General features: G+C 43.9%; 1 protein-coding gene across 1 annotated transcript; it reads left to right on the forward strand.

Moving 5' to 3' along the window:
• Positions 1–81766: 81766 nt before the first annotated feature.
• Positions 81767–474684, forward strand: LOC147692627 (galactosylgalactosylxylosylprotein 3-beta-glucuronosyltransferase 1-like). The gene is made up of 4 exons (XM_086936807.1): positions 81767–81898; positions 323241–323608; positions 391686–391979; positions 474163–474684. Exons 1-4 carry the CDS (start codon positions 81796–81798, stop codon positions 474241–474243), a joined length of 846 nt encoding a protein of 281 aa, XP_086792933.1. The 5' UTR covers positions 81767–81795; the 3' UTR covers positions 474244–474684.
• Positions 474685–525920: the final 51236 nt, after the last annotated feature.

Below are 525920 nucleotides of genomic sequence, written 5' to 3' on the forward strand. Positions count from 1 at the left end.
ATCAACACCAAACATACAGCTGAAGAAATACAATGGGTCATCCTGGAGACATTAATTACAAAGAACAAAAATGCAGAACGTATTCATTTTGAAAAACAACAACAGTGGGTGCACCCTTTCAAGACACACAACGTCGGGCTGAATGACAATATACCCTGGAATACCTTCGCTCAATGAACAATCAATGTCAAAATAACTTCTAAGAAGAATACAGTAGACAATTGAGAACAAGCAGCAACCCCCGGATTGACTTGAAAACCACAGCATCTAGACCTGATAAACAATACTCTTAAAATGATGGCAATTCCAATGTGAACAAGACACCAAGTAAGAGCAAACATGAAATAGGTACCATAACTGGAGGCAGAACACTCACAACACCCCCTTACTCAGGAAGTAATGGACACTACTATACCTCGAGAAAACAGGACTTAAAAAATCCAGCTCTATACCTTATGACTGTAACAGCACAACCCTGAAACTATCCTTCCACACATTCTAAATTAGATATCTGCATACATATAATCTAATCCTTTTTGTTTTTATTATTTAGAATAAAATTTCTAACTCAATATTTTTCACCCTGACTGCTCATGTAGAGCAAGTCTCTCTACTATGCCCATAAGCAAATCAGGATAATTAAAACCTCCACTACCGGCCGGCGCCACTGGAGCATGGCAGATGGTGATAGCAGAAGCAGCCACAAAGACTTCTCATTGGTCCCATTCAATTGTATCTCTCGTAATGTAAAAGTGAATGATTAGGTGAATGTATGGGTGAGTGACTAGTTGTGTGAACTTCTGTATCTGTCTGTCTGGTTTTGTACAAATGAAACCTGAGTCCCTGTAACCTTTTGATTTTTTAGTGAATATATATATATATATATATATATATATATATATATTCCTCCAAGAAAGCCCCCAAGCTTTTGGAGACGCACTCCACGAGGAAGAGTTCATCTGAACTTTTTATTCACAGAGGCAGCAATTACAACCTGATTAGTTACAGTCCCTGACGCGTTTCGATGCCACCGGCATCTTAATCATAGGGCGGGTCCTTTGGAAAGTCAGATACGGACTGGTACTCATTTTCACATAACTTGCATTCTCCAGTGAATTGCATGCTAGTCGCAGTAGTCCCAATTCCTCCCCTTCGGTGGGGTCCGTTTTTTCCAATAATGTTTTTACTCCCAATTTCAAATTTTTTTTTCAATATCCTCCAGTGGGTCTCAAGTTAGCAATTCTGCCTCACACTTACTGGCTTCCTCGTACTGGAAATAGGCTGCCACAGTCTGCAGCCCCACAGACCTTCAACTAATGCCAGCGGCGGTGCATCTCCCACGGCCGGAGTTGCCAAGTCAATATTCCTCCAAGAAAGCCCCCAAGCTTTTGGAGACGCACTCCACGAGGAAGAGTTCATCTGAACTTTTTATTCACAGAGGCAGCAATTACAACCTGATTAGTTACAGTCCCTGACGCGTTTCGATGCCACCGGCATCTTAATCATAGGGCGGGTCCTTTGGAAAGTCAGATACGGACTTGGGGGCTTTCTTGGAGGAAGACAAGGGTGGTAATATAGTACTGTGGCCTCGCCGGATGTATATTGAGGAAGCTGAAAAACAATTGCAAGACCATTCGTGTTACAGAAGGAGCAATTTGGGAGCTGTAAGGCTGGCATGGGAAGATCAGAGGGCCAAACTAATTGCATGGAAATGCAGCAATCTGATCACAAAGGAGGAGCTGGGGTTTTTAAAGAAGGACTTCCCGGTCATCCCCTCCTTTTATCTACTCCCAAAGGTCCATAAGAACACTGAAATCCCTCCTGGCAGACCCATAATCTCAGCGATTAACAGCTCCACCGAAAAGATGTCAGTTTACATCGATTATTTTTTACAGGACAGTGTAAAAAATTTGGACTCTTACATACAGGACTCCTCAGATTTTGTCAGAAAATTGGGCAATTTTGTTTGGGAGCAGAACTGTGTACTCATGAGTTTAGATGTTACATCCCTATATACGTCTATACGTCATCTAGACGGTATTAGGGCAGTGAATTATTTTTTGAACAGAAGATCCATTAGCTTTTCAGCCCACAATTCCATGTTAACTGCTATGATAAAGATCTGTCTAGAGCAAAATTATTTTTTGTTCAATAGTCAAGTTTATCAGCAGGTTAGAGGGGTAGCTATGGGGGCCTGTTTTTCTCCCAGCCTAGCGTGCTTGCACATGGGCTGGTGGGAGGAACAGGTCCTCATGGTACAGCATCAGGCCATTTTGAGGGAGCATGTGCCGTTCTATGTAAGGTACATAGACGATCTTTTCTTCATATGGCGAGGCACTCTGCTTGAAGCCCAGGAATTTGTGAAAGCTTTAAACTGTAATGATCTGAATTTAGAGTTCACTGCAACCATGAGTAAATCACAGCTTTGTTTTCTCGACATAGAGGTTTATATACATGAGGGCAGCTTAGCGACACGATTATACAGAAAGCCCACTGCGGGTAATACCATACTACACGCAGCAAGCCAACACCCGCATCACTTAATACAAAGCATCCCCTTTGGGGAGATGCTACGTATAAAAAGAATTTGTAGTGATGACGGGGAGTGCCTTAGAGCCATGGAATCCAGCAGATCACGTTTCTTGGCTAGAGGGTATTCACCCAGAGTCATAGCCAGGGCCATTGAGCGTGCGAACAACATGACTAGGGCCCAGATTCTGGCACCTAAATCAAAATGTGAAGCTGAACAGGAAAAAACTTCCAAAGATAGCTCAAGGGTAGTGGTTACATATAACCAACAACACAACGAGATTAGGCGAATCTTTAGCCGTAACTGGAACCTGGTGACGGGGGATCCCGTCATTGGTGGGACAGTGGGCAAAAGACCTGAGTTTTCTTTCAGAAAGTCGCCCTCTATGTCAGACAGGCTAGTAAAGAACCACTTGGAACTTCCAATATCTAAAACCTTTATGGATTTGAGGAAAGGTTTTGTAAAATGTTCAAGTTGTAAGGCCTGCAAGAATGGATGCAATACTATACGTTATAGCATCCCATTTAAAGAGGAACCTGTTTTAATAACCAAACAGTTGTCTTGTAAAACGGAGTTTGCCGTTTATGTGCTGCAGTGCCCCTGTGAACTTAGGTATGTAGGGAGTACCCGGCTGCCGGTTCACAGGAGAATACTGCAGCACCTGAGGGCAATCTCTAATAATGAGCAATCATATCCGGTGGCACGTCATTTTCAAGCAGTGCATGGGAGTGATCCCAAGCACCTTACCTATTTTGTAATAGATTGTGTGCCACCCCTTAAGAGAGGAGGAAATAGGGATGGGCTATTGAGGGTCCTTGAGACTCGGTATATTTTAGAACTTAACAGCCGTACTCCTGGAGGTCTTAACGCCAGTGAGGATTTATACACTTGTCTGTAGTTCATATCATTTATAGCTCTGCCTTAACCCCGATAAGAATAAGTATACTGTTTTGGTAAAGAAAAGGAAAAAATACTGTCATATGTAAACTGTAGAGATAATGAAAAATAATAATATGTCAGTGGTACGTTTCTTATAGATTTGCATTTAAGGATGATACTGTGTGGCAACATCTGTCAGCTTAATGAAATCTAAAGGGAGGGGCTCTTCCCTTTTTTAAAAAAAGTTTTGAACAATTTCCGTTAGCACTATACACTTTAACATTTTCTCTTATTTTGCACTTTAGCATTGATGGCTGCTCCTTGTTACATTATGGGAATTGAATGATAGATATTGCCAATGTTTACAGTGAATTTTGTTTACATATAGCACTCGACACTCTAGTGAAAATCCCACTTGGGATAAATTATCTAATAGATGTCTTTTTAGAAGGGTCAGACAATATGAACTTACATTTGAATTTTATGATCTATGTATTTATACGTTCGCATTTGTATATTTATATGTATATATTCATGAAGTTTTTTACAAATACTTATTTATTTGCAAATTTGCACAAATATGTATATACTTCTGTTTGTTCACCCACCATGGGTTTTATCTTACAAACAAGGAGGGCTAAATACTTATGGTTCAGTCCTTTCTTTGTCTTCAATATACCCTTTTGAAAAAAGACGTTGTTGAAATGCGGTGGTCGCTATGTAGTCCACCTTTTGTGTCAATGAAAAGGCAAATAAATTCCCATGTAACTTTGCGATCACATCATGTGATCAAGACAGTGGATACTGTCGAAACGCGTAATGGCGGGCATGCTGGGCAAGATTGAGCACAAATAAACGCACTTGTTTGGCACCATTTCTGGGTTCCTCTCTTCGTTTTCCTTGGCTGTTTGAGACTTGGCAGCACTTTGGATTTTCGAGACGAGTTTTCCTTGATATATATATATATATATATATATATATATATATATATATTATTACCTACTGGCGGTCACCAGTAGGTAGTTATAGTTAGGACCTACTTTCCATAGGAAATCCACAACATTCTATTTGGAATAACTTTGGTGCTGGTGGACGATTCTTTGCGAATTTCTCCAAGAAAATTACCTGCTCGGTTCTGCTCCTTTCCTGAAAGTTTGGCGGCGATTTGTCAAGTGGGGACTGAGAAAAAAGGGGGGTCCCAAAACGTGTTTTCCCCATGCAATTTTCCATAGGGACCTTTAGCCAGGGCTACAGCCCGAACAGCTGAACCTAAAGAAATAGAGAGTATTGCCGAGCTCTCCATTATCAATTTGACCAAACACCAGGTATCCAAAGATCAGGAAAGTGTGCTGAAGAAAGGACTGACATTCTGTCCTTCGAAAAAATTGGAATATACCCAAACTCGTATAGACATGTACCTAGGTGAGGTCGCCCCCACACCACTGCTCCTGCCCGCTGCCTGCCAGCACCTTGCCCTGCTGACTGCACTCTTCCTTCTGCTGCCCTCCCTTGCCCTGCAGCCCGCCGTCTGTTCTCCTGTGTGTCCCCTGTTGCCGTTCGCCTGCTGACTTTACTTTTGTCTCCCCCTCTGCACTCCGCCGTTATTTGGTGCCTTCTACTGTTTGCCCAGTGTTATTGACTCGTGTTCCCCTGTGTTCCCCTCTCCCCTTTTGCCTTCTGTACCACCCCTCTGCACTTCGCCGTTATTTGGTGCCTTCTACTGTTTGCCCAGTGTTCTTGACTCGTGTTCCCCTGTGTTCCCCTCTCCCCTTTTGCCTTCTGTACCACCCCTCCTGCGCGCTCCCTGCCCAGCCGCCGGACGACCCAGCCACCGCTGAGCCGCCCTCGGCCCTCCTTTCCCGCCACTGCCTCCGGCATCTCTGCCCCCCTCCTGCCCATTGGCCGCCCCGCTCCCGCTACCCAGCTGACCCGCCCTCCCGGCTCCTCACTTATGACGCCCCCAGAGCGACCGCGCAGCGGACGCGCGCAGCGGGAGCACCGATTGAGCTCCGAAGGTGCGCCAAAGGTAAGCCCGTCTACGCCCGTCCGCGCCCGGCCCGCGCCCAGCGTCAGGACCCCTGGCCCCCGCAGACCTCAGCCCACCCGCCGGACTTACGCCGCCGCCACCCTCAGCGCACTCAACACCGGCCGAATCCCGGGATACTACCGCGCCACCCCGAGACGCACCCACGGACCCTTCAGCTGCCACTCCTGCAAGTTCACCTGCATCCGGACCTGCACTGCACCCGCACCCACCAAGCCGAACACCAGCAGCAACCACCTCAAGTGCACCCTGCTCAACACTTGCTCCGTCCACAGACACGCCGTCGAACTCTGGAACCTCCAAGACACCACATCTCCAGACGTTGCCTTCCTCACGGAAACATGGATGAACGCCTCATCAGCGCCCAACATCGCCATCGCCATCCCGGACGGATACAAGATCACCTGGAGAGACCGCACCAACCAGACGGGAGGAGGCCTCGCCATCATCCACAGGAACACCATCCGCATCACGACCAACACCGATGACAACCTGTCAACCACCGAACACCTACACTTCCAGATCCACACCGACCCCAACACCACCCTCAGAGGCACCCTCATCTACAGACCCCCGGGACCACGCACACAATTCAGCGAAGACATCGCCGACTTCATCAGCCCGCACGCACTCCCCTCCGCTGACTACATCCTTCTCGGGGACTTCAACTTCCACCTGAAGAACAACAACGACCGCAACACCACCACCCTGCTGGACAACCTCGCCAACCTCGGTCTCAAGCAGCTGGTGACCACCCCCACCCACTACGCCGGACACACACTCGACCCCGTCTTCTCGTCCAGCAAGGACATCGTCTTCAGCCACGCCACCCGACTCCACTGGACGGACCACAGCTGCGTCCACTTCAGCTTCAGAAGAACCACGATCCACCACCACCAGCAACAGGTTGCACGAAGAAGCTGGAACAAGATCACAGCCGACCAACTCACCGCATCCCTGAGCCAGCACCCTCCCGCCAGTTCAGCGAACCCCAACCAGGCCGCCGACAACCTCTCAAAGTGGATCAGCAACTGCGCAGACAACCTCGCTCCACTGAGGACCCCGCCCAGCAGACCCGGCAGCAAGAAGGCCCCATGGTTCACCGACGAACTCAAGAGCTCCAAGAAGAACTGCCGAGCCCTCGAGAGAGCCTGGCGAAGAGACCCAACACCAGACAACCTGGCCACCCTCAAGCTCGCCACCCGAAAGCACCATCAACTGATCCACGCCACCAAGAAAACAGCATTCAAGGAACGGCTGGACAACAACGCACACAACAGCAAGGAACTCTTCACCATCGTCAAAGAGCTCTCCAACCCCAACGCCGGAAACAACGACATCACCCCATCGCAAGACCTCTGCAACTCCCTCGCCTCTTACTTCCACAACAAGATCGCTGATATACACAACAGCTTCAGCACACAACCAACGCTCCCCAGGTCCACACCAACGCCCCCCACCACCACCCTCAGCGCCTGGACCCCGATCAGCACCGAAGACACCATCCGCACGATGAACTCCATCCACTCCGGATCTCCAACCGATCCCTGCCCTCACCACGTCTTCAACAAGGCCGACGCTATCATCGCACCCCACCTGCGGGACACCATTAACACCTCCTTCGACACCGCCACCTTCCCGGAGAGCTGGAAGCACGCCGAACTCAGCGCTCTATTGAAGAAACCAACAGCGGACCCCACCGAACTCAAAAACTACCGCCCAATCTCGCTCCTCCCGTTTCCAGCCAAAGTCATCGAGAAGACCGTCAACAAGCAACTGGCCGCCTTCCTCGAGACGAATGGATCCCTCGACCCCTCACAGTCTGGCTTCCGGGCCAACCACAGCACCGAGACCGCCCTCATCGTAGCCAACGACGACATCCGAGCCCTGCTCGACAACGGAGAAACTGCGGCCCTCATCCTCCTAGACCTCTCCGCGGCCTTCGACACTGTCTGCCACCGCACCCTAGTGCAGTGCCTCAGCAACGTCGGGATCCAGGAGAAGGCACTGGAGTGGATCATCTCCTTCCTCGCTGGACGGACACAGAGAGTCCGCCTACCCCCGTTCAGATCAGAAGCCACCGAAGTCATCTGCGGCGTCCCTCAAGGCTCCTCGCTCAGCCCCACCCTCTTCAATGTCTACATGAGCCCGCTCGCAGCCATCGCACGCCAACACAACCTCAACATCATCTCCTACGCCGACGACACCCAGCTGATCCTCTCCCTTACCAACGACCCCGCCACCGCCAGAGCCAACCTAAACGAAGGGATGAAAGACGTAGCCGAGTGGATGATGACCAGCCGCCTGAACCTGAACTCAGACAAGACGGAAGTCCTCATCCTGGGCTCCTCGCCCTCCGCCTGGGACGACTCCTGGTGGCCCAGCGCCCTGGGCACAGCACCCAAACCGACAGACCACGCACGCAACCTGGGCTTCATCCTGGATTCCTCCCTCTCCCTGACCAGACAAGTCAACGCCGTTTCTCGTCCTGTTTCAACATCCTGCGCATGCTGCGCAAGATCTTCCGGTGGATCCCCACTGAGACCAGGAAGACGGTCACCCAGGCCCTCGTCACCAGCCGTCTGGACTACGGCAACGCCCTCTACGCCGAAACACCCGCCAAGCTCCAGAAGAGACTCCAGCGAATCCAGAACGCCTCAGCCAGACTCATCCTCGACATCCCCCGACACAGCCACATCTCCAGACACCTGAGAGACCTGCACTGGCTCCCGGTCAACAAGAGAATCACCTTCCGGCTCCTCACCCACGCACACAAAGCCCTACACAACCAAGGCCCGTTACCTCAACAGCCGCCTCAACCTCTACGCTCCCACACGCCAGCTCCGATCGACCAGCCACGCCCTCGCCGCCGTCCCCCACATCCGAAGAGCCACAACAGGAGGAAGGTCCTTCTCCTACCTGGCCGCCAAGACCTGGAACTCCCTCCCGACCCACCTCCGCCTGACCCAAGACCACTTCACCTTCAGGAAGCAGCTCAAGACCTGGCTGTTCGAGCAGTAGCGGACCCCCCCCTCCCAAAGCGCCTTGAGACCCTCCGGGTGAGTAGTGCGCTATATAAATGCGATGATTGATTGATTTACTCGCAAACTGAAGCTGCGGAAATACTTCAGACTAAGAGGACAAAATCAATCATTGACCCCAGCAGTATTAAGTGCGAGTACAGAATCTCTCACACTGACAGGCCCGGATCTCAGAACTTTGCAACTGATCTCAAGTCAAGTACCAACTGACTCTCAAGATCCTGATTCAAACGTAACGGAAACAACAAGATTTGGCATCAAACAAAGATCAGCACCAACAAATTTCAAACCAAAATCAACATTTACACAAACATTACCCTATGACGCTATTGACGTGTTCGAAGAAGCAGTAAATCAAGACCTCTTGAAAGTGAGAACTACTGCAGTGCCCAATCTTGAATACAACCTGACTAGAGGAGACCAAAGGGCATTAAAAGAACTACAAGACAACAAGGAGTTAATATACAAGCCTTCAGATAAAGGCGGCAATGTTGTCTTGATGACAAAAGAATTCTTTACTCAGGAGGCGATGCGTCAATTATCAGATGGAAATTGCTATTTAAAAATTAATAAAGAAGATTATATCAGAAGTATTGAACAACATCATCAACTGATCATGAAATGGGTAGAGAGGAGCATGATTAACGATAACGAACCTAAATTTCTTTCATGCCCCTATCCTGTAACGTCTACCTTTTATCATCTACTTAAAATACATAAGGACACATAACCGCGACCAGGTATACCTATCGTCTCCTCAATTGGTTGCTTTACAGAATCTATGTCCCAATACATCGACTATTTCCTTTCAGACTTTGTCAGAACACTGCCTTCTTACATAAAAGATTCCACACATTTCATTAAAAGCATTATGGACATACCATGGGAGCAAGACATGTGGATGATTGTACTGGACATAGCTAGTCTGTACACAGTGATTGACCATCAAAAGGGACTACAGGCTGTACGGTACTTTCTAAAAGGAAGATCACTTGAATTTTCAGAACATAATGAAACGTTACTGGAATTTGTAGAATTTGTTCTTCATAACAATATCTTTCTCTTTGACAAACAACACTACCGCCAAGTAAGGGGGACGGCGATGGGCACCTGCTTCGCCCCCAGCTACGCAAATTTATTCGTAGGCTGATGGGAGAAGCAGGTGGCCTGGGCGGATCAGTACAGTACATGGGTGAACTGCACCATATCTTGGCACAGGTACATAGATGACCTGTTCATCCTATGGAAAGATCCTAAATTGCAAGCAGAGGCATATATTGACGAATTGAACAGGAATTCCCTGAGTCTCCACTTCAGTTTACAGATGAGCCAATCTATGGTATCCTTCCTAGACCTACAAGTGTTTATTAACGATGGCAAGATCTGCACAAAGCTGTTTAGAAAATCGACAGCAGGTAATTCGACTCTTGAGGCTAGTAGTAGTCATCAACAAACCTTACAGAATAGTATTCCATATGGAGAACTACTACGCCTCAAGAGAAATTGCTCAAATAACAAAGATTTTGAACAGGCAGCAAAAGAAGCCATTGAACGGTTTAGGGTTAGAGGATACAGGATTGATCTATTAACCCAAACGTTTGAGAAGGTGAATAAAATCCCACGTAAAAGTCTGTTGAAAGAAAGACGCCAACCCACTGAATGTGAAACTGAATCTTGTAGATTTATCACAACATTCTCTGGTGAAGCTGGGGTACTGAGACAAACACTATATCGTAATTGTCATATATTAAATGCTGATCTGGTAATTGGTAAAGAACTACCTGAACAACCCCAAGTTACCTTTAGACGCAGTAGCTCACTTAAAGATCTCCTAGTAAAGAGCCATTATGAATCAGTCCCCTTCGTTCCAAGAGTGTCGTGAGTACCAAATGTTGCCACAGGAGTATCCTGGATCCGAAGCCAGACCCACCGCTTCCCCTCCCAGGTCCACCCTACACCAGATAGTAATATTACAACTGGTAGGATAGAGCGGTGCCCGAAAAGGAAAACATGGGAACAAAACAAGGATAGGTGGGGGATTGAGAGATACAGCAGATAATTCGTCTTCTTATCCGACACGTTTATTTAGGAGGTCAAAAGGTCTGGATATCAGGTTACAAGGTGCTGCAGTGGAAATAAATAACATAGATTACTACGTTCTGCACAATCATGCCTCTCTACTAATCTGAAGTAAATCTCACGTTTACTACCTAGAATGGAAGCAGGGTTGGCTTTACTCTTTATCATCCATGTATTTTTCACGCATCTACCATCAACCCTAGGATATTGTATCTGAACACAAAAATGGTCATGCAAAGACTGTTTACTGAACAAACAATAAATCTTTGTATGATAACAGGTAATCTCTTTACCTAATATTGTCGTAGAACACATATACCGGGACTTGGCAGGAATGTGTCTTACTGTGCTCCTGCTAAAGCCAAAAAAGCGGTACTTGTTATATTCACTACTTCCAAGAAATGTGGGCTTGGTAATATCGATACCTTATTTTAATCACCTTATTGTGCAAAACACTTCCCCATCATATAGCCACAACATTGTATCCAGAAGGAAGGATTCAATGCTATTCTACCTGTAAAGCACTGATATGCGCTAGAACACCAGAACTCTGAGATTACAAAACACGGAAGGAAAAGTTACTGCACGACTTTTCCTTTCCGACTGCCGGTTACAATGTGAACCGCCGGTCAGCGTATTTAATATACAACACACGAGCACACAATGTACCAAATTCTTTCCGACCTCGTAGTCTCTCCAAACAAAAAATAAGGAATCCTGAAGTCGTAGTGATTCTGACTCTGAATAATGCCCACAAACAAATAAACGTAGAGGGAAGGTAAACTGCTTACAAGACTAGGCAAAAAGAAATACAATCTGAACTGAGGAAACTGAGGAATTCACTTTTTGCCATGTAACGTACCGTAGACGCCGAAACCTGACGAACCCGCTAACGCCACCACCGTGACCCGGCCGCAAACAGCTAAGCCCCGGAAACAGAAACGAACACGAAGCATTGAGGAAACATTAAGGAGGGACTAAATACAAAACTACTCCATTGCACATGCGCCCTTCTCCGTAGGGGCCGTTTTGACAACCATTATGCGCGATGTTTTCCAATCATTGCTACAGGCATGACAGTACACCCCTTCTATAGTACCCCCAACAGGTTTAGGTTTGGCCGGATAGCGTCTATGAAAAGCTCGTACTAACTGGGGTGCATGTACTTGGCTGGCAGGTTCCCAATTCCTTTCTTCAATCCCAAAACCCTTCCAATGTATGAGATACTGCAATCTCCCTCTGGATCTTCGAGAGTCAAGTATATGTTCCACTTCATACTCTTCCTCAGAATCAACATCAACAGAGGGAGGAGTCGAGGGGGGCGTGGTTTGGCGCCGACCGGGATGACCGTGTGAGCGTGCAGCTCCGCGCCGAGTCCCGTAATTTATCCTGGTATTGCCACCTGCGGGACCCCTGGAGGCACAAATTCACCATCTGAGGTGAATATTAATCGGTGCAGAGAGTCTGGCTGCTAGCGGGGCCTCGGGGGACGAGCGGAGACCGAGACCCGGAACAAGGAGGAGCCCGGCCGTGAACAAAGGCAAGATGGCGGCATAAGGCTCCGGAGTGAATCGAAGACGGAGGGCGCTTGCAGCTGGTGTCCTGGTGGCTGCCGAGTGGAGCGAAGGGAGCGGAGAAGCGCCTGAGGGCACCTTCGGTACCGAGCGAGGGGCTGAAGACGCCGTCCCCCGGATAGCGGTGAGTGCGGCTCCCTCGCGCCCTCCCCCTCCCGCTCCCCGTCCTGGAAGCTGGTGCGGGACGGGTGGACCAGGGGCTGCGGCGCCTGCAGCGGGCGGCGGGTGCGCACACAGAGCGCTGGCCTGGGACGCCTGGAGGGGGCCGCGCAAGCGGGCAGACCCGGCCGCCTAAGGAACAGCTGGTGCAGGCGGGCGGCGGACTCTGAAGCCGCAGAGGCAGAGGGGCCGGAGCACGCACAGTTGGGGACCCTGACCTTCGGGAGGCGATGCAACGCCCGTGAGCTCCTGGGAACGGGAGGCACCCTGCATTCAGATAAGGACCACAGGGGCTTGCTGTTTTGGCGGGGACCGCCCGCCTGGATTACTGCGATTGCGGAGGTGGGGCACACGTGGAGCGAGGACTGAGGCTGTACTACTGGCCTGCTGCAGTGTCCTGGGTCGGGCAGCCGGCACGATCGGCCCCAGGGGGTGCCCGCCTCCTTGCCTGGGGGGACGCTGCTGACCCGGGCGGCTGGATTTGAGAGGTGGCCCGAGGCCCTGATGGTGGCATAAGACTGTGTACTGCTGGTAGTGGTCGGAGCCTGAAGGTGTGTTCTGGGGACACGGACGACATAGGGAAGGAGCAGGAACTAACTTTGCCGAGGTGTGGGGAGCCCTGTTACACATAGCCGCTATCTTCCCCGGAAAGGGGCAGCAGGTGGTGTGACTGAAAGGAGGGCTGTGGATAGCGTGGCCATAGGTAATGGCCTAGGGGGAGCATCTACCGTGCTCAAGATGGCCGCTACGGGCGGGGTTCTGAACACGCCACCTTGTTTCAAAATGGCGGTACCCGGGCCCCACAGGAAGACACTACGCCGGAACAGAGGCTGAACTTGCGTCTCGATGCTATCCTGGCTGCGATTACCACGACAAAGGAGACGCTGCACCACGATATTGCGCAGGTTGCCACGGGGCTGGGCCTACTGAGAGCTGACCATGCCAAGCTCTCGGATAGGGTGAAGGAACATGAACAATTACTCCTGGACCTGAAACCTGCTGTGGTGACGGCGGAACACAAACTGACAGATATTCTTGGTCGTTTGGCGACTCTGGAACGACGGGCGGAGGATGCGGAAAGTCGTAACAGGAGGAACAACGTGAGGGTGGTGGGCCTTCCGGAAAAGATCGAGAAAGACGACGCAGTGGCATACATGGAGGACTGGTTCAAAACGGTCATGGTGCCGGAGGGACTTTCTCCTTTCTTCTCCCTGGAAAGAGCACACAGGGTCCCGGCTAAGCCGCCCTTGGAGGGCCGACCTCCCCGACCGATAGTAGTGAAACTGCTGCAATACAAGGACCGCGACCTTTTGATACAGAGGGCACGGTCACAGGGTCCCTTTCAAGTGGACAATAGCAAGGTCACGATCTTTCCGGATTACAAGCAGGAAGTGCAGAAAAACAGGGCATCCTTTCTATCAGTTAAAAAAGAGCTGAGGGAAGAGGGGATTCAGTATTCCTTACTCTTCCCTGCCAAACTAAGGGTTATCCTCGATGGCAGGACACACTTCTTCCAAACTCCGGACGAGGCTTGGTCGTGGCTGGAATTATACCGTGCTGGAACGGACCACACGAATAAAAGCGGAAGGGAAAGACCAAAACCGATCCGGATCAGGAAATCGCAGCGCATTCGCTCACGGAACAAACTCCAGCGGGCCATGCGAGATGCCCAGATGGCGGATGACAGGAAAGGGGCTGTGGCTGCAACGGCAAGCATTACAGGATCACAGCAGGAAAGAACGTCGGAGGGGTCGGCCTCGGAGAAGGAGGGAGGGAAATCTGGAGGCGATGAATCAGAAACGGGGAGTGCCGGGGGACCAGTGGTTACCCCACAGACTTCGGATGGATTGTTTAATGAGTGACGTTTCGATGAATCCAGTAACTCCTGGGTACCTGTTGGGACTGACTCTCCAGACTTTTCGTTTGCTATCAGATATGGGGCTGAGAAAGCAGCGTGGGACTGAGGGCTAGGGGTGGGAGCTCTGCCTATCCTGGTTCGGTGCTCTATCACCCTCTTGTGGCCCTTAAGGCCTTCTGTGGTGGCGACCACAGATTAGTGTAAGGGTGTGGTTTTGATGGTTTGGAACGGGGCTGAAGCTGGGCTATTAGGTCCTGTCCTGGGGAGTGAGGTTTGGGGTGTTTTGTGGGGGGGTTGGGAAGGGGGATGCAACTGCTGCAATGCGGGGTACAACTGTTTGATGGTGATACTGCACAGAAATATCTATTATGGGGTCGTTACCTAATGTGAAATGTATTACATGGAATGTCCGCGGACTTCAGACAATGGTGAAACGCCATAAGGTGCATGCATACCTGGTGAGGTGGGGAGTGCAGATAGCAATGCTTCAAGAGACTCATTTAACTAAGAAAGAATGCGGAGCTTTGCAAAGGAGGTGGCGGGGTCAAGTGTTCGGCACAACCTATTCAGCATTTGCCAGATGGGCCCTAATCTGGGTGAGAGCGGGGACTCCGTTCCAAGTCACGACACAGCGGGTTGATCCCGAGGGTAGATATGTGGCGGTGGAGGGACGACTTTACGGTAGGGAGGTGGTCCTGTGTAGTGTGTATGCCCCCAATTCGGATCAGGCCCGCTTTTTTGACGGCTTAACGAGTTCGCTGGCCCACTTTTTGGCTGGCCCGGTCTTATTAGGGGGCGACTTTAACTCGATCACTGATTTAGTACTGGATAGGTCGCATCCGCCGTTAGTCGACTCCCCAGTGCGCAGGCTGGCGGCTCATAGGAAGGATTGGCAGGAGAAGTGGGGACTGCTTGATGTGTGGAGGGAGCAGCATCCGGAGATAAGGGATTATTCCTACTTTTCTACAATACACGACCTGCATGTTAGATTAGACGCAGTGCTGTGTAGTGGCACTTTGGCGACGATGGTGACCCATACTGAGTACCTGGCTAGGACCATATCGGATCATAACCTCTTATTGGTGTCAGTGCAGTGGCAACGGGCTAGGTCGGCGGTCCCATCGTGGCGGCTGAGGCCTGAGGCACTGGAAGATTTGGTGTTCAGTGACATGGTTCAACAGGGCATTGACCGCTACTTTGCGGAGAATGAGGGCTCCGCAATGTCACGATCAGTAGAGTGGGATGCGATGAAAGTGGTGGTGAGAGGCGTGTGCATGGGTAGATTCTCGAATGCGCGGACGGCTGTCCTGAATGATTTGGCGAAAGCGGAAGTGGAGTTGCGAGGCCTGGAACGATAGACGCCTGAACGGCCGGATCTGCAGGAGAGATTGGTGGAGGCTAAGGAGGTTGTGGCGACTGAGACTGAACGGCTGCGGTGCTATGACTATAAGTTGTACAACATCAAGGTGCATGAGGAACGTGATAAAGTGGGTGCACTCCTTGCCATGCTTGCAGATCCGGAGCCTAGGGGGTGCCTGATCATGAGTATAAGAACAGAGGGAGGGGAGGTAGTCTACTCGCAATCAGCTGTGCTGGCGTGCTTTCAGTCCTATTACACGGGACTATATGAATGCCACCTGGAGGCGGAGAGGGACGAGATAGGCGACCACTTGGCCTTGCTCCCACTGCCAGTGCTGGACAGTGAGGATGCTAAGGAACTGGGAGGTCCCATAACGCTAGCAGAGGTGAGAGTAGCTATTAAACAGATGGCTCGAAATAAAACCCCAGGGGTAGACGGCTTGCCAATAGAGTTCTATGCCAAATTTGTTGACACCCTAGCACCAAAACTATTGGTGGTGTATTCGGAGGCCAAGCAACGGGGTTGCCTGCCTGAGTCAATGAGGGAGGCACTAGTGGTGCCACTGCTGAAGCCAGGCAAAGATGCGTTGAGTGTGACATCTTACAGGCCCTTATCGATGCTGACAGTGGACTATAAGATCTTGAGTCGCATCCTGGCCACCAGGTTACTGCCGCACATGACAACACTAGTGCATAGGGACCAAGCGGGGTTTATCCCGACTAGGAATACCTCCATGAATATACGACGGCTGGTCCGAATTTTGGATAGTGCCGGGTCTTCGGCTCTTGACTCCGTGGTGTTAGCAGTTGATGTCGAAAAGGCTTTTGATAGCCTTGAATGGAAGTATTTAGATGAGGTACTGCTGAAGTTCGGAGTTGGGGAGGGATTCCGGAGATGGACGAGGGTCCTTTACACGTCGGCTAGGGCAAGGGTGCGCCTGGGCCCGCTGATATCTTCGGCCTACCCTGTTTGTAGAGGGACGAGACAGGGCTGCTCATTGTCCCCCCTGCTGTTCGCATTGGCGATGGAACCGCTAGCGGCGCAGGCGAGGACGGGTACCATGTATGGAGGGATCGCGCAAGGGCCGGAGTCGCATTATATATCGTTATACGCTGATGATTTGCTTCTGTATTAAGCGGACGCTGAACGGTCTCTGGAGAGAGCGGTGGATATGCTGGTTGGATTCGGTCGGCTGTCAGGCCTTATGGTGAATTGGACTAAGACCTGTATATTCCCATTGCGGGCAGGTACACCCTGTCCCCCGTTAGCGAGGGAGGTAGTATGGGAGCCTTCTGGCTTCACCTACCTCGGGGTGCACATTTATCACGAGGCGGCTGACCTCCTGGAGGGGAACGTAGGGTGATGCATACGTGCACTGAAGGGCAGCATGGCATTTTGGGCCTCTCTCCCTCTGTCGGTACTAGGCCGAGTAGCGCTGTTGAAGATGGTGGCGCTTCCACGGCTGCTTTATTACTTTCGAACACTGCCGGTGTGGATTCCGCAGCGGGTCTTTAAGGAACTGAAGATGCTGGTGACTAGCTTCCTTTGGGGCCAAGGCCGGCGGAGGGTGGCGTTGGAAACTCTGATCAGGCCTAAGATTGAAGGGGGACTGGCAGTCCCCGATTTTGAACTATACTACTTGGCGGCGCAACTGCAGATCCTAACACAGAATGTGGCTAGAGAATTCAGGGGTCCTGAGAGTGACCGTGGTGCTGGTATTCCAAAGTGCATCCTTTCTTATATAGTTATGCAACAGAAACTGGATTCGAGGTAGCTTACGGTGGAGGAAAGGACGCTTAGAATGTGCTGGCAAAGGAGTCTGAAAAGAGTGAGGAAAGTCCGGCCGTATGCACCGGAGATACCTCTGGGGATGTTGACCGCGCTGCCGCATGGGGGTGACTGGTCCAGGCTTCTGGAATGGGAGGAGTTGGGTCTACAGATGGTGGGGGACCTGTACTTTGATGGAGCATTGGTTCCCTATCAAGTGCTTCAGGAGCAGTTTGGCTTGCCAGACGGTACCTTTCTATTGCACGCGGCAGTGGTGGCGGCGCTGCAAAAACATTGGGGGGTAGGGCTCACCGAGCCGGAAGTGACCATGGCATGCCAATATGTGGTGATGGCCGCGGGCACTGTTAAAGCAGTGACGTGTCTCCACATGAGAATGTTGAACGAGGGGCTAGCACCAATGCTAGCTTTGAAGTCGCGATGGGAGGATAGCATAGGCAAGCCCATTCCGGACACGGTCTGGAGTCAGATCCTGCGGCGGACGTGGAAGGGCACGAGGAACGCACGGTTTCAGCAGGTGCATTTCTTTATAATACACAGGGCGTACCTGACTCCGGAGAGGATAAAGCGATACTTCCAAGTGCTTGACGCAGTGTGCCCACGATGCTTGGCGCCCGAGGTTGACTTGGATCACCTGTTGTGGGGGTGTCCGAAACTAGGGACGTACTGGCCGGAAGTGGGGGCGCTCTTGAATGCGGTAACGGATAGGGAGGTGGACTTTGATATGGCGGCATGTCTCCTGCTCTGGTTACCGCATACTAAAAAAACGAGAATTACAAGTAAATTTATTGATTTGGGACTTATGTTAGCACAAAGAGAGATAACCTGGCACTGGAAGTCTAGAGAAGGCCCTTCAGTGAGGAGGTGGATGAATGAGCTGTTGAAATGGGCGGGCTGTGAAAGCATTATTAGAATGCGGCAGGCTACTAGACTTGGCAAGGAGAGCTGTTTGGACATGGCGAGAGCTTGGGAGATGGTGGTGCAAGCGTTGCGTGATTACATGGTAGGGGACGACGAGGAGGAGTAATAGTCCATGCGGATTCCATGTACTCTTAGCGATTGCGAACGACCCCTGGTATGTGGCGAGCCCCTGAGATGGTACGGATTTGGACAGCCCGCATTAGCAGCAGCAGCAGTAGTTGGGGGGGTGGGGGGTGGGGGAAAGGGCATTTTGAGGGAGGTTGCTCGACATAGCGGCCCGGATTAGAATTGGAGGATAGTACGTAGGTTTGACCCAGGTGACGGGGGGCTCCCGGGATGGCAGGTAGGCACTCTGGCAGCAATACTGGGGGGACCCGGGAGGGGGACTCTGGAGCGATATGGTCGGAACAGTGTTGGACGGGGTATGAGCTGTTGACGGTGTTCCCTGGAGAATTCTGAGTTCGCTTGTTGATGCATGGGGGGGAGTTTTAGGGGGGTAAAAGCAGATACTAAAAAGTGATGCTGGTCGAATACCTGGGAAAGGAGTACATGGAAGCATCTTCCTGAGAAGGGTAGTCCTGAAGCGCCGCCCAGCCTCCGGGATGTGGGCTAAATGGCTGTGTACAATATATCTGTCACTTTTAAGATTGTGAGGCTGCAAGTGTACTGATTGGCCTATGATGTGGTCTTGTTCCTTATTCTGCAATAAAAACAAATTTAAAAAAAAAAAAACAGAGGGAGGAGTCAAGGGCAATCTTGTGTCAGGATCCACGGGTTTTAACAGAGATACGTGAAAAACAGGATGTACTTTCATGGAAGGGGGCAGATCTAATTTCATAGCCACTGGGTTGATTACTTTAAGCACAGGAAATGGGCCTATGTATTTAGGTTTAAACTTACAGGACCCTCTCAAATTGATGTGTCGTGTAGATAACCATACCTTATCATTAGGTTGATAAACTGGTTCTTGAGTGCGGCGTACATCCGCACCCTTCTTATAGGCGGATTTAGCTACGTCCAGATTGACCTGAATGTTATCATGTGTCTGATGTAAATGTTGTACCAGATCCATCACTGCAGGGAGGTCGCTTGTTTTAACAGGAGGAATAGGTAAGACCTTAGGGTGAAAGCAATGAGACCCGTAAAAGGGGGAAAATAACGTAGAGAAATGGTGACTGTTATTGTAAGACAACTCTGCCAACCAAATTACATCATCCCATTCCTGCTGGCACTGTAATGAATGGCATCTCATGAACTGTTCAAAACTTTGGTTAACCCGTTCAGTCTGTCCATCCGTCTGTAGATGGTGACTAGAAGACAGACAGATCTCTACCTGAGTGAGGCACACAACTGCCTCCAAAATTTAGATATAAATTGTGAACCCCTATCAGTGATTAAAACTGACGGAAATCCATGCAAACGGACTATGTTCCGCAAAAAGACTGTAGCCAATTTGTTAGAGGAAGGGAGACTTGTCAAGGGTATGAAATGTTTAGTTTTAGTTCCCTTTAGTTGTGCAGGGCAGTTCTACAATAAAATCCATAGACACTGTGTGCCATGGACCTTGAGGAGTGGGAATGGGAGACAACAGCCCTACGGGTTTCACATGCGAGGATTTCCCCTGGGCACAAATATGACAAGTTTTAGCATAGTCTTTCACATCCTGACTAAGTGTAGGCCACCAACAGTAGCGTTTAACCAGTTCTATGTTTTTTTTATATCCCGGATGCCCAGCCACCCCTTGAGTATGACACCACAATAGGATTTTCTGTTGTAATTGTTTGTTTGGGATATACAACCCCCCCTGTACGTAATGCAACCCCTCTTTAACTTGAGGTGCATGACTGCGCAGGACGCTAATAGAATCAGGTTGTTTTTGAGCCTCCGCTACTTGTTGCATGTATTGTTCTTCTAAAGTGATTGCCCCTATGATCTTCTCAGGAGAGATAATAGCTGGAGGATCATCTTCCACCAATGGAGTGTCAAATTCTATACGAGACAGAGCGTCTGCCTTTCCATTTTTCTTTCCTGCTCTGAAATGTATTTGGAAGTCATAACCGCTAAAAAACTGGGTCCATCGCAATTGTCTCATGGACAGAGCTTTAGTGGTTTGAAGGTACTGCAAGTTTCTGTGATCTGTTATAATAGTGACTGTGTAATGGGTACCCAATAAATATTGTCTCCACTCTTCCAGAACCTTTTTGATGGCCAATAACTCCCTCTCTCCTATCGCATAATTGACTTCAGCAGGAGACAATTTATGCGAATAGTACGCGATGGGATGTAATTTGCCTGTCTTCGGATGTACTTGGGACAATACACCCCCAACTGCCACTTGGGATGCATCAACCTCAACTATGAAAGGACTATGTGGATCTGGATGCATCAATATGGGTGCCTGAGTGAATTTGATCTTTAGTAGAAGAAAGGCGTCATCAGCTTCGGGAGACCAGATAAACGGTGTATCTTTTCTGAGGAGTTTGGTAATAGGCGCAACTATGGTGGAGAATTGGTCTATAAAGTGCCTATAAAAATTAGCAAAACCTATGAACCGTTGAATGTCTTTGATGTTTTTCGGTATAGGCCACTGGGTTACTGCTTCGACTTTGTGCGGGTCCATTTGTAGTCCTTCTGTAGAGAGTATAAAACCTAAAAAGGCCACCTCTGATCTATGAAAGAAACATTTATCGAGTTTGCAATACAAGAAATTTGCTCTTAATCTGGCCAAAACTAAACTGACATGATTAATATGGTAATTTAAGGTGTCAGAATAAATGAGTAGGTCGTCAATGTATGCAATGACGCAGGTATCCAACAGGTCTTTTAGAACATCATTGATAAAATATTGGAATGCTGAGGGGGCATTGCATAATCCGAATGGCATAACCATGTATTCGAATAGTCCGTATTTTGTGCAGAATGCCGTTTTCCACTCATCTCCCTCTCTTACTCGTACCAAATGGTAAGCTCCCCTTAGATCGAGTTTTGTAAAATATTTAGAGTTCTTCACCTGGTCGAGAAGAGAGGAGATGAGCGGCAATGGGTAGCGATTCTTTATTGTCACGGCATTCAAGGATCGGTAGTCAATACAGCACCTCAGGCCCTCTTCGGTATAAAAAAAAGAGCTGATGAGGCTGGAGATCTGGACACCCGCATAAATCCTAAGTCCAACATTTTATCCAAATATTCCCTTAAGTATATATTTTCCTTTTCAGTTAAAGCATAGACTCTGCTAGTGGGAATATGAGCCCCTGCCTGTAGGTCTATTCTGCAATCATATACCCTATGTGGGGGTAAAGTGGATGCTTTTTCTTCATTGAAAATGTCCTGGAAACTTTCATATTCCGTGGGTAAGGATGCATCAGGTTCATCCACTGCATAATGAGTATTAGATGCAGAGATTATTACTCTGCATTGAAGTGAATCGTCCTGCAGTGTTTCCTGATGTATGGGTTCCTCCATACCTTTATGAACAATAGGTCCTTCAGATTTAACATGACTTTTACATATGTTCTCATTAAATGTCATGTGGCCCTTACTCCAATCTATAGAGGGATTGTGTTTTCTTAGCCAAGGAAGACCCAACACAACTGGGAACTGGGGGGACTGTATTAAATCAAAGGACATGATTTCCCAATGATCAATAGATAAGGTGACATTTAATGGTTTGGTAGCTTGTGTAATAGGTCCTGATTGTAAAACACTTCCGTCTATAGTATAGACTACATCCCTGGTTGTTTTATCACGCCTAGGGATAGAATGTTCTGAGGCCCAATGATCATCTATGAAATTTCCGGATGCCCCGGAGTCAATCATAATTTTTTCTTTTGTACTACCATTGACCCATTGTATGATGGAATTAAGAAAGAAATGGCCTTGAGTATGGTAAATAGAGGAGACCATAAAATCAGAACGACCCGATGCCTCGGTCTCTGGCGGCTTCGGGTCCTTTAGTTTTCCGACCGTCGAACAGCTTTGGGTTTAATAGGACAATCCTTTCGGAAATGCCCTGCTTTACCACAATATAGGCAAAGTTTGTTATCTCTTCTTCTTTGTCTTTCGGCTGCACTGAGAGGACCTCTCACACTGCCTATTTGCATAGGCTCAGGAGTCTCCCCTTTGGTTTCTGGTTCACTTCTTTTTTCTCGATAAGGAGTCTTTGAATATTCGTACTTGCTTCTGTCTTTTTTCCTCTCGCCTAATCTATGATCAAGTTTTACTACTAGATCCATAAGTTCTGTACATGTATCAGGAGGGTCTACCACATGCGCTAAAGCATCCTTTAAATCGTTATGTAACCCTTTATAAAACAAAGCACAGCGCTTCTCCATTGGCCATTCTGCTTCTGCCACTAAACGATTAAACGCAGAAATATAGGTAGGTAAATCTTTAGTCCCTTGTTTAAGGCTTAATAATTCGGTGTCTGCAGCATGGGTGAAAGTGTGTCTATCAAATAGTTTACGTAACTCACTCTTGAAATTGGTGTAGTTCAAGAGCAATGGGTCATCCCTTTCAATAAGAGGCATTGCCCAATTGGCAGCAGCTCCACCTAAGTATGATATCATGAAGGCTTCTTTTGCCTGATCTGAGGAAAAATGTGCAGTCTTCCACATATAATGCAGTTGGCATTGGCTGATGAATGCAGCGCATTTCAATTGATCTCCATGGAACCTCTCAGGGGGTGCCAAAGGTAAAGTAGGGGGGTGGTGTAACAACCTGTACTACAGGATTCTGTGTCCCCGAACCGCCAGGGTCTCCTATTCTATTTGTCAGGGCATCTACCCGATTAGATAGTGCTTGGGTTTCTATCTGTAAATTCCCCAACATATTGGCCAGGTCTCCTAGGTTCAAATCCATGATACCCGGGTGGCAAAGTATTTAAGAGGGCTTTGCGTTCTGTCGTGAGTACCAAATGTTGCCACAGGAGTATTCTGGATCCGAAGCCAGACCCACCGCTTCCCCTCCCAGGTCCACCCTACACCAGATAGTAATATTACAACTGGTAAGATAGAGCGGTGCCCGAAAGGGAAAACAGGGGAACAAAACAAAGATAGGTGGGGGATTGAGAGATACAGCAGATAATTCGTCTTCTTATCTAACACGTTTATTCAGGAGGTCAAAAGGTCTGGATATCAGGTTACAAGGTGCTGCAGTGGAAATAAATAACATAGATTACTTCTGTCGTGAGTACCAAATGTTGCCACAGGAGTATCCTGGATCCGAAGCCAGACCCACCGCTTCCCCTCCCAGGTCCACCCTACACCAGATAGTAATATTACAACTGGTAAGATAGAGCGGTGCCCGAAAGGGAAAACAGGGGAACAAAACAAGGATAGGTGGGGGATTGAGAGATACAGCAGATTATTCGTCTTCTTATCCGACACGTTTATTCAGGAGGTCAAAAGGTCTGGATATCAGGTTACAAGGTGCTGCAGTGGAAATAAATAACATAGATTACTACGTTCTGCACAATCATGCCTCTCTACTAATCTGAAGTAAATCTCACTTTTACTACCTGGAATGGAAGCAGGGTTGGCTTTACTCTTTATCATCCATGTATTGTTCACGCATCTACCATCAACCCTAGGATATTGTATCTGAACACAAAAATGGTCATGTAAAGACTGTTTACTGAACAAACAATAAATCTTTGTATGATAACAGGTAATCTCTTTACCTAATATTGTCGTCGAACACATATACCGGGACTTGGTAGGAATGTGTCTTACTGTGCTCCTGCTAAAGCCAAAGAAGCGGTACTTGTTATATTCACTACTTCCAAGAAATGTGGGCTTGGTAATATCGATACCTTATTTTAATCACCTTATTGTGCAAAACACTTCCCCATCATATAGCCACAACCTTGTATCCAGAAGGAAGGATTCAATGCTATTCTACCTGAAAAGCACTGATATGCGCTAGAACACCAGAACTCTGAGATTACAAAACACGGAAGGAAAAGTTACTGCACGACTTTTCCTTTCCGACTGCCGGTTACAATGTGAACCGTAGGCCAGCGTATTTAATATACAACACACGAGCACACAATGTGCCAAATTCTTTCCGACCTCGTAGTCTCTCCAAACAAAAAATAAGGAATCCTGAAGTCGTAGTGATTCCGACTCTGAATTATGCCCACAAACAAATAAACGTAGAGGGAAGGTAAACTGCTTACAAGACTAGGCAAAAAGAAATACAATCTGAACTGAGGAAACTGAGGAATTCACTTTTTGCCATGTAACGTACCGTAGACGCCGAAACCCGACGAACCCGCTAACGCCACCACCGTGACCCGGCCGCAAACAGCTAAGCCCCGGAAACAGAAACGAACGCGAAGCATTGAGGAAACACTAAGGAGGGACTAAATACAAAACTACTCCATTGCACATGCGCCCTTCTCCGTAGCGGCCGTTTTGCCAACCATTATGCGCGATGTTTTCCAATCATTGCTACAGGCATGACAAAGAGTTAGTGCCATGACAGGATTCTTCCCGTGATCAAAATGCAAGGCATGTAAAAGTAGTACCAAAGTTCTAACCTATCAGGTCCCAGGCAGGAAAGATACGAAGAAGATGAATCAATTCTTAACATGCACCACACCTTTTTGTGTATACTGTCCGGTATGTCCTTGCATGAAAATTTATGTTGGTAGCAACAAACATCCGGTGAAGAGGAGGATCTTAGAGCACGCACGTAAAATTGAAAATAGAGACCCGACATACCCAGTGGCAAGGCACTTTTCTGAAAGTCACAATAGTGACCGTTCACTTCTCAAATTCTTCTGTATTGACCACGTTGCTGCAAGTGAAGTAGGTGGCAATAGGGTGCAAAGATTACGTAGACTCAAATCGAGATACATAATTAATTTGCGCACTATTATTCCCTTTGGCCTTAATTCTGAAGAAGAATTAGCAATACATTTGGGATAAGATGGTTCTGACTTAAATGAATGTGTAATATATTGCTGACTCTGCTTGTATATAATATGCTCTTGAAACTGTGTGGATATAGTAGACTGCTTTTTCAATTCGATATGAAATGATGGATGATGAGTACGAATCTCTTTTAGTATTATTTTTTTGATGACACATCCGCTGCAGCGAAATACAAAATATATTGAATTGTAATTTGTAGATATGCCAATCCAGGGCTCTATTATGTTTTCGATTTAACACTAGTGGTATGAATTAGATGCCCATCCAGGGCTCAATTATGCGTTATGCATTCAAAATTAAAATGATGGATATAATTGTACATATGAATAATAGGACTGAGAGCTGGTATATTATTTTGAAATCATGAGGCAATGAAATTCTATTCATTTGATTTAAAAGTGACTTTAGAGATAGATGCTCCATGTAAATATTGTATATAGACAAACTCTAAGATGGCCCCCAGAGTGGGATTGATGTTTTTGTCTGCTCTCTATGTCTATGAACTAAATCCTCGCGAACGGAAGGGGAAACTAACGAGGCAAATGAAAAAAATGTTACCCTTGTTTGAATGCTTTAATAGGCGGGAGCCTCTTTGTTTGTGTCGACACAGGGGAAAAACGCACGTTTGCAGAAACGAGTCCTGTTTGTGGGTAAATAAACTGCTGAATTACACCACGAGAGTGCGGCCACTTCCGCCGCCAGTAGGTATATATAGTTAGGATTTTTTCTCTATGGAACTTTTGAAAATTCTATGTCTAATAACTTTGGCGTTTGTAGACGGAATCGGCTGAAATTTTCAGGAAAATGGCACATTTTGTTTCTGAGCAGCCCCTGAAAATTTGGGTGGGTTCCGTCAAGGGGGGCCGACAAAAAAGGGGGGTCCCAAAACACGTTTTTCCCATTCATTTTTCCATAGGGCGTTTGGCCTCACTTTTAGCTCGAACGGCTGAATGGATTTACACGAAACTTGGCAAAATTGTAGGAACTGTTAGCCCGATGTGCCTTTGCTGGGTCTCAATATATGTGCTCCAGTGGATTTTGAGAAATTAACGTTTAAAAAAACAGATATATCTGTGACAGCGTCCCAGATAGCGCTCCAGATCGCGTACTTTTCGCGTAACGGAGCTTTGCGAAGCGAAGCTGATTGACTCTCCGGTGTCTGTCAACATTCTAAACAGTCTGGTGCGGCCGCCATCTTGTCTCTCGGTAGGATCGAGAGACAAGAGGAGGAGAAAAACTAAGGGGGAATTTAATGAAAGGGGGCAAGGTAGACTCCTCTTGACCCCCTAGGAATGATGTTGGGGTTATTAAAGGGTCCCGTGGGGCAAATAAAAAAAATTTGATTTTTCGCGGTAGAAGCGCTTCTCGGTTCGCGAACCGGGTCGCAAACTAGTAGCGAAACAGGAATTTTGCCATTTTGTGTTTCGATTTAATTAAATTACAAGATGGAGGAAAAGCAAAGTGAGTATTGGGTATAAGGGGGTATGGGAGACGTATCCTGACCCCCTATGTTTTCTGAGGGTGGTTGAGGAGGCTCATATATGTTGATACTTGTCTTCCAGCGGCTGCGCGTGAGCGTTTTTTTTTTTTTTTGCCGCTTGACTTCTGTTAACGTTCGATTCGAAGGAAATCAGGAAGTGTTGACCGCCATTTTGACACTGCGAGTAAATGTATTGTTAAAAATAATTGTTATAAATTAATTCGTATTGATAAACATTGTCTGCGCCATCTTGCTTTTTTTCCAATGCCACACTTTTGTCGTGCACAGCAGCCATTTTAGATGCCTTGACCAGACCCACTCTCTGCACGCCGCCGATCCTCAGCATGGCTTCCCACCCTCGCAAGCATCTCCCCCACGCACTGGTCACCCCTGCTCTCTCTCTCATGCATAGGCCATAAACCTCCCCCCATCTGCGCTGCTCTTCCCTGAGTATCACACCCTGTGCCCGCCCGAAACCTCCCTTTCACCCTATTCACTACCGCACCCTCTGACACTCCTCTTCCTCTGTGTCTGATTGTCCAGGCCGGTCCCAGGCTATCACCTAGCTCTGCGGATGTAGTTTATGGCCCCAACTGTAAAGAATCACCCCTGTTCAAAGGAGTTACAGTAGATCAAGGCCCCCACCTCATGAGATCCGTCACACCACACGCGTTCCTACTATCTGATAACGATCCTGTATTGTGATTGGGGAGGGGATTCTCACTGTAAGGGTGTGTGGGACCGAGCCTGAAGCGGAAGATTCCAGGGATGCCTTTTTGTACTTCAAAGTCTTCACAATTATGTGTCACATTAAAAATATATAGCACTCCAACAAAGTAGTAGGATTATAACACTTTAATAACTTATAAATATATACAACGCTCCAACAAAGTAAACACGTTAAAAAAAAACTTTTTAAACAACTATTTACATGACATTGCTTTAACCAGGATAGACAAAGAAATGACACAGTGATGTAAAAGTTTCTGAAAGAAATGCCAAGAACGTCCCATGTGAAAGTGAATTTTATCTGGCAATTTTTTTCTTTTCCTTCTCATGAAAAGAAAGTTAAAGCCAGGTTTGTTACCTGCCTCATCTGCAAAAAAAAAACTCTCGAGGGGGACCGAAAAAAAATATAGCTATGGTAATCATACCATGCATCGGCACATGGAGAGGTGGCACCCTCTTAATTATTCTAAAGCACAACTTCGAGATTTGGTGGATAACCCCCGACCGGCAAAAACATCCACCAATGACTTAGCAATAAGTGAGTCAGAGGCAAGGGAAACGGTCCCAAATCTGCAAAAGAACTTTGGGCAGATGAGATTGACTTGTGTAGCATGTGGAAAATTAATTTCATGCGGAGAGATGAGTATTACTTTAATAAATAGATCATATGAAAATCATCAATGTCCAAAACGTCCTAGAAAGTAATTTTTGTCATTTTTGAGGAAGAGAGATAACCTACAGTGGTACGGGGTCGTTTTCGTTCGTACTAGGGGGGCCAGGTGACATTCCTTCGGGGTGGCTTAGGGGCATTTAAAACAACTTTCCTGATACAGGTAGCATATAAAGTAGAGGCTAAATACCAGGATCTTTATCGATTGCTTTATGCCGTACAAAAATGAAAAACACATACAACAACTCTGGACCATTCATATTTTCAATTTTTCTGCGTACTATACTTTTTAACCCTTAACTGATTGAGCTGCTTCATTTCACCTGCTTTTTAAAAAAAAAAATAATAAAATCGGAAACAGTGGCCATTTATTCGAAACTTTCCAATCTACGCGTTACAACTACGTTTGCTTTTTCAAAAACCTTTAATAAAAATGTTGGTGCCTAAATACGGGCCTACAACCCCGTGGGCCGGCCACGGAGCAAGCTGGAAATCTAAATGGGGGGGGGGGGGTATTTATTTGAGGAAAACATAACAGAGAGTCAGTGGTCGTTGATTTCATAGTAAAAAGTGCGACAAGTGCAACAAAATCATATCGATAATTCATTGTGAGCAAGTACCAAAAGTGTCGACAATTCGAACCTTCAACAATAAATACAGTAATCAATGATGCATTAGAACTTAATATCAATTCATTGTTCGAACGTGTAATCAGTACCCGTCCCATGTCAATTCATTGTTCGAACGTATAATCAATACCCATCCTGGATCAATTCATTGTCCGAACATATAATCAGTCTTATCCCATATCAATTCATGTGCTAAAAACTGCATACATATCTCATGATATCAAGGCTGAGCACTCAGGGCACAACAAGGAGTTGAGAGTTTCATTTGTACCGGCGCCATTTTGGGTGAGGTCAGGAAGGTCCAAGTATAGTCAAAATGTCTCCACCAACTCGTGGTTAGACCGGGACCTCTTTCGGCAGTCCAAAAGTTTTCGTTGAAGGGTAGCAGAGGGGACTGCCGACATGAACCATCTATCAAAGTGGGGTGGGAGGCAACAATCTCTCCTACCGGGTCATACTGGTGTCCCACCGGAACTGATCAAGTTGGTAGTCTTGCAGGATTTTGGTCATTTCAAGACTGAGGCCGGCGCCGGCATAATCGCGCCGACGTCCCGCGGCTACGTCGTGGTCGTTCCGTGGGTGATCATGGCAGTCATTCCCCATCGGGGGTGTCTGCGGGGGTCGGGGGCCCCCGTGGCTCTTATAGAATCTTCAAAGTTGAGGAGAACGTTTCTGGACGCAGGACTCATTTTCTAGTTGAACTCAGAAGTGCCGTTGCACCGCAACAGTGGACGAGACCCCCGCTGGGTGAGCGGAGCATCATTGCCTCGCAATAGTGGACGAGACCTTTTGTCGGGTGAGTGCAGCACCGCTGCATCGCAAAAGTGGAGGAACCCTTGTCGGGTGAGTGGAGCGTTGGGGGTGCAGCTGAGGGGCCCCCACCTGTGGGGGTGGGAGAGGCTCGTTCGCGCTGCCTCTCCCTCCCAGCGCACCCCACGCCGACATCTGGCGTTGATATCCGTGATGTCCGGACCAGGCGATAAGAGGGGGGGGGTCGGAGGCAGAGGCAAGACATCCCCCCCGTGGCCTGCAAGGCGGCAGAAGAAGGGAATCGGGAGACCAGTACATTTCGGGCCATCCACCCCACGGCTGATGGCGGTTAGCTGGGCCCCGCCCTGCACATGCCGAGGCCTCAGCTTCCGGATGGGCGTAACCGTGGCCGTGTTGCACTTCGGGAGTTTCCGGAATGGGGTTAGGTATCTGCTGATTTGTATCTATTTCATGTTACCGTTAATGGGCGTGGCGGGCGGTGGGACAGATATGCTTGGAGCAGTGGGGGGGTGGCTGAGCCTAGCTACCTCGTGGCTGCCGTAATGTCAAGCTTGGCTTCTTTCACAACTTCCATGTTTCTTATTTCTAGCAAAGTCAAAAACTCATCAGTGGCCTACTGATTTTGTTCGATTTCTTTCCCTTCCTTTTCAAGTGTGTTTCATGCTAAAGTTTCTGTTTAACAGAATACAGTGATTACTTCGTATTTTACATATGTCTTCTTTATTAGGGGTACTCTCCGGTTGAGCCAGATGATGTACCTCTAATAAATGGTCCGGGTGGAACTAGTTTCTCAATCAGTGGGGAGTAGATGGGCATGACAGATTACAACGGGGGACAAAGGTCCGCATTACCCACCCTTCGCTACTTGCAAAAACTAGACAGAATATTTCTATTCCACGTTATTTGTAAACAGAGAATACCTCGAAAGAACTATTCCTTGAACAATAAATGTCCAGCCAATCAATCAATCAGTGGGGAGAAAAACAGGCATGACGGATTACATCGGGGGACAAAAGTCCGCATTACCTATCCTTCACTATCTGCAAAGGGAGACAGAATATTCCTATTCTTCTCTGTTTGTAGACAGGGAATATCTCAAAGAGCAATAATCGATAAAAAATTAGTAGGATTATAACACTTTAATTACTTATAAATATATACATCGCAACAAAAACAGTAAACACCTTAAAACATTTTTTATTAAAACAGAAGCAACAATGACAACTAACAGTAGTGATATCCTGGGCGGGTGATGGAACTGGGATTGTTAGTGGAAAAAGATCTACAGAGAAAGCTATTGGTGAATTATACTTCTCCGGAAATTTAAAACTCACAAATGTTTTATTTGTGTAATCGTTTCAGGTCAAACGGATTGTTGAAAAATGTTCAGAATGGAAGAGTCACCAAAAGGCAAAAAGTACACTCATGTATGAAAATCTTACTATTAATGCTTGACTGAGGCCAAGGAGATCAGAGTGCATGAGTCTCATGCTCGATCGATTGAGCTAGCCGGATCGGGCAACAAAAAGTATAAAATAGTTATGTAAATAGTTATTTAATAAAATGTTTTACCCTGTTACTTTGCTGGTGTGTTGTATATATTTATAATATTTGCATAGGGTTTGTCGTTATTTTGGGTGGGGTGGGTGGTGGAGCCGAGCTGTCTTGCAGCCATCATGGTGTGGAGCTCAGTTCATCTCACTAGTTTCGTATTTCTCATGAGGGGTTGTTCTTAATGTTTCTATTTTAGCGAGGTCAAAAAGAGATCCCATTAGTGGCCTACTGATTTTGCTCGATTCCTTTTGTTTTTTAAAACGATTTTTCACTATCTGCAAAGACTAAACAGAGTATTGCGACTCTGTGCTTGTTTGTAAATAGAGAATGAACCAAAGAGAACCAATTCTAAAACAGTAAATGCTTGGATAACATTCAATCAAATAGAGAGAGAAGCAGGCACGACGGATTACAACGGGGGCAAAGGCCTGCGTTAACTACCCTTCACTATCTGCAAAGAGAGAGTACTCCTAAGAGAAAAGAGGGGGGGCGAGGGGGGGGCAGCGTTCAAAGCACATCAGCGTGCATAAACACGAAAATGTTTTTACCTATCACGTACTTGACATTTGACAGCTTTTGATATTTGCTATTAAAAAACCATTGAAATTCACTGAAAAAACCATAGGTTATAGACCATATATAGTTAGGAATTAGCATTTACAAAACCTTGAAAATTCACTGAAAAAACCATAGGTTATAGACCACATATAGTTAGGGATTAGCATTTTCAAAACCTTATTTTACTCGCACAAAACCATTGAAATTCGCATATATGCACTAACTATATATCGCGCACCCGCAATCCACTGCTGATGATGTCACATATTACATCATTCATGACATGCTCAGTGACATCACTGATGACATCACAGATGACATCTCAAATGACATCACTGATGATATCACTGATGACATCTCAAATGACATCACTGATGACATCACTGATGACATCACTGAAGACATCTCAAATGACATCACTGATGACATCTCATTTGACATCTCATTTGACATTACTGAGCACATCACTGATGACATCATTCATGTGATAATACGATGAACCTCTTCAGACTCTAATATAACCTTAGATACACTCAGTGTAAACAGACACTCACAGACTGTCACTCATCCAAGGAGTTAATCACACACCTAGTCAGTCATGCAAAGAATCAATCACACCTCCATTTCCTCAACTATACAGTTATACACACCTTACTTATTCAAACATATACTAACACATATTTACTCTCTTATACAATCCCTGATACAAGTTTACAATGATCCATACAGCTACTCACACATTCACTGGCTCTTATGCACAGTTATTTATATATGTCAACTCTCACATGTACTGTGTTTTACATATGTACTTACTTTGACATGTAGCACTAAGATATCCATTCACTCACCAATACACTCATGCACACAGTCAACCGCCCATACAGCTGTTTCCACATGCACTTTTGAACCCATACATCTAGTGAATCAACTGCTCACACATCTATGCACAGAGTCATACACCTCCCAGCCACCCACACACACTCAGTCTCCCATACAAATACTTGGGCAACCAATCAATAACCCATATAGTTACTCATATAGCTACTGATCAACACATGCAGCAGTTTACAGAACAACAGACATAATGATGCACAAATTAAGACAGTTTAGTCACTAACCCATTCACTCAGTGAGACACATTTAATCACTCACTCATACAGTCAGTCATGCACCTACTAAATCCTTCATCCAGACACTTATACATCCACTCATTCTTCAATATGTAAGACATATTTTAACTTTACAGAAACATACAGTCACTGGATGTTGTCATCAGCGATGTCATCAGTTATGTCACTGAGCATGTCATGAATGATGTAATATGTGACATCATCAGCAGTGGATTGCGGGTACGCGATATATAGTTAGTGCATCTAACTATATATGCGAATTTCAATGGTTTTGTGCGAGTAAAATAAGGTTTTGAAAATGCTAATCCCTAACTATATATGGTCTATAACCTATGGTTTTTTCAGTGAATTTTCAAGGTTTTGTAAATGCTAATTCCTAACTATATATGGTCTATAACCTATGGTTTTTTCAGTGAATATATATATATATATATATATATATATATATATATATATATATATATATATATATATATATATATATATATATATATATATATATATATATTATTACCTACTGGCGTTCACCAGTAGGTAGTTATAGTTAGGACCTACTTTCCATAGGAAATCCACAACATTCTATTTGGAATAACTTTGGCGCTGATGGACGAATCTTTGCAAATTCCTCCAAGAAAATGGCCTGCTCGGTTCAGCTCCTTCCCTGACAGTTTGGGGGTGATTCCTCAAGTGGGGGCTGAGAAAAAAGGGGGGTCCCAAAACGTGTTTTCCCCATGCAATTTTCCATAGGGACCTTTAGCCAGGGCTACAGCCCGAACGGCTGAACGGAATTACACCAAATTTGGCAGAGAGGTAGAGTTCGGTTTGCAGATTGTGCTTTTTTATTAAATGGTGTAAATCCGTTCAGTAGTTTCTGAGAAAATTACAAGTAAAATCATAGCGATATCTAGAGACGGAGTACGGCAAGCGTACGGAAATCCGTACAATTACGAGCACGAGCTGCATGCTGATTGGTTGTCAACTGTTTGTCAACACTCCAAAGCAGGAAGTGTTGGCAGCCATCTTGTTCGTCGCTAGAACCAAGTCACAAGAAAACAGTAAAACAAAGTTGAGAAATAAGGAAAGGGGGCAGGGTAGAAACATCCTGACCCTCTAGGCTGGCTCAGGGGGTCGTTCATGAATTTTTAGGCTATATATTTAAAAAAATAAAATAAAAAATCGCGGGGTACGCGTACGGAAATCCGTACAATTATGAGCACGATCTGCATGCTGATTGACTGTCAACTGTCTGTCAACACTGCAAACCAGGAAGTGTTGGCAGCCATGTTGTTGGTCGCAAGAACCGAGTCATAAGAAAATAGGAAAACAAAGTTGAGAAATAAGGAAAGGGGGCAGGATAGAAACATCCTGAACCTCTTGGGTTGCTCAGGGGGTCCTTCATGGATTTTTAGGCTATTTATTCTAATTTTGTTTTAAAAATAGAAAAATCGCGTCATATGCGTACGGAAATCCATACAATTACGAGCACGAGCTGCATGCTGATTGGCTGTCAACGCTCCAAACTAGGAAGTGTTGGCAGCCATCTTTAAATGAAGTATGCAGGGGGCTCATGGCCCTCGTACATGCCCCGGGGACCGCCACCTTCCTGGGGCAGTAATATTTAAAAAAGGGGGGTCCGTGACGGCACGGACCTCCCAGCCCCAGGGATTACCAATTTTCGGGGATTTTAAATGCTGGGAAGGGGGTCGTGGGTCTCTGTCCTTGAGCTCTTGATGGCTCTGGGGACCACCATCTGACTACTGCAGTGTCCCGGGGTGTCTACCCCCGGGACACTGCTGTTTGTTATGGTAGGGCAGGAGCGTTGCAGCTCCCACTTTAGCACCGGAAAACGGTTCCCTATTTGAAAGAGAGAGCAAGTTAAGTTGCTGTGTCTTTCAAGTAGGAAAGCAGATTGCTTTTCGTTAGAGAGAGCAGCATATAAACTGCTCTCTCTGACAAAGCAATGCCGGCTCTCGAAGGACGCGGAGAGCCGGCTGATATTTTTTGAGTCCAGGGAAATTGGTTCCTTTGCAGCTCATTAAACATTCGTACATTTAATTTCTGTAAAATCCTTTTTTTATGTTGGGGAACAGAGTATTCCTCTAGTGACTTTATCATCCATGTATGTGTTTTACTTTTTCTTTATTTGAATTCCGTTTTATTTACAGTATGTTTCTACCTCCTTTAAGAATGAGTTCCACAGCGTAGCGTCCGCTGCAGTGTTTTTAGCTTTTTCGTTCTTTTGCTTACTTACCAGTTTGTGTTCAAGATTCGGTGTCTTATTTGTGTAGCTTTCCTTTGTGTATCTTTTGTGCAGCCTTCTTTTGTGTATGTTTTTTTTAATCTGAGTTTTTTTATTTAGTGCTTCATCCAGTGTTCTGAATATAGCAGTACATGTGTAGACATGTACTTTACGCCTTTTCTTTGCTTCCCTCCACCCTAATTGACAACGTAATCGGGTGAGTCAAAGCATGGCACTGGTGTCGTCACTGTTTTAAGTTTGCAACACAGTAGGTAGGATAAATAAATAAAGCACTTGGCACAATTCAGAGTGACACTATTTATTGTATTTAATATTCAAATGTTTTCAAAATAAAATACACTCATGTACAAAATCTTGTTGCTTTATTTGCAAGATAAAGATCTAATATAATTCAAATGAATCACCACATATGCTGATATTACAGTAAAGATAAAATGAAGTGTTTATGTTTTTGTACGAGGAGCTACAACTTGAGAAATTCAGTATGGAAAATCAACAAAACAATTTGGAAGACAGTTACTGTTATGTACAAAATATTGTTGCTTTATTTGTAAGATAAATATTTAATATAATTCATATGAATCACCACATATGCTGTTATTACAGTAAAGATAAAATGAAGTGTTTATGTTTTTGTACAAGGACCTACAACATAAGAAATGGAAAATCAACAAAACAATTTGGAAGACAGTTTCGAAATTAGTAACAGTGTCATAGAAGAGCTGAACATACTTTTTACAAGTAGCGAGAATGAAGAGGAAGATATAAATGCTGCAAATATTAGCTGTGATTTCATAGACTAAACCTTAGATGTTGATTTTCTGGAAGCATTAGATGACATCGAGTATGATCATATGATTTTTGAAATTGATAATCAGGAATATGAAATACATGATGACATTATTTTAGAAGCTCTATTAAGTTATGAGATGTTATAAGAATACATTTATCAAAATGGTTTGAGACATTCTTTTTGCAGAATTGTAATCATTCAGCTTGTACTGAAGTACTCATGTTGCAAAGTGGGCCTTAGGGCACGGACTGCTTGTAACCCCTATAGACTAAGCATGGGCGAATTTTGCGAATCTCGCGTTCGCGAATTTTGCGGATTTGCGAACTCGCAATCCGCAAAATCCGCGAATTCTCGCGAATTTGCGGATTTTTTTTTGTGTTCGCGCGGGTTTCTGCCAGTTCGCGAGGGTTTTGTACAATTTCGCAAACGCGAACTTACCTGTCGGGTCGCAAGTTTTGCGAACTTGTTGTTTCTACGTGTCCAGCCTGTTTGGGACACTCTTCTTCATCACTGCCATTCTCTGTCACCACTGCCACTCTCTGACTACTCATGCCACCCTCTGGCCCACCCATGCCACCCTCTGTTTCATCACAGCACCCTCTGGTGTACATTATTGTGGCAAAGCAAAGCACACCTTCCCTGCCTCAAGTGACCTGAATTAATTTGGGGCTGATTAATGTGTCACAGAATATTTTTTTAGCTGGCACCTGCTTCCTTAGTGCTTCCTGATTAGTGATCTTTTGCACTTGCTAAGTGCTTTCATTGTTGCAAAATTAGTTACAACACCTGCCCTGCCCCAACTGACAATAATGAATTAGGGGCTGATTAATGTGTCACTGGATTTGAACTTCCAGCCTGGCTCCTGCTTGTCTGCCTTAGCTGTAATTCAGGACCTTTGTGTAACTATTCTGAGGGTCAGAGCAGGGTCACATAATAGTTGCAAGTAGGCAACTGAACTCTGGAGGGGCCCCTCAGGAAACATTACAGGAAATGGCTACTAATGATGAGCTTGAACTTTTGAACCTGGTAAGTAGTTTCAGTTTTGCTAAGATCGTATTTCTGCAATTTAGCGCTTATTCGCGGGGCGCGAAGTTGAACTGGGAAGCCGCGAACTCACGCGAACAGTGCGAGCAAGCCATAAAATCCGCTGCTCGCAGATTTGCGGATTTTGCGGGAAATTCGCGAATCTCGCGGATGGCGAATTTACCGAAAATCCGCAAAATCCGCAAGCGTAACGGATTTTCCGCCCATGCTTACTATAGACTATGTAGGCAGTTTTTTGTGCACCAGCAAATTTGTCTTTTATACCTTTAATTGCCCAGTCTATTTCGTTACACTTCCAGGAAATAATAATATACTTCTAGAAAGGCAGTAAGTGTGCAAATGTCTTACTGCCTTCGGCTGGGGTAGTTGTTACATCAAAAAGGCTCGATAAAGGGCCTGCAGTTTGAATACGAATATGAAATAAAATAGTTGATAAACTGTAACGGTTGGTCAGGGAGAGACTTGAGACGTTGTTTGGGTAAAGAGGGTTTTATTTTCCACACAGGATTTCGCTGCCTGAAAGTAAGTCTTTCCCGGGCAAAGTCTGACGGATCCGTGATGGCGTTTTATCCCGTCGTCCTGCTCCTGTCTGGATCACTCTTGGGGCTGCTGGTACCCTCTCGTCAAGTGGCAGTGTGAAGGGGACACAAAAACAAAAGGACCGTTAAGTCTCACGTCCTCTTTATACTTGCACCAGGGACCCGGGGTAGTGAGGAGTTCACCACTGTTTAGTGCCCTACACACGCTATACACTGTGAGGTATTCGAAGTGAAGGGAAGAAGGGAAGGGGAAAGGGAGGTAGACGAGGGTAGAGGGTAGGGGATAGGCTCTGTACAACTATATACACGAGGGAGGGGGTGTTCCCTTGGACCGTGCAGCACCCTTCTTCCCAGCCCAACTCGCAATCTTTTGCCGTACCTGTCGAAGCCACACTCTTCCCTCTGGAGTGTGGCACGGCGAATCGGGGACTGTTGGCCTCCTGGCTCGTCTACTTCTCTTCCTCGTTCAATCAGCTTTCTGTTCTCCTCTCCGTTCGTACCTCTCCTCGTGCCGTCTTCCTCCTCGGTGTAGTCACACCACGTTTGTTGCTCTTCAGGTCCTGTGTTCGAGGCGTCTGTGGCCAGAATAAAAGGCTTCTCGAAATTGGGGGGTATTAGGACTGGGCTGGTTGTTATGGCGTTCTTGAGATCTTCGAATGCCATCTTTGCTTCATCAGATGGGTGAGCCAGTTGGGAGGGCTTTGTGCCCTTTTTCAATAGATTGGTCAAAGGACTGGCTACCGCCGCAAAGTTGTCAATGAACCGTCTGTAGTAGCCGATTAGGCCAAGGAATGACCTTAAGTCCCTTTTGGTTGTGGGGAAAGGTGTCTGTACAATAGCCTTCACTTTTTCTTTTTGGGGTGCTATTACGCCCTCACCTAACACAAACCTGAGATACTTGACTCAGGAATATGCTGCTCGTGATTTCTTAGCGTTTGTGTGTAGACCCGCTGCCTGTAGTGCAACTAGGACTTGTTTGATATGGTGTAGGTGTTCTTCCCAAGTTCTACTGAATATGACGATTTCGTCCAGATATACCGAACAATATTCCTTATGGGTGCCCAGTACATCATTCATTAGCCTCTGAAATGTGGCAGGTGCCCCATGTAATCCGAAAGGAAGGACATTAAACTCAAACAGCCCTTCCTCTGTGGCGAAGGCTGTTTTTCGCCTGTCCTCCTCTCTTAAGGGCACCTGCCAGTAGCCCTTTGTCAGGTCTAGGGTGGTTATGTGTCGTGACTCCCCTATTCTTTCTACGAGTTCATCCACCCTGGGAATAGCATAGGTATCAAATGCAGATATGGCGTTCAGGGCCCTGAAGTCCATGCAGAACCTTGTTGTTCCATCTGGCTTTGGTACCATCACAATGGGTGAGGACCAGTTACTGCGTGAGGGCCTGATTACCCCTAGCTTTAACATGTCGCGTACTTCCCTACGGTCGTCTTGTCTGGGTCTAGGAGGTGGTTTCATCTCATAACATATTTTACTCAAATTTTCAATAATTCTCAAGTTAAATGTACCATAGTGTAGAAGAGCCAGTGCACCTTCTATCTCAGTGAATTTATGCCATTGGTTAAGCCACATACTTGTGTGAAGCCCAATATTTATTGTCATATAAAGCCCCGGTGTATCTTTGGGTGGTTCCTCTTCTTCATCTTTAACAGGTATTGTCACATTTACTCTACACAAATCTCAATACATTTTAAAGCATTTTATTTTTCAACAATAATGTCAATAATCACAGCAGGAATCTCATTTTTGGACCAGGAATTACTCACATTCCTCGTTCGGCGTCTACAACCAATACCAGTGCAGTATGCTATAACATAACAACCAATAGCAATGTGGCTCCACACCAACCAACCTATCTCAATGCGGCACACTGTGGCATCAATCTCACTCCTTGCAGCAGTTCACTATCCATTAAAATTGTACACAGACGCTCTCTTCTCAGTACTAAGTATGCAAAGCAAGACCTGAAAGCAATTTCAACAAACGACTTTTCTTCTCCACCAAACAACCAATAGCAATCAATCACTTAAAAAACAATGCATGCCACTCACATTTCAAATGAAACCTCGCCCTGAGGGATCTGACCCAGATTAGTGTAGCTTCACCCATGTGCAAAAGGACCCACTATACCAACCACACCTTACTCTCACACAAAGATAGATTTCCCTATTTCAATTGTGCTGTTGACAATGTCTCTCGAAAAGCACCTCAAAACACAGCAGACAATTACAATATAGTGTCTTTTACACTTTTTAATATCATCCTGGGATGTTGAGCCATTTCAGACCCAATAACAACTTAAACTTCTCCACATTAAGCATCATATTCATACACTATTCAAAACATCTCCGCAAAACACCACAACTTCTCCACAAAGCACTGCAAGCTGAGAGTAAGCCATTACAATGTGCAACCCTATTAAAATCTGACGAGGCTCGCGGTGGATGGTACAGTGCTAACATAGCGTTCTAACATAGTTATGTGATTTGCTTTGTCACAAGCAGTGGTACTCTTGGTAAGTTAAATCCTATCGACCAGCCGGCTTGAAAACTAGAGGAAAAGCACTCAAAGTGGGCCCAGGAATAAATGGAGTCTGACAGAGGCCTATCAGATGAGGTTGTGCCCAGAGGCTTACCTGCTTGCTGCATCCATCTAGGGAGAAGCCATGCCTGAAGAAGGGAGTCCTGCCCCAGCGGTCGGGGTAGCCGCCTTGCCATGCTTGCCGTATCCATCTGGGGAGAAGCTGTGCCTTGAACAGGCACTTGCTCAATTGTTGCAACTTCTCATTGAGCGATTAACTAAAATAGAAAAATATTTAGCTTCTCTCATTACGCAAGGGAGGAGGGTCTGCTGTGCATGATTCCTCCTCAAATTTGGTTAACGATCTAACTCCACTCCTGTGCCCTGTTGTATTTAAGTCGCATAAGCTACCGATACAGAGGGGGGATGGTCAAGGGGCTTTTTTACAGGGGCCGAAGGCTTTTATAATCCTAATTTGCAGCTCCTGCTAAGGAACTCTTCAAGTTCAATACAACCTACACACATATATAGCCCAGCAGGAAATTCCATTGACCGAAAGTTTGAGGGTTCCTAAATCATTTACTCTGCCTCAAGGCCTGAAGGTGGGCATAATAATTTACAGGAAGGTCGGGACAGAGCAATTGGGCTAAACCCCTATACGAGATAAAATCTCCAGCCTGCAGCTTGCCCCAATGTTATCATCTTGGCCAATACCCCTGAGCACACAAACAGAGTCTCCTGAACAAGTAATGCTTAAAGCTTGCCACTGGATGGATAAGCAAACCAATGTTATGTCAGAATGTTTCACCAGTATCATTATGGCCAGAAGAGTGTGTCAGGTGGGCAACTCTGAGAAAACATTAAGAGGGTACTGCATAGTGGTAAATCTTAAAACCCACTCTATGGCACGAAAACTTCTGAATATCCTCCTTTTTTTTTTTAAATTTGTTTTTATTTCAGAATTAGGAACAAGACCACATCATAAGCCAATCAGTACACTTGCAGCATCACAATCTTAAAAGTGACAGATATATCGTACACAGCCATTTAGCCCACATCCCGGAGGCTGGGCGGCGCTTCAGGACTACCCTTCTCAGGAAGATGCTTCTGTGTACTCCTTTCCCAGGTATTCGACCAGCATCACTTTTTAGTATCTGCTTTTACCCCCTAAACCCCCCCCCCATGCATCAACAAGCGAACTCAGAATTCTCCAGGGAACACCGTCAACAGCTCACACCCCGTCCAACACAGTTCCGACCATATCGCTCCAGAGTCCCCCTCCCGGGTCCCCCCAGTATTGCTGCCAGAGTGCCTGCCTGCCATCCCGGGAGCCCCCGTCACCTGGGTCAAACCTACGTACTATCCTCCAATTCTAATCCAGGCCGCTATGTCGAGCAACCTCCCTCAAAACGCCCTTCCCCCCCACCCCCCAACTACTGCTGCTGCTGCTAATGCGGGCTGTCCAAATCCGTACCATCTCAGGGGCTCGCCACATACCAGGGGTCGTTCGCAATCGCTAAGAGTACATGGAATCCGCATGGACTATTACTCCTCCTCGTCATCCTCTACCATGTAATCACGCAACGCTTGCACCACCATCTCCCAAGCTCTCGCCATGTCCAAACAGCTCTCCTTGCCAAGTCTAGTAGCCTGCCGCATTCTAATAATGCTTTCACAGCCCGCCCATTTCAACAGCTCATTCATCCACCTCCTCACTGAAGGGCCTTCTCTAGACTTCCAGTGCCAGGTTATCTCTATTTGTGCTAACATAAGTCCCAAATCAATAAATTTACTTGTAATTCTCGTTTTTTTAGTATGCGGGAACCAGAGCAGGAGACATGCCGCCATATCAAAGTCCACCTCCCTATCCGTTACCGCATTCAAGAGCACCCCCACTTCCGGCCAGTACGTCCCTAGTTTCAGACACCCCCACAACAGGTGATCCAAGTCAACCTCGGGCGCCAAGCATCGTGGGCACACTGCGTCAAGCACTTGGAAGTACCGCTTTATCCTCTCCGGAGTCAGGTACGCCCTGTGTATTATAAAGAAATGCACCTGCTGAAACCGTGCGTTCCTCGTGCCCTTCCACGTCCGCCGCAGGATCTGACTCCAGACCGTGTCCAGAATGGGTTTGCCTATGCTATCCTCACATCGCGACTTCAAAGCCAGCATTGGTGCTAGCCCCTCGTTCAACATTCTCATGTGGAGACACGTCACCGCTTTAACAGTGCCCGCGGCCATCACCACATATTGGCATGCAATGGTCACTTCGGGCTCGGCGAGCCCTACCCCCCAATGTTTTTGCTGCGCCGCCACCACTGCCGCGTGCAATAGAAAGGTACCGTCTGGCAAGCCAAACTGCTCCTGAAGCACTTGATAGGGAACCAATGCTCCATCAATGTACAGGTCCCCCACCATCTGTAGACCCAACTCCTCCCATTCCAGAAGCCTGGACCAGTCACCCCCATGCGGCAGCGCAGTCAACATCCCCAGCGGTATCTCCGGTGCATACGGCCGGACTTTCCTCGCTCTTTTCAGACTCCTTTGCCAGCACATTCTAAGCGTCCTTTCCTCCTCCGTAAGCTCCCTCGAATCCAGTTTCTGTTGCATAACTATATAAGAAAGGGTGCACTTTGGAATACCAGCACCACGGTCACTCTCAGGACCCCTGAATTCTCTAGCCACATTCTGTGTTAGGATCTGCAGTTGCGCCGCCAAGTAGTATAGTTCAAAATCGGGGACTGCCATTCCCCCTTCAATCTTAGGCCTGATCAGAGTTTCCAACGCCACCCTCCGCCGGCCTTGGCCCCAAAGGAAGCCAGTCACCAGCATCTTCAGTTCCTTAAAGACCCGCTGCGGAATCCACACCGGCAGTGTTCGAAAGTAATAAAGCAGCCGTGGAAGCGCCACCATCTTCAACAGTGCTACTCGGCCCAGTACCGACAGAGGGAGAGAGGCCCAAAATGCCATGCTGCCCTTCAGTGCACGTATGCATCGCCCTACGTTCCCCTCCAGGAGGTCAGCCGCCTCGTGATAAATGCGCACCCCGAGGTAGGTGAAGCCAGAAGGCTCCCATACTACCTCCCTCGCTAACGGGGGACAGGGTGTACCTGCCCGCAATGGGAATATACAGGTCTTAGTCCAATTCACCTTAAGGCCTGACAGCCGACCGAATCCAACCAGCATATCCACCGATCCCTCCAGAGACCGTTCAGCGTCCGCTAAGTACAGAAGCAAATCATCAGCGTATAACGATATATAATGCGACTCCGGCCCTTGCGCGATCCCTCCATACATGGTACCCATCCTCGCCTGCGCCGCTAGCGGTTCCCTCGCCAATGCAAACAGCAGGGGGGACAATGAGCAGCCCTGTCTCATCCCTCTACAAACAGGGTAGGCCGAAGATATCAGCGGGCCCAGGCGCACCCTTGCCCTAGCCGACGTGTAAAGGACCCTCGTCCATCTCCGGAATCCCTCCCCAACTCCGAACTTCAGCAGTACCTCATCTAAATACTTCCATTCAAGGCTATCAAAAGCCTTTTCGACATCGACTGCTAACACCACGGAGTCAAGAGCCGAAGACCCGGCACTATCCAAAATTCGGACCAGCCGTCGTATATTCACGGAGGTATTCCTAGTCGGGATAAACCCCGCTTGGTCCCTATGCACTAGTGTTGTTATGTGCGGCAGTAACCTGGTGGCCAGGATGCGACTCAAGATCTTATAGTCCACTGTCAGCATCGATAAGGGCCTGTAAGATGTCACACTCAACGCATCTTTGCCTGGCTTCAGCAGTGGCACCACTAGTGCCTCCCTCATTGACTCAGGCAGGTAACCCCGTTGCTTGGCCTCCGAATACACCACCAATATTTTTGGCGCTAGGGTGTCAACAAATTTGGCATGGAACTCTATTGGCAAGCCGTCTACCCCTGGGGTTTTATTTCGAGCCATCTGTTTAATAGCTACTCTCACCTCTGCTAGCGTTATGGGACCTCCCAGTTCCTTAGCATCCTCACTGTCCAGCACTGGCAGTGGGAGCAAGGCCAAGTGGTCGCCTATCTCATCCCTCTCCGCCTCCAGGTGGCATTCATATAGTCCTGTGTAATAGGACTGAAAGCACACCAGCACAGCTGATTGCGAGTAGACTACCTCCCCTCCCTCTGTTCTTATACTCATGATCGGGCACCCCCTAGGCTCCGGATCTGCAAGCTTGGCAAGGAGCGCACCCACTTTATCACGTTCCTCATGCACCTTGATGTTGTACAACTTATAGTCATAGCACCGCAGCCGTTCAGTCTAAGTCGCCACCACCTCCTTAGCCTCCACCAATCTCTCCTGCAGATCCGGCCGTTCAGGCCTCTGTCGTTCCAGGCCTCGCAACTCCACTTCCGCTTTCGCCAAATCATTCAGGACAGCCGTCAGCGCATTCGAGAATCTACCCATGCACACGCCTCTCACCACCACTTTCATCGCATCCCACTCTACTGATCGTGACGTTGCGGAGCCCTCATTCTCCGCAAAGTAGCGGTCAATGCCCTGTTGAACCATGTCACTGAACACCAGATCTTCCAGTGCCTCAGGCCTCAGCCACCACGATGGGACCGCCGACCTAGCCCGTTGCCACTGCACTGACACCAATAAGGGGTTATGATCCGATATGGTCCTAGCCAGGTACTCAGTATGGGTCACCATCGTCGCCAAAGTGCCACTACACAGCACTGCGTCTAATCTAACATGCAGGTTGTGTATTGTAGAAAAGTAGGAGTAATCCCTTATCTCCGGATGCTGCTCCCTCCACACATCAAGCAGTCCCCACTTCTCCTGCCAATCCTTCCTATGAGTCGCCAGCCTGCGCACTGGGGAGTCGACTAACGGCGGATGCGACCTATCCAGTACTACATCAGTGATCGAGTTAAAGTCGCCCCCTAATAAGACTGGGCCAGCAAAAAAGTGGGCCAGTGAACTCGTTAAGCCGTCAAAAAAGCGGGCCTGGTCCGAATTGGGGGCATACACACTACACAGGACCTCCTCCCTACCGTAAAGTCGTCCCTCCACCGCCACATATCTACCCTCAGGATCAACCCGCTGTGTCGTGACTTGGAACGGAGTCCCCGCTCTCACCCAGATTAGGGCCCCTCTGGCAAATGCTGAATAGGTTGTGCCAAACACTTGACCCCGCCACCTCCTTTGCAAAGCTCCGCATTCTTTCTTAGTTAAATGAGTCTCTTGAAGCATTGTTATCTGCACTCCCCGCCTCACCAGGTATGCATGCACCTTATGGCGTTTCACCATTGTCTGAAGTCCGCGGACATTCCATGTAATACATTTCACATTAGGTAACGACCCCATAATAGACATTTCTGTGCAGTATCACCATCAAACAGTTGTACCCCGCATTGCAGCAGTTGCATCCCCCTTCCCAACCCCCCCACAAAACACCCCAAACCCCACTCCCCAGGACAGGACCTAATAACCCAGCTTCAGCCCCGTTCCAAACCATCAAAACCACACACTTACACTAATCTGTGGTCGCCACCACAGAAGGCCTTAAGGGCCACAAGAGGGTGATAGAGCACCGAACCAGGATAGGCAGAGCTCCCACCCCGCGCCCCCAGTCCCACGCTGCTTTCTCAGCCCCATAACTGATGGCAAACCAAAAGTCTGGAGAGTCAGTCCCAACAGGTACCCCGGAGTTACTGGATTCATCGAAACTCGTCAGTCATTAAACAATCCATCCGAAGTCTGTGAGGTAACCACTGGTCCCCCGGCACTCCCAGTTTCCGATTCATCGCCTCCAGATTTCCCTCCCTCCTCCTCCGAGGCCGACCCCTCCGACGTTCTTTCCTGCTGTGATCCTGTAATGCTTGCCGTTGCAGCCACAGCCCCTTTCCTGTCATCCGCCATCTGGGCATCTCGCATGGCCCGCTGGAGTTTGTTCCGTGAGCGAATGCGCTGCGATTTCCTGATCCGGATCGGTTTTGGTCTTTCCTTTCCGCTTTTATTTGTGCGGTCCGTACCAGCACGGTATAATTCCAGCCACGACCAAGCCTCGTCCGGAGTTTGGAAGAAGTGTGTCCTGCCATCGAGGATAACCCTTAGTTTGGCAGGGAAGAGTAAGGAATACTGAATCCCCTCTTCCTTCAGCTCTTTTTTAACTGATAGAAAGGATGCCCTGTTTTTCTGCACTTCCTTCGTGTAATCCGGAAAGATCGTGACCTTGCTATTGTCCACTTGAAAGGGACCCTGTGACTGTGCCCTCTGTATCAAAAGGTCGCGGTCCTTGTAGTGCAGCAGTTTCACTACCATCGGTCGGGGAGGCCGGCCCTCCAAGGGTGGCTTAGCCGGGACCCTGTGTGCTCTTTCCAGGGAGAAGAAAGGAGAAAGCCCCTCGGGCGCCATGACCGTTTTGAACCAGTCCTCCATGTATGCCACTGCGTCGTCTGTCTCGATCTTTTAGGGAAGGCCCACCACCCTCACGTTGTTCCTCCTGTTACGACTTTCCGCATCCTCTGCCCGTCGTTCCAGAGACGCCAAACAACCAAGAATATCTGTCAGTTTGTGTTCCGCCGTCACCACAGCAGGTTTCAGGTCCAGGAGTAATTGTTCATGTTCCTTCACCCTATCCGAGAGCTTGGCATGGTCAGCTCTCAGTAGGCCCAGCCCCGTGCCAACCTGCGGAATATCGTGGTGCAGCGTCTCCTTTGTCGTGGTAATCGCAGCCAGGATAGCATCGAGACGCAAGTTCAGCCTCTGTTCCGGCGTAGTGTCTTCCTGTGGGGCCCGGGTGTGAGAAGTTGGCCCGATATGCAACGTTCGCTATTCTAGCGACCGCTATGTATCGTTCCAACGACCCTTATGGTGTTTGGTTGTAAGTCAACCTATAGACCAGCTATCCTAGTAGCGTGGATACGAGCAGTCTAAGGCTAAAGACTCGAGAGGGCGCGTTAAGCTAGCTGTTTACCACACATGTACCCCTTGAACACCCAGTGAAAGGACACCACACAAGTGTTATGAAAATAAACAATATATTTATTAAGAATCACAACAGCCCTGTACTCTTTATGAGGACAGGGTACTAAGCACAAACCAAATCTCTTTAGCAAATACTTCAAGTGCACAGTTTAAAACAAGTGTCCGAGGACACGGTAAGGTTTAAGGCAAGTCGGAAGCGAGGGACTCGGGACCCTAGAGTAAGGAGGCTATGCAGGCACCGAAATGCCGAGTTACCTAGCCACGAGGGCTGCGGCTGCAAGTCTTTACAGGCCTCGGGGTCTTCGCTGACGAGCCAGGAGCCGGAAGAAAAAGGAGTTGCTGGCCGGCGACCAGTGATGAATAGTTCGTAGAGATCCAAGCCTGGATCGGAGATTGATGAAACCTGAAAGCAGAGGGGACCAAGTTCGTACTACTAGCCAGTAGTCAGAGGGTACCAGGAAGGCACCGGTTGGCCGTCACCTCGACCAGGTGAGTGGGCGACGCTAGGCTCTGCAGTCTCACGGACCAGGAGGCGTTGTCGGCGACCACGGTGGAGGTGCGAGCTGTCCCACGACGGATGTCGCTGTCGGCGTCTTGAGTGGACCGGGAGGGTCCGGGGTGCTTCTCGAAAAGATGGAAGCAAGGGCCAGTCTGGAGCAACCAGACCGGCAGTGTTGATTCTCGGATGTCGTCACAGAAGGACACAAGCCAGCGGCTAGTGACCAGACAACGTGCTGAGCAGCGAGCAGAAGGGCCCCACGCAGATCGTGGAGATGCTGGGAGGCTGCACTTCGGTGCTGGAGCGGCTCAGGGTCGGGGCTTCTCGGACCCCAGAGCACTCACCAGAGAGTTACCTCGATGGTCGTGCTGATTTTTAAGAGCGTGCAGGTTCTGATGATGGCCGGTCCCTCGAGGTCTCGTCGCACCCACAGATCACAGCTGAGCTGATGACGTGGGTAGAGGTCAGAGGTGCCAGGGAAGCCGGTTCTCGTCGAGCTGGGCCGTCGGATTCCTTGAGGAAGGACTTACAGCAAACCGCAGAGTTCTTAGATGGTGCCCGCTGATGCAGGGTGACTACTCCTTAGCCACAAGGGAGAAATCTTGAGAAGAGTCTTGAAGTCCTTTCGTAGAAAGTATTCTTGATTCAAAGATGATCTAATTTGGAAGGGTCCCCGCTCCGGCCTTTATCCTAAAGAAAGGGGTGGGTACATGACTAGGTCCTGCCCTAAGGGTGGGACCAGGAAGGGGGGTAGTTACACCCCTCTCCCCTGCCGGACTTTCCCCAGGCCAGGGCTGTCGCCCCTGGAACTGGTTCTAACCGGCAGATGCGTAGTGAGCACCGGGGTGCCACTCCGCAGTCACCTTCTCGCAAAAGCCCTACCTACCCAGAATACACAAACCCTGTCTGGGACGGTGCGAACACCGCCCTCGACAGGAAACCCTTTGTCCAAGTGCTCCTCGCTGGAAGGACTCCCAGCAGCAGGAGGTCAGACTTGTGTCTGTGGTGGCAGCATCCATTTTGTGGAGCTGAGGCTTTCGTTAACTTTAACCGGGGTTCACAGTTACGTACATGTCGTGTCCCTCTAGAAGGGCGGGATGCTAACCTCGTCGCCAGGGTTGGTGAGAGGGCAGCACCCCGATTCGTATGACACCTTACTCGACATGTCTTGATAACGCGACACCGAAGTTACCGATGTGGTACGCGTTATCATGGAACAGCCATTGGGTCTTTTCTCCGCAAGCTGCAACCGGCTCGGCTCGGGCCAGAACACAGTTCACGCGAGCCCATGCACTCTGCCTTCAGGATTGTCAAGGCCTGCCATAGGAGTGACTGATAGGGACTCGGGTGTCCATTGGAGGGTTAGATATAGAGCTACTATATCTAAAGCAAAGGGTGATTACACAACTTCGCCCCAGCTGTCATGCAGCCAGTTGTGTCAAATTTAGGAGGCCAGCCAGGGGTGGCGTAATACATGCTGCAGCCCCTGGCGGCCCTGGGTACACCTATGCCCTGAGTTACAGGGTCTGATAGGGTGGCCCAGTACCAATTGGTAAATGCACCTAGGGTACATCTCGTAATTTAGAAAGAGAACAGCCAGGCTGTGGGTCTGATTGGCAGGCCCGCAGCCAGAGAAAGTCGTAAACCAGTGAAACAAAAGCAAAAAAATCTGGGTGATCATAGGATTGCAGACCCTACTCTCCTACATGACCCCCCCCCAAACGTCGGAACAACTAGCTAACCTTGACCAGGTGAGTCTTCTTGTTCTAAGTGGAAATATCTGGAGAGCCCATCGGCATTGCCATGATCAGTACCAGGTCTATGTTCCACTGTGAAGTCCATCCCCTGTAGGGAAATGGACCACCTAAGCAGTTTGGGGTTTTCACCCTTCATCTGATTTAGCCACAAGAGGGGCTTATGGTCGGTCTGAATCTTGAAGTGAGTGCCAAACAAGTATGGCCTCAGCTTCTTCAGGGCCCAAACCACAGCAAAGGCCTCCCTCTCAATAGCTGACCAATTCTTCTCTCTAGGGGTCAGCCGTCTGCTTATAAAAGCAATGGGCTGGTCTTGACCATCAAAATTCAGTTGAGAAAGAACAGCTCCCACACCCAACTCAGAAGCATCTGTTTGGACAATGAATGGTTTGGAGTAGTCCGGACTCTTGAGGATAGGCGCCGTGCACATGGCCTGCTTTAGGTCATCGAATGCTTTTTGACAGCTCGCTGTCCACTGAACCTTTTTTGGCATTTTCTTACTTGTCAGCTCATTTAATGGTGTCACGATGGAACCATAGTTCCTGACAAACTTCCTGTAGTAACCAGTCAGGCCCAAGAAAGCTCGAACCTGAGTCTGGGTGGTTGGAGGAGCCCAGTCCCTGATTGACTGTATCTTGCTCTCCAGTGGCTGAACCTGACCTCCACCGACAAGGTGGCCCAGGTATACAACCTGTGTCTGCCCTATCTGGCACTTGGCGGCCTTGATAGTGAGACCTGCTGCTTGCAGTGCCTCTAACGTCTTCCGCAGGTGGACCAGGTGATCCTCCCAGGTGGAGCTAAAGACAGCAATATCGTCAAGATACGCCGCACAGAAGTCATCCAGCCCAGTAAGGACGTGATTCACCAACCGTTGGAAGGTGGCAGGTGCATTTTTCAGACCAAAGGGCATCACCACGAACTGATAATGCCCACCAGGGGTTGAAAATGCGGTTTTAGGCTTGGCATCCTCAGCTAACCTGATTTGCCAATACCCAGCTGTCAGGTCAAACGTACTTAAGTAGTTGGCCGAAGCCAGCCTATCAATAAGCTCGTCTGCCCTTGGTATTGGGTGGGCGTCAGTCTTAGTGACTGCATTGAGACCCCTGTAGTCTACGCAGAACCTCATCTCTCTCTTACCACCCTGGGTGTGAGGTTTCGGCACTAGAACTACGGGACTAGCCCAAGGGCTATCCGAGGGTTCAATGACTCCCAGCTCCAACATTTTCTGCACTTCACTTTTGATGCAGTCTCTAACGTGATCAGGCTGCCTGTAGATTTTACTCTTTACGGGCAGGCTGTCACCAGTGTCGACCTCATGGGTGCACCAATCGGTCTGACTGGGTGTCAGAGAAAACAGATGTCGGAACGACTGAAGAACCTGTTTACAGTCGCTCTGTTGATGTTCGGAGAGGCTGCCACAAAAGACAACACCATCTACCGAGCCATCGTCAGGATTCTGAGAGAGCAGGTCCGGGAGAGGGTCACTCTCCTCTTCCTGTCCCTCATCTAGGGCCATGAGCAAGCTCATGTCCTTCCTGTCGACATATGCTTTTAGCCTGTTGACATGAAGCACCCTGTGGGGGCTCCGGGGAGTTCCCAGGTCGACCAGGTAGGTGACCTCTCCCTTTTTCTCCAGGATGGTGTGGGGCCCGGACCATTTGTCCTTGAGTGCTGCTGGGGCCACTGGCTCCAACACCCACACCTTCTGTCCGGGCTGGTAAACAGTCAAGACAGCCTTTTGGTCATGCCAAGCTTTTTGGAGTTCTTGGCTGGCCTTAAGGTTTTCGGATGCCTTCTCCATGTATTCAGCCATCCGCGAGCGGAGGCCGAGCACATAGTCCACTATGTTGGTTGCAGGCTTTTTGAGAGGTCTCTCCCATCCTTCCTTCACCAAACACAGGGGTCCTCTTACAGGATGCCCGTACAAAAGTTCAAAAGGGCTGTAGCCAACCCCCTTCTGTGGGACTTCTCTGTAGGCGAACAAGAGGCAGGGGATCAGGACGTCCCATCTACGCCGAAGCTTTTCCGGTAGTCCATGAATCATCCCTTTTAGGGTCCTGTTGAATCTCTCAACAAGCCCATTGCATTGTGGATGATAGGGTGTAGTGAACTTGTAGTTGACACCACATTCCTTCCACATAGCAGTTAAGTAGCTCGACATAAAGTTTGCACCTCTGTCGGAGACGACCTCCTTAGGGAAGCCCACTCTGGAGAATACTCCAACTAGGGCTCTTGCCACAACAGGTGCTGTAGTGGTCCTAAGGGGAATAGCTTCAGGATACCTGGTGGCATGATCCACTACCACCAGTATAAACTTGTGCCCTGATGCTGTCGGTGGTTCCATGGGACCGACGATGTCGATCCCCACCCGTTCAAAGGGCACCCCCACCACAGGCATTGGTATAAGGGGGGCCTTTGTCGTGCCACCTGACTTACCACTGGCTTGGCAAGTGACACAGGAGCGGCAAAACTCCTTGGTATCTTCGTTCATGTGAGGCCAGTGAAAGTGCGAGACAAGCCTGTCCCACGTTTTCGTCTGGCCTAAGTGACCTGCTAAGGGAATCTCGTGGGCCAAGGTAAGTAGGAAACCACGCTGAGACAAGGGGACGACCAGCCTCCTGGTCATGCCAGGCTTGGGGTCTCTTGACTCAGTGTACAGGAGTCCATCTTCCCAGTATACCTTGTGGGTACCTGTGGCGTTCCCAGCAGCCTCAGCAGCAGCCTGCTGTCTGAGGGGTTCAAGAGAAGGGCAGTCTAACTGGTCCTTCCCCAGATCTTCCCTTGAGGGTCCCCCTGAGCCCAAGAATTCAACTTGATCAAGTTCGAACTCTCTCGGCTCAGTTTCCCTCAATTCCTGTAGGTCAGCCTCCTCTGAGACTTGATCCTCGACCTGGGGCAAGGGGGAAGGCGCAGCCTTAACCCTACTGCTCTTTTTCTTGGGAGGTGTCTGGTCCGTTGTTCCAGGATCCAGCACCTGTTCAGTGGGGCATTTCCTGACCTGTGACCTGGTCGAACACATGTGCTGGCAAACCTAACATTTCCATGTGAGTCCGGTGCTCCACTTCTGACCATTGTGACGACTCCAAATCATTGCCCAACAAACAATCCACTGGGAGGTCTGGACTAACTACAACCTTCTTTTGGCCAGTTACCCCTCCCCAGGAGAAAGCTACAATTGCCATACTGTGATTGGTAGTGACATTGCTTGCATTGGTCACCAGGAATTCTGTACCTGGCATGATCTGTCCAGGGTCCACAAAGTTAGGCGTCACCATGGTGACGCTGGCACAAGTGTCCCTATAGGCCTGAGCCATCTTTCCATTTATGAAAGGCGTCTGTCGGTATTTGCCCAAAGTATTGGGGCTTACGTCAGGGGATACGTCCGCGTCCCCTGTACTGACAAGGACGGCCTGAGTGAGTGTGCCAACTAAGTTGTCACGCCCCTCAGAACCCAGGGTTAACCCTACTAAACCCTTGGGAGGTGCACTACCACTGCTGGTTGTACTAGGGGGCACAGGTGCCTTAGGGGCTGCAGTGGCAGGAGGCTGCCCTCCTCCTTTCTTGGTGCACTCACTAAACCAGTGAGATTTACTTTTACAGTACTGGCACCATCGTTTGGATTGGCCTTCTTTCTTCTTTTGGGGAGCCTGACCCCCACCCTCTTTGGGTTGTTGGGGACCTGTCGAAGACTTCTGGTCATTTTGTTCCCCCTTAGAATCTTTACCCTTCTGGTCTGCTTTCTTCTGACCACCTTGATTCTGGCCCTGGTTCTGTTTAACTCTCGTACGAACCCATTTGTCTGCCTTCTGTCCCAATTCTTGGGGAGAGGTCAGATCCGAGTCGACAAGATGCTGATGCAACAACTGGTTCTGACAATTGTTTAAAATTTGTTCTCTCATCATCAAATTGTACAATCCTTTGTAATCAGTAACCTTACTGCCCAGCAACCAGCCCTCAAAAGCCTTAGTGGCACAATCGACAAAATCAGACCAGTCTTGAGCCTGCGTTTTCTGGGTATCCCTGAACAGCACCCTGTACTGCTCAGTGGTTAGGCCGAACCCTTCAACGAGTGTATTCTTCAAGACTTGGTAATTGTTAGCGTCCTCCACCCTTGTGGTGAGGAGCTTGTCTCTTCCTTTACCTTCAAAGGAGAGCCACAAGATAGCTGCCCACTGACTCTGGGGAACACCTTGCACAGTGCAGGCCCTCTCCAAAGCAGTAATCCATTTGTGGATGTCGTCCCCTTGTTTAAAGGGGGGCACTATCTTCCCAAGGTGTTTCGTATCGAAACTCTTTTCCCTATTACTAGGTACATTGCTGCCACCAGTGGGGACTGCCCCACTTAACTGTTGCTCTCTAGCAAAAGCAAGCTTTTCCTTGGCCAGGGCAAGTTCTTCCCTTTCGATCCTCAGATTAGCTGCCCTTTCTTTAGCTTCGTACACTCTCCTCTGAGGGGACGTCATCCCTCTTTGAGAAGAGTTGCGAGAGCCATTGGTTCGAACGGATCTGTTAGAGCCTCTTGACAGAGACCTAACTCGTCCATTCCCAATGTTAAGCGCACCTGACAGTAGCGCCGGGGGTCCCCCAGTACCACTATCATGTCTGCTTAAGTTGGACCGTGTCAGTCTGACGACTTCTACCTGTCCCTTATCTGCCTCGTCCCCAGAGAGATCCTCATCCTCATCCTCCTCGCCATCTTCGTTCTCAGTTGCGAGGTGAATGAGGTCAGGATCGTCCCGGGTTCCCTCGAGGGGAGGCATGCCTCCTTCTGGATTAGAAGGGCTAAGAAGCTTCTCAGCCTTTCTGGCATCATAAGTCTCTAGGAGACCAATCAGAAAGGAGGTGGTGGGGTTAGCCCCTTGCTTAATCTTCCTAGAGGTACATACTTGTCGTAACTCATGGAAGTTAAGCGCAGTATATCTTGACGGGATGACCTGTGGAGGGTCAACTGACACAAGGGGAGACTCAGAGTTTCCTCCTTTGTCCGACATACTGTTTCTAGTGTGGTGTAAGTGATGCACCTACCTACACTATGTGTTTACCTACTTTTCCCTTGCTAAGAGTTGTAGCCAAGGTGTGCTAAGCCTTGAGGAGCTACAACAGCTGGTTCAGTAGAACTCAGAGTATTCTAAGCTTCAGTTATATGTACTACCAGTACTTGTGCGATCTTTCAACAAGATATTCTTAGGATACGGGTGGTAAAACAACAGCAAGCTCAAATCCCAACCGCTGCTCACCAATGTGAGAAGTTGGCCCGATATGCAACGTTCGCTATTCTAGCGACCGCTATGTATCGTTCCAACGACCCTTATGGTGTTTGGTTGTAAGTCAACCTATAGACCAGCTATCCTAGTAGCGTGGATACGAGCAGTCTAAGGCTAAAGACTCGAGAGGGCGCGTTAAGCTAGCTGTTTACCACACATGTACCCCTTGAACACCCAGTGAAAGGACACCACACAAGTGTTATGAAAATAAACAATATATTTATTAAGAATCACAACAGCCCTGTACTCTTTATGAGGACAGGGTACTAAGCACAAACCAAATCTCTTTAGCAAATACTTCAAGTGCACAGTTTAAAACAAGTGTCCGAGGACACGGTAAGGTTTAAGGCAAGTCGGAAGCGAGGGACTCGGGACCCTAGAGTAAGGAGGCTATGCAGGCACCGAAATGCCGAGTTACCTAGCCACGAGGGCTGCGGCTGCAAGTCTTTACAGGCGTCGGGGTCTTCGCTGACGAGCCAGGAGCCGGAAGAAAAAGGAGTTGCTGGCCGGCGACCAGTGATGAATAGTTCGTAGAGATCCAAGCCTGGATCGGAGATTGATGAAACCTGAAAGCAGAGGGGACCAAGTTCGTACTACTAGCCAGTAGTCAGAGGGTACCAGGAAGGCACCGGTTGGCCGTCACCTCGACCAGGTGAGTGGGCGACGCTAGGCTCTGCAGTCTCACGGACCAGGAGGCGTTGTCGGCGACCACGGTGGAGGTGCGAGCTGTCCCACGACGGATGTCGCTGTCGGCGTCTTGAGTGGACCGGGAGGGTCCGGGGTGCTTCTCGAAAAGATGGAAGCAAGGGCCAGTCTGGAGCAACCAGACCGGCAGTGTTGATTCTCGGATGTCGTCACAGAAGGACACAAGCCAGCGGCTAGTGACCAGACAACGTGCTGAGCAGCGAGCAGAAGGGCCCCACGCAGATCGTGGAGATGCTGGGAGACTGCACTTCGGTGCTGGAGCGGCTCAGGGTCGGGGCTTCTCGGACCCCAGAGCACTCACCAGAGAGTTACCTCGATGGTCGTGCTGATTTTTAAGAGCGTGCAGGTTCTGATGATGGCCGGTCCCTCGAGGTCTCGTCGCACCCACAGATCACAGCTGAGCTGATGACGTGGGTAGAGGTCAGAGGTGCCAGGGAAGCCGGTTCTCGTCGAGCTGGGCCGTCGGATTCCTTGAGGAAGGACTTACAGCAAACCGCAGAGTTCTTAGATGGTGCCCGCTGATGCAGGGTGACTACTCCTTAGCCACAAGGGAGAAATCTTGAGAAGAGTCTTGAAGTCCTTTCGTAGAAAGTATTCTTGATTCAAAGATGATCTAATTTGGAAGGGTCCCCGCTCCGGCCTTTATCCTAAAGAAAGGGGTGGGTACATGACTAGGTCCTGCCCTAAGGGTGGGACCAGGAAGGGGGGTAGTTACACCCCTCTCCCCTGCCGGACTTTCCCCAGGCCAGGGCTGTCGCCCCTGGAACTGGTTCTAACCGGCAGATGCGTAGTGAGCACCGGGGTGCCACTCCGCAGTCACCTTCTCGCAAAAGCCCTACCTACCCAGAATACACAAACCCTGTCTGGGACGGTGCGAACACCGCCCTCGACAGGAAACCCTTTGTCCAAGTGCTCCTCGCTGGAAGGACTCCCAGCAGCAGGAGGTCAGACTTGTGTCTGTGGTGGCAGCATCCATTTTGTGGAGCTGAGGCTTTCGTTAACTTTAACCGGGGTTCACAGTTACGTACATGTCGTGTCCCTCTAGAAGGGCGGGATGCTAACCTCGTCGCCAGGGTTGGTGAGAGGGCAGCACCCCGATTCGTATGACACCTTACTCGACATGTCTTGATAACGCGACACCGAAGTTACCGATGTGGTACGCGTTATCATGGAACAGCCATTGGGTCTTTTCTCCGCAAGCTGCAACCGGCTCGGCTCGGGCCAGAACACAGTTCACGCGAGCCCATGCACTCTGCCTTCAGGATTGTCAAGGCCTGCCATAGGAGTGACTGATAGGGACTCGGGTGTCCATTGGAGGGTTAGATATAGAGCTACTATATCTAAAGCAAAGGGTGATTACAAGACTTCGCCCCAGCTGTCATGCAGCCAGTTGTGTCAAATTTAGGAGGCCAGCCAGGGGTGGCGTAATACATGCTGCAGCCCCTGGCGGCCCTGGGTACACCTATGCCCTGAGTTACAGGGTCTGATAGGGTGGCCCAGTACCAATTGGTAAATGCACCTAGGGTACATCTCGTAATTTAGAAAGAGAACAGCCAGGCTGTGGGTCTGATTGGCAGGCCCGCAGCCAGAGAAAGTCGTAAACCAGTGAAACAAAAGCAAAAAAATCTGGGTGATCATAGGATTGCAGACCCTACTCTCCTACACCGGGTACCGCCATTTTGAATCAAGGTGGATGCGTATTTTGTCCTGGTGGCGTGTTCAGAACCCCGCCCGTAGCGGCCATCTTGAGCACGGTAGATGCTCCCCCTAGGCCACTACCTATGGCCACGCTATCCACAGCTCTCTTTTCAGTCACACCACCTGCTGGCCCTTTCCGGGGAAGATAGCGGCTATGTGTAACAGGGCTCCCCACACCTCGGCAAAGTTAGTTCCTGCTCCTTCCCTATGTCGTCCGTGTCCCCAGAACACACCTTCAGGCTCCGACCACTACCAGCAGTACACAGTCTTATGCCACCATCAGGGCCTCGGGCCACCTCTCAAATCCAGCCGCCCGGGGTCAGCAGCGTCCCCCCAGGCAAGGAGGCGGGCACCCCCCGGGGCCGATCGTGCCGGCTGCCCGACCCAGGACACTGCAGCAGGCCAGTAGTACAGCCTCAGTCCTCGCTCCACGTGCGCCCCACCTCCGCAATCGCAGTAATCCAGGCGGGCGGTCCCCGCCAAAACAGCAAGCCCCTGTGGTCCTTATCTGAATGCAGGGCGCCTCCCGTTCCCAGGAGCTCACGGGCGTTGCATCGCCACCCGAAGGTCAGGGTCCCCAACTGTGTGTGCTCCGGCCCCTGTGCCTCTGCGGCTTCAGAGTCCGTCGCCCGCCTGCACCAGCTGTTCCTTAGGCGGCCGGGTCCGCCCGCTTGCGCTGCCCCCTCCAGGCATCCCAGGCCAGCGCTCTGTGTGCGCGCCCGCCGCCCGCTGCAGGCGCCGCAGCCCCTGGTCCACCCGTCCCGCGCCAGCTTCCAGTACGGGGAGGGGGAGGGGGAAGGGCGCAAGGGAGCAGCACTCACCGCTATCCGGGGGACGGCGTCTTCAGCCCCTCGCTCGGTACCGAAGGTGCCCTCAGGCGCTTCCCTGCTCCCTTCGCCCCACTCGTCAGCCACCAGGACACCAGCTGCAAGCGCCCTCCGTCTTTGATTCACTCCGGAGCCTTATGCCGCCATCTTGCCTTTGTTCACGGCCGGGCTCCTCCGTGTTCCGGGTCTCGGTCTCCGCTCATCCCCCGAGGCCCCGCTAGCAGCCAGACTCCCTGCACCGATTAATATTCACCTCAGATGGTGAATTTGTGCCTCCAGGGGTCCCGCAGGCGGCAATACCAGGATAAATTACGGGACTCGGCGCGGAGCTGCACGCTCACACGGCCATCCCGGTCGGCGCCAAACCACGCCCCTACTTCTGAATATACTCCTAACCGTCCTACTCTTGACACACAGATGTTTGTAATGACATTAGATTTCTTTTACAGACCACCAACCCAACACTCAAGGCGAAACGGATTTAGAAACACCACTACCCTCCCCCTTTCTTTTACCCATCAGCCATATAAGGTGCAAGCAATCTCCTCTCTACTTTCCAGTAATCAATGTGCTGCTTTGGAAGGCCTTGAGGCCTGTGATTGACAGAGGATGATTCAGAAAAGGGGGTGGTGATGAACAGAGTGTCTGAATTAAGCAGACCACTCTTACCCAGTCCAAAGATCAGGGCTTGATCCATCACCGTTATTTATCTCACTGCACCATCCCAGCTCAGAACTTGGCTATATGCAAATCAGTCTGTCCCTGGCCCAGTGCATCATGGGAACAGGGCAGACTAAACTACCAAGCCAATTCTTCACCAGAAAGGAGACAAGCTACCGGGGACCGGTTTCTGGCATTTCAGCCGTCTTCGGCCCGGCTTGCTTGAATCCTGATGGTGCAGTGAGAAAGGGACTCATGTCTGAGTATACCTTGCCACACCTTTAGTGGCCAAAAATGATTCAGAATAGGGGGTGGTGATGAACAGAGTGTCTGAATTAAGCAGACCACTCTTACCCAGTCCAAAGATCAGGGCTTGATCCATCACCGTTATTTATCTCACCGCAACAGACTAATTTGCATATAGCCAGGTTCTGAGCTGGGATGGTGCAGTGAGCTAAAAAACGGTGTTGGATCTAGCCCTGATCTCTTGACTGGGTAAGAGTATTCTGCTTAATTCAGAAACTCTGTCCATCACCACCCCTTGTTGTTTAATTATTTTGTCCACCATAGCGTGGAAGGGTATACTCAGATGTGAGTCCCTTGCTCATTGCACCATCAGGATTCAAGCAAGCCGGGCCGAAGACGGCTGTAATGCCAGAAACCGGTCCCCGGAAGCTTGTTTCCTTCCCAGTGAAAGAATTGGCTTTGTAGTTTGGTTTGCCCTGTTCCCATCATGCACTGGGACAGGAACAGACTAATTTGCATATAGCCAGGTTCTGAGCTGGGATGGTGCAGTGAGCTAAAAAACGGTGTTGGATCTAGCCCTGATCTCTTGACTGGGTAAGAGTATTCTGCTTAATTCAGAAACTCTGTCCATCACCACCCCTTGTTGTTTAATTATTTTGTCCACCATAAGCGTGGAAGGGTATACTCAGATGTGAGTCCCTTGCTCATTGCACCATCAGGATTCAAGCAAGCCGGGCCGAAGACGACTGTAATGCCAGAAACCGGTCCCCGGAAGCTTGTTTCCTTCCCAGTGAAAGAATTGGCTTTGTAGTTTGGTTTGCCCTGTTCCCATCATGCACTGGGACAGGAACAGACTAATTTGCATATAGCCAGGTTCTGAGCTGGGGTGGTGCAGTGAGCTAAAAAACGGTGTTGGATCTAGCCCTGATCTCTTGACTGGGTAAGAGTATTCTGCTTAATTCAGAAACTCTGTCCATCACCACCCCTTGTTGTTTAATTGTGATTGACAGAGGGCTACAGGATGGCTTCTAATTCTCTCCCGAGCTGTGGTAAAATCCAACCAAAGTACCTTCTGCTAAATATTGTAGATAGGGACCGAATACAAATAATTACTCAGAATATTGCAAGGTTAGGCCCCAAATTGAGTGTTGAGGAATGGGTCAAAAATATAACTTATGATTCAATATGTTTGTTAGAGACCTGGGGAACATGACCTATTCACTGAGATACTCCTGCGCTTCCTTCAAGAGCTGGTCAGGTGAGAGGGGTCATCCTGACACTGGTGAAAAACATTAAAAGTTCTTGTCTCCCACAATGGCTCCCCATATTATAATCTACCGTTGTTCAAAGGCGCAGGAGGTGGTACTATGCTTCTAACTAACTATTATAACTATAATATCAATCGTCGCCTGTTCACTCAATGAAACAATCGAAGGACACATTAGAGATTTTAATAACACCCCTAACATATTATGGATGGGGGATTTTAACATGCATAGTTGTGGTAGCTTGGCAAAACCGGTATGTGGCCTAACCAACGAGGAAGGAGAATCAATTTCTCACTTTACCCATAATGCTTATGGCAATACTCTTAATAGACTTCTTATTATTAACCCCGGGCGGGTAACTTTGCTCTACAAGCAGAGTTTTGCCTACTCCGCGCTCCGTTGCGAATGCAGAGTTTAGGCAAAACCCCTACTCCGAAGCGGAGCGGAGTTAGCCGGCCCCTTCTCCCTCCCTAATAATTATAATTTTTTTAAAAGGCACTTACCTGCTGTGGCTGCCTCCTTGTCACCATGGCTGCTCTCCTGCCTCGAAAAAATTATAATAAATTAGGGAGTGGGCAGGGAGTGGAGCGGAGTTCCACTGAGTTTTTTTCCAATTCCGTAGAACCCCGCATAGAGGCACTACGCCAGCTCCACTGAGTCGGGCTCCCTTATTATAAAGGATCTAGAAATCATGAATCCAATTGATACGAGTACATGCTTGTTAGATAAAACATTTGGCATCAATTCCCAGGGCTCTACAATTGATTATTTGGCTGTTTTAGTACCTTATAAATAACTCTTTTGTGATATTAAAAAACATTTTTCAAATTTTAGTGACCTCGCGGCCATAGGAGGTTACGACTTGCCTCGATATGAACAACAACCTTGTTTCTGTGGTGACAGCCATTGAGATAATTGTGGATGAAGTGAAGAGCAACTTAGTAAAACAAGCGCCTGCTCGCAACCTCCCAGCTCCCTGGTGGTTTGATCAAGCTTGTACCAAGTCATTAACTAATCTACAAAAGGCCCTTAGTACGAACCCATGAGATATGGATCTAGTCAGGCTTTTTCAAAAGTTATTTAAAGATGCCAGGAAACCTGGGCAAACAACTCTGAAGGAGGAAGCATGGGAACTACTTCATCAGTCAGCTATTACAAACAATTCTGAACTGGAATTAATGTCCCCTTTTTGAAAGACTATACAGACCCAAACTTAAACACTCATGTAAAGGAAGACACCTAGGTGGAACATTTTCTTAAAACATTTGACCTTACAACTGAAGGTAGGCACTCTCCCTCGTGAGGTGCCACGTTGATTTCTAAGCCTTTATTTATATATTTAACCACCCCAAGGTCAGAGATGCTCTGCTGCAGTGCAGCAGTAATAAGGCCCCCGGCCCTGATGGTGCCTCAATGTTTTTTTTTTATTTGGGAATCCGGACCTTTGGGGACCCCTTTTAACCTAATGTTTTTAATGCAATTGCCAGTGTGGGGCCGCCATATTCATGGCAAAGACTATCATGATGCCTATCCATATAAAAGGTGACAAATCAGTTGCAAGAAATTATAGGCCCATGTACTTATTGGATAGCACTGCCAAACCTATGCCGAGTGAAACTGAACAGATTACAGGAATGGGCCACTCAAAATAACATCATGATACCTGCACAGTATGGTTTTAAGAAAACCAAAAGGACACTGTACCAGTGGCTCAACTTGAGCTTGCTCATTGCTAAATACACTCTAGCCAAAAAAGGAAAGGTCTATGAGGCTTTTGTGGACCTATCCGCAGCTTGTGATTGTGTTGCCCACCACCATCTATTGAGAATCATGGAGGAGATGGGCATCGACAAAGCAATTATCTTAGTCATAAGACAGACGTATTCATAAGCTATGGCTTGCGTTCATTATGGAAATCAGGGAGAGTGTATAAGGTTGTTCCAGATTAATAGGGGACCAGATAGAGATGCTTATTTTGATCTTTACGAACGACGTGGAGGCACCCCTGTTAGACCCTGCCTTAGACATCCCTATGGTGAGTCAGGTGAATATTCCCATGATCCTCCATGCAGACGATGCAGTGCTACTTGCCTGTCCTGGCATGGTGCTTCAGAAATCCATGGAAGAGTGTGTGAAATGTATACAAAACCTAAATTTACAAGTAAATGGAGCAAAATCTTTTATCTTGGTAACTGGTCACAGGACTAAGAAATTACCGTCTTTTCGTATAGTAGGGCGAAAGGTGGCATAGATGGACACTTTCTCCTACTTAGGGGTTTTGTTTCATAGAATGGCAACCTGGATCTATATGGTAGCTAATAGAGGTTTACTGTTGGAAAAGAGTATTAATGCCATATGTACCTTTATCAAAAAATAGGGCTCGAAACCATTGGACGTTATTAAAAAAGTCTATACGGCCAAGTCTACTTCTGTAGCTCCTTATGGGGCAAGGGTGTGGGGGAATAGTGGACAGCATATGGAAAACAATAGTAGCCCTCCATATAATCTGCTCTAATTTCAATTGTCACCTTGAGCTGGCTGTCCCTTACATATTTGACCAGGTTCGTTTAGCCCCAATTCTTCTTTGGCACTCTATATGGAGAAGTGAATCTGTTAATCTCACACAACATATTATTAAAGATTGCCTACCTTTAGCACACAGGACTCCCTGGATGTCAAAAATACCCTTACTTTCCTGGGATTACAATCATTATTTGAAACCCCAGCCAAATGTCTGACTATTTCTAAAAACTTAATTAAAAGTCGATTCGTAAATAACATGGACAAAGAAAGATACAAAAACAATACAAAAAATGTATGGTGCTAACCTACCTAAAGGAACCTGTTATTCCTGAGGGGTTAGTCACCTACTCAACGTTTGTGACAAATCCCAGCCACATATTTGTACTTCTAAGGTTTTATTTAAACCGCATTCCAGTATGCTGGGTTATCCGACGGGAACCCTTTCCCCTAAAGCTTTGCCGATCTGTTTGTGTGATTGTGTGTCCCCTCAATCAATCAAAACTTTTTTATTCAGCAAATTTTATACGGAGCACCACAAATTTATTTTTCCCATCATGCGAAAACATAAATTTAGACAATGTTGCCCAGTCTGTTACTGTTTAGTGTCCTTTTTATGCCTTTCACTAAACTCTGGGAGATGGTATTAATAGCTAGGAAAGGCAGATTTTATCTTGCTATGATTGAGTGTCATTTTATGGATGTTAATATTTTGAATATCTTTCTCTTTCCTTTCTAATATCTCATATTTATGATATTTAGTTATCTGATGATTTTTATATATCTGTACTTTATGATCGATTCGTACTTAGATCAAATAAAGTGATTGACTCACTGAGTTTATTCAAGAAGGCTACTGAGCTTTGAGCATGTATACATATATCACTTATAACAAGAGTAACTTGAAGCTGGAATTGTATTCTTGTTTACTTTTATCTCTTCTCTTCTTGTCTTTTCAGAATTCCTGATTCAGCCAGAAGCTGCTGAGTGTAGTTTGATGCAGGAGAAACTGGAGCAGAGTTCTGGAGATGCGCTGAAGAGGAACCAGTCACAGGAAACAGGTGAGTGAATAGCAGGGAGACCAAGCAAAACTAATGGGCTAAGGCGGTATATTTATAGAAACTACCAGCTGCCTCTTAGAGCATGTAACCAGTAAAATACTCCAGTTTGCTAGCAGCCGAGTCATTCTTGTAAGTGGTGATTTTAATTGGCAGGAAACACTGTCAGGGTCATGGAACGTTTAGAAACAACTCCAGGCTATGTTTGAATCTAATTGACAGGAATTTCCAGCAACTGCCATAATGGCAAAAGCAAGTAACTTTAATTGAAAATAGGTGCACCCAATGGGTCAATGGAAGGTTGGAGCCTTCTAGAGGGTTCTGCTGCCCACTAAGGGGCATAATTACAAGGATGGAGTTAAAATTATCGCTGTGTTAGCGACATAAAACTGCTGCAAAAGCGGCGATAATGGGCTTGATAATAGGCTTTTGAGAATTCGAGAGAATTCCAATAGAAGCCCAAGTTTACACCAGAACATGGACTTCTATTGGAATTCTTAAGAGGTCATTATCAACCCCATTATCACCGCTTTAGCGGCAGTTTGCTGCCGTTAAAGCAGCGATAATTTTAACTCAGTCCTTGTAAATATGCCCCTAAGTTCCAGACAGTTAAGCATCAATTTTGAGGAGGCAAATGATTGTGACTATATCACCCGATTGAAAAGAACACACAGCAACCCATATTTGAGAACAAATATACCTATAAGGAAGGAGGGAAACTATCACATAGAAGGTCTGGCTGTTGCTAGGACTGTGACAGACGCCCCCCCCAAAGGCCGCCCTATAGGGCGAGGTTTTGTGGGCTGAAGAGCATGGAAGCGCTGCACTAGATAGGGAGCATGAACCAAAGATGCTGGTTCCCATGAACGCTCTGAAGGGTCATAGCCCTTCCAATCAATTAGATAATATAATTTGTTAGGATGATAAGGTTTAACGAGGGAATCATGGAACACAGGGTGAATGGTGTATTCTGGAGGTATCCACAATGTCACAGTAACTGGATTGATTACCTTAATGATATCATAAGGCCCAATGAATCGAGGTTGTCGTTTTTGTGGATTTTCTAATTGTAGGTGTCGTGTGGATAACCAAACCAAATCCCTTCTTTGTATATGGGAGCTGGGTTTCTATGCTTGTCCGCAGATGCCATCATGGTGGACTTAGCCTTAGCAAAGATATTCCTATTGTGTTCCCGAATTTTTCTTAATCGCTGTAGATGTTCAGTTACAGAGGGTACTGGGCTATAAAGGCTCGGAGTCTCTACAGGTCGGGTTCTAGGGTTATAGCAAGTGAGAAAGAAAAAGGGTGTAAGTCCAGTGACAGAGTGTGCATGATTATTATAAGCAAATTCTACCAATGATAAGGCTTAATCTCATTGCCCGCTGAAGGTAGATAGAAGACATAGAAATGTGGTCTCTAGGGACTGATTGACTTGTTCTGTCTGGCCATCAATTTGGGGGTGGAAGGTAGAGGACAGGGCCATTTCTATGCCCCCTTTGTTGCAAAGGGCCTTCCAGAATTTCAAGGTAAATTGGGGTGGTCAGAGATAATTTTGGATGGTAGGCCATGCAATTTTACTATAATATTTATGAATACCTGACTTGAGGGGTATAAAGTGTGCCATTTTGGATAGCATGTCCACACCCACCAGAATTGTGGTAAGGTTATTACTGACTGGGAGATTTGTAATAAAATCCATACTTATGGTATACCAGTATGCAGGTGGTATGGGCAGAGGTAGAAGAAATCCTGAAAGGGCGGTATGAGTGGGCTTGTTGGGAGCACAGACTAAGCAGGTACTAACATATGGCTTAATGTCCCTACCTATATTTTCTTACCAAAAGTCTAAACTCTAATTTACAGAGTCTTGACAATTCCTGGATGTCCCATGATTCCACTGGATGATTTTGTGTTGTAAACTGTCTGTGGGGATAAAGAGTTTTTTTGTCATGAAAACTGAAGTTATCTTTTATAGCATGTTTTGGATTTTGAACCCAGACATAAGGATCACATTATTGGTATTCATTCTGCATGTCCTTTTAGAAGGTCTCAACCTCTGTGACGGCGACTTCTTTTTTTCGGTAGGAATTTTAATGGGAGGGTCGGGTGGAGGATCCGGAGCTTTAGTAGGACCTAGTCAAGAGAGAGTGTCTGACTGAATTTGTTTGGCACCTGGGTGATATTTGATAGTAAAATCAAAATTACTAAACAACTGGAGCCACTGCATTTGGTGTGGGGTCAATGCCTTGACAGAGCTCAGGAATTGCAGGTTTTTATGGTCAGAAAAAATTGTGAACATGTGTTTAGCTCCTTGGAGATAATGTCTCAGTACGGTGAAGACTATTTGCTTGCTAGAAGTTCTCTTTCTGCCACAGTATAGTTATGCTCTGCCAGGAGGAGTTTCTTGGAATAAAAGGTTATAGGGTGTTAATGACTCATGTTTGGATCCTGTTGTGATAGAACTCCTCTTACAGCTTACCTGCGAGGTGTGGCCTCCACATAGAAGGGCTGGTCTTGGTCTGCATTATGGAGAATCAGTACTGTAATGAATTCATCCTTCAGGATGGCCAACGTCTGGTCAGCTGCTGAAAACCAATTCAAAATGTGGCCTTTTTATAATAGACGTGTAATGGGTGTCACTATTTTTGAAAAATGTGAAGTAGACAATAAAATGAGCAAACCCAAGTATTTGCTGGACTTCCTTTACCAAATTGGGGGCTGGCCAAGCCTTGAACACCTCCACCTTCTTGGGATCCGTAGTGATTCCAGAAGGAGATAGGTGGTAAGTCTACTGATGAGACATGAATGGAACATATCTGACTTTAACAAACAGATTGTTTTCTTTGAGGCGTTGTAAGATAGCACACACGTATTGCATATGGTTTTCTTCAGAGTTAGAATAAATCAGTATATCGTCAATATAAACAATAGTGCACACATCCTAAAATTCTCTGAGAACCACATTGAGAAAATATTGAAATGCTGCTGGGGCATTACAAAGGCCAAAGGGCATCATCATATACTTGAATAATCCAAACTTAGTTCTAAAGGGGGTTTTCCATTCCTCACCTTCCTTAATATGGATTAAATTGTTGGGTCTGTGCAAGTCGGATATTGTGTAGATAAGAGAGTTTCTAATTTGGTCAAGTAAGACCGGAATTAAAGGAAGGGGTTATTGGTATTTCATAGTGACTTTATGATTGCCCTGTAGTCCACACACACCTGCAAATACCCATTCTTTTCGGGGCTGAAGAACAATGGTGAAGAGACGAAGAGGTGGAATGACGAATAAACCCTATCTTCAATAATTCCTCCAAATATCGTTTTAAGTACTAAGGGGCTCATTATGATGGTGGCAGGACCACCACCTTTCGGTCTTTCCGCCATCATGCAGAAAATTCCCACTGCCAAATTAGGATGGCGGTGGGAATCCCAATGGTTCCGCGGCGGAGGGAAAGTCAGTCCACCATGGTTCAGCAAGGCGGTACTTTTCTGCCAGTCTTGCGGAACCCGGAACCAGGGCAACATTGCAGCGATGCGGTGCAGGCACCGCCGTAGGGATTACGGTATCCCTTTCCGCCTTTTTGTGGCAGATATCCAGCTGCAAAAAGACAGGTGGAGACTGGCTTTTGGGGCCCGTTGTGGCCCCCCTCTGTATGTGGGGTGGGTGGGTGCACTGCGGGCCTGCATTTCCTTGCACTGCGTGGCAGGCACCGCGTGGTACTGTCTGTCTGATGACTGAGTCTTCTTAACTCTCTCTTGGCTGCAGATTGTAATCTTACCAGGGTTCACGGAGAACAGTACAGTAAGAACACTTAAGATTTCCTAACACAGCATTCTAAAATAGTTCTGTGATTTACTGTGTCATAAGTAGTAGTATTCTTGGCAACTTAAATTCCTGAGAACAGCTGGCTTAAAAACTAGAGGAAAAACAGTTGAAGAGGTCTCAGGAATAACTGGAGTCTGACAGAGCCCAGTCAGATGAGGTTAAGGAGTGCTTACAAAATGTTGTCTCAAGAAAATAATTTATTTAAGACGACTAGTGAGCTCAGAGCATATAAGTACATATCAATTATTACAAGAGTACAAGGAAGCTGGAACTGTATTCTTGTTTTCTTTAATCTCTACTCTTCTTGTCATTTCAGAGTCCTCAATTCAGCCAAAAGCTGCTGAGTGCAGTGGGACACAGGAGAAGCTGGAGCAGTGTTTTGGAGAAGCACTGAAGAGGTAACAGGAAACAGGTGAGGGAATAGAAGGGAGACCAAGCAAAATGAATGGGCTAAGGTGGTCTATTCATAGAAACTTCTAGATGTCTATTAGAGCAGCTGAGACATGTATGTAAGTGGTGGTTTTAATTGGAAGGAAACACTGTTGGTGTCATGGAATGTTCAGAAGAGCTCCAGGCAATGTTTGAAGCTAATTGACAGGAACATCCAGCAACTGCCATAGTGGCAAAAGCAATTACCTTTAATTGAAAACAGGTGCACCCACTGGGTTAAGCAAAGGTAGGAGCCTTCTAGAGGGTTCTGCTACACACTAAGTTTCCAGATAGTTAAGCATCAATTTTGAGAAGGCAAATGATTGTCAGTATATCACCCGATTAAAAAGAACACACAACAACCCATAAATATACCTATCAGAAAGGAGGGTGATTTTCACATAAAAGGTCTCACTGTTGCTATGACTGTGACTCTTACACTTACAAAATCTCTTGTGATCCGCTGAACTCTTCCGATCCTCGAACTGAACCATGGGCTCAATGAGTTGGGGCTGAACAAATCAAGAATAAGTTATTCTAACTTCCCCTACTTCAAGATCTAGCCATCCTTGCTTTTCTACCACCTGCTGTAGCATTGAGCTTACCCCTTACCCTGCAATGAAACTTTCTAGATGCCTGAGAGATAAGAGGAGTTAACGACAAATTCAACAAATTAAATTTACAGTGTATCCCATTTGGCCCCACATTAAGAACCAGGAATTGGGGGCATGGCCAAGAGGGTCAAGATGGCGGTCGCACCTTAGGTATGCTCCAGACCCCTCCATCATCCGCTCGGCAATCCGCTGCCATTGGGACCCCCTTGAACCCCGCATCTGGTACCTTGCTGCCTGGGGGCCCCTGGAGCTACTTCTGAGACGACGTGAGGTGATTCTGGGTGATGCGGGCTGCCTTGGTTTTCCGAACCTGCCGTGCGTCATCCCCAAGATGGCAGCCGCCGCTGGAGAGATCCATAAATCTTTGCCGGCCGTGTGATCCTGGCAGGTCTCGTCTGCGGAGTGTAGGCTCCTGATGCGACTGCCGCCCACCGGCTGTTTGTATGAGCTTGTTCCCACTTGCAACGCCTGACTGCCCTGGACCCCAGCATTTTGGGTGGCCGGGAGGCATCTGCCGTCGGTCGGGCGGCGGAGGACTAAGGCAATGCCTCTCCCCCTGGTGCTCCACTGCACTTTTCTCCAGGACTTGCCTGCTGTGCAGCGGGGGGGGCTGGGCCTGCTCCCCTGCTCTGTCGCGGCTGCGCTGTGGGGTGTCCTTCTACCCAAAGACCCCGAATAGTGACCCTGCGGAGGTCGAGAGAGAGGCCTGGAGCTAACTGAACCAACCCTGCTGCCCCGCGGACCTATTCTGAAGCCGCAGACGCTGCGGGGCCCCATCTGGTGAGAGGCCTCCTGTCCGTAGTGACGTCCAAGGGAACACGGAAGACCTGCTTGGCGGTGAGGAGCGGGGGTGCTCCTGCGCCTGGGTCTGGGGCGAGGATTCGGCCGTCGATCGGGTGGCAAGAGGGGACCCGCTGGCTGGCACAGCTTCTCTCCCCTCTCCTCCCCCTCTCCGGCTCCCCACGCTTCTCATGAGACCCTGCAGTTGGAGAGGCCCTACCCCCCGCGCCTCGCTCGGCTGGTCCTGGATGGCGGGGTCTGACAGCCCGGCCTGCTGTACTTCTCTTTCCAGGGTCTAATGGGGTGTCGGGAATGCCTCAACCGCCATTTCGGGTGGTGGTGACCCTCTAAAGGGCAATTCCATGCCGGGTGCAGCGAACTGATGGCTCCCTAGGGGTTTCGGCCACAATTTTGAGTGGCAGAGCACAAGTGGTCCGCTAGCCTTTTCCTCCGGACCCTCCCTAGGTCCTGGGTCATCCGCTGGTGCTGTGTCTTGGGGGCACATCTGCCCACACTGGCCCTTTGGCCCCGGGCTCACCGTTAACCCGGACCTCTGCTGCTGCCCTACATGCTTACAACTTCCCCCACGGATGCTTGTGGGCCGCTGCCCGGGGACGCCGGAGGTGGATCGGACAGTGTGGTGTGGCCGAGCCCGGCCCCCTCCCGTTTCGGCCACCTCTTCATTCCCCAGCTTCCCACCAGACACCTGGGGGCCGAGCTGCATCCCTTCCTTCTGCTGGAGAGTGACCATGGGTCGAGACAGAGTACCTAAGACTCCTGCTACCCAAACAAAAATTGACTGGTTGACCACTTATTTCACCAACAATCAAGGGTCGGTGTCCTCCTTTCATACCCTATGGGAGGCTGGGAAGGGCACCATTCGAGGCTTTGCCAAAGGCCAACTTAAACTTAACCGTGCAGCGCAAGACTCCCGACTCACACTTCTGGAGGCTCAAGCCACCCAGCTTGAGACCTTGCCCTAAGAAGATAGAACCGAGTCTCAAGACAGGAGACTCGCGTTTCTGAGGGATGAGATCAGACAGACCTCCCTTGAGGCTGCCAAGCTGCTCTCGAGATCTTCTGTGGCCCGAGTCTACAGATGGGAAGATAAAAATGGGAAGCTCCTCCATCGCTTGGCCCCCTACCCTATGGCCAACCGTTTCATCCCGGAGGTGATTGATCTGAGCCGGAAAGCCCATCACGCCCCGGGGGCGGTGGCCCAATGCTTTGCCACCTACTACGCCACTCTCTACTCGTCTCGGGCTCCTAGGCTCACTCTTCCGGAGCTCCTCCGGCACGAACTGTTCCCTCTCCCGTGCCTTAGTGACTCAGAGGCCGAGGCACTTGACCTTCTGATCTCCCCATAGGAGGTTCATGACGCCATATCGAGCATAGCGGCAGGTAAGACACCAGGAACGGATGGGCTTCCCCAAGAGTTCTATGTGTCCTACGGGCACACCCTGGTCCCACCTCTCCTGGAAGTGTACAAAGAGGTGGTGAACTGCGGCTCTTCCCGTCCAGAGACGGATCTGGCCACCATCGTGATGATCCCTAAGTCTCAGCCCCCCTCGAACCGTTTCTCCGACTATAGCCCCATTTCTCTATTCAACTCAGAGCTGAAAATCTTCGCCTCCATCTTGGCCAACCGTATACGACCACACCTGGCCAAACTGGTCCACCTGGACCAGTGCGGTTTTATGCTCTCCAGAGGGACCAGTCACTGCCTCTGAGGCATCCTCCTTGCCTTAGCGAATCAGCACCTCCTGACTCCCTACTTTTCTCCTTCTTGTGGACGTTGAGAAGACACTCGATTTGGTGATCTGGGGTTACCTGGAAGCAGTGTTAGAAGAAATGGGTTTTGGGCTCCCCTTCCTTAATCTAGTTGGGAGGTTGTACTGTCATCCTCTGGCTCAGGTTTTAGTAAACGGGACTCTGTCCCCTCCCTTTTCTATCAGGAGGGGCCGAGACAAGTGTGCTCCCACTTACCGCTTCTTTTCGCGCTGATCATGGAACCCTTTGCTTGTCTTGTCCGCTCCCGGTTTTGTAGAGGACAAGATCGCGCTCTAAGCGGAAGACGTGTTGTTATTTTTACCAGACCCTGCTCAGTCAGGGCCCCGATGCCTCCGGGCCTTGACTCTCTTCGATCGCACCTCTGGCCTTCGGTTGAACCCGGCCACGTCCATCCTGGTCCCCTGCCACCTCTCACAGGAGTGCTTCGACTGGCAGTCGACGATACCTCTTCGGCGGCAGTCCTTCAAGTACTTGGGGATCTGGGTGGCCATTCTCCCCAACCTTACTTGGTCGCTTAATGTTACCCCATTGTTTAAGCGGGTCCGTGCCGACATCCTCAAATGACAAAAGCTACAGCTAAACTCTCTTAGTAGGATAGCCTTGTTTAAAATGACGATCTTACCCAGATTCCTCTACCTACTCCAGAATATGCCCCCCTCCTTCCCTAGATCCTGGTTTCGGGAGATGAACAGCTTGGCCTTTACGTTTTTATGGGGAGGGCAGAGATCCAGGCTGGCCCTGGTCCAATGCCTGATCCGACCTTTTGATGGTGGCCTTGGAATGACGAGTCTGTATCTTTATTATCTAGCGACTAGACTCCTTACCGTGCATGATTGGTTTAATGGTGTCTGGTACGGCACAGCATATCGTCTGGAGCTACACACCCTGGGTATGTCTAATATTCAGGGGATGCTATACAGGGACACCGTCTCCCAAGCTCTTCCGGAGTTCACACGTGGTGTATTCTTGACCTGGCGGGCCTCTCTGTGTCACACACATTTGTCAGGTAAGCTGACCCAGTATACTCCTCTGTGGTAAGGGACCAGTCTCCAAGAGACTGCCAATCTTTCAGTATTCTTACTGTGGGATCTCATTGGAATCTCTCTGCTGGGCGACATCTGGAGTGGGACTCACTTACACTCCTTCCAGGACTTGCAGACCCAATACTCCCTTCACTCACCCCAGTTCTTTCACTATCTTCAATTACACCATACCCTTAGCTCCCATGTTTCGGAGGGTACCGCCTTACCTAAATACAGCCCACAGGAAGCCCAGGTCATGACCGGTAATCTGGGGAAGGGGGTAATCTCCAGTATCTACCGATCCCTCACAAATAATAGCCTAAATTCCCTATCTCACCTCCGATCTACATGGGAGGGTTGGATTGGGGTTCTAGAGAACGCTGACTGGAGAGATGCTTTGATAGCCCCAAAAACAATTACAGTCTCTGCGAGGCTTCGCCTAGTCCAAGTATATTACCTTCACACTGCTTACCTCACGCCAATGCGCCTCCACTTTGGGGGGCTCCAGCCCGATGCTTCCTGCCCCCGCTGTTCTCACCCCCAGGTGGATTTCTACCACATGGTATGGCTCTGATCTGCGATCACAAGGTATTGGTAATTAGTAACGAGGGAAAGTGCTGAGGTCTTGGGCTGGGACGTCCTTCTTGCTCCATTGACTGTGATCCTGGGCATCTCCGAGGGGCTGGATGGTACCAGGGCAGAGAAGCTCTTCCTCAACACTGCCCTGATGGTGGCCAAGAGGGACATAGCGGCTCAGTGGCTGAACTCAGACCCACCTACAATGGCGCGCTGGCATATGGGAGTGGACTGGTGCTTGGCACAGGAACGGCCCCTATACGCAGCCAGAGGGTTCCCCCAAAAGTTTTGATGAATGTGGGACAAATGGGTGGGGTGGTGGAGGACTAACGGGAGGTGGCTTCTATCATGCGAATATGGACTGGAGCTGGACTGTCATTACCTTCTTTATGTTTGTCAGCTGTACATGCAGATGTGATGTGTTTTCGTCTATATTTTGTCTTACATTTTGTGACCTTGATTGGTGGTGCTATTTTTGCTGCGATTTCATAAAATCAATAAAACAGGTTAGAAAAAAAAAAGAAACAGGAATCCGCCAACATCGTTAAATAAGGTTTATTACAAATTACGAGTCAGACTGATGTATCTGACTCTCAAAGGTATATTGCAAACGTACAAAATCACCACAGGAGCATCTAATTAAATTTAGTCGATACAGCATAAAAACCTCAGTTACAGCAATATAGAGAATAAGGAATAAAAGCTGGTGATCTGTATATACATTTTAATCCTCCAGTCTATTCATTAGTAAATCTAAAATCACCTAAGCTAATCCTAAACTTAAAGTTGGAAAGTTGGGGATGGTGCCAGTATTGAGGAGACTTCTGTAGAAGTTCTCTAAATCAGTAAAATTGTTTAGAATGAAGTCACACAATACCAACATTGCAGAGAGGTATGTACCCCTCAGAGTCTCTAGCGAGCCTATGGTCTAACGACTAAAGTGTGAACACCAGTTAAACCCACAGGACTTTCGAGAGTTTCACATGATCAATCCCAGTAATTTTCCACCTACAAACAGTAGGAATTGGCATCCTCACTTGATAGTCCTTGTCCAACAGTTCAAACATCAGGACCTCCTTTAATGTCCCCCATCTCTAGGTAAGATGTGATTAGGTATCCTCCCTTAAAGTTCATTAGCACCTCTCGTCCTTGCCAAATGTTCCCCCGAGCCTTACTATCTCTAATACACAGTGGGCCAGATGTACAAAGGATTTTTGCAGGCGCAAATGAGTTTTGACCCATTTGCTTCTCCAAAATTCCAGTGGCCATGTACTTATCCTAATTTGCGAGTAGCAAATGAATTTGCGACTCGCAAAATAGGATTAGCAACTCGCTATTAGGAAAGGGCATTCCAAGGGTTTCCTTTCTTAATAGCGACTCCTTAAGCTATGTGAGGATGTTTTGCGACCACAATTGCGGTTGCAAAATACTCACATTTTCCCACCCTTCTCAGAAGGGTGGTAAAGCACTCGCAAACAGGAAGGGGTCTCCAGAGGATTCCTTCCACTTTGTGAATGCATGCACACATTTTTTTTCAGGGCAGCCCCAAGGGACCACTGCCTGCCCTTAAAAAATGAAACCGCCAAGTTTCCTTTTGTATTGTTAAATGCATCCCGTTTTCCTTTAGGGAAAACAGGCTGCATAAAAAAAACTGTATTACTTAAAAGCAGTCTCAGACTTGGAGGTCTGCTGACCCAAGCAGGCCACCAAGCCATGGAGTGCAGCCATTCCCAATGGGGTCACAAATTGTGGCAGCCTCATTAATATGCATGAGGCATGCAATTTGTGACCCCATTTCGATTCCCATCATAATAAAATGTAAAACGGTCATGAATACATGATTTCACAGACAGTATACTTCAGGTAAGTAAGCTACAACTCAAAATGCCTGAGAACTATAAATTGCCACACTATAATGAAGGTATTAGAACAAACACATATGATTGACTACTGTCTACCGTGAATAAACTCCAGTAATAGGTTTCATGTTTCATTCTACATTCATAGGATTTAGACACCCAAAATATATTATGCTAAAGCATGTAAATATTGCACTTTTGTGACTTATAGTTGGTGGTCTCCACTCTGATTGGCCACCTCTGTGGCTCTATTGTGTATGAGATGGCACATTGTCTTTTTGGTGTGTGACTTGTGCAGAATCAGTGCTTTGTATTTCTTTGCCTTTTCTGTCGTTCCACATTGTCGAATGTTTGCCAACTCCCCTGCAGTCCTGGTCCTGTTGTAAGGAGACATCATGTTGTGAATTATGTCTGCATTGTTATTCTATGTGAGTAAGAATGCATGTGTTTGAATGGACAGTCCAAAATCAAATGTTGATTTGGTGTTGTACTAGAGAGTGGGTACCTGTAGGCAGCAAGCTGTATTGTTGAGGAGCATAGTTTTATAATAATCACAAACTGGTACTTTTCAGTCATGTTCAGGAGTCACAGACCAGCCTCTTTCAATGATGTCTAGCAGTCTCAGGCCGGAGTGTGTGAAAGATGATAATCACACACCAGCAAGTGTTAAAGATTTAGAAGAAGTACCTAAAGTGGCATTCCCGGCAGGCCCGGTTCTGGCAGGTGGGACAGGCCCACCCAAACATGAGCCTTAGGCGTCAGATTAGCAAGTTGGATATTCGGCCGGTACCTGAGGCCCAGGGCCAGAGGCTTGATGTGAGCCTCCCACCCCCATCAGTGTTCGGGCTGGCTCTCCTGATCCGAATTCAAGATGCAGCTGCAGCCTCTGAACAGTCCAGCACAGATTTTCGCGGCCCATTGGCACATATGGAATGACATTGGGCCAAACTCAGCAGTCACAGCATGTGGTGGGAGCTCCTGCCCTGGCCTTAGTGAGGAGGTCTTCAAACTGTGGGTCTGTGGCGGCAGTCCCAGGAGGGCGGAAATGCCTCTTTAAGTACTTAAGAATGAAGATGGCCTGGAAGAGCAGCTTTGCCTGTTTTTCACCTTCCAGGCCGTCTTCATTTACATGACAGCTGAAGTGTCGAGAAAGGTAAGGCAGCTGTGATCCTGAACCTTGGGGACGCAAAGTCAACAGCTTGGCTAAAAACAACACAATATTTTATAAGAATTTTTTTTGTATTTACACGTTCAGCAACTGCCCTTAAAATAATGCTCACACCTACAAGTGAGTAATGAGGTGTTAAATAAATGCACATTATTCTAATTGATGGGACACACACATCTTCACATTATGAAACTTGGTTAATGTGATCCCCAAAGATGTCTGCATGAGAACAGAGTCACAAAATTGAATACCGGATGATGCAGTGCATAATAGTGACATGTGTATTTATATAGTTTTACGGTCCCAGCATGTAACAGAAAGCAATGTGAATATGTAGGGCATTATTCGAAATTCGGATTAAACACTGTATAACATAAGTTGCCACACAATGATTTTGTGTATGTGATCAAGGCCAATGGAATTATGTGGCAGGGGATCACCATAGACAAATTATGCAGTTTAATGCGGCACATTTTTACTAGTATTAGTTAATTATTTTGACTTTTTTTTTTACTTGGTAGTACTGTCTGGGCAAAGATTTCACTTCATTTGTACCAATTTAACAGCCAAATACAGAAATAAGCCACTGAAAGTTGACCACTTACCCTTTGCAAAGTGCTTCCAATGCGCGCAAACACGTCACCATGTTTTTAGTAACTTTTGATCCATTTGAGCTTCAAACAATTTTGTTTTAAATGTGTATGTTATACTGCAGGTGGTGGAATTTTGTGTCAAATACATAATTATGTGAAAAATGTCACGCCTGCAGAATTGCATAATTCCAGCAGCCCTGTATAAGATAAAGCAAGTGCTTTCAAAGAATACATAGTAGTAATAGCCAACCAGACTGCACCTATTGCAGATTTTTTTTTTATAGGACCATTAAAAGTACACTTTTTAAAACTCAAAAACCTTATATTGCCTCTAAAAAAGAATTATTTTTTTGTTATCATGATGCGACAAGTTGTTCCATAAATTAAATCACATTAGACCCCCTCCTTGAACTCTCACACAGAGGCACCTCCAGGTACCCATTAACACACCTGGGATGGTTGTTTTTAACAAATTGTATGGGAAGTCTTTTCAAAATGAGCACCTTAGTCCTCATACCCCTGCCAATTTGGTATCTGTTTACATGCAAATGTCCTTTCAGGTGAGTTGAGAGGGAACAAGGGAGGAGACCCTGCGTTCAGCCCTAACCCTCACAATTACTCAAGACTTTGCATAAAGTTTTGGAGGGGGGCCAGACTTCTAAATATTACGGGTAAGGGGGGCTCATAGCAAAATACTTTGAAGACCTCTGCTTTAGGGTATGACAGTGAGGCCTCACCATGGGAGAGGCTGCTACTGCGGGCCAGTGTTTTCACTCCCCTTGGAACAGGAAGTGATCAGGGCAATACACAGGGTTCTGCTTCCTCCCTCCTCGCCGTGGATGGCTGGACTGACTCCAATTCATGCTGGCCAGGCAAGGCATCCTCACTGCTCTACCAACCTCCCATCTCAAACTCAGAATTTAACCAGAAACCAACCCCTGCCATACCTGTCTCTTTGAGATGTGGCACTTAATTTAGAGGCTTTGTCAGTAGATGCCCTTGGCAGTGAGTTTCCTGGGCCCTAGTGCCACCACAGTGCAGCTTTTAAATTACCTCAGTCAAAGGAGGGCTACCACAGAAACTGTTATGGTTTTTCTGAGAGACCAAATGTTTGATCATGTACTCCTTCCTTGGGAAAAAAAGATAGCCCTTTTAATCAAAACCAGCAAAACTGAAAATGTTTACGCAGTAGTTTATATGTTCAGACAGCACAATCATTAACTGCTTCCTGCTGGGGTGTATTGATATAACCAGGGCCACTGGAATTATGCAGCATTGGAGGGCCAAGTTATGTACCCGGGTTGCGTAAATTATACTGTAAGAAAAGGAAAATTATGCAGTGTAATGCTGCAAATTTAATGATAGTATTACTTCAATATTTCCTCCATTTTACACTTGTTAATGGTGTCTGGGCATTGGTTGCACATCATTAGTACCAGTTTAACACTCAAATATGGAAATAAGCAACAGAAAGGTGACCAGTGCAGCTTTGCAAACGGCCTTCTACTACGCAGTCACACTTACAGTTGCAGTTTAGATAACTTTTGAACCGTTTGAGCTGGGAACAAACTTGTTTTGTTAAAACTGCAGATTATGTGGCAGATGAGGGATTACGTGGCAAATGCGACAAATCTATATGCAAAAGATGCTGCAGCCACACAATCCTACAATTCCAGTAGGCATTTATATAACCTGAAGCCTTCATTCTGGATAATTCTAACCCAACTATTCCTCTTTCTGAGAAAAATGGATCATTGTATTAAAAACACCTGTTGAGTAGAGTGCTACAGAATGGCAGGAAATTCAGTGGAATGCACTAAGTAACAACTCAAATTGTATGCACTTTTCCCTTTCTGCCTCTTTCGGCAACGCTCTGCCTTTTGACTCTGTTCCACCATTGTCTGTAGCTCACTTTATTTGTCCTCACTAAACACATCACTGTTCTTTTATCATAACATCAACACACTGTGCTTCATTTGTGCAGATCGTTGGTAGCGGTTGGCACAAGCACTCATTTTACCACGAGATTTTGATCAGCGTAAGAGAGAGAAAGGCAGAAAATGAGGGGAACACAGTCTAGGGAAACTACTGACAAAGGAAGAAAGGAGAGGAAAATGAATCTGAAAGAGTGAAATAAAGAGACAGGAAGAGTAGGAAGGTGGAAGGAAGTGGGATAAGGTGAAACCAAATTTTGGTTAGGTGCCTTGGTACTGAGCAGTCTGCATTCAACAACTCCAAGAGCTCCTTAAAGAAAATCTGAGCCCCTACACACATATAAAGTGTGTGTGTGCATGTGTGCATAAAACAACACATTCTTTTTGTGTTAGAGATTTGCCTCTTCTACTACAGAGCTAATGGTGTGTGCCTACTTCCATCCTTTTGTCCATGATGTCTCTTCCACAGATCACTCACAATGAGAATCACTCTCTTGCATTCCAAAGGCGTGAGCAGAGATTGCCTTTTCTTTTTTTTGTCCATGGTAAGAGTCTTTGCTCTTTTTACATTAAAATTGGGCAAGTCTTTGCATCTAGAGAGTATCTAGTCACTTTTCCTCAAATCAAATTTCAATATTGATAACACTCTCATCATTCCTTCTCAGCTGATGATTTCATGCCCACAATTTCAGCTATATAAATATCTACATTTCCCCCATTATTAAATGGAAGAGAATCATTGATATCACTGCATCTTTATTGCCCTATAATAACAAATATATCCCATACAAATGTTAAATAGTCACTGGCTATTTACATTTTCATCATCTTTTTCTATCAAATACCATTTAGTCCACAGAATATCTATGAAAATATTTAAATAAGTAAAATACTATTCCAGGCACCTCTTCTCATTCATACATATCTACGGAATAAGTCTGATAAGGAACAAAAACACCAAGCAATATGAATTTCATCCAGTAGTTCTCTCTCCTTTCCAGACACTTTTTAAACAATTATTAACTTGTACACAACGTTTTGTATCATCATCTGTTGCCTTCATCAGGGTGTATACGGATAATGGCCTAATAGACAGGGGGGTCTCAGAGATATGAAGGGGAGCATGGGATACGGGTGATTCATGGACCACAAGATGAGCGTCAGGAGAAGAGTGAGTGAGTTTCAGTGGAATAATGGACTTTTCAGTCCTGACCAATGTCACTGGCCACATAAGCAATAGAAGGCTTTCTTTGCCATAACATTCCCATAAAATGAGCCCCCTCATACTAAAAAGTCAATTCTTCTCAAAAAGTTGTAATTCACAAATGTGGGCCACTTTTTTATTGGGTGCCCAGGCCTTTATCTGGTCCTAATCTGACTCTTGGCCCGCACAGTGAAGACCAATAGGAAATGGCCAAGTTAATTTCTTCTTGTTCTGGAAGTTGTGTGATTGGGCCTGGGCTCTTTCTCACAGGCACCCCCAATCACCCATCTCCATTTAGTAAGGTGGGCTGTGTTGTGCAGGTACAATAGGGGCATGGTGAAGGGGACACATTCTTTCTTTGACACTGGCTGCCTGGATATTTCCTTTTCTATTCTGTGCTGTAGAAAATAAGTTTGTTTATCCTAATTCACCTTTCGTGACCCCTGCAGCTGCTTATCAGATGGACCATGAGGCAGAGTTCCATGTACCAAGTAGAAAGGAAAATGTGTGACTATTTGTTCTTATTTTTAAACTCTGCAAAGGCCCAGCAATGCACATATTTTTTGTATGCTTCATTTAAATCGTTTATATCATTATAAAGACCATGGATGCAAGACAATAATAAAAATGTCTAGATAACTGGTGATGAATGATCCTGCTGTGGAGCAATCCTTTGTTGGTAGTTTTTATAAACTGCATTTTATGTAGATAGGTCAGTGGGTTATTGTCTTTGGCACAGTGATTCTGGTGTTACTTGCAGTTCAGAAGTTACAATCCTAATGTAGGACAGTGACTTATGAACTGTCAGCAAAGAGCTGCATACAAACCTGAATGGTTTAGTTAGAACTTCACATTTTTTTTGTGTTGCGATATAGTTCGAACTTCCTCAGTCTTTCATTATTCTAATGTTGCTAAAGAGAGCAAGCTTGGGCAGATATAAATTTTTATTAGTAAAGCCAACCCACCTACCATTGGTGCATGCGTTAAATCCTGAGTTTGTGCTTCTCCAGACCACACCTTCTTAAAATATACTGCCCACCAGTATGGATGACGTGAGTCCTACTTCTTATAATCCTCATTGGCTTATGTGACATTCCCTATAGAGTGATTTACCTACTTGTATGATTCAGTATCTCTGAATAATGTGTGCATGATGTAAAGTACTGTGACACCCTACAGTGATATGAGTAGCGCTAAACAACAAATGAAATGCATATGAGAGAGGGGCTATAGTGAGATGAAGGGCACTGTTGGAGGGTGGTAGTAATGGTATCTACAGAGAAAGAGGTAATTGGTATGGTGCAAAACAAGACTTTTGCACTAGTGCTAAAGCCGGCCCTGTCATGCCCTTTCTGTTTTTTGTTCATTTAATTAGCAGTCAGGTCTTGAGTGCACAAAGACTGTTTGGTCAGCCCTCTGGGGCCGCCCAAACTGGTAATGCCCACTCTGCCCTTCTCCATGCAGGCTGCTATGCAGCTTGCATGGAGACCATGGCCTCCAAATAAGCCCCTTGCTGGGCGGCATCACGACCAATCACAACACTGCGTGTAGCATTGTGATTGGCTTTGGGGAGGGAGCCTGGCTGCCTGCATCCTGTTACTGCCAGAAGCAGGAGTGCAGGAGCCAAGAAGACTTGGGACCTGGCGGGCGGAAAGGTAAGCTACATTTTTTAAAAATTATTATTATTAAATTAACCCCCCGCGTGACCCCACCCCACGTGAACCCCCTACCCCCTCTCCCTTCCCCTGCGAGTCATGCCAGCAGCGACTGCCGCCGTGGCCTACCCGAATGCACCATTGGCCCACCCAAATACAAATTCCTGGAGCCGGGCCTGACGCGAGGGAACATGATAGAATGTGGAAGGGATCTTATAGATCCAGTGGCTTTCCCCAAGATCCTCAATGGCGGATTGTGTCTAATGCCTCTGGTAAAGAGGGACCCATTAGTTTGAAGGTACCCTATAGGCTCAGGGATGACAGTAAGGCTATCCCTCAGTTTCCACACATCTAACAAGATTGGCCATGTGACTAGGAAGGTATCACTCCGGAGACTGGATACCGCTAATAATCATAGACATCTAACAGCAAAACTATCCATCAGGGCTTAGCGCCTTTTAAGTAAATACATTCTCTTACGTTACGTTCTCACTATGATTTTTACTACTGGCAGAGGATAAGGGTTTACTTTTGTATATATGTTATACACTGTTATATAGCTTAATATTTTTTGCAATCTGTGTTTTATGTTTACATGATTGCATATTTCTCTTTTCTCGTGAAACTCGTGTTCTGTTTTACCGTCTGGTATGTGCTTGATGCAACTTGAAATAAATAAATAAATGTTCATTCTGGAATCCAAACCATTTTAAAGTATGTTCACTGGTACACTCTGTGTATTTTCACTGTAGTGGTATAATTATCATTGCATTTAACTCATGCATCAGATTATAATTATAACCTGGACATGAGGCCGGTAAAAGGGCCTGCTCATTGTTTACATACGGTATTTCCAAAACCAACAGCTTAAAAGTCAATTATTTTGTTTTAAAGACACCCGGCAGAGTATACTCTTTCTTTTTATCAACTAGTATTACATCTCATTGGTCTGCTTTAACCCTGTCTCCCTGATATTAAAATAGGGTTCGAGGGGTGCTTTGGCACTTTGGATTGCAATGAACAGCTCGCAGCGTTCAGTGCTCTTGACCATCACAGGATGCACTTTTCTTTCTACTGTTCTGTTCCTCGTGGGAGTGAGAGTGCCATCACGTCAAAAATGTGAGTATATCATCTCCCTATATTTGGAAACATTTCTCAAGTACAATCTATCTTCAGTGACACTCACGTGCAGCAAGATTTTGCGTTAACCTGCTTTCTTTTTATTAATTGGATGTGTAAGGGAAGAGCAAGTTTAGTGGGAACTGTAACTGTTGGTAAAATGGCTGGAGTCATCATCAAGACTTAAGGAAGATAATGCAGTTTAACCATTATAATGGGAAACAGTAATATACAGGCTTCTGAAATTATGTTTTAATTATGTTTAGATCGGCTACATAATACCGTTTTTTTTCATAGCTGTGCTGGTTCTCTTAAGGAGGCCAAACAGAGGAGACTTTAAAAATGTTATGTTTTTTAACTTTATGGCATGGGTCATCACTAGCAATAAGCATTGTGCAATTCTAGAATGTAGCTCTGTTTGATGATGTTTGCTTTGGGGTTTGAGATCAGTTGTGACTTCATTCACATGGTGGACCAGCAGCTCCAGGCTATGCTAGGTAAAGTCTAATTGTACGGGTTCAAGTGTGACTTTTAATTAATCAATCGTTTGGACAATCTGCAGATACTTGTCTTCCAACAAGCTGATATGAGTTGTCTGCAATTATATATAATTTCAATCTTTGAAACTTTATTGCATGCACAGTTTGAACACTGAGGGCCTGATTCACAAAGGTACGTTTTGATTAAGTTTACACTTTAGAGTAAGTTTACTCTTTTTTGATATTCACAAACTGCACCTTTGTAGTAACCTCTCATACCTTACACTTTCTTTCTTATTTAGACTGTTGTAGTAAGTACAGGTTTACACAAGGCCAGCCACTGATACAGCAACACACTCCCATACAAATTAATGGAATTAGAGACTTACTACAAAAGAGTAAGGGGCAGATTTATGTTGTGTATGCGCCACGTTTGCGTCACGCAACTGTGGCGTAAACGTGGCGCATCCTTACGACCGATTTACAACGTGACGCATCTAGGCAGATGCGTCACGTTGTAAAGCCCTGCGCCGCTGGTGGGCGTTCCGGCGCAGGGTGGGCGTTCCGGGGCAGGTGCGCCTCGCAAAAGTGGCTGAGTGAAATCTATAAGATTTCACTCAGTCACTTTTAGCCCAATGCTGCATCAAAACCCTGCGCCTGCTTGAAGCAGGCGTAAGGCTTGACGCAGCATTGGTCAGATAGGGCACCCCCGAGCCTTGCTGGAGCTGCGTCGCGCTTGCGACACAACTCCAGCAATGAGTCACTTTTACGGCACAGATGCGTGACGCATCTGTGCCGTTTTTGCCCCATGGTGCGCCGCATCATAAATGCGGCGCACCATGGGTGGCGCAGCTGTGGCGCACCGTGGCGCATGTTAACTGGCGCATCCCTCGGGATGCGCCAGTTAACATAAATCTGCCCCTAAGTATTACAAAAGTGCAGTTTGTGAATAGCACTTTCTGGTAAGTTTTCGTTGTAGTAGTAGGGCTTACTCTTGTAGGGTATAAAACCTACTAAAAAGTGCAGTTTGTGAATCAGGCCCTGAGTTTTTGGATTAAGTTGCATTCAGTCAGAGTCATTATTTATTGTCTCAAATAATGAACAGGAAACTGTGGCATAGCAGCTGTATGGCAGGACCAGCTAACGGCCTTTGCCTTCCAAAGGGGAACACTGATTCAAAACCTTAAGCCTATAAAATCAAGCATCCTTACGAAGGATAGTAACATGTTCCTGCCCCCTCTCTCCACGATCAGCTGTCACCTATTTTGACACTCAAGTAATAAAGTTATATGAATTTCCTTCCCCATCTACCTACTCCTTGATTCCCTGTTTTCTCCTAGTATCAAGTGCTATTTTTGTTACCTGATATTATGTTATCATGTTATTTTAGTTGTTGCATTTTGAAACTGATGTGCTTGTGCCAAATTTAGCATACTCGCCTTGGGTTTTATGCTGATGTATCTCTAATCTGTTTAGATGCATGTTGTATTGGATTCCACCTTTTTATCTCTGTAAATATTGTGAAAATGTCTGCATATATGCCAAAATGTATCTGCTAAGCTACCACAGTCAAGGCATGCTTCTCTTTTCCACTATTAACACATGCACTGCGCCACAATGGCTGTTTAGATGGAGTTAGCACTATATAAAACAAAATACACAATGGCAATTTGATTGACCACTTAAGTGCGGAAGTTATCCACTAAATGTGCTTTGGTTATGTAATGTATATCGATTGATTGTTATGTTTCTCTGGGTAACGAAACAGATGAATATATGAAGCATGAACTACATTAAATATGTAATAAAGTCCTTGTACCTATTCATGCTTATCATGGAATTCTGTGCAAATAATCAGACAACTTTAACTCAAAACTCCCTCTAGATAAAGTTGTAGCAAGGGAGAAGTCTCAAGGTGCACAATTCATAACAGTAAAAGCCGTGTAGTTCTACTTCACACAGTCAAAAAAGCAAATAACACATTTATAAACAATGTGCGGATATCATCACTACAAGTGAGAAGAGGTATGCATACATAGATCTATAATTTAAGTGTAAATGGAGATGTGGAAATTGGAGACTATCACTACAAAGGGGGAGGAGTAAAGGTAAAACAAAAGAGGAGACAGGGAGGGTCAAGCAAATAGAAAAACACATTTCCAAATGTGCAAGCTAGATGTAATCGGTCACACACCACACATGGCCATTCAAAAGTTCTGCGTTGGAGTTATGAAGAAATTTGTTAAGCCAGGAAAAAACACTAACATCAGAAAGGCAAAGATAAAAAAAGTACGGATTTCAAAAAAAAAATCGCATTGCAAACAACCAAACCAAGGACTTACAAAGCACATTGCCAAAACTTAGAACATTGCAATTTAGAACATTGCTCATGTGAATATTAGTAATGAATTATAAAATCACACATGACTCTTCTCTTTTACACATCACATTTCACAAAAAAACACACCCACACAGGTACAAACACAACCAGCACACATGGAAGTAATATGTCCCTCTCCTATACTAAATAAACATATCCTAACAATGAAACCCCCAAAAGCCACATTCTAAAAATGTTCCATCTTTATACACAACTAGCGGCCTGTCCTGACATTGTCTGGGTATGGTAGACATGTGTGCAATTAGAATGCGCCCCAGCGATATGTGCCTCTTGCCGTCCTGTCTGCAATCAGAATGCACCCCAGCGATATGTGCAGGCGCCGACTCGTGTGTACCTGCTCTGAAGTTCTGGCCTCACAGTCTGCCCCAGCGATATGTGCCTCTTGCCGTCCTGCCGTGCACATCGTGCCCTGGCTCTGCATCCACAACACGGCGTGATGCACTGAGACGCCACACGCCGCGTCTATGTCACCCGACGGCGTACTCAGCCACCGCAATAAAACGCTGTTCACACGCTCCAAACGTCACCCGAGGGCGTACTCAGCTGCCGCGATAGAACGCAATTCACATGCTCCAAATGTACACACAAGCCCACCTCAGAGCCAGTGCTAATTCCAACGGACTACTTTGTCACACAACGTGCTTTGTCCCCTCCAACGTATATGTTGCGCCGGTGTATAGCCTATGTTCATCTGCTTTGCCTCACCTTTCCAACGCTGCATGTGGTGCTCCGGTTGGCGCTGTCGTTCGGGAGCTTACCCGCCTCAAAGGTTTGGTCTCTCTCTTTATTATATTATAGTATGGATATAACCCCCATTATGCGTGTTCAGAGAAATACACTTCATTTGCATACATATACACCAACATGCCTTTGGAATACAATTCTCATGAAAACAGTGTTTTCCAATGGCACCACTCATCACTCTGGGTATGTTCTTTCGTCACCCTCCCTATTTTTCATGTTTTTAAGCCTAAGGCAAGGAGATGTAGTAGCTGGAGTGGCGCTCTCTGCCAGCCGTTTAAAACTGGAAGTTATATACTGGAAGACCATAAATGACAATTCCTAAGCCACCTTCAACGGTACAGGAATCCACCTCTATTGTGCTGCTGACAAATGATCCCCATTTCGTTCTAGAGGAGATGCAGCAGATCTGGCAGAGAGTCTCCAATATTTCTCTTAGATGTATGGGAGGGAAGGTAGCCAGCTGGCACAAAAATGTATGTCTTGCTCATACTCATCCAGTCCTCCATTACCAGCTGAAAGAGCTGCAGCAGCACCACAGCAAATTTGGCCTGTTAAAATAACCAGTTTTGACAGTCCTAAGCCTTCCTTTTAAATATGTATAAGTCACCCCTATGTATTCCTTATTGCCCCTAGGCTAGGGTGCATAGAATTTAAAAGTAGAACATTTAAAAGTTTAATGTTAGATATGTCCTTACAGTGAAAATGCCCTCAACACTATTTCAAGTGTAGCACGGTTGGCAGTTACATAGGCATTGGGATACAATATTAAGTTTAATATATGTTACCTCCCCCTAAGAAACAGATGCAAATTTATTTTTCGGAGTTTTTGAAAAATTTATACAAGAACAATTCACAAGTAAAGTCAGATATGTAATACATATTTTGAAAAGATGACTTTTAGAAAGTTACCTTTGTCCTGTGTGAAATCCCTGGAAGCTAAACCTGCATTTTGCACTCTCCCTTCTGCCAACCAGCAATTAGCATGTAAGTGGGCATGAATGAGGTGCGAACTTCCAACCAAGACAGGGAAAAAAGGCCTTGGGAGAAGGGGATGGTGTTTTTCCTAGGTCATCTTGATTTCGGTACTGTACTAGACTTTGTTTGTGGTGTTGAACGGTTTTATTATTTGACATTTTGAATTAATTGTACGGATGAATTTATAAAACTTTCTTGATGGATTTCAATAAAAAATAAAAAGGATAGTCTGTGGTCTAGGTCCAAGGACTTTGGCCATATGTACAAACTATCTTTGCGGTCGGAAATGACCCAATCAGGCAGTTTCCAAATGCAAAAAATGCTTTTACAAATGTACAAATGCCAAAATACGATTCTGTAACTTGCTATCAAATGGCAAATTGGTTTAGCGATTCTGTATACGGAATTGTAGTGCTATGTATGAATGTTTTGAGAAAAAATTACAGTTGCAAAACATTCACTTTTTACTCACCACTAAAAGGCAGTAACAACCATTCACAAATGAGAAGGGGTCCCCAAGGGATCTCTTCCCCTTTGAAAATGTACAATAAAACATTTTTAAAAGCAAGCAATGGTCCCACTGACCACTGCCTATGCTTAAAAAATGAAACTTCAAAGGTTAATTTTTCTTTTAAACGCAATCCGTTTTCCTTTATAGAAAACGGGTTGCATTTAAAAAAATGCTCTATTAAAAAGAAGTCAGAGCCCTAGTGGTCTGCTGACCCCAGCAAGCCAGCACCCCTTTGATGGCTGCTAGTCCTAATGGGTCTTAATTTGTGACCTACTCCATTAATATGCATGAGATTTGCAACCCACTAGGAATTGCTAAATGAAGCAAAAAGAGTTTCATACATTAGGGATTGTGATTGAGATTCGCAGAAAAAAGCAATTAGGAAATTTATATCCCTAAAATATGTACATATTTATTTTAAATAACTTAAAAGAGGCCTACCTCCTCACAGGCAGATGTAGCTAACTCCTGCACCCTTCTTCTGTACCGCCTGCCAAACTGGTCTCCATCATACAGGTCTCTTGTTGACTTCACAGTTTCAGATCCTGCTGGATCTTTTCAGATGAAATTGAGGGCACACTTCAAAGGAGGAAAACAGAATGCCAAAACAGTTTGTCTGGTTGCTGAAACCTCAGCCTTGTCTCACTAGAATCCTGTCTCTGTGTTTGTTGGGGTACAGTGACTGCCGGAAACTTGATTTTTGTGTTAGACGTCGATGGACACTCGGATTACCACAGTACACTACCCTTACTCCCAAGTCCTTGGAACCCAGGTTTACTGTAGTTGAAGTCTATGGCCATCTTCAAACTGAACAAAGTAAGCAGGATTAGGACCTGGAACCTTTACTCTATTGATTAGGTTGTCCACACAGGCCATTCCCACCCACTAGTTTGTGTCATCTCCAGGCACCTGCTTCAGAACTCTCCTAGACATGTGGAAGATCAGAAGAGGACTCACCTTACTGTCTGAGACATGAGAAAAGCCTAAAAGAATGGACCTGCTCAAACTCTTGTTCTTAGGACAAATACATAGACTTGAAAGGTAAAAAGGCTGATCTTCTGTTAAAGCTAAAGGGAAATGACAAGATATCTTTTGCTACAACTGCTAGTCTACCAGTGGCAACTGGACCTGGACCATCCTGTTGATCTCTGCCAGATACCCTGAGTCTCTAAATGCCTCCCCTCCATTCCTTGGGAGATTTAGAAGTATACTTCTGTGGTGGGCTGGGACATAAAGGACCATGGTCAAAAGGTAAAGTCTGTGACCTGGACAAACCTAGTTAGTGCAGCTGATTTGTGCTCTATCATGGTCAGCATCACATATCTCCTTTGTCCTGTTCTACTGCTACCATTGACTATCATTGGCACTTTGTGCTTCTTGTTGCTATGTCTACTTAAATCTCTAAAAATTCATATCTGCGGTACCCCTTACCGATTTTTGTCATTTTAGTGTATTTTGTTCAATTAATTTTACTCTATGTCTATAATAATGTTTGGGGTTTTTATTGTTTTTCATTTTGACTTTACTACTGGTTTAGTACTGTATAAATATTGCATGCATTGCCTGTAAGTTAAGCCTGTCTACTCTGTGCCAAAGCTACCAGGAGGCTGAGCTCAGGTTACTTTAGTGACTTTAATGACTCTGACAAGGATTGTGCTTATTTCTTGAGTTGTTTGTTTTCCTCCTCAACTAATAACCCAATATCTCACAGTAATGCAGACCCTAATTTTCCTGGATATTTGTGTTGCATGTTATCCACACATATTGACACCCACAAGACTAGTTTTAGCGGAGTATGGGTCTGATTTTAAGTTTGGAGGACAGAGTAGAGCACTCCGTCACCCTGCCAGACGTCTTGTTGCCCAATTCTGGAGATGTCCGCTGGCCGCAAAGATATCTCTTGGCATTAGCAGGAACCGACCTCATGGCCATTTCGACTAGAGTTGGAAAAATATGGATCCCTCCAAGAGGACATCCAACCGTAAAGATTTTACACAGTGGGAGTTTGTTTCTGAAAAATGAAAAACGAATTACTCCACCACCAGAGACGTTTTTCTCCCATGGCCTGGAGATCATTATTATTATTATTATTTTTACTGTCTCCTCCCCACTGCCAGGTGATGGACGGCAAAATTAGTCATTTGATTGCCCACTCTGGATGAATGGCCAACCGAGTACATTAGCGACAAAGACAAGGTAGGCTTCATCATCAACATACTGTCTGCCTACCTCTAAATCAGATGGCAGATCATGAGTTTGGCAGACACCATCACAGTTGCAATGGAGTACCACCTCTAAAACTCTAGCCCCTGTGTCTTGATTATAACAAAGTGAACATGTCATCACGAAAAATAGTCCTTATGACAGCTCTTCACCGATATGTGGTCCAAATATCAGATGAGAAGTATGCGCCTGTTATAAGTAGTGAGCCTAAAAACTGATATGTAATTTTACATAACACATAAATCACCGTATACTGTTAATCTAATACAATTATCATGTTTAGGCTGTCCTGTTTTAGGTTTAAGCATATAATAACGGGTAAAACTCAACAGAGAGGGATAAAGCCCTCACCAGTGTAAACACTAAACAAACACCTGCACAACCCCAAACTAAATGCCATTCAAATGAGGGAAAAAGAGTTTGAAAGAGTAATTTTCATTTCTTCCTGAAATGGCCAATACAATGTAACTTTGTTATACAAGGTAGCAGGAAGAAGGACTGGGCTAACATTATTCTGGTTGAGTTTTGTTCAGGCCTTGGCGTAGTTCATGGAGTTTTGCTACGCGGAACTCCGCGAAATGACAAAAAACTCTGCAGAGTTCCCCAAGTGGTGGAGTGCAGTGCAAACTGCCATTTGCACTGATCTTCCTGCCGCTTGAGTAGAAATTCTACCCAAGTGGCAGCTTGCGCTCGCCAACTTACCGCTCGCGAACGCGAGCAGGGAATCAACTTCGCTGCACTACGTGGAGCAGAGTTTTCTGCACACTGCGAGCTCCGTGGAGTGCAGAAAACTCAGCAAATGGAGCAGAATTCACTGCACAGGCCTAGTTTTGTTGTTCAGGGATGTCACTAAAACATTGTTACTTCTTTCTTTCACTTTTTTCAGTTTTGAAGTCTTTGATCTAAAGATGCAGGGTTTAGAAGCACGTTTTAGGTTGTGTTTAATTATTTTATAAATTGTAGAGAAACAGGAAATATCAAAATCGTATTTGATATTTTGGCTACATTTGATTCTTTCACTGATGGGTAAAATGGCTGGTTTCATAAGACTCTTTCAAAAAGTTCTTATTTTTAGGAGTCTTTTCAGAAAGTTGAATTTTCTTTGGACTTTCAAAAGTGCTGCCTTATTTTTCACCACTTGCACCCAGTTCGACACATTTGTTGCAGAACCTGTCCCAGAGAATCATAATCTTCATGTGCTCCGGTATTGGCATAGAAAGCTCTCAGTGGCCAGAGTTAGCAAATGTGTACTGGCTGTTTTTCAGTTGCCCGTCTCAAGTATCAATGTTGAGAGGGTCTTTTCACAGATAAAAGTTTATATGGGAAGGAAAGTACGAGCGTGCATGACCAAAGAGTCACCAAAGAAGTATTGTATGGTGTACTACAGTACGTTTGATTTGTAAAAAATTAATTTTGACCTCATATACACTGTACATACACTGTCTATATACCATGTACTATCAGTGTGGAAAACAAGCAATAATAAAAGCAAAACGTTCCATAAACACCGGAAAAACACAGTTTCAGTTGTTTTTAATGGCATGAAAATGTGTGACAACTGTTTTTTAAGGTATTGAATTCACTTTAAAACACTGAAAAAACCCCAGCAGAATTTACAAAAAAATAAAACTGAAAACAGGAAAGCCTAATCATGTTATTAGCGTATTCAAACTGCATAAATCTCTACTTAGCAACTGTTAAATGTCATCCAAAAAGTTAGGCATACAATCCTAATTGGTTGCATCATGTGGACATAAACTTACTGGCACATGCATCAACAATGCAATTTGCGATTCCTTATTAACGAAAAATAAGGATTCGCTAATAAGGTATAGCATAAGGCTATGCATGTAGAAATTGCTAAAAACAATATCGATTTCTAAACATTCCTTAATTGCGACTCGCAAATTGTGAGTCAGAATTAAGGAATACCTCACCATTCATTTCTATGGGCCTAGAGGCCCATAAGAATGAATGGGAAGACATTCTCAATTTGCGATTCTCAATTAGAGAATCGCAAATTGAGAATGCAATTTCAAGGGTGCCAGGGTGTCAAAATGCCACCTTGTTCCACCCATGAAATCTGCATATGAGTACATCTTGCACACACACATGCCCCAAGGGCATGTGTGTGTAAAATGGAACTTTGAAAAATGCATGTAAGTTTTTGCTAATTACCATGAAGTTCAACTTCATGGTAATTTGCTCCCCTAGTAGCGAAATTGCTAGTTTTTTTACTTTAATGCATTGCATTTAAGGAATGTCAATTTGCAATTCCTCAAATGCAATGGCAATTTAAGTAATCACAATTTAGAGATTACTTAAATTGCGATTTTTGCAATCGGGATGATGTATCCCAAATGCAAAAATACCTGTCACAAAGGGGCAGATTCTGAGAATCTGCCCGTTTGCGACCAGTTTTTTCTTTGCTGCATGTGGGCCTTAGGGACTTTATTTCTATGCGCCTTCATAAGGGTAAGTCAGTGTGATATGACGTGTGTGAATAGACCTTGCTTTACTGCAACAAGGGCCTTCTGTGACCTCACCAAGGGAATTTATACAAAAAATGGCAGCAGCAGATGATAGCTTTACTGTCTCTCTCTTTCCAAGGGAGAGGTGTTTTCAAGTTTGTGCCCCCTTTTTCAACAGATCATCTCAGTAATGACAGGACTGGGAGGAAAATGTGCTCTGCATCCTCCTCTTCCTACAGCAAAGAAAGATAACAATTGCACCCTATTGTCTGCCTCCATCATGCCCAAGGGGAGAAGGGTATTTTCTTTCTTTCTACCATGCTCTAGGGTGCGATGGTGTGTCAGCTAAAGCATCCCTCCTCTTTGCCTTGCCCAAGGGCAAGGGAGGAATTGTAAAACCAAAAATAACAAATGCAAAAGCATACCTGGGCAGCTGACAACTGATTCAGATGGCTGTGCCCTGCCAGGTACTGTGGACCATAGAGAATAGGGAACTGCACCGCCCCCATTTAGAACACCAAACAGAATGCCAGGAAAGCTCTGCACTCCCAGTCGTCTGTGGCCCACATCATTTGCCAAGCCACAGAGAATGGGGCCTGATGAAATGTGTCTGTACTTTCTTTGCAATTCTGTAACTGCACTGCAGCAGCTGGGAGCTACCTACCCTTTTTCATTTTTTTAAAGTACCCCTCCCCTGGCAAGGGGGTGTTGTTGGGAAAAAATTACATTTTCCACCCTTGGACTAGAATGGTGGGGGTAAAGGATACAAACTCCTTCCCACCCATGGGCACAAGTGGAGGTACACAAGTATACCTGCTTACTCTTTACCCCTGAACAAGGCAGGGGTCATACAATGTTCTTGTCGTGGTTGGTTGGGTACTGAAAAATATACTCAACCTCTCTCAGCCACAGCAGGGATAAGGTGGAGTTGGGCCTTCTCCAGCCTTTGGACAAGGCGGGGGAAAAAATATACCCCCTGCTCTTGTGCAAGGTAGTAGGGAGGTCACCAAATATGACCAGTGCTTCTGGATTAGGAAGGTGAAAATAAGCAATGCTTTTCTTTAAATGTAGATATTTAAATAAAGGGAGTATTGCTGCTTTCCTAGCCCTTCTTCATCCTAATTTGCTTGAGGTAAGAGGAGGCAATGGCATGCATGGCACCATCACAGCTATCACCGTATCACTGAAACAATATCGATGGCAAAAATATAGAACTACAAAAATATCGAGTAAAGAATATAGAATGCCAAAATATCGACTTCCTATCTCCAAACAGGTAAGTACAAAAAATCGAATCGAAAATGTTGTTGTAAAAAATATAGATAGTCAAAATATCGAATTTTTTAAATAGTTAAAAGTAATTTAAAATTAATGAAATAATAAATATAACTACCTTAAACATACTTAAAATACTTAAATACCATTAAAATTATTAAATAATTATTATAAATACAAATAAAAATGTTTTAATACATATATATATATATATATACGTATATATATATATATATATACGTATATATATATATATATATATATATATATATATATATATATATATATATATATATATATATATATATATATCCAGAGAAAACCAAAGTTTGTTTGCGCTCTCAGGTAATCAGACAACAGAATCCGAGGTGTAATCTCAGCAGTTTATTACACAACGCGTTTCAGCATAAAAGCCTTGTATAGTATTAATGAAAAATATACAATATATTTACCATAGGATAGCGAGAGGATTAAATTTACTATTACCACTTCAGTGACTGCAACAGTAGAAAGAACATTGGATAGTGTAGCAGTAAAAATTACTATTCCCACTCCAGTGTGTGCAACCGTAGGGAAAGATTTGGATAGCAGGAGGGTAAATATTACTATTCCCACTCCAGAGAGTGCAACAGTAGGGAAAGCGTTGGATAGCGTAGGGGTAAAAATTACTATTCCCACTCCAGTGAGTGCAACAGTAAGGAAAGCGTTGGATAGCGTAGGGGTAAAAATTACTATTCCCACTCCAGAGAGTGCAACAGTAGGGAAAGCGTTGGATAGCATAGGGGTAAAAATTACTATTCCCACTCCAGTGAGTGCAACAGTAGGGAAAGCGTTGGATAGCGTAGGGGTAAAAATGACTTTTACCACTCCAGTGAGTGCAACAGTAGGGAAAGCATTGGATAGCGGGATGGTAAAAATTACTATTTCCACTCCAGAAAGTGCAACAGTAGGGAAAGCGTTGGATAGCGTAGGGGTAAAAATTACTATTCCAACACCAGTGAGTGCAACAGTAGGGAAAGCATTGGATACCGGGGAGGGAAAAATTACTATTCCCACTCCAAAGAGTGCAACAGTAGGGAAGGCGTTGGATAGCGTAGAGGTAAAAATTACTATTCCCACTCCAGAGAGTGCAACAGTAAGGCAAGCGTTGGATAGCGTAGGGGTAAAAATTACTATTCCCACTCCAGTGAGTGCAACAGTAGGGAAAGCGTTGGATAGCGTAGGGGTAAAAATTACTATTCCCACTCCAGAGAGTGCAACAGTAGGGAAAGCGTTGGATAGCGTAGGGGTAAAAATTACTATTCCCACTCCAGTGAGTGCAACAGTAAGGAAAGCGTTGAATAGCGTAGGGGTAAAAATTACTATTCCCACTCCAGAGAGTGCAACAGTAGGGAAAGCGTTGGATAGCGTAGGGGTAAAAATTACTATTCACACTCCAGTGAGTGCAACAGTAGGGAAAGCGTTGGATAGCGTAGGGGTACAAATTACTATTCCAACACCAGTGAGTGCAACAGTAGGGAAAGCATTGGATACCGGGGAGGGAAAAATTACTATTCCCACTCCAAAGAGTGCAACAGTAGGGAAGGCGTTGGATAGCGTAGAGGTAAAAATTACTATTCCCACTCCAGCGAGTGCAACAGTAAGGCAAGTGTTGGATAGCGTAGGGGTAAAAATTACTATTCCCACTCCAGTGAGTGCAACAGTAGGGAAAGCGTTGGATAGCGTAGGGGTAAAAATTACTATTCCCACTCCAGAGAGTGCAACAGTAGGGAAAGCGTTGGATAGCGTAGGGGTAAAAATTACTATTCCCACTCCAGTGAGTGCAACAGTAAGGAAAGCGTTGAATAGCGTAGGGGTAAAAATTACTATTCCCACTCCAGAGAGTGCAACAGTAGGGAAAGCGTTGGATAGCGTAGGGGTAAAAATTACTATTCACACTCCAGTGAGTGCAACAGTAGGGAAAGCGTTGGATAGCGTAGGGGTACAAATGACTTTTACCATTCCAGTGAGTGCAACAGTATGGAAAGCATTGGATAGCGGGAGGGTAAAAATTACTATTTCCACTCCAGAAAGTGCAACAGTAGGGAAAGCGTTGGATAGCGTAGGATTAAAAATTACTATTCCAACACCAGTGAGTGCAACAGTAGGGAAAGCATTGGATACGGGGGAGGTAAAAATTACTATTCCCACTCCAAAGAGTGCAACAGTAGGGAAGGCGTTGGATAGCGTAGAGGTAAAAATTACTATTCCCACTCCAGAGAGTGCAACAGTAAGGAAAGCGTTGGATAGCGTAGGGGTAAAAATTACTATTCCCACTCCAGTGAGTGCAACAGTAGGGAAAGCGTTGGATAGCGTAGGGGTAAAAATTACTATTCCCACTCCAGTGAGTGCAACAGTAAGGAAAGCGTTGAATAGCGTAGGGGTAAAAATGACTATTCCCACTCCAGAGAGTGCAACAGTAGGGAAAGCGTTGGATAGCGTAGGGGTAAAAATTACTATTCCCACTCCAGTGAGTGCAACAGTAGGGAAAGCGTTGGATAGCGTAGGGGTACAAATGACTTTTACCATTCCAGTGAGTGCAACAGTAGGGAAAGCATTGGATAGCGGGAGGGTAAAAATTACTATTTCCACTCCAGAAAGTGCAACAGTAGGGAAAGCGTTGGATAGCATAGGGTTAAAAATTACTATTCCAACACCAGTGAGTGCAACAGTAGGGAAAGCATTGGATACCGGGGAGGTAAAAAATTACTATTCCCACTCCAAAGAGTGCAACAGTAGGGAAGGCGTTGAATAGCGTAGAGGTAAAAATTACTATTCCCACTCCAGAGAGTGCAACAGTAAGGAAAGTGTTGGATAGTGTAGGTGTAAAAATTACTATTCCCACTCCAGTGAGTGCAACAGTAGGGAAAGCGTTGGATAGCGCAGGGGTAAAAATTACTATTCCCACTCCAGTGAGTGCAACAGTAAGGAAAGCGTTGAATAGCGTAGGGGTAAAAATTACTATTCCCACTCCAGAGAGTGCAACAGTAGGGAAAGCGTTGGATAGCGTAGGGGTAAAAATTACTATTCCCACTCCAGTGAGTGCAACAGTAGGGAAAGCGTTGGATAGCGTAGGGGTACAAATGACTTTTACCATTCCAGTGAGTGCAACAGTATGGAAAGCATTGGATAGCGGGAGGGTAAAAATTACTATTTCCACTCCAGAAAGTGCAACAGTAGGGAAAGCGTTGGATAGCGTAGGGTTAAAAATTACTATTCCAACACCAGTGAGTGCAACAGTAGGGAAAGCATTGGATACCGGGGAGGTAAAAATTACTATTCCCACTCCAAAGAGTGCAACAGTAGGGAAGGCGTTGGATAGCGTAGAGGTAAAAATTACTATTCCCACTCCAGAGAGTGCAACAGTAAGGAAAGCGTTGGATAGCGTAGGGGTAAAAATTACTATTCCCACTCCAGTGAGTGCAACAGTAGGGAAAGCGCTGGATAGCGTAGGGGTAAAAATAACTATTCCCACTCCAGTGAGTGCAACAGTAGGGAAAGCGTTGGTTAGCGGGAGGAAAAATATTACTATTCCCACTCCAGAAAGTGCAACAGTAGGGAAAGCGTTGGATAGCGGGAGGGTAAAAATTACTATTCACACTCCAGAGAGTGCGACAGTAGGGAAAGCGTTGGATAGCGTAGGGGTAAAAATTACTATTCCCACTCCAGAGAGTGCAACAGTAGGGAAACTATGGATAGCGGGAGGGTAAAAATTACTATTCACACTCTTGTGAGTGCAACAGTAGAGAAAGCGTTGGATAGCGTAGGGATAAAAATTACTATTTCCACTCCAGAGAGTGCAACAGTAGGGAAAGCGTAGGATAGCGTAGGGGTAAAAATTTACTATTCCCACTCCAAAGAGTGCAACAGTAGGGAAAGTGTTGGATAGCGTAGGGGTAAAAATTACTATTCCCACTCCAGTGAGTGCAACAGTAGGGAAAGCATTGGATAGCGGGAGGGTAAAAATGACTATTTCCACTCCAGAAAGTGCAACAGTAGGGTAGGCGTTGGATAGCGTAGGGGTAAAAATGACTATTCCCACTCCAGTGAGTGCAACAGTAGGGAAAGCGTTGGATACCGGGAAGGTAAAAATTACTATTCCCACTCCAGAGTGTGCAACAGTGGGGAAACGTTGGATAGCGTAGAGATAAAAATTGCTATTCCCACTCCAGAGAGTGCAACAGTAGGGAAAGCGTTGGATAGCGTAGGGGTAAAAATTACTATTCCCACTCCAAAGAGTGCAACAGTAGGGAAAGCGTTGGATAGCGTAGGGGTATAAATTACTATTCCCACTCCAGTGAGTGCAACAGTAGGGAAAGCGTTGGATAGTGTAGGGGTAAAAATGACTTTTACCACTCCAGTGAGTGCAACAGTAGGGAAAGCATTGGATAGCGGGAGGGTAAAAATTACTATTTCCACTCCAGAAAGTGCAACAGTAGGGAAAGCGTTGGATAGCGTAGGGGTAAAAATTACTATTCCAACACCAGTGAGTGCAACAGTAGGGAAAGCATTGGATACCGGGGAGGGAAAAATTACTATTCCCACTCCAAAGAGTGCAACAGTAGGGAAGGCGTTGGATAGCGTAGAGGTAAAAATTACTATTCCCACTCCAGAGAGTGCAACAGTAAGGCAAGCGTTGGATAGCGTAGGGGTAAAAATTACTATTCCCACTCCAGTGAGTGCAACAGTAGGGAAAGCGTTGGATAGCGTAGGGGTAAAAATTACTATTCCCACTCCAGAGAGTGCAACAGTAGGGAAAGCGTTGGATAGCGTAGGGGTAAAAATTACTATTCCCACTCCAGTGAGTGCAACAGTAAGGAAAGCGTTGAATAGCGTAGGGGTAAAAATTACTATTCCCACTCCAGAGAGTGCAACAGTAGGGAAAGCGTTGGATAGCGTAGGGGTAAAAATTACTATTCCCACTCCAGTGAGTGCAACAGTAGGGAAAGCGTTGGATAGCGTAGGGGTACAAATGACTTTTACCATTCCAGTGAGTGCAACAGTAGGGAAAGCATTGGATAGCGGGAGGGTAAAAATTACTATTTCCACTCCAGAAAGTGCAACAGTAGGGAAAGCGTTGGATAGCATAGGGTTAAAAATTACTATTCCAACACCAGTGAGTGCAACAGTAGGGAAAGCATTGGATACCGGGGAGGTAAAAATTACTATTCCCACTCCAAAGAGTGCAACAGTAGGGAAGGCGTTGGATAGCGCAGAGGTACAAATTACTATTCCCACTCCAGAGAGTGCAACAGTAAGGAAAGCGTTGGATAGCGTAGGGGTAAAAATTACTATTCCCACTCCAGTGAGTGCAACAGTAGGGAAAGCGTTGGATAGCGCAGGGGTAAAAATTACTATTCCCACTCCAGTGAGTGCAACAGTAAGGAAAGCGTTGAATAGCGTAGGGGTAAAAATTACTATTCCCACTCCAGAGAGTGCAACAGTAGGGAAAGCGTTGGATAGCGTAGGGGTAAAAATTACTATTCCCACTCCAGTGAGTGCAACAGTAGGGAAAGCGTTGGATAGCGTAGGGGTACAAATGACTTTTACCATTCCAGTGAGTGCAACAGTAGGGAAAGCATTGGATAGCGGGAGGGTAAAAATTACTATTTCCACTCCAGAAAGTGCAACAGTAGGGAAAGCGTTGGATAGCGTAGGGTTAAAAATTACTATTCCAACACCAGTGAGTGCAACAGTAGGGAAAGCATTGGATACCGGGGAGGTAAAAATTACTATTCCCACTCCAAAGAGTGCAACAGTAGGGAAGGCGTTGGATAGCGTAGAGGTAAAAATTACTATTCCCACTCCAGAGAGTGCAACAGTAAGGAAAGCGTTGGATAGCGTAGGGGTAAAAATTACTATTCCCACTCCAGTGAGTGCAACAGTAGGGAAAGCGTTGGATAGCGTAGGGGTAAAAATTACTATTCCCACTCCAGTGAGTGCAACAGTAGGGAAAGCGTTGGTTAGCGGGAGGAAAAAAATTACTATTCCCACTCCAGAAAGTGCAACAGTAGGGAAAGCGTTGGATAGCGGGAGGGTAAAAATTACTATTCACACTCCAGAGAGTGCGACAGTAGGGAAAGCGTTGGATAGCGTAGGGGTAAAAATTACTATTCCCACTCCAGAGAGTGCAACAGTAGGGAAACAATGGATAGCGGGAGGGTAAAAATTACTATTCACACTCCAGTGAGTGCAACAGTAGAGAAAGCGTTGGATAGCGTAGGGATAAAAATTACTATTTCCACTCCAGAGAGTGCAACAGTAGGGAAAGCGTAGGATAGCGTAGGGGTAAAAATTTACTATTCCCACTCCAAAGAGTGCAACAGTAGGGAAAGTGTTGGATAGCGTAGGGGTAAAAATTACTATTCCCACTCCAGTGAGTGCAACAGTAGGGAAAGCATTGGATAGCGGGAGGGTAAAAATGACTATTTCCACTCCAGAAAGTGCAACAGTAGGGTAGGCGTTGGATAGTGTAGGGGTAAAAATTACTATTCCCACTCCAGTGAGTGCAACAGTAGGGAAAGCGTTGGATACCGGGAAGGTAAAAATTACTATTCCCACTCCAGAGTGTGCAACAGTGGGGAAACGTTGGATAGCGTAGAGATAAAAATTGCTATTCCCACTCCAGAGAGTGCAACAGTAGGGAAAGCGTTGGATAGCGTAGGGGTAAAAATTACTATTCCCACTCCAAAGAGAGCAACAGTAGGGAAAGTGTTGGATAGCGTAGGGGTAAAAATCACTATTCCCACTCCAGTGAGTGCAACAGTAGGGAAAGCTTTGGGTAGCAGGAGGGTAAAAACTACTATTTCCACTCCAGTGAGTGCAACAATTGGGAAAGTAAATACTTCATATATAAATAGAAATAAAATAAATATTAATACCAATTAGAAAGTAATTAAAATAATTTACACTTTTATATAATATATTAATTAATCAATTAAAAATACAAATACAAATTAATTATTAAAAATATTTACCTACTAATACAAATTATTTACCAATTAACAATACATTAATTAACAATTAAAAAATAATTAAAAATTAGATTAAAAAAAATTATTTAAAAATTGAATTACTTTCAATTAAATTGCTTCCCACCCTCTTCCTCTATAAACCCACAACCCACTACAGAAAATAAATTAATAAAATTAACATAATTATCAATTAATAAATTAATTAAAATTCATTACCTATTATATTTTAATTAATTACCAATTAATAATTAATTAACAATGAATTAAAAAAAAATACAAATAAATAAATTAACATATGTATTATTCATAATTAAACAACTCCCCTCCCTATTCCCTGATAAACCCACACTCAGCTACATAAAATAAATTACTAAAATTAACATATTTATCACATAATCAATTAATTAAAATTAATTACAATTATATTTTAATGAATTACCAATTAATAATTAATTAACAATTAATTCAAAATAAATGCCAATAAATAAATTAACATATTTAATTAATTATAATTAAATTACTTCCCACCCTATTCCCCTATAAAGCCACAACATGCTACAGAAAATAAATTATTAAAATTACCATATTTATCAATTAATCAATTATTAAAATTACCAATTATATTTTAATTAATTAACAATTAATAATAATTAACAATTAATTCAAAATAAATACCAATACAAAAACATATTTTGTTAATTATAATTAAATTACTTCCCACCCTATTGCCCTATAAACCCACAACCCGCTACAGAATTATATTACGCAAAAATTAAATACCATAAAAAAAATTAATTACTATAAATAATAAAATAAATATACACTTTTCAAACATATACTAACATAAAAAACATTTTAAAAATTGATATTAACTTACTTACCTCAAATTCGATATTTTTGTAGTCTATATTCTCTCCATTCTATATTTTTGTAGTCTATATTCTGTCCATTCTATATTTTTGTTGTCTATATTCTGTCCATTCTATATTTTTGTTGTCTATATTCTGTCCATTCGATTTTATGTCCATTCTATATTTTTGATTCGATATTAATGCTATCCTATTCGATATTTTTGTAGTCTATATTCTGTCCAGTGATATTGTGTCCATTCTATATTTTTTTATCGATATTATTACAAATCGATATTAAAAACTCGATATTTTGAGTGTATACCCTATCACCTGCATCGAGCCTCAATCGAACTTGACAAAATGAGGATGAAGGGTGCCCAGGCAGGTCTCTACTGCAAACACTTTGGGGCTACTGTTTGCCTCAGGAATTTTTACTTACACTGTTGTTTTCATTTTTAGAATCATTCCCCACCGAAGGCCTGGTAAAGGTCAGGAACCATGAGTCTGTGCAAAACATTCCCACTGACCGTTTTGAATTTCACAAAATATAAGTTTACATTTGCCAACAAATATGCTCACAAATAGCAATGCACTATTTGCATTTAATATTACACGATCGCATTTCTGCTCCTGGGGCAGGGAGTTGGTACTCTAGACTCTGGATGCCATTGAAAGTTTGTGAACTCAGTTTTGTTTAATCACAAACATTTACCAAGTGCATTGTCATACTGGATATGGTCAGAGATTGACTCCTGTAATTTGTTATTGCAATTTAGAACTTGTAAAGCGCATAACATCAAAAGTCATCAAAGCCCTAGAACGGGCAAGAGCGTACAGGGGGACCAACAGAGAAAGTTATATCTGTGAAAAAGCCAGATGTTCACATTGTTGCGAAACACTGAATAAGAAGTGGTGCTTGCAATGTGTGCCGGGGGAGTTTTCCACAACTTAGCAACTGCCACAGAGAATGCATGTTCACCCCATCTCGCCTTCCTAAAATAAAGAACCGTCACTTTCTTCTGCCCAGCCGATCTCAATTGTCTAATAGGAATATACCAGTTAAAAACGGTCCTGAAATAGTAAGAGCCCTGCTGTTTAAGAGTCTTAAAAACCAGACTCAGAGCTTGAAAATCAGCCAATTCCTCACCGAAAGTCAGTGAAGAGATCTCAACACCTCCTTCACTGACAGATGTTTAGGAACGCCCAACACTAGGGGGCCGATTCCGATCCTCGAAATAAACGTCCGTACGATTTTCATCTGGAGCCATCGCCGTACGAATCGTACCCGTCCGTCCGAGTCTCATAGTACGATCCGTATTCTGTCAATCCGTCTGAATCGTCGCGATCCGTACGTATTGCAAGGCTGAAACAGTGAACCATACACACGCCGTACGACCCGACGAGTACGATCTGGACCGGGGTATGAGGACGCGATTTGTATGGTCCACGTCAGGTAAGGGGGATTCGTACGGAAAAGCACACAATCACTTACACATCGTACGGTGCGTACACCCCATGATTGCAGGGGTACAGTGCGTACCCCTGCGAACATGGGGTGTACGCACCGTACCCCGCTATCGCAGGGTGTATGCACCGTACACACAGCGAACATGGGGTACGGTGCGTACACCCAAAGATCGTGGGGTACGGTGCCTACACACCAAGATCGCAGGGGTACGCACTGTAGCCCCTGCGATCATGGGGTGTACGCACCATACCCGGGGGGGGGCGTTCCGTACCTGTTTCGGGGCGAACTCTGCTTTTACGGCTGTTTTCAGCTCCCATAGAAAAAGGGTCATACGGTGCGTACCCGACATGAATCATACTTGCCTGGTCGGAAAAAGCATCCACGAACCGTACAGATGTCGCGTACAGCAGGTTCCGAGGAAGATTCGTGCGGAGATTCGAGTTGTACGGTCTTTGTACGATTCGTACGGAGTCCTGCTCCTGGTACGATTCGTACTTCGTCGTACGTACGGGGGACGTTGCAGGGTAAGATTCGTACAGGAAAAACGCTCTGAACGGCTATTGAGAGTGTTTTTTCCCAAATCGGAATCGACCCCTAGTTGTGCGGCCACATTTTGAATAAGGTGAAGTATATTCAGTGAATACTGGTTGGCGTTTAAATATAGAGTGTTACTGTAGTCAAGGTTAGATGTTATTTGCACAATGACCACCACTCTTAATGCTTCGGGAAGTAAGGGAAAGATCTTCCTTAGGCTCTTGATGATCCAAAAACAGGAAGTCACTGTCCTATTAACCTTGCTGTTATCAAAGATCACCCCCAGGTTTTTAGCGGAGGTATACTAGGAGCAGATAGTGTGCCACAAGTCTCCGACCACTAAAGGTCAGACGAAACTGAATTCTCTGCACCGAAGATCACAATCTCTGTGGCATTCATTTTGAGCCAGTTCCCTCACATCCAGGTGCTGATTTGCACCATGCACAGCTTAAACATGTCAGCTACTCCTGGGTCCCATGTACTGTACCCCTCTCTATTCCCCATATGGCAATATTCCAGGAGATCAGAGCGGGAGTAAAATAAACATTCACTAGACATGTTAAAATGAGCAGCATACCTTGTCCCTGGTGCCCTCCAGGTGTGGACGGGTGCAGATGGGCTTAACTTAGGCGCACCAGTGGCGCGTTCGCGCACCAGCCCTCTTTAATGTTGTGGCGCTGCACATGTGATCCTCACTAGAGTGCTGACCAAGCCCTCACTGTGGCAACCAACAATGGCAGCCTATAGGAACACCCGGGCTCTAACAGTACCCTCCCACAGAAAATAACTGCAATTCCCCCAACAGATCACACAGTAGGTAAGTAAAAATCCGCTCCTAAAATGGTTTCTTTTAAAAGATTAAAAATACGAACTCAACTAGAATGGAAAAGATAAAATCACAAGGTTGCTCTAACAAAAACAGCCCCCGCAGCTACTCACCACAAGGGCCGTCCAGGCATCGGCCCCCTGTAATGTCAAGGAGGTGCTCATATGATCAGCTGTAGAGCACTGACCAAGCCCTTACTGTGGCAACCAACAATGGCTGCCTATCGGAAACACCTGGGCTTTAATAGGCCCTTCCCACAGAAAATAACAGCAATTCCCCCAACAAAACACACAGTATGTAAGTAAAAATCCCCTCCTGAAACTCTTTTAAAAGAATAAAAATACGAACTCCACTGGATTGGAAAAAGTAAAAACCATCAAGGCTGCTCTAACAAAAACAGCCCCCGTCGTCCGCTCATCGGCCCTCTTTAATGATGTGACGGTGCACATGTGATCAACGCTGTAGCACTGAACAACTCCTCAGCATGGCAACCAACAATGGTCACTGATCAAAAACCCTCGGGCTCTAACAGGCCCTACCTACAGAAAATAACAGCCATTCCCCCAACATAACACACAGTATGTAAGTAAAAATCCCCTCCTAAACAATTTTATTTAAAAGATTAAAAATGTGAACTCCATTAGATTGAAAAAGGTAAAACTATCAAGGCTGCTCTAACAAACACAGCCTCCGCAGCTACTCACCGCCTCATATTACACCTTAATATTAGTCTGGAATTTCATATCTGAAGTCATCTACCCTTCTATTGCACTAGTTCTGATTAATGTGTATTGTGTCATTTGCCCTTAGTCCACTTTAAAATAATGCACACTATAGACTTTTTAGGTCTCGCCTTTTCCATTCCGAAGGAATGGGAAATGGCGAGAATTCAAGTGCTCAAAATACTCGTGAAACCACAGGTTTTTTCGTGCGGTTTTCTTCGAGTTCACGTGGCCACAGGCACGCGCTTTTGGGCCATAAACTTTCATGGCCATCTGTTCCCCAGCTCCAGCACCTCCCCTCTCTCTCCCCGCACACAGCCTTACTTGCATTTCTCCTCCCCCTCCCCAGCCAGCTTCCCCCAGGCCGTGTTCCCTCCCACCTTTCCTCCTCTCTGTCCCTTCTTTTTTCGTGCACTGCATTTGATCTTTGTCAGGAAAACCCTTCTTTGTCAGGAAAACCCTTCGTTCAATCAGATTTTGGTTGCAATTAGGATTCGAGTAAATTCAAATAAACTTTTAAGTGTTACAAAATAAATCGACTTAATTACTGTAAATCGGTTTCCTCGCTTTCCACTTTGCCTATAAATATGCTGCGTATTTAACTTGCAGACAAAATATAAATACCTCTGTGTAAATATATGCTACGGGTCTTTAGCTTCAGGCACACGACATATACATATGTCTTTCATAAGGAAGTCAGAAAGCTGACTTGGGCTGCCAGCTGCATGCACCATTAACTGCAACACCAGCGACGCAACAGGAAAACTGCACATTTGTTTTTCTCTGTCACCAGTTAAGGCATCGTGGTCGATCTTAAAATATAGAGGTTAAGCACCCAAACGCTTAGCAGCCGTTTCTACTGTTGTCTGTGCAGAATCTCATGTCGAAAACCAAAATTCCTGTGCAACAAAAACTTAATAGAAAAGATTCGATAAGTTCTTCGCGGCTACTAATGAACACTCGCTTGCACTGTATGCCTTTTTTTAAATGCCTTTAGTACCTGACAATTCGCTTCGTGGCTTTGTCGGTGTTATGAGGCGCTATGCAAATGCTATAATACAATAAAAGTGTACATTTCAGCCGTTGTTTTTGAGAATGGTTTTCGAACGTGTATTTTATTGTGCACAGGGTGTGCTATGGTTTGAAAAGCATTAAAATGAAGATGTTCTGTGCGATAATAGTTAAGCGGCTGTTATTACCCAAAAAAAGGAGTGACAGGGACTGAGTTCCTCCTTCCAAAGACGGGGTGAACTAGTATCTTTTTTTTAAGACTTGACCAACTCCTTTTCAAATTCCCTGCACTATCATTTTATGTCTTTGCTCCATTTCTTGCTACCTTTGCCCATTTTCTTTCTCCTCTCTTTTTCCTTTCCCTTCTAATAAAATGTAATCTTTTTATGTATTATTGCACTGTCCTTGCTGGCTAACAACAAGCATTCCCATAGCCAATAGGACTCGTATTAGGAAAGTGTAAGCTATTGGCTTTGTAAATAACAATGCTATTAATTTATATATTTTCAGTGCCAACTCATATTAACAAAATAATTGTCATTTACAATACCAATAGCCCACACTTTCCTAATGCAAGACCTATTGGCAACGCCAGTGCTTGTTTCTGAAGGTGGAAAGTGTCCAACAAAATAGCTAATTCTGAAACATCCATTTACTATGTAGAGTGTTAAACTGACAGCTAAGTATTTGAAAGCCATGCATGCAGGCTTTCTAAGTCCTTGGTAGTTTGGCGTCCTAAAAGAACAACTCCCCCAAAGCTAGCTTCTGTCATATACGAGTCCAGTTATTTCTGCAACATTCACTTAGATTCCCCACGATCTTGGACAAAACTAGGATCAGATTAACTTTAATAATAGGTAAGTCCCTAATACCTCTAAAAACAATCTTCCAGTCCACACCATGGTAGACCACCTGAAAAAGAAAATTAGGTCACACATATCAAATCCTAAGAGATTTTGTCTGGCTTTCCTGAGCGGTTTCAAAACATTTCAAGATCTCGTAACTCATTTACAAAGTCTTTCTTACAGGCTGGCCAAGCTACTTAACTGACCTACCAAAAATCACAGGTGACTCAAGAAAAACCCATAGGAAAGACCATTTCATACTCAAACGCCTATAATTCGGAAACAGCACAAGCACAAAGCCATACTTTTTCGGGACCAGTGCCTACCACCTAGAACATCCATCTTGCTTAAATAAGGACGCCTCCAGACATATTAGACTCAATTAGGATGGCTGGCGTACTCACATCGGCCCGCTACCCAATCGGGAATTGGGACCGCCCAACAGGCTGTCAGCGGTCCCGACATAGGTATTATGATACGACCCCCACCACGGCTGCAATGCCAACAGTTTGCATTGCGGCGGTTGCTGCTGGCTGCATCATCCGCCGCAATGCAAAATAGGGACACCATGTGGTGCCTGGCACATGGTGCAGGGACATGTAGGGGGGCTCCATAGTTGCCCCGTGCCCATTTTGTTGGGACTGGAGGAAGTAGGGCCTGCTATGGACCTCCAAAGTCCCTTTCCGCCTGCCTTTTCATGGCTGGTTTCCCACCATGAAAGGGCCGGTGGAAATGAACATCATAATAACTACGGCGGTGCCTGGTAGGCACCACCACCATTGTAGGCATTACTCTGCCTCTAATGGACCGACAGGCTCCTTGAGCCCGCCGGATCTGTGGCTGTTGGTTTTTTCTACCGCCACACAGCTGCCCGTCATCCAAATGTGGCGGACAGAAAACTTGTTTACGATGGTGGTTCGACCGCAACCGATGGCCTACCGTCATCATAATCAGGCCCATTGTTCTTCACAATGGGCCTGATTATGATGACGGTAGGCCATCTACCTATTTATAAGATATGTAAGTGAAGGAATCGCGGATCTATCAACCCCTTGTTTCAGGACCAAACCTCAGTAGAATATGGGTCATGCATTATTCACCTCAACTCCATGGACTGTTTATACCTAGGCACTGTTTCCAAAAATAAGATGTTCTGCTATTTGCACCCTAAACAGGCCATCGTCTTCCTTCCTTCATCTCCTTCCCATTGCCTCCCTTTCCTTTCTCTGCTCCCTCTCCTGGTTGACTTCTTCACTGGGTACCTTTGTAAACGTCTTGCACAGATAGTTCCAATTCTCTGTAAAGCACAATAATACTGCCTGGTGCAGCGGCACTATAGAAAATTCTGTATATAAATAAATCAATAAATAAATAGAGATTGTTATGTTTTTTCAGAAGTTTGTCTGTTGCGTTTATATTATTTGCTAATGTGGAGAAGTGCTAGGTTTTTGATGATTTAGAGATGATATTTCAAATTTGATCCACCCATTCTCCTCAATTCTGTTGTAGCTGGTTATACGTAAAATTAATTAATTTGTTTTAAATAAAGTTACATTTATTTTTAAACTATCAGATGTTATCAAAATATTTTATAACAAAATAATATTTTTTATTGGAATATAACTCTTTAAACATTAAATTAAATATAAATATATATTTTTTAAAAGTCAAAATAAATACATTTATTTAGCATTAACTCCAATTGGGTGGCATTTTAAGTCCTCCATTGTTTTCTATGGGAGAATGTTGCACTACCTGTGGTTGGCCATGTGTGGTACAAGTATGAGAAGGAGTAGATTTACAACTATTTTGCAGTTTGTATGAATGGGAGTACTGTTTTGTGAGTGAGTGTGTTTCTTCCCAAAAAACCCTGCTTATCTCTCCCCAAACCCTCCTCCCTTCTGTCCAACCCCCACCCATTCAGGGACTGAATATGAGTCTGTGACTCCCAGTGGCGCGATGGTGGCAATCCAGCCACCGCCTCCCTGGTGGTCCAACCGCCCCATTTCAAGTTCAGAGATCCCTGCCAGTGACACAGCAGTCTTGAGGCTGCAACATGCTTCGCAGTACTGCCACTGTCCCGCCAAGCATAATACGAGTTTCCTCTCTGCCACAGCTTTTATGGTTGTTCCTCCTCCATGAAAACAGTGGTGGAGAGAAAACAAATGGTTTTCTACAAGGCTACAAGGTCCTCTGTTGACTCCGGGCCAAGGGGTGCATTCATCGAGGCACATGTTGTGCCCCCTGTGTGCATCCTCTTCAGTACATGCACGGCATGGACTGCACTAGTCCATGCCTTGCAGGTATTGCCTTTGAGTTCCCATACAGGGGCTATTTTATAGGCACAGCAGTGGGGGCACTAAAGAACCACCTGCCAGTGACTAAAATGTCATAAGCTGGCAGGTGGTGTGCACACAGATTTGGCAGTATGGGAGCGTGTTGGCAGCCTGGTAATCCTGCACCACTAAACTTGTAAGTAGTAAGTGTTCCCCATTTTCCAGTCACTACTTTTGCACCTCTCAGATTTACCCAAAAAATCTGAATGCATGTTTAAGTTTTAGGATAACTTATATGTGCAGAGGTATTTGCACAGATATGATAGGTGAGGCTGAGGTGAAGTCCTATGCATTTAGGTTCATGAATAGCATTGTGTAGTAAATGAGTAGTACTATTGTAGTACTAGTAAACCTACTACATAATGCAGTTTGTCAAAATGTTCCTTAGTTACAGACAGTCTGGACTCTTGTTAAACATAGAATATATGTCAGCACAATTCTAGATGATTTATTTTCCCATAGAATGACTACAATTATTATTTTCAGTTATCCTGCCATGCTTTTGTCAAAAATGTAATTTAGGAATTTGTAGAATACATTTGATGAGGTATTCACTTGAATGATGCTAAATCTTTTTGAACACAATACTTTCTTATCCACATTGTGGTTAATAGGCACAATATATTTAAGCAGATATCAATATTTAACTTATGAAGTTTATATTGATGAACAGCAATTTTTATCTCACATTCTTTCTTTAATGAGGAATTGTGTAACACAGTCAGAGCTTAGATTCAGATCGAATTGCATAGTGAGGCTATGGAATTGATCATTGTAAGTCATAGTGTTGGAATATTAACAACCCCTGTCAACATGTCCATAAAGAATCAAAAGTAATTTTTTACATCTTCTCAAACAAAAAGTACTCATGGACATTTAAAAAAATCTTTTGCCCTAAATTATCACAAAAAAACACCTTTTCAACTTCCAAAGTGCTTAACATGGACTGGCAATGACTCAATCCTTCGTGGAAAACTAAATGTTGAGCTACCCATGTCGGATTTTCCAGAGTAGCCCAAAAAAGGTGGACAATTAAATATTGGTAGAAGCTTTAGTAGTTTTATTATTTTGTAGCAGTAAACCCAATTTGGAGAGACAAAAGCTTTGGCTATGTCGATTGTTATTACTGTTAGGTTCTCATCTCCTTGGTTCTAAGAAAACCTTTCAAAGATACTGCTGAGTTTATTTTTGGTTGAACGCCTGGTCATGAACCCATTTTGAACATTAGGAACCAGTATCTATATAAGGGGTAACATATGGTTGCCGATAATAATTGAACAGATCATAATATCAATGTTGTTTAGAATGAGGGCTCTGTTGGATGAGCATTTCAATGAATCATAGCACATTTTTCTTCCAGAATGACAGATGACCGCATTGTTGAGGATAGAACCTGCATTACTGTCATAGCTTCTGCATTCAATTTTTTCAAGGTAGAGCATAATAGACCTTTCTTTATCACATAAAAATAGTGACTCAATTCATTCCTAATGTTTTAACATGTTTATGGTATAATTATTTCATTTTGGGAAATCCACCGTTAGAGTTTTGACCTGGATATTTGTATCCAGTTCTTTGTCAGTGCTTTCTTCCAAGTGCTTGTTAAGATGTGATAGTCCTACCCAGGATGTGAGCACATTGTGTCACAGAAGTATGCAAAAACTGTAATATTTTCTCAGGAATTACAGTGGGCCCTTAGTTTCAAGTATTTTTTTTGCTCCAAAATATTCCTTAAATAGAAGGCTAGTAGCTCACGATTCACAGCTAGCCACTCTCTCTCTCTCTCAGCCCGTTCCTGTACTCATGGGGGTCCACCAAGGGTCCGCTCTATCTTCCATTCGCTTCAACTTTTTCTTTGAACCTCTTGCAAACTCACTAACCTCCATGAACATTCTTTTTCACATGTATGCAGATGACACTCAACTCTATCTGTAAATATCATCCCCGGAAAACTTCATCTCACTCAACACTACCCTAATATCTACTCACAACTGGTTAACTGAGAACCACCTGATGCTCAATACTTCCAAAACAGAATTCATGCTCATCTCCCCTCCATACCAGATCCTGAATCAAGACCTCTGGCTGACTCACCTCACTGCTTTCAACTGCACTCTTCTCATCACTCAGAAATATCAAACCTTTTCTTAAATGATGTCAAGGAGGTTGTCCAAGCGCTTGTCTTGCTGAGGCTAGACTAAGGCAGTGCTGCCCTCTGTGGCCTTCCCAAATATGCCCTGGCTTCACTAAGGGCACCCCTAAATGCTGCGGCGAGACTGGTTACAGATACCAAACGAAACAAGCATATATCTCCAGTACTAAAATCTCTCAAATGGCTGCCCTATGAAGCATGAATTCAGTTGAAGATTGCTTTTCTGACGTACAAAGACCTTCACTTCAATACTCCCATGTATCCGGCACAAAAACTTGAACTATCCTGTGGGGTAAGAGCCCCAAGAAGCACCTCTATTTTTCTCTTGAAACTACTCATTCTTAACAAAAAGAGAACTTGTCACAGAGCTTTGTCTGGCGCTGCTCCAAAGATATGGAACTCCCTTCCACCGGAAGAACGCAGAATCTCCTCAGTGACAGTGTTCAAATTGGAAGCCAAAAGATTACTAATGAACAAATTCTTACCCTAAGAGAGATAGGCTTCACTTGCCCATTGTCATTTCACCTACTACCATTGTGCCCTCATTTGTTACGGATATTCTTTACTGCATACTGTTGACCCCCACTCATCCCCGCCTAACCTGTTGATTGTGTTACCCTCCTGGGTAATTTTGTCCTGTAATCTGTGACTACTTTTGTGTTTTTTAATTTTTCTTACTCGATGTGGATATTGCATTTATGTCCTTCCTTTCTTCATATTGTTAAGCACTCTGATATCCCTTGGGATCTTGCTCGATCTAGATAAAACTTTATAAATACATACACATAAATAGTTAATAGCTTATCATTATTGGCCAGCACTCTGTTAATGAATATTCAAGTTGAGAAGAAACCAGTTCAGTGGTAACCTTCTTCCTCCAAGTGCAGAAAGGAAGCATCAGGCACAAAGTGGACAATCAGAATAAATGAGCCTTGCACAAAGAACACTATGCTGCGTCTAAACAATTGTCTGGGCATTTTCAATGTGGATACAACAGTAGGGCCTCAGTCCCAGCTTTTGACCCCATATGTGACCTCTCCAGAGCATTTTTTCCTGGTGCCACTGAAAAGGGCTTGCTAATGGGTGCCTCACAACGCAGCAACTGTTTGAGCCTGAAAGGGCATTGGCCAGAAATTATGACCTGACTGTTGATTTTTCTGACATTAACACAAACATTGTCTGCAGCAAGAATAAATGCATGCAGTTTCCCATACTTTGCAAAATACATATACAATATGTCCTAAGGAGTTCCAAGCTGCCCTACTTTGAAAATGTTGGTCACTTTTTCAGCTATTTGATTTTCTAATGGAGGGTACTTTTGTTTGGAGCCGGGTCTATTTCCAGTCCCAGTCTGACCTACTAGTCAATCCTTTAGCTGGGAGCAGTAAAAAAAAAATATTTAGATGAATAATTGAATAAAGAAAAATGTATCCATTACCAGTTCTGTGTACTTACAGTTTTGTTCTATTTTGGCTTATCATCACATATTCTCTGTGGAATGATACATGAAACCTAATGTTTAATCCTGTTTGTCTGACAATATGTCACAGGATCATTAACTTGATGAATAGATGACAAAGGCTCCCTTTTTAAGTCTGGCCTTGGGTGACCATTAGCTAGTTTGCCAGCACTGCATAATGCAAAAAATCATACATGTATCCCATGGGGAACTTTGTGTTAGTCCTCTTCATGCATTTATCTGTTCATCTATTATTCTCCTTTTGCTTATGCCCACCACAGCATTGAGCATGGATCAGCCTACTTCAATCACCTGTGGTAGGTCTCTGCCACAATTCTTATCCGATACTACTAAAACTGCGGCGCTAATATTGTTTATTTAAAAACTTTCCTGCTATCTCCAGACATCCGTAAGCCTATAGACGCTCTTTTATGATTAGTGTTTCCCCCACCGGCATGTGACACTTATCCAGAGCTCGTTTGCACCAATACTACTTTTCTAACTCGTGTTTCAATATATGTTTTTAATTTAAATAGCGTCTTTCCCACAAATTAGAAAGTGAAAGATACTTACTCAGCAAATTTCGGGCTCTAATTATTCACCCCTGCCTGGTTCCACCCGTGGCTGGTGTTGTTTGTTGTGGAGGGCGTGGGGACTGGATACATTCGGATTGATTTCCGTTTCAGGGAACAGCTGGTGCGCATGCAGGACTCCGACTCACGGCTATAAACTCGACATGCCGAAGCGGATGCGCAAACACCTGCAGTAGGTCTCTGCCACAATTCTTATCAAATACTGCTAAAACTGCGGCTCTATTATTGTTTATTTAAAAACTTTCCTGCTATATCCAGACATCCGTGAACCTAAAGATGCTCGTTTATGATTAGAGATTCCCCCCTTGCTCGTGACACTTATCCAGAACTCCTTTGCACCAATACTACTTTTTTAACTTGTGTTTCAATATATGTTTTTAATTTAAATAGAAGCTTTCCTACAAATTAGAAGTTGAAAGATACTTACTCAGCAAATTTCGGGCTCTAATTATTCACCCCTGCCACGTTCCACTGCGGCTGGTGCCGTTTGTTGTGGAGGGCGTGGGGACCGGATACATTTGGATTGATTTCCGGTTCAGGGAACAGCTGGTGCACCTGCGGGATTCCGACTCATGGCTATAAACTCAACATGCAGGAGCAGACGCGGGCGCACCGAAGGCGCGCCAAAGGCAGGCCCGTCTCTGCCCAATCGCTCCTGGACCAGGCCCAGGCCTAGGGCCATAATCCTTGCTCGTTTTCCTCCTTTTTTTGGAACCTAGATTGACCTATAGTAAAGATACAGGAATTTGATTTCCCGTGGAGAGAACAGTGATGCTGCAATCATGCAATCTTCTCGGTAAATGCAGCAGCAGGTTGGTAACAAACCACCATACCGAGCATGATAATTAGTCTGGGACGTCCCTTAACCCCTTGCGTGCGGGGCGTATTCCCCGCCTGTGCTGACTCCGCCTTGCGCGGGCGGAGTCATGACGGAACGGTTCCATCATCAGCACAGCTCAACCGATGCTGATGACAGAACCGTTCTGTCATCAGCACGCAAGGGGTTAAGCACACCCCTATACCATGCCGGCACTCTAACATTGCCGCAAGCAGTTCGAAGGCCTTGCGACCGCAGCACTTTGCTGAGATATGTACTAACTTGCTAATAACATTTGTGGCTATGCTCCTAGCAGCCCCCCTGCCTTGCGTCCCACTATTCCTTATGCTCAACAAGTAATGCCCGGCGGGAACATGCTGCGCCAATGGCGGACTTTGAACCTTCTTGCGAAGCGAAAATGGCTGTGTGGCCCCCGCCATTGATACTGACGTCATTAGCTCCAATGCGCATTCGACACGACAGTCATCAGCCCCCTTGGGGGACACGAACCCCCAATCCCTATGCAACACAGTGTACATGGGGCCAAAGACCCGAGAAAGACTGAATCCACCAGCAGTTAGTGACCAAGAAAGCATGCCGTCGCCATGACTTATCTATTACTCAAATATTCAAACGATGCTAAAATATAGACAGGTTTGAAGCAAGCTCAGACCGCCAAATACGTCCGCTGTCTTGGGCTCCCCCATCAACAGCGCTCAGGAAGTGCCCTGCGCGATGTAGCGTTGCCAAAACATGTGCCTCCTATACAATGAGAGCAAAGGACGGCATTTCATTGTAGCTCCTACGGTAAAATCCTGCAAAATATTATTTGTAAACAGCCAGGTAACGTACATAGTTATTAACAGCTAAGTGGCTGTGTCCAGCAAAACCAACAAGCACAGAGTAATCAGACTTTTGCGTGCAAAATAAAGCGGCGGAAACATGTCTGGCTAAATTGAATTACAGGCGCTGATTCAAACACAAAGCCCTCGGCGAATTGAAATCCTGCCACCGTCTTACATGCAGCAACGAGGCGACATGGATACTTCTATCATCCGATTCAGCAGATGATATGTGGGCATGCAGAATCTGTGGGCAGCCCGCAGCGCACCCGATCATGGTCCGATCTTTCCCACAATTGGACACCCCCATAACAAACACTGCTCGGGATTCACACCGGAAGAGAGAAGGGCTGCCCGGTGCTGGCTGCTAGCCCAAGCTTGGCATCTGTTAACAAAAACCCAACACGAGACAAGATCAACGTGGCCCATTTCACACGACCCTGAAAAATCATCCAGACATTCAAACCGACGCTAGCAGTGCTAGGTGGCTGCAGCCCCACCTGTTCGACCAATCACAATCCCCAGTTCCGTGATGCTAGCCGTGTCGAGTCTGCAGTACAACAACAGCGCATAGACGCTCCACACTGTAAAATCGTGCGTCGCCAAGGCGGGAGTTGGACATATCCAAGTTAACAACAGCAGAGCCTCCCGAGCCACGACCAAGCACTTCAACGACCCAGGCATATCCAAACATGCAGCACCCGGGACGAACACTGCCTGCCTATGTCATCCCGGGCACGCTCTCCCTCGGCGCCCCAGGCCACACAAACCGCCGCACATCGGGGACAACTAACGTCCCCAAAATTTCCGCTCTTTGTCCCTTCTCGAGCCCCGCCAGGGTGAACGTGCCCATCCACTGTAAAACGCCCGCAGGCGGGCTCAGGAACAACCAGCACTTACCGCAAACCCGTCGAGGGAAAAAACCTGACGCAAGACCAGCGAGGCAGGCAGGCGCAGGACAACCAGTACTGAGGCCGGACAGGGGCAGCCGGGAGGGCAGATGACCGGCAAAGAGGTTGAATGCAGGGCTACAGGGGCCTAAGTACCCGGCCGCCCCCAACGTGCCCTCCCCCGGATGCACGTCACTGGTGCACCCAGCCGGGGGAGGGGCAGGTGCCCTGCCCGAGCCTCCCCCTCCACGAGGACTGACGGGGGGGCTCAGACTAGTGGGACTAAGGGGGCTGCCCTGCTGATGTCCCCCTGTGGGGGACGCGGGCAGCGGCAAAGATACACTTTTGAGCCTCAATATACCTAAGAAAGATTTGTGCCAACAGTTAAATCCATCAAGGAGACAAAGTTTTGCCCACATTGCAATATAGATTTCTCTTTTACTAAATTCAAAGGTTGTACACGCTCAGAACAGGATCCACACTGCAAACTTTGTATCAGACATTATTTCTAGGACTACTTCTTAATACACGCTCTCTTATAAAACACAATATTGAATTTGCAGAGCTGCTCTCAGCACACAACATAGACATGGCCTTTGTGACTGAAACATGGGCAGACAGCACTTCTGGCCCTGAGCTATCCTTAGGCATTCCTCAAGGCTATATACTAATCAGAAATGACAGACTGGATAAGCGGGTGGTGGATTAGCAATAGTTATAAAGGACACAATGCTGATAAAGAGCTCCCCAACAGGAAGCTGTTCCCGCTGTGAAGTGCTCTCATTCAGAATCTCGCTAAGTGAAAATTATACCTTTAATGGTTCATTACTGTACAGACCTCCGGGAGCAGAAAATAAATTCTTAGAAATAATAAGTTATATCATTGAATCTAGTATTGATTCACAGGATTTCTCCATCTTGGGTGACTTCAACTACCATCTTGAAAATGAAAATGACCAATACACTGTCTCTCTTTTAGAGTTGATGACCAGTGCATCGATGCAACAGTTGGTAGAGAAGTAGTAGAGAAGTGTGGCTCAATGGTTAGAGCGGCAGACCCTGATGCAGAAGTCTGGCCGGGACCAGGTTTCAATTCCTGCCTCGGCGGGTCTTGGGCTCAATTTCCTCGGATCTGATAATTCTCGCCTCTGTGCCTATTCTGATCATGAGCCCCACTCTACACCTCTGGGCAATAGCTTGCTTAGGTGTGTTACTGCTACAACGCATCTTTTACAACGTAATGCTGTTACAACGCAGCTATTACATCGCAAATACCATTACAATGCATGCCATTACAACGCATGGCATTACATAGCAGATGCTATTACAACGCATACCATTACATCGTAAGTATTGGTAAGTATTTAATTTTTTTTTATTTTATTTAATATTTTATAATTGATTTAATTATTATTAATTATAAAAAAATATTTATTTCGTTTTTAAATATTATAAATTAAATATATTAATTTAAGTATTTTTTTAATAAGTATGAGTATAGGAGTATATGTTTTGGGGTACTGATGTATATGTTTTGGGGTGTTTGGGTATTTTTAGGTTTTAGGGCAGTGTTTGAGTTTTGGGGTACAGGGGTGTTTTTAGGTTTTAGGGCATGGTTTGGGTTTTGGGGTACAGGGGTGTTTTTAGGTTTTAGGGCATGGTTTGGGTTTTGGGGTACAGGGGTGTTTTTAGGTTTTAGGGCAGGGTTTGGGTTTTGGGGTACAGGGGTGTTTTTAGGTTTTAGGGTAGGGTTTGGGTTTTGGGGTACAGGGGTGTTTTTAGGTTTTAGGGCAGTGTTTGGGTTTTGGGGTACAGGGGTGTTTTTAGGTTTTAGGGCAGGGTTTGGGTTTTGGGGTACAGGGGTGTTTTTAGGTTTTAGGGCAGGGTTTGGGTTTTGGGGTACAGGGGTGTTTTTAGGTTTTAGGGTAGGGTTTGGGTTTTGGGGTACAGGGGTGTTTTTAGGTTTTAGGGTAGGGTTTGGGTTTTGGGGTACAGGGGTGTTTTTAGGTTTTAGGGCAGGGTTTGTGTTTAGGGATAATTAAATTATATTTACCATTTTAAAATTGATTAAAATATATTTAGGAAATTAAATTAATTATTTTACACTAATTACATTTTTAAATTAAATTAATTAAATTAAATTAATTATTTTACACTAATTACATTTTTAAATTAAATTAATTAAATTACATAAATAATTATTATTAATTTAATTTAATTTCTTTATAAATAATATGTACTTTAAACTAATTACTTTTTTTATAAAATTAAATTAATTACTATTTTTAATAAAATTACATTTATTAAATAGATATTATTTATTAAATAGATATTATTTAACTAAATTAATTTTATGACAATTTTAAAATGTCTTTTAATTAAATTATTTTAAATAAATTAATTACAATAAACTAAATAACATTTTAAAAAAAAGCTATACTTACCTATACTTACGATGTAATGCCATGCGTTGTAATAGCATTTGCGATGTAATGCCATGCATTGTAATGACATCCGTTGTAATGTATCCCGCGTTGTAAAATCTGCGTTGTAACGGAACGCGTTGTAATACATCGCGTTGTACTGACACCAATCCTTTTGCTTATTCTCTACAACAACCCCAACAACGCTGAGGATGCCTGACTTCACCTTGGGGGTGCCCAGGAGTGGGCTCCTCACAGGGAAAGGCCAGGAAGGGTTCCTCTGCGGTATTCGTACAAGCGCCGAGATGCCTCCGGGTAGTTGTGAGCTATATAAGTGCGTTATTATCATTTATCATTTACACTCTGGATGGAATCTTCACATCCAATTCCCAACTGGAAGTACAGGAAGTTCTGCCAATCTCATGGTCAGATCATAAGGCAATTTTATTCGTACTTACCTCTTCCCACCACGTACCACACCCTCACTCCACCCACAGGACATTTAAAGGGAGAAATTGGAAAAACATTTGCCCTCTGCAATGCACCTAGTATTAGCCTCCTCTAAACAGAATCTAAAGTTTGAAATAAACACTGCAACTAATAAATGTACGAATTGGGTAAAAGCAGCAGTAAATACTTTAGCTCCAGAAAAAAACTATTATTAGTAAAAGCATGAAAAAGTCGGAACCCTGGTTCGGCGACACGGTACGTAACCAGAAGCAACTCTGCAGAAAAGCAGAGAGACGCTAGAAAAAACTATACGGAGGCTGAAAAAATGTTATATACACTTTCTCTGAGCATATACAAAACATTGATCCTTGATAAGAAAAACCTCTACTTCACGGAGAAAATCAGGCAGGCTGGGAACTCAAGTAAAATACTTTTCAGAACCCTAAAGGAGTTAGTCATGCTACCTGCTCCTTCAATAGAGGATACCATTGTAGTGTTCTGCAACTCACTTGCAGGTTTCTTTAGGGAAAAAGTACAGGCTATTTTCGATTCCTTTTCAGGAAAGGATAGTGACTTCTTAGTGGATTCCCCCCCACTATCTCCCCAATACATCCAGGTCACGGTCTGGACTCCTTTGTGCCACCCAATGCAGAACAAATTTCTCTCATAGAAAAACAGTTAAATCCAGAGCACCGTCAGATCCATGCCTCCCAAAAGTATACCAAATGGCATCTGATGATATTAGTGAGCAATTTAGCCTACTGTTTAAAGAGATCATCAGTGCTGGTATCTTTCCAGAGCCATGGAAAAAGGTTTTGATTCTTCCTCTACTAAAAAAACCAAATTTGGATGCTAGCAACCATAACAGTTATAGACCTATTGCGCGGATTCCTTTTCCAGCTAAGGTTCTGGAGAGGATCATAAATTCCCAACGTACTGCATATGTGTCCTCCGAAGACCTTCTGGGTCCTACACAATGCGGTTTCCGTCAAGGACATGGTACGGAGACTGCCCTGGTAATGGCAGCAGAGGAACTTTGTACCATATTGGATTCAGGTGCAAGGGCTGCCTTGATCCTGTTGGATCTATCTGCGGCCTTTGACACAGTGAACCACAATATTCTTATCAAAAAGCTACAAAAGGTGGGAGTCAAGGATTCAGCCTTAAGCCTCATTAAATCCTATTTAAACAACAGGCTACAATCTGTTCAAACTGGAGACTCTTGCTTAGAACAGTTTATACTTCCATGGGGGGTGCCGCAGGGCTCATCGTTGAGTCCTACTTTGTTCAATCCATATGTGACTACCTTAGCTGATATCATCAGGCAGTTTGGCTTTTCATTGGTCTCTTACGCAGACGATACCCAGACTGTGGTGTCCATCTAAAGTAATCTGGAGGATACTGCTGCTCGCTTTAATCAATGTATGTCTCACATAGACCACTGGATGAGCCCCATACTGATTAAAGCTCAATGGAAGCAAAACAGAGGTTCTGCTGATGGTAACCAATACCTCTTTCTGGTCACAGAACTGGTGGCCTCTAGCAATGGGAACTCTTCCTACTCCAGTGCATAATGTTAAGAACATGGGCATCATTTTTGATGGCAGACTCATCTTTCATCACCAAATTAATAAAGTTGCCTCTCAGGTAATTTTAAAACTGAAATTAATCCGGAAACTAAGACCATGTATTCCCCCAGATGCAGTAATAATACTGGTGACAAGCTTAGCAATGTCCAGACTGAACTATGGAAATGCCCTTTATTTGGGCATTCAGAAACAGCACTAGCTGAAACTTCAGCGGGTACAAAATGCTGCTGCTAGGCTACTATTGAACATTCCTTAGTACCAGTCTGTTTCTCAAGGCCTGAAAAGTCTTCATTGGCTCCCGGTTCAAAGAAGGACAGAGTTTAAACCGCTATGCCTAGCATATAAAGCTGTGCATGGAACATGACCTGTGTACCTGAAACAGCATTTCTCATGGTACCTTCCTTGCAGAACACTATGCAAAGCACACAGTAAACTTCTTCAGATACCCAAATTTAGGAAGGCTCTCTGGGGAGGAAGCAGTTTCATTTTGAACACTGCAAAACTGTGGAACTTTCTCCCTCTAGCCATTAAAAACTGTTCAACATTGCTTTCCTTTAGATAAGAACTGAAAACCTGGCTTTTCTCAAACTAAATCCTTTCCTTCATTTAGTATTGGCAGATTCCTCTGTTGCAGCGCCTAGATGCCCTTGGGCATTCGAGCGCTATATAAATTTCAAAATCAATCATTAGCTTTGTTGATAATGGCCAAAGTAGGCTACAATTAAAACCATTTTGTCCGATCACATGTATACATCCATCTAAAAAAAAAAGTGTATTTCATCGCCATGGCTAATGAGCCAATACTTTACTTTGCCAATGCTTTTTAAAAAAAATCATCATTGTGTTTTTGAACTATATCTTTCAGTAATTCAAAGCCAAAAGTATACTTGTGCCACTAGGAATAAAATGTTCCTGTGATTTCTACACCTGTTTAAAGTATTTCTGCCTGCTGGCAAGCACTAGCCCTGTTATATAAATATAGTTTGCTATGTTTTTTTATAATTTAAAATTCTGACTGCAAGCATAGGGACTCATATTTAGGGTACAGCACATTTTAATCGTATCTACTGGCTTTTCTAAAGCTTGTTAACTTGTGATATTGGGTTCAGATCTTTTTTAGTGAGATTTGGATGCTGAATCCAGCATTTGGTCTGGTTTAGATGATGAAGGCGGTATGTTAAAGCAGCACTGTTATTTTTCTGCTCCCTCCCAAGGGCTCCATTTATACTGTGAGAGGTGGCATGTCATCCACCAGGATGGTGGAAGTCATAACATTTTCCCACCCCTGGCAGTTTACCGCCTAACATTTATAGATCTCTACTTACCTGGCAGAGGCAGGGCTGGCTTTAGGACAGGGCGACCGGTGCGGCTGCACTGGGCACTGCCTGTGGAGGAGGCTCTGACCTCAGTGGGGGGTGCCGTGTTTAGCAATAACTTATGATTGGAGAGATGAGGGGCTCTTTTGCCCGGTGTCAGTGAGAGAATCGGAGGTGGAGGTCATGGCGGAGGGAAGCTCCAAAAATTATTGTCGCAGCGGGCGACACCAGGGCTAAAGTCGGACCTGGGCAGCGGTCTCTAAGCATTCAGAGGAATTGCAGTCAAGGTTAACCCTTTGAAGGCACTTAATGTTTGCTTAGTGGCTGCCATATTTCATGCAGCCACTTAGTTAAAATGTTGGTGTTACATAGACAAACCAATAAAGAGGAAGTTTGCTTTCGGAACACCAACACCAGTGAAATAACCAACCCCTTGTAATACTGTCAGAGAGATTTGGCAAGTTGCATCATTTATAGTACCTAAATGTTATGTGGCTGCACAATTTATATTACTTAACTGAGAATGTATGCTTTTCTTAACAGAGAAAATCTATTCTCGAAATGAAGTATCTAGAGAATCTGAATATCATTAAAGACACAAAGGCAAGCATTATGTATTGATTTATTAATTCTACTCCATGCAGCACTTTAAAGAAAATATTACATTATAAATATTAACAATCCAGAACAAGAACGTTCCTCCACATATAAATAGTCCCTTCACAGAATTATCTTTCCCCCCTCTGCCCAAAATCAATGCTGGCTCCCCTAGGAGGTGAGGGGCCGGCAGGGAGGCTCCCCCTACGGTCCCCAATGATGTGGCCAGGCCCCGTGAGATGGGGTCCCTGGGGCAATATTGGCCCGGGTAGGGGGGCCCACTAAAACTCTGAGTGACCTTGGGGCCAAGTAGCCCACCTGGTACCTCCTGAAAGTCCTATGCAATGGAATTCCTGCAAATACAACTACTACCTCAGAAAACTAAGAAATTCACAGAAATAAATGAAGGTTACAGGGACGTTATAGTTGGGAATTAGCATTAGAAAAAACTTAGAAATTCATAGAAAAATCCACAGGTCACATGAACATTATAGAAAGGCTGACATTTCACTCGCACGAAACCAGAGAAATTCAGCAATTATAGTTAGCTGAGCTATCTATAACGTGTGCCCTCGCAAGGCATTACTGATGACATCACTTTTACATCACTCATGACATGGACAGTGACATCACTCATAACATCACTGATGACATTTCAAATGCCATCACTGATGATATCACTGATGACAAGAATTGGCAGGATCAAAGTCTACTGCTGATCCCCCCTCTTTGAATAATGCTCAATGTGACGAACTGGCTCAGTTTTTTACAAACAAAATTGAAAGAATCTATGATGATATTTCTAAGCAGCAACCGAAAGAAACAAATAACAATACTGCCAATAATAATCAGCAAACACAATCTGCGCTAACATATCACCCTCTAATTTGCTGGCCTGAGATTACTATCCAAAATCTACAAGAAATTGTTAGAAAACTAAAATCGGGCTCCCCGGTAGATCCTCTCCCTGTGTCAATACTCAAGAAACTTGACACCAGACATTTGTCATTGATCTGTAAAATCTTAAACCAGTCCCTCGTCTCTGCCACTGTCCCTATACCATGGAAACATGCTAAGGTCACACCATTGTTAAAGAAACCTACGGCTGACCCCAAAGTTCTGGGTAACTTTCGCCCGATCTCCTTGTTACCCGCATTTTCCAAACTTTTGGAAAAACACGTTCATAAGCATCTGGCCCACTACTTAGAGATAAATGACATCTTCCACTCCTCTCAGTCTGGCTTCCGACCCGGTTACTCAACCGAGACTACCCTTCTGGGGGTCGTAGAACATCTGCGGAGCCTAGTTGACAAGGGACTTTCTGCTGCACTGATATTACTTGATCTCAGTGCAGCATTCAACACCATCTCTCACAGTATCCTGCTCGACTCCCTTTCTGATGTTGGCATAAGGGGAATTGCTCTTGACTGGCTAACCTCTTTCTTAGATCAGCGCTCTTTCCAAATTAATTCCAACACAGGCACCTCCGATGTCTATCAGTCCTCTTATGGTGTCCCCCAGGGCTCGGTGCTCAGCCCCCTGGTTTTTAACTTATAAGTGGCCCCTCTTGCCCGTATCGCGGAAAATGAAGGCCTGACCATGTTTAGTTACGATGACGATTCTCAAATAATCTTCTCACTGTCTAGTACAAACAAGGACTCACCTCCGCCCCTGAAATCTGGCCTTGCCAAAATCGTAACCTGGATGCGGACCAATCTGTTGAAACTTAACGGAGAAAAAACAGAGGTTCTAATCTTTGGTCCCAGCCCTGATCTATGGAATGCCTCCCACTGGCCATCCATCATGGGCCCTCTTCCCATCCCATGTGACCAAGTCCGTAACCTAGGTATAACTATCGACAAAGGACTTACCATGCAGCCTCAAGTCGGGAAACTCACTGCCATGTGTTTTATAATCCTGAGATGGCTCCGTAAGATAATATGGATGCTCCCGGAAGACACCAAGAAATCTGTAGTCAATGCCCTAATCACTTCAAGGCTTGACTACGGGAATGTCCTTTACCTAGGGGCAACCCAAGCTGTAATGAAACGACTGCAGTGTGTACAATATGCTGCAGCCCGTCTGTTGCGCAAGTGCCACAGAAGAGAACACATGTCGGAACACTTAAAAATTTTGCATTGGCTTAAAATTGAGAGCAGAGTAAAATTTAAGACTCTTTGCTTTATGCATAAGATCAAATTTGGTTCTGCCCCAAGATACCTCAAATCCCTGGCTCATGCCTATCTTCCCACTCGGCATCTTAGATCCTTTTCCCAGGGCCTTTTTAGTGTGCCAAAAGTCCGGCTTTCCAGAATGGGAGGCAGGTCTTTTTCCTACCTAGGTCCTAAGTTATGGAATTCCCTCCCCCTAAAAATGCGCACTGAAACCAATCTTGTCACTTTCCGTAGATCCCTGAAAACCTGGCTGTTCAACCAGTAGACGTGGCCTGGCTAACATCTCCCTCCCTTCCTTTCCCGCACTCAATCTTTCTACCAGCGCCGGGAAACCCTTTTTGGGTAGCTGTAGCGCTTTACAAATTAAATATATAAATAAATCCACATAATCTCTGATGCACCTACTCACATCCCAATATAATCTTTTATACACCCACTCCAGATTTTAGACTATCATTCTTGAAACCATAGACACACCAATACCAGTATGTACATACCCACTTACTGATTCATAGGTCTACACACACATCTACTCACTCACTGATACAGCCACTTGTACACCCAGTCTCTCACCATAGAGATACTCACACTCTTATTCAGTCAACCAAAGAGTCAATCACACAGCCATTTACTCACCTATACAGTTATACACATACCACCTCACTTATTCATAGAGATTCTAACATACACGTACTCTCTTATATAATCACACACTCATCCGTACAGCCACTCTCACAATGACTCACTCTCACATTCAGTCACATATTCTCCAACACTCACATATACTGCCATTCATATATGCAGTTACTCACCCATATACCACTGAGACATCCATCCACTCACCGAAAAAGCCATACGCACACTCACACACTCACTCACTCACCCATACAGCCCCTCCCAGACACACTCATGAACCCAAACATCCAGTGAACCACCCACTCACACATCCATGCAGAGAGTCACACACACACCTACCCACACAGACTCTCAGACACCCATACATGTACTCGGACAACCAATCAACCCATATAGACACTCATAAAGCTAATCACCAACCCATGCAGCCACTTACACAGCAACTGACAGACTGATACAGACCATCCCACAGGTTAGTCACTCACCCATACATTCACTAAAACAAGTATAATCACCCACTTATAGAGTCAGTCAAACACCCACTGAATCATCCGTACAGACACTCATACACCCATTTATTCCTCAATACACCTGGGTATATATATATATATATATATATATATATATATATATATATATATATATATATATATATATATATATATATATATATATATATATATACATATATCTAGAACTAAGGGAACTCTTTCTCAAGCATGGCAAATTCTCGAAGAAACATCACTATCGTGATTTTGAATACCACCAACTAATTAGAAAATTGAAAAGCAACACGAATATTATCGTGAGGGAATCCGATAAAGGAGGAAACGTGGTGCTCTGGCCTCGCCAGATGTCCATGATGAAGCACTTGGACAATTAAATGACCGTGACTGCTACCGACGGACCGATGCCAAGGAGGTACAATTGGCCAAGAACAACATTTATTCCAAACTTATGGCATGGAGAAGTACCAGTGTTATAAGTATGGATGAGTTTAAATTCATGAAAAATGACAATCCTGTAACACCTGTAATCTACTTTATACCGAAGATCCACAAGAACTCGCAGTTACCACCAGGGCGTCCCATTATATCTGCCTGTAATGGTATACTTGAGAATATCAGTAAATATGTGGACTTCTTCCTCCAAGATTTTGTCAGGGCATTACCCTCATTTGTGCTCGACACTGGTGACTTTCTTAAAAAGGTGTATGATGTGGAGTGGAAATCTAGCTATTTGTTAATATCCTAGATGTTTCTGCATCATACACTAGCATCTATCACAAAGATGGGCTGAGAGCAGTCCATCACTTCTTGGGGTCCAGACCTATGGTGTTCAACGATCATACCCGCATGATAGTAGATATGATTGAGTTATGTCTTGAAAACAACTTTTTCATGTTCGGGAAGCAGCTATTCCAACAGATAAGGGGTGTGGGAATGGGGACCTGCTTCTCTCCCAGTTATGCCTGTTTACACATGGGATACTGGGAGGAGCAGGTCCTCTTGCCTTACTTAGCGGACACTATGAATACCAAAAATGTTAAATGGTTAAGGTACATAGACAACCTTTTTATCATATGGGGTGGCTTGGAAAATGAGGCAGTTGAATTTATTCACAAACTGAACACCAATACTCTTAATCTTCGGTTTACTAGCCATATTAGTGACAAATCTGTTTGCTTTTTGGATGTGGAAATCTACATCAGAGAGGGGAAACTTGAAACCAAACTTTACCGAAAACCAACTGCCGGTAACAGTGTCCTCCATGCGGACAGTCACCATCCAGCGCATCTCATAAGGAGTATTCCTTATGGTGAAATGCTCCGCATCAAACGGATTTGTAGTTTAGAGGTTGACTGTGGAGAGGCTCAACTTTTATGTAAAAGTAGATTCAGGGAAAGGGGATACTCTAATGAGGTAATTGAGAAAGCTATGGCAAGAGCTAACTCACATGACAGAGTATCCCTATTGCCAAGCACTATCCACAATACAGGAACTCCACTTTCTGGTACAGGACAGAGCAAGAAAGGCACAGGTAGTACTGCCCGTAGTGAAACTAGGCTTGTCTTCACATTTAGCAATCAACATCGGACTATCAGAAATATAGTCAAGCGTAACTGGGCACTTATTACAAGTGACCCGGTTCTGAGTAATCAGGTCTCTAGTGTGCCCAGCATAGCCTACAAGCGAGCCAGAACTATGAGTAACTGCTTGGTGTCTAGCAGCCCTGAGATCAGGACCACAGGCGTCTGGTTAGACTCTAGCAAGGGTTTTCTTAAATGCTCGTCTTGCAAAGTATGTAGAAATGGAGTTAGTTGGACAGAATACTCTATCCCTTTTAGTGTGACTCCAACCTCCATCAAACATAAACTGACGTGTCGCACCGAGTACGCAGTGTATGTGCTGGAGTGTCCCTGTGGTCTACGTTATGTGGGCAGCACAAGACCACAGGTACACAAATTTATTCTCCAGCACCTCAGGGCCATTACCAACGGTGACACTGTGTACCCGGTTGCGAGACACTTTGAAGAGGCACACAACAAAAATTCGGCTGACTTGCGGTACTTTGTAATCGACACAGTTCCTCCTCAAAGGAGGGGAGGTGACCGTGAACAGCTGCTACGGAGATTGGAAACCCGACATATAATTCTTTTAGACACCAAGACACCCAATGGTCTAAATGCGGGGGAGGACTGTCATACGTATCTATAAGTATCATCAATGATAATCTTAACGGTCAACATGGGAATACAGTAGCTGCCTCAACCTATGATAATGTTTACAGTAATTTTTAAATTCACTTTTATGAAACTCACATTTATATAGGGTAGCACTCACTTTTAACTTATGCCAATATTTATCTTGTTGTGTTTTTACTCAAGCGTTTTTTGCACATTTGTAAGGAGTAAGTCTTTTAGGGCCCACTAACAAGCTGGTGCGCAAATTCTTGGTTCAGTCTTAATTAGGGGTGTCAGCCATATACTATGGTGTTTTTGCTGCATATGTGGAAAGTATCAATAATTTTAAACATATTTATTGATTTATTTATTTATATGTTTTGTATACTACTTTTCCTCTTGCTGCTTTATTTATGCTATGTGTCTTTATATATCTATATTAATATTTATGTATTTATATATTCACATGTTATTGTTGCAAAAAGCACCTATTCTGGACTACCAGTGTCTGAACCAGATCTAACACAAAGTTACTCTTACAATTGTACTTACCTGCATTTATGCAGTCATTGAATTTTGACAGTATGTCTTCTATGTCTTTTGCAAAACACAACTTACTATTGGCACTTGTCACTTTAAAAGGAGCACTCCCGCCCCATAACGTTGTCATGTGATCAAGGTCTTGTTTGACCGAAACGCGTAGTGGCGGTGTGGTGAAGAGCGAAATAAATCACTGAGCTCTATTACCTGGGTTTGCCTCGTCCTTTGATGCTGCGTGACTGCTGCATGACGTCCTTCTGCCGAATATATATATATATATATATATATATATATATATATATATATATATATATATATCCAGTCTTGCCAAACTTTATCCGATAAGAAGAAGGCGCTGACACCATGAATCTGAATCCAAACTCGATTTATTCACTCAATGTCTGCTTATATATATATATATATTACCTACTGGCGATAGCCAGTAGGTATATATAGTTAGGATTTTTTCTCTATGGAACTTTTGAAAATTCTATGCCTAATAACTTTGGCGTTTGTGGACGGAATTGGCTGAAATTTTCAGGAAAATGGCACATTTTGTTTCTGAGCAGCTCCTGGAAATTTGGGGGGGGGGGTTCGTCAAGGGGGGGCCGAGAAAAAAGGGGGGTCCCAAAACGCGTTTTTCCCATGTTAATTTCCATAGGGCGGTTGGCCTCACTTTTAGCCCGACCGGCTGAATGGATTTCCACGAAACTTGGCAAAATTGTAGGGACTGTTAGCCCGATGTGCCTTTGCTAGGTCTCAATATATGTGCTTCAGTGAATTTTGAGAAATTAACGTTTAAAACAAGATATATATCTGTAACAGCGCTCCGGGCAGCGCTCCGGTTCGCGAACTTTTCGCGTATCGGAACTTTGCGAAGCGAAGCTGATTGGCTCTCCGGTGTCTGTCAACATTCTAAACAGTCCGGAGCGGCCGCCATCTTGTCTCTCGGTAGGATCGAGAGACAAGAGGAGGCCAAAACAAAGGGGGAAATGAAGGAAAGGGGGCAAGGTAGACCCCTTCTGACCCCCTAGGATTGATGAGGGGGATATTATAGAGCCACACCGGGCCCAAAAATAAAAAAATAAAAAATCCGATTTTTTCACCGTAGAGTCGCGTCTTGGTACGCGAACCGGGCAGCTAACCGGGCAGCTAACCGGGAAGCTAACCGGGAAGCTAACCGGCAGTGTAACGGGAGTCTGAGGAGTAGCTGATTGGCTGTCAACATTGTAAACAGTCCGGAGCGGCCGCCATCTTGTCTCTCGGTAGGATCGAGAGACAAGAGGAGGCCAAAACAAAGGGGGAAATGAAGGAAAGAGGGCAAGGTAGACCCCCTCTGACCCCCTAGGATTGATGAGGGGGATATTATAAAGCCACACGGGCCAAAAAAAAAAAAAAGAAAAAAACGATTTTTTTCGCCGTAGAGACGCGTCTTGGTACGCGAACCGGGCAGCTAACCGGGCAGCTAACTGGGAAGCTAACCGGCTGTGTAACAGGAGTCTGAGGAGAAGCTGATTGGCTGTTATCATTGTAAACAGTCTGGAGCGGCCGCCATCTTGTCTCTCTGTGGGATCGAGAGACAAGAGGTGGAAAAATAAAAGGTGTAAATGAATGAAAGGGGTAAGGCAGACCCCTCCTGAACCCCTAGGATTGATGAGGGGGCTATTAAAGTTCCCTGGGCGGTGAAAAAAAAAAATTTGCGATTTTTCGCGGTAAAGGTGCTTCCTGGTACGTTAACCGGGCAGCTAACCGGCAGCCTAACGGGAGTCCGACATATTGTGTTTTTTGAACGTTTGTGATATGTGCACGTGTGGATTTTGTCTAATTAAGGTTAAAAAAATATATATATCTTTAAGCGTGTTCTGGCGCGCTTACGTTTTGGGTTTGGTTTGCGCTGCAGAGACGATACGTCACGGTTATGCGATGCATCATGAGGCGTCTCACGGGCTACGTGATACGTCACTTAATAAAGAATATATTTTACAGCTATAGATATTAGCTTTTAAAAAACCAATGAAATTCATTGAAAAAACCATAGGTTATAGACCATATATAGTTAGGAATTTGCATTTACAAAACCTTGAAAATTCACTGAAAAAACCATAGGTTATAGACCATATATAGTTAGGGATTAGCATTTAAAAAACCTTATTTTATTTGCACAAAACCATTGAAATTCCATATATAGTTAGTTGCACTAACTATATATCGCGGACCCGCAATCCACTGCTAATGATGTCACATATTACATCATTCATGACATGGTCAGTGACATCACTGATGACATCACTGATGACATCTCAAATGACATCACTGATGACATCACTGATGACATCTCAAATGACATCACTGATGACATCACTGACATCTCATTTGACATTACTGATTACATCACTGATGATATCATTTATGTGATAATACATCTTCAGACTCTAATATAACCTTAGATACACTCAGTGTAAACAGGCACTCACAGACTGTCACACATCCATGGAGTTACTCACACACCTAGTCAGTCATGCAAAGAATCAATCACACCTCCATTTCCTCAACTATACAGTTATACACACCTTACTTATTCAAACATATAGTAACACATATTTACTCTCTTATACAATCCTTGATACAAGTTCACAATGATTCATACAGCCACTCTCACATTCACTGGCTCTTATGTTCAGTTATTTATATATGTCAACTCTCACATGGAGTGTGTTTTACATATGTACTTACTTTGACATGTAGAACTGAGATATCCATTCACTCACCAATATACTCATGCATACAGTCAACTGTCCATACAGCTGTTTCTACATGCACTTTTGAACCCATACACCTAGGGAATCAACTGCTCACACATCTATGCACAGAGTTATACACCTCCTAGCCACCCACACACATACTCAGTCTCCCATACAAATACTTGGGCAACCATTCAATAACCCATATAGTTACTGATATAGCTACTGATTTAAACATGCAGCAGTTTACAGAAGAACATAAATAATGATTGCCAAATTAAGACACTTTAATCACTAACCCATGCACTCAGTGAGACACATTTAATCATTCTCTCATACAGTCAGTCATGCACCTACTAAATCCTTCATCCAGACACTTATACATCCACTCATTCTTCAATATGTAAGACATATTTTAACTTTACAGAAACATACAGTCACTGGGTGTTGTCATCAGTGATGTCATCAGTGATGTCATTTGAGATGTCATCAGTGATGTCATCAGTGATGTCACTGACCATGTCATGAATGATGTAATATGTGACATCATTAGCAGTGGATTGCGGGTCCGCGATATATAGTTAGTGCAACTAACTATATATGGAATTTCAATGGTTTTGTGCAAATAAAATAAGGTTTTTTAAATGCTAATCCCTAACTATATATGGTCTATAACCTATGGTTTTTTCAGTGAATATATATATATATATAAATATGTATATGTATATAAATATGTATATGTATTACCTACTGGCGGTCGCCAGTAGGTAGTTATAGTTAGGATTTTTTTCAATGTTAAATCTCAAAATTCTATTTGGAATAACTTTGGCACCGGTTGACGAATCTGCCTGAAAATTTCCTGAAAATGGCCTCGTCGAGCTCCGGTCCTTCCTTGAAAGTTTGGGGGGGATTCGTCGAGCGGGGGCCGAGATAAAAGGGGGGTCCCAAAACGCGTTTTCCCCATGTTAATTTCCATAGGGCGGTCGATTTCAGTTTTAGCCCGAACGGCTGAATGGATTTCCACCAAACTTGGCAAAATTGTAGGGACTGGTAGCCCGATGTGCCTTTGCTATGTCTCAAGATATGTGCTCCAGTGGATTTTGAGTAATTTAGGTTAAAAAAAATATATATATCTATAGGCGCTCTCCGGTGCGCGCACCGGAGAGCGCTCCTGGCGCGACACGCGACTTGCGCGCAGGAAGCTGATTGGCTCTCAGTTGTCTGTAAACATTCTAAACAGTCCGGAGCGGCCGCCATCTTGTGTCTCGGTAGGATCGAGACACGAGAGGTGGCCAAAACAAAGGGGGAAATGACCATAAGGGGGCAGAGTAGACACCCCCTGTACCCCTAGGTTTGATGTGGGGGCCATTAAAGGGCCCCGCGGGGTCTCACCTTTTTTTTTTTTTTTTTCGATTTTCGCGGGGGAAGCGCCTGGTACGCGCACGGGGGAGCGTATCGAGGAGGGTACTATGGAAAAATAATCACTTCAAAAAATTGTATGTTTATTAATTGTTTTTTTTTAATTTTTTTATTTTATGTAAGTACCTACATGTAGGTACTAATGAAGAGACTTAAATTTAATGTTCACCATCTTCTTTGTAGACATCTTGCATGTTGTTATTGTATTTTTTGTGGTATATGGAATTCATAACATAGTCTGTCTGGAAAGGAGAAACAGATCTTTTAAGCACTCCCTGAGAATTTCTAGGGGATCATGAGTAGTCTATCCTGCTCCCTTATGAAAATGAGGTGTAAAATATTCATATTAGATAATATAGTGGGAGAAAGGTAGTAACTATGAGTAAACTTACTATGTAACAGAAAAATAGTTGAACAGTATACTATAAGTCTCACTTTATATTTTAAACATTTTTGGTAATACTTTATGAATTACATATAAAAATGAATATTGTCTGAAACAATTTGAAATTATTAAAGATAAATTTATTCCTCTGATTCTTTTTCATAATTTAATAAAATTTCTAACATAATATTGTCCGGAATTTCCTCATAATTATAAGTACATGATTCCATTTCTTCCAAACATTCTATTAACTGTTCATCCAAAGAGTCATCCATGAAATCTAGTTCATCTTTTTGGTCTTCTTGTTTTTCCTCCTTTATTTTGATAGAAGTAACATTTCCTTGATTTTCTCCTTCCATTTTCTTTCTGAAAATTGCATACAAATTAACTATATTAGTAGAGTTAGGGTACTGTATACCAGAGAAGCCTAACTCAATTCATAACTATTACAGAGAAGTCTATCTCTATCTATAATTTTTACAGAGGGATAGTATATAACTAACAGAATATTTTTTCTGAAATTAACTTAAAGTGTACAATATACTTCCATAATAACAATTTACCTTGGAGAAATCAGGTGAAGTTGTCAGTGTAATTTGTTCTCAAATGTACTTCTGGAAGCAGTAGTCAAAATGGCTGTGTTTCCCTCTCTTCTTTTATATATATTCTTGTACTTAACCAATGAAACGTCAGGAAATAGTCGTAGAAAATGAAAGAAAGTTTTTAATTGGTTGTAAATTCTAACATTTCATATGTGTTTTTGTCATGTAATTTACCTCAGGATATTTAGTCAGGCCTACAGCATAATTTTCTCAATGGAATTCCTTCAAATTTGGGTAAATGGTAGGGACTGCTATGTAGTAGGGCCTATTCTATATTTGATGAAAGTGTCTCTAGTGGTTTTTTTGTAAATTGCTTTCCCACCTTTTTTTATCGAGCGCTTACTGGTGCGCGCTCCTTTACGCGCACTGGCAGCGTTACGGGAGTCCTCCATTTTGTGTTTCGGTACAATCGAGACACAAGATGGAGGGTAAACAATGTTCGGTATGGGTAGAAGGGGGCACGGTAGAGACTTTTTGACCATCTAGGTTTTCTGAGGGGGGCTTAGGAGGCCTATAAAGGTTAAAAAAAAAAAAAATCTTTCATTTTCCACGGGGGGAGCGCCTGGTGCGCGCACCTTTAAGCGTACCGGAAAGCGTAATTTGGTGAAAAATAGTGAAAAAAGTTAGAAAAAGATAAATGTTTTGAATGATCAGAGGTAGGGTAGCTCTGAAAAGAGCTTTTGGGTTTTGTGGTTGATTTAGGTACCTACAAGTAGGTTCCAATGCACATTCTTAAATTCAGGAGGAATATTCTATTCCCTTCATCTGAGAAGTGCACACCATCTCCTCTGTAGATGTCTTGCATGTTGTAACGCAAGTTATTATTGTATATTGAACCCATTCCATAGTCTCTCATGTAAGCAGAAACAGATTTATTCACATGTTTCCGTGCTTTCTCAAATTGTGGACAAAATTGGTTGGACCAGTTCCATTTCTGTCTTTGGCATATATTAGAAAATACCAAGGCAGTTTGTGGAAAGAGTGTCATTAATTGATCAAAGGTGTCCTTTAAAAGCATTTCCAGACCAACCCCAGTCATAGTGCCTAAATCATTTCCTCCACAGTGCACTATTAAGAGGTCTGGTTTTGGCAAATGCATAAAGGTTTTCACCAATGGTATCAATTGGTGACATTTTAATCCTCTCTGGCCAATCCACTTGATTTCCACATTTGATAAATCAAGGTTGTGAAAATGTCTGCTATCTGCATACCTTTGAGCCCAGTGGATGTAGCTGTGTCCAAGGATCCAGACAGAAAACATGATGAGAGATGGTTCTGATGCAGTCAGATGATGTGTGGGAATGAAATGGCAGTTGGAACAGTAGGAGTTTACAAAAAAATAATTGTGGAGTTTCACTGCTTTTGAATCAGAAGCAATGATTGGTGGATTCAGATAGTTGAAAACTTAAAGTTAGGGTGCATGGTTGTGTTGTGTTAAAGAAGCAATTTGAATGGTTAAAAAAAAGTCACTAAAAGCTAAAATACTCTGGATAGGCTGGTGTATTGAGAGGTCAAACAGCCTTGCTGAGTTAATTTGCAACATTGTACAATAAACTTTTGAACCTGAGAGTTCAGTTAGGAGGGAGTTGCTATGGAAACAGATAGAAAGATCTGAGAGGGGGAAGGGTGTTGGTTTCAAAATAGTGAGGGAAAACTTTTGATTGGTTGAATTAAGGCATATGTGTACAAAGTTAGAGATTTTCTATGCCAGTCTGTGGTTTCAGTGTATTGAGTGCACACTTTTTGCTCTGTTAAAGAGAAATTGGTGTGTGTGTCTGACACTGTTTTCAATCTTCCAAAGCTTTTGTAAAGGTAAGTAATGATTTATTTAATTTACATAGAGACTTGTTTACTCTATGGAGAATATTTATAAGCAGATAGTTATGTTTTAGAAGTCAAATGGTATGCTAGTATATAAGTTCTGTCTTGTGTTTCTTATATGTTATTGAAAAATCGATTTTTGGGTGCAATTGATTGGTATTTGCATTTGGCCCTTTTTTATGATTGCCTTGTGCAGCTCATGCATCACTTTAAACATGGGTAATAAGTGATGCACTGGTGGCGCAAGGCCTTCATAAATAAGGCTCTGACTTTGTTTGCTGTTGATTTGATTTTGGATTTTTGATAATGCTTGATATCAACATTTGAAAGATAAAGGATTTGTTTTTGGGGAAACAGTGATGTTTCAAAAGTGATATTCTGTGCTTGTACATAGGTTGTGCGCAGTAATTTTTAAATGTTATTCAAAAATCGATTTTTGGGTGCAATTGATTGGTATTTGCATTTGGCCCTTTTTTATGATTGCTTTGTGCAGCTGATGCATCACTTTAAATATGGGTAATAAGTGACTCACTGGTGGCGCAAGGCTTTTATAAATAAGGCCCTGACTTTGTTTGCTGATATTGAGTGGTTGTACATAGGTTCTGCGCAGTGTTTCTTACATGTTATTCAAAAATCGATTTTTGGGTGCAATTGATTGCTATTTGCATTTGGCCCTTTTTTATGATTGCCTTGTGCAGCTGATGCATCACTTTAAACATGGGTAATAAGTGACGCAGTGGTGGCGCAAGACCTTCATAAATAAGGCCCTGACTTTGTTTGCTGATATTGAGTGGTTGTAGATAGGTTCTGCGCAGTGTTTCTTTCATGTTATTCAAAAATCGATTTTTGGGTGCAATTGATTGGTATTTGCATTTGGCCCTTTTTTATGATTGCCTTGTGCAACTGGTGCATCATTTTATACATGGGTAATAAGTGACGCACTGGTGGCGCAAGGCCTTTATAAATAAGGCCCTGACTTTGTTTGCTGATATTGAGTGGTTGTACATAGGTTCTGCACAGTGATTCTTACATGTTATTCAAAAATCGATTTTTGGGTGCAATTGATTAGAATTTGCATTTGGTCCTTTTTTATGATTGCCTTGTGCAGCTGATGCATCACTTTAAACATGGGTAATAAGTGACGCACTGGTGGTGCAAGGCCTTTATAAATAAGGCCCTGACTTTGTTTGCTCATATTGAGTGGTTGTAGATAGGTTCTGCGCAGTGTTTCTTTCATGTTATTCAAAAATCGATTTTTGGGTGCAATTGATTGGTATTTGCATTTGGCCCTTTTTTATGATTGCCTTGTGCAGCTGATGCATCACTTTAAACATGGGTAATAAGTGACGCACTGGTGGCGCAAGGCCTTTATAAATAAGGCCCTGACTTTGTTTGATGATATTGAGTGGTTGTACATAGGTTCTGCGCAGTGTTTCTTTCATGTTATTCAAAAATCGATTTTTGGGTGCAATTGATTGGTATTTGCATTTGGTCCTTTTTTATGATTGCCTTGTGCAACTGGTGCATCATTTTATACATGGGTAATAAGTGACGCACTGGTGGCGCAAGGCCTTTATAAATAAGGCCCTGACTTTGTTTGCTGATATTGAGTGGTTGTACATAGGTTCTGCTCAGTGATTCTTACATGTTATTCAAAAATCGATTGTTGGGTGCAATTGATTGGAATTTGCATTTGGCCCTTTTTTATGATTGCCTTGTGCAGCTGATGCATCACTTTAAACATGGGTAATAAGTGACGCACTGGTGGCGCAAGGCCTTTATAAATAAGGCCCTGACTTTGTTTGCTGATATTGAGTGGTTGTACATAGGTTCTGCGCAGTGATTCTTACATGTTATTCAAAAATCGATTTTTGGGTGCAATTGATTGGAATTTGCATTTGGCCCTTTTTTATAATTGCCTTGTGCAGCTGATGCATCACTTTAAACATGGGTAATAAGTGACGCACTGGTGGCGCAAGGCCTTTATAAATAAGGCCCTGACTTTGTTTGCTGATATTGAGTGGTTGTAGATAGGTTCTGCGCAGTGTTTCTTTCATGTTATTCAAAAATCGATTTTTGGGTGCAATTGATTGGTATTTTTTATTTGGCCCTTTTTTATGATTGCCTTGTGCTACTGGTGCATCATTTTATATATGGGTAAAAAGTGACGCACTGGTGGCGCAAGGCCTTTATAAATTAGGCCCTGACTTTGTTTGCTGATATTGAGTGGTTGTACATAGGTTCTACGCAGTGTTTCTTTCATGTTATTCAAAAATCGATTTTTGGGTGCAATTGATTGGTATTTGCATTTGGCCCTTTTTTATGATTGCCTTGTGCAACTGGTGCATCATTTTATACATGGGTAATAAGTGACGCACTGGTGGCGCAAGGCCTTTTTAAATAAGGCCCTGACTTTGTTTGCTGATATTGAGTGGTTGTACATAGGTTCTGCGCAGTGATTCTTACATGTTATTCAAAAATCGATTTTTGGGTGCAATTGATTGGAATTTGCATTTGGCCCTTTTTTATGATTGCCTTGTGCAGCTGATGCATCACTTTAAACATGGGTAATAAGTGACGCACTGGTGGCGCAAGGCCTTTATAAATAAGGCCCTGACTTTGTTTGCTGATATTGAGTGGTTGTAGATAGGTTCTGCGCAGTGTTTCTTTCATGTTATTCAAAAATCGATTTTTGGGTGCAATTGTTTGGTATTTGCATTTGGCCCTTTTTTATGATTGCCTTGTGCAGCTGATGCATCACTTTAAACATGGGTAATAAGTGACGCACTGGTGGCGCAAGGCCTTTATAAATAAGGCCTTGACTTTGTTTGCTGATATTGAGTGGTTGTACATAGGTTCTGCACAGTGTATCTTTCATGTTATTCAAAAATCGATTTTTGGGTGCAATTGATTGGTATTTGCATTTGGCCCTTTTCTATGATTGCCTTGTGCAACTGGTGCATCATTTTATATATGGGTAATAAGTGACGCACTGGTGGCGCAAGGCCTTTATAAATAAGGCCCTGACTTTGTTTGCTGATATTGAGTGGTTGTACATAGGTTCTGCGCAGTGATTCTTACATGTTATTCAAAAATCGATTTTGGGGTGCAATTGATTGGAATTTGCATTTGGCCCTTTTTTATGATTGCCTTGTGCAGCTGATGCATCACTTTAAACATGGGTAATAAGTGACGCACTGGTGGCGCAAGGCCTTTATAAATAAGGCCCTGACTTTGTTTGCTGATATTGAGTGGTTGTAGATAGGTTCTACGCAGTGTTTCTTTCATGTTATTCAAAAATCGATTTTTGGGTGCAATTGATTGGTATTTGCATTTGGCCCTTTTTTATGATTGCCTTGTGCAACTGGTGCATCATTTTATACATGGGTAATAAGTGACGCACTGGTGGCGCAAGGCCTTTTTAAATAAGGCCCTGACTTTGTTTGCTGATATTGAGTGGTTGTACATAGGTTCTGCGCAGTGATTCTTACATGTTATTCAAAAATCGATTTTTGGGTGCAATTGATTGGAATTTGCATTTGGCCCTTTTTTATGATTGCCTTGTGCAGCTGATGCATCACTTTAAACATGGGTAATAAGTGACGCACTGGTGGCGCAAGGCCTTTATAAATAAGGCCCTGACTTTGTTTGCTGATATTGAGTGGTTGTAGATAGGTTCTGCGCAGTGTTTCTTTCATGTTATTCAAAAATCGATTTTTGGGTGCAATTGTTTGGTATTTGCATTTGGCCCTTTTTTATGATTGCCTTGTGCAGCTGATGCATCACTTTAAACATGGGTAATAAGTGACGCACTGGTGGCGCAAGGCCTTTATAAATAAGGCCTTGACTTTGTTTGCTGATATTGAGTGGTTGTACATAGGTTCTGCACAGTGTATCTTTCATGTTATTCAAAAATCGATTTTTGGGTGCAATTGATTGGTATTTGCATTTGGCCCTTTTCTATGATTGCCTTGTGCAACTGGTGCATCATTTTATATATGGGTAATAAGTGACGCACTGGTGGCGCAAGGCCTTTATAAATAAGGCCCTGACTTTGTTTGCTGATATTGAGTGGTTGTACATAGGTTCTGCGCAGTGATTCTTACATGTTATTCAAAAATCGATTTTGGGGTGCAATTGATTGGTATTTGCATTTGGCCCTTTTTTATGATTGCCTTGTGCAGCTGATGCATCACTTTAAACATGGGTAATAAGTGACGCACTGGTGGTGCAAGGACTTTATAAATGAGGCCTTGACTTTGTTTGCTGATATTGAGTGGTTGTAGATAGGTTCTGCGCAGTGTTTCTTTCATGTTATTTAAAATCGATTTTGGGGTTCAATTGATTGATATTTGCATTTGGCCCTTTTTTATGATTGCCTTGTGCAGCTGATGCATCACTTTAAACATGGGTAATAAGTGACGCATTGGTGGCGCAAGGCCTTTATAAATAAGGCCCTGAGTTGCTATTGTATAAACTTAAATATGTTGCAATTTATTGTTTATATTGTTTGCTTTTTAACATTACTTTGTTGTTTACTAATAGTGGTCTTTCATGTGTTTTTTTAACAGAACAACAGATTCAAATCAACTTCTGAAAAGCAAGCAAAAATGCCTTCAAGGCAAAGAATTATCAAAAATACCATACGGAAAAGGAGAACATCAACAACAGAGTTTATGGAATCCTCTTCAACAACTACTTCAAAAAACACCAGAAAAGTTTCTGGTAAGCCAATTAAGTCTTTTCTTCGCAACATATGTCGTAGAAAAAAAAATGATATTGCTAATGTGAATATACAGAAAAAGTCAACAAATCTAAAAAGGAGAGGCCCACAAAAAATGTCTCGATTGGAGCAGGAGAGAAGAGAATGGATAGCAATAGAAGGGTAAATCTTTTTAGGGACATTCGTAGGCGAATGTTTCGCAATAGGGTAGTTTTAAATTTGCTAAAAAATGATAGGAAAAGTAAACTGAGAGCTGCTTTTTACAAGAAAAAGAAAAGTGTAGAAAAGATTGTTGATCAGGCTTTTGAAGTTAAGAAAAAATTATTTATTTTAATAATCAATAGAATTAGGATACTTAATAAGGCCATTGATGTTTTCAAATCGAACAGTAGATGGAAAAGAATTATTAATCGGAGTAATTTTTGTGAAGTATTTTCTGGTGAATGGATACATAGTTCAAGTTCTGAGCCTTTTTTCAATGAGGAGAGTTACTTTCAGGAAAATGATTTGGTGCATGCAGTTGACACCAGTGGTCGAGGATATGAAGTGAAAGACGGTTGTGTGATGGAAAAAGAGAAACTTGTATCTAGAGATGCAGAAGAGGTGTTAGCTGATGAAGTTTTAGGGAGACGTACTAAGGGTCCAGTGTACACATGGAAATGCAGTAGTATTTGTAGTGTGCGACAGGAATCAATCGATTTGCTTAGAAATTTCTTACGTACATATAGTAAGAAAAGTCTCAAACAAAAAATGAAGATCCTGCAAGAGTTAGATCCTTGTAGAGTGAGAGAAAGCACAGGTTTGCATGGGCATTCACTAGCTTGTCTTTCTAGAAAAGTTTGTCGGAGTGTTTTTCATCATTTTAGGATGTTAGCAGTGCATCATAATAACGTGAGGAAATTAGTGAGAAAGTTGTATTATGCAAAAAGTCCCGCACTTAAGCTTAAACAGTTAAACAGTGCTCTTTTGCATGGATCTGAAGTGGATGTGAAGACTATTTGTGAAGAAATTGAGTTTTGTTATTTTGGGAACAAAGAGGACAGTGTAGAAATAGATATAGTAATGGATGGTAATGCAGAAGATAATGGACAGATTTCAAGTATTGAAAAGTTTGATGAGGAAATTATCAAGTTTAAGGTGAAAGCAAGTGAAAGGCCTAATTTAACTTGTGTGTGTTGTCGACGGACTCATTATAAAATTCAGACTAGGTTAGTTGATTTATATGCAAAAAGTGAATTGGAAAATAATAGTGAATGGAAGGATTTTGTAAGTTATTTGTTGGTGGAGAATACATTTGATTTGAGTTTGGATCAGCGTATTTGTAATTATTGTTTAAATAAATTAAATGAAAATAAAATGCCTGCTAGAGCAGTTTATAATAATCTTCAGTTGATAGATATTCCTTCTGAATTGATGGATCTAAATACTTATGAATCTATTTTGATTCAATGTGTCCATCCTTTTCAGGCTATTGTACGCATGGAGCCTAAGACAGGGAAATTGCCTCCATCAGATTTAGTGAGAGGATTAAAGGGAAGAGTTGTTTATTTGCCTCTAGATGTAAAGAAAAATATTGATACAATTGGTGTAGAAAGAGTAGAAGAGGATCCTCTAGTTATTCTAGTTAATGGAGTTCCAACAAAGAGTAAGAAAATTTGGCAAGATTTAGTGGATGTTAAAAAAGTCAAAAAGGCAACGTTGTATTTGGTCAAAAATAATGAGTACTACAAAGATGTAAGTGTTGGAGCAGAGGAAACAGTTATAGAAGAAGATAGTGATTCTTCAGTTGGTCAAATTGAAAAAGTTGATGTGTCTAGAACTGAAGAAATATATGAACATTATACTGTTCATCCTTTGCATTCAAAAGAAGTAATGGGAAATGCAATTGACTTGTTTCAAATGAAAGCAGCAAAAGGAAGTCCCATTAGTGTATGGGAAGAAAATTTGGAAGCTCGTTGTTTTCCACAATTATTTCCAACAGGTTGTGGTGGACGATATGATGATCGACCAGTTCAAATTCCTGCAGCTGAATACCGGACTCTAAGATTATATGCTGAAGATCCAAGGTTTCGTCAATGTATTCCATATTTATTTCATCTTCTGTTTGACAGTGATTTGTCTGGGCTTTCTTATGCAGTTAATCATATATTGAAAAGTGGAGCTCATTTTCAAAATGTTTGTGCAAGGGACTTTATGGAGAAAGTTAATCTGCAAGACAGTATTTTGGAATCTCAGCTAATCAATCTCATGGCATGTCAACGTGGAACCAACGAGTATTGGTTTCGTCGTCATGGAGAATTGAAATGTATGCTAAGAAACTTAGGAACTCCTACATGGTTCCTCACTCTTAGCTGTGCTGAGTATGCATGGGACGATTTACTTCAATTTCTACGGGAGGCAAATGAAAACATACGAAATATAGAATTGAAAACACCAGGAGAACTGTGTTCTTTAGATCCAGTGAATGTTTGCAGATATTTTAATCATAGATTTGAAGCTATGATGTCTTTTATTACCAACAAAAAAAATCCTCCCCTTGGAGAGGTTTTGGATTTCTTTTGGAGGAAGGAATATCAAGCAAGAGGTGCTCCTCATATACATATGTTGTTGTGGATTAAAGATGCACCCAAATTTGGATCAGATTCAGATGAAACAGTGATGAGTTTCATTGAAGAGTATTCAACATGTGCTGTTCCAAAATCTACTGAAGAAAACAATTTAAGGCAACAAGTTTTACGTTTTCAATCTCATCGTTGTGGAAAGTATTGTCGTCGAAAATTTAAAAACAAGGAAAAGTACTACACGAAATGTCGTTTTGCATTTCCTCGACCAGTGATTTCTAAGGGAAGAGTAAATAATTTAATGTCATCTCTACGACATACTGTGACGAGGAAATCTCCCAAAAATACATATAATTTGAAAAGAAATGAAGAATCTAAGTACATCAACGATTACAACCCAGTGATTTTGTCCATGTGGAATGCTAACATGGATATTCAGTTCGTTGCTGACAATTCTATTGCTGTGGCTCGATATGTGACATCTTACATCACAAAAAAAGAAAAGACAGAACTAAAGGAAATGTGGGAGGACATTTCACATGAAAAGAGTCTAAGCAAGAAATTATACAGTTTCAGTCTGAAGATGTTGTCGCATCGAGAAATTGGAGCATATGAATGTTCTGATCGGTTATCATCAGCAAGTCTCTATGCCAAATCAAGAACAATCATTTGGGTGAGTCTTGGTCTTGCTGCAACACGAAACCGAGTTTTGAAATCTGTACAAGAAATTGAATATTTGGCGGAGAAAGAACCAAACAGTACAGATATTTTGAAGACAAATATGTTGGATACATACTATCCAAATAGAAGTACTCACCTTGAGAACACTTGTTTGTATGAAGTTCTTCAAAACTACAGTTATAAGAGGAACATCACAGAAGATATCAATAATGGAAAATATGCACTCATTGGCTATGAAGGATGTCTAGTAAAGCAGAAAAAAGGCCATTTGATTAATCATCGAAAATTGAGTTGTGAAGTTCCAGACAAAAGAGAATTTTACTATTTAGCTCTTTTGCAACTCTTTAAGCCATGGCGTACAGAAGAGGAACTACTTGGAGATTTTCTCTGTTATGAAGACTCTTTTAATGCAACTAAGGATACCATAGAATGTCCTATTTTTCTAAATTATCTGCAAATGTTGAATGCAGAAATGGAGCAAGAAACCACAATTGCTGAAGAGATAGCTAGAAACAGTTCTCAAGATAGTCAGAGTTCTACTTCATTGAGCCAGGATCCACTAGGAGGACCAATTATCCAAAATGAAGCTGCCACTGCCATGGATGAGGTGGAAAGAGCTATGGAACAAGCTCAAGAGGATGGAGTTAACTTAGAAGATTTGGTAAAGCAACTAAACATTGAGCAGAAAAAGATATATGATGAAGTCATAGAGCAGATTGAACATGGATTCAGACATGAGGAAAAAGAGTGCTCATGTATATCGTTTGACCCTGTCCGACTGTACGTAAGTGGAGAAGCGGGGACAGGAAAAAGTTTTCTAATTAAAGCCATTGCAAGTTATCTGCAGAAAAGGACAGATTCACCACTGTCTTGTGTTGTAACTGCTCCAACTGGTCTGGCAGCACATAACATTAAAGGGATTACTCTACATCATTTATTGATGCTGCCAGTTGAACATGATAATAAATTGCATTACAACAAGTTATCTGGAGATGCGTGTTCTGAAGTTTCAAGAGTCTTGAAGAAAATGAAACTTCTTATCATTGATGAAGTAAGCATGGTCTCAAATCTAATGCTTGCTTTTGTGCATTTGAGAATGCAAGAAATTCTTAAAACAGAGTATGATGTGTTATTTGGAGGAAAACACATTATTGTTTTTGGAGATCTATTGCAGTTGACTCCAGTAAAAGGACAACCAGTGTTTAAAATGCTTACACATGAAGATACCAGGAAGTCCCTTGGAAGCATTGGAAATGTTAATATATGGCTAAATTTTAAATATGCTGAACTGGTTCAAAATATGCGACAGGCCAAGGATGAAGATTATAAAAATATTCTACAAGATGTAAGAATTGGAAAAGTGACTGAGCTTGGGAAAAAAGCTTTGCATAGTCGATTAATTTCAAATTTGTATCCAAATGAAAACATTGTTCCAGAGAATATTTTTTAAAAAACTGACTGAGAAGAAATCTGGGATATGTTTGATGCCAACTCTGCAAGAATGTTCCATCTTCAACAAGAAAATGTTAGAGTTAGAAAATGAAGAGATTGTGAAACTGGAAGCAATAGATAAAATAGAGCATATGGGTGCAACAATTGTTTTGTCTGAAAATTTGAAAACTAAATTGGATTCATTGGAGAAAAGTATTTCAAAAACAGCTGGTTTTGAAAAGACTCTGAATGTGTGTTTAAATTGTCGTATCATTTTGAGAAGGAATTTAAATGTTGAAAGAGGTCTGGTAAATGGAGCAATGGGTTATGTTGTTGATTTTGTGAATTACAGAAATAGAGATGGAATTGAATTTTTAAAAATAAAATTTGATGGCATTGAACAAGTACAACAAATAAGTCGTTGTTCTGCTAGATTTTTACTTGTAAAAGACTTATATGTTCGCCGAAAACAGTTTCCTGTTTGTTTGGCGTATGCAGTGACAATTCATAAATCTCAAGGTTTAAGTGTAGATGGTGCTTTAGTGAACATTGGAAGATCTGTGTTTAAAGAAGGTATGGCATATGTGGCATTATCACGAGTCAGAACTTTATCAGGATTGTACTTGATTGCGTGTGATGAGACAAAGATTTCTGCAGATCTAGATTGTGTTAAAGAATACAATAGATTAAGAAGAGAATATGCTCCACATTTGCCTCAATATCCTCTGTTTGAAAAACGTGTGGTAGGCCGAAAAAGAAGAAATGAGGATAATTGTAGTGAGGTAGTTGCAAAAAGACAAAAAGTAGAGAAAACTGTAATTGAAAACAGGAAGAAAAAGAATTGTGGAGAAAATGTTGTTGGATTTCAGTTTGAAAATAGTTCTGGTGTCAACTGCTATGCTAATGTAGTGATTAATGTTGTTTTTTTTCTTAAAAGTTTACAAGAACAGATTGTTGAAAATCGGGATCAAAGATTGTGTGGTTTATTGAATTCTGTGTTTGAGAAATGTAGCAGTGGTACAGCACAAATAGAAAGTGTAACAGAAATTCGAAATATTTTAGATATGTGTTCTGGTCAAGATAAATTTTCACAGAACATTCAGCAGGATTGTCAGGAATTTTTAATGTATATGTTTGGTGTTTTGGAAGATGAAGGTGTAGATGTAGATAATCTTTTCAGTCTTTCTTATCAATGGCAGCATGACTGCCACAATTGTAGTTCATCAAGTACTACTAGAATAGACACTGAAAGATTTATATATTTGACTTTACCAGACTGTAAATCAGTGTCATTTAAAAATCTAGTTAAAGCAGCAGATCATGTGTACCCAATGTAACTATCCAATGGTATCCACATTATTTATACAAAGTTATGGTCAGTATATCATTTTAGTTTTCCAACGATGTAGACCTGATGGAACTAAATTGACAACTTCTATTAAAAATTTTGTAGCTTCTCAGTTATCAATTTCAGGAAGAACCTTTACAACTGAAGCTATTATTTATCATGATGGATCTTCGACAACCTCAGGACATTATACATGCTACTTAAAATCTGAAAATGGATGGAGTTACTGCAATGATTCTCATTTAACTTATAAACAACGTTTGCCTTATGACTCTACAAATTCTTATCTAGTGTTTTTAAAACCAAAGTTTTAGTAAAGGGAATTGGCCTTTGAAGACGGGAATAGATAATAAAAGTTAGTTAGTTAGTTAGTTAATCTAATATTTTAAATTATTAATCTCATGTAGATACTTTAAGTGGATCTCAAAGTAAAAAATACTGATATATCTGACACAAATTGGCCGTGAGGAAAGTGTAAGATATGATGTTGTTAGATCTTTTTTCATAGGAAGTCCATGAAATCGAAGTTATAGAGCACAGCAGACTTTTTTTCCACCAAAAGGACCTTCACTATCTGCAATCTCATGTAGATACTTTAAGTGGATCTCAAAGTAAAAAATACTGATATATCTGACACAAATTGGCCGTGAGGAAAGTGTAAGATATGATGTTGTTAGATCTTTTTTCATAGGAAGTCGATGAAATGGAAGTTATAGAGCACAGCAGACTTTTTTTCCACCAAAAGGACCTTCACTATCTGCAATTTGGTCTCACGGAAAAGTAAGTGAATCAAAGATTAGTGTACATATATGAGATGTATGTTTGAATGGGTTTTTTTAAACACAATCTTTTAGATTGTGTTTTTTTTCCCGCTGTTATATGATGAAGACTTTGATCTCACTAATTTAAGTGAAATTCAATATATTCTGAGAACAGCAAAAATAAATAATGTAACATATTGTAGAAGTTATTGTGTAGTTTGCATTGTGTAATTTATATTGTGTTCACATTGTCTTACACTCATTTTCTTTTTCACCCTTATTTACCTCTCTTTACTAATTTACACTCTTTTTTCATCGCTGTTTCTTTAGTGCACTTCATTCACAACTTCTCAATCTAATAGGAACTGTCTGCATTTCCTCTGTTCCTTCCACCACTTTTTATCTTTTTCATATTCTCACAGTACCACTGCTTTAGTTTCCTAACCCTCTCTTTCTTTTTCTCCATTTTTTTTCTTTCGCACTCATTGTACTGTAGTTCACTTAGTTCTTCCTTCTGTCTTTCTGTGTACTTACTCTCTCACTCCTGTTTTATCCATCGTTCTATACTAACTTCATTCCTTTCATCCATTCAGTCTGTGACTTCACTTCACTCACTCTCAATCATCTTCTATTCCTCTTTTTTATTTATAGTTTCTCAATCAGACTTCTCTCCTTTTCACTCATTTTTCTTTTATTTTCTTATCTTTACTGATTTTGATTTGATATCTTACATTCTTTTAGTATCTTATTTATCTTTAGGAATTTGTTTTCTTTCTATTTCTTTTTCCTTTTTTTTTCTCTTTCTACAGTACTTTCTTTCTGTTTTTGTATCCTTCACTATTGCTTCATTTCTTAGTAAACTTTTGTAGATTTTTAAACCTCATGAACTGTTGCTTCTATTTTATTATATATTTTTAAGTAATTATAACGTGTTTTTTCTTTTATCTTTCACAGATACAAGTTTGCATTGATTATATGGTAAGTGTGTTTACAAAATCTTTTTTGTTATCACCTTTGGTTTTATTTTCACTATTTTTCTCTCACCCTACCTCACCCCTGTTTCCTTACTTTGCTTTTCTCACTTATTCTTTTCTTCCATGTTTACTTCCTACCACATTCAACTTCTTTCAGTACCTCTGTCTATGCACACTCCTTCACTTACCTTTTTTACTGGTTCACTTAGTTCCTTTGTGACACTCCTTCTTTTACTCTCTTTCTTCTTTCGCTCTATTATTCCCCATGTTTTACCCTTATTCACTTACATGTACCCTGTTTCACCCCTCTTTGCTTATATTCACTGCTATTTACTTTCCCTCCATCACTACTATTCCTTTTCTCTCATTCCGTCACTACCTGTCATTGACATGCTTAACTGTCCTTCCTTTTACTTTCATCATCCATTTACATTCTCCCAGAACCTCTGCTTTAGTCTTCTTCCTATTTCTTCTTTTCTTTTGCTCCCTTATTCATTTTTTTTTCTCAGTTATTTCCTCTTACACTTTTTATCTGTATTACTATCTATTACACAGTCCCTCTGTGTTCCTCCCTTTAGCTCTCTTTCTCTTAACACCACTCTCTCTGTCCCCATTCCTTATGGTCACTCCTTCATTATTTTTTTTTTCTTTTTTTTTGTTGGTGCGCTGACGGTGCGCGCACCGGGGCGTTGATCGGTATGCGCACCGGGAGCGCTCCAGAGTCAAATATAAAAAAAAAAGGAAAAAACTATTTTAAAATAAAAATAGTATCTTAATATACATTATAGGGTTCATTTTTAGAAAAACATACCTTTCTCAGCTAAAGACATTTGCGAAAAAATAAGCTTAGAAATTCAATAAAACGTACATAGGTATGAAGCCCTACAAAAAGTTAAAAATTAGTATTAAAAAAACCTATGAAATTCACTGAAAAAACCATAGGTTTCACACCAGTTATAGTTAGGAATTAGCATTTAAAAAAACCTATGAAATTCACTGAAAAAACCATAGGTTTCACACCAGTTATAGTTAGGAATTAGCATTTAAAAAACCTAATTCCTAACTATAACTGGTGTGAAACCTATGTTTTTTTCAGTGAATATATATATATATAAAAAAGATTGATTAGTCCTATCATGACCAACATAATGGGATCGTTCAATTGTAAGACGGAATTCGCAGTTTACGTTCTGACATGCACCTGTGGTTTGAGATACGTTGGCAGTACTCGACTGCAGGTGCATGTCAGGATTCTCCAGCATTTACGTGCCATCGTTAACAATGATGGCACGTATCCAGTGGCAAGCCATTTTAAAGCCATACATAACAACAACTTGCAGTGCCTGACCTATTATGTCATTGCCTCCCCAAGCCACGAAGAGGAGAGGACAGGGATAAGATCTTGAGGAGGCTGGAGTCACACTTTATCTTAGAATTGGACAGTAATTTCCCTAATGGACTTAATACCACTGATGATCTTTATGTGTTTCTTTAAATTGATAATATTCGCTTTCTAGTTGGGTAGGTTGAATGAAGTGCTTTGCCTTCCGTTTCTGTATATATGAATAATTTTTTTCTGAATCTCTATAAACAAATCTGTTGTTATTTCAATTTTGTTTCATGGTGACTGGTTTTTCTCTTTACAAATCCCATTATTTTCTATTTTGGGAATCACTTTTTTCTTATATATTGTTTTATGAGGACAAAGACACAAACAGTGTGTACATTTGGTTTTCTTCCATCAATTTTCCTGTTGTGTATTATGCGAACTTATGTGTTTGTGAGCAATTAGCATTACAGTTGACCATTATTGCATTCATGCAGATATTCAAAACTAAATTGCTTTTTTAACTACTTTTATCGATTGGAATATATTTATTTATATATTTATATATTTATTCCTTAGTCCATATACCTTGCTTATTTTGCACAATTAGGTCTATGTAAACGTAAATATAGACCTTCATTTCATCTAATTGTTTACATATTGCGATGTTTGCACTTATTTGCTAAGCATATTTTGCACAAAATTGTCCTCTAATGGCACTTTTTGAGGGACGCTTTGCACACTATAATATGATGCGTTATTTGTACATCTGGTTAATATGCTTATGTTGCACAGGTAACAATTAATATGGACTACAACTAATATTCTAAGTACAAGTTTGTTTGGTCAAATGAATTTATGCTGCTATATGAAAACGGTCTCTTTTTTATACATTGTTTTAATATTTTCAATGTATATCTATTTGCTCTATTTATTGCATATCAGAATTTAAATAATATTGATTTTTATTCTGCCTGTGCACCATGCACTTTGAAATGTTTGGAAGAGGTACTCAATATAGTTTTTACTGAGTAGTGTGTCCTCACTTTCCATTTACACGTGGTTGAAATGAAAGAAAAAAATGCCTTTGTGAAAAAAACTGTGGAACAAGTACTATTTAAGTGATGGATATTTCATTTACTGACTGTCTGTGAGAAAGGGCGGATGCCCGAAACGCGTCAGATTTTGGAAACTCTTACCTAAATGAACTTCGTGCCAAAAGGAACGTTGGACTTGCGCGGTTTTCTCTGTCGTGGTAATCGGCGTGTTTAGAGACTGCAGCTGTTGGATGGATATATATATATATATATATAAACGGTCTGAGCGACGACGACGCCACAAAGAAAAGTGGCGCAACAAAGAAAAACCAACGGAAGTGGTCGAGCAAGAAGCGGGGCAAACAGCAGGGACCCCCTCAATAATAAACTTAACTAGCACCGTCTTGAGCCCTAAAGAAACGAAAATTCTGGGTTTAGGACTCTCCTTCTGTCCGCCACGATCTTTTGACTATGCAGGCACACGCATGGATGCTTACAGATTTGTGAGAAAACTCAAACTAACCAAATTCCACTGCCTTCGACCACACAAAAAGGACGCTGAAAAGACACCACTGAGTCCTACTTTATTAACGGCAGGAGATGCTCCATCCTTCGAAGATATCTGGGAGCTACAAAATGAACAACAAAGGACGGCTACTGTTACCTTGCCTAATACCACTACTGGGATAAGCACGGCCCGAACACCTTTCAAGCCCAAATCCACCTTTAACCCCATCTCTGTTCATGACAATTTGGACATTTATCAGGATCTAATGGTGGAGGACCTTAAAAAACTATATATCAGTACCAATAAAAGGAGCCAAGCCATTGCAAGACAGAACCAGTGCTATAATCTCCTGATTAAGAAATTAAGATTGGATGATAATTTGGTAGTGAAGCAGGCGGACAAGGGGGGCAACATTGTCCTATGGGGACGTGATCAATATATGGCGGAAGCTGAAAAACAGCTGAGCGACACGGCCTGTTACCGTAAAACGAACATCACTACAATTAAAATGGCCTGGAATGATCTCAATTCCAAACTCATGGGCTGGCGCAGCGGTGGACTAATCACATTGGATGAGTTTATATTTCTCAAAAAAGAATTCCCAGTGATACTCACGTTTTACCTTTTGCCAAAGGTCCACAAAGACTCATTTGTCCCACCTGGGAGGCCAATAATATCGGCGATTGACAGCGCGACCGAGAGTATATAAAGGTACATTGATTTCTTTTTACAGGAGTGGGTCAAAGGATTGAACTCCTATACAAAAGACACAACTGACTTTTTGTGTAAACTATCTCAGCTATGTTGGAATGAAGACTATCTGCTGATGACATTGGACATATGTTCTTTGTATACATCTATCAGGCACACGGATGGCTTAAAGGCGGTGCAGTTTTTCCTAGACAAACGTCCCATACACAACAAACAGCACAACAGAATGCTTATGGGAATGTTGAAAATATGTCTACAACAGAATTTTTTTACATTCGGGGGCCAGGCCTAACAGCAACTAAGGGGGGTGGCCATGGGGCCCTGCTTCTCCCCCAGCTTCGCGTGCCTACACATGGGGCTGTGGGAGGAGCAGACCCTTATGGGACAGCACAGAACAACCGTCGAACAACATGTAATACTGTACCTCAGGTACATAGACGACTTGTTCTTTATCTGGAGGGGTTCGATGGAAAGTGCTGTCGACTTTGTTGCAAAACTGAATGTGAATGATTTAAATCTGCAGTTCACCTCGACTATGAGTAATCACTCAGTACATTTTCTGGATGTGGAAGTTTATGTTGAAAAGAATAAAATAGAGACTAAACTACACAGAAAGGCAACCGCTGGTAACACTCTGTTACATGCCTCCAGCCACCATACTCGCCATCTTATTCGTAGCATCCCCTATGGGGAGATGTTGCGAATAAAGCGCATTTGCAGCACAGAAAATGAATGTAAGCTGGCCCAGAATCTATGCAAAGTGCGCTTCTTAGAAAGAGGATATAGCCATAAAATGATAGATGATGCCATAAGAAAAACAACTAAATTGACACGAGAACAGATATTGGGAATTTGTCCTGACACTACTATTGCAGTTGAAACTACAGCTGAAACCAATGAGAAAATGCAGTGCAGGGCGATTGTTACATATAGTCAGCAACATGCTGAGATTCGCAGGATTTTTTCTAAAAACTGGAACCTTGTACAAGGGGATCCAGTGATTGATGACCTAGTGAATAATAGACCAGAGATCACCTTTAGGAAGTCACCCTCACTAGGAAGTGCGATTGTCAGTAATACTCTGGACAAACAAAAGCTGGGGTGTAAAACCGAATTCGTGGTGTATATACTACTGTGCCCATGTGGCTTACAGTATGTTGGGAGTACTCGTCTTCCTGCCCACAAGCGCATCCTACAGCATTTGCGTGCAATCTCAGGAAAGGATCAGTCCTATCCAGTAGCGAGACATTTCGAGAAATGCCATCAGAGTAACCCAGACTTGCTGCAATATTACTTGGTGGACTCTGTTTTACCATTGAGGAGGGGGGGAGACAGAGATGGCAAACTGCGTCTCTTGGAAACCCGATATATCCTCGAGCTTAATAGCAAGCAGCCGAGTTGACTAAATAGCAGTGAAGACCTATACAGATGTTTATGATTCTGTGAGGAGATTTTCAATGTACTTTGCTGGCGAAAGTGTATTCGATGAACTGTCATAAGATCTATATTAACTCATTCAGCAGCCTGCACATTAATGAAATTTTATGAATAATATTTAAATTTTTGTTGCACGGTCACTTTAATTTACGTTTATATTAACGACCCCTAAGGAAGTAGCATGTAGCAAGTGTACATGATATAGATTTTTCTGTTGATGGTAGATATTGCCGTTACCCACTGGGGTATGATTCTTATTAAACTATCACATATATTCAATTCTCAACTACTGCATTAATATTTGTGAATAGTAGAATCCTAGTTTTATGAAAAACTCAAATGCATGAAAGTTTTTACTGGGATTCATGAGGCTCGCTTCATGGTTTTTTATAAACAATATTTATTGAAAACAACATCTAATTATTTATTTATTGTAAATATATGAATTAAGGATTTTTTCTTAAAAAACTACTTTTTTTAGAACTGTTCCGAGATTTTATAGATGCTTGCCTCTTTTGCACATAATATTATAACAACGGCAGTAAATATATACATGTAATGTTGATATGAAATGATTCGAGCTGAGAGCTCGGGATATGAACAATGTGATGGTAGGGCACTGTGCCCTTTATTATGAATTGGTGAATATCACTTTAATTTGAGAAGGATGTACTACTGATCATGTGATCACTTGCACTATTTATGTCACTTCCTTTCTTCTCTGCATGACATGTGATCAAGCCTCGGCTGAGGTGAAACGCGTCATGGCGACTGGTGGGCTGTTATTCTTCACGAATAAAAAGCACTGAAACGAGAGCACGAAGTTTGTGGCTTTACTAATTTTTCGTCTTCAGAGCGAGCTTTGCTGGGTTGATTTCGGACTTTTGGAAAATATATGTATATATATATATATATATATATTCACTGAAAAAACCATAGGTTATAGACCATATATAGTTAGGAATTAGCATTTACAAAACCTTAATTTACTCGCACAAAACCATAGAAATTCGCATATATAGTTAGTTGAAATAACTATATATCGCGCACCCGCAATCCACTGCTGATGATGTCACATATTACATCATTCATGACATGGTCAGTGACATCACTGATGACATCACTGATGACATCTCAAATGACATCACTGATGACATCACTGATGACGACTCAAATTACATCACAGACAACATCACTGATGACATCAATCATGTGATAAGACGATCAACCTCTTCAGACTCTAATATAACCTTAGATACACTCAGAGTAAACAGACACTCACAGACTGTCACTCATCCATGGAGTTACTCACACACCTAGTCAGTCATGCAAAGAATCAATCACACCTCCATTTCAACTATACAGTTATACACACCTTACTTATTCAAACATATACTAACACATATTTACTCTCTTATACAATCCCTGATACAAGTTCACAATTATCCATACAGCCACTCTCACATTCACTGGCTCTTATGCTCAGTTATTTATATATGTCAACTCTCACATGTACTGTGTTTTGCATATGTACTTACTTTGACATGTAGCACTGAGATATCCATTCATTCACCAATACACTCATGCACACAGTCAACCGCCCATACAGCTGTTTCCACATGCACTTTTGAACCCATACATCTAGTGAATCAACTGCTCACACATCTATGCACAGAGTCATACACCTCCCAGCCACCCACACACACACTCAGTCTCCCATACAAATACATGGGCAACCAATCAATAACCCATATAGTTACTTATATAGGTACTGATCAACACATGCAGCATCTTACACAACAGACATACTGATGCACAAATTAAGACAGTTTAGTCACTAACCCATGCACTCAGTGAAATACATTTAATCACTCTCTCATACAGTCAGTCATGCACCTACTAAATCCTTCATCCAGACACTTATACATCCACTCATTCTTCAATATGTAAGACATATTTTAACTTTACAAAAACATACAATACTGGATGATGTCATCAGTGATGTCATCAGTGATGTCACTGACCATGTCATGAATGATGTAATATGTGACATCATCAGCAGTGGATTGCGGGTGCGCGATATATAGTTATTGCAACTAACTATATATGCGAATTTCTATGGTTTTGTGCGAGTAAATTAAGGTTTTGTAAATGCTAATTCCTAACTATATATGGTCTATAACCTATGGTTTTTTCAGTGAATTTCAATGGTTTTTTAATAGCAAATATCAAATGCTGTAAAATGTCAAGTACGTGGTAGGTAAAAACATTTTACGTTGTCGCGTAATGCGTCATATGACGCGCCGCGATAGCGCACCCGGAAGTGCTCCGGTGCGCAAGGCGCAGCTTCCCGGAAACGATCCAGAGCGCGGCGCGCAGCGCATAACGTAAGCATAACAGGTCATGTGACTTGTTAATAAAACTTTTCATTGGTTCATTTTACTTTTGTTATTCTAATGATGAAAGGCTTGGTTATATGACCTAAAAATAACGCTTTTCATTGCTTTCGAACATTTTTTTTTCTCAAATGATGAAAGCCCCACCTTTTTTTTCTCACTCTGACTTGTAAAGCAAAGGACCCAGATGCATTTACAACTGTCCTGCAAGTAAAATATTCCTTTTTCGAGAAAAAGGGCGTTTCTTCGTCCCATGAGGGAGCCGTTGAGCAAAAGAGGCTCAGCCTGCTGTCTTAGTCGCTGATAGGCATGAATATCAGATTCTTATCGATCACTTTATGTTGCAGGACTAGAAAACACAACAGCCCTTGACCATTTTTCTTTACTGCGTTCCTGCGTATTATACATTTTAACAGTCATGTAATTGGACTGCTTTATTTCACTTGCCTTTTACTGATTCGAAAACAGTGACTAATATTCAAAACTTTACCAATGTAGGTACTACTACCATGTTTTTTTTTAAAAACCTTTATTGTGAAAATGTCAGTATACAAATACGGGCCTATAACCACGTGGGCCGGCCACGGAGCAAACTGGAATCGTATATGATGAGGGCACATTTACACTGTAGAAGAACGTAACGGGCGACCCATTAGATTGCAAGAACTAAGGTGTCTACCATTTACGGAATCGGTGGACGTACATTTTATAATTAAAGTACGACAGGGCCAGTTACAATAAAATTATCTAGATATACATTTGCGGGCAAGTACCATGGGTGACGTTAATTCGAACTTTCAATAGTACAGTAATCAATAACACATCAGAACTTAATATCAATAGGGATGTCAAAATGTTCAATCAATTCTCGTCCCTGCTCGCCATGTGTTTCAAAACTGCATACGTATCTCATGATATCAAGGTTGGGCAACCAGTACACAACAAGGAGTTACGAGTCCCATTTATACAGGCGCCATTTTGGGCGCGGCCGGGCAGGTCCAGGATATAGTCAAACATAACAAATGAGGCTGACGTCTCTGAAGCAGTTGACGCACAGCAGGACATAGCAAATAAACATGAAGTCTCTGAAGCTGTTAACTCACTGCAGGACAAAACAAGTGAACCTGAAACCTCTGGAATAATTGTCGCTCAGAAGAACAACACACAAAACTCTGTAGTGTCTGAGGAAAGTAAAACAGAAGGGCACTGTAGTTTCAGACACACTTAACACTAATGATTTACAAAAGGGGGTGGTGATGAACAGAGTGTCTGAGTTAAACAGACCACTCTTACCCAGTCCAAAGATCAGGGCTTGATCCATCACCGTTATTTATCTCACTGCCCCATCCCAGCTCAGAACCTGGCTATATGCAAATCAGTCTGTCCCTGGCCCAGTGCATCATGGGAACAGGGCAGACTAAACTACCAAGCCAATTCTTCACCAGAAAGGAGACAAGCTACCGGGGACCGGTTTCTGGCATTTCAGCCTTCTTCGGCCCGGCTTGCTTGAATCCTGATGGAGCAGTGAGAAAGGGACTCATGTCTGAGTATACCCTGCCACACCTATAGTGGCCAAAAATGATTTACAAAAGGGGGTGGTGATGAACAGAGTGTCTGAGTTAAACAGACCACTCTTACCCAGTCCAAAGATCAGGGCTTGATCCATCACCGTTATTTATCTCACTGCCCCATCCCAGCTCAGAACCTGGCTATATGCAAATCAGTCTGTCCCTGGCCCAGTGCATCATGGGAACAGGGCAGACTAAACTACCAAGCCAATTCTTCACCAGAAAGGAGACAAGCTACCGGGGACCGGTTTCTGGCATTTCAGCCTTCTTCGGCCCGGCTTGCTTGAATCCTGATGGAGCAGTGAGAAAGGGACTCATGTCAGAGTATACCCTGCCACACCTATAGTGGCCAAAAACGATTTACAAAAGGGGGTGGTGATGAACAGAGTGTCTGAGTTAAACAGACCACTCTTACCCAGTCCAAAGATCAGGGCTTGATCCATCACCGTTATTTATCTCACTGCCCCATCCCAGCTCAGAACCTGGCTATATGCAAATCAGTCTGTCCCTGGCCCAGTGCATCATGGGAACAGGGCAGACTAAACTACCAAGCCAATTCTTCACCAGAAAGGAGACAAGCTACCGGGGACCGGTTTCTGGCATTTCAGCCTTCTTCGGCCCGGCTTGCTTGAATCCTGATGGAGCAGTGAGAAAGGGACTCATGTCTGAGTATACCCTGCCACACCTATAGTGGCCAAAAACGATTTACAAAAGGGGGTGGTGATGAACAGAGTGTCTGAGTTAAACAGACCACTCTTACCCAGTCCAAAGATCAGGGCTTGATCCATCACCGTTATTTATCTCACTGCCCCATCCCAGCTCAGAACCTGGCTATATGCAAATCAGTCTGTCCCTGGCCCAGTGCATCATGGGAACAGGGCAGACTAAACTACCAAGCCAATTCTTCACCAGAAAGGAGACAAGCTACCGGGGACCGGTTTCTGGCATTTCAGCCTTCTTCGGCCCGGCTTGCTTGAATCCTGATGGAGCAGTGAGAAAGGGACTCATGTCTGAGTATACCCTGCCACACCTATAGTGGCCAAAAACGATTTACAAAAGGGGGTGGTGATGAACAGAGTGTCTGAGTTAAACAGACCACTCTTACCCAGTCCAAAGATCAGGGCTTGATCCATCACCGTTATTTATCTCACTGCCCCATCCCAGCTCAGAATCTGGCTATATGCAAATCAGTCTGTCCCTGGCCCAGTGCATCATGGGAACAGGGCAGACTAAACTACCAAGCCAATTCTTCACCAGAAAGGAGACAAGCTACCGGGGACCGGTTTCTGGCATTTCAGCCTTCTTCGGCCCGGCTTGCTTGAATCCTGATGGAGCAGTGAGAAAGGGACTCATGTCTGAGTATACCCTGCCACACCTATAGTGGCCAAAAACGATTTAAAAAAGGGGGTGGTGATGAACAGAGTGTCTGAGTTAAACAGACCACTCTTACCCAGTCCAAAGATCAGGGCTTGATCCATCACCGTTATTTATCTCACTGCCCCATCCCAGCTCAGAACCTGGCTATATGCAAATCAGTCTGTCCCTGGCCCAGTGCATCATGGGAACAGGGCAGACTAAACTACCAAGCCAATTCTTCACCAGAAAGGAGACAAGCTACCGGGGACCGGTTTCTGGCATTGCAGCCTTCTTCGGCCCGGCTTGCTTGAATTCTGATGGAGCAGTGAGAAAGGGACTCATGTCTGAGTATACCCTGCCACACCTATAGTGGCCAAAAACGATTTACAAAAGGGGGTGGTGATGAACAGAGTGTCTGAGTTAAACAGACCACTCTTACCCAGTCCAAAGATCAGGGCTTGATCCATCACCGTTATTTATCTCACTGCCCCATCCCAGCTCAGAACCTGGCTATATGCAAATCAGTCTGTCCCTGGCCCAGTGCATCATGGGAACAGGGCAGACTAAACTACCAAGCCAATTCTTCACCAGAAAGGAGACAAGCTACCGGGGACCGGTTTCTGGCATTTCAGCCTTCTTCGGCCCGGCTTGCTTGAATCCTGATGGAGCAGTGAGAAAGGGACTCATGTCTGAGTATACCCTGCCACACCTATAGTGGCCAAAAACGATTTACAAAAGGGGGTGGTGATGAACAGAGTGTCTGAGTTAAACAGACCACTCTTACCCAGTCCAAAGATCAGGGCTTGATCCATCACCGTTATTTATCTCACTGCCCCATCCCAGCTCAGAACCTGGCTATATGCAAATCAGTCTGTCCCTGGCCCAGTGCATCATGGGAACAGGGCAGACTAAACTACCAAGCCAATTCTTCACCAGAAAGGAGACAAGCTACCGGGGACCGGTTTCTGGCATTTCAGCCTTCTTCGGCCCGGCTTGCTTGAATCCTGATGGAGCAGTGAGAAAGGGACTCATGTCTGAGTATACCCTGCCACACCTATAGTGGCCAAAAACGATTTACAAAAGGGGGTGGTGATGAACAGAGTGTCTGAGTTAAACAGACCACTCTTACCCAGTCCAAAGATCAGGGCTTGATCCATCACCGTTATTTATCTCACTGCCCCATCCCAGCTCAGAATCTGGCTATATGCAAATCAGTCTGTCCCTGGCCCAGTGCATCATGGGAACAGGGCAGACTAAACTACCAAGCCAATTCTTCACCAGAAAGGAGACAAGCTACCGGGGACCGGTTTCTGGCATTTCAGCCTTCTTCGGCCCGGCTTGCTTGAATCCTGATGGAGCAGTGAGAAAGGGACTCATGTCTGAGTATACCCTGCCACACCTATAGTGGCCAAAAACGATTTAAAAAAGGGGGTGGTGATGAACAGAGTGTCTGAGTTAAACAGACCACTCTTACCCAGTCCAAAGATCAGGGCTTGATCCATCACCGTTATTTATCTCACTGCCCCATCCCAGCTCAGAACCTGGCTATATGCAAATCAGTCTGTCCCTGGCCCAGTGCATCATGGGAACAGGGCAGACTAAACTACCAAGCCAATTCTTCACCAGAAAGGAGACAAGCTACCGGGGACCGGTTTCTGGCATTGCAGCCTTCTTCGGCCCGGCTTGCTTGAATTCTGATGGAGCAGTGAGAAAGGGACTCATGTCTGAGTATACCCTGCCACACCTATAGTGGCCAAAAACGATTTACAAAAGGGGGTGGTGATGAACAGAGTGTCTGAGTTAAACAGACCACTCTTACCCAGTCCAAAGATCAGGGCTTGATCCATCACCGTTATTTATCTCACTGCCCCATCCCAGCTCAGAACCTGGCTATATGCAAATCAGTCTGTCCCTGGCCTAGTGCATCATGGGAACAGGGCAGACTAAACTACCAAGCCAATTCTTCACCAGAAAGGAGACAAACTACCGGGGACCGGTTTCTGGCATTTCAGCCTTCTTCGGCCCGGCTTGCTTGAATCCTGATGGAGCAGTGAGAAAGGGACTCATGTCTGAGTATACCCTGCCACACCTATAGTGGCCAAAAACGATTTACAAAAGGGGGTGGTGATGAACAGAGTGTCTGAGTTAAACAGACCACTCTTACCCAGTCCAAAGATCAGGGCTTGATCCATCACCGTTATTTATCTCACTGCCCCATCCCAGCTCAGAACCTGGCTATATGCAAATCAGTCTGTCCCTGGCCCAGTGCATCATGGGAACAGGGCAGACTAAACTACCAAGCCAATTCTTCACCAGAAAGGAGACAAGCTACCGGGGACCGGTTTCTGGCATTTCAGCCTTCTTCGGCCCGGCTTGCTTGAATCCTGATGGAGCAGTGAGAAAGGGACTCATGTCTGAGTATACCCTGCCACACCTATAGTGGCCAAAAACGATTTACAAAAGGGGGTGGTGATGAACAGAGTGTCTGAGTTAAACAGACCACTCTTACCCAGTCCAAAGATCAGGGCTTGATCCATCACCGTTATTTATCTCACTGCCCCATCCCAGCTCAGAACCTGGCTATATGCAAATCAGTCTGTCCCTGGCCCAGTGCATCATGGGAACAGGGCAGACTAAACTACCAAGCCAATTCTTCACCAGAAAGGAGACAAGCTACCGGGGACCGGTTTCTGGCATTTCAGCCTTCTTCGGCCCGGCTTGCTTGAATCCTGATGGAGCAGTGAGAAAGGGACTCATGTCTGAGTATACCCTGCCATACCTATAGTGGCCAAAAACGATTTACAAAAGGGGGTGGTGATGAACAGAGTGTCTGAGTTAAACAGACCACTCTTACCCAGTCCAAAGATCAGGGCTTGATCCATCACCGTTATTTATCTCACTGCCCCATCCCAGCTCAGAACCTGGCTATATGCAAATCAGTCTGTCCCTGGCCCAGTGCATCATGGGAACAGGGCAGACTAAACTACCAAGCCAATTCTTCACCAGAAAGGAGACAAGCTACCGGGGACCGGTTTCTGGCATTTCAGCCTTCTTCGGCCCGGCTTGCTTGAATCCTGATGGAGCAGTGAGAAAGGGACTCATGTCTGAGTATACCCTGCCACACCTATAGTGGCCAAAAACGATTTACAAAAGGGGGTGGTGATGAACAGAGTGTCTGAGTTAAACAGACCACTCTTACCCAGTCCAAAGATCAGGGCTTGATCCATCACCGTTATTTATCTCACTGCCCCATCCCAGCTCAGAACCTGGCTATATGCAAATCAGTCTGTCCCTGGCCCAGTGCATCATGGGAACAGGGCAGACTAAACTACCAAGCCAATTCTTCACCAGAAAGGAGACAAGCTACCGGGGACCGGTTTCTGGCATTTCAGCCTTCTTCGGCCCGGCTTGCTTGAATCCTGATGGAGCAGTGAGAAAGGGACTCATGTCTGAGTATACCCTGCCACACCTATAGTGGCCAAAAACGATTTACAAAAGGGGGTGGTGATGAACAGAGTGTCTGAGTTAAACAGACCACTCTTACCCAGTCCAAAGATCAGGGCTTGATCCATCACCGTTATTTATCTCACTGCCCCATCCCAGCTCAGAATCTGGCTATATGCAAATCAGTCTGTCCCTGGCCCAGTGCATCATGGGAACAGGGCAGACTAAACTACCAAGCCAATTCTTCACCAGAAAGGAGACAAGCTACCGGGGACCGATTTCTGGCATTTCAGCCTTCTTCGGCCCGGCTTGCTTGAATCCTGATGGAGCAGTGAGAAAGGGACTCATGTCTGAGTATACCCTGCCACACCTATAGTGGCCAAAAACGATTTACAAAAGGGGGTGGTGATGAACAGAGTGTCTGAGTTAAACAGACCACTCTTACCCAGTCCAAAGATCAGGGCTTGATCCATCACCGTTATTTATCTCACTGCCCAATCCCAGCTCAGAACCTGGCTATATGCAAATCAGTCTGTCCCTGGCCAGTGCATCATGGGAACAGGGCAGACTAAACTACCAAGCCAATTCTTCACCAGAAAGGAGACAAGCTACCGGGGACCGGTTTCTGGCATTGCAGCCTTCTTCGGCCCGGCTTGCTTGAATCCTGATGGAGCAGTGAGAAAGGGACTCATGTCTGAGTATACCCTGCCACACCTATAGTGGCCAAAAACGATTTACAAAAGGGGGTGGTGATGAACAGAGTGTCTGAGTTAAACAGACCACTCTTACCCAGTCCAAAGATCAGGGCTTGATCCATCACCGTTATTTATCTCACTGCCCCATCCCAGCTCAGAACCTGGCTATATGCAAATCAGTCTGTCCCTGGCCTAGTGCATCATGGGAACAGGGCAGACTAAACTACCAAGCCAATTCTTCACCAGAAAGGAGACAAACTACCGGGGACCGGTTTCTGGCATTTCAGCCTTCTTCGGCCCGGCTTGCTTGAATCCTGATGGAGCAGTGAGAAAGGGACTCATGTCTGAGTATACCCTGCCACACCTATAGTGGCCAAAAACGATTTACAAAAGGGGGTGGTGATGAACAGAGTGTCTGAGTTAAACAGACCACTCTTACCCAGTCCAAAGATCAGGGCTTGATCCATCACCGTTATTTATCTCACTGCCCCATCCCAGCTCAGAACCTGGCTATATGCAAATCAGTCTGTCCCTGGCCCAGTGCATCATGGGAACAGGGGAGACTAAACTACCAAGCCAATTCTTCACCAGAAAGGAGACAAGCTACCGGGGACCGGTTTCTGGCATTTCAGCCTTCTTCGGCCCGGCTTGCTTGAATCCTTATGGAGCAGTGAGAAAGGGACTCATGTCTGAGTATACCCTGCCACACCTATAGTGGCCAAAAACGATTTACAAAAGGGGGTGGTGATGAACAGAGTGTCTGAGTTAAACAGACCACTCTTACCCAGTCCAAAGATCAGGGCTTGATCCATCACCGTTATTTATCTCACTGCCCTATCCCAGCTCAGAACCTGGCTATATGCAAATCAGTCTGTCCCTGGCCCAGTGCATCATGGGAACAGGGCAGACTAAACTACCAAGCCAATTCTTCACCAGAAAGGAGACAAACTACCGGGGACCGGTTTCTGGCATTTCAGCCTTCTTCGGCCCGGCTTGCTTGAATCCTGATGGAGCAGTGAGAAAGGGACTCATGTCTGAGTATACCCTGCCACACCTATAGTGGCCAAAAACGATTTACAAAAGGGGGTGGTGATGAACAGAGTGTCTGAGTTAAACAGACCACTCTTACCCAGTCCAAAGATCAGGGCTTGATCCATCACAGTTATTTATCTCACTGCCCCATCCCAGCTCAGAACCTGGCTATATGCAAATCAGTCTGTCCCTGGCCCAGTGCATCATGGGAACAGGGCAGACTAAACTACCAAGCCAATTCTTCACCAGAAAGGAGACAAGCTACCGGGGACCGGTTTCTGGCATTTCAGCCTTCTTCGGCCCGGCTTGCTTGAATCCTGATGGAGCAGTGAGAAAGGGACTCATGTCTGAGTATACCCTGCCACACCTATAGTGGCCAAAAACGATTTACAAAAGGGGGTGGTGATGAACAGAGTGTCTGAGTTAAACAGACCACTCTTACCCAGTCCAAAGATCAGGGCTTGATCCATCACCGTTATTTATCTCACTGCCCCATCCCAGCTCAGAACCTGGCTATATGCAAATTAGTCTGTCCCTGGCCCAGTGCATCATGGGAACAGGGCAGACCAAACTACCAAGCCAATTCTTTTACTGGAAAGGAAACAAGCTTCTGGGGACCGGCTGTAATGCCAGAAACCGGTCCCCGGGAGCTTGTTTCCTTCCCAGTGTAAGGATTGGCTTTTGTAGTTTGGTTTGCCCTGTTCCCATCATGCACTGGGACAGGAACAGACTAATTTGCATACAGCCAGGTTCTGAAACTGGGATGGTGCAGTGAGCTAAAAAACGGTGTTGGATCTAGCCCTGATCTCTTGACTGGGTGAGAGCTTTCTGCTTAATTCAGAGACTCTGTCCCTCACCACCCCTTGTTGTAAATAATTTTGTCCACCCTAAGCGTGGAAGGGTATTCTCAGATGTGAGACCCTTGCTCATTGCACCATCAGGATTCAAGCAAACCGGGCCGAAGACGGCTGTAATGCCAGAAACCGGTCCCCGGGAGCTTGTTTCCTTCCCAGTGTAAGAATTGGCTTTTGTAGTTTGGTTTGCCCTGTTCCCATCATGCACTGGGACAGGAACAGACTAATTTGCATACAGCCAGGTTCTGAAACTGGGATGGTGCAGTGAGCTAAAAAACGGTGTTGGATCTAGCCCTGATCTCTTGACTGGGTGAGAGCTTTCTGCTTAATTCAGAGACTCTGTCCCTCACCACCCCTTGTTGTAAATATACACTTAACACTAATGACTTAACAAAGATATCGTCTGTCTATGAAGCAGCTGTCATGTTCACAGAATTGACAAAGAAGTGTGCAGACACCAATGCTATTAAGAAACACAAGGAAATCCCTAACGCATCAGCATTCTCGGAAGAAGTTGACACAGATGACATCTTAAGAAACAAAGAAAGACAAATTAAGGATAAGGAAGTTGTCACTTTAGTTTTTTCATCAGCTAGCGACAGCAACAAACACATTGTAATGGAGATTAGAGAGGCTACGGATGGGTGAATAAATTATCAAAAGAAAAAGCGACTCCCCCTTTAGCAGATTAGCTAAATCTTTGCGTAATTTGGGCATAAAAGTTCGCTACTGACGCCGCCTCATGGGCCAACGGGTTTTGTATGCTTTTTATAGCCCAAAGCCGCATAACAGGTCATGTGACTTGTTTATAAAACTTTTCATTGGTTCATTTTACTTTTGGTTTCCTAATGATGGAAGGCTTGATCATATGACCTAAAAATAACACTTTTCATTGGATTAAAACAATTTTTTTTTCCCAAACGATGAAAGACCCACCTTTTTTTTTCTCACTCAGCAATCAAAAAAGGTTCCGTTAGATGACAACAGAGGGGACAGGCAACAAGAACCATCACTCAAAAAAGGGGAGCGCAAGTTCTTCCCTACCGGGTCACGTTGGGGCTCCACCGGAACTCATCGAATTGATAGTCTACAGTGTTTCTGGATGTTTCAGACTGAAGCTGGTGTCAGCATGAGAGCACCACCATCTCGTTGCTCCGTCGTGGCCATTCCGCAAGCAATCATGGCAGCCACTCCCCACCGGAAGCCTGCGGGAGTCGGGGGCCCCCAAGACTTTTGTAGAATCTTCAAGGCTGAGGGGACGCTTTTGAGAATGGAGCCCAAGCCCTAGCAGACAAGCGTCCGAGTTCCAAGGTGTCCCAGAACCATTTTAGTGGACCAGGCCCAAATCCGAAGAGCGGGCCGCCATTTTAAGAGTCCTGTGGCAGCCGCCTATCGCTGCACCGCAAGAGTGGGAGCAACTCAACTACATGGTGAGCGAGACGCTGTAGCCGCAAGAGCGAGCGGAAAACCTCTGAATGGCAAGTGAAACGCTAAAGGGGCGCCCCACTACAACAGACGAGCCTCCACCTGGGGAGGCCCGTTCACGCCGCCTCCCCCCCCACCCCCCCCCCCCCCGGGGCGCCCTACGCCGTTTTTCGGAGCAGCATTGTAGGATACCAAAACCAGTGCAGCACCCAGGGGCGCATACGGTGCATACGTATCTCGTGATATCAAGGTTGGGCAACCAGTACACAACAAGGAGTTACGAGTCCCATTTATACCGGCGCCATTTTGGGCGCGGCCAGGCAGGTCCAGGATATAGTCAAACATAACAAATGAGGCTGACGTCTCTGAAGCAGTTGACGCACAGCAGGACATAGCAAATAAACATGAAGTCTCTGAAGCTGTTAACTCACTGCAGGACAAAACAAGTGAACCTGAAACCTCTGGAATAATTGTCGCTCAGAAGAACAACACACAAAACTCTGTAGTGTCTGAGGAAAGTAAAACAGAAGGGCACTGTAGTTTCAGACACACTTAACCCTAATGACTTAACAAAGATATTGTCTGTCTATGAAGCAGCTGTCATGTTCACAGAATTGACAAAGAAGTGTGCAGACACCAATGCTATTAAGAAACACAAGGAAACCCAAGACTTTTATTTTGATATGGCAAGGGAACGAAATAGAGAATAAACTATAGTTGGTCACCATGGGGTTTAAAGAAGGGATGGTTCTTCACCTGGGTGCAGTCCAGAACTCAGCACGTTGTGCTGCCTTGGAACTATTCGCACAACAGACCGCTACTGACAGAAGGGCACTGTAGTTTCAGACACACTTAACACTAATGACTTAACAAAGATATCGTCTGTCTATGAAGCAGCTGTCATGTTCACAGAATTGACAAATAAGTGTGCAGACACCAATGCTATTAAGAAACACAAGGAAACCCAAGACTTTTATTTTGTTATGGCAAGAGAACGAAATAGAGAATAACCTAGTTGGTCACCATGGGGTTTAAAGAAGGGATGGTTCTTCACCTGGGTGCCGTCATGAACTCAGCACGTTGTGCTGCCTTGGAACTATTCGCACAACAGACCGCTACTGACCATTGTTGCTTCTGTTTTAATAAAAAAATGTTATGGTGTTTACTGTTTTTGTTGCAATGTATATATTTATAAGTTAATAAAGTGTTATAATCCTACTACTTTGTTGGAGTGCTATATATTTTTAATGTGACACATAATTGTGAAGACTTTGATGTACAAAATGGCATCCCTGGAATCTTCCGCTTCAGGCTCGGTCCCACACACCCTTACAGTGAGAATACCCTCCCCAATCACAATACAGGATCGTTATCAGATAGTAGGAACGCGTGTGGTGTGACGGATCTCATGGGGTGGGGGCCTTGATCTACTGTAACTCCTTTGAAGAGGGGTGATTCTTTACAGTTGGGCCCATAAACTACATCCGCAGGGCTAGGTGATAGCCTGGGACCCGCCTGGACAACCGGACACAGAGAAAGAGGAGTGTCAGAGGGTGCGGTAGTGAATAGGGTGAAAGGGTGGTGTCGGGCGGGCACAGGGTGTGATTCTCAGGGAAGAGCAGCGCAGATGGGGGGAGGTTTATGGCCCATGCATAAGACAGAGAGCGGGGGTGACCAGTGCGTGGGGGTGATGCTTGCGAAGGTGGGGAGCCATGCTGAGGATCGGCGGCGTTCAGAGAGTGGGTCTGGTCAAGGCATCTAAAATGGCTGCCGTGCACGACAAAAGTGTGGCATTGGAAAAAAAGCAAAATGGCGCAGACAATGTTTATCAATACGAATTAATTTATAACAATTATTTTTAACAATATATTTACTCGCAGTGTCAAAATGGCGGTCAACACTTCCTGATTTCCTTCGAATCGAACGTTAACAGACGTCACGATCGGCGTCGTGCAGAGAGTGGGTCTGGTCAAGGCATCTAAAATGGCTGCCGTGCACGACAAAAGTGTGGCATTGGAAAAAAAGCAAGATGGCGCAGACAATGTTTATCAATACGGATTAATTTATAACAATTATTTTTAACAATATATTTACTCGCAGTGTCAAAATGGCAGTCAACACTTCCTGATTTCCTTCGAATCGAACGTTAACAGACGTCACGCAGCAAAAAAAAAAAAAACGCTCACACGCAGCCGCTGGAAGACAAGTATCAACATATATGAGCCTCCTCAGCCACCCTCAGAAAACATAGGGGGTCAGGATACGTCTCCTGTACTCCCTTATACCCATTTCACACATAGTTTTTCCTCCATCTTGTAATTTAAATAAAACTAAACACAAAATGGCGAATTCCCGTTTCGCTACCTGTTCGCAACCCGGTTCGCGAACCGGAAAGCGCTTCTACCGCAAAAAAATCAATATTTTTTTATTTGCCCCACGGGACCCTTTAATAACCCCAACATCATTCCTAGGGGGTCAAGAAGGGTCTACCTTGCCCCCTTTCATTAAATTCCCCCTTCGTTTTTCTCCTCCTCTTGTCTCTCGATCCTACCGAGAGACAAGATGGCGGCCGCTCCGGACAGTTTAGAATGTTGACAGACACCGGAAAGCCAATCAGCTTCGCTACGCAAAGTTCCGTATCGCGAAAAGTACGCGAACTGGAGCGCTATCCGGGACGCTGTCACAGATATATAATTTTTTTTAAACGTTAATTTCTCAAAATCCACTGGAGCACATATATTGAGACCCAGCAAAGGCACATCGGGCTACCAGTCCCTACAATTTTGCCAAGTTTCGTGCAAATCCATTCAGCCGTTCGAGCTAAAAGTGAGGCCAAACGCCCTATGGAAAACTCAATGTTAAAAACGCGTTTTGGGACCCCCCTTTTTTCTCGGACCCCCTTGACGAAACCCCCCCAAATTTTCAGGGGCTGCTCAGAAACAAAATGTGCCATTTTCCTGAAAATTTCAGCCAATTCCGTCCACAAACGCCAAAGTTATTAGACATAGAATTTTCAAAAGTTACATAGAAAAAAAATCCTAACTATATATACCTACTGGCGACCGCCAGTAGGTTATATATATATATATATATATATATATATATATATATATATATATATATATATATATATATATATATATTACCTACTGGCGATAGCCAGTAGGTATATATAGTTAGGATTTTTTCCCTATGGCATTTGACAGCTTTTGATATTTGCTATTAAAAAACCATTGAAATTCACAGAAAAAAACATAGGTTTTAGGCCATATATAGTTAGGAATTTGCATTTACAAAACCTTGAAAATTCACTGAAAATACCATTGGTTATAGACCATATATAGTTAGGGATTAGCCTTTTCAAAACCTTATTTTACTCACACAAAACCATTGAAATTTCATATATAGTTAGTTGCACTAACTATATATCGCGCACCCGCAATCCACTGCTGATGATGTCACATATTACATCATTCATGACATGGTTAGTGACATCACTCAGTTTCCAAATCCGCTTTACGAGCAAGAAAGGATGCAGACCCAAAATAGCGCCAAAGCAGTTTTTATTTCGCCCGCACCTCCGCCATTATATATATATATATATATATTGTTTGTTTGTAAAACAAGTATTGCTATTTGACTTAAATACAAAAAATTGTAGGTGTGGAGTCGTTAAAAAATACGTACTCTTCACAGCTTGAATTTACTTGTACAATGAGTGGTTTGATGTATGTTTAAATTATAATATACATAAAAGGTGATTACTCCTTTGTGAACAATATACCACTCTAAGATGGCGCTGGTTAATGTCAGCAAGCCAGTAGTCCTTCCTTGATTGTACGGATACTGTTTAAAAACATGCCGATGTCTGGTGGATACCGACATCGAGAAAGGCTGTGTGCCAAAATGCGAGGGCGTCTGTCTTGTCTGTTAAAATAAAAGCAACCTTGGAAACAGCAACCTCGTGAGTGTGGATAATTCTTTGACATCATGAAAGATCTGAGCGCAATATATATATATATATATATATATATATATATATATATATATATATATATATATATATATATATTACCTACCGGCGATAGCCAGTAGGTAGTATATATAGTTAGGATTTTTTTCCTATGGGACTTTTGAAAATTCTATGTCTAATAACTTTGGCGTTTGTGGACGGAATCGGCTGAAATTTTCAGGAAAATGGCACATTTTGTTTCAGAGCAGCCCTTGAAAATTTGGGGGGGTTTCGTCAAGGGGGGGCCGAGAAAAAAGGGGGGTCCCAAAACGCGTTTTTCCCATGTTAATTTCCATAGGGCGTTTGGCCTCACTTTTAGCTCGAACGGCTGAATGGATTTGCACGAAACTTGGCAAAATTGTAGGGACTGTTAGCCCGATGTGCCTTTGCTGGGTCTCAATATATGTGCTCCAGTGGATTTTGAGAAATTAACGTTTTTAAAAATTTATATATCTGTGACAGCGTCCCGGGTAGCGCTCCAGATCGCGTACTTTTCGCGTCACGGAGCTTTGCGAAGCGATGCTGATTGGCTCTCCGGTGTCTGTCAACATTCTAAACAGTCCGGAGCGGCCGCCATCTTGTCACTCGGTAGGATCGAGAGACAAGAAGAGGTGAAAAACGAAGGGGGAATTTAATGAAAGGGGGCAAGTTAGAACCCTCTTGACCCCCTAGGAATGATGTTGGGGTTATTAAAGGGTCCCGTGGGGAAAATTAAAAAAATTTGATTTTTCACGGTAGAAGCGCTTCTCGGTTCGCAAACTAACGGCTGAATGGATTTGCACGAAACTTGGCAAAATTATAGGGACTGTTAGTCCGATGTGCCTTTGCTGGGTCTCAATATATGTGCTCCAGTGGATTTTGAGAAATTAACGTTTTAAAAAACAGATATAGCTGTGACAGCGTCCCAGATAGCGCTCCAGATCGCGTACTTTTCGCGTACGGAGCTTTGCGTAGCGAAGCTGATTGGCTGTCCGGTGTCTGTCAACATTCTAAACAGTCCGGTGCGGCCGCCATCTTGTCTGCCGGTAGGATCGAGAGACAAGAGGAGGAGAAAAACGAAGGGGGAATTTAATGAAAGAGGGCTAGGTAGACCCCTCTTGACCCCCTAGGAATGATGTTGGGGTTATTAAAGGGTCCCGTGGGGCAAATAAAAAAAAAATGATTTTTCGCGGTAGAAGCGCTTCTCGGTTCGCAAACTGGTAGCGAAACGTGAATTCGCCATTTTGTGTTTTGATTTCAATAAATTACTAGGTATAAGGGGGTACGGGAGACGTATCCTGACCCCTTTTGTTTTCTGAGGGTGGCTGAGGAGGCTCATATATGTTGATACATGTCTTCCAGCGGCTGTGCGTGAGCGTTTTTTTTTTTTGCTGCGTGACGTCTGTTAACGTTCGATTCGATGGAAATCAGGAAGTGTTGACCGCCATTTTGTCACTGCGAGTAAATATTTTATTTGTTATAAATAAATCATTATTGATAAACATTGTCTGCGCCATCTTGCCTTTTTTGCAATGCCACACTTTTGTCGAGCACAGCAGCCATTTTAGATGCCTTGACCAGACCCACTGTTTGCACCCTCGCAAGCATCTCCCACACGCACTGGTCACTCCCGCTCTCTTTCTCATGTATGGGCTAGAAACCTCCTCCCATCTGCGCTGTTCTTCTCTGAGAATGACACCCTGTGCCCGCCCGACACCTGCCTTTCACCCTATTCACTACCGCACCCTCTGACACTCCTCTTCCTCTGTGTCCGATTGTCCAGGCCCGTCCCAGGCTATCACCTAGCCCTGCAGATGTAGTTTATGGCCTCAACTGTAAAGAATCACCCCTCTTCAAAGAAGTTACAGTAGATCAAGGCCCCCACCCGATGAGATCCGTCACACTACATGCGTTCCTACAATCTGATAACCATCCTGTATTGTGATTGGGGAGGGGATTCTCACTGTGAGGGTGTGTGGGACCGAGCCTGAAGCGGAAGATTCCAGGGATGCCTTTTTGTACATCAAAGTCTTCACAATTATGTGTCACATTAAAAATATATAGCACTCCAACAAAGTAGTAGGTTTATAACACTTTAATAACTTATAAATATATACATCGCACCAAAAACAGTAAACACCTTAACATTTTTTTATTAAAACAGAAGCAACAATGGTCAGTAGCGGTCTGTTGTGCGAATAGTTCCAAGGCAGCACAACGTGCTGAGTTGTGGACGGCACCCAGGTGAAGAACCATCCCTTCTTTAAACGCCATGAAAAAACTAAAGTGACAACTTCCTCATCCTTAATTTGTCTTTCTTTGTTCCTTAAGATGTCATCTGTGTCAACCTCTTTCGAGAATGCTGATGCGTTAGGGATTTCCTTGTGTTTCTTAATAGCATTGGTGTCTGCACACTTCTTTGTCAATTCTGTGAACATGACAGCTGCTTCATAGACAGACGATATCTTTGTTAAGTCATTAGTGTTAAGTGTGTCTGAAACTACAGTGCCCTTCTGTTTTACTTTCCTCAGACACTACAGAGTTTTGTGTGTTGTTCTTCTGAGCGACAATTATTCCAGAGGTTTCAGGTTCACTTGTTTTGTCCTGCAGTGAGTTAACAGCTTCAGAGACTTCATGTTTATTTGCTATGTCCTGCTGTGCGTCAACTGCTTCAGAGACGTCAGCCTCATTTGTTATGTTTGACTATAGCCTGGACCTGCCCGGCCGCGCCAAAAATGGAGCCGGTATAAATGGGACTCGTAACTCCTTGTTGTGTACTGGTTGCCCAACCTTGATATCACTAGATACGTATGCAGTTTTGAAGCACATGGCGAGCAGGGACGAGAATTGATTGAACATTTTGACATCCCTATTGATATTAAGTTCTGATGTGTTATTGATTACTGTACTATTGAAAGATCGAATTAATGTCACTCATGGTACTTGCCCGCTTTAGCTGCACTGTGCCTCGTCAGTAGTGGTCTGTTGTGCGAATAGTCCCAAGGCAGCAGAACGCGCTGTGATCTGGACGGCACCCAGGTGATGTCCAGTAAGTTGCCGCACTGGTTTTGGTATCCTACAATGCTGCTCCGAAAAACGGTGTGGGGCTCCCCGGGGGGGGAGGCGGCGTGAACGGGCCTCCCCAGGTGGAGGCTCGTCTGCTGTAGTGGGGCGCCCCTTTACCGTTTCAGTTGCCATTCCGCCCGCTTTTGCTACACTGTGCCTCATCCGCCATTCAGCTGTTTACCGCCCGCTCTTGCGGCTACAGCGTCTCGCTCACCATGTAGTTGAGTTGCTCCCACTCTTGCGGTGCAGCGATAGGCGGCTGCCACAGGAGTCTTAAAATGGCAGACGGCTCTTCGGATTTGGGCCTGGTCCACTAACATGGCCCTGGGACACCTTGGAACTCGGACGTCCCCTGAGCCTTGAAGATTTTACAAAAGTCTTGGGGGCTCCCGACTCCTGCAGGCTTCCAGCGGGGAGCGGCTGCCATGATTGCTTGCGAAATGACCACGACGGAGCCACGAGATGGTGGTGCTCTCAGGCTGACGCTAGCTTTAGTCTGAAACATCTAGAAACAAGGTGGGGCTTTCATCGTTTGGGAAAAAAAAATGTTTTAATCCAATGAAAAGTGATATTTTTAGGTCATATGATCAAGCCTTCCATCATTAGGAAACCAAAAGTAAAATTAACCAATGAAAAGTTTTATTAACAAGTCACATGACCTGTTATGCTTACGTTACGCGCTGCGCGCCGCGCTCTGGATCGTTTCCAGGAAGCTGCGCCTTGCGCACCGGAGCACTTTCGGGTGCGCTAACGCGGCGCGTCATATGACGCATTACGCGACAACGCAGGTCCAGAATATAGTCAAAATGTCTCCACCAACCAGCGGTCGGAATACAACCCCTTTCAGCAGTCCAAAAAGTTCTGTTAAATGACAACAGAAAGGACAGGCAACAAGAACAATCAGTCAAAGAGGGGAGGGCAAGTTCTTCTCTACCGGGTCACGTTGGGGCTCCACCGGAACTGATTGAATTGGTAGTCTACAATTGAAGCTGGCATCAGCATGAGAGCACCCAATTCGAAAACAGTAAATGCTTCGATAACAATCAATCAAATGTAGAGGGAAGCAGGCACGACGGGTTACAAATGGGGCAAAGGCTTACGTTCCCTACCCTTCACTATCTGCAAAGAGAGAATACTCCTAAAAGAAAAGAGAAGGGGGGGGCAGCGTTCAAAGCACATCAGCGTGCATAAATACGAAAATGTTTTTACCTACCACGTACTTGACATTTTACAGCTTTTGATATTTGCTATTAAAAAATATATTCACTGAAAAAACCATAGGTTATAGACCATATATAGTTAGGAATTCGCATTTACAAAACCTTATTTTACTCACACAAAACCATTGAAATTCCATATATAGTTAGTTGCACTAACTATATATCGCGCACCCGCAATCCACTGCTGATGATGTCACATATTACATCATTCATGACATGGTCAGTGACATCACTGATGACATCACTGATGACATCTCAAATGACATCACTGATGACATCACTGATGACATCTCATTTGACATTACTGATCACATCACTGATGATATCATTCATGTGATAATACGATGAACCTCTTCAGACTCTAATATAACCTTAGATACAATCAGTGTAAACAGACACTCACAGACTGTCACTCATCCATGGAGTTACTCACACACCTAGTCAGTCATGCAAAGAATCAATCACACCTCCATTTCCTCAACTATACAGTTATACAAACTTTACTTATTCAAACATATACTAACACATATTTACTCTCTTATACAATCCCTGATACAAGTTCACAATGATCCATACAGCCACTCACACATTCACTGGCTCTTATGCACAGTTATTTATATATGTCAACTCTCACATGTACTGTGTTTTACATATGTACTTACTTTGACATGTAGCACTGAGATATCCATTCACTCACCAATACACTCATGCACACAGTCAACCGCCCATACAGCTGTTTCCACATGCACTTTTGAAACCATACATCTAGTGAATCAACTGCTCACACATCTATGCACAGAGTCATACACCTCCCAGCCACCCACACACACACTCAGTCTCCCATACAAATACTTGGGCAACCAATCAATAACCCATATAGTTACTCATATAGCTACTTATCAACACATGCAACAGTTTACAGAACAACAGACATAATGATGCAAAAATTAAGACAGTTTAGTCACTAACCCATGCACTCAGTGAGACACATTTAATCACTCACTCATACAGTCAGTCATGCACCTACTAAATTCTTCATCCAGACACTTATACATCCACTCATTCTTCAATATGTAAGACATATTTTAACTTTACAGAAACATACAGTCACTGGATGTTGTCATCAGTGATGTCATCAGTGATGTCATTTGAGATGTCATCAGTGATGTCATCAGTGATGTCACTGACCATGTCATGAATGATGTAATATGTGACATCATCAGCAGTGGATTGCGGGTGCGCGATATATAGTTAGTGCAACTAACTATATATGGAATTTCAATGGTTTTGTGTGAGTAAAATAAGGTTTTGTAAATGTGAATTCCTAACTATATATGGTCTATAACCTATGGTTTTTTCAGTGAATTTTCAAGGTTTTGTAAATGCTAATTCCTAACTATATATGGTCTATAACCTATGGTTTTTTCAGTGGATTTTCAAGGTTTTGTAAATGCTAATTCCTAACTATATATGGTCTATAACCTATGGTTTTTTCAGTGAATATATATATATATACATACATATATAAACATATATCATCTGTATATCTATATAAATACAAACATAAATGCATGCATACATATACTTATATGCATACAGATGCATGTTATTTACATGAAAGTTGAAAAAACACTAATAAAAGCAAAGCTAAAAAGCCACCTCATTACAAACAGAATGGCTTTAACTTAAATGAGGGCGAGATCTATTGCATTTTCAATGCTTGTTTACTTTGGTTCCATCAAGAAGGCATTCAGATGTGTCACACATTTGCCATAAATTCTGAATGTTAGCACTCTAGTTGCACATTAGATCACTGTAGTAAAGCTACTGCTCACCAGGGACGTCTGCTGCTGGTATTCAAAGTGCATGTTTCAGTCTGCATGTCAGAATTTTTTTAATGAAATAGAAGAGGATTTGAGAAGTCACTCAAAATGATCCCTAATTTTTCTTTCTGAAGCACTAATCATACTTTCTATGGCAAAATTAACCCCCTCATGTTGTTCCTTTTTAAATTGAGTGTTTTCAGACTTACCACTTCATTCCAATCAAGATGGCTTCTGGTGTGCCATACTTTTGTCATAAGTAAGACTGTTAACGCTCTAGTTGTTCTTTAGAACACTCTGGGACATTCTGTCATTGGGCTATACTTGGGGTACATCTGGGTGATATTTGGGCTACATTTAGGCTCTTTTGTCTCTGGTGGCCATCTTGGGAGACTGTATGTCAGAATTTTTTAATGAAATTGAAGAGGGTTTGAGAAGTCACTCAAAATGTGCCCTAATTTTTCTTTCTGCAGCACTAATCATAATTCATATGGCAAAATATACCCCCTCATTTTGTTCCTTTTTAAATTAAATGTTTTAAGAGTTACCACTTTATTCCAATCAAGATGGCTTCAGGTGTGCCATACCTTTGTAATAAGTAGGACTGTTAGCGCTCTAGTTGTTCTTTAGAACACTCTGGGACATTCTGTCATTGGGCTATACTTGGGCTACATCTGGGTGATACTTGGGCTACATTTGGGCTCTTTTGTCTCTGGTGGCCATTTTGGGAGACTGCATGTCAGAATTTTTTAATGAAATAGAAGAGGATTTGAAAAGTCACTCAAAATGTGCCCTAATTTTTCTTTCTGCAGCACTAATAATACCTTCTATTGCATAATATACCCCCTCATTTTGTTCCTTTTTAAATTAAATGTTTTAAGAGTTACCACTTTATTCCCATCACGATGGCTCCAGGTGTGCTATACCTTTGTAATACGTAGGACTGTTAGCGCTCTAGTTGTTCTTTAGAACACTTTAGGAGGCTGCAGTAGAGCACAAAGGAATCAACTGACAGTCTGTCCTTGTTGGATGTACATGTTTTACTGAGAATGTCAGACTTCATTTTCACATGACTGAGAAAGATAATGTGAATTTACAGAAAATATGCTTTCAGTTTAGCTTATAGATCCCCTTCCAAACCACTGTGGGAAAATCATGAGATATTAGTTTTCTTTCAAACAATATTCATGATATCACAGCAGAAGTTTTTTTCACATGGTAAAATCACCTTAGAACCCACCACAATTCCTAAAACGAGTATGGTACCATCAACAAATGATTTATAATGTAAATAAAGTCCTAAAACCCTCTATTAACTACAATGCTTTTTAATGAGGTGCTATCATGTATATTGGTCCCAAGATGGCTGCCAACACTTCTTGGATGAAGTGCTGACAGCCAATCAGATCAGATGTGTGGTTAGGCTCCGCCCAGATATATATCTTTTTTTGAACCTAAATTACTCAAGATCCACTGGAGCACATATATTGAGACCTAGCAAAGGCACATCGGGCTAACAGTCCCTACAATTTTGCCAAGTTTCGTGCAAATCCATTCAGCCGTTCGAGCTAAAAGTGAGGCCAACCGCCCTATGGAAATTAACATGGGAAAAACGTGTTTTGGGACCCCCCTTTTTTCTCGGCCCCCCCTTGATGAAACCCCCCCAAATTGTCAGGGGCTGCTCAGAAACAAAATGTTCCATTTTCCTGAAAATTTCAGCCAATTCCGTCCACAAACGCCAAAGTTATTAGACATAGAATTTTCAAAAATCCCATAGAGAAAAAATCCTAACTATATATACCTACTGGCGACCGCCAGTAGGTAATATATATATATATATATAATACACCAAAGTTTGGCTCCAAACAAAGACGCCAAACACGGAGGGTTACGGCACTCCACACCGCAGGTAGCAATGCTCGCAAAGAGACGCTGCATTCCCAGTTGCCATACACGTTTCGAGCATAACGCTCTTGATCACTCGCTAGCTTGAAAACAGGAGGCGAACTGATAAGAACATGTGATTTAGCAAAAAGACTGGCATCGCTAAGGCCCCGCCCCCTCCCAGATAATTCACCTTCCATTCTGGGGGTATCTGGGGCCAACTATCCTACCAGATACCTCCAGTAAGCCCCACAGGGCTGCGTTGCGGAGAGGTGGTCCAGGACATGCCCCTTTTTACTCCTCTCTGCAACTCAGCTCTGAGGCGCTTACTGGAGGTACCTCGTGGGCTTGTTGGACCCCAGGGACCCTCAGGATTTAAGGGAACTTTATCCCCAACTTCAAACGCGCCACAGGCGTGTTTGCACAGTGGTGAATGGAGGGGGGGCCTGAGATGACATGTGTGCAAACACGCCCTGTGGCGCGTTTAAAGTTGGGTAATTAAGTCCCTTTCAATCCTGAGGGCCGCTGGGGGTCAAATAACCCACCATGTGCTTCCAGTATGCGCCACTGCGCTGCGTTGCAGAGAGGTGGTCCAGGCCATGCCCATTTTTACACCTCTCTGCAACGCAGCTCTGTGGCGGTTACTGGAGGTACCTGGTGGGCTAGTTGGACCCCAGGAACCCTCAGGATTCAAGAGGACTTAAGCCCCGAACTTAAAATGCACCACAGGCATGTTGCATAGTGGTGGAGCGAAGGGGCAGGGCCTAAGGTAACATGTGTGCAAGCACCCTTGTGCCGCATTTCCTCTTCAATCCTGAGGGCCCCTGGGGGCCAAGTAGCCCACCAGGTGCTTCCAGTAACGCCACTGCACTGCGTTGCAGAGAAGTGGTCCAGGCCATGCCCTTTTTACATCTCTCTGCAACGCAGCTCTCTGGCGCTTACTGGAGGTACCTGGTGGGCTAATTGGACCCCTTGGACCCTCGGGATTCAAAGGGACTTAATCCCCCAAACTTAAAATGCGCCACGGGGTGCGTTTGCACAGTGGTGAAGGGAGGGGGAAGGACCTGAGGTGACATGTGTGCAAACACGCCCTGTGGTGCATTTTAAGTTGGGGAATTAATTCCTCTTCAATTCTAAGGGTCCCAGGGGGCCAATAACCCCACCAGGTGCATCCAGTAAGCGCCCCTGCGCTGTGTTGCAGAGAGGTGGGCCAGGCCATGCCCCTTTTTACACCTCTCTGCAACGCAGCTCTCTGGCGTTTACTGGAAGGACCTGGTGGGCTAGCAGGACCCCAGGGACCCTCAGGATTCAAGGGGACCTAATCCCCCAACTTCCAATGCGCCAGGGGGTGCATTTGCAGAGGGGTGGAGAAAGGGGGCATGGCCTTTGTCTACCTCTCACCAATCCCACTGCGTGGGGCTTACTGGAGGTAAAAGGTAGGCTAGTTGGCCCCTAATGGACCCCCAGCAGTGAAGGGGACTACAATCCCCATCCAAGAGCATGCCAGGGAGCTCGTTTGTAGAGTGGTGGGCAAAGTGGGTGTGGCCTGGTATGAGTACTTACCAGTGCTGCTGTGTGGGACTGACTGGAGGTAATAGTTTGGAAAATTGGCCACCAAAGATGTCCTTGGGGGCCAACTATCCCTCTTGTTACCTCCAGTAAGTCCCACTTGCTAAGACGTCTTCAGAGGCATTGGCCCCCTTTCTCTACCACTCTGCAAATGTGCCTCGTGGCAGACTACGGGATGGGGGATGAAGTCCAATTTAGTCCTGTGGGAGTTTGGGGGCCAAGAATCGCTCCTAGTACCTCCTGTAAGTCCTACGTGGCGGAATTCCTGAGCGTTGGTTGGATACACAGCACCCTTTCTCTACCATTCTGCAAACGTGACTACTAGTTAAAGTAGCATATTTCTGCACCTCTGACTTAGAGGTAGTTTTAAACCCCCTGCCCTATTATGTACTAGGGCCTTACAGAGGAGGTCATGCTAATCACAGAGTTCCCTAGTGTATGTAGGTGTTTTCACTGTATTCTAAGTGTCTTTTAGCATAGCACTGGCTCTAGGCCTGGTTAGTCAGAATCAGTTACCACCAGTACCCCCTGAAAAAGTTGTGGGCACAGGATGATTTTGCAACAAAGTCTCTTGCTGCTCCTCTGTTGGTTCTTTTGGCACATATCTTGCTTCTTCCTGCACATTTCTACGTCTTTGTGGACTTCTGTTGCTTCTTTCTGCATTTCATTTGTTTCTTTCTGTGTGTTTTTTCTTCTTTCTTCACATGTCCTACCTCTGTAAACTGGCATTTAAAAAAACCTTTGAAATTCACTTAACAAAACATAGGTTTCAGGCACGTTATAGTTAGAAATTAGCATTTAAAAAGCCTTAGAAATTCACTGAAAAAACCATAGGTTTTAGGGAAAGTTATAGTTAGTTGGACATTTAACTCGTACAAAACCAGAGAAATTCCCCCATTATAGTTAGTTCAGCTAACTATAACTCATGCCCCTGCAAAGCACTGCTGATGACATCACATAATGCATCACTCATGACATGATCAGTTACATCACTGATGACATCTCAAATGACATCACCAATGATATCACTGATGACATCATCCATGTGATAATTTGATGCATCTTCACACACCCTAATATAACATTTGATACACCCACTCTAAATTACAGAGTGCCATTCTCAAAACCATAGACACTCCAACACCAATAACTAAATACCCACTCACCGATTCTTAGGTTCACACACACATCCACTCACTCACCTGTACAGTCACTCATACCTATGGTCACTCAGTATAGGACCATCAAATGCACTCATACACCTATATAGACACTCACACACCGCCACTCCATAGAGGTACTCACACACCTAGTCAGTCATGCAAATAAATAATCACACTGCCATTTACTCACCTATACAGTTATACACACACCAGGTCAATTACTCATACAAATACTAGCACATTCGTACGCTCTTATACAATCACTGACACAAGCACACACTCACCCATACAGCAGCTCTCACAATCACACACTCTCACTTATAGCCATTTATATACTCCAACACACACATATACTGCCTTTCACATATGTAGTTACTTACACATGTACCACTGAGTTATACATTCACTCCCTAACACACCCATACACACACTCACCCACCCATACAGTCCATCACAGATGCACTCTTTAAACCATGCACCCAGTGAATCACCCACTCACACATCTATGCACAAAGTCACACACACCCCACCCACACAAACACTCAGGCACCCATACAGATACTCAGACAACCAATCAATAACCCATATAGATACTCATGTAGCTATTCGCAAACCCATGCAGCCGCTTACACACCAACAGACAGACGGATACAGGCATTCACACAGTTTAGTCACTAACCCATGCATTCAGTAAGATATGTTTAATCACTCACTTATAGAGTCAATCATGCACCTACTAAATCATCCATTCAGACACTTGTACACCCACTAATTCTTCAATACGCCTTTCCCTATATATTTTAAACATATTTAAACTTTACAGAAACACACAGTCAATGGATGATGTCATCAGTGATGTCAACTAACTGTCCAACTAACTATAACTTTCCCTAAAACCTATGTTTTTTTCAGTGAATATATATATATATATATATCGACACCACCTCGTACTTCGCAGTACAAATGCACTCTTGACAATTATCTCCGCCACACGATATTGTGGTTTAGGAAGACTTTATTCCATATCCAGCCAAACTTTTAGACAAAAAACCCAACGCGTTTCGGCGACACACTCGCCTTGGTCACGGGCTAATTAGTTTGTTTTCAGCCGACATTAAATAAAGAAAAAAGTGCAACACAGTTTCAAAATGTGAACATAAACATAGGACTCTACACATCAACAGAATCCTTTTCGGCCATCTTAGCACGGTAAAATATTAACCTATTTACCTTGTTTGCCTTGTCATTGCAGAGTATTTTAAGAAAAAAGTTCATTGAGTTTCTAGAACTTACTATACAAATATAATGCATAATTTCATGGCCAGTGTATACATCTTTGATTTCTAAGTTTGATGTCATATTTATTTACATATGGCATCGGGTGGGCCAACATCACTACACGTCACGTGCTGGAAAGGGACATCACATGGTGTATAAACCCAAGTGGGTTTACGACATATTTTCACAAAACGTGCAATCCCAAAAGAATGCGTATTCAATCCCGAGTGGGTATTTAAGTTATGTCACATATCAAACATTGTAGTTTCCATGAATACCGACCATTCAAAATCATTAGTATATAAAGTATATATACCCAAGTGGGTTTAAACATATTACCAGCAAATGGACTTAGTGTGAACGTATATGTCTTATCAAATACATATTCAATCCCAAGTGGGTAACAGTCATTTCAAAATCTCAATGGGTGACGAAAATTCCAATGGAACCAAAATTTGCTTAGTAGTTGTATAACAGTTCATCAAAAGTTATTCATTAAGGGAGGCAGGGTTACCTTGTGCCCTGATTTTTTGCACCGACGCGGAGAGAGTCCCGGTAATTTAACAAGGAAAGTGAAACAGAATATATATATATATATATATATATATATATATATATATATATATATATATATATATATATATATATATATATATATATATATATATATATATATATATATACCTACTACCTGCTGGCGGTCGCCAGTAGGTAGTTATAGTTAGGACCTATTTTCCATAGGAAATCCGCAACATTCTATTTGGAATAACGTTGGCGCCGGTTGATGAATCTTTGCGAAATTTTCAAAACTAGTGGGGCACTCCGGTCCGCTCCTATCCTGAAAGTCTTGGAGTGATTCATAAAGTAGAGGCTGAGGAAAAAGGGGGTCCCAAAACGTGTTTTCCCCATGCAATTTTCCATAGGAACCGTTCATCGCGGCTACAGCCCGAACTGCTGAAAGGAATTACACCAAATTTGGCAAAGAGGTAGTCCTTAGTTCAGCCTCATGGCTTTTGCTTAAATGGTGTAAATCCGTTCAGTAGTTCCTGAGAAAATCACAATTAAATGTATATATATCTATGTCTAAATAATGGTTGCAATGCACTAGCACTTTAAATATCGTGAGAAAATGCCATTGAGTTGTCATGTGATCAAGGGTAATGGCGGCACTGGCGAAATAAAGATACTGCGCTTTAAAATTGGGTCCACGCTCGTCTGTTTTTATACAGAAGAAGTGAAGGCGGGTATTGGAGTGATTTATGCCGGATTGACTCTCTCCGGCTTGTGGACCCCTTTCCTTAATGAGGCTCTGTGAGTGGCGAGTCTTGCCTTGGAGGTCACCTCTCTGACGGCATCACGGGCTCGTGGTGATCTTTGGCGGGGTCCCCCGGGGCACTGTGTGAAGCTTTTCGAATACAGAAGCATATCGGAGCCCCCTGCGAGCAACTGAATCTAAGCGACTGTGGATGGTGATATCGATCAAGAGCGGCTAGACTTTCTAACTACGGTGAAGCCCGGTGTAGGGTGCGTTGGCGGGAGGAAGTGAGCGGCAAGACGACGGTATCATCACGAAGGTACAGCGCTTATCAGCATTTTGTATTAAGCAGGTTGGAAAGTGTGCAGCGCGAAGTGGCAAGCTTCTCGGTATTAACCGATAGAGAAGCGTGCATCGTGTAAACTATTTAAAGAAGCCAAAGAATGTCCAAAGATGTACTCAAGGATCGCGAGCTGGCAGCCAAGGGGTTGTTTTCATACACCTCGGAGGAAACACAGGGGGCCAGCAAGGTGACTAATGAGGAGCCTGGAAACAGCAAAGGCAAGGGACTCAGGGATAATTTTCGAGCGCTTGAGAAGGTAAAACGACAAGAACAGGGCAAATGGTGGGAGGCCCACTCTCTCCAAAGATATTTGGATATAGGCAGGATACCGAGGGGCCTTCCTATTATGATTGCCCCAAACTATGAGTCTCCAAACCCCTCCATGATGGCTGAATGGGTGAGTGCAATTTGGAATCCTCACGTCGGCTTGTGGAGATATTAGTAAAATATGCTGCTATTGATAGGGGCATACTACAAGGTAAAATAGAGCAATTGGAAAAAGAAATTGAGCCACAAGGGGATCCTCAGTATGAACAAAAAATGGTGGAGGAAATGAATGTTCGTCTAAAGAAGGAGGAAGAAAAGATAAAAAATAGAAAAAGTTATAAATTCAGGCGAGACAGAGATGATTATGCGAATGGTCAGATTTTTACATTCGCTAAAAGATATGATTCAATGCGGGTGGCAACTGTTAACAAACGTGTGGGCATGGGCAATGCTGAAGATAGAGCAAATCGAAGAGCAGAAGAATACCCATCCTATTCAGACCTTAGTTCTGCCATGGAGAGCGGCTCAGAATCAGACGATCAGGGAACAAGGCCGGAATTGAATAGCATTAGGCTAACGTTGGGGGAAGAATTAGCAATACGGAAAAGCAGCCGCATGGACACTTTGAGGCTGCGCACCAAAATGCCCAGCAAAACAGGGCAACAAGGAGAAGAAGGGGGCGCAGGCAAGCAAGGAAATGGTTCCAAGAAACGTGGGAGAGGTAGAGCCCGCAGATGGAGGTTGGGCAAGGGGTAGGACCGGAAGAAGATAAAGTAGTCAACCCCTCCTCCTCCAACAACAATACTATTATTAACTTAGCAGGCATCGATCTTTCAGCGGCAGAGAGACAGCTTCTATCATTGGGTTTGTCGTATTGCCCAGAGTCCAATTTCAGTTACACCCAAACTCGTGCTGACATATACAGGTTCATACGGAAACTTAAACTTAGAAAGTTCCATCAACAACAGGGTGCCCAGGGTGGAATAGAGGAGGTGCCAACATCACTTAACCCTGGGATGCAAGGCCTAGTAGGGACAGACTATGAACTGTTATATGACATGCAAAAAATGGAACAAGGGGTAGGGAACCAAAGGAATTCTTCTTACCCATCCCATGAGGCAACAGTACTAAGGGAAGAAAGCATTGGGTCAACTCCAATACATGGAACTAATGTCAAGCCTCAAACCCCCTTCAAACAGAAATCAAAGTTTGTACCCATCATGGCACGGGATTCAATAGATGTTTTTAACGAGCAATTGATAGCACAAGTAAAAAGACTCGATATTTCCACCAAGAATTCAAAAAGGAAAATTACAAATCATGAGAGAAAGTACTGGCAGCTGGTTAACAAATTAAAAGATAATCACCAATTATAGTAAGAAACTCTGACAAGGGAGGCAATTTGGTGTTATGGCCTCTACAACATTATCTGGAGGAGGCATACAGTCAGCTGAATAACTTTGAATGCTACAGAAAAGTTCCAATGGCTAAATACAAGTAAACTCAGGACACTTTGTTCGCACAGTTATTGGCTTGGAAAAGTGTTGGCCTGCTCAACTGGGAAGAATTTAAATATCTCAAAAAGAACACCCAATTGTTCCGGTAATATACTTTATACCCAAGGTTCATAAAAATATGGACAAACCTCCGGGACGTCACATTATTGCAGCCTGCGATTGCCTGTTAGAAAACTTGTCAAGGTACATAGACTTCTTCTTGCAAGATTTTGTCAGAAGTTTGAAATCGTATGTACAGGATACGATACGAGTGACGTCTGAGAAAAATACACAATATCAAGTGGAAGTCTACTTACTTACTGTTGGCACTTGATGTATCCAGCTTATATACATGTATTAAGAACAAAGACGGTATGAGAGCAATTGAGTATTTTCTGTTGAACAGGCCTATAATTTATTCACAACACTCCACTATGCTTCTCAAAATGTTATTATTCTGTTTGGAAAACAACTTTTTCTTATTTGATGGTAAGATGTTCCAGCAGACTCAGGGAGTTGCCATGGGGGCCAGCTTCTCCCCCAGTTATGCCTGTTTATTTATGGGCTGGTGGGAGGAGCTGGTCCTCAGACAACAACATGAGCAAGTCTACAACAGGAGTGTGGTAACCTGGATACGCTTCATTGATGATTTGTTTATAGTGTGGGATGGGGACTATGAACGTGCTACTGATTTTATTGACACATTGAAACACGTTAATCTACATTTTACAGCAGATATAAGTAATGAAGTGGTTACATTCCTAGACGTAAAAGTCCAGGTGGATAACAATGAATTGGTGACTACCCTCTATCGGAAGCCTTCAGTGGGCAATACGCTCCTGCATGCCTCCAGTGCTCATCCGTCACATCTAATCAAGAGCAACCCGTATGGGGAGATGCTCCGTATTCAACGGATATGCAGTAGAGAGAAAGATTGCAATGACAAACAAAGAGAGTGCAGAAGTAGATTTCTGGATAGAGGATACAGCTCAGATGTTTTGAGTCAGCGATTATTAAATCTAAATCGCGGGCCAGACAGGATCTGTTGAAGTACAGGGACAAGCAGAGCAGCTCGGATCCACAGAAAGAACCCATAAGACTAATCCTTGGTTTTTCCCGGCAAGAGAAACAGATCAGGGAGATAGTCACAAAGAACTGGCCTATAGCTCTGTGAAGCTTGACTGTTATAGGGGCTATATTATGTATTGGAGGGAGAGATAGAGTAGTACTGTCCACCCTTCCGTTCATTACCCCTTCCTTGCCTTCACAGAGCGGGCCTCCTTTTTCCTGAGCTGGGTTCCAGGAGAGGTGAGGTACACTCCCTGTACTATTCAGGTGAGTAACATTAGTAAAATAAATTGGCTTAATTAGTAGAAGCCAGTGCCAGGTCTTTCCTGTTTTGATAGGACTTACTACAATTTATTTCTTGTTTCTTGTGACAGATGTAAGAGACACCGTTTGGTACAGAGGAACACGATTTTGGACTATTTATGTATATCATTTACAGATTGTCGTTACGTTCACTTTATGTATGCAGTAGCTAATGTTTAGAACTCTGGCCCTGAAGAAAGCCATGGGATCTTGTCCCTACCGGCTGAAACATGTTGGCCTTGTAAATGCAGTTATATGTTTAGACTGCTTCCTCTGCATTGTTCTTGTTTGTTTGAGGGAAAGGACAAATTACATTAGAGTTTTTCACCTATTGATCCTTTTACCCCTTGTTATTTAATTTACACATCTTTTGATTTTTGCACTGCACTCGATCCCATCTTTATCATTTGTTCATGGGCACCTTAGCGATTGATGCTGCGACCCAATTGAGTAAGGGCGATGGATGGGTCTCATTGATCAAGAGACATACCACCCCATTTTTGGATGACCAAATGAGAACATTTGATCTACATACCTATTTGATGGGAATCCAACACATCTCTGTACGGGTCTTACCAACAATCTCAGTAGGTCCTTCGACAGGTTTGTCCTGGCACACATTCTGACATAGAGACTTATATAGCTCTATTAGCGCCTAACTCACTTATGTAGGAGTTTTGCAGCAGCTCGGAGTACTTGAAGCTCCGTTATGGACCCCCGGTTCTTTTGTTGTTAGGATTACAGTTAGGGGGATACGAACTGGGCAGGTCTTTAAATTTCCCTCAGACCCTTCTTCAATTGTTTTTGTTTTACTGTTATGGCCTCTACAACATTATCTGGAGGAGGCATACAGTCAGCTGAATAACTTTGAATGCTACAGAAAAGTTCCGATGGCTAAATACAAGTAAACTCAGGACACTTTGTTCGCACAGTTATTGGCTTGGAAAAGTGTTGGCCTGCTCAACTGGGAAGAATTTAAATATCTCAAAAAGAACACCCAATTGTTCCGGTAATATACTTTATACCCAAGGTTCATAAAAATATGGACAAACCTCCAGGACGTCACATTATTGCAGCCTGTGATTGCCTGTTAGAAAACTTGTCAAGGTACATAGACTTCTTCTTGCAAGATTTTGTCAGAAGTTTGAAATCGTATGTACAGGATACGATACGAGTGACGTCTGAGAAAAATACACAATATCAAGTGGAAGTCTACTTACTTACTGTTGGCACTTGATGTATCCAGCTTATATACATGTATTAAGAACAAAGACGGTATGAGAGCAATTGAGTATTTTCTGTTGAACAGGCCTATAATTTATTCACAACACTCCACTATGCTTCTCAAAATGTTATTATTCTGTTTGGAAAACAACTTTTTCTTATTTGATGGTAAGATGTTCCAGCAGACTCAGGGAGTTGCCATGGGGGCCAGCTTCTCCCCCAGTTATGCCTGTTTATTTATGGGCTGGTGGGAGGAGCTGGTCCTCAGACAACAACATGAGCAAGTCTACAACAGGAGTGTGGTAACCTGGATACGCTTCATTGATGATTTGTTTATAGTGTGGGATGGGGACTATGAACGTGCTACTGATTTTATTGACACATTGAAACAAGTTAATCTACATTTTACAGCAGATATAAGTAATGAAGTGGTTACATTCCTAGACGTAAAAGTCCAGGTGGATAACAATGAATTGGTGACTACCCTCTATCGGAAGCCTTCAGTGGGCAATACGCTCCTGCATGCCTCCAGTGCTCATCCGTCACATCTAATCAAGAGCAACCCGTATGGGGAGATGCTCCGTATTCAACGGATATGCAGTAGAGAGAAAGATTGCAATGACAAACAAAGAGAGTGCAGAAGTAGATTTCTGGATAGAGGATACAGCTCAGATGTTTTGAGTCAGCGATTATTAAATCTAAATCGCGGGCCAGACAGGATCTGTTGAAGTACAGGGACAAGCAGAGCAGCTCGGATCCACAGAAAGGACTCATAAGACTAATCCTTGGTTTTTCCCGGCAAGAGAAACAGATCAGGGAGATAGTCAGAAAGAACTGGCCTATTGTTAAGGGTGACCCAGTAATATGGGGGTCACTGCCCAACAAACTGTCAGTGACTTTCCGAAAAACAAACAGTATGGGCTCATCATTGGTCATGAGCAACATCGAGACAAAAGGAAAGGGCTCTTGGCTTATGGCAAGGAAGGGGTTCTTTAAGTGCTCTGTTTGTAAGGCCTGCCAATATGGTACCAACACCACAAGCTACACTACAGCATTTGGTCCCACACAAGGCCGAATTGGTCAACACCTCACATGCAAATCTGATTTTGCAGTTTATGTGCTTACTTGTAGCTGCAATTTAAAATATATTGGCAGCACAAAATTACAGACACATAAAAGAATTCTTCAACACATCCGCGCTATTTGCAACAATGACGAAAATTACCCAGTTGCTAGGCATTTTAAACTGTGCTATAAGAGCGATCCAAAACATCTGAAATACTACATGATTGAGGCTATACCACCACAAAAAAGAGGAGGGGACAGGGAGTCTAAATTAAGGAGATTAGAGACCATTTATATCCTGTAATTTGACTCGAAACACCCGAACGGGTTGAATACCATGGAAGACTTATATAATTTTTTATAAGATTGTAGATTTCTTAGCCATGTGGGGATGTGAGCAATGTTTATTGATTCCGTATGATGTATTGTAGTTGAATTATAGAATCATTTATGTTGCAATACAGAAGTTCATTCATTCCACCTGAAGTGATGTTTTAACTCATGTAAAGGAACTTTTAGGATATTGGAGCATATTATCAAGGGGGTTTATCTCCGCTTCTTTGGCTTTAAAAGCCAAGAAAGCGGAGATAAAATTATCTCCCTATTACCTAGCTGTCGCTAACACCAGTTAGCGACAGCTAGTAGGAGATAGCGACCATCTTGGGCCCCACTTTGCATGTCAGTGATATTTATCACTAATAACATGCAAAGTGGGCCAAGATGTTTACGACTGGAAACAGTCGCTAACATCGCTATCTCCTATTACCAACTTTTGGAGATATTCGCGCTAAGCGCGAATATCTCCAAAAGCTAACACCTGCCCTGATCAGTTCTTAGCCATGTTATCCAATGGGAGGTGGATAACATGGCTAAGAGCATTAGCTCGGTAATGCATGAATATCGCTGACTTTTCAGCGATATTCATGCATTGCGGCCGATTTTTATCGCATTTGCGATAAACCTTGGTAATACCAAGGTTTATCTGCGATAAAAATCGCCGCAGCTCTGCGGTAAATTTTTGTCTCTAACCAAGCAATAGCGATAATTATCGCTATTGCTTTGCAATATGCCCCAATGTTATTTATATATTTACAGTATTAAGGATTGATTTTAGAAATCATTAATGAGAAGGTATCATTTTATATTTCTGGTTATTTAAAGTGATGTTTTTTATTGAAGGATCAACCTGTAACATGAATGTATTTATTATTATCCCTGAGCGACTTTGCACGTTAGAATTTCACAGCGAATTTTTCACAATAATGATAGTCACCTTGCTAACTCCTAAAAATGTTTAGTGTTTTTAAATTTTTTATAATTTATTTAATTAGTAACAAATTGCACTGTTTTTTTGGATTTACACATTAGGATTAATTTTAGGGTTATGACATAGCTGTGAATACGAGTATATTTTGCATTTATGCTGATATTTCAATGCGATACTCTGAATTTCACTATAAGATGCCTCATGTAATATTTGGAGGAATGTAGAAATTGTGAGGTCATAATTTATACATTAAGTTTTGATATTTGACCTACATTAAGCATTTATGCTTGAAGGATGTCTTCTATGTCTATGTAATGGTTGCACTGCACTAGCACTTTAAATAGCGTGAGAAAATTGAGTTGTCATGTGATCAAGGGAGGGATCTCCCGAAATGCGTAATGGCGGCACTGGCGAAATAAAGATGCTGCACTTTAAAATTGGGTCCACGCTTGTCTGTTTTTATACAGAAGAAGTGAAGGCGGGTATTGGAGTGATGGACCCTGCCCGAAACGCGTCATGCCAAATTTATGCTGCAAAATGGTTGAATAAACGCCTGCTGTGACACTCTGCAATTCGTGTGGTGGTCCGTATTTTCTGTTGGTTCATCCTGGAAACAGAATTCGTTCCACATATATATATATATATATCTCCCAAACACCACTGCATTCAGCGATCCTCAGCCTCACAAGGCTGGTGCCGTGGGTGGCCGCAGTCGCCACACTATTATTACTCGCAATTCCCCAATCACCTCCACTTTTCGGTATCCAAGGAAAAACGGCACACCAGATAGGTCCAGGCACAATTAATGTTTAATGTGCACTCTCTAAACAAAGACGACGCGTTTCGGCGTGAAGCCTTTATCAAGTAGCCACCATTTTGAAACACAACATATTTAAGTCCTTCTTCTATGCAATAGACATGATAAAAATACGATCGTTTTTTTGCACATGTAACTTAAACCATACACATAACAATTTTACATTATTGCACTTAATTGTTCTAGACATATTAAAAGAAGAAGGAAAGAAAATTATAGTTCATTCTGTTTGGGCACCATGGATCGAGAATTTCGTTCTCGGTGCTAATCAGAAACGGCTAGGACTTCTGGGCAATGTAGTTCAAGTGGCAAAAGAAACTACTATTCGGATCCCTAATCTATACAATTAGATGGTTTTGTCAGCTCAACATGATAATTTACATTACATATCTTTCCAGAGGATTGCAAGGTACGTATGTCGCACATTAATTCATTAATAATTTTTGTAAAGCAATTACATAAAGAATATATTAGTACCTGCTCATGAATCATCTTAATTCATACATGACATAGCGGAATGGTATTATATAAATAATAGTATGATAAAGCAGAATTCCGCTGATAGATTACCACTTAAACGTTTTACATCGCAACATTTTGTCTGTAACAACAGGAGCTCCCTTGCTAGCCTGCGCATTTCAATAGGTGGCCCTTTGTTTTACGAGTGCAATATCGTGAAAAGTGCATGGGAAGGAAAATAAAGTGCAGAAGTGCCTATTTTCTTATTTCAATAACGAAAAATGTGCAAAAATAAACAAATAATTATAGTGATATATCTACCCCCTATTCGGAGATACACTGGGTTTACCATGAAATAACCATGCAGGATATATCAATAGGGCAAGCCTGCCCTTCTATGTCAACACAATTGTGTAAATTAGACATATCCCTATATGGATTTTTTAGCCTGCATATTCCTTACATATGCTCTGCCCATTGTATTGTTAAAAAAAGGTGTGTGTTTAAAAACTATTTCAGCACTCGTGCAGAAACTTGTTTCTCACACTTCCAGTTAGTCCTACTGAATTGTTTCTTCTTCAGGTTCCAATATGTGAGGACATTTCCTCCCCACAATTAAGGCCCCTCAGGATTTTGCTGTCTATGTCTATAATATGTTTGGATTCAAGAACTCTTAGACGCGTCTCCCGGTCACCACCCCGTATGTGCTTGGGAACCCTATCAATTCCACAGAACTTTAGACTTGCATTGTTGCCATTATGTTTTTCCGCATAATGTCGAGCCATAGGATACATATTTATATATATATATCGAGAAAGTAGACATCGCATACCCGGTTGCCCGGCATTTTGCCGAAGAACATGGTAAAGACCGTACCAAACTCCGATTCTTTGGATTGGACATTGTTCCACCCAATGTAAGAGGAGGTGATCGGCTAAGGAGACTCCGTAGATTGGAATCGAGGTATATTGTAGACCTCTCTACAAAATACCCAGGAGGACTCAATAGTGGAGAGGAATTGTCTTGTCATCTAGGCAAATGACATTACAACTATCATGAACTCCCTTATGATGACCTGCTCACAACACTGTCTTTCAAGTAAAAGAATTGTATATATTGTATATATTCTATCTCTGAAACACTGAATTTCTTTCCATTTGATGTTGGGATGAATTGAGGACATCTCCCTACGCACAACATTCCCTCTCCCCTCTTCATCCTTCCTTAATCCCTTTTGTCCCCCTTTTTTCCTTAACCCTTTCATTCCTAACACTTCCCTTCTCTCCCCCCCTTCCTTTCCCCCTTGTACTATATTCATTAATCATATGGTGCGTGTGGGGTGACATGTAAATATATATACATATGTATAGATAGAATCCGTTATCAATGGGATAATGATTTTGCTTAGCAATTATTTTCAAACAGGATTTCATATAATGGAAGTTAATTTTGACGAGCCTGATGAATTTTGATATCCCTTTGAGACCGTGAATACTGTCTACAAATTTGAAAATGTATGTTACATGTCAGGATATATCCTCTAATGAACTGCTTTTCGATGAATTATTTTTGATGAATTGCTATGCTATTCTCACCTTGTTCTTTTCGCCTGTATTGATTTGTGAATAATGCTTTGACCACTTGTACATAGGACACTAGCCGATCCATGGCTTTATTGCAACGTTATGACTTACGGATTGAATATGAAGTATATCCCTGTAATGGATAGAACACCTTTCCAAAATGGCACCCACAGTGGTATGCAGGGGTGAAGTCCTATGTCAGTGTCAATGCCTGTCAACAATTATACTTAACTTGCTGTTTGTAAGTCACGAGTGACACACTGACGAAGGCTTACGCCGAAACACGTCTGTGCTCTGTGCTTTTTGTTTCCCGATTAAATTCACTGTGATACCTCTTGGTCTACGAGTGCTGCCTCTCTCTTGAAAGCTAAGAAGAGTTTTGAGCTCAAAATATATATATATATATATATATATATATATATATATATATATATATATATATATATATATATATATATATATATATATATATATATATATATATATATATATATATATATATATATATATATATATATATATATTGCTACACGTTCCTGTATCCATATGCTGGTTTCCGAAAAAAGTGGCTGGCACGCTGGTATCCAGTTTAAAGATGTATTATCACCAAACCCCCCTCACCCCAACAGACGCGTTTCGCCTTGACAGGCTTCGTCAGTGTTAAAAAAAAATATATATATATATATATATATATATATATATATATATATATATATATATAGCCACGGTGGATCCGTGCATCCTGAGCGCACCCTAAGCGCACCGTCCCGATCGCTCGCTGAATGCTAATTGGCTGTCAAGTGGTTGCCAACTTTCAAAACCAGGAAGTGTTGGCAGCCATTTTGTGCCTTAGTAGAAGCGAGGGTCTAGAAAGCAGTGGAACAAGTGTTCAAAACGTATAAAGGGGGCAGGTTAGAAATATCTTGACCCTGTAGACCTGCTTAGGGGGTCCCGCAATTTTTCTTTTTGAAAGAACGGAGAAATGTGCGCAGAGTGCATGGATCTGCTGTAAAAAAAATAAAAACGAAGGGCAGGCTCCTGTGCTTGTTTAAAAACTAGATACCGGGGGGCAAATCCCGGGGTCTAAATATTAAATTTAATTGGGGTCCAGAGGGGCCCTGTAGCCTGGGGACCGCCATCCCTCGGTGCTACAAAATAAACAGGTGGGGAGCTCAAAGGTACTCCCGCAGTAAAATACTTGGGTATGGGGGTTTAAAGGCCCTCTCCAGCGCCGGGGACCACTACTCATTGGGGCTTTAAAAAAAATGGGTGGGGGGGCTCAAAGGTCCCTCTAAGCTCCGGGAATCACCACCCTTCGGGGCTTTTTAAATTTTGGGAGGGGGTCACGTGGCCCCCATTGAGGGCCCTGGGGAACACCACTCCCCAGGATCGGCTCCTGCTGTGTCTCGGGGTGCTTACCCCCGGGACACTGCTGTTTGGTATTGCAGGGCGGGAGTCGAGGTTCCCGCTCTGTCATAGCAAACTTGAGGGCATATTAACAATGGCCATTTTGCCGCATTTCTTTTTTAAAAAAGCCTAAAATTTGGTGAAAATTATATCGCCCTCTTTACTCTTTAGGCGTATATATAACGTTGGGGACCGTGGGTGGAGCCCCAATGTCTTTATGGTCCTAGCCAGCTGCCCGCGTCCTTCTGAAGCCGCCATTACTTTTCCACATGGGGACCTGCTAATGTGCAGCTCCACGTGGGGAAAAGAAATGTGCTATGCATCTTGAAAGAGTGAGCAGGTTTCCCTGTTCTCCCTTTTAAAATCCAAACCAAGGGGCATATTATCAAGGAACGGCGTTAAAATTATTGCTGCTTTTTACGGCAGGAAACTTCCTCTAAAACAGTGATAATGGGCTTGATAATATGCCATATAGAATTCCAATAGAAGCCCATGTTAACACCAGAACATGGGCTTCTATTGGAATCTTCAAGGGCATATTATCAAGCCCATTATCACCCCTTTTAGCAGCAGTTTCCTACCGCTAAAGTGCCAATAATTTTAACGCTGTTCCTTGATAATATGCCCCCAAGTATGCTATGGCAGGGCGGGAGCATCAGCTCACACCTTGCCATAGCAAACAGCAGTGTAGAAAAATGTTTCCGGTAAAACAACAAAGGATTTTCAAGTCCATTATCGCCGTTTTAGCGGCAGTTTGCTGCCGCTAAAGCTGCGATAATTTTAACGCCGTCCTTGTAAATATGCCCCTAAGTTTTGGAATGCTGACAATCCAGTCTCCCATTTAAATAGCCAGGTAGTATTTAGTGAAGTGCACGCTGTGAAATGTGAAGCAGCAGTGTCTGATTGGGATAGATAAAGAATTGCCCATTGTTGAGTACAGAGTAGGCAAATTGTACATGAGGTTTTGTAACACCAGTGGCTATTGCTCGCGCCCTCTCTTGAGGTTAATTCAAAGAGTTGTGTACTTCTGTTGCTCCTAATGTCCACAGTGTTCTGTCATCTCTGTTTGCTTTCTCCTCTGTCATGTAGAGGTAAATATGATAGTTTCTGTACAGCCAGCACCTTTAAACCCTACCCCCAAACTGTTACCATAGTAACAGTTCTTGGAACACTCAATTGAGCACACAGGTCACAAGTTCAGCACACAATGTTGCATATCCAAACAGCAAGTGTGCTTGACTTTTCAAAATTTTCCATAGGAACCGTTAATCACAGCTACAGCCTCTGGTAAAGAGCTGGTAAAGAGATAGCCCCGGTATTACACTTCTAGTTATAAACATTATTCTTTTCTTAGTAAAACTTTGAGCCCCGTCAGTTATTCTATCACAAATTAAGGGGTATAATTTTAATGGCTTCCTTGTAAATATGCCCCAAGTACTGTGTTAACGTCACATGTGAATTGGGCGCGAAAGGGTACAGAGATGTTTTGTAGTCTAGGAGACGGCCACGTTCCCTAGAATTATTCACTAATTGTTCGAGGAGTTCGAGGCAACTTAAGTCCAGGGATTGTCATATTCAGGATCTTTATTTTAATATGCAGGGTGTGCCTCTGCAGTCTCTGAAGCCTCGGTGGTGCAAGGCAGTGCCTTATTTGTTTTGTAATCACACGGGCAGTACTTATGGTGTTATAAAGTGATACACTCATAGAACTCTTGTACTTGTATAATTACTCAGGATTTATGTACCTAAGAGTTACATACATCATTTTTTTGTAGGTGCACTGTAATGTTAAATAGTATTGACTTTAAAATCTTCTATAGCAGATGATTATCACACTAAATAAAAGTCAAATGTTGTCATAAAAAGAAGACCTATACACTCGGTTATTTTTTTTTAATTATCCTTTATTAAAGCATAAATAAATAAATAAAAATGTAACTTTAACAGAACAGTATAATAAACAAAATGTGGGATGGACTCCAGTGGTAGCAGCGTAGGTAACCTGCAAAACAGAAATGAAACATAAGTATGTGTGCTATGTCGAAGAAGTAAAAAAAGCTATTTTGAATTAAAGATCATAGTGAAAATGGAAGGGAGGGTAGTGGATGGAAATGAGAAGGGGAGGGAGAAATAAAAGTAGAAAGGCAGGAGGAGATAGAGTGTCGGCTTATTGCACTCAGTCTTTAGTGTTTACTGTTTGTCACTCATTTGTCTAGGACGCAGGGATCTACGGGATAGAGTGTGGTTTAAGAAGTCCTTAAAATTAAATACATGAAGCCAGAGATCCCCGTTGTTTGATAATATAGTCCTACATTATTACTTACTGGAAAATCGCTTGAATGCACCTGTGCACCCAGAATGCTGCACCCTAGTCCCTACCCCGCAATGTGCTCAATTGTAGGTCTTGCACACTGAGGCTTCACAGCTCACCTGCCACCACTGGTGTGTCCTACGACGTGTTGGTGCAAGCTCCGAGTCCGGGATACATTTTTATGGAAGAGCAGGTCTGCACAATGGAACAGTGTCTTAATACTGCCATGGAAGGTGTTAGAATGCTCAGGGCATCATTGCAGGAGAGAGTTCCAGCTCAGCCCCTTTCAGCCAATCAATTAATTTCTGTAAAGAGAGAAGCAATTTAATGGTGGAAACATTTGCTGGTAAATGAATGTTTATTTTAAGCTTGGGAGAAAATAGAAGTTGAGTGCATCCTTCGTTTTTGAACTACGATCAATCTTTAGCGATAATCGTGGTTCAAAGAGGAGTTGGAATGCACGAGAAAACACAAGGTTAAATTATAATATATCATGCTACTGTTCATATACATAGGAATAGAGCGTATGCTAGAAGCTTAATGTTCACGTGTATTGCAGTGGCGGGAGCCTGTGTGCATGTACACTCAGTAAGGAAGTAACTAAAGTGTCCTAAAAGCTAACGTCACCTGTCTGTAGAGCAGCGCTCGTTGCTGGCTGAGGTCTATAGTACGGTCCAGTAGGTCCCTAAAATTAGATCGATGTGAATGAATGAGGTGAGAGATTACATCATTATGGAAGGCAAGACGCTTTTTCTCACATGCACACTCAGGGTAGTGCACCTCACCCCTCCCGCAGAATCACCCTCAACAGGAGTCTGTAGGGCCGCGCTACTCGTCACTATGCAGGACAATATCGTTTGTTCGCACTGCGTTTAATTGGAGGCCGGGTGCAGTAAGGCCGCTATTCTTACCTTTTGCAAACACTGCATTTAGCAGAGGTCACAACTTGGATTCTGCTTTGGATCTATAATGCAGACAGTGTTAAATTCAGCCTTGATTTATTTATCTGCAGTGTGGACAGCAGGGTTCATAACTTGAAAAGAGAAAGAGAAATAGTATGAGAGAGAGGAAGAGAGAGAGAGAAAGAGTGAAGAGAGGAAGAGAGAAAAAGAAAAATGAGAGAGAGAGAGAGTAAGAGAGAAAGAAAGACATTGAAAGTGTGTGAGAGACAAAGTAATAGATGGAGCAGGAGAGGTAGTGTTGATACTGGAGAAAATCTTCGCAGCTCACCTTTTTGCCACTAGTGTGTGTCCAACCACTTGCCGGGTTATAGTGCACCCTCAAGTTTAGTGATCTGAAAGATAGTATACATTTAGTAATTGCAGAGTGCATACAACTTCAGACATATATTTCTGCATTACGCCTTTGCACACCCAGGCTACTGTATTACATCAACTCCCACTGCAAGGAGGTGTCTGTGCGCTCTTTTCCTCCCAGGGTGGTAGACCCCATGCACTCCCACTGCATAGCAGTGAGTTCTCATTACTGCGCACCCAGACTGCTGCACCCCATCCACTCCCAGTGTCCGGAAGTGAGTGCCCGTTCCTGCGCACCCAGACTATTGCAACCTATGCACTCACACTGCCCGGAGGTGATTGTATATTCCTATGCACTGAAGTTGCTCTACACTATCCACTCTCCCCGCCCAGAGGTGACTTCTCGTTGCATCGGAAAGAAGCTTCTCTGCTCACCTTGTGCCACCGGCGTGTTTTAAAGAGGGTCCACCACGTGTTGAAGCCACCTTCTTAGGCATTGTTACGATGGCCATGAATCATCGCTGATTCTTTAAACATTGAGCTTTGGAGGTGTTGGGGGGACGCCAATTTGTGAAACACAACCTGTTAGATAAAAGGGAAGATAAGATTGTGCGTTATTTGTTCATCAAAGGAGAGAGGAAGAGAGAGAGTGAGAGAGTGACTCTGAAAAGAATATTCGCAGCCCACCTTTCTGTCACTGGTGTGTCTTCCACCACGTGCCGGGACATAGTGCACCCTGAAGATCCACATCTACAAGATAGTAGAAGAAAGATGTTATGATTGGAAATTGCACTATCTTAATGTGGAGTAGAATAACATCGCCCTTTCACACACCTTCACTCCCCCATTAAAAATACAACCATTTGTACAGTTCCAACTCGGTTAATGGGCTTCGATTTATTAACAATTAGTAGAGTAGTAATGTTTTCCATCCATTTATAGAAAACAAGTGGTGCGCAGCAATACACGTGGTTTCAATCATCACGCCTGTGTCTGGGCACGATAATTGAAACCTCATGTGCTATTGGAGTCTATTACGCGCGCAGATACCAATAGGCCATGGACGGAGCAATGCGCCCGCCTCTGGCCAATTGCGTGCAGTCTTTTAGAATACATCACACGCAAAGGCCAATGGCTTAGCACGGAAGGAAACAGACACGCACAAGCGTGTGCAATTCGTAGGTTAGGTTCATATCCCCGTTTTTTCAGATAGAAAATGCCTCGCGCTGCGTGAGCAGTGCTGTGCACTACAACGAAGGCTCGAGCTGTACTGCGCACAGCAACGGAGGCGCGAGTCCTACATGAATTGAGAATGGAAAGGTTTTGAAAATAAGTTGGTAAATTTAAGGGTACATAGTGTAAAAAAATAAATACTCATCTACTTCGCTATGCATGTGGGAGTGACGGACATTTCACCGACTATAAAAACTTTCTTGCTATTTGAAAAAAAATACAAATGCAACAAGATAGGATATGTAGGACTCCGTACAACTAAATTGTGGCGTCACCTTTTTGTATCCAGTCTGCTGTATTGCATCTACTCCCTCCGGTGCGTACCCAGGCCTGACTGCTCACCTTTTTGCGGACAGAGCACCTTCTACATCATGCAGTCTAGCTCTGCCATGACGAAGTCTCACATTTGGTGCTGAGTCTTGATATCACTATGGCTAAGGACATAATCTTGCATCCATCTTCATCGCAGGTTGCTCACCCGCTCAGTCTTTCAGGTACCACTAACTCAGTGATCAAGGAGGCCACGCACGTAGTGGTGGGCCCCCTGCTGGGTGGTTTGGGCCTACATGAGGTGTACGATCTACCAGGACGGGCCATGACATCGCTTACGATGGGAGCTACTCTAAAATGTCGTAGAGCACGTGCGCCTGGTCTATTTTATTGGTAGGGTCACGTGTCTTGTGACGCCTGTGCTGGATGGGTGTGATGTGGGCGTATATCAGCCATTAGGAAGTGATTGTGCCGTTCTGAGAGCTAGACCTGTAACTAGCAGATCACTAGAATGAAAATATGGGCTATGTAGCGTTTTTGTGATTTCCTGTAAGCGTAACCAGAGTGGGCTGGCCTGACGTATGTCAGTGCTGCGCGAGGTTGTGAACAATGACTCTGGAGCTATAGGCGTGGCTCCGTTATGAGCTATTTGAGATATCAAGTGATTCGGGTGTTCTTGTTGTAGTTATGCTGTCATCCGGATGTTAAACGCAAATGTGTCACTTTGTCTGTGAAGTCCCACAACATGGAAGGTACGGGGTATCACTGACCCTATATTCATCCATAGTTTCACACGTAACAGATGGTGGACATGGTAAACAGACAAAATATCGACTACAAAATATCGAATGGACATACTATCGAGATCAAAATATAGGCTGGACAGAATATCGAATGGACAGAATATAGACATCAAAAATATCATTTTGAAGGTAAGTAATGTAATATCGAAATTTAAAATATAGATAGTCAAAATATCGAAGTACATAATATAGGTTATTAAAAATATCGAAAATTTAATAATATCGAATTTTTTATAGTGTATTTTATGTGTTAAAAGTGTTTATTTATGTTATAATGTATTTAAATTAATGAATTTAATGTTACTTAAATTTTGCGTAATTTAATTCTGTAGCGGGTTGTGGGTTTATAGGGGAATAGGGTAGGAAGTCATTTAATTATAATTAATTAAATATGTAAATTTATTTATTGGTATTTGTTTATAAATAATTGTTAATTAATTTTTATTTTGTAATTAATTACATTTTAATTTGTAGCGGGTTGTGGGTTTGTAGGGGAATAGGGTGGGAAGTAATTTAATTATAAATAATTAAATATGTAAATTTATTTATTGGTATTTGTTTATAATGAATTGTTAATTAATTTTTATTTTGTAATTAATGACATTTTAATTGCCAATTAATTTAATTTAATTGATTATTTGATAATTATGTTAATTTAATTAATGTAATTTTTGTAGTGGGTTGTCGCTTTATAGGGGAATAGGGTGGGAAGTAATTGAATTATAATTAATTAAAAAAGTAAATTTATTTATTGTTATTTGTTTATAATTAATGAATAACTTTTATTTTGTAATGAATTACATTTTAATTGCCAATTAATTTTATTTAATTGATTAATTGATAATTATGTTGATTTAATTAATTTTATTTTTGTGGCGGGTTGTGGGTTTATGGGGGAGTAGGGTGGGAAGTAATTTATTTATAATTAATTAAATATGTACATTTATTTATTGGTATTTGTTGCACTCTTTGGAGTGGGAATAGTAATTTTAACCCTACGCTATCCAACGCTTTCCCTACTGTTGCACTCTCTGGAGTGGGAATAGTAATTTTTAGCCCTACGCTATCCAATGCTTTCCCTACTGTTGCACTCTCTGGAGTGGGAATAGTAATTTTTACCCCTACGCTATCCAACCCTTTCCCTACTGTTGCACTCTTTGGAGTGGGAATAGTAATTTTTACCCCTACGCTATCCAACGCTTTCCCTACTGTTGCACTCTCTGGAGTGGGAATAGTAATTTTTACCCCTATGCTATCCAACGCTTTCCCTACTGTTGCACACTCTGGAGTGGGAATAGTAATTTTTACCCCTACGCTATCCAACCCTTCCACTACTGTTGCACTCTCTGGAGTGGGAATAGTAATATTTACCCCTACGCTATCCAACGCCTTTTCTACTGTTGCACTCTTTGGAGTGGGAATAGTAATTTTACACTTCCGCTATCCTACGGTAATAATATTGGACATTTTTTTTAATGATATTATGTTACTATATATATATATGTTTCAACAAATATGATTGTTTTTTTTATAACTTTAATTAATTATTTAATTATTATAAGTTAATTTAAGTATTTTAAGTATATTTTAGTAAATAATTTTTCATATTAATTTAATTTAACATTGTTTTTACTAAAGTCGATATTTTTACAAACTATATTTTAGTAAACGATATTTTTTACTCAATATTTTTGTACTTACCTGTTTGTAGATACAAAGTTGATATTCTGTCTGTCGATATTTTGTCAACGATATTTTAGGTAGTCGATATTATGTCCCTCGATATTATGTCAGTGATCCGGTGGACATGACGCATTTCTGTGAATATGAATGTTTGTTGTACATTCAGTGAGTGTTGTAGTTGTAGAAATACAGGGCTATGAAAGCTTTAGGTTGCAGTTTTTGGCACATGAACGGCAGCTAATATATATACTTATGTGGTCATTCAGGTATACTGTCAAACTTGGTGCTGGAAATCAGTGTTTGAGCCTCGGAGTCGCGTCCACATCCGGTTATTGTAGACAAATCACGTAATCTACGTGTGCCTGAAAATGCACTGTAAATACGGTGCTCATGTAAACCGCTGAAATAATGTTGGGTCGACTTCGCGCTATATAAAAATGCTACAAAAAAACTTGAGCAATCGCACACACTTATAAATTTACTATACACTTTGCTTACAGTATTGTAATGATCCAGTTTCTAAGATCGTATTTGTAGAATGAATGAGAGAAAGTTATATAACGGAGGATTTTGTTTCTGCCAGGGGTAATATGGTTGCATATGCTGTTTACAGCACAATATAGTGTGGTAGGGCCCAGGGGCAGCATTTTACAAACATAATGAATACAGAGACACAGATAGATAGTTTAACTGGGTACGGGCACATGCGAGCAACTCCATTTTATTAATTTGCTGTTGGTAACAAGTACAATAGTAATCATCATATCATACAGAGATATTCCATCATAAATGGTTTATGACTTCTGCTGTACAAAGGTAGTAGCACTACATGTGAAATAATACACAGAAGATTCTATCGTAAAGGGTTCATGAATTGTAGTGCACTAAGGTAGGGGCGGTTTGTGTGGAGACTCTGATGATGTGTGGTCCAGGCAGACCGCACTGGTAACAATGTCTTTTGCTAACTGAATTTTGTCTTAATAAGGCCATGTGGCGATTATTTATGGTTTACTAAGTTAGTGGTAAGTCTGGTGCTCAGCGTGTGCTGACCCTAAGATGATGCGTGGTCAAAACGGGCTGCACCGGAAGCATTGTCTGTTGCCTACTGGACTGCATCATCTGTAATCTTGATTCAAATAAAAGACGAAACATATAGGGAATACATTGTCGAAGTATGTAGGTTTCAGGGACATTATAGTTCAAATTGTGACCTGTGCTGTCCCCAGTGTAGACTGTTATTCAGTGTTCCTTTATACTTGCGGGGTGAATTGTGTTATTGAACTAAACCTATAACTGAAGTTGCTGAAGGAAGGATACTAAAAGGATATTATGTAGGTTTGAGGGACGTTATACTTAGTTTGGTACTGCACACTGCAAATAATGAATGAAGAGTCAATTTAATTGTGAGCTCTGATGACCGCAGTGTAGGCAGGAGCAGCGGTTTGCAAGAGCCGACGGCCAAGTGTCGTTGAGTAGAGCTGTACAATATTGGTAATTTAGAGTGTCTGCAACCAGCGGTGATAAGTGGTGCACTGAGTTAGTGGCACATGAAGCAACAAGGTTCTGTGGAGCCTGCGATGATGCGTGCTCTGGCCAAGCCGCACTTGTAGCAATGTCTTTTGCCTACTGAATTCTGCCTTAATAAGGCTATGTGGTGATGATTTATGGTGCTCTCAGTTAGTAGTACCTTTGGTGCTTAGCGTGTACGTACCCTGCAATGATGCGTGGTCGGGGGGGACAGTACTTGGACTATTTGTCTTTTGTCTATTGAATTCTGCATCAGTTCGATTTAAAAGTGATAGTATGCCTCATTGCTGACATAAAACTGTTCACTCTTCTTTTCAATGATTTCTGGTGCACTGAGTTAGTAGTGTCTTTGGTGCTGAGCTTGTACGTACCCTGCGATAATGCGTGGTCTGGGGGGGCCACATTCGGACCAATGTATTTTGTGGCGATGACTTATGGTGCACAGAGTTAGTAGTACCTTTAGCACTGAGCGTGTACGTAACCTGCGATGATGCGAGGTCTGGGCAGGCCGCACTGGGAGCAATGTTTTTTGCCTAGTGAATTCTGTCTTAATAAGGCCACGTGGACATGACTTGTGGTGCAGTGAGTTAGTGGTACCTGAAGAACTCAGCATGTGCGCACCCTGCGATGATTCGTTGTTTAAGCGGGTCGCACTGGTACAATGTCTCTTGCCTACTGGAATGCGTCATTTGCAATCGCCATTCCACCTGAATCGTGAGTCCTCACAATGTAGATCGAAGGCAGTAGTCAGCACATACATTGAGGAATGCTTTTTGTCACATCCTTTAACAAAATCTGAAGACATAATGTACAATTGTCTCTGCATTAAATAAAGCAAGGCTGAATATCATGCTGTCTGTAGTGTAGATCCAAAGCTGAATTCAAGTTGTGAACCTTGTTGTATGCAGTGTAGATCGAAGGCAGCAGGCAGCACAGACATCGAGGAATGCTTTTTGTCACATCTTTTAACAAAATCTGAAGACATATAGTACAATTGTCTCTACATTAAATAAAGCAAGGCTGAATTTTATGCTGTCAGTAGTGTGGATCCAAAGCTGAATTCAAGTTGTGAACTCTGTTGTCCGCAGTGTACATCGAAGGTAGTAGTCAGCACAGATATCAACAAATGCTTTTTGTCATTTATTTTAACAAAATCTGAAGCCATACAGTACAATTGTCTCTGCATTAAATAAATCAAGGCTGAATTCCCTAATGTCCGTAGTGTAGATGCAAAGCTGAATTCAAGTTGTGAACCCTGCTGTCCGCAGTGTAGATCGAAGGCAGTAGTGGACACAGACATTGAGGAATGTTTTTTGTCATAACCTTTAACAAAATCTGAAGACATATAGTACAATTGTCTCTGCATTAAATAAAGCAAGGTGTCAGGCCTGTGGATCAAACAGATAATAGGATTTGTGCAACAATGACTCCAGACACCTTTCCATTATTTAGAATGCAGCAAAAGAAACTTACGTGGAGTGGTTATTGGAATTGGAGAAATTCCATGATGGCCAAGATGGCAGTCGCGTCTACCATGAGATGTGTGATCTAGTCTTCTGGGTCTTGAGCGCAGTGAATTCAGGTGAAGCGTGTGGTTCCTTGAAACTGCGCACTTCACTGAAGCGTTTACCCTCAACAGTCAAGTGTATCAGAGCTCCTTGATAATTCTTGTTCCCTAGTTCTAAAGCGGCGGTTTAGCTAGTTTCGTTATCGGTAACGTCCTTGAGCCCGTCGGGTTTTAGGTTTCCCCCAAATCAAGTACCGGGCATTTAGAAAATAGTTGTTGTCAGATGATATTATTCAGAGCTGCTTCAAAAATCTAACGTCAACGGAAGGTTTGAATCCAGGGAAAAGTTCCAGTCGACTGAAGCCTCCAAAGAAGAAATTAACACAGATAAGTGTATTGTTGCGAAGTTTAAAAGAAAGAAAAAGTGACAATTGTATACATGAAATTCTTTTCTTAGCAGAAAACAAGAAATAACTGTGTACTGGATGTAAATATTAGAGTAAGACTTACCTGAAGGTGCAACCCAGCATTTTCCTGTAAAAGAATGAAAGGTAGTTTAGACACAAACAGAGCCAGCGAGAAAACTGCGTTTTCAGTGAACAGAGATTAACAATAAAGTTCAAAGAGTTCATCCATAGTCAGAGGTAGGTAGTTTAGTTAAAGCTAGATTTAAAGTTAAGTAGGTGAAGGAAAAGAAAGGTGAAACCCAACTGTTATGGTCTTCCTAGATATCTAACTTGTGAGGATAACAGAACAGAATACCAGATAGAAGAATAGGAGAAAAAGACAGCAAACTGAAGAGAAGCTTAGACTCAAGGAATTACTGGTATGTAAGAGATAGTAAACTAGAGTACCTAAGAAGTAGATTAGAGTAGAAAAGGTTGTAATAATTCTTTTATGTCTTAGTATTTTCTAGAATCCTTCAACTCCAACGCTACAACTAACTCAGCTAGAGAAGGAGGAAGAAAAGAAAGACAGAGTTCCTGGATTGCCTCCTCATTTTCTTATTTTATCCAAATTCCCCTTTCCCCCTTGGGGATTTGCTGGAGACTTGATATATATTGGTTTCCGGGGTATCCTCGAGTGGGAGTTGGGAAAAAGGCATCTTCTGTTCCTGTGCAAGTTCCTAGTGGAATCATCTGTCTCCAGTCGTGACACAAGGCTAAATTCAATGCTGTCCATAGTGTAGATCCAAAGCTGAATTCAAGTTGTGAACCCTGCTGTCCGCAGTGTAGATCGAAGGAAGTAATCGGGACAGACATCGAGTAATGCTTTTTGTCAATTCTTTAACAAAATCTAAAGACGTATAGTACAATTCTGTCTGCGTTAAATAAAGCAAGACTGAATTCCCTGCTGTCCGTAGTGTAGATGCAAAGCTGAATTCAAGTTGTGAACCCTGCTGTCCACAGTGCAGATTGAAGGCCGTAGTCGACACAGACATCGAGGAATGCTTTTTGTCACATCCTTTAACAAAATCTGAAGATATATAGTACAATTGTCTCTGCGTTAAATAAAGCAAGGCCTGATTCGATGTTGTCCGTAGTGTAGATCCAAAGCTGAATTCAAGTTGTGAACCTGCTGTCTGCAGTGTAGATTGAAGGCAGTAGTCAAGGCAGACATCGAGGAATGCTTTTTGTCACATCCTTTAACAAAATCTGAAGACATATAGTACAATTGTTTCTGCATTAAATATTAAAGCAAGGCTGAATTTCATGCTGTCCTTTTGTAGATCCAAATCTGAATTCAAGTTGTGACCCCTGCTGTCCACAGTGTAGATCGAAGGCAATAGTCGATACAGACATAAGTCTGCGGTGCTGTGGTGCTGAGTTCACAATAGGCCTGTATCGAAGAGGCATGTGCTCATGGCAGCAGCCACGTGGCAGGGTGAGGACCTTCACTGTGGCAGAGTCTTTCGTCTTCGCACAAGTAAACCACGCCCAACGCATAGCCTATGTATTTATACTCTTACAATGGAGTTGGGTGCGTTGGACAATCCCTCTCCACTTCTGCTTCAGGGGGGGGGACAACACAGCTACATGACCGAGATATTCCCCAGTGTCTGGGATTTTATGATTGCATCCACTGTGCAGTATAATACACGTCTCAATAGTATATCTACACACGGAAAGGTTTTTGGTTTGTATAGTGAGTTGTGTATAGCATATCAGTGGTAGTCTTGGGATTGTGTAAATTATTGTTGATGTGTAAGTTCCCTCCCTTACACATTGTTGGTTGCCACATCTTTGAACATTCAGCTAGTGTGCTGTTGAGGGGATATATTATTTTGGGAAGGTGTGTTGTCCTGTTTTGCGCTGCCGCTGAGATAGTAGGGGGAGAGGGGTCAGGAGAGATGGTTGTAGTGGTGGTGGCGCTGGGTGTTGTGATTTTGTTGGGTGTCAGAGGTGCATAATTAGTTCCTCTATCAAATATTCGTCTTTAAATATCGGTGTGAGTTGCATGTAATTCAAGCAGTACATAGTCGACCTCCTTACACAAGTTAAATGTTGAAGTTAATTTGTTAGTGCTAAGTGGAGCTATGGCCTGTTTTTATAGGAAGCATTGCAGACTAGGCTTGTGGTTAAAAATATGGGGAAGTGGTATTTTTGTGTTTTTTTTCTACGGGAACGCCTAGTTTGGATATCATTAACCTCTTCAATGCTAATGACAAGGCTAAACCGTCATGCACAGCCCATTCATTTCAATGGAAATCTCATTAAATGGACATGATTCCCTTAGCGTCCAAGTGGTTAACGTTAGATGTAGTTCCGTTTGTGGCAAATTTGTTGGTGGAAGGAATCAACTGAAGAGTGGTGATATTTGCAGTTTTTACTGGGTTGAGAATGGGATGATAATTAAAAAAGATGGAAAAAACAGATATGCTTATTGAACAGTATAATAAGAAATTAGCATTTAAAAAACCTTTGAAATTCACAGAAAAAAACCATAGGTTTCAGATATGTTGATATCGGGCGTGCGAGTTACAGTTAGTACAACTAACTATAATGGAGGAATTTCAATGGTTTTGTATGAATGAAATGTCCAGCTAACTATAACACCCCTGAAACCTATGGTTTTTCAGTGAATTGCTATGGTTTTTTAAATGCTAATTCCTAACTATAACATATCTGAAACCTAGGTTTTTCCCAGTGATTTTATATATATATATATATATATATATATATATATATATATATATATATATATATATATATATATATATATATATTAATCTCTATTTCAATCTGAGGTCCAATTTCAAAAATCGCCAATATTTATAGTTAACTGGTAGGTAGATCATGTAATTGTAATCAAGGCTCCTCCTAGGTTGACTTGATTATTTTAACTGTTTAAGGTACAATATATTTTTCTTAAACAGTAACTGTGTATGTGACCATTGATGCATTAGGATTCTTCACGTAAGAATATGGGAAATCTGTTAATAATGTATTTTACAATGATTGTCAAAAGAATTGGTTACGGATTCTAAATAGCATTGAATACGTTATTTTAGCGTTTATTACATGTTAATTCCAAAATGTATTTTACATCTATTTTAGAAAATGGAATTGATGTTATTGTGTGCATTGCCTAGTATGTCTTCTACATCTACACGCAATTTTGCACAGGTGAATTCAGTTAATCACGTACTAGCACTTTAAAAGGTGTACCCAACATTACAATCGCTGTCATGTGATCAAGGCTCCGCTGAGCCGAAACGTCTGTGACTCTTTCTGCTGATTAAAATCTTTTAAGCACCTCGAGGTCCGTGTCCGGTGTCTACTTGCTGGCTGAGGAAGCAGCGCGAGCTTGTGAGAAAGCGGAGTTCAGGATATATATATATATATATATATATATATATATATATATATATATATATTCAATGAAAAAACCATTGGTTTTAGGCCATATATAGTTAGGGATTTGCATTTAGAAAACCTTATTTTACTCGCATAAAACCATTGAAATTCCATATATAGTTATAAGCGCTAACTATATATCGCGCACCCGCAATCCACTGCTGATGATGTCACATATTACATCATTCATGACATGGTTAGTGACATCACTGATGACATCACTGATGACATCTCAAATGACATCACTGATGACATCACTGATTACAACATCCAGTGACTGTATGTTTCTGTAAAGTTAAAATATGTTTTACATATTGAAGAATGAGTAGATATATAAGTGTCTGGATGAAGGATTTAGTAGGTGCATGACTGACTGTATGAGTGAGTGATTAAATGTGTTTCACTGAGGGCATAAGTTAGTGACTAAACTGTCTTAATTTGTACATCATTATATCTGTTGTTCTACAAACTGCTGCATATGTTGATCAGTAGCTATATGAGTAACTGTATGGGTTATTGATTGGTTGTCCAAGTATTTGTATGGGAAACTGAGTGTGTGTGTATGGGTGGCTGGGAGGTGTGTGACTCTGTACATAGATGTGTGAGTAGTTGATTCACTATATGTATAGATTCAAAACTACATGTGGAAACAGCTGTATGGGCGGTTGACTGTGCATGAGTGTATTAGTGAGTGAATGGATATCTCAGTGCTACATGTCAAATTAAGTACATATGTAAAACACAGTACATGTGAGAGTTGACATCTATAAATAACTGTGCATAAGAGCTAGTGAATGTGTGAGTGGCTGTATGGATCATTGTGAACATGTATCAGAGATTGTATAAGAGAGTAAAGTAAATATGTGTTAGTATATGTTTGAATAAGTAAGGTGTGTATAACTGTATAGTTGAGAAAATGGAGGTGTGATTGATTTTTGGCATAACTGACTAGGTGTGTGAGTAACTCCATGGATGAGTGACTGTCTGTTTACACTGATTGTATCTAAGGTTATATTAGAGTCTGAAGAGGTTCATGGTATTATCACATGAATGATATCATCAGTGATGTGATCAGTCATGTCAAATGAGATGTTATCAGTGATGTCATCAGTGATGTCATTTGAGATGTCATCAGTGATGTCATCAGTGATGTCACTAACCATGTCATGAATGATGTAATATGTGACATCATCAGCAGTGGATTGCGGGTGCGCGATATATAGTTAGCGCTTATAACTATATATGGAATTTCAATGGTTTTATGCGAGTAAAATAAGGTTTTCTAAATGCAAATCCCTAACTATATATGGCCTAAAACCAATGGTTTTTTCATTGAATTTTCAAGGTTTTGTAAATGCAAATTCCTAACTATATATGGAGTATAACCTATGGTTTTTTCTGTGAATTTCAATGGTTTTTTAATAGCAAACATCAAAAGCTGTCAAATGTCAAGTACGTGATAGGTAAAAACGTTTTCGTGTTTATGCACGCTGATGTGCTTTGAACGCTGCCCCCCCTCCCCACTCCCCTCTTTTCTCTTAGTAGTACTCTCTCTTTGCAGATAGTGAACGGTAGTTAACGCAGACCTTTACCCCTGTTGTAATCCGTCGTACCTGCTTGTCTCTCCATTTGATTGATTATTATCCAAGCATTTACTGTTTTACAATTGGTTCTCTTTGGATCATTCTCTATTTACAAACAAGCACAAAGTCGCAATACTCTGTTTAGTCTTTGCAGATAGTGAAAAATCGTGTAAAAAAATAAAAGTAATCGAGCAAAATCAGTAGACCACTAATTCGATCTCTTTTTAACCTCGGTAAAATACAAACATTAGGAATAACCCTTCATGAGAAATACGAAAATAGTGAAATGAATTGAGCTCCACACCATGAGGGCTGCAAAACAGCTCAACTCCGCCACCCACACCGCCCAAAATAACGGCAAACCCTATGCAAATATTATAAATATACACAACACACCACCAAAGAAACAGAATAAAAATTTTTATTAAATAACTATTTACATAACTATTTTATACTTTTTATTGCCCGATCCGGCTAGCTCAATCGATCGAGCATGAAACTCATGCACTGATAACAAGCGTTGAGAGTTTGTAGAATGATGGCTTCAGATTTTCCACATACGGTGTAGTGGCGCGAACTGGCAGGGGGCGTTTGGATTCTACCCCTTCTCCAAATAAGATTTTCATACGTGAATGTTCGTTCATGCTTTTTGTCCCTGAGTTGCTTCCATGTCACTGCCTTACATAAATGGCATAAGTCTTGGTTATTGAGTGCCATACTTCAGAATTCTAAGCAGTTCTTGTAACACTGTTTAAACCTTATTTGCACCTGCTGCAGCTTCACTATTCAAAGTAAGTGGGGTCCATTTGTGGACCTGACTGCATTGGAAAACAATGTGATACGGGGCCTCCCTAAACCGCTTGACGGAGGCCCCCGAGGGGCGGTGAGATGGCGCGGACTGAGAAGGGGCGCTTGGCTCCTGCCCCCTCCCCAAGTCGTGTTGCCCTGGTGAGGCCTGAGATCGCCCCCGGCATAGGCGGCCGGCTCCCGGGGTCCGGCGGAATTTTTTCCCTTTTGAAGAATCTTTCATTCTGGACCTTGTCCCACAATCCGTTTCACCTGAAGACACGCTGTCGTAGGGCGCCCCTTTACCGTTTTAGTTGCCATTCCGCCCGCTTTTGGTACTCTGTGCCTCTTCCGCCATTCAGCTGTTTACCGCTCGCTCTTGCGACTACAACGTCTCGCTCACCATGTAGTTGAGTTGCTCCCGCTCTTAAGATTTGACCGAACTTTTTGGACTGCTGAAAGCGGTGGAATTCCGACCGCTGGTTGGTGGAGACATTTTGACTATATTCTGCACCTGCATTGTCGCGTAATGCGTCATATGACGCGACGCGTTAGCGCACCCGGAAGTGCTCCGGTGCGCAAGGCGCAGCTTCCCGGAAACGATCCAGAGCGCGCCGCGCAGCGCGTAACGTAAGCATAACAGGTCATGTGACTTGTTAATAAAACTTTTCATTGGTTCATTTTACTTTTCTTTTCCTAATTATGTAAGACTAGGTCATGTGACCTAAAAATAACACTTTTCATTGGATTAAAACATTTTTTTTCCCCAAACGATGAAAGCCCCACCTTGTTTCTGGATGTTTCAGACTGAAGCTGGCGTCACCATGAGAGCACCACCATCTCGTAGCTCCGTCGTGGCCATTCCGCAAGCAATCATGGCAGCCGCTCCCCACCGGAAGCCTGCAGGAGTCGAGGGCCCCCAAGACTTTTGTACAATCTTCAAGGCTGAGGGGACGCTTTCGAGAATGGAACCCAAGCCCTGGCAGACAAGCGTCCGAGTTCCAAGGTGTCCCAGGGCCATTTTACTGGACCAGGCCCAAATCCGAAGAGCCGGCCGCCATTTTAAGAGTCCTGTGGCAGCCGCCTACCGCTGCACCGCAAGAGTGGGAACAACTCAACTACATGGTGAGCGAGACGCTGTAGCCGTAAGAGCGGGCGGTAAACAGCTGAATGGCGGATGAGGCACAATGTAGCAAAAGCGGGCGGAATGGCGACTGAAACGATAAAGGGGCGCCCCACTACAGCAGACAAGCCTCGGCCATGTGCTTCAAAACTGCATATGTATCTCGTGATATCAAGGTTGGGCAACCAGTACAGAACAAGCAGTTACGAGTCCCATTTACACCGGCGCCATTTTGGGCGCGGCCGGGCAGGTCCAGGATCTACTGAAACATAAAAAATGAGGCTGACGTCTCTGAAGCAGTTCACGAACAGCAGGACATAGCAAATAAACATGAACTCTCTAAAGCTGTTAACTCACTGCAGAACAAAACAAGTGAACCTGAAACCTCTGGAATAATTGTCGCTCAAAAGAACAACACACAAAACTCTGTAGAGCCTGAAGAAAAAAAAACAGAAGGGCACTGTAGTTTCAGACACACTTAACACTAATGACGAAACAAAGATATCGTCTGTTTATAAAGCAGTTATCATCTTGACAGAATTGACAAAGAAGTGTACAGACACCAATGCATCAGCATTCTCGGAGATAACATCTTAAGGAACAAAGAAAGACCTGTTCACTCTTGACACCCCAGGTGCTGTGTATATTGCACTATAGTGCTGCATCGAGAAAACGGGCAACCCTATTGATGTGGATTTTTCATTATTGATTATTGTAAAGAAATGGCGACTCCCCCCTTTAGCAGATTAGCTAAATGTTTGCGTAATTTAGGCATAAAAGTTATATTATTGTTGTTGTTGTTGTTATCGTTATAGTTCTGGTTAATTTCAAAAAATGGTTAAATATATTTACAGTTTTTGTTGCGTTCGTTATATTTAAATATTAATAAAGTTTTAAAATGTAACTGTCTTGGAGTACTATATTTTTTTTAAAAATCGGGTGAATGGGGCCTTGAATCGGGTTATTGTCATGTGTGGGCTTTGCAAGTGTACTGCTACAAGATCGGACATTTCAAACTCAAATGCACATTCTTTTTCTTACCTTTCCGAAGCATGGAGCGCAATAGCAGGCAGAGAAAAGGTGATGCACGTGCTGAACACTGCCTGGCCTGCAAATTGCTGCCAGTGCCCCCCGCCCGCTCCTGAAAGAGGACACACACACACCGCCGCCCCGAGTACTTCACAAATCTTTAAAAGACCATGCGCTTGTTCAATGGGAAGTGGATAACATGGCTAAGAGCATTTGCTGACTAATGCATGAATATCGCTGACTTTTCAGCGATATTCATGCATTGCGGCCGTTTTTTATCGCATTTGCGATAAACCTTGCTAATAGCAAGGTTTATGTGCGATAAAATTCGCCGAAGTGCGGCGATAATTATTGTCTCTAAACAAGTTAGAGACAAAAATTACCGCTAGTTGTTGGAAATATGCCCCCGGGTTTTTCCTTGCAGGAATCGGGAAGCGAAAGACTAGCACTGAAATCAGTAGTCTCACACCTGAATCGGGAGGGTTGGCATGTCTGGATACTCTACAGCTGGAGCCATAAACTACATCCGCAGGGCTAGGTGATAGCCTAGGTCCGGCCTGGACAATCGGACACAGAGGAAGAGAAGTGTCAGAGGGTGCGGTAGTGAATAGGGTGAAAGGGAGGTGTCGAACGGGCACAGGGTGTGATTCTCAGAGAAGAGCAGCGCAGATGGGGGAAGTATATGGCCCATGCATGAGAGAGAGAGAGCGGGGGTGACCATTGCGTGGGGGAGATGCGTGCGAGGGTGGGGAGCCATGCTGAGAATCGACGGCGTGCAGAGAGTGGCCCTGGTCAAGGCATCTAAAATGGCTGCCGTGCACGACAAAATTGTGGCATTGGACAAAAACGCAAGATGGCGCAGACAATGTTTATCAATAAGGATTCATTTATAACAAAATATTTACTCGCAGTGACAAAATGGTGTTCAACACTTCCTGATTTCCATCGAATCGAACGTTAACAAACGTCTCGCAGCAAAAAAAAAAAAAAAAAAAAGCTCACGCACAGAGCGGTTTTTAGCCATGTTATCCAATGGAAGGTGGATAACATGGCTAAGAGCATTTGCTGGATAATGCATGAATATCGCTGACTTTTCAGCGATATTCATGCATTGTGGCCGATGTGCAGCGATAATTTTTGTCTCTAAACAATTAAAACGAAGCACAAAATGGCGAATTCCCGTTTCGCTACCAGTTTGCGGCCCAGTTCGCGGCCCGTGAAGCGCTTCTACCGTGAAAAATCAATTTTTTTTTATTTTCCCCACGGGACCCTTTAATAACCCCAACAACATTCCTAGGGGGTCAAGAGGGGTATACCTTGCCCCCTTTCAATAAATTCCCCCTTCGTTTTTCACCTCTTCTTCTCTCTCGATCCTACCGAGAGATAAGATGGCGGCCGCTCCGGACTATTTAGAATGTTGACAGACACCGGAGAGCCAATCAGCTTTCTGTTATCCAATGGAAGGTGGATAACATGGCTAAGAGCATTTGCTGGATAATGCATGAATATCGCTGACTTTTCAACGATATTCATGCATGGTGGCCGATGTGCGGCGATAATTTTTGTCTCTAAACAATTAAAACGAAGCACAAAATGGCGAATTCCCGTTTCGCTACCAGTTTGCGGCCCAGTTCGCGGCCCGGGAAACGCTTCTACCGTGAAAAATATTTTTTTTTTTATTTTCCCCACGGGACCCTTTAATAACCCCAACAACAATCCTAGGGGGTCAAGAGGGGTATACCTTGCCCCCTTTCAATAAATTCCCCCTTCGTTTTTCACCTCTTCTCTCTCGATCCTACCGAGAGATAAGATGGCGGCCGCTCCGGACTATTTAGAATGTTGACAGACACCGGAGAGCCAATCAGCTTTCTGTTATCCAATGGAAGGTGGATAACATGGCTAAGAGCATTTGCTGGATAATGCATGAATATCGCTGACTTTTCAACGATATTCATGCATTGTGGCCGATGTGCGGCGATAATTTTTGTCTCTAAACAATTAAAACGAAGCACAAAATGGCGAATTCCCGTTTCGCTACCAGTTTGCGGCCCAGTTCGCGGCCCGGGAAACGCTTCTACCGTGAAAAATAATTTTTTTTTTATTTTCCCCACGGGACCCTTTAATAACCCCAACAACAATCCTAGGGGGTCAAGAGGGGTATACCTTGCACCCTTTCAATAAATTCCCCCTTCGTTTTTCACCTCTTCTCTCTCGATCCTACCGAGAGATAAGATGGCGGCCGCTCCGGACTGTTTAGAATGTTGACAGACACCGGAGAGCCAATCAGCTTTCTGCGCGCAAAGTTCCGTTTCGCGAAAAGTAAGCGGACCGGATCGCTGCCCGGAGCGCTGTTACAGATATATATCTTGTTTTGAACGTTAATTTCTCAAAAACTACTGGAGCACATATATTGAGACCTAGCAAAGGCACATCGGGCTAACAGTCCCTACAATTTTGCCAAGTTTCGTGCAAATCCATTCAGCCGTTCGAGCTAAAAGTGAGTCCAACCGCCCTATGGAAAAATGAATGGGAAAAACGCGTTTTGGGACCCCCCTTTTTTCTCAGGCCCCCCTTGACGAAACCCCCCCACATTTTTAGGGGCTGCTCAGAAACAAAATGTGCCATTTTCCTGAAAATTTCAGCCGATTCCGTCCACAAACGCCAAAGTTATTAGGCATAGAATTTTCAGAAATCCCATAGGGAAAAAATCCTAACTATATATACCTACTGGCGATAGCCAGTAGGTAATATATATATATATATATATATATATATATATATATATATATATATATATATATATATATATATATATATATATATATATATATATATATATATATATGTATATATGCACCAACGATTTCCCCTCCTTCAAAAAATCAGAGGGACCACGCAGGAATACCAGGAACAGGTAGTTTTATTGAAAGCAGGGTCGGCATGACGCGTTTCGGCGAATTGCCTTAATCATATGCCATAGTCACCAGTATTTTGCATCAGTTCGCCTTTTCAACTTAATAATCTCGCTCCCGATTGGTAGGAGCCCAGCTGTGCCAAATTCGGTGAAACGTCATGGCAGCCCACATTGGCGGACTGCAGGTCCCAGAAAGCACCATCTCGGCTGTCGGGGAGGCGTCTTCACTGGACACATGTAAACTCATGGTGATTGCTGGTACAGTTCAAAGGCGTAAATGTGTGCAGTTTAAAATATTCGGGTTCACACTCAGCTTCAATAAGCTCCTCTCCCAAACCTGCTGAAAGCCAAACCGCAACATGTAGGACCTACGTAGCTAGGGATTCTGCCTGAGTAAGCAAGTCTCTCCGTGAAGTCACGGACCGCATTTCCTTGCAGCAGGTTACGTTGTCCTCCGTATATATATATATATATTACCGACTGGCGATAGTCAGTAGGTATATATAGTTAGGACCTAGTTACCATAGGAAGTTCGGAACATTCTATTGGGAATAACTTTGATGCTGATTGAGGGATCTGCCTGTAATTTTCCTTAAATTTGCCTCGCTGCGCTCCGCTCCTTCCCTGAAAGTTTTGGGTTGATTCGGCAAGCGGGGGCCGAGAAAAAGAGGGGGTCCCAAAACGTGTTTTCCCCATATTAATTTCCATAGGGACATTCTGACAAGGCTACAGCTCGAACGGCTGAACGGAATTACACCAGATTTGGCAAAATGGTAGGGACTGATATGCAGCAGTGCCTTTTGTATGTTTGGTGAAAATCCCTCCAGTAGTTATTGAGAAAATTGAATTCGAAATTTTTCAAATGGCTACAGCCCGAACGGCTGAACTGAATTACACCAAACTTTGCAAAATGGCAGGGACAGGTATGCAGTAGTGCCTTTTCTATATTTGGTGAAAATCCCTCCAGTAGTTGTTGAGAAATTGAATTTGAGCAAATTATATATCTATATGCGCTCAACATTCTATTGGGAATAACGTTGGCGCCGATTGAGGAATCTGTACGTAATTTTCCAGAATTTTGGCCAGCTCCGCTCTGCTCCTTCCCAGAAAGTTTCGGGGGGATTCATCAAGCGGGGCCGGAAGGGGGGTCCCAAAACGTGTTTTCCCCATGTTCATTTTTATAGGGACCTTTAGACACGGCTACAGCCCGAACGGCTGAATGGAATTACACCAAACTTGGCAAAATGGTAGGGCCTGGTATGCAGATGTGCCTTTGCTACATTTGGTGAAAATCCCTCCAGCAGTTCTTGTGAAACTTGAATTTCTGGGACCCCCTGAGAAGGGCTAGGGGGTCAGGGGGTCTCAACCCTGCCCCCTTTTCACGTTTTCCACTCTTGTTTTGTGCTCTCTTGTGCCTCACTTTTCCTGAGAAACAAGATGGCTGCTCAGGTGGTCCCAGAAGGATAATAATATATATAAACGTTATCCGCTAATAGAATTAGCATTTACAAAACCTTTGAAATTTATTGAAAATAAATATAGGTTTCACACCTGATATAGTTAGAAATTAGCATTTAAAAAACCTTGCAAATTCACTGAAAAAAACATAGGTTTCAAGCCTTATATAGTTAGGAATTAGCATTTAAAAAACCTTGCAAATTCACTTAAAAAACTATAGGTTTCAGGCCTTATATAGTTAGGAATTAGCATTTAAAAAACCTTGCAAATTCACTTAAAAAACCATAGGTTTCAGGCCTTATAGGCCTATATAGGAGCAATTTCAATGGTTTTTTAAATGCTAATTCCTAACTATACAAGGCCTGAAACCTATGGTTTTTTAAGTGAATTTGCAAGGTTTTTAAAATGCTAAATCCTAACTATATAAGGCCTGAAACTTATGGTTTTTTAAGTGAATTTGCAAGGGTTTTTTAAATGCTACTTCCTAACTATATAAGGCCTGAAACCTATGGTTTTTTAAGTGAATTTGCAAGGTTTTTTAAATGCTAATTCCTAACTATATAAGGCTTGAAACCTATGTTTTTTGTCAGTGAATATATATATATATATATATATATATATATATATATATATAACATTCTTACACTTTTTAGAACCACTCACACTAACTGGATGATGTCATCAATGATGTCACCAGTAAAGAAGATGTCATCAGTGATGTCACTGACCAGGTCTTGAGTGATATAATATGTTGCGTCATCAGCAATGCATTGTGGGGGCGCGAGTTATAGTTAGCTCAGCTAACTATAACGGCTGAATTTCTCAGATTTTCTGTAACCTGTAGGTTATCTTGTGAATTTCTAAGGTTTTGTAAATGCTAATTCCTAACTATAACGTCCCTGAAACTTGTGGTTATTTCAGTGAAAAAAAAAAAATGAAAAAATATATATATATATATATATATATATTCACTGAAAAAACCATAGGTTTCACACCAGTTATAGTTAGGAATTAGCATTTAAAAAACCTATTAAATTCACTGACAAAACCAGTTATAGTTAGCTGGAAATTTTACTGATATAAAACCAATGAAATTCCACGTTATAGTTAGTTGGACTCACTATAACTTGCGCGTGCAATGCACTGCTGATGACGTCACATATTACATCACTCATGACATGGTCAGTGACATCACTCATGACATCACTGATGACACCATCCAGTGAATATGTGTCTTTCTGAAAAATAAATATTAGTGAGTAATGTTTAAATATTTAAATATATATATTATTGTTTCACTTTGTTTATAAGTGGCTACATGTGTTGGTAAGTAGCTACATGCGTATGTATATGGGTTATTAGATGTTTCTCTTAGTATCAGTATGAGTGTCTATATGGTTTGGTGGGGGTATTACTTAGCACATAGATGCATGAGTGACTGACTCGCTGTTTGTATGTGTTTTGAAGACAGCATATGTGCAGGACTGTATGGATGGATGAGTGTGTATATGTGTTTGTTAGTGAGTGAATGACTGTCTCACTAGTGTCTTTATCAGTAACTACACATGTTTTAATCTAGTATATGTGAATATTGATGTATATAAGTGAGTATATGTGAGAGTAAGAGATTGTAAGAGTTCCTGTTTAAATAAGTATGTGTTTCTATAAGTGATTGTTTAAGAGAATAAATATGTGTAATTTTCAATACAAGTAAGGTTGTAGTGTGTGTATAACTCTATATTCAAATAAATGGATGTTCAATAGTTTATTTGCACGTGTGAGTATGTGTGTGAGTAACTTTTGGATGACTGTCGGTGTGTAACAGGATGTATAGGTGTATCACTTCATATGATAAGTGAGTATATGTATGAGTGACTATATAGAACTGTTGGTGAATGACTGGATGTGCATATAGATGGTGGAATTACTGAATTGCTTGTTGTAACTGATATGGGTATCTCCATTTTTTTTTAAATTTCAGTTTCTATTTTTGAATATGTGTTTCAAGGGTTACATTACACTGAAAGGAGGTCTGTCACTATGTCACAAGGATGGTGTCATCAGTGATGTCATGAGTGATGTCACTGACCATGTCATGAGTGATGTAATATGTGACGTCATCAGCAGTGCATTGCACGCGCAAGTTATAGTGAGTCCAACTAACTATAACGTGGAATTTCATTGGTTTTATATCAGTAAAATTTCCAGCTAACTATAACTGGTTTTGTCAGTGAATTTAATAGGTTTTTTAAATGCTAATTCCTAACTATAACTGGTGTGAAACCTATGGTTTTTTCAGTGAATTTCAAAGGTTTTTTAAATGCTAATTCCTAACTATAACTGGTGTGAAACCTGTGGTTTTTTCAGTGAATTTCAAAGGTTTTTTTAATGCTAATTCCTAACTATATAAGACCTGAAAGCCCACCAGGAATCTCCAGTATGCGCCAGGGGACTGCATTGCAGAGAGGTGTAATGAAGCCACAACCCTTTTTACACCTCTCTGCAACGCAGCCCCCGTGCATGTTTGAAGAGGGGAAACTAATTCCCCTTGCATACTGGGGGCCCCTGGGGGCCTATTAGCCCACCTGGAACCTCCAGTATGCGCCTGGGGCTGCATTGCAGAGGTGTAATGAGACTATGCCCCTTGTTACACCTCTCTGCAACGCAGCCCACTGCCGCGTTTGCAGAGGGGGAACTAATTCCCCTTGCATACTGGGGGTCCCTGGGGTCAACTAGTCCACCAGGAGCCTCCAGTATGCACGAGGGAGCTGCATTGCAGAGAAGTGTAATGAGGCCACACCCTTGTTACACCTCTCTGCAATGCAGGCCACTGGCGCCTTTGCAGAGGGGGGACTAATTCCCCTTGCATACTGGGGGTCCCTGGATCATATCTGCCCAAACACCGATATTCCGAACGATTGTAAATGACTTTTCTTGAGAAACATTTGGATTTGGATTATCATGTCCTATACTTTGGAATTTTTGAAAGACTGACTTTGAGGATGCTATAAATTACTCAAGTCTGCCCGAATTGTGTGGGTAAAATTGATACCTAGTCACTTTTAATAAGAATATACTTATGTCTCGTCTAACATTTGGAAGAAATATCTAGTTATATGACAACGGGATACCGACATAACTTGAAGGAAATAAGAACGCCCTGAAGAAGTTCTGTTGTACAGAACGAAACGTTTCGGCTGGCTGTGGTACATAAACTTAAGGAAAATAAAAGCATTTGAATATACACCAAGATTCAGCGCTTCAATAAGTACTCTAAGTGATATGATTTGATTGGACTCATTGTGAAAGTGGTGCTGTGCCAAACTTTGGAATATTCTCCACTACTCTCTACTACTTACTCTCTCCCACTCTCTACTACTCACTCTCTACTGCTCTCTACTACTCACTCTACTACTTACTCTCTACTACTCTCTACTACTCAGTCTCTACTACTCACTCTCTACTACTCTCTACTACCACTCTACTATTCACTCTACTACTCTCTACTACTCACTCTGCTACTCTCTCTACTGCTCTCTACTACTCTCTACTACTCACTCTCTACTCTCTATTACTCACTCACTACTCTCTACCTCTCTACCTCTCTACCTCTACACCTCTACCTCTCTACCTCTCTCTACACGCACACATATAGACATATATGCATATATATATGTGCATATGCATTTATATATATGTATGTGTATATATAAAAAAAACAACTAAACATTTTTTTTTCTAATCAGCTACTTTTAAAACTGTCATTCTTTTTCCCCATGGTACACTCCCCAGTACGCTTACCGGTGCGCGTACCGGGCGCTCACCCCGCGAAAATCAAAAATTTTTTTTTATTTTTTTTTTGCTCCGCGGGGCCCTTTTATGGCCCCCACATCAAACCTAGGGGGTCAGGGGGGGTCTACTCTGCCCCCTTATGGTCATTTCCCCCTTTGTTTTGGCCACCTCTTGTGTCTCGATCCTACCGAGACACAAGATGGCGGCCGCTCCGGACTGTTTAGAATGTTTACAGACACCCCAGAGCCAATCAGCTTTCTCCGCGCAAGTCGCGTGACGCGCCCGGTGCGCGTACCGGTGCGCTTACCGGAGCGCTGCTATAGATATATATATTTTTTTGAACCTTAATTACTCAAAATCCACTGGAGCACATATCTTGAGACATAGCAAAGGCACATCGGGCTACCAGTCCCTACAATTTTGCCAAGTTTGGTGGAAATCCATTCAGCCGTTCGGGCTAAAAGTGAAATCGACCGCCCTATGGAAATTAACATGGGGAAAACGCGTTTTGGGACCCCCCTTTTATCTCGGCCCCCGCTTGACGAATCCCCCCCAAACTTTCAGGGAAGGACCGGACCGCCATGAGACCATTTTCCTGAAAATTTCAGGCAGATTCGTCAACCGGCGCCAAAGTTATTCAAAATAGAATGTTGAGATTTAACATTGAAAATTATCCTAACTATAACTACCTACTGGCGACCGCCAGTAGGTAATATATATATATATATATATATATATATATATATATATATATATATATATATATATATATATAGATATATATTACATATATATATATATCTATACTACTATTATAAAGAGAGAACTCTCACCTTTGAGCCAGGTAAATTCGGGAACCACAGCGCCAATCTACACACCTGATACATCCTTGAAAATGTCAGGGTGTGTAGATGGACATAGGCTACATAAAATAAAAATAAAAATGTAAATTTAAAAAATTAACATTAAAAACAAAGTAGTGCCCTGAAAGAAGGGCCGGCCGCGATGTAGCGCTGGCCGAGATGCGCTGCCCACGACGTGCGTGATGACGGGACATGGAGCGGCGGTGATGTGAGGAGCAGCGGATCAGGTAAGGCATTTACAAACTAGGAAAATGTCGGGGCGGGAGCAGGGGCGGGAGGGGGGCGGGAGGTGGTCCGTGTCCGTGTTCTGACGGCAAGAAAGAGAAGGAGGAGTCCCGTCAGCTGCAGCACTTCGAGCGTAGGGGAGCGGAGCAGAGCTGACCGGCTGAGGGCTGAGGGTGGCCGAGAACGGAGCGGAGCAGGATGGAGGAGCAATCTGCCAGCGCAGGGGGTCGGGGCTGCAGGGGTCGTGAGGTACATCACACCTACCTCTGCTCGCTCCACCATATGCTGCCCCCAGCCCCCTTCTGCCCCGGCCAAAAAATGCAGCCCCCAGCCCCCTTCTGCCCCAGGCAACGCTGGGGCGGGCTGCTAGTATGTATATATATATATATATATATACATACATATATATATATATATATATATATATATATATATATATATATATATATATATATATATATATATATATATATATATATATATATATATATATATATCAACTCAAAGGTCAGCTTGGAATCTCCAGTGCCTCGGCGATCAAACAAAAAGACCAACGAATCCCAAATAGTGGCAAAAGGGTTTCTTTATTCCAGAAAATTCAGCAGCGTAGCAGACAATGCGTTTCGGGTTGTTGCCCTTGATCACATCAGAATATTTACCCACAATGCCCTCTTTTTAACTGATCATGTGCACACCATCTGATGAATGAAAATAAACAAAATACTAGTAGGCAAATTCAAAATGCTGAAAACAGAGGTTGCAGCTATTCCACATGTGTAAATAGAAGGGAATTACTGTTGTATTCACAGAACTTCAATATCTGCATAAATGCTGGATAGTACAGACTGTTTTAAGGTCCTATAAAGACAGAATCTTCAAAAGTGTGTTTCAATAGTGCAGTTACACATGTGCAAAATGTCGCAGTTGTAAATATACCACTATAAATATACATATAAATATAAATAAATATATATATAAAATATAAATCATTTCATGGTTAAAAAGTAATAATGTGCATACTTAAAACCACCTTTTAAAAATGTATTTCATCATTATAGTGGTCCCAATGGGATGTGCAAAACAATGACAATGTAAACCTCACTGACAAATGTGCAACTATACGCAAAAGATTAAAGTGCTACTTAGACCTCAGTCTATACTGATGTTGAAACAAGTCCCATAAAATGTATTTACAAATTGACCAACGTTGGGGACATCAAATTCTGATGGCAGCCTCTCTGCAGTAAATGTATGTGTCCTACTTTTGGGAGGAAGGAACTCCCCTCCACCATGTGTTTAAAGTGCAACCTGTGTGATGCAGGAGAATCATTGATCCATCACTGCAAAAAGTTAAAAGAAGGAAAAAATTAAATGAAAACTGGGTGTCGGACAGAAACTGAACATTCTTAGATTTTACAACAGGTGATGGCCCACTCAGGAACACTCTCCAAATACTTCCAATAGCTTGGGATGACTGGGCTGTGATACGACCATGTACCAAACCAAAAATATGATATCTTTACAGAAAGTGGTACAGATCTTCCGTAGTGTTCAGCCCGTTTGGTACCTTGGAATCTAATTCCAGAATCATTTTCTATTCCAATTGCCGGAGCATCCTATCCCTGTCCCCTCCCCTTCTAGGCTTTGGAACCGAGGTTAGGACAAAGTAGCTGAGACACTGTTGATCATTCCCATGCACACTTTTAAAGTGTCTCGCCACGGGATAGGAGCTGTCGTTGTTAACGATTGCCCGAATGTGCTGCAATATTCTGTCATGCACCGGAAGCCTGGTACTACCCACGTATCTCAGGACACAGGTGCATGCCAGAACATAAACAGCATACTCTGTTTTGCAACCATAATTTCCTTTAATCAGCAATGGAGTAGGGCAAAATGGAGTGGTGTAATATGGGGTGTTAACCCCAAATTTGCATGCCCTGCAACTGGTACATTTGTAAAACCCCAGCCGGGGTGGAAACCAAGACTTCTTTTTTAACAGTTCAGGGAAAGGGTTGGAAACATGTGTACGTAGGGAAGGTCCCCTCCGAAACGTAATATTGGGTAAGTTTGGCAGATGAGATGATAACACTGCATCAGTCTTTAATATAGGCCAGCTTTTAGTAAAAATTGACCGAATCTTTCTGTCCTGGCAACTATATGCAGTAATAAACCTGATGGTAGATTCGGCCGAATCTTCCTTGGTCCCCGTAGTTGGGACCATCGGTTTAAACAGTGTTTCTCTAGGTCTCTGGTTCATTTTATTGACTGCTCTTCTCAATATATTCTACTTATAACCTCTCTCTCTGAACCTGTCTAGTGCTTCTGTAGTGCAGGATGCCAATTCCTCATCACTGCTACATATCCTTTTCAGGCGGAGTAGCTCCTCGTAGGGGATATTGTCAATAACATGACGGGGATGGGCACTTGTGGCATGGAGGGTTGTGTTGCCCGATGTGTCCTTTCTATGAAGGGTGGTGGACAGTTTTCCTGCTATGAGAAAAACCTTGACGTCTAAAAAGTCCACTGCTGTTCTACTCATGTGATATGTGAACTTGAGATTTTCCTCATTGTTATTTAGCGTCATGATGAATTCTTTCGAGAGGGGGTGTGGCTTAAGCGCCGATGTAGTAGGAAGCGGGACTCCGGAGCTCCCCTGTGCCCGCCTCTCTCTGGCAAGTATCCTGACCCCCGGCTCGGACCCCGGACCCCCATGCGCACGTGAGAGGGTCTAGGGAGCACAGGGGATGAACTTGGTGCCCCCGGAATCCCTGCGACTGCCCAAAAAGATCTTGTAACGTGGACCGGAGATGCCGGAGTGGCGGGCGCCCAAAATGGCGGCTGCTGTCCCTGCCTGCGCTGCCTGAGGGCGCGGAACTAACGGCGGCGGGGAGAGAGGGAGAGCGGAAGGAATCACCCACACTCCGGTGGAGGTCCCCCAACGCTGAGGGAAGTAAGGGGCACCGCCTGGCATTGCAGAATTGGAGCGCACTGAGGGAGATGAAACGTCAAGCTGCCTGACCCCAAGATGGCGCCGCCCACATGACTGAGGCTGCCCTGTCTTTGCCGGCAGCGGAGACCCCGACTCATTCCTGCAAGGTGGGTCTGCCCTGCTGCGGAGGGGGGGACCCCGGTGCCCCCGGCCCTGGGGAGTGCGACACCCGAATTCCCTACTGGCCGGCGGAGAGCTGAATGAGGCGGTGGAACGCACGGAGGCTGCAGAACCTGCCGTGTGATTAGGAGATGCTCCCGGGCTGACTGGGAAGCGGGAACACTACCTGGCCAGGGGCGGCGAACAATTGGGCACCGTGTACTAGAAGCTGACTGGGGGTTAGACCTTGGAGGCGCCGGGAAAACCTGCGATTCCCGGGGGGGGGGGGACTCGCCCTACGTCTGGAGCGGAGACCCGGGCGCCCCCTCTCCCTGAAGGAACAACGCCCGCTCTCTGAGTTTGCTGATCACCTGGTGCCCTGCCTGCTGAGGGGAGTGGTGGCGCGGGGGGGCCGGGCGCCTACAGCGAAGCAGGGGTAACGACCGGCGGTGCTTTAAGTCCCTGGGGGACTCAGGAGAGGCACGCAAGCCTTGCCACACGACAGAATGGTGAGAGGCGGCAGAAAGAAGGGCTTTGAAGCTCTGAAACTGGATGACCCGGGGCACCCCATGGAGGAAGACGTGCCGGCACCTGGCCCGGGGAGCTCGACCCGTCCACGAGATCCATCCTTGGGTGATATTATGCAAGCGATAGTAGCGTCGCGGGAAGCCCTTGAAAAGCGGATGGACACCATCGGATCAGACCTGTCCCTCCTGAAGGACGACCACAGGAAGCTGAAGGAGCGAGTCACGACCTCGGAGACAACATTGAAGGACCTACCTGGGGAAGTGGCTACTCTGAGAGCATCGTTGGCGGAGGTGGCGCAGAGAGTTCAGGTGCTGGAACTCAGGGCCGAGGACAGTGAAGGGCGCTCCAGGCGCAAAAACCTCCGCCTAGTGGGTGTCCCGGAAAAAGCGGAAGGCCAGGATGCGGTCTCTTACTTGGAGAGCTGGCTGAGGGCTGCGGTGGCTCCGGAGGGACTTGACCCGATCGCCCTGGAACGGGCCAACAGAGTCCCGGCGCACCCGCCCAAACCAGGAGCTCCGCCGCGACCGATTGTGTTGCGCCTCCTGCACTTCCGAGATCGCGACCACATTCTCCAGAGGGCCAGGGAACTGCTGAACTTACGAATTGACAACAGCAAGGTCATGGTTTTCCCGGACTTCACCAGAGACGTACAAAGGCAACAGGCCTCTTTCATGGCGGTCAAGCGGAAACTGAGGTCGTTGCAGCTGCCCTATGCCATGTTGTTCCCGGCCCGGCTGAGGGTCATCGCTGGAGAGCACACACACTTCTTTCTCACGCCACAGGAGGCTTGGAGCTGGCTTGATACTAGGGGGGAGTCCGGCGCGGATGCCCCCCGACGTCCTCGCCTGGGAGACGCTCTGCTGAAACAACACCGACACGGAGGTCTGGCTCCCCATCGGGATGGCAACAGGAACGAGCTAAGGCGGTGCTGGTAGTAGTGGCCATCAGCCAGGGGGTCGCCAGTCCCTCCAGTAGTGCATCGGAACAGTCGAAGAATAGTGCACTCAGTCCCAGCTCCAGTAGTGTGCACGATCTTTCGGAGGCGGACCTACCGGTGGTGACTCCCCAAACAGCGGATGGAATTCTTGGCTGACATGGACTGGTGTACTATGGACACGTATGTAAGGTACTGGGCTGTGAGTTGAGACTGCCTCCGGACGCTGAGAGGTGAGATGTAGATGCCTCCTGGGACCTGTCTCCGAGCTGTGGGGGGATGAGCTGTGGGGGTCCTCCTGACGGATCCGAGGGAGAGGGGTGGGGGCGGGGAGCTTCGGACCTGCTTGGGTCGGCGTACTGGCCACCCTAGCCCGCTTTTGTTGAGATACACTTAATTTGCTAGTGTTTGGATGGGGATTCCACGTTGGTTGTCTGTTCTGGGGAGTGGGAGTTGGGGGAGTTTGTTTGGTCGGTTGGGGGGGTGCTAGGGGTGGGACCTGGGCGTGCCGGGGGGGTCGCTGAGAGAGTGGATAAAGCTCGATGGGAACTGCAATGTGACCCGACTTAGGCTACAAATGTCTCACATGGAATGTAAGAGGGATGCACACTATGCATAGGCATCACAAGATCCACTCCTATCTAGTTAGACGAGGCATTCACTTCGCCTTCCTGCAGGAAACACACATATTAGCTAAGGAGGGGAAGGCGCTGCAACGAAGATGGCGGGGGTAGGTCTACCACACTGGTTATTCTGCATATGCTAGGGGGGTGGCCATTTGGATAAGGGCGGGGGTGCCGTTCCAATGCACTCAGCAACTAATTGACCCAGAGGGGAGGTATGTCGTGGTGAGAGGCAAACTGGATGGGAGGGACCTGACACTGGGTTGTCTGTATGCCCCGAATGTAGACCAACCTGCCTTTTTCTCCTTACTGTCCAACAAGCTGGCCCCATTTTTAGTGGAACCCTTGCTCCTTGGAGGGGACTTTAATAGCAAGACTGACACTGCACTGGACAGATCGCACCCCCCCTGCCGAATGCACCGGCTAGCAAACTGGCGCTTGCGCGTTCTGCCTGGCAATGCCAATGGGATCTGGTCGACTCGTGGAGAGCTAACCATCCGTCGGATAGGGACTACTCGTTTTTTTCCGCCCTTCATGACCTACACGTCCGCATTGATGCCTTCCTGTGCTCCCAAGACGTGCACGCAGTGGTGTGCCACAGTGAGTATCTCACGCGCACGGTCTCCGATCACAACCCGCTACTTGTGCACCTGCGCTGGTCGCAGCGGCGCCTGCGAATCCCTGCCTGGAAGCTGCGCCCAGAGGCGCGAGGAAGATCAGCTCTTCCGTTCCACAATAGCCTCGAACATCGAGGCGTACTTTCAGGTCAACGCGGGCATCGCGGGTTCAGCCGCGATTGAATGGGACGCCTTTAAATCGGTAGTGCGGGGACAATGCATTGCGACGGCGTCGGGGGTTCGGAAGACCTTGCTGGAAGACATTACACGGGAGGACGAGAAACTACGGGTGCTGGAGAGAGCGAGGCCTGAGCAGCCGGACACTCATGAGGCCCTACTTGAGGCGCGGGAACTGGTGGCGGCGACGGTGGAGCGTCTCCGGTGCTTTGACTACAAAGCCTATCTCACACACGCGCACTCGGAGCGTGATAAATCGGGAGCTCCGTTGGCCTGACTGGCCAACCCGGCACGTCGGAGCTCGGTCATCCTTGAACTCAGAGATCACTCGGGAGTGGCGCGATTTGACCAGCTGGGGATTAATGAAATATTCTACGACTACTATACGGAGCTTTACCGTAGCCGCGTCCTACCGTCAGTGGATGAATTCCAGGGATTCCTGGAGGGACTAGATTTGCCGGAGCTGGTGGAGGAAGACGCGAAGCTGCTCGGGAGCAAAATTGAGGAGAGGGAGGTGAGAGTCGCCATCAAGAGTATGGCGAGGAACAAGACACCGGGCTCTGATGGGCTCCCTACGGAGTTCTATCTCACCTACGTCGACCTCCTGGTGCCCCGACTGACATGGCTCTACAATGAGGCGAGACGGCTGGGCAGCCTTCCGATGACCACTGGCGAAGCGCTTATCGTCCCATTATGAAAACCGGGCAAGCAGCCATGGGACAGGGCAGCATATCGTCCTTTGTCCATGCTCAATCTAGACTATAAGATCTTGAGTAAAATCTTGGCGTCGCGCTTGCTCCCCCATATATCCGCGTTGATCCACGTGGACCAATCCGGCTTTATCCCGACCCGCAACACAGCGCTTAATATACGACGGCTCCTGCATGTTTTGGAGGCTGACACCTATGACGGAGATGAGGCGGTGGTGTTCGCAGTTGACATGGAGAAGGCCTTTGACAGCCTGGAATGGCCTTACCTTTTCCATGTCATGCGCACAATGGGGCTAGGCGAGGGCTTCGTAGATTGGACGACACAATACCGGAACGCAACGGCGAGGGTCCGAATTGGAGGGGTCATCTCTGAGATGTGTGCGGTGGGTAGGGGTACCCGCCAGGGGTGCCCTCTCTCCCCCCTGTTGTTTGCCATAGCGGTCGAACCCCTTGCGGCGTGGGCCCGGCTGGGACGGGCGTATCGGGGTTGGATGTCTACGGGCAAGTACACCACATTGAACTATATGCTGATGATCTGCTGATGTTCTTAGCGGACTCGGCTGCCTCTCTGAGGGGGGCTAAATCCCTCCTACAGTCACTAAGCAGGGTGTCCGGCCTCCGGGTGAACTGGACGAAGTCCTACCTGTTTCCGGCCCGCCCACGTAGAATGTGTCCGCAGTCCATGGACGGGGTGACGTGGGAAGAGAGGAGTCTTCGCTACCTAGGCACCTCGATCTTCCATGATAAGGCAGACATCCTCGAGGGTAATATCGGGTCGGCGATCAGGCTCACTAAGGCGAATTTCGACTTCTGGGGTACGCTCCCATTATCACTAATGGGAAGGGTGGCGCTCCTTAAGATGGTGACCCTGCCGCGACTGCTCTATTTTTTCAGGACACTCCCGATCTGGATCCCGGCGAGCTACTTCCGGCGACTGAAGTCGATGGTGATTGGCTTTCTATGGGGAGCCGGCAGGCGCAGGGTGGCACACAATACACTTCTCCGTCCTAGAGCGGAAGGAGGACTAGCGGTGCCAGACTACGAGCTCTACTACCTGGCGGCCCAGCTGCAATGGCTGACACAGTGGGTCGCGAGAGCCAGGGGAGGGGAGGGCGCATCAGGGGAGCCGGCGGGACCGGTTCAGGTGGTATCCCGGATTGTTCTGGGACTCCCGATGGGAGATTTCCACCTCACCCAGGAATTTGCGATGGCCCGGAAGTGTTGGAATAGATATCTCCGGAGGGGCCGTATTGCAGTCCCGTACGTAACTGAGATCCCGCTCAGGCTGTGTGGAGCGCTCCCGCATAGGGGCTCGTGGCATCGACTGGAACGCTGGGAACTGCAGGGGCTGACGTCCATGGGAGACCTTTATGAGAATGGGGTGCTGCTGCCTTTTGACCTCTTGCGGGACCGCTTTGAATTGGCGGGGGGGACTTTCTCCTTCATGCGGCACTGACGACGGCGATCCGCAAGCATTGAAAAGCGGGCATGACGGAACCGACACTGTCTCTGGGCTGCCAATACATAGTGATGATGGCGGGGACGGTCAAGGCCGTTATGTGCCTATATAGGCGCATGGTTTCGGAGGCTATCACCCCACTGCTGTCCCTGAAGGCGAAATGGGAGGCTGACCTGATGACGGAGATCCCTGAGGAGACGTGGTCTACCATAGTGGCACGGGCCCGGAACGGGAAGCGCAACGCTAGGTTTCAGCTGGTGCACTTCTATGTCCTGCATAGGGCCTATCTGACCCCTGACAAACTGCATAACTATTTCCCGACTCATCCGGCGGCCTGCCCGCCATGCCCGGCGGACTTGGCTGATTTCCATCATATGTTCTGGTCCTGTCCAGAGTTAAGTTCTTTTTGGCAAGACGTAGTAGATAGCCTAAGGGAGGTTACAGAGAGGGACTTGCAATTCACCATGGCGCACTGCATCCTACATTGGTTCCCACACACATCAAAGAACAAAATTACTAGCAAGTTTCCGGACCTGGGGCTACTTTTAGCAAAACGTGCCATAACATCCCAATGGAAGGCGAGTAGGGGCCCAACTGTAGAGAGATGGAAGGCTGAGCTTAAAAAATGGGCCCGGTGTGAGGGGGAGCTCCGTTTGCAGGCTGCGCTTCGAGCAGGCACCGACACAGCTCTGGAGGGGGCCAGAGCGTGGGAGAAGTTGGTCTTAGACCTCACACTTTTGGACCTGGATGATGATGATACCCCTGAGCATAGCCCTGCTCCGGCGGAGCAGCCGCCTGTGGAGACGGTGGCCTAGCCTCCCTCCCTTGTTTCCCTAATTCCTACGTGTTGACTGGCAGTTTCTGTTGATTACTCCTGATGGTCTGTTTCGGGTCTGGATTAACCGGGATGGTTGCAAACTCGCACTGATGGTACTCTGGCACGCCTGGGGGGGTGGGGGCGGGGAGAGGGCCGGGGGGGTAGGACTAAGAGAGGGGGGTTGGGAGAGATGGGCGGGCGGAGGGTTGTTGGTCAGGGGTGGAGGGGAGGGATTAGCTGATTTGTTAAGGACTTTCAGAATTGGGGGGGATGAGAGGACCGAAAAGCAGCCCAACTATCTTCCGGACACCTGGTTGTTACTGAGCCATACTGTCTTCTCCAGCTCATGACTGTCTCCATTATTACGCCGCTCGACCTCCGGGTTGTGAGCTGATAGGCTGTGTGACACATGCAAAGGAGAATCGTATTTATAATGAACATCGGTTGGAATGGTATACACGATTTGCTTGTACAACATGATTTGCTGCAATAAAAAGATATTTACAAAAAATAAATGATGAATTCTTTCGCACTTATTTCATCACCCCTCCAAATTAAAAACACATTGTCTATAAAACGAACCCACATTCCTACATGCTCTGCGAACACTGCGTGGTGTTCCCCCATGAGGACCCGCTTCTCCCACCAGCCTACGTGTAAACACGCGTAGCTGGGAGAAAAGCAGGCCCCCATGGCAACACCTCTTTTTTGCATGTAGATATCATTACCAAACATAAAATAGTTATGGTACAGACTCCAATTCACAAACTCCACCAACATCTTATTGTGGTTGTAGCAATGCACTGGTCTTGTGCTCAGAAAGTGTTCCAGTGCTTTGAGCCCTGTTTGGTGGTTTATACTTGTATAGACGGCTTCGATGTCCAACGTAACAAGTAAGGAACCTTCTGTCCACGCAATGTTCTTCAATTTTTGTAAAAATTGACCTGTGTCCCTTATGTATGTCAGCAGACCTGTAACCAGGGATTGCAAGAAATAGTCAGTATATTGTGCCAGGTGTTCCGCTATACTGTCTATGGCCGATATGATTGGCCTCCCTGGAACTGGAGACTTGCCCTTATGCACTTTGGGAATAAGGTAGAACCTGGGCATGACCGGCTGTTCCACATGAAGAAACTTAAATTCCTCGTTTGAAATCAGTCCTTCTCTCTTATATTTGAAAAGGAGTTTTTCAATTGTTCTCTTGCGAACTCATTTCTCAGTTGCCTGTTGGCTTGTGTTTGGGGCCAGATGACAATGTTACCTCCCTTATCAGAACTACAAACAATGATTTGGTGGTCATTATTATATATATATATATTCACCTAAAAAACATAGGTTTCGGGCATGTTATAGTTAGAAATTAGCATTTAATAAACCTTTGAAATTCACAGTAAAAACCATAGGTTTAAGGCATGTTATTGTTAGAAATCAGCATTTGAAAAAGTTTAGGAATTCACTGAAAAAACTATAGGTTTCAGGCGTGTTATAGTTAGTTGGACATTTCACTCTTACAAAACCATAGAAATTCCCCCGTTATGGTTAGTTCAGCTAACTATAACTCACGCGCCCGCAATGCACTGCTGATGACTTCAGATATTACATCACTCATGACATGGCCAGTGATATCACTCATGACATCACTGATGACATCTCAAATGACATCTCTGATGTCCAACTAACTATTACGCCTCTGAAAACTATGGTTTTTTCAGTGAATTTCAAAACCAAAGCGCAGCTTTGGTTTTGTCCCGGAGTAACCGGCATGATCATTTCACATTGTTTTTGAGCCACAGAGGAATGCGAGCAAATCGTTAAAAATACTATTTGAACCAGGCTGTTCAGCGATTGCGTGACAAGCAGTATCATTCAAAATATTAATTCAGGCAACCTGTGTCCACTTCACGGTACATACACCAAAAGTCCATTTGCCAAACTAGTGCCATCCGAAGTTGTGTGCGCTGGTCATTTTAACTACAAAACAGAAGTGATTTTAATAATAGTAAAAAAATGTATTATTTAAAACATGGTTCCCGTACACCATGCTCAATGTGCATTGTGTTGAAATTATATTATGGCATGACATTTGTATCAGCAATACAAATATTTATTGGCGCAGTTGTTTGAAATTATTCAATTAGCCATACATTGTCTTTATTTGAATGTTTGTTATCAGTTCTCACAGTACATACTATATTAATGCATTAGGCAGTGTATATAATGTTGTATTAGCATTTAGTATTTTTACAGTATCTATGAAAGTGTAGCACTATATATAGGAAGTAAAAAATGGAGCTCACCAGATTGACAAAGGCTGTCGCTAAAGCCGAAACGCATCTCTCCTGGTAGCTGGGTCGAGGGAGGCACAATGCAATAAAGAAGCCATATTCCTGCAATCCTCGTGTGCGTGCGCTTTTCCTTTGAGAGCAGAGGTTGTGTATTATACATTTCTTTACATATATATATATATATATATATATATATATATATATATATATTCACTGAAAAAACCATAGGTTTCACACCAGTTATAGTTAGGAATTAGCATTTAAAAAACCTATTAAATTCACTGAAAAAACCATAGGTTTCACACCAGTTATAGTTAGCTGGAAATTTTACTGATATAAAACCATTGAAATTCCCACGTTATAGTTAGATGGACTCACTATAACTTGCGCGTGCAATGCACTGCTGATGACGTCACATATTACATCACTCATGACATGGTCAGTGACATCACTCATGACATCACTGATGACACCATCCAGTGAATGTGTGTCTTTCTGAAAAATAAATATATTTTATATATGTATATGTAAAAGTTGATGGAAGAATAAATGTTTAAATAAGTGTCTAAATGGATGGTTTTTAAAAATTGATTGGTTAACTGGCTTAATAAGACATCATCAGCAGTGCATTGCACGCGCAAGTTATAGTGAGTCCATCTAACTATAACGTGGGAATTTCAATGGTTTTATATCAGTAAAATTTCCAGCTAACTATAACTGGTGTGAAACCTATGGTTTTTTCAGTGAATTTAATAGGTTTTTTAAATGCTAATTCCTAACTATAACTGGTGTGAAACCTATGGTTTTTTCAGTGAATTTCATAGGTTTTTTAAATGCGAATTCCTTTGTATATCGAGTTTCTAACGTTTTTTTTTTTTTACAATTTGCTGTTTTTTTTAAAGTATTCATTTTTTTTTATATAATTTTTTTCTTTTGCGCTCTGGGTGCGCGCTCCGGGAAGCTTTCAGCTAAGCTCTCCTGTAAGCTTTTCCGTGAGCTCATCTGAAAGCGCACCCAGAGCGCAACTGTCGTTCGTGAAAAAAAATATGAATGAAAAGTTAATAATAATGCAAAACATTTCGTACCATACAAATAAAATTAGTTTTTTTTAATAAGGAAAATGATTATGCATTTCTGTAAAAGTTTGATGACGTCACTTCGGCGCGCAACGTAAGTGCCCTCGGTAGCGCCTACGTTCGCGGCGCGTAAACGCACGCAAAAGCGCCTACGATCACGCCACGTTTGCGCCCCGGAAGCGCCTACGATCGCGCTGCGTAAACGCACCGGAAGTGCTCCGGAGCGCGCAGCGTAAACGCGTCGGGTCATGTGACCCTAAAATAACACTTTTCATTGGTTGCTAACAGTTTTTTTTTACAATGAATGAAATCCCCACCCATTTCCTTCACTTCTTCTTTCACTTTTGTGACTGAAAGACCTGCCTTTTTTGCTGTTGCATATTTCTTGATTAATCATGGCTGCCAGACCATCCAGCAGTGAAGATGACTCCAATGATTTCATTGAAGAAGAGCCTCCTCAGCCGAAGGTCAAAGAACATTTCATCTGGAAATTTTTTAAGTTTCCAGCAGACCAGAAAAAGGTGAATGCACCAAAAGTAGAGTGCAGGATCTGCAAACAGGTCCTGTCACGGGGTAACCCCCCAAAAAAGTATTCTTTTGGCAACTTCACCATGATTCGCCATGTGGAGAGGAGGCACCCCCAGAATTTTGCCCGGGAAAGTGTCAGGGCTCTGGCACAAGAGGTTCCCAGAGATGGGGCCTCTACATCAACAGGAGGAGCAACTTCTTCTGGGAGAGAGCAATCGCAGGAGCAGGTGGCAAACATACAACCTGCATTTAACCATGGGGTCGTCAAATGCAGATACTGCAATCAACTCCTCACCTATGGGGAGCAAAGTGTCCTGCTCATGGTTCGAGCATTGGAGAACCATCGCTGCCCTTCCCACCCCTAATTTTTTTCTTTTCTTTTTGCTCCTGTTGAGCAGTTTCCATTCCCTGTTTTTGTTCCTGTTCAGTTAAAAGAAGAAAACCAAAAGTTCTTTTCAGAACTACCTCCAATTCTCATCAAAGAGCTATATTCTTAAAAAAATGAAGAGTAAGTGAAATATAGTGCATTGATAATTGAAAGGAGAATGAGTAAGAAAGAACAGAAAGGTATGAGAGGTGAAAGGAAGTGAAGTAGGAGGAATGAAAGAAGGTGAGTGTTAGAAAAGAAAGTTATGACACAGTGAATAAACTGGAGGCCTCATTTCTGAAAAGTGACGCATCGCTACGTGAAAACAGCGATGCGTCACTTTTCTGGACGCACTCCTTATGACATTCCAGATATGTCATATTTAATATATGACTAATCAATTCGCAAGGAGTTACAGATATGTCAGTATTTCTGACGTATCTGTAAACACAAAAGTAACGCATTGCTGGAGTGCGTCACTTTTTTTAAAACTCTGCGCCACATTATATCTGCATCAGGTATAATGTATGCAGAGGGGGCAATCCCTCGCAAAAAGCTTGGTAATAACGACGTACTGAAATCTATGAGATTTCTCTGCGTCACTTTTAGGATGCTGTTGCGTCAAAATCTTGCGCCTGCCTCGCGTCACTTTCATGTTTACAGATATGTGAGAAATACTGACGTATCTGTAACTCCTTGCAACATGATTCGTCATACATTAAATATGACACATCTGGAATGTCATAAGGAGTGCGCACAGAAAAGTGACGCATCACACCAGCAGTATAATAAAATGTGCCTCGTTGCACTATATTTAAAGGATGCAACAGCATCCTAAAAGTGACGCAGTGAAATCTCAAACATTTCACTGCGTCGCTATTACAAAGCTTTTTGCGGGGGAACACCCCCTCTGCATGCATTATACCTCACGCAGATATAATGTGGCGCTTGATTTTAAAAAGTGACCCATCTACCTAGATACGTCACTTTTTAAATATAACGCAACGAGGCACATTTTTTTACACCACTGGTGCGATGCGTCACTATTCTGTGCGCACTCCTTATGACATTCCAAGTAACGCATTGCTGGAGTGCGTCACAAAAGTGGCGCAACTCCAGTAATGTGTCCTTTCACATGGAAAAAGCACCATGTGAAAGGGCTTGCGTCAGTCTAACACCTGCTGTAAAGCAGGCACAAGATTTTGACGCAACAGCATCCTAAAAGTGACGCAGTGAAATCTCAAAGATTTCACTGCGTCGCTATTACAAAGCTTTTTGCGGGAGAACACCCCCTCTGCATGCATTATACCTGACGCTATTTTTAAAAAGTGACGCATCTAGGTACATGGGTCACTTTTTAAAACTCTGCGCCACATTATATCTGCGTCAGGTATAATGTATGCAAAGGGGGCATTCCCCCGCAAAAAGCTTGGTAATAACGACGTACTGAAATCTATAAGATTTCTCTGCGTCACTTTTAGGATGCTGTTGCGTCAAAATCTTGCACCTGCCTCGCATCACTTTTATGTTTACAGATATGTCAGAAATACTAATGTATCTGTAACTCCTTGCAACATGATTCGTCATACATTAAATATGACACATCTGGAATGTCATAAGGAGTGTGCACAGAAAAGTGACGCATCACAACAGCAGTGTAAAAAAATGTGCCTCATTGCACTATATTTAAAAAGTGACGCATCTAGATAGATGCGTCACTTTTTAAATATTGCATAACAATGCGCATTTTTTTACACCGCTGGTGCGTCACAAAAATTGACGCACAGGAGGCGCAAAACTAGCAGCGCAAGGCCTTCATAAATATGGTCCTGGATTTTCCCCGTGCTTCGCCGGTGCGCGTACCATGCGCTTCCCCCGCGCAAAACGAAAAAATAAAATAAAAAATGTAATGCCCTACAGGACCCTATTTTAGCCCCTACATCAAACCTAGGGGGTCAGAGGGGGTCTACTCTTCCCCCTTATGGTCATTTGCCCCTTTTTTTTTCAAACCCCTTGTGTCTCGATTTTACCGAGACACAAGATGGCGGCCGCTCCAGACTGTTTAGAATGTTTACAGACACCCAAGAGCCAATCAGCTTTCTACGCGCAAGTCGCGTGTCGCGCCTGGAGCGCACTCCGGTGCGCGCACCGGAGAGCGCATATAGATATATATATTTTTTTGAACCTAAATTACTCAAAATCCACTGCAGCACATATCTTGAGACATAGCAAAGGCACATCGGGCTACCAGTCCCTTCAATTTTGCCAAGTTTGCTGGAAATCCATTCAGCCGTTCGGGCTAAAAGTGAAATCGACCGCCCTATGGAAATTTACATGGGGAAAACGTGTTTTGGGAACCCCCTTTTATCTCGGCCCCCGCTTGACGTATCCCCCCCAAACTTTCAAGGAAGGACCCGAGCTCGACGAGGCCATTTTCAGGAAATTTTCAGGCAGATTCGTCAACCGGTGCCAAAGTTATTCCAAATAGAATTTTGAGATTTAACATTGAAAAAAATCCTAACTATAACTACCTACTGGCGACCGCCAGTAGGTAATATATATGTATATATATATATATATATATATATATATATATATATATATATATATATATATCAGACCACACAGTTTGCCTGTAATGGAACAACCCACAACAGGTAAGTAAAGCTGGAAATATTTTATTGAGGCTGTCGCATGGAGACAAAAGTGAGAGCTTCAAAAGTCTTTAGAGTCCTGCCCAACGCGTTTCGTGCTCCTGCACTTAATCATGGGTTGTGGGCTCACGAACAAACACCAGGAAGGCAACAATTTCTTTAGCACTATACTTATAGCAAAGTTCCCGCCTTAATGGGCGTAGCCACAATGGCATTCTGGTACCTGCAGTGCCTTCGTATTACCTCAGTGGGTTGCCAGCCTTCCCAATGTTCCAATGCACAAATAACTTCCAAGTGGGATATGGCGCATCACTTTATACTCCCAGCGGCACCTTGATGCTTCAATAAACAGCTCCTGTTCCTCACGCTGCCGCGCCCAATGGCGCTGCTGCGGGACTGAAATACAGCGGGGCTCGTTCCGCGGCTTCAGGCTTAGCCGCTCAACATCGGACCACACAGTTTGCCTGTAATGGAACGACCCACAACAGGTAAGTAAAGCTGGAAATATTTTATTGAGGCTGTCACATGGAGACAAAAGTGAGAGGCGAGCTTCAAAAGTCTTTAGAGTCCTGCCCAACGCGTTTCGTGCTCCTGCACTTAATCATGGGTTGTGGGCTCACGAACAAACACCAGGAAGGCAACAATTTCTTTAGCACCATACTTATAGCAAAGTTCCTGCCTTAATGGGCGTAGCCACAATGGCATTCTGGTACCTGCAGTGCCTTCGTATTACCTCAGTGGGTTGCCAGCCTTCCCAATGTTCCAATGCACAAATAACTTCCAAGTGGGATATGTCGCATCACTTTATACTCCCAGCGGCACCTTGATGCTTCAATAAACAGCTCCTGTTCCTCACGCTGCCGCGCCCAATGGCGCTGCTGCGGCACTGTAATACAGCGGGGCTCGTTCCGCGGCTTCAGGCTTAGCCGCTCAACATCAGACCACACAGTTTGCCTGTAATGGAAAGACCCACAACAGGTAAGTAAAGCTGGAAATATTTTATTGATGCTGTCGCATGGAGACAAAAGTGAGAGCTTCAAAAGTCTTTTGAGTCCTGCCCAACGCGTTTCGTGCTCCTGCACTTAATCATGGGTTGTGGGCTCACGAACATTGGGCAGGACTCTAAAGACTTTTGAAGCCGCTGAACGAGCCCCGCTGTATTACAGTCCCGCAGCAGCGCCATTGGGCGCGGCAGCGTGAGGAACAGGAGCTGTTTATTGAAGCATCAAGGTGCCGCTGGGAGTATAAAGTGATGCGCCATATCCCACTTGGAAGTTATTTGTGCATTGGAACATTGGGAAGGCTGGCAACCCACTGAGGTAATACGAAGGCACTGCAGGTACCAGAATGCCATTGTGGCTACGCCCATTAAGGCGGGAACTTTGCTATAAGTATGGTGCTAAAGAAATTGTTGCCTTCCTGGTGTTTGTTCGTGAGCCCACAACCCATGATTAAGTGCAGGAGCACGAAACGCGTTGGGCAGGACTCTAAAGACTTTTGAAGCTCTCACTTTTGTCTCCATGCGACAGCCTCAATAAAATATTTCCAGCTTTACTTACCTGTTGTGGGTCGTTCCATTACAGGCAAACTGTGTGGTATATATATATATATATATATATATATATATATATATATATATATATATATATATATATATATATATATATATATATATATATATATATATATATATATATTAATCTTAATATATACATGAATATATACTCCTATTAAAAAGAGAGTGGATGGTGGGATAATGCTACCTTTAATGAAATTCTGATTCTCTAGGCGCTTCATTTGGAGAATCTCTTTTCCATTACAAGATCGGAGGTTATCATTATGGGTGTTGGTAGCTCTCTAATACCACATTTTAATGTGTTTAATTGTCTTGCAATAATGTTGTCAAAAACAGAAGCATTTTCCCAATTGTCTACCTTCAGAATAAATTCCAGTCTCCCACCTTTCTAAAATGTTTGACTAGCCATTGCTCCTCTCATAAAATGAGCTTTAAATGTTGTAAATCAACACTGCTTGATTCTTAGTCCATAAAACCCATCTTGCAATAGTAGCTGTAGTCACAGCTTTTTATGTGTTTACAAATGAGATCATTAATAGCTTTACTCCATCAGGTCTAAACTGCTCCATTCTAGAATAATACAATTTCAGACAATCTACCACACAATGTTTCTTGTATTCTTCAAACATTGAATAAAAAATTGTTTCCGACCTAGTCTTAATTCTTTTAGAAATATCAAGCATTGCACCACAAGGATCAAAGTCTATTACTCATCTCCAAAGCCTTTACATCTGATACTCTGCAACATGAAATTAAACATCACAAATATGCTAACTTCATAGTCAATCTTTTCAACTCAAAATGTCTATTATTCGGCCATGAGGTCAACAAAGGTAATACCATCTTGACATCCCACAAAACCTCATACCTTGCAATAGGTGATCTCCTCAATCTGATATATTTTTAACACTGAACAAACCAATACATTCTTACCCACACTTCTACCATCAACCTGACGGTGTCCAGCAGACACCTCTGATCTGTAGCAAGTTATTGCTTTATAACTAGGACCTCTTTCAAATTGTTCCACCATAATATTAAAAAACCTCTAGTATAGGTGCCTCCATGGGATCCATACTCCTATCCAAACACCAACATACCCATAGTTTCCAAATTCTCTCACATCTAAATTAAGTATCTGGCATTCAGGATTCTTCAAGTAACTCCTCTGCTTTTCTCGAAATGCCTGACACACTGAAGATCTTTTCCAGATAAGAAGGTTCAAATTACTGAAGGATGTTCTTCTCCATCTACATTTCTCAACAGTCCTTCTCTCGCAGGTAGATAACATGGTATTTTGCATGAGAGTTCCAACAGCATTGGTAACCACTCCTGAGACATCCAAAATGGAGTTGCCAGCACTAGAAGGCATTTCTCTCTCTTCACTTTCTACAAAACCCTCTGAATCATAGTGAAGGGTGGAAACACACAGGCTCTTACTCCTTTCCAACTCTGTAGAAATGCATCCACTGCTAATGCACCTGAATCCGGCATCCAACAGTAATATTTCTCTACTTGTAATGTCAAACTGCTCTTATAAAGATCTATTTCTAGAGGGCCTCACATTCCAATCTATCTTCTTGAAACACTTCTGACTCAATTTCCAATCGCCGAAATATTTCAAAAATCATGAATGCCAATCCACAGTTACATTCTCCTTCTCAGTCAAATATTCTGCCCTCTAACTGATTTTGTGTTCCAAACAAAAGATACAAGGCTCCTTTGCCAATTCCAAAAGTCCACAGGACCTTGTTCCCCCTAATCGATTTATATAAGCTACTGCAGAAACATTGTCCATCTTCAAAAGTACTGCACTGCCTTGCAAAATTAGCTTGAAACACATGAGTGCATAAGGTCCTGTTGTCAACTCTGAACAATGCATGCATTGTTCTCTTTCCACATTTGAGCACAGTCCACCCAAATGTGCATCCCAACCAGATAGACTTGCATCCAATTCCAGCAAAAAATCTGTAGTGCAGCCAAAAATTGCTCTTCCATTCCCTGCATCCAAAATCTCTAACCACCAACTTAACTCCATCTTTGCCTCTGGATCTTGACATGTCTTGTCTCCATATCATAACCCTGCTCGCAAAGCCTTGGCCTTCACTCTCTGAAGAGGTCTATAATGTAATGGCCCTGGGAAAACTGTCTGATTTGAAGAGGATAGCAGGCCTATTTGTCTAGCCAATTCCCTTAATGTTAAAAATGATTTTGTTCAATACATATCGAATTTCTTTTGTTCACCTTCTTGACTGGCAACAATAAAACCACATTGACCAGGTCTATCATAAAACCTAAAAACTCCTAAGTGTGTATTGCAGTTAAGAATAACTTCTCTTTGTTCACAATAAAACCTAGGCTGTCCAGTAATTCCTTTTCCAAATTCAATTTCTCCAGAAGCTGATTTAAACACTGGGATGGCATATGTATCAAGCTAAATTGCGATCACAAATGCAAAAATTTGCAGAATTTCAGTGTTTGCGATCGCAATTTAGCTGTGTGCAATGTATGAGAAAGAAAACCACTCACAAAATAAGGAATTACTAAATTTGCGATTCCCTATTTTGCGATTGCATTTAAGGAATCGCAAAGTGCGATTCCTTAAATGCAATGTAGGAAGCACAGAAAAAGTGCAATTTGGCCGTAAGGAATCACAAATTACCACTAACTTCAAGTTGGTGGTAATTTGCGTTTTCTTTGAAAAATTCACTTTTTTGCATTTTTCAAAGTGCCATGTGGTGCACATACATTCCCTTAGGACACACATACATTCCCCACATGTGCACACATACATATATCAGGGGTGCAACAGGGTATCCTTTTAAAACCCTGGCACTCTTGAAATTGCATTCTCAATTTGCGATTCTCTAATGCAGGGGTCTCCAAACCGGTCCTGGAGGGCCGGATCCATACCAGATTTTTTGGATATCCCCATTGAGATACATGTAATAATTTTAAAAATCTGGCCCGGTTTGGAGACACCTGCTCTAATGGCTAATCGCAAATTGAGAATGCCTTCCCATTCATTCCTAGCCCATAGGAATGAATGGGAAAGTATTCCTTATTTGCGAATCTCAATTTGCAATTCGCAAATAAGGAATATGTGGGATTCAGAAAATGATTAGCAAATCCCACATTCATAGCATTTTGCGATTCTCAAATTGCGTTTCGCTGAAAATCGAAATTTGAGAATCGTAAAAGAACATTTTGATACATATGGCCCTGAGACATTATCAAAATGTTGTCCCAATAAATAATCATCTGTCAAACTCTCTCTCACAGGAAAAATACCACCGTCTTCATTACCTTTGAGAAACACCATGGTGCAGTGTACAGACCCGATGGAAGGCAAGAAAACTGATATATTAGTTCTTGCCATATGAACTAGAGATATAGCTGACTGACTTTTGCCATGGGTATTGTAAAGTAAGCAAGCAAGACAGTCATTCTTCAACAGCATATCCCTCAAAAGATGGATACCCTCCATCTTGAAGTGTCTGTACACTAGAAACTTGTTCAAGTCTCTTAAGTTTATACATGTCTCCAGCCCTTGTCCTATTTCTCTACCAAGAATAGGGTACTCACAAAAACTGTGTCCTCCTTGTTCACCTCTACAATTGCACCTTTTTCTAGCATAGTCCTTCTCTTACTCCATCCTGCTCGGCTGTTCTCTGCTCAAAACCTATTCTCTTAATATGTTGTATTTAATGGGTAGTTCTATCAACTCTATTCTTAAAACCCAGAGTAGTCTCCAATATCCAAGGGTCTTCCATTATATTCTCCCATACTTTGGCAAAATATTTTAATTGACCACCTACTCTTCCTTGAATAGAGCCAAAAGAAACAACTGTATTCACCTTGAGATCCAGAAGACCCCTGCCCACGAGCCTTATTTCCTTTTCCTCATTTAAAGCGTTCTCTCTGAGGATAGAAGGATGTTCCTGATCCAGCTTGGTAGACTCTTACAAGTCCTCGATGCGTATAATTGTAGTGGGACTTCTGAAATCCCCAGCAAGCAGAAAGTCCCCTTCTGCTAGCCCTGCCAAAAACACTTCCAATAAACACTCTCCTCATATTATTTTGAGCCTTATCTAAGGCAGTGAAGGTGGCAACGTAGTTTACTAGGATATTAACTATATCTTCACCGAATAATAATTTCTTTGTATTTTCACTAGCCTCTTTCCCCACTAAGTCTCCTAACTTAGGGTTAATCTTCATCAATACCACTTTCCTGCTTTCTACATTAGTGCCAGCATGGATGTTTCCCAAAAAACAAGAGTGCTCTGGCTCCATCCTCTCAGTAGATCCAGGTCTAGTGGCAGGCCCTTATTTATGCTTCATCTGTCATATCAATAAATTGTACCAATGATCCTACCTCATCCAGGAGCTTATCCTGGCACTGTATTTAGGACCTCTCTAGTCCTTTACAGGGATCTCTGCCCATTTCAAACAAGCCTGGAGCCACATCAGTGTTATACATATTTCTAACCATTCAACTCTTTAATACACATTGATGCCTGAAGGCTATAATACACTAGCAGTTTCAAAGAAACTACATCCAGAAACATCTTACATTGTTTTAGCTTTTTAAGCTTAATAGGCTGTAAGGGAAACCTAAATAATTGGATGCAATCTGAAATTGTTCTCCAGGTATCTGTTAAAAATACAAATATGCCATCTTGGAAAACAAAGAGCCATGCTATTTCCTTTTGTGCATGTGTCCTTGCTTGAAACATTTTTCAATCAAATGCCTTACAAAATGGTATTCTTACGGAACAACATGACTCTTTTGTAATCAGGCAATATGTATTTTGTCATGAAGAAGGGTGAATACCAATTTGCTTGTATACATTTAATATTATTTCAGACCCACTCAAAATAGTTAACATCTCATAAATATTTGGGAAAGAGTCTAAGTCAATCCAAATATTATTAATCATAGATCTTATGTCGACACATATACATATATTTTTGTGCACATTCTCTGAAATCACTATTGGGGTCAACAACTCAGACGTAATCATGGATTCTAGAACACCCTTTGGTACCGCATGCTGAATTTAGGCCTTTCAAGTTTCAAGTTTAATTTATTTGCATAGTTAATTAAAACCATTGCAATACAAAAATATATTCATTTAAAAACTATCATGTACATAAATAAAACTTGTATCTAAAAAGCCATTTTGTCAGTATTCCTAAATTATATGCTCAGAGTGATCTCAGTCACCTTGCACTTATACGAGTGCTATTTCAGGCTAGGTTCCTGTTGTACGTATTTCTGGCATCTTGCTGCCGCACAGTCTCAGACATTTTACTGTTCTGAAGTTCAATTGTGGGTCGCTCGGTTCAAAACATGCCAGCAGAGCTTGCCTCCTGGTGTGGATCACTCGTTGATTGAAAGGTTGTTTCAGAAATTTCTTTTGTTCCATTGTAAGTTCTCTACAGGAGCATAATAGGTGCAGCATGTCTTCCTGAGCTGATCCACAAAGGCGGCACACAGAGCCAGCTTGAACTGGAGCCAGGGAGGAAGATGCTCGGCGCAGGGGAGCAATCCAAGTCTATATTTCATAAAAGCAATTTTTATATTTTTGTCATAGCCCAAGTTGAAGTAGGCTTGTGTGCCCGGCTTCATGTATGTATTCAGGATCATCCAGCCGTGGGATCTCTTTGAGGGTTCATCCTTGTCCTCCAGCCATGAAAAGAGTTTCACAGTCTTCCACTCCAATTTTTTGAAAGTAGGGGTGGTTGTTGGTGTTTCCCAAAGCTGGTTTAGTCCCAAATTGTGTAGACTGCTATGTAGAAATTCTGCGGCTGGTAGTGTGGGGTGCGATTGTAACTCCTTCCACAACTGTTCGTTTAGCGTGCCACATTCTGCTCTTCGCACTTTGTCTAGCAAGTGATTGTTTCAGAACGCCAAATTCAAGTCTGATTTGGGCGGGTGAAGTGTATTTCGGCTGCCCAAAGATGACCCTGTATGCCGTTGTTACTGTGGCATCAAGAGTTTTCGCGTCCTTCCCTTTCTGTGCCTCGCTGCCATAGGTGATTGTTGGCAGAAGTTTTGCCCGAACCACTTCGACGAGTGGCAGGATTGATGGGCCTGTTAATTTAGAGTTTAATGTTTTCAGGGAAATTGCTAGTGCTAGACCTTTGTGCCTTATGCTGTTCTTCTGTGCCACAAACCGGCCGCCTGTATCCAGCTTCACGCCTAGATATTTGTATTCGGTTGTATCCTCTATTCTGGTCTCTCCCCAGAACCAGGCAGCAGTTTGACGTCTTTTTTTCCTGACTGTCATTGTTCTTGTTTTGCCAAGGTTAATAGTCAGATCATTAGCTTGGGAGAAATCCTGCGTTGTGTTTAAGAGATGTTGTAGCCCTACTTTTGTTTTGCTGATCAGGACTATGTCGTCTGCATAGAGGAGACAAGGTAAGGAAATATCTCCTAATTTCGGGGCATGTGAGTTGCAGCTGGTTAGCAACGGGACGAAATCAGCAATGTACAGATTGAAAAGGGTGGGTGCTAAGACAAAGCCCTGTTTCAACCCTTTTCCGTGGGTATGCGCCTCGACAGATGCGTTCCATTTCCCCACTTCACCTGTAGCCACGTGTTTGTATGTAGATTCATTATTAATTTGAGTAAAGGCTGTTTGTCTTTCTGTTTAAACCTGTACCTTTAATGTTTGAATAAGGATGTTCGCCTTCTTCTGTTGATATCTTTTTAATGCTGAAAAGCAAGCCATTTTCCCAATTTATCAAAAATAAACTTCAGACTATTTTTTAGATCCAGATGTTCCATTATACTTTAATTGCACAATACATACCAAATCCTTCTGAACATCATTCTCAACTTCTTGTGATGGACCCACAATTAGGTAGATACTACTTTTGTGACATATATCTTTTCTTCATTTTCCCTGCTTCAAACACATAATCCACCCATGTTAAACTCTTCTCATGTTGAAACCTGTACATGTGCTTTGGGCAAAGTGTCATAAAGCTGTAATTCTGATATGTTGCAAATAAGGCACATTGAGGATACTTTTTTGCCTTAATCCTAATTTGTAACACTATATTGTTGTATTTATAAACCTCAACTTTATTTTTCACCACACATTTTATATGGCACTTGCATGCCCTGGCATAATAGCTACCTTCATGGTTTCATTGCAATTGAGGTATCTTGCCTTCTAAGCAGGACACAGTTAGTCATTTGGCATATGGCTGATATTATCACATTTGCAACAGTCCATTTAATTTTATTTAGATGGTTACTCATTTTACTGTTTCTACCCCCGCCCTTGATTTCCCCAAGTTTCCTTGTTCTTATTTATTGTAATGTTACCCCACTTTAGCAACTCCTTCTCTTCTTCCATTACTCTTACTTGAATTTAGAACCTCTACACATCTGGTTACAGTTCATATACTTAGTGCTATCTAGATAACTTCAGATAACTTGTGATCCCAAACTCTTCCAAAAGTGATCACTCACAATTTCTACAGTGTGTGTTATTTGTGGTTACACAAACAGAAGGTGGTTCAAAACAAACTCCATCTGTCTGCCAGTTTCAGATCGCCAAAATTCTATAAACAATACAAAACCAAAATAAATAAGTGAATGATATATCAAAGTATTGAACCAGTCATTGATTTCATAAATGCAACAACACAATTCATAATTTATTTGAAAAATTTTAAAAGTCCTTTTTGAGGTTGCTGCCCACAGGGAACAAACTTTCAAGCAACTAAAGGTTTGGAATTTTGCCTGGTCCCTTAGAGCTGATCCTATTCCTATATGTATCTTTCCCAAATGGTGTGAGATGCCAACGCGTTTCAAGCCCTGATAATATTCTTGGGATTCTTGTCAGGGCTCTGACTGGTTGAAATCTAAAAAACGGAGAAAATAATAAAACAACCTTTTGTGAGCAATTTCTAAGCCCTTCTCAGTATATTTCATTCAGTTAGTGTCATGTGGTGCCTAATGGTACCTGCTGATTCTGGTGCCTACTCCTTTTGCTTCAAGTTATAGGCAAGGCGCACGTCTTCACTTTCGCTTAATTTAACACATGACCAATGATCATCCGGTCTGGAATCTGAAGCAAATAACTACATTTAGCTTTCTCATTTCAAAGCTTCATTAAGCAAATAATCACGACAAAAATGGGAATGTCTTACTTTGTTTATTGTCCACAGATCACTTGGTTAGAGTCTACAACAAACAGGACATCCCTCAAGGATTATTACGCGTTTTGGAAATCAGGAACTTTGGTACAATAGAAGCGTAAACAATCGACTCAATATTCAGCCATGCGACCATTGGCATTGTGGATACGTTCTCTCCGGATGAAGCAATCATGAATACTTCCAGTTTGTAAATCATTTAAACTCCCTCGGTCCCAATATTGCTGGAATTGCATTCTGGAGATTGTAGTCAATAAGCACCAGGGAAAACTTGTGGATGAGATACTGGTCCAGCATACCAATATGAGCACTGCTGCTCTGGGGATGAAGTCCACTTGTGTCCTGAGGTCCTCAGGTCACAAAATGATCTCAGCGCCCCACCAATAGTGTGTGAAGAGGCGCGTTTGCAGTGATGTGTAAAAAGGGGCATGGCCTCAGACCATCTCTCTGCAATCCAGCTGTGTGGCGCTTGCTGGATGTATATGGGGGGCTAGTTGGCCCCCAGGGACCCTCAGTATTCAAGGGGACTTAATTCCCCAACTTAGAACGCGCCATTAGGCGTGTTTGCAAAGTCATGCAGGGAGGGGGCAGGGCCTCTGGTATATTGCCATTTTTTTCTTTTTCTTCCATTTGATATTTTATGGGAGGGGGCCACTTTTGGCCCCTGGGACCCCATCCCCCTGGGCCTGGCAGCCTTTTTGTTTTTTTTTATTTTGGGGAGAGGGGCTGTGTTGTGTGGCTGCCCACATCAGGCCAAATACGGCCCATGGGACCCTATTCCCCGGGGCCGGCCCTTTCGTTTTTTTTAACAACAGGGGAGGGGTGCCGCATGGTACCCCTCCCGGGCCACTTCTGGCTCTAGGGACCCCATCCCCGGGGGCTGGCTTCACCAATTGGGGACCATGGGGGGAGCCCCAATGCCCCCATGGTCCCAGCCAGCTCCCCACCTCCTGCGGGACCCGGCATTGCTATTGCACATGGGGAGCTGCTGACATGGAGCTCCCCTTGTGCAAAAGCAATCTGCTTTGGTTTTTGGAAGCGAGAGCAGGTTTCCCGCTCTCGCGTCCAAAAACCAAAGCAGATTGCTTTTGCACAAGGGGAGCTCCATGCCAGCATCTCCCCATGTGCAAAAGCAATGAACCTGCTCTCGCTTCCAAAAACCAAAGCAGAGTTTGCTATGAACTTCCGCCGTGCCATAGCAATGTCCTGGGGGTGGGCAACCAGGGACATTGCAATAGCCGGCCCTGGGGGGTGGCAGTCCCCAGGGCCATCAACGGCTCCTGGAGGGGGGTCTTGAAGTCCCCTCGCTTAATTTACATGAAGGCGGTGGTCCCCGGGACCAGGGGTCCTTAACAGACCTCCTAATTTGAATATTTAGTGCCTCGGGGAGGTGGTGGTCCCTGGGGCAGTGAGGGGGGGGGGGTGTTGGACTTGGCCCTTTTTGCAGGGTCATCCCTGAACTTTTTGCTTTCGCCTCTATTTTTTCTGACCTGTTGTTGGCTGTTTTATGACTCTGGGCACTTTACCACTGCTGATCCGTGCTAAAGTGCATATACTCTCCCTATTATAAATTAATGTCTGTATTCGTGATTCCAGGATTGGCTGATTTGGTTTACTGGTCAGACCCTAGTACAGTGCACTGAGTGTGCCCAGGGATTGTAAATCCACATGCTGCGGGTGGACTTTCAGCACTGGTTGTACCACCCACAGAAGCAGCCTTGTGAAATGTGTCTAAGGTCTGCCATTACAGAGCCCGTGTGCAGTCTGGTACTGTCATGCTGACTGGGCAAGTACACCCACTTACCAGTCCCTAAACCTTCCCTTTTCTTCATATTAGACACACCTATGGTAGGCCCAAGGGCAGGTGCATTGTGCCCTGGTGTGTGTGGCATGTCCTAATAATGAATTACAGCCATTTTCCTTTTTCACTTTTGCATGGCTACCTGTTCTCCATAGGCCAGAATGGGCAGTTAGATTATTACATTTTATAATCCTAACTGACTCCGAGAACATGGTAGAAATTCGAGTTTAGTATGCCTGAACTCAGAAGGATCCAATACATATTTTAGTGAAGTTGGTTTTAACATTCTGTGTTTGAAAATACCCCTTTTAGAAAGTAGGTATTTTCTTGCCTAACTATCCAAAGCCTGCCTCTGCTAGGTTGTGTATTCCTTGTATGGAGTTTGAGTGACAGGGCTGGGGGATTCCAAGAGACAGAGTGAGTCAGCCCAGGGGAGAATAGAGAGATCTGTATCTAGATGGGTGGGAGGAGTTGCACCTTGGACCTGAATAGGGCCTGAATAGGGCTGTGCCTGCCTTCCACAATGCTGGCTCCATCTCCTGTGGTATGGCTGATTTCTCTACCCTGCACTGAGAAAGAAGAGAAGAATGATGTCAAAAAAGTGCTCCAGGGCTGTGCTTTCCCTCCAAAATGCTGGCTCCACCTCCTGTGGGGCGTCTGATGCTTCTGCCCTGCATGGTGAAAGGAAAGAAGGAGTCTTGTAAACAGAGTGCTCCAGAACTGGTTTGGACTGGGCAAAGGCCCTTCTGCCCTCGAAGGACAAAGGAATTTAGGGTATAAATATTGGGACCCTGATCCCAAGAAATTAGATCACTTTTAGACTACAAGAAGAAACTTCTGCTGAGGAGAGGAACCTGAAGAAACTGAGGAGAGACTATTCCTAAGCTGAAGTGCTGCTTAAGGGATTGGCCTGCAGTCGTTGCCAGACTGCCAAAGAGAGGAGAAAGAACTTTGTGTGCTTTACTTTCAATTTGTGAAGGATCTCCAAGGGCTTGGAAAAGAGCCTGCCTCCTGCTGAAGTCTCAGGGACAACAGACTTTAACCCCCAGCTCCCCAGAGTTCTATGGAAGTGCCTGCTGCTGTTTTGGGCCTTCTGAGGAACTACGTTTCGAAAGGAGCTGGAAGCGCGACTCAACGAGGAAGAAGCGCGTCGCCGTCGCTGCTGCTGCCATGGCATCGTGAAGGTTGACGCTGTAGCTGTCATATTGCACCACATCAAGAGAAGCGTCTCGCAACGAAGAGGAAGCGTGTTGCTGCTCCTATCGTCGCAACTCCAAGGGAGGGTGTCACCGCTGTAGCTGTTGTATTGCACCACATCACGAGAAGTGTCTCGCAATGAGGAAGAAGCCGTTGCTGCTGTTGCCATCGCATTGTGAATGTCGGCGCTCTAGCTGTTGTATTGCACCGCACCGAGGAAAGCACCTTGCATCCCCGGAGAAGCGCGCCGCCGTCGGAGCTGCTGCCGTCGCATCTTGGATGTCTCCGCGGTAGTTGTCGCATCGTGTAGAAGCTTCTCGCAACGTCAGAGAAGAGTGTCGCAGCCAAGGCTGTTGCCGTCGCATCGCGGAACAAGGGTGTCGCTGCTGTAGCTGACGAATCGTACCAAGACTTCTCGCATCCTCAGAGAAGCGTGCCGCATCTGGAAGATTTTCATATCTTTATTTCTTTACACCGGAAAGTTTGCCGCATTTCCATTGCTGCAACATTGCTTGTTGTGGAAGCGCAATGCATCGTAAGGTACATTGACACAAAGTGTTGCATCTTAAGAACTGAAAACTACCTGTATAGTATTTTGAATTTTTGTAGTTTGTGGTCTTGTGTTAAGTCTATATAAAGAATACTCATTTTTAATATACAACTGTGGAGACCTTACTGTTTAGCGCTTGCTGGGACGCGCTCATCTCTGGCTGGACACCGTGAGAAGGACCTTTGCCCACACCTCGCAGCACCCGCTCCGCGGGTGCCGCTTCGCCATCAAGAAAGGAGGAGGAGGCGTCTAACATCACCGGAGGGCTGCAGGGCTGCGAGCGTATCAGGGACTCCAAATCCCAGGAGTCCCTGAGTGACCGCTGACCACTTCCGGTCCGCTCTCCCTGCCGGCCCGCCCACCGCCCACCTGAGGGTTTGTTAAAGCCCCACCACCGGAATTGCCAATTGGGAGACCTTACTGTTTAGCGCTTGCTGGGACGCGCTCATCTCTGGCTGGACACCGTGAGAAGGACCTTTGCCCACACCTCGCAGCACCCGCTCCGCGGGTGCCGCTTCGCCATCAAGAAAGGAGGAGGAGGCGTCTAACATCACCGGAGGGCTGCAGGGCTGCGAGCGTATCAGGGACTCCAAATCCCAGGAGTCCCTGAGTGACCGCTGACCACTTCCGGTCCGCTCTCCCTGCCGGCCCGCCCACCGCCCACCTGAGGGTTTGTTAAAGCCCCACCACCGGAATTGCCAATTGGGAGACCTTACTGTTTAGCGCTTGCTGGGACGCGCTCATCTCTGGCTGGACACCGTGAGAAGGACCTTTGCCCACACCTCACAGCACCCGCTCCGCGGGTGCCGCTTCGCCATCAAGAAAGGAGGAGGAGGCGTCTAACATCACCGGAGGGCTGCAGGGCTGCGAGCGTATCAGGGACTCCAAATCCCAGGAGTCCCTGAGTGACCGCTGACCACTTCCGGTCCGCTCTCCCTGCCGGCCCGCCCACCGCCCACCTGAGGGTTTGTTAAAGCCCCACCACCGGAATTGCCAATTGGGAGACCTTACTGTTTAGCGCTTGCTGGGACGCGCTCATCTCTGGCTGGACACCGTGAGAAGGACCTTTGCCCACACCTCGCAGCACCCGCTCCGCGGGTGCCGCTTCGCCATCAAGAAAGGAGGAGGAGGCGTCTAACATCACCGGAGGGCTGCAGGGCTGCGAGCGTATCAGGGACTCCAAATCCCAGGAGTCCCTGAGTGACCGCTGACCACTTCCGGTCCGCTCTCCCTGCCGGCCCGCCCACCGCCCACCTGAGGGTTTGTTAAAGCCCCACCACCGGAATTGCCAATTGGGAGACCTTACTGTTTAGCGCTTGCTGGGACGCGCTCATCTCTGGCTGGACACCGTGAGAAGGACCTTTGCCCACACCTCGCAGCACCCGCTCCGCGGGTGCCGCTTCGCCATCAAGAAAGGAGGAGGAGGCGTCTAACATCACCGGAGGGCTGCAGGGCTGCGAGCGTATCAGGGACTCCAAATCCCAGGAGTCCCTGAGTGACCGCTGACCACTTCCGGTCCGCTCTCCCTGCCGGCCCGCCCACCGCCCACCTGAGGGTTTGTTAAAGCCCCACCACCGGAATTGCCAATTGGGAGACCTTACTGTTTAGCGCTTGCTGGGACGCGCTCATCTCTGGCTGGACACCGTGAGAAGGACCTTTGCCCACACCTCGCAGCACCCGCTCCGCGGGTGCCGCTTCGCCATCAAGAAAGGAGGAGGAGGCGTCTAACATCACCGGAGGGCTGCAGGGCTGCGAGCGTATCAGGGACTCCAAATCCCAGGAGTCCCTGAGTGACCGCTGACCACTTCCGGTCCGCTCTCCCTGCCGGCCCGCCCACCGCCCTTAGGCTCTGCTATATCTGGGGCCACTCCTCCCGCAGCGCGGGACGCAGCCCGAAGCAAAGACCGGGCTAAGAGCGGGCCGTTTGAGGCCGTTCGAGGACGGCAGCGGACGGCCCCGGCCCATCCCCCTTGCTACTCCAACCCCCCCTGTCGATCTACCATTGTGGTAAGCTAGGTTAGCTAGATTGAGGCAACCTATCTAGCAGTGTGTGTAAGGGCCCTAATATTATAGCAAGCATTATGAGCACTAGGATGACACGTAGCAAGGCCGCCAAAGGTGGTTCACAAGTCAGCGGTCCTATGGATGACTTCATCACTCGCACTAACATAGCTATTGATGAAGAAATATCCAAACTCCAAACTCGGGTATCCCTAGAACTGGCAGCCGCACGTAGGCTGTCTGAGGTAATGGCCCACTCGAAAAAATCATCCCTAGGCCATATAGCCTCTGCTGTCACCCCTGCTCGCCCTGTCCGCCCAGATAGTATCATTATTCAGGCCGACCTTCACCATCCCCCGATCACTCCTTCTCTCACCTCCCCCTCAGAGCAAATACGCACCGTAGAAGAGCTAAGTTTCCCTGTACCTCCCCATGCTCAGTCCTTCACCCCTAACCCTCCTGCCCAAGTAATTCCAACTATCTCCAGTGCTACTAGTGCGCATCCCAAAAGGAAACGCCAATCACGTTCAGCCTACTCCCGCAAAAAGGCTAAAGTGGCAGTTTCCCAACACCTTTCAATGGCTAATATCCAGGCATGTACTGCCTTACCTGAGGGTCCATTAACATTAACATCACAGCCAGTATGCCAAATAACGGGAGATGGCCTAGCTACCACCACTCCAGAGGGTGAGGGGTCGCAGGCGCAGGACCAGGGAAAAAGTGATAAGGAATTCATAGACCAAGTCTGGGAATCACTAAAAAAACTTCTCTCACCACTCGATTTAAGACTGTCTAGGATTGAAAACAATCTACTCGAGATGGAAAAGAGCATTATTGCTCTGGCCACTCTTGGCCTGAGAAGTCTTGAAAACCAGGGCGTGTCCTTATCCGACTCACAATTGCCAGCTCCTGCTGTACAAGCTGAGCAGCACCCTGCTCTAGTACCTGCTGCTGCAAGGCCTGTCCCCAAGCCAAGGACGGTGGCTGTGGACCAAATCTCCACGTCCGCTAAACCCCAGGCTTCCCAACCGCAGGCTCCTGCACGGAATCCTAAGCCGCAAAATACAATCCCAAACCTGGTACCACCTACTAGACCCCATCCTACTGAAACCCAGGGCCCTCGCTCAAAAGAAAATTTTAGAGGAGGCTATGTAGATCTCCCTCCAGAGGCCAACGAGTACGTAGTTGTGTTGACAGGTGTCCCTGTCCTTGGCACTGACCAATACGAAAACCATTGGTCTTTGAAAAACAAAACAATGCACTGGCTCAACGTTAATAGACCAGCTTCTAATGGGAGGAGAAGCCGGGTAATGATGGTCCGTAGAATACCTTGGGTGGGCCCAACAAAGAAATCCAAGCAAGGGGACTGCGTAGTTGTAACTTTTGATGACCCACATACGGCACGCCATATTTGTTCTTGGCCAACCAGCGAAGAATCCCTTGTTATCCCGAGGCCGCTATCTTACTTTTACCCTCCACGCCAAGCATATACCCAAGCGGACAACTGGTCTTTGGTGCAGCACCCTCCACGGAATATCCATCCTACGAGGCCAATGGACACCCTTTTACATTGGAATGGCCTCTCAACCTATAACAGATTTGGAGGCCTGGAGGAGGTCGATTGACTTTTTGTGCCCCCTACCTCTCCACAAATTGAAAAAGCTTTGTCTCCAATGGTCTCAGAATCATCTGGAAATCAAATTTACAGCCCACAAAATAACGATGGCGCACTCCTGATTCACACGCCACGTATCTTGGAACTGTCTAAAACGGCTACTTCAGACCGTATAGGGATGGAACTACGGCCAGATACCCACTGCCTAACCCCACCTCCTCTTGCCCAACTCAATCTAATGGAGATCAAACAGCCAGGCAGTGCTGCCCCCATTGAACTATATCGGACCAAGATCCCCCTAATACCAACTATTCCGGACGAAGGAAATTCGTTCTTATTTTCTCATGTTCCTAAAATCCTTCCACCTGGCGATTCCTCACTGAAGATCTTAAACTGGAATGTGGCTGGCCTTGAACGCAACCTTGATAACCCAGAATGGAACACCTTCCTGGCACCTTACGACATCTGTTTGCTACAGGAAACATGGTGCCAGGAACCCAGACATAGAGTGGGTTTCTCGACCTTCTATGTCCCGGCTGTTCATCAACAAGGTTCCAAAGGACGCCCGTCAGGCGGTCTCCTCATTTGGATTAATATAGCTCTAGACCTCAGCGTTCTTCAAAGAACTACTGAATCTCCTGACCTCCAATGGCTAACACTCCAACACAAAGGGGGAAGGAAGCTAGAACTGTTTAATATCTATTTAAGGGACAGCAGGAACGGAGGATCTTCAACCTTATTAGGTCTAAACAACAACTTGGCTGCCTGCAATGCTGACTCTCTCGTCCTGCTGGCAGGCGATTTTAACTGCTGTTTTGAGCCTCTAGCTATGGAAGATATTCTGGACACCAATGAGGAGGACAACAGGAGGGGAATCCCCATCTTGAATCTTGACCCGATCCCGAAATGGTCACAACGGGCGATCGATATAAACGCTCTCTGTATGGAGTATAACTTGAGAGCAACGAATGGGCGTTCTAGGTCAGATCCCATGGGTGCCCACACATATAATAGGACGGGCCACTCTTCCAGAATTGACTTTGTCATGCTCAACTATACCCTCTGGTCATACCATCAAGACATGGAGGTTATAGCAAACTGTGATAGTGACCACAACCCTCTTGCTGTAACCATTTCTGATCCCTGGCACCAGGACTTTCAAGAAAGGTCGAACCAGATATGGAAATCGTCACGTGAGATCCTTCCGTCGAATTGTGGGAGACGTCTCAAATGGGCAAGAATCGCAGCAGATGAGGCACGGATGACGCAAGCTAAAACCATTCTACTACAGGCTGAATCTAAGTTTGGTTCCACAAATGGTGATAGTAAGAAGTTTCTAACTCTATTTTTAGAGACAATAACAGCACTAAGTGGGCTATTCACCATTTCAAAACCCAGCGCCAGAAGCGCTGCAAAAGGCGCCCGAGAACAAATGGAAAGTGGTTTACAGCGAATTGCCGAAATGCTAAGAGTGAACTCGTGGCCGCAGTAAAAGGGAAAGACCAAACTGCTATCAGGTCTGCAAGGAAACTCTACAGGAAATCTGTGTCTGAGGCCAAGCGGTCATATGATTTTAATTTCTGGCGTGATCTAACGGAGGCAAGCACAAAGAAAGATGCCAAGGGGTTTTGGGACTTGCTAAGGTCAAGAGACAAGCCCGTAGATCACCAATTGACCTGTAACATCCCTGGCGCTGTCTGGTTTGCCCATTTTTCGAACTTGTACACAGCACAAACAGGGCCCATCCAACCAGACCCGCTACCATGGTTCAGCTCCATAGCTCTCCCACCAAACGAAGTTGCATTTACCGCCGTAGAAGTGGAGAAGGCAATTAGTTGTATTGTTCCCAACAAAGCGGCAGGCCCGGATGGGATTCCGGGCGACCTGATAAAGAATAATCCCCCATTTTGGAGCAGACTAATTGCAGAACTACTCAATGAGGCCACATTGGGGGGATCCTTACCTGATTCCTGGAGGGGCGCTGAAGTCGTCCCTGTTTTCAAGAAAGGTAACAGGGAGGACCCAGCAAATTACCGCCCCATTAGTTTGTTAGACACAACACAAAAGGTGGCGGGGAAAGTAGTATTGGGCAGGATTCTGGAGTGGGTGGACGATAAACAGATATTATCCGATTTCCAAGCGGGGTTTAGATCAGGGACAGGTACCGTCGAGCAGACTTTCCGCCTTCTAATGCTCTATTGGAAGGTAGTGGTGCTGGGAGGAGGCAGTTTATATCTAGTCTTTATAGACTTGAAAACGGCCTTCGACCTAGTCCCACGAGCATTATTGTGGAAAGTCCTTGACGGTCTAGGTCTACCTCCCTACCTTCTGGCCTTATTGATAAAATTTCATGCAAACAACTTTGCTCAAATCAGATGGGGTGCCCAGGGAGAAAAAACACCGTGTATCCCAGTAGACAGGGGCGTCCGCCAGGGGTGCGTGCTCGCCCCCACTCTGTTTTCGTTGTACGTGAATGGAGTGGTGGAGCATCTTTTACAACATCCTGCTGATGCACCATCCCTGGCTGGAAGGAAAATCCCGACACTCCTGTTTGCTGATGACACCCTCCTGATTTCGAAGACACCTATAGGCATACAGGCGCTACTTACTAGCTTTAAGGCCTTCTGTGATACCAAGGGCTTAGCAATAAATATCGGTAAGACCAAATTCCTTGTTCTAAATCCCCCGAAGAAATCTGTAAAACCCCCCACCCTAGACTCCGTTCCATTAGAGCGGGTCAAAGAATTTGACTATCTAGGCATACGCCTCTGCGACAGTATGAACTGGAAGGCCCATCACCAGAAAGTGTTTCTAACCCACAAGAGGGTTGTTGGCGCTCTACTAAAAGAACAACGTGCCTCTTCCACAAAACCGATCGGGGCACTGCTTGACATCTATAGGGCCAGGGTTGTGAGTGCAGCGTTGTACGGTGCAGAACTTTGGGGAACCCAGAGAGTGGACACTTTGGCCCACCTAGAAAATAAATTTCATAAAGACTTGATGAGGCTACCCCAAAGCACTCCCACAATCCCACTCTTGCTCGACGCAGGTACTCGCCCTATCTGCGACCAAGCTAAACTACGTCCCTTGTTACTGTGGTCCAGAATTTGGAATGTTCCTGAACTCCATAGCTATGCGGATGCCCTAAAAGACGTCTTGTCCCTCCCCAGCTGGCACAAGATCGCCTGGCTTAGAGAGGTTAAGAAGGCGCTTACCTTGCTTGGTCTAGGATCTGCGTGGGACAATAAAACTGCACCTCCCAAACAGGAATTGAAGAAGGCATATTGGTCCTGGGTCGATAGCGAGAGACTGGGTAAACCAAACCATCCAAAAACTGTTGCCAACTTCCTGATGGTTAAATGTAACCCCTCCAGAGAAGCTTATCTGGACCTGATACAGAACTCTCATGATAGGGCTTTATATTTTAAATTCAGGGCTGGGGTTTTACCTTTGTGCCAGTTCACTTCTACCTGGAAACCTCCCTTGCAAACTGTTCCCGACTGTCCATTTTGTGAGCTGAAAACAGAATCCGTTGCACACTTCTTATTTGAGTGCCGAGCCTATCTAGCTCCCAGACGAAGGTGGTTGAAGCCTCTTTTCAGGAGCCTAGGAACCCGTTCACACCTGGAAGCCTTGAGAATACTGCTCTCAGACACAAGACCCTTTTTTTCAATCTGTATGGCAAAATTCCTAGGATGGGCCTGGCGTATAAGAACCACTAAAAAACTGATGATCCAATAAATGTCTCCCCTGCTTTTTAATATGTTTTTAGTCCAATGGACAGATTCCTTTTATTGTATAATGAATTGTAAGTTGTTTGTTCGATTATTGTTATATTGTGATGTTTTGCTTTTATGATATGTTTTTATATATCGAAATAAAGCTTACTTACTACTAATATACAACTGTGTGGTGTCCATCTGTAGTGTTGTCACTGGGTTACTGTATGTGGTCACAAATGCTTTACACACTGCCTCTGAGATAAGCCCGTCTGCTTGTGCCAAGCTGCCAAGGGGGTGAGCAGGGATTATTTTAGGAGTGTACCCCCTTACCCTGACTAGAGGAAAGGATCCCTATTTGTCACAAGTACCTATCTGTGCCAACTAGAGACCCCCAAATCTAACAGGGGGCTTAAGTCCCCCACACTAATCACTATTTATAGCCCTGGGGAGGTGGTGCTCCCCGGTGCTTGGGGGGCCCACAAGGTCCCCAGCCCTTATTAAATTAAATCAATGGGAGGTGACAGTCCCTAGGACTGCGGGGTGCCACATGCCCCCACACATAAATTATGAAGCCCCGGGGAGGTAGTGGTCCCCAGGGCTCTGGGGGCCCCACACCATCATTTAGAATTGCCATAGGGACTTGGCCCACCCAGGGGCAGTTTAAGAAACGAATTCGGCAGAAATTATTTTAAAAAAATTCTTTTTTGGGCCTGAGGCTCTGTACTCTGCCCCCTTTTCTTGTTTTTCATCTTCTTTTTTCTATTTTCTTGTGACTCGGTTACCGAGTCAAAAGATTTCTGCCTAAACTTCCTGGTTTGAAGTGTTGGCAGCCAATCATTATTCAGCTCGGGCTCGGGAGGAGTCGCAACTCCTCCTTGGTGCTCTGATATATACTTTTTTCTTTTTTGAATTTCTCAGCAACGACTAAACGGATTTACAGATAATCAAAAAGGTTGCTTTCTGAACCAAGAGCAAGAGCTGCCTTTTTGCCAAATTTGGTGTAATTCCGTTCAGCAGTTCGGGCTGTAGCTGTGTATAAAGACGGCTGAGGAAAGGAGTCTGCCAAGCCCGTGACGATTATTAAGTCTTCCAAGGATCAAGGAATATCCTCATGTTAGAAGTAGCCGGTGACCTTGTTGATACCGGAGCGCCGGTATGATTAGCTTGGCTGTCTCCTGCATTTTACAGAACTAGTGTCCAAAAAAGTGAAGTGGCAGCATTTGAGTGCAGCCCTGATGAAACTGCTTAACGAAACATAGCAGTGAAACATGTCGGCACTGGCAGTAGGTAATGGTATGCATGATTAGCTACCAGCCTTTTTAGTATTCAATAGCACACGATCACCGCCCTATGAATAAAATTGGTTAAGGGACTGGTGTGCTGTGTGTGTTTTTAAGCACTCAGTTATACTTGTGTTTGTTTGTCACTAGCAGATTCTTCTGCACTTCACCATTTGTCACTTTAAATGTTGTTTGTTTTGGACACGTCTTTTCTTTCCTCTCACTTTTCTTTGAGAAGCAAGTGACCACCGATGATGAGACAGGGGCCTGTCTGGAAATTGCATACCAGTTACCCCGATGGTGGTGTTTCCGTGAGGGGTCATTTGCTTCTCGCACATTTTTTCCTCTATTAAGAGGAATGTCTAATTTTTGTGGTGGACCTGTGTGACCAATTCTGGATTGGCTCACTCTGAGTGGTTGTTCTGTGGTGTTACCAGAGAGAACAGGTTTTTTAAGGTGAGCGGAGCACAGTGCATTAACTCCTTATAATGTGTATAAGAGTGTAGTGGGGAGTAGGACTTTAAGAACCCCCCCCCCCTGGTTGTCACTGATATATGCGCACGCTATTGGACTGGGTCTTTATTTGAAGTGTTGAAGTGTTGGCAGCCAATCATTATTCAGCTCGTGCTCGGGAGGAGTCGCAACTCCTCCTTGGTGCTCTGATATATACTTTTTTCTTTTTTGAATTTCTCAGCAACGACTAAACGGATTTACACATAATCAAAAAGGTTGCTTTCTGAACCAAGAGCAAGAGCTGCCTTTTTGCCAAATTTGGTGTAATTCCGTTCAGCAGTTCGGGCTGTAGCTGTGTATAAAGTTTCCTATGAAAATGAACATGGGAAAAACGCGTTTTGGGGCCACTTTTTTTCTTGGCCCCCGCTTGACGAATCACCCCCAAATTTTTAAAACAGGAGCTGACCTGAGTGAACCATCAGTTTTGAAAGTTTTGCGAGGATTCGTCAAACGGCGCCAACGATATTGGCAAAAGAAAAATAATTTTTGAATAGAAACGAGTTCCTAACCATTACCACCTACTGGTGACTGCGAGTAGGTAATATATATATATATATATATTCACTGAAAAAAACCACAGGTTTCAGAGATGTTATAGTTAGTTTGCATTTCACTCATTCAAAACCAGGGAAATTTAGTCGTTATAGTTAGCTGATCTAACTATAACTCGCACCCCCGCAATGCACTGCTGATGCCGTCACATATTACATGATTCATGGCATAGGCAGTGACATCACTGATGACATCAGGTACAGAAAGAGGCAGGAGGGGGGATGCAAATAAGGAAGAGAGGGACTGAAAGAAGCAACAGAGTGTTAAAAGAGGCTTCAAGAGTGCATAAAGAGGCTTGAGAAGTGCAGAAAGAAGCAACAGAGGTACAGAAAGAGGCAAGAGAGGTACAGAAACATAAAGAAAAGGTGCAGAAAGGGAGACCAGGGGAGCAAAAAGAGGCAAGAGAGGTGCAGAAAGAGGAAAGAGGGGTACAGAAAGAGGCAAGTCGAGTGCAGAAACAAGCAAGTGAGGTACAGAAAGAAGCAACAGAGGTGCAGCAACATGCAAGAGACGTACAGAAACAAGCAAGAGAAGTGCAGAAAGAGGCAAGAGAATTGCTGAAAGAAGCCACAAGGTATAGAAAGAAGCAAGAGCAGTGCAGAAAGAACCAACAGAGGTACGGAAGAACCAACAGAGGTACGGAAAGAGGCAAGAGAGGTGCAGAATGAACAAACAGAGGTACAAAAAGAGGCAAGAAGGGTGCAGAAAGAGGTAGGAGAGGTATACAAAGATGCAAGAGAGGTACTGAAAGAGGCAGAAGGGGTGCAGAAAGAAGGAAGAGAACTGCAGAAAGGGGCAAGAGAATTGCTGAAAGAAGCAACAGAGGTCTAGAAAGAAGTAAGAGAAGTGCAGAAAGAGGCAAGTGAGGTGCAGAAAGAAGCAAGAGCAGTGCAGAAAGAACCAACAGAGGTACAAAAAAGAGGCAAACGAGGTGAGGAAAGAGGCAGAAGAGGTGCAGAAACAGACAGGAAAATAACGAAAAGGAGGAGCAGGGGTACAGAAAGAGGCAAGGCAGGTGCAGAAAGAGAATGGAGGGGTGCAGAAAGAGGCACGAAGGGTGCAGAAAGAGGCAAGTGAGGTGCAGACAGAGGCAGGTGAGGTACAGAAAGAGGCAAGAGGGGCACAGAAATGTACAGGAGAGTAGCAGATAGAAGCAAAAGCAGTGCAGAAAGAAGCATCAGAGGTTCCGAAAGAGGCACAAAGGTTGCATACAGAGGCAAGAGAAGTGCAGAAAGAAGCAACAGAGGTACAGAAAGATGCCAGAGAGGTGCGGGAACAAACAGGAAAGGTACAGAAAGAGGGACCAGATGTGCAATAGGAGGAAAGAGAGGTGCAAAAAGAGGGAGGAGGGATGCAGAAAGAAGCAAGTGAGGTACAGAAAGAAGCAAAAGAGATACAGAAAGAGCAAAAGCGGCAAGAGAATTGCTGAAAGAAGCAACAGAGGTGTAGAAAGAAGCAAGAGAAGTACAGAAAGAGGCAACTGAGGTGCTGAAAGGAGCAGGAGCAGTTAAGTATGAACAAACCGAGGTGCAAAAGAGGCAAGAGTGGTGCAGAAAGAGGTAGGAGAGGTACACAAAGAGGCAAGAGAGGTACAGAAAGAGGCAGGAGGGGTGCAGAAAGAAGGAGAAGTGCAGAAAGAAGCAACAGAGGTACAGAAAGAAGCAAGAGTGGTGCAGAAACAGTCAGGGAAGGTGCAAAAGGAGGGAACATGGGTGCAGAAAGAGGCAAGAGAGGTGCAAAAAGAGAAAAGAGGGGTGCAGAAACAGGCATGTGGGGTGCGGAAAGGAGTAAATGAGATACAGAAAGAGGCAAGAGAGGTGCAGGAAAACGCAAGAGAGGTGCAGAAACAAGCAGAAAGAGAAGTACAGAAAGAGGCAAGCGAATTGCTGAAAGAAGCAACAGAGGTGTGAAAAGAAGCAAGAGAAGTCCAGAAAGAGGCAAGTGAGGTGCAGAAAGAGGGAGGCAAGAGAGGTGCAGAAAGAGGCACATGGGATGCAGAAATATACAAGAGAGTAGAGGGGTGCAGAAAGAGGAAAGAGGGGTGCAGAAAGAGGCAAGAGAAGTGCAGAAAGAAGTAACAGAGATGCAGTAAGAGGGAAGAGGAGTGGAGAGAGAGGCAAGAAGGAAGGAGGGAAAACCAAAAGAAACAAGGAACAGATATACAGAAAGAGGCAAGAGGGCTGCAGAAAGAAAGAAGAGGGGTGCAGAAAGAGGCACAATGGGTGCTGCAGAAAGAGGCATGAGGGGTGCAGAAAGAAATAAGAAAAGGGCAGAAAGAAGCAACTGAGATGCAGAAAGTAGGAAGAGGGGTATAGAAAGAGGCAGGAGGGGTGCAGAAAGAAGCAAGAGAGGTACAGAAAGAAACATAAGAAGTGAAGAAATAAGTAACAGAGGTGCAGATAGAGGCGGCAAGAAAGGTACAGAATGAGGTAAGAGGAGTGCATAAAGAGGTGAGAGGGGTACACAACGAAGCAACTGGGGTGCAGAAGGAAGCAACAGAGGTACAGAAAGAGGCAAGAGTGGTACAGAAAGAGGTACGAAAAGTGTGGAAAGAGCAAAAGAGGTGCAGAAAGAGGCAAGATAACTGCAGAAAAAGGCCAGAGAGGTGCAGGAAGAGGCAGGTGAGGTACACAAAGAGGCAAAGGGGATACAGAAAGAGGAAAGAGGGGTGCAGAAAGAAGCAAGAGAAGTGTAGAAAGAAGCAACAGAGGTACTGAAAGAAGCAAGAAGAGTGCAGAAAGAGGGAAGAGGGTTGCAGAGAGAGGCACAAGGGATACAAAAAGAAGCAAAACAGGTGCAGAAAGAAACAAGATAAGTGTATAAAGAACCAACAGAGATGCAGAAAGGGAGAAGTGGGATGAGAAAGAGGCATCAGGGTTATAGAAAGAAACAAGAGAGGTGCAGAAAGAGGAAACAGGTGTGCAGAAAGAGGCAATAGGGGTGCAAAAAGAGGGACGAGGGATGCAAAGAGGCACTAGGGGTGCAGAAAGAAGCGAGAGGTACAGAAAGAAGCAACAGAGGTGCAGAAAGAGAGAATAGGGGTAGAGAAAGAAACAAGAGAGATGCAGAAAGAAGCAACAGATGTGCAGAAAGAGGGAAGAGGGATGGAGAAAGAGGAAAGAGGGATGCAGAAATAAGCAAGAGAGGTGCAGAAAGTAACAAGAGAAGTGCAGAAAGAAGAAAAAGAGGTTCAGAAAGAGGCAAGAGGAGTGCAGAAAGAGAAGAGGGGTGCAGAAAGAGGCACAAGGGGTATAGAAAGAAGCAAGAGAGGTACAGAAAGACACAGATAAGTGTAGAAAGAAGCAACAGAGATGCAGAAAGAGGGCAGAGGGTGGAGAAAGAGGCAAGAAAAGTGCAGAAAGAAGCAACATACATGAAGAAAGGGGGAAGAGGGGTGGAGAAAGAGCCAAGAGGGATATGGAAGGTAGAAGAGATGTGCAGAAAGAGGCAAGAGAAGTTAAGTAAAAGAAAGAAAGGTGCAGAAAGAGACAAGAGAGGCTCAGAAAGAAGCAAGAGTGGTTTGCATACTATTAGTACCAATTTAACCCCCACATTTATCAATAAGTAACAGGTGACCATTATAGGTTTAAAAAGGACCCTCTACCACACTGTAACACTTGGCGCTGCATTTTTGGTAACATTTGATCTGTTTGAGCTGGAAACAAGGCTTTTTTTGTTCAACTCCTCAGATTAAGCAGCAGATGATTAATTCTGTGGCTAATGCGGAAAATGTGTAATTGTGCAAAAGTTGGTGAAGCCAAACAGTCGCATAATTCCAGAGGCCATCCTCATACCTCTGACTAGGTCCAGCAGTGTTCCTCAGTGATTTCTTCTTTTTTTGTCTCATTGAGTTCATAGTTTAACTTCTATGGAAACGAGGAAGACTAAACCTGGGGTTACCACTCCACAACACAGACTACTATACCACATAATTACTCTCCATAACACATAATGCCACTCTACATAATCCCTATACACTAAATACCACATGCTTTCTATCCACATAATTTCACTGCACAACTTACCACATAATTCCACGACACACAATCTACATCCACTCCACTCAAAGAAACATGAATAAAACACTTTTAGATTTACTACACCAATAGCTCTAACTCTAGCAAATGCGAGACCTATTACATTACAAATGCTTCTTTAACTGGTAGTCGCGTTTGCAGAGTGATGGAGAAAGGGTGCTGGGCCTCCGACCAGCGCTCAGGAATTCCGCTGTGTAGGACTTACAGGAGGTAACAGGAGGGCTTCTTGGCCCCAAAATCCCTCAGAAGTAAAGTGGACTTTATCCCCCATCCTGTAGTCTGCCAGGTGGCGCGTTTGCAGAGTGGTGGAGAAAGGGGGGTGGCTTCCGAAGAAGTCCTAGCAATCCCACTGTGTGGGACTGCCTGGAGGTAACAAGAGGGGTAGTTGGACCTCCTATTACCTCCAGTAAGTCCCACTCAGCAGGATTGCTAAATTCGCCCTTTTGCCCACCACTCTGCAAATGAGTTACATGGTGCGCTCTTGGATGGTGATTAAAGCCACCTTCACTTCTGGGGTCCTTTGGGGCCAACTAGCCTACCTCTTACCTCCAGTAAGCCCCACACAGTGGGATTGCTGAGAGGTGGACACAGGCCACACTCCCTTTCTCCACCACTCTGCAAATGTCCCTCATGGCGCACTCTTTGTTGGGGGATGAAGTTCCCACACAGCTGGATTGCAGCGAGGTGGTCCGAGGCCATGGCCCTTTTTAAACCACTCTGCAAACCCGCCGCCTGGTGCACTGCATCTCGGGGAATGAATTCCACTTGTGTCATGAGGTCCTCAGGACACAAGAGGACCTCATCGCCCCACCAGCAGGGAACCTAGAGGCGCGTTTGCAGAGTGGTGTAAAAAGGGGCGTGGCCTCCGACCACCTCTCAGCAATCCCACTCTGTGGGGCGTACTCGAGGTACCTTGTGGGCTAGTTGGCCCCAGGAACCCTCAGAAATGAAGGACACTTAATCGCCCAACGTAGAATGCACCCGGGGCACTTGTACAGTTGCTGGGAGGGAGCAGGGTCTCAACGATATGCCAGTTTTTTTTCAAATTTAGGTTTTTGGAAGGGGGCTGTGTGGCCCCCTTCAACCCTTTATCATTTTTGGGCCTTGGGGACCCCATCCTCCAGGGCCTGAGCATTTTCTTCCATTTAAAAAAAAACTGGGAAGGGAGCCGCGTGGCCCCTCCCCTGTGCCACTTCTGTCCCTGGGGTCCCCATCCCCCGGGGCCTGCCCAGTATGCTTATTTGAGGAGGGAGTCTGTGTGCTCCCCCTCCTGAGGCCAATTATGGCCCCAGGGACCCCTTCCCCCAGTGCCGGCCTTCTGTTTAAAAAAAAAATTAATTAAAGGGGAGGGGGTGAGTGGCCCCCTTCCTCGGCCACTTCCGACTCTGGGGACCCCATCCCCCGGGGCAAGCCTCAAGTTGGGGACTGTGGGGGGAGCCCCAATGCCCCCACGGTCCCTGCCAGCTCCCCGCCTCCTGCGGGAGCTGGCATTGCTTTTGGACAAGGGGAGTTGCTAAAGGCCGCTCCCCTTACCCAAAAGTAATTCTGCTTTGTTTCTTGCTCCCGTCCTGCCATAGCAAATCGCAATGTCCCAGGGTAGGCACCCCGGGAGTTTGCAAGAGCTCATCATGGAGGTGGCGGTCCCCAGGGCCATCTAGGGCTCCAGGAGGGGGGCCACGCAGCCCCCATCCCATTGTATGCAAAGCCCCGGGGAGCTGGTGGTCCCCGGGGCTTCGCAATGGACCCCTGCATTTTAATAATTAGTGCCCGGGAAAGGTGGTGGTCCTTGGGGCAGTGTGGGGAGGAGCCCCCCACACCTAATTTTTTTAAGTTGAGCCCCGGGAAGTGGCGGTCCCTGAGGCTTGGGGGCCCATGAGGCCCCTCCACCCATAATGAACAATGTCCCAGGGAGGTAGCAGGTCCTGGGGCAGGAGTCCCCCATGCATTTATTTTAAGCTCGGGGGTGGTGGTCCTTGGAGCTGCAGGGGGCTGCATGCCCCCACATATAATTAGCATAGGCCAGGGCAGGTGGCGGTCCCTGGGGTTGCGGGGGCCCTGTGGGCCCCCACTATATATTTACTCATTGCCCCCAGGACCTGGCCCACCCGGGGGCTTATAGAAAACGAAGAGGTGTGGTTTTATAATGGTTTTCGCTTCAGATGGTTGGAAGATATCCAATTTTGAATAAAGTTTTTGCTCTTTTCTACAGAATGTGACTTCTTAGGATGAGACTTCAGATAAAAATGTGTGTCATCAGGATAAAGATGATCGGGAAGGTTTGACTGTTTCAGGATTGCAGTTAATGGTCCGATGAAAAGGGTCAGTAACAGTGTCGAACCTTGTAATGCCCATTCAGTGACTCCAGCAATATTAGATTGTAAGTTGTGTAATTTGATATGGTGTGAGTGGTTCATCAGGAATGACATAATCAAGTTCAGAAACGTGCATCTGATTTCCAATTTCTTTGAGAGAATGTTTAGAATGATATTGTGACTGACAGTGTTGAATGACACAGTAAACTTCTATTTGGAGGCCCTGCTGAGGTTTGTAGTTTGCCAGCCTTGGCTACCAGAGTCTGTTTGCTGGTAATTTCTGTTAAAAGAAAAGTAGTAGTCGAAGAAATACGACGACTACTTTTCCACCCTAAAAGATCACATGATTCACAACCCTATCACTAGATCCACTATTACACAAATGGTTCCACAGTTCAGCAGACAGCCAACTAGGACTGACCCTTCTATTTTAGAAGAGTCCTAGTGGCCTAACCCTCCCCCTTGGTACACTAGACAGTTGCCAACAGTACACTGTAGTTGAATCGTTACAACACACTAATTGCTACTCATCACATTTCCCTAGGGATTTGCCCATCGCGATTCTCCCAAAATGGATCACTCACACACAGTGTCCACACACTTTCCTCAAAAGTTCCTCACCCACCCTTTCGATGAAGAAAAGAACTTACCTCGGAGTAATATCTGATCCTATTCACACTGATCTTGAGCTATCTAGCAATCCGAAACCAGGGTTTCTGTTCTCTCCCCTCTTTTGCCTTCACAACTTATGGATATAGCTATACTTAAATTGCAAACTGACAGTTGAGCTCAAGACATTCATAACACACTAATCGATATGATGAAAATGATTCACCTTACAGAAAACCTTCACCCCAAATCAAGCGTATTCAAGAATCATTCCATGAGTTCCAAATCAAGCTAACACCTACTTCCATTGCTCTTACAAATAGGCAGGATCACCCACGCAATCATCCTAAATATCTTTCAGATGGAGATGAAACTCAAACCTTATTTCCTCCTATGAATTGGCATCTAGTCTCCCAAGCACTGGAGATGAAACAAATAGATCCATCCCAAGCAATGCTAATAGAACCACATTGCCTAATAATATAGATAGCTCAACCATAATAATCTAAAGAGAGTTACTTTCACCACCATTAATGAAGACATTAACCATGATAATACTATGAATCCACTCTTATGCAATTGCCGCTCAGCTGTGAAACATGCCTCTGACATTGCTGATCTCATCATTAACCATGAAGTTGATGTGGCAATTCTAACTTAATCATGACTTACCGAATCCTCTTCCCCTTGCACAGATCTATTGGTTCCTCCCAAGTACAACATCTTAAGGCTTGATAGACTAAACAAAAATGGGGGAGGTATCGCTTGCATTAATCGCTCAGACCTCTGTGTTACTCCTTTACCCTCTTGACTCCTGTGACTCCTCCATCTCTACATAAGACCTGCTGACAACCAAAATTGCAAATTACAAGCATTTTATGTTATGTTATGTTATGTTATTTATATTTTTATAGCGCACAGCTGCCCCAGCAAAGGGGCGTCCTGGCGCTTTGACAGACACTATAACATAACACACAATAAAAGAAAAAGGCAAGTAATCAGACACGGGAAACAAGAAAGTTTTAATCGCCTGCCTGAAGGCGAGCAAGTCTTCAAGAGCTCGGATGTGTACCGGGAGCGAGTTCCATAAACCTGCCGCAAGCACCCTAAAGGAGCGGCCACCCATTCTGCTCAGTTTAAAACGTGGACAGACAGCCAGGTGGAGCCCCTCCGATCTCAAGGATCTCAAAGGAATATAGGGAGTGAGTAGGTTGGCAAGTGCCGGCGGCGAAGAAGATTTCAAAATTTTAAAGGCCAGGCACAAAGCTTTGAACTTGATTCGCTGTCTGACCGGTAGCCAATGTAAGGCCATGATGGTACCAGACACTGAACAATGTCTGGGGAGGCCCACAATGGCCCGTGCCGCGGCGTTTTGCACCCTTTGAAGCCTAGAGGCCTCCGCTTGATTCACCCCTAACATCAGCGAGCTGCCGTAGTCCAGCCGAGATAGAATTGAGGCCTCGACCACAAGCTGTCTGGTAGGGGGATCAAAATACTTTAAAACCGGCCTTAATCCCCGCAGAATGCCATAGCACGTGGCAGCCACCTTCTTAGTATGATCCATGAAGGTGAGCGCAGAGTCCAACCAGATACCTAAATTTCTCACTCCAGATGCTGGAATAGGAGTGACACCCAACTCTGATGGCCACCACTGGTTACCCCATAGCTCAGCGTGCTTCCCTAGTACCAACACCTCCGTTTTGGTGGCATTCAACTGAAGGCAGTTGGTGCGAAGCCAGCTTGCTACTGCCACAAGACCCGCTCGGAATCTGGGGGCCTCCACCTCAGGGTCTCCACTAAGTGTCACCGCTAGCTGTGTGTCGTCCGCATATGAGGCCATCGTTAGACCCCACTGTTTGACGACAGCAGCCAACGGTTTCACATAGAGGTTGAACATTGTAGGGCTCAACGAGGATCCCTGTGGGACCCCCAGCTCCAGGGAATAGGTGGCGGATTGGCCTGGTGGTATAGCCACTTTAAAGGATCGATCCGATAGAAAAGATCGAAACCACTGGAGAGCGACGTCAGTCACTCCAGCCTCCTGTAAGCGTTGGATCAATATATGGTGGGACACAGTATCGAAAGCAGCGCTTAGGTCTAATAGTAAAAGCGCTGTAGTAGTTTTACCATCCCCCGGGTAGTTAACACATAGACCATTTAATAAAGATCATTAGAGCACTCTAATAAGATAGTCCTATGTGACCTCAATTTACTTTTGGATGATCCAAATGATAATCAAACCCAGGTCCTTAAATATTTACTTAAAGACCTAACCTTTACACAAGCCTGTACTCTCCCTACTCATGTAAAAGGTGCTACATTGGACTGGTTTATCTCCAGAGATAACACTGTTAAAGTAAACTCAATTGATCCATGTGATTGGTCGGACCACCACATCATAACCTTTCAAATTCCTTTCATGAAAAAGAAAAAAACTTTGCAATCTGTCAAACTCAAACATTGGGTATATGACACTAAAAGCACAAACAATGAGAATCCAGTTGCACGCTGTGAAAGGGATCTACACCCATCTAATAATATGGGAAATGTGAATTAACTTACTGATCACTATAATTCTACAATGACAAATGTAATCAATTTGATTGCTCCTTTACAGCTGAAAAGAATTCCAGATAAAGATAAAAATCATTGGTTCCATGGGTCACTTAATGATGAAAGGCGAAATCTGAGACTATCTGAAAGGAAATGGAGACAGCACCCCTCATCTTCCCAGCTACAGCTACAAAGACTAGAAATGCTTACAACAAAACTATTCTCAGAACAATAAAGATTTCTTTATAACTGAACTTGATAATGCCCAAAATAGACCTCGTAAACTCTTCAAAATGTTAAAACAACAATCTAACAAGCTGGCCAAATCCTCACAAGAATGAACAAAATACCAAATAAGCTGCAAGGAATTCTCTACCGTTTTTACATCCAAGCTAAGTTCTTGGAAAGCGAGCTCAAGATAGCCGCTGATAAATTCACTAAACCACGGATATCCCAATCTGATCGATTACAATCCCCATTGGCAAAGCCTAAAAATGAAGCACAATGGTTGAATTTCAAGCTATATGACCACAACGATATTGCTAGAATCCTTTCTTCTATAAATTCAAATAACCACTTCAGTGACCCTCTCCCTTCTAAATGCTTGCAGATACTCAACCATTGAGTCGTCCCTATTTAAACAAATATAATCAATGCTTGTCTGTCTCTAGGTTCCTTACCAGACTGCCTTAGCCCTCCCCATCTTAAAAAACCTGCCTTAGACCTTTCCATATTGAAAAAATTACAGGGAACCCTATTGACCCAAATAACATTAGACCACTGACCAATATTCCTCTGTTAGCTAAAGTGCTAAAAAAATGTGTGCAACAACAGCTGAGCAAAGACATTTTGAAATTCAATCTGCAAGACAATTGTCAATTTGGGTTCAGACATGGTCATAATGTGGAAAAAGCAATACTTCAAATAGTGGACGATGCTCCTCAGGCACTTGATCAAAACAAAATGTGTCTATTAGTTCTTCTAGACTTGTCAAAAACTACTAGCCTGACTAGAAAACAAGATGGGGTTATCAGGAACTGTGCTAAATTGGTTTAAATCCTTTTTGCAGAACAAAACCCAAAGATTTTTGGTTAGCCAGGATCTGTCATTGCCATCCCCATATGGATTGGAGTCCTGCAACTTTATCCCCTTCACTTTTTAACCTAAAGGTCGAACCACTAACTAAAATTCTACAACACGCTTACACATTGATCCACATGTCCGCTGATGACACCCAGATTTATATGACGATGTCATCATTAGAGGAAATCAAGACAATGAATGATGTCTTAAAGTTGACCTTACAATGGCTAATTTACAATCATCTTAAGCTTAACACACAAAAAACAGAATTCCTTTTAATTCCCCCCACCCCAAAAGCTCCTCTGATATTAAGGAATGGACCAAGAGGATCACACTCTAAATTGTACCCCTGTCCTGGTTGACTCATCCAAATCCCTAGGAATTACACTGGATAAGAATCTACATAGAAAATAGTGGTCCCAGCAGAGCTATATTCAAAAGTAGTTTCAAAAACAGTATCCACCAAAAAAAAAAAACAATAACAGAGACAAATTAATTGGTACTAAAGTGTTGTTTAATCACACAAAGCACCTGATAAATATTGGTTTTAAGATAACAATTTATAACAGTATTAGAATAGAAATGTTGGTGTGCCCAACTGGGTGGGGGGAGGGGAGGAAGGTGACTTGAGTGAGGTAGTGAGGCGAGTGACATACAATACTCTAAAGCATTACAAAGAAATTATTAGGCATGTTACTCAATGCCACAAAATCATAATAAAGTTCTCAGTAGATAATTTACAATTATTTACAAAGCCATGTTCAATAGAGGAACACAGTGCACAGTGCACTATTGGTGGTACAGGGATCAATGGTGTGTCGACGTTTCGACCCCTGAGAGGTAGGTTTTTTAGTCCTTACTGACTGGGCTTCCTCAGGACAATAGTGAAGGTGGGGGCAGAGGGGCACCATTTCAGATAGAAGAAACCTAATAGGTACAAAGTTTTCGGCAAGGACGATGGGGCTCCAAGGCTCCAATTGGCACTGGAGAGAGTGATGCGCACTTAAAGGTGTTGATGGATTACTACAAATCCTTCAACGCAGTGTCAATGCTGCTTGGAAAACCGTGGTCGTGCCATCGGTTATATGATGAGAAGAATCACAAATTTTTTCTTCGATGAATCCTTGTCAGTTCTTCATTCCTCTTCAAAGATAAGAATCTAAGCATGCAAACTCACATCAACTCGATGGCAAAAAGCATCTACTTTCACTTGAGCTATCTTAGGAAATTGAAACCACTCATTGCAGCAACAAACCTGAAATTGGCAGTACCTGCTTTGGTTATTTCTAGGATTGAATATGGCTGTACAACTCTATCACGTTTACCCAAGATCTCCGCAGCTCGACCAAAAGTGTGTCTTAATGCTGCTGTGAGACTCTTAACTGGGTCTAAACATTTTACCCCATTTCTCCTCATCTGAAGACTCTAAACTGGCTACCATATAAAGCCAGAATTCAACTTAAACTGGCATGTATTACACACAAAGCACTCCACTAAACAAAGGTGATGTATCTTGCTCAAGAAATTGAGATATCTGGGGGAGGCAGACCATCTCAAAGCGCCAGCGTCCTTGTACTGGAACTGTCCATTTTTCCAAAGAAGGAAATCTATGACAGAGCCTTCTCCTGAGCTGCCCCGAGAATCTGGAATTTGCTTCCTCCCTACTTTAGAAGAACTCAGTTTACTTTAGCCTTCAAGAAGGAAGCTAAGATCTTTCTTATAAGCAAATTCCTCGCATAGCAAATGGCCGAACAATTTCCTCAATGTCTGTTAGTGAAGATTACTCCCTTGTCCCTTTGGGTATGGAATTTTCTCTCTCCATCTGCCCCCTGGTTCTATCATTTTAACATATCCCTTGATGGAGCATAAAAGAAATTCCAATTATCAGCGAATAAATCACGCAATGATCATTCTGTTGTATATGCCAAGGAAGTCATTAATGTTGATCATTGTTTCTAAGTACATTTGTGTGGACTTTGATATTATTACTGACATTTTATCTACATGTTTTGAGGTGGATGGTATTATTGTTATTTAGACTACTCAAATCATTTGTTTTACTTTGTGTTGATGCCGTTCTCTTTGATTGTCATACAAATTGATGTTACACAATTTTGAAGCGCTATGATACCCATCGAGTCATGTTTGCACTAAATAAATAAGGTAAAGAAGGTAATGAGCTTCATTCATGATATGTAAAATGGCCGTCTTGATACTATAGCCTGCTCTGATTATTGATTGATGTACATGTAGACATTTTTTGTCAGTGATGTTTTGGGTAAGTTGGGATAAGTTTAATGAGAAAGAGTTTTCTGGAACTTTCATGTGAAACTGGAGGTGGGTCACTGGATGGAAGCTGTTAAGGTTGTCTGGGCCCACCCCTCATCTTTTTAGGAGAGGAGTTACCACTTTGAAGCAGTTGAGTACAACATATTTGGCCAGAGAAGAGTTGATCAGCTTGGTCTAGAAAGGGGAAATATGCCGTCGGATTTCTTTGATTAGAAGGAAGGGATTGTGTCTGGTCTGGGCTTGCAGGTGTTTTTTTTGCTATTGTTTCTGATTACCACTGTCTTATTTACCTCAATAAAGTCACTCCAGGTGCATTGGTTTTGGAGTTAAGGAGATTGCAGGACTATTTGCTGAAATCACAGGAAGTGAAAGTTCAATGTTTGCAGACTTGTTGTCAAAGAAGTTAAATAGCTCTTCACATTTTTGTTTGGGATTGTTAATGACGTGTTTTGACGAGGGAATTATATTCTTGTTTGATGATTTCAAACAGCTTTCTAGGACAATTTATAACTTTGTCAAGTTTGGATCTTAAGGAGAATGCCGTAGCTTCAAATATGTCATTTTTGTACCTTTATATTTCATTGCTGAGTAGGCTAAACTTTAAGTGTTAAGTCTCCACTATCTTTTGAAAGAACTTAGGTATCTTCTTCCATTATTTAGTATTTATTAAACCATTGTCAGGGTTTGATCTGAGATAAAGTTCGAGAGGACAAAGTGAAGATCAGACCAGTCCACTGGCATTATATAGCTGATCAGCAGCATATCTTGTTTTGCAATTAGACAGTCTGGATAGGGCCTTTGTAGTGGGGCAGACTCAAACTAAGTTGATTAAAGCAATTGATGCTTTCAAAGGAGATCAATGAAGAAGCCTGGGGGTCTTGGGGGCTAGTCCAAAGCATGATAGTAAAGTCTCTCAGAAAATATTTGGTGGAGAAGAGAGATTGTTTGCTGATCACCTCCATCAGTTCTTGGATGAACAGTTGATGACAAAGGATGTGAAACTTCAGGGGGTTCAAACCTCCATTTCTTATTTCCACACTTAACACTCCAGGGGCCTTATTTACAAGAAAGTACTGCTGCAGTATGGCACCGCAATCCCTTTGTCTGTACTATGCTGCAGCACTTTCAAAACATGTATACGTCAAAGTTACAACCATATGACGCATCCCTGTGCGTTCCCCTGTGCTGGCACGCAATCGTCTGCCATGCGGCATGCAGGCACCCTTGTGCCATGGTGCACGGGTTCCTGCATTGCAGGGAGATTGATTCTGTGCAGGAAGGGCAACCTTCCTGCACAAAAACTATAACAAAAACAATAAAAATAGGTGATTTCGTCTTTTTATGTGTGCTGCACAATACAGCACCCATAGAAAGAGGAAGAAACAAGGAGAAATATAAAATTTTCTCACTGTAGCCCCTTGCTACGCCATCCCTAGGGTGGCATAGCATTCTGATGCATTTCCAGGTTTACAAATTCTCATAAATCTGGATATGCTGAAGAATACATGGGTTTTGTGTGGTAACACCCACAGCAATACCCATGTCACACCGTTTCATGCAAAGTTTTCAGTGAAAAGGGGCCATATTTACATGTACAGGAAAAGCCACGCGGGGTGGCTTTACGTCTCCTTGTAAATATGGGACAGGAGGTTGTGCCAGCAGCGCGTCACAAAAAGTGACGCACCAGTGGCGCAAGGGGCTTGTAAATAAGACCCTGAATGTGGAGTCTTTTTCGAACTTCAAAAATTTGATTTGGAATGCTTGTCTGTGTAACCGTAACCACTCAAGCTTGACATTGTTCTCTGTCAATGTGTTTGATCTTGAGATTGGGAAAAAATAAAATGACGGTCAGAGGACTACAGGAGTTGTTCAGCCACATCTCTGTGAGAAATAAGATACTCACCTTATAGGATATATTTGTTTCTACTATTGCTGAGAAGTGTTTCACTTCCAATCTGCAGTTGAGTGGCAAACCTCTGAGGTTGGATTTACAGAGGAATGATAAGGGTAGTAGTACCTAGGGGCCGGTTAAGGTTACAAAAAGGATGCTTTTTCCTTTTTTTTGGAGGTGCATTCTGTTGTCTTCTCTTAACAGATTTCAATGAACGACCTCCGGTGGTTGTTATATGCCTGAAGTAGATTGATAATGTCCTGCTGCAACAGATCATTAGGGGCTCTACTTGGTCTCTGGGCTCTGTCTCTTCCTGGGGGAAGAAATAGTGAGCAGATGTTGCTAGTACATTTTGTTTCCAAGGGGAAATGGAAGGAAATATTTGAGGAATTAGTGGGTTTTAAATAGGGAACTAGGAAGCTATGATTGCTTGAGAAGGAGTTTTGCCTATCCCAAATCTTGAGTATGGTTGCAAGACGGATGCTAACGTCAGTTGGATATGGTATACTGTGCCTTTTGGAGGAGGAGGTGGTAATTGGTGGTGGCGCTCAAGCTACATGTGTGGGGTATTGGCTCTTTGAAGAAGTGGTTGGGGTTACTGCTGTCATTTGGACATGGATTGCAACTGAGACTGTTAGTGGAGTCAGTACTGATTTGTTTTCAGGGAAGCTGTGGTAGGTAGATGCATAGCCGGAGACAGCATGGGTGAGTCCATCGTGGTGGAAAATAAGGAGGGTTGGGTTGGTGATAGTGCCTCTGGCAAACATGGAAGGTGGTGGTATGAACGTGGAAGGGGGAGGGGGGATAGAGTAAAGCAGAGGTTTTCCTATTAGGGGAAGCACCGCAGTCAGTCTCAATGTTGCAAGATTGAGGAAACAGTGAAAGGGTTATTGTGGAGTAATGCTGCACTCTATTCATTTTTAGAATTGGAAAGGGTAGTGATTGTAGGAATTTGTGAGTGGACATGTGGGTGGTTGAAGATCCCTATGAGAGCATGGGTTAAAGAGTTAGAGACAAAGGGCATTGTAAATTTAAAGAGGTAATGCACTAGGGGAGAGGTTTAATGATGGGGGCTATCACCATGAGCCTGAGGCTGGGATGAGTTGGGTGGAACGTTTTGCAGGAATTGAGTTTGACCTGAGTTCTTCACCCTCAGAAGAATGGCAAATTGATGGGAAAGTTTCCAATTTTGTTGTCAGAGATTCGGATCTTTATGCTGCCAGTGCTGGGATCGACCACCTGTGGTGCGGCAGTACCACCCCGGCGATTAGGATGCCACTGCCACCATGGCGGTGGCATCCTCTATTCCCAGCATTGTGGCGGGCAGTGATCACAGCACCCCCGCTACAATGGTGGGAATGCACTGCGTGCATTGTCATGCACAAGGTGGCAGGCACCACAAGGTGCCTGCCGCCATGTCCATGACAATGCACGGGAGTACCATAGGTACCCCCCATGTGCACCCCCCACTCTGCAATACACTGGGGGCCCACAACAGGCCCCGAAAGCAGAATCTGCATGCCTTGACCGCCACGGAAAGGCATGTTTCCGCCCCAATACTAATATGGATGGCAGTGTCTAGCAGACACCGCCACCATATTAAACCCTTTTCCGCCCGGTTGACTTTTGTGCATTACTGTACAGACAGATATAAGAAAACCTTACATCCGTGATGTGGTTTTGTTATACTGGGTCTTAAGTCTGTCTTCTCCCTTTACCACTTGTGTCTTGTCTGGAGTGGAATGTGGGAACCATGAAATACTTGGGGGGCTCTGATCAGTTGGTGAAGCTGGCCGGTTGCTGCTGTGCCCCTGCATGGGGTTCCTGTATTTTAATAAACCTACCATTTGAGTTTCAATGCTGTTATCGTCTTCATTAGATGGAAGTGTGTACTACAATTTTGGCGACGAGGATGGGATATGCCACAGACATCAGACACCATACGAATTCCTGCTATTTGAACATGGAGCCTGGTAACGGACCTCCGTCCCCTGCCTATGTGATTTATCTGCCATCCTTGGTGCGGTTGGATTGCTTCTTTGTTGACCTCTCTACTTGTGCTGCCCTGCTCATAAGTATTTACCCCAAATCTACGAAGACAATGGTGATAATATGGACGATGTGTACAAAGAAGCTAAATTGCACATCCACAAGCAGTATGCCAAAATCTTGAATATTGTCATGCAACGCCACAAATTTTACACCCAACCTCAAAAAGCCCAGTGAGTCCATAGATACATTTGTGGCAAGACTGTCAGGAACCCCTGTCATGCCGTCCACAAAGTCTCCTGCATTGTTTGTCAACACCCATATGGTGTGAATATCAATCATATTGCAGTGTTACTACAATAAGTACTTTGACCAATGTTTCTTTTTTCTTTAATGTATTTGCTTTTGCCAATATTTATTCTTTTTGTATGGACCTTGCCAATGCTTGTTAGATATCTGAGGATTAAGGGGCACAGGTGCAGCTGCTTGCAGTGGGTTTAACACGTGAGCTGTAACTGTACTGAGCACAGGGATTGAACACGCTCACACCCAGGATCTTGGCTATAAATAGCTTCGATCTGCAGACACTTGTTGCTTGGCTTTTTGTTTCCTGCCACAGGCATTCCCTGGAGCCCCATATCATTGGAGCCTAAGCTGAAGAGAAGGATTTCACCTTGTGACCTCTGCCAGCAGAAATTCTACCTGTCTTTGAGCCAGCCCAGGGCTGAGACTAGAACATTTCTGGACTCATTTGCTTCAGAGATAAGTGTTAATTTGAAGCTTTACTTTTGTTGCTGTTATTGTAAATGATCAAGAGCTAAGTGTTCAATTGAAGCTTTACATTTTTTGTTATTATTGTAAATGATCATTAGTGCTATTCAAGTGAAGAACTTGGCTTTTAACTTGTTTGTATTGCTTTGGAATGCAATTTGGAAAACTGCTTGATATTGTTGCACATGTGTATGATTGTAAAATGTGGACAACAATTTTTCCTGGTATTTTTGAAGCTTTCTGATGCTTGGTGCACATGTTTTCTGGTTGTGTTTGGACAACAACTCTCCTTGTATTTTGAAATTGACTGATTTTAGTTGCGCACTTCTTTGGCAGTAGTAAGGGGACATTTGATAACACTGTAAACGGGCCATGGACTATATGCAAAGTGCGCCTTTTCTGATATTGTTGTGCGCAATTGTGTTTTAGTGAGCCATTCTTAAAGTTGATGGATATTTTGGGCAGTATTTTAAGGCACAGTGTGTTTTAAAACAGGCTTGGATTGAACTCTGGAAATATATTTGGAAACACCTTTGGAAATGTCTTATGCACAATCAGGTGAGATCATAAGGTATTACAAAGGAACGAATATACTACGTAAATTCATAACATAGAATACACAGTCTAATAAAAATTCCTGTTTCATATTCATAGAAACCTGTAAACATATTTCTTAAATGCTTATTGAGAGACAAACTGTTTGAAACGCAATCATGCCTAAAAGGTCATCAGAAGTAGTAGAAGACATAATGTTGGTATTGCTAGTAGTCTAAAGAGTTTTTAGGACATTCTGTGCTTATCTACCTCTGTATATTTTAGGAAAAGTTACTAGTAGTTCGCTGTGTCAAATTCCAAAACCAGACGGCACACACCCTCATCTTGGCAAAGCGTGAGGAGTAGCAGTCTCTCTTTCTTGTCTCTCATCCCAAATCCCCTTCCCTCTTTGGGCACCTGCCAGTGCTTCTGTTTTTGGTCAGCAGAACTGAGAGGTGTTCAGGGGGGTGAAGAACTGTCATCGTCCCTGCAGACGGACCTGGTTTTCAGGTGAGTGGCTGGACTCACATATAACAAAGACTAAGAGAGCTGACTATTAAATACAAATTTAGTCCCATGACGGAGGAACTCATACATGACCAATTCATCGTTTAGTGCAGCAACAAGAAAATTCAAGAACGCTTGTGGGCACCTTCTGATCCCTCTTTGAAGAAAGCCACTAAAGTTGCTCAAGTTGTGGAGGAATCACAAAAGTGCGTGAAGGACATGCAGAAAATGAGCAATAGGGAGCACATTGAGGTCTCTGAGGTTGACGGTGATTTAGACTCATTTACCCGCAATTCTACTACAAGATCTACAGTTCCTCCCCAATTCAGAGCTAACACATGTTTTTGTTTTCGATGCAGCAGCAACTTTCACATTGTGGACTCTAAGTCTTGTTTCGCACTGGGCAAAGACTGTTGTTTGTTTGGTAGGACAGGCCACTTTGCCCACAAGTGTAAAGCTGGCAAAACAAAAGTAGCTGTGGTTGAGGAATCTGAGGACCTCCTGAAACATAAAATTCTGATGGTTGACTCGAACACATCAACTCTACAGGAACAGGAACAGTCGGATGATTTTAAGAGACAATCTTGTCCCAAAGTGAGTTTTTTGATTGATGGCAATGTGGTGACTTTGATGGGGTCTCCATATACCATCATTTCTAAAGGCTTGTTTGATACAATGTGGTCATTCAAATTATTGAATAACACAAAGGGTGTACTTAAGGGTTATCAAGGTGCCAATATAGGTGTTATAGGGTACTTTGAAGCTGACCTCCTTTTCCTGAGTGTCACACAAAAGAGAAAATGTATGTTGCTACTGAGGGTCTACCCATGTTGGGCTGGTCTCATCAGTATGATATGATAGTCGAACCCAGAGCTACAGAGCAGGTAATGGCAGTGTGTGAAGATGACGTTAACCGAGTGCTGGATCAATTTGCTTTGGTTTTTAACAAATTGGGTGTGGCTAAATACTATACCAATAACATTATTTTAGTAAGTATGCTATTCAAGTAAGGCACAGTTCTAGGAAGGTTCCAATTGCCAAGAGAGGGGAAGTAAAGTACACTGTCGATCAAATGGTATTGGATGGTGTGATTGAACTAGTAGAAGCAATCCAGTGGTTATCTCCAGTGGTAATCACTAAAATGGTTGACGGGACTTTGAGGTTCTGTGTTGAACTTCGCAGCCTTAATTAGAACGTAGCCATGGACCGTTTTCCACTCCCTAACATTATGGAGCTGGTATTTCTTTTAGCAGGGGGAAAATTATTTTCAAAATTAGATCTCAAAAGTGCATACCATCAGGTCATGCTACATCCTGACTACTGCCTTTGTTACAGCCGAAGGTGTCTTTCAGTGGAACAGATTGCTCTTCGGACTGTTATCCACAGCAAGCGTGTTTCAGAGGCTCATTTCCAAGGGTGTAGTTGGCGTCATCAATGTCATTTTCTTTCAAGATGATATCTTGATTTTTGGCAACACCATTGAGTCTCACAATAACAAACTGCCCACTGTTCTTCGCAGGTTGTTGGAAGTTTGCCTCACTTTCCAAAGAAAAAAGTGCAAATTCTTAGTAACTGAGGTGGAATACCTGGGATATCACATTTCCAGGGAAGGTGTACGGCCCAAACTCAACCTTGTAAGTGCTATTGTTAATCCTCAAACATCCATTGATAAGGACATGTTGCGCCCTTTCATGGGTATGGTTGGATATTATTCCAATTTTTTAAAAGACTTTGCCACCAAATCAGAATGTTTGTGAATTCTACTAAGGAAAGGGCAGACATTTGAGTGGGGTGTTCTCAAGAGAATGCTTCCCTTGCCATTAAGAATGACATTTCCAATGTGAAAATGTTGGCCCCATTCCAATGCAATTAAAGACTAAACTCACTGTAGATGCCAATGCTGTTGGATTGGGAGCTGTTCTGTCCCAAATGCATGCTGGTATTGAGAAAACAGTGGCCTTTTTGTCCCGCTCTCTCTCTCGCGGATACTGAGAGGAAGTATTCTGTTATCAAGCTGGAGGCTTTGGCAGCTGTTTAGGCTACTTCTCACTTTTGTACATTTATTTGGGGATCTGGAGTTACCTTAAGAACAGATCATAAGACCCTGTTGAAAATTCTTGCACCTAATGGCTTCAAGAATTGTTTGGCTCGTCTGGCTTGAGTCGCCGTCAAGCTACAAGAATGTGACTTTACCATTGAGTATTTGCCTGGTTGGAAAAACAAGGTAGCCGACTGTCTTTCCAGGCTACCTGACAAGATGTGTGAGGGTGGTGAAACGTTTATTGAGGAAGTTGTAGCAAGTATTGATGAGATTTTTTCTGATATAGATGGTGCCATCTCCAAACGTGAATGGTTGGATTCTTCCAACAAGGATCTTGAAATACTAGCAGTCCACAAAATGATCATTCAGGGTGCAAAAAGGGAGAATGTGTATCCTAATGATGTCAGACCATATTCTAAAATAGTCGAGGAGTTGTCTGTGAACCCAGATTGCATTATCATCAGGGGTGAGCGTTTCATCCCTCCTGCCACTTTGAGATCAAAACGTATTGCCTTCGTGCATGAGGGCCACATGGGACAAGCATTTACTCTTAAAAGAGTTAAGGAACATTTATGATGGCCCAGAATGGATTCTGACATCATAAGGTGGGTTAAGAACTGCATTGATTGAAAAAATTCTGAAAAAAGATTGAAATTAGTGGGCTCTGTTAAGGATACTTCTTTTCATATGGCTGAAGCTGATTCTGTTGGGAGAAAGTCAACCTTGATTTTATTGGTCCGTTCATATTTCTGTCTGAGCATGAAAGATTTGCCGCTATCTTGGTGGATGCCAAGTCACACTGGTTTGAGGTTGTTTTTGTAAAGAATATTAGCACCGAAACCGCCATTGCATTTTTAGAAGAGAAGGTGTTCCACTTAAAATTGTCACAGATAATGGCACACAGCTTACTTCTTATGAAATGGAGTGCTTTTTGAATCATGTGGGGGTGAAACATGGCTGTACATCTTTGTACAACCCACAAAGTAATGATCAAGTTGAAAGGATAAACAGGTTAGTGAAAGGCACAATGGAGTTCGCCAACATGGCAGGTCAGAATGTCCAAAGTGCTGTCAAGGACAAGTGGTGGGCATAGTGCACCACACCCAATGCGGCCACTGGGAAGACTCCCTTTGAAATGATGAGTGGTAGGAAACCCTCTTCTAAGTTGTGCCCTTCTTGGATGTGGAAAAGTGGGAGTCTTATTGCTCCCAAGGATACTGTTTCCTCTCTCAAAGATGTTTGCTTTAAAGTAGGAGATTTAGTTAAAGTTAAACCGGGGATGTCAAAGCTGGTCTTTCAAAATGTCATGGTCCTTTTAAAGTTCTTCAGGTGGGTCACAATTGGTTGAAGTTGGACAATATGCAAGTCTGGAACATGAGAAGGGTGGTTCTCTTTCAAAGAGGTGGTGGCAGTCTTCCAACAGGAGCTGTAATCTCTGACTTGCCTTTAATGAATTTGAAACGCAAAGCCTCTAAGATGCTTGCTCTAGAGTCCATAGCAGCTGATAAATGTGCTGATAAATGTTCTTTGTTGCCTTATGCGAGACCAGAAAGAAGCAGGAGGTCTACGGTTTCTCCAAAATGGTTCAATGATTTTGTCACTTGTTGGACCCCCATCCGTTACTTTGGTGTTTTCTCTCTTTTGTTCTGTTGTTTGTGTGGGGAGTGGGTGGTGTCCTGTCTGGGGTTCCTTTGTGTTTGTTTGTGGTCCTTGTTCTGTTATTGAAAGAAGAGGGGTGTGTTATACTGGGTCTTTAATCTGTCTTCTCCCTTTACCACTTGTGTCTTGTCTAGAGTGGAATGTGGGGACTATGACATACTTGGGGGGTTCTAATCTGTTGGTGAATCTGGTCAGATGGTTCTGTGTCCCTGGTATGGGGTTCCTGTATTTCAATAAACCTACCATTTGAGTTTCCATGCTGTTATTATCTTCATTGGATGGAAGTGTCTACTACAGGCTTCTTTGTATGTTCCTCTGCCTTAAGAAGTAGGGATCCAGGAATCTTTTCTGATTGAAAGGGAGTTGGTGAAATAGAAGTAGTTGACTTCAAAATGTAGAGGTTTCTTTTTTCATGGAGGTCGAGATGCGAGAGAGAGACCTCTTCTATTCCTATGATGGCTTTACGTAAATACATGACACGCTTACCTTTCCATGGGTAATTTGGGAAACATCTGAAAATGACCCCTGGGATGTAAATGTGTCATCCATTTGAGGAGGATGATAGCAAGGAAAGATGACCAGCCTCAAACCATTTGTCTCATAGCACACAACGACCTTAATACAAGCATGCGTGAAACACCCAGCAGGAAGCTCCTTCCAAGAGTGGGTTTGCAAGGATATTATTGGGAGGGGGTGAAGCTCAGAAGTAAGCATTGAAGTCTGTGTTGGTTAGGCATTGGTTTCAGCTTCTGGCCCACTCACTTTCGAGAGTACAAATTGAAAAAGACCTCATGGTGTCGACTGAGATTATGGGTAGTCTTGGGTGGAGTTTGCGGATTGCGCAAAGTGACAAAAAGCCTCTGCGGAGTTCCACAAGCAGTGGAGTGCGGTGCAAAGTGCTGCTTGCACTGATCTTTCTGCTGCTCTGGTAGAAATTCCGGATAAGTTGATGTTGGAGATCAGCGGGGGTCCTATCCACCGCATCAGGCCTTTGCTGCTGTGATGTTCTAGAAGAGGTTTGTAATACTTAAGGAAATATCCAACAGGTTAGCATTTCAGTAATATTTATACATGGGATTTGCTTCCTATGTATTGTTTACTGGTACTTGTACAGGTCAAACTTTCCTTCCTAGCTGCCTTCAAGTGTTCTCCGAATATCTGGGTAAAAGTATGGCTTAATTGACAAACTCAGACTAATATCAGCATCCTGTTTAATACATTATAACAAACATCAGAAGGAAGAAACAGGGAGGGAGTAGCCAACTACCCATTTTTTATCAATGCAAAGGGGACATTAAGTCCTACAAAGATAAACACATTTGACTGGCCCTGTGTTCTCTCTAAGTTGTGTAGCCTGCTCACACCGTAACTTCTCTTTGTGCAGTAAGTAATTAGATGCCCACATTTCAAAGGACACTCCTCCACAGAACTAGCAGAGCATTTTAGGAGCCGTGTACATTTCATGGTAGAGTGAAAATGTATGCCGGCTAGTTTCACACACAAGGCATAAAAGAGATGACCAGTCCAGTCTATGAAACCTGACCCTGCCCTTTCCAGTGAGATCCACAGTGATAGCTCCACCTCTGTGGGTATTTCACAATGTTGGATGAAAAAGGTATGCATATAGGCCCAGATGTATCAAGCTAAAATCCGCTCGCAAAGGGGCAAATACTCAGAATCTGCCCCTTTGCGACCAGTATTTTTGCATTTGGGATGATTCATCCCAAATGCAAAAATCGCAATTTAAGAAATCGCAAAATTGCGATTACTTGCATTTAAGGAATCTCAAATTGAGATTCCTTGAATGCAATGCATTAAAGTTAAAAAAATAGCGATTTCGCTAATAGGGGTCGCAAATTACCATGAAGTTGAACTTCATGGTAATTTGCAAAAACTTTGAAAAATGCACTAAAGTGCATTTTTCAAAGTTCAATTTTACACACAAACATGCCTTTAGGGCATGTGTGTGTGCAAGATGTACCCATATGCAGATTTCCGGGGTGCAACAGGGTGCCCTTTTGACACCCTGGCACCCTAGAAATTGCAATCTCAATTTGCGATTCTCTAATTGAGAATAGCAAATTGAGATTTTCTTTCCATTCATTCCTATGGGCCTCTAGGCCCATAGGAATGAATGGGAGGTATTCCTTAATTGCGACCCGCAATTTGCGAGTCGCAATTAAGGAATTTTAATAAATCGCTATCCTTTTAGTGATTTCTTCATGCATAGCATTTTGCTATTCCTTATTAGCGAATCCTTATTTTTCGCTAATAAGGAATCGCAAAACGGATTCTTGATGCATCTGGGGGATAGTCCCTTATTAAGAGTGGTGCATTTCACACAGTTCCATAAGTTCCGGTGGCCTTCCACCACCTGCAATTTCAGGTGTCTCCAGACCCAGAATTCGGAAAACTCTGAATCCAATAATACGGACCTGGTAGACACCAGACCCTTTACCAAGTTGCAGGAGCTGCAGGTAGGAGTACAGCCGGGCCCACACTGGACACCTGCTAAAGTATAATGGGAGAAGAAAGTGCTCTCTTTAGAGTGGCTTAAGCCAGCCCTAACCGACTGTCTCCACACTGGCCCTCTGGCTGACACTTCTGCTTTCTCCAAGCAGGTGGAAAATATCAGTGGTTTCTCTCTGGAATCAAGATAAATAGAATGGAAAGTGACCAGGTATTAGTGGATCTGTGAAGTCGTAATTGTCATAACTTGGTGCAAAGCTACCGGTTCTGCGAAGGAGGCACAACAGGTCCCACGCTGGTGCTGGCCAGAAATCCTGGCCACCCCTTGCCACTTCAATAACCTTGGAGCAAAAGCAAGCCTAAAAAGCGTGATCTTGAGAAGGGAATCCCCCCTCTCACAGTTATATACACTTTAGGGCGTGTAGACACATAGACTACACTACACAACCCCTATTTTACCCTACACATATTTTACTGTCCTGAAGAAAGCCAGATTAGTAATAAGGCACTGGCTGAAACATGTTGACACTCCTAGGACGTAGGAGGTCGTAACCCGCCTCTAACGTCCCACAGCCTTATTTTTTAACCGCTGACGGAGGCCCTTTTAATAAAGTATCCTCACCCCAGGGACCATCCGCCAAGCCGTTTTAACCTCACATATCTAAACACCTTACACCGCACACACAGTGACATACCTGCTCCGCTGTAATCAGGCGTCGAAGCACACCCGGGACACGCTAGGTGTCACTGGGTGGGCCCGATGATGAAGCATGCCACCAACTAGGTTGGTGGGTGAGGGCTTTCTAAAGACACCCAACAGGTGCCACCGCTAATTGGCAAAACAATACTGAGTCGCTATGACAATAACAATATTAATGTCAGACTAACCCCATCTCTAGCTAGTCTCTTTTTGATTTACTAACTGGATGGAATTAGACATTATGGGCCTGCCATTTCCCTGCACTGGCATTTGGCATACTCATGAGGGCCTTAGTCTCCTAAATTATTTGTCATCTGTGTAAGAGTAATCCAAAATTCTTTTTCAATAACTACCATTTGAATGTCACTGGAATTGCTTCTGCCAGGATTTCTGCAGTAGAGATTTAAAGTGCTTTCTATGTTTCGGGTGTAATGAAATTGGGAGCCTTTTGTCTTGCATGAAGGGCAATAGAATTTTTACAACTGCGGGGTAAAGCAAAAAAGTTAGCTCAGGAAGAGGGGCACTACATGCGTGTTGTGTGGTATTTAAATCCCATGTTATGTTAGTAGCTCCAGCTCCAACACTTTGTGATTCAAAACAATAAAAGAACATGGGCATATTATCAAGGCTGGCATTAAAATTATCGCTGCTTTAGGGGCAGGACACTGCCACTAAAGCAGCGATAATAGGCTTGATAATACGCCTTTGTGAATTCCCATAGAAGCCCAGGTTCACACAAGAACCTGTCAATTCTGTAATGTTTCCTTTCAATTTGGGCAGGGTGCGCAACTAGGGGCGGGGGTGAACTAGCACTTCGAACCATCTTGGGGCAGAGCCATCTTTGTAACTGACTGGAAAACGACTTGGAGAATGGCCCTTTTCTGGGCTATATTTGGTGAATGATGCACCATTTTTTACAGAGGTAAAGAGTTTTCTGCAGGAGTTGTAAAAGGATGGATGAGAAATGCTGTATTTTATACACATTGGACCAGTAGACTGGGCAGGATTATAAAAGTACATAAAAACAGACAGCTCAATAGAACTGCCAAATAAACAATACAGATAATTCATCATAATCTTAGATTGAAGCACCCCAGCTAAAAGCAATGATAAATAAAAGCAAACATTAGTAGGTAATAATTGTAAATACAATAAAGCTGGTGTTGCTTGCTTCAATTCATAGACAGTAAAAGCAGACAAATAAACATATATCGTAACCTACAAAATGGAGGATAGATAAGACAATGTGCAACTATCCATTATAGCAGCAGTATCACATGTACAAATCTGGGGCTCAGAGGGCTAATGCCAACCAGACATGAGCTGGGGAAACTAATTCAAATGAAATAAGTCAGAAGTTGTCTGTGGTGGGCAGGCATGTTAATCGTCAGGTACAATTCAGTATTACACAGAGATCTGACCATGAAATAATGGTCAAGTGAACTTTTGGTTGTTGCGCACAGGGCCCTTTTTTCGTGTGCTTTGGAGGAAAACGCTTGATGCAATCAGGGTCAGAAAAGAGATTGGGTCTACCAAGATCAATCAAAGTACATTTAATAGAGTATAGACAGGGTATAAGGTACCAGTGTTCCAAGCCTAGGCAATCTAATAAAATCCTTCGGTTTAAGGTGAATTCACCCTTCAACCAAACTGAGTGCCACAGCAACAAGGGCAGATCTAAATATGATCTAAAAAATATCCCACACCCAGTTCCTGTTGGACAATCTCAGATACCCTTTGGGGGATCCTCAAAATCCTTCTGAAGAATGTATTTTCTGCAATCGAAATGTAGATGCAAGCCTTATAACCCCAGATCTTGTAGCCAAAACTCACTGTCTGAATATGTTTAGCTTTATAAAGATCATTAATTGATGTAATGTGGGTACGACCAAGCCACCTAGAGAAATAATCTATACTGTGGGCTACTCTATTAAAACACTGTATGTAGGTATGAATCGAGGAATGCCAGTTCCATTTGGTATCTAAAAAAATGTCCAGGTAGCAAAATGTGTCGGCTCTACCAATATGATGACCGTTAATTGAATAGCTTTTAGTTTTCATTTCTTCATTCTGAAAACCATAGTATATGATTTAGACAAATTGGTTTTCAAACCCAAACTATTTATAAATTTGATGAAACGGTCTAACAATTACTGAAGGCCCTTGACCATGTGCACTTTAACGACTGCATCATCCACCTATAACAAGGCTGGTACAAATCTGTCACCGACCTTGGGGACATGCTTGGATTGTTTCAATAAAAGGTCTCTAACTGAATAATATATAGGGTAAATAGAAAGGGTGCTAATATACAGTCTTGACAAACTGCCCTCTCAAGCTTCAAGTATAACGAGCATGCCCCACAGGGGAAAAATCTTACCTTTGTAAGGCCTCAAGCCTCTTGTGCAAATCATGCAGAAAAGTGACAAGTGCATTTTCTACCCCAATGGAATCCAGCACAGCCCAGAACTTTTTTCTGTACACCATGTCAAAGGTTGTGCTGAGATCCATGAAGGACAGATGAACAGTTCCTTTTTTAGCTGTTCAAAAGCTGTTCCATTGTCCCCTGGGTTTTTCTAAACCCACTTTGGATATCTGACAATATATTATGCTCATCTGCCCACACCATCAACCAATTTAGCAGGACACAACCAACCATTTTTACTTCCACTTCCACTAGTGATATTGGTCTATAGCAGGCTGGATCAGCTCTGTTCCCTTTTTTTAACCCCTCCCACGCTGGTGACGGAACTGCTCCGTCACGCCCCTCGGGTGGGCTGTGCTGGTGACGGAACGGTTCCGTCACGGCCCGCTCGCCGCGCCTGCGTGGTGCTGATTTCGGGGCTGTGATGGATCCGTTCCATCACACGCACAGCTCATCCGAGGGGCGTGACGGAGAGGTTCCGTCACCAGCGTCGGAGCGCCGCGCGGCCCCCCCGCCCCTTAGCACTGCGGCGGAATAGCCGCCGCAGCAAAAGGGTTAAAAAAATGGGACAATCACCGATTTTTGCCAAGATGGGGGAATATGACCAGGACCGGCCACATTTAGATGTTGGGTAATAATGGAGGCCCAAAGATCCACACATGTTTTATAAAGATCCTGAGGAACTCCATTCGGACCAGGAGCTTTCCCAGAAGGGAGAGCCAAAATAGCTTCTTCAACTTCTTCCCAATAAAAATGATGCTCATCCCTCCTGGGGGGGAGGGAACTGGGATGAAGGAGAGCTTTCTACCTTATAGATAGATTCAAAATGGGTGACTCAGGCTTGTTCCGGTACAATTTGGGTCAGATCTGGCATTGTCTCTGTTAGACCTGACATCATTGGCTTGAGTCTCTCCTCCATTTTTTTCTGTTTGCCTCCTCTGTTTACGATGTTTTTGCTGGTATATGCCTTGGGCACTGTGCCACTGCTGATCAGTGCCACAGTGCAAGTGCTCCCTAGGTTGTAAGCAGAGCTCTTGAGGCGTAAAGCCGAGAGCAGGACTTTTTTAAAGACTACTTTTAAAATTGCTATTGTGATACCGTGTTTTTTAAAAACTGTGATACTGTGTTTTTAAAAAGCAACTAGAGTCGATCTCTTGGCTCCCCACATGACTCCCTCCCCGCTCAGCCGAGTCAGGCGCTGCAGCAGGTCGCAGGTGAATCACCGGGACACCAGGGCCACGCCCATTGGAACAGGCCACGCCCCTCTTCACTACAAAAGCGCGCCCTCCCTCGCTTGCGCTTGTTGTAAGCAGAGCTCTTGAGGCGGAAAGCCGAGAGCAGGACTTTTTTAAAGACTACTTTTAAAATTGCTATTGTGATACCGTGTTTTTTAAAAACTGTGATACTGTGTTTTTAAAAAGCAACTAGAGTCGATCTCTTGGCTCCCCACGTGACTCCCTCCCCACTCAGCCGAGTCAGGCGCTGCAGCGGGTCGCAGGTGAATCACCGCGACACCAGGGCCGCGCCCATTGGAACAGGCCACGCCCCCCTTCACTACAAAAGCGTGCCCTCCCTCGCTTGCGCTTGTTGTAAGCAGAGCTCTTGAGGCGGAAAGCCGAGAGCAGGACTTTTTTAAAGACTACTTTTAAAATTGCTATTGTGATACCGTGTTTTTTAAAAACTGTGATACTGTGTTTTTAAAAAGCAACTAGAGTCGATCTCTTGGCTCCCCACGTGACTCCCTCCCCGCTCAGCCGAGTCAGGCGCTGCAGCGGGTCGCAGGTGAATCACCGGGACACCAGGGTCACGCCCATTGGAATAGGCCACACCCCCCTATTTCCGTCATTTAAGGATGTGCTGGTTTCGGAGGCGCAGCGGACGGGCGCAGCGGGCGCGCCGGCGGGGCGCCGAAGGCGCTTCAAAGGCAAGCCCGTCTGCGCCCGTCCGGGACCAGCCGGGGCCAGGGGCCACAAACACTGGTTCCCACCCTATCCAGGGCAGGACATACAGCTCGGCGGCCATACACAGCATAGGTAGCAGAGCCGCTGCCCAGTGCACCCATATCTATGCACCTACAGAGCTCCCCGCCCGCTGTCCGGGCTGCAAACACTCCTTCCGCAACACCTCCCCGTCGGCCTCGGCACAAACTTACCGCATGTTTGCGCTAAACTGCCGCTCATTACCAAAACATAGCACTCAGATTGCCATGCTGCTCGAGGAGCAAAAACCAGACGCGGTCTTCCTGACAGAAACGTGGCTCACTGCTCAATCTGAGCCAGATGTGGTCTTAGCCTTACCCGCAGGCTACCATATCTTCAGACTGGATAGATCGGAAGGGAGAGGCGGAGGTCTGGCGATCATACTGAAGAACCAGTACCGATGCCGTACCACAGCAGAAACTATCCCTGAGTGTGAGAGTGTAGCATTCTGCATAGAGTTTAACGCAAATAGCTCTTTCTCCGGTACCTTGATTTACCGCCCCCCTGAGCCAGTAAAAGTGTTCCATAGGTCTCTTCCAGAGATTATAGCGGAAAGAATTTTATCTTCTGCCTACCACACGGTCCTAGGGGACCTTAATTTCCATTTCAATTCCCCCTCAGACCACATTGCTAAGGAGCTAATAGACGACCTCGGAGCTCTTCAATTGTCCCAGCTGGTGTCAGCTCAGACCCATGAAAAGGGCAATTTACTTGACCCTATATTCAGCAACTGCCTCGATCTGACTGTTGACCAACCCATCCCCCTCCCATGGTCGGACCATTTTTTGGTCCCGTTTACCTGGGCTACACACAAAGCCCCCCAGTTACCTCCCCAAGTCACCACTAGGAGGAACTGGACAAAACTCCCCTTGGAGCCCTGGATGCACAAACTGGACTCCTCCCGTCCGCCACCCTGCCTAGACCCCAATGTGGCAAACGGAAACTATGTAGGTTGGATCACGAACTCGCTAAACTCGATCCTCCCTCTTCGCAGATCCTCCTCAAAGAGAATGCAGAAATCAGCTCCCTGGTTCTCCGACTCTCTAAGAGAGCTAAAACGCCTTTGCAGGCAACAAGAGAGAGCCTGGCGATTAGACTTCCTCCCAGACAAAAAGGCTTCCTACAAAGAGGCGATCAAAGCCTACAGAGAATGGATTAGAACAGCCCAGGCAACCTATTACTCTGATAAAATTCTTGCAGCAAAATCAAAGCCCAAGGAAATTATCCATATAATAAATCAATGCACCAGTGTCAACACTGCAACCCCTCCGAACAAAACCCAGGACCAATGTAATGAGCTTGCGGAATTTTTCCACAATAAAGTTTTAAAAATCTACTCTACCTTCTCAACAGTAGCCACAAACCCGGATGTGATTGATCCACTCCCCCCCAGACCGCCTCTTCCCCCAGAACAGCCTTCCCTGGAGCACTTCCCCCCTTCGGACCTCGACACCCTAGGCAAAGTGGCACACCAAGTCAAGTCGGGTTCTCCATGTGATCCTGCTCCACCAGCAGTCCTGATGCAGGCAAGCAAAGCCACCCTGCCTGTAATCCTGGAGCTTCTAAACTCATCCATATCCGCATGCTCAGTCCCCACAGCTTGGAAGCAAGCCATGGTGCGGGCGCTGTTGAAGAAACCCAGCCTAGACCCCGATGATCACTCCAGCTACCGCCCCATCTCACTTCTCCCTTGGGCTAGCAAGGTGCTAGAGAAGTATATTAATGCCCAGCTGGTCCAGTTCCTAGAGAACCATTCTCTACTACACACATCCCAGACAGGCTTCAGACCGAAGCATGGCACTGAAACCGCCTTATTAGCGGTCACCGAAGAATCTCGAAGGGTACTGGATCAGGGAGGATCAGTGGCAGTGATCCTCCTTGATCTAAGTGCCGCCTTCGATACGGTCAGCTACACCACCTTGCTGGACCGTCTCTACGACATCGGAGTTTCAGGTGACGCATTAAGGTGGTTTGACTCTTTCCTGTCTGAGAGATCTTTTCAGATCTTCGACGGCGAAACAGTGTCATCCAGCAAACCTCTGAGCTGCGGAGTACCGCAGGGCTCCTCCCTGAGCCCTGTGTTGTTTAACGTGTACATGAGGCCGTTGGCGGGTGTCGTCGAACCGTACGGCATTAAAATCGTGTCGTACGCCGACGACACTCAGCTAGTGGTCTCGCTGGCCACTGAGAACAACAGGCAATCCCCGGTAGATCTGCTAAAATGCTTAGAGGACGTCAAGGGGTGGATGACCAACTCCTCCCTAAAGCTAAACGGAGAAAAGACGGAGCTCATGCTCCTAGGCCCAGCCTCACCAGTGCCTTTCACCTCTTTGTGGCCCCGTGCACTGGGCCCTCCCCCCACCCCGAAGGATAGTGTTAAGAGCCTAGGAGTGTGGCTGGACAACAAACTCTCCTTCTCCACCCAGGCCACTAAACTGTCTGCCACATGCTTTGGCATACTCAGAATCTTGAGGAAGGTCCTCCCGCTTCTGCCTCTAGAGGCCAAAAAGGTGGCGGTACAAGGCCTCATCCAGTCCCGCCTGGACTCAAACAATGCCCTATACGTTGGGGCACCTGAGATGACCCTCCGGAAACTGCAGGTTGTACAAAACTGCGCAGCGCGTACCCTGCTGCAGATCACGCGAATGCAGTCAGCCAGACCTGCTCTGAAAAGCCTCCACTGGTTGCCAGTGAGGCAGAGAGTGGCTTTTAAGGCGCTGTGCATGGCGCATCGCGCCTTCTGGAAAACGGGCCCAGCCATTAACAACAACCTTGTCATCCCCTACCACCCAAACAGGAACCTTCGTTCCGCGGAGGCCTTCCTTGCTGTTGTTCCCAGAGTGAAGAGAGACAGGTCTGGGGGTAGGTTGTTCTCCTTGAACACCGCCAAGCTCTGGAATGCTCTCCCCCTCTCACTCCGGTCCAACCCAAACCTGCTCTCATTCCGGAAAAACTTGAAGACACTACTGTTTGCCAAATCCTCTGTGCCCTAACTCCTCTTCTCCGTCACCTCTCTGCTTCAACTCAGCGCTTGGACGCCCGCGGGCAGCAATCGCGCTCAATAAATATATTTTCAATTTCAATTCAATTCAATGTTAAATTACTGTATTGATTGAATTCCATGTTTGGCTTATTTGGTTTACTGTCACTCCCTAGTCTAGTGCACCAGGAGTGCCAGGGCTTGTAAATACAAATGCTGCTCGTGGGCCTGCAGCACATGTTGTGCCATCCACAAGAGCGGCCTAGTAAAAGTATGTCTACAGCTCTGCCATTGCTAGACCTACGTGCAGTCTGGTACTGTCACGCTGACTGCGCAAGTACACCTACTTGCCAGTCCCCACACCTTCCCTTAACTTCATGTTAGTCACCCCTATGGTAGGCCTGAGGGCAGGGTGCATTGTAATCATAAGGTAGGACAAGCCTGACCAAGTTGGCATGTCCTAATAGTGAATTACAACCATATTCGTTTTTCACTATTGTAAGGTAACCTGCTTTCCATTAGTTAGAATGGGCTGCCTGGGTTATTAATGTTATAATCCTAGCTGGCTCGGGGAGCATGGTGCAATGCCGAGTTTGGTATCCCTGAACCCAGGGTTTAATAACGCATCCGTTTGTGTGGATGGTTTTTGGACTCTGGGTTTGAAAATAGCACTTTTAGAAAGTGGCTATTTTCTTGGCTAACTATGTCTGGTTTCTGCTGGTTTGGTGTGTGTGTGACAGGAGCTGGGTGGCTCCAGAGATCTGATGAGTCAGTGTGGGTTGAGTGGGACATTTGCATTGAGAGTAGGGGCAGAGTCGTTCCTGATAGCCTGCCCTGCCTGATACAATGCTGGCTCCACCTCCTGCCAGGCGACTGATGGCTCTGTGCCTGCCATGGACGATCCTGGCCCCAACTCCTACCAGGAGGCCGATAGCTCTGCTCCTGCCAGTGACAATGCTGGCTCCACCTCCTGCTGGGCGTCTGAGGACCCAGCCCTGCTCAGTGAATAGGCCAGGTGCCTCTGCCTTGCTACACCCACAACAGACCCAGGATGTTGGGAAATTCCCCTGCATGGACAAAGGGATCAAAGCCAAAAAGGGGTATAAGAGAAGGACCCCTGAACCAAGACTTTAGATCACTTCTGACAAGGAACCCTGAAACCAAGGACAAGAAGCCTGCTGATCCAAGGACTTGCCTACCCCTTCTGCCAGTGTGCTGTTTGCTGGGGGAAATCCTGCATTGCTTCTTAATTTTTGCCAAGGAAGCAGGAGAGAGGAACTGTGTGTGTACTCTCACGCTTTGCTAAGAAAATCTCCAAGGACTGGAAGAGTGCCAGTCTCCTGTTGAAGTCACTTCATCTGCTAAAGTGCTATTTGCTGGAACCTGTGAATCCAGGACCTCTGAAAGAACCAGCAATCTCGACGCCGACGGACGTCGCCGAATCCAGCTCGACATAGTGAGTAACGGCTCCAGTGTCCCGCTTCCTCGACGGCGGCCGCCGGGCCCGATCGACGCCAGCAGCAACGCAAGTGAGTAGTGAGTTCGGCTCCAGCTCCAAGGGACCTCGTGTCTGCACCGCTGCTGATCGCATCGACTTCGAAGCCCTCTCGACGCCGTGAGCGCTGCTCACTCTTGCAACAGCATCATCAACATTGACGACTACTGAGGCCTGCTCGACACCGACGACGCGACGCCGGATTGCTCGACGCCGCTGATCATCGTGTGCTTCATTTTCATAAGGTACTGTGTTGTTGGGGGTCCGTGTGACTCCGGGCTCGACGTAGCGCTCCTTGCGGTCGCCGCCGAACCTTTGGATTAACTTTGCCTCGACGTCGTGTGACTCCTGTGTGGGTTACATTGTTGCCAGGAACTGTGTTTTCAAGAAGAAGAGTTGCTTTTGATACTAAAGACTTTGTGCTAAGAAGAAACTACATTTGAACTATTATTTTTCCTTCCAAGAGTATTTATTAAGATTGTGCTATATTTTTGTCGTTATTTGGTCTTGTGCTAAGCCTTATATAAAAATCCTTATTTTTATAATACTACTGTGTCGTGTTCGTTTGTAGTGTATTCACCTTTTTACTGTATGTGGTCATAAATGCTTAACACACAGCCTCTAAGATAAGCCGGTCTGCTCTGCCAAGCTACCAAGGGGGTGAGCAGGGGTTATCAAAGGGTGTGATCCCCTTGCCCTGACTAGAAAAGGTGTGTCCCTATTTGTCAGAAGTGCATACCTCTGCCAACTAGAGACAGCCGGTTCTAACATTGGACGCAGAGGTGAGGATTTGAACCTTGCATTTATTACCCATGTGCAGTAATTAGTGTGCGCTACATAGTGAAAGCAGACCATAGCGCAGCCACAATCTAATTTGGCAGGATTCTATTTTTATTCTCCGCTTTTCTGAAGGTTGATTTTTTGAACACTGCCAGTTTTGACCATGAGTGACACCAGAGTCACTACCCCTGTTGTTGTTGTGGAGGAATTTGATAGGGAGAAGATGAAGGAATACGGGAAAAAGCAGCTGCAATACTTTTGCAAGCAGTTTAAAGTTCCTACCACAGGCCTCTCAAGAAAGGATGGATATTTTAAAGCACTGGAGGCCTGGTTGGAGTCCAGAGATCCCTCTGATGCGGTGGTGGTACCGCCAGGGGAAGGGGATGAGGAGGTGCCAGTGAATGGAACCGTGTCCTCTCCCGGTAGCAGTGTTTCCTCCAAAGGTCTTTCCCCTGAATAAAGAGAAGAAAGGGCGAAAGAGCGAGCATACAACATGGAAATGGCAAGGCTTAAGATAAATGGGCAGTTGGAGTTAGAAAATGCAAGAGGTAGGAGAGAAGCTGATTTGGAGACCAAAAGGTTGAATTTTGAACGAGAAAAGTTAACTTTGGAGCGTGATACCAAGTTGAGGGAGTTGGAGATCCAAGCTACGAAGTTAGAATTGAATCCCTCTGGTGGCAGCATCCCATCTGTGCCTGCAGAAAGTAGGTTTTATTTCCCTAAAGATGTGATCAAAGATTATCATAGGAATGAGATATTGGTCAATGGTTTAAAGCATATGAGTTAGCATTGCTGGCCCACCGGGTCCCTGAAAAGGATTGGGGAGTGGGGTTGTGGGGTCGCTTTGTGAATGAGGGGAGAGATAACCTGTTAGACATGCCTGTTGAGGATAGGATGTCGTATGCTCATATGAAAGATGCTTTAATGTTAAGGTATGGCCTAACGCCAGAAAAGTACAGACAACCTTTTAGAGAATGTAAGAAGTTGCCTGGTACGACCTGGGTTGAATATGTGTCTTTTTTTTGCAGAGCCATGGATGGTTGGGTAAAGGGCAGCAAAGTGGAAAGTTATGAAGCTCTTTATGATTTGTTTGCTTGGGAGCATTTGTCTAATAACTGTTTTCCAGAGCTGCGCCAGCACCTTATTGATAGCAGGATATCTAACCCTAGAAAACTTGCTGAGGAGGCGGACCGCTGGGTCAGTACCAGGGTCCACAAGGGTCCAGTGGGAGACTCAGCCAAAGGTGGGCAGGGTCCCCAGCAGAAGAGTGGGGGGGACAAGGGAAAACAGAAGGAATTTCCAGAAAGGGCCCCAAAGTAATCCCCAAGGGAACCAAGGGAAAGGTTCCCAGCCTCCCCCTGAGAAGAAGCCAGGGGCCCGACGGGTAAACCTGTTCATAGGGGCCCCCTAACCTGCTACGTTTGTGGGCAGGTGGGACACCGGTATTATGACCCCCAGTGTCCCATATAGAATTCGAATGCACCGCCGAGTGCACCCCCCGTCAGTTGGCGAGTGTAGCCCTGCGAGGGGGGGAGATGGTTGTCCCTGGTTGGAGGGGTCCCGCAGAAATGTCCCTGGTCTCGCTAGGAGACATGGAAATGGTCCCTCCACCCCCTCTGCCTAGTAATATTAAGAAATATAGGCAGTGGGTGACCATTAATGGCCATAGAGTGGAAGCTCTCAGAGACACCGGAGCGAGTGTGACAGCTGTCAAGTGTCACTTGGTGTCCAGAGAGCAGGTGGTTCCCCACGCATTCTACCCCGTGATAGCTGCTGACAACTCCCAGAAAGAGTGTGAGGTAGCTCAAGTTTCCTTTGAATCGGGGGAATTTCAGGTACTCTTCAGGTTGCTGTGAGGCCCGCCATGCCTGTTGATTGTCTCCCGGGCAATGATTTAGAAGACTCCCCTTGGGCTAAGGTGGAGAGGGAGACGCATTTGAAAATGTTGGGTGTGCCAGAGTGGGTGTGTGTGACCACTCGATCCATGACAGCAAGTAAGTATGTTGATGGGGTCCCGAGGCCTGAAAGTATGGCCTAGGACCCAGCTGTGAAGAGAAGAGGCAGGAGGCGCGGGAAACCCGCTTCCATCGTTCCCGTGGTCCAGGAGGAGGTAGACCCTGAGGGGGATGCCCTGGAGCCCACAGGGGAACAAGTGGTCGAACTGGGAGACCTGCCCGAGCTGACCCACTGGCAGCAGGATGATGGTCCCTCCAGGGAAGAATTCTGTGCGGAACAGAAAGTGTGCGCTTCTCTTGTGGGTATGAGGGAGCATGCCTCAGCCCAAACCTCAGGTGATCAGTCAGGGTCACATTTTGTTTACTGGGAGAACGACCTCCTGTATAGCGAGCCTAATGCTGCTGAGCCTGGGTCAGCCCGTGTGCTGGTGGTACCCCAGCGCTTCAGAGCCTTCCTACTGGGTTTGGCTCATGACGTTCCGTTAGCTGGACATCTGGGGCAGGACAAGACCTATGACAGGCTTGTCACCCATTTTTATTGGCCTCAGATGCGAAGGGATGTAGACATCCATTGTAAGACTTGTCACACTTGCCAGGCAAGTGGGAAAAGCGGAAGGAAGCAGAAGGCTCCCCTCCAACCTTTTCCAGTGGTCAGTACCCCCTTTGATCGGGTGGGGATTGACATTGTTGGGCCCCTGGACCCCAAGACAGCCCTGGGCAACAGGTTTATCCTGGTCTTGGTAGACCATGCCACACGGTACCCGGAAGCCATCCCTCTCCAAACAGTGACGGCCCCCGTGTTGGGACCGGCACTGATGGGTGTTTTCTCCCGCATGAGGTTCCCCAGAGAGGTGGTGTCAGACCGGGGCACCAACTTCATTTCCAATTACATGAAGTCTCTGTGGAAGGAGTGTGGGGTAACCTACAAGTTCACCACTCCTTACCACCCTCAAGGTAATGGGTTGGTTGAGATATTCAACCGTACCCTTAAAGGCATGATCATGAGTCTTGAAGAACCAATGAGGCGGAAATGGGACGTCCTCTTGCCATGCCTGTTGTTTGCTTACCGAGAGGTGCCGCAAAAGTCTCTAGGGTTCAGCCCCTTTGAGCTTTTGTATGGTCACCCGGTAAGAGGACCTTTGAGTCTGGTCAAGGAAGGCTGGGAGCAATCTCCCAGGAAACCTCCCCAGGATGTATACAGTTACATGCTGGCCTTTAGGAACCAGACTCGGCGCTTCAGAGATCTTGCTCAGGCAAATCTGGAGGCCAGCCAGGAGGAGATGAAGCGTTGGTACGACCGGAATGCCACTCTGGTAGAGCTTCAGCCTGGTCAGAAAGTTTGGGTCATGTCCCCTGTGGAACCTTGTGCGCTCAAGGACAGGTGGACTGGACCATTTAAGGTTGTGGAGAAGAAGAGCGATGTCACCTACTTGGTGGACTTGAAATCTCCCAGGAACCCCCTGAGGGTCCTGCATGTCAACCGTTTGAAGCCCCACTTAGAAAAGTCCGAAGTGGGCATGCTCCTAGCTACAGATGCTGGAATGGAGGAGGGGAGTGAGCCTCTTCCTGACCTCCTGTGTGCTAAAGAGCAAGATGGGTCAGTGGATGGTGTTGTCCTCTCTGACACACTGACCCTTGAGCAGAAGCAGGATTGTCGCCAACTGTTGGGACAATTCCCTGATCTGTTTTCCTTGGTTCCGGGTGTCACTCATTGGTGTATCCATGATGTTGACACCGGAGACAGCCCTCCTGTGAAGCACAAGGCTTACAGGGTGACTGACAAGGTCAGAGCGTACATTAAGGAGGAGGTCTCCAAAATGTTTGCCTTAGGGGTGATTGAGTCCTCTAGCAGTCCTTGGGCCAGCCCAGAGGTGTTGGTCCCGAAGGCCGCAGCGCATGGTGCTTCACCAGAACTCCGGTTCTGTGTGGATTACCGAGGACTCAATTCAGTCACGAAGACTGACGCGCACCCCATCCCCAGAGCTGATGAGCTCATAGATCGGTTGGGGGCTGCACGGTACCTTAGCACGTTTGATCTAACGTCTGGGTACTGGCAGATCACCTTAACTGATGGGGCAAAGGAGAGGTCAGCATTCTCCACCCCAGATGGGCTATACCAGTTCCGGGTAATGCTCTTTGGGATGAAGAATGCCCCTGCCACCTTCCAGAGGTTTGTGAACCAGGTCTTGGCTGGACTGGAGGATTTCAGTGCCTCCTACCTGGACGACTACGCAGTGTTCAGCGCGAGCTGGGAGGAACACTTGCGCCACCTCCAGGAAGTGTTGTTGGCCCTGCGCAGAGCAGGCCTCACAATCAAAGCCAGTAAGTGCCAGATTGGGCAGGGTTCTGTGGTGTACTTGGGGCACCAAGTAGGGAGCGGCAAGGTGGCCCCCTTGCAACCCAAGATTAATATCATCCTGGCTTGGGCACCGCCCAAAACCCAAACTCAGGTGAGAGCCTTCTTAGGTCTCACGGGTTACTACAGGAGGTTTGTCAAGGATTATGGTAACATTGTGCACCCCTTGACTTCGCTGACTTCCAGAAAGCAGCCACGAAATGTGATCTGGACTGACGCCTGTCAAACGGCCTTTGACACCCTGAAAGCTGCAATGTGCACAGCACCTATACTTCAGGCACCCGACTTTTCTAAAGAATTTATTGTCCAGACGGACGCTTCAGAGCATGGCGTGGGGGCTGTTCTAGCTCAGGTGAATGAAGAGGGCCGAGACTTACCTGTAGCCTTCATCAGCAGGAGGTTACTTCCCAGGGAAACAAAGGTGGAGTGCGATAGAGCGAGAAGCATTTGCTGTGGTCTGGGCGCTGAAGAAGCTAAGACCCTACCTGTTTGGGACTCACTTCCGGGTTCAGACAGACCACGGGCCCCTCAGATGGCTGATGCAGATGAGGGGTGAGAATCCACAACTGTTGAGGTGGACCATTTCTCTACAGGGGATGGACTTTACGGTGGAACACTGCCCTGGCACAGATCACGCCAATGCTGATGGTCTGTCCAGATTTTTCCGCCTTAGTGATGAGAACTCCCCAGGGGAAGGGTAGTTCTCCCCATATTTCAGCTGGAGGGGACACATGTTAGACCTGACATCATTGGCTTGAGTCTCTCCTCCATTTTTTTCTGTTTGCCTCCTCTGTTTACAATGTTTTTGCTGGTATATGCTTTGGGCACTGTGCCACTGCTGATCAGTGCCACAGTGCAAGTGCTCCCTATGTTAAATTACTGTATTGATTGAATTCCATGTTTGGCTTATTTGGTTTACTGTCAGTCCCTAGTCTAGTGCACCATGGAGTGCCAGGGCTTGTAAATACAAATGCTGCTCGTGGGCCTGCAGCACATGTTGTGCCATCCACAAGAGCGGCCTAGTAAAAGTATGTCTACAGGTCTGCCATTGCTAGATCTACTTGCAGTCTGGTACTGTCACGCTGACTGCGCAAGTACACCTACTTGCCAGTCCCCACACCTTCCCTTAACTTCATGTTAGTCACCCCTATGGTAGGCCTGAGGGCAGGGTGCATTGTAATCATAAGGTAGGACAAGCCTGACCAAGTTGGCATGTCCTAATAGTGAATTACAACCATATTAGTTTTTCACTATTGTAAGGTAACCTGCTTTCCATTAGTTAGAATGGGCTGCCTGGGTTACTAACCCTTTCGATGCTCATGACGAGCTCAGCTCGTCATGATGCACAGTTGAGCTGTGCTGATGACGAGCTGAGCTCGTCATGACACCAGCAAAATGGCAATTTCCAGCACAGGGGGGGGGGGGAAAGCCTAGCAGCCAAGGTGTTAATGTTATAATCCTAGCTGGCTCGGGGAGCATGGTGCAATGTCGAGTTTGGTATCCCTGAACTCGGGGTTTAATAACGCATCCGTTTGTGTGGATGGTTTTTGGACTCTGGGTTTGAAAATAGCACTTTTAGAAAGTGGCTATTTTCTTGTCTAACTATTTCTGGTTTCTGCTGGTTTGGTGTGTGTGTGACAGGAGCTGGGTGGCTCCAGAGATCTGATGAGTCAGTGTGGGTTGAGTGGGACGTTTGCATTGAGATTAGGGGAGAGTAGTTCCTGTTAGCCTGCCCTGCCTGATACAATGCTGGCTCCACCTCCTGCCAGGCGACTGATGGCTCTGTGCCTGCCATGGACGATCCTGGCCCTACCTCCTACCAGGAGGCCGATAGCTCTGCTCCTGCCAGTGACAATGCTGGCTCCACCTCCTGCTGGGCGTCTGAGGACCCAGCCCTGCTCAGTGAATAGGCCAGGTGCCTCTGCCTGGCTACACCCACAACAGACCCAGGATGTTGGGAAATTCCCCTGCATGGACAAAGGGATCAAAGCCAAAAAGGGGTATAAGAGAAGGACCCCTGAACCAAGACTTTAGATCACTTCTGACAAGGAACCCTGAAACCAAGGACAAGAAGCCTGCTGATCCAAGGACTTGCCTACCCCTTCTGCCAGTGTGCTGTTTGTTGGGGGGAAATCCTGCATTGCTTCTTTATTTTTGCCAAGGAACCAGGAGAGAGGAACTGTGTGTGTACTCTCACGCTTTGCTAAGAAAATCTCCTGGGACTGGAAGAGTGCCAGTCTCCTGTTGAAGTCACAGGGCTAAAGGACTTCATCTGCTAAAGTGCTATTTGCTGGAACCTGTGAATCCAGCACCTCTGAAAGAACCAGCAATCTCGACGCCGACGGACGTCGCCGAATCCAGCTCACCATAGTGAGTAACGGCTCCAGTGTCCCGCTTCCTCGATGCCGGCCGCCGGGCCCGATCGGTGCCAGCAGCAACGCCAGTGAGTAGTGAGTTCGGCTCCAGCTCCAAGGGACCTCTTGTCTGCACCGCTACTGATCGCATCGACTTTGAAGCCCTCTCGACGCCGTGAGCGCTGCTCACTCTTGCAACAGCATCATCGACATCGACTACTACTGAGGCCTGCTCGACACCGACGACGCGACGCCGGATTGCTCGACGCCGCTGATCATCGTGTGCTTCATTTTCCTAAGGTACTGTGTTGTTGGGGGTCCGTGTGACTCCGGGCTCGACGTAGCGCTCCTCGCGGTCGACGCCGAACCTTTGGATTAACTTTGCCTCGACGTCGTGTGACTCCCGTGTGGGTTACATTGTTGCCAGGAACTGTGTTCTCAAGAAGAAGAGTTGCTTTTGATACTAAAGACTTTGTGCTAAGAAGAAACTACATTTGAACTATTATTTTTCCTTCCAAGAGTATTTATTAAGATTGTGCTATATTTTTGTCGTTATTTGGTCTTGTGCTAAGCCTTATATAAAAGTCCTTATTTTTATAATACTACTGTGTCGTGTCCATTTGTAGTGTATTCACCTTATTACTGTATGTGGTCATAAATGCTTAACACACAGCCTCTGAGATATGCCGGTCTGCTCTGCCAAGCTACCAAGGGGGTGAGCAGGGGTTATCAAAGGGTGTGATCCCCTTGCCCTGACTAGAAAAGGTGTGTCCCTATTTGTCAGAAGAGCATGCCTCTGCCAACTAGAGACAGCCGGTTTTAACAGCCTCCATGTAAAAAAGGTTCTGATTCACCACCCTCCAAAAAGCCAAATTGTCCCAGAGTGAGCAAGTGGCCAACAACTGTTCCCAGACCTACCATTTAAGGGTCCTTTTCAATTCTTGCAGGTGGTATGGTACAGGATTATAGGCTCCTTCACTACTTCTTTAATTCTGGGTTTCTGATGTAAAGCCGGCAGTAACATTTGGGCCCAAAGCTATGGGGTGGTAACCCCTTCCTAGTGAGGGCTATCTGTACTTCTGAGCAAATGTTTTAAAATGAGTCCAGAATGTCTCGGTCAGAACTCTCAGACTGTACACAGGCTTCAAAATGGGCAACAGCCTTAACCATGCAGCGTGAAATGCGCGGGCTGAACGACGCAGGCGGTCCAAAGCACATCTAAACCACAAATATGCCTTAAACACGCAATATGCCTGGTTAAGGCATATGCGCGGTCCAGTTGCTATTGCTGCGGGCGGAAGAGTAGGAAGAGGAAGGATCGGGACTAGGTGGATAGGTAATTCGGGTTTTGAGGGGGTGTGGGGTAGTTTGTAGGGGTTGTGGGGTCGGTTTCAGGGCTGGGAGGGGGTCAGGGTAGTTTACAGGTATGATGGGAGTCTGGTGTTTTAGGGCTCAGGGCAGCGGACGGAGGTGGGGGCAGAATATTGGGTTAGGGCTAGTTTTGGGGGTGAGGGATCAGGAGTTTTAGAGTTCAGGGCAGGGGTCAGGAAAGGTGCAGTTTTAAGACTGAGCGGGCCGTTGGGCTTGGGTGGGGGTAGGTGGAGTTAGGTTTTAGGGGGTGGGGCTTGTTTAAGAACTCAGAGAGGGAGTTGGGGTCAGAGTAGTTTTTAGGGGGCTGAATTGTAGGGCTCAGGGTAGGGGACAGGATAGGGGCAGTGTTTATGTTGAGGGAGCATTTGGGCTGGGGTAGGGCGGAAGAAGGAATTTTAGGTTTACAGTGTTTTTAGGGTTTAGGGCAGAGGGGCATACGTTTGAGCTTTACCACACATGCCCATTTACCAAACATGTCTTTACCACGAAATTGCATGGTAAAGGCATGCGTGGTAAAGACATTCATGGTAAAGATGCAGTTTGTAGTATTGTGGGATGTAGTCTAGTGGTTGGGGGGTGGAACCAGAGGATAGAGTAGGAACAGGAGGAGCCGGGGAACAGGAACCAGGGTTAGTTAGAGTAGGGACAGGGCATGAGCAAGATGTATTAAATAAAGATCCAGTATACTGTAATCAGAGTCTGTGATTATTTGTAGCACAATGCTACAACTGGCGACGAGGGTGGGATGCTAAACCCACTGCCTGCAACACCCTGAAAGAACACCCTGTCCCTGGCAGCATCGAGGAAAACGCTGCCGAGTAGAGCCACGCTGCCGCCTGAAGGAGGAGGCCAGCAGCTGTTGAATCTGCCCTTCCAGAGTTCATGAGGGAGCTGAGAAGGGCCGCAGAAACGAGCGCTGCATCGCTCGACAGCAAAGGAGCTGACCGCGTTAAAACGCGTCTCACGCTGGAAGCGTGTGTCCCGAGTGACTGGTACGTGTAGAGAGATTGGGAGCCCACTCCGACCCTGTGGTGTGCCCAAGAACTAAGAAAAAGTGACCCCAGAGCAGCGGACATCGTCCGTGAAGTGCTGCCAAAAAGCGCTGCTGAACGCGCTACAATCAGAGCCCGGGGCCGTCGAAGGTCGGAAAACCTCACGCCCGATGCGTGAGCCTTGGCACGCTATCGGCGCTGAAGAGCGGGAACCCAGAAAGTGAGTTGGGAGCCCACCCCAATCTCACCTGATGACTGCTGTGGCCATATAAGAGTGAGTCCTAGTGCAGACTGCCCCCACAAAGGTCTGCTGCCAAGCGCTGCTGAGCGCGGTAAAATTGCTGCTCCTGAAACCAGCTGCTAGTGAGTCCTGTGAAAAAAAATGGGGTTGACTGAAGAGAGAGAAAGTAGTGCCTGCAGATAACCACGGCGGCCATCTTTGAGTCAGGCAACTTCTGGGACACCTTCCCTGTTCAAACTGTAGGCGGCCATTTTGAGGTCAGGCGAGCTGAGTTTAGCAACAAGCATTGGCGAACATAATAGCAACAAGCATTGGCGAAGACCAAACAAGCATTGGCGAAGACCAAACAAGCATTGACGAAGGCCAAACAAGCATTGGCAAAGATCAAACAAGCATTGGCGAAGATCAAACAAGCATTGGCGAAGACCAAACAAGCATTGGCGAAGACCAAACAAGCATTGGCGAAGATCAAACAAGCATTGGCGAAGGCCCAAACAAGCTGTGGCGAAGGCCCAAACAAGCACTGGCGAAGACCAAACAAGCACTGGCGAAGACCAAACAAACATTGGCAAAGATCAAACAAGCAGTGGCAAAGACCAAACAAGCATTGGCTAATAGAAAGAAACAAGCCCTGTCAAGAGCCAACAGACAAGCATTGGCGAGTAGAAACCAACCAGCAGTGGCGAGTAGAAACCAACAAGCAGTGGCGAAAAGAAACAAACAAGCATTGGAAAAGCGAACAAACAAACATTGGCGAGAAACAGCAAACCAGCACGAGCACCTACAAAGGTGATGCAACAAACATTGGCCAACGCAAGTGAGGAAAAGAAACGAGCACTGATGCATGCAAGAGCCAGGTAACAACAACAAGTGGACATCAATAATCATGAGCAAATGCAAGGAGCATAATAAGAAAACAAGCACAAGCAGACGCAAACAACGGGTAAAGGTGAAGGTGAACACACACTGAAGAGCGTAAAAGAGAAGAGCTGCTGGACAGAACCGCACGGAGTTTGGAAGACGGCAAGACTGCGAAAGACAGTCCCAGAAATAAGCACAACACTCACTGAAGTGACTGGAGGACTTAGGCCAGTGCACAGGGAACGCTTGAACGAACAAAGATGTCAAACGTGCCCAGCATCACCTCGGAAAAGCTGATAACCACCTGCCACTAGCATGCGACTCGAAAGAAAAGGAACCTTGTGTCTAGCACAGTGCAGCTGAACTCTAAGTGATTCACTGGCACATACCGTGATGATTGCAAAAATTACCAACGTCCCAGCACATGACCAGACTGCAGGTTTCGACTAAAGAGGATCAGCTACAAAGACGAGAAGACGAGTGAACAGCCCGTGCCCTGCAAATATAATCCATCAAAATCCTCCTCTCATGGCGGGAGAAGAAGTAGCACAACGGTTCAATCCCTCCATTGAAGTACCACCCCCAGGGGTGCAGACGGATACCTGGAGTCTGTGTCTCAAACGGAACCAATGGCTGGCAACATTGGCTGACTTCCTGGACGCCAATGGTGAACAAAGAGAGAGGAAATGTCTAATGCTGCTCCTCCATTTGGTGGGTCCTGAGGGCCGATGCCCAATCAAAACATTTTCCAAAGAAGACACAGAAATCTATGAAAGACTCCAAGAGAAGCTATGTGCCCGTCTCTCCACACAAGCGGAAGTGGATCATGAGCGCATCGCTTTCAAAACAGCTCGGCAGGAACCAGGTGAACCACTGCCAAGTTTCATCATTCGGTTGCAAAACCTGGTACAAGGCTGCCACTTTAACACCTTTACGAATGAGGACGCAGTTCGACTCCGGATAATTGAAGGCTTGCCAAACCCCGACACAAAGCTCAAGATCCTGCGAGGAAACTGGTCATTAGAAGAAATCATTAGGAAGGCTGAAATTGGAATACATATCAAGGCAAAAGACAGATCAAAGGACCTGCCTCTGAAAACAACATATCAAGATGCCTGGATGGATGAAACTCAGAAAATGCACAAAACAAAAAGGAGAGAGAGGGAAGGCAGACCAGTGGAAAGACAACGAGGGAGACAAAGTGATAAGGAGCACTCTGAGTCAATCAGTCAAAGGACAACCTCAAGGAGTTCTTCACCCTCAAGGTGTCATTCAAAGTCTGACGAGGAGGGAGCGTCAAGTGGGACAGATCGCACCCCTGGACAAGATGGTAACCTAAACAACAAGAGAGTAAGGAAGATAAACTATAGAAGAAGAAATCAAAATGGTCAAAACTGGAAGTCGGTGCAGGAACACTATTCCTCAAATCGTGAAGATGAGTCTGAGGGAACATCCAGCAGGAGAACACATCACACCCCTATCATGGGTGTCCGAGCACCAAACAAGCGGGAAGAAGACATAGGTTGCACAAGACGAACTGATCCTCTCCAACAACAAACAGGAAAAGACCAACGCATCAATGACACCCGGGACAACGAAGAAACTGAGAAGAAGTCGCTGATATGTGAGAAAGGCAAAGATGGAAAACCTCAAGACCAAACACAAAGAACGAGCATGTGGTTGTTGAACAACTTCTCAAATGAAACAACGTCAAAGACAAGTTGGCGAAGGCGCCCGGAGAAGCGTCTTAAAGACAACCCTGAGACAAAGAACAACGTGTCACGGCCTACTCATTTCAGAAATCCATTACTCGATACCCTCTCTAAGGAACGCTTTAAAAGGGGCATGGCCAGTAACTCCTCTGGTTCAGAGAGCGAGTCTGTCTGATCCTTTAAAAGGGGTATGGCCAGGAACTCCTCCGATTCAGAAAGCGTGTCTGTCCGATCCTGGAAGTCGACAAAAGACTTCTCTGAACCAGAAAGCACGGCTGTTCAGTCCCGTGAGGTGACAGTGTCATGGTCCCGACAACAGCCATGGCATCCACCACCCGAACGCACCAGGGAACCAAAAGGACATCCGTCCCGTCAAGAGCAACATGCCACACACTAAAGTTTCTGAATACTCAGTCACTCCACAAGACAACCTATCATGTCAGTCACAAGTACATCCAGACCTAGATCAGACACCGTCACCCCTGAAGGGGTCCGCGAGGCTGACTCAAAGGACCTACAAAAGGAAAACAGAGACAGTGGACCTTAGTCACCAGACGGGAAGGGACCAGTCAGTCACTCCGCAAGGAACGTCGGACGTGTCAGTAGAGAGAGATCATCAGATAAGAGAGAAACATGCCTATGCACAGATAGCTCGCGAGTTTGCCAGACAACCCAAGGCCGTGAATGAGTTATCGAACCAAACCAAGACAATCTCGTCAGATAGCACTGTACTGTCTGGCATACATGACCCTGAATTGGAGGGCAGTGTTGCCCTCGACCGGACTCGACAAAAGGAAGTAAAAGTAAATGCGGTGAATGAGCTACTGAACCAAGCCAAGACAGTCTCATCAGATAGCACCATACTGTCTGATATAAATGACCCTGAATTGGAGGGCAGTGTTGCCCTTGACCGGACAAGACAAACAGAAGTAGAAGGAGATGCGGGTGCTCGGAAGAGGACCAGAACATTATTCACTCATGAAAGAGATCGAGCATCTGAACCAATAGTAGTTACACCACAGGAAGGAGACATGATGACTGCCGAATGTGAGAGCAAACAGTTCACACGCAACATGGTCAAGAATGCCCTGATTAAGACAATGGAAAGATTGACCAAAGTCAAGCCCACCGCTGATTCGACACTACTGAGGTTTGAAGAACAGGCTGTCCGCCAACCCGTGTGGTGGATTGAAGAACTGCGAACACTGAGGACATTAAGCTCCTTTTGTTAAGAAAGGGGGAGATGTAGTATTGTGGGATGTAGTCTAGTGGTTGGGGGGTGGAGTCAGAGGGAGGAGTAGGAACAGGAGGAGCCGGGGAACAGGAACCAGGGTTAGTTAGAGTAGGGACAGGGCATGAGCAAGATGTATTAAATAAAGCTCCAGTATACTGTAATCAGAGTCTGTGATTATTTGTAGCACGATGCTACACAGTTGAGGTTTGGAATGCAGGGTTAAGGCATGCGTTGTTGAGGCATGCGTTTTTCCATCACACAACCCTTCACAATCGCTGCAACAAGGCATTGCCCGGTTCTTTAGAAAATCGCCTGTGATTACCTTGTTCCAGCTTATTGTAGGTCCCTACTTCTTTTATTATAAGAATCTCTTTGTACAGCATGGCTGTCTTCCTTCATGAATTGCCCCACGTGAACTCTGAGAGTAACGGTTTGTGATCGCTACGGACATGCCAAACTGGTTTAAAAATTGACAGGGAGTAGAAAAATTAGCTGACACTAAAATAAAGTCAATGGTTGAACTATGACCTCTTTCCTTAAATGTGGGCACTAGATCAGCACAATTACACAATTCCCAAGTCAGTAAATTGATGCAGTTACCAGTGCCGCTGGTGACATCTGAAAGTGGTAGGGTGTAAAAGTTGGGACTAATGGGAGCAGGATTCGGAGGGGAATTTCTCCCCTTGGGAAATTTGGAGAAAAAAAAGAGTGCACAAATGGGCATTTTAAAGCACATCTGAGAATGGAAGAAGTTTTATAACGCGCAGACATTACCTAAAGGGGTTAGAGAGCTTTACAATAAAACAAACAAACTACAGAACAATGTCTCTGAAATGTTACCAGGCAGTCCGTGTTTTTGGTTATGTCTTGAAAAAATGGCTTGAAATTATTGCTTGCATTTGTAAGGGGTGGAAGAGCCTGCTTTTGGCAAACCAGTTTTATTATTCAAGCTACAAGCTATTTGTCAGGCCATAAATACAGGGCTCGCAGGACCTGCTGTAAAACTGTTGGTGAAGAAAACACCAGGCTCTTGCCTTTGACGGGCAAGCACGATGACACAGTCCAGTGCCAATTGTACATGTTTTATTTTCTTCATATGTGCAAGCAGCATATCCCAGTATATGGGGAATATGTAGGAGGCTGGGGGATATTAAGGGTACAGGGGCTGGAGCAAGGGTGCAGGTGCTGGAGCACTGGTATAGTAGCTTCAGATGGAGCAGGAAATTAACCCGAAAGAAGTTCCCACAGGAGTGTATTTGGTAAGAGCTGGTTTGACAGGTAGAGGGCACAATAAGACAAGAGCTGGGGGGCATGGAGGGAGCAAAGTGGCAGCCTGGGGCTGTCTAACATAGCCGGGCCTCAGGCAGCGCAGGCTCTGGGGCACATGGCTGCACAGGAATATATATTATGATTTTTGCGTCAGCCAGAGTACGTCCCTCCAGTCTTCTTTCATGCAGAACAGATGTTCCCAGACCTGGGCATTCGTTTAACATACCAGTGCATTCTGAAAATGTGTTTCCAAGTGTGAGCTAACATACTTGTACGGTTTCCAGCCCACATGGATGTTACAGTTACACTGTCCACACATGATTGTAATGCAAGTTCAACATTTACCCAATTTATACTTTGGGTTTGTCAGCAGATTCACACACCCCGTTGCCGCTGTGCTTGGTGGGGTGGCCTTGTGACATGTCTGGCTACTTGCTCGAGTCCTCTCTAACCTTTGTGCTGACAGGCGCTGCTTCTTGGCGCTTGTCCTTTCGGTTTTACTGCTGCTACGCTGTATGTACGGTTTTGATAAACAGAGGGTAAACTGAAGTGGACTAGCAGCGGGAGCAATGATTTAAGTAAGTTATTGTGTCCATATGAAAGACCCAGTGCACGCAGTGACCAGCCAAACTTGGATTCCTGCAGGACTTACAACTAAGAATCCACGCCCCCTGTAGCACCAGCAAGCGCAACGGTTATTGAAAACATGCTAAGCAGCCAAGAACAAAAGGAGTGAAATACAGAGAACTTAAGTGTTCCTTTGCTTTCTTCTTACCCCCGTGCACCACCTCCTCTGATCCCCCCTATGCAGCAGCCTTGCTGCGTCAGAAGCCAGAAGAGCACAATCCCATCGCATTTCAATGATTGTTTTCCGCTGCAGTCGCGGCCGGCATTACGGGCGGGTGGGGTGGAAATGGTGTTGTTGGGCTGTGGAGGGGATGGGGGGGAGGTGGGATAAATAATAAAAGTCAAACGTACCTGCTTCCCGCCTTTAAGTTCTGAGACTCCCGACTCCCGCGGTCCTGCGTTTGGAATTCCCAGGGTGCTGCTCGTCAACAGGAAGGCTGCAGGCAGCCTCCCTCCCCTCCACCGCGGCGTCTTTGATTGGTCCGGCCGCTGCCCCACCCGCGTCATTTTCTCTCTGTATGCTGCAGCTGCTTGCCCACTGTTGTTAATACTGTCTGTTTGGGCAGCCTGAGGCCGCCCAAACAGACAGTAGTAACAACAGTGGGCAAGCCACTCCCCCCTGCCCTCAAGTAACACCGCCCACTCTCAACCAGGAACTTCTGCTTTCTCGCAGTGCGAGAAGGCAGTGGGCGGCGCTCAAACGCCCCCATAGAGGAGCCGCCACTGACGGTTACATTTTTTAGAAAGTCCCCTTGTCGGGAGTGAGTGAAGTGCACCTGGTCAAAATTAACAAATTCTCCACATTAGGAGCACACGACATGCAAGGGTGAAAGTCAAAATCTTGCAATAAAAACAATGTTGGTTTTAACAGTTCCCAAAAATAGTCTTCCAAATAGGTTCTTAGTTCTTCAACGAAAGTTTAATTCGGCGACACCGCATTGTAGACATTTACCACTAATAATCTTAAATAATTGGAGAAGGGCAAAAGAACGCATAAAATAATTAGCGAATTAAAAGGAACAATCTCCATTTCATTGCCTAAGCCTAGACTCACAAATGTCACAAGCCTCCCCTTTGGTCTTCCATGTGACAAGTGTGTTACATTGACAAAAAAGGCGACATTGCCATCCTTATGCAACTCCCACGAGACAACCCAGGTTTCTTGTAGAGGGGGGAGAGGAGGGGTAATTGCAAACAATGAGCAGGTAATTATTCGCAGGCCTTCCGCATGCATCCACCCATAGATTCTGATGCAATCACAGATTTAATAAGGTGCATAAACCTGGATTGCACCAAAATGCTATGCATGTCCATGTGAGGCCCCACAAGAAGAAATAGCTTTCTTTCTAGGAGACAGTTAAATGCACCATATCTTAGTGAATATGCCACATTTCTACTGCCTCCTTTTCATGCACGACTTGCAGTAAATAAGGGAAACCCAGTAACCACTTGAGACTTGGGTAAATATAAACCAAATAACAAAAGCCTTTTGGTATTGTTCCCGTTCACTCCATGCTGGGCAACAACTTTGATTGCTGACCTGTGTTGCATGAAAAATGTGTAAATATACCCATAGGGTGTAGATAAATATTGACAGGGAGTAGAGATGTTGTGAAACACCATAGTGATTGAAAACAAACCTGTACCGCCATCGGGCCAGCCGTGAGGTGAACGGCAGTGAACACGAAGGCAGAGGGGAAGCGCCGGGAGACTTCCCACCTCCCGAACTCCAGCCCCCAGAAGCACCAGGGGCGGCGTGCCCGTGAGGTGCCTGGAGCGCCAGGAGGCGCCGCTTCAAAACGCTGACCTCCCGTGAGCCCAGTGGGGGAACACCATAGTGATTGAAAACGAACCTGTACCGCCATCGGGCCAGCCGTGAGGTGAACGGCAGTGAACGCGAAGGCAGAGGGGAAGCGCCGGGAGACTTCCCACCTCCCGAACTCCAGACCCCAGCAGCACCGTGATGCGCCTGGAGCGCCAGGAGGCGCCGCTTCAAAACGCTGACATCCCTCTCGCCCCGCGAGTCGCGTGCGGGAGCGCCCGGGGCTAAGCCCGGGCAAAGGGCGGGCCCTCTACGGCCATCATCGGCAGGAAGCGACAGGGATAGGGCCAGGAACGCTGCCGGAGAGACGAAAAAGCCCCAACACCCAAGTAAGATACAGTTGCCCTTGATAAAGTCCCTAGATTCATTCTTGAAGTGGCAGACCTCTGGGTATAGCGGCAGGATGCCGAAAAAAACCGTTGTTACCACATCTAACACTATGGATAATTATTTGGTCCAAACTGTGAAAAAAATAAACATACAAAGGAGAGAATCTTTGGGGCTGAGCCAATCTCCAGACCTACGATGCCTGAGCCCTACTATACTTCCTCTTACTGATGATATTCCACCCCTGGAGACTGATCCCGATGACCATCTTAGCCTCCTTACTAATCAGGGTAAGAGCGATTTACCTGTGAATGTAGTGCTTGCCCCCGACGTACTTATTGCGGACCCTGAGAATGACATGGATATTGACTCTGAACAGGAGGTACAGGTGTGTCTTTCAGATGAAGAACAGTCTTCCACAGACCACGCCCCTCGGCCAGTACGTTCATGTGTAAAGAATCAGCCAAAGCGGGGAGGGCTGCGGTCTGGGGCAAGGAGGAAGAGGGCAATCACCCCAAAGGCAAAACTAAAGAATAATGGAGAGGGGAAAGTAAAATACACTGTTGATGATGATTTGCTCTTAAAAATTGCTGAGTTGATTGAATGTAAAATTAAAGCTATCATCAAACCTCTAGTAGCTAAAATAGATAAACTGCAAACTGAGGTTAAAAAGGTGGGAGGACTGCAGAATAAGGTAGTGGGGAGGGGTAGAAAACATAACCAAGTTGGTTGCTAACTTGGGCAACAATACAGGGGGGAATGTTGCTGGAGAGGGAACAGATGAACTGTTGCATACTAACCCCCCAGTGCAGTTACCGATAATGAATGCTAACCAGATAGCTGGTAAAGGTGACGGTTTACTAACAGTCAATATCCCCCCAGTACAAGCCCAGGTAACGGACCCTTTACAATTTATAGTTGAAGCCTCGCCAGTTGTATTAGTATTAGCCAATGTTCCCCCCCTAGAAGGTGGTACAGCTGAATCATCCACTTCTTTGTCAAATAAGGCATTACAATGGCTAACAAACAATATGAAGTTAGCTCCGGGGGGGAAGCAGCAACTGGCTTGGGACATCAATACTGCAAAAAGGGTTCCCTGGTTAGGAAATCGACCCCAAAAATTCAAAGGGGATTGTGTGGCAGTGAGTTTTTCACACCCAGGCGTTCTGCCAAATATTCTTACTAATCTACTCCCGTCCCAACGTAGACAGGGTACTGTCGTCCCATTCACATTAAAAATTTTCTATGGAGAACAACAGAACGTTACCTACCCAAGGACCCCTGCACCAGGGTGGGATAACAACGGGGATATGAATAACAGATGGGGCCAAGACCGAAGCTGTAATACAGCAAATCATCCACTTCATCCAGTTCAGCAAAATCCTTTTGCACAACCTCTTTTGTTGTCTAATCGTTATACTCCTTTATCCTTTTTGGACCAAAATGATTGACTCTCGCCCAAACAAAACAGCCATGATGGGCATTATGTACCTGTATTTAGTATACTTACTTGGAACATCGCAGGAATTAAGGTAAAAGTGGGAAACCTGGCATGGTCAGATTTTATCAGTAAGTTCGACATTATCGTATTACAAGAAACCTGGGACACACAAAATAGTTTTTCATTGGATTAGTATAGTCACTTCTGTATCCCAGCAGTGTCCAGTGTTGCAGGAAGAGCCAAGGGAGGACTGTTAAGTCTTTTTAAACTAGACATAAAAGGTCGCTTGAAGAAATGTGACTCGGGCTCTGATCACTGTCTAATTGTTGAACTTTCTTTAGCAGAACATCCTAACATTTTATTTATAAATTTTTATAATGCCAACGCATCTGACTGTACTTTGCATAGTCTAGATAGATTGGATCAGTTTTTGTCAGCCTACAGTGAAAATGTAAATTCTTTTGAAATCATCTTTATGGGGGATTTTAATATCCACCCTTGTACATTAATGTGTGTTTGCGGTGAAGAAGAATCCCCCCCTAATTGCTCGCCAATCCATCTTGAACATAATAAACAGGGAGAATGTCTAGAAAACTTTTTAGAAAGATGGAATTTATATGAGTCTGGGTGTGGGGAGGGGGGTTAGGGTCCCTACCTTTAAGGGAACAGACAATGGCTCTATTATTGATTATATATTTATACCATAATGTTTACTAGGTAAAGTTTTAATGTATAAAACTGTGGTTTCTGTTTTTAGCGATCATAATCCTGTCACCATGGATCTAGCAATTACTGACCTTATAGTGCGAAAAGATGGTCCTCGCGACAACAGGTTAGCACTTAAAGTTAAAGACCAGGGTCGCAGATTGAAATGGGATAGCATAATTCCAGAATCCCTTGTACAAGAGGTACTCTCCGACGCTGAGGATGAGGTTGGTGTGTGTTCATCTAGTGAGGCTCATAATAGGGAAGTGGTACTTGCCTTTGGTAGCATCTGCAGCAAGATTAATCAAAGACTGCTTGCTGGTCCAAAAATGAAGACACTGCCCATCAAAAGATGGTTTGATAACACATGCTCAAAAGCACATTGTGCGCTGTTAAGTGCCTTGAAGGCTGTCCCAAAAGTCCCCGCTCTTATCACAATCTGTAGAGCCCGGTATAAAAAAGCCATAGCTGATAGGAAAAAAGAGATCAAAGCTGAAGCTTGGTCCCAGCTATCAGACCCAGCGATGTTGAAAAATAGTGGAGAATTTTGGAAAATTGTTAACCAACCTCTATTCACAGGAGAGGAGAATTCTCCTCTAGAAACTAACATACCTGATGAAGGTTGGATAAAACATTTTAGCGACATTTATTCTGACCACAGTAGTGGAGGTCCCGGGGGTCTGGTTGGCCGTATAGCCAATGGAAATCAAGTGCACTTTGAGGTCGCAGAAGTCTTACAAGCAATAGATTGTACTCTGAAAAAAAAGGCGCCAGGACCTGATGGTGTTCCTGCTGACGCTTTTAAATGTTTCCCTAATTTTTGGTCTAGATTACTCTGTAGGGTCTTCAATGCCTTAAGCCATGATAACATACCAGAGTCATGGAAAACATCAATAATCATCCCTGTGTTTAAAAATGGAAATAGGCAGGATCCTGCATGTTATAGACCGATCTCATTGATTGACTCATCAGTTAAAATTTTAGGAGGAGTCATATTAGCAAAAGTAAATGAGTGGGCAACTAAGAAATGTATTCTGACCAATGTTCAATATGGATTTAGACCCAAAAGAAGCACTCAGGACCAATGTCTCAATTTGCATATGCTGGTAGAGAAATACACCAAGGCGAAGGCGGGGTCCATGTACTTTGGTTTCATGGACCTCTCCTCTGCTTTTGATCTGGTCAACAGATCAAAGCTTTGGTCCATATTGCTAGAAATGGGCCTGGACAGGACAATAGTTAACTTATTGGCAGACTTGCACTCGGGCCTTACAGCTAAAATTAGAGTCACCACAGGTGTACGGTGTACGGAGGACTTTGCTTAAGAAAAGGGGTTCAGACAGGGGTGCATTCTTGCACCCCTATTGTTCACATTATATGTGAATGCTGTAGAACCCGCCCTGAGGGACGTGACCCTCGACATTCCGCGTGTAGGGGAGCAGGAGATCCCTGTTCTCCTTTACGCGGATGACGCAGTACTTCTTGCACGTACCGGGGTGGGGCTTCAACGTCTTTTGGACGCCTTTGAAACTTTTATGGGCTCACTTGACCTAAAAATAAATGCGAAGAAGTCCCAAATTATGCTTATGGGCAGCGCAGCAAGTAAAAACTGTCATAAAACCTTTTTTTGTGGACGGGAGAAGCTTGCTCGAGTAGCTTCCTTCCCTTACCTAGGGATCACATTCGATGAAAAGGGTAACTGGGGACCCCAGATAAAGAACAGAGTAATCTCGTTAGCAAGAACATCTTCAGCTCTCCAGGGGTTCTCTAAGAAACTTGGGGCCAGGCCAATTGCAGCCATAATGAAAATTTATAAGGCTAAATGTATTTCAGTTGCATCTTATGGCAGCTCAATTTGGGGTTACAGGGGTCTAGACTCCCTACAGATCATGGAAAATAAATTCTTCAGATCTGTTCTTGGTGTCCCACAGTCGACTCCGTCCTACACTCTACACTTGGAACTTGGGGAAGGCTACATCACAGACTTGATAAAAACAGCACCTCTTGTAGCTTGGCTGAGGATGTGGCAAAACAAAGAAATTCCCCTAAATCACATTATCATGAAAGATTGTCTGTGTTTGGATAAAGTTAATAACATTAAGTGGTTGACTTACATTAAGGAAAATTTTACCAAGTTGGGGAGGCCAGAGTTATACTCAGCAACAGAGTCTATAACACCCAAAGATATTGTATTAACAAAGTATGCAATGAGAGAGCTGTTATCCCTGGAAAGAGAAGAGAGTGAGTTGAAAAAAACCAAGCGTTAGGGTCAGTCTAATATTATCTATACCTGACGGCCCAGAAAGCTACTTGAACATGGTGACCCACCTTTACCACAGGTTTATTTTAACTCATTTTTATTTTAACTTGATACATTTTAATCTTGGTTTTTATCCTGTATGGAGTACCCCAGAAAAGGCGTTACCATGTTCCTGTGACCATTTCTCCGAACAAAATACTATGCACTAAGTGATGTTCTGTGGGCATTACGTAGAGGCGAGGAGGAAGTTTCTTGTGCCCATCCTAAAGGAGGCTGGATTTATTCAAGTTAAACCTGCTCTTATTTATTTACAGCTTCTGCAGACTCCTAGGATTATGTTCTATGTGGCTAGCTTCCTAGTGAGTGCTATTAGGAGCAGGAACATTAGGTTAAAAAATATAATAATCCCCCTTCAATAGCATAAACTAAGTATTATAAAAGGCACTTTGTGACTATAATAGGACTTGTAACAGGGACATATCTGGTTTTAGATATGTCTTATTCTGGGGCTCTTAGTACCTCGCATGTTGCACTATATGTATGACTTTTTGTATGATTTTTATCTCTTTTGTATGTATCTCAACCGTTTTTAAGCTATGTATTTATTGTATATGTATTTTAAATAACCTGTACTTTGCCATTGTCTTTATATGATATTAAGTTATCGCAATAAAGTATTTTGACTGACTGACTGGCTATGCATGTCCATGTGAGGCCCAACAAGAAGAAATAGCTTTCTTTCTAGGAGACAGTTGAATGCACCATATCTTAGTGAATATGCCACATTTCTACTGCCTCCCTTTCATGCACGACTTGCAGTAAATAAGGTAAACCCAGTAACCACTTGAGACTTGGGTAAATATAAACCAAATAACAAAAGCCTTTTGGTATTGTTCCCTTTCACTCCATGCTGGGCAACAACTTTGATTGCTGACCTGTGTTGCATGAAAAATGTGTAGATATACCAATAGAGTGTAGATAAATATTGACAGGGAGTAGAGATGTTGTGAAACTATCACAAAACGTAGATACATACCATTTGGTGATGTATGCTTTGCTTAAAGAGCTGGCATCGTTGTCCAAAGTTAGAAAGTTAGCTCAGTAGGTCGTGCGGATGTCACCACGATCTCTATATGATCGATTAATCACATTTAAAAAAACTTGAATAACATCCTTGGTGATCCTAACTGCTTTTCATTTGGAAATAAGTTGAAAAATAGGGACAATTGTGTACATTTAAAAGATGACGAAGAACGTATCCTTGCCTTACAGAGATCAATGTATATAGGGACATTTTGAATGTCGCCTACTTATGTGACCATTTGTTAAATACTTCAGGCCCATAGTTAATGAACCTTACCCCCTTTAAGACCCAGAATGTGTATGTTTCAAACTAGGGGGCATATTTACAATAACTGGCGCATCCCTGCATTTCAGCAGGAATGCGCCAGTTATTGTGCGCCACAGCTCCACCACCATGGATGCGCCGCATTTATGCCATGGGGCAAAAACGGCACAGATGGGTGACGCATCTGTGCCATAAAAGTGGCGCATTGCTGGAGTTGCGTCGCAAGCGCAATGCAGCTCCAGCAATGCTCTGGGGGGCCCTTTCTGCACAATGCTGCGTCAATCCTTATGCCTGCTTCAGGCAGGCGCAGGGTTTCGACTCAACCTGGGCCCAAAAGTGACTGAGGGAAATCTTGTAGATTTCACTCAGCCACTTTTAGGAGGTGTCCCTGCACCGGAACGCCCCCACCTGCGCCGGAACGCCTCCTTATGGAGCAGGGCTTTACAACGTGACGCATCTCGGAGATGCGTTACGTTGTAAATAATCTGCACAATGGCGCATCTTTTGCGCCGCCGCTGCGTCACAAAAGTGACGCAATGGTGGCGTAAAAGAGGCGCAAGGGGCTTGTAAATCTGCCCCTAGGTATACAGGGTTGAAAAGCACATCTAGATAGTAACATTTTGCAGTTTTCTTCACAGAAATACTGGTTTAATGTAAAGAATAGCTAATACTTAGGCGACATTTTTCATTGAGATGCAGAGCAAGTGTTGTGATTTTGTTGAAGGAAACACAACTTTAAAACTATTGTTGGTATTTAGTGTACTCCAATTGATGAAACTATTTCGTAAATGTAGCCATAGTGTAATTCAGGCAGTACAAGGCCATTGCTTACTTTGAATTGTTTTCACCATGCGCCAAGGTACAAAGCAGGACAAGCCAAGCAAATACCCAAAGGGAAACTGGTGTCTCTTCACTTTGTTTTTTTAAAAGTTACTTTTACCTAATTAACAATATACCTTCAGTTTGGATTAGGAAATCAAATGTCTGGTTCTGCCATTAGTTTAACTTGCAGGTCAAGAGTTGTAATACTGTCAAGACCAAGTCACCTTTTCATCCTTTTTAATTATACATTTTATAAATGTCATACCATAGAACAGTGCCTAGAAGCCTCCAAACCTGCACTGTTAAGTACAAATGTGGGTATACATGCACAAAACAGCATAGAAACAAGCAAATACCCATAAGCTGGGCCAAATAATTTTTGAATATGATTCTTCACCTTACAAAGATTAACTGATTGAAGGTTGTATGACTCAACCACGCATGCTGAAACCACGTGTTCCTTAAAAACGTGGTCGGACAACAACTGCCTCTTAACCACGCATGCCGAAACCACGCAAGTCTTTACAACCTCCCTTGTGCAGGAAGGTTCCCCTTCCTGCACAAAAGCAATATCAGCATGACGCAGGCATCCTTGCACCATGGTGCAAGGATGCCTGAACCGGCGCATAGCAGCTGTTTGTGCGCCATCGCAGGGGAGAGCACAGGAATGCGAAATATTATTTTAAATATGTTGCATTCCTGTGCTTTGGAAGTGCCGCAGCGTGGCGCAGCCAAAAGGCTTGGGTTGCCGCGCTGTGGCACTGCCTTGCAAATCTGCACCGAGATGTATTCAACCTCTCCTTTATTGCAGACTAGCAGCCCGCCCGACCTTGTCCGGGAGCAATCAGGCTTTCCCGACCCCACCGCCCCGACATTGTCCAGCAGCCCGGGACCCCGCCCGCCCCGACATTGTCGAGCAGCCCGGGCCCCTGTCCGCCCCCGTCCCCCGTCTGCCCCGTCCCCCGCCTTCCCCGTCCCCCGCCTGCCCCGACCCCCGCCTGCCCCGACATTGTCCGTGGGTCCCCCGAAGCCTTACCTCAGCCGCCGCTCCTCCCCTGCGCTCCTCAGTTCATTGCTCCACCGCTCCTTGCCGCTCGTCACGCTCCTCCCGCCTGTCCGCCGGTCCTCACCGCCTGTCCGTCGCTGGTCACCACTCCTCCCCCGCGCCATGTCCGCCGCACCTCCTCGCGCTCGTGGACGCCGCTCCTCCCCGCTCTCCTCTCCTGACGTCAGCACGCAGGTCGCGGCCTGCGCTACTTCAAAGGGACTACTTTTTTTTGAAGGTACATTTTTTAAATAACGCATATTTTTATAGTTTATATAGCCTATGTCCATCTGCACACACTGACGATTACAATGATGTATTGGGTGTGTGGATTGGCGCTGTGGTTCCCGAGTTTACCTGCCTCAAAGGTTCAAAGTTCTTGCTTTATAATAGTAGTATAGATAGTGCCAAATGGACGCACTGGAAAATTAGCCTGCCCTGCAGTTTTCTGGGCTACGCATTGCGCCAGAACAGATTGATCTCTGGGCGCTGTGAACACCTAACTTATTTACCTTGAAAAAGGCATATTTTAAGTTGTCTGCAAAAGGCCAGCAGTGACTCTGGTTGCTGAGTGAGATCATTGGACCTAAGGAGCTGGGGGAATTGTACGATTTCAGCTACGTGATGCACCCCTTGAGTTGCATACGGATTTGTGCATGAACCCAGTAAACACACACACCTGGTGAGAACACCTGGCCCTTTGAAAGGAGTGGTAATATCCTTTTACACATCAGTATTTGTAGCTATCCTGTTAATCATTAATAACAAGGGTACTAAAGAAAAGGCATGCAATTGTTTTTAGGGATATCTTTTTCAGATGATGATTTTCACCGATTATACTATTTGTTTTCAAACCAAGGGGCCGATCAGGATCGCGGACGGACTTGCGTCCGTCCGCGACCCCAGAGCAGGAGGGAACCTCCGCATGGCATGCGGAGTTCCCTCCTGTGCAATTAGGATGTGACCGCCACCCTGGCGGTCACATCCTCTATTTTTAACATTGCGGCGGGTGCAGCTTCAAGCTGCACCCGCGGCAATGTTAAAAATGCACGCATTGCTTTTGCATGCAGAAAGAGGCAGGCACCGTGCGGTGCCTGCCGCTTTCTGCATGCAAATGCAGGGGGGTACCATAGGTACCCCCCATGTGCATCCCCCACCCCCCCTTCACCTAGGGGGCCCGCAACGGGCCCCCGCAGTGAAGTTCCGTATGCTTTTCCACGGCGGGAAACGCGCCGCGGAAAAGCATAATTCACTGCCCATCCTAATATGGTGGACGGTGTCTGAGAGACACCGTCACCATATTAGAGCTTTTCCGCCGCGGTTGTAAGCCAACCGCGGCGGAAAAGCTGCGGACGGAAACCAGGACCCACCAGCCATCCTAATGTGGCGGTGGGTCCTTGGTCAGTCCGCTGCGGTTTTTCCGCATCCTCGGGGCCGGCGGTGGCTTCCGCCGGCCCCGAGGATGCGGAAAAACCGCTATCCTGATCGGCCCCTATGTGCTAATAAGTGGGGATTTTAAAAAATCATGAAAGTTGTTAGTTTTGAAAATGTATATGAACAAGTTATTTAAGAACTTGATGTAGAGACCTTTAGTGACCACGAACCTCCTATTGTTGAAGAAACCATTTGTAGAAGAATTCTCATCTGATGGAGAACCTGCTGGCAGAATGACTTCTACTATACTGTCCCAGGGGAGGTAACTACACTAGCAGATTCTCCAACAGAAGATAATCCTCGAGCAGAGGGTGTTGGGGGACATGTACAACAGAATGACAGAGCTTGGCATTAAGGAAAACTTGATAACCCCACACTCCGCCATTCTGAAAATGCAGTAATGCACCGTATTTACAAAGATACGGTGCACCCCTACGTTTCCCCTAGCAATAGCACAAAATTAAGCTACCTAGCACCAATGCAGTCGCCCTTGCAAGAGTGCCTTCGCAAAGGGGGGAATGATTGTTTATGTGCAGGTAGGTGTGCCTTCCTGCACATAAATATTCATAAATGGTGATTTGTAACTTTGCGCACCACACATAGAAATTGCAAGTCGTAATTTTTTTAATGATTGTTTACTTGCAGGAAGGGACACCTTCCTGCACATAAACAATTTTTTTATGGTGTTTTGCTATTTCTATGTGTGCTGTACAATGCAGCCCACATAGAAACAGCAAAAACAAGGAGAAATAAAGCTTTACCATGTTAAGACCATTTCTTAACTTTGGCGCTGCCCCATATTTACGTCACCCTTGTAAATATGGGGCAGCATCAAAATCAATGGTTCCACAGGACCACCAATTGCCCACCCCTTTCACACTAAGTAAAGCGTGCCTTGTTTACAAGGTGGCATGAAGCCACAGGCATAGCCCCTTTCAGCACAGGAATGCGGGAAAAAATGACGATCCTGTGGCAATAAGGGCTTGTAAATATTCCTCTTAGTTTTTGCTAAGAAGTCATCATTCTCTAAGCCAGTCTCTAAATCTATATCGGACACATCCCAATATAAAATATGTATTGGATCGCATGACGAACATATTGCATCCACTACCTCCATCTAACCATGAAAGAGCAAGATAAATATAGGTATGTATAGCTAATAGAGTTAAGTGCACAATATGGAGGTAAAAATAATAATATGCAGTGTTTATGGAGGTCAATATTATAGAATATCGACCTTACTATAGTGTCACTGAAACCTTTATGTGTTTCCATCTAAGCACATGTGCTTCAACCTATTACAAAGGAATGTGCATTTTTAATTATCATATTTTACTCTGAATTTGCTTCTTCGTGTCTTGATACAGCTCCTCGTGAAAGTGTCCCCCTGCCGACCATTTTCGCCATAACTCCAACATACGCTCGCCTGGTACAGAAAGCAGAGCTAACCCGGCTTTCTCACACTTTTCTTCACGTGAAAGGATTCCATTGGATTGTCGTTGAAGATTCTAACAACAAGACTCAACTTGTGACCTCGTTTCTCAAAAACTGTGGGATTCAATATACCCATTTAAATGCAAGGTCGGAGAAGGAGGAGCATTTAAATAAAGGTGCACGACAAAGAAACAAAGGACTATCCTGGTTGAGGGAAAAATTCACTCTGAACCAAAAAATAAAAGGAGTTGTTTATTTTGCAGATGACGATAACGTCTACAGCTTGCAACTATTTGAAGAGGTGAGGTGTGCCTTACATTCATTCATGTCTTTTTTTTTATTCCAGATCTGGTCGCCATAAACTGATGTATGCCTTCACAAAATGCTTTGCTGTTATTTAAGTAATTTTATTGGAATTTGCATAGTTCAGTTTGTAACATTAGTGTGGTATCATAGAGGAGCAAGCTCTAAATTGGGAGTGAGGCTGAGCTTGAAAACACAATGGGGCATATTCTCAATGAACTATTGCGAGTTATCAGCACTGTATTGCAGCCAAAGTGGCGATAAATCTATCGCCCCATTCACAAGCTGGTGCTAACAGCATACTTGTGATAGAGGGTGCAAAAAATATCACCACAGATGACCCCGCAACTATCACTAATGAGATGCAGAGTAGGCGTTCCTGTGCAAAAAGCCTTGGCAACACCACTTCGCAACATTCTCAGCCAAATCGGCAAAAAAGGTCACAAAACACGCAATAAGGCGCGTTAGCAGCAGGATATCTACACCTGCTTTGATCTGGTGTAAAGTCGGGCGACAGCCTGCACCACAAAATGGAGCCCAGCCCAGAGCCACACCTGAACACAAGCAGAAGCTATGGAGTTACACATCATCCAGCTCAGACCCCCTACAGGGCCAAATCACCCACCGCCACCACACCCAGGCCTGCCACCCCCCCAGACCTCCGCCTGTTCACCCAACCACCATAGAGGCAGCACAGACACTGACAGCGGACCTTCAGAAAATGCACCAGCCTCACAGACTTAACAGCAGATGATATCATTGCCCACTACAGGCTCAAAAGGACAACCATCCCCTGCATCCTGAACATCATTGCCCACAGGCTGACGGTTCCAACACGGAGGACAACCAACATCCCACCACAGACACAGCTGCTGAGTGTGCTGCACCTGTTGCCCTCTGGTACCTTCCAACCAACAACCACCTGAGTTGGAGGAGTCTCACAGCCAGCCCTATCAAAGTTCCTCAAACCTGTCCTTGTTGCCATCATCAGCTTGGTACCCCAGTACCTATACTTCCCCCACACTGCGCAGGAACAGCTGGAGACCAAGCATGGCTTCTACCCCATAGCTGTCTTCCTGCACATGTTGGGGGCAATTGGCTGCACACATGTCCTACTTGTGCCCCCTGCCGACACTGCACACAATTACTGCAACAGAAAGCACATGCATTCCATCAATGTGCAGGCAATAGTGGACCACCAGGGACTGTTCACAAACGTCGTCTCCAACTACCCAGGCAGTGTGCATGAATCCTTTATCTTCCGACATCCCATCATCAACCAGTGCTTCCAGGCTGGCACCTAGGGAAATGCACTGCTCGTTGGTAAGTACCAAATGAACACACCACACACCATGAATCCACAATCATGCAATGCAGAACTCTGGGAATGCACATGTTACAAACTCACTTACAACATGCCAAACAACATGCCCACCCACCAGACACAACAGCACAACTTACAGTGGGAACCTGGGCTAGCCATGTGCGCAGGCCATCAATGGCATGGCACCTTAGCCACACAATAGCAGAATGTGGGGATAGGTGGGAACCAGGCATGTGCAAAGGAGGCAAGTGACCGATTACTGAGAATGTGCACAATGCCAAGTGTGGCGTGGATGTGCTCAACAGACTGCAGTATGCAGACCACGCACATATCCATGTCAACATACACCGCTGGTGTATGCAGTGTAGTGGACAGTGGACGCAACCATGTTACCCCAGCCAGTGGGGAGATCACGGAAATGTAGCTTGTTACGTCCCCCCTGCAAGCCTGTGCGTAGTGGGCTGACCTGGCATACGCCAGGCAGCGTAGGGGTGTGAATAAAAAGCACGTAGCCCTGTGCGTGGTTTTCTTACAGAATGGCCAATGTCTCTGCCAGGGCCGCACCTCTCACCCACCACAAGGCCGACAACGTGAGCGGCAGTGCCTACGATCCTGTGCACCTGCTGCACCCCTGGCTTCAGGTCCCCGGACCCGTCTTGGCCGCCCCTGTGCACCCAGGCCTCACTGTTACCTACCGACACCGGTGTGTGTTTCGGAGGGCCCACCATGTGCTGCTGCAAGCTCCAAGCTTGAGGCCCCTGACCTTGGCAGCATCCTCAGACCATCACGGCCTTCGCGACACAGGACCGCAGTACTCCTTTCTCGTTGACGTACTCCACCAGCTGACACTGCGGACTAGTAGGTCACACATTTGGAACTGAGTCTTGATTGCGCTATGGCCAAGAACATTATTCATGGCAGAGTTTATATCACTATACTCCCTTTGATCAGGTGCCACCAACTCCATGTATAGCATTCCAACCATACCTGTCTGTGGGCCCTTTCTGACTTCGGGCTACACTGCAGTCCTGTAGGCCTCACACCAATCCAATGCAGTCCGTACCAGGCAGGACACAACATCATAGCAGGCTGCACACCTGCTCTTCTCTGGTGCCACTACCTCCGTCTGCCACAAATCTTCTCCACAAGCCATTCCAACATCATGTGTTAGAGATCCAGGAGAAGATCGCTAGACAGCTTTTGACCCCCGCTGACCGCTGCCTCTGGCCTACACTGCGGTCAACTAGGTCCCACATTTGGAACTGAGTCTAGATTTCTTCAAAGCAGTGTTAATGTAATTTTACACAAGGAGAGGTGTAGGAGGAAGACACGCTCCAGCCCAGAGGAGAAAAGGCACTCCGTCACGGAGGTGATGGGACACTACAAACAACTGCACTGGTGCCACTTACTTTGTGCATTGCAAGCCAACGACACATGGCTGTGGGCCCCTGCTGGCAGCTGCCTACAGCCCACACTGCGCTGGAGTAGGTCACACAATCGGAACTGAGTCTTGCCCTCTTCATGGCAGTTATTGTCATTGTACAAGCCTCATCGCAGAGTGCATGCCCTTTCAGCTCTGGTGTCAGTAAGTATGTGCCCCGCAAATCATGGGCACTCTCTGGTTGAACTTTGGTGGAGTCTGTGTCCACGGCCTGGGAGTTGTCTACATCATCATGTAGCTGATACTGACAAGGTGGTGAAGAGGAGTCTGTAGCATTCAACTCCGCCATTTGCCTGTTTCTGTTTGCTGTGCCCTCTGCATCAGACCCTGGAATGACACCTTTCACTGTCACCTGCAACCCTCCGCAACATTCACCTTGGACATCAAGAAGGACCCGCTCAGCTCACGTGGCCTTACCTCAGTGCAGTGCAAGTCACCATCCCATGGCGGTGTGCCTGTGCGGGCCTCAGTGCATCCGGGGCCACTAACTCTGTACAGCTCAAGTCATGGACCCTTGCTGTTTGAACCTTGTACTGCTGATTGTCTGATTACTGTTCTGGTTGTTGCCAGCACCAACCATCCCCTGAGGGGTGGCTTACACTACCAAACACCCATCCACCACAGGCGTCACTGGACATGTGACCCTGGCAATAAAAAGGTCTGGGCACTCATGCCTGTAGCCAGTTCCACAAACTTACTCAGTGTATCTGTGTGGTCGTTATGTATGCATGAGGGCCCAGGGCCATACCACATTACATTGTGCTGTGTACAGCATGCGCAACCATGTTACTGCATGCAGTGGGGTAGACCTGGGACATGTAGCCGTGTCGTATCTCCCTGTGAGCATCAGCTGAGTGGACAGGTGTACGACAGTCCAGTGTTGAGATGTGGCTCTTCAACACATGGGTCTGGATGTGGTTAAGTTTAGGCCTTCCTAAGGAAGTGACTAATGTGTGTGTCTCTGTTGTGGTATCTGCGCCACCTGTCCCGCAATGGACAATGATACTACATGGCATGCCCCCGGAGTGCGGGCTCGGCCGAAGGGTTACATGAGGGAGGGCATGCCCACTCGGGGTCAGGGTTCACACAGGCCAACCTTTGTGTGTATCGCTATTAGCGCTTCATGAACCAAATGTCTACCCTCAACCGCATGGCGAGTTCAGCTAGGCAGGTGCTCTACATCTGTGTCAGCCCTGTCCTTCCAATGGCCCTACACACAAGTGGCTGTTCACCTTCAGCGCACATCATCACAGTGTCGTAGTTAGGCTTGTGGACATGCGCAGACAGGCATGACAATGGTGTCCCGTAGGGGTGCAAGTGATGCAACCACGCCGCGCACACTTGTGACTATGCTCAGTGAGGGAGGAGCAGCAGTGAGGATGCGTAATACACATTGATGCTGCACATTTGCAACAAGTCATACAGAAATCATTAATTCACACATATCACACGCCAATGAACCAGTGAACCTGCCAACACATCATGCAGTACGTAGTCTTGACTCATGTCTCTCTGTATTGTCACAGGTGACCAAGGATATGCACTCTGTGCTTGGATGATGACACCCCTCCGAGCCCCGAACACACAAGCCCAGAGGCAGTACAATTTGGCCCACAAACGCACTTGGGGCATCGTCGAATGCACATTTGGCATGTTGTACTCACGTATCAGGTGCCTGGACATCAGAGGTGAAAGGCTCCTGTACAGCCCAGGCATCGTGTGCAAGATGATCGTTGCATGTTATGTGTTGCACAACATATGTGTACGCAGTAATGCCCCATGAATATGAGTGCCAGATGCACCGGACGATGATGATGAAGATGAGGCAGGTGGACCACACCCAACTGCAGCCGCAGTGGGGTGTGGTCCACCTGCCTCATCTTCACCCGTAGGTACACCATAATTGACAATTTCTTCACATGTTGATGTCACATTGTGACGGTCCTTAGCACTCATGGGACAGTACGATGGATGACCACAGGCACAACATGTGCAAATAAATGCATTCCAAGATACATTCCATGCGTGCATGTCACTCATCTGTACAGGCACTTTACTGAGACGTGTGGGTGCGACATGTAGTGCTAGCAATTTTGGAATTTGTTAATGGATGGTGGGTGTGTCACATCTGTGCAGTGAGGCTGTTTAGGGTGTCACGTATTCGGACTGCCAGTTCTGTGTGTCAAAGTTGGTACGGTATCCCACTCTTCAGCATTTCACAACTGTCTCAATTCATTCCATTTTGGCTGTTGCCTGTGGCCTACAACTGTCAACAGGGCTTCTTTTGGGCTCTGATATGTGCCGCCATGTTGCAGGGATGCACCCTGTGACTCAAGTCTCACGACATGGGCAACATGTACGTAAGGGGGAGTCACTGCCCCTACATTAGTCCATGTTTTCATTATTGTTTGGTCATGGACATGGCACGTCTGTGTGCGGGGGTGTTAATTGTCCCTCTGCAATGTGAAGAGGAGATGCGGTTTCACAGTGTCTTCCATCTATGTTTCCGCATTGTCACAGTTGACATACAGTATGCATGTCAATGTACATTGTGGCTGTTTGTGAGGTGTTGCCTACCTGATGCGGGTCAATTGTTATTTGTTCTGCATCACGGCTGTGGGGTTGTGCTCGTACGTTGTCATCGCATCGTTTTTTTACTCTGCTTTTGTGGTGCATTTTCCCGCGTGACGTGTGGGAATCGCAGGCCTACCGCTGGTTATCGCTGATGTTTGTATCTCGATTGGCCTCATCGCTACTATTTTCGAGTTGTTGTTTCACGTTTTTTCGGTGTCATGTTGGTTTTAACACAGACATTTGACGCATTGGTGTAGGCCTATCGCATGGTGCCTCCGTGTTGTGAATACTTAGTTAACACAGCGTTATTTTCCCACAATAGACTGCGATATGCAAAGTTGCGTTAAGCTAATTTTGCAATGTTTATCATACGTTGTTGAGTAAAAGCCCCAACGTTTGACCCATGTGACATCACTGAAAGAGACAGCATCTCTCTGTGTGGTAATGCAGAATTCACTGGACAGATAGAAATAGATGGTTACAGGACTTACAGTTATGGCAACACATAAGGCTGTTTTAACTACTCCCACTTGTGCCATGTAAAGTCTCATTCTGTCAGTAGTGGGTGGTCTCCAGGTGAAGTGGCGGGGCAGTGGGATGGGGAGGACAGGGGATGACGTAAAAGCAAATTCTTGGGAAAGTGCATCTCATGTTAAGGAAAAGGAGAGGCATCAGGGTACAGTGGGTAAGGCAGTGGGTAAGGCAGTGCGCAGATGCGCTGAAAGTAGGTGGGAAGTAGAACAACAGAAATGATGAACTGAAATAATTAAGAGAACTAGGTTATTTCATGCATTGATGAATGAGGAACCTCAGAAAGAGCAGAAGAAGAAAAAAGTGGATACAATGGAGAGTATAGAAAGCTCAGATGAGGATAGTGAGGATGGTTTTAGTGATGACTTTCTGGATGTGCCATTGTCAACCTTCCCACCCCCTTAAAAGGTGACCCTGTCTGAAGGAATATGTGGCACTGTTAATGGTGGAAACTCTGAGAGAGCCACCGCCCCAGTGAATACAAGTCAGAGCCCAATGGGAGAAAATTCAGGGATTTGTGCCCCTAATAACTCTTCTGTTTCTAATACTCCAAATGCAATAATTGTTCCAGTTACTATTGGTCTTGCAATTCCCTTATATAAACCTAAGTTGTCTGGAACCAGAATACATGCTTTGACGGTTCCTACTGGAGTAAACAGCCAACTACTGTCCCAGTTCCCCTGGATGGGGGGTGTGGGAATGGGAAGAACTCCATTTGTCCTGAATAGGGTGACACATCCATATGTTGTATCTTGTGCCCGTTTCAGGCCTAGTAGGAAATAGTGCCTATTTACATGTACACAAGATGCCTTCCGTTCGTCACACCAACTTTCGACACACATTTGCATTTGTGACACTTGGGTTCGTTTCTAAGAAACACTGACCTTGCTGACACAAAAAACCTTTGTGAGAACATTATCAAACTGCTTTAGCATTATGTGAAAGGCCTTCATGTGCGTGATACAAATATGTTTGCTATTACGTCCATATGGTGACTCAGCTATCTGTGGAATACAGACAATCACGATAATGGCCAGAGGCAAGGATGCCCTTTTCTATATATATCCTTTTGTTTTCAAATACAATCATAAGAGACTCTTCTGCTGACTTAGAGGGGTCCCTGCATGCTGAAGCTTTTGCCTAGCAGCTTACTGACATCTCTGTGAGGGGTGTCCAGTTCATGACCAAGACAGGGTCCTACAATCTTACCAACAAGGTAAAGGGGTTAGCTCATCCAGAAGGGGGTTTCTTGGCAGACCATGCATTCACACCCTAGACACGTAGGTTAGGGTTTGCATCGTAGGAGTACGATAGATTGTTATAATACTGCATGTTTATGCATATATAAGCTGTTTAACAAGATGGTGAAACTCCTTGTTTTATTCACTGTTTGACACTCATTATAACTTTTGTCTGCTTCTGTCTATTAATCATTGCAGCACATATTTGCTATACAAGAATCACTATGGTTCATTAAATGTTGAAAAACATCCCTTTTTGTGTTCTTTGTATATTTCACTGACCGAAAGAGAGCACAAGTGACTGAATAAAAAGTTCTAGGTCTGTCGCCGAAGTTTCTGAGGGAACAAGGTTGTCATGTTCAGTGGTTGCCATAGCTTTTTGCTCCCTGTCTCGTTATAGTGGGGCTAACTGTGGCACTGTGAGCTAGCTGGTCCAAGGGACAACATATCCTGTAAGGGTGCATGGAATCAATTTGGTACCATCCGAAGTTTATGTCATCTGCAAACACTCAGTTCCTCCTGATTAGTGGAACCTACATGACTGTCGCTCCTCTACCAACAGCAATTAATGCGCCAGGACTCACCCCTGTGGAAGAACCCACTCGGAGTTCAAAAGTTCTCACCAGTCTATTTGGAATTCCACTAATTGTATTTGAGGCACTAGTCCCCAGAAAGGGATATCGTCCAATACCTCTGTAGTCTAAAACGGTGTTAATTCACAGGATTTGGATGATTTGGTTATGTTTTTTAATGGGTTCCTGCAAGAATGTGAGGGTTTGGAATTGAGCAGGGAACTCCAGTCTCAGAGGAGGGCGACTGCAGCAGATGTTGTCAAATTAAAATGAAAACTGAATAGGATGATATTTGGAAATCTTGATCCTTCCCTCTTAGATGCCTATCAAGAACATGAACTCATATATATGTGCAAGGATGTTCCTAGGCGTGCAGGACAAGCTCATGATAAGCTGTCTAACTTAGCTCAATTGTATGATGTAGATATAAATAGGACTACATCCTGCCAGAAATGTTATCAGGCATGCTTTGATGAAAGTGATATAACTAGTATGAGGATGTCAGGAATGAAAATGCAAATTAGGGAATTAATTTGTAGCATTCTGAAATGGAATGAATTGGATAAATGGGAAGGCAGATGGGCCAAGAAGAAAGACTAGAAGAAATTGAAGGTGCCATCAACCACAGAGAACATGAGGGAGCCACCTCCCTATTTAATCGAAGGAGAAGGAACATCAAATTTCCTGCGGAGATCAGTGCTTGGTGTAGGTTACATTCATCAACCGTAAGGTAGAGGTAATCTTGCTCCATTGAAGAACAAGTTCCCTAAATTAAAAGAGAAGCCAGTGGAGTTTTTTTACAAAGGTTGATCAATTTGTAAAGATTTCCCAAGTGTTGTGGGTGGATTTGAATACCCTTTTCGTCATTGTGGTAAAGAGTGACTAATGGGCAGAGTGGCTATACAGTGGCTAGAGAAGGAGCCTCAGAGAAAACTAATATCTTGTGCCCTGTCACATTTAATGACGAAAACTTATCAACAGGTGTTTTACTTTTTTAAATGGAAGGTGCTGTCGAAGCACATTGATTGGGTTAGGATTGACAGAAAGACTCAGGAGACTCAAGAGGCTGTGTATACTTTTTATGAGAGATTGATTAATTTTTCAAACAACATAGTGTAATGGAAAATCCTGAAGCCAAAGATATAGGAAGATTTGTGTCTGGATTTCTGACAGGATTGAGACCCGGGATTAGTTTGTTGATTCAATAGCATTTAATTTGTTGGCAAATGAAGTGAATAGATGAGATCTTGAGGTATGCAAATATTGCAGTGATGAACTGGACATTAAACAGAAGCAGTTGAAGGAAACTTTCATGCCTGCTCAGATGAAAGCAGCACAGAGAGGAAGTCAGAATCAACCATATGTAGGGAATATTGGTGTTATGGAAGGTGGTTTGCATCAACAGGGAGCTCTTGTGATGCATGGTAAAAGTGGGTACCCACAGGGTAGAGTTCATGGTGTCCCAATTGACCAGAGTACAGAGATGGATCGGTAACACTGAGGAAATCTAATCCATGTCATTATTGTAACAAGTTAGGGCATTGGAAGTGGGAGTGGTGCCTTAACTCCAGCAGGGTAAAGAGTGAAAATAAGAATTGAAACTCAGGGTTTGTGCACACTCAAGGCCCCATACAGCTACAAAATATGGCCAAGGATGCAAGTTAATAATATACCACACTTTCCAGCCAGTGTTGCAAGCCCCAATGCCACAGCACAATGTAAATGGCCTAGGTTTAATCCCAGTCAGGTCTGAATTTTAAGCAGAATTCCTTCCAGAATCAAAATCCAATTCAGCAATTCACTATGTTTCACTCATTTGAGGGCTATGGTTCTGATCTGTGACAATGGCGGTGCCTGAGGGTGGAGAAAAAATATGTTCTTGCCTCAGTCTTAGAGGAAGCCCACAGTGGTTCATTTGTGGAAGAAGTGAATGTCCAATCAGTGTAATTTTTGATCGACACTGTTAACATCCAACGTTCCAAACCTTCCCCTTACGGGAAAAATAATACAAGTTTTAGGAGTTGTAAATGAACAAATGACAAACCCTGAAACACAGGACATCCATGTTAGAATAGTGTCTGTTGAAGAAAGCCATAAGTTTGTAGTGGTGAACAACCTTTACAACGCAACTTTTACCACGCAGTGCCTTTACAACGCGGTATTTACAACGCAAACCATTACAACGCATTGCGCTGGGGGGCGCTTTAGGATAGGGAATAAGTTTAATTTACTATCCATCACCTTCCCTAGTGTCCACGGGGACTGGTGTTGGAATAGTAAATTAAACTTTTCACTATCCAGCACCCCAAAGCGCTATGCATTGTAATGGTTGGCGATGTAAAAACCGCGTTGTAAAGGCATGCATGGTAAAAGCATGCGTTGTAATGTCATACATCCGTTTGTAGTGTATTATTCTAGCCCTGTAAATCATTTGGGACGTGATCTGCCTCGTAAGCTAAATTGCATAATTTACTGCACACCGAAGGGTATGGCGTGCCTGACTCATGAGAAGGATGCTGATTACAAATTGAGACCAGACACTGGACTGTACCCGTTGAAGATAACTGATCATTTGTCACTGGAGATATGGGGAAGCCTGAAGTATGGAACTTATCAAGAAAGGATGTAGGTCTCAGAAAGGGAATTGAGCCTCTATAGATAAATGTTAAGTCTACTGCTGAATATCCAAGAACTCCTCAGTACAATTTGACTCTCGAAATAACAGCTGGGATTACCCTGTTGATTGAGTCAATGAAACAAGACATTTTGAAGGAGATAATGGGGGGTCCATGTAAGTCACCCATCATGGGCCTGCATAAACCCTGCTGTATACATCATGCAGGACCTGGGAAAGATTAATAACATTGTTGTTCCCTGTTGTCCTCAGGTATCAAATACAGCAGTGATTATATTTTAGAGTTTATGTGAGGCTGAGTAGTTTTCTGTGATTGATTTGTGCCAGACTTTCTTCTCTGAATCCCTGCAACAGTCAGTACCTTTCTGCGTTCCGGCAGTGTGTTTTGGCATGGTCCTAAGTCCCTAGTAATTCCCTGTAACTATGTCTTAGTTTAGTACATTGATGACCTGTTAGTAGTATCAGATACCCAAGAAGTGTGTAAACAAGACTCCATTGCATTATGTAACCACTTGGCTGAGAATGGACATAAAGATTCCCTGAGTAAGTTGCATTATTGCTGAAGAGAAGCTGTATATCTTGGACATCACATTGAGAAGGAAGCGGGGAAGATGTCACAAGGAGGAATTTTGGCAATTCTAAAAACAAATCTGTCAGCAACCAAAACGGAAGTCAGTATGTTTCTGGGAATGGTGGGCTACTGTCCGTAGTGGATACCCAACTTTTGCCTAGTGGTCAAGCCCCTACAGAGCTTTATACACAAGGATGTGTCAGATCCAATACCATTGTATAACGATTGTTTGATTTCCTTCCTAGAGCTGAGAGAAAGTCTTTCTTGTGCCACAACATTAGGAATGCATGATTATATTAAAGCTTTTACACTTTTCGACCATGAAAAAGAGGGCTGCACTCTCTCAGTGCTTACACAAATGCTTAGGGATGCACGAAGACCTGTGGCTTATTTCTCTTGATTCTGTAGCAGCAGGACTGGCTGGATGCCTTAAATCTGTAGTGGCAGTAGGTGTCAGCATTGAAAGATGTGAGAGTATTGTGAGAGTATTGCCATGGGACACTCTATTACTGTAACTGTACCCCACTCAGCGGAGATCTTGCTGGCGAATAGACGCACTCAGCACTCAACCAACAGCTGATTGACTAAGTATGAGCAGATCATACTTGCGACTGTGAATAATAACACTGAAGTGGTGTGCTTCCTTGAATCCTGCTACTTTGTTACACTTATCTGAGAATGAACATGATGAACATCGATGGAGAATACAGGTGAAAGAATATATCCTATGAATAATCATAGTGAACAATATAGGAAGAAATTAAGATATAGAAAATAATATGACCGAAAAGTATAGCTGATATAACAACAAGGTAGGATAAAAAGATAGTAAATTAGATACGTAAATACGAATGTGATAGAAAAAGGATAATGAAAGAAAGTAAAAGAATGATGACAGGAATAATAAACAATGAAAGCTGGAGTATAACAGTATCAATATAGAAGAGGAACAGAAAGAGAGACGGAACGTGATGAAAAAAGAAATAGAGAATAAGAGAATTAATGACACCTGAGAAGAAATAAAGAAGATTCAGCCTGATTCATGAACGGGCCGTTTTGCGAGGCTCAAATAGCGATTCATAAGGAATCGCTATTTGAGACTCGCAAAACGGTATTCATGTAGGAATCGCAATATTAATTGCGATTCCCACTGATTCCTTATTTGCGATTAGCTAATTGCTAATCGCAAATAAGGAATAACTCCCCATGCATTCCTATGGGCCAAAAGGCCCATAGGAATGCATGGGGAGTCATTCCTCATTTGCGATTAGCAATTAGCTAATCGCAAATGAGATTGCGAGTACAAGGTTGCCAGGGGTGTCCAAAGGACACCCTGTAGCACCCCTGCAATGGAAATTAACACAGGTGTTGCACACACACATGTCCAAAGGACATGTGTGTGTGTAACGTGCAACTCAGAAAAATGCATTTAAATGCATTTTTCTGAGTTTTCGCAATTTACCACGAGGTTTGACCTCGCGGTAAATTGCGGCCCGAAATTGCGATTTCGCAATTGTAAAATGGATGATGAATTACATTTAAGGAATCTCAAATAGAGATTCCTTAAATGTAAATCCTCGCAAATATGCGAATTAGCAAATAGCGATTTTTGCATTTGGGATGCTGAATCCCAAATGCAAAAATCGCTCTCGCAAAGGGCCAGATTCTGAGAATCTGGCCCTTTGCGAGAGCGATTTTCTTTCATGAATCAGGCGGATTGTTTGGAAAGGAAAAGAGAAGAAATTCTTAGAGTAAAAATAAAAAGGAAAAAGAAATGTAGGAAGATGACATACCTACAAAAAGAAGGTTCAGGGATTCACGGGAAGGGGGATGGAACCACAGGGAACAGGGGACATATCTGGGGTCAACTGAACAGAGGATCGAGAAGAAACCACGGTACAGGGGTATTAAATCTGTGGAGACAAATAAATAATAAAGATTAGGATAAATATTGGAGCAGATGAGAACAGGTAACAACAAACGATAAAATTGAACAAATTGACATAAAATTAACCTTTATGATAACAACAGGTTAATCAAAAATGAAAGAAAATAATTTCTTGAGTATTAGGATACTATGATGAATAAAACAGAACCTGAACAACCTGTGAGGGAAAAAAAGAGAAAAACATCTATTCTAACATTAAATGAAGAAGAAGGCCTTGAGGAATCCATGAAATCCATTTTGGATGAATTAATGAAACTTTGTAGACATGTCAGCTCTTCGTACGTTGTTGTTCTGTTGTTATATGTTACTTTGAAGAGACACGGGTGAAAAAGGCCACATCGGGCTCCCATGGAACGGAAATCAGCTCTCATATTAAGAAAGGCCTTACGTCTGTTAGCGGTAGCTTTAGCATAGTCTTGTGCAAAAAATGAAGACGAGCCTGACCATGTAATTCTCGGAGAAGCTTTGAACTCTGACAGAACTTTCAACAAGTCTGTGTATTCCAAGAGGTATAAGATAACTCCTCTTGGCCGTTCTGAAGGTGTAGCATGAGAAGGAACACGTCCTAATCTGTGAATGTTGAGCACAGTTCCTTCTGGCATACAAAGTAGTTTAGGGAGAAATGATTTAAAGAAAGAAAGTGAGTCAGATCCCTCAAGTCCTTCCCCCAGGCCGTAGATACTTAATTATTCCGTCTATTGCCGTTTGTCAAGTCCTCAACCTGTTTTCGAAGCGTAGAGATTTGTAAGTGTAGTTGAGAGACATTAACACATGTTTCTTTTAAGGAAGAAACGGTGTGCTCGACTGCAGAGACCCCCGTATCAAGTTGAGACCAGTTATCTATTGAGACTTCCAACTTGGGGCTCCATTAGGATGTCAGGCGAATCGCCATAGCCATGGTGGCGGTGGCGATCCGCCCGACAGAAATGACCGCCCGCCACCCTTTTCCCCCCGCCACATTACAATGGGGGGGGACCGCAAGGTAGGGAAACAACGCCCGCCACTTTTCCACCCCGGTCGCATTGCGGCCGGGGCGGAAAATGATTAATATGGTGGCGGTGTCTATGAGACACCATCAGCCATATTACAATGGCACGAGTGCAATGCCTTTCCGTGGTGGCAATGCTGCCACAGAAAGGCAGGCGGTGTTCACTCTGGGGGCCCCCTGTGGGCCCCTGGAGTGAAGGCCAAAGGGGGGTGGCCAAAGCGGGCCCCCAGAGTGAACCAAAGGGGCTGCCGCTTTGATTATGTAAATGCTGCAAAACATTTTTAGTATTGTGGCAGGTGGAGCACAGAGCTCCGCCCGCCACAATACTATAAACACAGGATGTGCCCACAACTGTGGCAGGCACATCCTAATGGTGCGTGCGGGACCCCAGCCCTTAGAGCGGGCGGTCCCGATTTCCGATAGGATGGCGGGCGGGCAAAGCCCGCCCGCCATCCTAAAGGGGCCCTAGGTATTAGTCTCTTCCATAAAGGGTCGAAGGGTTCTAATTTCTGCAAGCAACATTTTCATAGATACAGGCAAAATTAACTTAGGTGGTGAGGGAGGATCTTTTTTAAGACATTTAGTGACTGATTTTCTAGGAGTTCCAAAAGAAGGATCCAGTGTCGTGTTTGAGCTGTGAGGCGTGGATAGCAGAGAGTGTTCAAGCTTGGAAAGCTCAGAAAAAAGTTTTGAATTTTTTATAAAAATCCATTTCTTAGATGGCGAAGTTTGGAATGGTTTTATTCTGCCCATAAAGTGTTGCGTGAGCACTTCTTCCAGATGTAGATATGTGGAGAGTTAAGCAATGAGATGTGAGGATCACCAGAAAGAAAAAGTCATGAAAACGGAAAAAGTTTCAGTGCTATGTCAAAATGATTATAAATATTTTAACCAGGGAACCTCTTTTTGAGGGAGAAAAGAGATAATAGGTCACATTTCGCGCTCTCCACATTTCCCTTCAGCACATTGAGAATGTAAGTACATGTCTTCTATGAGAGCTTGCAGATAATCACAAAATGGCCGTCAAACGCATTCCTCACAGATCAATTATCAAACTTCCAATAGTGAAATGCAGCATTTTGAAACAAGGTTCCTGGGGTAAATCGAATATTTGCCTCCTTGTCAAGCATGCTGGGTATGAACGAAGAACATTGACCTGGAGTCACGGCTCCGTTTGTGTGAAATCCGAGATGGTGGTATAAATACAAAATGGTGGCCGTGAAAATACGAGGATGCGAATGCGCTAATTTCTGTAAATAAAGATACTTGTTAGCTTTAAAAGGGGGTGCCGCAGGTTACATAGTGCCCAGCAGACCTTCCGCTGTCCATAGCCATCACCAGCATTACTCCAGGCAGTCTGGAAGCGTAGAGTCTTCAAGATGCACTGGGAAGCTTCACCCGTCCGCCGCCATCTCCCTTGGGCGCCAAGCCACGCCCCATTATTTTATAGTTTTAACTAGTTTAAATAATTTGATTCAACATTATAAACTATGGGGTTTTATTTTAAGTATTTACTTCCATTATTTTCTTTGGGAGGGTGTTGCAGTACTTGTGATTAGCCATTTGTGGTGGTGGGCTTTTCCCAGCTCTGAGCTGGAATACATTTACTATTGTTTGGGGTCCTGTTTAGCTGTTGTAACTTTAGAAGTGCAGTTTTTTAATAGCAATGGCCTTAATCTTTTTTAGGTTGGAGCAGGTCCCTCTCTAAACCCCTACACAGACCTCTTCTCCCAGAAACCCCTCCAATTTAATAATAAGCATGCCCTTTGTTCTAGCCAGTCTTTCTTATCCGGCCATATTTACTACTGTAACAGCCGGACTCTCGGACCAGATAGAATCAGCTCATCAGAGCATCACTAACCGAGCCGAAACGTAACCACCTCCCTCCTTAGGACCTACTTACAACAGGTATCTATATTTCCTACCCAAGGATGGGGAATTTGCAATATACATGCTTGGATCTTCTACAATGCCATACTCATACAATATAGTCTCGCGACCATATAGGCCCAGACTAATCTACCCTGGGGCAGTTCTGATTACTTACACACTGGCTACACCCAGTGCTCGCTTAAGATAGGCACTGTATCCCCCCAGTGCTCTCACTATTACATACAGACACAAGCCACAATCCTGTGGGTATACACACTAACCTCGGTCAGTGCTCTCATTAACGCCTCTTTCTCTAGAGACGATCTCATTACACACCGGTATCCCTCCCGATGCTCTCATTAACGACTCTTTCTGTAGAGACGATCTCATTACACACCGGTATCCCTCCCGATGCTCTCATTAACGCCGCCTTACGACGACGATCACTTTCCTATGAATACCTTTTGCTCTTATTGGGAAATCTCTCATTATCCACTAGGGGTACAATACTACAATATTATGAATCACACAGGAAAGGCCGAATTACATGGTGTACAACTTATTCTCTAGTTCAAGGGCTCCTCTCTCCCTAATTATTCAGTTACCATTTACCAGATCGGGGGTAGCTTCCATTCGTGCAATAGCACCTGACTAGAAGAAAAGGTTACCTTTACTGTATAAGAACAAGGCATACGCTAGTTCACTAAGAACTGGGGTATCTTTATTAACAATAACAATATAATACTACACTATAACACATAGCCTGAAAAGGAAAGTGAAAGGTTAGAATGTGTGCACGCTAATAAGAAAGGGTCGACGTCACCTTATTAATAGGAAGTCTGGACTCAGCAGTCATCTGGGTTCCCTTCTCGTCTGTGCCTTGGCTCGTCTTAGGGTCACACCTCTGCAGTCACGGATACACGTCTGCACCGCTATGCTCTGTCTCCTCCATTTCCTTCCAAGCCACTGGAACCTTCCTCTTGTCAGCTGCGTTCTCTCTGGCTGTTCTGCACTACTCCTCTCTCCTCTCAATCACGGACTGTCTTCACTTCTCAGCTTCAATCTTATAACTCAATTTCTACCACTCTGGAATTCGTTCTCTCAGCTAACTGCTTCACTCTACATGCTCTGATCTTAATGTCAAAGCTCGCCAGCTGCTCCGACTAAAATAACTTCAATCTTTCTAAGAGAGTATCAGCTTCTCTGTCTTTTTCGGACTTCAAAATGGCGACTGTCTGCCTTGAAATAATTAATTGCATTGATGCTAACGACTAGCTGCCGCCTACAGACTGACTGACTCATTGCCTCATGCCTTCGCTAATATCGAAGCTTGTCCCTTCCTGGAAAGTTACGGCCAGTAACCTGCCGCCCACCAATTTCTTGTACCTCCCGGTACCAAGGACACGTTCTCAGCCGGCCGGCCTGATGTTATGTCTTCGGCATGGAGAAAAATACAGTCTTTCGATAAGGGCCAGCCTGAACCGGTTCTCTCCAAGTGAACAAAACCTCGTAACTAAAACATTACACTTGACCTAGAAGCATCTCAAGCTGCCGGGGCAGAAAGAAAGATGGAGTCTCTCCCGTTTGAGGCCTACAAGGCCCGAGATCAGCATAACTCCATGAAAAGTATACTAACACCCTTACAAAAGGATGGATTATCACTAATACTCATAAATCTATCCCTTAACATAGGTTCATAAGCCCTGATCTGAGGAAAGGGGTACGGGATTGTGTCAACACGCCTTGTGAATAGGCTCTATTTACAGTTCTAATCCTTCTATTAGAATGATAGTAGACTAAAGTCACCTCCAATCACCTTCCCTCATGAAAGGGCCCAAAAAGTCGGTCAGAACAACTACTAAGGGCATCATTACAATATTGGGCAGACATGACACTGTTGCAATCTCGGGACCAACCGACTTCCGGTCAGCAGTCCCGACACTGCAATTGCAAAGTGACCGCACATGCTGGGGTCACAAGGTCCCTTTTCTCTATGGGAGCTTGTGCTGCAGTCGGTAACTAGCTGCAGAACAAGCTCCAATGGAGAAATGGAAGCTTCTGTTAATCCCTTCACCTCACGGTGCCTACCACACTATGCAAGGAGTAGCAGGGTGCCACTGAGGGATGTGGGCTCTGCTAGGGGCCCCCAAAGTTACCTTTTGCAGACTTTTAATGTTTGAAAGCCCAACATGAAAACAAGCCTGTTGGAAACTGACATCATAATCCGGGCTGCGGAAACGGCGCCCATAGGGGATTATGAAAGTTTTCCATCTGAAAGACCAGCTGGTTTACTCTCCAAACGCCAAAATTATAATTTGCTGGTCGGAATGTAAACCTACCATGTCCGTTGGAGGCTTACCAACAGACATCATAATCAGCCCCTTAGTTGTAAACTTACATGTGTGAAGCTCTCCCTATAGAAATGACAGGAAAGGTACAACGATTTGCACTCATAGGTTTGTGAAATGCCCTTTGTAATAAGTAGTATAACTGTGGTGTTACTTAACAAACTTAAAAATCCAGTCTGTGAATCGGGACCTACATGCCTAGAAATTAGAAATGTTGTGGAACTGAGACTAGCCAGTAATTACCAGTTTTACAATACATTTCTGTAGAATATTTATTTTAATGCCGGACCTCTGATGGGAAAAAAAGCTGCTGTCTTTATCGACCCTATGTTTATTTAAGTTCAAATAAAATTTTTATTAGGGTAAACAAAATTGTCATTACAAAAAGTAATATGTAATACAACAGTAGCAATAAGAATAATAAGCTAGGATAACAACAATAAGTTACATCAAATTAAAGAGTGAAGGGGGAAAAAGAGGAAAAGGGGAAACAAAAAATAATAAATGAGGCTTGGGATGAAAAGTGTACACTCGATGAGGCTTTGTACTTCAGGAGACAATGCAAATATATGCGGGAAGCTAAGTATTAAAGAAAAAGAGGGAACAAAAGGTAATTCATGGGGGTTTCGAAACCTCTTGCTGCGATGGGGGAAGGTGAGATGAGCGTTTGGCGCAAACATCCAAATAGAGGGTAACAGGAAGCCACAACGCATGTCTTTTCGGGGCCAGGGTAATGGGATAAATAAATGCAGTATCTAATCTATGATTATAGCATACATTGAACCACCAGGCTTTAAACGTAATACCCTCAGAATTCTTCCAGTTAACAGTAATCTGTTGAAACGCAACAGCTAATAGCAAATTAATAATATGAATATTCATTTCAACTTCAGTCCAGGAAGAGGACAGTGAACCGAGGAAAATGTCAGTGATAGAGAAAGGGATAGAAGTGTGAAAGATAGAATTGATTTGATCCCATACTCTGATCCAGAATGCCTGCGTGAGAGGACAAAGGAAAAGCATGTGAAAAAGCGTGGCATTGGGGGCGGAGCAAGACCAACAAAGGCCCGGAGTTGTAGGGAACCTTTTGTGAAGGAGAGATGGCGTGTAAAGGATTCGGTTGTAAAGAAAGAAAAGTGTTTGTGTAAGAGAAGCAGCTCTGGAAGACTTGCGAAGCTTAATCCAAATTTTATCCCATAAAGAGGTGGGCCAAGAGACTTCGAGTTCAGATTCCCACTGCGCCTCCACCGTAGTTTTAGGCCGGGGTAATGGAGGGTTGTGAAAGGAATGATAAATGGAAGACGCTGAAGGGTTGGAGCGTAATTGGGAATGTAAAGAGGAAACCGGAGAAGTAGAATTCGTAAGTGGAGGAGAATGAGAAAGGGAGTCGTATGCGGACATGACCGCAGTCTTGAGTAATATATATTTGTGGGCAAAAGAGGATGGGAGAGAGAAGGTTCGGCTTAGAACAGGGAAAGGTGTGAAGACAGAACCAGTAAAAAGTTGGGAGACCCATATTAAACCACGTTGCCTCCAAGATTTCCAGTAGAAGGGTTTTAGTTTGATAAGAATACTGCTATTATACCAAATCGTGGAGGTGAGAAGGTCAGCGGTAGAAGAGGAAGGAGGTGGGGTGAAGGCTAAAAGTAGTTTCGTGGTGTATTTGTGGATTGGAGTGGATACAAATTGGGGTTTGCGAGAAAAGGAGAGATACTCGGCAAAGGAGAAGGGAGAGAGAGAAAGGTGCTCAAGGTTAGCCCAAAGGGGAAGAGGTTCGGTAGGATCTTTAAGCCAGATAGCGGCCTGTTTTAGAAGGAAGGCTTTATGATAAGCAGGAAAGTTTGGAAAATTAACCCCACCTTCCGCTTTGGGGAGGCGCAATCTTGATAAAGACATGCGCGGTTTCTTTCCAGAACATAAGAAGGAGGATAAGGTGGTGTTGATTTTGGCAAAAAAATTGGCAGGGATGGAAACGGGGATATTAGAAATGGTGTAGAGGACAATTGGGGAGAGCATCATCTTAATGGTGTCAAGTCGACCCCACCAGGAAAGATATAAGGGATGCCACCTGGAGGTGAGGTCAGATAACTTCTGAGTGCATTTAGTAAGGCATAAGGAGATAGTATCCGAGACAGAAGGGGTAATATGCAAACCGAGGTATTTTATATGGGATGGGCTCCATTTGAAGTTAGAAGCCGCAAAGTCAGGCTTAAAGGTGAATTTGGTGAGGGGTAAAATTTCGCATTTGTCGTTGTTCAATTTATAACCGGAAAGATGAGAATATACATTAACTTCGGCAAGAAAAGCTGGGATGGAAACCGATGGGTTCGAAATGAAAAGTAAAATGTCGTCAGCATAGGCAGCTAATTTGATTTGCGAATGGGATAGAGGGAAGCCGTGAATGTTCGGATTTTGACGTAATTTAGATAGGAAAGGTTCGAGAACAAGGTTGAAAAGAAAGGGGGATAGGGGGCATCCCTGTCTTACTCCTCTGCCAAGGTTGAAAAAGGAGGAAATTAAACCATTAGCACAGACCGCTGCTCTAGGGTTTGCGTAAAGAAAGGAGATGAGGGAAATAAAATTAGGGCCAAACCCAAACCATTTTAATGCGGAGAATAGGAATGACCATTCTACTCTATCGAATGCCTTCTCGGCGTCAAGAGCAATTGCGGCTAGGGAATTACTGAAGCGTGACGATTTAGATAAGACATTAAAGAGGAGTCAAGTGTTGTCTGAAATGAAGCGTCCTTTAACAAATCCAGATTGCTCAGGGCCAAGGAGTTCTGGGAGAAAGGAGTCTAATCTGATGGCTAAAGATTTGGCATATATCTTGTAGTCGATGTTGACCAATGATATCGGTCTGTAATTCTTACAGTGTTGAGTGTCTTTCCCCTCTTTTGGTATAATACAAATATAAGCATCAGAAAAAGTGCCTGAGAGGCTCCGTTAGTTTTAAAAGACTCCAAAAGGTGAAATAATTTGGGCAACAAAAGAGTGGCAAAATGTTGATAAAATTCGACAGTGAAACCATCAGGACCTGGGGCTTTGTTATCTTAAGAGATTGAAGTGCTGTGTGTAATTCCCGAATGGTGAGGGGAGTTTCAAGGGAGGTTAGGTCAACGGGAAAGTTGGAGGGAGGTTGAATGCTTGTGAAGAAAGTGGTAAGAGAGTGATCAGAAGGTTGCGTGCCAGAAGAGTAAAGTGTGGAGTAAAAGCGGGAAAATTCCTCTAAAATATCCGCATCTTTATGTTGCAGAACTAAATTAGCATCAAAAACAGATTATATATTCAGCTTATTTTGTTTAACCTTCAAATAGTTAGCGAGAACTTTCCCCGCCTTATTCTTCCCACCATAAAATTTCGAGCTGGATTTCAATAAGTACAATGATGCATCATCAGTAGACTGTTTGTTATAGTTCATTTTCGCATTAACAAGAGCTGTTAAACTTTCCTGTGTGTGGGAGGTATAAAAGGCATGTTCCAGAGCTTTGATCTGAGATAAGAGATCATTGGTGCGTTTACGGGCAAGGCTACGCTTTGTAGCAACATGTCTGAGAATAAAGTCTCTGGCTGCAGCTTTATAAGCGTCCCATATAGTGTGGGTAGCTAAGGAAGGGGTATCATTTATAACAAAAAATTCGGTGGTAAACTCAATAAAGGAGGCCGTAAATTTGGGATCAAGAAGGAGGGCATTATTGAAACGCCACCGTTTGGGACCAGTGGATTTGGGTAAGATGTCAATGTTGATTAGAACTGGGGCATGATCCGAAAACACAATGGGGCCTATTTCAGCTTGGGTGAGGGATTGGGATAAATGGTGAGAGAGAAAAATATAATCAATACGTGACTGGGAGTGGTGAACAGGGGAATAGAATGTAAATTCTTTGCTGGTTGGGTTGCAGAGTCGCCAGGCGTCTATTAGTTTGTGCTGAGAAATGGCGTGTGTGAAGAGCTTATGGGATTTATTAGGGACAAAAAAAGCTTTGGAATTCCTGTCTAAAAAGGGATCCAGTGGCAGGTTGCAATCACCTGCTAGAATAAAATTGTCTTCAATGCATTGAGTAATACGAGTGGCAAACGCACTCCAGAAAGTAGGGTTACCACCTGTGGGGGCATAAACATTAAGCAAGGAAAAAGGGACACCTTTAGAGGAAAGTTTAACAAATAACCATCTACCTTCGGGATCAGATTCAGAATGCAATACAGAGTGAGAAAAGGACTTTCGAACTAGCAAAACAACACCATTTCTTTTACCATCACCAGGAGCTGAAAAAACCTTTCCCACCCAACCTCTTTGGAGCTTAGCAGCGTCAGTATCAGATAAATGGGTTTCTTGAAGAAAGGCAACATCTACATTCAGTTTAGCTAAATGGGAAAGGATCTTTTGCCTCTTGATAGGTGAATTTAAACCTTTAACGTTCCAAGAAACAATGCGCACTGACATTAAGAATAATTAGAGAGAGAGAATGTAAATAAGAAATGGAAGAAAGCCTCATATAAATCGAGAGAGGAGGGACATGAGAAAAAAGAATAAGAAAGCCTGAAGAAGAGAAGGACAGATATAAGAGAATGAGAGAAGACAGTGGAGAGGAGGAGCGCTGGGAGATGAAAAGAAAATCGTGATAAGAGGATAATAGTCAGCTGAGCAGAAGAGAACATAAGGCAAGAAGAGAAGTAGGCCATAAATTTTGGAAAAAGAAGATAAGTTGGAGAGAACCATGGAATATTACACAAGAGTAAAGAGGGTGTAGCAGAAAGTTGCAGAGTAAAACTAGAAAAAGGGAGGAGGTGCAGAATGACAATAAGAGAATGGAATATTAGGATCAAAAAGAAGAAGAAGAATGGTTTGTAAGAGAGTGATGTTAAAGGATTAAACAGTAGCCATGTAAAAATCAAGACAAGAACATGTAAAACAATAGGAAGCATGTCAACAATGGAAGAGAAAGAAAAAAAAAACAGGTCGATACTTACAAGGGATGGTGGGAAGTGGATACGTTCAGAGGACTGAACACAAGGGGAAAAATGGAGATGAGAGGAGGGGGGGAAGACCAACCAACGGCGGGTAGGTAAACGGGGCCACAAGACGTCCAACCGGAGAGACGTGACGGAACATAGGGAGGTGTTCTGTGAAAGATAAGGAAAACAATAATATTAGAACCAGGTGAACGACGTATTTCCAGGTACATAAGGAAAAGGGATCGAGGAAAAAACAAGATTAAACAGTTGAGTAACGGGAACGAACCAACACAGGCAATGAACATGAAAGGTATGCGATAGCTGAGGAACCTGTGGAAAAAAATAAGAACATAATAATATATTAAGAACTAGGAACCATAAGTTTCAAGGTAATCCAAAAATATCAACGACAAGAGTCAAGGTGGAAATGAAGAGGAGGGGCCAGAAAACTCCATGTCAGCTGTACCACAGGAATTCAGAAAACTTCGAACTCGGAGAGGATCCTCAAAAGTCATAGTCTTGTTGTTATGTGTGACTTTGAATAAGCAAGGATGGAAAAGTCCATATCTGGCTCCAATGGAACGCAGTTCCGGTCTCATGTCGAGAAATGCTTTGCGGCGTGAAGCAGTAGCCTTGGCATAGTCTTGGGCGAAGAATAAGGTGGAGTCCGACCATTTGATATGAGGTATAGCTTTAGCCGCTAGTAGAACCTTCAGCAAATCTGTGTATTCAAGAAAATACATAATTACACCTCTAGGCTTTGTCGTAGGGGAGATGGTGGAAGGCGCTCGACCTAGCCTATGTGCTCGTTGAATATTGAGAGAGGTGCCTTCAGGAAGGTGCAAAAGCTTGGGCAGGAAGGATGTAAAGAAGGCAATGGCATCATTCCCCTCGCAACCTTCCTTCAGGCCGTAGAGGCGTAGGTTATTGCGCCTATTTCTGTTTTCAAGGTCCTCCACCTGCTTCTGGAGTGACGAGATTTGCGTTTCCATGTGGACAACTTTGGTGGTAGCTTCCTGGAAGGATGAGACAGATTTTTCCACCTTGGAGACCCTAGTGTCCATTAGGGACCAATTGTCAGTCAAAGTTTGCAACTTGGAATTTGTCTCCTCCATGAATGGGCGCAACGCTCTTATTTCCTCGAGGAGTAATTCTATAGAAATAGCTGATGCTGACTTTGGGGGAGACGGTGGATTTTGTTTCAGTCTCTTGATGGTGTTTTTCGACCCTGGTTGCGGAGGTACTTCCATGGTAAGAGATGGTTCACCAGTGGAGGACTCTGCAGAAGCGTCTAAATTAGCCAATGCAGTAAAAAGCTTGGAATTTTTGATGAAATTCCGTTTAGGGGTTTTACCAGGGCCCTCCGCCATGAGAACACTTAAGATAAAGAGTCAGCAATAAAGTTCGGGCTGGTGAGCACTGCAGTTATTTGGGAGACACAACAGAGTCAATAGGAGGAGGAGCCAGCACCAAATGCAACAAATATTCGAAGGAGTCGGTGAAGTATGGCTGTGAAACTGAGGAGAGTCAAGTTGCAGTAGAAGCAGTTCACAACTGAGGTAACAGGGAGCCTAAAATGGCTGCCAAGCCAATACTGGTGAGAAGGCAGGACTCCAAGGAAAAATAGAAGAAAAAACGGTTCCAAAAGAAAAAAGAATAAAGTCACCTGTGAGGGTTCTGGTGATTTGTCCTCATTTCCTGTTGAATTGCGACATTTTCGGTGAAGCGCTGATGTCAGGAGGCTGTCACCGTCGCAGACTCGCTCCTCAGACGAGCGCCGTCTGAAACGACAAAATGGCGGTCACGGCTGAAGGAAAGCCGCGACCGCAAGAAAACGGGAGCTGCTGTGCGAGGCTGAGGGAGTCTGGAAGCGGTAGACAGCTTAGGAGGAAGACGGAGTGTTCCGACGTCGTTCGGTGTAGAGCATTGTCTTCTACAAAGGGTAGAACCGCCACGAAACTCCGGTTTAGACGGAGCTCTACCCCGGGACCTCCATCCGCATCGGGCGCTAAGCCACGCCCCCCCCTATGTTTATTTAAAGGGTCAGGAATCAGCAAGAAAGAAAAAGTGTCCTCTGGTAGAATAAGGACAATTGCCTGAATCACTCAATCCAGGAAACCTCAAAGCAAACATTTAAGAAAATGATGTAATAGAACCTCCCCCAGGCACCATATATATTTTCGTTATGCAAAATGCTGTCATGAAAATTCAACTGAGGAGATAAACTGCAGATGTCCAGTAAAGAAAATCAAATACATTGTAAAGTATGAATTGTATATGTCATTTATGAAAATGAAATGAAAATGATATTTATAAAGCATGTGGATTCCCGTGAGCCATCTTGACGCTGGCTTTTAGTTAAAGTGGAGACATTGGCTCGGCTCAGTGAGTGAGGTGAACTGTCTGGCAAGGCCAACAGTTGGCTAAACAACCAGGATAGTAGGCTTTCCTAAATAGAAGAAGGCTTGCCATTTCCTTTACTTTAAGATGGAGGGAATTCCATAATTTGGTTGTACAGGTGACAAAGCTTCTGCCTCACCAGGAGAATTTGTTTAATTTGGGAACAACTGCACTCTTGACTGCAGATGAACACAACTACCTAGAGGGAAAGACTGTGTTTAAGGTACTCAGGGCCTGATTTAGGAAGTGCTTTAAAGGCAATGCACAGAGCTTTAAAAGTAATGTGCTTCTTTAAGGTTACCAATGCAGGATGTTGACTGACACTCAGGGATTCTGTGTAGAAGGCGGGCTGCAGAATTTTGCAGTATCTGCAGTATTAAGAAGTTTTAGCTGCATTTTGGTATGTAGCGCATTGCAATAGTCTCATTTGGATAATACTAGGGCACTGTCTTTTGCAAGTACTTTGGGATAAATGGAAGTATTTTTCTAAGCATCTAAAGAATATAAAAAGCAGAGGATGTTACCAATTTGACTTGGCTTTCAAATGTCAGCCTATTGCCAAAGAGAACTTTCTCGACAGGTTTTGGCAGTGCACCTATTTCCTGGGGTCACCAGCTAGGAGACCAAAAGTAGGTGTTATTTCTGAACGGGACAATCTCCATATTTTCCGAGTTCAGTTGTAGGCAATTATTTTCCATCCAGTTGCTGATTTGCAGCACACTATCATTATACCTGGCTGCACTGTTGTTTGTATCACTGGACATTGAATCTGCAATCTGGGCATCATCAGCTTAAGATATCACTGAGAAACCAAGTGATGTCTTTTTGCCTCATTTTTGGTGTAGGGGGGTGGGATTGGCTGGGTGGGGAAGTGGGAGGTTGGGTAGGAAGGGGAGCCAAATTTCGGAAATGCAGAAAACTCCATACCAAATAAATCAAAATATATTTTTCAACTACATAATTATTCTTCATAAAACAAACACAATTAATGTAACAAATCAGGGACCAATTCATTTTGCTTTATGGGGAGGTTAACTATCTGGAGCTGGAACATAGCTGGGCTACATGATAGAGACAAACGGGGGCGGCTTTGTGAAATAATCAAGCGTGACTCACCAGATATTGTATGTCTACAAGAGACCCATCTACCTTGGGCTAAGCACAGCTTACTTAAAATTCCGGGATACAACGTTCTAGCAACTGCAACCCATACAAGTAATACTCTGGGCGTAGCTATATTAGGAAAAAATCATGTAGGGGAGCTGCTACGCCTGGCCTCAGACCAGCATGGCAGGTGGGCAGTGATAAAACTCGCTCTAGGCCTAACCATATGTACAGTATACGGCTCCAACGTGGATGATCCATCTGTGTTTGATACTTTAGAAATGGAATTGGCAGGATGGCCTGGTCCGTTAATTTTTGCGGGGGATTTTAATATTACACTTGGTTCTGACTCTAGCTACCTAACTAATCACATATACCTGGGCCGAAAGCCTAAAGTATTCAAGGCAATTAAGTCTCTCATAGCTAGCCACAACCTAGTCGACATTTGGTCCCTTAAGCACCAAGATGACCCAGGATACACATTTTTCTCCCATCCTCATAATACATACACAAGAATTGATTATATCTTCACCACCAGAGACATCTCAAGTCCTGCAACTATTATCAAACTCCCCAAGTTGATATCCGATCATAATGCCTTGGCCCTCACTGTGAATCTAATCGGCTCGACCTATAAACCATATAATTGGACATTTGACAGAAGACTGCTGGCTAATAACGACTATATTAGTTTTATTAGACAGTGGACACAGGGGTATTTTGATATTAATCGCTATAGCGCCCCAAGAAACACCGTATGGGATAGTTACAAAGCTGCACTTAGGGGAGAAACCCTTAGCTATGTGGCTAGACTCAAGAAACAACAGGCATCTGAATATTCTAAGAAATTAGGAAAGCTAGCTAAATTGGTAGCTGCACATACATCATCAATTGCAGATAAAACCGATGGATCAGTTATACTTTGTCAGATCTTAATCCTCAAAACCGATCTAAACAAAGGATTAGCACAAAAATCTGCTGAAACCTTTCGAAGTCATCAAAGAAACCTTTATGAGAATGGGGAGAAAGTAGGCAGGCAACTAGCCTTACAAACGAGACAAAGGGCCTCTCTTAATTCAATATCTTCTATTAAAATTAATGATATAGAATACACCGAAACAGAGGATACACTTGAAGTATTTCAAAGGTATTATCAGAATTTATATCAAAATGACACTACACACAGCAAGGAAGATAATAAAAAATTCCTTAACGATTTTCTAACCTGTACAGATAGTAGCTTAGATAATACCACCAAAAATGATCTGGATAAAGAAATAACATTGGCTGAACTCGAACTCGTACTTTCAGAATTAGCCTCGGGGAAAGCGGCAGGCCCCGACAAGATCCAGTTGGAGTTATATCAGATCTTAGGTAAAATCATATTGCCACTGCTCTTAGATCTCTTTCTTGGGATACAGTGGAGTGGTAATACACCAGGATCTTGGAAAGATACGAACATTATAATTTTCGCTAAAAAGGGCAAACCTGCCGACTCCACCTCATCATATCGCCCAATTTTACTGATAAATTCAGACTCTAAGCTATATGCAAAAATTTTGGCAAATTGGTTAAGTAGAGATGTTGCACACCTGGTCAGCCCTTGGCAGCATGGTTTTATCCCTGGGAAGGGCACCACCGACCACACTCATAGAGCAATCTCATTGTTTGACATTACATCAGCCACGGGCGGCAGGTTGTCAATGATTCTTCTTGATGCCGAGAAGGCATTTGACCGGGTGTCATGGGAATTTATGTGGGCTATACTAGAACACTATAATTTTGGCCACAGCTTTCTTAAATCAGTCAAAGCCATGTACACCGATCCGAAAGCAAAGCTACAAATTATTGGATACGAATCAGGTAGCATCAATATCTCAAGAGGCACGCGGCAGGGTTGCCCGTGCTCCCCGATTCTATTTGCCCTCTATATCAATCCTTTGATACTGAGTATTGTAGCTAGTCCTGGAATTCAACCAGCAGTGACAGGAATATATGAAACAAAAGTGCTAGCGTACGCTGACGACATTGCCATTTTAACACCAGACCCAGACGTGGCTATGTCCGATATTGAGGCAATAACTCATCAATGTGGGTCCCACTCTGGTTACTCTCTAAACAAAACCAAAACAGTTATACTTTGCACAGAAAACACACAATGCATTGATCCGAGACGGACAATAAAGGCGACATACTTAGGGGTTCTCAATTCTGCAGGAATTCAAGATATTATTAAAATTAATTATGAACCCCTTATTACCTCAATTAAAAAAGATTTAACAAGAGTAAATAGCCTCCATCTCTCTATTATTGGGAGAGGAAACTTTATTAAAATGACTATCTTTCCCAAGATACTGTATCTATTTCGAGCAATCCCCTTATTAGTCGAAGACAATTATATTAAAATACTTGATTCCCAGATTTTCAAATTCATCTGGCAATACGGCAAGATTAGAAGATCCCTTAAATTCCTATCTCTACCGTTCGACAGAGGGGGGCTTGCAATACCTCAACTATTGTTATATTTTTGGACAGCCTATCTACAACAATTTGCTCCAATGGTGAACCCAGCGCGTAACGATGAAGAGGGGGGCGTTCCATGGGTATACGAATTAGCCCTGGGTCCCAAAGCTAGAGGACTACTTTTAAGCCAACTCGAGCTCAGTTACTATAAAAAAAACTAAGTTTAAAATTATCACTGGAGCTTGGAAAGTGTGGTCAAGAATCACAAAACATATGCAAATCCCGAAAGTTAGCCGATACACTCCACTCTGGCATTCGTCTATTCTTCCACAGCATGTAAACGATGGAACCTCTGCTAACTGGGAGAGACAGGGAATTTCGTCTCTTTATGACCTCCTCGGTAATGAGAAAAAGATTTGCTTTACTACTCTTCAAAACCAGTTTAATATACCTGGGAGGGACTATTTTAAATGTTATCAAATAAGATCAAGTATTAAACCTATGCTACCCACTTTAAGCTGGAACAGAATACCTTTAATTGAAAATATCCTAAGGCCCTCAATCAGAATTGGCACACTTTATATCACTCTTCTCGAAAAATCACCGGACGACATGGAACATACTGAATTGGCATGGGCACACAGACTCGATAACCCAGAAATAGACATCGACAAGATTTTGGCACTAGCTTCTCAACTACTACTCTCTTCCAGCTTGAAGGCACAACTATATAAAACAATATACAATCTTTACTATACACCGGAAAAAATGTTTGCATGGGGGAAAAGAATTAACAATCACTGCCCTAGGTGTAAACAAGGCCCTGCAACACTTTTGCATATGTTTTATGATTGCGATAAGTTGACACTACTTAAGAAAATGATTTGGGAATTTTGGGAGGAGGTCTTCGGGCGCAAATTGCCTGAGTCACCTACTATGTGTATGCTCGGATATGATAGCACACTAAATTTGAACCACAATGAGGAAGCTACTCTTTTTATCGGTGCTGCAGTATATGGTATCATACTTGCTGCACGATGGAAGGAGAGCGATCCTCCAAGCTTCCAAATGTGGCTGGCTCGATTCCTGGGCGTGTTCAATCATGAGACAGCAATCTATGCCACCAGGGGGGTGAAGGCAAAACTAAGAGGGGAAAAGATTTGGTCCCCTATCATAGCCTGGAGTGTTTCAGCTAAATCAAATTGAATATTTTAGCATTTTGATTTTGTACTGTAAATATAATGAATTATGACCCGATATAATAGCTTGGAGTTTTTCAGCTATATCAAATTGAATATCTTAGTATTGTGAAGATATACTGCAAGTATAATGTATTATGTATGTCTTAATAGTGTCTGTATATGATTTTCATCTTGTATACTATTTATTTTGTAAAAGATATATATCCATTTGTAAAAGAGTTGTCTAAATAAAAAAAAATAATAATAAAAAAAGAGAGAGAAACCAAGTGGCATTAGAAGCCTGGCCAGTGGGGTAACATATAATGAGAGAACAAAGGGATTGGATATGAATTAGTTGAGAGCTACAAATTGTTCCAATTCAGAGAGGAAGGATTTTAGAAGAGCTAAAGCTGCTCCCCTGATTCCTAGGGAGTAGAGACGGTCAACCAAAAGGTTATAATTGAACATTTCAAATGCAGCTGAGAGGTCTAATACAATCAATGTCTCAGTTCCTCCTTTGTCAAGAGTAGATCTTAGGTTTTCAGCTGCCACAATTATGGCAGATTCTGTGCTTTGTTCACCTTTAAAGCTGAACTGAGTGGAGTTAAGCAGATTATTTGCTTTGGTAAAGTAGGCCAACTCCAGATTCATGGTGTCCTGACTATCAAGGCTGGGAAAATCAGATGAGATATAGGCTGATAATTACTAGGATCCGCAGAGGAGAGACTGTTCTTTTTTTCCAAGGGTATGAGATTTCATTAAAGATGTCAACTAGGTTAGCAGATACTGTTTCTGGGACTGGCTGAAATGTTTTTGGAGGACAAGGGTCATTAGGGGAACCTGATTTCAGGGCCTTAATCAGACTAACTACCTGTTTATCTGAGAACCACAGGTCAGCCGGAGTTGACCTGTGTCTTGAGCAGGAACAGCCTGTGCAAGTGGGTCAGAGGGCAGTGTGCAGTGGAGTCGAAAGACGATGACGAGGTAAGAAAACCACTTACCTTGCGCTCACTGCAGCACCGAGTCAACGAGCACTAGTTAAGTGTTGTCATCTATTGACTTCACCTTCCCTAACCCCGCCTCTATCCCTCATCCGCCACCCCATCACTCTTACCTGCACAGGCCTCTCCTGGTCTTGAGTACACGTTATCGGGGCTAACTTACTTACTGCTACATTTATTAAAGGGTTATAGTAAGACACACCATGGTCTACATCTTTTTGGGGTTTTAGCTTTGTTTTAGTGAGAACTGAGAAGTCTAGTGTGTCTCATTCAATGTTGTACCACTGTGTGATTTCCTGGCAGATTGAGGACAATTTCATGAGAGTACTTTGTCCATTAGTGTTAAATCAAACATGATTTCGAAGTCGTCAGACCGTATCAGAGCCAATGTCCTCCTAAAAATTAGGGAGGGTTTGTTGGAGAATATCCCATCCAGTAATGGCCCGCCACAGGATTCTTGGCATTTACCAGTTGGGTGAGATCAAGACTGGCCATGGTGTCAATTAAGGACTATAGCGCCCCAAGAAACACCGTATGGGATAGTTACAAAGCTGCACTTAGGGGAGAAACCCTTAGCTATGTGGCTAGACTCAAGAAACAACAGGCATCTGAATATTCTAAGAAATTAGGAAAGCTAGCTAAATTGGTAGCTGCACATACATCATCAATTGCAGATAAAACCAATGGATCAGTTATACTTTGTCAGATCTTAATCCTCAAAACCGATCTAAACAAAGGATTAGCACAAAAATCTGCTGAAACCTTTCGAAGTCATCAAAGAAACCTTTATGAGAATGGGGAGAAAGTAGGCAGGCAACTAGCCTTACAAACGAGACAAAGGGCCTCTCTTAATTCAATATCTTCTATTAAAATTAATGATATAGAATACACCCAAACAGAGGATATACTTGAAGTATTTCAAAGGTATTTTCAGAATCTATATCAAAATGACACTACATACAGCAAGGAAGATAATAAAAAATTCCTTAACGATTTTCTAACCTGTACAGATAGTAGCTTAGATAATACCACCAAAAATGATCTGGATAAAGAAATAACATTGGCTGAACTCGAATTCGCACTTTCAGAATTAGCCTCGGGGAAAGCGGCAGGCCCCGACAAGATCCCGTTGGAGTTATATCAGATCTTAGGTAAAATCATATTGCCACTGCTCTTAGATCTCTTTCTTGGGATACAGTGGAGTGGTAATACACCAGGATCTTGGAAATATACGAACATTATAATTTTCGCTAAAAAGGGCAAACCTGCCGACCCCACCTCATCATATCGCCCAATTTCACTGATCAATTCAGACTCTAAGCTATATGCAAAAATTTTGGCAAATCGGTTAAGGAGAGTTGTTGCACACCTGGTCAGCCCGTGGCAGCATGGTTTTATCCCTGGGAAGGGCACCACCGACCACACTCGTAGAGCAATCTCATTGTTTGACATTACATCAGCCACGGGCGGCAGGTTGTCAATGATTCTTCTTGATGCCGAGAAGGCATTTGACCGGGTGTCATGGGAATTTATGTGGGCTATACTAGAACACTATAATTTCGGCCACAGCTTTCTTAAATCAGTCAAAGCCATGTACACCGATCCGAAAGCAAAGCTACAAATTATGGGATACGAATCAGGTAGCATCAATATCTCAAGAGGCACGCGGCAGGGTTGCCCGTGCTCCCCGATTCTATTTGCCCTCTATATCAATCCTTTGATACTGAGTATTGTAGCTAGTCCTGGAATTCAACCAGCAGTGACAGGAATATATGAAACAAAAGTGCTAGCATACGCTGACGACATTGCCATTTTAACACCAGACCCAGACGTGGCTATGTCCGATATAGAGGCAATAACTCATCAATGTGGGTCCCACTCTGGTTACTCTCTAAACAAAACCAAAACAGTTATACTTTGCACAGAAAACACACAATGCATTGATCCGAGACGGACAATAAAGGCAACATACTTAGGGGTTCTCATTTCTGCAGGAATTCAAGATATTATTAAAATTAATTATGAACCCCTTATTAACTCAATTAAAAAAGATTTAACAAAAGTAAATAGCCTCCATCTCTCTATTATTGGGAGAGGAAACTTTATTAAAATGACTATCTTTCCCAAGATACTGTATCTATTTCGAGCAATCCCCTTATTAGTCGAAGACAATTATATTAAAATACTTGATTCCCAGATTTTCAAATTCATCTGGCAATACGGCAAGATTAGAAGATCCCTTAAATTCCTATCTCTACCGTTCGACAGAGGGGGGCTTGCAATACCTCAACTATTGTTATATTTTTGGGCAGCCTATCTACAACAATTTGCTCCAATGGTGAACCCAACGCGTAACGATGAAGAGGGGGGCGTTCCATGAGTATACGAATTAGCCCTGGGTCCCAAAGCTAGAGGACTACTTTTAAGCCAACTCGAGCCCAGTTACTATATAAAAAACAAAGTTTAAAATTATCACTGGAGCTTGGAAAGTGTGGTCAAGAATCACAAAACATATGCAAATCCCGAAAGTTAGCCGATACACTCCACTCTGGCATTCGTCTATTCTTCCACAGCATGTAAACGATGGAACCTCTGCTAACTGGGAGAGACAGGGAATTTCCTCTCTTTATGACCTCCTAGGTAATGAGAAAAAGATTTGCTTTACTACTCTTCAAAACCAGTTTAATATACCTGGGAGGGACTATTTTAAATATTATCAAATAAGATCAAGTATTAAACCTATGCTACCCACTTTAAGCTGGAACAGAATACCTTTCATTGAAAATATCCTAAGGCCCTCAATCAGAATTGGCACACTTTATATCACTCTTCTCGAAAAATCACCGGACGACATGGAACATACTGAATTGGCATGGGCACACAGACTCGATAACCCAGAAATAGACATCGACAAGATTTTGGCACTAGCTTCACAACTACTACTCTCTTCCAGCTTGAAGGCACAACTATATAAAACAATATACAATCTTTACTATACACCGGAAAAAATGTTTGCATGGGGAAAAGAATTAACAATCACTGCCCTAGGTGTAAACAAGGCCCTGCAACACTTTTGCATATGTTTTATGATTGCGATAAGTTGACACTACTGAAGAAAATGATTTGGGAATTTTGGGAGGAGGTCTTCGGGCGCAAATTGCCCGAGTCACCTACTATGTGTATGCTCGGATATGATAGCACGCTAAATTTGAACCACAATGAGGAAGCTACTCTTTTTATCGGAGCTGCAGTATATGGTATCATACTTGCCGCACGATGGAAGGAGAGCGATCCTCCAGGCTTCCAAATGTGGCTGGCTCGATTCCTGGGCGTGTTTAATCATGAGACAGCAATCTATGCCACCAGGGGGGTGAAGGCAAAACTAAGAGGGGAAAAGATTTGGTCCCCTATCATAGCCTGGAGTGTTTCAGCTAAATCAAATTGAATATTTTAGCATTTTGATTTTGTACTGTAAATATAATGAATTATGACCCGATATAATAGCTTGGAGTGTTTCAGCTATATCAAATTGAATATCTTAGTATTGTGAAGATATACTGCAAGTATAATGTTTTATGTATGTCTTAATAGTGTCTGTATATGATTTTCATCTTGTATACTATTTATTTTGTAAAAGATATATATCCATTTGTAAAAGAGTTGTCTAAATAAAAAATAAAAAATAAATAAAAAGAGAGAAACCAAGTGGCATTAAAAGCCTGGCCAGTGGGGTAACATATAATGAGAGAACAAAGGGATTGGATATGAATTAGTCGAGAGCTACAAATTGTTCCAATTCAGAGAGGAAGGATTTTAGAAGAGCTAAAGCTGCTCCCCTGATTCCTAGGGAGTAGAGACGGTCAACCAAAAGGTTATAATTGAACATTTCAAATGCAGCTGAGAGGTCTAATACAATCAATGTCTCATTTCCTCCTTTGTCAAGAGTAGATCTTAGGTTTTCAGCTGCCAAAATTATGGCAGATTCTGTGCTTTGTTCACCTTTAAAGCTGAACTGAGTGGAGTTAAGCAGATTATTTGCTTTGGTAAAGGAAGCCAACTCCAGATTCATGGTGTCCTGACTATCAAGGCTGGGAAAATCAGATGAGGTATAGGCTGATAATTACTAGGATCCGCAGAGGAGAGACTGTTCTTTTTTTCCAAGGGTATGAGATTTCATTAAAGATGTCAACTAGGTTAGCAGATATTGTTTCTGGGACTGGCTGAAATGTTTTTGGAGGACAAGGGTCATTAGGGGAACCTTATTTCAGGGCCTTAATCAGACTAACTACCTGTTTATCTGAGAACCACAGGTCAGCCGGAGTTGACCTGTGTCTTGAGCAGGAACAGCCTGTGTAAGTGGGCCAGAGGGCAGTGTGCAGTGGAGTCGAAAGACGATGACGAGGTAAGAAAACCACTTACCTTGCGCTCACTGCAGCACCGAGTCAACGAGCACTAGTTAAGTGTTGTCATCTATTGACTTCACCTTCCCTAACCCCCGCCTCTATCCCTCATCCGCCACCCCATCACTCTTACCTGCACAGGCCTCTCCTGGTCTTGAGTACACGTTATCGGGGCTAACTTACTTACTGCTACATTTATCAAAGGGTTATAGTAAGACACACCATGGTCTACATCTTTTGGGGGTTTTAGCTTTGTTTTAGTGAGAACTGAGACGCCTAGTGTGTCTCATTCAATGTTGTACCACTGTGTGATTTCCTGGCAGATTGAGGACAATTTCATGAGAGTACTTTGTCCATTAGTGTTAAATCAAACATGATTTCGAAGTCGTCAGACCGTATCAGAGCCAATGTCCTCCTAAAAATTAGGGAGGGTTTGTTGGAGAATATCCCATCCAGTAATGGCCCGCCACAGGATTCTTGGCATTTACCAGTTGGGTGAGATCAAGACTGGCCATGGTGTCAATTAAGGACTTTGAGTCTTTATCTAACCGGTCCTCCAAATGAAAATTAAAATCTCTAAGAACTGTCCAATTTGCGGCGCTAAATCTTGATTCCAAGTAGGGGCTTAAGGCCTGGATGAAATTAGTCCAAGGGGGTAGAGTGCGAAAAATAAGAAGCGCACTAAAGGAATTGTTGGAGTTTAGTTCAATTTTAAAAGAGAGTGCTTCACATTCAGCAGTGAGGGTATTTGTGGATAAAGTGGCAGTCAGCTGATTGTGACAGACTATCACAGATCCCGCTTCTTTTTACAGGCCGTCTGGTCTATATATTCCGTATCCTAGTGGAATAGTGGCCACCAGGTCGGGAACGGAGGAGGGAACAGCCCATGTTTTGGTGATGAATGGCAGGTCCAGTTTTTGGGCTTCTAAAAAAATCACTAAATTAAAGTGACTGTGAATATGTGTTCTTGAGCTGGCTTATTTGTGGTAACAGGGCTAGCAGAGTTAGTATTTCTAGCTTTGAAATTGGTTAGTGAAAGCTTACAAGCAGGACATTTCATCATGCCTGCAGTCCCCAAAGGTTCCAGGACAGTGCAAATGGGGTTCTTAGCAGACGCATTGAGCCTTAGCAGCTCCTACCTTGTTTACTTTTTCATTGGGGTGAGTTTGGGTATGAAACAGGCAGGGGGGCTGCAATTGGGCACTATCCAGGCACAGACTGGCGCAGACAGGCTTGCCTTTGGCGCGCCGGCTGCGCATCCACGCTACCACTGGCATTTAAAGGGCTTGGCTCACTCACAGACTCCTCTCCAGCTGTCTGATTAGTTTCCCCTAAGCAAACAAGAACAGAGTATGGTACTTCCTAGAAGACGATATCTAAACAGAATGTGTCGAGTTAAAAAGCATTTTTAGTGCAAATTACAGTATTTAAAACAAAGTGCTGAGAACTTGTTGTAGGTTGTTTAGTTGTCACCCTGCCTTGTTGTCTTCAGAAGGCCATGGGGAGTTGGTTGGAAGATCAATTGAAGACGGAAAGAAAGAGTTGGAGAAGAGGGATATGAGGGTGGTGAAACCTCTGGCAGGGCCGGGCTGGGAACGAAAACCGGCCCTGGCAAAGTGCTTGCCCCCCCCTGCCCCCAGGGGGGGGCTGTTTGGGGTGTACCCGAGCTCTTTGCCGAGTCCGGTTTTCGGCCGATTTTGTTACAGGGCCGATTTTGCAGCTTTGCTGCAACAACGGTCCTGTAACAAAAACGGCCCCCAGGGGCCCAAAACCGGCCCCCACCCTTGTGGCGCACCGGGGAATTGCCCGGTGCCCGCTATGGCCAGTCCTGCCGTGACCTCTGGGGTGGCATAAAGATTACATTATGTCTTAAGATGTCTTATTGTTATGGAGTGAAAGGGAACAGGAGTGAAACCCATAGACCAAGCTGGGACTGGGTATGAAGTATATATAGCAAACAATGTCCCACTAGGTAACAGTAGCAAAGACAGTTTAGAAATATGCATACAATATGTATTACAAGGAAGGAAAGCAAGGAGTCTCAGTACATTTTGTGAAAAGGTAATTAATCACCAGTTTACATGGAAATGGGAAGCACAGTTAGGTAGCAGCACTGTACATGAAAACATTCATGGAGCAACCCAAAGGGCACTTGGTGACAACGTGATAACAAAGTGAAGGTGACGACGCAAGTGAACGTGGTGAACAGCGGCTCACACTCGTACACCCGGCTCACACTCGTACCCTTATTTAAGCCATCCGCCCCTCATGCCCGATCTCCTGAACTCGATTCTTTCCCCTTGCAGCACTTCAAATCAACGGCAACCCTGTCCTGAAGAGGATCCCGATTCACAGAGGATCGAAACGCCGTCGACAAACACAGCGCGATCTTACGGTGCACTATCAATAGGCTCAGAACTGTGCCGAATTTGAACATTTTAATTCTATACACTCAATGTAGAGCCTATGTGTCATTGCTTTTTATCACTTTGCGCCGACCACGCTGTTCACCACGTTCACTTGCGTCGTCACCTTCACTTTGTTATCACGTTGTCACCAAGTGCCCTTTGGGTTGCTCCATGAATGTTTTCATGTACAGTGCTGCTACCTAACTGTGCTTCCCATTTCCATGTAAACTGGTGATTAATAACCTTTTCACAAAATGTACTGAGACTCCTTGCTTTCCTTCCTTGTAATACATATTGTATGCATTTTTCTAAACTGTCTTTGCTACTGTTACCTATTGTTATGGAAGCATACTTCTGCCCTCTATCTTGGAACTGAACCTACTGTATAGTACATAAATTGTTGTATAGGTCCGAGAAGTGTTGTAGGTTGTTTAGTAATAATGTATTTATTTAACTCATAGCGGCATTATGGCTTGCCCCATTTTCTCCTCCCGTCTTTTCCGCTTCCTTACCGTTGCTTGGAAACTCCCACGTTCTAATTCAGTTGCTCCTGACTGGATTGTCAATTGGTTCCATTCTCTGCCTGTGGCTATCCCATCAATAAAGTATTCCTCGCAACTTGAGATGGTCTGGAGTGAAGTCTTTTTTACATTTGTTTGGCGTCGATTGCTGGTGGAGGAACAGCACAGCGTGCAGCAGCCTTCCTCCAAACTCATATTAGGCAAAGCATAGTTTTCATAAGGATCCGTGCCCTGGATTTTGGTCAGTTTTGCAAAGTGTGCTGCTGTATCAGTCCAGTCTACTGTGGTGGAAGTGCGGCAGAGTCGGCTCGTTTACGGCTGATGGCATTGGTTTTGGCTGGAGAGGAGGGGCCGGTAGCCGAAATAGTGTCATTCTTTCTTCCCACTGAAAGGCGGAGCCATTCACGTCTTCGAGTTCCTCATTGCCGTCAACGTGTGGATTCATGTCTCAGACGGAATGAGCTAAACCATCCACGTCTCCAAGTTTCTTCGTAGGAGGAGTCTTCCTTCCGTCATCCTTCTGCCACAGAAAGGGGGAACTGGCCGTATTTTTGTGTACCTTTGATGAATCTGAGCTTCAAGTATTTTTAGGGCTCGGCCTACGTCACCACTTCGTCAGAAGTGGGGCCGAGCTCCGAGCCATCTTGTTACGGGTCTCAGAATAGTGAAGTTAAAATTCCTCACAGCGCGAGATTTTTCCGTAGTTTATTTTGGCATCTGCATGCTAATTGGTCCTCGCAGTGCTGTGTTTCTAGTAGCCTTCACGCAATAGGCCATATGGATTTCAGTTTGTGCACTTCCTGCATATTCTGTGCGGTTACGCGCAGGGGAGTGCAATAAATTGTCAATTACGAGCTGTCAAGGTGGCGCGGTAATTGAACCCAGATGTTTGGGGCGCGTTCACCAGTCTGCAGTGAGTTTGGTGGGCGCGCGTTCGTCTGCATCCTTTCATGTGTAAGTGTTGGCCTTTGAAGAGCTGGCTTGGTCGTACGCCGACAATGAGACACACAGTCTTCATTACCCCACAAAGTATGTAAGTGCGTTTGTATTGGAGACAGTAACGTCCAGGAACGAAACGGAATTATTTTCACTGGCTTACGAACAGTCCCACATTTTGCCGCATTCTCCTCATCTCATCAAAGGGGCTCATGTCTTGTTCAGCAACAAAACCAAACCTCCGAGAGCAGGAATGTGCTTCTGCATGGAGGGTCCGAGCAGCCGGGTTGCAACAGTTGTGCTTGTGTGTCTAATCTTGGGCCTCATGACAAGTAGGTTGATTTTAGGTGCAGGGATACACAGGCACTGTTCACACACAAAGACACTGTTTACACCCACGGACACTGCTCACACACACAGGCACTTCTCACACACACAGGCACTTCTCAAACTCACAGGGATTTCTCACACACATCCCACTTCTCACACACAGGCACTGTTCACACACAGACACTGCTCGCACACAGACACTGCTCACACACACAGATACTGTTCACACACACAGACACCGGCACGGCGCGCACACATAGGCACTGTTCACACACACAGGCAGTACATACACACACAGGCTGCTCACACACACCAGCACTGCGCGCACACATAGGCACTGTTCACACACACAGGCACTACATACACACACCGGCACTGCGCACACACACAGGCGCACTGATAACACACAGGCACTGTTCACACACAGGCACTGTCCACACACAGGCACTGTTCACACACAGGCACTGTTCACACACAGGCACTGTTCACGCACACAGTGCTGTGTGCTGTCGAGTGCTGTGTACTGTAGAGTGCAGAGTGCAGTTGAATGCAGAGTGCAGTTGAATGCAGAGTGCAGTTGAGTGTAGAGTGCTGTAGAGTTCAGAGTGCTGTTGAGTGCAGAGTGCTGTGTGCTGTTGAGTGCAGTTGAGTGCAGAGTGCTGTTGAGTCCAGAGTGCTGTTGATTGCAGAGTGCTGTTGAGTGCAGAGTGCTGTGTGCTTTTGAGTGCTGTGTGCTTTTGAGTGCAGTTGAGTGCAGTTGAGTGCAGTTAAGTGCAGTTAAGCGCAGGTGAGTGCAGTTGAGTGCAGTTGAGTGCAGTGGAGTGCAGTGTGCTGTAGAGTGCTGTGTGCTGTATAGTGCAGTGTGCCGTGTGCCTTTGAGTCCAGAGTGCTGTGTGCCTTTGAGTGCAGAGTGCTGTGTGCTGTAGAGTGCAGAGTGCTGTGTGCTGTTGAGTGCTGTGTGCTGTTGAGTGCTGAGTGCTGTTGAGTGCAGAGTGCTGTTGAGTACAGAGTGCTGTTGAGTGCAGAGTGCTGTTGAGTGCAGAGTGCTGTAGAGTGTTGTGTGCTGTTGAGTGCAGTGTGCTGTGTGCTGTTGAGTGCAGAGTGCTGTGTGCTGTTGAGTACAGAGTGCAGAGTGCTGTTGAGTGCAGAGTGCTGTTGAGTGCAGACTGCTGTGTGCTTTTGAGTGCTGTGTGCTTTTGAGTGCTGTGTGCTTTTGAGTGCAGTTGCGTGCTGTTGAGTGCAGAGTGACAGTGAGTGCAGAGTGATTGCAGAGTTCTGAGTGCAGAGTGAGTGTAAAGTGACAGTGAGTGCAGAGTGACTGCAGAGACAGTGTATGAGGGTGCAGGGTGCACATTGTGTGAATGTGCAGAATGAGTGTGCAGGATAAACAGTGTGTGACTATGCAGGGTGACATTGGGAGTGTGTGGGTGAGCAGTGTGTGAATGTGTAGGGGCAGTGTGTGAGTGTGCAGAAAACACCACACACACATACACCACACACACACACCATACACACACCACACACACATACACTACACACACATAACACACACACAAACCACACACACATCACTCTCTCAACACCACAAACTCCTCACCACTCACCACAACACACTCACCACCACACACTCACCCCCACAGACTCACCACCACACACTCAACACTACACACAAAACAACACACACAACAACACACCCCCAGCCGTCAATGAATGCTTTCACCAGGCACAAACACCAACAACCATCAATGTACGCTTTCACCAAAAACAAACACGACCATGGATCAGTGCCGCTAAACACCCATGCACACAACAAACAATTTCAGTGCAACTTTCACCAAACACACACACACACCAACAGCTGACAGTGCACCAGCCACTCTTTCAATTGGCACAATCATCAACAGCTGTCAGTGCACCCTTTCACCAACCACACGCATTACCATCCATCTCTGTGCGCTTGACAGCCACACTCAGTAACAGCTCTTACTGCACGCTACCACCAGTCATACACACCTCAAGCCACCACTACACGCTTCCACCAAACACACACACCAACAGCCATCACTGCACAATTCCTACAGGCACACACATCCACCACCAATCAATGCACACACCAATTGATAACGCATACGCCAATTAATATTGTACCTATCGCACTATGCTGCACTTTACCTTTTAAAGATAATGCGTTAAAGTGCAGCATGCCACCATTGATAAGATTCCAATCCAACACACATATCTCCAACACACACCACATGCGTCCACTCCAAAACACATGCCTAAAACACATTGCCATTTACAATGCCATTATCTCTAACTCAAACAAACCCGAGCCCTAATGCATTCCTAATGCTTGTTGTGTATGTGGACAGCCCATTTAGTAAGTAAGTGTGTGTGGCAACAGCTTGCACCTGCATCTTCTATGCTCTCTGTGCTTATAGTTCATCAGCAATACGTTACTGCTGCTGTATGTTGTGCATAGTGTCTTCTTTAGGGCTCTGTGGATGGTGTATATGCCCTATGTATGTTCTATAAACTATAGAGGGGGAATTTGCGCTTTATTAGTGTACTGCGGTCATGTTCCTTGTTCTTCAAGAGTTTATGGCAGTACGAAGGCGCTGTATTTCCTGTACCAGTGAGCTGTTCAAAGGCGACTTTTGTAATACTGTGAGCACTGTACTTGAAACTTCTACAGTGGTGGGCACAGAAACCCTACTTTGGCTGCATTCTGACTGGACTTGGAGCGTTGTGTTCTGCTAGAGGTATTATGTCCACTGACTGGCACAGCAGTTACCTAGTAATGCGTCAAACACTGACTGGCACAGCTTTGGGTTACTGGAACATCGTCAAGATTTATATGTTCTAGATGTATCTATTGTGCCATACTAGTCAACTGAAGTTTGTGTACACTGTTCCATTTCTTGTTTTTAGCTACTAGGTTTGCATGGCATCTACGAGCATGAATCAACCACCTCCATTTCTCAATGAAGAAGGTGAACCTATTATTCCGTAGAAAGAGAGGAAAAATATTTTTGTGTCTTATTTAATAGCTATTAGTGGAAAGAAATCTTCTCCTCTGAGAAAACAACACATTTTGTTGCACAATTTGGGTATTGATTGACAGAAAGTGTATGAAAACCTCATTGATTCAGGCAGTGATTCAGAGGGAGAGGAAGGTCAGGAGGATGTATATTCATTAGCATTAACAAAACTAGGGACACACTTTGGCCAGAGAATGTATGTGGCTCTCTTGAACGTCCCAATTTATTTTGCAGCTTTCAAGAGAAAAATTCAAAAATCACAAGTTACGTTGCTGTCCTAAGAGAGTTGGCTACTTTGTGCAATTTTGGTACATTAAGTGATTTTTAATCAGGGACCAGATGGTCGGTTGGACCAACAACCACAAAATTCAGGAAAGGTTATTAACAGGGAATCCTGATTTGACAGTAGCTATTCAAATCTCTAAAAGTTTGGAGCACACAGCAGAATGCATGAAGGGAATGAAAGTGGGAAATGTATCAGATACTGTGCATGTAGTGAAAAATAATTTGTCTCAGGAGTCTCAGGGTGAGGTAGGAGTTGAGTGTAAGAAAACTAATGAATTTCACTTCAAGAATGGATTGGAGGACGTCCTGACCGGAGAGGCAAGATGGCCGCCGTAGCTCTGTAGAGGACAGTCGCTTATTCTCCTCTCTCCCATCCTAATGTGAATGGACTCGTGAATACGGGGATGTGGGTCCTGGCTGGTTTGCTGTCTCGTTTCACGGCAGGTCTACTCAGGCCAGGTCTACTAAGAAGACTTTCAGTTAATACGGGGACAACTTTGCTTGGCTGCTGGAGAAAAATAATCACTACTGCTAAAGTACCCCACAAAATGTCCCAAAAAAGTAAGTTGGATAAGGACAAAGATAAACCAACATCTTCTGGGCCGATCAAAGGCTCAGCAGTAAGAGAAGGAGCAATCCCAAAGGTACCAGCCGCTGCTGCCAAAAAACAAACAGAGCACATTAACCGATCTGCTAAGAGCGCCCTGTTCAAGAAAACGGAAAGGCAAGAGAGGAAGATTGAAGCAAAACCAGAGACCCGCTTGGCAGCGAGTAAGGCTGCGAAGGAGTTAACACTGGACACAGAAGGAAAAAACCATCGCGTACAAATGGTGGCAGCAAAGGAGCAGATGCGGCAATCAACCTTACCAGAATCCTTCACCTCCAAAGTACCCCCGCTGGCTCAGATGCAGGCGCCTGACCATCGGCAGTCCAGGGCAGCGAGTGGACTCCCATCGGGAAAGCAGATTGAGACGGGATCTCCGAGGATTGCAGCTGGGCTGAACGTGGGCGCCGGAGAAACAGCAGACCGCGAGGACGCAAGCATCGAGGGCCCGGTTGCTGGGCAACCACGGAATGCTGCGGGAGATAGCACGCAGCAAGCAATGCAGAGTGCAGCTGCTGAGAAGGCGAGCGAGGAGGAGAAAGCCGACCTAAAAGGTAATGCGCTAGAGCAGCTGGAAAGGCACAATAACACTCAAATGCTAGACGCACTGCTGAATGTCGAGTTAGGCTTAAACAATAAAACTTTACAGCATCTTGACCCGAGCTGGGGGAGCGCACAGAGCTTAAGAGACCAACAAGACCTTGTGTATGACCAGGATAATGGTAAAGGAGGTAGATAAGATAGAGGTATGAGGGGAGGCTCCCCTGAATTTTTTTCAGTCAATGAGGGCTCCGACACTACAAACATTAGTGAACCTGAAAACGAGGAAGAGGGGAGCAGTACGGATCAGTCATCAGGCTCAGCTACAAGTAAGGACTCCAGGGATCTAACGACCAAGAAGAAAAAGAGAGCTGGAGTCAGAAGAGATGGAAGAGGGTCTAGAAGCAGCATGAACAAGAAATTGTCGTGGAACTATTCGGCTACATCAGAAACCTACCAGGAAAAAGATCAGAATGAGGGTGAAAATGAGGAAAGGGTAAAATCGCAAAATGTAACTCTGGAAATGTTATTTGGAACTCTGAAGCAGATGCAGTCCGAGGCCAGAGCAGAAAGCCGAAGAGCAAAAAGAGACACAAAAAAACTTCAAATCTCTCTCAGAAGAGTAAACAGAAAGCAGAAAGAGGTCGAAGTGAGAGTAACTCAAGTTGAAGAAAGGACTAGCAGAGTGGAAGACGAGGTAACAGATTGGAAGACTTTTAAGATGGAACAAGAAAAGGTAGTGGAAGACCTACAATGGAAGCTAGAAGACTTTGAAAACCGCCAGAGGCGGAACAACGTAAGACTTTTGGGACTTGAGGAAGGGCGGGAGGGACAGGACCCTAGAGGTTATGTGATAAAAGTACTAACAGAAGCCTTCCCAGAATCAAAATGGCAATGGGAACTTGAAGTACAAAGGGCCCATAGATACCCTCTGTTCATAAGGAAAAATCGTGGGCAAGAGAACGCGTTACCAAGAGCTATGCTGGATTTTCTAGGGAACTTTTTAGCAAGGCAAGAAATAATTGACAAAGCTAGACCTGATTCCAGAAAGACTGCTGACGGAAACACATTCTTTGCCAGACCTGATTTCTGCCACGTCACCGTGGAAAGAAGGTGGAAGTTAAGGCAGATGATAGTACCCTTCCAAAAGCAAGGTGCAGAAGCCTATTTGTTATTCCCGGCAAGGCTGAAAGTAATTAGAAAGGGGTATACAAAGATGTTCACATCTGAGATTAAAGCGGGGGAGTATCTCGCAGAGATCACGGAGTTAGACAAAAGAAAAGAGAGTACAGTCAGAACCCCGCCAAAAACCCCAACAGACAGCCCACCAAAAACCCCGTAAAGGTAACAGCAAATAAAAATGTGTATAGAATAGTTGATAGCTGTGGGAGCAGGATGGGAGAGAGTAGCGATTCTACAGACTACAGGGGCTACATATAGGTCAGGATTGACCTATTTGCCTGTAGCAAGGGGGGTGGGATCCAGAGGGGAGGGAGGCAGAGGGGGGGAAGGGGGGGGGGTTGGGGGGGGAAGACATGCACTTAGGTGGTGGGCACAAGCACAAGCACAATACATGTAGGAGAGTAAAGAAAGACTTGATGGGCAAGGTGCACAATAGCGTTGTAATAAAATTTGTAGGTAAGGAAACAATGAAGTTTATTGAATATTGTCGGCACAGGTATATACAGAAAGTGGGAAAAATATGAGCTATAATGACTTGTAGGATAGTCTCGATAAATATTTGTGGATTAAATGACCTAAATAAAAGGCTTAAAACTGCTGCCCTGTTAAAATCATTAAACCCCGATTTGGTGTGCCTTCAGGAAACACATATTGAAGGTACTAAGGCTTATTTACTAGACCAGCTTGGTTTTAACGTATTAGTGAAAACTAACCAAAATACAAAAACGAGAGGGGTGGCTATTTTAGGCAAGAGATATGACACGCAGGTTAAGAGGAAGAAGGAAGATCAGTGGGGTAGATGGGTTATAGTAGAACTAGTGTTCAGGGGGAAACTATCACAGTTGTCTCGGTCTATGGATCTACAGGAGATGATCCTGAGATTTTTCAATACTTAGACACAGAATTAGCGCAATGGCCAGAACCCATCATACTCTGCGGGGACTTGAATATACATGATGCAGATAGTAGCTTTTTAGACCCTGGTAGGAATTATTCAGGGAGGAAAAAGAGGACCTATAGAGCCTTAGCAAATATGGTAATGAATATTTCATTAGAAGATCCATGGTTAAAATGTCACCCAAATCTAGATGGGAGTACCTTCTTCTGAGCTCCTCACCAAATATTGGTTAGGCTGGATTATTTTTTAATTACGAGAAGTCTGATGGATAGAGTAAAGATAGATAGGGAACCGAGGATTATCTCAGATCATAATCCACTAGTTTTAACCGCAATAATTGGGCAAAAGAGAAATAAAGAGCAGAGACAATGGACCTTTGACAGAACACTACTACAGGACCAGTGCTATAGGGAAAGAATGAGTAATTGGATCAAGGAATACTGGGAGATAAACAGGGGCACATCATCACCAGGGATAGTGTGGGACGCCTTTAAGGCCGGTATAAGAGGGGAAACCGTGAGTTATGTTATTAAGATGCAGAGAGAGGCAAAAGCTGAAAAAGATATTAAACTAGTCAGGGAAGCAGAGGAAGCACTTATCTCAGCTATAATTACACACTCCCCTATAGACCAGATTTTACTGAAGATAGTTGCTTTTAAAACTGAAGCTATGGATGGGATGGCAAAAAGACAGTTGAGAGGTACATAGCAAATAAAGAAAAAGTATATGAACTCAGCGAGCGAGTAGGGCATATATTGGCTGTGCGAGCCAGACAAAGGGAGGGATTGGCTGATATCAAGGAGATTAAAAATTCTCAGGGAGTTACAGTTAAGGAAGCTGAACAGGTTAGAGAGGTTTTCAAACATTTCTATACGGAACTTTACACACTAGCTGGTCAGGAGAAGGAGGAGGATATAAGGACTTACCTAAGCGAGATAGAGCCTTCAGCGCTACTAGAGGAAGACAGAAATAGACTGGAAGAGACATTGCAGCTGAACAAACTGGTTGAGGCTTTGAGGGATTTACCATCTGGGAAAGCAGCTGGCCCGGACCAGTTACCGGTAGAATTTTATAAAATCTTTCAACCATCTCTCTTAAAAGAAATGTTTAATGTGATGCTGTTAGCACAAAAGGGTGAGTCTGTTCCAGAGTCATGGGGCGGTGCAGACATTATTGTAATACCGAAGAAGGGTAAACCCACAGATGTTCCGGGGTCCTACCGCCCCATTACTTTAATGAACGCAGATGTCAAGGTGTTCTCCAAAATTCTGGCAGTCAACAATCAGAGAGGAACAAGGCAGGGGTGTCCCTCTTCCCCTCTGCTTTTCGCTTTATATCTTGATCCCTACATACGAAAGTTGGAAAGCAATGCTCAAATTCCGCCACTAGTTCTAAATGGATGTAGATTTAAAACGTTAGCATATGCCGACGATGTGGCCATTCTGACTACACAACCTACAGTAGCTATTAGAGCAATTGAAGATGAAGCTGGGCGATTTGGGCAGTTTTCAGGGTACAGTTTGAATAACACTAAAACTCAGATTGTAAAAAACCAGTGGGTAGTATGTAATGACGATAGAGTGGTGGGAGTGGCAACTTATTTAGGGGTGCGAATTACAGCAGAAGTAGATAAGATTGTTAAAAGTAATTTGGACCCTTTGATTGCTCAAGTTGAAAAGGATTTGGAAAAAATGAACAACTTACACTTATCCTTGGTAGGCTGCACGAACATTATCAAGATGATGATACTACCTAGGTTTTTGTACTTTTTTAGGGCCATACCTCTGTTGTTTGAAGCCAGTTGGTTCAATGGTATAGAGGCCATATGTAACAGGTTCATCTGGGCACATGGTAAGACCCGGAGGGCCTACAGATTTATGACACTTCCTAGGGAAAAAGGGGGGTGGGGCGCACCAGATTTTTGCTTATATTATATGGCCACTGTTTTGCAATATATACAAGGACTAATTGGGGGGAATACTGATGATGCAAGAATGCAAAATATGTCTACTGAGGTTTATGCTGTTGTACTAGGGCCAAATGCTTGTAACTGTTTTCTAAAATGTACAGATTTTAGTTATTTCAAGAGAACCAGGTTTAAAACTGTCATGGCGGCAGTTACGGTATGGAATGCTTTTTTAAAGAAAGCCAAGATGGGGAGATATAACAGATATGTCTCCCTGATTAACAACAGATCACTCCCAGCGGAAATATTTGCTGATCAAACTATGGCAGAATGGGCAGCGAGTGGGATTACGCAAATAGGAGATTTGTTTGCTCAGGACGGTTTTAAGCAGTTTGCAGATTTGAGAGAGGCATATGGTATACATAACAGGGGTTTCTTCAAGTACTGGCAGATTAGAAGCTTCTTAAAGAATAAATCGGGAGGGCCAGCAGGCTTTAACAAAATAGAAATAATGGAGAAAATAAAGATGATGGGGGACTGCACAATCAGGTCCTTTTATGCAGCTTTGTTGTAAGAAAAGCAGGATGATTTAGAGAAATTCAGCATGAAGTGGGCAGACAAACTGGGGGTTGATAGCAATTTGTTTTCTGATTCTCTAATTTAGGTTGCACAATTTTAAGTACAGCCCCTCTGCAGTCCCAACACTACAAAACATTATACTTTCTTTACTTTACGCCTGCAAAGATAGCAAAATGGGGCGGGAACACAGGAATAAATTGCCCCCGATGCAACGAGTTGGAAGCAGACAGCATTTACATCTTTGCAACATGTCCCCAGCTGCATTCATTGTTCAGAGAGATAGAGGGGTTTTTAGCAAGATCCTTGGGTATTGTGATCTGTCTTACACCAGCTTAAATTATGTTAGGAGTGGCTGAGCAGGAGCATGAGCAATATACAGAATTTCTGTTTGTATTAATGGCAGTTTACAGACTGACAATAGCCAGGGCTTGGCTAGATAAAAATCCTCCAAAATTTCAAAATTGGTTGGCAAATACGCTGTATGCCCACAAGATAGAGGAAAATATCTATGTTCGGAAAGGAAGGAGAGGAAGATGTCTGGGGAGAAGAATTTGGGAGCCATTAAGTAAATGGAAAGAGAAGCAAAGAAAGGATGATTAGGGGGTGGATGGGGAGAAGATTGTGGGGAATTTTCTTAACAAATTGTTTTTTTTCTTTTCTCTTCTTTATTATGCTACGCTTTGTTTTGTTTTCTTCTTAAACTGTATGATTCTGATTCATTTACTGCTCAAATGTACTAATTAAATTAGGTTGAAGTTATCCTTTTGTTGGGCATATTCCAAAGATGAGTTCTATAAATTAGAAATTAAGCAAATTACTGTAAAATGTTAAAATGTATTTTGTGTAAGTTAAACTGTGCTTATGTTGGCAAAGAAAAATAAAAACTTTAAAAAAAAAAAGAATGGATTGGAAGACAGCAAAAATTGAGATGGTTGACAAGGTGGCTGAGTGATTAAGGCAATGGATTGCTAATCCATTGTGCTTTGCATGGGTGTCCTCGGATCCCATCCTCGCCGCCAAATAAATGTGGAAATGACTTTACTCCATTTCAAGTTGCGAGGAAAACTTTATTGATGCAACAGCCACAGGTAGCCAACTGAACCAAATGACAATCCAGTTCAGGGGCAACTGACAATCCTTGCTTTCCTGCAAGAACCATCATTTGCAGGAAGTGCAATAAAAGGGGCCATTTTGCCAACCTATGTTAAGATTTAAAGGTGGGAAAGAAATATGTAAATTGTGTTATGGATAATGATGATGATGAAAAAAAGTGTTTCATGCAGGTGAAGATGAGGTGGGGTTTGTGTCCTTACATCCTACATGCATGATCTCTTTGGACAGGAGGAATTTGAAGTTTTTGCATTCTCATGCTCTCCATATACATTAATTGACTATGGCACATTTAGAAATAAGTTCAAAGATAAGGTGCCGGAGTTGATCCAACCTGACATTGAACCTGGGGGGTACAATAAAGACCTTATTCCATTGGTTGGTATGTTGACATTGGAAATTCCTTTCAAGGATAGATCTACGGTGGGGAAAGTGTATTTAATCCAAAGAAGGATCCAGTGTACAGGTTGGGCTCATCACAAATATCTGAGTATTGTATTAGATCCTAACAAGGAGAATCCTGTTTTAACAGTAAAAATTCCCAGGAAGCATGATCTTTAGGCATTGTGTGATGAGTTTCCCACTGTGTTTTCTGAAAAGGTGGAGCTTCTTAAAAAATATCAACATAAGATTCAAGTACAGAACAATGCTTTACCAGTTGTACAAAACGTGAGAAGAATTCCATCTCATGCAAGAGCCTCTCAAAAATGAATTAAACAAATTGGTAAGCCAAGGGATAATATAACCTATTCATAGTTCATTATGGTTGGCTCCGATTGTAGTGACACAGAAGGCGGGGGAAGAGGTATTCGCCTCTGTGTAGAATTGAGAGATTTAAATGCCACCATATGGGTTGGCAGGTTTCTCTTGCCTAGAATTAATGACATCTTGAGTGTAATTGGTGAGGTTGAGGTTTTTAGTGTTATTGATTTATCGTCTGCCTATAACAAGATCGAACTTCATCTGGATACTAAAGCACCACTGGTAGTAGTTTTGAGGAATGAACCTATTTTGCAGGAAGGTCAAGTGGAATCCACGCAACAGTTAATGGCAAAAACTATACACTGGCTGAATGTTAAACTGAAAGGAGCGGGGTTTGGGGCTGGGTCATCTGCAAACAACTCATAATGGCTACACGCTCTTCTTGGGTTGGCTATTCTTTGAAGAATGAAGGGGGAGATTGTGTGGTAGCTAATTTCAATAATGCACGTGTAGTTACGTTTATACTTGACTGTCTAGGAAATAGGAATGAAGGAGTTTGTCCTGCTAAAACCTCCGTGCTCCCTTTAGGGTTCATCTACAGTACCTATCATAACTCCCTGCTAGGAGTGAGGGCTAACAGCGACAATCGTAGTAACCTCTATGGGGCTATGGCGTATCCGCCTGGACTCAATTTAGCAAATAGATTTGCTCCATTGTCTGGTCTAGATGGATGTGATTGACTGTCACTTTCTGTCACACGTATGAACGAAGAGATCCCTATCCTTTTTGACACCCTCCAGCAGCTGAATTCACATCCTCAACCAATAAATCCCAATGGGGACCAGGGTACTGAGAATATGTTTATGCCTGGACAAAGGATTGGCTTGGCCAAGAGGCCATTTAATATAATATCCTGGAACATTACGGGGTTGCTTACGAAAACCAGATCCGAGGACTGGTCTAACTTTATCGAGACATGTGACATGGTTGCGTTCCAAGAAACCTGGGATTTGGACACGATCTTTCGGCTTTTTGGCATTTGGCAAGCAAGCATTTCTTAGTAGTAAATGGTGTCTATCAGGTGGGTTATTGTTATGGATGAGCAACAAGCTGGTTTTCAGGTTAAAGAATTAGTGATTGATAATCCAGATATGCAGGCTATCAGAATAACTTCCATGTATGAATCTGAGTGTATCTATGCCAGAGGGCAGGCAGGTGGAAAGGCCTCCCCGATTATTTCTAGTTTGGATTCTTTCCTGAAAACCTTAAAGGGGCCCTGTAATAAGATCATTGTAATAAGATCATTGGGGTTGGTTGGTTGGTTATGAGGACGGGAATATAACTAGTGACGAAGACGCTGTTTGGCGTGTCCCGTCATTATCGCTCGTCCCAGTTAATAAATTAACTGAAGCTGTGCTTCAGCTTAAAAGTCTTACAATGGAGTGTGGGCTCCGTGCAGTAAATGGTAGATCTAAATCAGACATGGAAGGCAACTGTACCTTCAGTAATGGGGCAAGGAAAAGTAGGATTGATTATTTTCTCATCAATCTAGAATTCTGGCATAGGGTGAGGGATATGGAGGTCGTGAATAGACCAGAGAGCGACCATGAACCTCTTTTTCTGACACTAGATGTGATTTGCACCCAGAACAGAGTGGTATTCCGGACACGGAGGGGAGTGGGGAGGTGACCATGTGGGTCCAGTACCTGCTAATAACATTTCAGCAGAAGCTTGGGTTTCATATTTTCAGTCCCAATTCTCCTCTCATATACACGACTCAGAACAGTTTAAGTGTATTGCTTCAGAGGAGATATTATCATTTACCCCGCTAGAAATAGAATGTGCACTTGATGGGGTGGCTGCAAGTAGAGCCCCGGGGCCAGATGGCATCCTGGCAGATATATTTAAATCTGACCGGGAGAATTGTCTGAAATCATCTTCATTTTTGCCAATGGCTTGCCTAGAGGTGCCCCATCCCAGAATCTTGGCACAGGGTGGAGATTATCCCCATATACAAAAAAGGGGATTGAGCCTCCCCATCCAACTACCGGCCCATCAGTCATATTGACACCATGCTAAAGTTGGTGGCTAGATTAGTGCTAAGCAGGGTGAATAGGTGGATTGTTGATAATGACATACTATCCACCTAACAAGCAGGGTTTCACTCCCATGTCAGCACTATTGACCACGTCTTTAGATTAATGATGTTATATTGGAATACCGTGGTCATATCTGGGGGCACCCTCTATGCAGCATTTATCGATCTCAAGTCTGCATGTGACTTAGTGCCCTGTAATAAACTCTGGGTCACTCTTAACAAAGCGGGGATGCCCGCAGAGATCCTCTCATTCATCATTAAACTACATGACTACCTATTCCCAAGTTAGATGGTGACAACAAGGGAGACAACAGAACATTTTTCGGTTAACAAGAGAGTGTGGCAGGGGTGTGTTTTAGCCCCTACCCTCTTCTCCCTGTTTATCAATAATGTGGTTTCATATTACTCTGACTATACCACGGATGCCTCGACTCTCGCTGGCTTGAGGATTCCTTTATTAATGTTTGCGAACGATACTTTAATTTTGTCAAAAACTCAAGTTGGTCTTCAAAGAGGCCTCAACCGATTTACCTTGTTTTGCGATGACTATGAACTCATAGTTAATGTCGCCAAGACCAAATTCATGGTCCTGCATAAAAGTAAATCAGTGAAAGCCAGAGTAGTAATGAATAATGTGCCCCTTGAACAAACTGATTATTTTACCTATTTAGGGGTCACTATGGGCAAAAGATTGGCTTGGAAGCCACAGATGGATCTACTGGCGGGGGCCCTCCTGAAAGGGCGGAGGGCCCTCCTGAAAGAACTTTGTCTATCCTTAACAAACCAGTGGCTCCGGCTATGGCTATTTATTAAGGAAAGGTTATAGCCTCAATAATCTATGGAGCAGAACTCTGGGGGTTCGAAAGGGTATCTTCTTTAGTCCAAGCACAGAACAAGTTCCTGAGGGCATTGACTTGTCTCCCGATGTCTACACCTCTAAGGCCATTATTGATGGACCTTGGGTGTATTTCTTTTGAAGAGGAAGCAGGTTTTAGACCTCTTGCTTATTGGCGACGGCTTTGGACCACCCCGGAGTTGACAGTCTCTGCGCAGTCACTTAAGAATAATAGCGAGGCTGATGAATCCAATAAGATTACATGGTTAAACAAGATTAAGGTGGCTCTTTTAAGTATGGGCCTTATCCACCTATGGCGGGACCCAGAAGGGAACTCGTTTCCCCCGAAAGCGGAATTCAAAGCCTTATACAGGGAGGTGATCTGGCAGAAATCCTTTTCTCAAGTGAACGGATATTCCTTAATAGACCTCTTTCTGTGCCATAAAATTGAGCATAGTATGGAGGCCTACTGGGACACCATTTCCAGTTTTGGAGACAGGAAGCTTTACCACCAATTTAAAGTGGGAAGCCTCCCTATAAAATTGTTCACTAAAAACCGGGGGTCTGGTCAAGACTCACTCTGTCACTCTTGTCTATGTGAGGAAGAGACTCTGTTGCATATCCTCTTCGTCTGCCCTGCATACAAGACGCCTCGAAAAAAATGGCTCAAGCCAGTTCACGCCAAAATGGGAACAAGAACCTCCCAAATGGCTTTGCGTATTATAAAATCTGACACCAGCAAAGTTGTAGTGGTGGCTATGGCAATATGTTGGAGCTGGACGTGGGCCATAAGAAGGATCAGGATGCAGGGCACTATGTAACTAAGTAATTATGAATTTATGTAATCACCTTAATGCTGTATTTTCCATCATGTAACAGGGTTGCTGAGCATGGCGCTCCAGTATTCTCTAATATAAACAGGTTAATATGTGCTTATTCCTTGCGAATTTCCCATTACATTCAATCGCGGATCCATCCTTTGGCTACAACCTTATTTATCCTTGATGATACAAGTCTTTGTATGTACTGAGATAAGATTCGAAAATTGATTTTAATCCTTGATATTTTCCATGTTTTATCAGCCAATTTGTTTTTTTAATGTTTTTTTGTACATGTGTCTTTTATGATTGTTTATAATCGAATAAAGACTAATTGAATTGAATTGAATTGAATTGGATACTAAAGCTCATGTATCTTTTTATCCCCCCATTCGGAGCTTATCAGTTTTGCTGTATTCTGTTTGGCCTTGCAACAGCAGCTGCGTATTCCAGAGGGTGATGCAAGATGTACTGAGGGGGATCAAGAATGTCCCATGTTTCCAGGATGATATCTTGATCTAAGGAGAATCTGTGGTACATCATTATAGCATATTGAGAGACTTTCTAGGAGCTTTGAAATCAGCTGGTCTCACTGTGAGCAAGGATAAGTGTCAAGTGGGTGTAGACTCAGTGGAATATTTGGGTCACACAATTTCAAAGAATGGGGTGAAGTCCAAATTGGATTTGGTGAGGCTGTTAAGAGAGCACCTTCTCCCAAGAATAGGGAGGAATTGAAATTGTTCCTTGGGCTTGTAGAGTAGATTGCAAAATTAGGTAAAGAATTTGCTGACATCACTGCACCAATGAGAAGTTTATTAAGGGAAGGAGTTTCATTTCCCTGGGATGGTTCATGTCAGAATTCCTTCGATCTCACCAAGGTAGTTATTTGTGATGCTCCTTCTCTGGAGAATTTTGACACTCAGAGGAAAACTTTGTCGACGACTGATGCTAGTGGGGTTGGTGTGTGCGCGGCTCTGTCTCAAATGGTGCATGGAGAAGAGAGGGTAGTTGATTTTGTATCCAGAGTATTGAAGAAGAAGGCAGAACAGAATTACCCAAAGGTTGAGAGAGAAGCCTTGGTGTGTTTCTGGGCTATAAACCATTTTAAATGTTTCTTGTGGGGTTTGCCCTTTGTGGTATGGACTGATCACAAGCCTTTGACCTTTATGTTTTCCATCAGAGGCAGAGATACCACTACTCCCTGTATAGCAAAATTGTTGTTAGATTTAGAAGGTTTCAATTTTAAAATTGAATTTGTACCTGGACTCAAAAACAGGGTGGCTGATTGCTTGTCTAGGCTTCCATGTGTGGATGGGTTGGTTATGGAAGAGTGTGAAGAAAGTGAGTTGGTATGATTTGTATATATTCCTGGTATTTCAAGGGAAGAATGTAAAACTGGTATGGAGAAAATCTGGTTCTCAAGCAAGTAAGGGAGAACATTGTCCAGGTATGGCCTACCAAGTTTGGTTCCCTTTGTCCAGAATTGCAAGATTATTGAACAGTAAGGGATGAATTATGTATTGTCGATGACAGAGTTCTTAAAGGTAACAGCGTATTACCTCCATCAGACTTGCGTGAAAGTATTGCTGTGGTGGTTCACGAAGGACATCTGCGTCGGAGTATCACTAAGTCCAAGGTTAGGGCATCGTATTGGTTTCCTAAAATGGATAGTGTTGTCAAAAGGTATTGTGAAAGACAGTGTAACGTGTGCTTGAGGTGACAAGTCCAGGCCTGTCAGAAGCTCTCCATTATCTCCAGCTGTAGTTCCATCCAAACCCTGGGACAAGTTAGGATTGGATATAATGGGTCCTTTAAGGAATTCTCTTTGGGTTGGAAAATACATGTTGGTTGTAGTGGACTATCACTCCCACTGGATCATGACTAAGGTGGTGAGTAGTATTAACACCAAGGTTCTTATATGTTTTTTGCAAGAAGTGTTTTCCACTGAAGGTGTCGCTAGCATGATTATAACGGATAATGGTGTTCAGTTCGCTTCAGATGAAATGTGTCCGTTTTTGAAGAAGTGGTCTATTCAACACCACAGGATGGCCGTGCATTATCCTAAGGCTAATTGTATAGTTGAGAAAGTGAACAGGATGATCACGGAGTGTTTGCAGTTAGCTCAAGTCTCTGAAAGCCCAGCAGATGTTGCTCTTCAAAACATGTTGTAGTCATACCACATGGCTCCTAATTTGGTTACTAATGTTTCTGCTTTTCTGGCCTTAAAGGGCCGGTTATCTGGTACTAAACTGTTACCTAATTGGTTGGGTGGTGGTGAGCCATGGTGGGTGGGCAGGAAAGAAATGGACTGGTTGAGAAGACTTCATCAACTTAACTACAAGAAAAAATACGATATCTGTCATGGTGTAAAAGATGGAAGGTGGGAAGTGGGTGATTGGGTTCTCAACAAGCTTCCTGTTCCTAGACAGAAAGGATGCAGTACATTTTCAGAACCTATGGAGGTGGTTAAGGTGGGGAAAAATGTTGTGACATTCAATCAATGTCTCAATCAGGGGCTTATATAGCGTGCTCCTCACCCGTGAGGGTCTCAAGGCGCTGGGGGGGTTGGGGGGGGAAGCGGCTCCGGGTCAGTCGAAAAGCCAAGTCTTGAGGTCCTTTCTGAACGAGTGCAGGGTGGGGGAGCATTTGATGTTCAAGTGGAGCTTGTTCCAGGTCTTGGCTGTAATGTAGGAGAAGGCTCTCCTGCCAGTTCTGTTTCTGCAGATGAGGGGGACCTTGGCCAGGGCGATGTCGGCAGAGCTGAGTTTCCTTTTGGGTACATGGAATGATAATCTCTTGTTGAGGTATTTGGGTCCGATGTTGTTGAGGGATTTGTAGGCTTGGGTGAGGAGTTTGAAAGCGATCCTCCTCTCGATGGGGAGCCAGTGGAGGTCTCGTAGGTGTTGGGTGATGTGCTTGTGACGCAGATCATGGAAAGACATGGAGCATGGATAGAATCACTGCATGTCACCCTGCCTTGTTGTCTTCAGAAGGCCGTGGGGAGTTGGTTGGAAGATCAATTGACAATGGTAGGTAAGAGTTGGAGAAGAGGGATATGAGGGTGAGTAAGTAAGTAACTTTATTGTACAGTAATTTAAACTCACAATTTTTGAAATTCACAGTTTAAAAGGAAACATGAATCAAAAGATAAAAATGATTATCAAAGATTAAAATTCATGAATCGCCATATTGTGCGATAATAAATAAAGCTTGTGTTTCCAATTTACATTTTAATGTTGTTTGTATGGGCTGGAGTCCCAGAATTGTGCTCTAGAGCGCTCTCTGTCTGTTAGTATGCTTCCTCATTTTTGCTTGTTCTTGAGTCTTTCCGTCACAGTATCAAAGAATTTTGAGAGGCGGCAGTTTAATTGGGTCTTCTTCATGATGCACAGTTTGACTGCCTGTCTGCAAGATCTGATGCCCTTCTAGTTCCATATTGCACGTAGTAAAGATCTCCTTTTGTCCATTAAGCATGGGTAAATACATATTATGTGGGTTAAATCTTCAGGTCCTACTCCACATAGACGTCAAGTCTGATCTTCTTGATTCCTTTTCCATGGTGCCAGATGAGGGAGGATTGGTAAAATGCCGAGCCGCAGCTGTAGAAATTTTTCTTTTATCTTCTGTTTGAATCCATGGTCAAAATAAGCTTGAGGCTTAAGTGTTTTGTAGTCATTTAAAACAGTCCATCCGTGTGCCCTCTTTCCTAGAACTTCCTTATCTTCTGTTAACGATCTTATTTTCGTTACTTTGGTTACTACCTTTTTGAAGCTGTTATGGTCTGCTGGTGATTCCCAGAGATCAGCCAGTTCAAGTCTCTCTAGTGATTCCATCATATACTCTCTGGCAGGTGATCGTTCTCGTTGTTGCAGCTCAATCCAAAGGTGGGCACTTAAGGTCCGTTGTTCAGCATTTCTGATCTTGTGCCAGCATTTTATTTAGCTGCCCCTTCTTTCCACCGTCTGCTTTGAAGACCGAATTTGAGGCGTATTTGGGCTGGAGATACGTAACTGGGTAGCTGAAAGATGGATCTGTAGGTTTTACTGATCACTTTGTCTAGGATCAGCGCATCTTTACCAAGTGTCAATTCGCTCCCATATGTCAGCATAGGTTGTAGACGAGCTCTTATTACTTGTAGGAGCGGATCCAATGTACAATCTGGCAGGACTTTCTTCAGGGGCTTCATCGCAAGATAACTCATGGTGCCTTTTCGATGCAGCGTCTCTAATTGAGGTTTAAACAAGCCTCTGCTGTCTAGTAGGACCCCAAGGTACTTGTAGTTTGTTGTTTGGTCTAGTTTCTGCCCATCCAAGTACCAGTTGTTTTTCCTAGCCTTCTTGTAGTTCACAGTCATAGTTCTTGTTTTTGATAAGTTGATGATTAGTGCATTGCGCTGTGAGAATGAGCTGGTAGTATTTAGAAGGTGTTGGAGACCAATTGGAGTTTGGCTTATTAGGACCAGGTCGTCAGCATATAGGAGATTGGACAGCGTGATTTCTCCCAATCGTAGGGCATGCGATTTGGTGCTGTCCAGTTCTCCTGGTAGATCTGCTAGGGAAAGGTTAAACAGCATAGGAGCTAGGACGCACCCTGTTTCAGGCCTTTAGAGGTGTTGATCCACCTTGAGAGATGTGTACTGTCTCCCAGCTTAATCTTGACCCAGGTATTGGTGTGGAGTGTGATCAGTTGCTTCAGAAGGGGCTGTGGTATCCCCCATTTTTCCAGCTTTGGCCAAAGTTTGGCCCTGTCCACGTGGTCAAACGCTGAGCTGTAATCTATAAAGCATAGAAACAGCAAGTTCTTTCCTGCTTTAGCCGTGTCTGCCAGCAGAGTTAATGCCATGACATTGGTACTGGTTCCCTGTCCTTTACAGAATCGTGTTTGGTTTACCGGGATTATTTGTTTTGATGTTGCCCAGGATGTCAATTCCTCCAATAATAGACCAGCATAATACTTTGCCTCTATGTCTATTAGGGCAATCAACCGGTAGTTTCAGGGATTATTCCTATCGCCCTGCTTATAAATTGGGCTTATGATCGATCCTTTCCAGGATTCCGGGCTGGTTTCTAGCTCTTGGATGCCTATGAAGACTTGTACTGGTATGTTACTCCAGAATTCCATGTCGAGTTTAAATATTATTGGTGGTATCCCATTTGGCCCTGGTGCTCCTTCCGATTTCCCCTTCTGTATTTGTGTTTTTATCCGTACCGCTGTTATGTTAATTTTATTTTCTTTGCTATTTGATATTGTACTAGTGTTTCTTGCTCCATCTTCCTTCTTTTGATTGTATTTTTCCACTTTGCTTTTGATGTGTTTTCTGGACCCTTCTTTGATCTTTCCTGTATCGTTATCCTTCTGATCTCTCTCCATTTTCTGTGATTTTACTTCAGTGGAGTTACCCTCTTTGGTGTTGTTAAAGTGATTATACAGATAATTTGACCAATCTGCCTCTTATATGTATGAGCTTATTTCATGATGCCCTGGCCGCTGAAGGCTGTGAATTGTCTGCCAAAATTTAGCGCTGTTTTTTAGTTTCGAGTCGTGCTTTATTTTTGCCCAGAATTCGCCGTTCACCTGTCTTTTTTTTCCCAGATTGCCTTTTTTAAACTTGCTTTTAAACCGCGTACGGTTTCTTGCAGTAACTCTTTTTGTGGCAGTGCGCACAGTTGTTTCAGAACTTGTTTTATTTTCCGTTTAAGTCTTTTTTTCTCCAGTGTACTTATCTTTCCTGATGTGGGCTTCAGAGGTTTACCTTTAAACGTCTTTGGTTTCGTTGCGTGTTTAATCCCGAGGGCCTTCGTATACTCCTCTCAGGCTTCTCTTGGGTTCGTGGCCAGCTTACCCTGATGAATTAGATCCTTCGCGTTTGTGGATAGTTCTTCAATCTTGTCTGGTTTGTATCTTATTCGTATGAAATCTAAGATGTTTTCGGTCCCGGCGCTTACCCTGGTTTCCATAGAGCTCTCTCTGGTTACGCTTAGGTCAATTTCTTGCGGCAGATGGTCGCTTTGATCGTTGACGCCCAGTTTAAATGTTTTAATGATATCAAACAGAGGGAGAGTTGCAAGTGCATAGTCCAGGTGGGAGGAGATTGTTGTAGAGTGATAGGTTGATGCTGGAGGGATACCCTCTTTGAACCGGCCATTCAGCACCCTTAGGTTTAATTGCTCTAATTCCTTTAGTAATTGATTTGAGCACTTGGTTTGTTTAATTGGAAGTGCTTGCGCTTGAGTTGGAATACCCCAGGCTCTGTTAAGCTCCTGTGATAGTTCATCGTCCAGTGTGGTTCCAAAGAGAAGGTGATTGAAGTCTCTTGCCAGGATCAAGTTCTCAGCTTCCCCCTCTTCTATGATTCTTGCTGTTTCCTTGACCAGCTCTCTTGCACCTTTCCATCTGTGCTTCGGATGTATATAGGAATTAATTATGACAAGAGGGTGGTCCGAGTTTCTGATTTTAATTGTTATTGCAATAGCCTGTATAGCATTTGGGGCTATGGTCTTAATCTCTATCTCCTTCATTGCTCCTATTGTGAGAATTGAGGCAAAGATCATCAGTCCGCCCGAGCTATGACCAAAGGTTGAGGTCCTAGTAGCTGGGAAAATTTGCGTCATGTATCCTTCCAGGGCTATCTCCCGTTCTTCCCAGGTTTCTTGTAATAATATCGGGTCAAATGACCTTAAATATTTTAATGTTTCCCGATCGTCCAGTTTGTCAGTCAAGCCATTGATGTTTCAGATACATATTCTGAGATAATTTCGAGTAGTGTGTGATAAAATCTGGGCGGGAATCTGTAGTATTCTGTGTTTGTGCCCTTATGGCACTGGTAGTTGGAACCCTGAGTGTTGGGAGTTCTGAGGCTGGGAGTGGAATGCTGACAGTTGGTCAGTTGGATGCTGCACTATGTTCCTGTCGCTGTGCTGCTCTTGAGCCGAATAAACTTATTCACAAGCTTCCTGCGTTTGGTGAAGGTTTTCCCTAAGTGGCCTTCATGCGCACCATCCATAAGCCGTACCCTCAAACTCTCCGGAGGAATCAACCTTCCACACCGCAAAAGAATACCATCCTCTACAGTGAGTTCATCGGCAACCTTAACATACGTCTGAAACGGTCCAGAGACATACTTCTCCCTCTGCCAACCAGACTTCAAAAATTCAATGACACGAGCAAGGATAACATCCTTGGCCAATTCTCCTCTCCATTCAGTTTCATTCACAGCACACATGCCTTCTAAGTCTAATTGTTGCAAAGAAGATTTGTCGCCCGCACTTCGCAGGAGTTTGAGAGTATCCAAGATTCCTGCCAGGTTCAGATAGTTCTACTTTTCTTCCCTGTCCTGCTGTGTTAGGCGTTAACCTTGTTTTGTGTTTTGTCAGGTTTTCTTTCTTTCTTTCTTTCTTTCTTTCTTTCTTTCTTTCTTTCTTTCTTTCTTTCTTTCTTTCTTTCCTTATTTTCTTCCTTCGTTTCTCTTTTGTTTCTCTGTTTTTCTGTGTGTCTCCTTACTCTTTTCTTTTCTTCCTTTTGTTTGCAGAAATGAGGATAATGTAGTATTCTGTGTTTGTGCCCTTATGGCACTGGTAGTTGGAACCCTGAGTGTTGGGAGTTCTGAGGCTGGGAGTGGAATGCTGACAGTTGGTCAGTTGGATGCTGCACTATGTTCCTGTCGCTGTGCTGCTCTTGAGCCGAATAAACGTATTCACAAGCTTCCTGCGTTTGTGACCTTTCATTAACACTACAGAATCCCTTGCCATTGCCCGCCTTTGTTTGTTATTGTTCGCTGTATTTTGTCCAGATTAGGGATTGATGGTTTTGATATTACCGTTTTAGTATATAAGAGCCTCCCTTGGGGGCCTGGTGACTGGCTGAGAGCTCCTTTTAGAATTGATGTTGCTGTGTGAAAGTGTTCTTTTTTACTCTCCTCTAAAAACGGTGTTGGGTAGACTGGCCTCCTTCCTAGTACCAGCTTTATTCCCCACTGAGAGAATTTGTTAATTTCTCCTAGGATCCGATCAACCAGCTCGTTAGATGCCCCTGTTGTCTTTGTCGTTTCTGGTTTATACGGGTCACATGTGGATTGGAATTCAATAGAAAGCAGGTCAGTTGAACTGATGTCTTCCAGACCCTTAATTGAGTTTACTAATTTTATTATGTTTCCTCTATTTAAGGTGTCCATTCTTCCCCTAGATATATATCTGGGACAAATAGTAGTATATCAGTCTCGTTTGATGGTGTGGCTCAAGTTTATTGAGCTGAGGGTACCTCGAGGTATGTGACCCAGTTGGGGAGTTGATCATTGTTATCTTTAAATATGGCAGCAGTTTTGCTTCTTTTGGGTTGTTCCAATTTCTGCTCTAGGGCCGGCTGTTCCTCATGTTGTGGCCTATCCCTTGGCTGACTGTCTGTATGACTTCTTTCTGAGCTACGTAGGTCAATTTCTTGCTCAGATCTTCCCCATTGTTGTGTGTGTTAAACCTTTCTATCCTCCTTTTTCCCGGGCTGTTCAATTACCATCTCTAATGAATCTTTTGACGTTAGAGTTTTCTGTTTATTAGAAATCCTTGTAGTTTTCTGTTTTATGCCCGGAGACGGAGTCTGCTCATCCTGGGTAGAAGATACCGCTATTTCTTCTTGTTCAGCTTGGTCCTGGGATTCCTCCGACTGCCTTTCCTCTTTTGTAAACGACAGCTGTCATTTTCCTGTTCCTGCCCTTCCTTTTTGGTTTCCGTCGGATTCGTGAGTTTGTAGGTGCCTCTGTACTAACTTTTTCGTGAGATGAGGCATTTAAGATGGAGTTTCATGGGGATTGTCTGGAATTGGAGGGACGGTTCTCCTCATTTTGAATCAACTTGTTTGCAGCTTCTTTTATGATTCCATTTATTTGGGTGTCCCCAGTTACATTTCCCTCGTTGACTATATCTATCAGGTCAGATGCTGCGTTTGGTTTCAAATTCGCCAGTAGGTTCTCTAACATTGTTGGTAGCGTTGATAGCTTATTTATTATTGGGGAACAATCACATTCTGGTCTTGCTAACGCAGAAAGTTCTGCTGCTTCCTGTCCCTTTTTAAGGAGACCATTTAAATCTCCTAGTTTCCTCTCAATCCCTGAAGTAAACTCAGCTAATGTTTGTAATACTGTTAGCTGCATGTCTAGTTTAATAGGTTGGTATTGTAAAGCTGTTGCTGATAGTTGAATTGTGTTTAATAAGTTTGTCCAGAAGGTAGTGGACGTGCTTTTGCTCTCTTCTCTGCATGTGCTGGGGGATTTTCCCATTTTAGGGGATATGTTAGGTTTTAGGTTATATGTGGCCACTAGGTCTTCCCACTCTTGTGTTGCGAGGAAGGTCATATCGCTGTCAATGGTATATGGGTTCTCCTGTTGCTGATTTTGAGGTGAGTTTGGTCAGCCCACTTCTCTCTGCTCTTTTGAGGCCGTTAGGGAACCATCTTGTGTGCTCTTCAGCATCTGTGACAGGCTACTGTTTGGCTGAAGTGTTACTGTCCTCTCATCCAGTACACTCTGGGGGCCTTATTTATGAAGGCTTTGCGCCGCCAGTGCGTCACTTTTAAAATGGGAAAAAATGACGCACCGGTGGCGCAAGGCCTTCATCAATAAGGCCCTGGGTTTTTTGTAGTAGAAGTGGGGTTGACTGATCACCCCAGTCTTGTGAGTCCTGATGTTCCAAAACGATGGTACCGTCTAGTGCTCTGTCTGATCGTAGCCCACTGAGAGATGTTTCCTTGCCTTGGGAGCTTTCTGTTTTGGTCCTACTAGGAGGTGTATTCTTGCCTTGAGGGCTTTTTTGTTGGATGTCTAGTGGGCTACTGATCTCCACTCGCCGTTCTGTTATTTTACCTCCTACACCATCTTCGTCAGTTTTGCTTTTTTGCCAACTTTCAGTTGACACCATGCGATTATTAATGGCATGAATATCCGCTACTATAACCTTTGTAGTTTTTTCAGTTTCCAGCATTTTTTGTATTTGCGGTAGGGGATATTCTATCTTCCCGGGCTCCAATGGGGTTGGTAAGCCTTCTAGATTCCCGTTTTTTGTAAAAATTGCCATTCCAGGATCTTTTAGAAATGCAAATTTTGTATACATTTTTGGTTGGTAGGAGTTTGAGATTTTTCTAGCCGGCTCTCCTTCTATAGTTATGAGCTTTTCGATTCTATCTCTTTTCTCTCCTTTAAGAGTGTTGTTTGGTTGTTTTGTTTCGTTTGGACCCTTTGTGGTTACTAGATTGTTATCTGTGCTGGCATCCGTGCCAATGAACCAGAGGGAGCCCGTGTCTTTGCTGATTTTTTTGTCAATGTTGGTGTCTTTAATGTCATCATTTTCCTTAATGTTTATTATTTTACTGGGGTCGTTGTCTGAAGGAGATGATGGAGCTCCGACATCTTTTACAGTCTCTTTTTTGCGTTTTGATATTGGTTTTGTAATAGACCTTCTCACTCTTCCTGACCTCATGGCTAACTAGGTAAAAGAGTAGGCTGATAACTAATAGTTGGTTGTTGATTTTGTGGTTGCTGTGGCTGTCGGTATCAAGATCGGGCATTTTTTGAGTTTCTATGGCTCACGGCAGGTGTAGCTACTCCCACTGATCACTACTCCTGATTACTGCTCCTATGCAGTCGCAAGGACTCCGTCATAGACCACCTGGCGATACAAATAGGACGGGAACTCCTGTGATTGGACGTTTTTTGTTGTGGTTTGTGGTTTGGGATGTCAGGATTGTGCAGACTTGTTCCAGGGGTTTCCTAGAAAGGTAGGGGTGGGTAGGGGTGGGTAGGGTCTGCCCTAATGCAGTGCACAGATCAATTAAACCCCACTGAGTCAGCCAGCAGCACTCTGCACTCCTTACGGGCTGCTCTTGTCTCTCTACCCCTTCTGCTTTCTGTGCTCTGCCCTGCTGGGATGCCCACGACTCCTTGGCTCCCCCCACCTCCAGAGACTCTTCAGCAGGGGGCGAGGCGGAGCGGAGCGAGGAGGGGGTCAGAGGGGTTCAGCAGGCACAACTCAGCACAACACGGCAGAGGCTCACAGGACTTCGCGGCAGGGGTCAGCAGCAGCCGGGAACCGGAACCGAAACTGAGAGGGAGAGATGCCCGAGGGGCCCCTGAGCGGCGGTCTCTCCACTCATCTCTCACCTCTCACCCTTCAATTTCTCTGATTCGCTCCTCAACGGGACAGCTCCGGTCGGCCCCAGATGCCACAAATGCTCCGGTCCCCCAACTCTCCCAGAGCCGCTGCAATCTGGAACCCACGTCTCCTGGTTCCACACTCACTTCGTCTGGTACGTCCGATTCGCTCGTCCGGCAACCTGCATGTCGCGGACTGGATCGGGCTGCTTCCCAACAGGATCACTCAGCGAGTTTTTCCAAGGGAATTCACCTTGAGGGTGGTGAAACCTCCGGGGTAGCATACAGATTACATTATCTCGTCAGATGTCTTATTGTTATGCAGCATACTTCTGCCCTCTATCTTGGAACTGAACCTACTGTATAGTACATAAATTGTTGTATAGGTGGGAGAAGTGTTGTAGGTTGTTTAGTAATAATGTATTTATTTACAGCCGCGGCCGGTGGTGGGAGTACCTGCCGGGCGGTGACGTGGGGAGGTGGAGGGGCAGGGTGGGGGGTAGTAATGTATGGATTACGAAATTTAACAGGTAAGTATACATATAAACAAATAAAACAAATTTCGTTGTGTGCACTGCATCACCAAATGCGATGCAGTGCGCGCAACAAAATTCTTATTATTTATTTATATGTTTACTTACCTGTTAAACTCTGTAATCCATACATTATAACCCCCCACCCTGCCCCTCCCCCTCCCCACGTCACCGCCCGGCAGGTACTCCCACCACCAGCCGCTGCTGTTTATTTAACTCGTAGCTGCATTATGGTTTGCCCCATGTTATCCTCCCCTCTGTTCCCCTTCCTTCCCGTCGCTTGGAAGCTCCCACTTTCTAATTCAGTTGCTACTGACTGGGTTGCCAGTTGGTTCCGTTGGCTGCCTGTGGGTGTCGCATCAATAAAGTCTTTCTCGTAACTTGAAATGGAGTGAAGTCATTTCAACAGAACTCCAAGCTACTAGCGCTGATTTTGTAGGCAGCGCGTCTGAGCTAACACTGACATTTGAGAAGCATCCAGCACTCACATTGAGAAATGAGAACTCATCCTTAGTAAAACATTGTGTTGACAATAAACATAAAATGTAACAATTACATTTGGAAAGTGTTAGAAGTGGTAAAAAATGATGCTAGAGAAGGCAAAGTGAGAGGAATAGTATTTAGATGTTAGTCGCATTGGATGGATCTTCTGAATACAGTGGAGCTGAAGGATTTAACCGCATCGCTGCGGCGGTTATTTTTTCGCTACGCGGCTTTTTTCTAAAAGCCGCGTTAGATGACGAGCTCAGCTCGTCATCCGCACACGACCACCGTGGCTGATGACGAGCTGAGCTCGTCATCAGCATCGAAGGGGTTAAATGACTCAAGATAACTCAGTTGCATTTCATGAAAAAGGAAAAGGGGTTGCATTTAAAAAAGAAAAACTCAGCTTTTCAGTTTAATTTTTTAAGGGCAGGAGGTAGTCCCTGGGACCACTGCCTGCTCTTCTCGCTCACTCAGAGAGGGGAGGGGGTCCCCTGGGGACCACTTCCCATTTGCGAGTGGTATACCACAAACTTGAAGGCGGTGGTAAACTGTGAGTGTTTTGCAGCCGCAAATGCAGTTGCAAAACAATAGTACATGGCAGTGAGTCTCGCTATCAGGAAGGGACGCCCCTTCCTAATAGCGAGAGTCGCAGACGCTATTTTGCTAGTCAGTGACTCACAAAATAGCATTTGTGCATGCCATTACACTTTTTTGCGGTCGCAAATGGGCCAATCTCCTGTTTGCGAGCACATAAATGGGTCCTACATCTGGCCCATAATAAATAAATAAGTACATATTTATGACATACTCTCTGCAAATCTTACTCATTGACAATCTCCAATAATCCTGTGTATTTGTCTTTAGATCCTGTCATAGTGATCTCAAAGTAAAGCATTAGATGACCTTGATGTGAAATTTAAACAATTCTAAATGAAATATAGACTACAATCAGTGCTATATTAGAAGGTTTTCAGTACCCAGCCGGGCCTGAAAAGTTTTTTTCAGGGATAAACACGAATAAGCAAGACCGCCAGAGGGGTCTGATTCAATAACTGATAGGGTACTTTTTTTTTTGTACCCTATCAGTTATTGAATCAGACACGGCTGGGTACTGAAAACCTTCTAATATAGCACTGATTGTAGTCTATATTTCATTTAGAATTGTTTATGTTCTTAATCCTAAGGACCGTTGTTCTTTGTAATAGTCAATTGCCCATGGTCCCTAGGTACCTCTTGGGTTCCCTTGTTACGATAAAAAAGACTTGATGTGAAATTTAGCACTTTTCTTGACTTTCCCAACTATTCTTACACCAATAATGAACAAAAGAAATACCAAAGTGCAATGTGCACTTTAAAATCTGCAACGTATTGAACAGTTTTTTCTAACCAATTTAAAAGGGAGAAAGCATCCCAAGGTTTTGCAGTACTGGGTCAAGCCTCCTATAACTGTATTGCTGGTTATGGACAGGCATGTCTGAGTGTTATGTATGTATACAATATACAGAACAAAGTTGATTGTCTTAGCAAATAACGTGTTTTTAAAACTGTTTTGCCACTCTCTTCCATCAATCTTTTGTAGATGAGGAATACTCAAAAGGTGTCTGTGTGGCCCGTGGCTTTCGTAGGAGGACAACGATATGAATCCATTGATGTAGATGCTTTTGGAAAAGTAAAAGGATGGAAAGTAAAATATGACATTCAAAGGCCCTTTGCCATTGACATGGCTGGATTTGCAGTAAATCTGAATGTGATCTTAAAGAACAGTGAGGTCGGGTTTCCAGAGCGAGGCTACGGTGGGAGAATGGAATCGCGTTTTCTGGAAGGGCTAGCAGTGTTGGAAGACCTGGAACCCAAAGCCAGGAACTGTACCCAGGTGAGGAACTTAGAAAACACACAATCGAACCACTCGTTCTATTTGTATATTTACATCCATTTCCACGTCACCCCTCCTTCTTTATTGCGCTTAACTTAAGGCCTCAAAATTCTAATCTGTGCAGTAACAACAGTTTATGCAGGGATCAGAACTCTAAATAACGTGGAGTTTACAGTCCCTGGTCCTAACCCGGTCTGGAAAATTCTGAAAAACCCACGGTTTTACCCATTTACTCAGATCAAACCTACCCAAAATATATATGGGAAAATGTGCCCGGTAATTACAGGCATGGTCAAAATTCATCGTGATAGTTATCAATTTCAGCATATTATTCTAATTTCCGAGTTTGAATTCAGAATTGGAAGTGTTTACTGGACCTAATAAATACTTTAGCAATGGTGTTATTATTTACCAGGCCTAGTAAATACCCTCAGGCTGCTCTGCCTCTTTTGTGATAAAGGCTTTGGAGTATCATCTCTCACTCTACAGACATTACTCTATTAAAATTAAAATTCTATTCCTCTTTTTTTCCCTTATTTCTCATGATAATTATACAGCTACCACATCCTGATTCACAGGTGTCATAAGCCTCTTAATCAGCGTTAACATATATCAGGTGGTGAATATATGTATCTATTGATTTCTGTTATTTACATTTCACTTTTCACTTTCACTGTTTTGTATTGGTCTTGGATCCAAAACTAGGTTGGTTGTGTCTGGTGGGAGCGATTCATGCCCCCAGTTAATGGTGATTTAACTGGCAGAGGGGAACCGGGTGGCACCAGTTTGTGCAAAGTGAAAATTGCAGTACATAACCGGCTATTACCTCAAGTCTCTAACATGGGGTGAGGGCTAGCATCAATACTTGCTGCTAGCGGAAAATGCTCCTGCAAAAAGACAACATTTACCTTTCATGTGGATTGTCCATGGCTTCTTTCAAGGGGAATGACAAAACTGTACACTGACAACTTGAATGTAATAAGCATTTTTGGGGGGAGTTTTATATAGCGCAAACTTGACCTGTAGGTATCAGAGTGCTTTACATGAGCACCAGGGGCTTCATTTATAAGAAATGACGCATCGCTGCGTGAAAGCAGCGATGCGTCACTTCTCAGTGCGTACTGTTTGCGACATGATTTATGCGTCATATTTATAATATGACGTATCATGTCGCAATGAGTTACAGATACGTCAGTATTTCTGACTTATCTGTAGGCGCAAAAGTGACGCATTGCTGGAGTGTGTCACAAAAGTGACGCAACTCCAGCAATGTGTACTTTCACATAGGCAAGTCCCATGTTGTTAGTGCCTGTGTCAGTCTTACGCCTGACATGAAGCAGGCGTTAGATTTTGAGGCATTATCGGTCAAGAAATGGCGCAGTGAAATCTTATAGATTTCACTGCGTCACTTCTATGACCCTTTCTTGCATCAAAACGCCCACCTTGCATACATTATACCTGGCGCAGGTATAATGTGGCGCAGGGGATTACAAAGTGACGCATCTACCTAGATGCGTCACTTTGTCAATATGGCGCAACACGGCGCATTATTTTACGCCACTGGTGCGTCCCAAAAAGTGACGCACCGGCGGCGTAAAAGTGACGCACAGCCTCATAAATGAGGCCCAAGGTGCGTTGCAGACGGACACGTTCATTTTGTTAGGCACTGAGGGATTAAGCTCCTTACCCAGAATCACATGATGTTGAGGGTCCCTGTCGAGACTTGGACCTTGTTCCCCAGCTTCAAGGGTTGCTGCTCTAGCAGTTAGGCCCGATAATACTGCTAAGTTTAGTCAGGTTCATCCAAGGTATTCCATCCAAGGGATATTATGTTGCCACAACCCCACAGCCCCTCACTCAAACAAACACAATTTAGGCGTCCATAATACCATTTTTATTTTACTTTTGTTGCTGCCTTTGCCAACATCTATGATGCCCCACCAAACCTTTCCCAAGGTGCCTAGAACGATTTCTAGCACTTCTTATCATTTCTTGGATAGTCGAATAAGTTACTTTCTTCGATAACGCTTGTTCGGGAAACATCCATTACAACGCAGTCATTACAATGACCTACCTTTACAACGCAAATGTTACAGTGCAACTGCCTTTACATCACATACCATTACAATGCATGCCATTACATCGCATGTCACTACAACGCATGCCATTACAATGCATACCATTACAACGCATGCCATTACAACGCATTATCAGGTAAGTATTAGGGTGGGTATGGGTTTTGAGGTACAAGGACTAGTACTTTTTACCCCTACACTATCCAACACTTTCCCTACTGTTGCACTCACTGGAGTGGGAATAGTAATTTTACCCCTACACTATCCAACACTTACCCCACTTTTGCCCTAAAAGTATTATGCCTTGTAATGGTATGCGTTCTAATGGTATGCATTGTAATGGAATGCGTTGTAATGGTAGTTTTTAAAAATGTGTTGTAATGGCATGCATTGTAACGTCATATATTCCGCTTGTTTTGGTAACTAGCTTATTTAGCAACAGTTTTCTCAATTTCTGACTGTCCCCAGAGTCAGATTGGATTTAGATTTTATCAAGCAATTGCTCCAGTGCGTCCGTAAATGGTTGGCAAAGCCAATAGGACTGGTGTTGTCCGCCAGCCTTTTGGCAATTCTTGTTTTGTTTTGTAATGGCTTTTGTAAAATGTTATTGTTTAGAAAGCTTCTGGGCATTTATCAATTAAGAAAAAACCATTGACTACAGGCAAAAAAAAAAGATGGTGGACACGGCTGTGTCCGAGTAAGTCAGGCTGCCAGTGCTCTTCTGACTCACCATTACTTTGACCCCCTGCCTGCTTGAAAACACCACGTTTTTCGACAACCACATGGACGGCGGTTACCTGGCTCATAGGAAGCTTGTGGTTCGTGGTTGTGGTTGCTCCCGCTTACCTGGCTGCGGTCTCCGCGCCAGCAATGATCTGCGCTGTAGCGGGCAATCAGCCCGGTTCCAATGTGCATGCCAAGGCTGACTCAACGATGTTGCTATGCTGAGCTTGTGTGCTTTGACCGGATCTGCTTCTTCGAAATGCCGGCTTCTGCTGCTGGTGGCTGTCGGAACCTGGCGCTTTCTTCCTGGTCTCTTTGCGCTCTTCCCCAGCATCTCTGATTGTGTGACCTGCGACGTTTGCCGCGTTTGGCGTGTGAAGCCGCTGGGGTATGTGAAACGGTGCTGCAGTGATAGAGACTCAAGTGCAGCTTTCTGTGTTAAACAAGATACTCTTTCTAGGATAAATAGTGCGACTTGGGGGCAAGTTGCCTTTTTGACCAGGGTGTACCTGAAGGATTCCTGGCAAATCCCGGAGTGGAATACTCAAGTATACACAATGAGACCAAAGAATGCAAGCTCTAACATAGCGTCAAAAGGAGCTACTACAAGGGGGGCGGCGGCTGCTAATACTCCAGGGGAGGCATTACCCGGTCTTGGAAGTATGGATACCCAGTCGCAGACTGGGAGGAGAACCGATAGGTCAAAAAATGGTAATGGTGATAATGGTGTTAATGACCTTCAGGAGTTTGGGAATCTTGTAGCTCCATCTGTTTCAGTCTCCTCAGTCTCCCCAGTCGGGTCCTTAGCAGCACCTATTTCTAATGAGTCTACGCAAGGACTAAAGGTAACAATCCCTTCTATTTTTAATAAGAACAAGAAAAAGAATCAGCCGAGAGAGGATAAGAATGCATTGTTGCCGCTAGCCGAGCAGCCTACTGCCAGGATTGCTGCTGCTGCTGCTACATTAGAAGGGAACTCTCCTCCTTTGTCTTGCATTGCCCCTGATCCACCCAGTCTTGATTCTGCTCTCACTGACTTTGATACAAGAGCTCTGCCTGAAATGGGGACCCCCCTTCGAATTTTTTTTTTTAAATGCTCTTGACTCTTGTGACTCAGGAGGGAAGTTTTATTCAATGTCTGATGTTTCTGAGGTATCAGAGGGGGAGGGGGAGGGTGAAAGTGTGGAGTTAGACCTTGACTGGGCAGATGGCCGAAGCTTAGCAAGTTCTGTTCTCTTGGAGGAAGAGGAAAATTTCTCAAGCTCACCCGGGGGGATAATACGGTATTAACTTTTTCGGAGCTTGGCAACATTATATCATCACAGGCTTCTGCTGATCAGTGTGTTTCCTCAGATGTTAATGTTGCTGCAGTGAGTCAAAGACCCCCCTTGATGACACGGGTAGTAGTATCACGCTCTCCACAATTTACCAGGCCATCATGACACATCGGGAGGAGACAAAGGCGGAGAGTCTCCGTATTCATGGTGCATTGCGGAAACTGCAGGACTCAGTCCGTCATATCACAAAAACAAACTCTGAACTCTCTACTAGAGTGGCTGTGGCTGAAAATAGAATCTCTACAATTGAGGATGATTTTTCTTCTTGGAAAACCGAAGTGTCAGCCTTGCATTCATTGCGTGATGATATTAGTTGGAAGTTGAGCGATATGGAAAACAGGGCAAGAAGAAATAATCTTCGAATATTGGGGGTTCCTGAAGGGGCAGAGGGGAAAAATATCCACCAATATGTTATTGAACTCTGTACAGAAGCCTTTCCTGAGCTAAAGTAGTGGGAGTGGGAGAAAGAGCTCCAAAGAGTTCATAGATTTCCCTTCCAAATCCGTGCGGGGTCGAGGGGTGCTGAAAATAAACCTAGGGAAATTCTTCTTTGTTTTAATAATTTTTTATTACGGGAGCAACTATATGACCTGGCTCGTCCTGATCGCAAACGTAAGGCAAAAGGTTGAACATTTTTTGTACGCCCAGACTACTGTCAGGCAACGGTACAACAGAGATGGCACCTCCGCCAACTCATTTCGAATTTCCAAAGTAAAGGGGCACAGGAATTTTTATTAAACCCCACTAAACTGAAGGTCATCTCCAGAGATAAAACAATGTTTTTTACTTCGGAGATTAAGGCAAAGGAGTTCTTAGATGCCCTTTAATGGATAGTTTTGCCTTGCTCTATGCAACTTGCTGGTGTATTTCGTTCCTAATTCCTGATCACATATGGTTTAAAATGTAGTGTCTTCTTTTTCTTTCGTTAGACCTCCGTTTTTTCTTTTTTTTCCTCTGATTCCGTTTTGCCGCTCTTTCTTCCAATGGAGGATCTTTAGTTATTGCAGGGGGATGGGGGTGACATGAGAGCACCCACTCCTTTCTTTCCATCACATATAGGGACTTCTCAGTCCCTTTGCCTCACAGAGGTGGGTTTGGTGGGTTGCTGGGGGAGGAGGGGGTGGAGGTATGGGAGGTTTTTTTGGGGTGGGGGATGGGTAGGGGTTCGAGGGGCACAGAACAGAATGAACAGAGTTTGGAAATCATTTAATTATTTGAGAATGCAATTGAGATGTAATAATAAATTGTCAGAACTGTTTATTTGTTTTCTCTTCGACAATGGCTACATTTTCTATTTGCTCTTGGAATATCTGTGGGCTGAAGAATAGAAAGAAAAGGGGAGTTATGGCACAGATTCTTAAGAATATGTGGGTACAGCTACTCTGTGTTCAAGAAACATATATTGTGTGGAATAACAGGGCTTGTTTGAAAGACTTGGGTTTGACTTTTTGGCATGTACATGACAGGGATCAACAACAAGAGGGATAGCAATCTTTAAAATATATGGCTGGGGAGAGTGTAAACGTGCTAAAGCAGATCCGCATGGATGATTGGTTATTGTTGAACTGAGGGTCAATAGTTTTCCAGTTAGTGTATGTTGCATATATGGCCCTAAATTAGACAACCCGGAAATGCTTAATGAGATCAGCATTAAGCTTGCTTTGTGGCCCTCCCCTCTTGTGATTTGTGGAGATTTTAATCTGCATTTACCGGGAGATTTCGATATCCGCCACAATAGTTCTTATTCTGGTAGAAAGCATAAGGTCTTTAAAGCCACAAAAGGCATTATTAACGAATTTTGGTTAGTGGATGTTTGGTGGCTTAAAAATTCAGGTACTCCGGGTTATACTTATTTCTCTGCCCCACATCAAAAGCACTTCCATAGTTTTGTAAATCTTCAGTTCTTTCTTTAATGTGTTCTTTATTTTCTTTTAAAAGACACAGGCACAGCAAACGCGTTTCATTCCCTTTAGTGCCTTGGGAATTTCGTCAGGGCATGCAATGAGGTAGTGTTCAGTTCGACGTTACAGAGAGTGATCGTGCTTGTAAGGCCAGATTAATAATAGTGGTATGGTCCCAATATTCCTGGATGGTGTAGAGATAATGTTCCAGGAGGGATATCTGATCGTAGTATCACAATTTGGCCGCAATCATGCGTGGAAACGACAACAAGTGTAAATCCTGGCCCCCGTTGATAGTCAGTGTAGACAAGGTGGGGGATGGCCGCTGGCTGACGGGTAGCACCCAGACGGGTTGTAAAGACGTTATTGAATAGCGTGACCTGCGATAGGGTCAGTTACAATCTCTGCTCCTCCCCGTGGAATGTCGGAAGCTGAAGATTTACAAAATCTATGAACTCTTTGCATCACTGACTTTATCGAGTGCACCTCTCAAATTTTCTTGTAAAATTGCTTCTCTATAAATAAGCAGCGTATTATGAGGGCTAAACAAGTTACCGAATTGACCAAATTGCGCGCTTTAGAGCTTTGATGCAAACTATCAATTCCAATCAAGAATACGAACAGAAATTGCGTGACCTTGCTGTTCAAAAAATTAAAATATACGAATGTTGTGCTGAGAAATTAGCCGCCCAAATAGCGATCTACCGTGCTGATATGTTTGAGGTTGGGGAAAATTCAGGACAATTATTAGCTAAACGGTTAAGACAGAAAGCAGTGGCTAGGAAAGTAGATGCTATACAGGATGCCAATGGCTTAATACATACCGAGCCCGAAAAAATACTGGAAACATTTAGAGAATTTTATAGTAATCTTTATTTAAATGAGGATTCCCCTGACACTGTAGATGAGCTAGCTGAGTTTTTGAGTGACCAAGAATTCCCTAAACATACGGTCATCCAGAGGGAAGCTCTAGAAGAGGACTATACAGTACAGGAACTTGAATTGGCGATTTCATCCTTAGCGGTCGGGAAAGCGGTAGGCCCTGACGGGATTCCTTTGGAATTTTTTCGAACTTTTTTCTCAATCCTGAAAGAACACTTGTTGGAAGTCTGTGTTATGGCACAAAGAGGTATACCTCCGGCTTCCTGGCAGAAGTCAATAATAACAATGTTTTTAAAGAAAGATAAACCCTCTCTGCTGCCATCTTCATACAGGCCAATATCTTTAATCAACGCTGACAGTAAGCTTTATTCCAAAATTTTAGCCACTCTACTTCCCTCTATGATTTTCTCCCTAGTATCACACTTACAACATGGTTTCATCCCTGGTCGCGATACAGCAGATCGCGTGTGGCGAGTCATTGCCTTAATGGATTGGGCAGAGGTGACTAAAACACCTATAGGAGTGACCCTGTTGGATGCCGAGAAGGCATTCGACAGGGTTGCCTGGCCTTACCTCTGAGAGGTGCTACGCTTGAGGGGGTTTGGGCCACAAATTCTCCAGGCAATTAGGACCCTGTATTTGGGCCCAAAGGCATCTATCCGCCTAGCTGGAACAGAATCGGACCTCTTTCCAATCTTACGCGGCACTAGGCAAGGTTGTCCGACGTCTCCTTTAATATTTTCGTTATATATAGACTTTTTTTTTGTTAAATTAAATGAATGTATACATATCAAACCAGTTAGTATAAGTGAGGTTGAATACAGAGCCCTTGCCTATGCAGATGATATTGTGGTTATAACCACTGATCTGCAGCTTGCATTATCAACCGTAGAAGCTTAGGCGAAGCTATTTGGTCACTTCTCTGGGTATAAGTTAAACATAAATAAGACCCAGATTTTGTATGTGGGGGGTGACTCTCCGAGAGATGTAACGGTGGTAACAGAGGCAGCATATCTAGGGATCAAAATTACCTCACCAGTTAGTAAGATCCATGAGATTAACAGTAATCCAGTTTTAGATAAAGTTAATTCCACCTTAGAACGTCTTAATCATCTCCACTTATCATTATATGGAAGAGCAAATGTCTTAAAAATGTTGGTTCTCCCCAAATTCCTTTATTTATTTAGATCCGTTCCATTAGAATTTCCTTAAACCTGTTTTAAAATAATCGAAAATATTTCCTTAAGATTTCTGTGGGGATACAAAAGGAATAGAAGGGCCTTTAAAAAATGGCACTTCCTAGATCTAGTGGGGGATGGGGTATTCATATTTTTATTTTATTGTTGGGCATCTGTTTTGCAATTTATTTCCCCTTTCGTCGTTGGTAAAATAATTATTATTAAATTTATCACCTTGCCATAATCCCTCAATATATAAATTTGCTATTGGAGAAGAGGCCAACGGTTGTCTTCTGAAAATACTTAAACCCAGCTATTATAAAAAAAACAAGTTTAAGGTTCTGATTGCTGCATTTTCAATTTAGAGGCAAATTAAGCGGTTGTTAGGGCTTCCTCAAATTCGCTATACTCCATTAGATGCAGCAGGAATCTTTCCTAGTATTTTCTGAGATGCAAATACCAGGAACTGGCACCAGCTTGGAATTAGTAATTTAGGGGATATGTTTCATGATCTCCAACCATTGTCCTTTATTGAGTTACAACATAAATTTGATGTACATAAGAAGGATTTTTTCAAATTCTTACAAATTCGTAGCTATTATGGACAGCTGGGGCAATACAATATACAGTTCAAGATATTCCCTTTGATAGAGGGGATGGGAAAAGAGCTCCCTATTGGCTTTTTTTATTCTAAATTAATTTTGTTACTTTAGAGCAACTCCAAGAGAAATGGAGAACTAAATTAAATGTAGTGACAATTGACCTTCATTCCTCTATTTCTTTGGCTAATGATGTTTTGATTCCGGTATTATGCGGGCAGAACACAATATGGTTTTGTATGACCTGTATTATTCGCCCAGGAAAGTTTCCAAATGGTGTACTGGTGCTGGAGCCAGTTGTAGTAGATGTGGCTGCTATGCTGCGGAACATATGTTATTTTTATGCCCTAAGCTTGTAGATTTACTAAGGTCTATTCAACAGCTTTTGATAGAAATAATTGGCCCCTCAATTTGTATCTCTTCAGAGTTCGTCTTGTTGGGCACTGACTCAAAAGCTCTGTTCATACCGGAGGAACGGGCTGCTTTTCTTTTTATTTGCATGGCTGTTTTGCGTGCCTGTATCACCAAAGACTGGATTTCTCCAGATCCCCCAACTAAGAGTATTTGCAAGAGGAGTAGAGGGTTAAAAATATGGACCCCTATAACTGAATGGATTTAATTGAGTTTATTTTTCTTTCTTTTCTCTATTCTCTTATTTAAAGTATCTTGGTTGTCTTTATAAATCCTGGTGCCGGTTACATTTTCTGGTTTGTTATTCCTTGCTGTGTTTATATGATTATATTGTATTGCTGATGGTGTCATTGCATTGTTTACTGTTTGTTTTCTCTGTATCTTGTCTGTTCCTTGCATAAAAATAAAATAATAAAAATATCGAAAAGTGACTACAGGCAAAACAAATGTTGGTCTCAAAAAGGCACCCACTACCATAGTGCTTTCTGGCACCTAAGGGAACTACTGTCATGTTTAGAATAGTCCCATTGATTTTTACATACATTGTCCCATCCACACGACATTAACAATTCTAAACAGGTGACCATTTACCTAGTGGCTTGCTCCTGTCTCCTCGACACCAGGCTCTAAGTATTCTATCATAATCCCTGTACCTGACGTACATAAACACGCCCCCAGACACAGCAGATTTATTCTGTGTGAGGGTCACCACCTTTTTTCATCCTTGACCAACAGCCAGCTGTGCTTGATCACACTTGTTTAGAAAAGCATTGGAGATTGTTTTCAAAACATTTTTGATTGTTTTCAAAATATCCATGGTTGTTTTAAAAATATATTGATTAGAGAAAAATCCCTGAAGTGAGAATGTTAGTATAAAGAACCCTCACTCTCTCCTACAAGTTAGAGAATTCCTTCCAGGCTGAGATGGGGGTCTTATATGCTGAATCTCTGACAAGCAGTGGTCTATGTCCCTTGTGGGTTTTCATCTTCAACCCAGAGAAGGGTTCCTTCATTCCCAAACATCAAGTGAGGGGCTGGCTCATCCATAGGGGTTTCTTGGCTACAGATACACATATCTATATGCATACACACCTACACATCCAGTTTAGGCTAGGTACATTTTAGCCAATTACTTAGGGCGCGTATTTTAGGAATATGCAAGTGCTACTGTTTTTATCTGAACTGTTTCTGTTCATCTTATTAGCAGTATGGAAGAAATGTATCTACTATTTACAATATTGGTACTAGCAATCTCTTTCATATGCTTCTGTCTCCGGATTGTCGCAGCACATATGTTTTACACAAGGTTGTTTCTGGACCGATAGATACTTATTGAAATGTCCTAATCGCCAACCTCTGTATTTTCTGAGAGAAAGCAAGCACGAATGTCTGAGCAAAAAGTACTTACTGTTTTTCATGTTCCCTGAGGAATCAGGGTTGTCATGTTCCGTGGTTGCCAGAGACTACCTACACCACTGTAGAATATAGGGGGTGGTAGTGGCACTGTAGAGCTAGCTGGTCTACCACTGACATATCCTGTTGGGGTGTTGGCGAATGCGGCTGTGATACCAAGCCCTCAGTTCATCCAAAATGAGCAAGTCCCTGGGGACTCCTAGGAACTACACAACACTACTTACTGTATGGATGTGCTCCATGTGAAAGGACAAAACCAAAGAGGATGATAGATGGAGTGGTGAACATTGCAACTGAGCTGGGTTTAATCTATCATCATTCTTTAGCTCCGTCCGCCACCCCAGTTCAGACATGGCCATATGCAAATCAGTCTGACCCTGTGCCTCATGGGAACAGTCCAGCCCAAGCATGGCCATCAGGATAGCTTGAATCCAGTGGCAAAGTGAGCAAGGGACCCATGTCTGGGCATACCCTGCCAACTTAGGGTGAATAAAGAAAAACCAAGGGGGATGATGGACGGAGTGTTGAACATTGCAAGCACTCACCCCCAGTCAACTGATCTGGGTTTAATCCATCATCATTCTTTAGCCCACTCCTCCACCCCAGTTCAGACTTGGCCATATGCAAATCGGTCTGACCCTGTGCATCATGGGAACAGTCCAGCCCGTACTGCCAAGCCATGTCTTCCCTGGACCGCAAATAAGCATCCTGGGCCCGGTTTCTAGCTAATCAGTCATCACCAGCCAGGCTAGCTTAAATCCAGTGGCAAAGTGAGCAAGGGACCCACGTCTGAGCATACCCTGCCAACTTAGGGTGAACAAAGGAAAGCCAAAGGGGATGATGGACGGAGTGTTGAACATTGCAAGCACTCACCCCCAGTCAACTGATCCGGGTTTAATCCATCATCATTCTTTAGCTCACTCCGCCACCCCAATTCAGACATGTCTATATGCAAATCAGTCTGACCCTGTGCCTCATGGGAACAGTCCAGCCCGAACTGCCAAGCCATGTCTTCCCTGAACCGGAAACAAGCATCCTGGGACCAGTTTCTGGCTAATCAGCCGTCATAAGCGAGGCTATCTTGAATCCAGTGACAAAGTGATCAAGGGACCCACTTTTGTGCATACCCTGCCAACTTAGGGCGAACAAAGCAAAACCAAAGGGGATGATGGACGCAGTGTTGAACATTGCAAGCACTCACCCCCAGTCAACTGATCTGGGTTTAATCCATCATCATTCTTTAGCTCACTCCGCCACCCCAGTTCAGGTATGGCCATGTGCAAATCAGTCTAACCCTTTGCCTCATGGGAACAGTCCAGCCCGAACTGCCAAGCCATATCTTCCCTGGACCGGAAACAAGCAACTGTTGTTTTTTTGCATTTGTCACCCGAGTGGGACGGGTATGCTCAAACGTGAGTCCAGTGCTCTCCATGTCACTGGAATCAAGCTATCCGGGCTGATGAGTGCTGAAAGCTTGAAACCGGTCCTAGGATGCTTGTTTCCAGTCCAGGGAGGACCAGGCTTGGCATTTCGGGCTGGACTGTTCCCACGGGGCGCAGGGTCAATACTGATTTGCATATGGCTGGGTTCAAACTGTTATGGCATGGTGAGCAAAAAAAGATGGATTTAGGCCCAGATCTCAATACTGGGGTGAATGTATGACATTGTTCTGCATTCTGTCCATCAACTGTTGTAATTGCATTTGTCACCCTGAGTAGGACGGGTATGCTCAGACTTGAGTCCTGTGCTCCCCATGCCACTGGAATCAAGCTATCCTGGCTGATGAGGGGTGAAAGCCCGAAACCGGTCCTAGGATGCTTGTTTCCAGTCCAGGTAGGACCCGCCTTGGCAGTTCAGGCTAGACTGTATTCATGGGGCACAGGGTCAAGACTGATTTGCATATGGCAGTGTTCAAATTCTTATGGCATGGTGAGCAAAAAAATGATGAATTTAGGCCCAGATCTCTGTACTGGGGTGAATGTATGACATTGTTCTGCATTCTGTCCATCAACTGTTGTTTTTGCATTTGTCACCCCGAGTGGGACGGGTATGCTCAGACGTGAGCCCTGAGCTCTCCATGCTACTGGAATCAATCTATCCTGCTGATGAGGGCTGAAAGCCAGAAACCGGTCCTAGGATGCTTGTTTCCAGTCCAGGGAGGACCCGGCTTGGCAGTTCGGGCTGGACTGTTCCCATGGGGCATAGGGTCAAGACTGATTTGCATATAGCTGGATTCAAACTGTTATGACACGGTGAGCAAAAAAATGATGGGTTTAGGCCCAGATCTCTGTTCTGGGGTGAATGTATGACATTGTTCTGCATTCTGTCCATCAACTGTTGTTTTTCCATGTGAAAGGGCAGCATACCATAACTCAAAGTGAAGTCAGCCAATGACTTAAGTGGGGTAACACGTTGTCCCATGACGGATGCTCAAGTAAGATGGAGAAAAATGTGAATGCCACAACCACAGACAAATGGAAGAAGTGAGGCTGAAAAACCCCATAAGCAATTATGCCATATTCATATTTTAGTAAAATCAAAACATCTTTGCTAACACAGACCTAAAACAACCAATCTTTGTAGCATTTGCTGACAGCCTCTTTTCATTGAGAAAAAAAGAAGGAAAGAAAGAATGAAAGAAAGCAGGAAAAATAGGAAAGAAAGGAAAGAAAAAAAAAAGAAAAAGAAAGAAGGAAGGCCAGAAACAAGGAAAGAATGAGTGCAAAAATGAAAGGAAGAACTCAAGAAAAAAAGAAGGTGAAGAATGAATGAAGGGAAGAAAGAAGGAAAGAAAAAAGAAGGAAGGAAGGCAAGAAAAAAGGCAACAAAAGAAGACTGAAGGATAGAAAGACAGACAGAAAGACAGAAAACAGGAAAAAAGGAAAGAAAGCAGGAGAGAAAGAAAGAAACAAACGTAAGAAAGAGAAAAGAAAGAGGAAGAAAGAAAGAGAAAGAAAGAAAGAAAAAGAAAGCAATAAAAAAAGGAAAAAAGAAGCTTAGAGAGAAGGGGAAAAAAGAAAAGAGGGAAAAGGGTATAAAAGGTATAAAAGCAAGAAAGAAGAATGAATGCAAGACAGAAAGTAAGGAATAAGTCTAGAAAGCAAAAGAGAAAAAGAAATGTAAGAATAAAGGAAAGCAAGAAAGATGGAAACAAATGAAACAATGAAAAGAAAAGCAAGGTAAGAAGAAAAGAAAGAAGGAATGAAAGAAAATGGATAGAAGGAATGAAAGAAAAAAGAGGAAGAAAGAATGAAAGAAAAATGGAAAGAAAGGAAGAAGACAGAGAAATGAAAGAATATAAGAAATATAACAAGAAACAAGGAAACAAAGAAACGAGGGTTGGAAGAAAGGAAAGAAAAAGAAGTGTTACAAATGCTAAACATTAAACACAATGAAGGCTGGTTTTCTTCCTGAGCAAAGTTTAATAAAGAACCATTGGTAAAATTGAGCCCAGAAAAAACATGCCTTGTAGAATTGTCTACCTATGAATTCACATGTAGAAAGTTGAAGCTTTCGATAACAATACCGATCAGTTTCAAATGGACTCAATCTGTTATGCTGTGAAATACCAGCAGTCAGATAAATGACACCATAAAAGAAATTTACAACAGCAGTGGCTGGAGATAGGCACTGATAGACCATGGAATGTACCCTATGTTCACATCTGGTATAAAGCGCCCTGCTGTTTGACTCTAAACATAAAAGGATGTGCTCATTGTAAAGTAGCAAATGTGGTCACTGAAAGTGACGTTATCCAGTGACTGGAAGTAGGCTGAACACCTGCCCTATGGTGTATGCTGTAGTGGGTGGAAGCAAAATGTGAATGACACATCAACAGACCAATGGATGAAAAAAACTGTCTGGAAGTCCCTTTAAATAAGTATATTGTACATATTTTCTTTTCAAATCAAAGGGTCTTGGCTAACACCAGACCTAATAAAGGTCAGACCCTGAGGAATGCAAAAACCAATGTGTAGTCATGAATTCAGTGACAGTGCAGTCAGTCTACTTAAGAGCACCAGTATGATTTCTTTTTAACAGCTATAGTGAGGCTTTGTGTGACAAAGCTGAAACACCAGTACTAGGAGTGCTAGCACCTATCCTTGTAATGTGTACGGTGCTATATTTTATTTTTTGCAAAGTCTCGATAACCTCTGACTTATGGCCCAACCTTTATCATATATTATTTTCACTTTTGCATATTCATTATGATGATTAAACCCTATCCTAAATCTTATGATTAGCAAATTATGTGACGGTCTATCTATGTTACATGTCTGCACTAATAGTTGTGGTAGTTTTGATGGTGTAAGTATGAGATTTTGAGGCAACAATATCGAATGGTCACAATATCGTGACTAGAATAGCAATATTGAGAAGTAAGTTTGCTTAGATTTTTTTATACCCAACCCCACATATTGGTACCTTGGTTTTATATATATCTTCAAGGTACGTAGTGGAGTTAAGAGCAGTAAATCTATAATTCCCTCTTTACGCTTTCCTCTCCAACAATTTGTTCCTTCATATTGTGATCACGATATTGTGATCACGAATTTGTGCCGGGGCGATATTGGGCTTCCCAACCACAATTATTATTTATTTAAGGATATATGGTAGAATTTATAGTGCTGACTTGCTTTTTTATGAGGTATGTGAGACAGATCTAACACTTCAGTAAGGCCTATGGTTGAATACATTTTCACTATGAGTTCTCACCCTGCTATTCCATGAGAATGACAGCATCTTTTCACAAACAAGTTTGTTATTTATGTGAGAACCCATTCAAAAGAAGACATGATTCATTGTCCACGGCAACAGAGATAAAACCCCTCCAGAGAGCCACAGCCCGAGAGCTGGACTGTTGTTTATTCCATTGGGCATTTTCCCTATAGGCTTCAGCCAATGGAGACCGGATTTGAAAGCAAAGTGCAGCTACCAGCTCCTACGTCCCTTTTCCCAGCTCCATTAGGTTAACTTCAACACCCAAAAGGGTGTTTTAGGAGCAGTGGCGTAGCAAGGGGCCTGGGAGTGGTATTCCACCCCAAGCGGCATGAGTTTTGAGGGTAGCTGAAGCACTATTATCCTCGTCATCTGTCTCCCTGTTGCTACCCCAGAGACCCCACCCTGCTCTTACCTGCGGCCATCGTGGGGCAGCAAACAGAGGGACCACCACGGGCAGCAAACGGTCTAGCTACACCACTGTTTGGGAGGAAGATGAAGATGGATCAGAGAAGGAAAAGGAGGATGAGAGAAGGGAAAGACAATGAACAATGGAGCGAAAGAGATAGAGAAAGGAGAGGAACTTAGCAGAGCTGGTTTGAGCATTTACTCCATACCTGCTTTTGGCTCCCAGTCCTGCCCTACACATCTCCAAGGACACCGGACATCTTCCCCCACACTATGTGTAGGGTGCAGAAGCATAGACTGTGTACTTGAAGCAGGTAGGCACCTTTTGTTCACACTTCTCATTTCATCAGATTATTGGATGCTAGGTTTTATGGGGTATAATCAATTTTCCCTAAAATGTATTTCTATCCATGTATGGCAAGAGAATGTTTGCATGCACCTTTTTCTTGACTGTGATTGGGTATGAGTGATGTGGGGTGTCACAATGCTTTCTTACCAGTTGCCAGCTATATGAATGGCTATAGGTGGGGCTCTCTCTTAGATTAAACCAAGCGTTTTTGTTTCTTAATGAACCAAATTATGCCAATTAAAGTACATTTGACTTATAATAAATATTGTTAGATACAAGACAGCTGGAGTACTCACAAACCTTTATTATCCAGGTTTTTACTTTTTTTAAATTTGTTTATTGAACTCAATCCAGACAGGTACATAACAGAGAAGTAAAAAAAAAAAAAAAAAAATTACAGAAAAGTACAGGTCAAAATCATAAACCATCATAATCATAATCATAATCATATTCAAGGACTTCACATCGATAAGGAAGAAAGAATAGTACAATATTTGATACAATGATTGATACAACACCTTTGATGAGCCAGAAATTTCCCCCATTAATTCACAAAATATATTACTTCAATAACACAGAACTCTTAGATAAATTACTGTTTCACATATTATAGGTTAAATATTATCCAGGTTTTTACTGTGCAAAAATATTATTCATGTACAGTTCATGAAACCCTCAGAAGCATTATTTGTTATTATTCTGTAGAGTGCAATATAACACTCAAAGTTAGGAAATACTGGCAACATATTGCATGCTTGTCAATCATAGGGCCATGGCTTATCTGCCTAGCAGATGCTGGGTTACCAAAATGCCAACCTGTTATTTACCAGGTCACATGATACGTGTTGCTCAGCTACTGGACACCTGATGCTTGGCCAAGAATTCCAGGTCGCATTTTATGTGACTACAAGTTAAAGAGCTCAAAATATCCATCCATCAGTTACTGGATCAATGGATGTTTGCCATCATTTAATAGGCAACAAGCTGCTTGTTCGCTTGGCCATCAATTCCAGGAGAAGGCCTGGGCATCAAATCCAGGACAATGATAAGGCTGAGTGTCTGATAGTGTGCTTGAAATCCTTGTTCTCACTCGCTATTTATTTCTCTCTCTTTCTTGCTCTCTTTCTCTCTTTCTTTCTCTCTGTCTCTCTCTCTCCTTGTCAATTTCCCCCTCTGTTTCTATTTTCTTTACTCTCTCTTTCTTCTGTCGGCCTCCATTCACAATCACCAACACCGACTCTATCTCTCTCTCGTTCTTGCTCTTTCATTCACTCTCTTTCATGATAAAGAAATGATCACCACTCCTTGATATGCCATTCTTCCATTCACTCTAAATTAAACTTTCTATCTCTGACACACTCAATGTCCTCTTTTCACGTGCTATTACTAGCCATCTTTCTTGAGCCAATCCTCTTTGTCAGCTCTCCAGTTCATTTTTTATATTCTTTTACTCTAATCCAGTCTCACATGCTGCCACAACAACTGTCTATTCACATCTTATTTATGTTACAGGTGAAGTATTAAATAGAAAGTGAGACTACTACACATTCTAAGGGCATGACATAATGTAGCAGTGGAAGTAAAAATATATCTTAGAAATATAAAACAGACCAGAGAGCTATATTAAAACCTCCTATTTAGTGTCCTTAATACGAATCTGAAAAAAAACTAGTTTCTTTCACCCTAGAAAAGATGAAAGGATAAGTTGAACAAATCATATTTGAAATGTAACTTGCAGATGAGGCACATATCCTGCAGCATGTACCTTAACACTCTGAGCTGCGATTTTAATGTATTATATGCTGTTACCCAAGAATATAACTGAATGGGGATTAGGGATTTCCTGTAGTGTCAGTTAGAAGGCTCCGTGCTGAGTAGTCTGAGTAAGCAACAGCAAAACATGTCATTAGGTTTTTTTTGCAGGTCACTAGGCAAAATGTGCCTAGCGGCTCATTGACACTGATAACATTGATGACTGAAGCTTTATTAATGCCAGTTGAGTGTTTAGAAAACAGATTGCTTCGTGAGAATGACAACTGTAGGTTGTGCTTCTGTTTTTCCTTGCACGGTTATAATGAAGAATCAGTAGTGAACGAAGGACCCTTAGGTAGAGGGACTATTAAGAGTATAGTACTGCAGATGGACAATAGGCAGAAAGACACAGAAACACCTCAATGAATAGGAAAATATTGAGAGCTGGGTGAGCTCTGAAGGCACGAGAAGGGACCAAAAACAACAGGTAAGTCGAATCTACACGAGGACTCGATTACAGAAGAGACACGTGTTCTCAGTATATACTATTATACGATGGAGAAACCTCATCCACCAGTAATGACGTGCTTAACTAAAGAGTCCACTCCTCATTCGAGGCAGATGAAATACCAGAATGGGCCCCAAATCGGAGCTCATATAGAAAAATCTTTTTATTTGAAATGGAATCCTGAAACGGTGTAATATCCTTTAGGCTAGTCCTGTCGTGTACCCCTATTTTCATATATTGTCCTATCCACTTGACAATAACGATTTCAAGCAGGTGTCCTTTTACCTAGTAGCTTGTAAATTGTAAATTGATACTTGTATACCGCACTACTCACCCGCAAGGGTCTCAAGGCGCTTGTACGAATACCGCTGTGGAACCCATCCTGGCTTTCCCTGTGAGGCGTCCACTCCAGGGCACCCCCTAAGGTGGAGGCCAGGCATCCTTAGCGTTGTGGGGGCCGTTGTGGAGATTAAGCAAGCTATTGCCCAGAGTTGCAGAGTGGGACTCCATGATTGGAATAGGCACCGAGGCGAGAATTATGAGGTCCGTGGAATTTTGAGTCCAAGACCCGCCGAGGCGGGGAATTGAACCCTGGTCCCGGGCCAGACCTCTGCATCAGGGTCTGCCGCTCTAACCATTGAGCCACACTTGCTCCTGTCTCTTCGACACCAGGCTCTTAAGATTCTATCATAATCCCTGCACCTGAGGTACATAAACATGTCCCGAGGCATGGCATAATTATTCTGTATCAGGGTCACCACTTGTTTCATCCTTGGCCAACTGTGCATGATCGCATTTGTTTGGAAAAACATTTATGATTGTTTTCAGAACACATCAATTCTAGAAGAAACCCTGGAGTGACCACTCTCATATATAAGACCCTTATTTCCCCCTGCAAATCAAAAGAGAATTCCTTCCGAGCTGACACTGTGTCATGCATGTAGAATCTTCTACATGCAGCTGTCTGTCATCCCTTGCGGGGTGTCATCCTCGAGGCAGAGACGGGGTCCTTCATAATGTACTATTAGGTGAGGGGGTTGGAGCTTCCCTAGGGGTTTCCTGGCTACATACATACATATATGCATATACATGCTACACATACAGATCTAGGCTAGGTACATTTAGGCAAATTATTTAGGGCTATGCAAGTGCTACTGTTTTTATCGGAACTGTTTATGTTCATCTTATTAGCACTATGGTAGACATGTATCTACTTTTTACTGTATTGGTACTAGCAATCTCTTTCGTATGCTTCTGTCTCCTGATTGTTGCAGCCAATATGTTTTACACATGATCGACGCTGGATCAATAAATACTTTTTTGTCCTAATTGCCCTCCTGTGTATTATCTGAGAATAAGTGAGCATGAATGGCTGAGTGAAAAGTACTATACTATTTTCCACGATCCATGAGGGATTAGGGTTGTCAAGTTCACTGGTTGCCAGAAACTACCTACGCCACCGTAAGATACAGGGGGGGTAGTAGTGGCACTGTTGAATTAGCTGGTCGAACACCTGACATATCCTGTGGGGGTGTCCGGTAGCGGTCTGGACACCAAGCCCTCAGTTTAGGTTATCCAAAATGCACAGGTCCTGGGGATTCCTAGGAACTACATGACAGTGGATTTTTTTTTATTGATTTTATGACAGCAGATAGTTGTTTGAGGTACAATACATAACAAATTCATACAGAAAGAGAATGATACAAAAAAACCATACTAAGAAGAGAAAAAAAGATGAGAGAGTAATTCCAGCATAACATCCTTTACAAAAAGAAAAAAGAAGACATGGAAAATAATTTATGACATTAATTCAAGATTAACGAAGTTAAATCCAATTAAAAATCGGGGCCCAGAGTTTTTGACCGAATAACTTTCTTCTCTGTCCCTTTAATTTATAAATCGCTTTTTCAAGATGATAAATATTTAATGGTTTAGACTGCCAAAGCTCAAAGGTTGGTGGATCAACATCTAGCCAGCGTGTGGTTATACAGTAACGAAATACAGACATACATATAAAAATCAAGCCTTCTTCTTCCATTGTTTTTCTACCAATTTGGTCCGATTGTGTACCCAATATTACTAATTCTGCGGATAAATGAGTTGATGTCCCCAAGATATTATTTAGAAAATATTGTATATCGTTAATAAATTGAGTTAATTTGGGGCAACTAAAAAACATATGAATAGCGTCCGCCGCAAAAAGATTGCATCAACTACATTTTAAGCGAGCCGTTAAATAATACCCTGCTAGCCAGTTCAATTGATCTAGATAGATCAATAATTTCAATTCCAAACTTTCTTTGCCATTTATTTATACAGACATACAAATTATCCTGTGTTCTATTTATCATCAACTGATATATTACACCAATTTTACTTCCTTTCCTACAACTTTCTAATATGTCTATTTTTCCCATCATAATAGTGTTTAATACATTTTTTGACTCCAAAAAGCTGTGTATTTGTAAATATTTAAAGAAATCCGTTTTTATTAAATCCTGTAAGTCGGAGTATGAGGAAAATTGTCCCGCTAGATATAAATCTCCTAATAGACACAACTCATTGGTATGCCATCTCTGAATTAGAAGGCCTCTAAAGATTTCGGGTAAGACCGGATTAAACAAAAGAGGTGTATAATGGTTTAGATCTAGGCAGCAGTTAAATCTCTTTTTGAACTGCTTCCAAATTTGAAACACTGAGATCATGATTTTAAATTTTGTTTTCTTGTTGTAACTAGATTCTATTAATCTCAGCAAACATTGCCGTGCTTCAGAGCCCAGAACCATTTCATAAATTGACGGTCTGACTGACTCATCCATAGGGTAATTTTGGAAAATTAGAATTCCCATATATCTCAAGGAAACAGCCCAATAGTATAGCCTAAAATTTGGAACCCCCCAGCCTCCCCTGATCCTAGGTAGAATACACCATTTAAGGGACTTTCTGGCTCTCCGATAGTCCCAAAGGAATATGGAAATAGTTCTGTCTAATTTACTAAAAAAAACAGAAGGGAACAATAAAGGTATAGTGCGAAACAAATAAAGAAATTTAGGGAATATCATCATTTTTAGGACATTGGTACGACCGTACAGAGATAGATGCATATTATTCAGTCTCTCCAGGGTCCTATTTACTGTATCTAACATGGGCTCAATCATGGGATGAATTAAGTCTCACAATATCTTCCACTTTAGCAGATATTTTTATACCAAGGTATGATGCTTCAGACGAGATCATCATGTCCTCCAGTCTGCCCTTAATAGAATGAATCACTTAGGTTTTTGAAATGTTCAATTTATATCCAGATGATTCACCGAATTCTTGGGCTAGTTCTATAATTTTAGGTAACGCCACTTGAATGTTAGAAGTGACGATCGCGACGTCGTCGGCATATGCAAAGACTTTGTATTCTACTTGATGAATTTTGACTGGGGGAATAGTGACTTCTTTTATTAATCTATTCAGATAAGGATCAATATATAACGCGAATAACAAGGGGGAGCAAGGACACCCTTGCCTTGTCCCCCTTGTTATCATTAAAGGTTCGGAGGTCTCAGTAGCGACCCGGATAACAGCTTTAGGATTGGAGTATAACTCCCTAATTGCATTTATATATTCAATAGGAAATCCTTTCCATGTCAGAACAGCCCTCAGGAATCCCCAGTCGACCCTATCGAATGCTTTTTCTGCATCCAGTAGGGTTAATCTGACTGGGAATCCCGTGGCCTGCGCCCAATCCAGAAGGGCGATGATGCGTCTGACATGGTCAGTTGTGTCTCTTTTTTTTATAAAACCGTGTTGAAACTTGGAAACCAGAATGGGCATAAAATCCTCTAGCCTGTTGGCGAGAATTTGGGAAAAAAATCTTGCTATCCGCTGTTATGAGAGAAATTGGCCTATATGATCCTAATTCAGTACAATCTTTGCCTTTTTTCCTAAACACGACTATACTAGCCAGAGACCAAGAATCAGGTGGGTGACCCTGAAAAGCCTGTTGGTACAACTTGAGTAATTCTGGTTTCAAGACATTACGAAAAGTGCGAAAAAATTCCAATGGTATACTGTCGGGACCCATCGCTTTGCCCAAAGCAAGGCTTAGAATAGCTGGCTCGATCTCCTCCCAAGCGATGGGAGCAGCAAGTATCGCCTTATCGCTTTCTGAAAGGGCGAGTTTATCCAGGCTATTCAAATATGCCGATACATCACTTGCCATACCTGGACAATCATTTGATTTATTATATAAAGAATAATAAAATTCACGGAACGCCTTTAAAATCCCTGCTTTGGACTCCTGAGTTACTCCATTTTGATCTATAATCTTTATAATATCATTATAGGCAGCTTTTTGTCTGAGTCTTTGCGCCAGCATTTTGCCGGCTTGTTCATTTAACTCGTAACATTCAGTCTTATATTGATTATATTTGAGTGCTAACTGATCAGCTAAATAAGAATACACACTGGCATGCTCGATGGTTAAAGCACGTTGAGCATCTTTTATGCCATGACCTATTTTAATATTAGAAGCAAGTCTTATTTCAGCCTGCATCACTTTATCTGTCTTGTTTAAATTTGAATCGCTTTTTTTTCTGTAGAAAATTGGAGTAACTGATGGTTTCTCCCCTAATAATTCCCTTAAAGGCGTCCCAAACTATTTGAACCGAAGCCGTCTCATTGTTACGTGCAAAAAACTCAATATTAATTTTGGACATATGTTGTAGGTAGTCCCCATCTAGCGGCAAATTTCTTTGAAAAGACCACTGATGGCTAAGTTTTTTGTTTTGAGAGACTAATTGTATTTCCAGAATAACAGGGTTATGATCTGAAACTAATTGTGGCTTTATATCAATATTTGCTTTCTCCAAAAGTTCTGAAGAAATACAAAAATAATCTAGATGCACAAATTTTTGGTGTGGAGCCGAAAAAAACGTAAAACCAGACTCCAGAGGATGCAGCCTGTTCCACACATCAATCAGACTATTCCCCAGAAATAAGTTCTCTGAAGGATTTATAGGTCTTAATCTTATGCCCATTATAACTCCAAGTTTTCCTGATGTTGATGTCAGCATCAATATGCACATTTAAATCACCACAGAATATTATCGGTTGACACCAGGTGGCAAGCTCTGAGTTGACTGCATTCAATGCCTCACTATCGTCTAGATTTGGCCCGTACATTGAGCAAACGGTAAACCTATTTCCCTCAATCTCTAATGTTGCTAGCCCCTATCTGCTCCACTTACCTGCTAAGGTTCTGATACAGCTCCCCAATCCCTGTTTCATAAGAATAGCAATTCCTCTTTTTATCCCAGTCTTTCTTGAACAGATTAGAAGTTCTAGGCCCAGTTGCTTCAGCACATTCCGCTTATTCCAGGAGATATGTGTATCTTGTAGACACAAAATATCTGTTTGTGATAACCAAATTATATTACGTAAAATCCCTCTTTTTTTAAATCATTAAGACCATTGATATTCAGCGTACATATTTAAATTTTTTGATTCATTGTAATGCTTTTAGAAGTGGCAAGATTAGAACTTCCTTGTTTTCAAACATACCACACATGCCAACTGATACATTAGTCTGCACTACTATATTTTCTGAAATAACTATTGCTGTCTTACACCCCACACCCCTCCACCCACCACAGACCCACCACCGCCCCCTAACCTGTAGCCACCCCCCCCACCCTACCCACGCATCCCATCAAATGAGGCATTGGGACCATTAGTCCCTGGGAACCCTAGGTGCCCCTCTGCTCCCTTAAAGGTTGGAAACAAGAGAAATATTATAAAGAAAGACCTTTCTTTTTTTTTTTTTTTACAGATTACTGGTGATCATTGACATCAGGCTCAAATTAATAAAGAACAGAAAACCACTATAGCATTAGGAATAAGAAAATAACATAAGCAATAGACATAGGATTGTTAGATACATGTAACCGTTCCATAATGACACCAAATATTCCTTGGCCATTATTTCAGAGACAAACATTTTTGTTTGCTCTTTAATAGTTACTTTTAGCTGTGCCGGATTTTGAAGATACACATTAGCTCCTTTCTCTTGAAAGCCGGCAATGAGTTGACGTAAGTGCCAACGTTTCGAAACAGTAGCAGGGCAGAAGTCTGGCCTTACAAAAAACTACAGCCCTTTGCTGACCTCAATTTGTCAGGCCTAGCCAGCCCGAAAACCGCCTCCCTAGCCAAAAAATTATTAAAACGGACTAGAATTGCTCTGGGTCATTCAATCTCTGATTGTTTTGGTTTTCTCAATAGAAAAGGGAAGCAGTGTGCCCGTTCAATGACAATGGGCCAGTCCCAAGAGGTGAGTTCTGGGAAAGCGTCTTGAAAAAGGTCACAGACAAATTTCCGTACATCAGGCCCCCCCATTTCTTCCGGGACCCCTAAAATACGCAAATTACTCCTTCGTGTTTGATTTTCTAATTCAGTAAGTTTAAAAGTTATATCGTCCCGTTGAACCTTTACAGCACTAAGTTCTGCTTTTTGCGCAGCGACGACATCCTCTAGCGTAGATATTCTTGATTCAGCCTCTGTAACTCTAGAGGAGATATCTGATCAGATCTTAGTAACTCGTCTGACAGCGTTTTGAACCTTCCTGCATGTAGCTTGTGTGCGAGAAATTTCCATTTTAGTTTCGGCCCGATGAGCGACCATCGTCTTATAAATCATGTCTAATGTCACTTCTGAGGCATTATATGGCTCATGAACCTGACTGGTATTAGAATTCACCACTTGCGTTTCGTCTTCCTTTCTGGCCTCCCCAGCCTCAGATGTTTTACCCTTTGAGCTAGATTTCCTAGCTCTGTGTCTCCGGATAGTTGTAACCGACGTTGGTGAGATCTCGCTTGCTCTAGAATCTTCGTCTACGCTGCTATCATCTGGATAGTCTCCCCATGCCTTATCAATACACCCATCTGAGGAAGGATCTGACATGGAGTAGAAATTATCAGCCGCTTATTGGGGAGCCAGAGAGTCAACATCAATCGCCAGAGGTATTGTTGTCTCCTCGGTAGTATCATTAGGCTTGACAGGATTGGGTAGGCTCAGACCTGGAGTTGATCGAACTCCAACTCCCATAATGCAACCATTCGAATTCGTTATAACTTTATCATTAACCGCCGGTTGCTCTCCCATCCCTGTAATAGCTGGCGGTGTAATAACAACATTATTGCCCTGAATACAAACTCCAACTCCCACAATGCACCTACTCGGGCTTTGCTCAGTGTTTCCCTGGTTAATATAACAGTTTTAGGAGCAGCAGAATCCAATAATACAGTAGCAGCGTTATCAACCTGGAGTTGTGGACACGTTAACACATCCTTAGTGGGCTGTTGTGAATTAATGCGCATTGCCTGTTTGCCAAACATTTCGGGAAGCGTTAGTGTTGTAGAAGTTGCAGTTGCATTTTTCTTGCGCTCACCTCCTTTTTTAGAGTTCGCCTCCATCTCTGGCTGTAATCCGCTCGACTGAGTTTTTTCAGTAACAGGTGCCTCCTCAGCAACCACCTTCGCTTTACAACTTCTGGTAACTGGGGTTTTCGTCTGAGGTTTCGGTGGCATCTTCATCCGTGAGCAGCTTCCTCCGCGCAGATAAGCTGATACTCCGAGGGAGAAGGGAAGCAGCCGCCAGACCGATATTCGAGGGAAGCCGAGACACAGGAGAGCGGTAATCATGAAGCAGTGAGAGGCCGACGCCCCCGGTCTTTGCAGAACACAGCCGCCGGTCATGAATAGTGAAAAGGTAAGAGCCGATCCTTTCACAGCAGACCGATGTGCTGCAATGCCGTAAAGCCAGACAGCCGCATGTCCATCGGGATTCAAAACCGGGTATCACGCTAAAGATCTCATAGGTCGGATTCCGGCATCTAAAATGGCAGTATAGCACCAGCAATTTTCTCCTCTTCCTTCCAACCAAGAAGCAGAGAGCAGGCACCTTACTCGGCCACTGCAGCAGCCGCCATCTTGCCATGACAGTGGATTCTGTGTAAAATTATTTAATGGTTCACCTAAGATTAAAATGTAAGAGAGGATGCTTGGCAATACTATTATTCCCACAACTGGTGGTCTACTACTTTGGCCAGCTCTCAAAATCATAAAGGGCCAGCGGCCTTCCTCAGCACCAAAGAACCCTACTTCTGTCCTTACCCAAACTATGGTGTGTTAGGAATATGGTTGTAGGAAAGAATGAATGGGCAAAATTGTATACTAACAATTACTTTAACATCATCAAGTTAAAATCTTAATGAGATTAAATCGAACACAATAATCTCACTATGATAGAAAACAAATAGGTCAACAATTACCAAAAAGTATGGAAGTCCATGAACCCAAGCAAGCACATGCTGGACCAAAGTGATTCCCTCTAACACGCACATAACGAAATGCACAATCAATACTGTAAAAGGGGGCATGTGGCCATGTAAGATGCCCGACAGGACGTGTTTCTAGGAGGATCCTTGTTGGCCCCTGCCTCATCCTGCATAATCCGGCTTCATGCAGTAACATTACCAGACCAGCGGCATGAATAAATATCCCTGGTGCACTCCTGTGCTTGGTGCTTTCACCTTTGAGGCGGGGATAGCCTTAACATGTGGTGGGCCTGTAGGCTGTTGGTGGCTCCCTAGCCGAGCTTGTGGAGCTCAATGTGGCCTGCTGGGTTAGGGCTGGGCTGGTGGCGCTTCGGGGGGCTGCAAGTGGCAGCTCCTCTTCTCCCGCCTGAACATGAAATAAGCTGCCCAGGAGTGTGATCTTGCCATGTTAAGGCTGCTCGGAGGCAGAAGCTGGAACCTCCTTACCTGCTTGGGCCTACCTTCCTACAGAGCTGCTGGAAGTGAAAGGTCTGCATGGTGGTGACTTTCATGCCTCAGGGCCGGCTTGCTCAACTGATGTGTTACCGGGGGTCACCCAGAGTGAGTTTGCCCTCTCACGCCCTACAACCGGCAAAGTTGCTGGGGGAGAGCAGAATGTCCCGGGATGCAATGAAGGTATTATAATCATATTTATAACAAAATAAGAAGATAACAGTTGTTTAATAAAAACTCGTTAAGTGAGAAACAATACAAGATTAATAGCCAAAAATGTTTCCATGCAACTTCTTTTAACCACAAAACAATAGTAAAAAAACTTCTGTATAATAAAATATCTTTTTCAATGAACAGGAAAAACAACGGAGTCAGAATTTACCTTAAAAATCCTAGTGAGATGGCTGTGCTTGTTTTTCCTTACACAGCTCTTAAAATCTTGTAGTTATTTTTGAGATCGCAGCACGCATTTCTTTTACAAGGTTAATTTTTGCCCTATATTTTGACTTTATCATTGCAACTGCTGAGAAACCAGTTTCACAAAGGTACGAAGCAGCAAGCGGGATCAAAACATGCAGGGCTCTCTTGCTTATCATTGGGTAGTAATCTCCAGTTTGGCACCAGAACTCAAGCAGTGACTGAGACTGGAACCTTACTTTCAATTGTGAGTCACTTGAAACATCAATAAGCTGTTCTGCTTTCTCATTGTTGAAATGCTGAGGTATCTCAGCATTGAAGCGGTCTCTCACCCATTGTATTGGCTCCACTTCATTCTCTGGAAAATATTTGTCAAGGTAAAAACGCAGTTGAGACAAATACAGAACAAAAGCTGTCTTCAGTTCCTTCTTTAACGCCATCTCATTCTCCTGCAGAAACTGGTCCAATGAAGGAAAACATTTATAGTCACCTTTGCTTACACTCCTTTCCCAAAGGATCGCCTTCTTCTTAAAGCCTGAAACTTTGTCTGACATTTGCAAGATGTTAGTATTATTGCCTTGCAAGGATTTGCTCTGTGCATTCAGTTTTTCAAATAGATCAGAAAGAAAAGCCATTTATGTTAGAAAGTCTGCATCAATAAATTTGTCATCAAAACAATGTTCATCATCGTGTAGATATGAGTATAGTTTATTCTTCAGCTCATACACTCTAAGTAGGGAGTTACGGAGAGACAGCCACAGAGAACTTCTGTAGAACAAGAGGCATGAGTGTTCGGCACCCATGTCCTCACACAGTTTAGCAAAGAATATTGCTTTCATTGGTCTTGTTTTAATATGATTTACCTTTTTGATGATTATTTTCAGAATACCATGCAGTTCTTCACCGAGGTTTCCTGCTGCCAGTGCTTCTCTGTGTATTATACAGTGTGTCCAAACAGCATTAAGCGCTTTAGATCGTTTGTGAGCTTGAAATCGTTGGTAGCATCCTGCCATTGAACGACCCCCATCTGTACAAACTCCAACACATCTATCCCAGTCAATTTGATTCTGTTGCATAAAATCATCCACAACCGCATACAAGTCATGACCTGTAGTTCCACCTTTGATTTCTTTATAGAACAACAAATCCTCAACAATTTGTTTTTCGTATAGAAACCTGACATAGCAAATAAGATGGGTGTCTTTGTGGTTGTCAGTTGCCTCATCCAACTGGAGTGCAAAGTCTTTGCCTCTTAGATTGCAGATGAGCTGATCTCGTCACTTCACTACGTTGCAGGCACGTAACGAGTTTTCTTGTGACTTATTCTCTTTCTCTCCCTACAGGTCTTTTTTTACTTTGAGCGTAACCACACCCGGGTTACAGCTTTTTCGCCCTGTAACAGATTTTGTTAACAGGTACACAAAGGATTGTAGGTATGGCACGTTAGTGTGCCCTGACCACCCACTTCCTCTTTTTTGGTCCTGACGAAAAACCGGTAACTTCCAATATGGTTTGAAACATGTAGACCTTTCACTTATCTACAGATACACACGGTCATAATTAACCTATTATTGTATCTACACACACGTTTTTAATATTGTCCAGTAGTCTTAAGAATAAAATATTTCTCCTACAAGTCATACCAGGACAATTTTTAACACACTTACTTTTTTCTTGCACTCATCATTCATATACCAGCTCCACTGTATTCCAGGTGTCGCAGCGCACCTTGATGGCACTCGGCTGTCAAGGTGGACCCCGATGATGAAGCATGTCACCGACTAGGTCGGTGAGTGAGGGGTTTATTAAACCAAAGAAGGACTTTCTTCTTTTTCCACTAGAAAACCATCCCACCAGAATCGCTCTTCGAGCCTTTTATGGTGGTACTCCTCTTTTTTGTTATATAGATACCTAGCCTAGGGGACCAGGAGTACTTTCCGTCCACTCACATGGATTAATTCCCTATACTCTCTCCATTTTTTATTGCATTAATATCTTCAGCCATATCATTTATCCTCCGTCTGATAGTATTATTAGAAAGAGGCACTTTCAGCAGCTGTTTACCCGCATCTTCGCCGAGCATGATTGTTACCATATCAACAGCAGCAGGCAAAATCAGCTCTTCTGCAATTGTGTGTTTTTCTTTAACACTGTGCAACTAGATAGGCCACTTTACATGAAGACAGGAGGGTGTTACTATTAATTTTGGTTTGTTTTAAGAAAGTGGACTTTTGTAGTTTGGCTTCTGCACTTTTTCTTACCAAAAATTCCCTTGGCTTTCCGACTACATTTGGGTGAAGACTTTCAAGATGCCGCTTGTTAGACCTGGCATCTTTGACGTGGTTTCCTCTGTCTTTTTGGCCTCTACCTCCTGTATTTTGGATGCTGTGCTGGATTTCGTTTTTGCTGGTTTAGATGCTTTGGACACTCTGCCACTGCTGATCAGTGTCAGAGTGTAAGTGCTCCCTGTGTAAATTGTTATTATGATTGGATATACATGATTGGCATATTTGTATCACCAAGAAGTCCCTAGTAAAGTGCACTGGGTGTGCCAGGGCTGGTGATAACAAATGCTACTAGTGGGCCTGCGGCACTGATTGTGCCACCCATAGCAGTAGCCCCAACATGGTGTCTCAGGCCTGCCACTGCAGTGCCTGTGTGCAGTCTGTGAACTGCCATGTCCTCCAGGTCGGTGTCCCCACTGACCAGTCCTAACCCTTCTCTTTCAGTGCACATTGGTCACCCTTATGGAAGGCCCAAGGTACCCCCTTGGGCAGCGTGCAGTGTATGTGAAAGGTAGCGCATGTACTTGTGCAGGTGACATGCTCTGGTAGTGAAATACAGCCATTTTCGTTGTTCACTGCTGCAAGGCTATCTTGCTCCATAGGCTATCATGGGGGATGCTGGCTACAGTTGCTACCAGCATATCTTCCCATAGAAACAAGATAGGACATAAAAGTCTAGTATCCCTGAACTCAGAATTTAATAACACCTCTTTTAGGAAAGGTTGTTTTTAAATCCTGTGTTTGAGAACGGCACTTTTAGAAAGTTGCTGTTTTCTTGTCTGCCCTTTCTGTGTGCCTTGTCCTGTTTGTGTATTGACTGTCTGGTTTGAGATTGACAGGGGCTGGGGATTCCCCAGGAGGCTGGCTGAGTCAGCCCTAGGCTGAATGACTGCATTTGCAACTTGAGTGGTGGGAGGAGATAGCACCTGGGCCTGAATAGGGCTGTGCCTGCCTTCCACAATGCTGGCTCCACCTCCTACTAGGCGGCTGACGACCCTGCCCCTCACTCTGAAAGGAAAGGAGAAGCCAGGAAAACAAAGTGCTCAAGGAACACCCAGAACTGGTTCAGACCGGGCTCAGAGCCCTCGTGGACAAAGGCAACAAAGACTTTTAGGGGTATAAGTGTAGGACCCCTGAATACAGAAAATTAGATAATCTTGGAATCAAGAAGGAACCTCTGCCAAGGAGAAAGCCGAAACTGAAGAAGGAATATTGTCCTGCTGTTGCTATGCGGAATTGCCCTGCTGTTGCTTTGCTGTCAAGGAGAGGGGAAGGACTTTGTTTTGTGCTGTGTCCCCTTGCTTGAAGGAATCTCCAAGGGCCTGAGAAGAGCTGGCTCCCTGTTTTGAAGTCCCAGGAATAAAAGGACTTCACCCCAGCTTCCCCTGAGCTCTACTGAGAGAGTTCTGTCCTTCCTGGAGTGCGTGGCCCATGTGTGGTGCCTCTGGAAGTTGTACCTGTGTTGGGAAGCTGGAAACCAAGATTTAAAGACTTTGCTACAGAAAAGTTTATGCATCGCTCGCTGCGGAGCGCATCCCTGACAGTGCGAGGAAATTCCAGCCGCTACGGAGGTCGAGATCGTCGCAGCGCCTGTTGCTGCTGCCAAAGACGTTGCACCCTTCGCTTGCAAGAAGATCGCCATCGCTGTGAGTATCGTTGCAGAGCCTGTCATCGCTGGGTGAGATCGCCGCACCGCTTACTTGCGGACCGCATCACATCCCTGCGAGAGTCATCGCAGAGCCATCGCATCGAGGAGCTGCAAGAGAGAGATTGCCGCTGGATCGCGCATCGTCGCCCCGAAGATCGCCGCAGCCCCTACGAGATCATCGCATCATACCTTGGCGCAAACAAACTTCCGACGGAACCTACGCATCGGAATCCATACAAGTGGCCTTCCTCCCCATACAGACCAGATTCGTCGCAACATGCCTGCTGCTGCAGCGGGGTTGTCGCATCGCCTCCCCAAGGTCTCAGAAGCAACGCATCGCTTGTTTTCCACCGCACCAGCTTCTGCTTTTGGAACTTTGTCGCACCTAATGGTACTGTTGGCAAAACGTGACGCAACTTTGAACTTTTCACGTAACTGTGGATTATTTTATCGCAACCTTAAGAACTCTTTTTGCAACCATATTCTTGAACTGTGTATGTTGGATTTTTGTTGTTTTGGTCTTGTGTAGTTTAGATTAAATAACTTTATTTTTCTAAACTGTTTTGGAGTCAGTTTGAGGTGTTTTCACTGTGTTACTGTGAGTGTTGGTACAAATACTTTACACATTGCCTTTTGATTAGCCTTGACTGCTCATCCCAAGCTACCTAGAGGGTGACCGGGGGTTATCTCAGAGGGTTTCCTCCTTACCCTGACTAGAAGCAAGGGTCCCTATTTGGACAGTGGTACCTACCTCGGCAAACTAGAGACCCCCAGTTCTAACACCGCTTAAGTTTACTTGGAAGCATGGATTCCAGAGCCAAAACTTTTAAACAGATTGCACATTGAGGATGCTCCTCATTATCAACCTGAACACATGTGAAACCATAATCCAGATACCAGTCATCGTACTTTCTGTACTTGGCTTTTCGTTTCCCGTCCTCTTTTTTGTCAGAAGAACCTGCAACTTCACTTTGCTCAGACGAACTTGAACTTGGCATCAGAAATCTCTTCATTGTCAATCAGAATGATGGAAATCAGTTCCACTCGTCTGAATTATTCAGGTGGAGAAGAGAAGAATTTACAAAAATGTATAAGAAAGGTCTTTCTATCTGTAAAGTTCTTGGTCTTCTTTTCTTTTCCTTTGCTCAAGTATTTCCAGGTTTCTTCCGGGTCTCATTCACAGTCTCTAAGGAATAAAAAGCCTGAAGTACAAATATCAAGGTAAGACAGTATAAGAAGAACAAAAGTTATTCTCTTTCTAATGATGGATCTATTATTTCTGTTATTATCCAATAGCAGTCCATGATGATGATGACCATTTGGACTTATTATTCTTATTGGTACCCCGCACAGACAGAAAGAGCATTCCATTTTTTAATGAAATCAAAGATTGCACATTTTTGCAATCAATGAAGAAAGCCCAATTGTAGCTAATGTGTACATCAGACTGTGATTTGTAACACCAAATACCACACTTCGACAATTCCTGGGTCCATCCAAGGACATATCACAGTAGAGTAGAGTACGCTATAGCACGGACATATGGTTTGTCATCAAAATCATGGCAGTAATTTGACTATCGGTCCCATTTTGTGACATAAAGATCCAATATCTATTGCATATTTTGCAATCAAGGCAAATGAAAAATGTACGGATGCATGCCATTTGCCGTTTGTGCTCATTGGGATGGTTTTGGGTCAATGTTCTGGCATAAACGTGACAGCAATGAAAGGCAGAGCAACATTACAGAAAAATGAGCATGTCCATTTTACAATTCCGGGGCCCACAAGAGTAAGAATAGCAATATATACAGAACAATAAAATGGCAAATGGAAAGTTTGCGGCATTTTAGTGCAGTGGTTGCAACCAACAATAGAAAACATGAGCAACTCTAACTTAGTTCATATAAGCTGGGTAGACATCACTTCACGCACCTGCTCGTACTTCAATGATGGCTGTTCTGCCTGGAGGAACTGGTTCAGTCAGTGGGTTCAGCTGGTGACATCGGCTTTTCCTCCGCAGTATGCTTCTTTCCTACAACCATGATTTAAAAGCAATGAGACAAGTTATTAGTATTCTTACTCTAGTTTACCAACTAAATCTATTGATTTTTTAATGCAGCATGCCATCTAAATAAATAATGATCTGTGCATGCTTCAAATATAACTTGAAATTACTTTTACATTTATTCAGAGTCTTATTAATTATTATCCGTTCCTAAATAATTTCAGTACAAAGAACAATGTGAGGGTTGGAATGCTTGAATAATTAATCTCATCCATTGGCAATCACTTTGGCTGCATCCCAATCCATTGTTTTTTCCCCCAACAGAGACAAGCTGTAGCCACAAATGCAGCAAAGCACGAATAATGTCTGCAAATGCTACACATGCATCCAAGTAGCTTAGTAGCAAACGCAGCAGAGCACATTCAAGTAATCGAAACAAACACAAGACAGCACACACAGATACACTAACATTCACACACAAACGCATGCAAATGCTGAAAACACAGTGCTGCACACACATACACACCATCGCAGCAAATGTAACTATAAAACCCACACCAATTTGGCAAATGCTGTGCACCACAGACACAACTGCAAAAGTGCAGTGGAGCATATGTAAGTCAATGAAAAGGCAGCAGATGCATCAGGGAGCACACACATGCTGTAGTGATGCAAATTGTGTTCCTGGTCCCAAACCCTTATTTATGCCAACTGCTGCTTTCAGTAGCTTTTGGTACTGAGACCCACTCTGAGAAAATGGAACATTGAGTTTGGTTTGTCGTAATCAGTATCACCAGCATTATTTTTACACTAAAAAGATGGGCTCCTTATGAGTGGCTTCACCAACACCGACCCAGAGTGACGTATCTAGGTACAGCACTATGCATCTCAATCCCTGCGCTAAGGCTTCTCAGCGCTGCGCAGCGCAGGCCTATGCGGTGAAAGCTATGTGCCTGGCTTTAGAACTCATTCACCACTAGAAAGAGAGGAGCTGGAGTGAACCAGGAAAGGTAGCTCCAAGGAAGTGCAAAAATAATCTGTCAAACGTTGTGTGCATGCAGATGAGTGTGTGTTTGTGTGTGAGCATGTGTGTGAAAGTGAGCGACAGACAGGAGTGAGTGACTGTTATTGTGACTTAGAATGAGTGAGACTGAGAATGAGGGCAAGTGAGTAAAAGTGATAGTGCATTGCACTGAATCAGTGTGAGTATGGAAGTGAGAAAGAGTGTGAGTGAGTGGGTTTAAATGAGCATGAGTGAGAGCGTGTTTGTAAGTGTGCTGTAGAGCTTGCGCGGCTGGTGCTGACCCTGGCATTCGTAGCGTCAATTTTAGTTGTGTTTCAAGCCACTACTTTAATGGTGATGTGTAATGACAGACCCCATGTAAAGGTTAATAGGTCATCTTCCAGTTACTGATGTAATCAGGCGTTAAAAGTGTGCTAAAGGAGTGAAACATTCTTTCAGGCATTATTAATATGCTTTAACCTCACACAACTGGCAAGACGTCAAAATATGCTGCTAAACTTGCCCTTTCCCTTGATGGGTAATTTGGTGAACCTTGCCATATTATGGGTCCCTTACCGTAGCTAGCGTAGCTATCAATAGTGCAGCAGGTGAAGGGGCATTGGGGCCCGTGAGTTTTAGGGGCCCTCTGAAGCCCAATAGTGGCTATATTTCACCAACAACAAACCGTATTCATTTTCATGCTTGCCTAACTACGCCTATGCGACCATACTGGAAATGTAGCTTTAAAAGTAAAATTGGCAGCTAAGGACAGGTATCTATCACAGATGTGCAAATCGAAAATGGCAAATCCTATTTTAAACTCATCGAAATTGCTGTGCAAAATATTCGACGAGTGTCACTTAAATCAGATTTAGAAAGTCTGCTGGAAATTCAGGTCACCGTCTGAGCTGGGTCTTGGAGGGGGGGGATGTCTAGGCAGTGATCGATTGCCAATAAATGTTTCTGTGCTCCATCAGCTGCACACGCATCTTAGCCTCAACCTGACTTCTTCAATTGCATTTTTAAGTGAGTGTTTTAGCCACTAACTTTCCTCACAAATGCCTCCTTTTAGTTTTACGCACAAGGATGGGTTTGCATGGCTGAAGCACTGAATCTGTGGTTTCCACGGGATCTTGTTGCTCACCCAGTCATGTGCCATGTTTACCCTCAGAAGTGTATATGACGCCAACCTTAATCATATACAGAGCAATAACGGTCATTCACCTCTTGTAAAACACTTGAATCATGTTGCGCACTTTAGCACAGAAGGTGCATAGTGACTACATATATTTGTACAAAGTTTAAACATACGGTGCTCAGCCTATTAAAGTGAATCCCTGGCACGGTGGCTGTGGTTCTGAGCACAAAAGAAGCTGCCATTCGTACGAAGAGGCCTCTGGAGCCTGTGGTAACCCCAGAACCCGCGCTTTATAATGTGCGACCACTATCACCATGTCGCAGAACAATGTCGAATGTGTACATCAGTTCTCATTTCTGACTTTTGTTTATTGAATTAATTCACCATTGGACGCTTCCAGGTTCTCTGTATTCCTGGCTTTATTTCGAGGAGCTGAGGCAATGTACCCTTTCTCCTGCACTTCAGATGCCACGGCAGGGGCATAACATTCAACAGTGCAGCCAGGGCTCAAGGGCCGAGTTCTGAGGGACCCAGTGCTCTCCGACCTCAACTGTAGGCGTTCTTTTACAGCCAAACCAAGGTATCAGGACCGTTTTCCATGCTTGAGCTAGGGCCCACGTCAGCTTTCTACAGCAGTGAGGACTTTTAGAACTTAAATCTCATTCTCAGAAGAATCCATGAATAATCCCCTAAGAGGCAATTCCAGTAACTGGCGTTTGTTTCTAGAATCCTCATCATGACTGCCGGTTGCTGCCCCTCTACCTCCCTCTACCTCCCTCCCACCATGGACAGACTCTGTTCAGCCCAGGAATGCTCGAAGCTTCTGGAACCTATGTTTCTGACACACCAACACAACGCTCGACCACCCTGTTACATGCACTCCCCCAGCACTGCATTTTCACAAAACCTGCTACTATCTCAACTGTAAATGCTTCCTGCCAAACAATTAATGCCCTGCCTTATTAAGGTGCTGGGTGAGGGGGCTCAAAGAAGAGCCCTCTGCCCTCCTGTCGAGGGAGTGTGTCCTGCTTGGGTCAGATGGTAACGCCCACCTTTATCGAAAGGGCCATCCCCTATTAAGTACCCACTAACTCCCTGCCCATTACTGGCTAGCATGCTGCAGCAATGCTGCAGCAAATTCTTGGCATTAGGTGGACTTCACTTACCTATTTCCTTGTGCAGAGGGTCCCACGAGGCACGGCAGAGCAAGGCGGGCAGCAAACACACGCCTCAAACTGCGTATGAAAGCAATGGTGGAGACTATGCCTCTGAAAGCATGTTGGCACGTACGTACGCATGTCGCTCTTGGGTCAAACATGTTGCAGGATGATGAAGGTGGCATTACGAACTCCCCCGTACGCTGCAGCTGTAATTTCCCAGATTGTGTGCGCGGCGCCCAGACACCTAATTACAGCGCACCAGGGTGCCGCAGCGCACAGTTTGGGAACCACTGCGCTAGAGGGAAAATAGAAACAGTGTCACTCAAAGTGAACCTCCTACACACCGGTCTCCGAAAGGTTTCGGATAAGGCTTGGGTCACTGAGGGATCCATTGCTGAACCTTAATCAGAGGTGGTTAGGCTCAGGAGGCAAATGTCTACAATCACATCCATACTGGGTCTCTGGAGGTACGAGTGGAGGAGGTGGAGAGGAAATCCCACTGCAACAATGTCCGCCTCATGGAGTTCCCAGATCTAGTTACAGGGGGTGCTGCAGAGAGTCTTGCCAAACAATGAATCTAGGACATGCTGAAGCCGAGTGGGCTGTCCCCCTTTTTTGCTGTCAAGAGGGCGCATCGGGTACTGGGGTGCCTCAGCCGGGGGCATCTCCACATGCCATCCTAGCCCATATCTTGAATTATAAGGACAGAGACTGTATCCTAAGTGCAGCTCAGGAGACGGCTAACACCCACTTTGAGAACCAGAAGATCTCTGAATACCCTGTCTACACTAACAAAGTACATGGGTCTCGGAAAAGTTTTTGGGAGGTTAAAACTAAGCTGAGATCCATGGGCCTGGGGTACATGCTCCTATATCCTGCCAGACTGTTGGTGCTTTGGGAGGGTAAATCTCATATCTTCAATACGCCAAAAGATGTCTGGAGGTGGTTGGAGATGGGGGATACGGTCATATGTGACAAAGCGGGCACATGGTGCACTGGACCCCATGGCGCGAGAGGAACTGGTGTTCGCGTGAGGAACCCTGTCTCCCTAGAGACTCCAGTTTCCAGGAGTGAGAGTCCTTCAAGAATTGTTATACAGGGTCTTAATACCATGGCGCTGGCTTCCCCTGAGAGTGCATTGGGGCTGAAGGGGGGACTCGCAACCTCAGATAGCTGTGAAGGTGCTGGATGACTCTGCTACCTGTTTGACGATTCTGTATTGCCTTGTGTGAACCACTAGCGACCTCACCTGCTGATTATTTGAAAACAAATTTGGGAACTACAACCTCCAGAGCTACTGAGTGGAAGGCCCTTAATATAGTCATGAGAGGGGCATGTATAGAGACCAACTGCGGTGTTTGGAGACAACTGGAGGCAGACATTAAGGTGCAGGACTGGCACTTGGCAGATCTTTGTAAGTTGGAGCTGGGCTCTGAGGAGGCACGCTATGAGGTGGTGCCCCTCAGTGTGCCTTCCAGGTAGGCTGTCGGATACCATTAATGTACAGGTTCACTGACAGGATATCGGTGTACAAAATGCAGTTGTTAAAAATATCGATGAAAATATATAGAATGCAAAAATAGCAACTCCCTATACTTAAATAGTTAGGTTCCAAAATATCAAAATAAAATATAGATGAAAAATATAGCTGTAAAAATGATCGAATATATATATATATATATATATATATATATATATATATATATATATATATATATATATATATATTACCTACTGGCGGTCGCCAGTAGGTATATATAGTTAGGACCTAGTTACCATAGGAATTCCGCAACATTCTATTGGGAATAACTTTGGCGTCAATTGAGGAAATTGCGTGAAATTTTTCAAAATTTTGGCCAGCTCAGTTCTGCTCCTTCCCTGAAAGTTTTGGGGAGATTTGTCAAGCGGGAGCCGAGAAAAAAGGAGGGTCCCAAAACGTGTTTTCCCCATGTTAATTTCCAGAGGATGATTAGACACGGCTACAGCCCAAACGCTGAACGGAATTACACCAAACTTGGCAAAATGGTAGGGACTCGTGTGCAGAAGAGAAAAAATGTATATATCTATAGCAGCCTACTGTAAGCTTACTGTAAGCTTACCTTTCCAAGCACGAGCTGAATGCTAATTGGCTGTCAACTGTCTGTCAACACTCCAAACCAGAAAGTGTTGGCAGCCATCTTGTGCCTCGGTAGACTGAGGCACAGGAAAGCAGAAAAACAAATGTGTAGAACTCAAAAAGAGGGCAGGGTAGAAGCACCCTGACCCCCTAGGCTTGCTCAGGGGGTCCCACAAGGACCCCCCAGGCCCCCCAAAAAAAGATTTTAAATCCGCGGGGTACGCGTACCATACAGAGTACAGTAAGCTTACAGTAAGCTTACTGTACTCTGTACTCTGTACGGTACGTGTACGGTGCGCGTACCCCGCAATTTAAAAAAAAAATTGGGCCTGGGGGCTCCTTGTGGGAGCCCCTGAGCAGGCCTTAGGGGGTCAGGGTGCTTCCCTTTGCATGGTTTGCACCTTTGTTTAACTGCTTTCTTGTGCCTTGGTTTTACTGAGGCACAAGATGGCTGCCAACACTTTCTGGTTTGGAGTGTTGACAGACAGTGGCAGCCAATCAGCATGCCTTCCCGAGAAAGCTGCATGCTCATTGGCTGTCAACACTTCTAACCAGGAAGTGTTGACATCCATCTTGTGCTCGAAAGACAAAGGCAAAAAAAGCAAAAAAACAAATGTGAAGAACACAAAAAGGGGGCAGGGTAGATATACCCTGACACCCTAGGCCTGCCCAGGTGGTCCAGGACCATTTAAAAAAAAAAACCTGGCCTGTGTTTTTTTTTAAATTACCCCTTTGGGGGACCAAATCACGGGGGCATAGTGATAAAGAAGTGTGGGGGTCCACAATCCCCTCATGAACTGTACTACTACAACAAGGAAACTTGAAGGTCGTAAAGGTAGAGAAACAGAAAAAAGCCACCAAGAAACTTGCACACCACTATCACGACTACCAGTGTAGGACCATCAGTTGTGAAAGAAGTCCTATCAGCCCACCCATATGGCGGAACATCGTCATTTAGGACTTTATCAGCAGGATCTTATATGGCCAAGCCCAATGGTCTTATGCTTGATGCCAATAGATCCTCTATGCTGAGAAAAGATGGATCCTCACTGAAAGTGGTACTGATAGGGTGCAGTGCTCATAAGAAAAAGTGAAGGTGAATCAAGGCAGTTGGATACCATCACTCCGGTTGGTTTTATCATGGAATGTGCGAGGCTGGCCATGACCGAATTTTTTTTTCATTACGAGGATGGACTGTTTTTACAGGTCTCCGGAACCTCTATAGGGAGTGTTTTCGCCCCAAGTCTTGCGAACCTATACATGCATCAATTCGAGCAAGAACATGTCCTTCACCAGGTGTTGCTGTGGAGAAGATATATTGATGATGTGATATGCATTTGGAGGGGTTCTACTGATGACGCTGCAACATTTCATAACTGGCTCAATTCACGTAATCAATATCTAAACTTTACTATGGAATCAAGTAAAGAAAAACTTCCATTTCTAGATATATTGATCTTCCCAGGATTAGGAGGCTTGCAATGTGAACTGTATCGTAAACCGATGTCACGCAATTCTTTGCTGTCTTATCACAGTTTCCATCCTCAAGCACTCCGGGACAACCTACCGGTAGGTCAATTCCTTGGAGTCAGACGGAATTTTTCCTCCAAAACTCTGTTCCATCAACATGCCAAAGAACTGTCATCACAGTTAAAGGAACAACACTATCCTAATCAGTTGGTTAGACGCGCCTGTAAAAGAGCTTCTAATAACGATCGGCAAGCACTCATTGAACCCCTAAACAGAACGACAACAACAGATCGCATGACCATGGTACACACTTTTAGCACCCTTTCCAATGGTGTTAAGAAAATTGTCCTGAGACACTGGAAAATATTGAATACAGCATCAAGTAATGTTCCACGCCCTTGGTTCGCCTTCAAAAGAGGTCCTAGTATTAGAGACAGGCTTGTCCATACTAGACCAAGAAATCAGCAAAAAGAAGTCACCAACACTCTCTGGAACACAGAACCAGTACGTGGTCACTATCCATGTGGAGGGTGCGCAGTTTGTCCACAAACATGCAAAACCCTGACAATAGATATAGGCACAGGGAGACCTTGGCCCCTGAATACCCACACCAATTGCAACTCAGAAAAGTTGATCTACATGATCACATGTCCGTGTAAGCTTGTGTACATCGGACATACTACTAGGAAGATCAAACTCCGTATAAGCGAGCACAAGAGCACCATTCGGTGCAACAAACAATCCACTCGTCTGACCAATCATTTTTTGGAATTCAAGCATAAAGCAGACGATCTCAAATGGGTAGTGCTTGAACAACATTTTATTCCACCACATGTGACTGATGTTTCACGCTTTCTGTTCATAAAGGAACAACGTTGGATTTTTAAACTTAGGACTGATGTCCAGGGGCTAAATGACAACATACCTTGGGTGTCTATCTGAGAATCGAGAAATACCACTACAACACGTTTATTAATATCCAATGAAGAAGTAAATTAGACTTTTCCAGACTCAGGCTTGGTGTTGTTAATAAAAACACACCCCCTCGATGAATCACATACAACCTATGTTTACATAATGCCTTGGATGGTCTTCACCCAATACAACCACTTTTTTCCATTCTCACACTACTTAATTCACACAGGAGTCATACCACTATGCATTGTGTTTTTTAGTGGTTAATTCATAATTTTTGAGTAGGTACATAATCTTTTGGTAACAAGACTTCCAAAGTGTGATCCATTCTGAATCCATGTGGTATGATTGATTTCCCAGAGTAGTATTGTAGGAGGAGGCACGTCAATAAGCTGTTTTTTTCAAACCTTGTTAAAAGTATGGGCTTGTGCTCTATGACAACAGCATTAGCATGCCTCTTGATTTAATGCCATCTTAATATGTGCCTGACTGAGATTCTGTTGTTTGCAATTGTTGGTTTTACTGTTGAACATGCTGCTTGGAGGTCTGCTGCTTCAGAATTAGCCTAACGCGGGTGCGAATAATAACTGGCAAGGATACGCCTCTTAGCGCATGCGCGAGGGATCGGTGTGAGCCCCACGACATGCGCTATTAATATCAGGCTCCATTCAGAGCTAAACAGCATTTTCGCGCATGCGCGTTGGATCGGTGTGATCCCGCGCCATGCGCGGTGGACACCGGGCTCCATTCGGTGCTAAACAACGTCATCTGCGCATGCGTGAATAATAGAATGCTCCTCCGCGCATGCGTGAGGGATGGACTGCATCCTTGCGCATGCGTGCTGCACTTTATCGCGTTTCAGTGCACAGGTGTCTTCCATCAGTTTGGAAACTGCCAGTAATCATCCAATCGGCGAGCGTATATAAACGCACCTCCTTCCGTCAGTCGGTACCTCCCCTTCGGTTTTGGCACACTCCTGGAGGTACCGACGGACAGGTAAGGAGCTTTGGATACTTACTATGCGATTTTGATCTTTAGCCCAGTACTGCCCTGGTTTTTTCTAAGTTAACTCTGACTACTTGTCATTAACAACTATGGGCAATCTGAAAATCCCCAAGTAGACTATACTCTTTTTGCTTGGAGGTAACTGATATCCAGATTTCCTTAAATGCTCAGAGGTTCCCCATTCCTGAGTTTTTGAAACCCCTCAATTTCAAGGACACACGATGGTAAAGGGGAAAGAGGGGGTAATTACAACATCCCCAGTAGAATGTAGCCCTCTTAGTACATCGTGTTTTTAATGGCCTGATGGGCTTGCCATGAACAACCAAGTTTCTTCTTTTCAGTTTCTTCTGAAATTTAAACATATTGGGTTAGTGACAGCTATCATTACCTGACATTGTCCTTCTCCATATGTTAATAGAGCGGGGCCTCTTTCCTATCCGAGCCGTTGCAGGGTGAGGTGAGGCTTACTTCCCATATAAAGCTGGGTAAGTACATCTTTGATTTATAATTTTCATTACACAGATTATCTGGATGTGACACTATACTTAGCACAGTTCTATAATTTGGTCATTTTGGAGATAAATGACCTATAGAGAAACAGAATGCCACTAGTTTTATTAATACACTGTTACATACTTTGGTGTTTTTGTGTTGTTATAAAATGTCTCCTTTTCTTGATGTCCACAGGAAAAGGATTACACGTCACATGGTTATTAACCAAGAGACGGTAGGATGGTTCATTGAGCCACACAGATTTCATTTCTTGTAAACCATATTATAGGTTTTTTTGATCACTTTTTCACACTAAGAATGGTGGTTGTTGCAGTAGCTTGCTTTCCAGCTTGGCCCTGAAGAATGCCGGTAAATAGATACCATTATGGCAGAAACATGTTGGCCTAGATTTCATATGTTTACTGTACAGTGATATTCTCACACTGTCATCACACCTTCTTTTACCTGACGTCCGGGAGATACCAATAAACACATTTTTCTACCCTGACCGTCATTTTACTCACCTTCACTTTTTCTTATGAGCACTGCACCCTATCAGTACCACTTTCAGTGAGGATCCATCTTTTCTCAGCATAGAGGATCTATTGGCATCAAGCATAAGACCATTGGGCTTGGCCATATAAGATCCTGCTGATAAAGTCCTAAATGACGATGTTCCGCCATATGGGTGGGCTGATAGGACTTCTTTCACAACTGATGGTCCTACACTGGTAGTCGTGATAGTGGTGTGCAAGTTTCTTGGTGGCTTTTTTCTGTTTCTCTACCTTTAAGACCTTCAAGTCTCCTTGTTGTAGTAGTACAGTTCATGAGGGGTACGAGCTTGATAGGTCTATAAAAATATTCCCCTAGACCCTTCTTTAACAGTTGTTTTTTGGGGTCCACAATCCCCCCCACACTTCCCCGGGGACTGCCACCCCCGGGGCAAAGCAATGCAGCCCCTTGGCACATACTGGAGGCTCCTGATGGGCTAGTTGGCCCCCCAGGGACCCCCAGTATGCAAGGGGAATTAGTTCCTACTCTGCAAACACGCCAGGGGTTGCGCTGCAGAGAGGTGTAAAAAAGGGTGTGGCCTCATTACACCTCTCTGCAATGCAGCCCCCTGGCGCATACTGCAGGTTCCAGGTGGGCTAGCTGGCCCCCAGGGACCCCCAGTATGCAACGGGAATTAGTTACCCCTCTGCAAACACGCCCGGGGGCTGCATTGCAGAGAGGTGTAAAAAAGGGTGTGGCCTCATTACACCTCTCTGCAATGCAGCCCCCTGGCTTATACTGGAGGCTCCTGGTGGCCTAGTTGCCCCCAGGGACCCCAAGTATGCAAGGGGATTTAGTTCCTTCTCTGAAAACGCGCCAGGGGTTGCGCTGCAGAGTGTTGTAAAAAGGGGGCGTGCTTTCTGAACACCTACCTACAAAAATGTAGTAAATCAGTATAAAAAATAAACAAATTAATACATTTAAAAAATGTCATTTAAAAAACCTTGCAAATGCAATTAAAAAACCATAGGTTTCAGGCCTTATATAGTTGGGAATTAGCATTTAAAAAACCTTGCAAATTCACTGAAAAAAACATAGGTTTCAGGCCTTATATAGTTAGGAATTTGCATTTAAAAACCTTGCAAATTCACTGAAAAAACCATAGGTTTCAGGCCTTATATAGTTAGGAATTAGCATTTAAAAAACCTTGCAAATTCACTGAAAAAAACCATAAGTTTCAGGCCTCATATAGTTAGGAATTAGCTTTTAAAAAACCTTTGAAATTCACTAAAAAAACTATAAGTTTTAGGGGTGTTATAGTTAGCTGGACATTTCACTCATACAAACCATTGAAATTGCTCCTATATAGTTAGTTGTACTAACTATATTTCGCGCACCCGCAATCCACTGCTGATGATGTCACATATTACATCATTCATGACATGGTCAGTGACATCACTGATGACATCTCAAATGACATCAATGATGACATCACTGATGACATCATCCACGTGACAATCACATACACCTTTTCATACACTAGTAAAATCTTTCATCACTCTTTGTAAAATACAGAGTATCATATTTGAATCCATTGACACAGCAATACAAGTATCTAAAAACCCACTCATTGATTCCTAGAGGTATACACACATCTAATCATTTACTTATAGATTCACTCATACCTATATCGACATTACACACCAGCACACAACCTATTCACATATGAAGTTATCCTACTCACTTATGCAAACAATGGATCATACTTACATACTTACTTTTTTTTTTTTTTTTTTTTTTTTTGTCCTCATACGCCAATAAAGATGTTTTTAGTGTTTGATTGTACCAAGAATCTTTATGGGAGCTCTTTGTGCAGACACCCAGTGATAATCTCACAGTGCCACCAAGTGGCCAGTCAGCTCAGTCTCTCACTTTACCGGACCCTTAGACTGATCTTAGGGTGGATCATTCTGCAGAAAGGGCTAATCATTGGACAAAGTAGTTATAAACCATCGAGCCAAATAATGCATGGAGTCCAAAAATGCTTCCTTTTCTTCCATACCATACTATCCAAACTGAGAGTGTGCCTGATTGCCCTAATCCAATTTACATATGTCGGAACAATAGTGCTCACCCATAGTTTACATATTTCCCTGCGGGCTAAGACAATTAGATAAAAAAATAACTTATTATTATCTCGTGAGACATTCTCATAATTATAAGGAATACCAAAAAAAACTTGTTGCGTACTAACCTGTATTTCATACCCAAAAAGGGCTTTCATACCTTCTTGTATATCAAACCAGAATTCTCTAAGTGCGGGACAGGTCATGAACATGTGCAGGTCATCTGCTTTTTCCAAATTGCACTTTGGACAACAGGGAGTAGGCCCTTTCGAAAATTTGGCAAGTCTGGCTGGAGACCAATAGACTCTATGGAGAGAAAACAAGTGGTTCCGCTTTAAATTGGCAGGTGAGACCGTAAGATGTAGTAAATCAAAGGATACTTGCCATAGATTATGCAAGTCGGTATCCAGTACTTGATCCCTCCATAGCTGATCTGGGAGGATGAACTCTCCATCTTCTTCCTCAAGTATTGTCCAATAAAGGACTGATGTTTTAAGAGTTGTAGGTTTCTTTATTAGGAGCTCATCGAGAACAGTCTTGACACCTTTGTCCCCTGTAACAGCCTGGGTCCAGCTTTTTATTTGGAGATACTTGAATTTAGATAAATTCTTATCTGTAAGAACAGAAATGTCTTCCCAACTCAAAAGGTTCCCTCCAGGTAATAACTGGGCCCATGTTCTGATATTTGCATTCTGCAAAGCAGTAGATAATAAATCTTTAGTCCATTCAGGAGAGCCAGGAGAGTCCCATATTGGGGCGAGAGCAGAATAATATGGGATATTCAACGCTCTTCTAGCTCTGGCCCACACATATGCCATGTCCCTAAAAACCTTTAGTCTCACTTTTTTAAAGTACCGCATGTCTCCAAACTTAAACAAAAATGCATTAGATCCTCCCTGGATCTCCGATAACATATTTTGAAACATAAAGTCTGTTTCTGTCTCCCCTAGGGTGTCAAATAGCCTTACACACTTATACAAACACCACTTCATCTATTCATTTAGATAGTAAGTAATATTTAGTATATTATAACATCATTATTACGAGTATACAGTTATCCATACAGTCACTCACACAATCATTGAGTCTTATGTATACTTATTTATATAAAACAACTGACACATACACTGCTTTTATTTTTCTAGTTTGTTGGACTTGTACCATTGAGAAATATATTTGCTCATCACCAAACCCATAAAGATATTCACTCACCCAAACAACTGTTAGAACATGTAGTTTTAACGTCATATATCTACTGAATCAACTATTCACACAACTTTGGGCAGTCACACACCCTCCACCGAACCACCCACACATTCACTCTCCCATACAAATACTCAATTAACTAATCAATAACTAATATAGACTTTCACATAGCTATTAATCAACTGGAGAACCAGTTTACACAACAACTGACAAAGTGATACAGATATTCACACAGTTTAGTAACTAACCACTATATTTAGTGGGACACTATGCATTGTGTCTCACAATAAAAACTCATAAAAATGTATTATCTTCCCACACTTAACCCCTATAATCCTCACATGCACAGCTAAAAGTAAACTGTAAAAATATGTATTACAAAATGAAAACTTATTTTCAATACAAAAACGAATTTACCTCCATCCCTTTACCCCTATAAAAGTAAAACCCACACACAAAAAATTTAAACAAATACCTTAATTAAATATCAATGAATTAATTAATTATAATGATAAACTAATTATTAATTGATTAAAAATAAATTACTTCCCACCCTTTAGTACTAATACCAACACAACCCCCACCTAAAATTAATTACGTAATTTCCATATTTAATATTCAATTAATTAATATTAATTACCAACTAATTATTATTTAATTACAAATAAACTACTTGCCACCCTTTTAACCCTATAAACCCAACATCCTGCACCTAAAATTAATTACACAATTTCCATAATTATTTTTCAATAAATTAAATAATGTAAATTAACAACTAATTATTAATTTATCAAAAAATCATTTCCACCCTTTACCCCTATAAACTCTACAACTCACACCTAAAAATTACACAATTACCATAATTAATTACAAAATATTTAATTCATATTAATTAACAATCAATTGATAATTAATTTTAAATAAATTACCTCCAACAGTTAACACTATAAAATCTCAATTAAATAAATATTAACAAATAAAAAATCATCATTAATGTATTATAATGAAATTACTTCTCCCGCTAATCCCATATAAACCCACAACCTGCTACGGAACCAAAAAAGACAACATGTAATTAAAAATTGATAAGTACTAAAAATGTAACACATATATTAGAAACATAAACAATACTTATACAAAAAATCATACATCACATAATTTAAAATTTAAACTAAAACTCATATCACTAATTAAAAAATCGATATGTTAAACAGCTATATTTTTGCAAAAGATAATATTGACTTCTATATTTGTGGAAACAATACAATTTACCTTAATTTCAATATTCTTGACCACAATATTCTTGCTGTCCATATTTCTGTGTCACGATATGTCCAACTCGATATTTCTGTAGGTCGACATTTCCAGTTTGATATTCTGTCTGTATATTGAATGTACACTCAAGACATACCGACAATGATTACACAGGGAGGGGGACAAATTCAGTTGGCCCCTGGCTTGGGTTAGAGGACCCCTATTTTGCATCTTCTCACTCCAGGTGGTGCCATTTGTCACCCAGGGGCAGTTGCTGAGTTTCTTGCCGGGGTGGGGTTACCATGCCTGGTGCCCGATTGTGTGCATGAATTGGACAGGGCAATCATACTGGAGGAGTTGCGAGTAGCCCTTGGTGGCCTTAGCCCAAGGCCCCTGGAGGGGACAGGCTTCCCTGCAGACTTCTTTCAGACTTATTCCTCTGTACTCAAAGAGAAACTGCTAGATGCGCAAAAGGAGCAGATCATCCTGCCCACCATACACAAGGGAATTGTGAGCTTCATATTAAAACTTGGGGGAAACCCTGTGGACCCCTCCTTGTACAGGCCACTCATTATGCTTAACTTTAAGTTATGATCCTTTCTAAATTGTTGTTGACGAGGCTGGGATGGGTCTTTTGGGGGATAGTGCAGGAGTCATTTGGGGACTGGTGCATGAAGATCAGTGTGGGTTTATGGCAGCTCTCAGTATGGCGTTCAACCTCCATCGGCTTACACGTGCTGTAGAAATTGGAATTTATAGGTGACGACCAAGAACTGGCCCTTGTATCAATAGACCCAGAGAAGGCCTTCGATACCCTGGAATGGGGCTACCTGATGGCAGTGCTGCAGGGGATGGGATTCAGACCTGTTTTTCCCGACTGGGTGAGGTTACTCTACAATGACCCTGTGATGAGCATCAGGGTCAGGGGTGAGCTCTTGGCGGCTTGGACGAGGGAAGGGCACCAGGCATGGATACCCTCTTTTGGCACTCCTCTTCGCAATTGTTATTGAAACTATAGCGTTATTGTTACACAGAGTTGAACCCTGGGACATTCAGGTGGGTGGCTCCATTCATATTTCCTTGCTATACGCGAATGATGCACCAATTAGCGTTCATTTCCCCTGCAGGTGGATACCAGTTCTGATAAGGCTATTAGCTGTCTTTGGTGAGGTCTCCGTTCTCAAGGTGAATGTGCAAAAGACAATGTTATTTTCCTTTGTGAGGTTCGTGTGGATACCTCTTGAACAACTTCCGGATCTGGGGACTTATATAGAGATGTAGAGTTTCCAATACATGGGCATACAGATTACCCACACAGACGCTGCTCCACATTGCCTCAAAGTGTACAGGACCCTAGAAGGCTTCAAGGAATTGATTGGGTTTTTGAATAAATTGCCGCTGTTGTGATGGGCAGGGCAGCGGTAGCCACAATGGTTTTCTTCCACGCTGTCTCTTCTGTTCAGGATTCACTGTTTTACCGTAGGCCACAACTTTTCCACAAATTGAATAGTCCATTGATCTCGTTGGTCTGGGCTGGCCGGGGTTGCAGGGTGGCTATGTTGGTCCTTAAAAGGGACATGAAAGAAGAAGGTAGAGGTGTGCGGAATTTGGTAATCGCGTTACTCAAATCTTCGCAAAACGGTAAAAAATCTCGGCAAACACACAGAAATTCCGCGAACACGAGGAATTGCTTGTTCGCGATGCTTTTTTACTGTTCGCAATCGCTGTTTGCTTGCTCAGGGGGAAATTTCTCGCGAACACTCATTTGAGAAAGCGAACGAGCAAAAAAGTTTGCGAAGTCGCGGAACGCAGAATTTTGGGCAATTTCGTGTTCTCCACGGAACGCGAAATTACCCAAATTTCGCGAGCGGAACGGAATTTACCGCCCAGGCCTAGAAGAAGGCCTGGCACTCCCGGACTTGTAATTCTATTATTTTGCTGCGCATCTTCAGCATGCTGCAAGGTGGCTTACAGAGCCTGAAAATTGGGAAAAGAGACTGTTTCGTGACATGCTTGGGGATGACACGTTGGCAGGCTTATTAATGCATGGGAATAGATTGGAGCATTATGTTCAGTACTTGGTGCGGCACACAGCTGCCATATGGGAAACAGTGGTCAAGAAGATATTTCATGGGACTCCCTTTGACAGAAAACAAGGGCTCTGGGCTCTTGTGGCGTTTAAGGCAATTGATGCAGATATGTCTATGGACCAGTGGAGAGTGGGGGCTGTCAGGTGGCTGGAGACCTGTTTCCAGGTGAGGATTTTCTTACCTTCCCAGATGCACAAGGAGCTTTAAGCATAGGGCCGGGGCACTAACTGCACTACGCTAGACTGGAAAGCACAGCAAGGGAGTTCTGGAGTGATTGCCTGGTAGTGCCACAGCCCTCCCAGGTATTGGGAGGCCTGCTTCGTTGGTTGGATGGCAACACCTGATTACCCGCTTTTATAGGGCACTTAAGGTGGACATGCTGTAACCTCCCTATAAAGCACCGCGAACTTGGGAATCGGAGTTGGGAGACCCGTAGCTGATGTGGATTGAGCACGTGCCTGTAAATTGGTGAGGACGGTGTCCTGCAATACATTACTACATTTGAAATACTAGCACCACACCTATGTGACCCCTTTTGAACTTAATAGAATGGATCCCACTAGGGCGGCAAACTGTGCGCTGTGTGGGGTGAGGAGTGCCACAATTTTCTATCTTGCCTGGGGTTGTGCTGCAATTCAGGGGTTCTAGAGAGAGGTGGTGCCCAGGATCTAGGCAGCCACAGGCATCATCATACCCTTGCCCCAGGGCCTGCCTGCTGGGTATGGTTGTGAGACCGGCAGGCAAAAGATTCCATACAAAATATCTTCGCTTGCACTCCTTCTAGCTAAACGGCGAGTGGCCATTTGGTGGTTGGGATGTGGGCACTGCAGACATCCTACTCGCTTTGGGATCTGCTCGAGTGGGGGGTGGTGGAAGAGCATAACATGTGCCTCTCTCGCACTGACGAGAAGGCTGCGGAAGATGTGCTGACTTGGGGTCTTCCCCTTGCTAAATTCAATGGTGATAGTGAATCAGACTCAGATTATGGCTCGGAAGATGAGACATGACTTCTGCTTTATATATACTGCTATGTACAGGTAATATGACAGCCAAGTGTGGCAATGATTGATTTCGGTAAATAGGACTAGCTTGGAGACTTGGACTATGTTGTATTGTGTCCCCTATTATGTAGTGTCCTGTTATGTTATTTTATCATGTTTTACAGCGCCCATTATTTACATCTAATGTATTGCTTTAATGGGACTTGTAGCACTTGCACTTGAGACATTTGTACTGTTTGTTCAGTTGTTTTTACACAGAAAATTAATAAAACATTTATTTAAAAAAGTAGTGTAGAAATGTACATTAGCCATTCTTGACAGAAAGAGGTAGTCGCTACTGAAAGTCAAACACTCTATATGGAGGTAAGAGATAGTACAATGGCATCCAATTAGAGACAGTCTCAAATATGACAAAGGTGTTTTTCTGTAAAGAGCAGGGGAGGAACATGTCTTTTGCAAAATAAAGGTATGGTACCAGTTGGCAAAAGCATTGCCTGCTGTATGTATCGTTTATACTCATTACATACATTTTGGAGACGGGAAACTGCCAATGGCTGGATGAAACATGTGGTGCAGGCACATCTGACATCATACGCACACTTTGCATGACATAGCACATGCGTGGCATGTGACAACCTCGAACAGCACCATAGAAGCTTGCATGAACGGGCCCGATCCTGTTTGTGAACAGCCCAAACCTTAAATTCAGCCTCTCTGAGGCCACACCAAGGGTCCAGGACCTGAGGGCACCACTTGGGGGTCAGGAAATTGATTCAGCTGGATATGGTTGCTGATTCAGGGTATTTGGGGACTGTTATGTCCCAGTGACTCTTAAAATTAGACCAGCAGATTAGCGCTTAGAGTCACAATGGGTGTCCTGGGTTTGGGTGCAGGTCCAATCCTTTTGAATCAGGAAAGAGGGGCAGCAGCACACAATCCACCAAAACAGTAGTCCAGCAAGGCAGTGGTACATGACAGCAGTTTAGCAGAGTGGCAGCCCTTTACCCAGCACAGCAGTTCTTCTTCCTGTTAGAGTCTCCACAGGTCAAGAAGTGCACTGAAGAGTTGGTGTATGATGTGCAATATATATACCAGGTGCCTCCCTTGAAGTGGTAGAAGCTTCTAGAGGTTTCCCTTTGAGATGCTAAGGTTTCCTGCCTACCCTGCCCTGGCTCAAGACTAACTACAGGGGGTGTGCAGCCCTTTGTGTGGAGATAAGACACAGCCTATTCAAGTGCAAATAGGGCTGTGCCCAGTTCCGCCCTCTTATTCTGCGAGTGATGGCACTTCCAGGTAAACCTTAGCTCTCTATTATTTGTGGATGTCTAGGAGAGCTACACAAACCCCAACTGTCAGCTAAACCCAGTAATGTGATCCAGAGACATGCTACTGGCACTCAAAGGCTAAGGCAAGAAAATGCCAATTTTCTAAAAGTGCAAAAAGAACAATTGATTGACAAAATGTTGAACAAAGCCAAACATTCACCCTAGTGCAGAGATCTGAACCTAAATCCATTACAGTTTAAACCCAGCCATATGCAAATCAGTCTTGACCCTGCTCCCATGGGAACAGTCCAGCCCAAATTGATAGGCCAGGTCCTCCCTGGACAGGAAGCAAGCATCGTGGGACTGGTTTCAGAATTTCACCCGTCATCAGGCAGACTAGCGTGACTTCAATGGCACGGAGAGCACAGGACCCATGTCTGAGAATGCCCATCCCACTCGGGTGACAAATGCAAAAAGAACAACTGATGGACAAAATGTTGAACAATGTCAAGCATTCACCCCAGTAAAGAGATCTAGGCGTAAATCCATAGTGTTTTTGCTCCCCATGCCATTCCAGCGAGAAACAGGGTCAAGACTGATTTGCATATTGTATGGAAGACTTATTCTTTTTCCATACTTGCACATTGTAGACAGAATCTACTGACAAAGAGCCCAATCACTCCCTGGTTCGTATTTTTGCCATAGTGAGAGATTACCTTTACCAGTCATCTAATATTGGAAATGATAGTCATGTAGTAGATTAATAGCTTTGAAAATGAAACAATATAGACTATCCAATTCCAGATAAGCTTGAATAATGTACTGCGTAATATAACTGACAAGCATAACATGTAACATACTGCTCTTACTATGGACATGTAACTGAGTGTTTCTCTTGATTATTTTATAAATGCCAATACATTTTTTTTTAAAAGGACTGATTTGCATATGGCTGGGTCCAAACTGGGCTGGCGTGGTGAGCAAAATAACAATGGATTAAACACACATCTTTGAGACTGGAGGTGAATGTTAGCATTGTTCAGCAATCCGTACATCATTTTTTTTTGCTATCTAAAAGTGGCATTTTCAAAATTATAAATTATAATCTGACTTTACCATAAGAGAGGATTTTCCATTACAATTCCAAAGACACCAAACATGAACTGGGCACCTGTTACCATTTGAACTTTACAGCGTATTGAATGTCTCAATGTTATCCTATGGTAGAGTTTTTCACAACCAATACATTTAAAACTTAAAAGTACATGTCTACTTTTAAACACACTGCACCCTGTCTTCTGAGCTGTCCTGTGCCTAACCTAGGGGGGGCCTATATGTATTAAAAAGGAAGGCCTGAGCCTGGCAAAATATTTATTTTACCAAGTCAACATGGCAGTTTAAAACTGTACCTACAAGCTGATTCCACCATGGTTAAAGGAGAGAGCCCAAGTCCCAAGGCCACAAAAACCAAATTCAGAAAAAAATGTAGTATAAAGGCAAAACAAAACGTTTGTGCTTTACCCTGTAAAGAGGGCCAGGTCCAACAGACATGTAATATCAATTGCATGCCTGCAGACCAAAAGGCCTTCAATTTAGTATCTCAATCTCATGTGTGAGGGGGTTTTGCTCCCCTTAACAAGCTTATGAAACTTTCGATAGTTTATTCACTTGCAACCCTTGTTTCCAGCACCTAAACCAATGCCACTTTGGAAGCCCCAGAAAGTGCCCTTTGTTAGTTTTGAGCTCCTTTATTGTGTAAATGTTCAGGGAAAACATATATAAGAAAACAAATATGGTCTGATTCTAGCTCTTTCTAAAGAAAAAAGGAAACCATTATTCTTACAAAGTGACACCAGAACTGCTGTTCAAGCAATAGTATTATAGTATCTAGATGGTAACAACAACCTGCTCTATGACCTCCTAGACTCCCACACTAGCTCCCCTTCAGGACATCATAAACGTTTCCACATGCAGCACACAGTCCCTGAAAAACTATGATCCTGTGACAAGTCTGATGGAACCCTACTGTGCACTTGTTTTTTGGCTAGGAGAGTGAGTAAAGTTTTATACAAAGAGTATTGTTAGAGGACAAATTTTGTTAGGTCTCTACCTGCAGAAGTCCAAAGTGTGGTTTGAGCATGTCTGTCTCCTAGGAGATTCTGAATAGAGGAGCAACTTTCTAGCTTCCCTGGGCAGCAGCCTAAGCTTGCTGATTGGCTCCCATGCTCCCAGGCAACCTAGAGCCCTCCTCTCACAGCTGCCCAGGCTTCACAAGGGTTTGCTGGGCGAACCCCAAAACATTGACCTCCATTTTGTGAGCTGCAGTTTCCCTGTGTTCCAGATTGAGGTGAACCAAAGACCAGGAGGTGGTAAGGAGGCAGACCAGTGCTGTCTCTTTCCTAAATTTTTAAATAGTGATTTTCCCTACCCATGATTGCGTCATTTTAACTGTTTTTGCTTGTGGTTATTACAGGTTAAAAATGGAAGTTTTTAACCTGCCCGTGTTTGCGTAATTTCTCACCTGTTTTGTCTAGAAACCTGTGGTTTTTACTTGCCCGTGACTGTTTCATTTAACCTGTTGAGTTGTGAGATTTGCAGTCCAAAATCTGTTGGTTTTTTTTCTCACATTCCATGTGACTACCTGTTTTCCTTCAAATGTTTCCCTTGCTCTGTGCTCACCTGTATGTTAAGCAATCCACCCCAGCTCCCATTTTTTATTAGCAAGTGAGTGAATCCAGACCGCCTCTTTTCCCACTGAGCAACAGGGATATTCTACATCAGAGAGTGAACAGAGGGTGCTCTGAGACAGCAGTAATCTGCTGTGAGCTGTTTAAGCTGTGTATTTGTAGAGATTGTGCGCTTGTGTTTTGGCTAGGAGAGTGAGTAAAGTTTTATACAAAGAGCATTGTTAGAGGACAACGTTTGATACACCCTTACCTGCAGAAGTCTAAAGTCTGGATTAAGCCTGTCTGTCTCCTTGGAGATTCTGAATAGAGGAGCGGCTTCCAACTCACTGGTCAGGAAACCTTGTCTGAGGTGGCAGGGGCCTTATGTAGTCCGCTATTGGATGGTACATGTGTGCACTGATTGGTGGTTGCAGCTGGTGTTTCTATTGGATTAGGCTTAGTGTTCTCATTGGTTGGATATTTGAGTGTTCTGATTGGTTCCTGGGTCAGTGATTCTATTGATGTAGGGCTTAGGGTTAGTGATCCGATTGGTGGATAGCTTTAGGGTTTCAAATTGGTTCCTGGAGTTGGGCTTTCCATTGTATGTAGAGCTTAGGGTTTCCTGTGTGATTGGTTGCTGGGACTGGGGTTGGGATTAGGCCCAGGGTTAGGCGTTCTATTAGATATAGGCCTTAGGGTCACCTGTGTGATTGGTTGCTGGGAATAGTGTTGGGGCCAGGGTTGGGATTTAGGCTTTCTATTGGACATAGGGTTAAGGATGTTGTGCCTGATTGAGTGATTGGACTAGGGATATGATTGGTTGTAAGGTCTTGGTCTCGTATTGGTTATAGGTTTTTGGGCTAGTGTTGTGATTGGTTAGGGCTAAGGTTCCAATTGGCTTAAGGAGTCACATGATTACTAGGACTATAAAAGGCCAGGTGATAGGGCGTCTCAGCCGGGGAGTCGAGGCTAAGGCTGTAGTGGATAAGGATGATTGCCTGTTTGAGCCTGTTAAGGGTCGCGAGGACAAGGATGAGTGCTGTCTTCCTCCTGTAAATTCCTGCTCCTATACAGACCTCCACCTAGCAAGGCAACATTTCCAGACACACTTCTAGACACAGTTTCAAACCTGATAACACTATAACCTGTGCATTCTGGTTGATCTCAACATTTGGTTTGCCAAACCAAATATGCCCCATTCGAAAACAATGATTGCTGGCCTAGAAGCATTGAACCTGCATCAGTTTGTCCACAAACTCACACACATCACTGTCATTTTTGCTAATACAGAACTAGTTACCTTTCACACGATGATTCCGGTCACATGGTCAGACCACCATTTGCTTGCCTTCCAACATAAAATAACACTAAGCGACACACCTAAAACCACCTTACTTGCTTCCATATATCGGCTGTGGAACAAACTCAATTTGGAACACTTAGAAACAAAACTAACATCCAGTACAGATCTTGAAACAATTAATTCTGTTACAAAAGCTATATGAGTGGCTACAGGAAACGTTTAATATACTGATACAATTTTAAAAACAAACAACAGAACAAAAGAGAATAAGGACCTTGGAGAAATACAGAGATAAAAGAGATAAAACAACAAATTAGAAAGCTGCAACATGCCTGGCTCAAAACAAATGGCTACAAAGAAAAACTTCACCTACAGAAAATTAACAGATTTTACAAGTCATCTATCAAAAAGCGAAGAAAAAATACAATTCAGACAGAATGAAAAATGCTAAATGTGCAAATAAAGAATTCTATGAAATTCTCAATTAATTTCATTAACCAAATTGCCTACAAGCAGCTAATCCCGTTTATCAAGAGTTCACAGACCAACTGGCAAATCATTAAACGGATAAAGCAGTCACGTTGGACTCATACTTCAAAACAAAGCATCAGCACTAACCCTTTTACAAAGCTACAATCCAAGAATACTCTAACCCAGCCTCTCTGTTCCTTCCAACACATTTCTCACAATGGATTTATGGACCTCGTCAAAGCAAGCAAGCCTGCCGGCAGCCCTTCTGACCCGTGTCCTCCGCAAACCTTCAAGACAATTCTTACAACAACCTCTGCTGCCACTCCAGTATTACAATCATCAACAACTCTTTAAAAAACTGAATATTTCCAGAAGAACTCAAAAAGTCATGCATAAGCCCATTACTGAAGAAAACAAGCTTGGACCCGCTGAACCCTGACAACTACAGACCGATTTCTGGGCAAACTGATAGAAGGAGCAGCTTTCACTCATATGTCACAATTTATTGAAGAGAATGCCGTACGTTCAGATTCCAAACGGGGTTCCGTCCAGGACGAGGCACAGAATCTGCCCTACTTGCCATCTGGGATGACCTGCAGAACATAGTTGACTGCTACAGGGTTGCTGGGGTACTTCTTTTGGGCCTCTCAGCTGCCTTTGACACGCTTGACCATGCCACTCTGCAAGAAAGACTCTACGAAGCCAGCAAAGAGGGGACTGCTCTAAACTGCTAAATAGCATTTTGCTGTTTCAATGTATGCTGCACAACGCAGCACACATTGAAATAGCAAAACCTAGGAGAAATTAAACATTTCTCCTCGTTTAATCAGGGTAACACCAGGTTTTCCCTGGTCTTAATTTTGGTGCTGCCTCATATTTACTCCACCCTTATAAATATGGAGCAGCATCAAAATCAATGGGTGTTGCAGTGGAACGCCCACCACAACACCCATTGCCCACCCCTTTCACACTAAGTATAGCGTGAAAAGGGGCTTTATTTATAAGGCAGCCTTAAGCCACGTTAAGTGCCTTAACGCCGCCTTGTGAACAAGGCAAAGCCCCTATCACCACCAAAACATCAAGAAAAGTGACGTTGTGGTGGCGATAGAGGCTTGTAAATATGCCACAGTGCCTTTTAGAGCTGGAGAAATTTCCACCAGTATGTGAGGGCATTGAAAATACACTGAAAAAGTGGAATATATTGTTAGTGGTCGCAGGTCTGATCATACTATTGTGATGTGAGTTTAGGGCATGCCAAGGGCATGGTATTCTTTCAGTAATGTTCACTCAGAGTTGATTTGTGGTCTTATACCGAGGTAAGTCTTCAGTACTGTGAAATGCTAGCCACACTGGGGGCATATTTACAAGGGGATATCTTTTAGTGACGTTCTGCTGGCAATATCCCCTTCTCTTTATTAACAAAGCGGCGTTAAGCCACTTAACATAGCTTAACGCCACCTTGTAAATAAGGCCCCTTATCACGCTTCACTTTGCATCAAAGAGGAAGGCAGTGGGTGTTTTTAGTGCGCATTCCGTCGCACAGCCATTGATTTTTGGTGCTCCCCCATATTGACAAGGATAGGGCAGCTCCAAAAACTAAGGGCATTAATATTTTTTCCTCATATGTTGCAGTTTCTATGTGTGCTGCATTCTCCAGCACAAATGGAAAAAGCAAATCACCTTTAAAGATTGTGTATGTCCAGGAAGGTGCCCTTCCTGCACATAAACAATCACCCCTGCAAGACAAGCACCCTTGCAACATGGCGCAAGAGTGCCTGTAGTAGCGCTAGACAGCTTTTTTAGCACCACTGCTAGGGGAAACACAGGGGTGTGCCGTATTTTTTTAAATACGGTACATCCCTGCATTAAAAAAATTGTCAGAGGATGGTGTTACCAATTTTGGCGTAACATAGCACTCTGACATTTCATTGTAAATATCTCCCTTAATCTGTTGGTTGATCTTCAACCATATTATGTCGAGTTACCTCTGCAACTTGTAACTAGGGGTAGGGGATAGAGATCTGGACTGTTGCTGATGATTACCCACTATCTATTGGACACTAAATTGATTGATATCTTACTAGTGGTCAACTTGCCTCCTGCCTTCATGTAAAACAGAGTGAGAACCTACTTTCCTGAAGAGACTGCAGACCCAGTGCTTAAGTCATGCTGTGTCTTCTGATGCTAAGCATTTGAATTTTTATGGAAGTTTGATTGAGCTCCAGCTCTTCCTGTGCATAACAAACTCTCCACTGAAGTCTCCTTTCATCCTTAGAGGCTGTTGGTGAAGAATAGCCTCCTTGATGCGACCCCTGAATACTGATGGGCCTGGAACACTTTCCACTCAGTGAAGTGACTTGAGTCGAGATCAGACCTATACAGAAGAACAGAGGCTTCAGAAAAAGACACCTCTTGGGACATACTTTTAGGCACATATGTTGGATGGGCTCGTTCCTACTCCCCCACTGCTGCCATTAAATATTATGAAATGGCCCACCAATTTGTTAGATGGCTTGTTGACATCGGTGGAGTCTGATGTGCATTGTGCAGCGTGATCAGGCACCAGTGGCACCATGTAGGATGTACTGACTCAATCCAGTAATTGGACACCTGAGGTGTAGAGGAATTCAAATGTTATGTTATGTTATGTTAAGTTGTCTTGTATAGCGCATGGCTACCCCAGCAACGGGGTGTCCCAACGCTTTCCAGACATGCATGACAGAGCGGCATCGAGGCTACGTGTGGGGAGGGAGTGTAATACCGGCCTCCTCAACACTGCAGGTTAGACTGACAAAAATAGCCAAGTTTTAATTAGCTTGCGAAAACACTGGTGATGCGTAGTGGATCGTGCCTGTAGAGGGATAGAGTTCCAAAGTAGTGGAGCCTTGTGCTTAAATGAGCGACCTCCCGCTCTGCTCCTACGTATCCTCGTAGTACAGGCCAGGTGGCGATCTGCAGAGCGAAGATCGTGCGTCGGGGTATAGAAGGTGCAGAGTCCCTTCAGGATATGAGGACCCTGTCCATGTAAACTTTTGTGAGCTATGCATAGGGTCTTAAATAGGATTCTCTGTTTCACAGGGAGCCAGTGCAACCGAACCAGAGCCTGTGAAGTGGAGCAATGTTTTGGCAGGGTGAGCAGAGTGCGGGCTGTAGCGTTCTGAGCCCGCTGAAGTCTTTTAATGACAGTCTGATTGGAGCCCAGGAAGAGAACGTTGCAATAGTCCAGATGTGAGAGGACCATGGACTGGACTATTATCTGCCGGATAGGAGGTTTGGAAAAACCTAGGATGGGTCTGAGGGCGCGAAGGCGCCAATAGCAAGTACCTGCCACTTTTTTTGCGTGGGCAGCCAAAGCCAGGTCATTGTCCAACAAGACTCCTAGATTTTTCACTTCTTGCTCAGAGGTTGGGGACTGGCCCAGTGTGGGGGGCCACCAGTGCTCAGCCCACTTCTGTGGGTTTCGACCAACTATGAGTATCTCTGATTTGGAAGCATTAAGTTGTAGGCAGTTATCAGATAGCCAGTTGGCAATGGCCACAAGATCTTCACCAAATTTAGCTTGGTCATCCTCAACGTTATTAGAGAAGGTGAAAACAAGCTGAGTGTTGTCAGCATAAGAGGTTAATTTGATATCCCTTTCTCTAGCTAGTATAGCCAGGGGTCTGACGTACATATTGAACAATGTGGGGCTGAAAGCAGAGCCCTGAGTCACCCCACAGTTGAGAGGGTGTCTGCTGGATGAGTACAGAGCGGCATGCACCTGGAAGGATCGGTCAGATAGAAATGACGCGAACCAATCCAGGGCGCCGCCCCTGACTCCGATCTCCCCAACACGTTTAAGCAGGATCCTGTGGGAGACCATGTCAAAGGCCGCACTCTAATCCAGCAGAATGAGGGCAGAAGTGTTGCCCAGATCTTGTGCCACCCTCAGTTGTTCGGTAACTGCCAGGAGGGCTGATTCTGTACTATGGTTGGCTCTAAAGCCATTTTGAGACTCAGCCAGAATATGTTTCCAAATACCTAGTCAGGGCATTATTCACGTAGGATTCCATAACCTTGGCCAAATACGGCAGCAAGGAGATAAGCCCGTAGCTATCCGGCCTTAAGGGGTCCAAAGTATATTTTGTTAGCAGAGGGACAACCTTGGCATGCTTCCAGGAGCTGGGAACCGTGGCTAGTTGGAGAGATTGATTTATTAGCTCGCGACCCTCCAACAAAATGGAGTCGCGATGGAGTCGGAACAACTCGGGTTTGACCGGGTCGTCCGGAGAGCCAGACTTCACTTTAGTGGCAGTAAGCTCCAGCTCAGCCAGGGATAAAGGGGGGAAAGTTAAGAGGGAGTAAGATAGGGCAGTTGAGACTGTGGCTTCAGAAAAGGGCGTAGTCGGGGCATTCAAATTTAAGGTGTTGTAAATACCTTTAACCTTTCCCACAAAAAAGCAAGCTAGCTCTTCACATTGTGTATTGGACCCTATTGCGCTTTCAATGGCCTCAGGGGCTTTAGACAAGTCCTTTACCAGGGACTAGATGGTTTTTGAGCGATTGGTACTCGAGTTAATCAAATTGGTGTAGTAGATGGCTTTAGCCTTTTTAAACTGCTTGTGATACAGTTTGGTAGCAGATCTATAGCTGGCTTTTGCTATGGGGTCATAGGAGCGTCTCCATTTGCGCTAGAGAATTTTACATTGTTTTTTCCCAATAGCTAGTTCTTCCAAGTACCACGGCTGAGCCTGGTTGCGAAATGGCCTTGACAGTTTGATGCTGAGAAGAAATATTTTCTCCGTGTGGAAAGGTCCTACAGCATAAATAGGCCCCTTTTGCTCACCTTGGTCCCAACTGCTTGCAGAGGCAAGGACTTTCTGCTGGCTGGGACTTAGTTTGGGATCTGAAGGAGAAATGGAATCAACATTAAGGTAGATGACTGTTGAAGCTAGCAATGGACAAAACACGCCCCTGGTGCACATGTAAAGCTTAGGGAGGCCTTGCAACAAGTCACTGCCTTCCATCACTTCACAAACAATGGTTGTGTGCAAGAGGAGCCAAAACCACGATCTTTGCACCTTCTGGTCCTGTTGGTGTCACAGACTTCGAACTGAGACACTGAAAGCAAGATTGTGCCTCTTGGGTGTTGTTGATAGATGAACGGATGGGTAGAACTAATGTGGCACAGTAACATATGTATACGTTGATTTATTTACATATTCTTTTGTATGTTAACTGTTAATACTTGACACTGTTGCTAGTAGCGTCAGAGGACTATCCTCTTGGGGCATTTTACTAGCAGATAAGTATCACAGAAATTCTGATCTACAAGCTACTGAAAGATAATGAACCTATTCCCTGGCACTGTAATGTAGAAGACAATAAAATTAGAGTATCATTATGGATTTTCTGAATTTGCCACATCATTTGCAGCATAATCTGCAGATTTTTCCCCAAAAATATTTCTAGCTCAAACTGATAAAAAGTTACTAAAAATGTGGCAATATGTGATCTAGGGAAGTGAAATGCAAAGGGTGGTTGGTCACCTTTCTGTTGTTGACTGCTGTATTTGCGTGTGGAAACTGGTACTAATGGGGTGAAAGCTTTGCCCAGAGAGTGTTAGTGTGTGTAAAAATCACAAAACAAAAGTAATACCATTGGAAAAGGTGCTACATTACGCATCATAATTGTCTTTTCTTGCAGTATCATTTAGTTAATCCTGCCAGATAATTTGTTCCTCTGCGCGTATAATTTCAGGGGTCATGCTAGTGTTAGGGCCAGGCCCATTAGTCCTAGACCTTTCCTAGAGACACACTCCAATGGTTCTTTTTCTCAGCATGAAAGTTTGAAGGGAAGAAAATCGTTAGTACACGACCAATTAGTCAATAATTCGTCTAACCGCACAATAATCCACAGACAACTAGATATGGTTAGGTAATTTATTACAAAGCCAAAAGTAACTGGCCATAGAGACACCTCAACATGAGGGTATAGTAATACAAAGGAATTAGCCTGAAGCCAAATCTACACATCCAATTCAAACGGTGCGTCATAAACAAAGCTATTAATTGAAGAAGTAGGATACAGAGAATCAAGAAGCTTGAGTACAAATGTACCTGCATTGAGGATTGATGTTTAAAAATCATTAAATCTAACCCTACGCTAACGCTAAAATGACATCCCTGCATAAGTATTTTGAATTGAAAGGAAAAGGTGTCAGTGAATTGAGTCTTCCTAGGAAGTCTCTCCACTATCATTGGGTCAAGTTGCATAAAGCCACTATTGCAAGGAAAGAGCTTGTTCTAAGATACTCTCTCTCCTAAGGCAAGAAAAAAGCAGGCACTTTCCCTAATCCCAAAAATCAATTATACACAGGTAGAATATCCCATAATGCCCAGCATGTACCTAATCCACAATGGGCACAGTCATGCGGGTACTTTTCCACAATGTTCTCCATGTACATCTCTCATAACAATTTGTCCTCGTTTCCCATGCCTTCTCCCATGTGAATCCATATCCATCTTTATCACCACCAACCCACATAACTGTAACTTCTTTTCTCCTTTCCTAGTTACCAAAAAAAAGACATTGCTTTTCTCTAATGAATGCTTCTCCACCTGCAATGCAAACGTGAGAAAGAACAGATTCTACAGTGCACATGAAATTCAAGTATTAGTTCTAAAGTAAGAGTTTTCAGGGCCTTGCATTCCAGGCCTATGATTTCAGCTAACAGAGGAACATGTCATATTAAGCCTTACAAGTTTGCATAACCGCTATAGCATTTCAACTAATAGATTTACCTACTTATAGAAACATCATTGTTAAACACATTTAGTATATGAGTGGTGTCAACTTCACAGCAAGAGTTTTACATGTTAAAATTTTCTGCAAGTTACATTTATTTCCTACGTATATCTCCAAGCTATTTGTCAATGATCTAAGACATGTCATGTAATTGCTTTCATACATTTCACAATTCTAAAACTTCATGTCAACATAATTGCAAAAATATGTGCGAATGCACTCTATAAGTGATTATAATTCACCCCTACAAATAAAATGAGATTTCGGCTCCATCAGTTCCCCTCTCTGATGATGCTGAGTCATCATAAAAATCTCCAAAACATCCCTGCAGATTAAACCGATCTAGACAGATGTCATAGCTAATCTCTGTCCGAACTCCTCCATTTCTTTCAAATTCTCATAGTGACTTTCCTGCAGTCTTTCCATCATTCTCTCTCTTTCTCTTAAGTAGTTCTCCAACTGCCTCGTATATATGCCACTTCTATGTCTTTACCACACCTACCAAGACAATGTTACAAATGATAGCAAACATTATCGGCTTCAAGATGTATCCAACAATTCCACTTCCCAGATTTGCAAACCATTTACCAACTACCTCAAATCCTTTTACAACCTTACCCCAAACCCCTTCAGCTGCCAAGTCTTGAATTTCACGATGTATGTTAGTGATGTTAATAAGTTATCCCTTCAGATCATTATTTCTAACAGGGATATAAGTGCAACACTGTTGGACATTCCTCATCCGACAGACTCCGCCTTCTTTTGCAAGTAACACATCTAATGCAAGATAATCTTGCATCACATTTGCCCTTATCAAGACCATCTTCCCATCAATGAGTAGTAAAGACTGAGCTGTGTTGACAGATAACTTATGGACTATTGTAGACAGCCTTCTCATCTTGATGTCATGCAACACCACTCCCAAAGTAGGTATTATTGCTTAAAATATATCTCCCACAACCTCTCCTGCACTCAATCCACATTTTCCCTGCTGTTCGACTTCCCTTCCAAACTTTTCAAATCCTCCACATGGTATATTTTCGGAAACACAACCACCAAATAGCAAGTACTATACTATTTGCTTGGTAACTGAACATACGCATTGAATTGAAATGAAATACCAGTATTTGTAAAGCGCACAGCTACCTCCGAAGTGGTGTCCTGGCACTGGGGGCCCTCGGGAAGATGAAGCGAGCTATTGCCCAGAGTCACATGATGCTGGGCTAACCTGCCACCGGGGATCGAAGCGTGAACCCAGTAGCCTGGAGTCAGGCACCCTGGCCGCTGCACCACACCTCTTCCACAAACAACAAATGCATTCTTGCCACACACAAAATGTACTCCTGGTACCATTCGTACTTTTTTCAAAATGAATACACCAGCAGTTGCTCTCCTGAGCCTGTGTATTTGATGTTAGATGCTATTTGGATACTCAGTGCTGGATAAGTGAGGAATCCATTCAAAACACACCTTAGATATTTTGAAGGAGTTTTCACCATGCATACTTTGGAGAACCCCGTTTTTAGAGCAATGCACCACCGTTTATGTGTTTGACATTACCAGTACAATGGAGCGGCGTCATTTACATTATATACACACTTTTAAGTCCCCATACAGGCGCTCGCACCCGGTTTTGACTAATCTAAGATGGCCGCCACGGCCGGCACCGTGGTCACATGATACAATTTCAGGGGCGGTATCCTGCCGTACATTTGTATTTCAAAGCGTGCTGTTGTAGCAGCTGCACGGCGGAGGAAAGGCGTCTTCCTGATGTCATTACGGTGAGGCAAGCTACCGTTACCCTGGGATTGTCAGGCATTGAACAGGAGAGTGTTACGGGGTCGACTGGGTGTAACTCCGGTGGCAGTGGGACAAGGGTGTGTTTGCTGACGAGGCGGGCTTGACAACACACGGGGATCCCAGGGGTTACCAAGGTAGCCGGCCTCGAGTGGTATTTGGCTTACTGTGGCAATTTTTTCAATGGGCGGTGAGCGCTCTCCTGCCGAGCATACAAACGAGGATTGTCCTGTCTAGTTTGGCAGTTGAGCACGAGCTATACTCGGCTTCCCAAAATAAAGTGGGCAGTGGGCATTGAGTTTCAGATGCCGGTTGTTTTTAATAAATGTACAATCCCCATGTGTGGACTACGTAGTACGAATCAAGTAGTGGGGGTGTAGACTTTACGCCAGAAGGTGACTAAGTGAGTAGGGGCCATGTGTTACATTGTGACATTGTGGTCTGTGTGATTTCAACGAAGCTGTATGTTACAAGTTTATATATACTCTCTTTTCAACAGAAAACATAAGATTAAGTGAAGGGGAAAACTTACTATTGGAGTACCCTGTTACCTTTTTTACATACAAATTGCTAACCTTGGGTCTGCATGTTTTTAACCATGTTCCTTCACCTGTTCTTCCTTGGCAGTGCATAACAGAACTAGTGTCCAAAAGTGGAGTGGCAGCATATGAGTGCAGCCCTGATGAAACTGCTTAAGGTATTATAGCAGTGAAACATGTCGGCACTGGCATTAGGTAATGGTATGCATGAATAGCTAGCAGCCTTTTTAATACAAACAGCATATAATCACCGCCCTATGAATAAAGTTGGTTAAGGGACTTGTGTGCTGTGTTTTTAGGCACTTGTTTATGTTTGTGTTTGTCACCAGCAGATACTTCTGCTTTCCACTGTTTGTCACAATTTTTGTTGTTTGTTTTGGACACTTCTTTTCTTTCTTCTTATTTCCTTTGAGAAGCAAGTGACTACCGATGATGAGACAGGGACTTGTCTGGAAATTACATACCAGTTACCCCGTTGGTGGTGTTTCCGTGAGGCATCTCTTGCTTCTCACACATTTTTTCTATTAAGATTTCAGTCCAACACTATGTGTGGACTCTTGCGACCAACTTTTCTGGGTCACAATATTTGTTGTTCTGGGGTACTGTCGGGGAGAGCAGGTGTGTCTTTTAACGTGGGCGGAGTACAGTGCATCCCCTCCTTATAAAGTGTATAAGAGAGTGTTTGGGAGCAGTATATTTTGACTGCCCCTCCTTCAGAGTCACTGATATACCTTGACGCTGCTGGATTGGGTCTGTGGTTGAATTACAGGTTTTGAGTGGAGGGCGACCCTTTCCTTATTACCTCTTAGCTCCTATTAAGAATTTGACCATTCGTACTGACTCTTGCAAAAATGTCTTTGAAGGACCACTGACTATGGAGATATGATCACACACACTCTGTCCCACCAATAGCAAATCATTACGACTTTCAGATTTGCTTATGCAAAACCTTCCTCATTGTTGCTAATCCTAAGCTATAGGACCAGAACTTTCCTTAGCATTATGAGCTAACTTCTCCTTGGTCCAAACAGCATCCTTGCCAACATTTAGTAACTAATCCCCTATGTCTATCATCTAATTGATCTATACATGTCTTTTCAATATCTGTTAGTATGTATGTTAGGTGAGAAGTAATGTTCCATTCTTTCTACTCTCTTATAGTAATCGTATTTATTCAGATGTTTATACACAGTTATTTCTTAAAGTACCACATCATAATTTGAAAAGTAGTACTCATTACAGCCTTTTTCATAAAACATACATAAATAGGGTTAGGCTTTCTATTGGAAGTAGGGACTAGGGCTTCCTGTGCCAGTGGTTGCTTGGACTAGGGTTGAGACTACTGGTAGGGCTAGGGACTCTATTGGTTATAGAGATCAGGGTTTTTGAAACTGATTGGGTGCTTGGACTAGGGCTAAGATTTGCTGTAAGGTCCTTGTCTCCTATTGCTTCTAGATTTTAGGGCTAGTGTGGTGATTGGATAGTGTTAGGGCCAGGGTTCCAATTGGCTGAAGGGGTCACCTGACTACTAAGGGTATAAACGGTCAAGGCTTAGGGCGTCTCAGCCCGGGCGTCGACGCTAAGGGTGAAGAGGACATGGGTAAGTGCCTGTTTGAGACTGGTCGGGACCAGGGCCAGTAATGCTGCCCATTTTCCCATTCATTAATACCCACCCCATTTTTTGTCCCTCTGTATATAAGCATTTATTTTCACTATAGATATGTGCCTATCTTTGTGTATTGCTTTGTATAAACATGTACAATAATTATGTTGTTATGAAAACAAAACCAAAAGAAAAAAATCATCTTTGGTCTACATGTACTTGCTTCCATTGTGCATCTATGTACATTCATGTACTTGGATCTGTGTGTCTGTTAGTTTTCTCCTGAAAAAGCATATCCAATGCACCACCCTATTTCTCATCCGGTACCTCTATCAATATCTTTAATCTGCATATACTTACCTCCTTTATGCATCTATATACTTTCAATGTACTTATGGATCTATATATTTATCACTTTCTTCTAATTTAGCATTTCCAATGCACTACTCTATTTCTCAGCCTATACTTCTCTCAATATATCTTCTAGCCCAACTTTCTGACTCATCTCAAACTTCTTTCTACTCCTCTTTCCAATTCACTACCCTATCTCTCACACTATACATCTATCATTATATCCTTTACACCCACTCTCTCATTTATCCCAAACGCCATACCAGTACTATGATCCCCAAAATAACCCTTTCTTGACTCTCTCTTACTCTATCCCTCCTTGCATCATCTGACACCTCTTTTACTATACCGATCCCCTTACACAAACCTTTCTAAACTCTTCCCTATGACTCTTCCTCTCCGAAAACCCTTTTTACTCATCCAAAATCCTCCTCCTACTGCAATGACCTAAAACAAGAAATCCTTCACTCTTCTATCCCTCCACTATCCTTTTCAATCAAAATAACAGACTAGCATGTTCACTTCTCTAATACCATATTCCACCATACTAATTCACCACTAATCCTTTATGGGTTCCAGGGTTACAAGCGCTATATAAATGCAAACCTTTTTTCCTTTTTTACCCCTCCCCAACCCTTCTCAATCCAAATAACTGTATAACATATCCACCCCTCAAATTAATTCATATTTCACTATACTAGTAAGTAAGTAAATTCCTTTAATCGGCATTATACAGAACACCATAAAAGTTCAATTTAAAAAAGACAAAAGACTAATGATACAACCAATCTTAACATCTATACAAAAAGATTAATTTAAAGGGGGTACAGCAGTGTTCATTACAGTTCATTAAAATTCAATGGTCCCTTGTCTATCCCCCACTCCTTTCCACTGATCCTCTTGTCTCTCTTAATTTCAATGCTAACCTTAAAAAGCTTGTGACAGCAAGTAGGGTAAGTGGGTCTTGCGCCATTTGTAGATGTAGTAGGGCAAACTTAGCATGTCAGAATTTCATTTTTTTCAGCCAGTTTATTAAATACAGGCGCCTGGGCAATAAATAAAAGGGGCAGAGTAATACAAAGTGAAGTGTATCCTGCGGAGATCGATGATCGCAGCCGCAGGGACCATTTGGCACTCCATAATTGATAAAACCAGCTGGATCAGCTAATAAATAATGTAAAATGTTGAGCCTAAAACGTGTTATTAAAAATCTATCCTGAGCGTTATATGTAAGGGCGAGGTATGGTTCCATTCCCTCGCTGGACCTCACTAAGCTATAAGCTCTGACTGACTGTTTGCCCCATTCCTTAACCTCTCTACAGGCTATCTTCTAAGTAACAAATCTCTTCTTTAAACAAGCCTTATCCCGGTCTGCATCTCTAGCCGGGTTTGGGAAGAGGTCCTTACAGCCAATTTTTTCGGAGACGACCTTAAGCGACTTCAGCCAGGGGATATCCATTCCCTTATCCCTGCCTAGACAGTCCGTGATAATTTGTCTAGTCAGTTCAGCCTCCGGGTTGTCCCATATCTTGAGCCATGCTAAAAGGGGTCTAACTTGGATCCTATCCTCTATAAAGGCTCCCCCCAACTCTTCATGAGCAATATAGGCAGGAACTCCCTTTGGGATCCTGAGAAGCCTTCTCATATTTCACTATACTCATTTTTAACACTAAACCTTTATGGGTTCTGGAGTAGCCTGCTACTCACCAGAAAAGCGCTTCAACACCCCATCAAGGGAAACAGGCACTATATGAATGCAAACCTTTCTTTCCCTTCAATCCCTCCGCTATCCTTCGCACTCCAAATAACTGACTACTATACACCACTCAAATTACTTTCATATTTGACCATACTAACTCACCACTAATCCTTTTTGGGTTTCCGGAGTAGCGGACTATTCACCAAAAAAAGTGCTTCATCACCCATCAGGGGTTAGAAGCACTATATAAATACAAACCTTTCCACTTCTATCCTTCTGCTATCCTTCTGAATCCTACTAACTGACTAACATATTCACCACTTAAAATTTACTTGCATGTTTCACTATACTAATTCTACACTAATCCTCTATGGGTCATGGAGTAGCGTGCTGTTTGCCGAAAAAGCGATTCAACGCCTCCTCATGGGTAGTAAGCGATATACAAATGCAATTACAATACAATACAATACAATACTAAGGAGTAGACTATAACATTCCATCCAACATCTTGTGTGTTTTGCTGTAGACTACAACTAATGACATAAATCAAGGGTAAGTGATTGTGCCATATTCCCTCCTCAACTGAGGCAAGCAATTTCATGCACACATAGCATTCCCTGACTACCATAGTGTCTACATACTCGTACAACAACTTAGCAGAAACATTTAATGTATAATCACCCTTAATAGGTCTACATGAAGAAAGTGACTAGTTTGCTCTATCAAGTCTTTCTATGCTCCTTCTGTACCCCCTTTGAGACAGTAATGGTAGGTGTGGATGTCTCATCTACCCTCACTCCAAGCTCTTTGTTTTCAGGTGAACTTGAAATTGAATCTATAATGACTAAGGCTTTTACTGCAACTACCCCTACAATGAGTGCACCTGTAATACATTTGTGCCTATGATTTGAATTTCCAGACTCCATTTTTTGAGTAGCTTGGATCACAGTTCGAAAGAGGATCAACACACAGATTCTCTTTTCTCCCACCTCTCTCCATGTATGACAAAGTTCTTGCTCAAATTTTGAAATCTTAGATGGTTCTTTTCAATAGTGCCTCTGCTTTTACAGTATTTACACAGCTTGAAGACCTCCTTAGGCCTCTTTCTTCTTCTTCTAGAAGCAATCCCTAAATGTATTCTTCTTCCACCCGGACCTAGGTTATCTTCTTCGAACAAATTATTTACAGTCCAAAGTTCACTTCACCTCCCTAATCATGTGAGAGCCAATCTCCTTAATAACACGTTGTAACAGTTCAGCTCTCAGTGCTGCAATCTCTTGAGGAGACGGTGATGCTCTGAAGCTCGAAAATTCGATCTCTTACAGAATCAAAGTCTGTAAACCACTTAGCCTAGGTGGGAAAGAAACTGTCAATGACAGAAGTGCATTGGCATCAATTTCAGGAACTCTCAGTAAGATCTTGACAAAATGCACCGAAATCACAGACCTTGCTTTCCGCCGAGTTTGCAACCGGATATGTCCACTCAGGAGAGTAATATCTTAGACAAGGTACTTGAGTTCTCCTGGATCTTCACACACTCTCTGTGTTTTGCTCTGTCTCATTTAGATCGGACTCTGAAGATTCACCTATAGGTACAAGTTTTCTTTCAGATGCAACTCCCAGATTCCGTCTGCTCTGTCTCACTGGCCAAGTCTCATCTGCAGCATCTTTCTTCCTTAACTGCCCACGACCAATTGTCACACCAGTCTCTTTCACTGAGTCAGACTCTTTGTCACTCACAATGTTCTTGGAAATTCTACATTTGGCTTGACCTGTATGCGGGCTGGCTTGGATCCTTGAACCAGCCCGATCTCTTCCCCTGTGAAATCCCATACCACGGGGGGACGGAGTCTCTGAGTACAGTGGCATGTCTTCAACTGTCAGTAAAGGAAACATGGCAGTGCATAGGTTCTAGTTAGCCAATTTGAAAGCAATGTCATCATCATTAGTCTGCAATTTGATTCCCTTTGGTGTTAAGTAGATGGTACAATTCAATTTGCACAACAAGTCACTTCCTACCAAACAGACCAGACTCGAATCACACACAACAAACTGATGATGATCCTGAAACGTTCTGATTTTCACCTGCACCTCTTCTGCCAAAGTGGTCAGCATTCTTTTGTTAGAGACTACTACAACTTTGATCGATTTTCCTGTAGAGGGGCAGGTTTGGGATATTGTAGATCCAACAGTAGAATGGGTAGCAACAGAATCAATCAAGAATGTACTGGGATTTTGAAAACAACCCTTTTATCGTATTTAATAGAGGGAAATAATTAAAGCATATAAATCATTAACCTTTTCAGAAATATAGATTCCAAGATACCTCTTGGGTCTAGCGCTGGCTACGGAATGAAATTCTATTGCTAAAGTATTGAGTGCTGTATTGCATTGCCGGATCGCTGTTTTCACTTTATTTATCTTATATCCTTCAATCAGTTGATACCCCTGAAAAATCTCAAGTATATTTTTCTGAATCTTTAAGTCAGGTTTGAGAAACAAGGCTATATGATCAGTGTACAGCTTTATATTCATCATCCTTGGAAGCGAAGATGTTAAATTACTGTTCAAACGAACAGCAATTGCTAACAGCTCAATGAAAAGAGCAAAACGTATGGGTGCCATGGGATAGCCTTGCCTTGTTCCTCTGCTAACGCTACACTTACCAAATATTATTTGAATTAATAATTATTTTACCCGGAGGCCCCCTTATAAAAATTAGATATCATACTAATGAATTTGGCGGGGAAACCTTCTCGCCATCTTGCAGCAAGACCTGAGCTGGGATTTTATTTTGACTAAAATAATCTAAGGCCTCGACTAAAAAAGTGGTTTAAAAAATAGCTGTCTCCCTAATACAAATCCACACAGATCTTTGTGTATAATTGACCCTATACATTTGCTCATTCTATAAGTTAATAGCTTAGTTATGATTTTATAATCAGTATTTAAATGTTTATTGGTCTATATGACTTAATAGCCTCCTTATCTTCTTTTTCTTCAGAAAGCTGACCACAACCGCCCTTTGGAACGAGGGCGGTATCCCACCCTCTTTTGGCATGTAATTGGCTAATGTCACCAATTCAGGGTTTAATACTGAAGAAAATTAGGTAAAGATTGCACAACTTCTTCTATTTCTTTAAGCTTAATATCTGCTAGCAAACCCTTCACATGGCTTATCTGGAGTTTCGAGATTGAAAGTTTGCTAAGAAAATCTCTGAGTTTTAAAATGTTAATCTCCTGTCTGACAGAGTAAATAGCTTCATAATAATTAAAAAAGCTCTCTTGTATTTGTACTTCCTCTGTAATACAAATTTTAGTATCCATTTCTACCAGGGATGTGATCCTGTTCTGGGCTTGTTGCTCTCTTATTTGCCAAGCTAAAATCTTCCCACCAAATTTGCTCTCTTTGTATACTTTTTGGAGATATATAGAATTTGCCAGGTACCCTCTAGAATAATAGTATTCTTGCATAGTTTTTCGTGCTTACATAAGTGTCTATATATTTTTAATATTCTTTTTTCTTATGTATTATTCATTTGCCGGATGGACCTCTTGTTCTAATTGGGTCCTTTCTATTTTTTGGGAACATTTTATTGCAATCTTTGGAAGTAATGTAACCATGAATGGTTACTTTAAAAGCCTCCCAGACACTTTCTATTTTAGCTGTATTTCTATTTTTTTTTTTAAAGCAGTTTATTTCGTTATGGACTTCTGAACACCAATCTTCGTCTTTGAGATGCACCTTATTAAAGAACCTCCTCACAGGTGATTTACGATTTCCAAACCCTGATATTTCCAATTTTATCAGAGCATGATCAGAGAAGCCATTTTAGATATGCATATAGTTAATAAATGTTAAGTTAAGGGAGGTGAGAAAGTAACCCAATCGAGCTGCAGTATTATATTTAGCTGAAAAACATGAATATTCTCTCTTATTTGGGAATTTTACCCGCCATATATCGATAAGATCTAACTTTTGCATGCACTCCGCTAATGTCTTTGCCATTTGAGGCTTATTTTGTTTACATTTTCCAGAGGATGAATCCAAGTCTGGATTTTGCAAAAAAGTTTAAATCACCACCCATTATCACTGCACCAGGGATGTGCAATAGTGCATGGTACAGATCTAAAATTGGGTAAAGATTATCCTCTATTAGGTCATATATTACAGCTATTGTTAATCTCTTGCTATTCAAAAGTTTGCTAATCAGAACCCATCTGGCTTCTTCATCCATCTGAGAAGAGGTAATTTGAAACGGGAATGGATTGCTAACAAAAATTGCTATCCCCTTGTGGGCGGCATTCACTGATGAAAAATATCGACCGCCTGCCCACTGTCTAAACATACTGTATGTGGATCCTTTTTATCCATATAATGCATTATTGAATCAATAATATATCTTGAGCGTGGCCTCTCACCCATTCATCGATAGCACAGGCTTTAATTTTATTACTGAGACTGTTAGCATTCAAAGAGACAATACGCATGGAATCTCTATGCATCTGTGTGGCAGGGGATATTACTAGAATCCACATAGTCTAAAGTGCGCTGTGCATAAATACTGAAGTGTCTGCTTCTAATAAGTATAAGGTGCATTATTAGCTACCCTTGTCAATAATGGGCCGAGATGCGTTGATTTGCATGCCAATTTTACCCCTATGTAATTTTTTATTTTCCACAATTCTGAATGCAAAACAGATTGGATTTTTTAAAGAAGTGCGAGGTGTGTTTTATGGGGAAATAAAACACCTACATTAGGTTTAGATATATTGTATAGACCAGTGACTGACAGCGGCTGGGCCCTCCCTGATTTGAAAGAATATTACTTTGTGAATTTTTCACATACCACGTATAAACTAAATAAATCCATAAACATCAATAGTTGTGATAAGTTTTTTTTTAGATTTGAATTTTTGAAGACTATGATGTTATTGATTTTATGAGCCTGACCAAAACTTCTAAAAAAGTCAGATATAAGATCTTACAGTGGAAAATTAAACGTAGGCAGCAACTCTTCCGTCATTATGATATTCCTTTATTTAATGCTGCAACCCTTTTATCAGATGTGTATTTTGGGGCGGATCCTTTGGTGGATACGTTTTTTGCTTCTAGGTGGCTAGAAATGGCTATGGAAGGATTTGGGATTTTCTGGAAGGAAATTGGAAAAACTGGAACGAAATAGAATCCAACAACAAGTACTTCAGAGAAATGTATGTATGTGGTCATTTTTTAGCATCAGGCATTTTTTATGGGACATCAATCCCACACAAATAATCGTAGTTGTAGAACTCGTTGACAATTTGATAGAATCCAATACTCATAGGACAATTAGCAACTGGGTTTCCTTCTTGTGCAAATATGGGATGGTTAAACCTCATGGAAAAGCGCAAGAAAAATGGCAGTCCAAAGAAAATCTCAATATAGCTGTTTCAGCCTGGGAAAAAATTAATGAGTTTAATTTCTCATTGCTAAAGGGCACCAACTTGTGGCGCATGCAATTATATACAAAGTGGCTTTTATATAGAACCCCTACTTCTTCCATAAGAATGTGATGCAGAGGGAGGGGGTAGTGGGACACATATTATATGGTCTTGCAAAAGGGTGTGTAAGTTTTGGGACAAAATCAATACGTTTTACATGCATACACTGAAACTGCAACAACCCTTAGGCACTCTGACAGCAGTGTTAGGATATCCTTCCGACTTGAAAGCCGATCTGCTAAAAAAAAATTGATATTGTGGTCTTATTAACTAGATCCTCAATCCTGCAAAAATGGCTGTCGGAGGGAATTCCAACATCCCAACATCTATGATCTAAATTAAAAAGGATTAAAGAGTTGAAAAAGAGATATGCATTTAGATCTTGGTCATATAGGGATTTTTTGAAATGATGGCAAATATTCGGTTATGGGGCATTTTACGTGCAACAGCATATATGAATTTATAATTTTTTGATAATGTTCTGAAGGTATTTCTAGAATCTTAATAGATGATGGTATTGATGCAACTTTGTACCTCTGTCTGATTTTTTCTCTGCTATGTGCGTATGGATTTTGTAATAGATTAACTCTCCCCCAAAAAATTATAATTAAAAAAAGAATGTAATGGGATGACCATCTATGTTTGCTTCTAAGTATGGTCCACTCTGGTCAACCTATAAGACTGTGCCAAGTGTACAGTCTTCCTACCCCCTCAGGCAATGCCATAAGGACAGGTCCCGATCGAATCCATCCAGTGTTTCCAATAAGGACATTTGATGATATGTTCGATTACCTTGTGAAATTCTGGGAGGCTGTGGCACTTACACTAAGCGGTTCTGATTCCCTCCTGCATTAAATGATCTTGGCCTGGTCACTGTCTGCAACTGATTTACACCATCTGCCACCTGTATGAGTTTTCCTCCCTGCTCTTGGTTTGCAGGACTAAGGCAACACTCATGCTTACAATGCCTGATCTTGAGACAAAAATGACAGGCAGTTCTCTTCTTCAGAGTTGAGACATCTATCCCTGTCTTCGGATCTATCGGGATACTTCTCCCTCTTCCCTGGCCCGTGGACCCTGCCACTGATTGTACTTGTACACCTCCTGGTGCATTTCACCAACCACGAGTTACAGTTCCCATAATTCCCTGTACTTGTTCTCCTTTCTGGGCATTACGTATTTGGACTAACATCAATTTGCCCTTTATCCTCCAATATTTTGCATTCACCCCATCGCTGCAATACTGGGCATACCATAATATTTTGTCTACAGACTTGTTTTGCCAACAGATTAGGTGCTGTTGGATCATGAGGATGATCTCTGGCTTCAGTCCAGGCACATATTGTCCCATGTCTTTAGTGTGTCTAAACCACTGTACTGCTTAAAGGCCTGTAAAGGCCAGTCTTAATAAGCATGTACCAACACTTTAGGTTCCTGTTTTTTTCGATCTATCTTAACCCAATCAATGTTCTGTGGGGCTATTTTGGACATCGAAATTACGATCACCTGATCGTACTTCTTCATGACCATCAGCGAAGGACCATGAGTTTCTGAACCCCTCTCTGGCTCAGCAGTAGGCAACTTAACAGCTTTCTTACAAGCAGAACATGGATCACTAGGAACCACATTTTAGAACAAGGTATTTAAGTCAATCCACAACAATTTTGAGATCTTAACAAAGCAATCCACTTGCTAGTAATTCTCAGAGGGGTTCTCTCTTAACCTGGGGATATCAGTTGTGAAAGTGACAAGGTCACTCCGACTCCAGGAAATATGAACGTATCCTCCACTAGGCACTTCCTATAACGGAGATACCTCTACTCCCTGTGCTCCCCCTCCTGGAGGTGGCATCTCTCCTGTTACCTCTCTCACACTTTTCTTCTTTGACCCCCTCTCCTCCCACTTATCCAGAATATTGCAAGCCCTTATTCCTATTGCCAGTTCCCGAATGAGTGTCCTCAATCCAGTCACTCTCTTTTCCTCCAACTCTAGGGCACTGCATGTAAGCCTGTGATTTCCCTGCAATGCCTTCATACAGGATAAATCTACTCTGTACCTCTGAGCCAATTCTGACAACTTCTCATATGTTTGTCTTGTCCCCTGGTGACATCCATAACCTTAACAACGAGTCATCGGACTCATAGGTATCTATTCTGTCTAAAGGTAGACTCCCACTGATGATTTCCTCTAACTCAGTCTTCATCCTCACAACATCCTCTAGCTTCACCTTTATTGCAGCCTTGATAATACTCTAATTCGACTTACTATTCTGACTCTCCTCGCTGTTATTATGGTCCCTCAACCATGCCTCTAAGTCCGCAATATCCAGGACATGCTGATTGTCAGAGGTTCTCTGACCGGTGCGTGCTTCTTGAACCATGCCACTTGGTCCTCTCACATGAGTTCCCCACATTCACAAATTTAAACTAGTGCTTTCCAGGGCTATAGGCCGTATGGTACTGGAGCCAATCAGTACTCCGGAAGTGTCGGCAGTAGTCACTAAAGGGACTGGATTACATAGACACTAAAGGAGGACAACTCTCATTCATGCTACCTGCTCCCCCCAAATTGGTCCCTTCAGTAAGTATAAATTGTCTCTGACTACGACTCCCTACTAGGCCTGGGTCATAAACAGGAACAACAGGACCAATGTTAACTGGTAACGTAAGAGCTTCCCGCAACTGCGAAGCAGAATTAACACTATTTTGTTTCATACCCCCTGAGATGGACACTCCCGCCCACCCTACTCCTGTCAATATCATTCCTATGACCCCTGGATCAGGAGCTACTGAGACTCCTCACATTCTTGGTGCCTTCAGCGCTTCGTCCACCTTCACAGATTTGTGGACTGTAAGTGGTGGATGCTCAGCCAACAATCCATCCAACAAGCTGTCTTTATTATCACTAGTGTCACTGCTCCTATCCTGTTGACCTCCATCTCCTCCCACCACTGGGTATAACCTCTTTCCCACAGTGATATCCACTCTCCAGCACTTAAACCTCACATCCCACTGTGCATCCTAACAGACCGTCATAGTTTTCTTCATCCTACCTTGATATTTTGCTCCTTGCTTAACATGAGCTGCACGCATCTATGCGTCTAATGCTTCAAACTGAGTGGGTCTAGGCAAGGGTTGCTTCACAAACATCGTTACCCTAAGTTGATTCAACACGTCCCATTCACACAAAGTCCTCTGTCTTAGGTGGAACTGTCTATGATATCTCACAGCAATTCCTCAATTCTTCGGTCCGAAAATTACAATCTTGGTTTCTTCTACTCCATTAAATATCCCAGGAGCTTAGGCCCCTTTGGGACCTGCAACTCAAATCTGAATCTTCGGGCCAAGTCTGACCCGAAACCACATCCACTCGACTCTCACTCCAGCCCTGCAAGACATCACACAAGCAAACGAATCCCGCAATCTAACATACTACATACACCCTGTTAATACTCACTCCCCCTTCCACCGCTGATCTCGCCGCACCATCAAACCCAGGCGGTCTCCACCAGATTCCGTGGCTTTACTTTCTTGGTCATTGGGCTCTAGTTCGGGGCTTTGAGGTTTTAAGTTCCACCTATTCTAGACTACTTCTATATTCTTCCCTTACTTCATATGCGAACCATCTTGCTACAAACTGAAAGGTCCATGCCCATAAGTTCTACAACTTTTCCAGAGACACACTGAAGAGGAGAAAATCGGTAATACACAACCATTAAGTCAAAAATTCTTCTTACCGCACAATAATCCATGGACAACTAGATATGGTTAGGTAATTTATTACCAAGCCACAAATAACGGGACATAGAGACACCTCAACATGAGGATATAGAAATACAAAAGAATTAGCATGAAGCCAAATCTACACAGCCAATTCAAACAGTGCGGCATAAACAAAGCTATTCATTCAGGAAGTAGGATACACAGAATCAAGAAGCAAGCCATTGAATATAGCATTCAAGGAGCTTGGTATAAAATCAAAAGGATAAAATATACACTAATGTGAATGACAGTTTCATAATAGTTCTATTATGACAAACGAAATTCCATTAGTACGTCTCTAACTTCTGTCTTGATAAAACTGGAGTGAGGTACTAGCTCTTGTTGATGGTGGTAGGAAGTTCCATATTTTTGGAGAAGATCCAGCGAAAGTGCAGCTGTGAGTTTTCCTTTCTTTCTATTTGGCTGGTTCTAGTATGAGGTATTTAGCACGTCTAGAATTCCTTCCATTACCTAATAGCTTGTTCCTATTCACCAAGTATTTGTGATCAGAACTGTTTAGAGCTTTGTGTGTTATGCATGCAACCTTCAGTTGGATTCTAGCTTCAACTGCAAGCCAGTTGAGTGTCCAGAATGATGGGGAATGGTGTCTCTGTTAAAGGTCTTGCTGCTCCATTTATTGTCACTTTCATTGGGACAAGGCTGGCTTTAGGTAGAAATTTGAGAGTTGCAATGCCATACTCCAATATTGAGAGCATTAGAGATTGAACTGCAGTTTTGAGGTCATTAACCAGTATGAATGGTTTTAGATTCTTTCAGAAGCTGCAGCTGTAAGTCAGTGCCTCTGGTTTCCACTTGTATGTGAGCTTACATGTTTAAAATTGAGCTAAGTGTGATGCCTAGTGATTTTACAGAGTCCGAGACGGTTGGGGTGCAGTTTAGCGATTTGAGGTGAAGAGGCCAAGGTTGTGGTTGTGGAGATCCAAGGGGTGGGGAGAAAAGACTGAATTTGGTTTGCATTGGATTCAGTTTTAGCTGGTTGTGTGCCCACCAGTCATGTGTTTTCCTCAGGGTGTCACCTATTCTCCTGGTATCTTCTTGAGTTGAGAATGTGATGTAGAGTATCATCAGCATACATGTGGAATTGGATTTTTCATTGTGTAGGGATTTCAGTGAGTGGTTCCATGTATAGATTGAAGAGTGTTGGTGAAATTGTGGATTCTTGTGAAACAGCCCTGTCAATATCTTCTACCTCAGATAACGTGGTGCTAATTTTGACTCTTTGTTGTTGGTTCTGCAAGAAGGAGGTTAACCAGTTGAGGACAGCTCCTGATAGGCCCATTCTAAGTTCAAGAGTTTCTCTGAGTTGTTTGAGGTTGACAGTGTTAAATGCCGCTGATAAATCTAGAAGTATTAATAGACAGACTTTGTTTTGGCCTAGTGATGTTTGTATATCATCTAGGATGTTTAGAATGGTGACCTCGATGTTGTGTCTAGGCCTGAAGCCGGATTGATATTGGTCTAGTAGGTCAAAATTCTTGAAGCGTTCGCATAGCTGATCATGCGCACATTTTTCTACCAATTTAGCCAGGAAAGTCCGGCTGGAAACTGGTCGGACGTTGTTAAAGTGTTTCTGAACAGTTCCCACGTTTTTTAGTAGAGGAGACACTTGGCCCATCTTTAGGCCCTCCGGGAGGGATCCTTGGTGATTTTCGTCCATAGGGGAGTGACGTCTTGGTGGATCTCTTTCAGTAGGAAGGACAGAATTGGTTCTTCGAAATGTGTGGTAGGTTTCATTAACTGGATGATTTTCTGGATTTCTCCCTCAGACATAGATCTGACACTGTTTGGGTACTAGCTTGGCTGTGGATAGAGTTGCTTATGGTTTAAATTTTTTCTTTAAAGAAAGTGGAGAAGGCATTGCAGATGTCCACTGAGTTGTTTGCAATTGTGCGTTCTGCAAGTTTTCTTGATTGTTATTTTATTATATCAAAGAGGTTTCTGGGCATGTTCTTTGGTTTGTCTAGTTGAGATTTGATCGCTCTTGTTTTGGCATCTAAGATAGCCTTTTTATAAAAGATCCAGTGTCCTTTCAACTGTTCGAGATCGGTAATGTTTGGGTCCTCCAACTTTACTTCACTTGTCTTAATTTTCTTCCTTTGTTTTTTATGTTTTGGTTGAACCATGGTACTGTAGGTTTTATCTTTTGCCTTTTTAGACATAGTACAGCTGCCTTCTAGGCTATGCAGATCATGCTGCTTTTGTAGAGATGTGTCAGTTTGTGAACCGATGTTTGGTCCATCTGAGGTTCCGAGGAGGCTTTGCATAGGCCCACAAGTTCTCTTCTGGTTACGCGTCTGTAGTCCCTCATCCACATTGTTTCCCTTCTCGTTTGACCCTTGATTATAATTGTTTGGGTGGATATTTGGAAATGAATTTGATGGTGGTCTGACCAGGATGTAGGGATGATGTCTACCATGTTAAGTGATCCCAGTTTAGCGGTGATAGGGTCAAGTGAGGCACCTTTGTTGTTTGTTGATCCATTGCAATCTTGAATCATGCTGAGGTCCCGGAGTAGGTTATTAAGTGCAGCCACTGTGGGATCTTTGTCATTGTTCCAACGTAGATTGAAATCTCCTAATAATATCATATTAAAGAGTGATGTAGCATTGATAGTGATCATTTCCATCAGTTGCGCAGGAAAACTGTGTTGTTCCCCAGTGGATGGTATAAAGGAAGTAGTTTCTTTTCCAGCTTGTTTTCAGCTCCCAAGTGTTCAAATGATGAAGTACCTTCTAGAGAGAGTGGGTATAGAGTAAGGGAGTTTCTGTAAATTATAGCAAGGCCTCCCCCGCTTCAAGGAGTGGTCATGGCGTAAGATGTCATAATGCGGGGATGAGAAGATCCAGTATTGTGGCTGCAGTAGGGTTGAGCCATGTTTCCATTAGGAAGAGAATGTCCAGGTCATACTCTAAGATCCCATTTGCTATATCAGTTGCATGTTTAGCGGCTGATCTGTAATTGTTCAGCATGCATTTCAGGGTAGTTACTGTGGTGGGCGTTGTGTTCATTGCGATCAGGATCAGGTTGTTGTGGTTGCCTTGTAGAGGGTTGCAATATTCTCAACCCTATGTTGCCAACCTGTCTACATATGGTCTTTTCGACCTGTAAACTACATTCAGTGGTTCCATATTCAGTCCACTGGATATTCATTGGGCTTCTTACCTCTGCTTTCATAACTTTTACGGCATCTAGCATTCTAAACTCTAGGCTTTGCAGAAGGATAATGAGGGGGTGTAGCAATTCTACAGAGTCTATTGATTACGTCAGTTGGCACCACAACTTAACTTCGAAATCACTTAGCCTCTTTGTAGTGACTAACATTAGAGATGCTTTATACAGTAGTAAGACTATAAAATGGAGCAGTTTACCTCTAAAGTCCAGCATAGGGGAGGTACACAAAACATGATGCATGCGCTGATCTATATAAACATTTCTCCCATAGTTCATATTGTCTGACTCATTACATTGTGCTTTCGCTATTTTTATGTTGTTTTCTAAATTCCCATTAATATTGGATTACTGTAATTTTTTCCATTTTACAGGTCTTGGTGTGGCACACAAGAACACAGGGACCGAATGTAGCACTTAATGACGTTTACCCTGGCTTAAATGCGGAGGTTTGAAGAAATAAACAGGACTCTGTTGTGAAAAATGTTTAATCTATCTATATTAGGAATGCTTGGATGACGTTGCTGAAATAAAGGTTTTTTAAACCACAAGCATTTACTTACCTCTTCCCATTAATAAAGGAAAAGCAAGTTTGTAAGCTGACCAATGTTGCTCAGTGTGTCAGTTCTATTTAGACGAAAGAATAAAAAGAAGCAGACTTAAATTATAACTTGATGTAAATGTATCAAGCCGAGTTTAAATGTACGATTTAAAAATTAGGTGTGAAAATGCTCAAATTATTAAAAAAAAAAACATTTTAATAGGGGTTCGAAAAAATTACTTTTTTTCAGATGAATGCTGTATTAACGAAATTGCAAATGTCATGAAGCTTGTACATTCGACTATACAATTTCAGGAATTTGAAATACTCAAATAAAAATGTTTTGTATCTTCTCAAACTGAGTTTTTGTAAATCAAGACAAATATAGTTGCAGCGTGGCTTGTTTACCTTCTCTAAGTTGTAAGACCCCGTATTTTTGAGGGGTGAATATAATTGGATTGGCATTTGGAAAACTATGGGCATTATGGCGTTTTTCCAGAGAAAATGCATAAACTGGTCTAAAACTTAAATAGTACAAGTCCTAACTTTAGAATAAATTCAACCGAAATCAACACTAATAACCACACAATAAAGTCATTTTTTGTCTCTAGCCATCATGAATGCAGCTTCAAGAGGGCATATAACCATTTTTACGTTTGGCCTTTGAGAGAGTTTTGCATGAATTGTTAGTCTGTTGAATTTCTCAAAACACATCATGCCCAAAATGAATACATAGAGGGACTTATGGTCAATGGGGGATCATCCATTGGTCCGGTAAATTGCCATTCACATTTTGCTTCCGCCCACCACATGAGTCGCTGGCTGAGCCCATTTTCCCCATTGACTCCCTTTACTTTGAGTGACTGCACAAAGACAGCACATATCGTTTACATCAGCCTAAAAATAGTTCCTTTCTCTTCAGTTGCAGACCTGGTTCAAACAGTGCTTTTTAAAATTCATGTATTGTTTATTGTAACTATAAATACCAGCTGTTGTTTTTGCCTGTGATCCTTTTTATAAAGCATATGTCATAAAGGGTTTAAGTTACATTGTAACATTGTAGCTGCTTCTTTTGGCATCTTATGCTTGTGTTCTGTATACATTTCATCCTTTTGGTTGAATATTAAAATATGATTGATAGAAATTCTGACTGACATAAATATTGTGTCCTAAATATTTGACATAAATATTGTGTCCTAGATATTACTCAGAAAAAAATCACCTCACTGAGTGTCGATTTTCTGTTATTAACTTCAACATGCATACATTTTTGTAAATAATATTTAGGATTTGATACTTATGGAAGACAATATTCTAATTTAAAGTCATTTTTATTATTTTTTATTGAACATGAGTATTCAAGTCTCATTTTGTTGTCAAAATTTACACTCATACTTCAAGTCTGGGATCAGAAAGGCCTCAGATGGATGGATGACGTTACAATGCAATCAAAATGATCGCGGTACATCACAAAGCAACTTTTACAACGCAAGTCGTTACCATGACTTGCGCTGTAGGATGCTGGATGTAGGAATATTATGATTTACTTTTCCAACTCCAGCCTACATACAGTAGGGAAGGTGTTGGAATAGTAAATCACACTATTCCTTAGTCTAGAGCACCCTCCAGTGCAAGTCGTGGTAACGACTTGCATTGTAAAATCTGCGTTGTGAATGTATTCCGGTGTTTTGACCGCGTAGTAAAGCATTGTTTCCCCCTCAGATGGGTCATTGTCTGTTTGGTAGTGTTGAGAAAGCATTAGCAACCATGGTTACTAAGATCCATGGAACACAGGAAACTGTAAAGTGGATTTTCTTCTTTATTTTGGTAGCGATAGACATGCAGGTACAAACAGAAGTCAAAGAAAATGGTTCAATGCCCTAACGGCATAATGGGCAACTATATAAACACGCATGTCATATTTAAGCCATAACATCCCGAGAGATCCCCACTAACATGTAACTTAAACGAGCAACAGGAACATGCTCAGGCGCATGTCTGTACTACCTGCTTCGTAAGTAACACACCTTCCCCCCTATTTTTTTTTTTTAACTAAGACCATAATCAGCAAACTTAGCAGGAGATCACCCTATTCTATCAATTATTTGCCTTGTAATATCACCAACTAGAATAGGTTCCATACCCACATTTTGATGAGGTTTAGATAAATCCACAAATACATGACCTTCTGAAAAATCGCAACTTGCAGTATTGCCTTTAAACAAAGACACTCTGTAAAGGTTCCAAACGCTGCCCCCCTCGACACGAACAGCATTCTTTGTATAACAAGGGTGGGGTCCGACCACATACATTTCCCCTTCCCATCAGCATTGGATGTTGTTATGCGCACAACATCACCAACATTTACTTTTTGGTTGCTAACTGGACTCCTTTTGCAGCTCATGTCTTGCTTCCTTTTACATTTGTAATCCTCCATTTTGCATCTAATTTCCTTGAAATCCAGCTCAAAATCATCAGCTGTTGTACCGCTCTTGTTCCTTAACCAACATGGCATTAATTTGGACCCAGGTTTACGTCATCTAAGAAGTTCAAAGGGACTAACAGAAGTAATGGCATTAGGAGCTGTTCTAATATCCATGAGCATAGATTGTTACACAATTGTCCACTTAATACCACCTCCAACACTCAGGATGGAACACAGCTATTCTCTTATGTGGCACACCACAATTGGAAAAGATAATCCTCAAAAAACTGCTGACAAATTGTGGTCAATTGTCAGTGACAAGCTCTTGAGGAATACCCTCCCTGCAAAATACACTGTCCAACATTCTACAACAACCTCTGAAGTTACATCTTTCACCATTTTGACCTCTGGCCTCTTCGAGTAATAGTCAGTGAGAACAAATCCATATGACTCATGTTTAGGCAAAACAGCAAATGGTCCTATAATATCAAGACCTAATTTCCACCATTGCCATCAGGAAACTGAACTAGCTGCGGTTCAGCACACAATGCTTTTGCAGATTTATCACTCATTGCACATTTTTGGCACAACCTTACCTGCTGTTCAATGCAAGAATCAATTCCTGGCCACCAAAAACCCTCTTACCCTTTTTCTGGTACTGGAAATCCCTAAATGTCCTTCATACGCTGAAGAGATAATAGAATTCCTTAGGATAAATGGAGGAATACATTTATCCCCCCTTATAACTATACCATTTTAGATAGCTAACTCCTCATGAACTTAAAAAAAAAAGCCAAATCATTTTTTAATTTCCTTTGTTCTGGCCATCCTTTAAGAATATACTTTTATAAGTTCGATGTCTTTCTCCATTTCGACCAGCCATTTATCCTCTTGAACAATAGGACAGGAATTTCCAAACAAATTAATATCCTTGTATTTAAATGCTACTTCAGCATCAACTTTGTCATCTCTCTCAGAACAATTTGTAGCTACCGGCAACCTTGACATGCAATCAGCATGTACATGGTTTTTCCCATTCACATACTCCAATTGATAATGGAAATTCTGCAATCTAGAAGCCAACTGTACCAACCAAGCAGACATTGTGCGACCTCCTACAGGTGCCATCATGTATACTAGCGGTTTGTGGTCTGTTTTTATGATAAACCTGGTACCCCATAAGAAAGTCCTAAAATGTTAGGTACCCCAAACACAAGCTAACAGTTCCTTTTCCATTATGGAATAATTTGTCTCTGCATCAGGCAAGGCTCTGGATGAATAGGCAACTTTCCATTCCCTACTATTGTCTTTCTGGATAAGTGCACCACCCAAACCACTATTGCTAGCATCAACCATCACTATGTATTGTTTACCAATCACAAAAGGTTTTTAACAGGGAGCATTAACTACACATTCTTTTATCAGGGAAAAAGCATCTCTCATCTCTTGAGTCCACTTGAAAACAGCATTTTTCTTCAACAGACCCCTGAAAGGGTCCACCTTGGAAGCATAGTTTGAAATAAATTTTGTGGACAACTCAGTTAAACCAAGAAATGCCACTAATTGTTCTTTTGTACTAGAGGTGTGTGCGTTGATGATACTATCAACATGGCTCTTCTTGGGTTTAATACCTTCCCCACTAATATTGTGCCCAAGATACTCTACTTCCAATTTTCTTAATCTACACTTGTCAGCGCGTAGAGTAAGACCTTTTGATGACAATGCAAAAAGAACATGAGATTGTGATCATGTTCCTCGTGGTCTTTACCAAAAACTAGAATGTCATCTTGGAATGTAACAACACCAGATAAACCCTCCAATGTTTCCTTCATAAGTTTCTGGAAGACTAATGCTGCACTTGCAAGCCCAAAAGGAATTCTACAGAACGTAATAAACCTTCAGGTGTGATGAATGCAGTAAAGTTCCTAGATTCCTCATCCAGAACAAGTTGGTGGCATGCACTAGCGAGATCTAAGCATAAAAAACATTGGCACCTTCATAAGTTGAGACCATTTCATCTAAATTTCGGAGGGTATGGGCATCTACCAAAATGGCACTATTTAAACTGCGCACGTCCACACATAATCTCAGTACCCCAGAATGTTTGACCGAAATCACGATGGGAGAAACCCATGGTGATGATTCTACAGGTTCAATAATGTTTTTGCTATATAAATCTCGCAACATGTCTTTGAGTTTGTTCCTGTAAGAAATGGGAACATTTCTTACTTTATGATGCACAGGAATAGCGCCCTCCATGTCTCTGGTGGCATTTTTAAATCCTTGATAAGTTTCCAATTTGTCACTGAACACTTTAGGAAATAATTTTTTTAATTCTTGTGTGGCTTTGGTGGAAACATTTGTAATGGTAGTAAAAATTCCTATAGTAAATACTTGAGGATTAGCATTAGGGTCTTTTTTTATTTCCATTTCTTCTTGATGTGGCCAACCCAAAGGCGATTGTCCCTTCTTGGATGTGTAAACTTTATCATATGTGGAATGGCCAGAAAAGACTAAATTGGCCCAAAATAGCCAACTAAATCGGCGCTGGGAAATCCTTTTTGGGTAGCTGTTGCACCTTATAAATGTCATAATAATAATAATAATAATAATAATATTAATAATAATAATAATAATAATAATAATAATAATAATAATATTGACAACATCAATTTTGTGGCTGGTGTATCCACCGGGACTGATATCTGTGTTACTTAATTCTACATTAGGCCAGTTCTTGTTGACCACATCATGGGACAAAATAGTATACCAAGCAAATTAATCCAGCAATAAGTGAGTGCTCACACCATTGATGGTGACATGACAAGAAGGAAATTTGTTGCCACTCTCACCTAAATTCAGTACAGTATTTACATCTTGTTCGTCATACTCAATTCAATTCAATTCAATTCAAACATGCTTTATTCGGTATGTAAAAATACAACCATATAGCAACAGACATAATAACAGACAACATACATATATATCAGATTTTTAAGAATACATTTCCGCTAAAAAATTTACAAAATTTTATCAGAGGTAAAGCACAAATGATTATAGAATTATTTCTACGTGCAATACAATATAGCCGCATTCATCTGATATTGATATATGTGCAAAGTAGCCAAATAAAGTGCGATTGTTAATTCCGTTGTTACTAATGTGCAATGTACATTTAGCAACACAGAATCAAATGCTTAAAAGGTCTAAGCTACATCATAATAAAGTGCAAGTGCTATGGCCTACTTTCAGTGCTCAGAGAAACGATAGCAGCAAGTATACAATATTTATATATGTGCAAATTTACATGATAAAGTGCAAGGTGTCAATAGCATCGTACCAAGAATACACAATATGTTTAACAGCAAAAATTTCAAGTACTTAAGAATGGTAATAAAGTGCAAATGCTATGGCCTACTTCCAGTGCTCAGAGAGATGATAGCAGTAAGCATGGGCGAATCTTGCGAATCTGGCGTTCGCGAATTTTGCGAATTTGCGAACTCGCAATCCGCAAAATCCGCGAATTCTCGCGAATTTGCGGATTTTTTTTTGTGTTCGCAAGGATTTCTGCCAGTTCGCAAGGATTTCTGCCAGTTCGCGAGGGTTTTGTACCAGCTCGCAATAGCAAACTTACATGTCGGCTCGCAACGGTCACGATTATGTTGTTTCTACGTCTGGTTCATCATCACAGGTTCCCAGAACCCTCTGTTTCACCCCTGCCACCCTCTGTTTTTCCCATGCCATCCTCTGGTGCATCAATGCCACCCTCTGGTTCATCATCACTGTAGATTATGGGGGGGAAAAGCAAGCACACCTGCCTGCTTCAACTGACATGAATTAATTTGGGGTTGATTTATTAATGTGTCACTGTTTTAAAATTCCAGTCTGGCACCTGCTTCCTTATCTGTAATTTGCTTTCTGTTGCAGTGCAATTTTTTATTCCAGGACCTCTGTGGCCTACTTGTAGCTATTCTATGAGCCTGCTGTGAGGGTCAGAGCAGGGTCATATAATTGTTGCAACTAGCAACTGAACTCTGGAGGGGCCCTTGTCAGAAAGCACTACAGGGAATGGTTACTAATGATGAGTTTAAACTTTTGAACCTGCTGAATGCTTTTTTTGTGTTCGCAAGGATTTCTGCCAGTTCGCAAGGATTTCTGCCAGTTCGCGAGGGTTTTGTACCAGTTTGCAATTGCGAACTTACATGTCGGCTCGCAACGGTCACGATTATGTTGTTTCTACATCTAGTTCATCATCACAGGTTCCCAGAACCTTCTGTTTCACCCCTGCCACCCTCTGTTTCACCCATGCAATCCTCTGGTGCATCAATGCCACCCTCTGGTTCATCATCACTGTAGATTATGGGGGGGAAAAGCAAGCACACCTGCCTGCTTCAACTGACATGAATTAATTTGGGGTTGATTTATTAATGTGTCACTGTTTTAAAATTCCAGTCTGGCACCTGCTTCCTTATCTGTAATTTGCTTTCTGTTGCAGTGCAATTTTTTTTTCCAGGACCTTTGTGGCCTACTTGTAGCTATTCTATGAGCCTGCTGTGAGGGTCAGAGCAGGGTCATATAATTGTTGCAACTAGCAACTGAACTCTGGAGGGGCCCTTGTCAGGAAGCACTACAGGAAATGGTTACTAATGATGGGTTTGAACTTTTGAACCTGCTGAATGCTTTTTTTGTGTTCGCAAGCATTTCTGCCAGTTCGTAAGGATTTCTGCCAGTTTACGAGGGTATTGTACCAGTTCGCAATTGCGAACTTACACCGCACGCAGCAAAAAATCCGCTGCGTGCGAATTTGCGGATTTAGCGGGAAATTCGCGGATCTCGCGGATTGCGAATTTACCCAAAATCCGCAAAATCCGCGAGCGTAACGGATTTTCCGCCCATGCTTAGATAGCAGCAATTATACAATATAAATATATGTGCAAATTAGCATGATAAAGTGCAAGGTGTCAATATTATCATACCAAAAGTACACAATACATTCAACAGCCCAAATTTCAAGTACTTAAAAATGATAAAGCATTATTGAATGAGTTCATATAATAATTGACTTTCTTACAGAAATACATTTTAAAATATAAGTGGCCACATGGAAACATACATCTGGGGCCTCTAGATTGAACATCAGTTGCATTGCTTTTTGTATATCACGCGTATTATATTTTAAAAAGATGGGTTTCAAATAAAATTTTCTATGAAAAGTGTAAAAGTTACAGGATAACATAAAGTGACAAATGCTCTGCTTGGATTTACTGTCACAAGGACACAAACAGGTGGCAGGTTTCTTAACCACGGGAAAGGCCACTAGGTGGTGTACAATTCCCAAACGGAGATGGGTCAATACAAAACGGTGTGAGTTAGTACTAACAATGCTAAGATAATGTTGGAAGCCTTCATTAATATTGTATTCCAGATAGAGATTGAACGTACTTTGTTTTGCATATTTTTTCGCTCTAATCCCAACCGTGTGTTTAAGGAATACATTTTTAAGCTCCCGCTTTGATGGTACAAATTAGTTACAGGGTCTTTAAAGATGTTTAGGCCGTAAAGTGACTTGTACCAATGTTGTATATGATTTAACCAGGGAATAGTTGATCGACGATCAAGTTTAATACAGTCATTAATTACATCCTGTGTAAACTTTGTCTCCTCCTTTGCCCAAATTGAGCGCCAAAGGGGCAGAGGACGTAAAACAATTAAATCATTAACAAGATTTATATTAAGTTCCCTGTGTGTTAATTCAGTTGAAGCCATAGCCGGCACACTAATTAAACGTTTTAAAAACACATTTTCCTCACGTTGAATTAGTTTGGCACTCTGTGCATCATATCCCCATACTCCGGCTCCATATATGGCTGAGGATATACATCTTGCGTTAAATATAGATATCATTTCATGAATTCTACGACCCCCAAATTTTGCAGCAAATCTAAAAATACAACTTGTATTCCTAACCATTTTAAAAAGGACACTTTTTTGTTCATTAACCCATCTGCCATCTCCTGAAAAGGTAATACCTAAATAACAGAAACTACTGACAGATTCTAGTCTCTCCCCTTCTAAAAAGAAGGGTCTACATTTTCTCTGTTTCTTACCACAAACCATTGTAACCGTCTTTCCCTTATTAACTTTCAACTTCCTATTTTCAATAAAAGAATGAAATTGATTAATTAGATGTTGCAGTCCATTATTTGTCCTAGAAAGGAGGACTGCGTCATCCGCATATAAAAGAATTGGGATTGGGTTACCATTAATGGTGGGTGCATCTGTATTAGTCTGTCTTAAAATTTGATCTACCTGATTAATAAAAAGCAAAAACAATAGAGGGGCAAGTACGCATCCTTGCCGGATACCTCTTCTAATTTTAAAAAAGGGGTACATTCACCATTTCTTCCGAATCTCACTTTGCTAGACAGATTATTATACAGTCGGGCAAGCAGATGGACAATTTCAGTGGGGGCGCCCATCTCCAACAAGGTAGGCCAGAGCAGCGCGTGTTCCACCAGATCAAATGCTGAGCTAAAGTCGGCAAAGCACAGGTAAAGATTGCCAGCTTTAGCTTTAGTGTACTTGCCGACTATGAGCTCCAGGTTCACGCACTGCTCCATTGTACCCAACCCCCTACGAAACCCATACTGGACTGGGGATAGGATGTTTTTTTCCTCAGCCCAGGCTTCCAATCTCACTAATAGGACTCGACTAAGGATTTTAACTGTTGAGTCCAAGAGTGAGATGGGTCGATAATTTCGGGTCTCAGACCTAGATCATTTTTTGTGGAGGGGAACAATAATTGACTTACCCCACCCATGTCAGTGGCAAAGTATCTTCCACTGCAGCATTAAAATAACGTGTTAAGATTGGGGCCCACAGGATTATTTCATGTTTGTAAAAATCCATGGGTACCCCATCCGGCCCAGGTGCTTTGCCACCCTTACTATTTTTGATTGCTTCTATGACTTCATGCAAAGTTAAAAAGAGATGCATTTTCTGCCATTTAAGGCGTAATAGTGCATCTACATTAAAAGCGGACCCATCTGAATTAAAATCAGAGTTAAAAATCTCTGAAAAATGAGCGATCCAGGCCTGGCAACTAACATGAGAACTAACTTCGGGAATATTATCATTCTTTAAAAAAGGACCATTAACAATTTCCCAAAAAAGTTTGTGATCTTTAGTTTCAGCAGCCCTATCTAGTTTATGCCGAGCATCATTTTGCAACTCTTTTCTCCTAGATACCAGAGCAGATTTATAATTAATTCGTCCTTCTCTAACTCTTTCTTTGTCTCTTGGTTTATCATCCAGTGCTATTTTTAGATTTTTTAAAGCCTGAGCACACTGCTTATCGAACCACACAGTTTTAATTCTTTTAGGCTTTCTATTTCTTGCAGCCAGAGAGTTCTCAACGGTATTTGTTATTTTTAAAAAGTTAGAGAGTATAGTGGGCGCGGTCACAATTGGTGCTAAGCAATATTCAATCTCTGTATTGCATATACAAATAATATCCTTCGTCAGTTTATTGGGGTCTATCTTAGTCCATTTGATCCTCGTGCCATTTGGTCTCTCGGCCGTGATCCCTTGGACGGACCTGCCATATACTGTTGTTTTCGGGCCCCAGCCCATTAATTCCACTGAGATGCTGTTGTGGTCACTCACGGGCTGCTCTATTACCCAGACGTTGGAGTAAACAGAGCCATTAGTCACCAAAATATGATCAATATTAGAGTGGGCGTCCCTCCCTCTAAACGTGGGGCACTTTTCGTTTTTTTATTCTTTGTACATTCTAGTAGCTCCAGATTTAATTTAGCTACCAGATTGTTCAGTGCACTACCACAGTTACTGTGTGGAAAATGATTAAAGAAGACATTATCACCGCCCGGATACTCTTCACGATGTCCACAGATCCCCTTTCGGGCTTGACTACATGCTTGGATGTTAAAATCTCCTGTCCATAGTATCACAGTTCTATTATTTGAGCGCGCAATTGCTGCTTCTATTGCGCACTCAACTTCAAGAACAATCTTATCCCGTTTAGGACCCACAATATTGTTATAAAAGTTCACAATAATTAAATCCCTGCCTTTGCTATGTATTAAGCGCAAGACTGAGGCGTGCTCACCCACCACCACATATCCTCCATCATTGAACTCCGTTAATGTAGAAACCAAAGTCAATAAACCCCCCTTTGCTCTACCGGCCTTAGAGGCCACTGCTGCCACGCTGTGAGAGGTGTAACCATAAACTTGTATTTGTTCTCTGTGCCACGTCTCTTGTAAACAAATAATGTCGTACCCTTGTTTGATGAAATTGTCCCAGAACGGTGTATTTAGTTTAGCAGCAGTTCCCGCTATGTTCCAGGTAGTAATTACAAGGGAATCAACATGATTGTCTCTTGTGTCCTCAGAGTGATTAGATAATGATGATGTTTCTATGCTTGGTGTCATATTGTTGATTTGTAAAGCATTGGTGGTCGTCATCATTACATCATTATCTTTGCTTGATCCATTGTTGGGCACATTTGAATTTTGGACGGTTTCAACTCTTATACAGCATTGACCCCCCAACTCTTTTGTCAAAGTTACTAAATCACCACGTACAATAGTCTCAGGTTGTGTGACCGTAGATAATGCATTCAGTCAATCATTCTCCTCTAATGAGTTGAACACCTGGAATCTATTGTAAGTTGGGACTGCAAAATTATCGTATATATTAAACAGGAGGGGCGGAATGGGGGGACATTTGGATGGTTAATGTGTACAACTCTTGGATGCTGAAATGGATGTGGGGTGATTTGCCTTCCTGACTGATTCCTATAAAAATAATCAAGTAGGAATAAGGTGGTGTTATATTCCACATTAGATGGCATGGGTTCGTGTAATATCGAATCTCTCGCCCATTCGGTGGCCCTATAGTTTATAACTATGCAATCCCCATTTATCTCCTTTTTATTTGGTCCCACCCATCCAACCCTCTGTGTAGAAATAATCTCTCCAGCCCCACGTATTGGGAAGCCACAATTTTTCACCAACCAGTGCAGGGTTTTATTTTTTAAGGTTTCCTGGTTTTCAAATTGGGTAGGCTGTAATTTGGGTACATTAGCCAAGATCGCCACATATGGTCTACATTCCGGTGGTAAATTAATTGCGGCCGGAACGATATTATTGTTATGACGCCTAGGTACTGGCGCGTTCTTATTATTATAAACATAGTCACCTGTGTTCTTTTGACCACCTGCGGTTTTTGGCCCATTTGTTGTGTTAGGGAGAATGGTCACTGGCCTCTTGCTGCCACTTATAGTAGCTGCAGAGTTCACCGCAGGAGTAGTCACAGTAGGGATTCTGTTTACTACACTTGTTGTATTTTTGTTCAATTTACCATGTGGTACATTAGTTGTGGGGACCCTAAACTGTGTACCCAGTTGTTCTAAGACGTCCAGGTTAGCTATACCCAATTTTTCTAAGTTCTCTATTTTTTTCTTGAGAATTTCTAAGGTTTCTGTCACTGGAGCGATATGGGTTGTTATGATTTTCTCAAAATATTGCATCAGTCCCAACGCTAGTTGGAGTTAGTGTTTCCTCGGGGTACATGTTTCCAATGTTTTGGTGTTTCTCGCCCTCCCTCTCATGGTCTACATGAGTGTGTGTTGCTCTCTTTTTTTTGCGTCTAACTACCTTACCCTGCTTGCTGATTATCACCCTTTTCCTACAAAAGGTAGATTTCCTCTTAGGCTGAACAGACCCACAATCAGTTTCGCAACTTACCAAACTGATATCACTTGTTCTTACAGTGGGGGTGATGCCGTTGATGTTACGACCATCTAGATCCCCCAAGTCATTAGACGCGTCATTATGGATTGCAGGCTGCTGTATGACACTTATACTCAGGTCTGGTGTTAGCGACAGTCTGCTATCCCTGACACATGTAATAGATGGTTCTAAATGTTGTGATACAACATATTGATTATGGTCATTCCTAGGTAGACCGGCAAAGGATTGTAACAAAAGGGAATCATGAGATAATGATGTTTCATTTGTGATGTCAACTAATGTATTAACCACTTTTGGGGATTGAGTTATTAAACACATACTAGCTGGCAGTGAGAGTCTTCTCTCCGTGTTCTCAATGGCATTAACCACAACCCCAATAGTTTGCTGTAGCATTCTATCGATAGCAGTTAGGGTGGGTAAAGGGGTAGGGTGTTGAAATATCGATTACTAAAATATAGTTGACATAAATATAGTTGTAAAAATATTGTTTACAAAAATATCGACACCCTATACTTAAACAGGTAAGTACATAAATATCTACTCAAAAATATCGTTGTAATAAATATAGATGTAAAAAATATCGACTTTTTAAATTAATTAAAATTACATTAAATAATAAATAAATATAAGTACTATTAACAAAATACATTAAATTACTTTTATTTTTTAACTATTTAAAACAAATTAACTACACTTTTTCATTATAAACTTAATAAATGTGTACATATACATATATTTAACACATTACTTTATATAACAACAATAATACATACATATAATTAAAATATACAATATATTATTAGTTAAAACATTTGATAGCTTAGGTGTAAAAATGACTATTCCCACTCCAGAGGGTGCAACAGTAGGGAAAGCGTAGGATAGCGTAGGGGTAAAAATGACTATTCCCACTCCAGAGGGTGCAACAGTAGGGAAAGCGTTGGATAGCGTAGGGGTAAAAATTACTATTCCCACTCCAGAGGGTGCAACAGTAGGGAAAGCGTTGGATAGCGTAGGAGTACAAATTACTATTCCCACTCTAGAGGGTGCAACAGTAGGGAAAGCATTGGATAGTGTAGGAGTAAAAATTACTATTCCCACTCCAGAGGGTACAACAGTAGGGAAAGCGTTGGATAGCGTAGGGGTAAAAATTACTATTCCCACTCCAGAGGGTGCAACAGTAGGGAAAGCGTTGGATAGCGTAGGGGTAAAAATTACTATTCCCACTCCAGAAGGTGCAACAGTAGGGAAAGCGTTGTATAGTGTAGGTGTAAAAACTACTAAATGTATTTAGTCATTTATAAAATAACAAATCTTTATTTTTATTTAATTAATCATTAATTAAATAATTATTCGATTAAAATGTAATTAATTTACTATATTTTCACTAAAAAATTCCAGTACACACACCTAAAATTAATTAAACAATTAACATAATTAATTACATAAATATTAATCAATTAACTAATTGAAATTAATTAACTATTATTTATTACACTATTTATATTCATTTAAAACATTAATTAATCTATTATTTTATTATATTTAAATTACTTCCCACCCTACTCCCCTATAAACCCACAACCCGCTACGGAACTATTAATACTAAATTCAACAATAAATACATTATTAACTAATAAAATAGTACAAAAAATACTACTTTGACAACAAATACTTATTAAAAACACTACATTACTTATAATTATTTAAAAAACGATATTTTGGTAAACTATGTTTTTGTAAATGATATTTATTACAACTATATTAATGTTTTCGATATTACTTACCTGTCTGTCGATATTCTGGTCAGACTATATTTTTGTCATCGATATTTCTTCCTGTAGATATTTTTGCAGCGATATTTATGTTGGTCGATATTTTTACGACGATATTCCCGTTCTGTACCGGGTAAAGGGGGTGGTACCAATGTCTGTTTTCTTGTCACCAAACGTGTATGCATTGGGTTTTTTTTTGCTACCACTCTACTTTTATTTTTACCCTCCATCAAGGCTGTTACCAACTACTACTCTTAACAGTCAAACGTACTAGAGGGACACCTTAATGTCCAAAGGGATACAACAAGGGGGGTTGCCCAGCCCAGTCTCCTGCGGTCTCTGAGGGCCTCAGAGGGCCCGCCCTTTGCCCTGGCTTAGCCTGTCGCGTCCCGTGCGCGTCCTCGCGGGACGAGGGAGTGGGTGTGTCTTTATGCGCCTCCTGGTGCTGCGCAGTGATGGGGGAGGCGTCCTGAACACAGGGCTGCTGGGGGCTGTAGTTTTCACTCTCCCGACCGGCGGAGCCAAGCCCGGCCAGCCGGAAGTGTTAGACGATGGAACGCAGCAGCGGAGCAAAGCCCGGCCGCCCCACAGCCACAACTCACGGGCAGCACTCCTCAGCGGAGCCTCAGGGACAGGAGGTAGGCTCGGCCGGCGTGTGCAGCTTCTTGTTAGACCCCCACCTGGTCCTCAGCAGTGGGTGTGTCTTTATGCGCCTCCTGGCGCTGCGCAGTGATGGGGGAGGCGTCCTGAACACAGGGCTGCTGGGGGCTGTAGTTTTCACTCTCCCGACCGGCGGAGCCAAGCCCGCCCAGCCGGAAGTGTTAGACGATGGAACGCAGCAGCGGAGCAAAGCCCGGCCGCCCCACTGCCACAACTCACAGGCAGCACGCCTCAGCCGAGCCTCAGGGACAGGAGGTAGGCTCGGCCGGCGTGTGCAGCTTCCTGTTAGACCGCATGGCTGATAACAGAGCTCCGCAGTATACTCAACAGGAGTAATTACTCAGCTGTGCAGGATTCAGTGTTCCCCAATGGGCTTGTTCTCATGCAAATGCCTGGACGTGGGTAGACTCTGTTTCTGGTATGTCTCTCAGGGTATCGCAGGATCTCGCAGGAATTCACTGGTACTCCCTATTCCACCCAGGAGAACTCAACAGCACCTTTCCCTATGCTCTCTGTGTGTCCCGCAGGCGTGTTAATGTGGTAAAAGGTGTCTCCTCCCAGTATACCTGTTGAACAGTGACACTGCAGTTTGTCTGGTGGGCTGTGCCGATTATCAGGAACTAGGCAATATTACAACTGGCTGCCATACAAGATCATCAAAGCAGGGGGTTGGAGGGTAGACCAAACAACAGTTGCTGCTCGGAGCAATATGGGCATTCAGGTCTTCCAACGTCCCATCAGGCCTCTCAGCAGGCCGGGAGAGCAGGGCCGTCGCAATTCCCCTCTGCTTCTCCTGCTATCGGAAATATGGTGACTCAAATGTCTGTCCTCCTCTCAAGGGCGAGCGCTCCCACCAGCAATGGAGCCAGCGTATCTTCCCGCGGCTCACCTGCTGCATCGCCGCATCACCGCCCCTCCTTCACTCTCCCCGGGGTGTCTCCCCAGCCCAGCCCAGCCAGGCGATGTTAAGGCCCGCGCACACACACCTGTCCTCAGGTTCCCAGGCTGTGCTGCAGTACACCGCTCCCGCCACCGCCGTCTCGCCAGTGACTTCGCCAGCCCTGGGGCTCCTAATCTCTTACCGCCACCGATGCCCGCCGCCGCCTCCGGATCACCAGGTCAGGCCTCCAGTGCCCTCCTACTTCCAAGCAATCCACCGCTGAGCCACAGTCATCCCTCCGACCACGAGTCCCTCAGCAGACAGGAACGTCTCGCATTATCTCCTCAGCCCCTGCAACGGGGTCCGCTCTCTCGGTCCGAGGGCCAGCAGGTCTCACAGAATGGGAGCAAGCAGCGCACCAGCAATTCCCCGCACGTCTTCCAACACCGAAGCTCATTGGGTGTATCACAATCATCAGAGAAATGCACAAAATGTACTCTCTTGGGAATTGATCTACAAACTCTACTGAAATGTCCTTTCTTCCCACATTTAAGGCAAGACCTCTGGATAGCTGGGCAATTTTTGGAATTCCCTAGATTCCCACTGCTACCACATCTATCGCATAAATAAGGACCTATTTTATTGTCTTGTCTTGGGTCTTGGAATTTGTCATTTCTTTGAATATTACCAAACCTGGAAGAATTTTTTTTTGTTTTATCAGAGTCTTTGGGAACAACTTGTACCTTACATTTCTCTGTACCTCTTATTTCTTGTCATACTTTCTCAGAATGCTCAATTACTTTAGTAATATCAATAGCAGCATTAAGAGACATATCAGACGTAGTCCATAACCTCTCTTGAATTTTCTTGTTATTAGTTCTCATTAATATTTGGTGCCTTAACACTTGCTCATATGAAATGTGTTCAAAGTCACATGTAATGGCAAGCGATATTAACAATGAAACGTAATTGTCACTGGATTCATTTGCTAACTGTTTCCTAGAGTGGAATATAAATCTCTCCATGACAATATTGGTTTCCTTACCATACCTTAAACTTAATTGTTTAGCTGCGTATTGGTACGCATTAATAATTCCAGGATTGATTAAAGCTGGAAGATTTTCAAATTCCATACCCCCAAAACAATGTTTCAAAAGCGCCAATTTCCTTTCAGGTTCATACTCTTCCCCTTCGAGAACCTCAACATATGAGGAACCGGAATCGAATTTCGGTTATGCAACACTTATAATCGATAGCTTAAGATTAGCATGATGTATCTAAATGATTTAGCATACGCACGCAAACATTAACATAAATTCACATTGCAGTATTTTAGATTTTAGCTTGCACCGCTTTGTGCATTTTACACTCGCTTGACTCGACCGACGCCATTTCGTGGCCTCGCTCGAAGTCTTACATTAGCAGACCCCATTCATCTGTTGCACAAAAGTTGTTCTCCTGAGAAGTAGCCCAACTGTTGCAGAATTGCTGTTTCAGCTTGTTAGGCCCGTCAAGGTTGTAGGTAGCAGGAGAAGGCCTGATAATCACATTCCGGGAGGGGCGCGGGCGGACTGTCTCGGAGCTGGCAGAAGGGAGTCACCCGTCCGACCTTGCTAATCTAGGATGAGCTAAACCAAGAGCACTTTGTCTGCCATATATGGCCTTTCCTTTTCGCACCAACCTGTACCAACTTGTATTTTTCCATCTTGGGCAATGATTCTGCAAATGCAACTGTATATATGTGATGTTCTGACAGTGTGCCAGCAGTCTTCTTGGCGGACCTCGTGGGGTTAGGTCGCAAGGAGCTCCTCTTGAAGTTTGTTTGTTATAATAAATGCTTGGACCTTCTACACTGCCAACTGACTGATTATTGGTAATGGGAACGGGATTGGTTGTGACTATAACTATAATTGGGAGGTGGTAAATAATTTTCGGTACTTCAGTTGGCGACTCCGCCGGGACTCCGCGTTGGGGTCGTCCCTCTGTATTTCAGATGACAAGAGGGACATTAAAAGGGGTGCTCCCGATCGGGGGTTGCAGAATAGACCAACGAGAATTCGGGGTTTTCCCCGCACTCCCGATCTAGAGGACCTCAGCTGCTAGTGGCCCCACGCCGGAGTCCTTCGGGTGCTACCCGAGAACCAGCCATGTTGGCCTTATCAAGACTTGGCAGTGAAGAAGGTGCAATCTGGCCTGCGTGCACCAGGTGAGTGTTTGTCTCGTTTTTTGTTGGATTACGTTTTCAATTCCGGATTTGGTACTTGGCATTTGGTGACCTGTAGTCACGGAGAAACTCTGAATAGGGGGTCTGACGGGGCAACGTTGAAATTGCACTTGCAGATGCCTCTTGTTTGATTTGTGTAGAAACACTGGAGATAGAGACTATACGCCTTTTGCGGGAACTGCGGTTCTCGCTCGGCCGGACTGTTCTCTGGAACGCCGATGGTTGAGATTGGGTAGCACTCGGACAGATCTGGAGCGGCGCTTGAAAAAGCGGGCTTAGCCAGCATAATCCGGGAGGTGAACCATGAATACTGTTGGATGGCCTGTAGGTTGGTCTGTGGTTTAAAACCTGTGTAGCTATCTCCAGGCAGTCTAAGGACAAGACTGTTGTCAGAAGGTGTTCTTTGCAGCTTTGAATACTTGGAAAAAAAGGGTTCTCCATAGGTGGGAGTCGACTGGCTCCACCTTGTGTTTGCAAGGCATTGATGTTTTCGTTTTGTCGTTTACAAAACCTCTGTGTTTCTGTTTTATGTCCAATTGAAGGCTTATTTTTGCAACTCGAGTACGACTTTGAATGAAAACATGGCCATGTGTATGAGAGAGTTGTGATTGACGAAACTTGATCCTGCTATTATTGTTAATAATAATCCTTGATTCCTTTTCAGCTCGAGTAAGCTAGAGAAAGGGAAATGCCGTGCCTTAGTAAGCTGTGCTTTGGCTGTGTTCACCGAGAGAGCGTGAGGTTAGATGAAAGCCAGCCAGCCCCTCCGGAAGGGACACCCAGTCATGATATGTATTGCAAGCACGGTATTGGCCCCCTTCTTTTTAATTCCTTGTGGCACAGGTATACAAAGGATAATGTGGAACTACAGTGGCCAAAAACTGGGTCTTTTGATGAGAAAAAGATTCAGTATTTACAAGAGCGTCTCTTTGCTAAACGCAGCCGGCAGGCCATGTTTGACACTCTTAACAAATGGCAGAAAGAGGCAAAGAGAAGGCGTATTCGGTCAGAAAAACTCCTCAAGATACAGCAAGGGCAAACTATAACTCAGAAAGCTATTGCGCATGACAAAAATAGAACAGAAAAGAGTATTGAGAATAAAGATAGACAATTTAGGCTGCAAGTGGATAAGAGCTATGTAACGAGAAATGAAGCCGAAGATGAGATAGAGGATCTGCTAGACAAAAGACCTCCCCGCCATGTGCCCCGCAGCGCATATATCCTGCAGTGCCTGTTCAAGCGGTGGCTGCGCCTCAAGCCTCCGCACCGGAGGAACGAGGTTTTGTCAACCCCAAACCAGACGCCGGCGCCCCATCCCCCTCTGCAGGGGACCTGGCCACCCTTGTCCTTGATTCTAGGCAAGCTCTAACATCACCTTGCACGCAATTAAGTGCCCCGAGTCCCGTGTGGGCATCCCAATCGGCCAGCACCACGCCCGGTAAGTCGGAACAGACTCCAAAAGGGGAATCAGGAGGGTTGGACGGTAAACGACTATTCACTAGATCATCTGTGGCATATGGTGAGAAAGAAGCATTAGCAGATCAAGCCGTCAGGTGGATGCGGAGTGATGTGTATACCGTGGTCGACATATAGAGCACGGTAAAAGATTTAGAACCAGTGATGCAGCAACATGTGTTATTCCAGATGTCCAATTCCCTCATCGGGTCTTGGGAGGTCAGTTTCGATAATGGAAGCGCTCCTCAGATACTGTATAATATTCGGGACTGGAACCATAGATTTAATATGACACCAGAGGAAGTATACAAAAACCTAGTTACCCTGGTCCAATATCGAGGCAGAATGTTCTTAAAGAGCCCTCTGTGGACTTCACAGCACCTCATGCGAGAGGTGCATCCTATTTATCATCCCGAAGTTCCCAAACTACGCGATGATAACCAACTGATCACCTGGGCCCGGATAGACGCCCGGTTGCAGGAGCAATGGGTATACAATCCATGGAAAAGAAGTGAGGTCCTTGCTCTAAAATCCCAACTGCCCGACCCCTGGAAGAATCCTACAGCCTACTATAAAGAACTGACCGAAGCAGCGGTGTCTGCCGTAATGACATTGGCAGACGTCGAGTTATTCTTTGGGTTACTTGTGCCTGTTGATATATGGCGGCAGGTGCATGACTCTGATCTCGCCGAACTAGGGGGGACCTTGGAGGAGTTAAAGGGTTGGGATCGGAATCGCAAACCGGGAGATAAACCCAAGGGTGAAATAACATCGTTGCCAGCAAAAATTATAGCCTTTATGCACACTTTGATACCGCCGAGGAAGGTTGACTGGGATAAACTGACTGCTTGCCGACAGAAAAAGGATGAAAGTGTGTCCGACTTCTTCACTAGGTTCGATGGAGTTTTCATTGACTTTAGCGGACAGGATTTGGCTATGGAAGGTGGAACTAGGTTGTTCGTGAACAGATTTGTTACAAACTTGGCTCCGGAAATTTCTGCACAATTACAGGCGCAGAAAGTACCTGGACTACCTCCACCTCTTCTGTGATTTTAAGCATGGCCCAGTACTATGAACATAGGGAGAATGAGAGTAAAGAGAAGGTGGAGAAGAAGGCCAAAGACCTTAAAACATGAGTATTGCTTCAGCAGGTAGTCCGGGGACAAGGAGGGGGGAGAGGAGTCAGAGGGCCCATGTCCAGAGGGGCGGGCACAGGCCGAGGCACGGGCGGGGATCCGACTGTGGGTTTGAACCAGTGTTCCTATTGTAGAGAGGAGGGGCATTGGAAAGTACAGTGTCCGTTGTTGCTTGCCCAGAACGGAGCAGTCCGAGGGCGAGGACGAGGAGGCCCCGATCGAAGTGATATGCGCAGAGAGGAAGGATCAGGCAAGTCTGAGCGAAATCATTTCGATAACCACCAAGGCAAGCAGTACTATCACGACGATTACGAATACGAAGATCAAGATGCATACGTAACCGCATAGGACAGCCAGGGACAGAGTAGGGGCCAAGTGTCGATCCCGGTCAATCAAAAGGGACCTTATGTAAAAGGGGAAGTGATGGGGACTTCTGAGAATTTCCTAATTGACACGGGAGCAATGAATAGTTCTGTTGCTCGATCATTGGTTCCAGGGGCGGCTCTGTCCGGGCAAAATAATGTCTCAGTGGGATTCTCGGGAGTCCCAGTTGTCAGTCCCATCTCCAAACCTCTGCCCCATACGATCGGTCCCGCCACTATTGACACTCCTCTTTTGCTGACCTCACATTGTGGGGAGAACCTGCTGGGTCTGGATATGTTAAAGAAATAGAATGCGACAATACATTGCTCTGCTGACGGGGTTTATTTAACAATACAACCCTACACTGGCCACATGAAACAATGTTTTGCCAAAAATGAACCGCTCCCCCCAGAGTTTGATGGCATTCCTGCAACGCTTTGGGCAACAGGAAATGCTGATGTGGGTAAGTTGGATATTCCCCCGGTTCACATTACACTGAAACAAGGCGCGAAAATGCCACGCATCTCGCAGTACAAAATAGCACTAGCGGGAGAACGGGCTTTGCTGTCCATTATTCAAGCTCTGATCGACAAAGGGGTGGTAGAAGAAACAGCTGCTAATATTTGCAATAGCCCGATTCTCCTGATTTTGAAAAGGACTTCTGATTCCGGTGAACAGGGGCATGGTGCAGCTTACCGTTTTGTGATTGACCTTAGAGCTGTTAATCAGATTGTGGTAAGCACAGTATCCCGTGGTGACAGACATCACCACGATCCTCACGATGATTCCGCCGACTGCCCGGTACTTTTCGGTCATAGACCTGAAAAATGCCTTCTTCAGCATCCCCATTCATCCTGATAGCAGGCAGATCTTTGGATTCTCGTTATCTGGACGAAGCTTCCGCTTCTGTCGCGCACCTCAAGGCAACACTGAAAGTCCGAGTGTATATAGCCAGTCCCTTAAGGCTTTGCTAGATGATTTGGACTTACCGGAAGGCAATGTCCTTTTGCAGTATGTGGATGACTTGCTCATTGCTTCGGACACGGAAGATGGCTGCAAAACAGCCACTGTTAAATTGTTACACCATTTGGCTGCTAAAGGGAACAAAGTATCCCTGTCTAAATTCCAATACTGTCGACAGGAGGTGACCTACCTCGGTCATCTACTATCGAAGGAGGGTAGACGACTAACATCTGAACTTATTACTACTATTTCTAAAATGTCTGTTCCTTGCACGCAGCGCGAAGTTCGCGCTTTTCTTGGCATCGCCTCTTACTGTCGCCAATGGATACCTAATTTTTCTCTTCTTGTTAAACCTCTGTCGCATCTGACTACTAAGGAAGTGCATGATCCCCTCCCCTGGACAGATGAATGTCAGCACTCTTTTGACTCTTTAAAAACTGCTTTATGTTCTGCTCCTGTCTTGGGCACTCCAGATTACCGTAAACCTTTTGTACTGTACGTGGACGAGGTCGACGGTTGCTCACTTTCGGTGTTAACGCAGGACTTTGGTGGTAAGCAAAGACCTTGCGCTTATCTGTCAGCCACACTGGATAATGTCGCCAGAGCACTAACTAGCTGTATGAGGGCCACTGCAGCTGTTGCAGTGGCGCTCCGGCTGTCGGAAGGACTCGTCCTAAATTCCAATCTGACAGTGATGGTGCCGCATGTTGTGGACACATTACTAAATAAAACAAAAATACAGCATCTTACAAGTGCACGCCTCACTGGATATGAATTGACGTTGTTTGCACCACACATCACGATCACTCGATGTGCAACACTAAACCCTGCTACACTGTTACCACTCCCTCCGAGTGAACTTACCAATGACACACATGATTGCATTTATCGCACTGAAGAAGAAACTAAGGGCAGGATTGACCTTACTGACACTCCTCTATCTGACCCTCAAGGGGAGTTATATGTGGATGGGTCCTGTTTTAAACTAACAGATGGAACAAGAACAGCTGCTTATGCAATTATGACTTTGAAGACAGTAGTCGAAACATTCTGAGTACCTCACCGATCAGCCCAAGCTGCTGAACTTATGGCCTTACTATGAGCCTGCGAATTGAGTGAGGGACTCGAAGTCAATATCTACACAGACAGTCAATATGCCTTCGGCGTGGACCATAGCTTTGGGCGGCTGTTGAGGGAGCGGGCTTTCCTTACTTTCCATGGTCAGAAAATACAGAACGGTCCCCTGGTTTTGCGGCTGCTAGATGCCCTCACCCTGCCCAAGAAATTAGCCATCATCAAATGCAGTGCGCACAAAGCAATAGTGGATGAGGTGGGGAAGGGAAATGCTTTTGCAGACCAAATAGCCAAACAGACAGCACAATCCCCAATGTCAGCCATGTTTGTGAACTCCTCCACGAGATGGGCGGAGGAATCTGAACTGTTTGATAACACCATGGAAAGTGTAAGAGTATTACAGAAGGAAGCTACCCCCGCAGAATTAGAGAAATGGGAAAAAGAGGTAGGAAGACTGGATGAAAATAATTGATGGGTCGATCTGACAGAAAAACAAAGATGGTTACTGCCCAATGCACTAGTACAGGCCGTTGTGACTATGGCACACGGTCCTGCACACATAGGAGCAAAAGGAATTTGCGGGCTCCTGGACCCAGTTTGGAACAACTCTAATATCCAAAGGACGGCTGTCCGGTTGGTCCAATACTGCATGGTCTGTTTGCAACACAATCCGGGGAAGGGAGAAAGCGTCCTGCGTGGAAATTTTGCACCCCCAACGCTGCCTTTTGAAGTACTCCAAATGGATTACATTCACATGGAGCCTGTCAATAACTTGAAGTATGTCTTGGTGGTGGTTTGCGCTTTTAGCAAATGGGTTGAGGCCTACCCTACTAAGGAAAACACTGCCATGGCTACAGCAAAGGCCCTTCTAAAGGAGTTTGTGCCCCGCTTTGGTTTGCCCCGCTTGATCTGGTCGGACAATGGGGGACACTTCTATGGGGCCCTTGTCAAGCATATCTGTGAGGGCCTACGATTAAACAAAAATTCCATGCTGCCCGACATCCGCAATCAGCAGGGCTCGTGGAGAAATACAATGGTATCCTTAAACTAAAAATGGCCAAGATTCAGGAAAGCACAGGGTTGACATGGCCTGACACCTTGCCTTTAGCCCTTATGTCACTGCGCGTTACCCCACACTCCCACTCTGGCCTTTCCCCTTATGAGATTATCTTTGGCAGGCCTGCAAATGTATGGGGGGTGCCCAGGCCACGATCCTTTTCCGACATTGAATATCCTATCTTGATCGATTACCTATATGCTTTGACTAAAGATCTTCGTTCTATTCATCAGCAGGTAGCCTCTGTACTGCAGCCTCTGCCAGAGGGCCCCGGACATCGACTACAACCCGGTCAGTAGGTTCTAGTCAAAAAGTTTGAACGTGACAACAGTTTGGCTCCAAGGTGGTCTGAGCCACGGCAGATTCTGCTTGCCACCCGGACGGCGGTTAAAGTGGATGGGAGAAAACATTGGATCCATGTCTCCCATCTGAAGAAGCTGCCACTTGATCAGCAACGCCCAGGGGGAATTCTGACACAGGAAACCGAGAGAGCTGCTGCATTCATACCCTTCTCCGACACCTGTGAGATCGAGCAAAGGCTAGAGGAGGGAGTGACAAGATCAGGTGAATTGGTCTCTGCTGAATCTGCAATTGCTTTGAATCCTGTTTTGAGTACCCCGGCAAGCGAAAGTTCTCATGCTCGAAAAGTACCTGCAGTACTATTTTCTGATCAGGAAGTTCCGGGTCATGTGCGGTATAACCTGCGGCCAAGGAAAACTAATAATGGTGCCTCAGACCCCACCACTAGGAGATAAGGAAAGACTTGATTGAAATAGGTAGGGTTTGCTAGTTTGTTGGACTGAGGTGCTGAGCGGGACACTGGACTGAACTCGTTGAGAGCTGGAACTTTGACCACTGTGCTCTGTTCAGAAAGAAGACCAGCTATTGTGAACGGCGAGGTTGCACGACTGAATAAAATTTTGACCACCACTCTTTTGTGTGCTTGAGATGAACGATAGGAGTCTACCTGTGAGACTCTGATGGACACAGGGAGAAAAACCCTCTGGCAGGACGGACTGCTAGGCCCGAGCTTATTTTTGGACTTTTAGCTAGGAATGTACCCTTTTGGCTGTATTGTCTTAGAAGAAGAATTTCCAATTGCACCACGACACATACCCTTCTATGAGCCAATGTTCTCAACATGGACCACGAGGGTCAAAGTAGCCTTTGTAGTGGTTATAACTGTTATAATTGCTGTGTTTATGGGCTTGTTTGTATACTTGGAGCATAAATACCCTTTGCAGAATTTTTTACCGTCCACTGCTGCACCATCTGAGCATTTGCTTTACACTTTAGCCCCCCACAAAGAACGACATCGCCAGACTTATGTAAAAAATGTATTAGTTGAAATGCTTCATCAGACACACAGTGTTACCAACACTACTGATTGCTGGGTTTGTGGGCTTCTGCCAGGTTCAAACTGTTTTCCACCATGTACCATCACTGGAGTGATAATCGCAGACATTATGATGTAAATGAGTACAACATGATTTTTGCATATGTTGAGGGAATGTCTGACATAATATCGACAGACAGAATATCGAAATGCAAAAATATCGGAGCAAAAATATCGACAGCAAAAATATCGGAATCCTATCTTCATTAAGGTAAGTACAAAAATATCGAAAAAATAATATCGTAGTACAAAAATATCGGAATCAAAAATATCGTTTTTTTAAATGTATTAATAATAATGTAAAAATAATTTTAAAATACATATAATTTTACAACTATTAAATAAAAATATTAAAACAAAATTAAAACTAATACATATACATTTAAAATAAATAAAACACTTAATAATTTAATGTAATTTTAATTTTTTTCATGTAATTTATTTGATTTAATGTAATATTTTTTTGTTTTTACCCTGTACGCCTGTACCCCAAAAACCCAAAACTGACCCAGAACCCTAAAAATATCCCTGTACCCCAAAAACCCAAAACTGACCCTGAAACCTAAAAATACCCCTTTACCCAAAGACTGAAAACTGACCCTGAACCCTAAAAATATCCCTTTACCCATGAACTGAAAACTGACCCAGAACCCTAAAAATACCCCTTTACCCAAAAACTGAAAACTGACCCAGAACCCTAAAAATACCCCTTTACCCAAAACCTGAAAACTGACCCTGAACCCTAAAAATACCCCTTTACCCAAAAACTGAAAACTGACCCTGAACCCTAAAAATACCCCTTTACCCATGAACTGAAAACTGACCCTGAACCCTAAAAATACCCCTTTACCCAAAAACTGAAAACTGACCCAGAACCCTGAAAATACCCCTTTACCCAAAAACTGAAAACTGACCCTGAACCCTAAAAATACTCCTTTACCCAAAATTAATTAATATTATTTAATTACCAATTAATTATTAATTAACAATAACAATAAAGTAAATATATTAGCACATTTGCTGTAATTAATTTAATTTAATAATTAATATTATTTTTCCCAATTAATTAATTAAGAATAACAATAAATTATATATAAAAAAATGACTATAATTAATGTAATTAAATAATTAATATTAATTAATTACCAACTAATTAATAATTATAAATATATAAAAAAATATATTAATTAATTAACGAATTCATAGAAATTAATTACCAATTAATTATTAATTAAAATATGTACAAACATATATCAATTAATTAATTATTATTAAATTACTTCCCACCCTATTCCCCTATAAACCCATAACCCGCTACAGAACATATTTATCAATTAATCAATTAATTAAAAATAATTAAAAATAATTTCTCGATTAATTAATTAATAACTCCTACTAATTAATAATTAATTTAACATAATTAAATTACTTCCCACCCTATTCCCCTATAAACCCACAACCCGCTACAGTAGTAAAAGACAATATTTAATTAAATTACATTAAAAATAAATAATAAAACATAATAAATACAATATAATATACACTAAATTCATTTTAAAATTGATATTAGTCACATCGAAGTTAATAATTTCGATATTATTGACATCGATATTTACAACTTCGATATTACTGATATCATACCAATATCGATATTAAGACTGTCGATATTACTTACCTTCGATATTTTGTCCCATCGATATTTAAACTTCGATATTTTTGTATATCGATATTTAAAAATCAATATTTTGTCTGTGTACCATGTTGAGGAGCATCGGGGTTTTGACCAAAAAGGAAACGGGGGACGGGGGTCAATAGACCCACAGGCATGCATGAACAGGTACATGGTGGCTAGGAACAATACCTGGTTGCAGGAAGAACTTTATGATTTTAGCCATTTCATTGCTTCCCAATATTTCCAGCTTTTTGTTGAACGAAATGTTACAAGTGACCGTATTGTACCCATTCCTATTTTGAATGCTTCTTCCAAATTCTGTGTAAAAGGGATAGGCCGTGTACAGGTTGGAGATAGTATCTGCAATTATACCTATCGTATGAAGAAAGTCAGCAGCCCCCCGTTATTAAAGCCACCCAATGTGTATTTTGTCTGTGGAGAAAATGCATATACCTGGTTACCACGTGATTGGGCTGGGCACTGTTATTTGTCCTTCCTATACCCACCTGTATAGATAGCACCATCTGATTATCACAGGACACACCAGCTACACCCTGTCAGCGTAACACCGTGTGCGGTACCCAATAGACAAAGTAGACAGCTTGTCAAGTCAGAAGTTGATCAGACCGACACCTCTTTGCAACAATTTACGGATTTTAGCAAGGGTTTAGTGCCATTCTGGGGACCATGTGAAAGAAAACCAACAGGGAGGCTTCTTTCTTCGTGGGAGATCCAATAGTGTTGAGTGATATTGACGGTGGCAAATCCAGGGAAAATCCAGAAATTACCTTAAAATGACGGGATTCAGCCACTCGTCGCCAGTGTTGAGAAAGCATTAGCAACTAACTTTATTAAGATCCATGGAACACAGGAAATAGTAAAGTGGGTTTTCTTCTTTTTTGTGGTAGCGATAGCTGTTGTATATTGATTCTTCATGTAATATGGCTGGCTGTGTCATTAGCCCTTTCTTAGTGTTCTTATCTCCTCAGCCTCCCAGAATGCCTGTGAGTGTTCTAACCTGTACCAGAGCGTTCTATGGGTGTCAGCTGTGAGGTTTATTGCTCTGCTGTGTATCTTAATAAATCTATCTTAATAACTTGAATACGTGTCTTGCTGCCTACCTAACCTACTTACAACATTTTGGCGACATTCTGTGCTGACCAGACCAGAAGAGCAGACCACGAAGAACAGCGCAGCACGAGTAACACCTCACAACAAAGAACCACCTAACTGCGGCCATAAACAGGAGGAAGAGCAACAAAGAAAAAATTTGAAACGTAAGAAATTTAACTGTGGCCAGAAAGAAGAAGTAAAGCAACTAAAAACCTTTGAAACTAAAGAAAACCTATCTGCAGCCAGGAAAAAATTATTAAAGCAACAAACTAAAGAGAAGAAAGACAAAAAAACAGTCGCAAGTTAATTAAAAAAAAAATCAACCAAGAAGAAACCAAACTTTCACTTCAGATGCCTATAATATGAGCAAAAGTAACCTGTAATCTGTGCTTACAAAGACAAGACTGATCACATATAACCCCAGCTTCCGCTAGACAACAAAGGTGTGTGACACGAAGAAACTCAATAGAATCCATTAGAAGTGTACTCCTCAACCGTGAGTGAAGAGATTGTGTAATGGGAGTGGAGTCATGAGAACGTTACCGTTTTTCAGCTGGGAGATTCTTTCCATGATCGGGTCAGCCACACTCTGATGACATTATAAAACCTTCGTGGGTTCTAGTGCAGAGGCAGAGTCTTCATTGTGGCACGTCCAGCGTCTGCTTGGTGTTCCATGTCCCTGCGTCTAGCTGGTGAAGAAATGTGAGGTACTCCCAGTTTGTGACGTCATTGCGTGTAACGTCATCACACGACTAGTTACATGATGAACGTCATGAAGCCATCTTGTGCCTCACTTTTATTGTTTCAGTAAAACAACGCAATGCTACCCAAGTGCGTTGGGTAGAACTGCAGCAATGGGAAACATCCTTTACAACGGAACCGTTTCAACGCTGTACCGTTACAACGCAGGATTTACAACGAAAGTCGTTACAACGACTTTCGCTGGAGGGCGATCTAGGATAGGGGATAGTTTAATTTACTATCCAACACCTTCCCTACTATCCACGGGGACTGAAGTAGGAATAGTAAATTAAACTATTCACTATCCAGCGCCCTCCAACGCAAGTCGTTGTAACGACTTGCGTTGTTAATCCTGCGTCGTAAAGGTACGCGTTGTAACGGTACACGTTGTACCGTCATATATCCGCAGCAACTCACCACGAGTGCTAAGAATCGTTGTATCAAGCCTGCCCTCAACGTCAGGTCAAAAGAAGAGAACTGTAACACACACACAGACTGAAGATTAAAGGGTGAGAGAAGTGAAATGAGTCCTCTTGTTATGTGCGTATGTTTAATTTAAGAGTGATCTGTACCGAAAATGATACCACATAATTTTAAACAAAAATACCATCATAATGTGTATTCCATTCAGAGAATGTGTGCCGGAGATCATACACATATGGGAGTATGCCACGTTTTGCAGTATTGGTAGTTTCATGCTGTTTGAAGAAGGAGCAATTCCACATAATTTTAAACATAATTTTAAACTAAATGTCATCCAAAATTATACCGGAATTGTGAAAGCACAAAGCGACTGTTACCAAGACAGAGAAGTACGAACTGTTCAAAGAGCGGTTGGCAGTTGAACTCTTTGACAACAGTGCCACCTAGTGGATTTTTGTATTTATAACAGAGATTTGGGAAAAAATCAAGAAACATGTCAAAGAGCTTACAGCCTGATTCATGAAGCAAAATTGCGCTTGCAATAGCTGCGAAAATGCTATCGCGGGCGCAATTTCCCTAATCGGTATTCACCACGATTATAGCGAAATCGCTAACACAGAATTGCGAATTCGCAAAAAGATTCGCAGAATCCCGGCAGTAGACCATTTGCGAATCGGAAATAGCGAGAAATCACGGAATCTGCGAAAAAAGTAGCGAAATCGCAATATCATCGCAATCGGGATTCATGAAAAATCGCAATTAGCGAAAAACCCCAAAATCGCAGTTTGCGAGGCGCAATTTAAGGACAACCCAAAGCAGGTGGTAACCATCACACCCATACTAAAAAAAAATTTGAAAAACTGTTGGCCAATCAGCAACTGGTGCTGGCCTGACCAAACACACTTAAGGAGAAGCAGCATCAGCATAAGGAGTGTCACAATGCCAGGAATGTACATGGTGGTCAGGAGGCGAAGGCTACAGCGAGCAGCACGGAGGAGACGTAGAATCCAGGACAGGATATTCCGCCAGCGGGTCACCCTGCTGGGCCAAACCAGAGAGCAAATATACGCAAAGTACCGCCTGAATGGGGCAATAATCCTCAAGCTAATTCAGGACCTTGACCCCCTGATGCAGCACCCAACAAGGCGGGCCAATGCCGTGCCAACACATGTCCAGGTATTGTGTAGCCTGCACCTCCTGGCCTCCGGGAGCTTCCAGGGGATAGTTGCGGCTGCTGGGGGGATATCCCAGCCCACCATGTCCCTCTGCCTAGGGAGTTTCCTTGACGCAATGCTGACCCAGCTAAACCACCACATCAAATTTCCAACCAGCCAACAGGATTTGGATGAGACCAAGCTTCAATTCTACAATGTCGCCCATTTCCCACACGTGATAGGATGCATTGACTGTACCCACATCCACATCTGCCCACCAGCTGCAACGGAGTACATGTACCGCAATCGCAAGTCCTACCACTCCCTCAACATCCAGATGGTCTGCAATGCTAAGACATACATCACGGACATAGTGGCACAGTACCCGGGGAGTACACATGACTCATTCATATTCCGGCACAGCGGCCTCCACACACGACTGGCCAGGGGAGACTTCGGGGAAGGACACCTACTTGGTAAGTACACTTTGCCCACAATGTCACACTGCGATGAAGTAGCTGCGCTGCACAGGCACTCACCCTCTGCTCCTCTCATTCAGGTGACAGTGGCTACGCCCTGCGTGAATACCTCCTCACCCCATACCTCAACCCTGCTACACCACAGCAACGGTGTTACAACGTATCACACATACGCACAAGGAATTGCATTGAGAGGACTTTTGGGCTACTGAAGAGCAGATTCCGCATACTTCACAAGACAGGTGGGGCCATGTACTACAGTCGTGATGTGTGCTGCCGCATTGTGGCTGTGTGTACAATACTACACAACATTGATACCAAGCGCCGGATACCTGTAGACATCTCTGGCAGTGAGTTGGAAGTAGGCATGGGCGGAAAATCCGTTCCGCTCGCGGATTTTGCGGATTTTCGGGAAATCCGCAATCCGCGAGATTTGCGAATTTCCTGAAAAATCCGCAAATCCGCGAGCAGCGGATTTTGCTCGCACTGCTCGCACTGTTCGCGTGAGTTCGCGCCCCGCGAATAAGTGCGAAATTGCAGAAATACGATTTTAGCAAAACTGAAAGTAACTACTTACCAGGTTCAAAAGTTCAGGCTCATCATTAGTAGCCATTTCCTGTAGTGCTTCCTGAGGGGCCCCTCCAGAGTTCAGTTGCCAGTTGCAACTATTATGTGACCCTGCTCTGAACCTCAGAATAGTTACACATATGCCACAAAGGTCCTGAATTACAGCTAAGGGAGACAAGCAGGAGCCAGGCTGGAAGTTAAAATCCATTAATCAGCCCCTAATTCATTATTGTCAGTTGGGGCAGGGCAGGTGTTGTAACTAATTTTGCAACAATGAAAGCACTTAGCAAGTGCAAAAGATCACTAATCAGGGCGCACTAAGGAAGCAGGTGCCAGCTAAAAAAATATTCTGTGACACATTAATCAGCCCCAAATTAATTCAGGTCACTTGAGGCAGGGAAGGTGTGCTTTGCTTTGCCAAAAATAATGTACACTGGACAACCAGAGGGTGTGGTGATGAAACAGAGGGTGGCATGGGTGGGCCAGAGGGTGGCATGAGTAGTCAGAGAGTGGCAGTGGTGACAGAGAGTGGCAGTGATGAAGAAGAGTGTCCCAAACAGGTTGGACACGTAGAAACAACAAGTTCGCAAAACTTGCGACCCGACAGGTAAGTTCGCAAATTGCGAAATTGTAAAAACCCTCGCGAACTGGCAGAAACACGGGCGAACACAAAAAAAAAAAAAATCCGCAAATTCGCGGGAATTCGCGGATTTTGCGGATTGCGAGTTTGCAAATCCGCAAATTCGCGGATTGCCAATCCGCAAAATCCGCTCATGCTTAGTTGGAAGGGGACGACCGGCCACCTGCACATGTGCGCCATGCACGCGGGGAGAACCCAGCTGAAGGCCACAGACGCTGCAACCACATCACAATCAACAGTTTCTAGTGCACCCACTTACCTCACCCAACAAATCACAATTGCATGCAAATGGAAATAATGACAGGACGCCAATGTATGATGCAAGAATAAATATTATTGTTGGATTCACAATAACAGTGTTAAGTTGCCATCCTTCCTATGCAATCAGTATTGCCCCATACTGCTGCGTCCAAAACACAGGGCAGGCTTGTAGTGTCAGCATGTCCCTGTAAAAGTACATGTAACTCAGGTGCGCCTCCAGCGCACAGCACCCAAGCGCCTCTCCGGCTCCTCCTCTGCCACCGCACGTGATCCTGCAGTGGGCCTGGTGCTACGTCGTAACACCGCAACCTGTGAGGCAGACAGGCTGCTCACACTGGAGGTGCCCTCGCTGGTATCGTCCCCCCCGACATTGCCTGGTAGAGTGGGATCGAGCGCCAGTACGGCAGTGGTGGCGTGCTCTAACACTCTGGCAACATCCTCACAGCATTGGATTAACTGCTGCTGCTGCGCCAGGGACCGTCGCGAGAGCTGGAACATCGCATTCCCTATCACGTAGTTGAATCTGGTGTATGCGGAGAGCCGCGTCAGTAGCTGCCGGTGGCGGCAGCGGGCGATGTTGCGCTGCGATATTAGCGCAGCAGTGTTGGCCTCCATGGCTGCCGTCATGCGGTCCATCCTCTCTGCCACATTTGCCACATTGCGGCCAATGTTATGTAGCTGCATTTGTATGGCCCCTTGCCGGCGTGCCTGCAGCTGGGAAATGCGTAGCATCCTACGCTCAATGCTAATGCTCGGCAAGCGCACATCCATCCCCCTCCTGCCGCTGCGTGTATTTTTCTGCAGGAGAGCCCTGCCCTGCCTGCTCTGCTGGCTGGCCACAGTGGGTGGGCGCTGTGTCACCGCAGACGCTGGACCAGATGTGGAGGCTCCAGCTGCTGGTGGGGTTGAGGTAGGCAAAGGTGCTGTGCCTGATGGTGGAGGTGCAGATGCTGTGGGCCTGGCTGCAGGGGTAGGTGCTGCGCCTGATGGTGGAGGCGCAGATGCTGTGGGCCTGGCTGCAGGGGTGGTTGCTGCGCCTGATGGTGGAGGCGCAGATGCTGTGGGCCTGGCTGCGGGGTAGGTGCTGCGCCTGTTGGTGCAGGATGTGTTGGTGACGGCACCTCCTCAGCATCCTCTGGTTGCTCATCGATGAGCAGCCTGTCACTGTCGCTGCTGTCTGCGCCACCTGTGAGGGGAAGTGGACGTTCATTAGTTACATGTATCTGTCACACGTGCAGTTGCTACATGCATGCTGGATGACATTCCCTGTCTGGCTGTGGCATTGCGTTCTTTGGGACCTGTCTGGCTGCATTGGGGTACTTGTACATTGTGGGCAGACTACATGTCCCACAATGCTTTAGGGTACATATATAAGGGGGTCCCCGTAAGGGAAGTGTATTGTAACCTACATACACTGGTAATATTCTGGATAGTTCAATGATACAAGGAATTTACAGTGGACGTACCAAAGTTTAAAGAGGGGTTCAGCTACGTTGGCGAACAACTGCTCCCGGCACTGGATGGTGCTGGGAGTAGAGACGGCAGCTGAACAAGTCGTCTCTCTCAGCAAAGAAATTGCTGACCTCAAGGCTGAAATTTTGGGAGATAACACACTCACTAAAGCCAAGGAGGCTGTGGAAAATTTGGAAGCCACAATTAAAGACTTTGACATTACGGCTCAAACCAAAAAACTGGAAAAACTAGCCAGAGATCTAAGACTGTTTGACAAGAAATCTGTTTACCCATATCTACAACCTGACTATTATAAACAGGACAATCAGGGTCGTTTTACCAACCGCGGCCGTGGTGGTTACAGAGGACGACGGAATTTTACAACTTTTTCCGACTCCTCTTACAGTTCAGGGAGTGACGGTGAAGCAGGACCGAGCACACCTTACTTTTACCCACCTCAAGACACAGGTTACCAACAGTACCCCCCGCAACTCCAGCCACATTTTTTAGATCAAGGCTGTGGACAATGGCGGCCCCCACGGGGACGTGGCAACAATTTGACAAGGGGCCAGACAAGAGGACAACAACAGAACCAGGGAGGAAGGGACGGCAGCCGAGGCAAGCAGCAGAAACGGGTGACCTTCCGCCCAGAAGTGCACGGAGAAATCTCGACCAGGAGGAACACATACAGGTGGTAAACACAGGACTCACGCCTGGCTCGACCACATCGAGTATCAGCAGGGTCACCACCAATCCTGTGATTAATATCTCCAAATACAATCTACAGGAGGAAGAACTAAAGGTCCTCAGCAGAGGCCTCTCCTATGTTCTGACGGCCCGGTCAACAAATTCCTGTTGAAAACAGAACTATACAGTTTTTTCAGGAAGATTAGATTAAGACACTTCTTCCGACATCAAACATCCAGACAACAAAGTTCCATCACGGGACTTAGAGTACCTTCCACTTTCTTTCCACCCACGTATGCCATGAGCCATCGGATCCTGGCTTTTGAAGAAATTGTGACCTCTTCGGTAGACCGATCACTGGATCAACCAAAATTTACTAGACTGAACCTAAGTAAAACAGAGAAAAAGGCCCTCACAGACCTATGCAATAACAAAGAAGTCGTCATCAAATCCGCCGACAAAGGCGGGGCCATTGTCGTGCAGGACCTTTCCAACTATAAGGAAGAAATTTACAGACAATTGTCGGATGGTATCAGTTATCGGCTACTACCAGGTGACCCTTCACGTGATTTGGCAACTACAATCTTGAAAGCCACACAGAAAGGATTGGATGCTGGTTTCCTCAACAAGCAAGAATTTGAATTACTTAACCAAAAATTCCCAAGACTGGCTACCATTTACACCTTACCGAAGGTACATAAGAATCAGAATACCCCCCGGGACGCCCTATCGTGTCCGGCTGTGGGTCGATGTTAGAGCCCCTATGTAAATATGTTGACTTCTTCCTAAAGCCCATCGCCCTCAATACTAGGGCGTACCTAGGTGATACTACAGAGACTATTAACCTGATTGATGAGAGACCATTTAATCCGGAAAGTGCACTCCTGGTTACTTGCGATATCGTATCGCTCTACACCAGCATCCCCCAACAGGATGCTTTGGAAGTGATGCGAGAGGCCTTAGACAAGAGAACGGCGCCTGTACCGGTCCCGACGGACTTCATAATTGAGCTACTGAAGATTGCCATGATGCAGAACTTTTTTATCTTTCAGGAGGGGTTCTATTTGCAGACTAAGGGGGTAGCCATGGCGGCTACCTTCGCTCCAAATTTGGCCATAATCTATATGGACCATTTTGAACAACAACATATTTTTTCATCCAACAACCCTTTCCAGGCAGGCTGACCTTATGGGTCCGATATATTGACGATGTCCTGTGCATCTGGGAGGGCAATAAAGATCAACTGAAAGTATTTCATGATTGGCTCAATTCACGGAACCCTCACATACAATTCACGATGGAATCCAGCAACGTAACCATACCTTTCCTAGACATCTCCATCTACACTGAAGGAGATCGTTTACAAACCACCTTATTCAGAATACCGACCGAGCGCAACTCATTACTGCAATATGGGAGTCATCACCCCAGAGGTCTTAAGGACAACTTGCCTGTTGGGCAATTCCTCAGAATCAGGAGAAATTGTTCCACTAGAGCCAACTACATCAGGGAATCTGAGGTCTTGAGTGAGCGCCTCATTTCACGGGGATATCCAGCCCGGATGGTGAAACGAGCCAGAAAACGTGCATGGTATAACCCACGCGATTCCTTGCTCAACCCCGAAAACCCTGATGGCGCCATGGCAGACCGTATCATCTGTGTCACGACTTTTTCGACACGCAGCAACGAAATCAAGAAAATCATTAATAAGAACTGGTCCCTGGTGGCAGACGTGATTGAACAAACTGAACTCCCTCTTCACTCTTTCAAGAGAGCCAAAAACATACGGGACATGGTGGTCCATTCTTATTTGGAACCAGTGAGTCAGCCGACTCTCACAACCTTATGGAACCTGCCCCCTCTAGTAGGACATCACAGATGTGGGACATGTACTGCATGTGACACTACTATTCAGACCAAAACCTTTGATCATGGTGGTCGGACTTACACCTTAAAACACTACACGAATTGTAATTCCACTGGCGTCATCTACATCGTCCAGTGTCCATGTAGCCAGATATATGTGGGACAAACTCAACAAAAAATAAAATCAAGGATTTCTTCTCACTGTAGTAGACTAAGATGCAAAGTGGCGGGCGCGCCATTGGTAGAACATTGGCAGACAGCAGGACATGCTGTAGCAGATCTGAGATGGCTTGTAATTGAAAAAGTATCCCTGGGTAGAAGAGGGGGTAACCTTCACACAGTATTGAATACACGCGAGTCTAAATGGATGTCCCTTTTGGACTCAATTAAGAATGGTCTGAATGAGCAGGACAGTAGTTTAGCACAATTGGCAGCACTTGGTTAACTGATTGATTCTAGTTCTACCTAAGAATGCTTATTTTTTGCTAAACACTACTCGTTTACACTTTCATGTTGGAGAAGTGCACGAGTCTGTTGTAATTTCTCAATAAGTACACTTCATGGCATGTTTGTCAACTACAACCTCTTGTTGGAGAGTTGTGCGGGTACTGTAGACCGACAAATGGTTCTGAATCTTTGTTTGACTTATCCAATGGATCTATCCACTCCTTGTCATCCAATGTACATGTTTACCCTTGCTCACTGGTCTACAACCTCCTGCGAGAGAGTTGCACGAGTGTTTTTCTTAAATGTTCCATAGTATGTAAATTACTTAAATGCGATTGTCCTAATGATCATTTGTCAAGGTAAACATCTGGTGTTTTTTATTCATCTTTATTGCATGTGTAATTCACCAAGGTTTCCCCCAAAGGCTACACTAGCGAACAAACCATTAGCGACGAGTAACTCTTCCCTTTCCATTTTCCCAACATCCGTGAACTCTGCCTCAACTCCGCGTAGCGGCTTCTGCAGAGTTTGTTGCACAACCGGCGTAGACGGCATCACCCGTTTCGGTCACCTGTAAGTACAAGACAGCCCTTCTCGAGTGCTTTCCGAAATTCGAGATTCACTCGTTTTGCAAACGGTTATTTTCCTACTTTCTTGTTTACCGTAGGATTAAATCTCTGGAAGGCGGACGTAATGAATGTTCGTGCCTTTTTCGACCTGTGGACCGCATGACGGCTCCTACTTTTGATCCTACCCGGGCCGGTAACAAGTTCTACATTTGATGATAATTATTCTCCTTCTTGTGTCAACGTGGAGGTAATTTTTAGACTTCACTATATTTTTAGACTTCACACAGTGCCTTAACGCACAACTGTATGGAGTACATATCACAGTGATCTGTATCACAATTCAATTATCTCATGGTTTCTATTCGATCCGCGGTTGCCAGTCTCCATTGTCCCTGCGTGTAAGCGGTTGCTAATGCCTGACATCTTATATGCAGGCTCTCAGTGACCGGACATTAATTTAGTCCAGTGTCATTAGCAATCACACATGTTCTACTCTGGTGACCTATAATTAATTATTTTTACCCACAGCCCGTGCTTGCCTGCACCGACTTTGAAATTGATTTGTGACGACTATGGTTCAACTTCTAACTTACCATTCGTCTTAACCTTTGAAGCATGTGTAAGTGTAGTCTCATTTCAAACAGACAGCATTAAATCACAGCACACTTGTCTGATGAAATTATCCTTATTCTTTGTATCTGAACGTTTGTTGTCTCCTCTGTAGTTGGGAATTTTTACCGCTGAGATCCACCACGACAACCTGCGTGGCGTATTCTCCTTCCATGTTCAGAGCCCAGTCAGGCCTCACTCCATGGTAATTAATTAATTTAATGACTTTATATTGCCATATATGATGGTTCATATCACTCCTATTATGTACTAAAGTGCGATTCCTTTATTACATTTTTTTCAGATAGAATTGCCCCACCACCCCTCCCACCCCTTGTAGATGTCCTGATGAAGACCCCGACAAAGGACTCAACATAGCCTGTAGATAGGGGTCGAAACGTCGACGGTTGTTTCTTTTCTTGGACTTCCGGCACATGCCCCCGATATTTCTGAATGTTGTATGTGACCGTTGAATGTCATTTGTTGAATAAGTTCCAATGCATGCCTTGAATCTGGGCTTTTGCATCATAATTGTCACGAATTTATTTGTAATATTGTAATTAATTTCTCTTGGAACTGTGTTTACTTTCCTTGACTTGACACTCCCCTGAGCACTACCCTTCCCTTCCCTCTCTCCCCCTTTGGGGCTTGAAATTTTATGTGATTGTATTTTGCCAATGGCAACTACTTGGTGTTGATTAATAAATTACAATACCTTTAAATTCCTTGTATCATTGAACTATCCAGAATATTTCCAGTGTATGTAGGTTACAATACACTTCCCTTACGGGGACCCCCTTATATATGTACCATATAGCGCCCAGGTCCCCGTGAATGCATGGGTTCAACCCCCCTCGTTGTAACGCCACAATGCTTTAGGGCATTACCTAATGTGCACGGATGGCATGACTTTGGAACAATATGGGAGGCTATACGGTCATGGCCATTGATAGGGGACAGGGTCGCAGTCGCATGCCACTTACCTTGGCTCTCTTGGGTAGGGTGGGATGAGTCCAATCTGGTGACCCCAATGCACGCCTCGGGCTCCAACGTATCCTTGACGCGGTCCTCCATGGGGGTGTTGGGAGGGGCTGAGGGATCTCCCCCTCCAGTGGCCAGGGTCTCGCCCAGCCTCTGGGCCACCCTCTCCCTGGCACGACCTCGGAGGTCGTACCACCTCTTCTTGAGTTCCTCCAGTGACCAGTGTGCCACGCCCACGGAGTTCACTGTGGCTGCTATCCCGACCCAGATTCGCTGTTTCTCCGGTTCAGGCACCCTCCTTGATTCTCTCCCAAAAAGTTTTGAGTGGTTGTCAACCACCCCATCAATGAGGTGCTCCAACTCCTGTTCGGAGAATTTCATTTTCCTCTTGCGCCCGGTGTTGCTGGGCCCTGGTACAGCCTCCTCTGCCATTGCTGCAGTGATATTGGGTGTGGAATAGCAAGTTTGCTGGTGTCCTGGTAGGAGCTGAGTTAGTTGCTGCCGCGAGGTCTGCCTCACTGTTGTGAATGGGTGTGGGAACTGGCTGCTTCCTGGTTGTGATGTCATCACTGTGCTCGAAATGCGACTTCCCATTTTCCCGATCTCGCGATTTTGCGATCTCGCATTTTGCGATCTCGCATTTTGCGATCTCGCAATTAGCGATCTCGCAATTAGCGATATCGCTATTTGCGATATCGCAATTCCTACACGGATGTTGCCGAAAATAGCGATTATTCTGCGATTTCCGTAACTCGCAAACGCTTTTTGCGGCCGCGTGCGAATTGCATTATTTTCTCTGTAAATTTCATGAATACCGATCTGCGATTTCTCTAATTGCGATTCGCTGTTAATCGCAATTTGAAAATCGCAGATTTCGGTTTTCATGAATCAGGCTGTTAGTTAGCTAAATTAAACTTTGGATTGAGAAAGCAACAATTTTATTTTTCATGATTCCCATGTCGTCTATGTACACCTGTCAAAGAGAAAAAGAGGAAGATACTTACAGCACCTAGTTCCATCGTCATTACTAGCATGCCCCTCACAATTACAATTGGTGCCTGTTTGACGTCCTACAACTGAAGTTAGTATTTAACCTCTACAAAGAAGCAGAAAGGAGACTTTGGTTCCAGATCCAGCAGAGGGGCAAAATCCCCAGAATTAGGTGGACACTATTCCACAACCTAGAAGGGACACAAGGTCCCAGACCAAGAAAAGGACAAAGGTCCTAGAAACAGGAGTGGACAAAGGTCCGAGACCAAGAAAAGGACAAAGGTCCTAGAAACAGGAGTGGACAGAGGTCCCGGAAGCAAGAGGGGACAAAGGTTGCTCCAAAACAAAGATTGAACAATGGTCATTCTAGTGGAGACAAAGGTTGTCCTGGAACAAGGAGCCGAATGTTCCAGTACCCAGACGGAGAGCCTGGACATAAAGTCTAAAATGGGGACAAGGTCCTGGTGCTAATACCAAGAGTGGACAAATGTCCCAGAAACAGAACTGAGAGAGTATGGACAGAAAGTCCAAAAAAGGGGACAAAGGTCCCAGTGCTAATACCAAGGGTGGACAAATGTCCAAGAACCAGAACTAAGATGGGGCTCACGCCCTGACAATGGTCCCAGAAACTGACAGAGACAAAGCTAGTCACAACTAGGACTATGTGTCCATCTTTTGAAGAGAGAAAATTTCAAGCTCAATTAAATCTCATAACATCATATGCGATTCTGCACTTAGAAACCTTGAAGAGTACCTAATTCTGGAGTTCTCGAAGAGTATCTAAGACTGTAGTATATGTAAAGCACGGAGGCGTATGTTGAACTGTTCATCTTCAACTTAGAGCGGAAAGTGTTGGTGGACGTAAACAGATTTGAGAAAGTGATCTGTCTCTTTCTGTAATTGCTGGTCAAGGATGGATTGGAGAGAGTGGACTATCTTTTCCTGTTTTGTCAGTCTAAGCGGAGTAGGTAGTGGTAATGCCTATTAGTTGTTTTAAGTGTTGTGTCTCACCTCACACTTCACTCTTACACTCTTTGCCCCAAAATGCTCTTTTGCCTTCATGAACTTAAAATAGTTCAAATTGTCTTAGTTCTCCTATCTGTCTAAATGATTATTGTTTTGTCTCTCATACTTTAAACTTTATTGTTATGATTTGTTTTTATTTCTTTTTTGTAAAGGAAGAAGATATGTTGTGTATTGATTCTTCATGTAATATGGCTGACTGTGTCATTAGTCCTTTCTTAGTATTGTTATCTCCTCAGCCTCCCAGAATACATGTGAGTGTTCTAACCTGTACCAGAGCGTTCTATGGGTGTCAGTTGATGGTCTGGTCAGCTGTGAGGTTTACCGCTCTGCTGTGTATCTTAATAAATCTATCTTAATAACTTGAAGACGTGTCTTGCTGCCTACCTAACCTACTTACAACAATAGACATGCAGGTACAAACAGAAGTCCAAGTAAATGGTTCAATGCCCTAGAGGCATAACGGGCACCTATATATACATGCATCTGATATTTAAGGCATAACATCCCACGAGTTCCCCACTAACATGTAACTTCAATGAACAACAGAGACATGCTCGGGCACGCTTATCTACTATCCGCTTTGTAAATAAACAATGTGTTAGACAGTGAACCACCACAAACACACGCGACAACACGAGGATACCTAAATACCTTACTCTGTATGTAACAGGCATTGTGGCTATGGACAGCAAACCCACTTTCCGGGATCTGGCTCCTGGGTGTGGAATAGCAGTGAAGCAGGGCATTGGGTTGCTCTTGTTACAAACCTGTTGCAAGATGGCAGGCTCATTATTATAAAGTGAAATCTGGACTTAGAATGATGTACTTCCAATCCAAAATGTTACCCACTAAGTTGGGTCTGACCTGTTCTGTTTAATGACAGCTAGTGACAGTATAAAAGCCAGGGACAGAGAAGTGCACTGGCCTGCAACATTGTGAGTTCATAGGTTTTCCATTTTTCTGTGTAGTTCGTCACCAGGCTCTCTCATGCTCACGTTTGTTTTTTCCTTGCGTTCCTTCTCTCAGGTTCATCCTGGCTAGGATTAGACTTTGCTTTTTGGTGTTTGTGCTTTGTTATAGTTACCAGTTTTTTCCAGTGGGACCAGCCTTTTTCATTTCCTCTGGGAAACTAGTTCCCAGGCTTGAATCAGGGTAGTAATATTCTATGCCTTTTTTGGTGATTACTGTATTGTTTTTCATGTATCAATTATGTCAATGTTTTTTCGCCATTTTTAAAACATTTTCCTAGGTCTAGGAGCATCCCATTCGGTCCTGTTGTTTATATCACCTGTTCTTCTTGTTTTGCTTCCTTGTATTCACACTTCAATCTCTTTACTTGTATATTATTCGTAAACATTCTCTTGTGGTGTACCTGTGGTTGCTGGGAAGAGTTATCTGCTGTGTCCCTTTCCCATATCCTTGATTCTTCTGCATGTCAAACATTACATTTGTGCTTAATATGGTATCATTTGATATCATACAGTGCATCAATGCTGGTGTACCTATGCATGCAAGTAATCTGAAACATGTCATGTAGTCTGGTCACTAAAGAAGCAAAAATATAAGAATTGATAGGTTGTTGTGAACACATATCAGCAATAATCAACACCTTTCAAAATGTGTGAAGGACGTGTGAGGGCCCACATGGGGGTTGTCCTTTCAAGACCTAAAAGGACAGAGCTGATCTGCTGTTTAGTGGGTCTCCTAACAATCCTAGGTCATTTGTCCTACCTTATAACAAGGCAGTTTATCATCACGTGTTCCATTTGTAATGAAAGCATTACCGCTTCCAATGCTGGCATGACTTCCCTTACAAGACAGCCACCTCAGTTTTGTTAGCTACAGCTTCCCTGTGCCCAACATCACAGTGAATACAAGACCAGAAGGTGGTATCAAGACAGACTTTGTGATGTTTATTTCAGAAACTTCAAAAATGTTTTTTCCCTGCCAGTGACTGCTTAAATTTACCTGTTGCTTTGTGGGCTTTGTCACTTAAAATCTGCTGCTTTTAGTTGTCCATGACTGTTTAGATTTCCCTGTTGCTTTGTGGGCTTTGAAGCTTAAAATCTGCTGTTTTACCTGCTAGTGACTGCTAAAATGTACCTGTTGCTTTGTGAACTTTGTAGCTTATAATCTGTTGTTTTACCTGCCCATGACTGCTTAGATTTGCCTGTTGCTTTGTGGGTTTTGTAGCTTAAAATCTGCTGCTTTACCTGCCCATTTTGGCTTAAATTTCCCTTCTAGTTTTACCTAATACTGTGCCGAGACCTGTGTGAAAGCAATCCAACCCCAGCTCCCTTTTGGATTTAGCAAGGGAAAAAAGTCAAAATACACCTCAGAGGCTAAGCAGAGTGTGCTTTGGGATGTAGAAATCTACTCTTAGGGTCCGATTCACAGAACTAACTTAAGACAAAATCCTAAACTTACTACCATTTTGGTATTCACAGATGGCACTTACTCCTTTTGGTATTCACAGAAGGCGCTTACTCATTTCGGTATTCACAGAAGTTAGGACTCCTAACTGTAGGACTCCTAAATGCCTTCTGTGAATACAGCGAGTCTTAAAGTTAGGATTTTTCTCAGTTTAGGAGTAGTGAAGTTAGGACTCCTAATTTTACTACTCCTAAACTGAGAAAAATCCTAACTTTAGGACTTTCGGTATTCACAGAAGTCATTTAGGAGTCCTAAAGTTAGGAGTCCTAACTTTACTACTCCTAAACTGAGAAAATCCTAACTTTAAAATGTTCGGTATTCACAGAAGGCATTTAGGAGTCCTAAAGTTAGGACTCCTAACTTCTGTGAATATCTAAATGAGTCAGTGCCTTCTGTGTATACCAAAATGAGTAAGTGCCATCTGTGAATAACAAAATGGTAGTACTTTTATGATTTTGTCTTAAGTTAGTTCTGTGAATCAGGCCCTTAGGGTTTAAACTGTATGTGGAAAGTGTATGTACTACTAGTTATTGGCTAGGAGAGTGAGTTGTTTAAGTTTGGGAAAAACGGTATTGTTAGTGGCTTAGATTTGGCTTTACCTGCCAAGCTGCTCGCCGGAGTGTGGTTGGAGCCTGTCTGTCTCCAAAGAGATTCAGTTCTTCATGAGCAGCTCTCTGCCCTCTGGCCATCAATCTGTGCTTGCGGTCGCAGACTCCATATATAAGTTTGCCATTGAACGTTACATCTGTACTCTGATTGGCTGCTCTCTCTGGTGTTTCTATTGGGCTTAGGGTTATGTTTCTGATTGTCTGATAGGTCTAGGGCTCTGATTGGTCCCTGAGCAGGATTTCTTTAGGCTTAGGGTTAGGGTTCTGATTGGTTGATAGGTCTAGAGGTTTGGTTGGTTCCTGGGGCAAATGTTTCTATTGGGTCTAGGGCTAGATTCTGATTGGTTAGGGTTAGGGCTAGGGTTCCCATTGGCAGAAGGGTAACCTGACCTAGGGCTATTGAAGTATAGGGTTCAGAGAGTCTCAGCCCCAGCTTTGAGGCTAAGGGCGGAGAGCGGACAAGGGCAGTTGCTTGTTTGGGCCTGTTCAAGACTGATCGGGCTTAGGGCCTGAAATGCGGCTCTTTTTCCATTGACCCACTCCCACCATAACCCATCCACCTCCACAAACATATTAACATACTCAGAGCAAATGTACTCAACTCATTTACTACAAACAAACCCAACACACATTTCAATGTCTCAACACCCAATACAAGCCCTCCAAACCACACCTATACACCCTTCTACCTCAACTACCATACAATGGCACCTTCACTCACAGAACCCACATCCATACAATACGTAACTATATCCCATCCATACATACACTCCCTGGTCTAATTACCCCTAACAGACCCCTTTTTGTCACCAACAAACCTATACTCACCCTTCCATGTCTTCATCCATCAGCACTCTCCTTTTCTTTTTACAAAAAAACACAAGCACACAATCTTTATACTCCACTGCACCAACCATATTACCTCTTTCAGCAATCAAATGCAACACAGACTCTATTAACTCTCCTTCACCCCCTCTCACACATCAAATACACTCTTATCCAAAGCACATCACTACCCCCTTTACCTTGCATATTCCACTCACTAACCATACTTTACATACAAATGCTTCTCAGAAGACATATACATCATCACTTCCTCTCACTACTCCTCAAAAACAAAACATACCACACACCCCAGCACAACAAAATCTCACACACACACCACCCGATAATACTTTCTGTCACAAACTAGAAACATACACCCGCTCTCACCCTCATGACTAAACAGTTAATACACACCCTAAACCGACTCCACTGCCAAGCTTCCTCTCTTCCTGCACACCTAACCCATATACAGCAACACAGAAACTCTCTTTTAACAGGCTCTCATCCAGTGGACAATTTTGAACTTTACAACATGACCCACATGCTGTACCCCCCCAATTCATACACCTTCCACCCTAAACAGATGCAAACAAAATAAGCAACATGCCACTCTTACCAACGTTGCATCTCCATGTCTACCACACAGCAAGGCTACTCTACAAAAACCTCACAGATCACCAAATCACTCTCAACAACCATCTCCCCCACCTACACATGCATACCCATTGAAATGCCTACTTAGCCTGTTGGACACGGAATACGATCCAGAACAGCTATGTTATGTTATGTTATGTTATCCGGATTTATAGAGCGCACAAATGCCCCAGCAAAGGGGCATCCTGGCGCTTAACAGAACAGAACAACCGGACAAAAACAATAACAGAACCAAAACACAGTAGCACTAAGGAGCTGGGGGAAAAAGGAAAGTTTTTACAGCCTTCCTGAATGAAAAAAGCCCATCAATAGCACGTATGTGGGCAGGAAGGGAATTCCATAGCTTGGCAGCAAGAACTCTAAAAGAGCGGCCGCCGATCCTGGATCTCTTAAAACGCGGCACTATGGCTAAGTGGAGACCAGAAGACCTCAGAGAACGTGCTGGAACGTAAGGGGAAATAAGATGCTCCAGGATCTGAGGGGAGGAGTGTTTAAGGATTTTGAACGACAGACAAAGAGATTTAAACATAATTCTCTGAGCAACAGGGAGCCAGTGGAGCTTGTGAATGGTTTTTCTGGCTGAACAGAATCTGGGTACGCCGACCAGGGCCCTGGCGGCAGCATTCTGGACGCGTTGGAGACAGGAAAGTTCAGCCTGATTAGCTCCAAGAAGGAGAGAGCTGGCATGGTCTAACTTAGACAGAATCATGGCTTGGACAATGAGCTGTCTAGTAGGAGCATCGAAGAATTTAAAAATGGATCGGAGCTGACGCAAAGTCCCAAAACACGAAGCAGCAACCTTTTTGGTGTGAGTAGAGAAGCTCGGTTGGGAATCGAACCAAACCCCTAGATTTTTTACCTCCGTGACGGAGATAGGGGTAGGACCAAGCTCATGCGGCCACCAATTATTGCCCCATAGATGGGTTTGTTTCCCGACAATGAGCACCTCGGTTTTCTTGGCGTTCAATTGGAGGAAATTGTCAGTCATCCAGCGAGCCACAGATACAAGTCCTTCACAGAACTTAGCAGCCTCGAGATCGGAAGCCCCACTTATGGCAACCGCCAGCTGAGTGTCGTCCACGTAGGACACCATAGACAGGTTCCCATGCATGGTGACAGCAGCTAGCGGCTGCACATAGAGGTTGAATAAAGTGGGACTAAGAGCCGATCCCTGCGGGACTCCCTGGGCAATCGCATGAGGTTTAGATTCAAAAGGAGGAGTGGTAACCTTGAAAGTACGATCAGATAGAAAAGATCGGAACCACTCAATTGCCAAATTGTCCACCCCATCCTCAACCAGAGTTGGAGTAAAATGTCATGGGAGACAGTATCGAACGCAGCACTGAGATCAAGAAGAACCAGTGCCGCTGTATTACCAGAATCAACCAACATGCGAAGATGTTCAGCCATATAGAGAAGCGCAGTCTTGGTGCTATGACCGGGCCTGAAGTCATTCTGCGAGGGATCTAAAATATTCGCGGAATGGAGGTGATTAGCTAGGATGGTATTAACATGGGCCTCGGTCAATTTAGCTGCCCACGGGAGGAGAGAAATGGGACGATAATTCTCAGATTTTTGAGGGTCCAGAGCAGGTTTTTTTAAAATAGGAATCACCTGGGCCTGTTTCCAGGCACTAGGAACAGAGCCTGAAGACAGGGACAAATTAATAAGCTTACATAACGGGGGAAGACAAAGGGAGGCAGATTCTCTAAATTGAGCGGGTCGTAGCGGATCCTTAGGAGAACCCGACTTCACTCTTGCTACAAGTTTATTAAAATCCTCCGTAGAGAGCTCTGGGAGGTACGATAGAGAAAAAGTCGTTTTTGAAGTAACTATCGTATTCTGCTGAGACCCTGTGGAATTAGGGAAGGCCAGATAGATACCTTCCACCTTACTGATAAAAAAAGCAGCTAAATCCTCACAATGGGAGGGAGAACAGATCTCAGCGGCTGATGTTCTGCAGGTAGTGAGCTCTTTAAGTGCCTTAAAGATGAGTTTAACAGGGTTGGTGCTAGCACTGAACTCACGAGAAAAATAAGTGGCCCGAGCCCTACAGATAGCTCTATGGTACTTCTTGATGGTGGCGAGGTACAGAGTTTTTCTTTCAGGTTGGTATGACTTGCGCCAGGCTCTTTTGGCTTGTTTGCAGGATTTTTTTAAGAGCCGAAGCGAGTCATCATACCAAGGACTAGAATCAGTGCGCCGCTGTTTACTTTGAGCAATAGGGATCAGCTTGTCCAAAGCTTTAATCACTCTCAAAAAAACAGGAGCCTAGGGGGAAACAGAAGCAGGCCGCCCCCCACTCAATTATCTCTCATACAACAATGGCCTGCTCCTGAGCAGCTCAACGGCTAAAAAAGGAAGAGTTTACTCTTGTGGTAGAGGGAGTATCTATCTTCTATCCACAGTATTACACACCGTTGTAATTTTCAGTCTGGCAATGTTGCCAAGACGTGTGTATGTATATCAGTACCACCACCACGCTACATATATGTCCTCCCTTCCATACGTGAAAAAAGGGGAGGGGAGGATGACAGTGCCTCACGGAAGCAACACCAAGGAGAGGATTGTATCAGACTGGTACTCGCCTGATTCCTTACTTCTCATCATCGGCTACTGTCAACCTTAAAGAAATGGGAGAAAAACAAACATAAAAAAGTGCATATAGGTCAAGCAACCGTGAGGTGTTGTGAGTGCTGAGGACCCAGTGTGATATTTCCGTGCCCAATTGAGTGAAAAAACAACAAAAAATACCACTATAAAAAGAGTAAGACTAACTGGCAGCTCATGACTTTATTCTGTGCTGTTAGCTCACTCTGATTAAAAGTCAACCGACATGTTTCATCACTTTGCCTTACAGTGATTTCTTCAGGGTTTCTTGGTGGGTCAGCGTTTAACATGCACCTTTCAAAGTCTTCCCTTATTGTACCTGTAGCGAGTGGTGGGACACAACAGACAGACACATACAAATGTTAAAAAGTCTCAGCGGCTAGCACCGAGCCCGGTGCTCACTAGCACATGACAAATTCCAGCTATTAGATTTACCAGGTGGCCTTCTGTGATGAGCCTACCCGGCCCCCGTGGAAGACTGTTTCACGTGTATCGTTCCCTGTCTCTGTACTGGGACGCTTTGAACCGCCAAACGGTCGGTATCTGTGGCAAAAGACGAAGGCGAGAAAGTTTAGTTGTAGTACATCTCGCTTAGCTTATGCCTATTAGATTGAAAGCTTTAATCAGCCAGTTACAGTAAAGATCATAACCTGACTCAACGTCAGTAAAAGGGCCCAAGGGAGCAGCGCCCAGAAGCTGATGAAAATCGCTCAGTTCGCTCTATTGCTATCCTCATACAGCTAATACCAATACTAAGGACACACCTGCTACAAGTCCACAAAATATTGCTCACTCTTCTACAAAACAAAATCACACTGTCCCCAAAACACAGTCTCGAAACTGCCTACTAATAAATGCTTGATCAGTAAAAAACACATTCATTACATCAATGACCTTCTCACTGACACATATCCTGACTTACTATTCATAAATGAATCATTGTTGGGAGATGACATCACTTCAGTGTTGCATGAACTAGTTCCTCTTGGCTATCAAACTATAACACAAAATTGTATAGACAAAAGAAGAGGTGGCCTAGCTGTCGTGTTTAAGCAAACATTAAATATTACTAAAACTGATGACGTCTCCATACAAGGTTGTGAGGCCTTCTTCACCAGATGCAACCCTACACCATCTTTCTTCTGTACGTTTCTACGCCTTTACAGACCTCCACCTAGCATGGCAACATTTCCTGACACACTTCTAGACACAGTTTCAAACCGTATAACACTGCACTTCAACCATAGGTGGCTCCTTCACTATGACGGAGGAGCATCTCCTCACTGAAGAATTCAATGATAATAAACCATTTTATTATCATTTAGTTTTTCTTACCTTATTGCCAGCCGAGCCGGGGTTCTGTCTGGGACGGGGCCATGGTGATGAGCATCTCGTCAGCAGTAGGGAGGAGTAGTGGGTGTAGGAAGCAGGCTGTTTTATACTGTTGGACTTGGCCCTTTTTACAGGGTCATCCCTAAACTTTTTGCCTTTCTCCTAGCCTTTTTTCTGACATGGTGTTAGTGGTTTTAGGACTCTGGGCACTTTAGCACTGCTGTTCACTGTAAAGTGAGTGTGCTCTCTGTGATAAATTTGGTAAGATTGGTCTTCACCTGTTTGGCCTATTTAATTTTCCTGTCAGTCCCTTGTAAAGTGGTATCTCATATACCCAGGGCTGGTAAATCAAATGCTGCTGGTGGGCTTGCATGGCTGATTGCGCCATCCACCAAAGTAGCCTTGCAAACCTATCCCAGGCCTCTGCCATTGCAGGGCCTGTGCGGTCAGTGTCACTGCTGCTGTGACATGGCACCTAAAGTGTGTGCCATGTCCGTGACCCCCTTTTACTATATGTCAGTCACCCCTAAGGTAGGCCCTAGCTAGCCCTATGGGCAGGGATCATTGTAGGTAAAAGATAGGAGATGAACCATAGGTGTGTGACTTGTCCTGGTAGTGACAAACAGCCTTTTTGTTTTTTCATTACTGTAGGGCTGCCCTCTCATAGGAATGCATTGGGGATTCACTGATAAGTGTTTCAGTGGTAATCCCTGATATGAGAGGCGCAGTGTGGTCAAGTTTGGTATGTTTGGAAAGGTGATAATAAATGCTACGCAAGGGTGTGCGCAGATTTATTATAACTATTTTAGAAATGCCACTTTTAGAAGTTGGCATTTCTGTGTGCTATGTGCCTGTCTGCATGATGTGAATTGCATGTCTGGCTTTTGAGTAACAGGGGCTGGTGAGGTGTGTGTAGCTCCAGGAGAGGCAGGGTGAGTCAGCACTAGGCTGAATGGGAAATCTACATTTTGAGTAGTGGGAGGGGAAGTCCCTGGTCCCTGAATAGGATTGTGCCTGCCCTAGTGAATGCTGGCTCTGACCCCCTGTGGTGTGTCTGATGACAAGCCACCTTCTAACAACAGGGAAGAGGAGCCTCGTAAACAAAGTGCTCCAGAACCAGTTCTAGCTGGTCCCCCCAAGCCCTGTGCTCTGCAGACAAAGGAAATGTTGATATAAATGTAGGTGCTGTGACCCCATGTTTTTGGGTGCTGTTCCTGGACCTTTGGGGGCTTGCTGCTGCTGGGGCCCAGAAGGAACCAACATGGGGGCTTTCCTCCTTGCTGGAGGGTCCTGTGTGCTGGCCTCCCTGGGCCCAGCTGTGCCCCTGAACTTTTCTTTTGAATCTTGGGACATCTACTTCCTCGTAAGCGCTGTGTTTTGCTTTCCTAGGAAGAGGAGCATTTATTTGATGGCTTAACCTGGCAGCTCTGAGCTGCAATTGGAGGGAGGGAATCCCAACGAGGGAATCTCCCCCACTATTGATGCTGTGGAGCGGGTGCCCACTCCGCGTTTTATGCATATTTGATTAGCGAGAGCCTACCCCGCGTTATGTGCTTTCAAGCGGGTGCCCACTCCGCATTTTGATGCTTAAGCATGGTGGATGCCCACCCCACATTTATGCTTCATTGGCGGGTGCCCACCCCACTCTTGGCACATCTAAACAGTGGGTGCCCACCCCGCTCTGTAATGGTGTTAGCGGGTGCCCACCCCGCAATGGCCTTTATTCCAAACGGGAGCCTACAACGTATTGCTGCCAAGATCGGGAAGTGAATCACGGCTGCGGCCCGGAAGCCAGGCAAGCTGCCTGGCTGAGGGTGGGGCCTGCTGGTGGAGGACGGCGTGCGGCCAATTCAGTGGAGAGGCCACTAGAACAGAGAAATAGTTGCTGACGGGCGGTAGGCGGGGCTCTCGTGGTCGAGGAGTGCCCCGTGTGTGCTTGATGAAGACCGGAGCTTCGCAGGCTCCCAACTAGACTCCGGCGCAGGGCCCAGGTGCCCGGCGATAACCAGGAGAAGCCCCATGATGAGGGATGAGGGGGGTTGCTAAGGAACCTTGTCAGTGCCTCCCCCCCTGCTCCACGAGGACGGAGGAGGCAGAGAGCCACGACAGAGAGCCCCGGTGAGTGGGGCTCAGAGGGGGTCATAACCTCTTGTTGCCACTGGGGGCTGAGTATGGCCAGTATGTCTGGTGCCCGTTGCACCAGAGGGAGAGCCCAGCGAGAGGGGCCTCATATTGGGCATAGTGGTGCCAGGCTAATTTTGCCACAGCTGC

This window comes from Lissotriton vulgaris, chromosome 9 (assembly GCF_964263255.1).
Source record: "Lissotriton vulgaris chromosome 9, aLisVul1.2, whole genome shotgun sequence".
Lineage (NCBI taxonomy): Eukaryota > Metazoa > Chordata > Amphibia > Caudata > Salamandridae > Lissotriton > Lissotriton vulgaris.

Coding starts and splice junctions, on each gene's coding strand:
- LOC147692627 (XM_086936807.1), top strand. CDS start 81,796: ATGAACAGCTCGCAGCGTTCAGTGCTCTTGACCATCACAGGATGCACT. Junction 81,899..323,240: donor AGTGCCATCACGTCAAAAAT/GTGAGTATATCA, acceptor GTCTTGATACAG/CTCCTCGTGAAAGTGTCCCC. Junction 391,980..474,162: donor AAGCCAGGAACTGTACCCAG/GTGAGGAACTTA, acceptor TCCATTTTACAG/GTCTTGGTGTGGCACACAAG.